The sequence below is a fragment of the Carettochelys insculpta genome, chromosome 4 (assembly GCF_033958435.1).
Source record: "Carettochelys insculpta isolate YL-2023 chromosome 4, ASM3395843v1, whole genome shotgun sequence".
NCBI classification, from domain to species: domain Eukaryota; kingdom Metazoa; phylum Chordata; order Testudines; family Carettochelyidae; genus Carettochelys; species Carettochelys insculpta.
The window spans coordinates 18,936,510-19,401,877 of record NC_134140.1 but is presented as its reverse complement, the minus strand read 5'-3'; the positions used below and the strand labels follow the sequence as shown (position 1 = coordinate 19,401,877).

The 465,368-nt window shown below is 43.7% G+C and overlaps 3 protein-coding genes across 17 annotated transcripts; 1 reads left to right on the top strand and 2 right to left on the bottom strand.

Annotated features, from left to right (window-relative positions):
• Positions 1 to 5,817: 5,817 nt before the first annotated feature.
• RNF4 (ring finger protein 4) lies at positions 5,818 to 37,603 on the bottom strand. The gene is made up of 8 exons (XM_074992364.1): positions 37,499 to 37,603; positions 24,327 to 24,491; positions 23,391 to 23,511; positions 21,502 to 21,581; positions 19,116 to 19,125; positions 15,378 to 15,543; positions 11,296 to 11,344; positions 5,818 to 9,516 (listed from the first exon to the last, which is right to left on the bottom strand). The coding sequence occupies exons 2-8, from the start codon at positions 24,384 to 24,386 to the stop codon at positions 9,367 to 9,369; spliced, it is 636 nt and encodes a 211-aa protein (XP_074848465.1). The 5' UTR covers positions 24,387 to 24,491; positions 37,499 to 37,603; the 3' UTR covers positions 5,818 to 9,366.
• A 4,404-nt stretch (positions 37,604 to 42,007) lies between these two features.
• CFAP99 (cilia and flagella associated protein 99) lies at positions 42,008 to 138,050 on the bottom strand. 5 transcript variants are annotated; one of them, XR_012645319.1, is made up of 17 exons: positions 137,738 to 137,825; positions 133,442 to 133,569; positions 121,994 to 122,138; positions 117,392 to 117,486; positions 106,380 to 106,492; positions 101,530 to 101,704; positions 92,290 to 92,370; positions 85,315 to 85,389; positions 84,232 to 84,291; positions 76,796 to 76,884; positions 74,966 to 75,170; positions 73,460 to 73,601; positions 61,611 to 61,762; positions 57,639 to 57,844; positions 54,878 to 55,039; positions 54,151 to 54,280; positions 44,501 to 44,639 (listed from the first exon to the last, which is right to left on the bottom strand). XR_012645319.1 is itself a non-coding variant. In XM_074992361.1 (16 exons), exons 2-16 carry the CDS (start codon positions 133,550 to 133,552, stop codon positions 42,368 to 42,370), a joined length of 1,986 nt encoding a protein of 661 aa, XP_074848462.1. In that variant the 5' UTR covers positions 133,553 to 133,569; positions 137,966 to 138,050; the 3' UTR covers positions 42,008 to 42,367. The 5 variants fall into 5 exon arrangements, 4 of the variants coding, with proteins under 4 accessions (XP_074848462.1, XP_074848461.1, XP_074848464.1 ...); XM_074992361.1 differs by lacking the exons at positions 54,151 to 54,280; positions 54,878 to 55,039; positions 137,738 to 137,825 and adding exons at positions 42,008 to 42,523; positions 137,966 to 138,050 and having other exon boundaries at positions 44,459 to 44,639; XM_074992360.1 differs by lacking the exons at positions 54,151 to 54,280; positions 54,878 to 55,039 and adding an exon at positions 42,008 to 42,523 and having other exon boundaries at positions 44,459 to 44,639.
• Positions 84,916 to 397,491, top strand: ZFYVE28 (zinc finger FYVE-type containing 28). 11 transcript variants are annotated; one of them, XM_074992350.1, is made up of 14 exons: positions 84,919 to 84,994; positions 181,979 to 182,054; positions 270,650 to 270,790; positions 283,636 to 283,773; positions 286,205 to 286,407; positions 287,589 to 287,678; positions 289,733 to 289,822; positions 306,076 to 306,177; positions 322,995 to 324,347; positions 374,944 to 375,095; positions 375,771 to 375,887; positions 377,747 to 377,851; positions 392,125 to 392,228; positions 394,933 to 397,491. In XM_074992350.1, the coding sequence occupies exons 2-14, from the start codon at positions 181,998 to 182,000 to the stop codon at positions 395,062 to 395,064; spliced, it is 2,784 nt and encodes a 927-aa protein (XP_074848451.1). In that variant the 5' UTR covers positions 84,919 to 84,994; positions 181,979 to 181,997; the 3' UTR covers positions 395,065 to 397,491. The 11 variants fall into 11 exon arrangements, with proteins under 11 accessions (XP_074848455.1, XP_074848451.1, XP_074848449.1 ...); XM_074992348.1 differs by having other exon boundaries at positions 374,941 to 375,095; XM_074992349.1 differs by lacking the exon at positions 84,919 to 84,994 and adding an exon at positions 138,603 to 138,883 and having other exon boundaries at positions 374,941 to 375,095.
• Positions 397,492 to 465,368: the final 67,877 nt, after the last annotated feature.

Genomic DNA, 465,368 nt, shown 5'->3' with positions numbered 1-465,368 from the left:
CAGCTCGTCCAGATGGGGCTCCTTTTCGAAAGGACCCCGGCAACTTTGAAGTCCCCTTATTCCTACGAGCAGATGGGAATAAGGGGACTTCAAAGTTGCCGGGGTCCTTTCGAAAAGGAGCCCCATCTGGACGAGCCGCGCGGCGGCGAGCCACGTCAATTTCGAAGTGTTGCGGCTGCCCACATGCTAATGAGGCGCTAAATATATATTTCAGTGCTTCATTAGTAAACTTCGAAATGGCCATTTGCATGGCCATTTTGAAGTTTTTGGCTAGTGTAGATGTAGCCCTTGTGTCAGGTTGGAGCCTGTTCTCTGGGACCTGTCTCCCTCTTGTGGTTCTAGAAGCCAGATTGAGTCCAAGCCTGAATGTCTACATTGCAATTAGAATCCCTGAATCCTGAGCAACACAGCCTGAATCAGATGACAGAGGCCAGCCATGGGTGTTAATTGCAATGCAAACATACTCCAGTAGTTTTAGGCTCCTTAAAGGATTACGTATTGCACACAGGGTGCGTGTGTTATTGTTAATGGGAGTTCTGAACATGGCCAAGCAGCATCGTGAGAAATAACCCCAGATGTGATATTTTGCGTAGAAAGCTCCTCTGAGTTTTATCAACGTGCCTTTTACTAGCATTCCTGCAACTGGACACACCAATATGCACATGTCTACTGTAGACATCGTGGAACTATCAAGACAAACCTTTAACAAACCTACAGAGGCCTATAACCTTATTTTTGAATGCTTTTTCTTAGTTATTCTTCCTTCCCCCTTGGTTTATTGCACTCAATTCAGTCATGCTTAAAATTAGGCCCTGCTCCTGCAGCTTATTGTGTGCAAGAGAAAACCCTGCTGCTCTGCAGAGCCCAGATGATCTGCCTGCATGCAGCTCTTTGGAGGAGCTGGGTGTTAGACTGGGCTGTTGCTGCCAGGAGGGATTGGGTCCTTTTCATTTGTTTGCAGAGCATGTAACACACACTAGGGTCCTCTACAAAGACATTCCATTATGACAAAAAGCAGTGATGCCCTTGGCTCATCACCAGTTCTGTCAGAAAGGAAGGGGGGAAAAAAAAACAGTTTGTTTGAGAAGAGCAGTTCAAAGATTGTTGAGTAACAGATAAATTAGCACATTTATTTCATGAGCAAATGAATGCAGGTAAAGATAGGGCTTCAACTGAGAACTGCTGTAATGAACACCTGGGAGGAGAACATTACATGAGCAGCAAATTATTTCTTATTTACGATTTACAAGTGTTTCTTGGGCATTTGGGTATATGCAGGGAATGGGGAGTTGAAAGGTATTTTAACCCACAAATATACTCAGTATTTTTTTTTCTGAATTAATTTGACAATATACACACAGTAACCTCAGAGGGGCCTAATACAGTTGCTTTAGGCTGAAATTAGGGCCACCAGATATCTGTAAAAATTACCAAACTTTAAACATTTTATGGGAATTTTTCTTCTCAGCTTCTGTAGGTTTCTTAAGCAATTTTATTTCCAGTCTAATTCCAAGCCCTTGGCATCTCAGGGGATTCTTCCATTGGCTTCCAAGGGCTTTGTATTGGACCTGTAATACTAATACATTGTTCTGTAAAATGTCATCAGTGGCGGGTTTTAAACATACGCTTCACTGAATAGCATCACTTAAAAATATTCCTTTCCCTATGTCCCCCAGGCCTTTCTTCCCCCAATGATCTTCCACGCATTTTGGCATTACCTTCTCTCTACCTCTTGTGAAATTTCATCTAAAATGATGGATTCCACTGAATAAAGCACATTAAGTGGATGTTACTACTAAAATAATAGAACTGTGGAAATTATCAGATGAGATAAGATAAGTGGTGCTTCTACTTCAGTAACAATAGTGGCCAGTATCAGATAGCTTTAAGGAAAATGCAAGAGACTCAGCCCTCCAGAGATTTGGGATAACTGCTGCCAGAGAAGTTTCTTCCTACGCCTATAGAGCTTGGTTTAAGACTTGAAACACAAACGTAATGATTTAATATTGACATTTCAATTGTCATTAGGCTTCAGACCCAATTAAAATGAATGAGAAGTGTAGAAGATCAAGTCCAAGGTCCTGTATGATTCATGGCAATGTAAGCCTAAATTTGCCTGAGATTATTGGATTTTGTGGCACTTGGATTTAACCAACTGAACCTTCTGGGGCTGATTTGTGCAATTAAAATGGTAGGGTTCAGTTATTTGAATATGACAGTATTACATTTGTCCCTGTAGTGCCTGTTTTGAATGTTAAAGTACCATCACTGAGAAAGGAGACATTTACCCTGGCTCTGTTAGCTGAATGGGGTAGCTCTGGTATCTCAGTTGCATGGATTAGATTGTAGATTTAGGATTAGCAGGCAACATTGCAAGAATTTATGTAGCTCTCATTTTTAGAGTTGTTTTTGCTATCAAAAGGGACACAAATTTGGTTTGATTTTCTCATGAGAGATGCTGAAGCACCATTCTGCCACAAGGAGTGGATGCAATAGCAAATTTCCACACCTTGGATTTTCAGAACACAGCAGATATTACGCGCAGCTTTAGCACTATGGACAAATATTAACAACATTGTAAGCTTTCTGTCTCCACACTTGAGAAGAACTACTTTAGATTGCATTCAGCAAGTTACCTGCAGTAAGAGCATTAGAAATGAAAATAATTTAATTAGAAAGAACCTTCAATGGAAAACAATGAAATCCCTTTGAAAAAAATCTAAATCCACAAGAGCATGGCATTTACAGTGTGTATTACCAGAAATTCTAATGCTAAGTCATAAATAAGTTTTAGTTACATGGCCATATGAAGATGCTGTTCGTTGATTTGTCATAGATTGTTCCAAAAAGTAAGACTTTCAGTCTAGAGCATATTAAAAATATTGCAGACATGATTCCACTGTTATTTCAGCAACATTACTTATGGAATAACAGGACAAAACCTATTTTCTTATTCGCCAGTTCCAAGTATTGCAGAGATCTTACAAAAGAGACTATTTTGAAATAAATCTTGCTTAGATCTGCTCTTGAAATTTATAGCCTTTTAAAATGCCCCTCACAGACTGAGCTCTGGCAACATGTTTCTTTGTATTAGTTTATTTTTCTAAGGGAATTCACAGTTCCTGAAAATACCAGGTGGATAACGGTGAAAGCCATTGAAGTCCTGAGTTTATCCACAGGAAAGATACAGTGAAGGCAGACAGGATATACTTGTAGGCTACAGTCCTAGCTTGCTAAGGTATACTTTGATACCAGTCCAAGGCATGGCCAAGTTGCAGGTGCATGTTTCCAAAGTGGGTAGAGACACACATGCTAGCTTGCGGCGATAGTGGCTGGCTGTTCAGTAGCCATTTGAGTACATGGCCAACTGATTGCCTTAGTATACATTTAAGCAGCTAGTCCAAGATACCCAGCTGCACTGCTTGAGCAAAGCTACCAAACAAATGTCCATCTGCACCATGAGGCACCTTCCCAGACGCAGCATACATACATTGCCCAAGCATGGTAGAATAGTTATGGCTCTACACGTGTTCTGTTAGTGGTGCTTCTGCTGAGGTTGCCAATTTTTATGTTGAGTTTTATGAAGTGGACACCATTCCACTGGGAAAGAGATTTAGACTACAATCAGACTGCAATGATTTTTGGCCACTGCCAACTGAGGCTGAATTTCAGCCAGTGACTTCACAATTGAACTGATGATCCATCCACTTTTTTTAGAGTGATATTTTGAGTTCACTGCTGTTGCTATTGGGAATAAATGCTCCATGTTTGCAGAAAGCCTTTCTAACGGCACTGCTCTCCTACGACAGCAAATAATTATTTTCTTCTGTTCAACTATGTTGTGTACTTTGCTTGTGCCTGTTGCAGAAACAATTAAACCCAAGTGTAAGCAATTAGTTGGCAGTTAAAAATGTAAGTGGTGGTGGTGGTAGTAGTAGTAGTAGTAGTAGTAGTAGGGAGAATTCCTTAGAGTTGTGGGCTAGGGGAAGAAAGGGAGACAAATCTGCAGACTCCTGATAGGTTTTTAAAACCAGAGCACTTGTTATTACCAAATCTCCTTCGGGACACAACCCTAACTTTCCTCCATGTCAAACTGAGTAATACATATGTACTGCTGGAAGGGTATGTCTCTCTCACAATGGCTATCATATTTAGGCTTGAAGGGATTACTTATTGAAGTCAGTAAATTTCACTGTACACACAAAACTCAAAATATTTCCACCACTAGCAATCAGAATAAGGACTTATTAGCATCCCATCTTCATGTATATTAAGTGCAGTGTAATCATATGCCTGCTTTAGTGGAGCTGGATTAATTATACTTGCTATGTACAATTTGACAAGTGATGCCGACAGCTTATTTACAGTTTATGAAGTTAACTTTTTGAACCTCACTGGCTACGTCTACACAAGCCCCAAACCTCGAACTGGCCACGCAAATGGCCATTTCGAAGTTTACTAATGAAGCGCTGAAATGCATATTCAGCACTTCATTAGCATGCGGGTGGTCACGGCACTTCAAAATTGACGGGCCTCACCGCCGTGCGGCTCGTCCAGACAGGGCTCCTTTTTCAAAAGGACCCCGCCTACTTCGAAGTCCCCTTATTCCCATCAGCACATAGGAATAAGGGGATTTCGAAGTAGGCGGGGTCCTTTTGAAAAGGAGCCCCGTCGGGATGAGACGCGTCAATTTTGAAGTGCCGCGACCACCCACATGCTAATGAAGCGCTGAATATGCATTTCAGCGCTTCATTAGTAAATTTCGAAATGGCCATTTGCGTGGCCATTTCGAAGTTTGGGGCTCGTGTAGACATGGCCACTATGTGCAGTTAGTCTGCTTCTGCCTGACCCCTGCCATTTCCTGCAACTGCAGAAACAAACAGAAAAAGCCCTTGAAACTCCTAATTGCAAGCTACCATGACAATTTAAAATAATCTAAAAAATTCTTAGAAGTGATTTCATCTACCAAAATTAGAAAAAGAACTAAATTCTGCTCAGTCTGATCCTATTGACTGCACTGCTCTGTGAGGTAAAATTTATCACTCCTCTCCTGGTGGTTTTTCTCTAAAATGTTCAGGCCAATCAATTCGGTGGTAATCAGTTTGAGGGCTAGAGAAACATTCATAAATTAATTTTAAGATGTCAGCACATCTGGAAACAATTAGAAAGGAGATGTTTTACTGGCAAGAATTAATAAGGCAAGACGACTTTAAAAATGCTGTTTAGAAGTGGGATACTGTTTAGAAGTAATGGGTCTGTAAAGATGATCAGAACTGGAGTAAAAAGAAGGCATGGCAGCAAACACCTCTAAGTGTGAATGAACTCAAACATGGGTCAATAGTCCGTTTGTTAATTGCTAACAAAAAATACTTTTACCAACTGGCAAGTTGCATGGCAAACACTGCCTTCTACTGGATGGAATTAAACCTGGCCACTGTTTATCAAATTAATAGCTTGAGTGGTAAAGGTCTCAAGGGGAGTGTTTGGTGTTCAGCCCCTCTGGAATCAGGCCTCTAGCCTTTTCCCTTAAAAGAAGATCCTTGCTCTCCCTATCCAGTTTTACTGGGGTGTGAAGAAAGCAGACAACCCCTCAGAAGATGGGTAGTTTTATAGTTAAATTTGAAAGAGAATAAAAGCATCAAAGTAACTTCTGTTGTATAGAATCTGTGACTGAGAGATTCTCTGCTGCCCATTCCATAAGAGAACATCTGAGATTGAGGAGCGGAGAGGAATGAAGAGACGGCAACTAGAAGACACCGGGGGGGAGGGGGGCGGGGGAAATATCAGTCGACTGGAAATAAAGATCAGCAGAAAACACACAGGTAGTAAGTTTTATTAGCAGTGACAATTTAGTGCAATACATTTACTCACATAGCAGTTGTTCAGGTTCACCACATACCATTTATTTTAAAGAATGAATACGAGTACCAGTAGCCTTCTGGAGTAGTCCACGTGCACATGGGCACCATTTCGCTGCAGAGGCAGTTGCTATAGTATGTACAGAGGCCTAACTTGCACTGAAAATTGGAGAAAATTGTTTTAATGAGATTTCAGTTTTCAAGCGACCAGAGTAACAAAATCATGTAAAAAGTGGGGATAAACAGTTGCATCCTTGCTGTATTGTGTCCCTTAATTTTGGGACAGAGAGTATGCTTTTGTAGTTAAAAATTCAACCCCCTCACACGACTGTTCTCTCTCCCCCTTATCCTCCTCGTTCCTTTCACCTTGATAGTTTGTATTTAAAACTTAACATTGCAAGACATATGTTTATGTAATGAACAGGTATATCAGTAATGAATTCTTTAGTTACCCAATTAGAGGCTTCCAAGCATTACAGTATTTTGTAGCATACACTCAAAGTTACCAGTACAAGGCAGACTGTAGTGGAAAAGTGGACAAAAAAGTAAAAAACCACCAAAAAATTTGGAACTTTTGAGATTTAGGAATATGCAATCAATTCAGGTCTACCCCACCTCCCACCCAGCTGAGGTGTAATCCAAGATAAAGTACTAAAATAAATATAGTACTTCTGATTGGTCAAATTAATAATTTTATTTCCATATGTTAAAAGAATTATTTGCTTACCAGTAGATCTGACATACAGCTATGAATACAATTAAATACAGGAAAATTTGAACTATATACAAATGACAAGTGAAAAACCACATAATCAAAGAAAATCTTTATATTATCTATCCGTTCCTGCAAATGTCATGAGCTATACTGAGCCACTGCCTTAACTGGAAATTAAAAATATATGCATTTCACGTTTTTTTCCTTTAAATTATAACGCAACTTTAACATTTCCCATTAATATTGAAAGTTTAAAATTTTTCAAGTACACAAAAAGTGGCACTTAAGGGGTCACAAAAGCTAAAAACTTTTGTTGAATATTCTACATTTGTGGTATCTAAAGACCAAGCATGTTTACATATTTATATCCAAGCTATAGAGAGATATGTACGTGGAGGAACCGGTGCCACACACAACTCAAACTTGGGCTAATGTTCAAATCAAAAGATCATGGGACATGCTACTAAATCTTGACCCCAGACTTAATCTCTTACCTTTATATGTTCTTATTGCCTTCCCAGTACAGACTAGTTTAAGTATGTCAGCTCCGGTATGAGAGCCATTTACCTATCGGAAGGAAGAGTCAAGTTTTCAAGACCCTGAATTACTGGAGAGAGTCATGGCGGGCTGCCTTTTCTTCATGTGACAGATGCTTCCAAACAATCTGAAAAGCCTGAAGTTCTTGCTCAGTTTACCTTCCAAGATGTACAAAAAAATCTCAAAGGTTTTTCTACACACAAAATATATGCACTGTCCTGAAAAGATTTTAGGAAAGTTTTCATATAGCACTGGTATAAATAATTCAGGTCAGGTGAGAGCAATTACTGGTGATTACTGGGAATACTGTCAGGATGCATAGGTTGCAGTACAGCGAGCTTTTCAGCATACCACCACAAACCTTGGTTATATAAGGACCACAATAGAGCAAGTATTATACTTCTCCAGGATCATTTAATATACTGCTACATAAAGACAACAACATTGTGCACCCTGAAGAGTCTATAAAACATTGCGTAGTTTTGGATAGATCCCTCTTCACAGTTTACATGTCCCATTAGAGCAGCTGCTTTAAAGACAATCAACTCCCCCACTGATGGAGTAGTAAGGTAACACTACCTACAAGTTATGTTGATTACATACATCTTGAAATTCTTTTTTTGCAGGTCTGGAGGTGGGAATGGTTTACAAAAAACCATCTGCAAGAAGTATTCTAATTGCCTTCAAAGTAGCTACAGGTTTATTTTTGTTCATGTTTCACAGACTAAACTCCAGTCTTTAAGACACCTTGATCTTGTTAAAATATTGTATGCTAATATGGAACAAACATTGGCCCAATTGTCAAGTACATATAGCTCACAGAACACTAATGTTAAACATCTTGCCCACACACAGAACTATCACAATTACATGGATCAATTCACTCAGGCACCATATGCTTTTGTAATTTTGTGTTGACATAAACATCCTATTCTATAGTTATCCAGAAGTCAGTCCTGAAAATAAACGGTAAACTGGTTAATGATGCAGAGTCACCTGCAACCTTTATTGCACAGAACCTGCACCTGAACAAACATTTGTGTGTTCTAAAAGAGCTATACAACCCTTATTGCACCTGTTAGTCCTCAGGACAAGGAGTGACCAATCAGACTAAACTCTTTCAGAGATGCTACCCCTACATCATTAATAACTTGCCAGTGAGTGAAGCCTGAATTACATATACTTAAGATTAAACGTATCACTGAACTGTTAAGCACTGTATGTGTTTAAGCCTGTCAGTTGTGTCAGTACAGAAGCAGAATACATAGCACAGCAAATGCGCTGGACTTAAAACCTTATAGTTGGTATACTCAGAGGACCCAGATTTGTTTAGTTTGGTATTCTGTTTATAAAAAAAGTCTGTGATTTGCCTATTCTTCATTAGTATGGCCACAGAAAAAGCATTTACTTATTCCTCAGTTATGACTGTAGAGAGACACTGAAAAGAATTAAAGCAAGAACATCTCAACACAAATTAGGAAACACTCCAATACTGCGATTCAAATCAAGTGATTCTTGGGCAGTTCAGATATCCAGAAATTAAATACTTTCAGCTTCATATTATGGAAGCTGTAATTTGGGTATGTACTATAGACCTCATGGAGCCCATAAATATAGGTCTGCATAGCAAGACGTCCATTTAAAGACAGATCAGTTGCTGGCTAACAGCATATTAGTTCAGTGCATTACCTTGATATACAATTTAATATTACATTGTGTGTTTAGCTATCACAGAACTCATTCTATTTGAATAAACTGCACTGCAGGTAAGAACACATGGTTTTAGTAGCAGGGTGCTCTCCAGTAATTTGCTGCTTGCCACCTGCATCATGGTAAGATTGAAATTAAATCATTTATTCACACTGCAATGTAACTTATTTGAGGAAATATGGGAAGTAGAGAGAAGTAATAAAAGAGTTTATGAAATAGCCAAGAGATCCAGAACTCAAGTTCTAGCACTTAAAAAGAAGTAGAGCAAAAGAGAACAGTAGCTGCTTCATTGGTGACACATACTGACCTGTATTTGCAGACTCCCAAGTACCTTTAATACGAACAAGTGACAAAAGAAGCTAGTTTTGGCAGTATAGCTAGACCTTTAAAAAGCTGTTTTTGTACAAGTTAATTCTCCAAAAAAATCCATTTTACTACAACTGGGTGGGCAAGCAACCTGTTGCTCCTTTAATTTTCGAGGCATCACAAATGCATGACATTTTCTCCAAGATCCAGTTGAGGCTGTCCTGAGAAGAATTCAAGGGCTTATATATAAATCGGATGATACTGTTTGTGATTAAGTTTTTTCCTACAAGTTGGGCAAGAGTTGGCATTTCTAAGGGAGTCACGGAGGCACTGACTGCAGAAGACATGGCCGCATTTGGTTGATACAATAAGTCGTCCACTTTGTACAATCTGAAAGAGAAGAACATATAAAGCTGAAGTCTATGGTGGAGGAACTCAGCTTTGCACAGGAGCAATACTACATGCACAACAACTGGGTAACAAGCAAATCTTTGCAAGCTACGATATTCAGTGTCTTTAGCATGATTTATTCAAGATTTAACATGGATATGTATTTGTCACCAGCTGACTCAAGAGCAAGATACCCTTAAATATACTGCCAGATGTGATGTTTTATGAAATATAGCTCAACGTATCAGATTTCAAGTACCATTTGAGTACACTCATCCCTTGCTATAAGAGCACAATTGGTTCCCAAATTTCTGCTCATAGGCGAAAACACTAAATTCCAATTCAAATACACGTATGTCTCCAATTTGTTCCAAGGCCTTGTAACCTGACATAAACCAGTTGAGTTTAGGAACTCTTCTGATGTATTTGAATAGTTTAGCACCAGAAATAGAATGCAGTGTATGTATGTAGAGCAGGGATTTCCAACATATGGGTAGGGACAAACATGGATCACATTAGATTTGTTCAAGGTCATCAGCTGGGCAGTTCCCAGCTCCACGTGGCTGTTAAAGAAGCCATTTGCAGTTTCTTAATACTGCTGCCTCAGGCAGATATCTATCAATAGTGATAACTGCTGGAGATGGCAGGTGTCTCTACCACTAGGGATAGCATTCACCTTATGCCTAGGTGCTGAAGCCTTAACCCTGGAGTTAATTGCTGGGAGCAGGAAGGCTGGGGGAGCCACTCAGCCTAGCAGACCCAGTGAAGAGGCTGTGGGAGGAGGAGGAGGAGTGTCTAAGGCTGGGGCTGTTGAGGGATGGGGTGGGTCTACAGTTGGGGGAAGCTTGTAGCTGCTGGGGGAAGTTTGGGGCTGCTGGCTGGGTTTAAGGTTGCAGGCAGTCTGGGTCTGGGGCGGGGGGGAAAAGAGGACAGTTAAAACCTGGCCGAGGGTGAGGTCTGCAGGATGGGGGCGGGGGTCTAACTAAACCAAACCATGGCATTACCCAGAGGTTGTTCCTGCAACCCCTGCATAACTCGAATCTTCCTGCAAGGGGAGTGGAGCCAGGAACAATCAGGGCTGGTCAGTTTCCAGGCTCTCACAGTGTGGCAGGAGCTCAGAGCCAGGGACAGGCTAGTTCCAGTCTCCCCATGGCTTGTGGGGCCGGGAAACTGATGAGCTCATGGCTGGTCAGTTTCATGTTCCCCCCCATTGCAGGGAAGGAACCAGGCTAAGAGCCTTCGCCCTCTCTTCCCCCAGCTAAAGGGCTCTCAGACAGCTGCATGTCTGAAGGGAGGGAGGGAGAAGGCTCCAGCTGTGAGTCTTCCCAACCCCAGCCAGGTAAACCACTCATCTAAGTGGGGGAAGTTCACTCATATACCTACCTTTATTCACTATATATGTTCTTCATATTAGCGAGTACTCATTAAATGAGGGATGAGTGTACTTGCAAAATTTAGTAATTCACAATTAGTCAACAGGTGCAGGAGCATGTTTGTCATAACTTTAGAAGAGTCAATTAACAAAGGTAATAACACATGTTAGGAATTGCAATACCCTACATGATAATTAAATTAGTCTTCTATTAAGGAAATTGAATATCCCACCAAAGCTCCTGGAGAAGATGCTATCACCTTTATACACCAACTAAACTAAGATTCTCTCCAATGTGGCCACTAGTTTGACTCTCCAAATACAGCTAGCTAACAGTGATTCTGTACTTCACATTTAATTCTTCCTTTAATAGACAAAAATACTACAGAGAAGGTGTAGATTCTTACCTCTGAGTATCCATCCATGCAAATTGGACAACTAATGGTGCCTGAGGGCCTAAAAAAAAACACCCCAAAACAATGTGTTAGTTCCATTATGCACTGCAAACTTGAGATAATTTTATACAGTTATTTTGTGTCCTAATGTTTGCCTCAGGCAAGAGCCTATTGTTTCCCTTAGACTCAAAGAAACCAGACTTTAGATCAAATTGTATTGTACTCAAAGGTTCACATGGGCCCTGTTTACGTGAGGCTCCCAGTCTGTTACATTAATGAGATTAGGATCCCCTACACCTCATAGAAAACGCCCTTATTTTCATTTATTGTATTCAAGTTTACTATTTCTTCACCCTCATCCCACACTGTAATTGCCCTAACAACAAAGACGAAACTTTTGAAAATAATTGTCAGCTTAAAACACTGTACAGGATATGTAACATACAGAAAGGCTACACATTCTCAAGAGCTTTGTGGAACAGAGATCACAATTTTAAGAACTATCTGTTCCAAAGCAGAAGTAACCCAGTTAACTGAATTACTCCAAGTTCTTTTATTTCAGAACAGCATGCAGACAATGAGGTTCCAAATCCATCTGCTGGCTGAGGCTCACCACATCTTATCTAACAAGCAACAAAACCACAAATTATTATTAAATAATTTAAAAAAAAAAAACAAAACAAAACAACACAAAAAACAAAAGACAACAGGGACAAAGGGCACTCATCAACTTACTGAGTATGAACTGAGGTATTATGGACAACACAATGAAGCTTGCCTGAATATTTTATTTTTTAAGCTGTGTTGAGTTTCCCTTGTACTTTCTCCACATATTTTCACCAGTGTTTCGACTGCTGAAGTTGATGTCAGCCTAGACTGAATTATGATTATAGGTTGGCCCTCTCTAGTCTGGCACCCTTGGGACCTGACTGGTGCCACAAGAGAGAATTTGCCAAATGACGGGGGGTCAGTATTGCCTAGCAGCATTATGAACACTTCCACTGCTTATTGGGCTCTTAGAGGACATTTAGGGGTAAAAGAGCTAAACAACAGCACAAAAATTCTGAGAGCCACAATTCATGGCTGTAAACATAAATTTATGGGACCATGGGAATCTTGGCCACATCCATGACAAGCTAACTAAAAATCACGCTGAATTACTGATGTTGCCAAATGAGAGCGTGGTGGACTAGCAAGTTTCAACCTGTACTGACCACGTTAGAAGTACAGGCACATATTGGTGTAACCCCTTTTAAAGGTGTATAAAAACAGATTTAGAAAAATGGATTCTAAAGAGGATGGAGAGACACTGTTCTCAGGGGTAAGAGATGGCAGAACAAGGAGCAATGGTCTGAAATTACAGAGGGAGAATTGTAGGTTGGATATTAGGAAAAACTGTTTCACCAGGAGGATGGTGAAGCACTCGAATGTGTTACCAAGAGAGGTGGTGGAATCTCCATTCCCAGTGGTTTTTCAAGTTCTGGGTGGGATGATTTAGTTTGGGTTGATCCTGCTTTAGGCAGGGGGCTGGACTAGATGACCTCCTGAGCTCCCTTCCAGCCCTAGAATTCTATGATTCTGTGTCAAGGCTACATTTCATTTCAAACACTTTAATGATTACAAAACCAGCCTAAGTAACAGGTGCAAAACAGAAGTACAGTAGATTTAAAAATCTAGCTTTCCTGCTTGCAGTATATGAATCACGATTAAAAAACCCACAAACACACATCCACCCATCAGGGATTTACATCAATCCAGACTGACCACACTCCTGGACAATTTGTATCATTAGTACCCAGTTCATAGAAGATTGATAGCTCCAAACACAGAGAACGCAGGAAGATTTAATGTGTGCTCTCATGTCCATTATATTTCAGATTCATGTGCATAATTCTTTCAAGATGCCACAGATGTCGTGGGGGGTGAAGGACTTGTCCAGGCATTGGCACGCTTTAAAAGGACAACCACAGGCTGCCCTACTCTGCCTCCCAGCAAGTCTCAGAAAAGGAGATAGGGCAAGGGGAGGAATATGCATGGCATCTCAATCTCACTTGATATACCAACACCTCAATCAGCCATGTGTATATGGCTATAAGCTATCTCAGAGGTAGTTAGAATAATGTGTTTGTACATTAGCATCTCAACTGTATGACCAAAAGACCAAGTTAGTTCACACTAAGTTTTAATGTCTTATTCTATTAAGCAGTGGCCAAGCTATCTACTATACTAAATAAGGTAAATCTGTGCAGTTATTTGGTGACCAAACAGATTCCAGTAGTAGAGAACACCAGATTTTTTGGTCAGAAATGTAACTTTGGCATTTTTGTAAGTTTACACAATGGTGCACTGGCTTCAAAGTAACTTTATGATTTTCTTGAGTGAGAACTGAATTCATTTCACACACAAAGCTACATGCTAATCCACAAAGTCTGAATCATTTCATTGGCACCATTCAAACACATCTGATGCTATCATTCCTTCAGGGTTAATTTGAAAGGGGTGTCCAATCAGACTCCTGTCCAATAATTGTACCAGACACCTAGATATGCCCAAAACCAAACAAGCAGACCTGCTACCTGTTGCCTGAGCTACTGCTTTCAAAAGGAAGAATTTTTAGATAACAATTTTGCAACTCTTTCAGGCTCTGTCCCTGAAGCCTAAAAAGCACCAAGAGCGCTATGGCTATACTGTAGCAATTAAATCAAAATAAAACTTACACAATTTGCACAATGCAAATTGCATAAATTATTTTGAGTTAACTTATTTCAACTAACGTTCAAAATAAGTGGCTATTTTGAAGTTTCCATTAGTTTCAAGTTTCACAACAAGGGGTAGTGGAAACTTAACACCAGCCTTGAAATAGCAGTGGTGTTTAGCCATAGAAATGCTATTTCGGGATACATTTGTATCCCAAAATAGCATCTTCAGTGTAGCCATAGCCTAGGAGATTAAATATTTATATAGGTGAAGGGAAAGGAAGACATGTATAAGACAGAACTGGAGACTGTGGCGTATTTGTAGAACAACTGAATGCTGGAATAGTGCTTCGATTTGGTGACCGGGAATTTCCAGAATTTGAAGAGTCCACAACAAAAGTTAGCCATTCTACCTGGCAAGTTTAATGTAAGGAGCTCTCAGGAGAAGAAAGGACAATACAGTATCTATTTTTAACAAAAGGAAACAAATGGAACCTAAAAAATTATAGCCGAGCCAACCTGACCTCAATATACAGAATGATACTAAACTAACTAAACAATTTATAAGACTTTCCCAAAGATGCTGGACTAGAGAGGTTCAACCTGTATTGCAGGAAAGATGTGGAGGTTATAGTGGATTATAAATTGAAAAAGCTAGCAATGTGATGCAGTTGAACAAGGGCTAATATTTCGGGTTGTAGTAGAGGACTGTTACATGTAAGACACAGGAGGCAACTGTCCCACTTTACTCAGGACAGGGAAGGTCTATAGACGGAAGTATTGTGTCCAATTTTGGCTGCCACAATTGAAAAAGATGAGAAGAAACTGAAAAGAGTATTCAGAGGAGAGCTAGGAAAAAAAAATTAGAAAAGATTTAGAAGAAAAATCTTAGTTGATATTTTCACTTTCTGGAGGACACCAGTGAAAACAGTTGCCTACCTCACTGTGGAGCTTGGACTTTACAGCATTAAATACAACCCAAAATATTTTTTCAACTGCATCACTATGTTGGGTTTTTCAATTTGTAATCCACCATAATATCCAGATCTGACTGTAACTTTCATACAAGTTAAAATCTGTGGCTTCTGTTTAGCATTTTCTCGTCACTTCTTTGTACCATGTTTTCAGCTGACAGTTTACCCAACAAATAAACCAGGTGTTCATGTCTCAATATTTAAATATATTGTTCCATTTTGCTCATTATTTCAACAACAGTTTTAATGTTACTGTTCCTCACATAAAGGAGAAGACAGGAAATTTTAGAATATGTAAAGAAAATAAAAAAAATTCTAAGTCACATGCAGGATGCCACCTCACTCATCCTTTTCAGTATGATGAAGTTTACATTTTTTTTTTTTTTTTAAATATTGCATTTACAGCTCTACAAGGGGTACATACCTTGAACTTGCAGTTTCATCATCCAGTGTTTCTAAATCTCCAGACACCTTATTTGTTACATATACATCATTATCTCTTGATTCATCTTCATCATCACTACTTAATATACAGCTATCAGATTGCCGGTGGCTTCTTAACCCTAGATTTCTCCGTTGATGCTGATTCTCTACAATTTAAATTTTGTTAAATTAGGTGTATTTTCAGTATTTTATATTATTTCTCTAATGTATTAAAATATACACTTTTCTCATCGCTATTTAAATGGACAAATCTGTATTTAGTTTAACTAAAACCAAGTTTACTTGTGAAACTTAACACTATCCGCTACCCCACAAAATACAGAATTGCATATTAAAACGAAAGTTAGCCTACTTGCTAATTTATCCTTAGTCCCACTAGAAGAGACGTGGGCCTTAAACCATTTGTACATGGGTAGATTTAGTTTTACATTGGTAGTTATACAGTATAGTTATGCAGCTAAATTTCCCCATACACACGTCCTCAGATTTGGCATCCTGTCACAAACCTGAGGAGGAGGCTGCACTGCAGCAGATTGAAGTGTTATTGGGGAAGAAGCTGAGGCTAACTTTCAACTTGCATAGCAAAGTAAGGGATAAGCAATAAAAAACCTGGACAGCAGCATGTAGGTGTAGCTTTTTATAAAATAGCATAATTGGCAATGGGTGATAACTTTGCTCATTATTCAAACTGCCTCCATCTAGGGTATTGTCTCCTGTGTTCATATGCCGCTCTTAAAGATCATCATCTATATCATACATATGCACCATATGGCCCTATTCAAGTTGGACCCTTTAATATTTTACACACATTTTCCTGGTAGTGATTTTGGCTAATGCTTTCCTTTATCACACCTTACTGCCCACTGTTTATACTGCCAAGCCATAATAATTTGGGCTGAATTCTTCTATTCTATCCATCAGATTCGGGGCTGAATTTTTTCAAAAATGTCAGCAAATCAGTATGGCTATTTCTGAAAACAGGTTAGGGAACACTACCGTTAAAAAAATTGTACACAGTATCGCTGAAAAACTATTGCCTTTATGCTTTGGAGAAGGGAATAGACATTTGACCGTTTGTTGAGTGTGGGGGAAAGACACTGGTGTCAGCTACTTGGCTTTTGCCATCTCCAAGAAAAACTCACCCAAGTTGGTCCAAGTTTGCACAAGCTCAGCAGAAGCTTGTTAGAGTTTGTACCTGAACTCTCAGAAGACTCCATTTAAAATGACCATATTTCATGACCAGACAGCTCTAACACTCTAACTGCACTGTCCACAATCCCGCTGGAGAGCCTTATTTAGTTGAGTTGCAGAGTTCTATATGTAGACAAAGAATCCCATCCCGCTAACGATGCGGGTAGGGACCATAATGGTCCCTCCAAAAATGCAATTTTGTTGTTTGGTTTTCTTTTCAAGCTTACAGAAATGACAAAAACACATCAAAAGAATGACAATGTTACACAGGCAAGTGCTCAACACTCAGGAAATGCCAGAATAAATGTATTACCTTAGATTTGGCTCCCTTGGTTCCCTGAATAAAGACACAGTCTTTACTGTGATCACACACTTTTTCCATAGGATGTCTGCCTCATTCAGTGCATAGGAAAGACTTTTAACTGAATAAACAGCTAGTCAACATTTTACATGCATCATCTGTTTTATTTACAATGGCCTCTTCAGATATTGTCCTAAATATAAAATAGTAAGATTTTTTCCATAACCTCTTTTTCCCCTTGCGGCTTCTCACTGGAGAGAGGCTGAACGTGTCTCATTCCACACCCTCGGGACTTGACTGGTACTGAACCAGAGAATCTGTTGGACAATGGGATGCCAATATTGTCTAGCACATTACCAACACTTCTGCTGCTTACTGGGCCTCTTTGGAGACATTTAGGGGGAAATTACTGCTAAATAACAGCACAGAAAGCTGAGAGCCAGGACTGGTGGCAGTAAACAAACTTTATGGGACCACTGAAAACTTGGTCACACCTATAATAAGTAGTTGTCCATCTTATTAAAATAATGCTGGATTACTGAGGTTGCTGGATGAGAGCTGTTCAACCCTATTTCTCAAATGTTAATCAATTTGTCTTCACCCACCCCTTTGAGGTAAGATGGTATTCCTGGGCCTATTTAACAAATAAGGGAGCAAGGCAAAGAGAAACTAAGATCAAAAGCATCCACTAGTTCTGGATGCCCAGCGTGGGCTACATCTACATCAATTATGGAAGACCGACTGCCTAGGTTCAATCTTCCGGGGTGCTGTTTCGCACATGTACAAAATGACACTCCATTGTCAACGTGGACCCTAGAACTCCTTGCAAGCTGTTAGGATTACAGAAGGTTGACGGGAGGATCACTCCTGTCGACCTTCTGCCATGAACACAGCCACAGAAGTTAATGGCTGCAAAGCTGATTTTTGGTCTGCAAATAGCGTACGAATAAATCACATAGCAGGTGTTGACCTTCTGGGTAAATGTAGACATAGCTCAAGGACCTGGTGTTTGAGACTACTCAGAATTTTATGGCACTAGATATATTAACAGAAAAGCTTCCCTCGACTTTAGCTGCAGCTTAGAGTGGTTGGCACACTCAGAAATCATGCCTCAACTGTCCAAGATAGGTACTCTGAAAATGAGCGCAGTATTAATGGTCACTTCTGTAAAGTTTGCTCTAAGTAAATTCCACACAATCAGAGACAGGATAAAAATCAAAGTCACCAGGACAGTATGCAGTGCCATACAACATGAGATTATTCTCCCTCCCTTCAGTCACTACACACCTTTCACTTTCTGAAAGACAATAAACAGACATCACCATAATTCATTACATAATCTTGATTAATTCCTGAGCCTCACTATATAGTGCACTGGATGAGACACAGGTTCTGTGGAAAATCTGCTCAGGTAACTGGAAACTACTGTCATGTCTACGAAGACGGGGAGTGAAGTAAGATTGCACAGACAACTGTAATTCCAGCATTTCTGGCCGTGGTCTTTCAAATTTTGCATGTGTAATACATGAAGACTTGGTTGTGAGCATTTCTCTATAACTAGAGCTCTGTGTGGATACACAATTTGCATCCTCATCCACAAACATAAGCCATGAACATCTGCAGTGACATCTGCACATGCAGATACCTGCAGATATAAAGTGAATATCCATGGTTTTGCGGGGCTTGAGCTATAAATACTATAAAAGGAAGCTGTAATAGTGTCTCAACATGTACACAAAGCAGGAGACTGAAGTAACTGGGGGGAGCATTTGAGATTTTGGCCAACCTCCGTTTTATTGTAGACCAGCAAATTAGACTTTGTACCTTCAAATTTATTCTGGTTTCTCAAATTATATCCACTACCATCTGCAGTAAAAGTGTTGAAAATTTAACACAGGACAACTGTAACACTAGTGTTACTTCAAGAAATACATGTGGCTACAGCACATTACATCTTCAGATGCTGTTTTAATTAGTAGTAGAAACCCAGAGAGAGTTTCCTTAGCATGAGCGTGTTCATTACTACTACTTAACAATAAATTTCATTTCACTGAACTAGACAGTATAAGTGATACATGGCCTGAAGACAAACAAGTGAAACAATAATAAAGGGTCGCTGGTGAAAACCACATCTCTGCTAGCACGGTATGCACATACCATACGCAGCATTTCAAAATGGCCATAATTCTGTTATCTGTTGGGAATACAAGAAATATGACTACTCACCTTCCACAATCTTGTATTAACGAAGGAGAGAAAAGGAAAAAAAAAAAAAAACAAAAAAAAAACACAACAGAATTAGACTTGTGTGTCCACATATGCATTAAGAACCTTAGCTGCAAACGAACGAGAATGAACATAGCTATAAGCAGCACCAGGGGTCATGATGTCTGCTCAGAGCAACAATTGTGTATATTGCTAGAAGGATGTCACCAACTTTGGAAATCAAGTGCTGGCCACTTATCTTCCATGAAGGTGCGTCACAACAGGATTTTATATTAACTTTTCATGGTACTACAGTAACAAATTCAAGCCATCTTATTTTAAATCAGTACTGTAATTTGTTTTAATATTGCAATCACCTGTCAATATTAGGTTAAAAGATTAACAAACTTATAACCCTTTTGTCTTTTCTTCAGGCAACTTGAGTGGAACTTTCAGAACTGCTTCACTGACCTATGTACTTCTCTTGAAGTCAATAGGAATTTTACCACTTACTGCAACAGGAGCAGAAATAGGCCAATGCTGTGTTCTTTTGAAAAATCCCACCTTAGTACCTCCTTCATCTGAGCCTTTGTTCTGTCCAGTCTGGCTGCATCTACAGTGTACTAAAACAAGTGTTTCTCAGTATTAAGTTAAAACTAGGGATGTAGAAGTTTAACAGGTTACCCAAGGGGCATTAGGCTTACCAGAATACTTATTTGCTAACCAGTTAACCAGACCTCTCAAACTCGGGTGCGCAGCCAGCTGTGCCAGGCCAGACAGCAGGACCTTAGTCATGGCAGCAGTGGAGCAGCCCCAGCAGGAATGCAGGACCCCACACCATGTTGCAGGCAAGTGGGTGGGGCCACAGCCCCTGTTGTGCTGGAGCAACCCACACCCCATCTGCAGTGATCAGGCTGGCTGGCCAGGAGCAATTACTGCCATGCATGCTCACAGACCCAGTGGGAGTACAGCCCCAGCCCAACAATGGCTTACCAGTTAAAACAGTTTTAATAATTTTATGAGTTAGCAGTTTTGACAAACATTTACACCTCTAGTTAAAACTGAGTGCTGTTAAATTAAATATGGCTTTTGTGCAATTGTTAACTGAATTTTCAGCTTTAAAACTTCTGTTGTAGTAAACTTTTTATATAGATAGAAAAAGTTCACCTTTATATGTTATATCATACTACCAAAAAAAATCCTTAATTTTTTGTAAAAACCTTAAAGTTCAGCTCATTAGTCCATATTCTAACACCTCAAAAATGGCATATTTCCAAAACTGATCAATACCTAATAAATGCACATTCACTGCAGTGTCAAAATATGAAGCAAGCAGAACTTCAGGAATCCCGTTCAAAATTCTGGTCTACCATACTTTTCCAGTGTGTCCTCAATCCTTGTCAAGCAAGTTAAGCCTGCAAGATTCTTGTTTTGAAACCTACATTCAATATATCCATTTTACTTGAGGCACATACCTTCAATGATGTCATTAAAAAAATTCAACATTTTAAACCCAGAATCTTTTTTTTTTTTTTTTTTTTTAAAAACTTATGCCAGGTTATCAGTTGGCCCTTTTATAAAGTCCTGATTTTATTGTCCACAAGAGTCTGTCACAGTAGCACATTAAGTTTCATCTAATGGTATCACTAAATCAAGCTGTCATGGCACCATCGTTGACCCCAGAACTCCTGGCTGTTACGAGGAATAAGGTAAATTGACAGGCTCTCCCATCAACCTCCTGCTTTGGGGATGGTGGGAGAAATCTATTTTAGACACGTGGAATTCTCATAGCTGGATTTGCATATCTAAAAGTTGATTTCATCTCCTAGTGTAGACCTGGTGTTAAATGTTAGCCAAAAAGTAACACTGACAGTACTGTTATTTAGAAACATGCACCGATGGTGGAAATCATATATGTTATTTGGAACTAAGTGTTCAAGAACAAGACCTGAAGAGGGTTTTTTTTTTTTTTTTTAATTTAAAAAAAAAAACAAAAAAAAAAAAACAAAAAAAAAAAAACAAAAAAACTTAAAAGCTCCATGACCTCAGAGAGCTATTATATGCTATCACTGAAACACAGAAGAAGCTGTGCTTAAAGAGGGACATTACCATCCCTAGTTTGCATTTTTAAATGGCATTTCACTAAAATGCTTTTCAAAGACTACACTGGTATAATCCCAGAAAATTAAGATGTTCTAGTGTCCAAGGTTGTGGGGGATACTATTGTTTGACAAGAAATGGCCCTAAGGTTTACCTACACCACTAATGCATTAATCTTTATCCAGACCATTTTGATAGATATTCTAGATTATGTTAGTTGTAGCTTTAGTTGCCTTCCAAGTTCTAGCCTAAGGAGCACAGCATAATTTGATCAGAGAATTGAAGTGCTGCACCAATAGCTACTTACCACAACGGAATCGTTGTGAGTTAGATCAACTACTACAGGTTCAGAAGATTCACATGTGAGATCTACTACTTCTTCACCAGCTTTAAAATACAAAATCATAAGAGTTAAGATTACAACAATGCAGAGCTGTTTAAAACCTGCCACGTCACAACAACTTTCAGCAATTAACCTATAGAATGCTACCATTTACTAAATGCTGATAATTTGTGTCCCTCATCCTTCCCCTCTAAGGCAGAAATTGAACACTTTTCTCAGGCTCTTGCCCTTCATTAAAATGGTAAGACAGAGTTACTACTTGTAGTGCATGTCTTCATTTGCAGCAATACAGAATGAGCAGCAGTTCTTCCTTTCACCCCACGCACATTCTTCATTTTCTTAAATTTGTGTGTGTGAGGGAAATGCCACTATAACTGCATGTATGAGTTGAACACTCTTGTAGAAATAGTGTTTCTACAATATTTGATTCTGTAATATCCAGGAACTTCCTCACCATCATGCTTTAACTCTTCTGACTTCCCTTTCACAAAGGTCTCCACTGATTGTCAATGTTTCTTTATTAGCTATCCTTAAACAAATATTGTCCATGCTTTAAGAACTGCATTCTGAAGCTTTTCTTGAATTCTGATACAAGTACACATGACCAATGGTGGATTAGCCACTGGGCTAACAGGACCTGGGCCCAGTGGAGCCAGCCAAGAAGGGCACCACTGCATCCTGAACTGCTTCACCCACCCAGCTATCTCACTAAGGAACAGGGTTGGAGTGTAGAGGCTTGTCCCGTTCACCCAGCATGGCTGGCACACCTAGCAGGGAGTAGGCAAGCCCCATGCCACAACAGGAGCATTGAGTGACGCACTCTATGACCAGATCCAGCTCCCCTGCAGGACTGCCGGAGAGGGGGCAAATCACAGCAAACCCCTATGCTCTGACTCTAGTTCCCCAGAAGCAGTGCCAACGGACAGGAGAAGACAGGGTTTGTGTGAAGAGGGACTGCAGGTGAAAGGAGCTGGAAGGGGAACCATAATCCCCATAAAATAGTGTTTCTCAGCCCCGCCCTCACCCCCCCCCCCCTTTTTTTTTTTTTTAAATAAAGCAGCCCTTTAAAAAAATTTTTTTAAGTAATCCCAGACTTCTCTCGCATACCCCTGAGGGTACATGTACCAATGGTTGAGAAACATGATCCAAAAGTAATCGGAGGTCTTGAATCAAGTGCCATTTAAACAACCTCCCCAGATTACTGTACCCTTTTCAGGAGTCAGACTTGTTTTGCATACCACCAAGTTACACCTCACTTTAAAGTGCTCCTGGACTGCTTTTGTGCGTGCGCGTGTGTGTGTGGTTTTTAAAAGATTAACAAAATAATTTACTTTCAGCTGTTTGGAATGGATAAGTAATTTTGTTAGTCTTTAAAGTGCTACTGGACTGCTTTTTTGTTTTGTTAGAATACAGACTAACATGGCTATCTCTCTGTTACTACTCACTTAAAAACTACTTATTTTATAAAAACCATGCCAAAATATCACAGAAGACTACTACTGAAAACTTGCGACTTTCTAGAATCTCATTATCAAAAATGAATTGGAATAGAAATACTGTACTTAGATTTTGGTGTAAGGCATATGAACCAGTAGAAACAAGTCACTGTCTAAATGAACTTTTAGATTGTACTGCCTTTACTACTGTTTTTTTTTTTTTTCTTTTAAATGTAGCTTGTTGTAAAACTAGGCAAATATCCAGATGAGTTCATGTACCCTCTGGAGGACATTGGCATATTCCCAAGGGTACACACACCCCTGGTTGAAAAAAATACAGCCCTAATCTACCTCTGCATGTGAACTGGACTTCCAACATTGCAAAAGCAAATCACTAACTATTTTTTTTAAACTTACCACTTTCTTCAAGTTCTATTGGCTCCGATTCTGAAGCCATTTCTGTCGCTGAAGCTACCAGTCTGTTTCGCTTTTGAGTTTGCCTAGAATTGATGGATCTTCTACGACGTTTCCTTTGAGTCTAAGGGAAGAAAAAGTTTTTCAAGCTAGTTTTAAAGAAGGTGTTTACAGCAGCATTTAACAACATTCTAAATAAAGACTAAAGCATACATGTTTTTGTATTAATTCATTCCAGCATCTGAACTAGAAATGCCAAAGTAAAGGCATACCACAAAGCTTACCAGTTGAGCCAGGTAGGAAATTTGACCATTGGTGATCACAAGGGCTAGGTCTTAATTATATCAACTGTTGGATTCTGATAAAGTTCAGCCTCTCTCTTCTAGCACCCTTGGGACCTGACTGGTGCCACACAAGAGAATTTGCTTGACGATGGGAGGTCAGTATTTTCTAGCACATTACTAACACTTCCACTGCTGACTGGGCTCTTCGAAGACATTTGGGGTAAATTACAGCTAAACAACAGCACAGAACACAGAGTCAGGACTGTTGGCTGAAAAACTTTATGGGACCGCAGGAAACTTGGCCAAACCTACGCTAAGTGGTCATCTGGCTAACTAAAACCATGCAGGATTATGGAGTTTGCCAGATGAGAGTTCTGGATTAGAGAGGTTCAGCCTGTACTTAAGTTATTTTGGACAAAAACAGGACTATTCCTAACCATAAGTAAGGGTGGCGGGGGGTTGTTTATTTTTTAAGTAATGCTACTAATAGCTAGAGACCCAAGGCAGAATATGGGGATTATTACAATCTCCATATTCTCTAGAGTGTTCAGACCACATATTAAATATTTTGAAATGGCTCAAATGGCTACAAGTCTAAAAACTATAAACAATTATATAACCAGTTATATATTTATTTAAACTAAGAAATACTCACTGTGCTCATGGTGTTTCTTGGGTATAAAATAAAGAAAGTAATAAGAGGTACAGATACCATAAAATAAACTGCAAGGAGGCTACAATTTTCAATGTTTTCTATTTCTTAGGAAGTATGATTAAAAATCCAGATATTTCAGTATTTTAGAATGTTGTTCTTCCAAACCTATAAAGAAAAGAAGAGAGACTATTACCCACCTGTAATTCTTGCTCTATTAAGCACAGCAATCTCTACAAATACCTATTCTTCAATCAATCCTACCTGAATGAGATCAGTGAGGAAATCCCATAATTTGGAATTTGAGCCCCTGAAGCATCCAAAGGTATGCCTCAAACACACACTATGCCGTCCTGCTCCCAACACCTACAATTCTAAGTCAGTTTACTGTATTGGGGAAGTACTAAAAGCCCAAATAAGGTTTCCTTTGAAACAAGGAGCAGTAACTCCTAGAAGGAGACAGTTGTGTGTGCACACAAGTTACAGAACCACCAAATTTGGGGAAGGAGTTGGGATTGGTAACTGTTAATCCAGAACTGACCTTCTTCAACGAGCAAGAATTATAGACAAGTAATTCTCTTTTCTCCAAGTGCTATTTCAAGCTACTAGGTCATCTTCCATCAGGTGTGCAATAGCAAAGGGAAAAGAAAGTAGCAGGGGAAGACAAAGAAAAAACCCAATTGCAGCATCATCTATCTATTAAGGAAGACTGACACAAGCTCTATAGACCAGAGAGAGTTAATCTGACAAGATGCAGAATCTGACAGTAGTTCCAAGGAGCCTAGCGTTCCATGACCATGCTTCATTATCTAGTAGAGATGAATGCATCTTGTATGTTGGAAAAGCATCTTCTACATTTCTTAAAAATGAAGGATTACGTAAGCAACTAGGATGACAGAGAGGTGAACAGCCCATGCTACCTAGCATCTTTACCGGCTCCTGTAATTGTTGTAGTTGAGCCCAGACCAAATGCAGAGCTAGTGCAAAAATTCTGATTTCAAATAACTTAGTAGAGAAGAACGGACCAAAAGCAGATAAAGATATGGGGCGGAGGAGAAGTTTCTGTGAAGTCAAGCCTACTTATTTTAAGCTCTTATGAGTCCTCTCGCTCATCACTGTAATATCTAACCATCTCAAAATCTTTACTATATTATTCATTTATAAGAAATATTGCTGCAAATTGGAACAGTCTTCAAGAAATTTTCTCCGTGTTCAGACATCAGAAATCAGAGGCAACATAAGATAAGAGAAGCTGAAATCTGGGTGGATCCACTACAACCAACACTTTAGGACATGTTACTTTAAGTACCTTGGGCTGATTTACACTTGCAACACTGCAGCTATGACACTCTTGAACTTCACTATAAGCGCTCCTTAGAGCAATGGGGGAGGTTCTCCCAGTCACCATTGGTAACCCACCTTCTTGAGAGATGCTGCAGCTAAACTGAAAGAAAAATTCTTCCGCCAACCTACCCCCACCTATAATCAGGGATTAAGGGGTTTTAACTATACTGCTCAGCCTAGCTGGATTGACAAAACCAAGCCTTAGATACTGTGATGACAGTTTTTTTCTACAGCACAAAGGATGAATAGGTATTAGAGAGTAGTGTGCCCAAGAATTAAATCTGACTAGTTTCGGGAATTCCGGCTAGGTAGCTCAATGGAAGCAGAAGTGATAACCTGGAGTTTATATTTTTGGACAACTATTGGGAAACTGCCATCATATCAGAGTTGGTCAATACCAACACAAGCCAGGTCATGAAAATTGAACCCATAAGGAAATAAGTTCCAAAACCGTACCCTGTTAATGTTTTGCAAAATCCCCACTATACCAATTTAAATAATCTTTGTCCACTTCTGTAATACCTGCCAAATTCAGAAAGGAGTCCAGTGGCTCACTTTCTTCCGACATCTACTCTGCAATTAGGTGGACTTCTAAGTGTCTATGCATTTAGGACTAACTGTTTAAGAGTAACTGTTTGAACAGATATACTGAAATTTGCTAAGACTTTCAAATATACATTCAAAAACCAACTTAAATATAGTTCATTTTGAAACATTCTTCAAGAAAAGCAGCCATAGCTACCTGTAATTCATATCCACCTTTAACGCACTAAGGCTGTGTCTAGACTAGCCCCCAACTTCGAAGGGGGCGTGGTAATTAGGGTGTTGTGAGATTACTAATAAAGTGCTGAGGTGCATATTTCTCCCCCACAGCAACTTCCAAGTGTGAACCTTCAAAGTACTGGTTTGCATGTAGCCACGTGTCAGCCGGGGGTACTTCAAAGTAGCATGGGCACTTAGAAGTACCTGCAGCTGACCCGTGGCTACACACAACCTGACACTTTGAAGTTGCCACAGGGAAGATTTAGCCTAATGAAGTGCTGTATATGCACTGCAGCACTTCATTAGTAATCTCCCAACACCCTAATTACCATGCCCCTCCTTCAAAGTCGGGGGCTACTTGAGACACAGCTTAAGAGTGCTGTTGTATAAGTTTCCCCTATGCAAATGATAGTTTCTTTAAATCATTCTAACTGCATAAAACTTATAGTTTGCTGTTACGTATAATGGGGCTCCTTCACACTGAGTAAGATCTTCCCATCTCACCAGTACAATGGTGACTCAAACAAAGTACTAGAGTCCTACAAACTAAGGAGAAAGCCTATGCCTACACTGCAGGTTTTTTTAAGATATTATAGTATCTCAGTAGGTAATGTTAGACAATCATACGCACACAGCCACAGCATTGTGAAATGGAGCAGTCTCATTTACAGCCACAGCATTGAAAAGGAGCCTTTGCACTTGGGTATTATAATAATAATGAAAGAATCCCAAGTACTGTTAACAGGCTGGGGACTAACTGGTTAAATAGCAGTGCAGCAAAATTACAGTGGGTGAGAGGCAGGATATGAGTCAACAGCGTGCCCTTGTAGCCAAGAAGGCTAACAGCATACAGTGGTCCTCATTATAAGTCACTTTGCTATGTGTCACTTTGCATGTAAGCAGTTAGTTAATTGAGGAAAGCAGATTCATTATTAGTGACACTGATCCACACTTATGTCATTTAGGGGCTGAGAGACCAAAACCCAGGAACACAGCAGAGCTTTGTGGTGGCTGGGTGGCAGAGGCTGTTATGCAGGGGCCCTGGAGGTGAGCCCTGAAGTCACAGGGTATGGATAAGGAGCTGCAGGGAGCTGGCAAGCTCTGGAGAGTTGCAAGGGGCTGGCAGGGGAACTGGCTTATCTTTTTCTATTTATTTATAATCATTTATTTATTCTATTTATTTATTTTTTTTGTGGGTTGTAGGTACATTACATCTACCACACGTGAACTGTATGTGTTGGGAACGTATCTCAAGCTCATTACATTATTACTTATGAATATTAATTCCCCTTTATAAGTCGTTTCACTATAAGTTGCGTTATTTAAGAACATAACATGGACTTACAAGTGAGGACTCCCTGTAGTAGGGTGCATTTGGAGGAGCATTTTCAGCAAATCTAGAAAGGCTGTTATTCCCCTGTACTCAGCACTGGTGAAGCCACATATGGAGTACTGTGTCCAGTTCTGCCCCCCCACCCCCCCAACTATATAAAAGATGTGGATGCATTGGAACAGGTTCAGCCAAGGGCAACAAAAATGATTAGGGGGCTGGAACACATGATCTATGAGGAGAAGTTGAGGGTCTTGGGCTTATTTAGTTTACAGAAAAGTGAGGGGCAATCTGATAGCAGCCTTCAGCTTCCTAAAGAGGACAGAGAGAGGCTGTTCTCAGCAGCAACTCAGCAGAACAAGTAATAATGGTCTCAAGTTACAGAGCAGGAGGTGTAAATTGGATACTAGGAAAAACTATTTCACCGGGGAAGTGGTGAAGCACTGAAACGTATTACCTTGAAAGGTGATGAAATCTCCATCCCTAGAAGTTTTTAAGTCTTGGCTTAACAAAGTCCTGGCTGGGATGGTTTAGTTATGATTGATCCTGCTTTAGGCAGGGGGCTGGACTTGACCTCCTGAGGTCCCTTCCAGACCTACGATTATATGATTCTGCGTGAGCCGATAATAGCAGTGCCTTGTTTACACACATTGCTTTTTGACCTCAAGAGAGGGTGGGGGAAGGTCGGCAAAAGTCATTCCCAGAGCAGGAATAATTTTTGAGGTAAAAGCCCTCTTATTTTGAATTATCCTGCATTGTCATGTGAATGCTCCCCCCTGCACCCCCGTAGAAAAAAAATTTTTTCCCCCAAAACCAAACAAACAAAAAAAAAAGTGTAGATAAGCCCAGGAGTGCAGCATCATGATTCATCTTTAGAACTTCTCCACCTCATTGTTATGAATTTGTGTAGCACTAGCAAAGTATTGGGGAGCGAGAATGGTCATCTGCAGGGCAGCTACCTTCCAGCTTTCCCTACTACGCTTCATAGTCTGTGTGGATTGTCAACTCCTCCCCAGACTTGTGTAGTTATAGGGTTTTTTCTGTCAATTTCTGTAACCCCCTCTTTTTTTTTTTGTTTTGTTTTTTAAACCGATAGTCGTTAACCTTAAGCCAACCCCTTTTACTTCAGGGAGAGGTGATCCAAATTTGTTCTTTGAAACAGTTTGGGTGACCCTTCCAGGAGCCAATCGCATAGGTCCCCAGGTCACCGAGACACACAAACCATCTCTCCATGACAAGAAATAGGAAGTGGGGGTGGCTAGGCCACTTTCTCAGAAAACCATCATCTACCACAGTACGTCAACCTCTCAAATGGAACCCACAACAAAACAAAACAGGAAGACCTTGGACAACATGAAGATCTACTGAGATTGAAGGACAACTGGGGTACTTCTGGGATCAGCTAGAAGTTTTGTCCCAAGAAAAAGTCAAGTGGAGGAGACTTGTAGATGACCTATGCTCCATTTGGAGTACAAGGGTCTAAGTCAAGTCAAGTACTGCTAAGAGAGACAAATGTTAATCTTTTGTTATGGGATTTATTTTATAAAAGTTCTCTGATCATCAATATACAGCTTTTCCATTTACAAAAGCAAACTCTATAGTTAAGTGTGTTGTAAGTCTCCTGTCTTGTTCTAGTAAAGTCCAGCCATGTGGAGGTTTGCGTGGAAGACTGTTCATTTAAGAGGGTTTCCAGATTAGAGAGCTCTCTTCTGATGTTTTCCTGTTTGCTGTACAGGACACTGATCAGGTGGCTCCTCAGTTCCTTTGAGTGTGTGTGGCACAATCTCTCACTGTAATCTGTGTAGTATTTAAGGTTACATATGGAATTTCATATGACTACAATCCTATTTTCCTCTCATAATACAGTAATTCCCCAAGATACGTGAGGGTTGCGTTCCACACAATCCTCGCATACCCTGAAATTCACATAAGTCATGCGCTTGGGCAATGGGTTGGGGTGTGGGAGGGAGGCAGGCAGGGTTAAGCCTGGGGTGCGTTAGGGCTGCAGGAGGGGATGCTGGGGGTGGAGTTGAGCCAGGTTTGCAGGGTTTGGAGGTGGATCTGCAGGGGGTGGGGGCTGGACTGCAGTGGCTGGAGCCGGAGGTGCACAGCAGTTTCCCTTGGACAAGGGGATCGCCTCCCCACCCCACATCTGGGCATAGCTAGAGGGTTTACTGTATCAAGTATGAATTGGGGGTCAGTTGCATAAGAGTGGGGTCACCTACTCTGGATTTGCATACTCTGAGACCTTACTGTAATGGAAAAAAAAATATATATATTTTTTGGGACTACAACTTTTTCTTGCTTGTTTTTTAACCCACAGATGTCTCATTCCAGGAACACTGAATAAAACCTCTTTAGCTATTTGAGTTACAGAAAAGGTTGGGAAACAAAGAAGAAAGGAGAACAGGTTTTCTACTCTGAGACATAAGATTTTTTTTTTTGGCCTACCAGTAACTTACAGATGTATAACACAGCTCCAAACATGCCATATTAACAACCATCTCACTGGTACTGTTTTCCCTGCTACCTCCTCCAGTGTGTCCGTCGCCCTCTATCCCTTTTTATTCTTGCACTCCATCTCTCCCATAACACTTGTGTACAGGTTAAACCTCTTGTTTGGCATCCACAGGCCCTGACTTGTGTCAAATGGGAAAATTTGCCAAATGACATGAGGTCAACATTGTCTAGTAGCATTACTAACACTTGCACTGTTTACTGGGCTCTTAGATGACATTTAGGGGAAAAAATTAGAGCTAAGTAACAGCACAGAACACAGAGTCAAAACTGGTGTCTAAACTAACTTTATGGAACCATGGGAAACTTGGCCACACCCACGATAAGTGGGTATCTGGCACACTAAAATTATGCTGGACTACAGATGTTGCTGGACAAGTGTGCACTAGATGAGAGGTCAACCTGTATCTTGCTTTGAGAGCAAGGGAAAAGGTGGGCTCTTCACACCTCTACCCAACCACTGCCATTGCTGAAAATAGATTAACTGAAGGTAGCTAGAAACCGAGCAAAATAAATGAGGAGTTTTCTGCTCCTTGTCTAATCAGATCAAGGTAGTTGTGATCAGGATGGTTATGAAGTTGTCAGAGTGCAGACAGCACAGAAGAAGTTGTAATGGACTTTTCTCAGATATGCCAAAGGGGGTCGAGTACTCAAGTCTGTATGTTCCTTACACAACATCAAAAAGCTGTTTTGTCATTCTGTTTCATTAGGCTGCTCCCAAGACAATCCGCATGGTCTCTCAGAAGACTGTGGCATCTCCCTCACTAGAGGAAGGGTGAATCACAGAAAGCAAAGATTGGTTTATACATAGTTTTACTGCAGGATGAAGATGATGAGAAATTCAAGCCTTGTCTGCCCTGGAAGAGTAATGGATTATCAAAGCCAAAGAATAATTCATATAATCAGAAAGTCTATGAAAATTAAATCTGATTAACCAAAGAAGTTTTTAAACCCTATATAAAAAAAGTCTGTTTTATTCAGCAACTACGTTTATACAAATACCTAAAACAAACAGTTGAGAAAAAACTGAACGTGCTTTCAAATAAGGGCCAAGAAAACTAAGTCTATATGACTAAAGTTCGCCATGTCAAAATTCCAGCGAGACCCGATAACTGCTATTTCTAAGATTAATTAAGCAAAAAATGCCTTTAAAAACCCACAGTTTGTGTATGCCTCAGAAACAAACAAGTATACAACATCAAATTACTTTTGTGGGTCATCTTCACATAAGTAAGAGGTAAAGTTGTGGGTATAAAGATTTTAAGGTCTCAAACATTTGCCTCACTTAGCCCAGTATCCAGTCTTCCAACATGGCCAATGACAGGGGCCCCAGACAGAATAAACAGAACACAGAGCCCCAGAACTGGCATGAAATGTCATAGTAAAGAGCATAAAAAGTAGGATTAGACTTTGATTCTAATATCCAATATCAGATATGAATTGTCATCCTAATGGATGTTAATGCTCACAGTGCACAACAGACTCAATTCTCCCCACAGGACTGTTATTGCCAAACTGATCATTATGCCATACTATTTTTAGATCGAGAAAGATTAGACTTTGTGCCCATAAGTGTTACTGTCACTTCTGAACTTATGGAAAAAGAAAAACACTTCTATGAATAGTTTAAATTTGCAGATTAGCAAAATAGGAAAAATGCTGCTTGAAGTCTTATTAGTTTTATTTAAGGCTATTGACTGTCTATTTTGACATGGTGACAACATGTGTTTTAAAGATTATGAAGTTTTAAGTCTCCATACCTACAGATACTAGAGAGAAAAGGTAGGTGAACTAACATTTTATTGGACCAACTCTGCTGATGAGAGACAAGCTTGTGAGCTACAGAAGGCAGAGGCAACATTATGCCTAACACTTGGACCTGGTCTGCATACTATTTATACCCCATTGCTGTGGTAGTGGCCAAAGGCTGGGAGATGTCAGCTTTTTAAAACAGCCATGGGAACCCCAGGTGGTGACCAGGCAGCATGGGAGCCACAAGCCTGAAGCTCTTCAAATTGCTACTATTATTACTGTGTTGCCTAGGGTTCCTGTGGCTATTTAAAAGCCCACAGCTCCCAGCTCCTGCCACTACCCAAGCAGTGGGATATAATTAGCTTGTGGACCAGATGCAGCCTGAAGAATGGATCCACCTATGGCCCATATCTTGCTCACCCCTGCAACAAATGCAAGATGGCAAGATAAGAAGTGTGCAGCCTTTGAGCGCTTATCTAAATTTGTGGAGTTCCCACACCCCCTCAAGCTACACAGAACTCTTCCTCAGGTGTATGGAAGGTACTCAGAGCATCACAGCTAAATACAAGACAAAGCAGCAGAAATGTAGCACTTCAAAGGCTGCCTCTCTGTTACTACCTAAATATAAGGTATAAACACATTGTTTAGCTTAACTACTTAATACACATTTCAAGGGAACATTTAAGGTGAGGAGGCCCATTAACACTCCTGCAGTCATACGGAGGAAAAGGTGAGGGACAGCTTGCTGGAGTGGGAGGAGCTGTTAGCAGGTTATAGCTTTTCAATAAGCCATAAACCAAATGTTTCTATTAAGAGCATGATTTTTTTTAGTATTTAACAAAATTATGAAATTAAACTCCCAGGCTTGTCTTTTGAAATGGTTGTGCAGGTTTCCTTTGAAGATGAGGACTGAGGTCAGATATAGAGGGATTGTTTCGTATGGAGGCTAGAAGAGAAAACAGGTGATAGGGTATTTTTGTCTTATTGTCCTGTGAGAGTTCACTCAACTCCCCATACAATTATATATACACAAAATCCACTCATTACCCCTCCTACCTTTATAGTGCCAGTAAGAACACTGAACACACTAAGAAATAGGTTACCTACGGCCAGGCACTAAGATATCATAGAATACACTTCACGAAAATAGTCCAGAACACATCTTAACGCACTCAAAACCACCTTCACCAAATAGGACATTCCATTTGAAAAGCAGATATCATAAAACTCATGACCCAAATACTGTGAGAAAACCTGCTTAAAACAGAAATAGAAATCCCCCGACCACATACCTCTAGTTGTCACCTAAGACCCCACACTAGAACCCAATTAATTATAACCCTTAATCAATGAAGACCCCACTCTAAAAGAATGCTTCCTGAACCACCTGTTCTGGCTTCCAAACAGCCCCTCAGCCTCTCCAAGCTCAGCATCAAATGCAAGCTCCTCTAAAATCAGGACACGCACTGAAAGCAGCACCACACCCTGCCACAACAAGCACAAAACATGCAGACATATCTCCACTGCTACAATGAACAAAACCTTTCACAACACACCTTTCCAAGATTCACGGGTCCTACACAGGCATATCACATGTGGCGTACCTCATCTAGCGCACTAAATGCTCCAAGTATCGGAGGTGTAGCTGTGTTAATCTGGATCTGTAACAGCAATGAAGGGTCCTGTGGCACCTTATAGACTAACAGAAAAGTTCTGAGCATGAGCTTTCGTGAGCACAGACTCTGCATCTGATGAAGTGAGTCTGTGCTCACGAAAGCTCATGCTCAAAACTTTTCTGTTAGTCTGTAAGGTGCCACAGGACCCTTCGTTAAATGCTCCAAGAAGTTAATGACCTAATAAATGTTAGTCCCTATGGTGCCACAGGACTACTTATCACAGGGAAATGATGATTAAAGAGGTGTTAAGAGGCCACCACACCCTTATGAAAGGAGGAGCGTTAACAGGCCATTTCACTTCAAATGGTCTTTAAAATATGCATCAGATACTTAAGCCAAACAATCTGTTCCAACTTGTACATATGTGACAGTGTGTATGCTTCCGTGACCTGAACAAGAAAAGCTCTACACAAGCTCAAAAGCTTGTCTCTCTTACAAGCAAAAACTGTTCCAATAAAAGTTGCTCTCTCTCCCAGTATCAGAGAGATAGCCAAGTTAGCCTGTATCTTCAAAAAACAAGAAGTCCTATGGCACTTTATAGATTAACAGATATTTTGCATGACGGAGTGGGTATTTGCCCACAAAAGCTTATGCTCCAAAATATCTGTTAGTCTATAAGGTGACACGGGACTTCTTGTTATCTCTCCCATCTGATCTCATATCCTAGGACCCAGATAAGTATGACACCACTGCACCAAGCAATGGAAGACACTAAATACTGTCTGACCTCCCCATATTTTCTGTAACTGTGAAAACAGATAGAAATTAAAAATGAAAAAAAAAAAACAAACCATAAGCATTCAGCTGTTATAAAAATAAAATTCTGCCAAGCATAATTAGTTTCCTAAACTGTTAAAGGATCTGTAACTGCCCAGAAGTAGACATTGACCAATAGCAACTACTACATTTTCAATTTTACGTCCTTCATGAACACTTTCAATACTCATTTTAAACTTAGTTTCTTCCTTTCACAAAGGGAGAAGTGAGAAAGGAAGTTAAACATATGGAATGATAACCCAGTCTTGCAAGACATATGAACCCACTGAAAAGGGTGCTCCTAGTGTATAAAAATTTCTACACATGCACAATTTTTGGAGGACTAGTGCCTAGATTAATAACTAAGAAAAGAATATCCCTTCATGAGGAGTTTTACCAGAATTTTGCAGTAATCTGGTTTTAAGTAGCGAGAGGAGGGGCACATCTACTAATATAATATATGCCATCATGTGCCAGCAATGCTCCACTGCAATTCACACTGGCCAAACTCGACAGCCTCTACGTAAAAAAAAATAAATGGACATAAAGCAGACATCAGGAATGGCAACATACACTAACCTGTAGGAGAACATTTTAATCTCCCTGGACACTCAGTAACAGATTTAAAAGTAGCAGTCCTACAACAAAATAATTTCAAAAATAAAATGGAGAGGGAAATCTCTGAGCTGCAATTCATTTGCAAATTTGACTCCATCAGTCAAGGATTAAACAAAGACTGGGAGTGGCTGGGCCCCTTACAAGAGTCCGTTCTCTGTGCTGGAAGTGCACACCTCCACATCAGAATCTGACAATGGGCCACATCTCCCCTGACCTGACTTGTTTTTTCTCCTCTCTTGATGTATACTACTGATAATGGGCCATTTCCACCCTGAATAAGTAGGCCTTGTCAGCTCTGGCCCTACTTTTTACTGGGGACCCCCCCCCTTAAATACTCTTCTGACCCCTCCCACTCATGCATCTGATGAAGCAGGTCTTTGCCCACAAAAGTTTATGCCCAAAATATCTGTTTGGTTATTTGTTGTGTTTACCCTCCTCACAGCACAAAGTAGTACCTGGACTGCTGAAATGAGTCCCCGTGGATGTAGCACTCCATCTCCCAATCCCACAGTGCAAGGTCTCATTGACTGCCCTCCCCACACACACCCACACTAACCTATGCCATTAACCTATGCGTGCACGCACACACACACGTCATTAACCTATGCCTATGCCCAAACCTACCCTCCAGCCCAGAGCCCTCAGTCCTCCCCACTCCACCTGGGCTTAAAGATTTAATGGCACATCTAGGGGAGGAAGAGGCTCGGGGGGGGGGGGGGGGGAGGAGAAAAAAAAAAAGTAGAGAACCCCTGAGTTTGATGACATTGCTTAAAACGCTGATGGCCCATCTATGCTATGGACTCATGTACAATAGGAATAAAGGTATATTAACACACCCACTGAAACCCTAAGGCAAATTTTAACATTAACTAGTTGAGCTTCAATATTCAGCCTTAAAGGGGATAGTAAGAATATTCATAGAAACAACATACCTCACACAGCTAGCAAAATATGAAATTCTAATGCCTCAGCCTTGGAGATTTCATCACCTCCTTTTGTGACCACTTTAAACATGACCACCTACCTGCCTACCACTCAGGCCCACAGCCTGGGTATTATCTTTGATTTGAACCTGTCTTTACATCCCCAATCAAGCTATATCTAACTCGTATCTATTACCAAGGGTGAGCAGAGATGGGGTCACTAGCCTGTTTTCCAAGACTGGGAATGAGCAGCAGAGAATAGATCACTTGATGATTATCTCTTCTGCTCATTCCCTCTGGGGTGCATGGCACTAGCTACCTTCAGAAGACAGGATACTGGGCTAGATGGATCCTTAGTTTGACCCAGCCATTTTTATGACCAGTTCTTTCTCCATAACGCATCTAAGATATTTCCATTCCTATCCATCCACACTGCTAAAACTCTCTCATCCAATTGCTCATCTCAATACTGTGACAATTCTCACTACCCTTGATAAATACAATCATTCAACTCATACCCCTTCCAAACGTTGTTGCTAAAATAAATTTCCTAGCCCATTGCTATAACCATATCAACGCTCTCTCTGACTCTCTCCACTGGCTCCCCAATCTCCACTACATTTTCCACACCTGAAGACAAACCTGAAACCTTGTTTTTCTCACCAACAGAATTTGGTCCAAATATACAGTATATTACCTCATCCTCCCCTGCCTTTCTGACAGAAATACAGTCAGTTCTGATCAAGAAGCAGCAAGAAATCCCCATCCCCTTTCCCTATGGAACGTGGGGGGGGGGGCGATCAGAGAGCGAGCGGTAGTGATTTCCCTACAGGCCCAATTCCCTCGGGGCAGAGAGGGAGAAAGCAAGACTGGGTTAACGGGAGCAAGGGCCTGACAGACACCTCTCTCTGTATAACAATGGGGTGATTAACAACATTCAGATGTCATTCTTGCCCCGAGAAAAACGCAATGGGAAGAGGCCCGCCTCGTTCTGAGAAACGCAGGAAAGGAGTGGAGGTAACAGCGCGTCCAGCTGGAGACAGATGGGGTGGGAGGAGGCACAGGCCACCTCCCTCACGGGCGCGGAGCGAAGAAGAAAAGCCGCCCGCCCGCTTCCCGGGGCGTTGCCGGGGAGGGCTGGACACGGGGACTGGAAGGTCGCAACAGGAGAGGCCCTTCTCCCTTGCGTGGGGGAGGGGAAGAAAGGCCACGGCCGCATTTCCCTCGGGGTTGGGTGCGTGTGGCGGCGGAGGCGGGGCGGGGGAGTGGTCCTGGGACGCTGGTGAGCTGCAAGCCCGTGTCCAGGGAGGAGAAGCTGAGACTGACACAAGCCCGAGGCCAGGCCCTGCTTCCCCTGGGGCCATAGTGGTGGGGCGGGCCCGGCTCCCCGCGGAGGGGCAGTGGTTGCGATTTGGACGCCCAAGGCCGTTGGGGAAGGCCCGCGCCCCGCAAGGAACCGGCCGGATCGAGCTTCGCGGCCTTCAGACACCTCCTCACCTGGCGCTCAGCGCACAGCGGGCCGCCGGCAGCCCACGGTTCCAGGCCCGCTCTCCGCACCCTTCTGACTGGCCGGTCTAAGCGCTGCACAACGGCGGCGGCGCGGCCCACCACTGCCGCCCCACCATTGGTGGAGCCACTGCGTCTCCGGCTCGATGATTGGACAGCATGGAAATCAATTAGCAGTCTTCGGGGCACCCTCCATCCGGCCCCGACGTACGCTGGGGGTTGTGGTTTGAATTGAGCTTACTGGGTGTCTGGTGCCTGGGTGCTTTGAGCATTGTGGGTAAACGTTAGTCCCGCCCCTTGGTCCCTTCGCGAGCCAACTGCACTAGAAACAGCTGGGTGCTAAAGGCTCCCCAGGTTTACCAAGGAAGATGCTATTCGCCAGAGATGTGTATCTCCACCCGCCTGGCCTATAGCAATCCCAAACTTCCCTTACACACTGGCCTTTGCCTTCTGACACGTCACCTTGGAACACCACCACCCACTAATAATACCCTGCACTTGATGTTGGGTGGGGCACGGATCTTACGCTGGCCGAAACGTGGAGTTTCTGGTTGTGAGAAGTTTCAGCATTTCAATGTTCATTTTCATTCTTCAGACTAAGACAAAGAAATCTGGCCAGAGCCGCGTCTCTCTGGATTTCCATGTGCTTGACACCCCTGAAATGAGCCTAGAAACTCCTAAAGCTTTGGTTTGGGTCAGAGTTCATAGGGTTTTCACATTCCCTGCTGTTGAACTGGGAGCCAAGCCATAGGGATGGGTTCCCAGGCCTGTCAAGCTTCACAGCAAAGAGACTGGAGGCCCCGTGTCCCAGACCAAAAGATCGTTTCTGTGCTGGGACTGTTTAGCAGGCAAGCTGGCAAAGAACTAGGCAGGGTTCCATCAGATCCTGGCTACAAGTTAATTGAAATTAATTAAAATTTCAGGTTTGATGAACCAGCATTTTGACTAAACAATTCCATTGGAAAATTTCTGACTGGCTTGAGGTGAGCTAGTTCCTTACTGATGTGGAAATAAGGACTTCCTGGTTAAAAAACCAAGAAGAAACCTCCACTATAATTGATGTCTTGGACTCTGCCAAAGTCCAAAGCTTACTCCTGGAGACTTGTTGAGGCAGACTTCTCTGAGACATAGAAGTGTTAGTGAGACACTACACCAACTCATGTGATTAGTTGGTACATTTTGTAAAGCTCTTTTTGCTTGTGGAGAGATTGCATGAGACTGTTGTTTTCATTTGAAAAAAAGTAAATTCTAGACTACGTTTCATGTTTACAGAGAAAAGCTAGGAAATGTAAAGCAAGTGCACCCCCTTACAGCTCAGCAAGCAGAAGGTAAATGGAAATCAAAACGTGTTATTATTATTACTATTAATCTCATGACTTCTAAATCAATTATGATTTTTGAATGTAGGGAGTGGATATAGCATTGGCAACCCCTTGATAATGGATTGTTGAGAGGAGGCAGTAAAGGTTAATAAGGTTAATAAGTTATTTCACATCCAGGAAAATACCATGTTTCCTGTGTGTCCAATCAGAACAGCTGACATTCTGAGCAATATGTGTAACGAGTTAGGTCTGAGTATTCCACATATCAAGAATTATTCACAGAAATTATAGTCAATAATTTTGAAATATTAATACATTTTGGAAAATCACTATCTGTATACAGACAATATGCAAGCAGAAAAAAGAAGCAAAGCTTGTAGACTACATTATTCATAATGAAATATCTACCCAGCTGAATCTTCAGTTCAGTATAATGCGAGTACATGCATTGTCACAACATGTTGCAGTGTGCCAATGCAATGTGTGGACCTAAACAGATGGTGTAAATTTGACACACTAAGGCCGTGTCTATACACACCCTCACTTTCGGAGGTGGTATGTAAATCTGCGGGATTGAAATTGCAGATGAGGCAGGGATTCATTTTGGGAATAAAGGAATTTCGAAGTCAGGGTTTCCTTTCGAAGGTCTAGCATCTACATGACACTTTCACTTTCAAAATGACCCACTTCAAAGGCCACATCTTGCAGGAATATGTAAATGGGGCACATGATATTTAAATCTCCACTTCATATGCAATTGCAATCCCATGGATTTACATACCCTCTCCAGAAGGGTGGGGGTGTGTAGACACAGCCTAAGTTATCTGAGTTTTTCAGAATCAAGGTGGTTAACCTTGCTTTTATCCTTTATGCTCTGCTATAAATCACCCATTACTGTAAAATCATATGTCTGTATTTTTAAAAAGTAAGAATTGCAATTGCTTTGTACCCAGAATTCTCTATTCCTCCCTTGGCTTACTGGGTTACCTAAAAAGAGCAGTCCTGTAGCACCTTAAAAACTAACAATATTATTTATTAGGTGATGAGCTTTCATGGGACATCACATAATAAATAATATTGTTAATCTTTAAGGTGCTGCAGGACTGCTTTTTTTGTTTTGTGAAGATACAGACTAGCATGGCTACCTCTCTGAGTTATCTAAGATAAGTTGTGTGCATTGTGTCTTAAGGTAGCAAAAACCACGCTTATCATAACTTCTGGTAGGGTATTCTACAGCCTAGGACTCTCCAGTGAGAACTCTTCCTCCAGGCTGTTTTGAATTTCATCTGGAGGACACCTACCACATTATCATTGTTGTGACTTGCAGCTGCTGGAGGTGTGGGGCACAGAAGGAGAGATGGTCACAGAGAGCTTGACTCTGACTTCTGGAGTTTGAATATCAGAAACAGCAATCTCAGAGAAACTGGGCCACAATGTGATGGCCTGTGCAAAGTCCATATAGCATTCCTGATCAGCTGTCGGACTTTCTTTCACGCTCAAAATGCTAAGTACATCTGCATTTTTAAGAGGAGCTATTCAACTCCATAACATCCAGGGATCAGACTATTAGCATTATTATTTTTATTACTGTGGCACTAAGAGGTTGGAGTCAAGACTGAAACCTGTGTGTTGGGTGCTGGACAAACACAAAGGAAGATATAGACCCTGCCCCAAAGAGCTTGTCAGTGTAGGCTACTGCTCAACCTTTTACTTACCTAATTTTCACCCTTCTTCCTCTGCGTACTTACCTGTACAACTCTTTCTGTCAACAGCATTGCTGCTACTTTTCTTTTTTCACTGAATTATTCCTACTGAACTGCTGTATCAATGCAACTCTGGCTTCCTGATACCCTTTAAACACCATTGGCTCAACAGAACTCTTCAAATCTTCTGCAGTATATCCAGAGGTGTCAACTTTTTTGATTAATGAAAAATACGGCACATTTAATAAGTATTGCAGAGAGTACAAAAGATTTTCACAGCTATATGGCAACAAAAGAATTTCTTAACTCAATTAGGGTTTCCTTTGGTAAAGAGGGTGAATTGTAATAGGCTGTGTCTATACTAGCAGGTTCTTTCAAAATATTTTTCAGAAGGGGCTCTTTTGAAATATCCACACAAAAAGTATTCTTCTGAAATTAAAACGAAAGAACACAGCACTCCTTTCAAAAGCGCTCTTCCACTACTGTCTCAGGAAGAGCACTTTCTTTTGAAAGCTTCTTTCAAAGGAAAACATGTGTAGATGCTCCATGTACCCTTTTTATCGAAAGAGCGGTCCTCATGGTGCCTGAGTTTGGATTCCTAGACTGCTCTTTCAAAAGAGTGGCAGCTGTGTGGACACTCCCTTTTGAAAAAGCAGATCATGCTTTTGATCTGCTTTTTTGTGTGTGGACGTGCACTTTAGAAAGAAGTTCTTTCCGAAGAGATCTTCTGGAAGAACTTCTTTTGAAAGATTGCTGTAGTGTAGATGTAGCCATACTGTGTGAACATTAAGAGCAGCTCCCAGTATTTAATGTCAGATACAATCCACTTCAATTTCAACATGTCCAATGGCAGTAATTAAATACCTTGTAACTGGCACAAGTTTAAGATAGAAATACATCATTTATTCTTTCTGCTGCACAGATTTTAACTGAGATTTACATTGCCCCTGGCATTACGGCTACATACTCTTATGACAGTAAGGTTCATTTATAGAAACAGCATAGAAATTATCATAGGTGTCAAATTATCTTCTAGGTGGCTAGCTGGATTTTGATTACTTCCGAAAACTGCCCTCTAAAGAGAATAAGGAATGTTATTTTCTCTTATCATCAGTTTTAGATGAAGGGAATCTCCTTGAGCAACTTGACCTGATTGGGCTAATTCTGTGCTTAAAGTTAGGCCTGTGCTTATGTATCATATTGAATTGGGGCCCAAGTCATTATAAACCCCTCTCTATTGAAGGTGAGGCAGAGAGCCTGACTGCACTTGGAAATTTTCTCTATGGATCCTAGGATGCAAACCTGGTTCCCTCCCTAGCCCATCCACAGTGACTGTTGAAACTAGTTGCCCTGCTGATATTGGCAGGTGATCACATTCTATATTTGTGGCAAGAAAATATGATTGATCCCTGTTCCAAACGTGGGTTTATTATGCCCTATGAAAAGCAAAAGGTGCAAGTAAAACTTCTTTGTTTTATATATTTTTACTTTTTATTTCAGAAAATTAAGACAGCAAAAAACTGGCATAGCATATAATAATGGCAGGACATACATTCAAAGTCCTCTTTACAACATTCTTCCCTGTTAGTTTGTCACCACAAGCAAATTTCAAATATTTCAATTCTAAATGGAAAAAATCTCAACAGAAATTTAAAATAAAATTTAGCTGACAAAAGTTACAAAATTCTACTTCAGTTTTGTTGGAGCTGCCCATAATTTGACTTGTCAGCCTACACATATTAGAAAAAGGGCTGAATTCAATCCTGGCATTAGCAGACACAGTAGGAAGTGCTCAATTTTCCACCAGATCTGGCTTTTTTCCAAAGTGATTTCAATTATCTCAGTATACAAGCAGTGGTTCCATTTCTTGCAGCCTGATATGCAGCCATTTTCTGAGCTGTTTCTCTGGACATTAAACCATACTGAAGCATCTTGAACTGTCGTTCCCGACTCTCTTCTAACTCTTTCCAGTGAGGCTCTTGCAGAGAGCTCTGCAGCATAGAAAGACAAATTGTCATAGTATGAACACGAGTGATTAATCAGATTAAGGAATGATTTTTCACCCAACAATCAGGATAGCTGGCAGACAAAGATTCCATTTGGTAGCATGATTGGGGCAAGCATAGCACTTCATACCAGACGTGATGAACAGAAAAAATATTATTTCAGCAGATAGGCCCCTTTATCCCTAATCTTCATATCACAAGTTCAGGGCAACTGCACCTGTTCCCCTCTCCACTGTGGTCCCTGAACACCAGCCCTCTAGGTTCTTGACTTCCCAGCTGCCACTTCTGTTGGGTAGACACTCACATCTCTCTCTCTCTCTCTCTAGACCAAGATCTTTCTAGACTGCATAATTCCCTGTCTACGCTAATTCCTCACAAGCCAGACAGCCTAAACAGGCTAGTGTCTACTCTTTGGTTTCTCTCCAGATGTTACAAAAAAAGGCAATGGACTGCAGTTATACGTTAGTACACAGCTCTTTATACTGAAACACACTTATTTTTAAGGTGACAGCATTTTATAGAAAACATTACAGTAAACTCTTCCATATCCGGCAACCCGGGGACTGGGAGGTGGCTAGAAGAGAAAATATTATGAATAACAGAGAGGATCCCCTTGCTGCCAGTTCTCTGACAGTGGGGCTGCACTACAGCAGTGCTCCCCACCCCAAAGCCTGCCCCCGAAACCACCACCTCCGCCTGCGCAGCCTGCTCTGCACTCCCCCCCAGGGTTTAGCAGCCCCCAGCAGCTCAGGCCCTGGCCTGTGCTGCCTCCCCATACTTTGTCCATCTGTCCTGCCAAACTCCCTGATGGGGTTCAGCAGCTCTCAGTGACTCAGGCCCCGGCCCATGCTGCTGGCAGGAGGGCTGGCTCCCCAAGCTCTGGCCACCCGTTCCACTGCCCTCTTGCAGGGGTTCAGCAGCCCTCAGCAGTTCAGGCCCCAGTCTGTGCTGCTGTGCACCGGGGCTGGCACGCAGCAAAAGGGCACTCTCCCCTTTCCCATCAAACCAGTGGCAGTTGCTGAGCATCCCTGGAGCTTCTGCAGCCCAGGCCCAGGGAGGAGTGGGGAGCGACAGATGCAGCAGCCTCATCTGGACTTCCCACCCATGTCCCAGTACCAGTCTCTTCTTAAGAAGGGGAAGCAGCATCAATAGCTTGGAGCAGGACGGGATCCCTTTGCCGCCTGTGAGCAACACAGCCGCTCAGAATAAGACACCTTGGTGCCGGAATAGCGTGTGGTGGCATTTATTGTCAATGCCAGTTATTTGAGGGTACCGGTTGATTGAATACTGGTTAAAACAGAGTTTACTGTAAAAGCAATAAAAGAACCTATTGCATGCTAAAAAGTGTATCAGAGGCTTCCCCAACTCCAACTTAGGGGTCAGGTAGGTATCAGGCCTTTCTCCGTGGGTAGAAGTCCATAACTGTCTCAGTGTCAGAACCAAAATAACCTTGAATAGTTCAATCTTTTCTTCAGACTACACGGACCTTTGATCTAGGCCTTATGTAACAGATGATCAGCAGACAATACCTCCTCCTCACGATGCAGTTCAAATCTTTGGGTTTGTACATCACTGAAAGTGGGCAATTTGCATTCCCTTTCCTGTAGGTATTTCCCAGGAAAACAATGTAACACTGTACGTTCCTCAAGGGCATTTTTATCTGGCACATTGTTCAGAATAGTCCTTTGTATTCCTAAGTCTCACATCAGTCACATCTCCCCTCTCTAGGAGCTACATCCTATTCTGTACAACATAAAGAAATAATAAAGAACCATTCATTTTATACAATGGACTCCAAATTCAATAAGGTCTCCCAAGAATACAGCATGAAATTGCCATATTCTTCACATTACCATTTTGATAACTCAGACTTTAAAAAGATCCCGTCATAACTGTTTATTATAATACTGATTTTCTTACTTCATATGATTCCCAAAATCTCCTTGGTTCTGCACCATCTTTCTGGGGTGTAATCTTTAAGATTTCAGCTTGTTTTTTACGCTCCGTAGTTTTCTCTGTAATCTTTTTCTGCAGATCTAAAACACGTTCATCTTTCACAGATCCTGTAGTTAACTGGGACTTTATTTTTTTCTCTTCCTGCCTGCAAGGTCAAAAATAAAGAAAAAAGGTGAAAATAGATGGATAAAGTCTACCAAATAAAGTCAACCAAGATTGTTTAGAATGAAAATATATTTCTTTGAAAATGATGAGTTAAGGTACCAGCCTCTTACTGCTAATGAACTGTTAGATTCAAATCAGGTTTACCTCTTAAGAAAAAATGAATGTATGTTCTCAACTTGATTATTGTTCACATAATACCACTAACCAGTATGGAACAATTCAGTGTAATCTCAAGTCTTTTTTCAGTGCATGTAAAGACTATACTTTAATGAATCTACATTGCATCCAGGGTGTGTGAATGGAAGCTTGCATAGACATAACCACACTAGCTGGGGATAGGGGCTGTAGCTTGCTGGCTGCGAGACACAGGGGTCACCAGAGATGGGGCTGCAGCCAGCTAGCTGGTGGGACCAGGGTCCTCAAGGATGGGGGCTGCAGTTTCCTGGCTGGCAGGGGGCAGGAGCACCCAAGGTTGGGGGATGCAGCCTGCTGTCCCACAGGGGAACATCCCAGCTGTGGGGGCAGCTGCCCTGTGGTGGGGGGCTCCCTGCCTGCCCCATGCCACACAGGGCTGGGAACAGAACTGCCGCCCCATGGACAGGCTCCCCGGCTGTGGGGACTGCTGACCCAAGCCGCAGGGCACTGGGAATGGGGCTGCTGTTGTGCAGGAGGCTCACCCTTTGAAACCCTAGATATCGGCGATGAAAATACGCCCCCCCGCAGCCAACATACCCTTACTTCTATAGGCAGGGCCCCTGGCTCCCTCTCCTGCTGTGTCCTGCACACTCTGCTTGGCCAGTCACTATCTGCTGCATGTGCTGTCCAGCACCTGTTTGCTTTTACCTGCAACTGCAAAAAGGAAGCTGCTATGGCTGCGCTGACCATGGAAGGGCACTTCAGTAGGGGAAGTGCAGAAATATATGAGACAATATGACTGTTTGCTATAAAAATTCTGGATACCTGTTTGAGCCCTAAAATACAGGACATTCCAGTTAAAAACAAGATGGATGGTCACCTTAGCAATACAGTCTTCGACACATGGTACATACTCACTTGTACAACCAGCACTGAAGTCTCAGCCACTTCTATTTTTAGTGCACTAGTTAGAGTACAGCTAGTGTGGTTATGTCTACACAAGTTTCCATTCACACTCTCAGCTGGGATATAGATGTACCTAGGGTCAGCAGATGGCAAGTATAAAAAATCAGGATGGGGCTGGGGAATAATTGCACATACGTAAGACAATGCCCTGAATATTGGGACTGTACTTATAAAACTGGGACATCGAAGCCGTGTCTACACGTGCACGCTACTTCGAAGTAGCGGCACTAACTTTGAAATAGCGCCCGTCACGGCTACACGTATTGGGCGCTATTTCGATGTTAATATCGACGTTAGGCGGCGAGACGTCAAAGCCGTTAACCCCATGAGGGGATGGGAATAGCGCCCTACTTCGAAGTTGAACATCAAAGTAGGGCACATGTAGACGATCCGCGTCCCGCAACATCGAAATAGCGGGGTCCGCCATGGCGGCCATCAGCTGAGGGGTTGAGAGACGCTCTCTCTCCAGTCCCTGTGGGGCTCTATGGTCACCGTGTGCAGCAGCCCTTAGCCCAGGGCTTCTGGCTGCTGCTGCTGCAGCTGGGGATCCATGCTGCATGCACAGGGTCTGCAACCAGTTGTCGGCTCTGTGGATCTTGTGTTGTTTAGTGCAACTGTGTCTGGGAGGGGCCCTTTGAGGGAGCGGCTTGCTGTTGAGTCCGCCCTGTGACCCTGTCTGCAGCTGTGCCTGGCACCCTTATTTTGATGTGTGCTACTTTGGCGTGTAGACGTTCCCTCGCAGCGCCTATTTCGATGTGGTGCTGTGCAACGTCGATGTTGAACGTCAACGTTGCCAGCCCTGGAGGACATGTAGATGTTATTCATCGAAATAGCCTGTTTCGATGTCACTACATTGAAATAAGCTACTTCGATGTAGGCTTCACGTGTAGACGTAGCTCTAAGCTCCTGAGATGTACCCTAAAAGTGTAGCTGTGAGAAGGTAGCAGGAAAGTGGCTAACAAGAGAGTGAAGGAAACAATGAGGTACCTAGTTTATTTTACATTCTCCTGCTGGGTGTTCTCCCTGCTAACCCTACTCTTCTATCCCTTAGAATATAAGTTATATCAGTTTATGGTCACTTAGGGCTTATCTATATGAACACATAGTTCACAGCGAGAGAAGGGTTAATCTACCTTGCAATGGCTTGCTGTGTACTAACTGTCCATACAGACTGCTGCCACCCACTAAAAGTTTCCTGGAATGCTGAATATACTCTTGTTTCAAAACTAAAAGTTTATATATATAAGCCATTATTTCCAATAACCTTAACTCAGTAACACCCCCACGTTGGACAGATGATGCTGGCTTCCATTCATATACCCATTTGCTGACATGTAACTTGCGCTTCTCTTTACATCACCTTTGAATTTGGCTCAGCAATGAGCATAATGGTATTAAGATCACATTCTGGACAGCTGAACATTTCAGGTAAAATTCAAACCTAAAGTAAGAGTTTGGAGCACTCCTGAAACTAATGCCATCAAAACTGCGTATACCACGTTTGATTTGGCTCCTTCTCTCAGTTGATAGGGTGAATGGATCTTGTTTAGAATTATCATAGGTAAACGTAACTGTTGAGCACTGAGTTTTTTAAAAGGATTTATGTGGTACAGTATTTCTCAAACAGTTTTACAGAACATTTAAACAAAACTATTTGACTGTCTACAGCGGGGTGTGGCTTGGTGCTCAGCTGGGCTGATATCAGTTGCATCTGTTACTCTGGGTGCAGCAGGCCAAATTTCACAGAACGGTCACAGCCATGGACATGTTTAATACAGTAGAAAAAAATTCTACCTTAGGTTCTTATTTTTCAATCTTTTTAGTGTAATGCAGACATTTCCGAGGGCTAAGGCCATTGTCACATAAATCCAACTTCTCCTTTTCAGGGTTGCTTTTCCCCACCAGGCTCTGAGATTACTGAATCACCACAGAAGCTCCGTGTCAAAATCCCTTAGGCTATGTTTAGAGGTATCCTGAAATAGCAACATTGTGGCTTTTTCCCATGCTTTTTCCTTTGCTATTTCAAGCATGATATTCTGGTTCTGCTGTCCCTCGTCGTGAGAGGGGTAACAGAACTTTTGGAATAGCCCCTTATTTCCAACTTTGGTGCTCTTTGGATGGCACCAAGTTCGAAATAAAGTATTTCAAGAAAATTAACTCAATTTGCATTGCGCAGAAGAACGTAAATTATGTAAAAATGCACACTAAGGCTACATTTAGACTGTGTGAGTTAGCTACTTCCCATCCCTTAGACAGGCTGTTTTTGGCCATCCTGTTTTCTTCAAGGCTGTGTCTATACTACAAAAATAACTTCCAAGTTGCTTACTTTGAAGTTATACTTCAAAGTAAGCAACTTTGAAGTTGAGCATCTACACACACCCTACTTCGAAGCTGGGCACTACTCCATTCCTGAGAATGGAGTAAGGACTTTGAAGTTGGGCTCCCTGCTTCCAAGTTAGCTTCAAAGTAAGGGAAAATGTGTGTAGACCATCTGCTACCTACTTTGAAATAGTGCCTAACTTGAAGCTAACTTCAAAGTTCATTCCTAGTGTAGACACAGCCCAAGTCTTTTATCATTGTGGGTCAGGAAGAGCCATATAAATCCAGTTCCCTTTATAGCAAGCATTCCCGGGGCTCTGGACTACAGTCTGAGCAGTCATCAAGAGCTTTGACCTAGAGAATGGTTTGAGATTTGATCTTGGGCCATAAATCAGATCAGCAATGTAGATTTGTTTCCCACACTTGTAGTTGCCTGCCTCAGACTCTCCCTGAACTCCCACATTTCTTGCACCTGGCCCATACCCCTTTCACCAAGATGGCCCAGTGCTTATGAATAAAGAACAGCTGGCTGAAGCTGAGCAAAACAGAGGTAATGATGGTGGGCAGAAGAAAATATTTGTTAGAGCTTGCAGCCACAGTACATCCTTTTGTGGTTGAAGAGTCACATGCACAGTTGGTCAGTTCAATCTGTAGTCTTCTGGGTTCCTTGCTGATGCTGAACTGTTGCATTGCAATAGCTGTGAGTAAAAAAGACAGTCTTTCTGCCATTTCATAGAATCATAAGGTTGAAAGAGACCTGAGGAGGTCATCAAGTCTAACCCCTGCTCAAATCAGGACCAATTCCAACTAAATCATTCCAGCCAGGCCCTTCTCAAGCCAGGCCTTAAAAACCTCCAAGGATGGAGATTCCACTACCTCTCTAGATAGTGATTCCAGTTGGCTAGAAGACTCTGTCCCATCCTAATGGATGAAGACCTTGACTGAGTTATTCATTCATTTGTCACCTCGTGGCTGGTTTACAGCAACATGAGATAACTGGGCACAAAATCTTCAGCACTTAGGAAACACCAACTAGTTCAGAACACTGCAGAGCATTTCCTCAACAACACAAACTACCACAAACACATCAGATCTGTCTTGCACTGTTTACACTGGCTTTCCATAGAATTTCTAATCAGGTTGAAGATGTTGGTCCTTATCTTCACAGTGCTTCATGACCTGAAAGACCATCCGATGCTCCAGAACAAAGACTGTGGTCAACAGCTCTGTTTCTCTAGCACAGTGGAATTCTCTAGCCAATACAAGTCCAGCTCACAAGTTTGGCAGATGAAACTTCCCCCAGGGTGGCTCAGGACTGTGGAATGAACTCCTCCAAGAATTAAGAACCATCACAGTCTTCATACTTTCCATTTCAAGTATAAGGCATATTTCTTAGATCATGCCTTCTCTAACAAACATGAAACAACATATATATTCATTAAAAACCCCATGATAATAAAATGAGAACCCTACCAAAACAAGACATCCTATATGCACACGCTTTTTCCTCGAGAGAGAGGTTGAGAGAACAAACAACACATGGCAGATATACAGTCCTGTTTCTTAATGCAACCTTGGGAAATGTTCAGACACAACGGTTATAAGCATGATATAAAAACCTATACAGAATAGAATAGAACAGAACAAAGCTTCTTCTTGTACCAAATTTAAAGGGCATATACACCTCAGTTACCATGAGTTAAATGTCTTATTATTCTATGATACTAAAATTTATTCTTGTGTTACTCTAACACTTAACTTAAATTTTTTCCCAAAAGGTGCTGAAAACATTTTAATTAGTTTTTATTTAAATACTAGATCAAACAGTGGGATTGAACAACAACCCTTTTGTTATCTGCAAATCAAGATTCTTGTAAACACAGCCACAGAAGGAGCAGCAGAAATGTAATGCTTTGGAGTTCAGGTTGCTATTTTATAATTAAGGTTGAAAATAGTTCCCATTACAAGCCCCTTTTCAGTTCCTCACTACTATCCCCATCATGCCCCCCAAAAGCCAGTCCCCCAGATATTTTATGTCATACCTCATGCTAAGGTAGACTATTTCTGGGAGGTTTGGAAAAAAAATCACAAAAGGAGTTTTAAAGTGCTGGAGTTTGTCATGGAAGGTACACACCTTCTGGTACCCAGAGGGAGAGGCCAGATAGTTGTGGCTCCCCTAGACCACAGTTTTCCTAATAAACTAAGGTAACATCTTTCTGAAGTGGGAAAGCATAGACCCCCTTGACCCCTTAGCGGAGCTCAAAATGCATAAGTAGGATAATTGCACCCACTTTACTGCAGTATATTTAGAATATGTCTACACTGTAACCAGAATGTGCTTCCCATCCTGGGTAGACAGATGTGCTATCTCTGTGCAAGCCAGTGTGCCACAAATATAAATGCGGGTGTTGCAGCAAAGGCAGTGGTATGGACTAGCTACCCAAGCTCAGATCATGGGACTCTTGTCTGGTATTCTGACAGCTAGCTTTTGAGACCACCTATTCTACAAAGTCTACACTGCTATTTTAACAAGTTAGATCAAGCAGATCCAGTGTATGTATGCTCCCCTGAGAAGTAAGACACACTCCCAGCTGCAATGTAGACAGATCTATAAAGGCCATTCTGCTTTTAGGGCATCTTCTATACAAGGGAGCAAAAACTGCCCAACATTTCTTCAAGGGGAATGCTCGTTTTTCAAATGTATGTACCGTTCTTGGTTTATTTTATGATATAAACTTGGTTGCAGTAGCAGCTCATGGAACTGAAGGCTTGAGGGAATGTGTTTTGCTTCTGTACTGGTTCCTAAAATAGAACATCAAACCTGTAGTCCACAAGAAGATGGGGGTTCCTCTCCCTTTTTTTGTGATCAAAAAGGAGTATTCTGTCTTTTATGGATAAGATGTTGTGTCTCTGATCCATTAACACCTCAAAAATAATTTCTATAATAGATTTTTAAAAAGTTTTCCTAACTTTTTGGGGGACCCTGTACAAAATACAGGCAAGAAAGAGTTAAGAACCTTCCCTGTCTGCAGACAGCCATATCGCCCGGTCCCAGTTCAGCTGTATAGAGACAGACGAGGTAGGTAAGGTAACATCTTGTATTGGACCGTCTTCTGTTGGTGGAAGGCTCAAGTTTACAAGCTCCACAGAGCTTTTCTACAGGTCTGGGGAAGGTAATCAGTGTGTCTGAGCTAAATATAAATAGGGGCAGATTCTTATGTGTAAAGGGTTCCCACATGCTCTAGGAGACCACTTAAAATGAAGTGAGCAATTAAGTCTTGAGGGGTGTGTTACAAATTATTGTAATGAGAGATAAAATCAGTATCTCTGTTGAGACCATGGTATTTAGCGTTTAGCAGAGTTATGCATTTAAGTTCCTAAGCTTGTCTTTTGAAGGTGTTGCATAGGTTTCCTTTGAGGATGAAGACTGAGAGGTATGCTATAAAGCAATTACTTGATGAAGCATTCACCCACTGTAATATGGTGTTTTCATCTTCTGTCATTTTTCTATGTGAGTTCATTTGAATGTGGTTTCACCTACATTTGGGGCATTTGATGCATTGGATGAAGTACACTATTTGTTGTGAAAGGCATCTGGAGGTCCCATGAATCTTGAAGAATGTGTTGTGGGAGTACTCATTGTTACAACAGTGGAGGTATAACTGCAGGTTTTGCATCCATTGCTCTGGAGGCAATGTTGGTGCTTTAACTTGGTCTGGTCTATACTTTGTTATTTTGTTTTCTAAAACTTGTTGATTTATGCACCTAAGGATGTAGTTAGACGCCTGCATTTGAAAATTTGGTTTTTATTTATTTATTGCTTTTTATTTGTGTTATTAAACAATCAGAACAAATTTGATTAAAAGTTCAAGGAAACATTCATAGTTGAGCTTTTTTCTATTTTAAAAGAAGAATGGAATGTCTCTTTAGATTTGTTAGCAATTAGTCTCAGTGGTCTGGTGCAATCTGGGACTTTGTACTCATAATTTTTTTCTGTCTTTTGCCATGTTATTCCACTTACTCATTTCAGCAGGGACAATGAATGCATGAATTGTTAGCAACAGTCATTTTAATCTGTAGCTGGGGTCACCACTCTGAATTTAAGCGTATCAGGCTGTGAGGTTGACTGCTACCACACAATGATGCAAGACACTTAGATGAACAAATTCTGGCTCCCTGCTAAAATAATTAAAGTAATACATACCTAACTGTTGCAGGAAAGTTACTGTCATTTATAACAGCAGTTTGCCTATCAGCAAAAAACCACTGTGAAACTGTGTAATCAAAGTCCATTGTCGATTACCCTCCTGCTGTTTGCATGTCTAGTGAAAACTTGACTATGAACAGCTGGAATTCAGCAGCAAGATGCTATTTATTGCAAATACATATTGAATAATATGTATTTATACAGCAAAAACTCTGACCCAGAAGTATTTTGAAAAAAACAAACCTCTACCCTTTCTATGGCCAGTTATTTAGCTTTTTTTAAAGATTAATCTTGACACCATCTTCAGTGAAGACAAAACAGGAAGCTTAGCAGATCCCCATCCCATAAATCAAGAAATTCCTACGAAGAAAGTTTCCTGTTGGAACAACAAGGTCATTGATGACTGTGTAAAATCCTTTACATTGCAGTATCTCTGTGATCTTAGAACAGGGTCCACTCATCCATAAACAAATCAGTGAAGGGCCACAAGGGAGAAGCAAAAATTAAAAAACCAAGCAAAACCAAACCCTCATTGATTTGGTCCCTGACTGAAAAACAAACGAAGAAGGAGATGCTCCCTTCATGCCACACACACACCAGGCCCAAAGTCAGGCCAGAGCTAATACATTTTGTGTACCCTTCTAGGCTCTGGGTCTGGTGTGCAAGGGAATGAGGGTTCAGTATATGTCGGCTCTGGGTGGGAGGGAGGGTGCAGGAGCAGGCTGGCAATGGGTGATGTGGGAAGGAGTGGGCTGGGGATGTGGGATATAGGTGGGAGGAAGGGTGCAGGATGGTTTGGAGTGTGGGGGGAATCAGAAGGGGAGGAAGGGTGCAGGAAAGGGGTGGGGTTTGGGCAGAAGGCAGGGTACATAAGTAGTCTAGGGGGGTGCAGCTTATCTTGCAGCGCCCCTGGACACACATAGCTGTGCACCCTCACAGTGCCACTCACAGGCACCACCCTATGCTGTGCTGATTGGCCAAAATTCTGACCAATAACACCATCAGGCTAAAGCCTCTGGGAAGCACTGTATCTGCTGCTTCTTCCCACCCTGCCTTTTCCTGGCTGAGGGAATGGCGTGGAGCAGCAATGGCAGAGCCTCTGAGCCGGATCCCGCCCTGGCTTGCTTAATCCAGCCCATGAGGTTCAGAGCTCCACACCCCCTATCCCACCAAGGGCCAGATGGTGGGGAGGGGAGCCCCAAGGTCAAGATCCAGATAAGATGTGGTCTGGAACCAGACCACAAGCTGGAGGGTTCCCCACCCCTGCCTTAGAAGAAATACCCACCTAGCCTTGTCATATCTTGCCAAGGGACTATTTATGAGGGTGGAGGGTCTGTAGCTCCCCTAAAATTTGAACGTCTGAATTTTGTACTGTAGATGTGCTTAAAGTACATGTCCTAGCCCCAGAGGTAGATCATAACTGCAATAGAGCTTATGCTGCTCCCAGCTTTGCCTTTGGGGGCAGGGAGTTTATTTATACGCAGAGGGAGGCAGGTGACAGATTACAAAAGGCTTGTCATTCAACTGTTTGAAAAATTGTTACATGATTATTAACAGACTTCTGGGTACGCCACTTAACGACTGGAAAAAAGGAGTAGGAATAAACAGTGGTGTGCTCCAGGGATCTGCATTTGGACCAGTGCTGTTCAACTTACTCATAAATGATCTTGGAAAAAGGGTAAACAGTGAGTTGGCAAAATTTGCAGATGATACAAATTTACTCAAAAGAGTTAAGTTCAAAGCTGATGGCAAAGAATTACAAAGAGATTTCACAAAACTGAATGATTGGGTAACATAAGGGCAAATAGAATTTGGTGTTGATAAATGAAAAGTAATGCATGTAGAAAACAAAAGGAACACGTACATTTATAATCCCAATAACACATAAAAGAATGATGGGGTCTAAAATAGCTGTTTCCATGCACGCAATCTTGGAAGCATTGTGGATAGTTCTCTGAAAACATCTGCTCAATGTCCGGTGGCAATCTAGAAAGCTAACCAAATACAGTAAACCCTCAAAATGCGCATTAACGCGAGTTAAGCACAACTCAAAATCCTGCTCCCCAAAGCTGTGGTTCAACCCCAGCCCCACTCACCACCTGCACACAGCTGTGGCTCACCCCCCCACTGTTCTGGCTCACTCCCCCTCACACACGGCTCAAGCTCAACACACTCACCCCCCTGCTCAACTCCCCTCCCACACCAGCTCATCACCACAGCATGGCTCCGTCTCGCCCCCAACCCTGCCACTGGCTCAGGCTCTGGCTGAATCCCCCAGCCCCAGTTCAACCCCCCGGCCCCCCGCCGACTCACCACCACGGCACGGCTCAGGTTCACGACCCCTCCACAAATGGCTGCGTCTCAAACCCACCCCCACCCCCCGGTTTAACCCCCTTGCAGCTGGCTCAACACCCCAGCGTCTAGCTCTAGCTCTAACTCAACAAGCCCCCTGTTCAACCACCCACACCCCCTGCGCGTGGCTCCAGCTCCCCTCTTACCCAGCCCAGGCTTAACCCCCCTGTCCCTTCTCAGGGCCCCAACCCACCGTCAGGCTTAACCCTCCCCAATTGCCCCCACAGCCCAAGACATACCTTTCAAAAGGAGCTCCAGGTGCTCCTGCTGCTCACTGGCTGCAGAACGTGCGTTCTGCTGGGGAAAACAGCCACCCCCTGACTTAGGTGAAATTTGAGTTACGCCAGGGTGTGTGGGAACACCACCCTCGCGTAACTCGAGGCACTACTGCATTAGGAATCCTTAGAAAAGGAATAGAGAATAAGACAGAAAAGATCATACAGTAAAATCCGCTTTAATGCTAGTTTCGCACAATGTGAAGCTGCGGGGCTCTCTGCTTGCCTAGCTTCCCATAGCGGTGGCCAGCAAGGCAGTCTAAGAGCCCCTTCTCCCTGCTTCCCAGAGCAACTGTGATGGCTCACCCCCGTTAAACCCCCTGCTGGCTCAGCCCCCCCAACTTTCCCACCCCCTTGCCCCAGCTCACCCTGCCATGTGCCCTGGCTCACCTCCCCCAGTGGGGTCTCCAGCTGCATGCATGGGGCTCCTCTCCACCCCGTGGACCCAGCTCCAACCCCCCACCCCCCCCGCATGCCTGGGCCCCAACACCCATGTAGCCCCAGCTCACTCAGTGCAGGCAGAGCTCCATACCCCCCACCCCCACTCAAGCACCCTGCCCCAGTGCACCCCGTTCAACCAATGCCCCACCCAGCTCAACCCCCCTCTCCCTGCAGCCCCGCTCACCCCCCCCCCCATGCACGGAGCTTCAGCTTCAACCTCCACATAGGGCTCCAGCTCTCAGCATGCTGTGTGTGGCTCCAACCCCCCTCGCTCAATCACCCTGCCCTGGTGCACCCCCATTCCCCCCCGCCCAGCTCAACTCCTCCTCCCTATGGCCCCAGCTCACCCCCCACCACGTGCTTCTCCATCTGTCAGCCATCATTGGTGCATGAAGGGGCTCTAATGCCCCTGCCAGCTCAACCCACCCCTGCCCCTGTTCACCCCCATTCAGTTCCCCCTCCACCCGGCTCAACCCGCCCCCCCAACCCCAGGTCACTCCCCATGGCATGTGCTGGGCTCCCAGCTGCCAGCATGCATTGGGGCTCCAGCTGTCAGCTGCTGCAGGTGCATGACGCTCTACCTCCCCAGCTAACCCCACCCCCAGCCATGGTTCACCCTGTTCAGTTCCCCCTGCTCAAGTCCCCATGGCCCCAGCTCACATTCCCTGGCATTCAGGGCTCTGGCTTCAGCCTTTTCCCTGGGATCCCAATTCCCAGCATGCACGTGTGCAGGGCTTCAGCTTCAACCCCCGTATTTACGACCTCTGCAGCCCCAGCTCCAACCCCCTGGCTGGGCTCAATCCCCACCCTGCCAAAATCCAACCCCCTGCATGCCCTGGCTCAACAGCATCCGCCCACTCCCCCTGCAGCCCTAACCCACCTGAGGCTTAAACCTCCTGCCCCCTCACAGGGCCCCAACCCATGCCCCCCAAGTCCTCCCTGACTTATGCAAAATTCAAGGTACACGATGGTTGTGTGGAATGCAACCCTCGCATGCCTCAAGGGATTCCTATATTGCCTCTATATAAAGCCATGGTAGGCCCATATCTTGAATACTGCATGCAGATCTGGTCTGCCCATCTAAAAACAGGTATATTAGATTTGGAAAATGTACAGAATGGACAACACAAATGATTGTGGGTAAGGAACAGCTTCCATATGAGAAGACATTAAAAAGACTGGCATTTTTTTAGCTTGCAAAAAATAACTAACGGGGAGACTATTTCAGAGGTCTAGAAAATCATAAATGGTGTGGAAAAATTGAATGAGGAAATGTTATTTACATCTTCACTAGCATAACACAAGAAGCTTACCCAATGAAATTTATAGGCAGCACATTTAAAATAAACAAAAGAAATTATTTCTTCATGGTCAACCTGTGGTACTCTTTGCCAAGAAATGGTGGAAAGACCCAAACTATAAGAACAAAATAAGTTCAAGGACGATAGGTCTTGGGTATTAGCCAGGGTGAGTTGGAGTAGTGGTCCTCTCCTCTGTTTTTCAGAAGCTGGAAATGGATGAAAACAGAGGGATCACTTGATGATTACCTGTTCTGTTCACTCCCTTTGGGGCATCAGGTACTGGCCACTGCTGGAAGACAGGATACTGAGCTAGATGGACCCTTGGTCTGACCCAGTATAGCCATACTTATATTTTAAGACTGTGAGCCTGTGATACATAACAACCAGGTACTCAATATAAATATAGAAGGGGCTAAAATAACAAACAAAACCCAAAAGATGTTTCTCCTTGATCTAGCTCCATGCTAAAAGTAACTGAGGTGGATCATGAACAGATATATATCCATAAAATGTATTTAACTAAGATATTTAGACTAGTCTCTCTACATAGTGAATAAGACTTAAGGAAGGATATTGTGAGGTTAGTGTATTGGTTAGATGAAAATGAGAACCTGCTTTAGTTGGTTATCTAGGATGATTCTAATGATATGGAATTGATTAACTAGAAAGTGAGTGATGCAGAGATAAAGCTGCTGTTCCAGATACATGATTTGGGGTCTGAATATTTGGTGCTCTGAACCTATTCACAATAAAGAGACTGTACCAATATGCTAATGATACTTTACAACTTTAAATTCAAATTGAGTAGATTTGTAAATTAATTTGAACAGCAAGAGAGAAAGACTGAAATCCTGCCCACATTGAAGTCAGTGGCAGAATTCCTATTAAATCAAGTCAGGGCTTCACTCCAAATCTTTCATTCCTGCAAAAACAAGATATTAGAAATAAATAGTCTAAAAATCTCTATGCTATTTTAAACTGACTTCAATGCAGCTGCTCTTCCAAGTGCTGCTCTGAATAGAGAAATCTGCTCCAGCTTGTCAAGAAGAAGCTGTTCCTTGGCTTGTTTTTCATGTATTATCTGGTGTCTCTTTTCTTCCTCTGTCTTTTTCTGTGCTTCTTTCAATAAAGTTAGGCGTTCACGTAGTTCCACTATTGACATTTCACCATTTAAGCCATGGCCAGCAGTCTACAGAAATACAAACCCAGTGAGTAGAAAGAGAATATTTTGATCATGTTTCAGCTCAGAATGACATTGATGGAAATTTTGACTTCAATTAAGCAGGATTTTTCCTTACCCAATTACAAGCTACTTTCTGTGATACAGAAATAATTTCCAGAGCTTTATGATAGTACATGAGGCTTAGATGTGGCATTAAAACTTTTCATGGAAGTATCAACAAGGAAACAAACTGAGGTCACCACAAATATAAAAGGCCAATTTTATCTGGCCAGAAATAACTCCATGTAACACAACAACCAGGTTGAATATAAGAAGTTTAAAAGTTAACAGCATCATTTTAAATTTAGAAAGCTGTCTGTAAAACCAGAAGGGAAGTAAGTACTGAGAGCATTTGTTTGCTAGTATCTGCTTTGTCACTTGTGTGAAAGAGAAGTCTAGTTGCAGATTATGGGCAAGATCTTTTGAAAATGTTCAGCACCTCCATTTCCTGCTGAGGCTAATAGGAGTTAACAGCGCTCTGCATTGTCAAGATTAGACCCTTGGGCTGTGTCTAAACTAGAGAGTTTTGTCGACAGAAGGGACATTCTGTTGACATAACTCAGTGAGCATATATACGCATGTTCTGTCCAAAGAGTCCTGACAGAACCCTGCATTTGTCTTGAGAGTGTTATCCCTACAAAATTTGAGGAATAACACTTCTGTCAACAGAAGTGCAGCGTAGACACTTCTGTTGACAGAGCGGGCTTCTGGTTCACTGGGCAGCCCTGTTTGCAGAGCTTCCAGTCAGCCATTCTGTCAACAGAGGGCAGACACAAAAACAGTGGGTTTCTGAGTAGTTTCCTTTCCAATACTGGATCAGTTTCACAGCCATCTATTATTTTTATTTATTCTGATGCATTTTAATATTCATATCTCACAATTCACATCCTTGAGCTGTTCCTTCATTTACTGTTTGATGCAGTCAGTGCATTGTTGCAAAGGTGTCATGCATGAAGGGAAAAATGCATGTGTACAGGATGGAGATTCTGGTGGCAGTATGTGAACTTGGTAGGAAGACTGAGCAATGTCCTTTTTTGGAAGAGGATTTGTTCAGTAGCCCAATGTGATGACTGAGTTTCATAAACTCTGGGTGGATCAGGTGCTCCCTTTCCTGCAAAGGAGATAGCACTACTGTTCATGTAACTGGAGTGCCACCAAGTGGATAGCTGGGTACATCAGAGATTAAGGAAGTGAGAATTTTATGGTCTCGGGTTCTATTTCATTTGGCTTGAAAGTGTATTTTTACAAAAGAAATGCAGGAAAAGCAAGTAAAATGTACGAACGCAAATTGGAGATACATCTAAAGTATTACTAAGAAGTTATAATGAAAATCTGAGAGTTTTCACTTCTAGCAAACTTAAACTTAGCAGGGGCTTCCCTTTGGCTTGATTTGCAATAAGTATTTCAAGTATGACTTCAAGTGTGTTGTGTTCTCATCTCAGGAATCAGTTGGACAGAAAACCATATTTAAAGCTAAATTTTGCCTTGGGTACAAATGGGAATCCCATGGCAGCTGTAGGTGGGGAAACTGACTGCAAAAATGGCAATGAAATGAAGGCCTATAAATAAGAAAATACTGGAATTCCCAACCATTTCATTTTAATGAACCAGACACTGAGCATTGTTCCATGGCAGTTTATGGCTATGTCTACACTTAGTAAAAACTTCGAAATGGCCATGCTAATGGCCAGATCAAAGAATAGTAATGAGGTGCTGAAATGCATATTCAGTGCCACATTAGCATGCCAGTGGCTGCGGCACTTCAAAATTGCTGCGTTTCGCTGCCATGCGGCTCATCTACACTGGGATCCTTTTCAAAAGGACCCTGCCAACTTCGAAATCTCCTTATTCCTATGAGCTCTTGAACTCCTGAGATCTAAAAGATCTGAGTCATTACTAGCATGATACCCCTCATAGGAATAAGGGGATTTCAAAGTTGGTGGGGTCCTTTCGAAAAGTACCCTGGTGTAGATGAGCCATCTGGTAGCGAAACGCGACAATTTTGAAATGCTGCAGCTGCCGGCATGCTAATGAGGCGTTGAATATGCATTTCAGTGCCTCATTAGTATTTTTCGATCTGGCCATTAGCAGGGCCATTTCGAAGTTTTTACTAAGTGTAGACAGGGCTTATGTGATTGAGAAAGATCTGTAATTCCAAGCCCTGATTATATTAAAGAACTGTGCAATTGTACCACTATTACTCAGACTGGTTCAGTCATATTAGTGCAAGTGTCAGGGTGAGCACACAAGGGAGTATGTTCAAAGTGCGTGAATTCACAGTTTTCCCTATGGGCACTGGAGAGCTTGTGGATTATTCTTTCCCACAGCCTCATGATATGGATGTATAACCTCTGGGACATATGTGTATTTTAATTGTTCACTGTTTTAGCTTGTTCCATTGTCCACTGGTTTAAATAGCTGCATCTTGCATAAAGGTCTGTATATGCTTTGTGAAGATCAGGGTTGAAGATATGTGTGGCTTGTACTTTTGGCTGGTTGTGCTCCAAGAAGGAGGAAGTTGCCTTTCTATGATTTTTCCAGGCTTTTTTGTGTGTGTGGTGGTGGTGGGGGTGTGTGTGTCTCTGTTTTTTCTGTTCTAATGTTGTTGTGGCTGATACTAGTTTCATTCTTTTGTGTTTCCCTCTAAGATGCCAAGCAAGACCATATGTGGATTTTGGTGAGTATGGTGATGTGAGATGGTAGAGGTGTCTGGGGATCTGAAGAGATGGTGAGCGGTATCATGCTATTAATGACTCAGATCTTTTAGATCTCAGGAGTTCAGGAGATATTGTTAAGGAAGCATATGTACTGCTGCCCAGGCATGCCTTCTCATGGAAAGAAGAATGGCAGTTCAATTGGTTTCTGCTGACTAACCATTAGAGATTTTTTTCCTTTTGTTTTTGAGCTGAATTCCCATGCAAGAAAGGAAAAATGCAAAGAGCAGTTGTGACAGTTTACAATTGCTACTCTACTTTTATTTTGCTTTATCTTGTTGGTTTGCAATGCTGCTCTGGGTACATGGGGATGGAGTAAATGAGGAAGACCAGGTCTTGGGCAAGACCAATCAAGTTTTGCATTAGGTGCTTTTGAGACCTGTATATAGGCAATATGTGGCGGGCTTGAGAGGTGGCAGAGCCAATGGCTAAGGCTGTCACTGAAGGGTAGGTGGGAGCATTATGGAATTGCACTGGGAGGATTAATTTAACAAATGCAATTGTGATTGTTTTATTTCCTGTCCAGAATGACAATATGGCAGTGCAGACACACAACATGGGAGGCATAGCCTTCCTCAGGGTCAGCGTAATCACTACAGTGATATGAACATCCCTGTATCATTCCAAAATCTATGTGTGGACATGAGAGCTGCAGTATTGACTAAATTGTTACTGTGAAAGTAGATAAAATCTAGGAGCTCTACTTGGCAATCTCTTAAAGAGACATGCTATGGGCTATAATCCTGGCTTCACTAGACTTAATGGCAAAACTCCCTTTGACTTCAAGGGGGTTCAGAATTCATTTGTGTTCATAGCATTTTCTCTTATAAAACTTTCGTTTTATTACCTCTGAGGAAATTCAGGTTCAGATTTCATTTTTCAATCCAGGCTTCATGTCTTGGGATCATCAATAATTGCTTGTATCCAGTTATGCAATATTTTTGTATGCAGTATAATTCCCATGTCTGTGTGAAATGTGCAAATTCCTCTAAAACAGCTATTTTTAATTATGAGCCTACCTGGGTTAAGTCAATAAACTTATTCCTAAAGAATGGCAGAGCTTCTATGGCTCTTATCTGTTGAATCAATTCATATCTTTTCCTAAGTTTCTCCTCCTCTTCTTCCAAAGCTTGACGAAGAAGCTCTCGGCTCTCTTCAGACACTTCCTGAACTGAAAGAAAATAAATAAGCTATGTTAGTTGTATGTCCAATGCTGCAAGACATCTGAGCCGTGTCTACACGTGCACGCTACTTCGAAGTAGCGGCACTAACTTCGAAACAGTGCCCGTCACGGCTACACGTGTTGGGCGCTATTTCGATGTTAACATCGACATTAGGCGGCGAGACATCGAAGCCGCTAACCCCATGAGGGGATGGGAATAGCGCCCTACTTCGACGTTCAACATCGAAGTAGGGACCGTGTAGTCATTGCGCGTCCTGCAACATCGAAATTGCGGGGTCCTCCATGGTGGCCATCAGCTGAGGGGTTGAGAGATGCTCTCTCCAGCCCCTCAGCTCAATGGTGGCCACGTGGAGTGGCCCCTTAAAGGTCCCCACCCCCTCCCTTCCTGTGCAGGAAGCTGAGAGAACGTGCAGGCGGCAGCCCAGACACGCGGCCAGCCTGCACATCTCTGAGCGCCACAGACACGCACCCCAGCTGTGATGGCCGCACTGCAGCCCCCTCAGCGCCCCCAGGGGACCCCCCCCAAGGGGAGCCAGGGCAGCCAGTGCTCCAAGGCTGGCAGCCAGGCCGGGAAGCAGCAGCGGGGCCCCTCCTGGATGGAGGCTGAGCTTCGTGACCTGCTGGGGCTCTGGAGCGAGGAGGAGGTGCTCCAGATAATGGGGAGCAAGAGGCGTAACGCGGATGCGTTCGCTCGGCTGGACGGGGGCCTGGCCGGCCGGGGTCACCCTGCCCGCACTCCGGATCATGTACGCAGTAAAGTGAAGGAGCTGCGGCAGGGTTACGCCCGGGCCCGGGATGCGGCCAGCTGATCTGGGGCCGCCCCCGTCACTTGCCCCTTTTACAGGGAGCTCAGGGACATCCTGGGCCCCTGGCACACCTCCTCCCCTCTGGCCACGCTTGATACCTCGGCTGAGGAGCCCCAGCAGGCGCTGGAGCCGGAGTCCGCCCCGGAGGTAAGCCCCGCACCCCGGGGGCCCCCCCGGAGCCCATCCCCGGGGCACTGGAGCAGGAGGAGGAGGAGGAGGAGGAGGCGGGGGACTCCTCCTCTACTGACACTGGCCTGCACATCCTCCTGCCATCCCGGAGCAGCAGCCAGGCGTCCGCCCCCCGGGTGTCCCCCGACCGTGGGAGTGGACCTACAGGTATGTACCCCCCCGGTGTACACCCCCGGGGTTGAGGGGCGGGGGTAATAGATATGTGGCCAGGGCCCTCCACATGCCCAGATGGTCATGGCCCCAAAGACAGCAGTGCCATGTCCCTCACAGGAATGCATCAGCCCCTGCCCCCCCCGCCAGCACAACAGTGCCATGCCCCATCCCTAGGGCTGGGGGGAGCGGAACCTCTAGGGTCCCCTGGGAGGAGGGGGTGGGACACCCCGCAGCAGCAGCAGCAGAAGGAGCCGCAGCAGCAGCAGCATGTGATGGAGTGGGGGGAGTACAAATGCGAGTCTCAGGCTAGATATGAGCAACCAGCTGAATAGCTCCCAGTGGCTAAGGATGATCCTGGGGCTACAACTGGCAGGTTACACCTCTGCCCTGGACAAAGAGGAGGGAGGAGCTGAGCTGGCTTTGAATCGGGGGCCGCAGGTAGAGGCTAGGGGAAGGGAGAGCTGGAAGGCAGCCAGCCTGAGGAGGGGGAAAGCTACACCCCAGAGGGGCACCCCTCGGGGTCTTCTCCCCAGGACGGGTTGGAAGGACTGTCTCTGACTGCTGTATTGTCACTGCTGGGAGAAACTGGGCATCTGTTGCCTAAGAAACCTCTCCTGTCAGAGACCCTGCTGAGTGAAGTGAGAGTCACTCCCGCCGGGGGACGGGGTGCAGTGCAGGGGGACCCTTGAACCCCATCACAGCAGCATCTCATGGGGACGGGGATGGGGAACCTGCTGCACAGGGGTGGGGGGACAAGGGCCATGGCTCAGGGCCCACACTAACGCCTGTCTCCACTCTTCTTCCCCCCCTCCTGTGTTCCGCAGCTGCACCATCGGAAGGACTGGAGAGCGCCGGCGAGGCTTCAGTGGTCCCGGAATCCCCTCCGGGGCCATCGCTCCAGGCCAGCCCCTCGGCAGAGGACCGACCGGCCCCACGGCGGGCAAGACGGCGGACCCCGCGCCACCACCAGCCGACGGCGACGGACCCCCAGCTGCTGGCCCTCCACCGCCGGCAGGTGGAGGTCGCGGAGCAGCGCCTGCGGGTGGAGCAACGCCGCCTCCACCTCCAGGAGCGGGAGCTGGCCTGGGGCCAAGAGGCATGCGGGGACTACATGGAGACATTCAACCGCATAGCGGACTACCTGGCCCCCCATGCTGCGCCGGCCGCCGCTGCGCCTGCCCTGACTGCTCCACCCACCGCGCCACCCACTGCTCTGCTCGTCGCCGCGCCGTCCGCCGTCGCCCCGCCACCCGCCACCGAGGGCCGTTCCGCCGAGGGAGACCTGGGGCCAGCTGACACTCGCCGGACGTATCTGCCAGTCCGCCCGGCCCCCAGCCAGCCCTGGACAGGGCTGCGGCCGAGGCAGGGCTCCGGCCGCCCACCCCCAGTGCCGGACTATAGGGGCGTGGGGCCCAGGATGTGCCCCCGCCCCTTGTATATAGTTGGTATTTATTTATTTGTGCCCCCCGTTTGCCCAGTCCCACCCCCATGCAAATAGTTCTCCCCTTCCTTGTTATCCCTGGTTCTTTTTGTTAATATATACGTACACTTTTCATATTTAAGTTAGTTAGAAGTTCCTGTATATAGTTTGTATTAGTTAGTTATAGAACAGAGTTGAAAGTAAACCAGTTTGATTTCACAAACAAGTGTCTGTTTTTATTTGTGCAGGAAAAATGTGTGGGGGGTGCTGTTGGGTGCTCCGTGGTGTGGGCGTAGGGGCAGGGAGTGTTGTGGAGGATGGGGGGCGCGCAGTGGGGGGCCTGGCAGAGTTCACCCCCGGCCTCATCGAAGTGGGCCCGCAGGGCCTCCCGGACCCGGGTCCCTTCGGGGTCCACCTGGTGACTGGGGGCAGCGGGTGGCTGCACGTCGGCCCTGCCGGCCTCCACAGCCCAGCACTGAAAAAGGCCTCCCCCTTACTCTCCACCAGATTGTGTAGGGCGCTGCACGCACCCACAATCTGGGGGATGTTGGTGGGGCCTGCATCCAGGCGGGTGAGGAGACATCTCCAGCGCCCTTTGAGGCAGCCAAATGAGCGCTCCACCACCTGGCGCGCGTGGTTCAGGCGCTGGTTGAAGCGCTCCTCGCTGGCAGAGAGATGGCCCGTGTACGGGTGCATGAGCCAGGGCCGGAGGGGGTATGCCGCATCTGCGATGATGCACAGGGGCATGGTGGTGTCCCCCACAGGGCTCTCCCGCTGGGGGATGTAGGTCCCTGCCTCCAGCCAGCAGCACAGGCCCGAGTTCCGGAAAACCCGGGCGTCGTGGGTGCTGCCAGGCCAGCCCACATAAATGTCCTGGAAACGGCCCCGGCTGTCCACCAAGGCCTGGAGGGACCACTGAGTGGTAGCCCTTCTGGTTTATGTAGCGCCCTCCACTGTGCACTGGGGCGCGGATGGGGATGTGAGTCCCATCCAGAGCCCCGAAGCAATTGGGGAAGCCCAGGGTGGCAAAGCCTGTGATGGTGGCATCCGGGTCCCCCAGCCTCACGAGCCTGTGGAGGAGCATGGCATTGATGGCGCGCACGACCTGCAGGGGAAGCACATGGGAGAGCTCCAATGAGGGGTGAGCAGGGTGTGTGTGGCCCTCCCCTGCCAGGGTCCCCCTGCCCTCCCCTGCCCTGCCCGGGCCCCCCTGCCCTGCCAGGGCTGCCTCCCCCCGCTCCCCCCGTGGGTCCTCTTACCTCCATGAGGACAGCCCCGACGGTGGCCTTGCCGACGCCAAACTGCTGTCCCACGGATCGGTAGCTGTCTGGAGTTGCCAGCTTCCAGACAGCGATGCCGACCCGTTTCTCCACAGGGAGGGCACGCCGCATGGCAGTGTCCTGGTGCCTGAGTGTGGGGGTGAGCCACTGGCATAGCTCCATAAATGTCTGCCGGCTTATTCTAAAGTTCCTGAGCCAGCGGTCGTCATCCCACTCCCCAAGCACCAGCCGCTCCCACCAGTCGGTGCTGGTGGGGTAGCTCCACAGCCGCCGGCGTGTGAGGCGGGGGTGGGGTCGGGGTGCTGCAGGGTTGGGGGTTGAGTCCTCCTCCCCTGCGGGCCGCTCCTCCTCCTGTGTGGCAAGGAGGTGCTCAGCTGCCTCCCGCATGGCATAGAGCAGGTCGAGCCCTGCTCCTGCAGGGGCGGCTGGGTGGACCTCTGGCTGCTGCTGCTGCTGCTGCTGGGGGTCCATGCCTGCGTCGCCCGGGGTCTGTGTGCCTATGGCTCCTCAGACCGCGTGCTGTGCAGGCTGAGTGTGTCTGGGAGGGGCCCTTTAAGGGAGTGGCTAGCTGTTGCCCCGGAAGCGCTAGCCTGCTCTGTGACCCTGTCTGCAGCTGTGCCTGGCACCCCTATTTCGATGTGTGCTACTTTGGCGTGTAGACGTTCCCTCACTGCGCCTAATTCGATGTGGTGCTGCGCAACGTCGATGTTAAACATTGACGTTGCCAGCCGTGGAGGACGTGTAGACGTTATTCATCAAAATAGCCTATTTCGATGTCGCCACATCGAAATAGGCTACTTCAATGTAGGCTTCACATGTAGACGTAGCTCTGGAGATGAATTTTTATACATGTGTGAATAATGACACTAATTCTGATGTTAATATACTTTGAGTAACAACTCTTCCCTTGTGGGAAGGATGATTTGAAACTAATTACTTTCCATCTCTAATATCTATGATTCCATGTGAGTTACACACAGAGAACTGAAATATAAAGTTGTTTATAATCACAGTTGACACAATTCGTATATAGTAATTTCTTTTCTAGTTTAGACTCAAGAGATGCTCAAGTGGAAAAATGCAGTTTCATTTACTTAAAGTACAGATCATGTACAGCATCTGATATTCATTGCCCCCAAGCTGCATGTACTCTGGAAAGCTATGGATTATGGCTCACTGCCAGGCTCACTATCTAGGATAAAGATTGGCTTATTCAGTGTGACGTAGTAACTTCCTGGTGCCAACTGGCAGAGGGCAGAGAGGACATACAGAGTTTTACAGGAATCCCCTGCATCAGATAGATGTGCATTAAGTTTATCAAAGGGTGGCATATGAAGTCTCTACCAAGAGTCAGATAAACAGTACAAAATGTATGGATGGATAATATTTAAGAAATTATGTTCTTGACGTACTGTGAATTAGGGAAGGTCACTAGTAGGTGATAACATGCTGCTGTCAGGTGGGAGGGAAAAGATGCTTCTCTCTTTCGTTGGTCATGTGTGTATTGTCACTTTCACAGTCTGAGCTCACTGCTAATTATGAAAATGACAAGAAAGATGCACATGGGGGCATTCTGTATGAGTTCATGTTCATGAGTGAACACTGTGAGCAGCAAACACAATCAGCTAACAGGGAGTTTGCCTGGGAGTTTGCCTTGCAGGGGACCGCCCACAACTGTTGGCCCTTTCTTACAGGTTTGTTTCTCTTGTGCCCTTCAAGGCAGCACTAGAAACATCTAGGGGAACTCTCTGAAGAAAGGGGAAAAATGGATGGTGACATGTCTACTGAGAAGTTTGCTGTTGTGACCTGCATGTCATGTGCCATGTTTCTCTTCCTCCCGGAGAATAGAAAGTATTTTTTGTTCCAAGTGCAAGCTGGTTGCCATTTTGGAAGAGAAAGTTAGAAGACTTGAGGCACAAATATCAACCTTCAGGTCCATCAGAGAAGGTGAAGACTTTCTGGATAAAAGACATCATTTAGTACTGCAAGAACAGCAGGATGTTCAAAACACGAAGAGAACTGGAAGCATGTTACCTTCAGGAGAAGAGAACCAATTCAGGTCTCTCCAATTCCAGTGGAGTTAAGCAACCATTTTCAGCCTCTCTGCACAGGTGATATGGTGGAGATAGGTGGGGCAGACACCTCACAGGGAATGGATCAAAAGGAGGGATGGTGTAAATAGTGGTCGGTCCTGCCGTTGGGGCAGGGGACTGGACTCGATGGCCCCTCGAGGCCCCTTCCGGTCCTAGTGTTCTATGATTCTATGAAGACCCCACAGATTATAAGATATAGGATGTGCAGTCCTAAGATGGGGGTTCTACAACTAAGAAAAGAAGATGGGTGGTGGTGGTCGTGGACTTCTTCCTAAGAGGGACTAAATTATCCATCTGCTGCCCAGACCTAGAATCCCAGCAAGTCTGCTGCTTGCTGGAAGCTAGAATCCGGGATGTTACAGAGTCTCTTCCAAAAATCATCAAGACTGCAGACTATTACCCCTTCCTACTTCTCTATGTAACAACTAATGATACAGCCAAGAGCGACCTTGACAAGATCACTACGGATTATGTAACCCTAGGAAGAAAGCTCAAGGAATATGAAGTACAGGTAGTGTTCTTGTCCACCCTCCCTGTGCAAGGAAGGGGCCCAGGTAGGGATCGCTGAATCACCCAAGTAAATGCATGGTTGTGTCGCAGAGAAGTATCTGGTTTCTTTGACCATGGGATTTTGTTTCAGGAAAAAGGATTGCTAGGAAGAGATGGGATTCACCATGTTTGTGGGCAGGCTTGCAAACCTAGTGAAGAGGGCTTTACACTAGGTTCGTCGGGGGACAGCGACACAAGCCCTGAGGTAAGTGGGGAAGGAGCAGGGAACAACAAAGCAGGATTCCTGGGTGAAGAGGAGAGAGTGGGCCAATCAGCCACTTCTCTAAGGTACACAAATGCAAGAAGCCTAGGAAACAAACAGGAAGAATTAGAGGCCCTGGCACAGTCAAAGAAGTATGAGGTGGTTGGCATAACGGAGACTTGGTGGGATGATTCGCATAACTGGAGCACAGCCATGGAAGGGTATAAATTGTTGAGGAAGGACAGGCAGGGGAGAAAAGGAGGAGGAGTTGTGCTCTATGTAAGAGAGCAGTATGATTGCTCAGAGCTCCAGTATAAAGAGGGAGAAAAGCCAGTTGAGTGTGTTTGGGTTAAGCTCAGAGGGGGAAGCAACAGAGGTGATGTTGTAGTTGGTGTCTGCTATAGACCGCCAGATCAGGGAGATGAGGTAGATGAGGATTTCTTCAGACAGCAATAGAAGCTTCCAAATCACAGGGACTAGTTTTCATGGGATACTTTAATCACCCAGACGTTTGTTGGAAGACCAATACAGCAGCACACAGACAACCCAGGAAGTTTTTGGAGAATGTTGGGGATAACTTCTTGGTACAAGTGATGATGGAACCAACCAGGGGCCTGTGCACAACTTGACCTGCTGCTCACAAACAGGGAAGAACTAGTATGATAAATAGAAGTGGGTGGCAACCTGGGCTGCAGTGAATATGAGATGACAGATTTCAGCATCTGACAAAAGGAAGAAAGGTGAGCAGTAAGATACAGTCTTGATGTCAAAGGAGCACACTTCGACTTCCTGAGAGAACTGATGGGCAGGATCCCTTGGGAAATGAAGATGAAGGGGAAAAGAGTTGAAAACTGGTAGTATTTTAAAGAAATCTTACTGACGGCACAGGAACAAACCGTACAGCTGCATAAGTAAGAAACGCAAATATGGTATGTAATCAGCTGGGCTTAACAGGGAAATCCTTGGTCAGCTTAAACTAAAAAAGGATGCATATAAGAAGTGGAAACATGGACAGTTGACTAAAGAGGAATATAAATATATGGCTGGAAAATGCTGGGTAGTAATCAGGAAAGTGAAAGCACAAATGGAACTGCAGCTGGCAAGGGATGTGAAGGGTAACAAGAAGGGTTTCTACAGGCATGTTAACAATAAGAGGGTTATCAGGGAAGGTGTGGGGCTGTTATTGGATGAAAGAGGTAACCTAGTGATGGATGATGTAAGAAAAGATGAAGTACTGAATGCTTTTTTTTGCCTCAGTCTTCACAGTCAAGAACAGTTCCCACGCTACTGTGCTAGACAATGCAGTTTGGGAAGGTGGAAGGCAGCCCTTGGTGGGGAAGGAACGAGTTATGAGGTACTTAGAAAAACTAGATATACACAAATCCATGGATCTGGATTTAATACATCCAAGGGTACTGAGAGAATTGGTAGATGTCATTCCTGAGCTTTGGTCATTATCTCTGAAGACTCTTGAAGATTGGGAGAGATCCCAGATGACTGGAAAAAGGCAAATAGTGCCCATCTTTAAAAAAGGAAAGAAGGACCATCCAGGGAACTATAGACTGGTCAGCCTTACCTCAGTCCATGGGAAAATAATGGAGGGGACCCTCAAGGAATCCATTTTGAGCACTTGGAAGAGGGGAAAGTGATCAAAAGTAGTCAACATGGATTTACCAAGGGCAGGTCCTGCCTGATCAATCTGATTAGCTTCTCTGATGAGGTAACAGGTTCTGTGTACATGGGAAAGTCAGTGGATGTGATATACCTTGACTTCAGCAAAACTTTTGATACAGTCTCCCACAACATTCTTGCCCATAAGTTAAGGAAGTATGGTTTTGATACATGGACTGTGAGATGGATAGTAAGATGGCTTGACAGTCGGGCCCAACAGGTAGTTGTCAGTGGGTCAATATCTGAATGGCGGTTGGTTTCAAGTGGAGTGCCCCAAGGCTCAGTTCTGGGGCTGGTGTTGTTCAGCACCTTTATTAATGACCTGGATGTGGGACTGGATTGCTGTTTGCGGATGACACCAAGGAAGGGGGAGAGGTAGGTACGTTGGAGGGTAGAGATAGGATCTAGAGTGACATGGATAAATTGGAAGATTGAGCCAAAATAAATCTGATGCAGTTAAACAAGGAGAAGTGTAGAGTGCTATGCTTAGGACGGAAGAATCCCAGTCATTGTTATATGCTGGGGACCGACTGGCTAAGCAGCAGTACAGTGGAAAGGGACCTAGGGATTATGGTGGATGAAGGGCTGGATATGAGTAAACAGTGTACCCTTATAGCCAAGAAGGCTAATGACATATTGGGGTGTATTAGGAGGAACATTTCAAGCAGATCTAGGGAGGTTGTTGTTCCGCTCTATTCGGCACTGGTGAGGTCACATCTGGAGTACTGCATCCAGTTTTGGGACCCCCAGTATAGACAGATGTGGATGTGCTAGAGCAGGTTCAGTGGAGTGCAATGAAAATTACTAAGGGGTTGGAGCACATGACCTATGAGGAGAGGCTGAGGGATTTGGGCTTGTTTAGTTTGTAAAAGAGAAGACTGAGGGGTGATTTAATAGCAGCCTTCAACTTGCTGAAGGGAAGCTCTAAAGAGGATGGAGAGAAACTGTTCACAGTGGTGACAGATGGCAGAACAAGGAGTAATGGTCTGAAGTTACAGAAGGAAAGGAGTAGGTTGGATATTTGGAAAAACTACTTCACCAAGAGGGTGGTGAAGCACTGGAATGCGTTGGCTAGAGAGATGCTGGATTCTCCATCCCTAGAGGTTTTTAAGTTCCAGATTGACAAAGTCCTGGCTGGGATGACTTAGCTGAGGTTGATCCTGCTTGAAGCAGGGAGTGGGACTTGATGACCTCCTGAGGTCCCTTCCAGTCCTATGATTCCATGAGTAAAAAGGCAGATAATTGGGGGTACAGAGAGACACTTATGGATCTTTTCTACTGAGAAGGCAAGATAACAGCAGGACTTGTCTCATAAAGAAAAGAGCATAGATAAAGCTTGGTGGTAATATGCTAGAGGGATTCTGAGTAAGCTTTTCCCTATAAAGACATGATAGTACCTAATTAAGTAAGTCGAGGTTCTAAAATGTGTGCTTTTATTTTACACGCAACCATTTGTTTCCAATATTTCTATCTGCTATCACTTGAATCCAGTGCCTTTTTTGTAAAAAAAAAAGTGGAGCCAATATTCAGCTGCCTCCCCATCTCCTCCCCTCTCCCCTCCCAGCTAATCCCATGGCTACAGCTGCTGAGGTGCCAATACTCAGGACCAGCAAGTACCAGCATAAAAAAAGCACTGGTTGAATATTTATACAAATGTTCATCATAAATTTTCCCAAGTGCTATGTGCTAAGCAGAGCAGAGTAATGTGAGGTGCATCCAGTAAGTGGGGGCACAGTGTTCCTTTGGGAACAGTGAATCTGTGAATACTGAGAGAGGCCAAAGGAAGAATGCAAGGAGCCTCCCAGAAGACTCACAGCTGGCGTGTACCTATCGTTAACCTGCAGGATAGTGGAATGTGAACAAGCTCAGAGAGGAGTGTCCATGTTGCCCTTGCCCAGTGGAGTTGGGCAGCTGACTCACAAGAGGCACAGGCCAGGGTTCCTCATCTGAACAGCAGGTGGCAGTGAGGGACCAGCAGGAAGCTTGCTCAGAAGCTAAAAGAAAGAATTAAAATCTGAATGACAAAGATGTGATGCTATCCAGGCAGAGACCTTGTGTATGTACGTGAAGACTCGTTTTCTGCACTCTATAACTCACAAGACACGAGAAGTCATTCTTCCGCTCTACTGTACGCTGGTTAGGCCTCAGCTGGAGTATTGTGTCCAGTTCTGGGCACCGCAGTTCAAAAAAGATGTGGAGAAACTAGAGAGGGTCCAGAAAAGAGCGACAAGAATGATTAAAGGTCTAGAGAATGTGACCTATGAAAAAAGGTTGAAAGAATTGGGCTTGTTTAGTTTGGAAAAGAGAAGATTGAGGGGAGACATGATGGCAGTTTTCAGGTATCTAAAAGGGAGTCATAAGGAGGAAGGAGAAAACTTGTTCTTGGCCTCTGAGGATAGAACAAGAGGCAACGGGCTTAAACTGCAGCAAGGGAGGTTTAGGTTGGACATTAGGAAAAAGTTCCTAACTGTCAGGGCGGTCAAACAGTGGAATAAATTGCCAAGGGAGGTTATGGAATCTCCATCGCTGGAGATATTTAAGAACAGGTTAGATAGATGTCTATCAGGGATGGTTTAGATAGTACTTGGTCCTGCCATTGGGGCAGGGGGCTGGACTCGATGGCCTCTCGAGGTCCCTTCCAGTTCTAGTGTTCTATGATTCTATGACTCCTAGGTGATAGTGCAGTCCTACAATGGTATAAATACCACACGTACCCTTGGATGGAGACAGAGACCAGCTTCATGCTCAGCCGTAAGTCCCCTAGTTGAAAAGGTAAACTGCAACATGCCTTTAGAGCAGGCGTGTCCAACCCGCGGCCCTGGACAGCTAGTAATGTGGCCCCACAAGATCGTAAACTTTTAACATTTTTATGTGATTTATATACATTAACTATATTATATATTTTATATGCAGCCCAAGACAATTCCTCTTCACTCAATATGGCCCAGGCAAGCCAAAAGGTTGGACACCCATGCTTTAGAGAATTGATGTCTGTTCTCTCTAATCACTGCTCTGCTTTTTCACCCCTGGTTATTTTGATGGAGAGAAGGAACTGTCTCTTATCTCAATGGCTGCTTTATTCTTCTCCTTGGCTAAGAAATGGCCTGTAATAAGTTATGTCTCCTTTAAATTTTTCAGACGTCCAATAAATCTTCTCTTCAGGACACTGGGGATTCAGTACGAGTCTCAAGAACCTGAGCACCATATACTTGTATAGCCTTCCTCTTTTTTAACAAAAGTTAGAGTTGCCGCCCACTCTAAGTAAGATAATATGGTTCTTGGAAATTGGTCATTAACTGCTGGGGTTTTACTGTACAAATACCTATTTGCCGTTTATACTTCTGGAGCTTCATTCTTGCTTGCTTCACGTTTTTATGTCCCTCCACCACCTGCTCCACCAGTTCTCTCATTTCTTTCTCTTCCTGAAGACGTTTCTCTGCATATTGGCGCATCAGTTCTGCTGTCTAAACCCCAAACAGATAATAGATCAATAAATACACTGATATTGCTGCAAGCCACTGAAAAAGGGTAAGGACAACTGGTTTACAGGATTGCAGCCTCTCCAAAAGTAACTAGAATATAGGGATGGAGACAGGAAGGAAACTCCAGTCCTCATTCAGCCTCATTCCCCTATTCCCCTGTCTGATCTGACTTGTTTTCGACTCTTTCGGGCCATTTCCACCTTGCTGAAGAGACCCTGTGAGCTCTGGCCCTCCCTTTTTCTGGGATCCCATTCTTTAAATACCCCTCTGAAACCAGCACCCACTCATGCATCTGATGAAGCACGTCTTTGCCCACGAAAGCTTATGCTCCAAAATATCTGTTAGTCTATAACGTGCCACAAGATTTCTTGTTATTCCCCTATAGTAGTTCTGCAGGCTTTGTTGTAACTTTCCAGTTGCATTAAACTCTATGCCTCCTGGAAAGGGACACAAAAGTGAGGGGATGTTCAGAAGGCCATACAGATAGCCCTGGGGATGGGGGAAGTTCATTTGCACCATCTCCACAATTTGTTCCCAACTATTTCTTGGAGTACAGAAGCAGTTACCTCCTGCACTGGCTACATAAGGATACTCCTGAATGAAAGCATTTATACCAACTTTAATCGCCGATTCTCCTTAACTTTACTGAGTGTACCATGTAGACATGTTTTATTCTCAGGCCAGCCTGATACAGGACTAAACTGAAATAGAGGCCCATAAAAAGCTGTATGACATTTCTATAATACTTAGAAGTAATGTTTTCAGCTATCATCTGCATTGACTTAGGAGAAGAGATAATTAGCCCAAAGGGTATGCACTTAAAATTTATTTCCTGAAATAATTGTTTAGTATAAAATATGCGTGCATGTCTATACAATATTCTCTCTAGGTTTCCCTGTTACTGAAGTTCTGTATATCCCAAAGAGCATGGAGCAAGTTAGGTGAACTCAGACATCTTTGATTCCAATTCAAACACCACAACACAGTTACCTTCTGCTAATGGGGCCACTGAAAACAATTGTCTCGAATCTCTTGATGTCTGCACTTCTTAGTTACAGAGAATGGGAAATCCACAACGCCAATGGACTAAGAGGGTAATATTTCTTCCTTTTCTTTTTACTCACTTTAATAAACAAACATTAACCATCCAAATACTAAAGTAAAACTTTTTTTCCAATCCACTAGAACTTCTGTAGATGTAAACTAACGCACAAGATTTTTGCATTAGTTACAGACTCCAGTTAAATACATAGAACTACTTTGAATGAACTTCTTCTGTACATTGTTATAACAAGCTGTTTATTGATACAATCCCCAAAGCAAGTCTGAGCAATTCTTTGTTTTACCTCTTCTCTCTTTAGTTCAGCTTTCTTCTTGTTTTCCTGAATTACATTCTGACGTGCTAACACTGCCTCCTCGTGACTCAGTTTCCCTTGTAGCCTCCTACACTCTATCTCAGCCAGTTGTTGTTCCAAATCTTTTTCACGCATCTGTTTTTGCCATTCCAGGAATTCAGACGGGTCCCGGGCCCCTCGTAACAAACTTTCAATTCTGGGAAGCAGAAGAACACGCTTAATGCTCAATTCCTATATTTGAACATTTTGGCTATGAACAAATTCTGCTTTTCAGCTGAAACACTTCTTAACTAACTTTGAGAAAAATGCAGTCACCTGGTGGGCCTTCTGGGTGAGTAACACAGACAACCATCAAAGGTTCTATGGTTGAGGGTAGGAAGGTGCTATGATTAAGAAGGTGCTATCCTCCAGACAGAGTAAGAGGACGATGTCTGCCAGCCAGGCTCAGCTCCCCACTTGTGGGTGGCTTTGCTGGCCTGCGTGGTATCCTGGCTTGGGAATGGAGGCAGGGCAGGTTGAGCCAGCTCCCAGCCAGAGGAAGGGCTGAGATTGTGTGAGTACTGCTACATTTTGTGGCTGGGGAGGGTCTGCCCTCAGGGTGAACTCTGGAAGTCCTGGCAGGCCTATGGAAATATTCTGCAGGGTGGACGGGGCCAGGGATAACTTTGTTCCTGGAGCTGTGCTATGCTCTGGTTAACACTGGGCAGGAGGGGGCATTGTGAAGCGGTCACTCATTTTAGATAGATTTGACAAGTCTGAATTTAATGCTTAGCTTAGCTGTGTACACCTCTAGAAGTTTCTGTGGCAAACCAGACTCTTCAAGAGGGTTTTCACTAACCTTTCTATCTCAGGCAGATCATTTATAATATTAACCCAAGCTGACAATATTCTGCATTTTGTCTCTGTTGAAATGACTAGTTATAATGTTATTTATTTCTAGTGAAATAACACAACCTGCACTCTCCATTAAGTGTTTACTCTCTCCTCTCTCAGGCCCAGTGGTTAATAAGTGAATGGACTACTACTATGTCCTGTCATAGAAGCAAGTGAGTATTATATAAATAAGTAATTTGCATAGAAAACTCAGTACAATAACCCATATTCATCTCAAATGTAATTCCACTAAAGGTTATACTAAGAATTATTTTACTTGTTTGCCTTAAGAAATATATGGTAAGTACTTGAATAGGTGTGAACGTAATCTCTTTGTATGTATATGTATGTACACATGAGGATGTGCATATGTGTAACTACTTACCACAGTGATCTATTTATGTGTATATAAAACGTGAGTATTCATGGTGCTTAATAAGTGGGCATTAGCTAAAATGATAAATTAGAATAGAATAAGTAGCCCTGTAACACCTTAAAGACTAACATATTTATTTATTAGGCAAAGAGCTTTTGTGAGTAAGCGCCACTTCATCAGATCTGACTAATATAAAGAATCTTTTAAAAGATCTGATGAAGTGGGCCTTACTCATGAAAGCTCACTACCTAATAAATAAAACTGTTAGTCTTTAAGGTGCTCCAGGACTTCTTGCTTTTGGTGAAGCTACAGACTAATACGGTTACCCCTCTGCAATTAGAATAGAGTCACATTGCACTCTGTCTACAATAAAATAAACGTATTCCTTGTCATGCTAGTGTCGCCTCTAATTTTAGTTCAGTCTACTCGTTATTAATCATACAAGTTTTCGTTTGCCTTTTAACAGATTCTTCACATTAGTTTGATTGCAGTTTACTTAGTCTCCTTTAATATGCTCTTTATAGTAAGAGATGCTTAAAAAGGAGCCAGAAACTATTATATACAGAAGGTACCTGTTGAGTTCTTGTTCCATTTTTCGCTGGTAGAGGGCACCTTCTCTTAAAATTGCTGCTGCATTTAATTTAATAGGTACATTGTCAATCTGTCAAGAAAAGGAAAGCATGTACTATATTTGGCAATGTGAATGATAAAATGGACTACAAAAACAATTTAAAGGGTTAAATAAATCAATCCACTGTAATTCAATCACTTTAGATCACCTTCAAGATAAAGTATAAATTTTGCTCAGAGTATTAATCTGACATTCACAGTGCATTTGCATGGTCTTCATAAACCACTCAAGCTGTTAAGCAATCAGCCAGGTCTCTGAAGTGGATTATAAATTTGTAATTATTCTTGGGCCAAGTCAGCTCCTACATAATGTGTTCATTTACTTTAATTTTTTTAAACTCTTCCATACTCATGTACATGGAAACATTGAACAGAAAAAAAATTATTCCACTCAGTTTGGATAGAGATATGATAGTTCACTGCTTCCAACATGAAACATCTTGGCTATGTCTACACTAGAGAGTTTTGTAAAAAAAAAAAAAAAAAGTGTTTTGTTGCCAGCTCCTGCCATTGCTGGAAGTGGGCCAGCCACACAGGCATCAGCCCAAACCAAGACACACCACCAAGGAGTACGGCTCACAGCATATGGACAATGCTGTGACACCCCATGCATGTAGATGGGGTTGGTGGGGGGTAGCAGGGAGGGCCAGACTGCACCTGGCCACTCACCAACCATGTACGGTCACCTCCGTAGCTGGACACCCCTGTTAGCTGCTAGCCTGTTGAGTAGAGGGGGGATGTGTGTGGCCAGCAATGGTCAGCCTGGTCCCTCAGGTACCGCGCGGTCCCCATGTGGCAGAGCATACCATGCAGGGCATGCATGCCTGTGCTCCTGGGACATGCCCATTCCATCCCTTGGCTCAGGGTGGTGGTGGCTGCTGCTCACAGTGCATGAGGGGCAGGGCCTTAGGGGCTAGTGAGGGAATGACTCGCTGACCCTCCTTCTCTTCCTTACAAGCTGCACCATCTGAGGGCCAGGCCAGCCCCACCTCCACTCCAGGGCCAGCCAGCCCAATCCCAGAACCGGCGCGAGAGCCAGCACCCCCTCCATGCCCGTACTGCTACCCTCTGGAGGCTCACTGACCTCCTGGAGCAGTATCTGTGGGCTGACAAGGAGGGGCAGGCGTGGGAATGGGAGTGGTGGATGTGGGCCTCGGACCAACTCATGGCCCAGTTCGATGATGCCACCACCATGTAGCAGACCCTGTTGGCCCAGGCACTGCAGCTGCCACTCCCATTCTTGCTGCTGCCCCTGCTCCCCCTGCCTTGCCGAAAGGCATGCTGCAGATGATGCAGTGGGCAATGGCTATGACTGGGGCCCCCGCTCCCCAGCCTCCCTCACCGTGCCCACTATTCCTGTCCCCCAGACCCTCTTCTCCCTCTGCCGAACCACACCCCACTATAGCCCCCCACTTTTGTATCTCCCTGTATTCCTGGCCCCACCCACCCCCAACAGGGACCCAGCCAATGCTGCTCGGGGTCCTGTTCTCCCACAGAGTCATAGTGCCAGCACCCACTCCCTGGACTGTTGCCCCCCAGCCCTCATCCCAAGCCCCTCTCCCACTGTATATAGTTATATCTTTGCACATTGTAAATGTGTTAAAAATAAACATTGGGCAAAAATAAACATTTATCTTTTTTTAAGTGAGCATGTTATTTGTTCACCACCCCCAGATTCCTCTTTATTGGGAAGGGGTCAGAAAGGGGTGAGTAGGCAAAGGAAGGGGTCATGGTGGGGATGGGATAGGGCTGTGGGCTTGAGGCCCCCACTGGGGGGGCCCTGGGGAGGATTATTGAGGGCCACAGGAGAAGCTGTCCTGTAGGGCCTCCTAGATCTGCACCTCATCCCAGTGGGCTTGGTGGATTGGATCTGCGCCCGGCTGCTTGTAGCCATGGCCACCATCCAAACCCCACCCTGGGAGGAAGGCCTCCCCCTGCCTTTCCTCAAGGTTGTGAAGGGCACAGCACATCCCCCACAACTTGCGGGACATTGTGCTCCCCCCGTCCAGCTGGGTCAGGAGATACCTAAAACATGCCTTGCAGCAGCTGAAGGCACAGTCAATCAGGTTCCATGCCCAATTTAGAAGGATGTTAAAGAGTTCCTGGTTTGTGTCCAGGTGGCTAATGTACACCCTCATGAGCCAGGGCATGAGTGGGTAAGCCATGTCACCCCCGATGCAGAGCAGCATCTGCATGTCCTCAAAGGCCAGCTCCCGGCAGGAGGTTGTAGGTGCCCGCCTCCACCTTCCAGTACAGGCCGGAGTTGCAGAACACACAGGCATCTTGTGCTTGGCCTGACCACCTGACGTACACATCGAGAAACTGTTCCCAGTTGTGGAGCGGGGCCTGCAACACAATGGAGTAGTACCCCTTGCAGTTGATGAACTGGGCTGCGCTGTGGTCTGGGCATGGATGGGGATGTGTGTCCCCTTTTTCACTCTGAAGTAGCTGGGGAACCCAAGGGCAGTGAATCCAGCAATGACTATGTTCAGGTCTGCAAGGTGGATGACCCTTCGGTGGAGGATGGTATTGCTATCTGTCATAACCTGTAAGAGGAAGAGACCAAACACACACATCGGGAACTGAGGGAAGAAGGAGGCTCTGGGCCCTCATGGACTCACTGTCACCCTCCTTTTCCCTTCCCCGCAAGCCCACCAGGCACCCCCCAGCAGGCTTCCTCCCTGGCAGCCGGGCTGTGTGAGGGTGGGACAGAACAGTCCTCAAGGGATGGGGCTTCCTTCCCCCCGCTTGCACTCCTGCCCTTGTTCCCTGAGGGACCCCTTGGGCAGAACCTCCCCCCAGACAGGGCCTGCAGTCTTACCTGCATGACGATGGCCCAACAGTGGACTTCCGCACACTGAAGTGGATGCTGACAGAGTAGTAGCTGTCCAGGGTGGTGAGCTTCCAGAGGGTGATAGTGACCCGCTTCTCCAGGGGAATGGTGGGCCACATCCGGGTGTCCAGTCTGTGAATGGCCAGGGTGAGCCAGGTACAGAGCTCCAGGAAGGTGTCCTTTCTAATTCTGAAATTCTGGAGCCACTGCTGGTCATCCCACTGCCCCATGGCAAGGCAGTCCCACCAGTCAGCACTGGGGCTGTACCTCCAGACCCACCTGATCACCCGAGTAGATGGGCATGGGTGGGTCCTGGGGCACTGAAGATGTATTCCTTAATACCGGTGTCGGGCGCATTCCCCAAGAGGAGGTGGAGGACAGCTGTCAGAGTGAGCAGCAGCTCAAGCAGCTGTGAGTGGGTCCAGTGCAAGCCTGGGACCTGCTCTGGCACCATGGCTATCTGGAAAGCACAAAGTCTCTCAGAAAAAGCATGTGAGCCCTGCAGTAGCTAAGCTGTCCATCACAGAGGAAGGCAACCATCAGCATGGGCGGAAATGTGGCTGTGTGGAGGTCCGTTTATGGGCGTGCCTGGCTAGGGCTCCTTGAAGGGCTTGGTTCTGGGGCCCATTCTGTCAAGAAAGTGGCCAGGCAGTCTGGCTGCTTTCTGTCAACAGGACGGATTGACAGAGTGATCCACTTTTCTGTGTGGACGTGATCTGTCGATACAAGTTTTGTCAGAAGATCTCTGACAGTAACTTCTGTTGCCAGATCACTTTAGTGTAGACATAGCTCTTGTGTGTCCACCTCAGGGGCCATTTCTACACAGGCCACTTCCTTCAGAAGTGGCATGCTAATAAAAGGAGCGAAAGATGCCAATGAGGCACGGATGCAAATTCCCTGTGCCTCATTAGCATAATGTCACGTGATTTGGAGTCTGGAAGACCGTTCTTCTGGACTCGTAAACGGCATGCAGAAGCACGGCCCTCGGGGGGGGCGGGGTCTTCCAGAAAATTCTGGGAAGAAGGGGCCCTCCGGAAGACCCTCCCGGGGGCCACGCTTCTGCATGCTGTTTTGAAGTCCAGAAGAGCATCTTCTGGATTCCAAATCATGTGACCTTATGCTAATGAGCCCCTGGGAATTTACATACACACCTCATAAGCATATTTTGGGCCATTTATTAGCATGCCACTTGTGGAGAAAGTGGCATGTGTAGAAACAGCCAGAGAGAGTTACCAATACACCTGGGACTACTAGATTCAGGTTTGCTTCAGCATCTCTCTTCAGTGTGAGTATTGCTTTAGAGAGAGTGACAGATAATCTCTAAGGTCTTTACAAGGCATTGGAATAGAGCCAATACACAGCTTCTATGCCAGCCAAGGATTCTCCTTACACAAGGAGAATCCTCAGAGGGTTAGATCCAGCAGTACATAATAGACCTGATTCTGATCTGACAGGAGAGGCAACACCTTTTCAGTCAATGCAACAGTGTCAGTGTGAAACTGTTGTGAAATCAAAATCGGACCCACTCCATAAAGAAAATAAAAATCAGTGATGATACCAACTATTTAAACTAAGTCTGTTCATGATGTGGGTACATGGAAGCAAATAATATTTAAATGTACCTCAAGAAAAAACTGTTTAGGGAGTGGCAGAGCAATAGTTGTGCAGAAACAAGACATTCTATATTAACCTTCCAAAAATCAGTTGAAATGCATAAACAAGACTGAAGAATGCGTCGTTTTCACAGCTGATTATGTGGGTTGAGCACCATTGTCAAAAGATGTAATCAGGAAATTCAGTATATGGAGGGTGAACAGTATGATTTTTTTCTATATCATGGGACACATGTTAATAGTTTAGTTGTGATATGTAGTTTACCCACATATGTTCAGGCCAAAAGAAAAGGTAGATCCCAACGTTTGGGGGAAGGAGGTAGCAATGAGATCCTTTTTTCCCTTATACTGGTCTTGCCATACCTAGTGAGACAGGATGGGTGAGATAATATCTTTTTTTGGTGGAGTGGGGGCACCTTCTGTTGGTGGGACTAGCTTTAGAGTTTAGAGAGCTTTCCTTAAGGGCTGTGAAATTTACTTTACTACAAAATTCAGAGACCGCCCTCCATGCTATATTTTTATACTGGACTGGCTTTAAAATTGAAAACATTCATTAAAATATATGGAAGTTTTTTTCTGCTTTTGGAAACTGCTTGTTTTATACACCCTTCATGCAGAGTATGAAGTTCACTAGGTTAGAAAAGTGGCCAATATCCTGAACTGAAACTGATTTTGGGGACAATATTTGACCTAGAAATAGTGAATCTCCAGTTTAATAAATAAAATTATGATTGAATAAAATGTATTTTAAACAGTCGGACTCCTCCAGGATTACAAGGTCTCTGTAGAGAAGTACAAAAAAGTATTCAAACAAAGTTTTCTATTGCATTTTTCTATTACCAGTGAGTACCTGAATTTCACATTACCCCTTTTTCTGTCATGTGATCCCTTCCCCTTCTCATTCAGGAAGAAGGGGCTGCAAACCCATGGAGCACTTGTGGAAAAAATCATGTTTTATATTTCCACTTAACAAAGACACTATTTCTCCCCTAAACCAATAAATCTGGACCTCCTATAGGCACTAGGTGGACTGAACCAGAGTAATGAGCCATTTGTACAGGCTGACTGCTCGCAGTGGGAAGAAAGAATAAAGATTTTGTAACAGGCATGGTTAATCATTTTTGTCTGCACAGCAGCTTCAATGTTCCTGACTGAGACTAGAAAATGTGTTTATTGTACAATGGACAGTCTAACAAAAAGGGAAATGAACTATGGTAAATTGCATACTGACCCTAATCTATGTAAATATTATATAGTTTGATTATTTTGAGATGGAGTTTGTGATCTGATTTCTAACATATTGTACATATGTTCCTGTGCAATCTTCTCAATTGTTTGTTGGGAGATGAAGGATGAACTATGGTGAGAGTGGGAAAACAGAATTTATTTTAAGACTCCAACAATATGCTTATCTCAGCTATGAAAGTTTTATAGCAGCTTCCTGAAAACAGCCTAACCAACCTACAAGGCAAATGTGTTTGGATGAGATAAATATGTCTATGCCACTGGAAAAGATACACACAACTATTAAAAGTGTCCCTGATCAATTTAATCAGACACTGGATCCATATTTTTCTTTTATGCAGCTTAACCAGATGATTTAATTCCCACAAGCCAACACTCTACCTGATAAGTTTCAATATTTTAGATTGTCTGAGAGGTAACTGTTAGAGATACAGACTTTAACAGAGTCCAAATTACTGTTGCTCCTGTGAATGTGTTAACCTTGTAAAACATTTTCTTAAATATCTTCGCTTTTCAAAGAGAGGAAGGAGTAGTGGGTCTTAATACTATACTGCACTTTAAAAATTGGATATATTGTATGGGAGAGCACTTTTAATATTAATGTAATATCTGTAGATAGTATAATAGTGATATTACTTTTTGAGCTGAAAACTGTAAGTCATCCATGCCTGATGTGGTTTACAAATATTATCCGGGGCCACGTTTTCAAAGGGGGAAATTGGAATCGAAATGACTTCACAAATGAAATGTGTGAGCATGCTGCAGTTGATTATCCATTTATGAACAGTTAGCTGTTCTGCACATGTAAGCAGTTTGAGGGGATTATAGGTGCATGAACCTCTGTTGTATGGACTACATCACCTTATAGCTTCTGAAGTCAGCAGAGTTATTTGAAATTTGTACGGGTGCAACTGGGATCAGAATGTGACCGTATGTACTAAGATATCAATATAAATTTGTCCAGCAAAGATCCATTTCTTTAGACTATGGGATAAATGCCCCATCGATGCTAACAGTGAATCTGATCCTGATACACTGTCTGTAATTTTGATTCAGCTATTTTGGTATGACTTTGGCGTTTATGAAAGATGCCAGATTAAAAGGCATGAGGATTCAAGTTTTTCATTATCCATAGGACAGCCACAGCCCAAGCAAAGAACATGCAGGGTTCCCAATACTGTCTTACTGTCACTAAGGGTGTGTCTACACTTCAAGTTGGGGTTGTTATTCTCCACTGAGCTAGTGTGGTAAAAATATCACAGCCACAGCAGCCCAAGCCTGAGCCAATCCAAGACCTTGGGCCCATTCCTGGGTCGCCTAACACATCCTGCCACTTGCACTACTGAAGTGTCACAAAGAGGCAATCAGTGTTGTGGGTTTTATGATTTAGCTACCTGTTTAATGGAAACTAAACAGTTGACCAAACTCATTTCACATCTTATACCAAATATTTATTACATTGTGATTGTTCTCAGTTCTTTAGGGCCTGGATTTGAACTAGTCAGCTTGAGGTGGAAAGAATCTATTGCCCTCTACTAATCCCCTGCACTATCCCACTTACATGAGCATGGAACATGCAATACCCTTGATATTACAGAGCAGTTGCATCAATTTAAACCAGTTCCAAATCTGGTCATGATTTTCCATCAATCACTTGTAATGCTGATACATTCTAAATGGTACTCACCTTGCCATGGATCTTCTGAGCCTGGAACTTTGTTTTATTCTTCATGCTGTCTGATATATACTGTAAGTCATCCAAAAATTATTTTTATTTCAGAACAAATTTTCAAATAGTCAGGAAAAATCATCTGATTAAAACTTATCAAAATTGTGCCTTAAATATTCACTTTGGAAGAGCAGATGTGATCACTATGAATCAGCCCCTGCAGTCATAGCATCCTTAAAACCCATTATGCACTCCAAACTTATTGAGTTCTGCATACCAAATAACTGCAGGACAAAGAATGAGCAAAGTTACTACTATGAAATGTATCTAGATGGTAAAAATAAGAAAGTTGTATCAGTTTGTTAAAGCAACATTAAATATGGAGTACTACCAAAAATCATGAATATAGTCAGTTCTTAATTAAGATGTGACTTTTATGAAGATAAAGGATATTAAAGGACATTTCATGAGATTATTAACTGTATGCAGAATTCTGACAATGACAAGAAACTTCATTCTATGCTGCAAGCTGTAGAGCTCAGCTGTAGGTGTTTGGACAACACGATGATAAGCATGCTATAAATGGTACACCGATATCACAGTACAGTGATCATATTACATAAATGGGAATGGGAATGAGTCGTCACCCAATTAAACTGAGAACTGTTTTCACTCAGCTGTTGTGTGTCCTTGCATGTCAATGGAAAACTGCTCTGTTGGATGAGAGAATATCTACTAAAGCAGCAAGCAAAGTTGCCGGAGCACTTTTAAAAGTAGGCAGGTAAGAGAAAAGGAGGGGCAGCAGTACTGGCATTAGGAAAAGGGTACCACTGGAGAGCCTGCACAGTGAAGGAAGCATATACTGGGCATTTGTGTACTATACATACTAAAAATATCCACATTTCAAATTTCAGGGCTTTAATTTGCCCCGGAGAATCAGGTGTGAAACCAGACAGGTGCCAGTTCTTATAGTTTAGAACATGACTAGAACCCAATGGAATGACAGCATCATAATTCCTAGCTCCAAGTACTCCCTAAAAAGTGACATATGTATAAAAACATGATAGTCATTTCTTAATTTACCAGTTGTTCTTAACTTACACCTCTCAGGGCTTTTTTCTCAGGCATTACAGCTGCACACCTGAACTGGTTAATATTTGCTTCCAGCAGCAGTTCCTAAAAGCAAAACAATTTTTATAAATACTGTGATACATTTTAAACTCCTCGTTGAGGAATGAAAAAACTCTTTAAGGTAGCAGACCAAGGCTACTACTAAACACTATTACTACTACTGCTTAACCCTTGTACTCTACATGGAGCATAGGTCATCTACAAGTCTCCTCCACTTCACTCTGTCTTGGGATACAACTTCTAGCTGGCTCCAGGAGTACCCCAGTTGTCCTTCAATCTCAGTAGACCTGTTCAATGTTGTCTGAGGTCTTCCTCTTTTGCATTTTCCTTGAGGGTTCTATGTGAGAGCTTGATGGACTATGCTGGATAATGGTTTTCTGAGAGTGTGGACTAATCATCCCCACTTTCTTCCCTCAATTTCAATGTCAATTGGCTCTTGTCCGGCTCTGTTCCAAAGTGCCTCATTTCTGATGGAGTCTTGCCAGTTGATCTGACGTATGTACCTCAGGCATCTGTTTATGAATGTCTGTAGCTTCTGATTTGACAACTTTTTAGTACACCAGGTTTCACATCCATACAAGACCACACTCTTTGCATTTGTGGTAAAGATCCGCAGTTTGGTCTACACAGACATTATTTGTGAACTCTAGTGGGATGAAGAGTCTTGAATGCAGCTGTTGCTTTCCCTGTCCTGACATTGATACTCTTATCTGTAGGTAAACTGCTCCACATCAAAGAACTTTAAATATTTCAATAACAAGTGAAAATACAAATGATTGGCATACAAAGCAAATGGTGTACAGGAACTGTCATTATATGGTCAAATATAATTTGCAACAAACCACAACAAATTCTCAAAAGGGATCAGAGACAAATTATCATTGTGGGTTATTATTTTGCAAATGTAAAAAATGCTAGCCATCTAGCAAGACAATATGATCATACTTACACATACATGTAATTTTTTATTGTAATCTTCACCCTTCTTTTTTAAAACTGCCAAAACCTTCAGAAAAGGAAAAGGAAAAGGAAAAGGAAAAACAAAAACAAACCATGTCTGAAGTCTGAGACTTGATCAGGAGATGCAGGTGAATGGGGACAGAGAGTGACATAAGGATGGATTTAAGCAGTGACTTCTATATATTTAATATTGTCAGGGGAACTATCTAACTCATCGTCCCAGTCCCTCCAATATCAAGCATTTAAGTGGGTCTACTGCAGGGTCTACAGGGCTCCATCCATATAATCTTTAATTCAGGAGAGATGCCCTTCTGCCTACCTGTAGGATTCAGTGACCCCACTTTTCTGAATCCTCCCTCACACATGCCAACCATTGGGTACAGTAAGAAGAAATCTCAGTCTGTGAAGACTTCAATACTCCTTGTTTCCAATAGAAACAAGGCCCAAAGTGAAACTTTACATCTCCTTTACTTCTGAAGCCAACCCCTTTGAGATGCATGTTGCAAAGAACTAACATTCCTACTGAATTTGTATGCTCTACTTCTATTTGGATTATCTGTGCTTCCATGATGCTGTGAAGAAGGCAAAAAAGACCATCGACTCTCTGCTACTCTTGTCCCAATGGGAACAATTTGTTCTTGACCCCAAGACAAGGAACTAGTCAGACACACAGCATCCTAAAAGCACATTTCCTATACTACAACTACATGTATCTTGGTGTGGGGGCAGTTAAAGGGCAGAAGAGGCTCCAAAACCCTCAGGTCAGGGTTTAAAAAAGGGGTAGAAGGCAGGGCTGTCCCCAGGCATATACAATGTATGCACTGTGTAGGGCAGCACTCTTTTGGGTGCACCTATGCAGCTGTGTGTTCTTGTATGCCTGGAGGTGAACTATGCCTCTGGTGGCCTCCCTAGGGCTGTTCTCTTCAGTCAACTGCAGGGCTTCTCACACCCGTTCCTCCATCCCACGTTCCTTTTGTCCAGCAACAGCTAGCTAGTAACGGCTCCTGGCTGCCAGACTGGTTGCAGAGAGGAGCCCCCAGCTTCTGTTGCTCTGCTTTGGCCTCAGGGAAGCACCCAAGCCCCACTAAAAGAGGCACTGCGGGTGGGGGAGATAAGGGAAGCCCTACACTCCAGGCACCCAGCAGAAGCTGAAGGATGGGGGCAGGCCTCAGACGTGTAGGGCCCCATAATGCCTTGATGGAAGGAGTCAGGCTCGAATCAGTTCAGATCATCCTTTCCTATGTGGAATGAATGCAGCTTCTGTGGAAAAAAAAAAGAAAAAAAAACCTACATATACTTCACTTCACCATAAACTAGCCTTTGATACAATTCTCTCATGATCCTTAAGGAGATAAGTCAGATGTTTAAAGAATTAGCTCCATTGCTATGTGCATGGGCAAGTGCCTTAATCTGCTTTTAATGAATGAAGTCACCATGACTTTTCATTCTGGACGAAAGACTTGTGTTAAGGCCTGGATTCTGCAGTAATCTCTCCCAGGTGGACCCCTGCATGGAGCCCAAATGACTCCGAAGCTCGTTGAAAAATTGGAATCTTAGTTGAAGGTCCCATGGCTGCATATTGCAAACAGTGGCCAGCATTTGTTTCTCCATAATAAATAAGATGATTGGATTCCTTTTCCTGCACTGGAGAGGTGCTGTAGTTGAAAAGAAACCTCGGTGCTGGGGGCTGCTCCAAAAGGCACAAGAGTATGATTAGCTCCAGCAGAACCATTTAAAGGGGGCAGCACATCTAACGATCCAGCCGGTGTTTGATATTTCATTCTGCTAGTCCTTGAGCAATGACACATCCTTTGATTGTGCCACAGAAGTGAGAGGGGCACTCTGGATTGTCCACTGATTTTGAGTGGCCATGCTAGGTGGACAATAGTTGCATGTGCAGCGTCAACCCTGTCATCAAATGCACTGTGATAGGATCCTGGTGTTTTCACTCTTTTCTAGAATTATTCTGACATGTCAGGCTCAATGTCAGATGTTGCATATGCTATTATATGAAGGAATAAGTGAAATTTCCATATGCATCTTTCTTTTCAGGAGCCACAGTTTCGGGTATATTGTGACAGTTGAGGGAGCAGACCTTTGTGAATGCTTTGGATGCCTTTTATGCTGTTTTGGAATGACAAACATTGCTTTTATGGCAGCTTTACTTTCTGCTGCAGCTTTTCTTTGTGTTGCTTGCATTCTTCCATCTGCTCCTTTGGAGACTGTGGCTGCTGGTTAAGTGATTCTGCATTTATCTCAGACTCTTGGCAAACCCAGATAATACATTTTGTTTCTTTCTTCTTTCAAGCTTTCCATATAATGTGTGCTAAGCATGTATATTCTGCATAGTGCAGACATAATGAAAGGATGCAAAATAAAGTAATGCCAATGGAAAGTGAAGAACCTAAAAGAAACCAGACACCTCAAACCAGATGAGGCAACAAAAGGGCAAAAGGAAAGCTTATTCCTTACAAAATATGTAGACAGTTCAGCATAAACTACATACAACCACTGAACCAAATACAGCTTGCACAAGGACATAAAAACAAACCAGTACATTGATAAATGGTCTGGTACCAGTCAGTGAAAACTAAAACAAGGCACTAATGGAATGCAGGTGGGAGGGTACAGATAAAAGTTGAAAAATAAAACCCATATCTTTTATCAAGCTTCTAAATCATCTCTAGATGGGGACTACAATGTGGGAGGGGTGATTGGAGAGGAAGCTTCCATGTAATTATTTTCTTCCAAGGAGAAGACAGAAATCTGCCTTAAAACTAATAGGTGTTGACTTATTTAATAGGATTCATTTAAAAAATCAGGATCAGTTCAAATAACCAGCTCAGCTAAAATGTATTCCAAGCTTTCACTGCAACTCCTGTCTTCAACACATAGCACTTTGAATCCTGAAGCTTTGCCTTATCATTAGAATTTCCCACTCTCAGAGTCTGCTCTGCAAAGGAGCTTTCAGTTACACACAGCACCAAAAACTACACAAGTTGGGGCTATAGAGACTTCTCTGTAACTTGATGCTGTGAAAGTATTTCTCATTTAGGAAACAGAAATTATGTTTAACTTTTAAACGCATTGATGGTTAATAGCACACACTATGTGTGTGTCTTGTGTGGTCTAGATGGCACTTGGTCCTGCCAAAATTGCAGAGGACAGTACTTGATGACCTCTCAAGGTTCCTTCCAGTTCTTTGATTCTCTGAAATAAACAACCTCTTGTGGACCTCAGTAAGGTTCCACAGAGCAGGGGAAGTTCCCCAGTGTCCCGCTCCACAGGGCTTGATGGAACAAGCAATACCTTGAGCCATACCCCATCCATGTATTCTGACCTATTATCCCTAGGGTCAGATGAAGCAGTAGATACAATGAGGTGTAGGAAAAGCCACAAGATGGTACCTCTGAAATCCAAATCTGGTGAAGTCATCACTGACAAAGCCAAATAGATGGAGCGCTGGGTCGAGCACTACTCTGAGCTGTACTCACGTGAGAACATTGTGGTCGACTCAGCCCTCGATGCCGTCGAACACCTACCAGTAATTGACGAACTGGATCAGGAACAAACTGTGGATGAACTGAAGAAAGCCATTGACAACATTGCAGTAGGAAAGGCCCCCGGCCAGGATGGTATACCACCAGAGGTTATCAAGTGTGCCACAGACACTCTCCTGGAACCCCTACATGAGCTACTGTGCCTGTGTTGGAGAGAGGGAGAGGTTCCACAGGACATGCGCGACGCTAACATTGTAACCTTTATAAGAACAAAGGAGACAGAAGCAACTGCAACAACTACCGTGGAATCTCCCTCCTGAGCATCACTGGTAAACTATTCACTCGCGTCATCCTTGACAGACTCCAGAAGATTGCTGAGAGGGTGTATCCTGAATCACAGTGCGGATTCCGTGCAGAGAGATCTACCGTTGACATGGTCTTCTCTCTGAGGCAGCTGCAGGAGAAATGCAGGGAGCAGAGGAAGCCACTCTATATTGCCTTCATCGATCTAACCAAAGCCTTCGACTTGGTCAGCACGGATGGACTGTTCAAACTGCTCCACAAGATAGGTTGTCCTCCACAGTTACTCAAGATGATCCAGTCTTTCCACGAAGACATGAGAGGAACCGTCCAATACGATGGCACATTGTCGGATGCTTTCCGCATCAGGAGCGGCATCAAACAAGGATGTGTCCTTGCTCCGACATTGTTTGGGATCTTCTTCGCACTCCTCCTTAAACACGCCTTTGGATCTTCAACAGAGGGCATCTTTTTGCACACAATATCTGATGGGAAACTGTTTAATCTTGCAAGGCTGAAAGCTAAATCTAAGGTGCAGGAAGTCCTCATCAGAGAGATGCTGTTCGCAGATGATGATGCTGTCGTGTCACACACAGAAGACCAGCTTCAGAAGCTGCTGGATCGGTTCTCCAAAGCATGCAAGGACTTTGGGCTCACCATCAGCCTAAAGAAGACAAATGTACTTGCTCAGGACGTTGCTGATTCTCCATCAATCAGCACTGACAGCTATATGTTAGAGGTAGTCCATGAGTTCGTTTACCTCGGGTCCACCATCACTGACACCCTGTCCTTGGAGACTGAGCTAAATAGGAGGATCGGTAAAGCAGCCACAACTCTGTCCAGACTCAGCCAGAGAGTATGGAAAAACAACAAGCTGTACACTCACACCAAAATGCAAGTCTACAGAGCCTGCATCCTCAGCACCCTCCTTTATGGCAGCGAGACTTGGACCTTGTACACCGCCAGGAAAAGAGGCTGAACGTCTTCCACTTGCGCTGCCTCAGGCGCATCCTTGGAATATCGTGGAAGGACAGAGTGTCCAACACTACCGTCCTTGAGCAAGCTGGAATCCCAACTATGCACACCCTCCTCAGGCAGCGGCGGCTCCGCTGGCTTGGCCATGTCCACAGGATGAATGATGGAAGGATCCCAAAAGACATTCTGTATGGTGAGCTAGCCTCTGGCAAAAGACCTCCCGGACGCCCCCAGTTGCGCTACAAAGATGTTTGCAAGAGAGACCTCAGGGAAGTAGACATCAAGCCACACAACTGGGAGGAGCTGGCAGACGATCGCAGCAGATGGAGGCAGGAACTATACAAGGGCCTTCAGAAGGGTGAGTTGAGGATCAGACAGCTAGCAAAGGAGAAGCGAGCCCACAGAAAGCACAGCAAGGACCTGCCAGACATATGCAACAGATGCAGCAAAGACTGTCACTCTCGTGTGGGTCTTCACAGTCACAGCCGACGCTGCAAATGAGGATGCCAAACGGAACTACGAAGGGCGCGATCCATAGTCTACGTAGACTGAAGGATGCTGCTGCTGCTACTACTACTACTACTAGGAAAAGCCACTAACCCTCATTGTAGAAGAGCAGAACAGGGTAGAAGCAGTGAGATACAAATTTTGTGGGGAATCTCCCACAAAATATTCAGCACAGTAGGAGAGAAACTTTCTCCTCTGTGGAGCAGGAGCCAGGCATGGGAGAGGCAGGAGCCTTCAGTAAACTATCAGTGCAGTGGGGAGGAGAAATCTCCACTCTGCGGACTCCTTCGTGGGGTCAGATGGAGGAGGGTACAGGACGGCACTGGGCACCAATGTAACAAATATGTAAACAGGGCAGGCCTGACTGGCTACATCAGGGCACAATTATATGGCTGCTTTCTCAAGCACTACCCATTGTAACGATACTGCTAATAGCTGTGTTGCAACAAAACTGTGAGAAGAAAATGGTCTCCATCCTGAAGAATTTACCATAAAATAGACAAGACAGACAAAAAGTGGGGAAAAAGGGTGGAGGAAGCCGCCTTCATTACTCCTGGCAGGGTTCTTCCGACAGCAGCTGCAGAAGCATTTTGGTACTGGATAGTGCCCTAAAGCTGTGAACACTGTACCTTGCATTAAAAAACAAACAGATGTATGTACGCATTTGGGGGAACAAATAAAAAGAAAATGATGCCACGCTTACCTCTGCTTTCTGGCGATTTCTATACTTGAGTTTCAGAAGGTGCTGTTTTTCCTTTGGCAGTTTGTAGGTGCTCTGAGGAACCTGTATTAAAAGGCAAATATTTCTGTAATACATGGCATGGAAGACTGAAAGTTTCAGACAAAAACCTCTTAGTTTGTAGCTGGGGAATTTACCCTTAATGTAAAACTACAGCAGTTACTTAAAAAGTAGTGATTTCTTTTTTGTTAGTGCCATAAAATGAATGGCAAAGTTTTAGGGAATGAATGCATCAAAGGGATAAATATCCACTGACTGGCTGGGCTGGGGCTTTCCCAAGTGATATCAGCCAAAGTGTCAGGCAGCTGTTAACAATAAAAAAGCTAATTTTTGCTAGGCAAAAATCAAAGGAGAATTTACTCCTATGCTCGCTCCTACTGCCTCCCACAAAGGAAAAAGGGGAAGATGAACATGAAGTTGTCACAGCTGGAGGAGAATCAGGGCAGCTCCCCTCTCCTACATATTTCTGGCTCCATTATCTTGCTACATTGAGTTTGCCAGTCGTGGGCACAGAATTGCTTGGGGGTGGAAGATTGAGATGGTCTCAGAGGAGCAAGCATGGGTCTGGAGAAGCACCCTGGTCTTGGAATGTGTACAGTAAAACATCCAGGAAAAATTTAAGGTCTACTTGTCTGAAATGTGACCTAGGAAAAGATATAAGGAAAAAGTATGTTCATTGTGGGTTGGCCTCTGTGGACAGTCTGGGAAATTGCTTTGTGATACTCAGAAATTTTGGTGCAGGAGCAGGGGAGATGATACCATACCATGCCACTCTGACTTCTGTGTTGCTGCTTCAGAGATGGGTTGTCAAAGAGTGGTGGCTGCTAGCTGAGTTCTCAGTTCTGCAGGCAAGTCAGAGATTTCTCTTTCCTTTTGATTTTTGAAATTTCTTTGTTTCAGAACTGTCACTCTTAAATCTGTCACTGAGTATCCAGGGAGATTGAAATGTTCACCCACAGGCTTCTGTACATTACCATTCCTGATGTCTGATTTATGTCCATTTATTTTTTTACGGAGAGACTGTCCAGTTTGGCCAATGTAAATTGCAGTGGGGCATTGCTGGCACATGATGGCATATATTATATTAGTAGATGTGCAGGTAAAGGAGCCCCTGATGGTATGGTTGATGTTAGGTCCTGTGATGATGTCACTGGTGTAGATATGTGAGCTCAGAAATCTCTGAGCTGCAGTTCATTTGCAAATTTGACTCCAGTAAAGAGAAGTTACTCACCTGTGTAGTAACGATGGTTCTTCGAGATGTGTCCCCGTGGGTGCTCCACAGCTCGGAAATTCCTCAGCAGTCTCCGTCGGGTCGCGCATGCACCGATGCGCATCAGCTCTTCACGCGCTTACGGTCACGTGCGCGATCCGGTCCCCGCCAGTTCCTGATCAACCGCTCCGGACACCCCTGAAAAACACACAAACAGAGCTCCGAAGTGGGGAGGAACGGGTGGGTAGTGGAGCACCCACGGGGACACATCTCGAAGAACCATCGTTACTACACAGGTGAGTAACTTCTCTTTCTTCTTCGAGTGGTCCCCGTGGGTGCTCCACAGTAGGTGACTACCCAGCAGTAACCCCTCCCGAAAAAGGAGGTGGGTACCCGATTTATGCGCAGCTTGCCCATGAAAGGACTAATGTCAACAGGCGTGTATCCTCATCAAACATCCTGTGCATGGTGTAGTGCTTGGCGAAGGTGTCATAGGAAGACCACGTCTCCGCTCTGCAGATCTCTCTCAGCGCGATCCCTTTGAAGAAGGCCATTGATGCCGCCATCGCCCTAGTAGAGTGGGCTCTTGGCGGAAGTGGCAGAGGAGTCTTGCGAAGCTCATAACACAGTCTTATGCAAGACACAATGTGATTTGAAATCCTCTGTGAAGATAGCGCTTCTCCTTTTGACCTGGATGCAATGGACACCAGGAGTCTGTCCGTTTTCCTGAAAGGTTTAGTTCTATCGATGTAGAAGGCCAGTGCCCTTCTTACGTCAAGTAAGTGCAACCGTGCCTCTTTATTTGAGTTATGAGGCTTAGGGTAGAACGAGGGCAGCACTATTGGTTTGTTAATATGAAAATCTGAAGAGACCTTCGGAACGAAGGCTGGGTTCGTGCCTCTGTTGTAAGTGACACCCTCTTGTGGACAGTGTGGATTGAGGGTTTGTATACGGTTGCCAACCAATGCTGCAATCCTCGCATGTGCAGCCTGGCGTTTTGCACCACAAACGTGGTGGTTGCCATATGCCCCAACAGTTGTAAGCACGTGAGAACTGGAACAGTGGGGCTGTATGTTAGTAGTTGTACGAGAGATTCGATGGCACGAAAATGAGCCTCGACGTGACTGAGTCTATCCGAGCCCCTATAAACTCTATATTTTGCGTAGGGTCGGTCTTTGACTTTGAGAAATTGATGATGAGGCCCAATGAGGTAAATGTGTTTGTGGTGATGTGTATCATCCGTAATACCTCTGCCCGGGAAGTTCCCTTTAGCAGGCAATCGTCCAGGTACGGGAAAATGAAAACTCCCTGTCTGTGTAGGTATGCTGACACCACCGCTAAGGTCTTGGTGAAGACTCTGGGTGCTGAAGAGAGGCCAAATGGGAGGACTCTGTACTGGAAATGATCTGTGCCCACAAAGAACCGGAGGAAGTGCCTGTGGGCTGGATGAATTGCAATATGAAAATACGCATCCTGTAAGTCGAGGGCTGCAAACCAATCGCCATGGTCTAGTGCCGTGATTATTGAAGCCATCGTAGTCATTTTGAAGCCCTGTTTGCGTAGATACTGGTTCAGTGCGCATAGATCCAAAATGGGTCTCCACCCTCCTGTCTTCTTTTCCGTCAGGAAATACCTGGAGTAGAACGCTTTGCCTTGAAATTGTTCCGGTACTCTCTCCACCGCCCCTATGAATAGGAGGTGGTCCACCTCCCACCTTAATTCCGGTAGGTGAGAGGGGCCTCTGAGAAGGGGTGCGGTGGGAGGATTTGGTGGAGGTAAAGACTGGAAGCGGATCGTGTATCCCGTGTTTACAATCTCCAATAGCCACTTGTCCAACGTGATGCTTTTCCATTGTGGGTAAAATGGCTTGAGTCAGTGATGGAACATGTACTGAGATTGGCACTGAGATACGGTCTTGGCTTCGCGGCCCTCAACATACCCGTCAAACTTGCTGTCTTGCGCTTTGCCCTGCGGAGGCGTTGCCCTGCTGAGGCCGGCGCCTAGGGCCCTTATAATGTGTTTGTTGATGACGTCCCTGATCATACCCCCGTTGAAATTGGGTACGTTGCTGTTGGTAACCATAACGGCGTTGCTGAGGATAAAATTTCTTCCTTCTGAATGGTGGGGTATATACCCCCAAAGTCCGAAGTGTCGCTCTGGAATCTTTGCTCGAGTGTAGGACTGAGTCGGTCGATTCAGCAAACAATTTTATTTTGTCGAAGGGGTGGTCTGCAATTTTGACCTGTAACTCCTTTGGAATGCCAGATGTGTGAAGCCATGACTCTCTCCGCATTACCACTGCAGTGGCCACGGCGCGGGCCACTGTGTCCGCCACATCCAATGCAATCTGGATGCCCTCTCGAGAAGCCACGTAGCCCTCTTGCACAATTGCCTTAAGAACTGGCCTTTTATCCTCCAGAAGGAAGTCCATGAGGGCAGTAAGCTTGGAATAGTTGTCAAAATTGTGGTTCGACAAATGAGCGGCATAGTTGGCCATGCGGAGCAACAGAGTAGAGGAGGAGTAGGCTTTTCTACCCAGAAGATCCAGCTTCTTTATGTCCTTGTCCAATCCCCCAGATTTGTACTGGGACGATTTGGACCTGTGTTGGGACGATTCAACCACTAGAGAGTTTGGCTGTGGATGACTAAATAGAAATTCCATACGTTTCGCAGGGACGAAGTACTTTTTGTCCGCTCTTTTGTTGGTAGGAGGAGCAGATGCTGGAGTCTGCCATATATTAGTGGCTGCCTCCATGATTGCATCGTCCAGAGGAATAGCTATTTTAGAAGAAGATGGAGGCCTGAGATTTTTAAGGAGTCTGTGGTGTTTCTCTTGCACCTCCGCCACTTGAATATCTTTGGATTGAGCTACTCGTTTGAACAGCTCCTGAAACTGTTTCAGGTCATCTGGGGGAGAAGTGTCTCCAGGGACCACGGCCTCGTCTGGCGAGGATGAGGAGGCACCACTATGGTATCTCTCCTCCAATTCCTCTGGATCCTGGCTGTATTGGTGTGATTGCCTTTGTGGAATTTCGAGGTGGGATTCAATGTCTTTAGACCCAGCCTCTGATTAGGGAACTCGTGGTGTTCCCCCAGGTGGAAGCAGAACACTGTGGCGTTGAGGGGGGGTCGACGGGGATCCATAGTAAGACGTCGACCTCCTATGCTGACGCCCCGCATAATGATGGCGGTCGAAGCAACAGGGACAGGGGCCCAGCGATGGAGACCTGGACCATGACCCAAGGATGTAAGGGTGGTGCCTGGAATGTCAAGACCTCCGAGATGATACTGACATACGAGGAGAGCCTCTGTGGGAAGACTCGTAGGGATCTCTGCCAGATGATGGAGAGAAGCGTGCAGACCCCTGGGATGGACTCCAAAGAAAAGGGGAAGGACATCTGTGGCAGGCTGAAGGTGTTGCTGCCCATCGAATCTCCAGTGGTGATCGTGGTGACAGAGGCAGCACAATTACCTCAGGAGAGGGGCTGCGATGCCTGGTCTTCGTTTTAGCGTTTACACTCTCGGGTGGTCTTATCGGTGAGCTTGGTACCGGAGCAGGTGTCATGCGGATTTCCACTGCTCCCGGTGCCGTTGTTGCCGGTGCCGTCGTCGCCGGTGCCGTCGTCTCCGGTGCCTCTGGGGAAGTCTTGATCGGTGCTGCAGTAGCCGGTGCCGGACTGACTAGTGCCCACACGGCTCTCGGTGCCGTCTCCCCAGTAGCTGCAGGGCCTTGAGTGGTTGCATGCGCTGCGGCTTTACCAGTGGAGGAAGCCAGCGTGCGCGGGCCCTTTGTTACACTTGTCCCGCTCCCAGCAGTAAGGGGCAGGGAATTGAGTAGGCGAGGCTCTTCTTTTCTTCTGCACAGAGGAGGTCAAAGAGGCAGCCTTCCTCTTGTGCGATTCTGAAGAGCCCTCCACATGCGTTGTCTCCGATGAGGCAGGCTGAAGTGCTTTGTCAACTAGCAGCATCTTCAGCCTCATTTCTCTATCTTTTCTAGCTGTATTAGTCAACTTGGAACAATGGGAGCACTTCTGGGGAACGTGCGTCTCCCCGAGGCACCGTATGCATCTGCTATGGCCATCCGAAGCAGGCATGGCCTCCCAGCAAGATTCACACTTCTTAAAACCGGGGGATGGCATTGTTAAAACTTAACTCTGAGTCCTTAGGTGCTAATAGCACACTTAACAGTCTATTAGGTGATGTTAATAACCGTTGGCCTTTGAAGGCTGACAAACAAAAGCAGCGGGCCTGCCCGGAGGCGTCCGCTGCTGTTTTTAAGATAGTCTTTAGCGTTTAACAACTTTTAACAGAGTAACTAACTATAACAACTATAGAACTGCTAACTATGAACTGTTAAAACTATTAACACGAGAAAAAAATAAGATTTATCTGTCTCAGGCATTGGAGCCGGAGATGATTCCGTCTGCAGCCGTTAGCGGTTGAGAAGGAACTGGCGGGGACCGGATTGCGCACGTGACTGTAAGCGCGCGAAGAGCCAACATGCATCGGCGCATGCGTGACCCGACGGAGACTGCTGAAGAATTTCCGAGCTGCGGCGCCAGGGCGAGCCCGACGCCTACTGTGGAGCACCCACGGGGACCACTCAAAGAAGAACCAAGGATTAAACAGAGACTGGGAGTGGCTCGCAGCTTACAAAGGCAGCTTCTCTGCTCTGGGTGTTAATATCTCCCCATTAGACTCAGACAAAGGCTCACATCCCCCTGTCTGATTTAACTTGTTTGTTCCTTTTTTGGTAAGTACTATTGATACTGGGCCATTTCCATCTTGCTGAATAGACCATGTCCGCTCTTGGCCTTCCCTTTTACTGGGACCCCACTCTTTAAATACCCCTCTGAAACAACCCCCCCAACCACTCATGCATCTGATGAAGCAGGTCTTTGCCCACAAAACCTTATGCTCCAAAATATCTGTTAGTCTATAAGGTGCCACAAGACTTCTTGTTGTTCTTGAAGCTACAGACTAACACAGCTATCTCTCTGATAAAAATCTTGTGCATTAGTCAGGTGGATTTGTTTAGTTTGTTAATATTTTTAAGGAGAAACAGAGACAGTTAAAGGGACAAGGTCAGGGAAATATGTTACAGAGTGGGCTAAATCTGGCACTGGTCCAAAAATGTACAATTCCAATGGAATTATAAGAATGTTTATCTGAGTTGAATTGGGCCTATGTTATTGAATGTGTGAATTTTAATTCTAGACAAACCTAAAATAATGTTTTGTAAGAATTTCATAATCACCACACTTATAGTGCTAATATTAAATGAATGGATACACAAGGGCTGGGATTTTCGAAGAAACCTATGTGATTTAGGTGTCCAGATACCACTGTATGTTAACGGGCACTGAGCATATAGCTTCTTTCAGTTCCTCTGAAAAACTCAACCTAAAACATTAGTCTTTCTTTGTGGAAACCTGTATTTGCAAATGGCTGAGGGTGTGTAAATGACAATGGAGATGAGAAATTATAAAACTTTGGCTACAAGGTCACTATTTTATTTGCAATAGAATATAGGGTAAGGATTTCTGCCTGGGTCTATTTCTGCCTGGTCCACTTTTTAATGAACAACCTCCCACTACATACTAGCCAGTCCAAGATGAGGGCCCGTCTTCTGAGACCATACTGTGCAATCTGGGCTGGCTGTGAGGAGTCAACCAAATTTGCTGCAAATTCAAAAGACACAGCACAGTCTTAACCTAAGTTTTAAGAGGATACAAGTCCATACCATCAAACTAATAGATAATTCAATATAATTATCATTCTCTGTTTTGTAGGCATCCCAGATCTGAAGTAGTGGTGGTGACAGGTGGGGTTAAGGGTTAGAACCAAAGCCCATTTACAGACTTATGTCCAGAAATTAGGACAACACCGGTCCATTCTGTAACAGTGATGTTAGACTCCCACTTTCATGAGCTCTTAAACAAATTTGGAAGACTTGGTCTGAATTTAAATCAAATCCAATATAATCCTTACACCACAAATGAACTTCAACAAATAGGTGTGAGTTATGCAAAATTATTCTCAGGGGGACTGCACAGCATAGAGGTGACAAGGTGACTGTAACATGATTCATTCCTATAGCAAGTACGTGGTTAATAAATGGATTTTTTTTTTCAGAATCCACTATATGGTTGTTTCAGTGTGAAACCCCATTAATTCTACAATGTGCTACCATGACACTGCAGTAAGACACAAATGATTCCTGTGACCTTTCAACACTTGTGTTATTAACAAACTAATGTGCTAAGGTAAAGTTAGAGATAGTGCCCATAGCTGTACCCCTAAACTCAGTTCCTATGAAACTAAACAGAACCAAAACAGAAACAACCATGGAGTCTTTAGTCAGTTAATCATAGCAACCTTAGCCCAAACCCTGCTTACTTTAAATAAACAAAGTCTCCCCACTGAAGTTCATTGTGTCACTCCAGATCTACACCAGTGTGACTGAAATTAGACTCCCATACATTTTATTACAAGTTACAGAGGGAGGGTTTATTTTATTTTCCCAATCTGCCCTTGTAGATCCCCCTCAAAAGCAGAATAATCTACACATTAAATATGCTAGTGGCAATCTGTTAGGTTACACATTAAAGGACAAGGAATAAAATGTTGCTCCACTGGGATTTTCCTGTTTTACAAACAACATTAGGAGACATCTTTTTGTTTCCATCCTCTTCCCCTCCTGTAGAAGTCCATAGATGATACCAGACCATTTACCCAATGTTGCTCAGGTTTCTTGTGGGGGTCAGGACAGGGGCTGAGGGGTGCATGAGTCAGGATAAAGAGTGTGGGGAGCAGGAGTCAGGACAGGAGGTTGGGTGTGGAGGTTCAGGGTAGGGGAGGCTGCAGGAGTCGGGGCAGGGGGCTGGAAGGTGTGGTGGGGCAGAGGGTGAGTCATGCAGGAATCAGGAGACGGGGTTCGGGGGCAGGAGTTGAACTCCTCTGCCAGCAGCTGCTCCTGTGAGCCAGCCGAATCAGTGGGGGCTGCTCCCCTGGGCTAGCAAGGGCAGCAGGGCCAGTGCCCATCTGGCAGCTCTTTAGGGCTGTCCAAGGCAGTGGGGGCTGTGCTGCCTCACTGGTGGTTCTCTCCTAGACCAGATGGGGTGGTGGGGGTGTGGTGCCCAACCAGCAGCTGTCTAGGGCTGTCTGGCTTGGTGAGTGCTGCAGTGCATGGTCAGTGCCTTTCTGGGGACCATGCTGCCCAGCTGCCAGCTCTCTGGGGATTCTGGGGCAGCAAGGACCACACCTGCTGCCCCTCTGTGATCATTCTGGAGTATAATGCTAGGGCTATAACGCAGCCACAACCTGAAATAACTTGCACAATTTGCACAGTGCAAATTGCATAAGTTATTTCGAGGTAACTTATTTTGAACTAGATGCTAAAAAGTTCAAATAAGCTTCTACTTCAAATTTCCCACTACCTTTCTCACAAAGAGGAGTACTGGGAAGGAAATACCATGCTCAAAATAGCCCTGTTTAGCGGCAAGTGTTTAGTCATGGGGTTCCTATTTCGGGATACAAATGTATCCCAAAATAGAAACCGCATTGTAACCATAACCCAGCTGTCCCACTGCTAGAGCCTTCCTTTCCACCTGATGAGAAACAATCATATACCACAAACTTCCCCTGCTTTAAGTTATGATTAGAGGAAGCTGCATTCCAAATTTGGTGGTCCTAGCTCTTCCCGTTTAGGAGAAATCTTGAACTGACTTATGGACAGACAGACAGACAGGCTCTCTAAAATATCTAGCAGATGCTTAGAAAACACCTACTACATCAATTAAAGAGAGTGTGAACTATTTTCTACAAATTTAGCCTTGAACTCAGTGTTTCTCTGCTACTCGATCAATGTTGGGAGGGCTTCTTCAGTTCTTTTAGATTCAAATAACTTCAAGGAAGAGTCTGCTAACCATATACTATGGCTCAGTATAAAACAGATACAACTTAACATTGTCCAAAGAATAAAAAGCACTCACAGGTTGATGCTTCTCCTGTAACGGTATTGGCTCTGGTACTGGTATGGCTCGTGGCTTAGGGATGGTCAAGTCAAATTCCTTTGGCTTGGTGACTGTCGAAGTTTTTACAGTTGTAACACGATTAGCTAATATGTCAGCAAGTTGCTCGATCAGTGGCTCTATTTTTGGCTGCCATCTTTGAAAATAATTTTAAATTATATTTTCACTTTGTCTTATACAAATCCATAACAATACAGTATATGAGATTGTCAATGATACAAAGTTGATAATACTTTTGGCTTTTCTTTTTATTCCCTTTTAACTAAATTGATCAATTGATTTGTACCGAAGATTAATGGAACAGAATATGGCATTCACAAATGGTATGTCAATTCTTGAGCAAAAGTCCATCTGTTTCCAATAAAACTGTTTATCTGAGATGAAACAATCACACTGAAAGTTCGCTTTACAGCAGTGTCAGATACCATGTCAGAAAGGCAGTTATTTTAAACACAGCAAGTGCAGATGAAAGGAACAAAGACAGACAGTGGTCAAGTAAAATTGTTCATATTATATGACAAAGTGAATCATAGACTCATAGAACACTAGAAATGGAAGGGACCTCAAGATGGGCACTATGTTTGTGCTTTTCCAGTCTTCTGGAATCTCTCCCGACTTCCAGGACTTTTCAAAGATGATAGCTACAGGCTCAGAAACCTCTTCTATTAGCTCCTTAAGTATTCTAGGATGCATTTCATCAGGTCCTTGTGACCTGAAGACATCTAAGTTTTCTAAGTAATTTTTAACTTGTTCTTTATGTATTTTATCCCCTAAACCTACCTACTTCCCAATAGCATGCATTATGATAGGCATTTCTGCATCAGCCTTCTTGGTGAAGACCGAAACAAAGAAGTCATTAAGCACCTCTGCCATTTCCAAGTTTCTTGATATTGTTTCTCCATCCTCACTGAGAGTGGGACCCGGCAGGCCTGGGAGCCAGCAGGAGCATGGAGCAAAGCCCACAGCTTCAGCCCTGGGACGTGGCTGGGGATGGGGAAACCATGGCAGCCCTGTATGGGAGCTGGCAGGAGCATCGAGCTCCACTGTCAGCTCCAGCCCCAGAAACCTGGCTGGGGGAACCCCAGCAGTCCCAGGGCTGGGAGCTGGCAGGGGTGAAGCCCCACCATCAGTTCCAGCCCCAGGGACCTGGCTGGGAGCCCCTCTGGCAGCTCGGAAGGAGGCAGGGCGAGTGCTGAGAGGGCAGACGCCCAAGGGGTGGGACACTGCTCCTGCACTCAAGTTCTATGTGTCAAGTTTGTGCTGGTTATTTGCGAGTTCTGGTGGAATGAATACCGGATAAAACAGAGTTTACTCTATTGAAGATGTGCATTGCTTAGGGAGTCTTACTCGTCGCAGTGCAGTGAAAGAGCAACATCTCTCAACTTAGACCTTGCCTTCCACCTGCTGCATCAGGGAGGAGAAGGCACTAAGTATTAGTCTAGAAGGTATTCTGGGATATGTCTTTCTCAATATGTCCTGGTCAAACTGCATCAATGTGTACAAATAATTAAATTTGTACTGAAGCAGCAAGGTTGACACCTGAGTCTTCCACACTCCAAATGGTGTCCTAACTAGTATGCTATATAATTATTTTCACACATCTTCTCACCCAGTGCATATCTAACTATTTACACACTGTGAAACAGATGCAGCAGGAGAGATTGGGGGGGAAAAAGTCTACACCAGACTATCCCAAAGTCCAGTGGTTAGAGAATTATTCAGAGTGGGGAAAGTAAGTTCAAAGCCTTTTGCACCATCAGGCAGAGAGAGTAATTGAAAATAAGTCCCCCCATGTCCTGGGGGAGTGCTACAGCTCCTGTCTGGGCTAAACGTTATAGTGCAGCAATGGGCAACCAAGGCTAGTGAGTGGGCCACATGAGTGGCCCTCCTTCGTCTCAGTGGGCCACAAGATTGAAATCAGGCATGTGCACTAACCATGAACCGAAAAATAAGTTTAAATACATTGCATTTGATTCTCCTCCTTTCTCATGCCTTTTCAACACCGTGATCCATTCTTAGGGGGAAAATTAAATTTCTGGCAAAAATAATATAAAGAAGCAGAGGGATATTGTGTACAATCAGCATGTACCTCATACATGCTCTTGCTTTAAATATGTGTCAATTCTCATTTTGCAAGGGGCTTCTTGACCCATCTGTCTGCTGTAGGCACTGCCCCACCTACCTTTTCCCACAAACCCGCATATGGCCTCTTCCCTGAGCACACTTCCTCCTTTCTCCATCCCCCACCCCACCCCAGCATTTCCAGAGCGCCATGCATAGGCTGATTCATGCACCATCCCCACTCCTCCCCTATCCTACCAGAATTTGACCACCACAAATCATCTGATTTGTGGTGTTAGAAGGTCTGGGATGCAGGGGGAGGAGTGGGAATGGGCCACAAATCAGCTGGTTCACAGTGCTCCGGAAGCTCTGTGAGAGAGTAGGAAGAGTAAGTAACTGCAGAACCCACAGTATGTGAGAGGGTGTAATGGGGCCCACCTGCTTGTGAGCACCTCTCTGTGGCAAAGGGGTGCTGCAAAAGGTCGTTGCTTGGTCATCTGGAAGGTTCTGGGGCTAGTATCTGACAAGCTGTGTCTGCAGTGCTGTTAGTTCTTTGTATTAGGCCCATGGTCAGTCTTCAACCACTGGACCACGGCCTTACCCAGGTCTAAGTTAAGCTTGAGCTCAGAGCTGCCCATAGTACTGCTGGTCTCCCAGACAGTGTATGGATCTGACTGGGTCAAACTCATGTAAGGAACTGCCACGCCTAACCCAGCAACTTCTTTTATACTGGCCTGCTGGGTTCTGATTGGCTGCTGCAGAGACAACCAATCTTTCCTGCCTGAAGGACCTCTTTTCTGCTCCCCTCTCTAGGAGGGGGTGTGGCAAGGCCTCTAGCCTCCTATAGGAGGCATTGTGACTTAGTCCACCCCATCACAGAGACGCGAGGGAAAAGGGGGTTGTGCAGTCCACACATAAATGCTGATGGACCTCATGTGGCCTGAATGCCGCTGTTTGCCCACCATTATTATTGGGGTTAGGGTAGCACCACTCTCTCTGCTCCAGCATTTTTCTAAGATAGGAGGTAGATGCCTAACTCCAGCAGGGAGTTCATGGCTTAGAAACCCAAGCAAATAAGGATGTAAGTCGCTTTGAACAGTGAGGCTTAAGACACACCTCTCTCCTCAGCATTTCCTATTTCCTAGCTTAAGCTTCTCCTCCGTGGTGTTCTAGCTTCCCCTTCTTAGATGCCTGTCTCTCTGCATTCATTGTCTAAAAAGCCTGGGCAGCAAATTCAGGGTTGTGGATTCCATTGGTAGCAAGGCACCTACATTCCTCTGTGGATCTAGTTCTCTGTGCAACCCATCTCCCACTGCTGTGACAGCACGGGACTGGACTTGGTGGCTTTTTGAGATCCCTTCCAGGTATTCTATGATTCTAAGTCAGTGGGATTCCTTCCACTAACTGCAGTGAAGCTGGAGCAGGCTCAGTGAAACGGAAACAAAAGTACATTAAACAGATTTGAGGCTGCTGAGTTAATTATTCACGGTTACGCTGTCAACCATTTGGTGTACATTTGAAATCCAATGGCCAAACAGGGCTGTTGGATCCACCTGAGCAATTCGCATTGACTTCTGTGTGAGATATGTACACTTACTGAGCACAGAGCCTTGAGTATTTATTGACTACATATGGCTATTTCATGGAACTACTCCTGTACTCTATATTCAGGCCAAGCTCCTGTTGCTTCTGCAGTGATACAGTCTAAGGGAAATAACGTCTCTGATTCTCATTTATACCAAAGTGTTTTACACTGCTCTAACAATGTAAGAAGGGGCCTCAATTTATTTTCATTTGAAATCCCCTTTACATTGAGTATGAACAACAACCTGGTTCAATGGGCCAAGTATATATATACACACACACCTCATATCATATACATATATCACTGTAAACAACCACTGTGGTTTGAATTACTGTGCTGGTGATATAATTTGGCCCATCATGCTAGCACACACAGAGACATCTGCAACTCATGCTAACTTTACGGGAGCTGTGAACATATTTCAAGACAGAATTAGTACTTTGCCCCTACCTAAACGGTGGTTTTTAAAATTGGACTGAATTTAATGACTGAGTTGAAAGAAAGGGCCTCAAAGAGTCCTGACTCAGCAAAACACTTAAACATGTTCGCAATCTCAAGCATGATAGTTGTGGGATTACTCATGTGCTTAAAGTTATGTAGGACAGAATCCTAACTTTATGAGATAGTTGTTTGACACTTTGATTTTTACCTGATTTGATTATTGTTTATTCAGTTCCATTTCTTCTACTTCATTGGATTGGGAAACTAGCATGTAACTTCTGTATAAGAATTTTCTTAAAGCTATGTAACTCCATATGGATTCATTAAAGAGCCTACCTTGTTTCCATGGAGGCCAATAAAGCCGGATCTACACAGCACTCCCCTTCTGGAAGGGGAATGCAAACGAGTGAGTGCAAAAATGCAAATGATATGCAGATTTACATATTTTGCACTTCATTTGCATTTCCTTGTGCAATCATGCTTCCAAAAGAGACTTCATTTGCATTTTTGATCTCACTTATTTGCATTCCCCTCCTGGAAGGGGAGTGCTGTGTAGACGCAGACTAAGAGTTTTGATATTGACAATAGGAGCAGGATTAAACCACCTGTTTTTATAAAGTTAGTGTACTGCAAAGAAATATATTTCAACGTAAACTGAATTTTCAAGAGGACCTTTCTCCATAATGTTACCTTTAAATTTTCAAATATAGTATTTAATACTTACCCTAGCAATGGATCAATCCAGTTCTCTTTTACATAAAGAGAATCATATATATGACTCCATTCATCTTTTATCCATGTACTCAAATTCAAGACACTGAAGAAGAACCTAAGAAACTAATAAGAGATTACTTCCTTCAAATTTAATGAAATCTCAAGTTACATGAAATATTTAGATGGCGCTTATAGGTTTTCTTACAAAATAGATGAAGACTTTGCTTGTATATTATACTCTAATTGTAATTAATATATACCCCAGTATTTGTCGGTTCATTTAGATTTTACTGCAGGAACCTTATATCCTACAGTCATACACTGTGAGACTGATAAATCCTATAATCTCTTTATTGACCTGATAAACATTCCCATGGTCACAGCACAATGATATTTTGATAATGTGCAACCTTTTTTTTCCCAAAATTATTGCATGTTAAAATATCACAACGAGACACAAGTTGGGGTGTGTGTGGGAACCTGGGTAATGTAATGCAATGATTGTAGTTTAGTGAACTAGCTATACAACAGAGATGATTGTAACAAAATTAATTTCCAGTTCCTGCTGAAACAGAAGAATGAAAATTTCCCACTTACACATTGTGAATATTAGAAAAAACAAGATCCAACATTTGAACTTTCAATTTTCTATTGATCATCAGCTTTTCTGCAGAAATATAGCTATTCGAATGGAATTTGGAACTAGAAACTTGAACCCTGATGCTCGTGTACATCATGTGCCAGTGATTTTGGGGGAAATGCCAAATCTGAACTTTGACCTTTCCATTGCAATCCTTAAGACATAAAAGGAGCTGCCTCACAGTAGCCGTGTCTACACGTGCACGCTACTTCGAAGTAGCGGCACTAACTTCGAAATAGCACCCGTCACGGCTACACGCGTCGGGCGCTATTTCGAAGTTAACTTCGACGTTAGGCGGCGAGACGTCGAAGTCGCTAACCCCATGAGGGGATAGGAATAGCGCCCTACTGTGATGTTCAACGTCGAAGTAGGGACCGTGTAGTCGTTGCGAGTCCCGCAACGTCGAAATTGCGGGGTCCTCCATGGCGGCCATCAGCTGAGGGGTTGAGAGACGCTCTCTCCAGCCCCTCAGCTCAATGGTGGCCGCATGGAGCGGCCCCTTAAAGGTCCCCTCCCCCTCCCTTCCTGTGCAGGAAGCTGAGGGAACGTGCAGGCGGCAGCCCAGACACGCGGGCAGCCTGCACGTCCCTCAGCCATCCAAACCAGCCACCCCACCTGCGATGGCTGCCCGGCAGCCCCCCCAGCAGACCCCCCCCAAGGGGAGCCAGGGCAGCCAGCCCAGCCAGGCGGGCAGCCAGGCTGGCAAGCGGCAGCAGGGCCCCTCCTGGACGGAGGCCGAGCTGCGGGACCTGCTGGGGCTCTGGGGTGAGGAGGAGGTGCTCCAGGTAATGGGGAGCAAGAGGCGGAATGCGGATGCGTTCGCTCGGCTGGCCGACGGCCTGGCTGCCCAGGGTCACCCTGCCCGCACTCCTGATCACGTCAGGAGTAAGATGAAGGAGCTGTGGCAGGGTTACTCCCGGGCCTGGGATGCGGCCAGCCGATCTGGGGCCGCCCCCATCACTTGCCCCTTTTACAGGGAGCTCAGGGACATCCTGGGCCCCCGGCACACCTCCTCCCCTCCGGCCACCCTTGATACTTCGGCCGACGAGCCCCAGCAGGCCCTGCAACCAGAGTCCGCCCCGGAGGTAAGCCCCGCACCCCGGGGGCCCCCCCCGGGACATCGCGGCAGGAGGAGGAGGAGGAGGAGCAGGGGGGCTCCTCCTCCGCAGAATCCGGGCTGCAGATCCTCCTCCTGCCATCCCGGAGCAGCAGCCGGGCCTCCGCCCCCCCGGGGATCTCCAGACCGTGGGAGTGGACCGACAGGTATGTACCCCCCTCTGGTGTACACCCCTGGGCTTGAGGGGCGGGGGGTAATAGATATGTGTCCAGGGCCCCCCACATGCTCACATGACCATGGCCCCAAGGACAGCAAGGCCATGTCCCTCACAGCACTGCATCAGCCCCTGCCCCCCCCACCCCGCACGACAGTGCCATGCCCCATCCCTGGGGCAGGGGGGAGCGGAACCTCGAGGGGCCCCGGGGAGGAGGGGGTGGGACACCCCGCAGCAGCAGCAGCAGCAGCAGCAACAGCAGCATGTGATGGAGTGGGGGGAGTGCAAAAGGGAGACTCAGGCTAGATATGAGCAACAAGAGCCGAATAGCTCCCAGGGGCAAAGGATGATCGTGGGGCTACAGCTGGCAGGTGACACCTCTACCCTGAACAAAGAGGAGGGAGGAGCCGAGCTGGCTTGGAATTGGGCGGGAGGGCAGGGGCCACAGGTAGAGGCTAGGGGAAGGGAGAGCTGGAAGGCAGCCAGCCTGAGGAGGGGGAAAGCTGCATCCCAGAGGGGCACCCCTTGGGGTCTTCTCCCCAGGACGGGTTCGAAGGAATGTCTCTTCCGACAGCTGGTGCTGTCACTCCTGGGAGAAACTGGGCATCTGTGGCCTAAGAAACCTCTCCTGTCAGACCCTGCGGAGTGAAGTGAGACTCGCTCCCACCAGGGGACGGGGTGCAGTGCAGGGGGACCCCGAACCCCATCCATCACAGCAGCATCTCCCGGGGAGAGGGATGGGGAACCTGCAGCACAGGGCTGGGGGGACAAAGGCCACAGCTCGGGGCCCACACTAACGCCTGTCTCCATTCTTCTTCCCCCTCTCCTCTCCTGTGTCCCGCACCTGCACCATCAGAAGGGCCGGAAAAGAGCGCCGGCGAGGCATCAGTGGTCCCGGAGAGTCCTCCGGGGCCATCGCTCCAGGCAAGCCCCTTGGCCGAGGACCGACCGGCCCCATGGCGGGCTACATGGTGGACCCCGCGCCACCACCAGCCGACGGCGACGGACCCCCAGCTGCTGGCCATCCACCGTCGGCAGCTGGAGGTCGCGGAACAGCACCTGCAGCTGCAGGAGCGGGCGCTGGCCTGGCGCCAAGAGGCATGGGGGGCCTACATGGAGACTTTCAACCGCCTGGTGGACTACCTGGCCCCCCATGCCGCGCCGGCCGCCGCAGCGCCCGACGTGCCTGCTCCACCCGCCACACCACCAGCTGCTCCGCCCGTTGCCGTCCCGTCCGCCGTCGCCCCGCCACCCACCGCCAAGGGCCGGAGCGCCGAGGGACCCCTGGAGCCAGCTGAGACTCGCTGGGCATATCTTCCAGTCCGGCCCGCCCCCAGCCAGCCCCGGACAGGGCTGCGGCCGCGGCGGGGCTCCCAGCTGCCCACGCCCAGTGCCAGACTTTAGGGGCAAGGGGCCCGGGACGTGGCCCCCACCCCTTGTATATAGTTTGAACTTATTATTTTGTGCCCCCCGTTTGCCCCATCCCCCCCATGTAAATAGTTGTCCCCTTTATCCTCCCTGGTTTTCGTTTTATTACTGAGCACACTTTTTTCTTACTATTGTTTTATTTGTACATATTACTTTGGTTCCACACGTTGTATATAGTTTGTTCTTGTTTTATATATTTATAGTTAAAAAAAAAAGTTCTCAAAGAAAAAGCAGTTTAAGTTCAGCCACAAGTGCGTGCTGTTATTTGTCCAGGAAAAGTGGGAGGGGGGTGTGGTTGGGTGCTCCATGGTGTGGGCGTTGGGGCAGGAGTGTGGTGGAGGAAGGGGCGGGCAGTGGGGGGCCTGGCAGAGTTCACCCCGCGGCCTCATCATCGAAGTGGGCCCGCAGGGCCTCCCGGACCCGGGTCGCTTCGTGGTCCACCTGCCGACTGGGGGCAGCGGGTGGCTGCACGTCGGCCCTGCTGGCCTCCACAGCCCAGCCCTGGAAAAAGGCCTCCCCCTTGCTCTCCACCAAATTGTGCAGGGTGCAGCAGGCACCCACAATCAGGGGGATGTTGTTGGGGCCCGCATCCAGGCGGGTCAGGAGACATCTCCAGCGTCCTTTCAGGCAGCCAAATGAGCGCTCCACCACCTGGCGCGTGTGGTTCAGGCGCTGGTTGAAGCACTCCTGGCTAGCAGAGAGATAGCCCGTGTATGGGTGCATGAGCCAGGGCCGGAGGGGGTATGCCACATCTGCGATGACGCAGAGGGGCATGGTGGTGTCCCCCAGAGGGATCTCCCGCTGGGGGATGTAGGTCCCCGCCTCCAGCCGGTGGCACAGGCCCGAGTTCCGGAAAACCCGGGCGTCGTGGGTGCTGCCAGGCCAGCCCACATAAATGTCCTGGAAACGTCCCCGGCTGTCCACCAAGGCCTGGAGGACCACAGAATGGTAGCCCTTGCGATTCAGGTATCGTCCTCCACTGTGATGCGGGGCGCGGATGGGGATGTGAGTCCCATCCAGAGCCCCGAAGCAGCTGGGGAAGCCCAGGGTGGCAAAGGCCACGATGGTGGCATCTGGGTCCCCCAGCCTCACGAGCCTGTGCAGGAGCATGGCGTTGATGGCACGCACAACCTGCAGGGAAAGCACACGGGACAGCACCAATGAGGGGTGAGCAGGGTGTGCGTGGCCCTGCCCTGCCCTCCCCTCCCCTGCCCTGCCTTCCTCTGCCCTGCCCTGCCCACCCCCGCCCTCCTCTGCCCTGCCCTCCCCTCCCCTCCTCTGCCCTGCCCTGGCCTCCCCTCCCCTCCTCTGCCCGGACCCCTTCCCCTGCCCTGCCCTCCCCCCGTGGGTTCTCTTACCTCCATGAGGACAGCCCCGACGGTGGCCTTGCCGACACCAAACTGCTGCCCCATGGATCGGTAGCTGTCGGGAGTGGCCAGCTTCCAGACAGCGATGCTGACCCGTTTCTCCACTGTGAGGGCACGCCGCATGGCGGTGTCCTGGTGCCTGAGTGCGGGGATGAGCCACTGGCACAGCTCCATAAATGTCTGCCGGCTCATCCTGAAGTTCCTGAGCCAGCGTTCGTCGTCCCACTCCCCAAGCACCAGCCGCTCCCACCAGTCGGTGCTGGTGGGGTAGCTCCACAGCCGCCGGCGTGTGAGGCGGGGGTGGGGGCGGGGTGCTGCAGGGTTGGGGGTTGAGCCCTGCTGCCCTGGGGGCAGCTCCTTCTCCGGTGTAGCAAGGAGGTGCTCAGCTGCCTCCCGCATGGCATGGAGCAGGGCAAGCCCTGCTCCTGCCGGGAGGGCTCGGTGGACCTCTGGCTGCTGCTGCTGCTGCTGCTGCTGCTGCTGGGGGTCCATGACTGCGTTGCCCGGGGTCTGTGTGCCTATGGCTCCTCAGACCGCGTGCTGTGCAGGCTGTGTGTGTCTGGGAGGGGCCCTTTAAGGGAGCAGCTAGCTGTTGCCCCAGAAGCGCTAGTCCGCCCTGTGACCCTGTCTGCAGGTGTGCCTGGCATCCCTATTTCGATGTGTGCTACTTTGTCGTGTAGACGTTCCCTCGCTGTGCCTATTTCGATGTTGGGCTGCGCAACGTCGAAGTTGAACATCGACGTTGCCAGCCCTGGAGGACGTGTAGATGTTATTCATCGAAATAGCCTATTTCGATGTTGCTACACATAAGCTATTTCGATGTAGGCTTCACGTGTAGACGTAGCCAGTGACTGAAAAATCTTGCAAGGCCTGCACCTTGCTAATGAGAAGGTCTCACATGGCTGTTTCCAAGGAATTACCTAGGGATTGGGTTTCGTTTTTTATTATTACACATCTGGAAGGATCGAATGCCCAGGCAGCCTACTTGAATGAAGAGAGGACCAGTAAGCTGAGCTAAGCATGACTGCACAGGAGAAACTCAGCTGATTAGCAGATCACCCACTGCCACTTACACTGGGCAGCAAGTGTTTCTATTGGTGGTGCCCATCCACACATGCATCAGTGTACAGAACAAAATTTATTCTTCCCAGGGATGGAAAAAAATTATAGAGAATGCTGTGTAAAAGACTACTTGCACTTCAGTCAGATGGGACTCTGATACTAGCCTGTACACTTTTATGTAATCCAAACACTTTGCAACATATTGGGTGGAGGACTGAACAATCTAGTCCATCAAGCTCCGGAAAACTACAGATACTCCATTCAGCCCAGAAAGGCATGGTATGAAAATAAAATAAACCCTAGGGTATATATAACGTGGTTTTGTTTCTGACTCTAATTTTGATGGAACTTAGTGGAATATGTTTTCTTTATCTCTGCATATGGGGAAATGTAGGAACCTCCCCCGTGGAATCAACAGGTCAGATTCCCTACTACTTTGCATCTTATATTGTCATTACATCTGTGGAAAGAGGGTGTAAAATAGTGCCATATTAGCACAGTAACATTTTATACTCAATTTGCACAAAAGCAAACATCACTACACAGGGCACAAGGCCAAAGACAATCAGGTCCAATGTCACAGTATTCTTCCATAGTGGTGATGGACTGATGGCCTTATCTACACCAAACAGGAAGCAATTGTGTATTACACTTAAAAATTTAAAGTCCTGGTGTGCCTCTGATTCACTGCTCTGTCTCAGATCCCTCTGACTTCAGGGCCTGGATGCCCTGGATCTTTGCTTAATCATCCTCTGCATGTTGTTTACAGCTACCATTTCAAGGCAGATGAAACAATAATATACACCAATAAAAGAAAATGAATTAGTTCCCACCCAAAGCAGACAAAGTTTACAAAAAATGGAAGTTCAGCTCAATAGACTTTTAATAATTCTTTGTTCTTATGTTGGCAGCAACTATTAGTCCATGATTTTCTAACTGCTATATTTAGCAGGTGGGAGAAGATGGGTAAAGTAATATCTTTTACTGAACCAACCCTTGGTGAGAGAGAAAAGCCTGTCTGCCTCCCTTATCAACAGAAGCTAGTCTGGTAAAAGATACTACATCATCCCTGGTCTCCCTAATATCCTGGGACTGATATAGCTACAATACTACATACATCTTCCTGCTGCTAGTCCAATGACATACTTGCCAGTAAGATTTCAAACTCTATTAAGGCAAAATGCGTAATTAAGTTGTATTTACCCCAAACACTATGAGGTTTCTAAAGTATACTGGAAGGTGTGAAAAGCACAATTAGATATTTGCTACTGTGATGTATATTTTAGTAACCAATGTGTTCTTCTTGCCTGAGTCCTCAGCAACAGGGAAGATAGAAAGAATCAGGGATTTGTGCTTGTGCATGATAAAGGCTCTTTATGTGTTATGCCAGTGAAGGCTTTGGATACCGCTTTTGGACACACATTCCAGGCAGTATCCCTGTAAGTTGTGAGCTTGTGTGGCTGTACAGGAGAGATTCCAAAGCTGCCCAGCTGATTAGCAGAGTTCCCACAGCTCGGTTTTGTGTTTCTATTGGTGGTGCACATTAACACACTGAAGTTCACATAAAATTCATTCTGTGCTTTCATGGGAAAAGTCAGCACATGGATGGAGAGATTAGAGGAAACATTGATGCCAGGGTATGCTAAGCTCCAGCTCTGACTAGGAGGTTATTTGAACCAAAATCCACAAATTTGGCTTTAATGATCCATGCCATAGAGTTGCACAGAGTGCAAATGTGGACAGAATCCAGCCCCATGAAATATAGTGTATTTTTCATTCCTTAACAATGAGAACTCTTGTAGACCAATTAATGAATCATGAGAAAAAATTCCATTACATTTCAGTCCTTCCTTTGGTCATTTGTAAGTATATAGTACCCACGTTAGTGATTATTTGCATCTTGGCTGTTAGAACACCTATCTTTTGATGTTATCAGTATCAAACATGTAAAGAAGCTGTCATTTTTGTAATGACTTTATTCTGCTTACTCATCTTGAAAAACACATGACCCGATACAAAGAAATTCTTTAGGGTAGGCACTGAGAGCCTGTCTTTGAGGGCTGCAAATTTCATTACTCATAGAACACAATAAGCCAGATTCATCCCTCATGTAATTAGTCTGAAACGGATGGAATTACAGCAGGGATGAATCTTGCCTACCGTTATACTTTAACATATTATTGAAGTAATCAAATAGTACATGAGCATGTGATTTAAGACAGAATTGTATTGCATATTGTCTGGGGGGCATGCAGGATTGAATTAAAGTTGGTTATGTACTTCACTTTGCAATTGAAGTAATTTAATATAGTTTTTGTGAGTATTTCCTAGGTTTTTAAAAAAGCAAATGGGGGCGGGGGGAATTAAAGTCCATCACATGGCATCATCCTGACATCCACCTGAGTCATTAACAGGGCAGGAACCTACATCTAGAGCACAGATCTCAGCCATGTGAGCTAATAGAGTAATTTACACTGGTGGTCGTAGGAGGAGGTCATGCTCCCTGTGGATCTGACATTACAGTTTTAAACAAGTGTTTAAGTAAGTGTTAGGCAATCTGAACTTTAAGGATTACTACATGCATAGCCTGTAATACAGTAATAATGATTAAAAAATATCTAGTGCTTTTCAACCATAGATCTCAAAGTGCATTACAAACAAAGTCTTATCATTAGTAATGGTTCAGGTTCAAGAGATTTGGGATGTAAGACAGAGTAAAATAGATTGCTCAAGGCTAAAAATAAACAAAACACTACATCAGTTTGTATTTTTGTGCTGATCGGTTATTGCAGCACAGCACTATAGTCAGCAAAGTGCTAAGATACCATAAAAATAAAGAGATGTCAGGATAATGGTACAATAAATTTTAAAGTTATTTTCTTCATTTTTACTCTCTTTTGTCCTTGTCTCTAACATACAAATCCTTCTATTTCCTCACAGAGATTAAAAATAATACAGATTAACAAAAATAAGTCCTGATCATGCAACCCATCTACAAGTCATCTTTTCTCAGAAGAGGAATTCCACTGAGATTGGAGGATTGGAACCTATCTCTGTAACATACTTTTATAGTTGTAGGCCCCAAAAGAGCTCTTGCATATTCTCTTATCATTACATGCATAAATTCCATGTTTATATTCCTAATGCATAGATGCATATATTCCTAATTTTCCATTCAGACTGAAATGTCTAGTATTCCTAACTATTCGGCTTTAATAAAAATACCCAGATGTATACTGGTACAGAGGAAAGGTTTGTCCTCTCTCCATTTTGTCAGACTGTGGACCCCATTTTGCAATTCTTAATCACACAAGTAGATCTTATTCAAGCAGTCCCTTAGACTTGTAAAAGCTTACTGATATGAGGTAGGATTACTTTCAAGATTAAGAGTGCCATAATTGGGCCCTGAATGTGGAGAAACATCACCTCTTATCATTATTAGATAAAGTGAATGCAGGTTGAACCTCTCTAATCCAAAAGTCTCTTGTCCTGCAACATTTGTAATCCAGCATGATTTTAGTTAGCTGGATGACCATTTAGCATGCGTGTGGCCAAGTCTTCTGTGGTTCCATAAAGTCTGTTTACAGCCACCAGTCCTGGCTCTCAGAGTTCTGTGCTAGTATTTAGCTGTAATTTACCCCTAAATGTTCTCTAAGAGCCCAGTAAGCAGTGGAAGTGTTGGTAATGTGCTAGAACACACTGACCTCCTGTGGTCCAGCAAATTCTCTCATTTGGTACCAGTCAGGCCCCAAGGATACCGGATGAGAGAAGTTCAAGCTGTATACAGGAAACAATATTTTGCATCTCAACCGAATGGCAAGATGAACACAGGGCAGGAGGATCTTAGCATGTTGTCAATAGTTCAGCTTCCTCAAAATATGTAGCCCTGAATTCTGCCTGCCATCCTCATGCTGTTGCTACACCTGCAAATCTGCCTTCTGTTGTTTTTGTCACTGTTGCTGGGGGACCAATTGATGCTTCTAAATCCTGTGCTGCAGGTGCAGTCATATAATTTACCATTACTCTTGAGACTAAAAGGCTTCTCTGATGCAATAGGAGAAAAGCAAGATAATATAGTGATGACAGCCTTATAAGATACTTAGGCATTTTTAAAAAGTACCAAAAGAAACAGTATGTAAGTTCACTTAGTTCTACACCTTCCTTTATGGAATGGATATATTGTACAGAAGGAAGGAGAAAACAGATGTATATGGAGCAAAATAGTATCAGGGACACTTGCACTCCAGGCATCTAAGGTTAAGAGAATGGAATCACTGAGGGATAAGTAGTGTGGATTAGAAAACAGGTGTTTTGCAAAGTAATACATCATTGACATTCACATGAGCTCAACAGGTGTCCAAACCATGCGTTGCCCCAGAAATCTTTACAAAGAGGACTGGGGGTTGTAAGAACCTTTGAAAATTGTCATTTATTTGCCCATCAGATTGTGATGATCTTCTTACCCACTTCTCTATTCTTACCCCTCACAATTAATGAATGACATCATTACTGTCTGTGGAAATATCACTACTGACTTTATGGAAACAATCCATGCTCAGGCCTTTAGACGTGCTACACAGCCACCTGAGCCTGTACCCTTGTCTTATACTATATGGCAACTGTGCTCATTGGAAAGGCAATGCAGCCACAACGACTGTACAGGGTAATAAATATAAAGACTGTACAGATAAATATCAGTTCTCTGAAATGTGACTTCAACCTGAATCCAAGTTTATCTATGAAGTGAAAGACCAGTTGCCCCAATCCTCAGTGTTTGGGATGTCTCCTCAGTTATGCAGACAATCAGAGTTTATCTGTGGTACATTTATGAAGTATAATTTTTATTGCTTCACATGGAATGAAGTCATGAAGAGAAACTAGAGGTATCAAGTAAATTAGAGAGGATCTAGGACAGACCTTCATTGCACAAACTAAATGACAATTCTTAGAGTACGTAAAACACCCATTTTAATTGATTCTTGACGGAATGTGGTATAAACTGGGCATGACTGTGAAAATGCAGCAGTTTTATGCTTGAACAATACTGATTTCCCATAATTTAACCAAAAGTGACTCAGTAGTTTTATTTATATTAACTCAGATGCTAAAAAGTTTAGAGCAAACATGGAGAACCAACAGTACCCATAGCTTCTAAAATCACAGCAAAGCACTATAAACTTAATAATTAAGTGCTATGAAAACATAGTATGGTGTTTGTTCAAAATTTTTGCTAAAGTAAAATTACTTTCCTTACCTTATGCATTTTAGCAATGTCCAGAGATTTCACAATTCTGCTGAATTGCTGAAGACCAAGATCCTCCAGTTGAAAAGTGGCCAAATAACAAATAACTATCAAAAAACACATATAGTTAAAATGCAAAAGCCAATCTGCTACAGAAGGCATTTATATTCATTACTCCTTTGGATTTTTACCATGGCTATGGCTGACCAAATCCTGTGACTTGCTTTTGGCTCTTTCCTAATTACAGTATTAACTTTAAATTTTTTTTTTCATTTTTTGTCTTAACGATTGCCATTAAAAAGCCATCCCTCCTTGTCTTATCACTGTAGATGCTCAGATATTCTAGTTGTTTTCTATTTTGTGTCAGATTCTTGACCAATATGTGGGAGGGCAACTCAGTGTATGGTAACAGAGTTCCAATTTTCTGTTTTAGCATAGCAATGCATGTAAGTGGTCTTGGTGGCACACAGATGTACCTTATAAGAGCATTATTTAAATTCAAATCTGCTCACACATAGCAACAGCCATGATAAGCAGCTTTGATACGTGTCAATGAAGCTAGGCAAGGAGAGTCACAAGCAGCTTAGAAAAATCTAAGCCAACGACCTTTAGACTCTCGACTTGTGGATAAGGGAAAATATTTAACCCCATCCCTTGATTAATGGATGTATTTCACATGACCAGTTCTGCCAATCCAATAACAGCAATACTCAGCTTAATGGCAAAATGTATGTGCTTCAGACACTGAAAAATGTAAGCCTTTTTGTTTATTATGGAACAATGCAAACAATTAGGTATCATTTAAAGCTTTCTTGGAGGTTCAATGAATCTGAATCATGGTAGCTGAGGTTCACATTTTGATACTTGTATCCTGATCTTGGAGGTTTTCATAAACTTGTTTAATTTCTGAGTTCCAGCATAGGTCTCAGACTGTCTCCCTTTTATGCACTTGGAAAAATGTGGAGTAAAATGGAAGGTTTAGATTGGCCATTAGGAAAAATTCCTGTCAGGGTATTTAATTACTGGAATAAATTGTCCAGAGTGGTTGTAGAATTTCCATCATTGGAGATATTTAAGATCATATAGATGGTCCTTGGTCTTGCCATGAGGGCAGGGAACTGGACTGGATGACCTCCTGAGGTCCCTTCCAGGTCTAGTAGTCTATGATTCTGTGATTCTAAATTGTAACTTGCTTTGATGGTATCTTGTATCTGTCAATTTGAAAAGAACTTGCATCAGGCATCATAGAAGGTCGAGAGATGTGGTCCACGTGCACAGACAGAAGTGTGTGGTTCTCAGCTGTGTTGCCCACAATGTTGCATAGCCACCAGCAGGATAATGTGAGATCTCTACCATGGCCTTTTTTAAGGTGCAATCCTGGAAAAGGTAGAAGATTGGTATCTTTTCTGGGATTGAGTGGTCTGTTCCTGCTGAACAGATGGAACTACGGAAGTGAAATTATATATAAGGAATTTTATTTGAAAAGAAGAGGAAACACCTTAGAGATTAGATTCTTTTGGCTTTCATTTTTGCAGAATCATATTTATCACTGAAATGAACTGAAGCTTCCAAGCGGAATTCTCCTATCACTTTTTGGGACACTGCAGAAAGGCCTGATGACCTAAACACTGAATAATTCCTTAGAACAATGCCAGTGGCCATAGCTCTGGTTGGAGAGCCTGAGATGTCATAAACTGTCCCCAGCACATGTGGCTAGGTCAACCTTCAGTGACCAAACTTTCTTGCTTCCCTTTTTTCATTCTATAAGGAATCCTGCACAGAGTTAATGGAGTCTCATATCATAGTTATATTGGGACATGACAGCTGACAGTTTGTCACTTGGTACCCCAGAACTAAAAAAGTGAACATTTCTTCCAATGGCATCTAGTCTACCCCTTTCTTTATATAAAGGTAGCAGTCATGGATGCCCTGTTAATTTTAGATAATTCCTGGGCTGTAGAATCCATCACTGGCCACTATAACAATAATTTCCACTATGAAGGTACAGCATACATACAATCAGCCCTTTTTGATATTGGTGGTAAGGACATAGAACAGAGCCAAATGTCCTCTGCTGGCTTGAGTAGTCTTGGAGATTAGGAAAAGTGACTTTGTTTTTTGTTTGCAATTTCATGATGTCAGTAAAGGTCTCAGATGATGCTGACCCCTCAGCCTGTAACTGAAGCGTATTGGTAATTTTCCCTATCAGCTCCTGAAACTGTTTCTGTTCATCATGAGGTGAGACAAAGTCTCAATTTGATTGACAGAGGACGGACCATTGGTATAATACTTGATGGCTGACTATTCCTCTTCCTGCAAAGAAGTTTGCTCACAGTCACCATACACAAGCCACACTTCCTGAGGAGGCAATGATGCCAGCACCAACTGTGCTGGTCTTATATGCACTGACTAAAACATGGGTATCCCTGAAGGTTATGGGGCCTGAGATAGGGTCCATTCCAAGTGCCAAAGAAGATTCCTCTAGTGCTGAGTGAGTGTCAGTGTTGATGTTCTTGCTGGTGCTGAAGTCAGTTCCATAGTGGTTTTTTCAGCATACTAAAGACTTAAACCCCTGAACTGTCCAGCAAACAGCGTACTGGGACACTACAAGAACATCTAATTGACTTTCAGTGAGACTTAGGATCCTGAGTCTCATTTTCAAAGGCGACTTTTAGCCATACTGGAGTCTAAGGCTACGTCTACACGTGCACCCAACTTCGAAATAGCTTATTTCGATGAATAACGTCTACACGTCCTCCAGGGCTGGCAACGTCGATGTTCAACTTCGACGTTGCTCAGCCCAACATCGAAATAGGCACAGCGAGGGAACGTCTACACGCCAAAGTAGCACACATCGAAATAAGGGAGCCAGGCACAGCTGCAGACAGGGTCACGGGGCGGACTCAACAGCAAGTCGCTCCCTTAAAGGGCCCCTCTCAGACACACTTTCATTAAACAGTGCAAGATACACAGAGCCAACAACTAGTTGCAGACCCTGTATATGCAGCACGGACCCCCAGCTGCAGCAGCAGCAGCCAGAAGCCCTGGGCTAAGGGCTGCTGCCCACGGTGACCACAGAGCCCCGCAAGGGCTGGAGAGAGAGTATCTCTCAACCCCCCAGCTGATGGCCGCCATGGAGGACCCCGCTATTTCGATGTTGCGGGACGCGGATCGTCTACACTGTCCCTACTTCGACGTTGAACGTCGAAGTAGGGCGCTATTCCCATCCGCTCATGGGGTTAGCGACTTCGACGTCTCGCCGCCTAACGTCGATTTCAACTTCGAAATAGCGCCCAACACGTGTAGACGTGACGGGCGCTATTTCGAAGTTACTGCCGCTACTTCGAAGTAGCGTGCACGTGTAGACGCAGCCCTAGGCTACGTCTACACGTGCACCCAACTTCGAAATAGCTTATTTCGATGTTGCGACATCGAAATAGGCTATTTCGATGAATAACGTCTACACGTCCTCCAGGGCTGGCAACGTCGATGTTCAACTTCGACGTTGCTCAGCCCAACATCGAAATAGGCACAGCGAGGGAACGTCTACACGGCAAAGTAGCACACATCGAAATAAGGGAGCCAGGCACAGCTGCAGACAGGGTCACGGGGCGGACTCAACAGCAAGTCGCTCCCTTAAAGGGCCCCTCCCAGACACACTTTCATTAAACAGTGCAAGATACACAGAGCCAACAACTAGTTGCAGACCCTGTATATGCAGCACGGACCCCCAGCTGCAGCAGCAGCAGCCAGAAGCCCTGGGCTAAGGGCTGCTGCCCACGGTGACCACAGAGCCCCGCAAAGGCTGGAGAGAGAGTATCTCTCAACCCCCCAGCTGATGGCCGCCATGGAGGACCCCGCTATTTCGATGTTGCGGGACGCGGATCGTCTACACGTCCCTACTTCGATGTTGAACGTCGAAGTAGGGCGCTATTCCCATCCGCTCATGGGGTTAGCGACTTCAACGTCTCGCCGCCTAACGTCGATTTCAACTTCGAAATAGAGCCCAACACGTGTAGACGTGACGGGCGCTATTTCGAAGTTACTGCCGCTACTTCGAAGTAGCGTGCACGTGTAGACGCAGCCCTAGTCAGTTAAGCATTATAATGCTGAATGGAGCACTGCCAAGTAAATAACTCTTAAAATCTGGGGGTAACTAACACTAAAATAGGCCACCCAACTCATGGAAAAGAGAGAATTCTGTTTCGCTGTGTCAGTGGCAAAGGAATGCAGATGGTCACTCCAGTGTGAGAGTGCTCCTGTAAGATGCCTCTCTCAGCAGAAATGGCTTTGTTAAATAACTCTGCAGTGCAGTGCTTGAAGTGCTAGACCCCACAAGTCGGACACCACAGAACCTATGGACAAAAGGTTTTTAAGGGAAATGTGAACCACCAGATATTTGATTTTCTTCTAGTGATCGTGTATCTGAACTGTACTGTCAGTCTAACTGTCAGCCAAACTGTACAAGAACCAAGTCTTTATATTTTATAAAGCACTGAGCAGAATGATAAGGTTTAACAGATAATCTAATCGGAACACTTGAACAACTGAAATAATGTACCTTTCTAATGTTCTATAGTTATACTACATTCTGTAGCTTAAAAGAATACATACCCACATAGAGATTGCGCTCGGAAAACAGGCAATGCTTTCCATCCCGAACAAAAAATGCATTGACTACTATGTCCAATAAAGGTTGATATTCTATACATCCAGCTAGAGTCTCCAACACAAAAGTTTCATGTGACACCTTAAAGGTCTAGAGAGATTAAAAAAAAAAAACACATAGTAGTGATGAATGAATTCAGGGAACAAAATATTACAACAAACAACACTGAAGGCCTGTCTACACTACCACCTTCCTTTGAAGGAAGGATGGTAATTAGGGTGTTGGGAGTTTATTAATGAAGTACTGTGGTGCATACACAGCACTTCATTAAGCAAATTCCCGCCCCCCAGTGGCAATTTCCAAGTTTTAAACTTCAAAGTACTGGCATGCATCTAGCCATGGCTCGCCTGCTGGCACTTTGAAGTTTTGAGGTACTTTGAGGAGTAAAGGTACTTCGAAGTACCGGCGGGCGAGCCGCAGCTAGATGCGTGCTGGTACTTCGAAGTTTAAAACTTTGAAGTTGCTGCGGGGGGGGCGGGGGCGGAATTTGCTTCATGAAGTGCTGCGTATGCACCGCAGCACTTCATTAGTAAACTCCCAGCACTCTAATTACCATCTTTCCTTCAAAGGAAGGTGGTAGTGTAGACAAGCTCTGAGTGAGGTGGAGCAGGCACTCTTTAAACTGTTGTAAAAATGCATACAACTTTCAGAAGATAATGGTCTTTGTAAAGGAAAATTAAAAGAAAAAATCTTTAACTTTCAGTTAATCTGCTGACAGGCACTGAGCAAAGATGAAGTGTGAAATTCAACAGTTAATGCAAAGAAAATGTTAATACAATGTAATGTCCTTGAGCTACGATCAAAGACTAACTCATCCAGTAGAACAGGAAACCTCCAATGAGATTTTGCTCTTGCAAGTGGATATTCACTTCACCCACAAAATGTCAAGTAATGTGGCTGTATGTAGCTGAAGTGAGTAAAGTTTGAGGAGGGAAAATCACGTTCAGAATCAGGACAGAAGCCCTGGGAAGAAGCCCTCTAAGGTTACTATGGTAACCTACAGGATGGAGAAAGCGGCCATAGGCCGCCTAAACCATTTATTCTGCATGTGCAAGTCCAAGGATCCTTGTTAATGCTGATTCTAATCTTCTTCCCTCTCTGATCTCCCTTGTCACCTGTCTGGAATTCCTTTATGAAATATACAGAAGGTGCAGAGAAACCATTGCATGCACATTATACTTGTGTCCCCACTCACAACTTGTGTGCAAGGTTTAAGTGGCATGGAGGGATCTGGGTGGTTTATTGCATAGATGAATCATGCTCATGGTGAACAACTTGTGAAATTCATTTAATTATATTGAAAATATTTCTTTTCTAAACCACTTTTGGAATGTTTTAATAGGGTCTGATGTCTGGTACAATTTTCAATTAAACAAATGACAAGGAGGACAAGTGAATTGGGGAAGAGTGTCAGGAAAATAATCCTTCCTTGATTTATGGATACTTGCAACAAGAAAAGCTAAGTGCATCTTCTGAAAAGATATAGTCCAGATTTCTTCTTCTCCGTGGTAATGCTCCAAGCTTATGGAGAGAATTGTCCCATTTTCAATTTCATTATGACTCTATTGGTACAAAATAATGGGCACAAGTCCAATTATTAAGAAACTGGTTCCTACCCAGAGCTGGCATGGCAGAGCATTGGGAGATATTGGAAATGTGGTGGCAGAGCGCCTTTCAATGAGATGTTAAATGAAGGCTTCTGCTGCCAGTTTTCAAAGATGATCCTCTCTAAGGGCCTAATCAAACGTTCATTGAAGTAACAGGAAAATTTATACTACTGTGTTTATTAGTAAATCAATGCTGGTTATGTGATCTGCACTATACAAACATCATTGAAGACATGGGTTTTTATTCAGGGAGCTCACAATCAGTCACAAACAACACACATCAGACATATATAAGTGAATTTTGTAACACCTGTTATGGGACTCACACATCAAGCAATTTTCAGGTTTAAAAACAAATCTGTGATTTTTTGACATTTTGGATTTTGCTTGGGGTGAACAGGAGGCTTGGGCACATATAACTGTACTAGACTAATGGAGATCCTTGAAGAATTCTTGTCAAATTAAAGCCTCTGCTGCATGAGATGCCAAGAGACAGGCTGATCTCAGCATTTTTCTGCACTATGGGGAAAAGATACTAGGCCAGTGAACTCCCACTGAGAGCTTTCATTTTATAGCAGTGAACTTTTAATTACGTTGGATTTTCAAAAGTCAAAACTATGGGTCTGATTCAGCAATGTTAGTTTAGGCAAGTAATTCTATTACGGTAAAGGGTCCATTCGCCTGGGTAACTGCATGAGTATTTGAGAGATTAAGCTCTGTATTAAAATGTCACGAGATACCACATCACAAACAAATGGTTCTAACAGCTTCACTAAGAAAATGAGGCTTATTTGGTTCCAATGCAGTACCTAGGTCACTTCAGAGTTGTTATGCTTCCATGACGTCACCCTTTTTCATAAGGACCAGAATATAACCTTTCCTAAAAACCCTCTGGATAGTACAGTTATTTTTGGCAGTGCGTCTTTGCTAAATTCTATGGACTAAATGTTTGAATGAAAAGAGGGAGGTTAGTTAGGACACCTGGGGAAAATGTTGCATGAAGAAGCCAGAAAGATGAAAGGGAGAAGGATATCAAAGGACTGTTTAGAAAGGCATATTAGAAGTGTTAGTACTGACAGAAAAATAGTACAAAATGTCAACAGGGAGGTGGCTTTGAACGCAAATACAAGATATTAAACTGCTTTAGATTCCTTACTAAAAGAATCAAGATAATTTAAATAAAAATCAGTTTGAAGTGCTAACTGGTCTAATCAGACTGAATGGCACTTTGATGCCAAACAGGTTACACTGTATTACACAAGCCTTTGCTTGCAATTAGTGTCTGGTTTCATGGACTTTGAAGCCCACAATCTGAGTGTCCAAGATCAAAGGTTAAAAAAACATAACAGCTTGTCTGTTGTGTCTATAAAGTGTATATTGTACTATTTAACCTACATTCTCACGGAAAATACTCCAGTTAATTTAAAATATGATAAATCTTTAGACTGCAACTCATTTACTTATAACAAATCAAAATATAGAGTTCTTCAGAGTTGATTAAGCCTGGTAATTCAAAGGGACCTGTGATGGAATATGTATCTCACACAGGTAGTGAAAGGGTTAATGTGGCATCAATAGGCTTGTTAATCCCACCTGATTGCACCTGGTAGGTGGGCCAGGCTTAATAAAAGATGAAGCCCAGCTAGAGAGGAGATGTAACAGAGAGGTAACTGTGTTAGTCTGTATCAGAACAGAAGAGAAGTTATATAGTACTTTAAGGACTAACAAACTGGAGAGTAGATGGGTGATTTCTATGAAGAGAAGAAGGTGACAGTAAAAATGAGGCTATATGGGGAAAACTGTGCTGTGTTGAAGTGTGTAGACCTTGGAGTGATTCAGAGAAATTACTGTGGCAGAGCCCTTTCTGGTGATGAGCATGGACAAAATGGTACTTTCTGGCTTTCCCAAGGAAAAAAGTCAGGAGGCTGTTTAAAGGTAAAAACAATCACTCTAGAAGCTCTGCTACAGTTAGAGGGGGCCCTGGTGGAAGAGGGCAGCAGAGGTCAGACTCTGGCAGTGGGGCTGAGAACACCAATAAACAAGCAGGAGAGCTGGAGGGGAAGACATGTGGACGATCCAGAGTAAAGGCTATGCTTCAGGGAGGTAAATCTAGAGCTAACTCATCCTGGTCTTCAGAGAAATGGAGAGCTAAGGAGGACCCAGGATGGATTAAAACTTGAGCCTGAGGGAGAAGACAGAAGTTACTTCATCTGTGTTTTGTTTTGAGTTGGGTTAAAAAAAACTCCATGTAGAATCCTTGGGCTACTTTGCTGACAGAGTAGTGGAAGGGAAGAGGAGCCATGAGAGGTGGAAGATAACATATTGATGGCCAATTGTTTGTGGATGACTACTCAGAAATTCCAAGACTTATATTCTATTTGTATCGTGACCACTGGCCTGTGAGCAACCTTGGGCAAGTCATGTCACCATTTCCTTATCTGTAAAATGGGGATGACACTTAACTCTTATCTAAAATGCTTGAAGACTTCAGGATGAAATACCTGACACGAGCTTAATATTAAATCAATGTACTTCTTTAGGGATTTTTCATGTTTAGGTCACAGCTTTGAAGACTGCTAATTTACATATCTTTCTTTAAGGGTGACATTAGACACATTTCTCTCAACAAGACAGCATTCCACTGAGTGTCAGTAAATGTAACCCCCTTTTCTTAAGCTTTTGGTTGAATTAGTGCATTTTAGCAAGTCAGAGTATGGGAAGGTACTGTGTAAGATTCCCCACACTACTCTAATTTACTCCAGCTTTGCCATGTAAATAGTTACCTATTTCATTGCCACATGAGGGGCATCCTGTACCTGAGGGAAGGGTCCTTGCAAAAAAATTGTCACTACTTATACAAACCGTATCATGTATATGCACTAGGGACCCAAATGAAGGCTGCACAGGAAACCTTAATTCTAACATTTCTTGACCTTTGAGAGCCACAGTAACTGTAAGCAATCTTGTATGTAAAAGCTGAGCTTTTTCAATCATTGACTTAACTACTTGTTTCAGTATAAATTTTTTGTAATTATTCAAAAATGTTACTTGGCCAGTTCTTTGTCTTTCGTGATAGCTAGAGATTCTGGGGAAGGGCTGATGTAGGATTTCTTATACAGAGCTCTTATCCCTACCTTTACTGACTGCTGTCTGCATTCATTCGTCACTCAGCCCTGCTGGTGGCACTATTAGAAGTTTATATGCTAGGTTGAAAGCTGAATGTTTAACAGGTCAAGACCACAGTGCTGCTAATAGAGCTAATGAGGAGACCTATGAGTAGACATTTGCTCTTATTTGCAAAGAGTTGTGTCCCCAAGCTTGGCACATTTTCACTGCAATTGTCCCTTTCCATTTTATTCTCATTCTCTTCTTGCCACATTACTTTTCTTTCTTTTCCTTTTAACGTCTATTTGTTTGCTCTGCTTATCTTGTCCTCCTCCAAATCACCGCACAATGCTTTACCATCTGAGTTGCAAACATAGTTCATAAGAAATCTCCCCAGGGCTGACCTTATGCTACTGATGGGCAAGGGTACAACCTTGCTTGCTCCAAGTATCTCCCTGACACACTCTCAGCATGTAACACGCAACCTTCCCTTTAGGGCATGTTCACAATCATCATGTTGGAATAAAAATTCTGAATTAGAATCTATAAGCTTGGCATGTCTTTCTGACATTTTGTGAATGCCTAACAGTCAGCTCCAACTCCATGTGGCTAAAATATTTGTAGTTTTCCCTGCCCAAACCCTCCCCTCTTGATCACTGTGGTCCCCATGGCCACCCTGCCATTCATTCAGGCCTCTACTATGGTGTCATCTTTGGCTCATGCCTGTGAAGTCACTTGCCTAACTCGCATATAGATTCTCATCATACAGTGTCTTGATAAAGGAAACATCATTTTCTCTTGGTCTTGATAAAAGTAGTGTTACCAAGTTTCTAACTGCAGAAAATCCAACTCCCTTGTACCAACCCAGAGGTGATGCACATGTGGGTGTGCACAGGGGGTCACACGCATATCTCAGTGCTCACCTACTGCGCTCTCCATTGGTGCTGCTTCCAGCGAGCATTGGGTGGTCCTGCCCCTCTCCCAGAACAGTACAGCCCAAGAGCAGCAGGAGCCACAGCAAGGCAGCTCAAGCTTGCGCTGCTCTCGCTCTGGTGGAGTGATGGGACCGTCTCTACCTGCCTATTCCTCCAATAGTACTTCTGGTGGAAGAGGTGGGTGGGAAGGGAGAAAGGCATGTGGCTGCCCTCTGAAGTGCCCCTCACCAGTCACCACCGCCCCCAGGCCCTGCCTCGTCCTTTTTCTCCTCCTCTTAGTGCCTGCTGTCTCTGGCTTGCTTTCACTGGTCTGAGGCACAATCAGTGGGATAGGTGGTGCAGGAGGAAGTGAGGGCTCTGGGCTAGGCCCAAGGGGTTTGGAGTGTGGGAGGGGGTGCAGGCTGCAGGACTAGGGGGCTTAGAGCTAGGTACAGTTGCCAACTGTATAATCATACAAATACACCTCCTTGCCCCTTCCCTGTTCTTGGGGCATTGCTCTTGCTTGCTCACTCACCCCTGTTCTCATTCACTTTCACTGGGATTGGCTGGGAGGGTTAGGGTGCAGGAGGGGACTCAGGGCTGGCAGTTGAGGTGCAGGAGAGGTTTGGGGAATGGGAGGGGATGTGAGGGTATAGGCTCTGGGAAAGGACTTAGAGGAGGGTCAGAGTTGAGGCTCCAGAGTGGCATTTACCTTGGGCAACTTGCAGTCAGCTGCACAACAAAGCTAAAACAGGCTCCCTGCCAGGCCTGGCCTCACACTGCTCCCAGAAGCAGCCATCCTGTATCCCTATAGCCTGTATGTTGGGGGCCAGGTAGCTTCATTCACTGCCTCTGTCTGCTCCCACTGTCCCCATAGCTCCCACTGGCTGCAGTTCCTGGCCAGTGGGAACTACAGAGTCACGGGTTGGGGCACCACATGGAGAATATTGGAATATCAGTACAAAACACAGTGTTCAGTTATAGTATAATACTGGTTTGCTTTAACTCATTTTATTTTAAACAGTTAAAGCCTTTGTCACTTGTCAATCTCAGCCCTTCACTAAGCTAAACTGATCTGTAACCAGGTTGGAGGCTCAAACCTAAAGAATGTAATGTGGTCATTGGTATTTATTTAAAATGCCAATAGAAAATATTGAAAGCCCTTGCACAACACCAATTTGGAATAAAACTGATAAAGCAGAAAATTATTTTAATTGACTCAAGAATTCTCTGTGACATTGAGGCAATGCAAGTGACAGGTGACAAAAGAGTGGGAGAACTCTATTTTTTCCCTCTGATAACAGCTCATTATGCAAAATAATCAAAATCAAGGAAGCGTTCCTTGAAAAATTAATAACTGGCAAGGCCTCTACATTGACTTAAGTTTTCATATAAAATATCTTATTTTCAGAAACAAAATGACAGCAACAACACTAGGGGAGAAGGGCTGGGGAGTGGGGGAAGAGTATAGAAACAGGAGGATTTAGACAGTGAAAGGATCAGAGAGACTTTTGCCATATCATTAGATTTCACTGCCCTCCTTGTTCCTCTTTCTTAAAAATTGTATGTTAGGAAGTTTGATTCTTTACTCCATAATGGAGGCTGGTGTGTTGGAAACAATTCAACTGTTCAGTAAGGCTATGTCTAGATTGCTGAGAGTTGTCAGCAAAAGATATGCAAATTGTGCAGTGCATTTGCGTATCTCCTGTCGACAGTTCTGTCAGGAGAGACTTTCCTGACATTTGGCCCGTCCACATGGGGCCAAATGTTGGGAAATCCCCTCTACCAACATCTCTCTTCTTTCCCATGGAATGAGCATGACTTATGCCAGCAGAAGGTTCCCTGACCAGCAGATCTGTTGGGAACCCAGAGCCTGCAATCTAGAGACACAGAGATATGGACATAACACACTTTCCTCCAGCCTGTTGCCAAAATTGCAAATGAGCACTTTGTCTTTGCTGTATGAAAAGTCAACATTACACAGCTTCCAATAAAATTATTCTGAGCCTATATATTTAAGCTGTGAAATTAATTAAAAAGTGGTCATTATACAACTTTCATTGCAAAGTCTGCTCTTTTACACTGGTACAAATCCACTGCAGTGACTTAACAGGAACTGGCTAAGTATAAATAAAAGCACCTTGTGGTCCATGATATCTACTGCCAAGTTTGTTAAAAAGAAAGTGGCCTCGTTGCAATAACCCACCTGAACATTCTAATGGAGATTTTGGGTCCAGGTGTTATAAAACTACTAAGAGGAGTACTAAAACACAAGGCATTTTTAAAAAAAAATGTTTTGATGGTGATACTTTAAACAAAACATGATCATGGCAAATTCTGAACCTTATCTTGAAAGTTGCTGGGCCTGATTTTCACAGCTCAACAATCTGTGTGGATATTTACATCTGTGCAAATTGTATTTAAGACTATACAGAGAGAAGTGACTACATTAAGTACAGGGCTATGGAGAATAACCCCAATGAACTTATCCCACTGGAATACTGATCAGTTAAGAATTGCAGAGTTGACATATAGCTAGGGAATCACACAGCCTGGTTCTGAACCATAAAGGCAACTTGTGGCATTATCCCAGTTGTTTACTTAAACTATATTGGCCTGAAGGACGTCTAACTTCTCTCCAACCTATCTGATACATCACTCTCCCTAGCTCTAAGCGCTCTCTGATACAGTGGCCCCTTGAGGCTGTACCTTGTGCAGTATATAGGCAATCTGAGACTGCATCCACATGATGAGATAAGACTGAATTTATTAATATTGATTTTGTAACTGGAATTTATAAATTCAATTTTGACTATCCTCACCTCCCCATGTGGTCCTCACAAAGTTAACTTATTGCTGCCACACTCAATTGGCAAACATCAACTGTTCCAATAGTGCATTGTGGAAACTTATCCCAGAGTTCCCTCATGCCTGTAGCATTCTGGGTATGCTTGCTGGTCTTTGACATCCTTTTCCTACACTGCATTTTCCTCACTCCCTTCCTGTGTTAAGCAAATGCCCATTTTTCCTGTCAGAAGGAAGAAAAAGTTGGGCATCCACAGAGATGGTAAAAAAGTTAAGAAATCTTTTTCTCCTGTAGCTGAATTCTCAACTGGCCATCTACTGATTGTGCCCCCTCTTGTGATTGCATCCCATCCCTGAAAATAATACAGGGACCCTGAAAAGCTTGAAGAAAGAGATCATAGTAAAGTTTTTGAAAAAAAAAGATTTGCTGAGGGGAGGGTCTTGGGCTTCCCTGTTCACTATAAGGCTTCTGGGAATAGGCTGTGTTCTTAACTGGCCATCCACTGACTGTCCACCCTCCTGTGATTGCATCCGATCCCTGAAAAAACACAGGGACAGACTGTATTCTCAACTGGCCCTCCACCAACTTTTCAATTCATGGTGGGGAGCAAAGTTAGAAGAAAGAGGATAGAAAAGTCTCGGAAAAAATATCTTTGTCTTCCCTCTTCACTACACAGACAGTGCCAGTGGCCATGAAATCTCATACACTGAGCTCATAATGGAAACTGGAACCTCAACTGACCTTCCATCCTGTGTTTTTGGGGGTCAAAGCACAATGACAGATAGGAAATATTAGGAAAAAGATTTTATTACAAATGTCAGAGCAACAGGGGTCTGCAATGGACAGCAAGCCCCCAAAAATATTTTTGGTGGTAGGGTCTGTGGCTGCAGAGCTAGCTGAAATTTTGAAGTAGTTGAAGTAGTCCCCCCCTAAAAATCTTAGTAATTTTGGCGGGGGAGACTTCCCCATGGTGGCAGCAAGCCCCTGAAAATCTGAGGTGCTGGAGGAGACTTCCCTCTGGTGGCAGCAAGCCCCATGGGTCTCTTGCTAGGGGCATGGGGGGGTTTCAGTGCGGGGCAGTTGAATTAGTCCCCCCAGATATAATAGCCACCTGGGGACATTTCTCCCCAGGCAGCAGCAAGCCCTCCAGAATTGTAGCTGCTGGGGGAGACTTCTACCTGGCGGCAGAAGGGGCCTGAAAATATTTGTGGTGAGGGCCAGTTGAAGTAGTCCCACCTGACTATTTTAGCTGTCAAGAGAGACTTCCCCCCAGTGGCAGCAAGCCCCCACAAATCTTTCCTACCCTTGCAGGCCTAACCATGCGCAACCCAGGATGTGGTGCTGCCTGGCAGCATGATCAGTTCCAAACAGCAAGCAGGCCGTTTTATTGGGCCAGGGGCTAGCCACGTGATGTGGCTGAGCATGGGAAAGGCCCTGACTGTGTGGCATCTGTGGGGGCAGGAAGGGGGTTTGTGCAAAATGTAAGCTGCTGAGAGGAAGTTTCTCAGCCTCTTATGCAAGCACAACCCCACACAACAGCCTCGCTGCCACATGGTGCAGTGGGGCATCAGCTGGCATCAGGCAGCTCAGAAAAAAGCAGAAAGTGTAGAGACAAAACCACAAACTCTGTGCTGGGGATATTTGTAATGGGTAATTGTGCTCACTGTGCTAATACCAAAGGAAGACAGACATTTTTCAGGCTCTCATACAAACATGACCCCACGGCCACAGGCTTCTTGGTCCCCATTTGAAATTCATGGTGTTCCTGTTGCCTAATTCCTGTGTACCTGGAGAGCAGTGGCCACAGTGGAGCACTGAGAGGCATCATGGGTTACATATGGTATACCTCTGGAGGATAATGAATTTGACTTTAAGACATGGTGCTTCCACACTGGCCTTTTATTTGAAATTTGAATTCGAGATTGACATTATACCCATCAGGTACTGACCATATTGTGATATTGATATTAGCGCTCCCTAAGTTGAGCTCGTGGTATTTACAGTGAAGACAGTCACATGGTAATATCGAGCTAACTGCCTTAAATTCAAATTTATCTCGTAGTGTAGACGCAGCCACCGGTAGAATAAAAGGAAAAAAAGGAGACTTCCAGGCAAATGCTACACTGGGCCCAATATAGAAGCAGCTGCTGGGCTTGAATTCAGTAGTAGGGTAGGAGTTGAAAAGGGGGAAAGCAGTACTAGGAAGGTGAGCCAGGACCCTGCAAAAGTGGTTGAATGAAAGTAATAGGATGATGGTAATATGCACTTATCAATTGCATGTCCTCACCTATAACCAATCCCATGTCACTTACTCCTGCCCATCTAACTACTGAGTCTGTCTTGGGAGGTTAGGGTGCCCATTACTGAGGTACCTGAGCATCTCCTACTCTTTAATATAGTTATCCTCACAACAGAAAGGTAGAGAAGTGCTGTTTATCCCCATTTTACAGATTAGGGGCTGAGAACAGGCACTAAGTGACTTACCTAAAGTCAGATGCTCTCTACAGAAGAACAGGGAGTAGAATCCATATTTTTCAAGTTCCATTACCATCGACCATTATTCTTCTCCCTCCCTCTGGTGACATACACTGTCAGACATCAACCTCTCTCCAACCCTTTGTCACACAAACTATCCTATTCACTCACTCTTTCAGCCACATGAGCTTAACATGCCCCGCCCCCCCACTACCAAAATCACTTCCAAATCCTGACACCTCTGAACCTCCAGGTCCAGTTTGCCCAGCCAAACCTTCTCATGTTCCCTGGCTCCTGGTAATAACTATAAGAAAGTTGCCCTGATTTAGGATTAGAAAATCTGGTCACTGTAGCTATAGACTAAAGTTTTAAAACATGTAAGAAATGTCAAAGTAATTCAAAATATCACAGTTGAGAAAAGATGTATTTATATTTTTAAAAAATCCCACTAAAATTGGGATATCCATAAACTGGCACTTTGTGTACCTGTAAAACCTTAGTTGACTCATCCAAGAGATGCTCTACACTCTCTTTTTCAGGATTAAATTTGTTAAGCTGCTGAACCACGATTTCAATATGTTTTCCAGAGATGGCCATCTCCACCAAGCGGAGTCCTATAAATAAAGAAAATCATTAAAGTTTCAAGACTCCTTCAATTGCAGCATAATGTATGTTGATAAGCATGCAGAGACACACATACTCCTATAATGTAAATGGGAACATTCAGGTCAAACATTCAGGTTCAAAAATCACAATGGCCCAACCAAAAGGGCTAACAGAAGGAATGAGCAGACAATAACAATGAAACAAATACATGACAAATGATGTGGATTCTTATTCTGACATTTCTGTAACGATTGTTAGGATAACATTTTTCAGCTACTTTCAGTAACAGATTATTGGGTAGAATATGTCTTGGGTAGGTGGAGTACTGGAATCAAGCAGAGAGCAATCAGCAATTGACTTGGCTGATCTTTATTAGAACAGCTAAACCAAGCCCTGGCTGAAGATCAATCACAGCAGTACCAGTTCCCCAGTAAGTGTACACATGCCCTTAAACTTTTGGAGAGAAACTGTAACACTAGGATGTGTGCTCTGTGGTCCAACTGCTGCTCTAATTTAACTCACAGAACTTTCCTATTGAGATATAACTGAAGATAGAATTTTAGTCTTAAATTCAGCCTTAGGGAAAATACTTACACAACTGCATACTTCTCCATTTCCTTTCCCACCTGTCCCTTAGTCTGCTGACATCCCTCATTATGTTATATATGACTTATCTGAGTAACAGTTTGTAGATCTGGTTCCCTAGAATTAGAAGAGGTTCCTGGTCTCAGAACTTTTATTGTACATTGCCATGCATGTTTATCTTGCACAGTGAACACAACTTGTGGATAAGGGAAGTCCTTATCTTGGTCCAGACATACGAAAAAAAAAATAGTGCCATTTTTATGGAGAAAATAAAATTTTTAAAATCCCTACAAAACCTTGTATTCAACATTTTCATACAGTGTTGTTAGAATAGAATACTTGATCAAGACTGTAAAAGGCTAATAACCACTTCCCAATACAAAATTTCTCTACCTTGCCTTCCAGCTACTGCGTTTCACTGTAATTGCCATGATGTGTTTAAATAGTAATGTTAAACTGTTAACAGGAAAAAGAATTTGCTTATGAATATGTTCATTATGGGCATATAGTTAACAGATCTGATCAAAACCCAACTGTTCATGAGCAAGAGTTTGAGAAGTTTTGTGCACTTATATAGGGCTACAACGTGCCTTTGAAAGGGATGCTGCAGAGTCATACTGTGAAAGAAAAAAGCATTAGGAAGCATTCTGCTTCAGGGAAAATCTCTCAGAACCATCCAGTATGTAAGAGAAGAATATTCACCTCTATACCCTTTTTAACAGGGAACAGTTTGCTCCACCCTAGAGTGCCAAAATTCTTTCAGCCTCAAAAGCTTTAGATGAGGCTGTGATAGTTATCTATGTGCTTGTTTAAACTGACATAAGGCTTCCAATCTGACTCCTAAGGACATCAAAGGAAGTCTCTCCATTGGCTGCAATGGGAATTAGTTCAAGCCCTCACCTTCTGAATATCCTGAGCATCACATGCCCCTAGAAAAAATTAAAAATAATGAAAACAATAACATGAAAATTAAGCTCCATAATTAACTGTCAGAACTCCTGACCCCGACAACATGTAACAGAAAAAAACATTATTAACAGGAGTAGTTCAGTGAGTGACAATATTTAAACAGATTGTCATAATTTTTTTTAAATAAAATCTATTTAGAGTCAATCAGATTATGTTTATTTGGGAAGCTGGCTTCTGTCAAATAATTGAGAACCAAGTTCATAATAAGGTAGAAGGGCATGAAAAAACTCCTGTAAAAGCCACAACCTGGTGCCTTGGCATCCCTCTGTTTGCTAAGTATAATAGGATATTATTTTCTAATCCTTAGCTATAAAAAAAGTTTTCAGTGTCAACAGAGGTTTACTTTTGACTACCATATCAAGAATTTCAATTAATAATCCTAAAAGGTTGCTATCCCATTTACTTCAGTGGAATAAGGTTTTTCTGAAATTCAGTAAGACTGAGTAGATGCTGCTCAAAATGACCCAGATGCTTTTTTCATTAGTGTGGCACAGAGAAATAAAACCATGGAAACGGCAAAGAATGGGGGTTGGGGGCAAAAACTCTTTGGAATGGAAATATGGCTATATCAGGACACCTCCAATTACCATGTAACTTTCTGCACCCTTAAGATTTAATCATACCACTTCATGGCCATAATCAACTGGAGTGGGAGGAATGTGGCACATTTTTGTATCACAGCAGCATGACTTTAGATGTAAAAGGCTTTGTACAGCTGCATGTTCTGTAATACGCTTAATCAAAAGAGTGTGGTTTATATACAGCATTTTTTTAATCTGATGATCTCACAGCACTTTCTCACAACTGTTTAACTTTTACACAGCAACCCTCAGGCAAGTTAATGTTATTCTCATTTTACTCATACTTAAGAAAATGGACAGATGGATTAAGACATTGTCCACAGTCATCACAATCAGTGGCACAATCAGGATTAAAGCTGAGCAATTCTACTTCTGAATACTCTGCTCTAAAAATGACACACTGTCAAAACATTATGGTTTGTTTTTTTTCTATGATACATAGACATATAGTTAGCCACTACAATTCTTGTTAAAATATATGTGAACTCGATTTTTGTTAAAACAAGAAGTTCTGTGGCACCTTATAGACTAACAAATTTCTTGGAGGATAAGCTTTCATGGGCAAATACCCATTTTGTCAGATTTTTGTTGGATCTCTATTTTGTCTGTCAAAAGAGTACATTTATAGTCATGTATATAACATGCTGTTTGTCTGTGTAAACCAGGAGTAGGAAACTTTTTGGGGGTTTGTGGCCACTGATCCACAGAAAAATCAGTTGGTGGTGGGGGGCATGCAAGTGAAAAGCAAAAAATAAAACAAAGGTGGCTCATGACTGAGAAGAAGAAGAAAGATGCTCACCTCACTCCACACGCACTCCAGCGCCACAGAAGGAGGGAAGCTGGACTGAAGTTAAGGGCTTCTTCCCCCACTCCACTCCACCCCACCCGACCCCACCCCACCCACCCACCTTCCTGGCTGAATTAACTCTTCTGGGGGCATGAGGCTACTCGATTTTTGGGCCTTCTATGGTGAGGCCAAGAAAGCGGGGTTTGGTGTGTGGGAGGGGTGTGCTGGGAAGCAGGATGGGTACATGTAGGATCTGGGCAGGAGTGAGAGGGCAGGAGTGGTATGGGGAAGGTGTGTGAGTGCAGTGAGGAGGTGCTTACCAAAGCAACTTCTTGGGAGCACATGTGGCTTTGTGATCCCCAGTGCACACAGGCACAGTCCCTCATTCCATCCAATGGGAGCAGTGGGGAAAAAGCCTCCAGGCCAGTGGTTCCCTGTGCTGCTCTTCTTCCCACTTTCAGCCCCAGGTGCGGGACCGGCAGCACAGGGAGTCACTGGTGTGCAAAGCTGCATCCTCCCCTTCACCAGACAACACTCACAGGCTGCACTAGCCCTAGCTTTCCTGCATCTTGTCCGTGAGGCTCAGCTCCTCTCCCACCCTGCCACCACTCTAGCTGCATGGGGAGGGCTGGGAGGAATCAGCGGCCTGGAGCACCAGTGCAAGTTCCTCACTGCAGGAGTGGGGGCCAAGCCCTCAGCCTAGTAGGCCAGATCAAGACAAGCTGTGGGCCTGATCTGGGACATAGCTTACACCAGCATTGGGAAACCTATGTCTACTAAGTGCAGTAGGTCAGTTATATTGATGAATCTGCTATAGTTTCAGCTAACAGACTTGAATTCCATCCCCTAAGCAAAAATATTCAAGTATTGAGATCCAGATGCTTTGATCCCTTCTGCCAACATACTATCCAGGGCACTGATATTACAACTGCTGTCTCTATAGTGAACTGAACTGGGAAGTCTGTGAAGCTCATAACGGAGTCCTTGTTTGGCTAGGAAACATGTAGGGTACAAGCTATCATGCCTACTTGTTACTGCTCTTTGCCTCTGGCTAGCAACAGACTATACATTTGAGTTTGTTACAGGCAGAGCCAAAAGGTTGAAAAGCCGCCACCTTGCAGTGGAGGCCTCCAGCAAGTCTAATAAACTGCACAAGACACAACAGTGTGGCAGAAGGAAAATAAACTCTAGTAAAACAGCCTGTGAAGTCTGCATAGGCTGGACACAGCCTGGCTTGTAAGAGGTCACCAGTACCTAATTTGCAATGGAGGTGCCGGGACTCAGCCCTGGCACACATTAAGCACCGGATTCCACCCTGAAGCCTCACAGCGAGAACTGAACAGCTGCGAGCGTCAAGCAGGGAAAGGGCGGGGGCGAGCTCCGGACCGGGATCCTGCCCAGACGAGCTAACGGCCGTGACGGGACCTTTTCATTTGAAGTTGAATCCCGGGACCATGCGTAAGGGCTCAGCTCCCCACTCACCGCTGTGGGAGCCGCGGCAGAATCAAAACAGCCCACTTGGAGTGGAAACGCCTCGGTTCCGTACGGTGCCGGCAGTGTGGAGGCGCGAAGCCTTCTGGGATTTGTAGTCCACTTATCCGTCCTCCCTCGTGTAGCTGAATGGAATAGGGAGCCTAAAAAAACTACCAAAGAAAAAGGAAGATGGCGGCCAATGTTTACCTACCGTCGCCTAGCAACTGATCAGCGGGACTTCTACTGGTGGATTTTTAAACCTCAAACGGCCTTAAACGCGATTAATTGGGTCGACTGTAATTATTAGCTATATAATAAGTTATGGTATTAATTATTGTTTAGCGACAAGACTACAAGTACCAGCACACACCGCGCCTCCCTTTTAACAGCCCCTTGAGCGACCGGGAGCGGGGAAGTGTTGCATGCTGGGACTTGTAGTGCTCTCGTCAGCTTCCTGAGGGTGTGGGATCCATGTTACGCAAATAAGCAGCAGAATGGGAGGCGTGCGTGGGGAGGGGGTTTTTTTGCGACCGCCTTCCAATTGGTCCAAGAGCAGAGAGCGCCGGCCAGAGCTTGAGCGGGTCTGGTTGTGCGCATGCGCTGGGCGAGAGCTGCTGTTGGCGGCGCAGGAATGTTTTGGGGGCTGTCAATGAAATGAAGAGAGGTGCTGCCACCGCCGTCGTCGCCGGGTGCTTGGGCAGGTCAGCCTGAGGGGGCCTCGCAGCCGGGACACTCGCTCAGTAGCAGCCCGAGCCTCTCGCTCGGTGCCCAGCCTGCCCGGGGCTCGCGTGGGCGGCTGACCAGTCAGCCGAGCAGGGGACGGAGTTTCGGCGGGTGCCCTCTGAGCGGCCGGGGGCTCCGCAGAAGCCCCGCACAGCAGCCGGGGTGATGATGAACAGGTTCCGAAAGTGGCTCTACAAGCCCAAGGTAAGTTGAGCGCAGGCGACGTCTCCGGCGCGGCGGCTCTATTTTGGGGGCGCCCCTTGTGAGCCAGCCCTCCCCGTCGGACGCCGAGGGAGCGGCCGTGGCTTGTGTGCGCGGAGCCGGCCGGGGTAAGCGCCGGCTCAGGTGCCTCGTAGGAGTCCTTGGCAGGAGACCCCTGCCGGGGGGAGGGCGGGGTGGTACCTGCCGCCGTGCCTGTCCCGTGGACCCGCTGCTGTGCGCAGAGGAGGGAGCAGGGGGCGATGGGGATGTCTTTGCCTAACTCTTGCCAGGCAGCTCGGTGAGGTGCTGTAATTCCAGGGAAGGGGTCGGAGGAGGGGTCTGGCCGGGTTTCCCTTTGGGGGGGGGGGTGCTCCCTGGGGCGGTCTCTTGCGCTCAGCCGGGATCTCGGGATCCCTTTCTCGTCTCTCACGGGCATCCTGGGATCTGCTGCGTCTTTACCTTACAACGCATGAGCTCCTGGGCAGCTGGAGAATATGCGGGTTTCTTTTTTTAAACATGCCAGGTAGACGCGGGTTTAAAAGGGAGGCAGCGGAGAGCTGTAGAGAAACGGGATCTGTTTTATTTGCGTGGCCGATAATGATCCGTCATCCACTGTGGCTTCTGAGGCAGCTCATCGGAGACCGCAGAAGGGTGCTCGGATTCTCGGGGCACCTGCGTCGGAGTGAGCGGTTTCTCAGCGCGTCAGGAGAGCCCTTCAGGCAGCGTATTTGTTCAGGGAGGCGAGGTGACAAGGCGGAGCATGTGCTTTATTGTTGTGTGCAGCTGACAACAGAAGAGGACGCGGGGGAGGCTTTCTGATGTTGATCTTGGAGATAGTTGTCTGACTGGAGGTTCCTTACTGCGTTCATCTTCCTATGATGATGCAAAACTGCGGGATTAGCTGTATGAGGCTGCTACCCTGCAAGTGTAGTCTTCACAGTTACTAGGCAGTTCCTGACTCCCTTTGGACTTCTACTTTCAACTGAATATATGTAACAAAGCTGTTTGCTGTATTGCATATAATGTACTTGCCACCTGAAGAAAGATGAGAATGTTCACATGTTCATCACATTGTTAATGCTATGCTTTAGTGAATACTACCAAATATATACTATAAAAAGTGAGAACTTCTAAGTGAGGATTGTGTTCCATTGCGGTTTGTAGATGGATATCTTCTGGCCTTGTTTTGCACCAAAATTAATTAATTAAAACAACATAAAGCAGGATTTGTAAGATGGTTTACACCAGAATTATATTGTATATTGGGATGATGTTATAAATAATAGTTTAGGTGATACTGGCTTTGTAGAATTTATATAATTTTAATTTAACACTTTAAAAGGGGTTATTTTTTAATATAGAGAAATTAGAGGCCGAGGTGGAATCTTCTTACATTTATACATTTGATAACACATGGTATTTAGTCACCTTGATGTTTTTCCCTCCACAGACCATCTTGTGCACATCTTTTACCTAGCAGTAGGTGAGAGAAACTATTTAAAAAAAAAAAAATCCAGGAAAACCTCTTTTGTAAAGCCACAGTTTAGTAGAACTCCCTAGTAAATGCAATAATTGATACTCTTTTATCTCCCTTTTTGAAACTATTTAGATTTTAAAGTAGTAATGTTCCTTCTAATAAAGAATTTTAGATATAGTCAAATGGATTTACTGTTGCTAGTAGCATAAGCTTGAATACTGCTGTTTCATCTCATTTTAGAGCAAAGGAAGGTCTCAAAACTGTGCTGGAAAAGTATGGATCCTCATAAAATCAGTATTATCATTTCTAATAAAATAACTTCCATTTTGTTTTTAATGGTGCAATTGCACTTTCTGAAAAAGGAAAGTTTGCCCTGCCTCCGTTTAACTTTTGTTCATACAGTATATGATTTGCTTGCAAGGATAAAAGTAAATTCTTGTTCTTGTTTTGGTGATTCTGATTCATATTAGTGCATTATATTGAAAATCTGTATCACTTACTGTAATTGCTAATTGTGTATTCCTCCAGAAACAGCCATTTTTCTTCATCATCATCAATAACCATGGGCTCAGTGCCGGTTGGTGTCTGCCTCTCTCTCAATTTCCTTTCATCTTTCCCTGTACAGTGCAGGGTGGCTTAGTTTCTATAAACCAGCTCCGCACCAATCTACTAAATCATCTGTCCGGTCTCTGTGGGGTCTGCCTCTCCTATTCGAACTGTCCATTATGCCGAATACCAGGGTTTTGATTTTTCGTTCATTGTTCATTCTGCAAATATGCCCAAATACTTGTAATTTCTGTTTTTATAACCATCTGCAGCAGGTTCTCTTTTGGCTGTATCTTTCTATATAAATCCTTATTGGTGACCTTCTGCATCCATCCCATTTCTCTAAAAAGTATCTGTAAAACATTTGTTACTGTAACCATATTTTAGCATAACATAATACAGAAAGTACGCAAGACTTAAAAACAAATTTGGGTTAGACATTAAAAAGGGAATTGAGGGTGAACAATGCCACTTTGTCCATATCTTCCCTGGTTGTGCTAACTACTTTCCTCTTCTAGCTGGTCTGGAGTGTCCCAAGGATCCCCATCGTAGTTTAGTTTGTCCAATGGTATATTTTTATATAATTTATCATAAGCACCCATATCATGGTGACCCTTTGGGGAGTGGGATAGACAGTGCTGGAAGAGACTCTCCTCAGAGCCATTCTTGGTACGTCCTTCTGTGTGCCAGACATATGAGACATTCCAGCCTGATGCCACTACGCACAGGTGACATGTGGGGTCACTTCTACATGTAGATTTTAATTGCTGAAGCTGAATGCCCTCACTCTGCCCTTCCTACTTGACAGGCACAGGTCACCTTTGCCACCAGGGACAGACCACTATGCTCCTTCAGTCCTAAAATCTGAACACTGGGATCTCTGCATAGTAATAGACTTTTCTGATATGCTTTTAGGCAATTGTGTTGGTATCCTTTTAGAGTTAATTAACAGCAGTGTGCAGTTTTTTTCAAGGGTAATGGTGGCATGGAGAGAATTTGAGTTTAGACCATCTCAGTTTTTGAACGTATATAAGTAGTATTAATGAATGTGGCTTAGGATAAATATCAGTAGACATTTGCCCAACTCGTAAGGATAATACATAGCTTAGTTTAATTCAGCACCAATTCTGTGAAAGAGAAACCAAGAAATAGAGTAGCATGAGTATTGCACAGCACATATGAATTGAACAGATTATGTGCACAAACTACAGTAAAGGCTGGTTCTACCCTTAAGTACATCAGTGCTTTTATTTTTTCATGTGCATGCAAACTTGAGATGGGGACTTGAGGATGCAAAGAGAGGGAAAACATGACAGGATGGGCAGTATTGCTGATTTGAGGCATTTGAAATACTGAGATGGGCTTGACAAATTGTAACTTTTTTTAATGGGTTGCATTTTTATTTTTCTGGCTTTTGAGCTTTTATGGTTCATGTTTTTAAAGCATTTTTTACAGCAACGAAGGCCAGAAACTTAAACAAGAGAGCTGAGATTCTGGCATAATTGCTGCATTAAGGGTGCTGGATCTTTAAGAAAAATGCTCAATATTGTTAGAATTTCAAATCTGGGAATCATTAGGAAGAATTTATTGAGGATAGTGGAGAGAGAAAGGGCAGCAGGAAGAAACTGGATGCAGAGATGCAGGTGAGAGAGAGAATCAGTGCTATTATTACAGTAATCCCCAGAGGCTGCAATCAAGGTTTGGTCCCCCATTGTACTAGACACTATTTAGAGAGAGAGGAAGAGGCAGCCCCTGCCTCCAACACATTGTGGACATAAATAGAGAAGACAGATTGTGAGAATAAACAGGCATAGGCAAATCAAGTGGCTTGGCCAAGATTGCAAGTATCTCAGCGGCAGAACCTGGAATAAGACTTGAACCCTCAAGCAGTGCCCTGTCCTCCAGACCAGTATTTCTTAAACTGTGTTTGCACAGAATACTGGTATTATATGAACTACTTGCAGGTGTGCCACAAGCACTTGGAAAATAACTTAGTTTTACAATAAATGATAACAGTAATGGAAAATACTGAAATGTAATTTTGTTACATTTTGTGAGAGTAGTAGTAATCTGGCAACACTGCAAGGTTGACTAATATTGTGCTACCCTCCCCTCTCCTTCAGTCTTTTTCTATCTATATGGCAGCTTAACAACCAGCAGTGATGTGTGGTGCTTGATGTCAGCCCATGTGGGGGGGGTGGTAATAAGGTGTTTGTGTAATGTGATAAATGCCTTAAGGTAGAAGGTTAAATTGCTTTGTGCGATCTCTATTCTTTGTCTTTCTGGTCTGATGCTTTTTTGATATCATACAGTGATGGTGTATATTTTGGTTTTTCATTGCTATGATACCTGATATAAGTTATTTCATTTTGTTTTTGCTGTATGTGTTGATGTTATATATTTTTTTGGTCTGACAACTTTTTTTGAAGAATAATGTAAATATTTAAAAAATATTATCATTTGTTCTGTGGTCTCAAAGTGTAAGAAATGCTGCTCTAGACCACGTTACCTCTCTGATCATGCTGTTTACGAAAGAGAGACCTGAATTTGATGCAAGTGGCAGAGGAAGCCAGAGGAGGGGTCAAAAACCATAGGAGAATGGGTTCACTAGTTAGTGGGGAAAATGATATTTATCTTCTGTAGAGAAGAGTGAGATGGGATGCAGTTTCCTGTTCCTTATGACTCAGTAATTATTTGTTTTAAATACCATGAGTTGTTTCTTAGTTGCTAGTTTTCCTGTAAATCATCTCTCTTCCCTTTCAGGGATTCTAGACTTAATGTCCAGGTGGGTTTTATTCTGACTACTGGCTTCCCGAAGAAAAAACTATAATAAATATATGGTGTTATTTTATCAATGTATTTTCCCTTTTTATGGAAAAACTGATAATACATGGATGTGAGGGGGCACAATTTTATATTCTTTTCTCAGGCACAAAATTAGCTAGTTGTGACATTGCTTTCCGTCCTCCCCATTTTTGAATTGCCTTGGGTCATCAAGCCTTCCTGAATTGTCAAAATGAGTCCCTGCCTCTCAAAATGGGTGCCCTGGCTTGTCTGGATCCAGCCTCTGAGGGTTGGGGCTCCCCCACACCCAAAGCCAGGAGATGGTGCTCCAGCCACACCTTTTTGTCCAGGCCCCGCACCCCTCCTATTACAGGCTTCCAGTGTTCGCTACTGTCCTTTTAAAAACTGGTAACTTCTTCTAGATAAGAGGTTTTCTCACCTGTGACTGAAATGTGTGTATACACATACACTGTGTGCACACATACATAATGAAAAAATATTTCAGTTCAGTTCACTTCTTATCTTGTGCATTTCACTGACAGAACATTCCACTTGTGTCAGATCAGAAGGTTTTTCACAAGTGGTATCAAGTGGTTAGTAGGAATTTGTCTTTAAAGAGTTTTTTGTAGTTTCAAAACTAGCTTTAAATCAGTTATATCAAAAACATGGAGAAAATAACCTGAGGGTGAACTGAAAATTAATCACACTGTTTTGTATGGTTATAGTTGTTTTTTTTTTTTTTTTTGTTTTTTTTTTCCAAACTTGTAAACAATTGGAAAAAGTGAAAGTGAAATACAGGTCTGCTGATGCAAAATCTGCAAATGAGCAGATAAGATTAGTGTGTGAACAATTATAATGTAGAACAGGGCAGTAAGTTAATTTATTCAGCAGATAAATGTTGAAAATTGGCGTATGCAAGAAGGACCATGTGAAGAATGTGTCAGGGATGTACTTAAAGTAACACCCATAAATAAAAAGAGAGGAATGGAGACTCAGATGGTTTGGTCACGTAAAGTGCAGTCCTGAGAACTCTGTAAGAGTCCAACAGAGCAAGATTAAAGGCAGAAAGATGGATGGACTCAAAATGGGGAGGATATCATAAAGGAAGATATGTTAGCATGTTTGAAGAGTATATTGAACAGATTATTGAGACAAGTCTCTTAGAACAGATGCCATTTAATGGGCTTAAAATGCCAGAAGGAGAACTAAGAACCATTTGTAAACATTCTTTTTGATGTGAAAACAGAATTTTCTAGCTTGTCACATGCAGAATTTTTTTCATGCAAAACTATTTTTTTGCCAAAAAATGCAGGTTTGTATTCAACTGAAAAAGTGAATTTGGATCAAATTTCGGAAAATTTTGATTACAGAAGTTTATTAAATAAAACAAAATATTTTGTTTCAGTATTTTTAAAACAAAATATTTTTCTCCATAGAAGGAAAAACAACATTTTTATCTTAGAATTTTTCTCCATCTTGTTTAAGCAGATGATGAAAATGAGACAAAACAAAACTCAAAATGATTTTTTCTCTGGTACTCTTTCAGTGAAAAAGCAGTTGTACACCTTTTAATGACAAATGATAAGTTTAGAGTTGAAAGCTTGGAATTATCAGTTATAGAGCAATCCGAAAACCAAGTTGAAAATGTATAGTACAAATTTATGTGGACCCTTAGTTAACTCTCCCCTTTCGTTTGTTTGTTACCTGAGAAGTTTTTTCCCCCAAGCCATAGGATGAGTAAATTAAAACTTTTGTAATTAATTGTGGTAATATCATAAAATGTTGGGGATCATGAAAAAATTTGTTGTATATAACAGTGAAATTGATCAACTAAACCAGTGGGCAACCTGTGGTCCACAGGTCACATGCAGCCCATCAAGATTCTGTGTTTGGCTTGCAAGATGTTTCATTTACTCTTGTATCAGAGGGGTAGCCGTGTTAGTCTGGATCTGCAAAAGCAATGAGGGGTCCTGTGGCATCTTATAGACTAACAAATGCATGAGCATAGGCTTTCATGGGCGAAGACCTACTTTGTCAGATGCAGGTGACCTTATGCTCATACATTTGTTAGTCTATAAAATGCCACAGGACCCCTTGTTGCATTTACTCTTGCTCATGTGTGAGGTTGTCAGATTTCATTGGTTTCTGTTCACTTAGGTTTTTTTCCTACCGTTATTAAAATGATGTGTAATGAAATTGCACAAAGTCAGGTGAATGCTGATTGCAAAGAACATGGTCTGTAAGAACTGTGTGCACCTTCCGCATTGATTCAAAGTAATGCTATGGTTCAGTTATCACACCTTGCAAATTCTAGGCATGCAAATGCATTTAGCAAAACTACCCTATCTCTAGAGGCTTTCTTGGTTACAACAATCTTGCAACCCACATGAAATTCATTCATGTTGCCCATTGCTAGAATAAACATAACTCAAAGTAAACTTGTCAAATAGTATCTTTCAGTGAGAACAGTATGATCAGTTACATGAATGTACATAATTTGTGCAACAGAAAGCATCCTATGTAAAATTATGAGTTTAGAAATGTTCAGCTGGTTCATCTGATTTATAACATGCATTTTAAAGGAAAAATTGAGACTGGAGCAAAATTCAGAACACAAGAGCTGTTTAACTGAGGAAATTCTGAGTGGCTGAATTAATCTTCAGTTTGGACAAAAGCTACCTATGCTGTAGCTCGATGTTTCTCAAATGGCGTTCTATGCAACCCTGGGGTTCTGCAAACTAAAAAAACATATTACAATAGTTGACTCCTCTGGGGCTCCCTGCCCTGCCACCACTGAAATGGTAGAACTAAATTTTAAGTGGTTTAGCAGCTGGCAACTTAGTTCCATTATTATAGAGCCTCTCACTTACCCTCCTCTCTGAGCAGCCACACCTCTCTGGCAGGTGTGGCGCAGTTCATCCCCCCCACTGGAACACTTCCATGCCACTCTTCCTTCCTCTGGGTGCACGTGGCTGCCTAGTGCAGGCTCCCCAACCAGTGCCAAGGATGGGTTAGTACTGGGGGGCCAGTTTGGGTCTGAGAGGACTTAACACTGGGGATGGGGGGCAGGCTGGGGGCTGAGGGGGCTGAAACCTGGTTTGCAGGCTGGGGGAGTAAAGGTTGGATGGGGGCAGATTTGGGAGCTGAGGGTTGAGGTGAGTAAAGCCTGGAGATGGAGGGTAGGTTTGAGGGTTGAGGTGGGTAGAACCTGGAAATGGGGTTCTGCAAAATTCTTTTGAATTTAAAAGGGTTCTGTGACCAAATAAAATTGGAAGCACTGCTGTTGCTGTAGCCCATCTGAGCCCTAGAATAGATTTGACAACTACAGCTAAAATTAACTGTCCTGTAGTCTTCCAAACCTGCCTTTCCTCAAAAGCACACAGACTCCTACGAAAAAAGATCACAAATTAAATCAGCTTTGCAGCTGGTGTTGTGGTTGACTTGTCAGTCAAAACATCCAGTCATAACTAACCAGTGGTTTAGTGTTCTAAAAATGTACATGAAAGGCCTATTTTCTCTATATTCTATCTTGTCTCTTTTAGTTTGTGTGTCTGATGAAACAGGGTAAGCAAATGCCTTTCATATCTAAACTAAAACTAAAATTAAAATCTCAAATATTGTTCTCAGATTTACTAATTCTAATGAAGTCTGTTTTGCAGAACAACTCAACCATAGTTTCAATATAAATTCTTGTTTCGATTTCTCTTTTTCTTTTCTGTAACCAAGATGGTAGACATACGTGACTTGGGAAATAAACTTGTCGTCTCCTCATTGGTAGTGCAAGCACTTACCTGTCTGGTTCTTGGTGTGTATTGGTTAATTTTTTTTGCAGGCTGCAGCTTAAGGAAAACTTTTCCCTGGACATTGAAGATTTTTGGCCAAAAAGTTCATTTGTCTTTTTTTTTTATTTGTGTTACATTTTTGAGTGATCATAGTTTTTGAACAGTGGCAGACTGATATCCTTGGACAATAAACTCTACTTAGATCCAGGCTGTACCAGGCTCTGTATATGTCAGTGTGCTTCATTTAGATCTGGTCAGAAAATGAAACTTTGTGCTCGGGGAAATTCTGACACTGTTTTGTTTTGGTCCCAAATTGGAGCTAAAGCTCCATCCGACTATTGTGTGGAACAAAATATTTCTGAATACTTCAATTCAGAAACATCAAGATGATTAAAAGAACTAATTTTTGGTAACATCAGGATGTTACAGTTTGAACCTTTCTCGGCTGGCATTCTCTGGACCTGACCGGTGCCGGACAAGAGAATTTTCTGGACCATGGGAGGTCAATATTGTGTAGCACAATACTGACACTTCCACTGCTTAGTGGGTGTTTAGAAGACATTTGGGGTAAACTTCAGCTAAATAACAGAAAACACTGAGAGACTGGACTGGTGGCTGTAAACAGACTTGATGGGACTGCAGGGAACTTGGCTACACCCATATAAGTGGTCATTCAGCTAACTAAAATCATGCTGGATTACAGCGTTTGCCGGATGATGGCTCTGAATTAGTGAGGTTCAAACTGTACTAAAATGTAAATGTGTAGCAGCTGAAACCAAGTCAGAATGGAACAGTGGAATGCATATCATTTCAATTTTGAGTAGTCTCAGGAAAAAAAAATATTTTGATGAACCAGCTTTTTTCTGTGTGAAAAATGTACCATTAACTTTTTTCACCAGCTTTTAGAGAATATACCTGTGGAATTAGAGGATAACAAAACCTGTAGTCTCTGCTAATCCCTTGAATTATCCTGTCCCTTTTTTACTGGTGTATTCTGAAGCTTTCCTGCATAGATTTAATTGTTAGAACTCCCAGATGGCTTTTAGTTTGGCATTCTGTGGGATTTAACAAATTGAAACGCAATTTTCCCGTTGAACACAATAAGACTTACCAGCACAAATGTCTGGTCTGCAAGCGTATACTTAGTAACTTTTTTTTTTGATAACCCAGGATCAGTATATAGATTCAACAATCACATTGTTTGATTTCAGGGGAATCTTTGAATTGTAACTGTAGAGCAGGAATTTTAGAAGCAAGTACCTGCCTCTGCTTGTAACAGAGGGAAATATGTGGCCTTTAGGCTATAAGTAAATCAGTTTTTTTAATTAAAATTTCAGATACGATTTCTTTAATACTATTATTAGCTTTTGTGGTGGGTTTGATCACATAATGAAATGGCTGTGTTAACTGATCATACATCCTAGCTGTTAAAGGATACACTGAGAACAAGAGGTTTGGGGTAGGGGAGCAGAACAGCTGGAGATGCTGGTTGCTAACTATAAAGAAGTGGTTAAGCCTGGGAGTATGCTGGCCTCGTAGATACTAGTGTCTTTTTTTGCAGGGCAGGTGTGTTGAGGAAATAGGTTCAGATGCCATTATTTTCTACTCCCAGGCTGGAAAGGAATCAGTGTGGTTCAAGCTTCCCTATAGCTCTTTTTATGAGAAGGAAAATGAATAATTGAAGTGATCCAGGCAATGCTCCTGATTTCAGTGTGGAGTAACATGGAGCACAAGACACAAGAATGATACTAATTGAGTGGCTTAATTTGGTACATGTGGATGAGTGCATACTTAGGTGGCTGAGAATGAGATGGGCTAAATAAACAAAAGAGGGAGAAAAGAAATCTTAAAGGAGAAGGTAGTTAAAGAGGAAAGGATGTATAGAGGGGGAGAAAGGAAATAAGGTGGTCTTTGTAAGGCAGAAAAATTAATACGGAGTAAAGCAGGAATGGGACAGAACAAAGGAAACAAAGTTCCTCTTACAAATGATTAAATAGAAACCCCTTTTCAAATAGAAATCTCTCTTCTATTTTTCATGAGGGCAGGGGGCTGGACTTGACCTCTCAAGGTCCCTTCCAGTCCTAGTATTCTATGATTATATTAGAAAGTTGATAAGCAGTGGCATGACTAAATATAGTACACAAGTGTTTAAAATGCAAAGCCACAGCCCCCTGGAAATATGCTGGTAAAAGTAGTTCTTTCACTTAGATGAACCTGTTTATTAGTCCTGGGGCTAGTAGGTGCCGAGAACGCTTTAAGTCCTAGTTTCTAATAAATCAGAATCTACTGCTTGTTTAGGAAACTAAAATAGCAGAGCTTGATGCACAAAGGATCTTCAAGATAAAATGATTCTTCATGAATCATTGATAATAATTTTGCAGGTCTTCCAAGGTGATATCTTCCTACATTTAATCCATGGTGGAAAGGGGCCAGAAAGAATATAACTGCAGTTCTAGTATTGATTAGCTAAGCAGTATTCCTGCACCTTTTAATTGCTGTACTTACTTTATCAAAAATTTAGTTATGTGCAGAATTAGTATTTTGTTTTCATGTATATGCTGTTTAACACAGATTAACAGTATCAGTAAAAATTGATTCTTGTGTGCCTGTTGTGAATGTAGTGCACAAGAAGAGATAATACACCAGTAAGGATGTTCAGTGAAAATAGTGATGGTAAATTCAAGAAGTCCTATATAACTACTCCTAATCCTCCATACTGCCTTTAATCCAAGATCATTTGACAAATACTTAATACATTTATCCTCGCAATAGGTTAAGTTTTTGAGTGTTAACATCACGAGGATGGTAACACTGAGCAATAGAGCCATGGAGAGAGATTAACAGGCATGCCAAAGTCAAAAATGAAGAATCTAGCAGAAATGGTAAAATATAATCAGTCCATGTTTCCCCATTCCTAGTCTTGCACCATAACTGCAACACTGTCTGTCTTTAGCAAAGTCAGCTTGGAAATGTTTGACAGGTATTTTCTCTTCCTTTTTGTTATGAAATACCAGTTTTAATATTTCTTGGCTTTATATTTAACAAAACAAAAGTCCTGTTTTATACATCTGTTAAGAGACACTAATGACAAAATAGACATAAAAGCAACAAGTCCAGGTTAAAGCTTTTGTGAGAAGTATAATGCTTGCTTTTCTTTTTTCTTTTAATATTAACATCTCATCTAGCTCTTTGCTTTTAATTTCTTCCTTCATGGCCAAAGCAGGAAAGTTGCTCGTCTCTAATATTAAATGATTGCAGTTAGTCTGAAGTTTGCACAACACTTTTTAACATAATCTTATGAACTCTAATTAGCACATTTTCAGAAGCTGCTTTTCCAAATTGTCTGTGGTTTGCATGACTTCCCTTTGTAAGCGGCAGATTTGTATGAATTTTTTTGAAATCCATAAAATTACTTAAACCATGAAGTACAACAGGTGTTAACAACAAAGGTTACTTAATTTGTGACATCTGCAGTAATGCCTTTAGCAGCACATGTATCTGGACCCAAGAAGAGATCTGCAGACCCCCAAAGGTAGCAGCACTTATAGACTAGACCTCTAAGCTTCCATAGACTTTGGTTTTTAGCAAGGGAATTCTTTTATAGTGAAAACAGTAGGTTCCTTTTCCTCTTCTTTTCCAGAGTTCTTACCATCTTCCAGTAGCAATCTCTTTGGTTAGCAGATTTCCCTTGAAGAGGAAGTGGAAGATTGTATACATCTGTTTGCATTTTCTAAGTCTCTATGCCTGTTGATTGTGACCCCCACTTTGGTCAAAATAGACTATTTTAGGGTGAATGCAGGAGCATGAGAGGAAAGAGAAGAATCATGGGCACATTCTCATGTTCCTCAACTAACAATATATATGCCATCATGTGCCAACAATGCCCAGATGCTTTGTATTTTGGACAGACTTCAAACTCTGAGTTAATGGGCACAAAACAGACATCAACATTCCTGATCCACAAACCAGTTACATTTTAATGGCGTGGGCCATTCTGTTAGGAGTTTGCATCTTATTGAAGAAGAATTTTCAGTCTGCTGTGGAAAGAGAAACTGCTGAACTCTTTCATATTCAAATTCGACACATTAACACGTGGTTTGAACTGGGATGCAAATTTTCTGGGACATTTATAGGGGCTCTTTGGCATGCTTGGCTAAATCTAATTCTTGACTTCCCCCATCCCCCCACCTCCTCTGCTCTGATTTGCTCACCTTGATAATTTTTTTCTGATTTGTGAACTTTGATTATTGTTGTGGGTTCTCTGTGCCTGAAATATTGAGTCTGTTGTGGTATGGCTATGGTATGAAGAAGTGGGTCTGTCCCATGAAAGCTCACCTAGTAAATTATTTTCTTAGTCTTTTAAGTGCTACTTGACTGCTTTTTTTTGTTCTTTACAGACTGTCACTGTAGGACTTCACATGGATTCTTTTAAGCTCCATTTTCTAATAATCTTATTGTATATTTTAGAAATGAGCATTTGTTCATCCATTTGTTCAAGAACTCCCTATAAATAGTAAGAACTAGTACTCTCACATTTGATATACAGCTTCCTACATAACTTAAATCAAGGTCAGGGTTTGGGTTGTGTCAGGATAGTGGAATGTGTATGGAATACAATTGTTTCGTATCATATGGAAAGGGAGGGGTGTGATTGCAGGGACAAGTATCAGAGCAGTAGCCGTGTTAGTCTGTATCTGCAAAGACAAGGGAATTCCTGCGGCACCTTTGTAGACAGATATATTGGTGCATAAGCTTTCATGATCAAAGACCCGTTTCATCTGATTCATTGCAGGTACTGTTTTACTCAGGCATGACCATGGAGGGTTAGCAAATGCCTCAGTGAGTGCCAGCAATGCTTGCCCCCTTGGCCTACCCTAGTGAGTGCTGGTAGCACCTGCTGGGGTGGAGATGCGGGGGGGTCATCAGAGGGATCACTTGATGGTTTATATGCTCTGTTCATTCCTTCTGTAGTGTTTGGTATTGGCCACTGTAGCTCTTCAGAGACTTAAAGGGGAAAAAAAACCCCCAAAAAACAAAAACTACAAAAAGTGAGACTAGACAAATAGAGTAGTACAAAACAGTCTAAGAATGTAGGAACAAAATGAGTTACACATACCCAGGGACCTAAAAGTCATAAGATGATATTCTCTAAATTAGAAGCATGAGAAAAAGGAAGCATAGACTTCTTCTACTTCTTGGGGAAGCAGAGGTAATAAGTGATTAATATCAAAAAAGTTTTGGTGGTAAAGTCTATTTTGCTTTAGCCTTCATTCTAAAGTGGCACGAGTATGAATATCTTTCTTTCAAACACATCAGCCCCGTATCCCCACATAGCCTACCACTAATTAGTCACCCTCTCCTTCTCATCTCCCTGTGACCTGGCCATTCAGCCATTCCTTTCTCCACGCATTCTCATATAGCCCAGGACTCCTTTCTCCCAAAGTGTTGATGCACTTCCTCTCAGCCACCTGCCCTTTGTCCCATCCTCAGTGTATCCATGACACTAGCTTTTCTGAACAGAAGTCTGTGATCCTTCCTAGCAACTCAACGTGCCCTGTGTGTGTGTGTGTGTTTTGTGTTTTTTAAATCCTTCCCATCTCCTGTGACTCCAGAGCTGGCGCCATAGGCAGGGCACTCTTCTCTTCCCTATCACCACTGGGGAATCCTCCTCCAGAGGCACGGGCTCTGTGTTCTGGCACCACAGCAGCCTCCAGTGGCAAAAGGTGTAACTGCACCAGCTCTTTGGCAGAATGTATTTTCAGCAGAGAAAAAAATATTTTGCTGGGACATGATTTTTTGCACATGCACAGTGGTGCAGAGTTCCTGTGGGAGAAAACTGAAGTGTTTTTGATTCCTTTGAAGCAAGGGGCACATGTCAGAAATGGTGTAGGGAGATAGCCTAACACAGTTAAGTCAAAGCAGACCGTGAAGAGTTTCAAAAGGATACCAAAAAACTAGGTGACGGGGCAACAAAAATGGCAGCTGTATTTATCAATGTTAAAATTCCAAGTAGTGCGTATTGGAAATCAATCCCAACTGTATGTATAGAACAATAGCAACCCCATTAGCCATTACTACTTGAGAGAGAGATCTTAAAGTCATTGTGGATAGTTCTCTGAAAACATCAACTCGATGTGGAGCAGCAAATCACAAAAGCTAATAGAATGCTAGGAATCACTAAACAGGGGATAGCTAATAGGGGATGCCTCTCTCTCTAAATTGATGATATGCTCACATCTTGATTACTGCATACAGATCTGGTAACCTCATCCCTTTAAAAAAAAAAAAAATTCTTGGCATCAGAGAGTTCACAGAAGGACAATAAAAATGATTAGGGTTTTGGAATGGCTGCCATATGAGGAGACATTAAAAACCACTGGGACTTATCAGCTTAGAAAAGAGGAGACTAAGTGGGGGAATATGATAGAGTGCTATAAAATCATGACTGGTGAGAAAATAAAGAAGGAAAAGTTACTTGTTCCCATAACACAAGAAATAGGGTTCACCAGATGAAATAAATAGGTAGTAGGCTTGAAATAAATAAAAGGAAGTATTTCTTCACACAACTCACAGTCAACCTATGGAAGTCCTTGCCAGATGATGATGTAGAAGCCGAGACTATAAGTTCAAAAAAGAACAAGATAAATTCATGGAGGAAAGGTGAATTAATAGCTATGAGCGAGAATGGGAAGGAATGGTGTCTCTAGACTCTGTTTGCTAGCTGGAAATGGGTGACAGGGTGATGGTTCACTTCATGAATACCTGTTCTGTTCGTTCCTCTGGGATTCCTGGCATTGATCACTGCCAGAAGAATGTCAGGGCTGCCTCCACACTGTGACATTCCAAGATCACCAATTCCCTAACCCTGGGCTGATAGTCTGCCACCACCAAGTGGAAGAAGCCCATCTTAAACCCAGGAAGACATGCTTGGATATCTTCATGTGAGGTAAGTCCCAAGCTTCACCCTTCTTCTTAGGAGATGGTTATCAGATTACAGCTGTTTGTTTCCAAGCTGACCTTGCTTTAGGCAGGCAAGCAGGCATTCACACAGACACTTTTTAGGACACAGAAATCAAAGTTATTGCTTTAAAGAATAATCTAATCGCAAAACAAAAGATGGGAGAAAATACTAAGAAAGTAAATAAATATACTTGGATGCTGGATGTAATAACTCAAAACATTCTGTTTGCAGTACAGAGAATTACTTCCCTGGGCTGCAGTTTAGAAGTTACAGTACAGGGGAGAATAAAAATCATTAAACTGAGAAGTCCTTCACCAAGTCCAAAATGAGAAATAACTGCTTCTCCGGGGCTCCAGGCAGGAGGGCTGGCAGCTGCCGCTTCCCCGGGGCCCCAGAAAGGGAGTGCCAGAGGCCAGGCTGCAGGTGGGAGCAGCTGCCATATTCACAAAATACAACATTGGCAAGAGTTCTCAACATAGAACCCTCATGAATGTTGAGACCCTACTGTACAGTATAAGTTTACAGTGTACCGTACTAGTGTTGCAGGTAAACTACTCTGTATACATTTTTTTTTTTTGTTTTGTTTTCTTAGTATCTAATCTTGTTTTTCTTTAGTGTTCTGCATTGCTAGGTATACCCGTCTGATATCCAGATTTGAATATCTGTCAACTTCCTGGTCCCGGGGCTGCCAGGTATGCAAGAGTTCACTGTCCTGTGCTTTAGGCTGTTCAGTTGCTAGATTCTAAAGTTTAGTTCCATTTTCTCTGGAGCTATTAAGTGCTGAGCCTAAACTGTAACTATCGTGAAATGACCACAGTCAATAGACAAGGGACTGCAATCCAGGACCCTGTCAGAATAGGGAAACAGCACAATTCCATCCTGAGAAAGATATGAAGGACCAAGCCTTGAGACCTGGGAGGGGGCTGCAGTAAAATTTTTCTTTCTGACAACATGCCTAACCAGGCAATAAGGAAAACAATTACAGCTGTCTTCTTCCTAATGGAATTAAGAATAGAAACAGCACAATCCTGGGCTAGCTGTAGCCCTTCTGGCTTGGAACTATTGCATAGTAAAGACCAAACATTTTGTATTAAGAGCAATTTAGCTGAGTCTTTTAAGATTGAGAAGCATCACTTACACTTTCCTGGAATATATTGCTGTATTTCGACCTTGCAGTCATACCTGTTTGTCTTGTACACTCATCTCTTGTTAAATGAGTACTTTATTTACGGGTACTTGCTTAAACGAGGGACACACATACCTACCTTAGTTCACTCAACAGGTGAATTTTTTTCCCCGCTAATACAAGCCTAACCCCCTCCCCGTGGCTCCCGTAGTCTGACCCCTCGCCACCCCCACAGCCCCAACCTGCTGCAGCCTGACACCCCCCCACCTCCGCCGGCTCCCCACACCACACCTCACCCTGCAGCATGATCCTGCTGGCCCCATGGCCCCAACCCGCGGCAGCCTGACCCCATGCCCATAGTCCCAAACCACAGCAGCCTGACTCCCCCCTCCTCCTGCCAGCCTTGTACACCCCAATCTGCGGCAGCCTCATCCTCCCGCTGGCCCCAAACCACGGCACCACTGCCAGCACCGCAGCGCCAAACTGCAGCAGCCCAAACCCCCTGCAGGCTGACCCTCCTGCAGTCCCAAACAATGGCAGCCTGAATCCCCCTGCCCATACCCCCACACAGGCCAAACCCACCACCAGATTTTAACCCTCCCTCCTGCTCATGGCCCTAAACTGCCCCCTGCCTTTAATCCTCTGCAATCCCCCTGACCCAAGGTTCACTTAGCTTTCAAAAGCAGTGCCACCTGCTGCCACTCCTTCCCTGAGTTAGAAGCACTAGGAAGCAATCAGACTTTTACATGCGTATTAATGGTAATTTAGCATCCTCCTTATGAGTTTTTGCATATGAACAGGAAGTTGGGAACCAATTGTGCTCATATAGCGAGGGATGAGTGTATTCTCAAGTAGAAAGGCCTGGCTGCTCTGCACTAAATGAGAAAGCATTTAGGAAAATCAAAATGTTAAATTGTTTCAACTTGTGCCAATTTAACCTTAATTTGTACTGAACAAATACTCAAGCACAGCAGTGTGGTGCAGAAGGCACAATTTTCAGATATGTAATTCAGCACTTGACTGCTTGTGGCTATTGTGAGAACTATGGTGACACTTCAGATTTCACCAATGTTCACAGACTGAAATTGTGGACAAGCAGCATCACTTGCCCCATAACCTCATCCATGCAGAATGAAACGCTCTCCACAGCCTCAGACAAAACTCAGACATTATAATCCAAGAGGCTGACAACAGAAGTGCAGTAGTCATCATGAGTAGGTCAGATTGTGAAGGGTAGGCTGCTAGACAATTCTCCATCACCGCATCCTACAGGCCGCATCCTCTGATCCCACTGAAGAGTTAAAAACAGAACAAAAAAAAAAGAACCTACCCCACCAACTCAGGAAACTGCCTAAAGAAGCACATGAACAAATCTTCAAACATACCCCTGATCACAGGTATTCTATCTGCTACCCAAGATCCACAAACCTGGAAATTATGGATGTCCCCTCATCCCAGGCATTGGCATAATTACCGCAAGAATTTTTTGGCTGTATTGACTCTTTCCTCAGGCCCTATGCTTCCAGTTATCTTCAAGACACCATGGACTTCCGGAGGAAATGAAAGTTCTTTGGTGATCTTCCTGAGTACATCATCTCAGCCACTAGTGATGCAGATACTCACTACAGCAACACTTAGCACATACACTATAGTCACAAACTATATCCCCAATAAAGTCAAGGCAAAGCTGGTTGCTGAACTTTGTGACTTTGTTCTCGTCTATAACCATTTCAGATTTGGGGTTGACTTAGACCTTCAAGCCATTGGCACTGCTATGGTTACCCCCCACAGCACACCTGACATTTTTATGCATGACTTAGAAAAATGCTTCCTTAGCTCTCAGCCTGAAGTTCCCCTTCTCTGTTTGCACTACATTGATATCCTCATCATATGGACCCCCAGGAAGAAGGTCCTTAAATTCTACATGGATTTCAATAATTTCCACCCACTATCAATCTCAGCCATTTTACATAAGAGAGATACTTCTTGGACACTACAGTGGAGGTAAGTGATGGTCACACAAACTCCACTCTATACTGGAAACCTATTGACAGTTACAATTATCTATGTGCCTCCAGCACATATCACACTAACCGTTATCTAAAGACAAGACCTAAGCTGCAACTGCATTTGCTCTAGTCCCTCAGACAAACAGATCTCTATCAAACATTCTTAAAACTACAGTACCCGCCTTGGAAAGGGAAGAAGCAGACTGACAAAGCCAGGTGGGAATTCAGAAGCCACTTACTACAAGACAGACCCAACAAAGAAAGTAACAGAATGCCATTACCTACAGCTCCCACCTGAAACTTCTCCAACACATCAAAGCTCCACTATCTGTCTTCGAGGACGATCCCTCACTCTGACAAACCTCGCTTAAAAACAGACCCCCAACTCACCACCAAACTTTATACCCTACAACAGAAATGCTAATGAAGGAGCCAGTTCCTGTTTAAAAAAAACCACAAACACAAAAAACAAAACAGAAAACCAAAACCATTGTGAATGCTGGCCACACATCTACCTGACTGACACCCCACACAAGACTTAACCATATCAGCTGTACCATGAAAGACTCCTTCTCTTGGCCATCTGCTAATGTGACATTTGCCACGTGCTAACAGTGCCCTTCTGCCATGTGCTTTGGACAAACCAGATGGTTTGTATGCAAAAGAATAAATGGCCATGAATCAGATACACAAACCATTGGGGGAGCATTTCAACCCCCCTGGACACAAAGTTAGTGACTTGCAAGTTGCTATTCTTTTTAGGGGGGAAAAAAAACCAAAACAAAAAACTTCAAAAACAGGCTGCATAGCCAAACTGCTGAGCTGGAGTTCATTTGCTAATTTGACATCATCAGGATGGGTTTGAATAGAAACATGGAATGGCTCTGTCATTACAGTAAGTAATTCCCCCTTCAGGTACTCTCACCTTGTCATCACTATTGGAAGTGAGATGCATCTACCCTGACTTTATTAGCCCTGATGATACACTTCCATCTCTGTATCCCTTTCTTTCACTTCAAGCATCTGAGGACATGAGTTGTATCTTATGAAAGCTTGTGCCCTAATAAATTTCTAAGTTTTTAAGGTGCCAGAAGGCTCCTCGTTGTTTTTGCTGAATCAGACTAACACAGCTACCTCTCTGAAACCTATAATTGGATAATATTCTGGTTCTAAAAAAATCCACCTGCAGATTCCACGTGAGTCTTTACCCCTAAGTCCAAAGGCTATTTACTTTGTGTTCTGTTAAGGCAATAGTCGGGGAGGGGAGAGGGTCCCTGGGGTGGTCCTGCTCCTCACTTTTTACTTCAATCACTCTTTGAAATGCAAATTCCTAGGTAAAATACCTTCCCACCAGTGTGAAGACAGGAAGTCTCAGTAAAAGAGGCTCATGTTCTTCAACATGCAGATCAACCTGTTCCTGCCCCACTCCATTGCCAAACAGTGGCCACTTGACAGAATTGCCCATTAGTTCTGATGACACCTAACTAGCGGCGTCAGCTTGTCCTTTGTGTTTTGAGAAACAGCCTTGCCCCCATCCCTCACCTTGTCTAGTAAACACATTTTAGTTGTAATTTCAGTTATGTTCATAAACATGTTTTGTGCATAATTACATATGTTTGTTATGATCAGTGAGTTATTAGTTTTTAAATTATACTTCAGGCATATTTTGTCCAAAGATTACTACAATAGTGTGTAGACTGTTATTATAGCAACATATTAATATAAAGGGATATAGTTTGAGAAAAGGCACTCATGGAAAAAAAAAAAAAAAGGCACTGGATGTCACTGTGATGCCGTGCCCCATATTTTTATGGAAATAAGTTCTTGAACTTGAATATGCATAACTCAACCATGCCTTATGCAAAACAGGGCAAGTAAGCTATCATTGAAGAGCCTGTAATCCCCTGAATATGTATAGTGTGTGCGTGTGTGTGTGTGTGTGTGCGCACATGTATCATTCTTGTGTGTTACATTAGAAATATGAAATATTAATGTTTTATTAATTCTAGGTCTTCTAATACAAGCCAATAGTAGTACTTAAGGAACTTAATGGCTTGGTCCTCTAGACAATGATCTATAGTTCTATTTTTCCTGTTCTCCCAAACAGTGTCTGGTCCTATGACCGTGCCATTTGGTGCTGGAATCTGCTGAATTTTGTATTTTTTCCATGGCGATGGAGCAAACTGAACAAAGGCTTCTCACCCGAGGGAAATTCTGTTGAAGGTGGGAAGGGCAAAAAAGGGTGGTTTTCAGTTGGCTTTGGAAAATGCCTCTCTACCCTGAGAGGATATGTAAAAACACCTGGGGAAAAGAGGAGGAACTGTAATGAGAGGTGGAGCATTGATGGGCCCAACTTAGGGAAAGATCAGTTCTGGCTTGTGAAAAGTTACACTGGAAATAAGAACTAGGGCGAGAAATACGATGTGTACAACTTTTCTGGGCTGTGGTTACACAGCTAAACATCGTGCTCAAGATAGCAGGGCTACTTTGAGCACAATATTTCATTCCCACTACCCTTCATTGTGAGGGAGTAGTGGGAAATTCAAAACAAGCATTTAATTCAAACTTTGGTGCCCTATGGTTGGCACAGAGTTTGAAATGTTACCTTGAAATTACTTGTGCAATTTGTGTAACACAAGTTATTTCGAGATACAGCTAAAGTGTAGCCCTAGCTGCAGTGTATTAAGCTTACCTGGTGTGTGTGGTTTTTATTTATGCTTAGTACTTACTTGATTCATGTGTTTTCACATAACTTAATCCTCCTTTTTTATACTTTAATAAAAGCACTTTTGTTTATTATTAAACCCAGTTTAAATAATTGTTTCCAGGGTGGGGACAGATGTTTGTGTCTTTTCCATTAATAAAGGGGAAGAATATCTTGTGTAAAACTTTTGAAAAGAGTAAGATGGATTTATTTGGGGGGTTTGGTTCTATTTGGGGCTATGCTCCTGAGGTGTGGAGTAGTTGCCATAGCTAATCGCTCCCAGAGCTGAACTATTATCATCCAGGTTACTCCACTGGGGTGGGGCTGTTACCCCAACTCTCTGCCTTTGGCAGGGAGACCAGAGCATCTACCCCTGTAGGACAGGGTGCTGTGGTGTCCCAAAGAGCAGGAAGGCGGGTTCAGTGGTATGGTCAGCACATCAGGTGACAGTCTCTAAGGAATCTCTGTGATCCAACACATCACAGTTGCATTATACTTGAACATCTTCACTTCTTCACGGGTTCAGAAGGTAGTGAGAGAGAGAGAGACCACTTGAAAGTATCTTGGTGAAGATAAAAGGGGAGAGAGAGAAAGAGAGAGGTAATTTCCTCACACTGTCTAGCATAGACCACCAAATCAGCAAGAGGAAGTGGATGAGGCATTTCTAAAACAAACAGAAATATCCAAAACACAAGACCTGGTAGCAAAGAGGGCTATAATTCTGCAAATATCTGCAAAATAATACAGTAAAACACAGAGCTTCTGGTAAGTTCTTGGAATGTATCAGGGAAAATTTTTTGTTACAAGAAGTAAAGAAAATGATTGGGGAGGGGACGGTTCTTTTATCCTTGATTCGACCAACAAGGAGCAATTGGTTGCTAATTTGAAAGTGGATGGCAGTTTGAGTAACAGTGATTATGAATCAATAGATTTCATGTTTTTACAGAAAGGAAGGAGTGAGAGTGGCAGAAAAAGTAAAATGGACTTCCAAAATACAAACTTTAAAAGAACTCTGAAAACTAATAGGTAGTCCCATGGAAGGAAAAACTTAAGGAAAAAAAAGCAGAGATCTGGCAGTTTCTCAAAAAGACATTAATATACAACAGCCAACTAGTCTGATGCCAAGACAAAGCAGAAAAATTAAACTGGGGTCCAGTGTAGCTCCATTAGTAGCTTTCCTCCATCACTTTGATTTCTCAAAATCTGTGCACTGCTTCTAAAAGTTGTAAGAAATATGTTTCTAGACTGTAGTTTGTTATTACTCAAAGTTTTTTATTAATATAGCTAGTAAGGAATCAGTTTGTTCAAAAAAAGATTTCCTGAATCTATCTTTGCATGCATTGTTAGACAGATTTGCCGACAGGTAGTCTTAAGTGAATTGCTAGAATGATTGGAAGTGGCATGATTATATTGTTGTTTTTGACAAATAGATGCAGAATTTTAAAATACTGGTGTGTGGAATTTTAATTTTTTTCTCCACAGAACCCCCCCAGGACTACTAATTTTAGCCTACACTGGGGCAGATTCCAGCATTGAAAAGCAAACTTTACAGCAGGTATGAGACAAACGACAAGAATTTTGAAGCTAACAGCTGGGTCTTGCTGTGTGTGCCCCAGATGTTCTTGTTGTGTTGCATCCCCCAACCCTCACTGAATTCAAGCATTATGGTTATAATAAATATCTAGCCCAATATGAGTTAGACAGTCTTTCAATTTATGAGGTTACACATCCTTATGTAGTGGCTCCTACCACAGTCATACATCGCAATTTTGCTAACTCTTGCAGTCTGTGTAACTTTAGGACCCTTGTGGTTAAGATGAAGTTAGCTCTGCAGGCAGCTCTGGCCAAGAAAAGGTGTGTGCAGCAATGCAGCAGGGAAAGTCCCTCTTACTCTAGGGGCATCTGTATCAACCCCTCCAGAGTAAACCCACACACATGCCTCTCATCTCCTAGAAGACTAGAAGGAATCTAGGAAAGAAAATTAATTATTTACAGAGGGCTGAAAGGAGAAAAACAGGGAAATCTTGATGGAGAGCTAAAACAGGATTTCATTCAGCCAAGGCCCAGTGGTACCATTGTTTGAAAGGGCAGACGCTGCAATGTATCTGTGCATAGAGTTCAGGAGTACTGTTGCCCTTTCAGCCCAATGGATGTTGCAGGTAGTCTTCAGTGCCACCAACATTTCCCCAACCAACCTATCCAGTGCATTGGTTGATCTCTGCAAAGTCACATGAGCCGTGTTTACACGTGCACGCTACTTCGAAGTAGCGGCACCAACTTCGAAATAGCGCCCGTCACGGCTACACGCATCGGGCGCTATTTCGAAGTTAACTTCGACGTTAGGCGGTGAGATGTCGAAGTCGCTAACCCCGTGAGGGGATAGGAATAGCGCCCTACTTCGACGTTCAACGTCGAAGTAGGGACCGTGTAGTCGTTGCGCGTCCTGCAACGTCGAAATTGCGGGGTCCTCCATGGCGGTCATCAGCTGAGGGGTTGAGAGACGCTCTCTCCAGCCTCTCAGCTCAATGGTGGCCGCATGGAGCGGGCCCTTAAAGGTCCCCTCCCCCTCCCTTCCTGTGCAGGAAGCTGAGGGAAGGTGCAGGCGGCAGCCCAGACACGCGGCCAGCCTGCACGTCCCTCAGCCATCCAAACCAGCCACCCCAGCTGAGATGGCTGCCTGGCAGCCCCCCCCAGTGCCCCCAGCGGACCCCCCCCCCCCAAGGGGAGCCAGGGCAGCCAGGCTGGCAAGCGGCAGCGGGGCCCCTCCTGGACGGAGGCCGAGCTGCGGGACCTGCTGGGGCTCTGGAGCGAGGAGGAGGTGCTCCAGGTAATGGGGAGCAAGAGGCGGAACGCGGATGCGTTCGCTCGGCTGGCCGACGGCCTGGCTGCCCGGGGTCACCCTGCCCGCACTCCTGATCACGTCAGGAGTAAGGTGAAGGAGCTGCGGCAGGGTTACTCCCGGGCCCGGGATGCGGCCAGCCGATCTGGGGCCGCCCCCGTCACTCGCCCCTTTTACAGGGAGCTCAGGGACATCCTGGGCCCCCGGCACACCACCTCCCCTCCGGCCACCCTTGATACTTTGGCCGACGAGCCCCAGCAGGCCCTGCAGCTGGAGTCCGCCCCGGAGGTAAGCCCCTCACCCGGGGGCCCCCCCCCCCCGGAGCCCACCCACAGGCCATCGCGGCAGGAGGGGGAGGGGGAGGGGAGGGGGGGCTCCTCCTTTGCAGAAATCCGGGCTGCAGATCCTCCTCCTGCCATCCTGGAGCAGCAGCTGGGCCTCCACCCCTCGGGGATCTCCAGACCGTTGGAGTGGACCAACTGGTATGTACCCCCCTCTGGTGTACACCCCTGGGCTTGAGGGGTGGGGGGTAATAGATATGTGTCCAGGGCCCCCCACATGCTCACATGGCCATGGCCCCAACGACAGCAGGGCCATGTCCCTTACAGCAGTGCATCAGCCCCTGCCCCACCCACCCCGCACGACAGTGCCATGCCCCATCCCCGGGGAAGGGGGGAGCGGAACCTCGAGGGGCCCCCGGGAGGAGGGGGTGGGACATCCCGCAGCAGCAGCAGCAGCATGTGATGGAGTGGGGGGAGTGCAAAAGGGAGACTCAGGCTAGATATGAGCAACAAGAGCCGAATAGCTCCCAGGAGCAAAGGATGATCGTGGGCCTACAGCTGGCAGGTGACACCTCTGCCCTGAACAAAGAGAAGGGAGGAGCCGAGCTGGCTTGGAATTGGGGGGGAGGGTGGGGGCCACAGGTAGAGGCTAGGGGAAGGGAGAGCTGGAAGGCAGCCAGCCTGAGGAGGGGGAAAGCTGCATCCCAGAGGGGCACCCCTTGGGGTCTTCTCCCCAGGACGGGTTGGAAGGACTGTCTCCCCCAACAGCTGGTGCTGTCACTCCTGGGAGAAACTGGGCATCCGTGGCCTAAGAAACCTCTCCTGTCAGACCCTGCGGAGTGAAGTGAGGCTCGCTCCCACCAGGGGACGGGGTGCACTGCAGGGGGACCCCTGAACCCCATCCATCACAGCAGCATCTCCCGGGGAGGGGGATGGGGAACCTGCAGCACAGGGCTGGGGGGACAAAGGCCACGGCTCGGGGCCCATACTAACGCCTGTCTCCATTCTTCTTCCCCCCCCTTCTCTCCTGTGTCCCACACCTGCACCATCAGAAGGACCGGAAGAGAGCGCCGGCGAGGCATCAGTGGTCCCGGAGAGCCCTCCGGGGCCATCGCTCCAGGCAAGCCCCTCGGCCGAGGACCGACCGACCAGCCCCACGGCGGGCTAGACGGCGGACCCCGCGCCACCACCAGCCGACGGCGACGGACCCCCAGCTGCTGGCCATCCACCGTCGGCAGCTGGAGGTCGCGGAGCAGCATCTGCAGCTGCAGGAGCGGGCGCTGGCCTGGCGCCAAGAGGCATGGGGGGCCTACATGGAGACTTTCAACCACGTGGTGGACTACCTGGCCCCCCATGCCGCGCCAGCCGCCGCAGCGCCCGACGTGCCTGCTCCACCCGCCGCACCACCAGCTGCTCCGCCCGTCGCCGTCCCGTCCGCCGTCGCCCCGCCACCCACCGCCGAGGGACCCCTGGAGCCAGCTGAGACTCGCCGGGCACATCTTCCGGTCCGGCCCGCCCCCAGCCAGCCCCGGACAGGGCTGCGGCGGGGCTCCCGGCCGCCCACGCCCAGTGCCGGACTTTAGGGGCGAGGGGCCTGGGACGTGGCCCCCCCCCCCTTGTATATAGTTTGAACTTATTATTTTGTGCCCCCCATTTGCCCCGTCCCCCCTATGTAAATAGTTCTCCCCTTTATCCTCCCTGGTTTTCTTTTTATTACTGAGCACACTTTTTTCTTACTATTGTTTTATTTGTACATATTACTTTGGTTCCACACGTTGTATATAGTTTGTTCTTGTTTTATATATTTATAGTTTAAAAAAAAAAAAAAGTTCTCAAAGAAAAAGCAGTTTAAGTTCAGCCACAAGTGCGTGCTGTCATTTGTCCAGGAAAAGTGGGAGAGGGGGCGCGGTTGGGTGCTCCATGGTGTGGGCGTTGGGGCAGGAGTGTGGTGGAGGAAGGGGCGGGCAGTGGGGGGCCTGGCAGAGTTCACCCCGCAGCCTCATCATCGAAGTGGGCCCACAGGGCCTCCCAGACCCGGGTCCCTTCGGGGTCCACCTGCCGACTGGGGGCAGCGGGTGGCTGCACGTCGGCCCTGCCGGCCTCCACAGCCCAGCTCTGGAAAAAGGCCTCCCCCTTGCTCTCCACCAAATTGTGCAGGGTGCAGCAGGCACCCACAATCAGGGGGATGTTGTTGGGGCCCGCATCCAGGCGGGTCAGGAGACATCTCCAGCGTCCTTTCAGGCAGCCAAATGAGCGCTCCACCACCTGGCGCGCGTGGTTCAGGCGCTGGTTGAAGCGCTCCTGGCTAGTGGAGAGATGGCCTGTGTACGGGTGCATGAGCCAGGGCCGGAGGGGTATGCCGCATCTGCGATGACGCAGAGGGGCATGGTGTCCCCCAGAGGGACCTCCCGCTGGGGGATGTAGGTCCCCTTCTCCAGCCGGCGGCACAGGCCCGAGTTCCAGAAAACTCGGGTGTCGTGGGTGCTGCTAGGCCAGCCCACATAAATGTCCTGGAAATGTCCCCGGCTGTCCACCAAGGCCTGGAGGACCACAGAATGGTAGCCCTTGCGATTCAGGTATCGTCCTCCACTGTGATGCGGGGCGCGGATGGGGATGTGAGTCCCATCCAGAGCCCCGAAGCAGTTGGGGAAGCCCAGGGTGGCAAAGGCCGCGATGGTGGCATTTGGGTCCCCCAGCCTCACGAGCCTGTGCAGGAGCATGGCATTGATGGCACGCACAACCTGCAGGTAAAGCACATGGGACAGCACCAATGAGGGGTGAGCAGGGTGTGCATGGCCCTGCCTTGCCCTGCCCTGCCCTCCTCTGCCCTGGCCTCCCCTGCCCTCCCCCCGTGGGTCCTCTTACCTCCATGAGGACAGCCCCGACGGTGGCCTTGCCGACACCAAACTGCTGCCCCACGGATCGGTAGCTGTCGGGAGTGGCCAGCTTCCAGACAGCGATGCCGACCCGTTTCTCCACTGTGAGGGCACGCCGCATGGCGGTGTCCTGGTGCCTGAGTGCGGGGGTGAGCCACTGGCACAGCTCCAGAAATGTCTGCCAGCTCATCCTGAAGTTCCTGAGCCAGCGGTCGTCGTCCCACTCCCCAAGCACCAGCCGCTCCCACCAGTCGGTGCTGGTGGGGTAGCTCCACAGCCGCTGGCGTGTGAGGCGGGGGTGGGGTCGGGGTGCTGCAGGGTTGGGGGTTGAGCCCTGCTGCCCTGGGGGCAGCTCCTCCTCCGGTGTAGCAAGGAGGTGCTCAGCTGCCTCCCGCATGGAATGGAGCAGGGCGAGCTCTGCTCCTGCCGGGAGGGCTGGGTGGACCTCTGGTGGCGGCGGCTGCTGCTGCTGCTGTTGCTGGGGGTCCATGACTGCGTCGCCTGGGGTCTGTGTGCCTATGGCTCCTCAGACCATGTGCTGTGCAGGCTGTGTGTGTCTGGGAGGGGCCCTTTAAGGGAGCGGCTAGCTGTTGCCCCGGAAGCGCTAGTCCACCCTGTGACCCTGTCTGCATGTGTGCCTGGCATCCCTATTTCGATGTGTGCTACTTCGGCGTGTAGACGTTCCCTCGTTGCGCCTATTTCGATGTTGGGCTGCGCAAGGTCGAAGTTGAACATTGACATTGCCGGCCCTGGAGGACGTGTAGACGTTATTCATCGAAATAAGCTATTTCGATGTAGGCTTCACGTGTTGACGTAGCCATGGAGTGACAACCTCAGCACACACCTAGCTAACAGTCTCCCTTTTTATTCCCAACACAAAGTCACAAGCCCTAGTACTCTCAGCTCTATACAGCTTTGGGCTGTAGAGACACTGAATCCAGCTCTGGCTTGTCCTTCTTGAGCTATTCTTCTCTGCCACAGTGCTGTTTTGGCTCATATGCTGGGTGGTCACCCTTGACCACTCTGTCTCTCTCAGGCTTTGAGAAGGATCACTCTGAGGATTTGCTTGGTTCAGTTCTTCTCTTGGGCGCTCCAAATATCTACCAGTATTTATAAATAAATAAAATACACACACACACCAGCACTGGAACCATCAGCCCTTCCCACATGGGGACAAAGATTTAAAGGAGACTTTAAGCCCCAAAGGGTTACATTTTCTAGTTCCTGACCTTTTTAAGACAGTCGATGAGGCAAGAAATGGCTTGCTAGTGAATGAGTCCTCTGTTTGGCTGCCTGTTCCCTTTGCCACCTTCTGGGGAAAAATGACCTGTCAGTTGCTTTAGGCAGAGCTTGCTACCTTTCTCTTTCCTTGTACCAATCTAAAGCTATGCTGACAGGAGGGCAGTAGAATAAGGAAAGCTAAAAGGCTCAGCTGGGCAGCTCCTCTTAATTCTCTGAACAATGAGGGTGTCCTCCTGTTTCTTCCTTCTTCCCCACTGGAGCTGCTCCTTTGACTGCAAGGAGACCATGCTGCAGCCCAGACCTGGGAGAAAGAGGCAAGACTTGAATTGAAGGCTGAATTGATGGGATAGGAACTGATAGGGCTAGCTTGCAAACCTATGCTTTGCGTGGCCATGAGCCCCAGACTGCCAGAATCTGGGGTTGCATGAGGCAGACCAGATCACTAGATAATTGCCCTGTTCTTTTCATTTCCTTTGAAGCATCTGACATTGGCTACTGTTGGAAAAACAGGATACTGGGCTAGATGGACCAGAATTGATTGCTGGATAGTGCACAAACAGGTGGGATCAGAGCTCCTTTAGCAGGGAGTCAGAATCACCCTACCCAATATTTTGAGTATCCCTGGCAGGATTAGGTATGGGATATATGTATTTTTGTGACTCCCTGTTACTGAATGGGTAGGGGAAGTAATAAAAGAAAATGTAGGGTGTGTTTGTGTGTGTGTAGTTTTTTTTTTTTTAAATATTTGAGATCTGAGTCCTTGCTTTGTGGGGCATTTGACTGACTCATTTTTCCGACTTGTCAAATTAATAATATTGATGCAGCCCCATTTCTGGGGTTGTAAGGGGAACTGCTGAAACATGCAGGAGCATAAGCTTTTCAGTATGCCTGAAGAAGTTTGAGGAATTGAGAGGGGGAAAAAGTGACAATACTTTAACTTCCATAAAGAATAGTTAAATACAATAATGACAAACTTGTACTTCATCTGCTATGCATAGCAAGTGATTATGGGTGACAGGTTAAATTCTAACAAAGTATCTTTTTTTTTTTTCTTTTACCTGATATGCTTCACAAATATAAACAAAACTACTGAAATGCAACCACTCCTGGGATGGCAGGAGTGGGAGGTAAGCATCAGTAGAGTATGCTCTACTCTACAATAATAATTTTTCATTGGTTTATATATTGAATACTGACAATATGCTCACATATGCAGACATTCGTGCCCCCAACCCTCCTGGAATTTATGTCTAGAAGAAATGCAAGAAAATTATCACATCATTAAGAATGCTGTGTTCTTGACAGACTATCTTTATGGCCACAGCCAAATCATTTAGCCTTTCTGCCTCCGTTATCCCATCTATAAATAGCAGGGATGGATCCAATAAGTAGTGACATATTGACAATGTAGCCAAGGTTAGTTTGAGGCATGATCTCCATAATATTTTCAGAAATGTCTAACTGTTCCTTACTTTCTCAGGTCACACACACACTTGTCAGGTTGGTGTCATTTTATATAAAAACAATGAAGTCCTGTGGCATCTTTTAGACTAACAGATTTATTGGAGCATAAGCTTTTGTGGGCAAAGACCCGCTTTGTCAGATGCATGCCATTTATATGGACTACTGTAACCTTTTTCTTTCTGGGCTCCCAATAACCCTACAGCTCCCATCCCACTTAACCAAAACACCATTTATTTTTATGACATTATGCACTTATTAAACACAACACAATCCACTTGTCCCAAATAGTTTCCAAATAAAAACAAAAAACAGACAAAAATGAGGATGAAAGGGAATACAATAGAGATAAAAATACAAGCAGTTAGAAGACCTAAGAAACATGGTCTTTATTTTAAAACTCTTGCTTTTCCTATTGTGCATTTACTTGTGCATTCAATGTACATTTTTGTAAAAGTTTTTGTGATTCACAGCAAGCTACTGTTTTAGGTAACATTACTTCTCACCATTGCCTTCCCCTGACTTTTTGTAAGACATTTTAAGTTTCATGTCCTCATCTAGTCCCTGCACAAATCAGACCTGATCTACTGTTTTAATATTGCATTATATTAGCACCAAGACACACCACTCATGATCAGGTCCCTGATGTATTAGAAAACACCCAAACAATCCCTGCCTCAGAAAGATTTTACAATCTTCAGGTTTAGCTTAACAAGCATTTAATTTGTAGCAACCTGGGGTATCTAGCTGCTTGCACAACAGGAGTCTGCATGGACCCTCCTGATGCTCACTTAAAGAACCCTTGTGCATTTTAATCTTCCCCCATTCCAAAAATAGACTTAATGTATGGTAGCACAGTCCACATGGGCATTTAGCGTACACCAGGCCAGAGTGAGGTAGATTTGCATCCGAACTTGCAGTACACTAAGGCCATGTATACATTAGCGAGTTTTTTCAAAAGGAGGGGCTCTTTCAAAAGATCCTGCAGAGCATCTACATGCAAAGAGGGTTCTTTTGAAAGAAGTTTTGAAAGAATGCAGCACTCCTTTTGAAATCGCTCTTCCATTCTGTTTCAGGAAGAGTGCCCCCTTTTGAAAGTGTCTTTTGAAAGAAAACATGTAGATGCTGTCTAGGCTGTTCTTTCAAAAAAGCAGTCCTTCATGGTGCTGGCCAGCTCGTGTGCAGAGATTCCTCTGCCCGCACCATCAGGGCTCTATGGTCTTTTTGTCTGGCTACATTTAAAGCTGCAAGTATCCAGAAACCCTGTGGCAGGAAGCTGAGAGCATGCTACCAGCACCAGATCTACGAGCCTGTAGCAGCATGCCCTCCAGCCCACCCATGAGCCACTGGACACCCCTGGGGCAAGTGTCAAGGAGGCCTGTGCCTCTTGAGGGCTCCCATCTGAGTCGGTGGAGGGTGCTTAGGAGTTTAGCCAGAGCTACGAAAAGAGGGCCCTCTTGTGGATGGAAGCCAAGGTGAAAGACTTCCCAGTACTGTGCGGGATGAGGCGGTCCTCCTCCACACTAGTGGCTGGTGCCGTAAGGCTGTGGCTTTCGATCAGCTGTCCATCAGCCTGAGTGCCTGGGGGCACCCCAGCCGCACGCCATAGCAAGGGCGGTCAAAACTGAAAGAACTGCACACGTTTACTGCTGTGCCTGGGATGTGGCCAACAGCTCAGGGCAATGCCCACCAGCTGCCCCCACCTAAAGGAACTGCACTGCCTCATTGGGCCAAAGGAGATGGATGCAGCCTCCCACCCCCACTAGAGGTGCTGGACACTGCTGGGCCGGAGCTGGGGTCTGAGACAGAGTTGGAGGCCAAGGACCAGCTAGGACCCCTGCCAATGCCCAGGAGCCAGAGCCCACATTGGAGGAGGAGGGGTCCCTAGACATCACTGTCTCTTCTGGCTCCTCTAGACAGGCTCTATCCTCTATTTAAAAAGGTCCTGGCTCAGGTCTGTCTGTCCCATGTAGGGTTGTGTGAGCCATGGGAGCAGGGGGTATTCGGTGTCAGCCGCTGTGCTGGGGGTACATGATTGTGTGTCTGACAGGGAAGCTCCTGTGAGGGGATGTATGGCCCCTCCACCATCCTACACCCAAGCCAGGACTTCTGGAAGACCTGGGCATCATGGGCTCGGCCCGACCAGCCCACTTAGATGTCCAAGAAGCATCCATGGAAGTCCACAAGAGCCTGGAGCATCATGGAATGATACCCTTTTCTGTTGATGTGCCCTCCAGCACTGTGGTCTGGGGCCCAGAAGGTGATGTGTGTCCTGTCCAATGTGCCAAAACATACGTGGAATACCAGGGTGCAAATCCTGTGAGGGTGACTTCTAGGTCCCTGACATGGATGACCCTCTGCAGAAGGACAGCATTGATTACCCAGATGACCTGCAGGGGATGGAGGGCGTAAGCGCCCATGGGTGCATGACTGGGTGCTCCAGGACCCCCATTCCCTGTCCCCGTGGTGGGTGTGTGATGCGAGCATGCATTAGCTCCATGAGGATGGCCCTTGGGCACCTTGCCCACCCCTAACTGGTGCCCAGCTGACTGGTGGCTGTATGGGGTGGCCAGTTGCCAGATGGTGATGGTGACCTACTTCTCCAGGTGGAGCGCAGGCTGCATGTGGGTATTCTGGTGCTGACGGATGGTGGTGAGCAAGTGACATAGCTCCAGAAACATCCGCTTTGTCATGCGTAAGTTCTGGAGCCAGTGTCATAGTCTCCCCTGTGATTAGCCAGTCCCACCATTCGCAGCTTGTGGGATAGCTCTACAGGCACTGGCTTGTCTGGGAGAGGGGGCGTGGATATCACCCCAAAGAAACAGCCTGCATGACCGCGGCCAGGTGGATGAACCCCCACCCACTGGAGGTGCTGGAGGATGGCAACAAGCACTGGTAGCAGGTGCACCATGGGCTTGAGTTCACTATTGGGGAGCTGCTGGGGATCCATGGGGTCTCCGCAGTGGCTTTGTTCAGTGCTAGGGGTCTGCTGTGTTGCTGACAGCCTGGCGGTCCTCAGTGTGTGCAGGGCAAGGGTGTCTTGGAGGGGCCCTGTAAGGGAGCGGCTAGCAGCGGCCCCCAGAAGGGCTTGTCAGCCATGTGACCCTGTCGGTGGCATTTCCTAGCCTGTTCTATTGAAAGACTACCCGGAGCTGTGTGGACATGCTCTTTTGAAAGAATGAACCAGTCTCTTGAAAGAGTGGCTAGAAATCTCAATCCTTTGTTGTGTACAAGTGCTCTTTCAAAAGGCAATCTTCTGGAAGATACCTTCCAGAAGTTCGCCCTTTGAAATAATGCTGTGGTAGATGTAGTCTAAGTGTGCTTAGATTTGACGTGTTGCAGCTTGACTTCTTTATTTCTCCAGCTTCTGCAACCTCAACTTTCCATTTGCTTCATCTTCCCATTGATTTCTTTTTGTGGTCTTCAGCGTAGTTGTCCCTAATGCAAGCTGCCAGTAGGATGTCTGCCAGACTCAGCCCTCTTCTGAAGATGTAGATACACAGTAACATTGAAAAATTTTAGAAGTTACCCATAATAATTGTCTTGTTACTTTCTGAGGCTGTCTTATGTTCCCCACACTGTCAGTCTCATGCAAACATGATTCTCTTTGACATAAATAATCTTTACGTATATGTAAGATTCTTTATAAATTAAAGATTGACTTTTTAAAAAACAAAGAGATGCAAATGACTGCTCCCCCACAACAATTTATTTGATACTTCTTCTTTGCTTGTTTCAAGAGCTAATCAACTCGAGAAAAAGCGACATCATCATTTCTTTTAGCACATGGTTGGGTGTACTGATAACTCCTTGCGCTTCAGCATCAGAGAAATAAGCAGTTCTAACCCTAAGTATTTATGAATTTATAGAGCATAATTAAAACCAGCATATGCTTCCATATTGAATAAGACTTATCTCAGGCTAACGGTAGAAGACAGAGATGTAGTAGATGGACCAATTACAAAAAGGTAATAATAAAAGCCATTGAAGGAGACAAAAAAATTAATTCATTTCCTTCTCGGACTTCTCCTAAGTGCAATATTAGAAAAGAATAAGGCCAAATGATTTTTCTCTAAATCTGCTGATGAGAGAGGACAGTTTGACAACATTTTATACAGAGGAATTTGATTACTTTTTTTGTAAAGAGGGGAGAGAAATAGTTTCTTTATGAACACATTGTGTAGGAAAACTGATGTTTAGATATTACATGTTTAACGTCAGGTACTGTAGTATCTGGAAATTTTAATCTGAGAATCTAGGCCAATTTCTAAAGTAGACACTTCTGGCATACTATACAAAAATGACTTCCATTTCTGTGTGTTACATCGTTTTTGAAGAGACTGTTGAAATGAAAAAATAGATGCTGCCTTAAGCAAAGATATGACACAACAACTAAAAGCCTTGAGTACAAAAAATACATTCATTATACTTCAAGGGCAATTGTAGTTTTGGCTTAAAGAGGTTTTCAAAGGAAACCAACTCAATGACGGAAGAGAGAATTAAAGAATTCCAAAACTTAATTTGTATAACTTTCTACTAATTTCCTTAGAAATTCTTTTATATATCTAATTGCTTTCTCTTTCAAAACTTTGTTTATTAACCTAATTTTCAGTAATACATCTTCGACAGATGCTTTCCAAATATGGATTTATAAGATAACCCTTGTGGTGTCATATGGGGACACTGCACTATAAAACCTATCATATCAAGTCCTCTTTTTCATTAAACCAAAACAGAAGTAGTATTACTTTTGTCCTTTCCCTTTGCAGACTGTTTCCAAGTAGATCTAAATATACACACACCTTACTTTTGCAGAGGAACAGGGAGTTTGCCTTTGGCAGGAAATGGAGATTTTAGATTATTTTAAGTGATCAAAATTTGATTTAAAATTGATGTCACTTCTTCCATCAGAGGCGGGAACACTTATTGTGGACAGAATAAAGCATGTCATTTCAAGTGGGTGTACGTTAGAGAAGATAAATGAGTCATATGACAGCTCATCCAGAGTATATGGTACAGAATTCTTTCAGCTTCTGATGTTCCCAGGAATATCTGCTACTTTTAGAAAAATGTGGTGGGTTTTTTTTGGGTTTTTTTTCCCCCTCCTAAAAGAATGAGATGTTCATGGAGGATAAGTTGCTTAGCTGCTATTAGCTAAGATGAGCTCCCATGCTCTGGGAGTCCTGTATTTTCATAGAATTTTCACTCCTAAAACCACCTCTGTACTAAGATAAAAAGGACTGAACTTTTAAACTCAAATGAATTGGATTGGGAAACTTCATTGCTCCTAGATAACTAATCTTGCTTTCTCATTAGGATGTTGTTGCTTGTAAGTAGTGTTGTCTGTTTCTTATAGATGGAATAACTGAGGCAGAGAGCCCAAGTCTCTTTGGACATTATATAGATTTACATGTCCATTCTGTGCCGAAGCCGAAATCAGAGTCCCAAATCTCCAGGAAAATGGTCTTTTTGAGAAGTGCAAGGAGAATAGGGGAGTTTATTTTATTTCTGCAGGCAGGATTAGTTGTGTTGCTACACCATCTGGTTAAATGTTGGCTCATTCTTACACTTGCAAGAGATTTTTATTTCTGTTTGGTCAGTTATTTTCTCATCTGAATTTGTAGCATAAGCTTGAGTTGGAATGGGAGAAGATCTGCATTTTGTGCAGGCTGTTTCTTAAAGAACCTAAACCTATTTTTGAAAATCGTATTAAGGAGGAACAAGAACTCTCAGGAAGTTAATAGCTATTTGGATCAGTGCCTGCACAACAGATATTGCTTGTCTAAGTTACATTATATAAAGTCCACTGTATAAGAATCCAAAGTCTGCTGTCTTATGCGTAGGCACAGAGGAAAGAAGAAATTGGCAAACCGCCACCAAGAAATTGATTAGCTCCGTTGTTATGTAAAGTTTCTGATATATTTGGAACTGGGTGGGGTAAAAAAAAAAAAAATTGAGTTGGTGGGCTGCCTTAATATAAAAAAGGGGAACAATTCGTTTTAATCGCTGGTTCACTGAATGTGAAACAGCAACTATTCATTTCTGGTTTGGAGTCTGAAGATAGACTGCTCTCTGCATAGGCACAATGCAGAACTGTGGCTGCAAGTAGACTACAAGGTAAATTTGAATACTAAGGCATTAGCTTGATATTAAAACGTGACTGTCTTCACACATTCTATCGTTAACTCGATTTATTGAGCCATCATACCGATTACGAAATATCAATATTACAGGATGGGTATAGCATCCATTTTGAATCAAGGCAAGTGTGGAAGTACCATGTTTTTAATATGAATTTGTTAGTCTCCAGAAGTGACCCATATGTATCCTACAAAGCTACCCGGTGACCCTCCAAGTATGGCCATTTCATTGTGCACTGCTGTCAGGTGTGCAGGAAGAAGGTCAAAGTAAGCCCGCAATGTTTTGATTGAATTTGAATTAATATTTAAATTGGAATTTAGCAGCCCAGCCCTGCAAATGAAAAGGATGTCCATTATGAAAAAATCCCTTTGCCCGTCACATTGCACTGCATCACTGGCCATTGCACTTCATCGGTAGCAATTATAGGTGGCTGTGTACAGCAGTCATGAACACTCAGGAGAGTGATGTGAGTAGCACTTCTTAGGCTCACAAGAGAGCCCCACGTTGGACCCACCAGGAGATTCTTGATCTCATTGCCATTTGGGGAGACAAATTGGTGGTGAACAGACTTCAGATGGCCTCGAGAAACATGGCCATCTGTGATCAGATGGCAGAGGAGATGCCACCTGAGGTTACTCCCAGGACTCTATGCAATGTCTGGTGAAGATTAAAGAACTCAGTCAGGCCTATCAAAACGTCTGGAAAGCCAACCAGCAGTCAAGGTGGCTCCACGGTCCTGCCGCTATTATCAACACCTGCACATGCTTATGGGGAGCAACCCCACCAAGGAGCCTGGACTGGATTATGACACTCGTGGAGGCTCTTGTAAGGAGTTTGGGGTGAGCCTGGAGGAGCAAAGTGGCCTGGAGGAAGAGGGCAGTGGAGAGGAGGAAAGGAGCAATGAGCAAGGGGAAAAAAGTAGTAGTTCCAGACAGCCCGGAGCTCATCACCATTGACCTGGAACTGGTCCCCTCCACACCAGTCCCCAAGGCCCCTGAAGCAAGTGGTTCAGGTGAGTATTTATTCTACACGCTAGAAGCAGGTGGGAGGTGGGTACAGCTGTAGGGTTGTGAATAGCTACAAGTTTGCTAGCTGTGCTTCTGTGCCTCTCGAAACAGCATATTAATGTTTCTTGGGATGGAGTGCTTGTCCCTCTTGGAGATCTCAAAGGCCTCATCCAGGCACTCTTGTGTTTTTTTTTCCCACAAGGTCCTTGGGCAGGCCTGCCTTGTTGCAGCTTCCACGGTAGCACACCTTGCTATGCCAGGCAACCAAATAGCGAACGGGTGTCGTGGCACCACATAGCATTTTAGCAAATTTCCCAAGCTTTTGGTCACACAGCAGGAGTATCTGTTCTTTTTTCCTTATCTGTTAGTTTTAGAGGGCAACGTCGTCTTTGGCAACCTGCAGAAGTAAGGGAATTTGCATTTTTTTAAACATTTTTTAACATACTTCCTGGCCCTTTACATTTGCCTGCAGCAGCCAGCAGACACTCCGTTCCCCCAACCCACAACGCGGTTTGCAGGCTCTGCAGTGGTTCCCCCACCATGTTTCTTTCCAATCAGCATGTCTTTTCATTTTTTCATGACTCCTCTGTGCCAAGCTGCTGCTGGGCTCTGCTGTGCTTTTCTCATTTCATATCCCTTTCCCCCAGCATTTCTTTTCCACCATTTCTTTGCATTTTCCAGGACTCCCTGGTGCCATGCAGCTGCTGTGCTCTCCTGGGCATTTTCCATCCCTTGTCTCTTTCCAAGCAGCATTTCTTTTCAGTTTTCAGGAATTTCCCGCACCCTGTGGGGAATTCGTCTGCTTTGCTTTTCCCCTCCCATGTCACTTTATATCCAGCCTTTCTTTGGATATATACATTTTTTTAAACATTTTTGTTATACATTAGACCCCCACATGCACCCGTCCATTTTTCACTGCCACAGGACACATGGGCAGGACACCTGGCATGTTGCCCTGATTTGCAGACCTTCCCATTCCTACCAAAAAGAGGACAATTGCTTATAACTTACCATATCCACAAAGCAATGTGCTGTATAAGCGATGGTAGGTGAGGTATTGTACAGTGTATACTTACGGTCCCATCCTTCAAAAGTATACTTCCATTGATAGTACACAGAGAGACCCATTCATTGCTCTTACAATTCACATAATGTGCTTTGATCTTAATTTTGACCTTCATTTTCCAGACCCAGTGCCCAGCATTGCAGAGAAAACCAGAAGACAGAAGAAATGCAAACAAGATCTGATCTGCAGCATATGGAAAACACTGAGACACAGCACAAGACCCTGACAAAGGACACTGTTCAGTGGCATCACATTACAGCTGCATGGGGTCAGAGTCAAGTACACTTTAACAAGAGAATGGTGACCTCCAGCAGCAGCAATTAGCAAAGCAGACTGCAATCCTCTGCTCCCTGCTTCAGCTGCAGAGGCACTCCCAACCCAGCAGGGCATCAGCTGATACTTGCTGGCGGGAGTCCTCTGAGGAGAGGTTACCCCCCCCTCTTCCTCTGTCGTCACAGTCCCTGCAAGTGGGGAGGGAGGGCAAGGCTACCCTGATGCTCCTGACGCAAGGGCCACTGCAAAAGGCTCTGCAAGCACCCTTGAAAAGCCACTTAAACCTCTCTTCCTGCCAAAATAAAATCATTCCTTTGAGCTCAATAGGATTTCCTGTCCTGCAGGAGTGGCGCAGGGCTGGGTGCGGGGACGGGTAATACAAATCAAAACAGGCACGTTGGGGGAGGGTGAATGCCTCTGAAGGCACAGCTGAGCAGTGATACCTCCTGGTCTGCAGCAGATGCGGGAACCGAGTGGGTTGGGTAGGGGGGCTGAAGGCACAGCTGCTCACCACATGCATTCTATTTACTGCAAGCTAACCCCGTCCCACCAAGCAAACATTTATTCATTATGGCATGGCATGATTTATTGGCATTATGGCAAAGAATTATATAGGTAGTATGGGCGTTACAGATCAGTCATAAAGCTGTTTTTTAAATTGTTCCTTATTGCTGCAGCCTGAGCGTGACTACTGGTGGATGGTAGTGTAGACAGCTGTCATTTCAACTTGACCCCTCCATAGATCTGCCCACCTCGAACTGATTTACCACTCACTGGTAACTGTCAGGGGTTGCCAGCTTCCACAGCACAATTGCCACTTGCTTTTGCTCTGTTAAACCCTGCCTCATTTTGGTGTTGCTGAGCTTCAGGGCAGGTGTCAGCACATCACAAAGTTCCATAAAGGTGGACTTGCACATGGGAAAGTTCTGCCCCCACTGCTGTTGTCTCAGGACTCCAGAAGGATGTGATCCCACCAGCAAGTGCTGGTCTCAAGTCCAAAACCACTGCTCTGCTGTCAGCACTTCAGTCCTGGCTGCCAGCAGCTTTGAGTTCTCGGACTGCAGTTGAGAGAGTTGCTCTTCCAAACCATCCTCATTGGCAGCAGCACCACCAGTAGGATTGAGATTTGGAATTGAAGGACAAATTGTTTGAGAGCCGCTGTGGTTGCCAAAATGATCTATGCTATGAGTTGGAGCATTCATAAATCCATGCTTGTGCTGGAATGCTGCAGCAGGAAATGGCATGATCTCCAGTTTTTTTTTTTTTTTTTTGCACCATTAGTGATGCAGTGAAGCCTGAGACAGGGCTTGGAATTCTGGGATTCCTACATGAAACAACCACAAGCAACTGGGGCTAAGGCACTGTGGGGATGGGTAGCCACAATGTAGTACTCACACTGTCGAACTTCCATGGGACAATAGGGATGCGGAAATTCAACCCACCTTTTTTCCGTGTTGAGTTTCAAGAAGCTTTGTGGACCTTTTATTTAATATTAATTATTTAATATTGAGGTAAAATAGTCTGATTGATTAAATATCAAATTCTTCTCATTGTGTAGACACAGCCTGAGAGGTCCTAACATTTCTATTATGAGTTTTTTGATATATTAATTGAAACTACAGAGGGAGACAAAGAGGACAGATTAATAGAGAGACTAACAGAATCCAGATACGCTACTGATAAATGTAAGATACATAAAGTGCTTTTTAGTCCCTTTATTCTGTTTTAAATTGTTGTAATGCAGTGCAGTGTAAGCAATCAGTTACCAATGCTATTGTATAGTAATTCTCAACAACCGTTGCTATACCAGGGATCAGTGTTATTTAAATCAATAGCCAGGCATAAGCCAAAACTGTGCTATAATCACAATGACAATAGGAGAGAAAGTTGTATCAATTTTACCCACCTGTAGAAATTCCAGACAGAAGTAACTTCAGGCCAAGATTCAGTTATCTGGAACCATTGCAAGTTTGGTTTTCAGTGGTTATAATTTTAAACCCATATATTGGTATGATGGGGATGTGTACCTGTAGCAGTGTGAGAGGGAGGCCAGGCAAGGGTGGGAGTTAAACAAGGCTTGTTAGCCCAATCAGCCCCACCCCTGTTCACCTGCAGCCAGTGTCAGGCTTGGAGGGGTATAAAGGGAGGGAGGCTAGCTCAGTCTGGGGCTGCCCAGTGAAGAGGCAAGAGCTGGCTCTGTGACAGGAGGCCCCAGGCCAGAACTGCCACCCACTTAGCCACTGGAGGGCACAGCCCAGGACCCTCCCCCAGGTACTGAGGGGAGTGGGAAGTCCCTCCATGGGGAACCCCTCTCCTGCCAAAAGGGGGAACTAGGTTCTCAGGGCCATGCCCCAAACTCAACTCATAGATGCTTGGGTGGGGGCTGCAGACCCACCTAACAGGCCCTGGCCAGGGGGCCTATCCATTAGGTCACGCGGTCCAAGGTGTGAACTGCTCACAGTGCCCCACACAGGCCCCAAAGGCATTTCATGTGTACTGAAGAGACCAATTTAATAATTTACCTGGAGGCACCTCAGAGAGACAGTCAGGGTTAACTGATGATGAAGCCCATCTGGGGAGGGGCTGGATAGCAAGTATAAACCAAGAAGTTTGTAGCAGAAAGGGTCTGCAGGGATAGAGTCTGCAATCGATATCTGGGGGGTTAAAATAGAGATGGTGCAGGAAGGTGGTCTCCTTCATTCTTCTCTAGACTAAGTCCTGCTTAGTTTTTCCTCATAGGTGAAGCTTTCTAAACCTTCTGTCACTTCTAGTGTGCTCCTCAGCTCTCTTCCAGTTTGTCCATTTCTTATGCTGTGGTACTCAGAACTGAACAGAGTATTCCAGGTGAGGTCATAGCAGTGCTGAGTAGAATGGGACAGCCTTTTTCACACTTGCACACATTATTTACTCATGCTCAATTTGTGATCCACTATGATCTCTACATCCTTTCCTGCATTACTGATACCTACCCAGTTACTCCCCATTTTGTAGCTGTGTATCTTTTTTTCCTTCTGAAGTTAAACTTACCTGTATTGAATTTCATCTTGTTAAATTCTGACCAGTTCTCCAGTTTGCAAAGTTTTTTTGAAATCTAATCCTGTCAGAGTGCTGCAATTCCCACCAGTTGGTGTCATTTACAGATTTTTATAAGAATATTCTCCACTCCATTGTCCATGTTATTCATGAAAATATTGAATAGCACTGGCCTCGTGACTACCCTCAATGAGATGCCTAGAAACACCTTTTCTGTGTGAACCACTGACAACTCACCAGGATTACTGTGTGTCATGGGGAAACTGTCACTGCTACAGTGCCTCCTGACTGTCAGTGACAGAATTAGCTCATTGTCCTCAGCAGAGCATTGCCTTCTGGCAGTGTGTTGTCTGCCACCACTCCCTGCTCTACTTTGTATTCCATTCAGAACCCATGTCACTCCCAGGATTGTCAGGTCCTCTTCAGGACACTGCCCTCCATTCGTGCCAACTACTGTTCCTTGCCCCCCTCCGGGGATCCCAGCAGTTCTTGTTCAGGGCGCCCACTGACGCGGCCAGCTACAGCCTATATCTAGCCCCCTACCTTAGGGGCAAGCCACAGCCCATATTCACCACTGTTTGGCGTGGCTAGGTGTGGGGGAAGGTAAGGGACTCAGTCCCACGCACTACTCTGAGACCTGGCCCATAGTGGCAGCCTTGCCTTGCCCTCCTCTTCTCTCCCCTTAACTGTCTTATTCCCTGGACCTCTTCCCCTGTGGCCTCTTGCACTTTCTGGCCCTCTACCTCAGGGCCTGCAGTGTGACAAGAGTCAGACTGGAACCCTTCCCAAGCTCCTCTTAGCCTGCCCAGCCCTGACTTATCTAAGGTGTTAGCTCTGTCAGGGAGCTGGTCCTACACTATCCCTGGCCAGGACCCAACTGCTCCAGCTCTGCTGGAGCAGCTCCTTATATGTGGTGCTGCTTTCTGATGGACTTCCCCCAAGAGCTCATGATCCATTGGCTGCGGTGCTGTGCAGGCACCCTCTAGCTTGCATTAACTTCTTTCTTCCAGTAGTTGGGTCTCCTATGTTCGGGTCTCCCATGTTTGAGAGATTAATTCAAATGAGACCAGGTGCAGAGATGGGCTACTAAGACCTTCAGAGGAATAGAAAACCTAACTTAGGAAAGAAACAAAAAAAAAGACAGGCTTTTGTAGCTTAACCAAAGGAAGTCTGAGAGGAAGATGATTTTTTTTCCTCTATAAATGTATGAGAAAGATAAATACCAGAGAGAGAGAGAGTCGTCAAGTGCCGACATGAAAACAAGAACAAATGGATTTAAACTGGCTATCAAGTTTAGATTGAAAATTAGGCAAAAGTTTTTAATCGTCAGAGGAAAGAAGTTCTAGAACGTGGTTGCCCAAACTGGGGGGCATGCCTCCCTGGGGGGACATGAAGAAATCCCAGAGGAGGAGGGTGTGAGGTGACCCAGCCCTCCCGATCATTTTCCCCCCACCCAAAGAAAGAGCTGGCCTTTTGCTTCTACTTTTCAGCCCCTGCCATTTTACACGGATGACCCGATGCAGCCGCTATAAAAAGCAGGCAGCTGGTGAAGACCCACATGCAAAGGTCAGTGAGTGTTGGTTGAGGGGGGTGGATGGGGGGCTGGGAGTGCCTGACTTGGGTCAGGGGGATGGGGTAAGAGCAGGGGGCTGGTGGTGGCTGGCTTTGTGGGAGGGGAGGGGCTTGGGCGGCAGGCAGCTTGCGGGGCTTGGGTGGCTGGCCACCTGGCAGGATTCATGGGGTTTGGGTAGCTGGCCTCGACATTGCAGGGCTCAGGCTGGCAGGCAGGCGGCTGGTTCCCGTAGTACAGGGCTCTCAGGGGGGTGACTGGCAGGGCGGTGACTGGCCTGGGCAGCCTGGGGCTTGGGCGGGAGGCTCGGGTGGCTGGCCCACAGCTGGGTGAGCGGGCGATTGGCCCTGGTGGTGTGGGGCTCAGGCAGGCGGCTCTGTCAGCGCCGGTCTCAGGTGGGCGGGGCAGCTGGTACGGGCGACTCTGGCAACTGGCACAGTGCTCAGGCAGCGGGGGCTGCACCAGGTACCCGCAAGGGCCAACGAAAACTTAGTGCTTATTTTTAATTTTAAAAAACATTTTTATATCAAGATTTTGTTTGTTAAAAGGGAGGAGTTAGATGATAGTAAAGAAGAGGTGGGGTCATGAAGGTTTCTCAAAAATCCAAAAGGGGGGGGTGTGATGCCGAAAAGTTTGGGTACCACTGTTCTAGAATAGCCTCTCAAGGGCAGCAATATGGGCAAAAAACACCACTCGCTTGAAGGCTGAACTTAATAAGTTTTATGGAGGGAATGGGTAAGGCTGGGACCACATGTCATCCGCCTTCCTTGTGCTCCTGCTGGGGGGTACAACCCACCATACAGCCTCCAATCCTAGGTAGGGGAGAGCAGGAGAGGGTGGGGCCACAAACTGCTCACTGGGGGAGGGGGTGGTCTTCCCCTACAGTGGGAGGGCACTTAGCTCTTATGGGGCTCTGCGAGGTAGGGGTGGGAACTTGAGTGGCAGAAGCTGGGGGAGGCAAGCACTCAGCCCAGCTCTAGGTTCATCTGTTGTGGCAGAAATTGAACTACCTGGCCCTACTGTGCTGACCTGCCCTGGCTCCCAGCCATGTTGCTCGGGTGTGAGGGCTTGGAGGAAGGGATGGAACTGCTACCTGCACTCACCTACATAATATATATTTTCTGAGTGAAAACATGTTCTAGGTACGTGATCTTCAGAAAGGCACCTGTAGAAACCTGTAAAAGTCTCCCATATTATGCAAGAACAAAAGTGACAGCTTAAATTTTAAAAAAAGATAGTGGTGAAGAGGAGGAAATTGTGCCTCGAAATAGAAGTAGTTGAAAAATATTCAAATTTTCCATTGAAGAAAGTTTCATCAAAATGTCTTGTGGGAATGTTTATTTTGAAGAGTATACTTTTATATTTCTAATATATATAATTTTGTATTAATATTTCAGGTTTATCAGAATGAAATGTTTTTATGCTATTGAAGCAAAACGTTTCAATGTTCTGAATTGAAATTTTGCAGAGTTTACGTTTATGAGAAACATTTTTTTAACTTATGTCAGGGTAATATTTTTTTCAATGTCAAAATTCTGCATGGTTCACATTCCATTTTCCAGTTAACTCTACTGTTTAGGACTGCTGGTGGTTGTGCTAATCGCCTAGCTGAAGAGGTAGCAACTTACGTGAGGTTTCTACCTGCCAGCCCTGTCCTGTCTGTAAGAGTCTCTCTGGGCTGAAGTTAGGGTTGTGAAAAAAGTTGTTTTCTTGTTTTCACCATCTCTGAGCCCAATCTAGCATGTAATGGAGGAGAGTGACTCTCAGGTTGGGAAAAATTGTTGTGCATTTGTTCTTATCCTGCTTCTCCACTTTATGGCATAAAGTGTGAAGGAATCTCCACCTTTGTCGACCTTCTTTCTATTCCCATCTTTTCCCACCTGAATGCTTGATCTTCTGTTCTCTATCTCTCTATTCTTGTTAGCTAATTATCAGAGCCTTCCACTGTTTCAGTGGCTCCAATTGTAGGAGTATCTGAATTTATTAACAACATTGAGAATTTTTCTTCCAGCTTTCTGAAAACTGCAATACTAATATTTGAATCAATTAATCAATTAGTTTTCATGTTATGTTTAAAACTAAATATTTTTATTTTTTTGCCACTCCAAAATAAATTGCCCACATGAGAGGCTGTCTCTGTAAATTTGTGGTTTTGTTCATACTAATAAGAATTAAAATGTTAACATTTTGCCTGTGCATTCTACTGTAATATAGAGTACTATAAGTCCAAAAGATTAATTGCTTACAGTTGAGCCATATGATAAATTTTCAGCACAGTGTACAGGGCTTTTTGTGCATGATTCCCATAGCAATGTTGGGAATTGTGCATGTATAACTCAAGGCACCAAATACCACCATAATGTGAATCTTCTGCTTAATAGAGCTGCTTCTTGATGTGAAAATCACTGTTTTAGAATAGTTTGAATTGTTTGTAACTATGACCAAGAGCTTTGAAATACATTAACTTACTATTGATTGGTACATTTCTGTCCATTTTCCCATTTAAAATGAAAAGCTAATACCGGTACAAAGGTACCATGCATTGTACAACATTATTGCACGTAAAGATGCAGTCTATCAATTTTTCTTAAGACCTGGGAATTCAGAAGCAGGCCAAGGGTTTTTGGTGCCTAGGTGAACTGTGATTTTGCCCTCTCTCCCCAACATACACATTTGATGAAGAAAAATGAGAAGTCTAGAATGAAATTTTACCTTTATTTTCTCAGCATTCAAAATGACTAATATGGAAATAACAGCAATAGTCTGCATAGTCTTAATTTTACAAGTGCTTACGTGACCTTGAGCAGATCAAGCATGACTACAGGGCTCTGAGAGTTTGGGTGAAGGAGTTGGGAGCGCAGGTGGTGGTCTCCTCAATCCTTCTTGCCCAGGGAAGAGGACCAGGCAGAGACAGGTGCATTCTGGAGGTGAATGCCTGGCTCTGAGGATGGTGTCTCCAGAAGTGCTTTGGCTTCCTTGATCATAGGATGCTGTTCCTTGAAGGACTGCTAAGCAGGGATGGAATTCACCTTTCGAGGAAAGGGAAGGATGTATTTGAATCAAGATTGGCGAACCTAGGGAGGATGGCTTTAAACTAGGTTCAGTGGGGACAGGTGACCAAAGCTGGTAAGTAAAAAAAACCTGGAGAGCTGGGAGTTGGGTTGGATCGGATCATGGGCTATAATAGCAGAGGAAAAAAGAGAAAGTAGGCAGAACTGGCAAGCAAAAGCAAATCAATGTCTTCGATGCCTATATACAAATGCAAGAAGCATGGGTAATAACCAGGAAGAACTTGAAATCCTAATAAACACAACTATGATATAACTGGTATAGCAAAAACTTGGTGGGATTATACGCATGATTGGAATATTGGTATAGAAGGGTACAATGTACTCAGGAAGGATAGGCATGGTAAACGAGGAGGAGGTGTTGCTTTATATATCAAAAACATGCACGCCTGGACTGAGGCGGAGATGGATGCAGTAGACAGACGTTGAGAGTCTCTGGGTTAAATTAAAAGGGGTAAAAAACAAGGGTGATATTGTGATAGGGGTCTACCACAGACCACCTAGCCAGGTAGAAAAGGTGGATGAGACTTTCTGCAGACAATTAACAAAATTATCCAAAACACAGGACTTGGTGATGATGGGGGACTTCCACTGCCCAGACATATGTTGGGAAACTAACACAGCGAGGCACAGAATATCCAGAAAGTTTTTGGACTGCATGGATGACTTGTTTCAGAAGGTGGAAAAAGCTACTGGGGGGAAGCAGTTCTATATTTGATTATAACAAATAGGGAGGAACTCACTGAGAATTTGAAAGTGGAAGGCAGCTTGGCAGAAAGTGACGATGACATCATAGAGTTCATGATTGTAAGCAATAGTGAAAGGGAGAACAGCAAAAGAGAGACAGTGGATTTCAGGAAAGCAAATTTTGGTAAACTCAGAGAGCTGGTAGGTAAGGTCCCATGGGAAGCAAGATTAAGAGGAAAAACAACTGAGGAGAGTTGGCAGTTTTTCAAAGCAAGGTTATTAAGGGCCCCCAAAAGCAAACTACACTGCTGCATAGGAAAGCTAGAAAGTATGGTAAAAGACTGCCTTGGCTTAGCCAGGAGATCTTTCATGATCTCAAAATCAAAAAAGAGTCATATAAAAAGTGGAAAGTAGGAGAAATTACAAAAGATGTATATAGGCAAACAATGTGTGTATGCAGGGGCAAGATTAGAAAGGACAAGGCAGAGAACAAGCTCAAATTAGCTAGAGACATAAAGGGTAACAAGAAGTCAGTCTATAAATTTATTAGAAGCATGAGGAAGACCAAGGACGGGGTAGGCCTACTACTCAGTGAGGAGGGAGAAACAATATCAACAAACTTGGACATGGTGGAGGTGCTTAATGACTTCTTTGTTTCAGTCTTCGTGAAGAAGGCCGATGCAGAAATGCCTAACAAAATGCATGCTTGTGGGAAGGAGGTAGGTTTAGAGGATAAAATACAAAAAGAACAAGTTAAAAGTTATTTAGAAAAATTAGATGTTTTCAAGTCACCAGGGCCTGATGAAATGCATTCTAAGGAGCTGATAGAGGAGGTTTCTGAACCTTCAGCTATCATCTTTGGAAAGTCCTGGAAGCTGGGAGAGATTCCAGAAGATTGGACAAGGGCAAACATAGTGTCCATCTGTAAAAAGGGAAAAAAGAACAACCCAGGAAACTATAAACCAGTCAGTTTAACTTGTGTGCCAGGAAAGATAATGGAGCAAATAATTAAGCAATTCATCTGCAAACATCTGGATGAAACTAAGGTGATAGATAACAACCAGCATGGATTTATACAAAACAAATGATGCCAGACCAATCAGATATTCTGTCAAAAAAGGCTAACAAGCCTTGTGGATAAGGGAGAGGCGGTGAATGTGGTATACCTAGACATTAGTGCGAGACCATGTCAAATGCCTTACTATCTCCTTATCAATAAACTAAGCAAATAGAGCTTAGATGGGGCCACTATAAGGTGATTGCATAACTCAGTGGATAGCCCTTCTCAAAGTGTAGTTATTAATGGTACACAGTCATGCTGGAAGGGCATAACATGTGGGATTCCACAGGGGTTCGTTTTGGGACCAGTTCTGTTCAATATCTTCATCAACGATTTAGATATTGGCATAGAGAGTATGCTTTAAGTTTGTAGATGATACCAAACTGGGAGGGCTGCAACTGCCTTGAAGGATAGACTCATATTTCAGAATTATCTGGACAAACAGGAGAAATGGTCTGAGGTAAACAGGATAAAGTTTAATAAGGACAAAAGCAAGGTACTTCACATAGGAAGAAATAATCTGCTTTATACATGTGGAATAGGAAGCGAGTGTCTAGGAGGGAGTACTGCGGAAAGGGACTTAAGGGTCATAATGGAGAACAAGCTAAATATGAGTCAATAGCGTGTTGCCAAAAAAAGCAAACATGACTCTGGGATGTAATTAACAGGAGTGTTGCGAGCAAGACATGAGAAGTCCTTCTTCCACTCTACTCAGGGCTCATTAGGCCTCACTTGGAGCCTTGTGTCCAGTTCTGGAAACCCCGTTTCGAGAAGGAGATCAAGAAATTGGAAAAGATCCAGAGAAGAGCAGTAAGAATGATTAAAGGTCTAGAAAACATGAGCTATGAGGGAAGACTGAAAACTGGGCTTGTTCAGTTTAGAAAAAAGATTTAGAGGGGACATGATAGCAGTTTTCAGGTACCTCAAAGAGGGTCACAAGGAGGAGGGAGAAAAAATGTTCTCCTTGGCCTCTGAGGATAGGACAAGGACCAATGGGCTTAAACTGCGGCAAGGGAGCTTTAAATTAGACGATAGGAAAAACTTGTAACTGTCAGGGTGGCTAAATACTGGAATAAGTTACCCGGGGGAGTTGTGGAATCTGGAGATATTTGGCAGGTTAGATAGATGCCTGTTGGGGGTGATATAGATGGTGTTTGGTCCTGCCAAGAGGGCAGGGGACGGGACTCAATGACCTCTTGAGGTCCCTTCCAGTTCTAGTAGTCTATGGTTCTGCTTTTACAGTCTTGCACAATCTTTTTAAAACTTCTTATCAAATTCTTCAAGTCTAACACAATACAAATTCTTTGTAGGCATTGTGTTCAGGATAATTGCTTGTAATATGGAAGAACAGCTGGTATGGGTCACTGAATGGCTTTCGTGAAGTGGGGACCAACACTAACTCAACTGCAAGATTAGTGAGCACTGGGCTACTGAGAATGACTAACTCGATTGTGTCCATCCAATATGTTTGCCACTCACTACATGTGCTGAACAGGACACCGCAGTGTAGTGAGTCTGGCTTTGGAGCCATATACAGTTTTTGGAGCCTTTAAATGTGCTTCTTCCTAGAGTCGCATGTGGGGAGTGACATCCATCTGCTCTGTGCATGCGCTCCACCACTTGGTGGGAGAAGCCTGGGTGCCACCACACTTCTGGTCCCGGTGGTGGCTGTGATGGTAGCAGTGGCTCTGGTGAATTGCTGGCATTGATATAGAATGCGGGTGGGGAGGACTGGGAGTGTCTGGCTAAGTGGGAGGGCCTGGGGAAATCTGGCTCTGGGGGAGAGGGAAGGCATGTATTTAGAGTGGGGCAGGGGATGTGGGGGGGTTGTGGTGAGTACAGAAGGACAACAACCCCAAGTATGGTGACCTTTAAATTCCTACTGAACACCACAAAACTAACTGAACTGTTATGATGCCTGGGGACCAGGATATATCCATGCAGTGCTCTTTCGAAGCTGTGTCCTGTGACATTTTTACTGTTTACATACACTGCCACGCTCCACAATGTGAAATATATATATTTGTCATTGGAATGATGTGTTGTTTTATAAGTAAAATATGTGATAGTTTTGTTTATAAGACGTAAGATATCAATATATATTTTTAAATAGAGGAAAAAAATTCAGTTCGGTTTTCTATTTTGGCACCCATAAAGCCCAGCACAGTAGGTGACAGCATAGGTCACCTATGTGGTTGGGTTGGCCCTGCTCAAGAAGGCCTCATGGTTGCTAAAAGCCTCTCTTCATAAGATGAGCACAAATCTATTCACCTTTGTCTTCCAGAAGAAAATTTGTATTACTTTAATTCAGTTTGTCATAAAAGTCAATACTAAAAGTATGGAAACTTGTAGGAACTGGCATAATGATTAAAAGTACAGAAGAATATTTGGATGAGAAGAGACTAGGGTGTACATGTTCTTGTGTTAAATCTATGTCTGTTAGATTTCAGTAGGAGGAAGTAGAACCAAAAATATGTGTGCAATTATTACATTATTTGATCAGTAACATAATGGATGTAAAGTGAAATTCCATTTTACGCATGACCCTTGTTCAGACTAGTGTGTATTGTGGTCTTGGAAATGAAAATGAGTGAGTGATTTAAAAAAATTGCAAAATACACCAGTGATCTGAATGTTGTGTAATATTTAATCACCTTTTTACAAACAAGCTGCTTAGCTTTCAATGGCAGTTGCTTAAGGAATTGCTGTATATATTCTGAAAAGATTACTGTACCTTGGCTGTAAACAGTCTATTGTAGCTAAGAAGTCGTCCTGTGGTACCTTATAGACTAACAGATATTTTGTAGCATAAGCTTTCGTGGGCAAAACTTCATGGTCTGAAGTTAAAGAGGGTGAGGTGTAGGTTGGATATTAGGAAAACTCCTTCACCAGGAGGATAGTGAAGCACTGGAATGTGTTGCCTAGAGAGGTGGCAGAATCCCCATCCCTAGAGTTTTAAGTCCTGGCTTGAGAAGGTCCTGGCTCAGATGACTTAGTTGGGGTTGATCCTGCTCGAAGCAGGGGGCTGGACTAGATGACCTCCTGAGGTCCCTTCCAGCCCTATGATTCTATAACAGAAGTTGAGAAGATTAAAAAACAAAAAGTTGGAAAGTTGGAAAAAAATTACTTTTATTATGAATAGCTTACCTAGATGTAAAGTAACCCTTAACCTTATGGACAATAAAATTCTAAAGAGTATAAAAACCAGAGGGAGAGAATTCCTTTAAATAAAATGAAGGGGTATAAGAAAGAAGATTGGGAGGAAGTTAGGGTGACCAGATAGCAAGTGTGAAATATAGGGATGGAATGCAAGTAACAAGCACCTATAAAAGACAAAGCTCTGATTATTACGACATGTAGTGACCCTAGAAGAAATTAGGAAAGCTTGAAATATCTGACAAAGCTTCCTAACTGTGATATCTCCAATTGCTGAAATCTCCCAATTAAGATGATAAAAGCCCCAATCACATGAGCTGTGTCTACACTTGCATTCCCCTTTAAAAAGAAGCATGCAAATGAAGGAAATTGAAAATGCAAGTGAGGCACTGATTTACCTATCTGGCACCTTACTTGCATATTTGCCTTTCAAAAGAGCTTCTTTTGAAAGAAAAAAGGCAGTGTAGGCGGGGCTTTTTTGAAAGTAAATCCCATCTTCCAAAGAACTCTACTCCCTATTTTATTTCCTGATTCTCTGTCCCTGAAATAAGACCATAGCCAGAAGGATGCTCTGCTGGTCTGTTTACTTCCTCCAGAGTCTCCATCTTTGCTACACAGGCCGCCTGATTCTCAGGGAGGGACTGCAGAGTTTTCTGTTGTCTGCACTTTCTCCTGAAACAGAACAGGGTGCTTCGTTTTCATACCCTCTCGAAACTGACCATCTGCTGCGAATGTCTTAGTTTGGGCTGAATAGCTCACTCCCTCGCTGTCTCCCAAGCTTCATTATCTCCTAATTCCAGGTACTATTATTTCCACCTCAGTGAAGCCTTGGCAGGGTGTATCTGGTTCAGCCACAGGAGAACTGAGACCCTCTTCCTTAAAGGGACTCAATCATCCTGTGTTTGATTTATCACTAAAGCAAGTTTTGTGGCAATAGACTCTAAAATTCAGTCTGGGAAGGATTAGATTTTTAAAATCCTTAAATGTCAGTTTCATTTATACCCATGCAAGCTGAGGAAAAAAAAATCCAGTGATAGTAATTAACATTTACAAATAGACAAAGTAAGAAAAACGGTGCTTGATAAACAATATCAACTTTGTATATGTTGAATTGTGATGCTGACAGTTGTGTGTTCTTAGCTGTTATATTGATTTAACTTTCAGAATCTGAACATCTACTGTCATTAACTACTTGTCTGACACCTTCCTCTTGTGTTTTTTGATAGTCTTTCTGCAGTTTCTCAAAACTGAAAATGTAAACGAATAATAATCTAAAACAATACTTAAAACCCTTAATTTAGTGGAACTGAAAATTTAAATTGGTAAGAATAGAAAAATGCTTAAAAATAAACATCAATACTATTCATTGGAATGATGTGAAAAAAGCCCAAAAAGCAAAATTGAACGGTGTCAACACCCCTCAAACTGTTCCAGCCCCTCTTTAAACAGAAAGCTTCTGTATAAGGGAAATGTGATTTGCTGTTTGTGGGAGCAATTATGAAGATTTGTGTGCTGCAGCAGAAGTTGCTATTTTCCTGACGAAATTAAATCTAAAAAAAATGACATTCTTTAGGCAAGAACAATATTTTAAGACAACTTTGCTTCCTTTTTGCATCTGTTTTACCTCATCTAGCCCATACAGATTACTTCATTCAGGACTATGTACATTTAGACTTAGAAAGCTTGGATTTTTTTAAATCTTTCCCATTAGCATATTTGTGGTTACCATTTGTATGTAATTGTTTGTTTAAAATAGGCTATTCAACACAAGTGTCTTGGTGCTATATAGTTTCTGACTTGATGTAGTCCCTTGCAGACAATCGAGAATGAGGTGGAATGTGAGTTTTGTGGAAGCTTGTGTTTGTAACTATTTTCTGTAATAAACATCTACCATTTAAGATGGTGTATGGAACTGCACACTGTTAGGTTGTGGGTTGGCAGAAACCTTAGGAAGAACTTGATCTTTTTGTTTGGGATGGACTCAAATGTATATTGCTGCTTTTTAAAAACCTAAATGAAGTTTCACTTTATTAGAAATAGCTTGAATGATGATTGAAACCTCCCTTCCCTTCATGCCCGAATATATCCTGAACAATACAGAAAGATCCTTTCACCTCTGACAACAAGACTTGGACCTGGTGTAAAAATTTGGGGGGGCGGGGAAGAGAGAGAGAGAGAGAGCGTGTGTGTGTGTGTGTGTGTATGTGTGTGTGTGTGTGTGTGTGTGTGTGTCCTTCTCTTTCTTCCCCCTCAACAAGTACCCTCTTAATATAGCTACATAAGCTATATTGTCCCCCCAAGTGAACATGCAGCTATACTGGCAAAAAAGGATAATTTTTGCCATTATAGCTAATTTCATTCGGAGCAATGGTGTAAAGATGAATCACCACTTCAAGGCAGTGTCTACACTAGCTTCCTACTTTGGAAGGAAGCGTAGTGAGTAGGGTGTTGGGAGATTATTAGTGAAGTGCTGTAGTGCCTATGTATCATTTCATTAAGCTAATTCTTCCCTGTGTCATACTGGTGGGTTAGCTGCGGCTACACGCAAGCAGCACTTTGAAGTTTAACACTTCGCAGTTGCAACGGGGGAGAATTAATTTAATGAAGTGCTTCATATGCACCACAGCACTTCATTAATAATCTCCCAACACCCTACTTAACATGCTCCCTTCAAAGTAGGGAGCTCTAGTGTAGACACAGCCCAAGAGGTAGCAGGTATAGCTGTACAAATATACCTTTCTACAACAGGCAAAGTTTGTTGTGTGTTGTATGCACTTTTGGAAAGAATGATAGTATTGCCAGGGTTTGCCCAGTACTGAATTTACAGGATCTGCTGAAATGTCTTCAGATTAAGTAACAGGGATAGGGCTTTCAAAAAAAACTGAAGTGACCTTTCCCTACTGCCCTCTTGGTTCTACTCAAAAAGCTGACCCTCCTTTTCACTGAACCTTATCAGGATACTTCACAAATCAAGACCCCCCCCCCAGATCACATTGGCCTGTAAGAGACTGAGGATCAAACTAAAAACAGATCTGAATGCATTCAATCCTCATGTCTCCATTGGTTGTTGGTTTTTTGTTTTTTTTTTTTTAAAGAATTCTAATGAAGTCAGTTTTTGGAAACCTCACAATATGATTTCCATCTGTTGCCTCTGGTAACTATTCTTCAAATTTTTAGTGCAGAGAGCAGTGGTAGAGCTGTGAAGGCAGTGAACCATTGTTATTCATGTCCATTGATGGTAGGACAAGAAGGCTTCGCCTTAACAAAGGGCATTTAAATGAGATATGAGGAATTTTTTTTGTAACTTTAAGGATCATGAAGGCAATATTCTTCCAAAGAGGGTTCTGGAATGCCTGTAATTGGGGTTATTTAAGAACAGGTTTGACAGAACTCTCATATTGGTCCTGCCTTGGCTCCAAGGGCTGGAATTGATGATTTCTTTGATATCTTTCTAGAGCTACATTTTTCTGTTTTTATGCCAGTGTAATAAATGCCCTCTAAAGGTTCAACATGTGAAATAAAGATTACCAGAAGTCTCATATATCTCCTGTCCTTAATGCAAGGAATTGCCTTACTAGTAAACGGAAATCGTTTGGACCTCATTAGCATTTATGGCAATTGATTTTTCCACTTCTGGGCTGCGTTCTGACAGTGTAAAGTTGGTTTGTTTGTTTTTTTTGTTTTTGTTTTTAAAGAAAACCCTAAAACAAAACAAACCAGAAAACCATATAAGTGGCTTCAGTTTCTCAGTAGAGGTCCTCTGCACAGCAAGTCTCCTCTTCTTGCAGTACGGTTACCTAGACACACTCATCTTTCACTGTAGTTTAATAGAAGTTTGTGCCTCCCTCGCCTGGCACTCTTGGGACCTGAGCAATCGGATTTGCTGGACAATGGGGGGGGTCAAGCCCCCCATGCTGCCTGGAGGAGCTCCACCACTCCTTCAGGGTTCCCCCATGGGGCTCCAGGCTCCCTCGCCTTGGCTGGGTTCCTTATGACTGTTGGGCTGCCAGCAGGGATTCCTACCCCAACCGGCTCCCCATGCCTCTGTCTGGGGTCCCATGGCTGTGGGACTGCCGTAGGGCTCCCTGCCCCAGCTGGCTTGCTGCTAGGTTCCCCTGGCCCTGGCACTGTAGTCGGGACTTCATGCCTCAGCCGGCTCCCCACTGTGGGTCTGCCCCAGTCCAGGTCCCCATGAGTGCAGGCCTGCCGGGGGGCTCCAACTCATAGCTAAGCTCCTTGCTGGCTCCCTGCAGTGGCTTGGGCTGGGGCCCCAGTAGTGGGGCTCTGCAACCTGGTTCCTTGCCCGAGGGGTGCCCGCTGGGTTCTCTGGTCGAGCAATATCCAGTCCATTGCAGAACCAAGCACCATCTAGATTATCCCCAATAGGGTATGCCACTTATCTTCTCTTAAATATCTCCAATGAAAGAGATTTCACAATCTTCCTAGGCAATTTTACTCCAGTATTTAACTACCCTGAAAGTGAAGTTTTTCCTAATGCCCAACTTAAATCTTCCTTGCTGCAATTTAAGCCCATTGCCTCTTGTCCTATCATCAGAAGTGAGGTTTTTTTTTTTCTCCCTTCTTATTGTCATACCCATTTAAATACTTGAAAGCTGCTATCAAGTCCCCTTTCAGCCTTCTCTTTTCCAAACTAAGGAAACCCAGTTCTTTCAGTCTCCCTCATAGGTCATATCTGCTAGACTTTTAATCATTTTTGTCTCCTCAGGATCCTCTTCAGTATCTTAAATCTTCACTGAAATATAGTTTCCAGAACGGATGCAATGCTCCAATGGAACCCTAATCAGTGCAGAGTAGAGTGGAAGAATTCTTTCTTGTCTTGCTTACTATACTTCTATTAATGCATTCCAGAACAATGCTTGCTTATTTTTGCTACAGTATTACACTGTTGATTCATATTTAGCTTGTGATCCACTATGACCACAGGATCCCTGTTTCCTAGACAGTCATTTCCCATTGTGTATGTGTGGAACTGATTGTTCCTTTCCAAGGGGAGCAATTTGCATTTGTCCTTATTAAACATCATACTGTTTACCTCAGATCATTTCTCCAGTTTGTTCAGATCATTTATATTTATGACCCTATTCTCCAAAGCCCTTGAAGTTTCTCCTAGCTTATTTATAAACTTGATAAGCATACTCTGTGCTATTATCTAAATCAGTAATGAAGGTATTGAACAGAACAAGTCCCAGAAGTGACCCCTGCAGAATTCCACTTATGCCCTTCCAGCATGACTGTGCTGTGGACCTTTAATAACTGTTCTTAATGATTATCCAGCCAGTTCTGAACCCACCTTTTATAGTAGCCCCATCTGGTGGTTTTTCTCTAGTTCATTGAGCAGAAGGTCATGTACTACTGTATGAAATGCTTTACTGAAGTCTATGTAATCACATATACCATTTCCCCTTGTTCATGAGACTTGCTATCCTATCAAAAGAAAGCTATTGAATTGGTTTGACATGATTAGTTCTTCACAAATCCATGCTGACTGTTACCTGTCACTTTTATCTTCCAGATGTTTGCAGATGAATTCCTTAATTATTTGCACCATTGTTTTTCCTGACACAGAAGTTAAGTTGACTGGTTGTATTTCCCTTTTAATAGATGGACACTATACATGTCCTTTGCCAGTCTTCTGGAATCTCTCCCAACTTGCATGACTTTTCAAAAATGATAGCTAGTGGCCCAGGCTGGTGGGATTGCATTGTTTTGGAGTCCTGGAATGACCACCAGTGAGTGCAGAACTTTCGCATGTGCAAGTCCACCTTTATGGAACTTTGTGATGCTCTGGCACCTGCCCTGAAACCCTGCAACACCAAAATGAGGCAGGCTTTAATGGTTCATAAGCGATTACTAATAATGGTGAACGGTTCATAAGCAATGAGTCATAACTGTTCATAAGGCAATTGCACTGTGGAAGTTTGCAGCCCCTGACAGTTACCAGTCAGTGGCAAATCATTTCAGGGTGGGCAGATTTACAGTGGGTTCTGTGGGGATGGAAGTGGCCCATGCAAATGCTGAGCATCTCCTCAGGAAGACTGTGACCCTGGGAGATGTACAGACTATAGTCGATGGCTTTGCTGCCCAGGTCTATTCTATATATGGTGGGGCAATAGATGGCATGCACATCCCCATCATGGCACCGGCCCACCTGGCATCAGTGTATGTTAATAAAAAACGGTACTTCTCCATGGTCATGCAAGGTTTGGTTGATCACAAAGGTCATTCTGCCGGTATCAGTGTTGGCTGGTCAGAGAGAGTTCATACGCACGCATATTCCGAAATTCGGGACTGTATCTTAAGCTCCTGGATGGAACTTTTTTCCCTGATCAGAAAATCAAGGTTGACAATGTGGAGATGCCCATTGTTACATTGGGCAACCCTGCTTCCCTTCTGGTTCCCTGCCTCATGAAACTCTAAACAGGAGTCCTGGGCCCCAGCAAGGAAAACTTTAATCACAGACTGAGCAGGTGCAGAGTGGTCATGGAATGTGCCTTTGGATGTTTAAAAGCTGGGTTCGGATTATTTTTACCTGTTGGGATATTTGTGAAGCTAACGTCCCCACTTATTACAGTGTGTGATTATTTTGCACAACGTATGTGAATCAAGGCTGGAGACTTTCCTGTCTCTGGAATTCTGAAGTGGAGGGAACAGGCAGGGCTTACTTGGAGCCGTCTACACTGCTGTCCACCAATAGCCACACTGAAGCTGCAGTAATAAGGGATGCTTTAAAAAACAGCTTTATGACTGGTCTTTAATGCACATTCTACCAATGTATTTCTCTGCCATAATGCCAATAAATGATACCATGCCATAATGAATGAAAGCTTTTACATGGTGGGACAGGGTTAAGTTGCAGTAAATAGTGTGCATGTGGTGGGCAGCTGTGCCTTTTAGTACCCCCCAGAACCCACCTGGTTCCCTCAGCCCTGCGTCTGCCATGGACCAGGGAGTACCATGGGGCAGCTGTGTCTTCAGTGGCACTCACCTTCCCTGCACCTGCCTGCTTCCCTCAGCCACGTGTCTCCTGTGGACCAGGGAGTATCACTACCCAGGTGTGTCTTCAGCGGCACTCACCCTCCCCTGACCTGCCCATTTTGAGTTTGTGTTTCGCCCCCTGCCAATCCTGCAGGACAAGAAAGCACATTGAGCTGAGAGGAATTATTTTATTTTGAGGGTAGGAGAGGTTTAAGTGGCTGGGAAAAGAAGCCTTTTCAAGGGTATGTGAAGAGACTTTTGCAGTGGTCCTTGGGGCTGGAGTGGCAGGGTAGCCTTGCCATCCCTCCTTCCCTCCCCGCATGCCCTGTGCAGGAACTGTGACAACTCGGTGTGGGTGCCCTTTCCTCAGGGGACTCCGGCTACCAGGTATCAGCTGATGCCCTGCTGGGTTGGGAGTCCCTCTGCAGCTGCAGCAGGGAGCGCAGGACCTCAGTCTGCTTAGTAATGGCTGTTATGGGCTTTGCCGCGACCTCAGTCTGCTTTGCCGGAGCATTGTTTATCTTTGACAATTGCTGCTGCTGGAGGTCAAGCATTCTCTTGCTAAAGTTTCTTGACTCTGATGCCATGCACCTTAATGTGACACTATTGAGCGGTATCCTTTGTCAGGGTCTTGTGCTCTGCCTCTGTATTTTCCTTATGCTGCCGGATCAAATCTTGTTTGCATTTCTTCGGTCTTCTGGCTTTCTCTGCAACGCTGGGCTCCAAGCCTGGAAAAGAAAGGTCAAAATTAAGATATAATTCACATAACGTGCTTTGAAGTGCAATGAATGGGTCTTTCTGTGTACTATCAATGAAAGTATACTTTGACGGATACTCATGGCTTATTAAGGATTGGACAGTAAGTGTGCATTTCACAATACCTTGTTTGCCATCACTTATCCAGCACATTGCTTTATGGACGTGGTAAGTTATAAGCAATTGTCCTCTTTTGGTGGGAATGGGAAGGCCTGCAAAGCAGGGGAAAATGCTAGGTGTCCTGTGGCAGTGAAAAATGGATGGCTGTATGTGGGGGTTCAATGTACAATGAAAATAATGTAAGGAAAAAAAATAGAGAGGCTGGCTGTAAAGTGACATGGGAGGGGAAAAGCACAGCAGAGGAATTCCCTGCACGGTGTGAGCGATTCCTGAGAAGTGAAAATAAATGGTGCTCAGAAAGGGACATGGAAGGGGAAACGCCCAGCAGAGTCTGGCAGTTGTGTGGCATGGGGGAGTCAAAAGAAATGCTGGGGGAAGGGAGAATGGGAGGTGAAACACCAGGCAGCTGCGGGGTGCCGTGGGACCCCAAGACAATATAAAGAAATGCTGGGGGAAAGGGACATGGGAAGGAAAAAGCCTGGCAGAGCTCAGCAGCAGTATGGCATGGGAGAGTCATGAAAAATGAAAAGAAAATGCTGGTTGGAAAGGGACAGGGGCTGAACCCCCACTGAGCCCACAAACTGTGTTGTGGGGTGGGGAATGGAGCGCCCTCTGGCTGTTGCAGGACAGTGAAAAGGGGTAGGAAGCATGTTAAAAAAACAAACAAACCCCCGCCCCCAAACAGTTCTGAATTCCCGTGCTTCCGCAGGTTGCCAAAGAAGACATCACCCTCCTAAAACGAACAGTTATGGAGAAAGAATAGCTACTCTTTCTGTGTGTCCAAAAGCCTGGAACATGCTGTGTGGTGCCATGACACCAGATTGCCATCTGGTTGCCTGGCATGGCAAGGTGTGTTACTGTGGAAACTGCATCAAGTCAGGCCTGCCCAAGAACTTTGTGGGGGAAAAAATACAAGTGTGCCTGGGTAAAGCCTTTGCGGAGATCTCAGAGAGAAGCGCTCCATCCTAAGAAACATTAACATGCTGTTTTGAGAGGCACCAGAGCACAGCTAGCGAGCCTCACCTATGCAAAACCCTATAGCTATACCCACTCCCAACCCACTTCTAACATGCAGAATAAATACTCAACCAAATCGCTTGCTCAAGGGGGCTCGGGGACAGGCGTGGAGGGGATGGCTGTGAAGGGGACCGGTTCCAGGTCAATGGTGAAGAGCTGCAGGCTGCCTTACACAGTAATATTCTTATTCTCTGTATATTTACAACTACCAAGAAAGCAGAATACAGGCTAAGCTCACAATGTCATGCTCACCAATCTTGATAAAGGGAGGTAGACTTCCCCATTTCTGACAAAAGTCAGCATCTGGATGCTGGTGGCTGCACCTTAGGGTCTGGCAGCTCTGGTTTTGGGGGTGACCCTTAGGTTTCCCTCTTCTTGCTGCTGTTTTCCTTCTTGGACTACGGTTTAAGTAGTGAAACTTTGAGTCCTGCTTGAGTACTATACCTTTACCAATTATTTTAGTATAATTTTTACTAACTCATTGTAACCTATTGTAACAGAATTACCTAACCAATCATACCCAACCACCTTAATTTGATTTACGACTAGCAAAATTAAACAAACAGCAGAGAGAAACAATTACAAACCAGACAGAGATGATACAGAAAACAGTAGAAAAATGAGGACAATCATCATAGAATGAGGATTCCATAACCTCACTTATTGATAGTTTCTTGCCAGATAAAATGCTCTTAACTAAGTTTCCTTTATCCATCTTGAGATCTGCTTTCTTTTATTTGGTGACAGTGGTTGGCATTAGGATGTGGTCTCCTTCTTAATAGCGTGATGTGATGCTCTTGTAATGAAATTTAGATGGAATGTGAGTGTATGACTTTTAGCTCTACAGTTAATGGTAGCTGCTGCTTTTTATTGTGGCTGCAGAGGAGCTCTAGGTCTCGCAGTATGGTTTCAGAAAAGCCATATTTGTTATACTGTTATATTATGCATTGTTCCCTGTAGCTGTGTACTTATGCAGACCATTGAGGAGAGATTCAGGTGCTGCTTAGCTATTTAGCAGAGTGCCCACAGCTAGGTTGGGTAGTTTTTGTTTCTTCTGGTGGTACACATTCACACATGCCTTGGTGCACAAAACAAAATATTCTGCAAGTGGATGAAAAGATTAGAGCGAACATTGGTTCTGTGCATCCTTTCAAGTCCCTAGAGTGGTGTCCTATCTGGGCTACGACATAAGTTTATTATAATGAAAAACAACTCTCAGAATTAAATGCTGTTGTAAAAAAAGGAAAATATATAATACCTTTCAAAGGCTTTAATTATTACTTATCGCTATTTATTTATAGTCTGGATACATTAATGAATCTGAATTTGCTACTGTATCAAAAGGCAAAAAATAAGATATTTTTATATTAGGAGATAAATCTTATATGAGACTTCCACTGAAGTAGCTAGTGAACTGCCAGGATCATATATATTTTATGTTCTTTTTCACTGCCACCATGCCACTGTGAATAATTATGGGTGCAACATGAACACGGTAAAAATGATAAATTTAGGGGACTTATTTAATTTCCTTGCATAAAGAGCACAAATTTTCCGACTGAACAAGCTTACTTACACATGGTATATAGTGTTAATTTTACTCATAGAGGTCCTACGTGGGCTTGACTCCAGTATCATTTTCATTTTAACATATACTGAATTTACTTGTTTTTGTCAAGATTACTTTGACTTGTTTTAACAAGTTTTCTTCTTGTTATGTGTATGATATTGGCAGCACCCATGCTTCAGGTCTAATTTGCTGAAATTAGTGCTTATGTTAACAACTTTTTTTCAAAAAAGGAATCCATGTAATTGAAATAATGAACATGACACCCTGATGCATAAGACTTCTTTTTATATATTACCTTTTTTTTGCTAAGGATTTTGATTTGTCTGATATAGCGTAGGTTTCGATTATGTAGTGGCACTTGAGAGTAGCTTTCTTGAAATACTCTTTAAAATATTTTTTTTATTTTCTTTAACCTAAATACCACAACGAGAAGTTCCATAACGTTGTATTTTGCTGGATGAATACTGTAGTAAACTCATAGAGTCTTAAGGCCAGAGGGTACCATTGTGATCTTGAAGTCCAGTGCTCCGCAATGCTTCGTGTACCTCAGAGCTGTGTGCTAGGAGTGCCATCTGCTGCTCTTTGCATGCACCTTGCCGCCTGGTGGCAGCGGTGGCACCTCTGGGATGGTGGTGACGATGTTGGAATGGCAGCTTTGAGTTGCGGGGGCTTGGGGGTGCCTAGCTCTGGGGAGAGGGAAGGGGGATTGTGGTTATAGTGGGGAGCTGGAATGCCTGATTCTGGAGGAGGGGTGAGGGATTGGGTTAGAGTGGGAAGCTGGGGGAGTCTGGCTCTGGGTGGGGGGAATTGGTGTGTGTGGGTGTGCCATTAAATTGAGTGCTGAAGTGGGTGATGAGGTGATAAATGTTGCTGAGCCCTGTTGTAGTCCAGTGGTTTTCAGCCTGCAGTCCATGGGTTGCTTGTGGCCTGATCAGCACACAGCTGTGGCCCTTATGACTTCCTCAGGAACATACGGGTAGCATACATATATTGTGTAAATGCAGTCTGCATAACATGCAGAGAGCTACATTTGTGGCCCATAATGGTAAATAGGTTGAGAACGACTCATCTAGTTTGACCTGCTTAAACTTCTCCTGTTGAACATATTTCACAGGGAAGGGTTGGATACATATTATTTTTATCAGTTCTGGAGCTGGAATATGAAAAATCCAAATGCTGATGGACTATGGAATGAACTCAGTTGTCCCTAATGCTTGTGAATACCTTGTCTGTGTCATAAGACTCCCTCCTTATTTATTATATTGTCAGGAATGCAATACTTTCCAATGCCCCAAATTCCTTTTAGTTATGTGCGCCAGGACATGTACTACTTAAGTGGAACACAGTCCCTCCATTACCTTCTTCCTTCACTCCCCAAAAATGTACCTTCACAGTAGGGCACTTCAATCCTATTGCCAGGGAATAAGGGCTTGGTGAGAAGTAAGGAAGTCTGTCTTGTTTTTAAGTCACCTGCATTGATCAAGTGACTTTCTGTCAGAGGCATAATCTAGGCCCAGGTGATCTAATTTCTAGTTGCTTTTCCTCTACCTGACTAAATAATTCTGCTCTTGAAAGATGAGTCTGTGCCCCAGTGCATCCCAGCTGAATTGTTGTGTGTTCTGTGGTGTGTTAGAATGTAGAAGGAGTCCAAATCCCTTACATCCCATGCTCTGGAATTTGAAGAGGCTGTTATATTCCAAACCATAATGGCTGACTCCTGGGCAAATTCTCATCTGGGTACCTATGTTTAGCGCACTGATTACTTGACAGATGTGTTAAATTCACAGAGCACTATATATTGAGTGCAAGTTTGGTTTTGGGGAAGAGGAGGAGGAATTTGGAAGGAGAGAGTTGTGCCATCTTGCCAGATGGCATTTACCTCCCCACCTCTGCTTGTCCTATAATATTTCTTCCTCACTGCATGCAGAACAGAAGTCTGAGATGCCCTTCTTCCCCTGCTTATAGGGTGCTGTTACCTTGATAGCTATGTAGCATCCACCTGGCTGCCAGAATCCCTTGTACTTCTGCAGCTAACAGGTAAGTGGGTTGGGAAAATGTGGAAAAATTAATGTGGCTGCAGTGCAGGAAGGTAGGAAGAAGTAAGTTTTTTTTGTTTTTTTTTTTTGTTTTTTTTTTTTTTTAGGGTGAAGCTATGATTGAGAGTGAGTAGGATGTTGTGACTGAGAGGAGGGAGATGTTTCATATTCTGTCTGTCACTTTGGAGTTATATCCACATTAGGATGTTGAGCAAGAGGCTTTAAACCTGCATTTCCATCCTGACATAATGTATAATGGAAGGTGAATATAGTAGTCTAAACAGTCCTTGGCAAGTATAGTTCTGATATACAAGTGTTATCACCTGATATGTCTGGCAGTTCCTGCTCAAGATGCAGATCAGAGATCTTTGTTGTCTAGCTTAAGTCAGTGCACCTTGTACTTGGTGTCAGTAAATGCCAAATTCACAATTAATATAGAAGCACAGAAGGTTATTTTAGTGGGGTAACTTTTTTGTTTTTAATGTCATGTTTTTATTAACAAGTATTGTCTTAGTATTGTCAGCTTAGTTGTGAGAAACACCATAGTAGTTCAGTCTCCTGTATTATTTTTCCACATGAACATCCATTTTCAATTACTTTGAAGAACTCAGCCACAGTAAAAACTTAAACTGTGATGAACTGTTTTCTTTAGAATCTTGGCACACTCTTGACTATATACTATTTGCATATGTTAAGAACAGATAAACAATGAATTCATGACAAAAACAGTGACATTTCTGAAAAAGGAAAATATTTTGTCAGGAGCTTGTGTTTTGTGTGACGTTCAATTAAGGGCCCAGAATTTCATGTGATCTCATGAAAATGTTCTGTGTAGGTCTACAAGCAAAAACACATTAATTCAACTCAAACACAATGTTAGGTTTTCAGAAATACAAAGAATAAACTTTACCAGTTGAGAGAGAAATTATCCTTGAAGCTGAATAGACTACCTTGATCTTCTCAGAAACAAGGTTAAACTGAGAGGGTTTGTTTTTGTTTTTAAATGCTTTCATGGCAGCATTAACTGGAAAGATGTTTATAGATCGTGACAAAAGAAGGTTGTGACCTAGCTAAAGTAAAAAAATGTGGCATTTAAAGAGACTAAAAGAAGAAAGTCTTTGAACATCTCCTTGCTTGAATATTTTTAATGTTAGTATACTTGTTTTTTTTAAAACTATCCTCAGGGGATAATAAAGAGATACTTTTAACACCTTATTAGTGGGTAGAATCTCAAACATTATTATGTTTTCTTATATATGAACATGCATCTTTACACGTTTTATATGAATCTGATGCTGATGGAAACCAATGTCAGCTTTCTAAAGAGAAAACTCCAGGGCTTTCCATAAACATCAAAAATAAGTCATCATCTTTCCATTCCTTCCAGCTTCACTCGCTCTGAGGGTATGTCCATAGTGTGTGCTGCGTCTGGTGATATGTAGAGTATAGTACATACACAGCCCCTTCAGCACAGGTATAAATACAGAGCAGGAAATGAAGCGCAGCTTTGGCGAGGAAAGACATGCCTGAAAGTTTTGAATACGTATCCATGCACAAACCCTACACAGCTATCTACTCACCCAAACTGTATCTCTCCATATATACAGATGTAAGGAATATGTCAGCAGGGACTCAACCCTACTGAAGGAATTTGAAGAATGTGTGCTCATTAGAGATCATGTGCATGAAAATGCAAAGGTGTGAATATGTAATGCCTTGCAAACAAAGCCTGATGGGTAGCAAATGAAACAATGGAATTTTTGTCTATAGTTAACATGTTGTAAAGTCACAATTTATGCTATCGCCCAGTGTAAGAATTGTAGAGTCTCACTAGTGCTTGAAACTGTTGTGGGGGTACAGGGCACTCATCATCGTTGTGCAAGATAGGGATTGCATGGGCCTCCCCTTGTCTGAGCATTGCAAGGCAGTGGGTGGTGGTGGTGATGGTTACTGGTTGAACCAGTTGGCTGTGGGCCTCAGGTCAAACTGAGCATTGGCCCTAAGCCTGGTTTGACTAGTCCTTGCCCCCACTCCCACTGTTCAAAGACAGGACTAAAAGCTGGATGCTAGGGGCTGTGTCTTTCCCTACTGCTTCCAGCGCTCCACCAGTGCTTTTCCTGGGCACTGTGAAAGGACCCAGCAGAGTGCAGCTGCTGCATTCCCCCGCTAGAGCCTTTTACTGTCACATTTGTGTGGTGTGCCTTATGTGGCTACATATATGTGCTGGTGTAAGTGGCCTGTAGTGCAGATGGGTAACACTTGTCTTCTCTCTCCTCCCAAAGATTTGTTAAAGAGGTTCCAACCACTGTGCCACACACCTCACTGGTGATAGCATTAACTGTCTTAAGTCCTACCTGAACTTGCTCATTTTAGCTAGTTGTATTATACCTCTCACCAAATTTTACGGAAATAAGAAATAAAATGAAAAAAAACATATAAAATGAAATTCACCCTGCAGTATCAATTCCTGTCCTGTGGGGATAGGAATTGTGGCCTGGATCATGCATCACAGAGCCACTCAGGTTTGACCCATCCACCCATTTGTCAGAATGATGGGTTGACAAGGCTAAATTTGAGTGAATGATGTTGAGATGTGTGGTATAGAGTTCAGTGCCACTAACTCAGAATTAGCTAAGGTACTAATTCTGTTGCTAGGCTGAAAGGGAAGTCAAGGCATACACAAATAATGCTGCAATGCCATGCACCAGGTCTCAGTGGCTGGTGCAGGGAGCTGGGCAAAGTGGATATGACAAAATAATGTGCAGTTCCCCAAACACAGTTTTTTTCTTAAATGGTTCTTTGCCCATACCTACAGTTATATTTTTTGGAAAGTGTGTTTATAGCAAACAGTGAAGTGTTTTGTGATACCCATTTAAAAGATATTTCCATGAGAGTTGGACACCAGATGCACTTTAAGCACATGTAAAAAATTCCTCATTGGCCCTTAAACTTCAGGTTAAACTGATTATATTGTACTAATATTTTTTCTGTCAAAAACAGCCATTGGAAGCTATTGGCCTCTTTTCTTTTTGATTCCTGTTGTGGACTAGGACCATGAGATACACCAGGTTCAGTTTTCCATGCAACTGTACTTCTAAATTTCATTGAGTATGCTTTCAGAGTGCATGTGTTTAGAGATACTTGAACAGATATAGTTATTTAAGAGGAGAAAATAATACTCTATATAGTATATTATTTTCTAGAAAATACTGAGTTTTAAAGAGGCAGAAGCCAAATGCCTCTTTGTTCAGTAGAATGCATAATTTTCACTTGTTTGCTTGTAAAGAAACATTGGTATCTAACTGAGGAACTCGTACAGACCTGTCTGGAACAACTGTCCAGAACTTCACCGCAGCAATGTGTTAGACTTCTGTCTTGGTGCTCCAAAACATAAATAGTGCCTGAGCTAAAGGAGACACTTAGGTGGAGAGTGGTATCTATACACACATGCATACAGAAGCTCATTCAAACATAAAGATGGAAAAGTGCTTTGGACCCAGCTGTCTGGAACTTGCTATTTGTAAGATCATTATTAGTAGACTAGCAGAAGTGTTTTGGGGCTGTCTAGGGATAGCTTATTTAGTAGTAGATTCTGTTCCTTCTTTCAAATAAAGCAGATGTCTGTGCCTTAGATTTTTTTTCCCATTGAACTTCAGACACTGTGATCAAAAAGCCATATAAGTGTGTGTGTGTGTGTGTGTGTGTGTGAGAGAGAGAGAGAGAGTTTTTTCTTCTTGTAATCTGTTAAATCAAAAGATGTAGAAATACAACCTTAGGTCAAAAATATGAAGATGATTTTTCAGAGTGATGATAAAGTTTCTGTAGCACTAGTATTTCACTGTCAACTTAGCTTCTTACCTTTTTAATCCTTGGAAAAAATCAGTAGCCCTGGAGGATGCAGAATAAAGGCTTATTTAGTTTGAGGAGAGCTATAGATTTGTTAGAATTTTCATTTGTGCTGGGAGAGCTTCTTTCGTCCACCCCCATCTGGCAAAGTTCCAATTGGCTGTTGGAGACTGAGAACCTGTATAAGTAGAATAAAACCTGGATAAATCTCTCTGATCAGGTTAGTTCACGACTTGAAAGGATGTGGATTTTGTAAAGTGCTAGATGCTTTAAAACAGTGACTCATGTCATGTATCATTAGTATAGGAAAAAGCCATTTATATAATTTGGCTCTAGATCTCTCTTAATTTCAGACAGGCGCCTTTAGAGATACTTCTGGAAGTTTGAATGACAAATATTATAATGAACTTTAATAATAAGTTTTCCTGGACAAAGGATTCCTATTTAATATATTTATTCAGTGTTCTCTCACTTCTGACTTCATGGAAAGTCATCTTGTTTATAATTATGTTTCAAAATGATTCACAAGAACAAATTCAGTAAGATTCATTAATGTTATAATTTTATATGGAAATGTATTCAGTGTCTGTACTTTACTGTGACAGGCAATGAGATTGCATTTTGCTGAGCATTCTTATATATATCTGTGAATGCATTAGTGTTCACTAAGTGTTTAAAATTAAGTGTTTTAAAGCAAAAAAAAAAAGCTGAGAATAGGAAAAGGAGGAGAAAGAGCTCAAGTAAATACTTAGAGTGAATCAAAAAGTCATGAAAATCAGTTGTCCTTCCCGAATGTGTTTGGTAAAGGCCAAGGAAACTTTTTTTTTGGTGCAGGCTCAACCAAGTGTGGTGGTGATGGTGAAATTCCAGCCTTGGCCAACCTGCACAGGAAGGCATTTTTCCTGATTGAAATAGTTTTATATTCTCATGATGGTTTTGATGTATAATTTGTAGTTAACATGGTAATCGTGGTGTTATTGTTACTTTGTAGATTTGGGTTCTTTCTTTGACTGCCATAGCACAAATGGCTTTGAGATCAGTTTTTCCAAATTTTAAAATTGGGGTAGTTGTATTTACCTTGTTGTAAAGTGCTTTGAGATCTATAGATAAAAAGCACTGTAGAAAAGGTAAATGTTGACATGCTGATGGAAGCATCACAGATTTTTTTTGAGGAACACATTTAATCGATCATAGTGACTGTTCTACTTCAGAGTCTACAGTGCCACTGAGCTAAGTATCTAACCAAATATGTTGATCTTACTTGTCCTTTTCAGCATTAGTATCAGCACTGTGCTTCTGTTTACCCTTTGTTTCTCTGTGCATACCTCCTAAAGCTTGAAGCTCTGTAGTCCAGTCATATCTCTTTAGCAGAATGGGTCATGAGTGATAGGATCTATTTGTGAGGTTGCTTAGCTAGGATCTGAAAATAGACTTTTTTTTGGAATTTAATCGTTTCTACAAGTGAGATCTGAGTTGTGAATTTTAAGTGTGAAATCTGCCATCTGAGTGGGGTATAAAGTATAACCTGCCATTTTGAGTGGGATATATTCCTTCACTTTCCTAGTGACCTTGGTTGGGTTAATTAGCTATATTGTGTGAATCAGGTTTGTGAACATAATCTTTGTTGTATTTGCCTCTTCTATAGTGCTTTTTATCTGTACATCTGAGAGCACTTTACAAAGAGGTAAATGCAACTACCCTAATTGTAAAATGTGGAAAAACTGATGTTGAAAGGTGAAGTAATTTTAAGACCTCAAATCAGGACAGCTGAGGTGGGACTAGAACTCAGGTCTCCTGACTCTGTTTTACACTCTTTACTGTTCAAAGTTCACTTGCTGTTTTGCTTTCCGTGAAACAACTGATGGTAAAAGGCCTACTTTGTGGCAGCAGTTCTCAATGGAGGGTTCTCAGGCCATGGTTTCTCTGGCGCCTTCCCTGCTGCTGGTGGTTAACATGATAGATTCAACTTTCTGTTCTCAGAAAGATTGGTGATAGAATGGTTTCTTTAATTTTAAATGGTAATAGGTTACTTTATAATGAGAAACAGCTATTTTCTGCACCATACTAAAGTATGACCAAAGCATTTTTGTTTAAACTTCTCAGAAAAAATCATTTATGGGTAGAAACCAAGGCTGGAAAATATATCTGGTTGAAATCAGTTTTGGAAAGTTATTAGGAATTGACCAACATTAGCTATTATGGATTAACTTGTGATCTATCTTGTATTTCTTTCCTGTCATGCTTGCCTACCACACAGAAGGGCAGCTAAAGTGCAAAATAGCAAGTTATGTGCAAGTTGCTGTAATGTTCTGGGTCTACACCAGTGCTCTACTCAGTTGTGTATGGAGCTAAAATTTTGGAGGGCACATCCCATAATTTAGCATACCAAAGTAAACTGAGCTGCTCTGTGAATGGTTATCCTATTGTGTTGTGAGCCAAAGTCATGTATGTTGTGAACCTGACAATTCAGTGAATTAAAATAGTTCCCAGTTGGTACGCTCCAGATTAGAGTCTGCAGCCTTCGTTCCAACGGGTATCAGTGCATAAACCTAACTTGTAGTGGTGACCAGTACCAAATGTTGGCATGGGCATTGCCTGCAGTTGGGCAAGAGTAGGAAGAGGGGCCTGAGACATTGTGGCAGACAGCAAAGAAAGATGCATGTGTAGCTGGGGGGAGTGGAGCCAGTTGATGCAATTTAGTGGTGGACAAATCCCTATTCATTGAGTAAAACTGGAGGGCATTTAAAGTTTGGTGATAAAGTTACTGGCATGATTTCTGGGTGAATTCATTTCTCTCCAAAGTTTGTAACAAGACTTATGACTCTAAGTAGAAGGTAGTTTGGAACAAACAGCAAGATGGATGAACCTCAACTATAATATTGATCCATTTTTGAGAGAATATTCTTGTTTTGTTCTTAGTCCTAGCCGTAAATATATGTTCTCTTCTATTGCAGTTTAAGTAGCCAGTTTAATTAATTGCTTGTATCCTGATGATGCTACCTATTTTATTTACCTTTACTAAGCATTTATTTTTTGTATTATGGTACTGTCTAGAGACCCCATATGGTATTCTGGCCACATGGCATGTAGTGCTGTATAAAAGGAGTAAAGGATGGTCTCTGCCCTGAAGAGTTTATAATTAGGCTTAGAATGACTGCATTTTATTGTTAAATGTCAGCTTAAGTCTTCAAACAATTAAATTGCCTCTGTCTTTGCTCCATGCAGTGGTCACTCTGCCCATTGCTTCTCTCTGTCTCTCTTGCTTGCTCTCGTTAGGAGAGCTGCAGCACCGCTTCCTCATGGAATAGCCGTCTGGCAAGTCATAGTCACGCTGCTCTTCTGGGGTTTCATCATCTCTCGCCACGTAATCTCAGACTGTTTCCATATCCAACCCTGCAAACAGTCACTCCTGCAAAGTTTTGTAGGGGAACTCATATCTATGCTTAGCATCAGGTTCCAGTCCAGGGGCCCTGGAATCAGCAGTTCAGATCTGCTCTCTCAGCCTTCACTGAGCCTTCCCTGGACTGTTTTGTACACTCTCTTATTGCAGCCAATTGCCAGCTCACTGGTTTTATAGAAGCTTTGCTTATTTTTGCCCAGAAGACCTTCATACTAAGATGACTGGGTGTCTGTTTTTTGTTTTAAATACCAGAAAATCCAGTTGATAAGGAACGATCATGGGTCTGGTGAGCACTACCTATCAGACTTGTAAAAGTCCATTTGGCTGTACTGCAGGGCTAGGGCAAGGTAGGTTAGACCTGTCCTGATGCTGCACTCTGATGCCAACTGTCATTTGTGGTGTCTGCACCTGCAGATATGGATATCGATATCTGTGGTTCATTTTTGAAGTTTGGGGTGCAGCTGTGAACACAAATCTGTACCTTTTATTGCTTGGCACTGCCCACTCCCAACAGATAAATCCCAAACAAGTCATATTTCAGAGTTGTTCTTTTTTAAATTCCAGACACAGAGCCAGCAAGCAAATATAGCCCTCCTCCAACACTCTTCCCACCCCATCAGCAAGCGGGCAGATGAGGCAGCGAGCAAGCAACATCCAAGTACATATACACGGTTCTTCCTTGTCTGCAACCCTAGTGGTAGCTCCTCTGAGGGTGTGAAGATGAGACTGCAGTGATGTAGGCTGGGTGACAAGTGAGATTTCAGACAAGTTTTATGGAGGAGGAAACAACAAAATTTGGAAATTTTCTGGATGTTTGGGACAAAAGAAGGAGGACTCAAATGCCTAAATTATTGGTCTGAATATTACTGTGATGGAGAAAGCAGGTAGTGGGTTTGGCATGTCAAAAATTTAATTGTGGGCAGGTTAAATTTTAAATTTGCATTGAAACATATGGGAGTTGAGGTGAGCTGAGAGGCACCATTAGTGAGAGTTGGGGGAGGAGCCCAAATGAACTGTTGAGGTGACACAGAGTGCTTGAAGAGGTTTGAGTTGGGATAAAGCAGAAGAAGTGTGCTAGGGTTAGGGAGATTGAAGTATGCATGAACTTGAAGGGACAGAATGGAAGTGAGAGGTGAGGCAGCAAGGTGTGTCATGACTGTGAGGAGATGACACTGGACAGATTTGTGGGGAGTGATATAGAGAAAAGCAAGATGAAAAGATTAGACAGAGTTAAGAGTGGGGAAGATACTGCCAGAGAAGAATGTGGAAGTTGGTGTTTCTGGTTTGTGACTAGCAGTGCAGGGAAACGATGGTTAGCTGGACATAGGAAGTCACGTGTGCACTTTGGGGAGGTGGGAGGAAGGAGGACTGTTGAATCAAAAAGCAACTTTTAGCGTTGTCTGTTTTGAGTATCCCCATTGCCCTAACATGTAAAAACTGTTGTACAGGGTTGAAGGCTCCTCAAACTTCTTCTGTAGTACTTCTCAGTTTTTTTCCTCATACATTTGTTTTGCCATCAATTGCTGAAATATTATGTACCAATAACTGCAAGTGCCACTGGAGCAGTGGTCCATAATAACTTATTTTGTAAATGGCGTTGCTAACAGCCGGGCTGTGGTTATGGGTAAGGTGGTGTTTCTGATATAAATCCCAATGTGGAAGAATTTAATATCTCAGCTATTTCAAATTGCTTTGGTATGAAACTTGAATATATAAAACAGAAAGGTGGTTTATTTTTCTTCCAAGGTGAATACTTAATTTTGAATACTTAATTATTTATTTGTAGAAAAAACAAACAAAATTATAACCTATAGGTATTTTAAAAGTTTGTTATAATAAAAAGTTTGGTTTCAAGGGTTGTCATAGCCGGGGGTGGTAGCGGGGATAAGCTCCCACTATCTGTAAAATGCTCCCATGGCGTGGGTCTCCAATAGCCTCTGACAACCGAAGTCCAGCTCCTGGCCTTCACGTGTGGTTTAGTTTCTAAGCCCGGCGAAACTGTTTGCACTGACAGGAGAAGGGGCAAAGGCGGGTGACAGGCGCCTTCAAACCAGCTGCTTAGGGCAGGTGGGGCTCGTCAGCCTGGGAAGGCCGCCCACCTAGGAGAAGGAAACTCTGATTTAAAACCTCCGTTGCCTAGCGGTGATACCTAGTCATGGGAAAGGCTTCGGGAGTAAACCCCGAGATAAAATCCAGAGACGGAGCCCCTAAGGCAGTTTGAGGTGTTGTGCTCAATCTCACTCTGGCAGCTCCTGCGACGACATTGGTGCCAAGCTGTACTGGCTTCCGCCTTTCCCTTGGATTACATCAGTGGCATGGAGAGGGGGAACCTGCTGCTGGGCATCAGCTGGTTCTTTAAACTTATTTGCCCAGGCCTGTGCCCTGGAGAGGACACTCCGGCATCGCTTTCTGAGCAGTGACACAACATGGGAAGCAGCAGTTACCAGTATTAAGCCACTGCACTTGATTGGTGTAGAGTGAGGTGCCAGGGGTTGCTTCCGATGGTGGGAGAGGTCTTCGGATCTCATTGGGCAGCTACCATCCGCCTCAAGCTGGGCAGCCCCCAACCAAGTAGGTGCTGCCTCGCCACGGTCCACTTGCCCCACTGGGTGTGTGGGGCTTAGGGAATCACCGACCATGTGGCTTGTTAACCTTACACCAGGCAAAGCAAACAAGCAAGAAAATAATCCAGCCTTCAGGCTGGGCACATGGAAGGTAAGGACCATGACTCCGGGCCTTACGGAAGACCTACAGAGCATTAGTAACCCCCGGAAGACAGCAGTCATTAACAACGAGCTGAGAAGACTGCGGATGGACATCGTAGCCCTCCAGGAAACAAGGTTATCGTCCTCTGGATGGCTCAGGGAGAAGGACTTTTCCTTTTTCTGGCATGGGAAGCCTCCAGAAGACACCAGGGAACACAGTGTTGGCTTCGCAATCAGAAACAGCCTAGTTGGCTCAGTCATACCACGAAACGTGGGAACTGAGAGAGAGCTGAAAATCCAGCTTCAAACACCAGTGGGCATGGTCAACATCTTCAGCGTCTATGCACCTACTTTAACTTCTGCCCAGGAAGTTAAGGACAAGTTCTATGATGAACTTAGCATTGCCATCAGTGAGGTACCTTCCCATAAGCCGCTATTCATCCTTGGTGACTTCAACGCCAGAGTTGGCAGCGACCACCGCAGCTGGCCATCCTGTCTGGGACAGTTTGGAACAGGGAAGATGAATGAAAACGGACAGCGCCTCCTTGAACTCTGCTCCCAACATGACCTTTGCATAACCAATACCTTCTTCAATGTCAAACCCAGCACAAAGTTTCGTGGCGACCCCCAAGATGGAAACATTGGCACCAGCTTGACCTCGTCCTCACCAAACGCAGCCGTTTAGGTGATGTCAGGGTGACACGTAGCTACCATAGCGCAGACTGTGACACTGACCATTTGCTCGTGTGTAGTAAGGTGCACATCAAGCTGCAAAGATTCTTCCGCTCCAAAAAGGAAGGGAGGCCGCGCATTGACACTGGCAAGACTCGTGACCCTTCAAAAGTATGCGAGTTTGTCCAAGCACTTGAAGAGGCCTTGCCCCACCCAGACGACACTGATATCAGCAAGAGATGGGAGCAACTACGGGATGCTATGTATAATACTGCGATATCTATCTTTGGGAAGAAGACAGTCAAGTCTGCTGATTGGTTTGAAGCCCACACTGAAGTGCTGACGCCCCTGATTGAGAAGAAGAGACAGGCACTGGCTGCATACAGGTCTTCTTCCAGTGAGGTCAACCTGCAGGCACTCCGGTCTGCTCAGAGTCAAGTGCAGCAAGTTGCTCGGCGGTGTGCCAACACTTACTGGCTCCAACTCTGCTCCAAGATTCAGCAGGCCGCGGACACTGGTAACATGCAAGGAATGTACGATGGGATCAAGCAGGCCATCGGTCCACCACAAAGAAAGACTGCCCCACTTAAGTCAGCCACAGGCGAGGTCTTGAAGGACAGAACCAAGCAGATGGAATGCTGGGTGGAACACTACTCACAGTTGTACGCCAGAGAGAGCCCTGAATGCCATCGAGCCGCTGCCCACCATGACTGAACTCGATGCTGAGCCCACCTTGGAGGAACTCAGCGACGCGCTAAAAGCACTTTCTTCTGGAAAAGCCCCAGGGAAAGATGGTATTCCCGCAGAAATCCTCAAATGCGCCAACGGTACCTTAGTTTCAGAGCTGCATGGAATACTTTGCCAATGCTGGAGAGAAGGCAGCGTACCGCAAGATATGAGGGATGCTAACATCGTGACTGTCTACAAGAACAAGGGTAACAACTATTGCAGCATCTCCCTTCTCAGTATTGTGGGGAAGCTATTTGCACGTGTTGTTCTGAAGAGGCTCAATGTTCTTGCGGAGCGAGACTACCCTGAGTCTCAGTGTGGGTTCAGAGCTGAACGGTCCACCATAGACATGGTTTTCTCTGTTAGGCAACTACAAGAAAAATGCAGGGAGCAGAACAAACCTCTGTATATTGCCTTCATCGACCTGACCAAGGCATTTGACCTCATCAGCAGAAAAGGTCTGTTTGCGATTCTGGCTAAGATCGGCTGTCCCCCAACTCTGCTCAGCATTATTAGGGCCTTCCATGAAGGTATGAAGGGGACCGTCGTATGTGACAGATCCACATCCGAACCCCTTGAGTTTCTCAGTGTAGTGAAGCAGGGGTGTGTGCCAGCTCCAACGCTGTTTGGCATCTTCTTTGCAGTTTTGCTCAAATATGCCTTTGGAACTGCTAGAGGGCATGTGTCTCCTCTCGAGAACGGACAGCAACCTCTTCAAACTGACAAGGCTTAGAGCGAAGACCAGGGTGCTTACAAAGAGTCTAAGGGAGTTCCTTTTTGCTGATGATGCAGCTATTGCTGCTCACGCTCAGCAGGAACTGCAGTCACTCATAACTCGCTTTGTGGATGCACGTATGGAATTTGGCCTCACAATCAGCTTAAAGAAGGCCCAGGTGATGGGCCAAAACGTGGGTAAGGAGCCGTCTATCAACGTGCTAGACTATGAACTGGAAGTCATCCATGAGTTCGTGTACCTAGGCTCGATGATCTCGGACAACTTGTCACTTGATAGCGAGATCAACAAGTGCATTGGAAAAGCCGCCACAATGTTCTCCAGGCTGATGAAGAGAGTATGGGCTAACAATAAGCTCACTGTACACACCAAGGTGCAGGTCTACACAGTCTGTGTTTTGAGCACACTGCTGTACGCCAGTGAAACATGGACTTTGTGCCCAAAACCAGAGCAGCGGCTCAACACATTCCACATGCGCTGCCTTAGGCACATACTCGGTATCTTATGGCAGGACAAGCTCCCCAATAGCTCAGTGCTTGAGAGGGCAGGCACCGCCTCCATGTTCACCCTTCTCAAACAGAGGCGTATGCTCTGGCTGGGCCATGTCTCACACATGACGGATGGCCGAATACCGAAGGACCTCGTGCGTGTGTGTGTGTGTGTGTGTGTGTGTGTATATAGATAGATAGATAGATCTTGTTTTGCAGCTCTGTCACTGGAACAAACTTAATGCAGGTGCATGAAGATCACTGGGGAAAACCTGTTGTCAGCAGTGCTTTTTTTGTGCCAGAACTTGCTGGCATTGACTACTGGCACCTCGGCAGCCCCAGTATGGGATTGGCTTGGGGAGTAGCGGGGAGGGAAACTGGCTGAGTACTGGTTACTTGATTTTGTTTTTGTTCTGTTTTTGTTTTTGTTTTAAATGCAAAAAAAAGCAGTATGTGGTAAATATGTGGAAGGATACAAACATTGTCTACATTTTTACTCTAGTTATTTCAAGGATACATTATCTTGTGGCTTGGGGAAAAAGTAACTTGTCCTAACAAAGCAGCATAATCATTTTGTTGAGATTATGTGATATGTTTGGGATTAGGCATTGGTGGAGCCAAAATTTCCATTTGTGGAAAATTTTGCACTTCCAGATATATTTATTTTGAATTGGAATACCAAGTATGAATTGCAACTTTTTCTGCCTCTTAATTTGCTCCCTGCCCAGTGAGCCAGTCAGACAATCACGTAGATCAGAGAAGGCTGGAATGGAAAGCTTGGCATTGCAGAGAACCAGCTAGCCAGATTGCAGGCCTTTGGGATCTAGAGAGATCATCAAGGAGCAAGGCCAGTTTTGGCAGAAATGACCGTTCCTGTGGAATTTGTCAGTTTTGGTTGAAATTGTTGGAAAACTTTCAACTACCTCTGACACTGAATCTGTGTATAGAGTAGCTGGGGAATGATACTTCCCTTTTGGGCACATTTTGTGTTGTGCTTATTGCAAGATATTTTTTCTGAAACTGTAGATAACACTTTCCAAAAAGCCTTAAAAGTGTATATTTGTGTTGCAAGTTTATGTGTACCAGATTCCAAGTCATGCACAGCCCTTTTTCTTCCCATTAAGCATTTTACTCTCCAATTTCCTCTGTCAGTTCCTCCATAACTTTCTCTACTACTGCCCTCCCTGTTCGTTCTATCTTATTTCCTTGTACTTCCTGCATTTCTCACTTGCTCCTCTGCTCTGTGTTGACTGTCAGCACAGTGAAATTGATTGGAATCCTGGTATCTCAATTATCAGTATGCAGCTCTTCAGAGGGATTTTGGTAATTCTTACTCTGTAGCTGGTTTCCATGGAGTACAGCAGCAAGAAAAAAATAAGGCTGGAACTAATGCTGAAGGTAATGGAATAAGCTATAGGGTGTGCTGTAAAGAAGAGATGGCAAAGAACCATGGGAGAAGAGAATTGTAACTGTGGGTGTGAGAATTCTTAAGTTAGATATGTATTGTCTCAGGCCACCAATCAGATCTGGTAAGTGTTGTGCATTTTTTTTTGGGCTTTACCTTTGAAGTGAAAGCTAGCTGCAGTGAATGTTTTTACTTTTTCTTTATGTAATGTGCCTAAATACAAAGATCAGGGAACTTGTTGTGTTTTAATTATGAACTCCTTTTTCTTTGATTTTTGCCCATGAAAGGACGTAATCACATCTATGCAATATCCATACCAATATCATCTGGGCAAAATCTCAGGAAAATTGATGAGCCTTTTACTGTTTTCCAGAGGTCACAGTTGAGCTGTTTGAAACCCATAGGGAAAGCAAATTAAGAGTATAGTTTCTTCCAGAGAGTGTGCTTTGCCACCATGCATTTATATCTCAGCTGACCTTATATATTGCTGCACCAGTGAGAATAGAAGGCCCTGATAATAAGAGTCCAAGATGACACTGGACTTGATAAATCAATGTCCATCGCTTGATTTGCACCAGGACACAAATAAGAAGCTGGTGGATTCATTAAACTGTTAGTTAACACTGTCCATGCATGCTGATGCATTTTGGAACAGTTAAAGTTATGAACAGCCTCTATCAATTGCATACTGAATTTGTTTCAATCCTCTTTGATCCTTATGTGAGAGCCTGACTGAATGTTTCCGTATCCCACTTTTTTCAGGGAGTGAAGCTTGTACATGTTGCTTCTGTTTTCTCTTGTTTTTAGCCTTGAATAATTTGGCAGAATTATGAGTCAAAACAGGAAAAGGAAAACATGGCTGAAATAATCTGTCCTCTAAATACTGCTATTTTGGTCTGCTCAAGAAGAGAAAGATGTGGAACTTCACTTTTAAGGTGTGTCTACACAGCAAAGTTATTTTAGAATAATGGCCAGTATCCTGAAATAAATTTGCGAGTATCTACACAGCAAAACTATTTCCAAGTAATTTTGAAATAGTGGATGGCTTATTTTGATTTTGTAGACTTCATTCTAAGAAGAATAGCACCTGTTCTGAAATAGATATTTCTTAATGTTTTTTGTTATGTTCCTTACAATAGGCTGTGCATATTTCTGCATACCAGTGAAGAGTCTCACCCATTTTTGGGTGTTATAAACTAACATTTTCTGATTTCTGTCATTCTTTGGTTACAAGTATCCAATTTTTTTAATCAGTACAATAATAAATGAGACCAGCGAAAACATTCAGTGTGTTAGTGTGTGTATGTGTATATGTTTTTAATAAGTTTGGAAGAGTACAAGCTGTCTAGTTCAACCTTACGTTTTCCTTTACACATTTATTTGATTTAATATAAAAAGCACTTACAGCTTTACTGCTTCAGCTTTTCAGGATTTTGTCTCCTTTGCTTGGCCAAACCTTCACATGGTTTTTGGCTTGCTGCCTGTTTTCAAACAGCTTGTCCTACTTGTACAGATGTTGTTTCATTTCCCTCTGAGTATTTTCAAATGACTCAAGTGAATTATTCACACAGGGTTTATACATTTCCAGGCAGGTTGTTGAAGGCTAATAATTTAAAATTTCAAATGACACATGGCACATATTTGACCAAATGTCCAGGAGAAAAAAATTCTGTTGATGGCAGTTAGAAAATTATTCCAGATAAGCGAAGTACAAACGAATACTAATGAACTATGTATTTATGTAAGGGGCTAAAACTACAGCTTATCTAAGCTATAAGGTCAGAGGAAATATGTTGCTTTGACAGATTTTCATAATGCATAATTTTGAATGTTGTGATTGTGTGGATGAGTGGTAAATACACAACTAATTAACACGGTTTAGATTATATAATGAATCTAAAAATGTGTTGTGAAAAAACTTGTGAACTTGAGGTCTCTTGCTGTCATGAGTGTCCTAGTAATTTAACGTTTGAATGTGAAGACTGATTGCCCTGTCAAATGTAAAAAGTTGACAGTGTTTAAGGTAATTAGAATTTGGAAATGTGAGCTGATGGATACCTCCATTCAGTAAGTTAATTTAACTTTTATATTTTTCCACTACAGTATACTGAGTATGTTTAGGACACTACTTAAAATTCTGCTTGGCAGAAGTCTAAGGCAAATTCCAAATACAGGAAACTCTTCTATACTTGTCAGACCCGGGACTGGGAGGTTGCTGGATATGAAAAGATTATGGATAATAGAGAGGGCTCCCGTGCAACCAGTTCATGGGGATGAACTACAGCAGTGCTCTCTTCCCCGAAGCCCTCAGCAGCCTGGTCGCTGGAGTGCCGCCTCCACCTGCACAGCCCACTCTATACTCCCTGCTAGTGCTCGGCAGCTCAGGCCGTGGCCTGTGCTGCCGTGCAGGGAGTGGGAGGCAGGGGGGGCTGGCTCCCTGTGCTTTGGCCACCTGTCCTGCCTCACTCCACAACAGGGTTCAGCAGCCCCCAGTGGTTCAGGCCCCAGTCTGTGCTGCTGTGCGGGGAGAGGGTGGGGTTGGCAAGTGGCAGAGGGACATTCTCTCCTCCCTCCGCCCCACTGGCGGCGATTGCCTAGCAGCCCTGGAGACTCTGCAGCCCAGGCCCAGGGAGGGTTGGGGAGCAGCAGATGCAACAGTTTGTCTTGGCTCCTCACCCGCATCCCAGCCCCAGTCCCTCCTTAAAAAGGGGAAGCGACATTTATGTCTCGAGTTGGGAAGGGATCCCTTCACCAGCTGTGAGCCGCACAGCCGTTGGAAGAGGAAACCTAGGTGCCTGGATAGCATGTGGTGGCAGTGCTGGTTATTTGAGAGTACTGGTTGATTGAATACTGGTTAAGAGTGTGTTTATTTTGCATACAATGTGATATAAATTTTGATACCAAAGGCTTTGATATGACATTGTGAATCAAAGATCAAGTATGCCTATGTTGATTGTTTTTTCTTGATCTGAAATTTGGTTTCTGATCCCACAACTGTGTAAAGGTGATTTTTTTAAATCCTGTGCTGCTTATTGTTCCTACACTACTAAAAATACATTCACTATGATTCCACAGGACTGCTTAAGCCATGTTCATCACAACTTTGAAAGTGAGCAAAGATGGCATTCGGTGTTTGCTATTGCCCAGTCATGGGGCTAGCAGCCTGTTTCCTTAATCCAGGTGTTTCTGACTCTAAAGATCTTTTATGGCTGCTAGGGGCAGGAAGATCATGTAAGCTCCTACCTAGACTTCTGTGCTGGAGCCAAGAAGAGGTATGGCATAGAATCCACTACTCCAGCTCTGTTGATAAGGTTTGTCCTTGGGTAATTGCTTCAAGTTGTAAGCAGATTTAACAGAGAAATAAATTCAGATTAATAGGGAAATAGAGTTTGGGGGAAAATGCTGACCAGGTGTACAGACAAGGAATGTTGAGGATATAATCAGAAGAGGAAAAAGATTATTTATCCTGCACTTAGGAAGAAATAGGGTAGTGCTAGTATGATCACAAAAACAGGATCACAGAATGGAACATGCTGCGAAGGACATTTGGGGTGACAAACTTCTTTGGATAGATGGTTAGCCAGTACAGTTTAGTTTGCAGAAATGTTTATAGTGAAAATACTTTCTTAGTGAGTTATCGAGTAGGGTGGTGATCTGAACTGAATCATACAGGCTGATATGTGCAGTTTTCCCTTGGAGACAGCAGACCTAGTGCTTCTGTGAGTATGTTCAGTGGATAAAGGGCTGGATGCTACAGGGGAATGTTTCATAGGGGCTTGGACGCTGGGACACACTATAGTTAGCCTGAGTGGTGAAGTAAGGGCTGCCATAGCCTGGGGAGATTGTGTGAGTAACTGACAGGCTGGTGGCGTCGGGGAGCTGAAACTTAGTTAAGGACAAGCCTCTTGCTGGAGACTTGGGTGTTACAGGGTCACAGTCATGGGTACCCTGAGAATCCACAGAGCTTGGAATCAGTTAGGCTATTCTCTTTGGCACAGTGTCTTAAGAGTTAGCTAAAGAAAAAATGAAATCAGCTAAGGGATAGTTGGGTTTGATAGCTTGGTCTGCCTCTGTTTTTATTTCTCATTCTTCGGCTACATCTACTTTGAGGGCTACACTCAGCTCATGTACACAACTGTGGTAGCTCGTATTGAGCCACCGTGAGTATAAATAGTGTATCTGTGGTAGCATATATCGGAGAGGTAGCAGTGTTAGTCTGCATCTTTTGAGAACAAGAAGAAGTCCTGTGGCACCTTATAGACTAACAGATGATTTGGAGCATAAGCTTTGCGAAAGCTTATGTTCCAAAATATGTTAGTCTATAAGGTGCCGCAGAACTTCTTGTTGTTCTCAAAGATGCAGACTAACACTGTTGTTATGGTAGCATGGACAGTGGCAGCAAAATTTAGCTTTGCTGAATACATGCCTTCCTGAACTCCATGGGCACGTAAGCAGCATGACTGACCCGTGCTTATGTGCCATGTGATATTGTGGCTATGCAACTATTGATGCTCTGACTAGCTCTGACTGAGAGAGCATGAATATATGCATACAAGCTGGGATTCACAGCCATAACTCAGTGTAGGTGTAGTATCAGATTATATAAACTTTTAGACAGTTCCTGCTCTAATAATCTTTTTGTGGAGCACGTAATAGAATTCCAATTTTGGTATGGATCCTTTCAATGCTACTGTAAAGTTCTTTATTAAAGATTTGTTGTTGCACTTGATTCTTTAAAATACAATTGTCCTGAAGAAGAATTTCAGCTTTTTAAATTAGTGAGCTGAAAAGCTTGGCTGGCTGTACTTCAAGGGAAAGCTGCATTTTTCATTCTACTTGAACTATGTGTTTCAGTACTTCATGCACTTTTGGGTTTCTCTAACATAAACTACATTAAAAGCTAATTAAGAGTTTCTAGTACATCCCAGTTAGAAGTTCAAAACAGTCCAATTGCAGAAGAACTTATTAATGATGTAAGAGTTTGACTAGATCTATGGTGCACATTATAGAATCATAGAATCCTAAGGCTGGCAGGGACCTCAGCAGATCATCCAGTATAGCCCCCTGCCCGAAGCAGATCAACCCTAACTAAATCATCCCAGCCAGGACTTTTTGTCAAGCTGGGACTTAAAAACTTCTAGGGATGGAAATTCCACCTCATCTCTAGGTAATGCATTTCAGTGCTTCACCACACTCCTGGTGAAATAGTTCTTCCTCATATCCAACTTACACCTCTCCCTCTGTAACTTCAGCTCATTGCTCCTTCTGCCATCCATCACTACTGAGAACAGCTTCTCCCCATCCTCTTTCTAGTTGCCCCCCACCCCACTTTAGGAGGTTGAAGGCTGCTATCAAATTTCCCTTCACTCTTCTCTTCTGTAAACTAAATAAGCTGAAGTCCCTCAGTGTCTCTTCATGTGTAGACAATTGAAACTAGGGTGACTGCAAATAAATATTTTTAAAAAATTGAATACGTTGACTTTTAAAATATAAACCTATTTGAAATTGAAAATCTCTGTTTAAGGTCTAAATTTGAATAATACCCTGTGAAAATCATGTAAATAAACTACAAATATTAAGCCATACGTATTTGCTTCCAAGTTTAAAGATGATCAAGAAACTAAACTACTATGAGATGCTGAATAAGCAAGCAACTGGAATCAGTTTGCTGAAGTTAAACTAGCTTTTGATTTTCAGTTGTCTCTTCCATGGGTAGAGAGAAAATATTTTAATTTGTTTATTCAATTAGTTCAGTTCATTGATGATTTCATTACAAATTACAAAACCAACTGAGAGTTGAAAAATGTGAAAATGTGTTTTTTCTCTTACAATCCATCAGTATGTGGGAGAGGATAAGTTTACTAGTTCTGAAATCGTGACAGACACAGTTGACGGGGGATAATCAGTTCACTTTACTAAACAAAGATAATACTTTTCCCTTTTTAAATAAATCAGTTAACTGTAAATGCAAATTGGGTTTTGATGAACTTAAAAAAAATTCTTTCTCATATAAACAGCATATTTTAAGGTGGTATTATTTACTAAAAAGTTAAATTGCTGGTTTTAATTGACTTTTTCTGTCCATCTCCACTTAGATGGACAGTAATCATAAGGTGGAAAAAAACTTATCTGGTAAATAAGAAACGCATCAATAACCATTTTCTAATAAAAATCAAAAGTTTATATAAACATAGTTAAGCTATATAGTTGTCTCTGTGTGTGTGTGTGTGTGTGTGTGTGTGTGTATATATATATATATATATATACATACACATATATATAGAGTGTATAGCAGGCAAAAAAGGCAGCAAATGTGGCATAAAGACTTTGTAATTTGAATAACATATTTTAATGATTACTAATTAATGGTGACCAATCTATTTCAGGAAGAAATGTGCAAATGCAAACAGAGGGAAATTGATTCACTTATTTCTGGAATATTTTGAATGTCCAATTTAATAAAAGAAGCATTGGAGTTTGTAGAATGAATGAAGAGAAGGCACTTCTGAAAAGTATCTTTTCGTTGTGGAGGAGACAGCGAAAAATACCAGTGGTTCTATGGTAAATCTGAAATAGCATTAAAAAGTGAGACAGTTTCAAAATAACTTAGTAAGACAAAAAAGGTGATCAGGTTCATTTATTTAGATACAGATCGTTGCTCTTATTATTGTATTTTGACTTGTTTTGCTGGAGGTATAACCCATGCTTGCTTGGTGTGGCCCTTTGTCCCCCTCTAGTGTCAGTTAAACTAGCTGAAGACTAATGAGCTTGTTACAGCCTTGTCTAAGAGAGAAGTGTCTTTCAGTTTATGCAGCATTGGCTTGTGCATTCAGCACCAGAAGTCACAGCTTTGTTCCTGGATGAAGGTAACTTAGCGTTACAGAATAACTTTAATACGATAAAAAAATTAAAGCTATATCTACATGAGGGTTTTTCCAGCAAACTGGGCTTTTGTCAGAAAAAACAGGAGAGCACCTACATGCAAAATGCGCTTTGCCAGCAGTTTGTTGACAAAACCCAGCACATCCACAGGCAGTGTTGTACCTCTCACTATGCAGGTAAAACATATCTCTTGACAGTGTTCTGTCAGGAAAACAGCAGTGCAGATGTTCCAGACCCCTTTTGTCAACAGATGGGCTTCTGGTTCACTGGGCTGCCTTGTTTGCAGAGCTTCTGGTTGGCTTTTATGTTGTGAGAGGGCTGGGCAGTCTGGCTGCTGTCTCTTGACACAGTCACTTGCTCTTTTGATCCTCCTTTATGTGTAGTTACAATCTGTCAACAGAAGCTTTGCTGGGAAGTTGCTTCTGACAGTCGCTTCTGTTGACAAATGCTTCTCATGTCGATGTAGCCTAGAAGTACGGAACCATTTTAAACCTAAGCAGGACTTTCCAGAAATGGATTTTTAATAGTCTTTTTAATGTACTCTTTCCATGGATTGAGGCATTAGTCTCCAGAAAGACATCTAAAACGGACATAGTTGTTCCTTAATGCTGTTATACTATACTAGATGGAAGAATTTAATTGTTTGTTAAAGCTGTTCTAAAGCCAGCAGAGGCTTCATAGGAGCATAAAACACAGGTTTTTGTTGAAAACACCACATAGAAATTGTGGTTTTCTCTTATTGTATTAAAGATAACACCATTCAAGCAAATTATTTGCAATTGATCATCCATTTTTAAAATGGTTATGTTAACACACAAGCTTTTTCATACTGAAAATGAGCTATTTTTTTTTCTGTTCAGTATCCTGTTGGAGATTTTGGGCACGAATGGTTAGCATTAATTCCATCTGATGGAATGGAGCCTAAATGGAGTCCAACCACCGCCCTCATTTCAGGTTTCCTAGGTACACTTGCACAGCACATACCATCTATCTGGCACATACCTGAATGTAGAAACCCACTGTCCAGCTGCCCAGGTCCTTTTGGCACAGCATTAACCCTTCAGAATCCCTATCTTCCAGAGTGCCACTGGCAGGTGTGGAATGTCTGGTTTACGGTTTTATTTTCTCAGAGGCATGCTGCATTTTGAAGTGTACACATTGCCCAGTCTAAGGTCTTTATACTCTTAACTGATAAAACACAGAAGAGCACAAATCATACAAAGCAATAAAATATCTTAAAGGGTAATAGCCCTCACTATTTTACCATTTCCTCCGCAGTGCTTGAGAGATCTGTGTCCTGTCAGACAGCGAGGAGGGACAGATTCTTCCACCTCCTTCCATCTTCTGCCACTGCAGCAGCCTCCCATAATTTGATCCTTGGAGTGTTACATAGTTCTGTAGCATTTTAAAGACTTTTTCAAAATAATTTATTAGGTGATGAGCTTTTTGGGACAGACCTACTTCTTCAAATGTGGAAAATTTCTGATAAATGAATACTGAGATAGAAAAAATGAAATAAAAACTGACGAATCAGCTACACAGGATAGAAGGAGGTAGGGGAAGAGAATTACTTACTGCAAATGTCTGTTAAGTTACATGGGCTGCCTGGGATCCCTACAAATACCAAAGATGGGGAAACTGTCGTTGTAATGCATAAGGTAATTAATATCTTTGTTGAGACTGAGGTGTAAAGTGCTGAACTTGAGAAGGAACTCCAATTCAGATGTCTCCCTTTGTAATCTGCAAGACTCTTACTCTTGGGATTTGGCCCAAGGAAAGTAACCCTGTCACAATACACTAAAAACTACACAATCATCATAATAAATAACTGGAAAGCCTACTTGGATTTTTGGGATCTGGAAAAGGCATGTTTCATCTGAGACTGAAGAAGAGCGACATCAGCTGTTCATTGACACCCAATACATATTCAGTCCTCTCCCAATTCGATGAAAAAACAAAATACTTCCAGTGCCATTTCTCTGTCAGAGTATGGCATGTAACAAAATTGCTATTTCTGAATTAGAGTATCAGCAGACATGGAAACTTATATACTAAACACATGATGGTTTATTATCAGTTATAACAATTATCTTTTATCTCATTGTATTGGGCCTTTTTTAGCATGGTGGTTTAAAAATAATTATAGAGCTCTATTAAATTCTTAGAATTCCCGTTGTTAGCCTATCACAAAGTAATACCTGTTTTAAGAACAACAACTACTGAGTTAACACAACTCCCTCTCTGTTACTAAACAACTAAGGATGTGTATTTCAATCTCTGCTATATATTTTTATGCTCGCATTACATTTGAAATTGCTGTTTTTTCAACTTATTCTCAGATTTGTCATAACGTCCAGGTATCTAGATGAATGTGTTCCTCCGTGAAAATATTCCCACTTACGTGGTGCTTTAAGGTTCAGATTTAGTGTCACAACTGTTGTTGATTAAATAGTGATATGTATTAATGTAACAATGCATTTCCCACCAAATAGAATCCTGGAAGAATTAATGAGAAGTACAAACTAAGCAAGCTTATCATACGTATGATGTTACACAAAATAATTTTTCTTGCAGTCCTTGATAAAAATTAGCCCATCAAAGGTACTAGCTACCCATGTATTAGCAGGTGGGTTACCTTGACTCTAGATGTCAAAAAAAATGTATTATTGTAATGACTCAGAGAAGAAACAGTACAGAATGAGTTTGTCAGTAGCTCAACAGAGATTGAGAGGAAAATGTCCTTGATGAAGTTTGATTTTTAAAAATCAGTCTCTCAGCTGACTTTATAATAACTAGTTAAAATAAGTCAGTTTTGACATTTTAGTTCTACAAAAAGCAATAAAAGATTTAGACATTTGTTTAACAACAGCTGAAAAATAGTTCCTTGTTGCACAGTATTAGCTTTGGCCCATTCAGGTGTGAGAAGAAATTTAGATCATCTTGGCTAATTCACAAGGGTAATGCATATTGCATGTTTAATAGGTTTAGAGTAAAACTGCTGTCAAAACCATTTGAACATCACAAGAATTAAATACAGTTTAACGGGCTTTGCATAATTATTGTAAACTGCTGTTCTAGTTTGCCTTGCATTGTGTATAGTAATTCTTTGGTCAGCAATTAAATTCTTATCTATCCCAAACTCTCTGGAAAATACAAAAACAGCAGCAGCAGCCTCCTGATCTCAGTGGTGCAGAATGCTTTTGCATGCTTCCCTAAAAATATTATTTGTGGACACCTAGGAATATTTCTCATGTTGTACACGGAATCTCAAATTTGATTTTAGAATTTGGTTGTGTTCCTCTGACTTTCTGTTCCAGTGACAGAGCATATTGTGCATAGTCTTAAAGATCAAATCAGACATTTTTGGTCTTATTTCTTTCATAAAAGAAGTCCTGTGGAAAAAATAGCAACTGAACCAAATGTAATTGAGTTCAAGTGAAAAGTACCCTTTGTTAACTCCTATTCATTTGCATGACAGAATGGGGAATTCTATTTAAAGGGAGTTTTCAAATAAAATTGCTTGAAGTCATGAGCTGTTGAGATTGTTATAGGAAACATCTCATTTGTATTTATAGTTTAATAGTTAAACATTCACATCCATTTTATTGTTTTCAATTACTTTGCATTTTAAATTATTGAAAAGATATTTATTTGAATAGAATTAATTAAAGACTTTGAATCTCAGCATTAAATTAAAATTTAGAACAGTGTTTAGTAGTGAAGAAAGGAAAGACTGTCTGGTGGTTAGGATACTAGTGTTGGTTTCAGGAGACATGAGTTGAATACCTAGTTCCCACAGAGACTTCATGTTGGCTATGTGTAAATTTGTTTAACATCTCTGTGCCTCAAATTCCCCATCTGTAAAATGTGGATAACAGTATTTCCTTACTGCATTGGGTTGTTGTGAGGATAATTAAATTCAAGGTAAGATACTTAAGTAATTGATTTTATATAAATGCATAAAATGGACACAACAGGAAAACAATGACCAAAATTACTATAAAACAGCATAATCAAGTAATGGACTGTGAATTGTACAGTAGAAAGAGTTGTAACTTCTTTCTATGTGAAGCGCTATCCAAAATAAAGAAGTGGCCATGCTGATGGTGGATTTTTGATAGCTACACTGATGTTACAGTATGAACTCCAAGTGTAGGTGTTTTACACTGTTGTAAACTGACTATTTGTATCATAGCTACTTAGTTTGGTTTCCATAAGGCAGTTAATTTATTGGTGTACATCCCTTGCATTCCACCCGTACAAGAGGAAAAAATGTCAATGTAGACAAGGCTTGAGCTTCATGAGATTATCTTCTCAATTTTCAATTTTGAATTAGTGTTGGTTTAAATTGAATCATTACACTTCTTAAAATAAACAATATACTTTCAAAAGCACATTCAACTGAGAAGTTCTTTATTTCACTTAGAATGCAACCTATGCTACTTTTGTAGTTCCTGCAATATGTGGATTTTTAAAGGTATCTTGGGGACAGAAATGTTTTCATATTTTTGTATTACAAGTGGTAGATCAGTCTTCTTAATCTGTGAAGATAATTTAAAATTAGTGAACAGTGAGGTCTTCAGTATATTTTAGTACTGTCTATTGTATATTGCTCCTAGCTTATGTCAAGTAAATTGATGGATGAAATGAGATGTTCTCCCCAGAAATCTCACATTATTTCAATTTCACAGGAAATTAGAATGCACCAACAATGATATTATGGCTTAAATCTTTGTGTTTCTGATGTCTGACCTAATCTCTGTCCTCAGCTGGAAGGTACACATTAAAAAGTGGGTCAGAATCCTTAGGATTTGCTCCATGTCCCAGAATCCCTAAACATCTTCAAACACAACCCATTGTTGTAATTTAAAAGCCCTACTCAAAACTTCCCTTTTCTGTGATGCTGATATTTTTTTTAAATGAACAGTCAGGCTGCTGGTGTTCTCAGAATACTGTGCATAATACTAAACATATTGTTTCTGATTTCTTGCACTCCTCCATCTGTTGTTTTGTTTTGTATGGAGATTTTGAGCTCTTTAGAGCAGAATCAACATTTTTTTCCCCTGTATTTATACAATGCCTTGCACTGTAGGGTCCTAGCCCATTGTTAGGTTTCCTGGGACCTACAGTAGTACTATTACTAATATAAACAAGTAGTGTACAGTATAAGGGTTGTCCCCATTGAAAAAAAGTGGTACCTTTTTAAAATAGTAACTGCAAGTGGTGCAGTTGCACTGGTGGTTGCTGTGCTGTAAGGACTATTGTTTACAGGGCACAAGAATCACTATGTCATAAAACACTTGAAGCAAGTTTGTCACGCTATTGTAACTATCTGTCTACCCTAGCAGTTAACTGCTACTCCATTGCTGAGGGCTGTGTCGTGTTCAAATGTTTTGTGTAGAAGGATTTTATTTTGTTCAGTTCTGTCTCAAGAAGCCTTAAAGTGGAGTTAGGTTTATGCAGATGAGAATGTGGAAATAAACAAGTTTTGTCCCATTGTCCATCAGCGTTATTGTCATAGATTATAGTTTATGCCATGGCATTCAGACTAAAAACCTATTGCAACACAAAATCAATGTAAAACATGGGAAAGGGATTAAAATCTGAGTAAGATGTCAAATAATTGAATGGATGTATGGTTTGTGGGGTGAAAAGGTTAACTTGTACTGTTGTTGTACAAATAATTTGATACCCAAAATTACTGAAATTAAGTCCAGAGAAACAAAATACTGTAGGTTCTCTTGTTAATTGTTTCTCTTGTTTACAATATAAGGATGTGACTCCTACTATTTAGTTAAAGGGTTTTTACTTACTTTAAGGGACATCATGATTAAAACTAAACAAACATGGGCTGTTTTATTATTAAAGCAAGTAAAAATACTCATTAGATGAAACAAAACAGAACACAAATGATAAACTGCTTATTTTTGTTACGATTGATTCTGTATGTTTCTCTTGTGGAGAGTTTAACAGAATACAGTTGAGTGACCTGCTTCTGGGGTGCCTTTTTCTGGGATGTTAAAACCAAGGTGGTATTTCTCACAGTTTTGGTGAGCCTAGTCTTTGTAGAAAATGAAGACTTAGTGAATAGACTCAAGAAGTAAGGGTAGACAAGTCTGGGTGGGAATCAGGGATAGTAGATTCTAGATGGGCAAGGTAAACAACCTTAATCTGCTGTTGAACTGGAAAAAAGGTTGTCATCTTAAATTACAACAGCCTATTTCAAGATCATCACAATATTAAGTTTTAAAATCTTGATCACTTTTCACCAGCAATATGTTTTTCTTTCAGATCATTGATACCTGTACTGAGTATCATTTGGAAAAGAACAGACTCTTTTGGGAACTGTGATACAGAAGTATCTGATACATAAGACAATGTTAATACAATTACTGTAACATTTTTATGATAATTCAGTAATTACAAACATTCCTGTGCCTTTACTGTGTCTTAGGAGAGATTTATGATTACTTTCGTAGATATGATGCTCACAGGCATACCTTCATTTAATTGTATGAAATATCCAAGATAAGGAAATTCCTAGGAATTCTTTTGTCTGTCAGTATAACAAGCTTCCCACATGTCAAAGGAGCTAATATGTTCATGACCTGTGGTGTGTAACTTGGGAACATGTGGCTTCTTTCTGATCTGAAATTTGGACAGTTGTTAATTATGGTGATTTTTATGTTGGTAGAGTATTGGGAAAGCAGATTACAATTCTTATAACTCTGTCAAAAAGACAAACCATTGTCTTGTATTCCTTACCTCAAGGAAACAAACTTTATAAAGAAGTATCTTTTAGGAAAGACCTAATCATGTAAAAGAATGTGAGAATGTCCTTTGTGGCCCTGTTAGTCCCAGTACATGACAGATGCAAGGAGGGTCAAGTATTACCTTTTATTGGACCAGCTTGCATTGGCGAAACCAACAAGCTTTTGAGCTACACAGAGCTCTGAGGTAGATGAAGAGCTCTGTGTAGCTCAAAAGCTTCTCTCTTTCACCACCACTTGATCTGAAGAGAGATTACCTCATTATCTTGGCTCTCTAGCTGACATATCAGAGTGTGGTTATGGGTGGCCAAACCCTGGTTCTGCACTTTGGGGGCTCTGTGGCAGCCATCTCAGCCATCCTTTGGGTGGGGCCCAGGGTTACCTACAGGCCCTGGCATGGGGTGGCAGCGAGGGTCACCTACCCCATATCACCGCAGCAGTGGCAGTTGTAGCAACCTGGCAGCCCATTCAGCTCTGTTGCCCTCTCCCAGCCCACTGCCCTTTGCTTCACCATGGCTGCAGGAAGCACAATGCCCTGGCCACAAAGTTCTCTGCTTTCCTCTGCCCCAGTGAAGGGGAGTGCAGTGGGGCTGGGAGAGGGCTCTGTGGTTGAGAGGAGCAGGCTGCTGGGTTGCTCCAGCTCCTGCTGCTGTGGAGAGCGTGTGGGATGAGGCAAACCCTGCTGCTGCCCTATGCCAGGCCCCCCAGGAGTCCCCTGTCTTGTATGGCTCAGGGGAGGGTGCTTTGGGAAAGGTTGGCAGGGTGGGACTTGGTGGAAAGGGTGGAGTGGGGAGTGGAGATTGTGGCAAGGGGGCTGTCCCAAACCCCTCCCCACCACAAGGATGGCTCTGCGCTCTAGGATGTTCCTTATTCAGGATATTCCACAGCCATGTTGGCATGTGCAATCTAAACCCCTCTCCTCTCCCTCTGCAAAGAAAAGCTTCTATGAAAAAGTTGTGTAGGTGGAAATTCTTTAAATCTTTTTCTGTACATGTTGAAGTGCGAAAAGTATTTATGAAATGCACACTTGCATGTTAGCAAAATGAAAAGTTTATGTAATTTCCTGATGTCATTGCTGTGTAAAGGATAAAATGCTTTATTAACCAACCTAACACACATGAAAACCCTAACACAGAAGAAAATGGTACAGAGTAGTCTGGATTGCATGGTAAACTTGGCTCATTTGAACAATGTGTATTTTTAATGCAATCAATACAAAGTCATGTATATAAGAACATTGAATGCTGGCTATAATTTCAGGGCTAAGGGTGGATAACCAACTAAGTATGTGCTTCCAACATGGTGCTGAAGTTAAGAAGTCATACACAATGACTGAATGAGTAATCAAGGAAAAGTAGGAAGGAGTTACCATGAAGTACTACATCTGTATTTGGCAGAAGTGAGACCCTTACTATGTCTAGTTCTGGTGTCAATTCTTCTTAAATGGCTACAGACAAATGAATCAGGAAAAGAGCTACAACACTTATTTGAGGTTTGGAAAACATGCCTCACAGTAAGAAACTAAATAAATTGGATTTATTTAGTTCACTTAAAATAAGGCAATCATTTGTCATAATCATGGGCAAGAAGTTCCAATTTGGGGGGAAGATTTATAATAGTCAGGGATTCTTTTATGTAATGGGTTTAAGCATAACAAGACACAGTTCCTGGATGTGGAGGCTAGAGAGTTTCACACTGAATATGAGGTGCAGATTTATTAGTTAGTCTTATAACCATTAGAACATATTATCTCAGGATGTGGTGTATTCTCTATCATTTTAAGTCAAGATTGGCTGTCTTTCCAAAATGTGTGCTGTAGGTCAGACAGAAATTAAGGGCTTTGGTGAAATTCTATGTCCTGTATTGTACAGGAGAGCTGAGTAGGTGGTGTGGTGGTTCCTCTGACTTTGAAAACTACTAATATTTAGTAAGTGTATTTTAGTGAAAAAAGGCTTAATTTTGGCTGGCAAAGAAAAAAATCTGTATGCACAAGCATACTGAAAATGTTGTTCTTGCTCACATACCAGTGGTAGTTAACATTGACTGAAAAATATGAATACTAAGTGTACAAAGACTTCTCATGCTAAGAGCTACTTCTCACTTCCTAAGTGTATACCATTTAAAATGAATGCTGAGCAAGAAGTCAAATCCTGTGCATTAAACTCAATTTGTGCATAATTTTAAAATATCTTTTTTATAATTTGTTTATCTAGAACAATACTTCCATTGTTGTTATTGGGACAAACCATGTTGTACATGTAGCATCAAGGTTTAGTTTTATTTAAATCAGGCGTGTCCAGCCCACGGGCCGCATGCGGCCCTGGACAGCTAGTAATGCGGCCCCACAAGATTGTAAACTTTTAACATTATTATGTGATTTATATACATTAACTATATTATATATTTTATATGCGGCCCAAGACAATTCCTCTTCACTCAGTGTGGCCCAGGCAAGCCAAAAGGTTGGACACCCATGATTTAAATGATAATGGTGCGCTCTAAATGGCTAATTATCACTAACTAGCAGTTAGACCTAGAAAAAGGGGTAAGTGCCTCTCAGATGAAGTTTCTGCCTCATTACCAATTGTAATCAGGGTGACTTTGATGGAAATTACTTTGTGCTTAATACCTTGGCCTGTGGGCTTGTTTCTGTGGCTCAAAGAGATGTACTATCTGAAGTAGACCTAGTTTTGTTTTTTTTTTAAAAAAAAAAACAGCTACATCAGGCAGAGAAGAAGCCACCAACCTGTCCTCAAATCTAGGCCCCCTGCTTAGGATCCCAGGATTAAGGACTTTTCTAACAATACTTAGAAGGCAAATCACCACTGTGAAGGGTTACCTACAGGTTTGCCTGAAGGAACATAAGACAAATTCCAGAAATCCTTTTTTCTGTCTTCATCAACATAGAGGAAAAAGTCCAAGATCACAGATGGCACAATGACTTTTTTCTTTCCTTGCTAAAACACTGTGCCAAAAGTTGATTTTTCTTGTGTAGAATCCCAAACAGAATGGGCAGAATTTTTAGAAGTACCTAGATGACTAAGCAGCCTCAGTCCCTTTCCAAAAGTGACTTAGGCCCTTGTGAACTTATAGCTGTCAGGAAATCAGTGGGATCTGGGGCCTTAAGTCACTTAAATGCCTTTGAAAATTTTACCCAGTGTGCCTATCTGAATCTGCTCTTTGTTCCTGATTTCAGGTCTCAAAGAAGAAACTCATAAATGTCATAATTGAAAAAACTACTTGCAAATGCCAGGTGAATTTGTGCCATGTTCTTTTTTTGTAATATGATTTACATTGAAATATAAAATGGTGGTTTGATGTCATGATAGGATTTCTGTTGCAAAGAGATGGCAGATGTTAGCTGTCTTTATATATAAAATAAATTGAAAAAAAGAAATGACTAAGTCTGACGGTAGTGTAATGGCTCAAGGCTAATTGAGGTATGCTGTTTAGAAATTTGAACTGATTTTTTCCCATTTGTAAAATATAAAGATTTTTTTCTTTGTGTGCTACACTTGATGGCAGATTCATAGATTCTAGGGACGGAATGGTGAGTTTGATAGAGTCTGACCTTGTATACAATAGAGGCCATAAAACTTTCCCAGAATAATTCCTAGAGCATACCTACATTAAAAAAGATCCAATCTTTATTTAAATATTACCAATGATGGAGAAATTTCTACAACATTAAATAGATTCTTCCAATAGGTAATTACCTCTGGTAACAGTTTACACCTCATTTCCCATCTGAATTTATTTAGATTCAACTTCCAGTCATTGGATCATGTTGTACCTGTCTCTGTAAGACTGAAGAAGCAATTGCTAAACATTTGTTCCCAGGTACTTATATTGGTTATAGAGTCACTCCTTAGCCTTATCTTTGTTAAACTGAAAAGATTGAGCTTCTGGAGTCTGTTACTATCAGGCATGTTTTTTAATCCTTTATGATTCTTGTGGCTCTTTTCTGAACCCAGTTTATCAACTTCCTTCTTGAACTGTGGACACCAGAACTGAACATAGATGTTGCAGTAATGTTTATGTAAAGGTCAAGTACAGAGATCAAATGTCTCCACCCCTATCAAGTTTCTCCTGTTTATGTATCTAAGATTGCATTATCCCTTTTGGCCACAGCATTGCATTGGGAGTTCATGTTCAGTGATTATTCACTACTTCAACCCACATATATTTCAAATTCACTACATTAGACCCTCGAGTTATGCGAAGGTTCTGTTCTCTGCGCACTCGCATCACCCGGGTTTTGCGTAAGTGGGTGTCTGGCTTTTTTTTTTTTGTGGAACACACATTCTGCAGTCAGGGAAGCAGCAGAAAGCTAAGTTCTGGGGTAGTTGGGGAGGATTAAGCCTGAAGGTGGTTTGGGGCCTTCGGGGGAGGGGTTAAGCCTTGGGTGGGTTAGGGCTGCAGCAGGGCAAGGGGTGGAGTTGAGCTGCAGCCCTGCTCAGGTTGGAGGTTTGCGTGGGGGGTGAGGGTTTGAACCAGGGCATGGGGGGTGGCTTTGAACCAGAGCAGGAGCTGTGCATGTGGGGCCCGTGGGCAGCTTGAACCAGAGCCGCACGCGGGAGGTTGGAACTGGGGCCACGTGTGAGGGGTTTGAACCAGGGCAGGGGGTGGGGCTGAACCACAGCGATTGGTGGGGGCGGGGGGAGTTGAGCTGTAACCACATGTGAGTGGTGAGCCAGGAGGGATGTTGAACTGGGGCTGAGGAGATTGAGCCTGAGTCATGCCTGAGGGGTGGCGAGCTAGAGCCAGGGGGGACAGGGGTTGAGTGGGAGCTACGTGTGAGTTGTGAGCAGAGCTGGGGTGGGAGCTGAGCCGGGGCCATGTGGAGTGTGGGGGGTGGGTGTTGAGCCAGGGCTGGAGGGAGCGAATTAAGCGCAACTGGAAGTTGCACATTTTACTGTAGGGTCAGCCGCGTAAGAGTGGGGTTGCGTACTCTGGGTTCACGTACTCTGAGATCTTACTGTACTTACCAGGATAGAATTCCACAGTACGGTCTATAGTCTTCGTTCCTAGATATATGCGTTTGTTAGCTGAATTAAAATGTATTAAAATACATGTTCACTTAAATTCAGCATACCAGTAGATCCAACTTGTTCTGCATCAGTACTGTCCTGTTGATTATTTCCTACCACTCCCATGAGAGGCTGTTCTGAGTAGCCATATCGTCGGTGGCCATTGAAATAAGTGGAGGACTTCACGCTTTTCAGAACTTTCCGGGTCTCTACAGTCTCCATGAGACATTGCTGTATTGCATTGCCGTATTAAGTTCATGTTTCAAGGTTGTTTTCTGAAACACATAGTGAAGACTTCTTAAAAATAAAGTAAAGCCTAAGATTCTGGAGAAGAGAGCTTTGGGGAGGAACAGTAGAAGACCCAGTTCAAACCTTATACTTGACTATGATTCTTCTAAAAGTAAATTTACAGTATTATACTTTAGTTAGGCAAGTGGATACACACACTTTCATAATCGTCCAGTATCCAGTGTGGATACACACACTTTCATAATCGTCCAGCTGTTAAATCACTAAGTTGGTGACAGAAGTATAGGCAGGTGATACCAAAAAAAACAAACAAAACAACAAAAAGGCCATGTAAGTAAATTCTCTAACTTTTTCTTGTGTCTCTCCTGTCCTATACAAATTGATATGGAAATATTGATAATCAAACATGCCTGTTTCAGAGCTTTGGGTGCCCAAGGGAGAGTTAAATATATTGAAAAAGTTGGCAGCTAGAATGAATGCTTTGGCTAAACAATATTAAAACAATTTGCAGTTCTGTTTATTGTGATGGCATTTTTTTCACTAATTAAAAGCCACTTTATAAAATTTCACTGCAGAGCACGGTCTCTGTAGGCTTCAATAATATTTTTTTAATTGTGTGTGTACCATGGGCACCTTGTGCCACTGGTCACACTATTTTGATCATATCAATCTCAGTTCCTAGTAGCTAGTACCTGATTAGACCTCTGCCCTCTGTCAGCATGACTGTGTTAACTGCATAAACACAGTGTTCATTGTATGAATGTGAATGGTGATAGAAATGTTAAGTGATATTTATTGGGAACCTACAAACTAACATGGCTACCCCTCTGAGACAATTCTTCAGCTCCCATTAACCTGCCCCTCACTATTCTCTTCAGGTACTCTTCCTTCCTTCATGGCCAGAGCAAAAATGAACTCCTGTTGGCCCCTGCATTGATGGGCTGACTGCTCCCTCCACTGATTAGCCAGGGTTGCACAAGTCTCTTTTGGCTTGTGTGTGACCCTCTCCCTCCTGGAGTGGTCTGCAGTACCGCTACGGTGTCTTTGAAGTAGTTGGTTTGTTTTGTGTCTAATTTCAGTATGCCAACTATCAGTTTAATATTTAAACATTCCACTTTATAATTTTAGGTACACACAAGAATGTATTACACCCCTGTCTCTTCTATCCAGACAGCAGAGATCATATTATGTTAGGGTTATTCACTGTGTAAAAGAATACTACTAAGGTTGCAAAGTCAAGCACTTAATGTCAGAACTAAGGTTGCCTGTGCAACTTTAATTTGACCCCTCTGTATGAATGGTGAAACCATATTTAATTATATAATGACAATATTCACACACATGCCCCGCACTCCCCAGGAAGCCTGGCTTATCAGTATCCAGAATGAATGGTGCTTTCTAAATGTGAGTGGAAGGATCCTTGACAGGTCGTCTAGTCCAGTCCATTGTTCACTGTAAGCTATGCTTGGGCTGCCACCCAGGAGAAAGTCGAAGGCTGTCCAGCTGATGAATAGAACACTTACAGCTGGCAACATATGTTTCTATAGGTAGTGCACATCTGCACATGCCTTGGTGCGCACAATTTTTTTCTGCACATAGATGGAAAAAATTAGAATGAATGTTGGTCCAGTTCCATGCACTGAGGCAAGACTGTGTATTATTGACGTCCTCCCTGCCAGGTGTTGGTCTAACCTGTTCTTAAAAATCTCTAATGCTGGAAATTCTGTACCTTCTCCAGGTAATATGTTCTAGTACTTAACTACCCTAGTAGTTGGAAGCTTTCCCCAATTTCTAACCAAAGTCTCCTTAGCTGTAATTTAAGACTCGTCTTGTCTTGTTCTCAGATTTTATGGAGAACAATTTATCACCCTCCACTTTGTAATAATCTTTTGTGTTTTGAAAGCTGTTGTGCCCCTTCTTCAGTGTTCTCTTCTCCTGTCTAAACACACACTTGTTACAGCTTTTTTTCTTGGAGGTTGTGTTTTATAGACCTTTAATTTTTGTTGCACTTCCCAGCTTTCACCTGGTTCATCTTGGCTTTAGTTCCCTAGTTTGCTTGTTAGGAGGTCACATGATACACAGTATCAAAAATCTCTCGGTCAAGTTGGTGTCACATTTACTGCCCACCCCACCCCCATTCACAAGGCTTGTTACCCTGTCTAAGAAGGATGGTAGGGTGGTTTAACATAACTTATTCTTGACAAGTCCATGTTGATTTGTAGTTACCTTCCTACCCTCTAGGTGCTTACAAATGGATGGATTGATTTGTTCCATTATGTTTCCATGTGTTAAAATTATGCTGAGTGGTCCATAATTTCTTGAGTTTTGCTTATTTCCCTTTTTATAGATGGGTACTTGATTTGCCCTCCTTTAGTCCTCTGTTATCTCTCCCATTCTCCGTAAGTTCCCAGAGATAATTACTAATGGCTCGGAGATCTCTTTAGTCAGTTCCTGAAGTATTCTAAGTTGTATTTCATCAGGCCCACCAACTTGACAGCATTTAAATTGTGTAATTAATTTCTTATCTTACCATGTGGCCCTAAGCCTTATTAGTGCATGCTAATCAAAATCTGCTACAAAGACCGTTATTAATTTCCCCATGAGCTTTTTTTAGGATGCTTACTTACGGCATGAAGTACAATAGTCCTCCTCAGTTTGTTCCCCAGTTTGCTGAACATGCCACCAATGCCTGCCTTTGTGCTCTCCCCACCTCCCTGTCCTCCTGGGTCAGATCCTCTGATCTTCCCGCAGCCAAGCCACAGGGTTGAGGTTACCATCTCTCTCTGAGCAGCACAGATGCTGGAGGGCTCAACTATAAGGTTTAAATACCCAGGAAACCAACCCCCAGATGGGACTGAAACCCCAAACAAATTTGACTTATTCTCTGTAGAAGTTTTATATAATGAAAGCTCATAAGGTCAAATTAAGGAGAGATGCACAGTGGTTCCTTTCCCCCTAACCTCCCACTAAGTTATTTACACTGGGGTTGAGAAAAAGCAAAACTGTTTTTATTAAGTATAAAAAGTAGGATTTAAGTGGCTGCAAGTGAAAACATCTAGATCAAAGTAAGTCACTTAATTAAAATGAGCAAAACAGCTTAGCTAGTTCTAATTCACTAAGAAACTTGTTACATGCGGATCTTTACCCTAAAGAGTTGTTGTAAATATCTCTTTCACAAGCTAATAGCCTCGTGGCTTCAGCCCAATCCTTCACCTGTTGAGTCTTAGATGTTTCCAGAAGGCATCTTAGGTGGTGCATGGGGAGGTTTCCTGGTCTCTTTTCTTTGTTGGCCCAAGTCCCCATACCCCTTTAGCCCAAGGTGGGAATTCTGGGTGCTTAGTTCAAACTTTTCTCTTTTTGCGTGGAATATTATTCGATACAAAATAAGTTTTGGTATCATGTGGCCTGGCCACATGTGTTTCTAGGCCCAACCACAGTTAGGCTTGGAAGACAAGTCTATCCACTGATTTGTTGACTTGATCAACAAGCCATCCAGGTTCCAAGGCATCAGTGATGAGCCTCCTTAATACATTTAAAGTTATAAATAAATCCAAACTTCATGTTTCTAACTTCGCATACAAGAAAGATACAAGCACAAAAATAGGATATACACATTCAGCAGTGTGTGATACTAAAATTCATATGTTTACATGAAGTAGTTAGTCTGAAACATCTTTGAATTATGCATATTTATATGTCAGTTTTCATAAAGTATAGGATAGGGGGCCTTGTCACGCTATGCATAGTAATTGTTGAGTAACAGAGAAGTTTAGATAAACATAAACCCGTCCAGACCACCTTAGCAGCTTTGGACAATTTTTGAAAAATTCCTCTTGGCAAGGTCTTCTCTGAAAGCTCATAATATGTCACTGTTTTCATTAATAATCAGGAGTTTATTGTTAGGAATTACCAAATTGACTGTATGTTGGGGATAAGAGCTTGAGATGACTCTATTTAGACAGCTGTTCCTGATTTTTAAAGCATACCAAGAGATAAGTAATAATGTAAATATTAAAAAGGTCCTATATTTTTCTGTATTTATAAGTTAAACATTTTATTCTGAAATTTGGATAGAAGGAGGCTGACCCAGGAGCAAGCTGGAACAAAAAGATTTAATTTTAGATGAATGCGGTTTTGGTTGAGGAAGATGTTGACAAGAAAAGAAACCAGATTAAAGGATGTAAGGAGTACCTGGAAAAATAAATTAGGATGAGTTGAGCTCATGTGGATACACACATCTTTAATTTCTGTATTTCATAAAGTCTGTGTCCACGCTTGCTCTCCTCTTTCAAAAGAGGAATGCAAATGAGGGAAATCGAAAATGCAAATCATGCATTGATTTACATATCTTATGCTTCATTTGTGTAGTCTCTTCCGAAGAGATTCTTTGAAAAGGAAAAAAAGCAGTGCAGACATAGACTGGGCTCTTTCGAAAATAACCCCCCTCTTCAGAAAAAGAAAAAAAAGAAAAAGCCCTTCTTCCTGAAATAAAATAGTAAGAAGAGTTCTTTGAAAGGTGGGGTTAAAGAATTTCTTCCAAAAAAAGATTATGCAAATGAAGCACAAGATATGTACGTGCCTCATTTGCTTTTTCAATTTCCCTCATTTGCATTCCTCTTTTGAAAGAGTGCAAGTGTAGACATAGCCAAAGAAAATTTTCATGAACTATTTTATCAGTGGCATTTGTCTCCAATTAAGATCTATCTTATTTTTTTGCTATTAGGGAGGAGCTTTAATTCAGGGGTTGCAGGGAAAGACATATGCGGTGATTGAGTCCAGAATTTCAATGTTTTAGGGGGAAATATTTCAAGAGATTTATCTTCCTAGGGATCCCCTCACCTGCTTGCTTAATGCTTCGTTAAAGGATCTACATTTTAAGCAGAATGTCAAGTGTGACATTATGTATCCCTACCATGGTGTCTGTGTGTGTCAGGCATATCTTACTGCAAGATACTTGACATGTCTGTTTGTCAACATCAGATACAGAAGTCTAGTATCTTGAAGTGCTATGTATTCATCGGAGTAAGCCAGGCATAAACTCCATGGTAGCTATTTACATGAAAAATAAAATTTAGGACATTCTTGAATAATATGATGTCAGTTTAACTCATTCAATACATCTTACTATGAAACATCATGCTGTTTCATAAGAATGGCATACTGGGTCAGACTAAAGGTCCATGCAGGCCAGCATCCTGTCTGCAGACAGTGGCCAGTACCAGGTGCCCTAGAAGGATTGAACAGAGCATGTATGAGGTCTGTCCTGCTTTCCATCTCCAGCCTCTGACAAACAGAGGCTAGGGACACCAAAAAGTCCTCAAAAGAGGTAAAAACAAGTCAGATCAGATAAGGGGATATGACCCGTTGTCAGAGTCTAGTGGGGAGATATTAGCACCTTGGGCAGAGAAGCTGCTTTCATAAGGGGCAAGCCACTCCCAGTCTCTCTTTAACTCTTGGTTGATGGAGTCAAATTTTGCAAATAAATTGTAGCTCAGAGATTTCTCTCTCCATTTGATTTTTGAAATTTCTTTGTTGTAGGACTGCTACTTTTAAATTTGTTACTGAGTGTGCAGGGAGATTGAAGTGCTGTCCCATGGGCTTCTGTACGTTACTGTTCCTGATGTCTGATTTATGTCTATTTATTCTTTTATGTAGAAACTGTGCAGTCTGGCCAATGTAAGTTGTGGTGGGGCATTGCTGGCACATGATGGCATATATTAGTAGATGTGCAGGTAAAGGAGTCCCTGATGGTATGGTAGATGTTAGGTCTTGTGGTGATATAACTGGTGTAGAAATGTGAGCAGAGTTGGCAGCGAGGTTTGTTGCAGGGATTGTTTCCAGCTTTAGAGTTCCTGTGTTGTGAGCTATAGTTGCTGGTGAGAATTTGTTTAAGGTTGGCGGGCTGTCTGAAGGTGAGGACAGGCCTGTCTCTCAAGATCTGTGAAAGTGAAGGATCGTTGTCCAGGATGGGTTGCAGATCACTGATGATGTGTTGGAGAGGCCTTAGGTAGGGGCTGTATGTGATGGCCAGTGGTGTTCCCTTGTTCTTTTTGTGAGGCCTGTCTTGTAACAGGTGGCTTCTGGGTACCCATCTGGCTCTGTCAATCTGTTTGCCCGCTTCCTTAGATTGGTATTGTAGTTTGAGGAAAGCTTGGTAAAGGTCTTGTAGATGTTTGTCTCTGTCTAATGGATCAGAGTAAATATGGTTGTACCTTAGTGCCTGGCTGTATACAATGGATCGTGTAGTGTGCCCTAGATGGAAGCTGGAGGCATGTAGATGAGCACAGTGGTCTGTGGATTTTCGGTAGAGGATGGTATTTATGTGACCGTTGCTTCTCTGCACAGTAGTGCCCAGGAAGTGGATCTCTTGTGTGGACTGGTCCAGGCTAAGGCTGATGGTGGGGTGGAAGCTGTTGAAATCATGGTGGAACTCTTCAAGAGCCTCCTTCCCATGGGTCCAGATGACGATGATGTCATCAACATAGCACAGGTAGAGGAGGGGCGCTAGCGGATGAGAACTGAGGAAGTGTTGTTCCAGGTCAGCCATAAAAATGTTGGCATACTGTGGGGCCAAGCGAGTGCCCATCGCACTGCCACTGATTTGAAGATATAATTTGTCCTCAAATCTTAAATTGTTGTGGGTGAGGACAAAGTCACAAAGCTCTGCCACCATTTGTGCTTCAGTCTCATCAGGGGTAATGTTTCTAACAGCATGGAGTCCATCTTCACATGGGATATTGGTATAAAGGGCCTCTGCATCCATGGTGACCAGGATGGTGTTTTCAGGAAGGTCACCAATGGATGGTAGTTTCCTGAGGAAGTCGATGTATCTTGAAGAAAGCTGGGAGTGCTGGTAGCCTAGGGTCTAAGTAGAGAGTCCACATACCCAGGCAATCCTGTGGTGAGGGTGCCAGTGCCTGAGATAATGGGGTGTCTGGGATTCCCAGGTGTATGGATGTTGGGTAGCAGGTAGAATAAACCTGGTTTGGGTTCAAGGGGTGTGTCTGTGTAGATTTGTTCCTGTGTTTTTATAGGGAGGGTCTAAGCAGATGCTGTAGTTTCTTTGTGTATTCCTCAATGGGATCCTGGGACAGAGACTTGTCGAATGTGCTATTGGAGAGTTGTCTGCAGCCTCCTTTTGGTAGTCTGTCCTATTCATGATGACAACATCACCTCCTTTATCAGCCTCTTGGACGACAATGTCAAAGTTTTGTTTGAGGCTGTTGATGGCATTGCGTTCTGCACAGCTGAGGTTATGGGATAAAAGCAATGCTGCTTTTCCACAATTTCTGCTTGTGCATGTCGGTGGAAGCATTCTATGTATAGGTCCAGTTTGTCATTTCCACAGTCGGGGGAGTCCATGGCGGTTGTAGCATAGGTGGGAATCATTGGGAAGCTCCCAGCTGGCACTAAAATAATTTACAGAATGGGAGGAAAGCTGCTCAGGCTTAGCAGGCTGAAAGCTGAGAGAGAGATTTCCAGCATATCTACTATGGAACTTCAGTATGATGACAAAGCAGTTTTTGACCACTCTGAGAAATCATCAAATTATCCTGACATGTCTATCATTGCTTACACATGTCTTGGTCTCATGCTCAACATCATGAAGAATAAAGAGCTCCATCAGCTCTCTCCAAATGAGGTACCACATGGTCCCTCTATTAAAATCAATGGAGACACTCTCCTGGGATCACTCAGAATGGACAGAAGTTCTACACAGTGGCCCCCTGTATTTTGAACTCATCCACGGATGAGCTGAGAAGGACAAGAAGCACAGGAGGAAGGAGAGACTGGCTTTCAGTCATGATCAACAGCCTCTTGCCATTCTTGGAAACATCTGTCCTCACTGTAATAGGACTTGTGTTTGAAAGACAGCCCGTATTAGCCACCTGAGGATCCACAAGTCTCATGGAAGATGATCATATTCCCTAACAAGCAATCGCTATCATCAGGGTTTGAAATGAGCAAAAATGACATTCAGTTCAAAAATTTTTGATTCTCACTGCAAGTGAGGTTATATCCACTATTCACTTTTAGTAAAAGCTCATGATGAAGTGAGCAAATGCTGCAAAAACTTGTAAAAGACGACAAAGTAAATTAGCCAACTAATTTTAAAAAAAAAAGCCAAGCTTAAATCAGAATGTAGAATCAAGAAGCCTACACTCACTAGGAAGCTTTTGCCGGCAAACACAATCAGCATATGCAGAATCTAAGCTTCCAATGCATTTTGTATGGATTTGAAATTATGTAAGCATGAAATGACAAATAGACGATACTCTTACTTGGACCAAGCATTCCAGGATATATAGCCTGAGGTTTGGTGAAACTCAGGAGTAACTGAGCAGAATTTGACCCAGTACCTTCAGTTAAATATCAATTACTACATGTCTCACACAGTTTTTTAATTTGATGGGTAGGAGCTGTAATAGTCTATTAACAATAGCATAAGAATTCAAACAAATAGATGGTTTACAGTGGGGCTAAGCATTGAACAGTCTGTGGGCTGGACACCATACACCACAGTTAGTTCCTGGTGGGCCAGCAGATACTTTATTTACTTGCACGTCTGCAGGTACAGCTGCTCGCAGTTCCCATTGTCTGGATCAGCAGTTCGAGCCAATGAGAGCTGTGGGAAACTGTGTCCCACTGCACTGCTTCCTGCAGTTCCCACTGGCTGGCACACTGCAGTTATACGACTGGGAGTTGTACTTGTAGATGTGCAGGTAAATCAAATATCTGGCAGCCCACCAGGGGCTGATCCTGGTAAACCAACCCCCGCCACCTCTGGTTTATAGGCACTTCTGTTAATTGTCGGCGACATGACTTTGACTTACTTGACTTAAACCCTTGTACTCTGAGTGATGCATAGGCCATCTCCAAGTCTCCTCCACTTGGTTCTGTCATGGGACAAAACTTCTAGCTAACTCCAGGAGAACCCCAGTTATTGTCCTTCAATGTCAGTAGATCTTCTACAAATTGTTGGAGGTCTTCCTTTTCTGTGTTTTCTTTCAGGGTTCCATTTGAGAGCTTGGCAGATTATTCTGGATGATTATTCTCTGAGTGTGTGGCCTAGGCATTCCCACTTTTTTCTTGTGATTTGAATGTCAAGGGGTTCTTGTCCTGCTCTGTTGCAAAGCTACTCGTTTGTGTCAAAGTCTTGCCATTTGACACAAAGCATGTATGTCAGTCATCTGTTTATGAATGTCTGTAGCTTGTGATTTGAGGACTTTTTTACATGCCAGGTCTTGCAGCTATACAAGAGCACACTCTACACATTTGTGTTGAAGATCTACAGTTTGTCTTCACAGATATTTTTTGTGATCTCTGTATGGGATGTTGATTCTTGAATACAGCTGTATCTTTCTCTATTCTGTCCCCTCCCAATGTGATGGTGATCGTCAGTGGCATGCTAGATAATGAAAAAAATTACTCACACTTACCTACATAACATCCAGATATAAGAACATAAGAATGGCCATACTGAGTAGAACTAAAGGACTATCTAGCCCAGAACCCTGTCTTCTGACAGTGGCCGATACAACTTAATCTACATCAGTACCCTGTTGAAGTTCTATGGCATAAGAGTGGGGCTGTGACGTGCTTTTCTTGTGCAATCAGCCTGGCTTCTACTATCCAATATTTCCGTTGTTCTGCTTCCCAGTCACTGTAAAGCCAGGTGATGTGAGCAAGTATCCGCTTCTACATGTAAGAACTAAATACGTCCTTTTACCATTTATTAAAAACAACAGGTCCATATGCTGTAAACATGGAACCACGCAAAACACATCGATTCAGAAGGAACTCTCTGGATCTCTTTCTTAGCAAAGACTACCTATGACAAAGGAAGAAAGTCGTGGACAAAAAAAAAACTAGAGCCAGTTTGAAAATTCCAGTTCATTAAATTAAAAATTTCTCATGAAAGCAAGTTGGGTTCAATGACCTTTCATCAAATCACAGGCACGGTTGCAGAACCACTGTGGCTCCAAGGCAGCTCTCTCACAAGGCTGGGAAACCTGATTTCTGAACTCCACCACTCCATGTGAGCCTCACCATGAGTCCAAAAGCCCTAGCCAGGGCAATCTGCATGGTAGGGCTGGCAACTGCTAGCTCAAATGAACACTCCGGTCAGTTTCAAGAGTGCTATGCTAGTCCAGGATTCATGCTTCCCTTCAGAAACACCATGTATTAGTGTCTCCTGTACTGAATTTTAAAGATTACTATTTTTGGTTCTCTGTGCCTTAAATATTGAGTCTGTTCTGGTATGGCTATGATCTGAAGAAGTGGGTCTGTCCCACCAAAGCTCATCACTTGATAAATTATTTTGTTAGTCTTTAAAGTGCTACTGGACTGCTTTTTTGTTTTGATAGTATAGAGACTAGCACGGCTGTCTCTCTGAATTTTAAAGATTTCTAGTTTGCAAGTAATTTCAAAATGCCAAAATTCCTCATATACCAGAAATTCTAGAGTTTGTCCAGCCTTGGGTTCATCACATGAAAGCCATCCACATATGACTTCATAATGTTCTATGGAGAAATACAGGAAGACATATGTAGCACACGGCACTGTATAATCCTCCTCCTTTCTCTAACATTTAGCTAATTGCAAGTGCAGCAAAGCAGAAAAGTACCTTACAAACATCTGCAATCCTTTTTGTCACCTTGATTATATCCCTATTACTGACTGGCTTACCTGTACCTTCCTGAATATCTTCCTGTTTGCTGCCATTAGCCTCTGGTTGAGTGTGGGGATTAGTGCTAGTTTCACATAATCTTTAAAACTTTTGGTAAAAACAACCAGAACAAACTCTTCACTGTATTTCAGTAAAAATTCTTCAAGTGGTAATTGGATTTACGCTTAATTTTAATAATTCCCATCTAAAAAGCAGCATGTAGTTTTTTTGTTATTATGTATCTGTGCAATTTCTAGTGAATATTAATAAAATGCGTTGTTAACGTCAGGCGGATTTAGATCTTACTGTCTTCTGTTGAATAAAAGAGCAGTTATACGCTGAATACAGAACTCTGCTGTGAGTCTAATGCAGGCCCTCTAGCAGAATGATTAAGTGATTATTTATGGATGCTGCAGTCATATGGATGTACAGCAATGCTTTTGTTGGCAGCATGACGCAATTAGATTTCAGTCAAACTGCTGGTAACAAATCGCAGTGTTGTGTTTTTATAAAACATGCCCTCATACTGATAAAAGAAAAGCAAGCATTTTACTATTTGTCTAAACTAATATCTGTATTCTGGATTCTTCAGTATTTTAAATGCTAATTTAATGAAACTAACAATTTCTTTTCTTCTTTTCAAACAACATTTTTGTGTGTGTGTTTTTTTTTTTTTAACTTCTCGTGTCTTGAACTACAGGTAAATAATACATTCCTTGCCAAAGAATGGCTAACAAATCAACTAAACTGGTTGTAACAGAAAATACAAGTATTTGGTTTGTTTACCTAAGATTAACATCCCTTGTCCCCCTGTGCAAATAGCAACCATAATAATCTAATCTAATCATATAATCACATACTATTTCATTTCTCAAAAAGTATCACACATATACATCTTTAAATGCAGTATTTGTTCCCTGAAGGTATGTATCTGAATACAGGTTGGATCTCTCTAGTCCAGCACCCTCCAGACCTGACCAGTGCCGAATGAGAGTATTTGCAGGCTACAGGAGGTCATTATTGTCTAGTAGTAATTCCAACACTTCCATTGCTTCCTGAGTTGTTAGAAGACATTTAGGGGTAAATAACAGCAGAGAACATGGAGAGCCAGGACTGGTGGCTGGAAACAAACTTTATAGGATCATGGGAAACTTGGCCACACTCATAAATGGTTGTCCAACTAGTTAAAATCATGCCAGACTATTGATGGTGTGCTGGACTAGAGAGGTTCAACCTGTAATTTGATGTATACCCATTTAAAAGACCTCAATCACAGAGCTCCAATATGCAGATAATAACATGGTTGCTGCTCTTTCTCCTGGAGCCCTTCAGACCATCTTAAGCACCTTCACTAAAGAATATGAGAACCTTGGCCTCACATTGAACATCAAAAAGAGCAAGCTGCTCCCCCAACCTCCGCCAACAAGACAATCTCATGTACCATCTACTGAAGTCAACAGAGAACTCCTGGAAAATGTGGAGCATTTACCTTGTCTTAGAAGTCATCTTTCCACTAAAGTCAACAGTGATATGGAAATCCAGCATTGTCTGAGCCATGCAAGCTCTGCTTTTGCCCACCTGACACACATTTTTTTGAAAATTCTAAAACCTTAATTTTAAGAGACAAAGTGAAGTCTGTTAATCAAGGTTACTCAATAAGCAATGGCGCACTTACTTTCCATGTTCTGGATAAGAATAAATCTTATGTGCTTTATGGAACATGTGAGAGAATTGTATCACTTGCATAAATATAATGTGTACCTATTTTTGACTTGTTATCAATGGGGTCTGCCATATGGTAACAAGCATCAGAGGGGTAGCAGTGTTAGTCTGCATCTGGAAAGACAATGAGAAGTCCTGTGGTACCTTTTATAGGCTAACAGATTTATCGGAGTATAAGCTTTTGTGGGCAAAGATGAAAAAGGCTTCTATAAGGTGCCACAGAACTTCTTGTTTTTATGGTAACAAACAGTTACTTGGAAATCCCCAGGAAAGAAGTACAATGGTTTCACATAGCAAACCATCTACAAATACTTAAGACATAATGAGTGAATTGTTCTATTTGATAACGTATCTTCCCACCCACTGTGTTTAGCAGGTGAGTTTGGCAAGGGGAAAAGAGTCCCACTTTTCAGACACAGAGAATAAAGTGGTTTGCTTGAGGTTCTGGGAAGACCAGAGATTCAGAAGCAGACTCTGCAGGGGAGACGACTGAATCCACGTCCCAGAATGAGGAGTATGTGGAATAAATTGGGGTTGCCTGCTTAAACTTGGAGGAAAATGCCAAACTCTAGATATGGATAAGTGTATGTCTGTCACTTTAATACTTTTTTCTAAACACTGCTTTGCTGGGATAAAAATGAGGAGTTCTTTGGTTTGAGGTTCTGAACCACAGGATTTACTACTAGTCACAGCTCCCGAAAGGAAGTCTCATATAGGTGCCAAACCCTGGTGGACCTGCTGAGAAAGCAGGGTTGGCAAACTGGAGTTTTAGCCAAGATACCAGGTCTGTCAGTGAGTGGGAATATTATGAAAGTCCACAAGTAGAGACATAGAGGCAGTTATAGGTTGAACCTCTCTAGTGTGGCACTCTTGTCCAGCAACATTCATAATCCAGCATGATTTTAGTTAACTGGGTGACCACTTGTCATGGGTGTGGCCAAGTTTTCTATGGTCCCATAAAGTTCATTTACAGTCACCAGTGCTGGCGCTGTGTTCTGTGGTGTTAGATATCTGTAATTTTACCCCTAATTGTCTTACTGTCTAAGAACCCAGTAAGCAGTGGAAGTGTTGGTAATGCTGCTAGACAATATTGACCTCCCATGGTCTGGCAAATTTTCTCATTTAGTACTGGTCAGGTCCCAAGGGTGTTGGACAAAAGAGGTTCAACTTATTCTTGAAAGAATGCACGAGGAGGGGTAGAATGGAGGATAAGGTGCAATAATTCTGTAATTGTTACCTGCTTTTATTTAAAAAAAAATACAAAATCTGAACATAGATGGCAGATGAATTTTGAGGCTTCTTTAAACTACAGCTATTAGGAGAATAATAATAACTAATGCTCCTTCAGATTTGACCAACCTGGAACTAATGGGTTAACGTTCTTTTTTAAGACCAACAGGCAACAACAATAAATAGAACCACAATTTTTTATGCCTGCTTTCTGTTGATTTCCAAGTATTCTCCCTACATGAGATGGATGTGGCAAAGGTCTTAGAATATTGTAAAAACATTTTATCAGACAGCAAAATGCATTTTCAGTCACTAGAAGAAATTTTAAAAAATGAGTGGAATGAAGGAAAACCTAGTTGATGTGCTTATAGCCCTAACTTTATACTCCCCATTCTTAAAACTACAGCAGACTGGTATGTTTTGAAGGGCTTTCCATCTCCCTGCCCAGCTGGTCTACTCAGTGAATAATTTCTCATTCCATCACCACTGGCAGTACGATATCATCTTATCCTTCATCATTGGCTTTTCAAGTCCTTAGGGTCAATATGACCAGCTGCTGCTCCTACTATATATCCCTCCATGCCAAAGCCCTACACAGCATAACCCTCACCAGCCCAGATATTAGTTCACTGACTCAAAAAGCTTTAAAAAATTCCTTCCAGGAATGCAACCTTTCTCCAAAATCTATCTCAACATTGATCAAGATCCTCTCTAGTGCCTATGTGTTGAGACCACCTCACTAGTAACCTCTCAGCTAACTAAAACACCAACTATAAGGATCTGAGAGAACCCACATCCTACTGTAAATGTAAAGACCGATAGGTGGCTGTAGGTGGTAAACAGTGCCAACACACAGTTTGTCAGCAATCCCGTGTACTGAATTATCTGGTCATCTGGAAATGGCCACATGATAGGCCAGCCCTCCCTCCCTTGAAATTGCACAATTTAAAAAAACAATCCTGATATGCCCTAAATATTTTCAGTGATACTGAGGTTTGTACGGCTCTAAGAACAATCCTACATCAGTGTGCTCCCAATATCTCTTTGGGTTCCATGCCGGCTTCTGTTCAGGGCTCAGCACCACATGTTGCATGACAGACACTTGAGAAAATTACTAAATTTAGTGACAGACATTGGCCAGGTTTGTGTCAGTCCGGCGTGCAACCTGTAAAATAGTGCACATAATTTTCCAAACTGAAAAAGTTAACTAGCTGATGATGATTATTATTATTATTTATTAATTAATGATCAACCCACATTAGTGTTTTTGAATACATCATCTACCTTAAATTTTGGAATAATATGCATGCTTCTTAATTTAAACCATTTACAAATTTCACAAAACTTTCTTTCTTCGAGTATATTATTTTAACTAGAAAACTGCTACAACATCAATTTGAACAGCAGTAGGAAAAATTAGGAGCTACGGGAAAAACATCATCCTAAAAATATGTGTTGAGAACTTATTTCAGTAGCTTTTGATGATGCACTGTTTTCATATGTATATAAAGAATGCTACGTACTGTATGTTACTGAGGGTTTAATAATAATGAGGACCTGTTCTTAAATTCATTTTTAAGAGTTTTCCTTGATTGATTGGGGCTTGAGAACAAATATTTTCAGGGGCTCACATCGGAAGACTCTCCACTGTTAGCAGATGCAATAGCTGCTCCTGGCAAACATCTGGCCATACATCCCTGCAGGCATGCTGCCTCCCTCTGCAGGCAGTGCCCCCAAAGCTCCTGCTGGCCAATGATCTGGGAGCTGTGGAGTCAGAGCTCCGGTTGTGTGGGACAGGGGATGGATGCAGCCAGCAGAACTGCCTGGCTGCATCTCCATCAGTAAGTGTGTACAGGGAGCTGCCCAAAGTGAGCACTCCTCATGGACCTCAAAATTTTTACCTTTGACACCTGTATGCATGTAGAGACATGTTGCCAACCCCTGATCCTGGTGCCAGGTCCTGCAGTTTGTCCACCTGGAAGCATGAGACAATGCATAGATTAGGCCCTTATCAGCATCAGGCACTTATTTTGCAAACCAACATATGGTCAAAGTTTAAGCAATGAAGTGCAAATGCCCTTGATCACCTCATAATTCTGGGCAATCTGGAGTACTAGCAATTTATAACGTTCACCACTGTTGTGTTATTCTGAAACACACCCTATTGTTTGTAAAATCCATTCTCCAAATAGTTAGTGCCACTACAATGGGAAAAACAACAAGAAGTCCTGTGGCACCTTATAGACTACCAGATATTTTGGAGCACAAGCTTTCGTGGGCAGAGTCTCGTTTGTCAAATGCATGAATGGGGATTCCAAAGGAGGGAAAGAATTCTATTACTGCTGTATATTTAATTTTTGCCTTTTCATCCAGTCAGAGGGCTATGTCTGCATATACCACATAATGTGGTGGGGAAAAAAAAATCCAAACCCTGTTCCACCTTATGTGTCTGAGTGAAACGTTAAATCTTTCTCAATTATCCATTCCTCCTTCCAAAAAAAAAATCCTGTTCAAATTATTTAGAAATCACCATATGCTTCCAAATCCTCTTTTATCTCTGTATTAATTTTTATACAGTAGTTGGGCTTTAATATTGTCATGGTGGTATCTGACAGCTCTAGATGACAGAAGGTTTCTCAGGACTACATAGGGTATAAATAAAACTCCAGCTCTCTTCTCGTTATTAGACTAGCAGTGCTTTCCCCACACTACTAATTAGTCCATCCAGTTCCTGCTCCTCTCCCCTTCATATGGGTAAAATGTTCCTCTTTCTCTGGTACCTGTTGGAGGAGGAGCCCTTCCTTGCACAACTGGAATGCTTTCCACCGGAAGCTTTTTCCATACCTTGCAACTGTTTGCTAGTCACTTCTCTGTAGATGGGAAGCCTTAGTTTCTTGCTGTTTCCTGCTGTTTACAGTATTGCTGTCATTCTTTGTCTCTGGGGTTGGAGCTTCTTTCTATCCTTCCAGAATTTTCTTAGAACTAAGATACTCACCTGAGTTGAAAAAACAGAAAGAGTGAAGAACTGGCCCAGTTGAAAGAGTTATAGGAGTTATTGTTCTCATCTGGGGGGGAAAAGTGGAGTCTTAGAACTGCTATTCAGTGTATAAGACAAGCTTCCCTAAGCATTTGTAACTGGCATTAACAAGCCTCTGGTAGATAAGCTTGTCGCACTAGAAAGAGCTTACTTTTCATGTGGGCACATTGGATATATTGTTTTTGTTTCAAAAGTACTTGACTTTAGGTACAGATTTGCTCTTGTCACAGATCAGGCATATCATATGCCTCTTCATTTTCATTACTAGGTGTTAAAGGCTTTGCTTTAAGTACCTTATTAGGAATAGCTAGTTTAGAATACCTGTAAAGGATATGTAGTTTATAAAAATTGCATATTGTCATTGCCTTTAAATTTGAACTGAATACATTAATGGGGTACACAGTTCATATTGTCATGTACACAAAAACTAATTTTGCAACATGTTGGGACATTTGTTCTGAATACTGGAGGGCAAGATAAAGTCTTTAAATGATTGCCTCTGCAAATTTTTGATCTGCAATGAAATATCTCCTTTTGTAAATCCCCACCCCCTCCAGCCACTATTTTGAAGCACAGAATCTGAGCGTAGAAAAGAAACTTTTAATGAGAGAGGCAGAAAAGTCATATGGCATTAGCTTGGGAAAATACAACACCCAGAGTTCTTAACCAATCTTCAAGTAATTGTCCCGGCTCAAATGGATTGAGCAGTGTCCTTTGCCTCTCAGGCTTACCAGTCCAATACTGTGAACAGCCAATCCACACACTCAAACTTTCGTTGGACCCCCCTTTGAAATGGCCCACTTACAACTTGGTCCAGTCCATGCAGGCCCTGATACATCACCCTGATGCATTCCTTCACTGAACCTGAGGCAATGTCACCTTTACGCTAGTCTGGTGTTCTGCTTGCTCCCTGCCAGCTGCCCCACCGGCCGTCTGCCAGTGGCTCCTGCCAGCCACTCGCTGCTTTGCCTGCTGCTTCTCTTTCCAGCCATCTGCCAGTCATGCCTGCTGTCTGCCTGCTGCTCCTCCTACCAATCATCCACCAGTTGTGTCTGCTGGCTGCCCACTCCTATGTCCTACCAGCCATCTGCTGGTTGCCCACTGCTCCTCCAGTCAGCCAGCTGCCAGTTGCACCTGCCATCTATCCACTGCTCCTCCTACTGGGTGGTTGCTGCTGTCTCATTCCAGTTCTCAGTGATTTCAGCTCGTAGTGGCATTCAGCTCTGAGCCTAGCCACAGCATCTCAGTATCTGCCAAGGTGGATATTCACAGAATAAGTATAGACCCATCTGTAGGTCTACCTTTGAACAGTAAGGGGACTACTCGTCAAACCAGTCCTATAGCTGTACAGCCAAAAGAGTTCCAGCCAGCAGGTTCAACCACTATGCCACCCTGCTTTTTTCCCTCACAGTGCTTTGGGGTGGGGGGAAGCCTTCTGCAATCCATATCTTACACAGAAGTGATGACTGCTCTGTACCACCCCTTCCTCCCCCCGCCCCCCCAACAAAAACAAAAAAACTTCAAATATTGTTCAGACTCCACAGTTCTTACACTGGGTGATAGCATAAATTGTGACTTTGCAACAACACATTGTTTACAGTAGACATTTCATTGTTTTGCCTGTTCCTATCAGGCTTCACTTACAAGGCATTACATATGCACACCTTTGTATTTTCATGCAAATGATCCCTGAAGGACACGTTCCCCAACTCCTTCAGCACTATTGAGCTCCCACTGGCACATTCCTTACAAATGTATATTAATGGATTGATGATAGGTGGTAGTGGTTTTCCATATAGAAGGATCCATAGGGTCACTTGGGTTTCACCAGACCGTCAGTCAGAAAATCAGATTGATCACATGTGTATCAGCAGTTCTTTCAGAAGATCAGTGCAGGACATCGGTGCTAGAAGAGAACAGATATAGGTTCACACCACCATTTAGTTATGATAACTGAATTTCAACCTCAAGAGGTACACCACAAAAATAACCAACCTGGGACTGAGATCAACACTGAGCAGCTGAAGGATATAGACACAAGGGCTACGTCTACACTAGCCCCAAATTTCGAAATGGCCACGCAAATCAGTTCATGGGAATAAGGGGACTTCAAAGTAGGCAGGGTCCTTTCGAAAAGGAGCCCTGTCGGGACGAGCCACACCAATTTCGAAGTGCCACGGCCGCCCGCATGCTAATGAGGCGCTGAATATGCATTTCAGTGCTTCATTAGTAAACTTCAAAATGGCCATTTGCGTGGCTATTTTGAAGTTTGGGGCTAGTGTAGACATAGCCCTTGTGTCTATATCCTTCAGCTGCTCAGTGTTGATCTCAGTTCCAGCTTGGTTACTTTTGTGGTGTACCTCTTGAGGTTGAAATTGAGTTATCATAACTAAATGGTGGTGTGAACCTATATCTGTTCTCTTCTAGCACCTATGTCCTGCACTGATCTTCTGAAAGAACTGCTGATACAGATGTGATCAATCTGATTTTTGAAAGGACCCCAAAGTCCCCTTATTCCCATCAGTCCATGGGAATAAGGGGACTTCAAAGTAGGCGGGGTCCTTTCGAAAAGGAGCCCCGTCTGGACGAGCCGCGTCAATTTCGAAGTGCCACGGCCGCCTGCATGCTAATGAGGCGCTGAATATACCTTTCAGCGCTTCATTAGTAAACTTCAAAATGGCCATTTGCGTGGCCATTTCGAAGTTTGGGGCTAGTGTAGACACAGCCAAGAGCTGGTTCCCAAGTGGAGTTGTCTAATAGATACATACTTCTGACAAACTTCATCCCAAAATATGTTCCTATGGAACAAATTTGGGAACACACTGAAACAGCCTGGGAAAAGGCCAGTGATAAAACATTGGGAAAGAGGATAATGCATCACAAAGAACCTCTGAGAAAAGTGAAGGAGAGGACAGAAAGTAGCAATTAACAACAGCAAAACAAGAGCAATGTAGGTGGAAGCTCAGAGACTATATTCAGAAGCCAACAAAAGTTAAAAAGGCTGTAAAATGGGACAAGAAGAACTTTGTGGAAAACTTTGCATGACAAGCTGCTGGACAGAGAAACTTCAAAGAGCTGTACAACATCACATGGGTCATGGCGTACAGTGGATCAGGCAGTAGAGCATAAGGAGGGGCATGTGCTAACAAACCCAGGTATGCAGTTCGGTAGGTGAAAGGAACTGCCCTGCCCACTTGGAACCTCCCTAGTTACCACCTGCAAGTATACCTGTGCAAATGAGCAGCAACAGACCTACAAAAGAAGAAATGAGAAAAGCCATTGCCAATCTCAAAAGTGGAAAAACACCTGGTTCAGACAACAGGCTCAAAGAAGCAATCAAGGCAAGTAGTAGACATCAGTCAACATCACAAATAATCTATTTGGGAAAATTTGGGACACTGAAGAGATCCCACAAGACTGGAAACATGGCTGGCTACCTTATCAAGCTTCCAAAAAATGCAGCCTGAAGGAATGCAAGACCTGGAGGGGGATCACATTATTGTCTCTTCCAGGAAAAGTGTTTAATAGGACGTTCTTGGGGAGAATGAAGACAAATTGATAGACAGCTCAGGGAAGAACAGGCTGGCTTCCTAAGTGAAAGATTTTGTACTGACCAAGTAGGAACTCTCAGAGCAATCATAGAACAGTTGCTTGAGTGGAACTCCTCCCCCACCCATACAGAATCTTCATAGACTTTGAAAAAGCCTTTAACGGCATAGATGCTTTTTGTGGTAACTGCTGCAACACCGTGGCATTCCATCCAAAATAATTAACCTGTTCTGTTCAACTTATTAACCCTCAACATGCCAAGTTGTTCATAATGGTGTCTTGACAGAATCCTTCAGCATACTCTCAGGAGTATAACAAGGGGACCTATTGTCACTTTTCCTTATTTTTCATCACAATAGACTCGATTATGAGCATGACAACAGATGACCATTGACAAGGTGTTCAGTGGACACTTTTCAAATAGCTAGTGGACATTTATTATGCTGATGATGTTGCCCTCCCTTCACACCGACATGAAAGCATGGAAGAAAAGGTCACAACACTAGACAAAACTACCTCAATGACTGGACTGAGCATTAACAAGGGAAAGACCAAGACGATGAGGATCAGTCAGTTCAACAACAACACCATCACATTGAAGGGATGACCTGGAAGATGTGGAGCAGTTCATCTACTTGGGGAGTATTATGGGCAGAGATGGAGGAACAGCTAAGGTTATCAGTGCCAGGCCAAGGAAAGCAACAGCTGCATTCAAGACTGTCCATCCCATATGGAGTTCACAAATAACATCTGCAAAGATGAAACTGCAGATGTTTAACACAAATGTATAGAGCGCACTCTTGTATGGATGCAAGACCTGGTGTACTAAAATGTCTTCAAATCACAAGCTACAAACATTCATAAACGGATGCCTATGGTACATCCTTCGCATCAAATGGCAAGACTTTGACACAGATGAGGAGCTTTGGAACAGAGCAGGACAAGAACTGCTTGACATTGAAATCAAGAGAAGACAGTGGGGGTGGCTAGGCCACACTCTTCAGAAAACCATCATCCAGCATAATCCATCAAGCTCTCAAATGGAACCCACAAGGAAAATGCAAAAGAGGAAGACCTCAGACAACATGGAAAAGATCTGCTGATATTAAAGGACAACAGCTGGGGTGCTCCTGTAGTTAGCTAGAAGTTTTGTCTCGAGACAGAGTGAAGTGGAGGAGACTTGTAGATTGCCTATGCTCCACTTGGAGTGCAAGGCTATGTCTACACTTGCCAAAAACTTCGAAATGGCCATGCAAATACATATTCAGCACCTCATTAGCATGAGGGCAGCTGTGGCACTTCAAAATTGACGCGGCTTATCCAGACGGGGCTCCTTTTCGAAAGGACCCCAGCTACTTCGAAGTCCCCTTATTCCTATCTGCTCAATTTTGAAGTGCCATGGCTGCCCGCATGCTTCATTAGTAAACTTCGAAATGGTCATTTGGCTAGTGTAGACATGGCCCCAGCGTTGAAGCAGTAAGTAGTATATCCAAAGGAATAAATGCTTGCAATAGTAGGAAAATATAACTGAGCAATTGATGTCTTGAGCCTTTAAAGCTGGCTCAGTGGATCATTTCTGGTAATTTTTTACAATTATTTGCTGTTCTGCCAGCTCAGCAAAGTAGAAGAAATTAACATTGCCATATTCAGGATCACTGAGGCAACAGCTTCACAGCATTCTGTCAACACAGAAGATGCATTTCCCACTATCAATCCTTGTTCATCTCTTTTGTGGCTCATTCATTTTCTTTGTTTTGATTTCAGCTGAGAAGACAGAGAAAATAATTTAAAAATAAAATTTGTTGTTGCTTGCTGAGGCAGAACAAAATCGGTTCTTTGTGATTGCTACTGAAACCTTTCACTGGAGGCTACCACCTGTGTCTTTGGTAACACATTCACGTCTACACTGTGTAAATGAAGAGTAGAAATCAAATTAAGAGGTGTGCAAACTAAGATGCAAGGTCACTAACCTCTACTTAATTTATACATTTAAGAGAGTGGTGGAAATGAAAATTCTAAAGCTGAGGTGGCTGTGATAGCCTGGGTATAACACACGTAAATGGTAATTTTTGTGAAGACTCCACATGAAAAACTGGAAATATTTGAGATTGGTAGTTTGAGTATGATTTGTAATTCCCTTAGGTAATGCTTTTTGACTTCCTTCAGGGTAACACGCTGTCTGAGGTCTATCTAAATAGCTGCAATAAAATGTCTACGGTGCCTTGCTTAGCTAATTAGGCTTTCTATATATGGCTCGAGTCTCTTAAATAAATAGCTTTTGTTATAAAGAGGTGATGTTTTCCTTTGGCAGTAGTGAGGGAGGGAAGGATGAGTATGAGCTTTCTGTTTTGCAACATGTAGCTTTCATAAGGTTTTTTTTTTTGTTTTTTTTGTTTGTTTTTTTTTTTAATATTCAGGATAATGCAATAATTTCCCTGATACTATATGCTTTCACTTGTTATTACACCTAAAACCTTAAACACTGCAGAGAATCAGCCTTCGTAATTCAGTAATTAAATATCTAATTATGTAACAAATTTAATGGCTTCCTACAATTTTGCTTTTTAGCCTGTTGCTTTATAAAAAAAAAAAAAGGAAAATTCCCAGTGCGGAGAGTCTCACTATTTCTGAAAGTACCATTTTAAAAGAAGTCTGAAATCTAAATTTCAAAAACTCTGCATTGATAAGCAGCAGCTCTAAATCTGTTCAATTTTAATCCTGATTTTTACTTCCCAGCTTTATGCTGTAGCTGTATGCTTCTGTCATATGCTTAGAGGGACCATCCAATGAAAGCCATAACAGGGGACTAAATGTAATCCTTTTGAAGAAACACATCAGCATTTTACAAATAAAAGTTCTGTTGTTTGCAATATGTGAAAATAGGTTCTTTTTAACTTCTAACATGTAACATCTGTTGTTATGGCCTATGTGATTCCTAAGGGGCTTCAACCATACAACTTTAAAATGAATGAATCTTCATCTCAGTTCCCCTTGAGAGACTGCTTCAAAGAAAAAGAATATAATCCATTAAAATATAATGCATGAAAATACTTATTGTAACTCAAATAAAAATGCATTACAAATTAAATCAAATGAATCAAATACTAATCAATGACTCAAACTCTTGGGTAAACACTAGCTGTAGCCACGAGAAGAAATGAGCCCAGAAATTACTTCTCAGTCTTTCACTGAACTGGTCAATGGAAACCAGCTTTTATTCTCATGTCCCTGGTCTAATGCGAAGAAAAGGAGAAGGTAATATTTAATATAAAACACAATGGATGATCTTTTACAAATGGAAAGTAAAAGCAGCCAGGAGAATGCAAATGAATTATCTACTACAAATCAGACATGCATCAGAAGAGCTGTAATACAGTTAATTTAAATACTGTAACAACTAAAAGGCAAGGTAGTATAATATATTCATAAGAATTTCCAATTTGCTGCATACCTTGAATGCATATTTTGGTTGAAATATACATGGCATGGGAAAGTATTTCTTTAAGTGTATGTAACTAGAATGTTTGTGTCAGAGGCCTTCAGTATGTGTAACGTGCAGTGAATAGGCATCCTGCAAAATATTATCTGATCATGTTAATACTTTTTCCTTCATATAAAGTTACTTTTGATCCAGATTTTCTTATGACAGAAAGATTGGAGGAGTGATAAATAATGAGGATAGGACAGTCAGAGGCGTCAGGACTGCTTGTTAAATTGGTCCCGTTTAAAGCAAAATATGTTGAGACAAATGCAGAGTGATGTGCCTTGAAGCCAAGAATGCGGGCCATAGGTACCAAATGGGGACCTCTGTCTGGGAAAGACTCATGGTGTCATAGTGGACAGATGCCTGAACATGAGCTTCCCCGTGTGATACTATGCCAAAATGGGTTATCCTTGGATGTGTGAACAGGAAAGTAGGAGTAAGGAGGTAGGCTGCATTGGTGAGATTGGCAGTGGACTACTGCTTTGTCCCGATGTCAACGCTTTAAAAAGATTATTGGGAAAAAAAACTGAATTGACTGTCGAAAAGTGCCACAAAAAATGTTTGACAGTTGAGGAAAACGTTGTACAGTGAAAGACTGCAAGAGCTCAATCTGTTTAGTTTATCAGAAGATTTAAGTGATGGCTGGACTGCAGTGCATAAGTATCTTCATGAGGAGAAAATACTGTATACGAAAGGACTCTTCAGTCTAGCAGCAATAAGAAGTTGAGATTAGACAAATTCAGATACTATTGGAAATTAGGGACAAATTTTTCACAGTAAGGGTGATTAATTGCTGGAGCAAACTTCCAGAGGGAATGGTAAATTCTCCATCTCTTGACATATTCATGTCAAGACGAGATGTGTTTCTGTAAGTTGTGAGTGACTAAAGTCCAAATTATTGGGCTCAAAACAGGGGTAACTGGGTGAAATTTCGTGGCCTGTGATCATGCTTGGCAAAATTACATTTTAATTTTCTATTTTGATTAACATCAATGTTATTTTTAAGAATTTATTTTTAATATTTTATTTTTACAGTAGTTGAAAATTGGTTGTAGGATTGGGGTTGGAATTAGGGCAGCTCTAATAGTCAGGCTTCAGGGAACTCCTTGCATGGCCCAAGACTGGCGTAAAATATGTAGAGGAGGCTGCTGTTCTTCTCCAGTGAAGTGGTTGGTTTCTTTGACTCCTGCTGTGAAGGATAACTTGGGTGGAAGGATTTGCCCCCTCTTTTTTAGGTGAGCAAACCTCTGAAATGTAGTATTTGAAAAGTAATGTCAGACACAGTTTGTGCCACCTATTGGAGTATGAATGGTAATCTGTCTTCTCCCATACCTGTTAGTTGATGTCTTTTGTTTACCTTGTATGTACAGGTACCTTCATTATCTGCCTGATGATCAGGCTGATCAGGCAAGCAAATATTCATTCCTTTATCTGGTAAGTAATGCATAAGGCCAGTAAGCCCCAAAATATTTTAAAAACATAATTCTAGAATGTATTTGTACATACCTTTCACATACACCACAGTGATTTTTCAGGACCAGTTGGATAATAGTTTGTATATAATATCTCACATGTCTCATTTAAATATTTATTGTCTCAAGTCACTATTTTCATAATCTGTTTCGGGCCTGACAACAGTTGCTGATACAGAGTAATAAAACACTTTCCCCTAACATTGATGCAATAGGTATAGTCACTGGCTAATCCACAAGCATGCGTTTACAGTCTTCCTGAACAACTGACTAGGAGGCATCTCGCCAACATTAATATATCCCCAGCAGTTGTTTAATACCCATCTGGATCACCCTGGCTAGTAAAGGGTTCTATCATCCCCAAAGGTGTGAAACCAAATCTCTTAGCATCCTGAATCTGCCCTGCTCCCAGCAGAGTCCTGGCACACAGCAATTTACCTAGCACTACCAGGGACCGTAACCAGCACTTTTGAACTGATGCCTCAGTTGAATCACACAGGTAACACCTGGGATAATTCCCTTCTACAGAGGAGCTGAGAGAGAGATTCTAGAGAAGGAATTCATTTTGGGAAAGTGACTGGGACATTCAACTACCCCTGCCCCTGCGCCACCCTGGCTCATGGGTAAACCAGGCTTCTGTGCCTTCCTTTGCAATTTGTGCTCAATCAGTGCTCTGGCTTCACAAAGGCTTCAGCAAGATCAGCTGGTTTTTAGCCAGAATCCAGAGGTGTATCCCAAGTACCTTGTGTGATTTCTTCAGAACACGTGCTGGGGAGCTGTTCTTATTTAACAGTTCAAACGATTATAGTTCTCTAACCCCTTCCACTTAGCCCATTTTCTCATCTAATCACATGATATATGCATATATTCCCTATGACTCATCTTATTAATTCTGAGATCTCTAAAAGTCCATCTATGCACTTCAGGAGGAGTTTGAAAAATTTGCAATATAACTTTTTTAATCTTCTGTTTCAAAACCCACTCAAATGGGATTTTATTAAATGCATGTAAGGGTTTACTCAAGAGCTTAGGGATCAACTCTGGGACTGACTAGTCTTCTGGAATTTTATGTATGTCACATAGCCTTTCAGAAGTGGTAAGGAATTAGTCTGTTTCTCTGTGCACAGGACATGGCTTATCTGAGCTTGGTGTTCCTTGGGGACAGAAAGTACCTGTGGACTGTGGAACCTGTTGTTTTCCCTTTTCTCAAATTATATAGCTCCCATCCCATTGTCTCTGAGGCTTCCTTTTATTTCAGTTGCAAGGCTTACTGATGGGCAGCTGCTTTTGATTCCAAGGCCCACTTGTCTGCTGCTTCTTGCCTATTTTGTTCACTTCCCATTTTTGGTATTCACAAGCTCTCATTGTTTGGCTTCCTACTTCACTTCTTTTCATGGTTCTCGCTCAACATCTGATTTTAGGGCTTTTTGCTCCTTTTCCAATCTATCCAGCTCAAACTTTGCTGCTGTTTCACTATTTTAAAATGTTCTATTTCCACACTTAAAATAATCAGCATATAATAAAACATTTACCTTTCTGTGATCATTCCCAGCTTTTGACTTGGGTGGGAATCACTTAAAACTATTTTGAATGCTTGAATTTTAAGCTTAAAACAGCAATTTGTGCATCAATCCTGTTCAACTATGCCAGCGTAAAACTTTGAGCTTCACCTAGACCAGTAAGGAGTTCCATCATCACCATCTGCTTTTTAATTCTGGGTGCTACAGGTTGCACCTCCCTCATTTGGCACCCTCAGGGCCTGAGCAGTCCCAGACAAGAGATTTTGCCAGACTTGGGGTGGTCAATGCCCTTGGGGCTCCCCTCTTCTCCTGTACCCCCAGCCACTTTTTGAGACTTCCCATTGGCTCCCCAGCTCCAGGGTTCCTGGGCTGCTCCCAGCTTACCCTCCACCCCCTTGCTCTCTGCAGTTCCCTGGCTACTCCTGGCCCTGCAGCTCCTCAGCTGACTCCCAGGCTGCTCCCTGCTCCACAGCTTCCCAGCCCCATAGCTCCCTGTCTTGCTCTTGGCCCACGGTTCGCTTGCTGGCTTCCTGCCAGCTTCCCAGCCCTGCTGCTCCCTGACCACTTCCCCAGCCACTGGGGCCCCAGTGTTCACCTTTGTCTCTCCAGTCACCAGGGCCCACTGGCTTCTGCTCCCCATGCCAGACCACAGAAGATACCAGACGAGAGAATACCGGATGTAAGAGGCTGAACCTGCAGTATGCTATACTGCTGCTGCTCAGAGTCTTGACACAAATAGGCAACATACAAACATGCTGTTCACACCCTGGCTTCCACTGCTCAGTTACTCTTTAATGGGGAACCTCATCAAGTCCAGCCTGGAGTTCTTCACACCCAAAGGTCTTTCTCTGCAATGCTTTGATTAAAGTAGAAGGTTTGTCAACCCCAATTTAATTAATAAACCACTATGTACCATCTTTTAAAAAGAACAGAAAACTACAGCAAGAAGGGTAGCACATTTCAGAGAGGCATTTGTTGTGAGAAGTTGGGATTGGTTTTGATGGCACCATACAAGGAGTAAACAGGCTTGTGGAAGTTAGGGTGAGGATATTGTGCTAAGCATACTAAAGCTGTCATTGTGCTGAATCAAGGATGCACAAAAGAGACACACATACAGTACAAGGAAGGTGTTGATAAAACCCCTTACTGGTCTGGGCTGAACTGCAGTGTCACAGTGCATGCATAAAGGAACAAAGCAAAGGTTATACACAAATGCTGGAGTACTCAAGGAGCTGACTGAGGGGAGTATCCCTAAAAGTCAGCCAGTGTAAATACTGTCAGCATTATTGCAAACAATTTTTCACCTGCTAAGGATGGTAGTTGCTTTTTTGGCAGTAGAGCACCCCTGTGGGCAAATCACTGTTTACACTAGTACTTTCCACAGCCAAAAGTCTTGAGGGTGCAGGAACTGCAGGGCAGTGGTTGCTCAATTGCCAGCGTATTGTAGACAAAGCCCCAGTAACTTCTTTCAGGTTAGAATGGAAAGTTGACTTATCGCTTTTCTACATTACTAATTTATGTTTAAGTATAATTTTCTTCTCAACTTCAGAATTGCAGTTTTATAATCATGCAAATTTAGGATTAAATCACTATTCTCTCAACTGGATACAGTACTCTTCAGGCTCTTCTGTACATTTAGTGCTGTATAAATAAGAGTGGTGATGATTTAATTATCATAAGGTTATAAATTATAAGCATTGTTTTGAAAGTCAAAAGAGATAATGTCTTAAAGTTTTAGGCTTAAGAAATGTCACTTGTCTCTTTAATTTTTATTTATCTTTTAAATGGTATGTATCAAGTTGCTTTCCAATTTACTTTGATTCAAAATGAAGTCTGAAGGAACAAACTTCATTTTAATACTGTCCCAAATCATTATTTTACCAAAAATCATTTAACAATGGGCCTTGCATTGTATATTACCTCTTCAGCTTGCCATTGCTTCCAAACCAAATTTCTTATTTGGCATCAAAAGGGTTTATTTAAACATTTGCAATACTATTTCATAAAAATCCAGGAATAAGTAATGAACAAATTCAGACTGAGTAATTTGAATTACATGTTGCATAGTTTGGAAAAGAAATTTAGCACTGAGACTTTGATCCAGTATATCTCATTACTGCTACTAATCAAGTGTAAATTAAATTCAGAAAGTTGTGGTTATTCACTTCAGATGACCCCCTGCTGCAAGATTTAGAGTTTCATGCAGCTTCATCTTGCTTCGGACCATATATGATTGACATAATTAATCAGAGATTATACCGCTAATCTGAAAGAGAACACAACATAGTAGAGAGAACTCAATTAAATCTTCTTATCCTCCAATTTGAAAGATCAGTCATGTGAGAGCTCAAAACTCAGATTCCTATTTTTGCTTAAGACCATAATTATTAAACTTCTCTATTTATGTCTGCAGGGTAGTTTGGCTAAGTTCATTTAAAAAATGCGCTTTCAGTGCAGAGAGCACCAGATGCTCCCAGAGTCTGTAGTCCTGACACCCCAGCGCCCAATCCAGTACTGGTTGACCCTTCATTTACACCTAATACAGACTGGGCAGCAAAGGGGCTTATCAAGAAGATGAATTCCCTAGTGCAGACTGAGGCCTCTACACCTCGGTTCTTCTCCAGGGGCAAGCCTACTCTTCTGTCGTAAGCATCCTTCTCTGAGCTCTGACCCAGCCATTTGTGGCAGCATCTATCTGATGCACGGTACTGGTCACAGTCATGGCTTTGATCCCTGTCATGCCTGATGCCTGGTCCTTCATGCTCCAGGGTATCCATTGTAGGTGGTTCTGATTCTGGCTCCTCATTGTGCTCTGTCCCCAGTGGCCATGCTCATCACCGTGTCTTGGCAGGTCTGCTTTCATCTTGATGATGTTAAACTTTGGGCTCCAGAATCCACACACCTCAGCTCCATCCAACAGCAAGATTGGATGTGCCTCAGTAGGTCCCGCTTTCTGTTCCAGTCCAGCTCCACTTACCAGGATCTCCGAGGATCATGCTTTCAGTGTTCACCTTCTGCAGAGTGCCAGATTTAGCCTCCTCAGCATTCCTGCTCCTTGTGCCAGTCCCATTCTTGTCACTGGTCCTATTCTTAGCTCCAGACCAGCCCTTGGCGCAACCTTTTGCTTTAGCACCAGTCACAGTCCTGATGCTGGTTTGGCTCCCCATGCCATGTCTCACTGTGACACTTCTTGGCCTCTCGACACCATTCTCTGTCTTGGCACCAGCCTTGCTTTCAGCACCACTTCTAGCCCCAGTACCCATGTTGCTCACCATGACAGTCTCAGCAGCTTTTGTGCTCTCAATTTGTCGCTGGCCATGCTTCACCAACAGCTCCAGCAGGGTTGGTCCCGCCATGACCTTTCTGCTCAGTCCCTCCTGCCTCTTTCCCAGAGGCCTCAATTGTGCCTGACCACTCCACCCAGGGGGCCCCCAACTGGACCAGGACTTTAAATGCTTCCCATTGGCCTCCTTTCTGGTGTTTATTTCTGTACAGTCTAGGTGTACCATGAGCATCATGGCACTATGCCTCCTTCCAGTGGCACCACTCAGCTGCTTCCTGAGCTCCTGAGGCTACTGTCAGCCACTGCCCCCCCACCCCCAGCTCCTTGTCCTGCCAGTCCTCCACAGGAAGCCCTCCATACTCTGTTTGATCAGCTGGAGGATCTGGCACTGGTGGTACCCCCATTGGTCTCCTTCAGCTCCTCTCTAGAAGAGTCAGTGGCAGGTTCCTCTGCCTCAGGTCCTTCACCCACACACTTCCAAGCACTCCAGGACCTCCTTCAGCTGGCAGCTGTTCACTCCAACCTCCCTGTTGCAGAAGCTGCTGAGTGTACTGTCCCTGCATGTGATATTCTTGATGCAGAGGGGTCATCACATGTGGCCCTCCCATGTAATAAAATCATTATGTCCAGTGCCTACACCATTTGGCAAACACCAGCCTATGTTCCTCTCACCACTGGTGGGGTGCTGCATAAATAGTTCACACCAGTCTGGGGTTTGAATACCTTTATACCCACTCCCCACCTGGCTCCTTGGTGTTGGACACTGTTAATCAAAAGGAGCATTGGGGTCAACAGGCTCCAGCCCTGAAATTCAAAGATGCTGGACACCCGGACCTATTTGGAAGGAAGGTGTACTCCACAACAGGTGGCACTCACTGCTCAGGGTCTTATCCTGAGCTGGTACAATTACAACTGGTGGGCTGCTGGTGGTTCAAGAACTCGCTGCCCAAGGACATGCGAGAGGACTTTACTGCAGGCAGGTGTCATGGGAAATAGGGGATGCAGCAGACCAGAGTATCAGTTATGGCATCACCGTGCACTAGGTGTCCTGGTTGCAGCTCTCTGGCCTCTCTCCGGAGGTCCAGCAAATGATTCAGGACCTTTCTTAGACTGCATGGAGTTGTTTGTGCAACAGACATACTCCTGTCTTCACAGTCTTAAGGACTCCCCCACTACTATCAAGTCTTCGGGCATGCACACCCCTACTACACAGTGGAAGCCATTAAGTAGACACTTCAGTCCAAGCCATTTCAACCTTGCAGGTGATCAGCTTTCCACTGATGCAAGCCCCTGCTACACTCTTTGCAAACCTCCCTGTCCACAGTATGAGGTTGGCCAAGGCCAGTCCAAACCCTTCTTTGGGGCCAAGCACTCCTTTTCATGGTGGGCCCAAGACTAGAGCACATGTACCACCAGATCCTTCCCTTCCATATTGTGACAGAGTTTCTTTTCCTACGAGTTCCGTACGGTGTCCTTGGCTACCATCTTTCTCTCTCTGGATCTCGGGGACTGGTACAATGCTCTCAACTTGAAGGACACTTAATTTCATGTCTCCATCCGGCCTTCCTGATGGTGATACCTGTGCTTTGAGTTCACGGCTCTTCCCTTTGAGTTCTCTGCAGCCTCCTGAGAGTGTTACCGAATGCTTAGGGGTTGTGGCAGCCTTCCTCCACCTCAACAGCATCCAGATCTACCCATATCTGGACGACTGGCTCCTGTGGGGTCATTCATTCTACCAGGTGTGGGCTCAGGTGTCTTTCACCAAGGAAACTCTGGACAGGCTGGGTCTCTTACTCAATCTGGTAAATTCCTTGTTAATTCCAACTCAGTGCATAAAGTTTATCAGGTTGGTCCTCAACACTGTGCACAGTTGGACCCCAGCCTGTACCAGTGCTTGGGATTCTTCCGGCCCAAGTGCAGGACTCTGCACTTGTCCTTATTGAACCTCATCAGATTTCTTGCAGCCCAGTCTTCCAATTTGTCTAAGTCAGTCTGGACCCTATCCCTACCCTTCAGCGTATCTACCTCTCCCCCAGCTTAGTGTCATCTGCAGACTCGCTGAGGGTGCAATCCAACCCCTCATTCAGGTCATTGATAAATACGTTGAACAGAACAGGACCCAGAACCAAATCTTGGGGCACTCCACTAGAAACTGACCGCCATCCTGACATCAAGCCGTTGATCGCTACCCGCTGAGCCCGACCTTCTAGGTAGCTTTCTATCCCTTTTACCGTCCATTTATCCAATCCACATTCCTTTAACTTGCCAACAAGAATATTGTGGGAGACTGTATCAAAAACTTTGCTAAAGTCAAGATAAATCACATCTATTGATTTTGCACTATCCACAGATCCAGTTATCTCATAGTAGAAACTAATCAGATTGGTCAGGCATGACTTGCCTTTCATTAATCCATGCTGACTATTCCTGATCACTTTCCCCTTCTCCAGGTGCCTCAAAATGACTTCCTTGAGGAGCCTCTCCATGATTTTTCCAGGGGCTGATGTGAGACTGACCGGCCTATAGTTCCCTGGATCATCCTCCTTCCATTTTATAAAGATGGGTACTACATTTGCCTTTTTCCAGTCATCCAGGATCTCTCCTGATCTCCACGACTTTTCAAAGATAATGGCCAAGGGCTCGTCAATGACATATGCTAACTCGCTCAGAACTCTTGGATGAATTAGGTCTGGGCCCATGGATTTATGTACATTTAGCTTTTTTAGATAGCTCCTAACTTGTTCTTTGCCCACCATGTGGTCACCACCACCACCTGGATCTCCAGACCCTTCACCTTGTGGCTTTGTGGTTTAAACCCTGTTGAGCAAGCAGGCTCATAGCAAGTGCAGCAGGTCCTCCTTAATAGTCACTTTCTGTCTACACCATGCTCGTACCTGGCTAAGTGGATGTGCTTCTCCTGCTGGTGTCATCAGTGCAAGCTCATACCTATGTGTCTCTGTACTGCAGGTGCTAAACTATATCTTTTCCCTGAAACAGGAAGGCTTTTCTGCTTCTTTCCTCAAGGTTCACCTGACTTTCATCTCGACCTTTTATCCTGGGGAAGGCAGACAATATGTTTTCACACACCCTATGGTGGGGACCTTTCTCAAGGGCACGGACCACCTGCACACTCCTATCCATCAGCTGGTTCTTGCCTGGGACTTAAACCTGGTACTCTGGGTGTTCATGGGGCTGTCCTTTTGAACCTTTGGCTATGTGTACCCTTCCCTACCTTTCCTGGAAAGTGGCCTTTCTGGTGGCCCATCTCCTCTGTCAGAAGGGTGTTTTGAGCTCCAGGCCCTCATTTTGGAGGCCCCGTAAACGGTGTTCCATAAGAACAAGGTCCAACTCCACCCTCATTCAGATTTCCTGTCGAGTGGTTTCCAGCTTCCATACTAGCTGTGACGACATCTTTCTTGTTTTCAGTCCTAAACTACGTAGCTCCCAGTGGTAGCAACAGCTTCACTTTCTGTGTGAGGGTGACGCTTGCCATCTACATCGATCGGAGCAGGCCCTTCCTTGAGACCTTTATGGCCATTGAGAATTGTATGAAGGGGGGCTTCCAGTTTTGTCGCAGCACATCTCTCTTCCTGGATCACGTCCTGTATAGAGCTGTGCTACAATCTCGCCAAGGTTTTCCTGCCGCCTGTTACAGATCATTCTATGCAGGCTCGGGCGTCTTCCACTGCCTTTTGGCTCATGTGCCTCTCCAGGAAATCTGTCAAGTTCTAATGTTTGTCCTCTGTACATTTATGTCTCACTATGCTCGTTTGCAGCATTCTGGCTGGGATGCACCCTTTAGGTCTGCTGTCCTTGAATCAGCCACCTGTTGATTCTGACCCCAACTCCTGGGTTTGGCTTGTGAGTCACCTAACTCATTCTTCTTCAAGATGTGTTGTTCATATCTACACTTGAAACCCACCCTTCTGCCACATTTGCAGTAGATGGCAAGATGGAACATAAGGGGAGTCATGTCAGCAGGGTTATATATAGGACTCTACACTGGTGCCAGTCCAGGGGGCTCCACAGCCAACCCAATGGATAGCAGCCAGGGAAAAAATTCTGATAGTCATGCACTCGTATGCACACACACCTAATTGAGATAGATATGAGCAACACATCTTTGAAGAACAACAGAGTGGTGAATGGGGAGCTGGGGGTGTTGGTTCTGGAGGTGAGGAGGGGAATTGGGTTAAGGTGGGGAGCTTCACACTGAGATCTTAGCTTAAAAAGCTTTTCACTCATAGTGATGTGAGAGAGCTTTAAAGTAATTGGGCATATGCACAGATTAGTTGCTTTAGGCAAAAGTCAGTATTCCAGCAATCAGGATAACTTTTTGTTATTGCCCCTTTGGATTAGTGGTAGAGAATCATTAAGACAAATAATATCGACTAAAATGATTTTAGCATTGTTTACAAAGCTCAAATCACTAAATCTTAACTTGTCAGGCCATTGAGTGCAATAAATAGTAACAGTATTGTTACTTGTTAGTCTTATCAGATATAGTGAATGTATTTTGATCTTTGCTTAAGGGTATTTATGTTATGTAATTCTTGTGGATGATATGGCTATGAATGTTTTTGTACTATTGTGCTGTGAGAACTTGTTTTTTTTTTTAAGGATGCTTATTTTGCTAGTATCAAAATTGGGACATTAGTAAGCTTTTAAAAAGGATGATAATAAAATGTTCTTGGGGTGTGTGCATGTGTGTCCGCAGTGTAGTTACAGCATAGGAAATGTGAGCTGTAGACCTATGGAAATGCTGAATAGCGGAAAATTGGAAGACCCAGTTGTATAGTTCTTCATTGGAAGGCTAGGATTTATTCACCAACTTCTTATGTCTTTTTGTTATGGAAGACAATTTTTGCTTGTTTTGTGTATAGTCAGAATGTGCCATATTTTGTTTTTGTTTAATAAACAAAACTTGTGACTTAGTTGTTTACTATGCCAAAACAACTGTGACACTACAAAGTTGGCAATACTGTTTGTAATAAGGCTCTTCATCCTGCAATAATAGTGACTTTACTCTAATAAAAAAAATTGTGCTAGAGGCTTAGACTTTAAAAACTGCCCATAAGTATATCTCTAATATGAACCCATTCTCTCTTTTAGACTCTGACAGCTTTTGATCAGGTTCTGGTCTAAAACTGTTCGTATTCCTTTAAATGGCAATAATTAACCCAAAGGTTTTCCTGTAAAGACAAAAACGGGATAGATAAGTGTAATAATGTGTGTATCTCTTCATTGCAGAGAAGTGATCCACAGCTCCTTGCCCAGTTCTACTATGCAGATGAAGAACTAAACCAGGTAGCAGCTGAACTGGACTGTTTGGATGGAAGAAAAGACCCTCAAAGATGCACGCTGCTAGTCAACCAATTCCGTTCTTGTCAGGTAAGTAGAACAGCATGTTCTGGGTTATGTCTGATCTTGTGTTGCTTACGCAGATTTATTGCCTACTTGTTGGAATTATAACTAAATCCTTAAGAAATGGATTTCCTACTTGTGATGGAGTTGGGGGGAGTGCATGTGTGAGTCAGGCTGGATGTGAGAGGCAAGCAGATCAGCTCCCAGTGGCTAAGGATGACCCTGGGGCTACAACTGGCAGGTAACACCTCTGCCCTGAACAAAGAGGAGGGAGGAGCCAAGCTGGGTTTTTGAATCGGGGGCGGCAGTTAGAGGCTAGGGGAAGAGGAGCTGGAAGGCAGCCAGCCTGAGGAGGGGGAAAGCTACACCCCAGAGGGGCACCCCTCAGGGTCTTCTCCCCAGGACGGGCTGGAAGGACTGTCTCTGACTGCTATACTGTTGCTTCTGTGAGAAACTGGGCATCTGTTGCCTAATAAACCTCCTGTTGTACCTGCTGAGTGAGAGTCACTCCTGCCAGCAGATGGGGTGCAGTGCAGGGGGACCCCTGAACCCCATCACACTACTTAAAGTTCTTTCACATTTGATTTCAAAGAATTGTGCATAAACAAAATCTACAAGTGACTGCTCTTGAATTAAAGGTTTGCAAATATGTTTACAATAAAGGTTAGATATTTTCCCATGGTCACAGTTGGGCAGTAGTTCCCAAAATCTGGAATCTGAGATACTTGAGGATTTCAAATACTACAATATAATAACTTATTTTGTAAATCTTGAAGTTTTTAATGTTAAGTCTATAAAATTACCTAAATATCAAATTAACTGACAGGAATAGCTTCACATCAGTCCTTATGTAGACAGGGGAAAACAACTGGCTTTTCAGTTGGATCTTAAGTTTTGAGAGAATATGGTCTGTTTAGTGCAAAGAGCCTTGAAGACAAGAAGGAACAACTAAGGTTATCTTACTACTTCTGCACAAAGCAAGACATTTCAGCTGTAAGTTGTATTAAGAACCAGAGTCATCTTTCAATGGGTTGATCAGCATACCTGTTTTGCATCTTAGTGTGCTTTTATTTTCAGGAAAACAAGATATTACTTACTTTAAACATGTTTTTTTAATAAATCAGATCCCATGAAAAAAAGCTGAAAGATGGCAAAGATCAATTAAATCATTGTAGTAGGGTCCTCAGTGGACTGGGTTGCCTTGTTGTTAGCTTCAGTTGAACTCACTCCACCTCTGGTCTCAGATAAGAAGAATAAAAAAATAAATAAAAAGGAAAGCTGATCATAAGCCCCAGCCCAACCCAGTCCCAGAGTTATCCATGCAATGTGAGTAGAGCTTCAGGTCAGGAGACACGAATGGAAGTCCTCAGTGGAACGTGAGAACAAATAGAATGGGTAGGCATAAAATCCTATGTACACTGTACCTGATTAAAAAGAAGAGGACTTCTAAAGAGAATGTATTGGCTTGCTTTCTGCTGGACTTGCATACGGTTACTCATCTAAATAAGACCACAAAGGCTTTTTTTAAAGTTGCTATCATTTTGAAAAACACCATCCACTAATCAGGCTAAGTAACATTGAAGACCAGTGTATCCGCAGAATACCAAACACCCATATTAAGTGAGTTGAATCCAGGGACGTAGGAGTTAAAAAGAGTAATGTATTGTATGCCCTCCTTTCTGTCATTTCTTTAAAAGAAGGCTTGCAAAAGTGTTAGAAAGAATGTTTCCATAGAAGCAGCTTATGCTGAAATTACCAAAATTACCTCAGGAGGGATTTACCAGAATTTTATATTTATTACTTCAGTTTGCTTTTGAAGTTTTGCAAAGTTTGCTACTATGCTTTCACCAGTGAACAGTGGTGGATTTTGGAGTTTGGCTGCAGGGAAATAATTATCAGGTGATGAGCTTTTGTAGGACAGACCCACTTCTTCAGATCTGAAATTACAGATCTAAAGAAGTGGGTGTGTCCCATGAAAGCTCATCACCTAATAAATTATTTAGTCTTTAAAGTGCTACATCTCTGCTTTTTTGTTTTGTGAAGATACAGACTAACACAGCTACCTCTCTGTGACTTTTCACCATACAGGGAAATAGCAAGTCTGGTATAAGGCAACAATGTAGAGAGGCAGTGGATTTCACTATTCTTATTTTTAAAAGACCTTTACATTTGTGCAGCATTGGAAAAGCAAGACAACTATCTTTAAGGCAAGCCCAATTCCTGAACAGTGCACTGATTTGGTGACAGTATTTGCATAAAAGATGACCACAGTAGAACAATAAGTCAAGGGAACAGTAGAAACTGACCACACAAAAAAGTTTCCATCTCTACTAATTAGATGTGTGTAGTCAAGGAGGCTACTTCTTTTCTTAACTTATCTTTACAGTGGTTACATATAATAGGAGAGAAAATCATCCAAGCATATTGGAAATGTCGTACTATGGTAGAAACCTGGTCAGTTCTGTTTAACTGAATCCTCTAATGACAACTTGTGTTGTGATACTAATAATTTCCTGATGACTATTATACTTAGACTCATTTAGCAAACAGAGTTACTGCTGCTGTAACAATTGATCATAAAAGCAGAAAGACTTGGCCAAAGTACTTGATTGCTTTCTAGGGTTTGATGCAAGGTAACAGAATTTGCAGAATTGCCACTACAATTGTACTACAGGAGAGATCACTCCCTATTTCAATGACACATTAAACAATTATATTTATTACTAAGATCTATTTTAAACTTATTTTTAAAGCCCCCAGTGTGTTCAGGGTCTTTTACAAAAACAGGTCTCTTGAAGAGTTTATGGTCTAAGAAAACAAACTTGCAGGAGAAAGAATTGGGCTTTTAGCCCATAAGACATTGGAAGACTTGGTGGAGGAACTGTGGAAAGAGATGTTTTTGAGCAGATAGTTGGGACTGAAAATGTGAGGAATTCCTAGCTTCTGAGAAGACATGAAGGTGCTTGTGAAAGCTCCACTATTCGTATAAAAATATTTTACTCAAACATATATCTTAGAAAATATCTCAGTGTAAACGTAGCATTTATGGTATTGAAATGTGTAATTTTTATTAATAATACTAAAAATAAAAACAGTTTTAGTTTTCTCAGGTGATACTTTTGAAAAGGACCTTGGAAATAGCAGAGCATAGTTTACCATATTCCCAAGGCTTTGTATTATGCACTTTTCTGAATTTAGGTCTTTTTGGCTGTCTTGAGCAATCTACCAGTTCATCCCCACAATGTCATTTAGAAAAGTGTACTGAGGCATGGTTTCAGCATGAGCTTAATTTGGTTCTTTTCTGCTGAAAGGTAAAAAAGAAAAGGATTCTAACACTGGTAACCTTTGTCTTTTTAGCTAGCTTTAGAATTAATTAATGAGACAGATTTCTCCAGCTTGTTCTTGGGCTGTTTGTCTTTAATGACTTAGATGGACAGTGCTGGCTTCATTAGCAAGTTTTATTCTTAAACTTAATACCATAATATAATTTCTGACTAATGGTGGATTAATTCTGACCAACCAATTTTACTAACCTTCAGTCTTCTGAGAAAAGATTGCATTTTATTTTAGAAGATCATTCAGAGAGTTAAATGTAATTTACATCTTTGTCTAGACTTCTGAGTTTTGGATCTAAGGTCTCCTAGTTAATGGAAGTGTGGTGGTAGTTGTTTATATAGCTACAGTAATTTCAATGTGCGTAATGCATTATAGAGAAACAATACATGTCTTGTCCTTAGAAACTAAATGTGCAGTATGTGGATTAGATATGCAGTATATATTTTACCTAACTAATGCCTTCTACTTTCCCCAACTTAAAGGAGAAGTTCTTAGTCTTGATTGAGGTATACTCATGGAATGAAGAAGTTAAAGTGATACTGCTCATGGTGGTTGCTTTTTGTGTGCATCAGTAGAAATTTTCGTATGCAAGGCCATCAACATCTTTTTTGGGGGGAAAAAAAAAACTAAAGTTACAAACAATGTTTATGATTTTTAAAAAAACTCTATTTTATTCAAAAACTATTTGAGTAATGATCAAATCATGTTTTTGAAGTAAAATAAATTTTTTAAAAGTTCTAAATCTGCTTTATCTCCGATTCCAAACACTGCGAGTTGCTTAGATACCATGGTGCTACATGGAAAATAAATCAACAGTTTTAAAAGCTTCAATTTTTATTTATCCATTAATGCGGAATAACAGTTTGCTACAATTATTGTAACTTCCTGTAAAAATGACATTCTTGTTTTTGCTTTCGCATTTGCATCAGCGTTATCAGAGGGATAGCTCAGTGGTTTGAGCATTGACCTGCTAAATCCAGGGTTGTGAGCCCAGTCCTTGGGGGCTCATTTAGGGAAATAAGGGGAAAATAAGGAAGAGAAATGGTGCGGGGGAAGGATGGCTCTGGGTCTTGCCAAGAGGGCAGGGGGCTGGACTCAGTGACCTCCTGAGGTGCCTTCAGTTCTCTGAGATGTGTATCTCCTTATATTTATTATAGCACACGCATACCTGCTGATACTTTATCTTGCTTTTGCTCTCTGTAATCCATATCTAACAAAGCCAGAACGTACCTTTTGTTCTATTCTATTTTATAGTTCACAGTAAGCTCTGTCATGTTATGCAGATGTACATGACTGGGAATTGTCATATACACTTCCTTTAATTATGAGATACCCAGGTATATGTCATGGTGGTAGTAGCTCTAATATAACACCTTTCATCAGTAGAAATGAAAACACTTTAAAAACATGTTGATATCATTATCCCCATTGTACAGGTGTGGAAACTGAGGAATTGAGATGTGTCTTTATTTATCCAAAATCACCAGCAGGCCAGTAGCAAAACCAGTCTTAGAGCTCAAGTTATCTGAGTCCCAGTTCAGTGTTAATACAATACTTTATGAAGCTCGATCTTTGGTGGCAATGCCTGTTAAACATAATCTGCTAGCTAATAAAGATACAGCATTTTTGAGTATGAAATTTTAATACATATAACATATAGACCATTTGAGACATTTTTCCTGCAGTACAAATTACTCCATGAAGTATTTCTCAGGTAGATATAACATTTTATAAATTTTAATCTCACTAAGAAACTTCCACGCATGTAAGAATCTATTTTTGGTTAGAGTTTCATATTTTACGGCACTGTGACCTTGCGTACACCACATACATTTTTGCTTAATCATCTGCACATTAATGATCTCCACATACATGGGCTGGCTTTGGCAGCAATTGGTTTAAATTCTGTACACTATCTTCTTGCTGGAATTAATAAAACAATTTAAAAATTATAATTCCTGAGCCACTTCAATGGGTTAGAGAAGAAGTTCCATGATGATATGTGACCAGGCCAAATTTAAGGGGAACTATTTTTTTTAATACAGATACAGTCTCTGTTCTCTAATACTGTGTACAAATGCTTTATATTATAAGAGATTTCTGAATGGTGGCACTTGCCCCTTGTTTTAACATGATGAGAATAATTTCCATGCATGATATAGTGAGTTCTCAGAACAATGTGTGAGTCATTTCCAAGCGTGGTTTAATGAAAATCAATCCCAGCATTGCAGGTCACAATTCTCAGCAATACGGTGATTTGACTCACTAAAGTAAAATAGGAAGAAATCAGTTCTCATCATGGTGTAACTTTACTTCACTGTCTCTTATTACACAGTTGGAATCAATCTCTGTGTGATATGTTGGGGATCCATATAATGACATTATGAAATGATGTAATGTGATTTTTAGTAAGGGATACCTTATTTATTATCTGCCAACAATAAGCACTGAGCAACTTAAGACAAAAATGAGACAACTCATGCCTTGAAGAGCTTACAGAGTAAACCACAGAAACATTACTCTCAATGGAGTTTGGGTCCTAAGTACCTGTATCAAGTGCTTTTTTTGAGACGGTATCTGCTGGTTCTGGTAGGCTGGTGGCCCCCACAGGGCAACCAAGAAGCCTTTACCTTTGTGTGGGACCACTTGCGTCCCAAGGGTGCCAGACAATGGAGGTACAACCTGTATATTCAATAAACTTTAATTTGTGTGATCAGGAAAGAAACCATGACTTAGTGAATCTGGAGAGCAGTGCTGCTACGTGAGACAGTGCCTTTTTTACACAGTTACTCGTTCAAGAAGAAACAGACTTTAAGCGGTCATTACTTATTCTTTGATAGTAGAAATGATCCCAGTCAGGAACTTAAGATTTGGATCCAAGCATGCTGTAGATGTTGAAATCTAGAGGCTTTTGTTTTGGGTCTATGTATAGCTGTTAGACATTACTTTATTGTGGGCTAAAGAGAGAAGTGGTAATGTTAGCCTTCATTTAAACTATTGAATTGTGAAGCTATGAAACTTTAATATGCTTCGTTCAGATAAGCCTATAATACAGTGAAATTTAGATTTTTTAATATCCTGCATTGATGCAATGTATGTTCGTGCTAATAGCCGAGAACCTTAGCTTATCCATGTTCTGAAAAAATATATTTATGTAAACTGGAGATGGTTTTGTCTGCACTGTCCTCTGAGAATTTTCACAACTGTGAAAATAGATGGTCTGGTCTTTCTGATTCAAGGAAACTCCATAGCCGTTGTCGTGAATAATGCCTCATGAGAGCTGCTTTCATACTTCAGATGTGAGACAAGCATTTGCCTTTTATCTAGATAGGACCAAGCAATTTTGGAAATCAACTGGATGAGGGACTGGATTGTACCCTCAGCAAGCTTGCAGATGACACAAAGCTAGGGGGAGAGATGGATGGGATCCAAAGTGACCTGGAAAAATTGGAGGGTTGGGCCAAAAGAAATCTGATGCAGTTAAACAAGAAGCCCAGAGTCCTGCACCTGGGATGGAAGAATCCCAAGCATTGTTATAGGCTGGGGACAGACTGACTAAGCATCAGTACAGCAGATAGGGACCTAGGGATTATAGTGGATGAAAGACTGGATATGAGTAAAGAGTGTGCCCTTGTAGTCAAGAAAGCCAATGGCATTGGGGGGTGCATTAGAAGGAGCATTTCAAGCCAGTCTAGATAGGTTATTGTTCCCCTCTATGCGGCACTGGTGAGGCCACATCTGGAGTATTGCATCCACTCTTGGGCCCCCAGTGTAGAATGAACATGGATGTGGTGGAGCAAGTTCAGCAGAGGACAACAAAAATGAGTAAGGGGCTAGAGCACATGACCTATGAGAAAAGGCTGAGGGATTAGGGCTTATTTAGTTTGCAGAAGAGAAGATTGAGGGATGATTCAATAGCAGCCTTCAACTTCCTGAAGGGGAGCTCTACAGAAGATGGAGAGAAACTATTTGCAGTGGTGACAGATGGCGGAACAAGGAGCAATGGTCTGAAGTTACAGAAGGAGAGCAGTAGGTTGGATGTTAGGAAAAAACTATTTCACCAGGAGGGTGGTAAAGCACTGGAATGTGCTGCCTAGAGAGATGGTGGAATCTCCATACCTAGAAGTTTTTAAGTCCCAGCTTGACATAGTCATAGGTGGGATGACTTAGTTGGGGTTGATCCTGCTTGGGGCAGAGGGGTAGAGTCAATGACCTCTTGAGGGTCCCTTCCAGCTCTGTGATTCTAAGATGTGGAGCTGCTACTCCCCAGGTGCCATTGACCTGTCCTCCTCATAAAGTTAGTGCCTGTGCAGAAAACAGGCATTATTCAATTTGACCTGGGTGGAAGTTTCGCTCCTCCTGCATAGGTTGTGCTCCCTGATCGGTTTCACTAACTGAATCCTTTCATCTCCTCTCGCAAAAGTAAGGGTGTGCCTTCATCTCCTCAACCCTATGGCTGTATGTGCCTACGTGGTACACTATACCAGGCTCAGGCTTCACCTCATCCAGATGCTCCCTGGACTGAATTGTGGCCATCCCCTTATCTTTGTGATGCTTTCCTGGTGGATGAACAAGGTGAAAGTTATGGGAGGAGTCCCATTTCAGCCTGCCACACATTCAGTGGAAGTATTGTCTAACAACTCAGACCCTGGCTGGTGTGCTTATCTGGGTGACCTACAAAACTGGGGCACCAGGATCCCAGAAGAAGCAGTCCTTCACATAAATGTCAAGGACCTCTGGGTGGTACACAGTGTGTGTGGTCTTTCTCTTCCAACTCTTGGGCGGGGGGGCCTACAGTTCTTACTAACAACATTGTCATGATGTACTATACCAACAGGCAAAGCAGAGCTTGTTCACCAGCCCTCTGCCGGGAAGCAGTCCTCCTGGGATTTCTGCATACTCCACAATATTTCTCTGCAGGCCATTCACCTGCCAGGAATCATTTAGCACCATGACTGATCTTCTGAGCAGGGAGCTCTCATCTCACCATATATTTGCTCACCATATGTTTGCTGGAAAAATTATATACCTTTAATAATGTTTGAGGTAAAATACTAATGGGGCTAAGCTATTAAATGTAATCAGTCTACAGATGCTTCTGATGAAATTGGATTTCTGTGAAATCAAGATAAAATTTGAGACTTTTGTAAATACCATGAAAATGTAAGACCAGCAAAATCTAATTGCTTAGGCATCCGTCATCAACAGCCATGGGATTAGTACCTGTTGGTGTCTGATGTCTCCCTCACTGTTCCTTCCATCTTTCCCTGTCCAGTGCAGAGTGGCTTAGTTTCTGTAGACTAGCGCTGCATCAATCTACTATAACATCTGCCTCTCCTATTCAAACGGCCATTATGCCAAATACCAGGGTCTGGACTTCTTGTTTGTCGTTGATTCTGCATATGTGCCCGAATAGGTGTAGCTTCTATTGTATAACCTTCTGCAGTAGCTACTATTTCGGCTGTCTTTTCCTGTATAATTCTTCATTGGTGACCTTCTGCATCCATCATGTTCTCAGGATCTTTCCATAACAAGTGCTCTCGAATGCCAATATCCTTCTCTTCAAATCTTTCATAATCACCCATGTCTCACATCCATAGAACATACTGCTGAATACACATGTTTCCAAGATGCTCAGCTTCATTCGTAAGTTAATCACTTTGGTTTTCCAGATCTTACCCATCGTTTTCAAACTCGCTCTTGCTTGCTTTCTTCTAGTTGCTATTTCCTTCTTACATTCTAGATGATACATACTGTTGCTCCCCAGATATGTGAACTTCTCTGCGTTCTCTAGTTCAGTCCCAGCTACACTGATCTTCCTTCCTATTTCCTTACCTCCAAATACCATTGTCTTTGTTTTATTGGTACCAATATCCCTTCTACCTCTTCCTTAATCTTGTCCATCGCTCTATCTAGGTGTGTGATGAAGACACTCAGTGACATCAGGCCTCCTTGTCTCACATCTCTACTCGTTCTAAACCAACTTTCCTGATGTTCTTACTGCTGCCTCCGCATTTTTGTTGATATTCTTCAACATGTCGGTCTGCTATCCACTTTGTACGACTCCAACACTGCCCAACTCACTTTCTGATCTATACTGTCAAATGTCTTCTGAAAATTGATGAAGCAAGTGAAGATGTTTTTGTTCTTTCATTGAGTTTTCTCTATCAATCTTAGTGCCAGTACCTGCTGTGTGGTACTTCTATCTTTCCTGAATCCCACATGCTCATCTGCTAGATGCTCTTCTGTCTGTATCATAATCAGCCCCTGGCCTAGATAACTTGTTAGGGCAATCATTCTGTAGTTTTTGCACTCCAAGGCCCTTCCTTTCTTGTGTGATGTGACTAGCACAGATTTTGTCCATTCCTTAGATGCCTTCCCTTCTTTCCATGCTATATTACATACTGGGCTCCATGACAGCTGGTTTATTTCACTCTCATATCACATTAATCTTCCTTGGACATGAATGGAAGTTTTGCTTAAGAAAAGACTGCCAAATAGGAGCAGAATCTTTCTTTAACTTGCAGAAGAACAAAATTTTATTGGAAAACTTGAACATGCTTTAAAGTGGTGGATTAAAAAAGGATTTGCCTTCTGGGGATGTCCGCTTGTATAGGTTTCACTGTGCTTTATATTATCATTGTATGGTGAGGGAAAATGAATGGAAAAGTATAACATTAGTACACATGCAAGTTAGGGACCAAATTTAGAATAGGATGTCATCTCCTGTCCTAAATTAGCATGATGTAATGCAATCTTTCATTTTAATCAGATTGAAAATTTTGTGATTGATATTTGTCTGATCCTCCTGCAGTAATAAATCTGTGCATTGCTCACAGCTTTTACAGAACTCAGTTGTTCAGGTTATGTTTCCCATCCTTTCTTTCCAGTGCTAAAAGACTTTAGATTCTTATGTTTATATTTGATATCACAAGTCAAGAGTTTTTAACCAGGTATGCTAACTCAGTTTGCACTGGTGATAATGTGGGAGCTTCAGGCAATTCTCCTGGTCTCAAAGTACAACAGTATTGCGTTGTTTTTTTACTCTTTTCCTTGCTTGAAGATGTTATGCCTTTTAACTTTTTATATTCCTGGCTACATAATGTTCTCAGTTACAGACATGCTAGTATTTTGGATGAGGGCAATGTTCAAGTCTGACTACTTTTTATAGCCATTTGCTGATATTTTGGTGTACTAATTAGCTCTCCTGAGTCAATGATGGTTTATGAAGCTTAGTTTGAAAGCAAGTTTTTTTGAGTTAGTTTTCGATTTGGAGTATTTGATTTATTGCCCCACTCTCCTTGAACATGCAGCTGAATATTACTCTATCATATATATTCAAATTTAGTCAGATACTTTTTTTAGTATGCAACAAGAATTCCTTGCTTTGTTTATAATATGTTTTTAACCAGTGTGGGTATTTGAATTAAAAATAACCACAGTGTCTCAGATACCTATGTGCAGTGAGCAATGGTGTATGTTAACTCTTTAAGTAGGGACAAGTGTTTCTATTGGTTATGTGTTGAGGTAACCATGCTCTCTCATAATAATGATTATAGCAGCCTTCGTTAGAATTGTAAGTGTGACTCTGCATTTGAGTCAGGGAGATATTGTTCATCTTGAAGGGCGGGTACAGAGAAGAATTTTCTTTTTGTTTTTCTTCTAAAAAACACACAAAAAGCAAAAGAACAAATGATAGACTTAAAAGCATTCTGCCTTCTGAACATACTCTGTAAGAGACAGATTTACTTGTTTTTGAAAAAACATCTTCAGTGTGAAGAAAAGACTAGATGAAATGGAGACAGTAAGACAGAAACAAAATATCTTAAATAAGGCACTTAAAGGGTTTTTCATACTCTAAATTTATCTTTCTTTCATTGAAGTAATTTCATACAAGACTCCAGAGAGATTTGTAAAAATATTTTCAGATAAATTAATACAGAACCTGGACCAGATTTACTGCATCTCAGGGGCCAAATTATGGTTCCCTGATTGTCTTGCTTCAGTTCAGTGTAGAGCAGCTTCTAGGCTTCTCTAACATGCAGTGGGCTGCCTGTAGCCCTTTACGAGGGCTGCAAGGAAGGAGAAGATAGCATTTGGGTACTCACTTTCTGTGCCATTGGGCACTTGAGAGTAAAATGACATGCTTTAGAACAACGGTTTACAAAGTGGGGGGGGCGGGCCCCCTCAGTGGGTATGAAATTTCATAAGGTGGAGTGCAGCACTATCAGCGGCTGGGTCTCAGGCTCATCCCACTCATGAAAAATGTGGACAAGTTACAATTTTTATGTATATGTATTCACACATATATACCAATTAATAAAGGTTTTATATTCTACATAAGGAGTATGTTCACTGCTCACCATATGTGCTGAATAGGACACCATTTTCTGGCAAATGCAGCTCCCTCTGAGAGCCACACGTGGGAGTGCCATGCGCCCACTCTGCGCACATGCCCCACTGCTTGGTGGGAGAAGCGCATGGCGGTGGTGGCCCCGGGGGGCAGCTCCAGTGGAAGCAGTGCACAAAGTACTGCTGAATACATGAAGTAAACAACCTGACAACATAGCATGTGTTCTTTTTCCTCCTCCAATGTGTTTTATTCACCGTGATTGTAAGTACAAACATGTAAAATGTCCGTTGTATGGGCTTTTTTACATGGGTATCCCTTTTGTTCTATAACTTGGAGAAAATAACATGGGAATTCTTTGATTTCACTTTTTCTTTCTTTTTTAAAATACTAGGTGGGCTGTGACTCTGCTTGCTCTGCTCCCCAATTGCCCTCTGTTTCTGGGCAGGGGAAGGGAGCTGTGCAGCTAGCCTCAGCCTTGTCAGGGCCTTTCCCTGCCTCTAACCCTTACACCTGGGAAGGCTTGTGGGGAGGTTGGAGGCAGGGAGAAGGGCATCTGGGAGAGAGGCCAGGGCCTGGAGGAAACCCCAAGAAGGTTGGGGCTGGCCACTTGGCTCCCGAACCACCCAAGTGGACAGGGGTTAGAGAGGCCCAGGGGCAGGAGGGAGGCACTGGGGAGCCACGTGGCCAGTCCTGGCCTTCCTGGCTCCTCCTCCAGCCCACAACCTCCCTGCCACTGGCCCTGGGATTTGCTTGGGAGGGAGCAGCTGGGAATAGCCACCACCACCTGGTCATGGTGGGGGAGGTAAGATGCCTCTTAGAACCATCTTCTGGCAGCTGCTACTGAGTGACCCTGGGCCCTGGCACTAGATGCGGCATCCATGAGTAGACGCAGCTGGAGCTTGGCTCTGAGGTGCACCTTCCCTCCCCACCATGGCCTGGTGGTGGCAGCTGCTCTCAGCTCCTTTCCTTGCCCATGACTGACTAATGGAAGCTCAGTTCCACCCGTCCTCCCTCACTATCTCAACAGAGCCAGCCACAGCAAGCTTCCCCAAGCCTTTCTGGGCAGCAGATGGATGTATTTGTGTGATGATGTTATTCTGTTGCCTGGGAAGAAAAAAAAGTTATATAAAATATGCAGAGACTGCATGACTACATGCATACCATTCATCTGTTTTTGTTCCAGGATAATGTTTTAAACATTGTAAATCAGATCATGGATGAATGCATTCCACATGAACGGGCCAACCGGGACTTCTGTGTTAAATTTCCAGAAGAAATACGCCATGACAACCTTGCGGGGCAGCTTTGGTTTGGAGCAGAGGTAGATCACTATTGTTTCTATTATTTTGTTTTAAAGAAAAATTTGCTGCTTGTATTTGAAATGTGTGAACATATTTTCTCATGAAAAAGCATACAAATTTGTAGATTAACATTCAAAAGTTTATTTTTAAAATTAATCTACTTGTTAATGTATGACCTACAAGGATTGTTTTATTGTGCTTTTAATATCTGTTGTGCTTGTGAAATGCTACTTTATTTTAACAGTATTAATACCATTTTGTCTTCATTTAAATAATATATAGGTATCCTTAATGTATTCAAACGTGATACAAATTGCCCATATTGTGGGCAATTTTTATTGGGAGTTGCATTTGCCATGAAGGGCCATCACATGGAGGGTGTGGAAATTCTACAGATGTTTACAGGTTTCCATGCCAGAGTAGAAGTCTTTTTCAGGACCCTAGTTTATCTCATTCCTGGATCAAATAGTATTCTTTTAAGGGTTTCTGCTTTATCTTCTTCTCTTGGATTGCTAATGGCTAGATTATTATGGCTAATGGCTAGATTATTAGTTATGCATACAAAATAGAACACCTATCCAAGATTCTAAGTGCCCTGGCCATAAATTTTGAACAAAAATGAGCTTGTACACAAATGCCATGTTACTGTCCCTTTCTTATCTGATTTCTTTCAAAAGCCCACATCTATTGAAGCTGTGCAAACATAGGCATCTTGCAATGTGCTCTGAAGTTTAAAAGGTTTGGGTTCTTCTGGCCTGGAGGAAAAATCTTAGGGCTCAGCTCAGAGTTAATAGATTTATATCAAGGTACATGTCTGTTAGTGATGTCAAGTGCCTTGGAGCATGTGTAGACAACCTAGCCAACTCTGAAGGCTCCCTCATGGCAATAAACAGCATTACAATCCTTCTGCTCCCTCTCTGGGACTTCTGCAAAACCAAATAGAGTTTCTTAACTATACTAGTGAATCCCACAGTGCCATTCGAATTACATCAAGAAACTATCACTGCATTCTGCATCTGGGGTAGAAATTCTTGAGAAACAACTGAGGTGGACATTACACTGGGAAAGCAGAATGAGTTGAACCACAATCTAAATGTTTTTTTGGCACATACTACATAACTGGTTGGTACTTTTGGCCCTCCTGAATCGGGGTTTCATTGACTGTGCTGAAAGCAGTTGCTGGTTTCAGCAAATGTTTTATACAATGATAAAATTCTGTTGAATCACTTTATGGTAAACAGGTCCATGCTCTTTCCTAAATGTACATCGTACAGGAGACTGGATTTATTTGAGATTAGCATGTACATTGTATTCTTGTCATCATCCTCATGATTATCAACATCTAAGGCTTGACTTGTCTATGCCTTCTTGTAATTATTGCTTTGGAATAACTAAAGAGCAAGAGCAAGAGATATTGGGAGTGCCTTTGTATCACAGATCAATACATCAGAGTGCTAAAGCAAGGTCTAGGATTATACATCCTTCTCCAGAACTGGAAAAATGTCTTCTGTTTGCTACTATTTGGCAGTCAAGAAAGAGACCCAAGAAAGGATTGATAAAGAGAGAAAAATAAAAGCCTCAATAACAAAATATGCTTTTTTTTAAGTTTTCAAAATATGTTTCTACCAAATGAAGGAAATACAATTTACTTTAGCGTTCATAGTCTTCCCTTACCCTGCCATGGACACTATTAAATATCTTTTATTACATGTAATGGGGCTTATTGAAAGATACAAAGTATGATGGTGTATGAAACAGCAGGTCTGACAGCCACTGTGGGCCCCAGAGCAAAGTGGGAAGGGAAGCCGGGCTCTGCACCCCTGGAAGGGGCAGGCACAAGGGTGGAAGTGGCAGGGCCTAGGTCAGTCAACCCTTAGCACCACTTAGACTGTGGTGGTGCTGCTTCCTGCTCCCCCAGTTGCTACTGTGGCTGCAGTGGCAGCTGGACTTCCAGTCCCATTTTTGAAATTCTGGGCTCTGGTGCAGCTGCCCCTTAGCTCCCTCCCACCGTCTGTTGTTGGGCCTGGTGTGAAATGAAGCTCCTAACAGCAGCATATATTCCATTTCCTTCTCTAGGGGTGGTTTTATTTTTCAAAACTAAACAGTCCAACTCAAATCAAAACCAGTATATTTAGCACTTGCTGCCTGGCCCCTTTCTAAGCCCTTTCCTTTTAACGTTGCTGTCCCTGCGCATGTGGAGAACCCTCCTGTAGTTCCTTTGCTTTGAACCTGGGTCTTCTGCAGGAGCCTTTCTGCTACTTGAGTTCTTCCAAACTGAACTGGCCTTTTATCTGAGAACCACAAGACATGCAAGGTCCTGGTCTCAAACCCATCATTGGCATTCACAGATGGAATTAACTTCACCTCCCTTCATGTGCCATCCTGCTCCATAGCATTGTCGTAGATAAAGTACATCACTTTAATTCATATTTTTAAATGGTATTTCCACAGTGCCTGGCTGCTGGTTCTATTATTATGAATCGTGAAATTGAGAGCATGGCTATGAGACCATTGGCCAAGGATCTGACCCGTAGCCTGGAGGAAGTTAGGAACATCATTCGAGACCAGGCCTTAAGGGATTTGAATCTTTACACAGAAAAAATGAAAGAGTCACTTAAGCATTTTGATGTCCTTTTTGCTGAATTTGAATTAAGGTAACATTCAGAAATATCTGTATCTTGAACATTGTCTAGTATATATATGCTTTCTTGCACCTATTTGTACCTGTTTATAACATTGTCACATCCTTTTCTCTTCACATTTAGAAAAATGAATAGCCACTTAATCAGAATTTTCAGTCTTTAAGTACAGTGCAATCTGAATATTAACATACCACTATGACATTGAGCTGAGATTTTCAAAGGCACAAGTGGAAGCTGTAAATTTTCCCCATTAATATTGTTGTCAGGAGAAAGACAAATAAGAGGGCACATGATAAATGTTTGTACAATATTGAATAGTCTAGAGAAGACAGCAGCAGCTTCTGTTCTCCCTGTCTCATAACTTAAGAGCAAGGAAAGAGTTGATAAAATTAGAAGGTGGCAAATTCAAGACAGACAAAATAAAATACATTTCACAAAAGGCACAACTGGGCTGTGGAATCCATTTGGAAAAACAAAGCAAGAATCAAAAAGGGGTGGGAGATGTATGTCCAAAACAAGAATATGCAGTATTGTTATAGTGAATGGTAACATAAATTTAGGAAGAGGTATTCAACCTCGTGTTTCAGAATTATTCAGTCTCTATCTTTGTCAGAGACAGGATTCTGGATTAAATGGACCACAGGTCTGATGCAGTATGGCAATTCCAATGTTCAGTAGAGGACAAGTGATCTTGCATACACACATTGCATGCAAGTACTGCTTATCTGCACATAAATTAGATTTTTTCAGTAATTGAACATAATTACTTGTGCCAATGTTAGGTCCCCTTATATGCTACATCCTATTGATGATCTATCTTACTATAATTTCATTTGGAATAGCATTAAACAAAATTCTTAATTTTATTCAATTAGTGTGTTTTCAGAAAATGCAGAGTAAACAGCTCAATCTAGAGAAGACAAAAACTGAAGATTTTATTCTTGATGATAAAATTATACTTAAAATTACTGCACAAGTCCATGTTTTCATTTCAGTAATAAAGTAATTGAAATTATTTTCATTTCCACTGAAATAGTAAAGTTTTCTTAATGCAAATTATCAAACTGAATAGAAAAATACTATTGAGTATTCATTACTTAAAATTACTTGACTTGTATTTTTTCCTGATATATCTGATTGTGAAGGGGTTGAGAAAAGTAATTAAAATATATTACTCTTTAACATCTTTGTAGTTATGTGTCAGCCATGGTACCTGTAAAATCTCCAAAAGAGTATTATGTACAGCAAGAAGTAATCGTGCTTTTTTGTGAAACAGTAGAAAGGTAAGTAATTTTCAGTAATATAAATTACACTTTTCTTTTGGTGTAATTAGCTATGATTTGGCCTATTAAGTAATTTTTCACTTTAATCTTTAGGAAGGAACACTTCATTTTCTTGGAGACTGTTTAAGCATAAAATCAAAACACGTTAGCTATTTGCAGAAATGCTTTGACCTAACATAAAAAATGTATTTCTCTAATATAACTGGAGTGCATCATTGTAATATGTAGATTTAAGGCTAGCTAAACATTTTCATTCTAGAGGTCATTTTACCTTTCATCTGGGTTGAATTTCCTGGACCAGAGGCATTTAGGGTGTTTTGTTGGATTGCAGGATTTGATATTGTATGGGAGAGAATATAAAATATGTTTAGGACTTTGTTCGTTTGGAGAATTAAACTTCTCCCATTACTAGAAAAAAAAACTTGACATTTATTCTGAAAGCTTGAAAGACTCAGCGGTTTAGAGTGCAAAGTTGAAATTTGTCAACATACAGTCCTGAGAAGGAGATTGTCCATGAAAACTAGCTTTGTTTCTGGCCATATTGGGAAATCTTAAGTTGTACTTATTTCTTATGACAATATATTTAATCTCCCAATATTCTGAAACCAAGAAGTTTGCTTTGTGCATGTGCATTCATCCTCCGTCATTTAATAACAATTATTTTACCTCACTCAATAAGGTATTGTAATATGCATACAAACAGGTTATGTCTACACGAGCCCAAAACTTCGAGAAATTCACTAATGAAGCGCTGAAATACATATTCAGCACCTCATTAGCACGCCGGCCTCTGCAGCACTTCAAAATTGATGCGGCACGCCACCATGTGACTCATCCAGACGGGGCTTCTTTTCGAAAGGACCCTGGTAACTTCAAAATCCCCTTATTCCTATCTGCTGTTAGGTCCTTTCAAAAAGAAGCCCTGTCAATTTCGAAGTGCTGTGGCTGCTGGCATACTAATGAGGCACTGAATATGTATTTCAGCACTTCATTAGTAAATGGCCATTTCGAAGTTTTGGACTAGTGTAGACACGGCCCCACTGTTTTACATCTGGCACTATTTTGCTATGTAGTTAGATTGTCTCCATCAAAGAAAAATGGAGACAACAGTTGCCTGGTGGAAGTATGGGCTTGAGAGAAGGAAAGGATGAGAGACATGGGAATCCTGAGCAGGGATTTACTCAGAAGTCTTTTTGAACGTGACTGTGTTTCACCCCCTGGAATGGTATTCCACATCTTTCTTTAGTAGTAGGGGGTGAGTGGGAATGTCACAAGGCACCAGGTGTGTTCAGTGTCCCCTTATTCACAAGGGAACATCATCATCTCAATTATGGCATGGCACCACCAACTCCTTAGGGCTTATTTCCTCTACCAAGCGGTTCGATCCTGCAGTGCTAGATCCACTGGTGTTGATTTAGCAAGTCTAATGAAGACCTACTAAATCAACTGCCGATTGCTTTCTGGTCAACTCCAGTTCTCTCCTGGAACAAGAAGAGTAAGGGGAGTTGATCAGAGTTTCTCCTGTTGACTCAGTGTGTTGTGGACCCCATGGTAAGTAGATCTAAGCCATGTTGGCTTGAGTTACACTACTAACGTAACTCAGATTGCATAGTTTAGATCAACTTTTCCCTGTAGTGTAGAACTTTCCTCTGGAATAGCTTCTACTTCCTTCTAATGCTGAGGCTCAATAGAAAGACTAAGAATCTCCTCAACATTGTTTTTGACAATAAATCATGGCACCACCTCTGCCAGCAGCAGAAGTTCAGTAAATATATACAGGGCTTCTTTTTGCTCTTTGTAAAATTTGCATGTTGGAGTTAGAATGGAGATCATTGAGCCATTTGATTTCCATTAGTTGGATTGACATTGTAGTCAAAAGGGAGAGTATTAAAACAGTAGAGTGAGCTTTAAAAATGAATTTTCTTCCTCAGTTTGCCAGGTTAATATTATAATTTTTTTACTGTTTCCTATTTAATTATTCATTTGTACTTATGAACAGCTAATAATCTGGCAACGTTCTGAAAAATGGTTTGAGTATTCTGTTATTTACATAGGTCTTTAAAGCTTGGATACCTCACTCAAGATATGATAGATGACTATGAACCAGCATTAATGTTTACCATCCCAAGATTAGCCATTGTGTGGTAAGTATTTATACTTTTTTATTTTTGGAATAAATTTTATTGAACATTTTGGTATCATCACATAGCAAACTGTTCATTCCTGTTTGTGGCTCATAGTTATGAGTGTATTTTTTGAGAGAAAGTATTAAACAAAAGTTATTAAGATCACAAAGCAATAAGCAGGGGATGGCATTTATAAAGAAACAGATGCCAAAAGAAGAAAAGCCAGAGCACCTAATTATGGAGACTAGGAATTGAGAACAGCTGGTTAGTCATAGCCCAGTAGGAAATGCAGTAGTGAAGAGATTTAGAGTCTCCAAACCAGATTAGGTACTGTAAACTCATCTTTTTAAAGTTTTTTTGGATCCAAACATTTAACTCAGTACATAAGTAATGGTCTTATGTTATGGATCTATGAAAAACTGATTTTCAATAGTTATCACTTTTGTTTTCTTAATGATGCATACTAGAATCAACCGTACCTGTCATGGAGTCTACTGTGGTAGTTAGGACCCTACGAAGCTCACAGTCCATTTTGGTCAGTTTCTTGGTCATAGGATTTTTTTTAATGGTAAATTTCATTATTTCAGATATTAAAAGCTAAAATGTCATGATATTTTCACAGTAGGGGTTCTGACCCAAAATGGAGTTGTTGGGGGTTGCGAAATTATTGTGCGGGGATTGTGGTATTGCTACACTTACTTCTGCATAGCTGCGGGCAGCAGGATTGCCTTCAGAACTGAACAGCTAGAGAGTGGTAGTTGCTGGCCAGGAATTAAACTGAATTAAACTCTGAAGGCAGAGTTACCACCAGCACCAATGCAGAAGGAAGGATGGCTGCCGCCTGGTTCCTAGCTCCCTGCCATTCACAGGAGCAGAGGGAGAGGTACAGCCAGGACTTTGGGACCTGAAGATAGCAGCCCTCCCCCACCCATTTCCGACTTACGGAAAATTTTACTTACACATGGTTAACAAGATGAATGGTCCCTCATGAGTATTCCTTAGACAGCAATTTCTCTAGAGTAAAGGAACAAACAATTACTGTATTTTAATAGTAACAGAGAGGTAGCCATGTTAGTCTGTACTCCAACAAAACAAAGCAGCAGAAATGTAGCACTTTAACATAATGCTTTATTTGGTGCTGAGCTTTCTTGGGACAGACCCACTTCATCAGATCAGTTTCATTTCCAATAGTAGGTATTTTGAAGTTTTGCATCAAGGTACTAATGTAACTGGAGTAATTGTAATAAAAAAAAAAGTCACATGCGTGTTTTTCCTCAGGAAATCCCTCTGGCTCATTGCTTCTGTTAAGCAGAGTAATATGCCTACAGATATCATATAACTAAATAAATTATTCTGAGCATAAAAAGACAACAAGACTACGTGAAACTGACTGCTCCATATGTTAAACACCATTCAGAGTTTGCAACAGCATGTACAAGGAAAAATTTATCTAGTCTGGTTGAAAAACTGAAGGCTCTCTGAAAAATGGCCTTTGCCAATCCCAGATTAAAATTCAATCTGTCTGCTCCTAGAACAGCCCGTGAGATGAAAACATGCATCATTGCGAGCTGATATTCCTGTAAAAACTGTAATATCCAGGTACAAAATTTGCTTGAATACTGGTAGGCCAAATGTTTTGACTGTAGAGAAATAACCATTAAAATCAAAAGGAAAATTCGTCTACATCAATTCAGCTAATAAAGCAACATTGTGTGGGGCAGATGGTGTAGTATGAAGTATGGCTATTATACAATACATTCTTATGCCAAATGCCCATAAATGTAGGGGTTGTCTACATGGCATGGCAAAACATGCCAGAGAGGTGTGAATTGTAAACCATACTAATGAGCTGCACTTTTGACTGCCCTGTGTATATCTTGCTGGTATGTTCTAACAAGTGTCTAAAAGGCACGTTAACACAGTCGTGAACAAGGTACCTTTTGGACTGCACCAGCAGGGTGCATAAACAGTAGTTAAAGCCCCTCATTAGAGTGCTTTACAAATCATACCACTTTAGTGTGCTTTGCTAGTGCTATGTAGACAGGTCCTTAGATTAGAGTGTGAATTTTTGCACAAATGGTAGTTGGGAAGACCAGCCACTTAAGAGAAATTGCATTTCCAGTAATTTAATCTGATTTTCATTCTGGATGCTGAGGTTTCATTCTTATGTAGAATCTTATACAAACTTGAAAATGTTGATGTGTTTTACTATTATCTTATTTAACCTGACAGTACAGGAAGGCCTTGCCATCCACAGATTCCCAGTTTACAGTTTCACTTATTCTCAGTTTACTGTGCTGCAGTTCATTGCTCCCTGCTATGCTGCACTGCAACAACCCAGGCTCATGATTCAGCATGCTCACGCTTTCTCAGAGCTCCCTCACAACCACATTAAGGCCATTAAAGGAACACCCAGGCTTAATTAGAGCACCAAAAGAAAAGGGAATAATATAGACAGTGGTCAACATGCTATGGGGAAAGAAGGCCAGACAGTCAAATTACAGGATATGTTGACTAGTCGTCACACTGCAGCCTCAGTAGCTAGACTATATGTCATTAACGAGTCTACTGTGTGTTATGTTTAAAAAAGGAGCGTAACTTAAGGAATGCTGCAATGATGCCATCCCAGGAAATTTTGAAGGACTTAGAGCAAGACTAAACAGTTTCCCATTACAACACTCCTTTGTGGACCCACCCCTCTTAACCCACCCTTTCCAGAGGAGCAATAAGATTCCCAGGAAGTGAGTTGGAAGAATTGGTTAGGGTTATTAAGGTTGAAGTTGATTGCATTATCTTTGTATTCCAGTTTGGCTGTTAACTTACTGTTTTTAAGTTAAACGTGCTTGTTGACTGTTTAAACAGCAGGCAATAAATTGTTCTTCGCAATCAATGTGGTTTTTCTGTGTCCCAAACACCTCTCCTCCCTGCCCCCACTGTCTCCCGGTTTTCCCAGTTTTTGCCATTTGCGGCTTTCTCTGGAACGTACCTGGGAATGGTGAGGCCTTCTTGTACTCTGGTACTGGGTGATTTAACTCATAAACCATTTTGAACTCTTAATTGTTTGTCTGATGACAAAGCATCAGTTTAAGAAATACCTATCAGGGTCATTTTCTGTTAAGCTTGCTTACCTGCCATTGACAGGCTGTAGAAATTGCATAGTCTGTGTTGCATAATATTATACCAGATATCTGTGACCTTTTAATCTAAGAGGTGATTGGCAATATTAAAATACAGATTTTTGTTTCTTTAGATACTTTTGTTTTCATTTCCTTTTTCATTAGTCACTAAGCTTCCTTTCAAAAATAGTCAGTGAGATAAGACCAAATAACAGAGTTAAGCGATAGCAGGGGAGAATTTGGTTAAAATATTAGGGAAAAATTAGCGACAAGAACAGCTGGGCAAGAGAACAAATTTCCTGTGAAGGTTGTGGAATTACTGTCATTTGAGATTTGAAGCATAGCTTAGTTACTGCTGTATAAATGCTGGCTTAATAACAATTAGGTCAGTTGACCCATAATGTGTGCATGGGGGGAAAAAAGCAATGGGCTAAATTATTTATTAGCAGTCCCTTACAATTCTGCTAGTCATAATGTGGGGACTGATAAGGAACTGGAGCCATTGGTTCCACCATGCTGGTATTATATTAACACTAGGTACGTTTAAAAACATTCAGTGTTCTCCAATTCTCTGCAGCCCAGTTTCACAAATCTGCTTAGACTACTACTTGAATGTAATGCTTTTTTTCCTCCTGATGTTTCAAGGAGGGCATGGGTGGGTTTGTGGGTTGGCTGTCTTTTCTCTCTGTTCATATATATATTAGTTGTCAGTGCAGTGAAATCCTCAAAAGCTTATCCTCCCATTGATGATCAGGATTTAAAACTGTAACTTCCATACTGAAAGCACCCATAGCAACTTCTCTAGCTTGCTGTAAACTTCATCCAAAAATTTTATTACACAGGTTCCTCTACATCACCTTAAAAGTTCCCATTTTTTCCGTGCCATAAGCTGGGCAACTTGTTAAGTCCCATAGCATCTGGTGCCAGAGGGCTGCTTATTGACAATAGCTTGTATAACTACTCTTCTTTTGAATTTTCTTAACCAATTTTCTAGGATTTTTGATACATGGCATACATTTAGATGAATAATAGTTGCTGCCATTCAGTTTATGAAGATATATTTGGTTATCCTTATTCTGAATGGGAGGAACTTGCATAGCAGCTCTAATCTTTATCTTTTATTTATGAATTTCTGTCCATTTTAAGACTTTTTAGGAAAATACATCATAATAAAGTAACTGAAAAATACTACATTTACCAATTTAGGTTGGTAGGTAAGAGATTGAAGTCCAGAAACTCCATGGTAGCCTTCTGCAAAGTGCTTTTAGTTCATCATGCAGAACTGCAGCCTCTCAATGTGTAGATGAAACAAAGGTGTAGGGAGGAGGAGTTTAGATTTATTAGGAACTGGAGAAACTTTTGAGAAAGTGGGAACCTATACAAAAAGGATGGGTTCCACAAAAACCAAAATAGAACCAGATTCCTGGCACTTAAAATTTAAAAGGTTGAAAAATAGTTTTTAAACTAAGGGCTATGGATGGTGATGAGGGTTGAGGAAAGGAAAGAAGCTGATGGAGGAGCACATGGACTGGACAAAAACATCCTTAATGGGACCACCTATTTATAGGGATTTTCTATAAAGAGAGGATGGAAGATGATAAAAGGTGGGTAAGATCTGATGAGAAAAAATTCAATGAAAAAGAATCCTATTTAATTATATCGTGTAATGGCAGGCAACTAAAAAGTGACAAGTTTTTAAAGTGCTTGTATGTAAATACTGGAAGTCTGAATAATAAGATTGGTGAACTAGAGCATTGTTATTCAACTGGGGTACGTGCACCCTTGGGGGTACACTGAGATCTTCAGGGGGTACAACAACTCATCTAGATATTTGCCTAGTTTTAAAACAGGCTACATAAAAAAACAATAGTAAAGGCATTACAATCTAAAGGTTAATTCAGACAGTGACTTGTTTCTACTACTTCATATTCCTCACACTGATATGCAAGCACAATATTTGAATTCCAGTTCATTTATTTGATGATAAGATGAGAGAAAGTAAACAAGTTTTCATTAATAGTTTTCTGGGATATTTGTGCATGGTTTTTGTAAGTAGTTTTCAATTGTGGTATAACTTGGTGGTATGCAAAATGAATCTGACTCCTGAAAAGCATACAGTAATCTGAAAAGGTTGAATGACACTTGTTTCAAAACCTCAGATTATTTTAGGACCATGTTTCTCAACCAGTGGTATGTGTAGCCTTAGGGGTACACGAGAAGTTTGGGGGTACTTATATGTATATTTTTTTTAAAAAGGGGTAGTTTTAGAGCTGGCTCCCCTTCTGCCACTCCCAGCCAGTCCCATGGCTGGGGTTGCTGAGGTGCTGGTACTTAGCGACACCATTTTTTAATGGGAGCTCTAGAGGTGGTCCTGGCAATTGCAGGCCGTTAAGCTTAACTTCAGTATTGGGCAAACTGATTGAAGCTATAGTAAAGAACAGGATTGTCAGACTTATAAATGAACCCAAGTTATTGGTGAAACATCAAAAGGCTTCTGTAAAGCAAAATCCTCACTTGCCAGTCTGCTAAAATTCTTCGAGGGAATGACTGGGCAATAAAATGCCAGATAAAATTCAATGTTGATAAGTTCAAAGTAACACACATTGGAAAACATAATTCCACGAGTATAAAATGATGAGGTCTAAATTAGTTAGTACCACTCAAGAAAGAGACCTTGTTTTCGTGGCGGAGTTTTCTGAAAATATGTAGTCAATGTTCAGCATGTTGACTGGGAGTCAGGAATTTGGGTAGGACTATTGTTTTGCGTAATGGCTCACCAATTTGACCACAGAATCTCTAGGTTCACCCTATTGCTGCTGTATAAATCCATGGTATTCCCAAATCTTGAATACTGTGTACAGGTGTTGTCACCTTAGAATAGGGCAATGAAAATTATGTGGGTTAGGGAACTGATGCTGTATGAGGAGAGATTTGTAAGACTGGGACTTCACAACTTTGGGGGAAAAAAAAGGGTGACTAATAGGAGATATGACAGAGGTCTATTAAAATAATGACTGATGTGGAGAAAGTAGATCAGGAAGTGTTTAGTCCTTTTCATAACACAAAAACTAGGAGATCACCAAATGATATTAATAGGCAGCAGGTTTAAAATGAACAAAAAAGTATTTTTTTATCTCAGCCAACTTGTGGAATTCTTTGCCAGAAGATGTTGTGGAGGTCAAGATTATAACAGGGTTCGAAAAAGAATTAGATATTCTCATGAATGATAGATCCATTAATGGCCATTAACCAGGATGAGCAGGGATGGTGTCCTTAGCCTGTCTTTTCAGGAAGCTGGGAATGGGCAATGGCATGGATTACTTGACTTAAACCCTTGTACTCTGAGTGGAGCATAGGTAATCTGCAAGTCTTCTCCACTTCACTCTGTCTCAAAACAAAATTTCTCGCTGACTCCAGGAGTACCTCAGTTGATATCCTTCAATTTCAGTAGATCTTCTCTATATTGTCAGAGGTGTTCCTCTTGCATTTTCCTTGCGGGTTCCATGTGAGAGTTTGATGGACTATGCTGGATGATGGTTTTCTGGGAGTGTGGCCTAGCCATCCCCACTTTCTTCTCTTGATTTTGAATGTCAAGTGGTTCTTGTGCTGCTCTGTTCCAAAGCTCCTAGTTTGTGACTAGGACTTAGTGACTTAATGCAAAGCATGTACCTCAGGCATCCGATTAAGAATGTATATGGCTTGTGAATTGAAGAATTTTTTGGTATGCCAGATCTAAAATCTACAATCTTGCTCACTTGGACTATGTTTACTCTTTGGGAGCTGTTTCAGGATACAAAGGTATCCTGAAATAGTAACACTGCAGCTTTTCACAGTGCCCGAAATAGCACTACTATTTTGGGTACACTATTCTGGTTCTGCTACCCCTTATCGTGCGACAGGCAATGGAATGTCTTGAAATATTCCCTTATTCCAAACTTCAGTGCTGTTTGGATGGTGCCAAGTTTAAAATAAGGTATTTGGAAATAATTTATGGTATTTGTGTTATGCCGATTGTTTACATTGCATTTTTCAGTATAATTGATACACAGCGAGAAATTTTTAACCTTTTGTTTTCTTGTTTGTTATATCACCAAAGAGTTGGTCATCATCTTCTAGGTGGTCAGTCGATAACAAGCAGGATGTCTTCATGTCACCCTCTTATTTGTGAGTCCATTGACGGCTGATGAGACCAATTCTGGAGCCACAAGCCTCATCACAGAAGGGGCAGGTGTTGGTAGCTGTTGTGGGGGGGCAGTTTTTGCCACTTTTTCTTCTTCTTCTTAGTCTGTCCTCATCTACACTGCAGTGGAACCTTTCCAGTTGTGCCATCTACACCTTCATCCCTGCCCTCACAGATTACCACTGTCCACTGGGGGATGGTCCTGGGGAAGGTTCTTCCAAGTGTCAACACCAATGGTGTATTTTCTTATGTGTTCCTTCAGCATGTCCCTAAATCACTTCCTCTGGCCCCCAGTGCTCCTCTGTCCTTCCTTCAAATCAGAAAATATAATCTATTTTGGAAGGCACTCATCAGACATCCAAACCACGTGACCAGTACAACTAAGTTGTTGGTGAATGATAGTAGCTTTAATTCTGGTCATGTTTGAATCTTCCAGGACGCTAATGTTTATGCACTTATCCTCCCAAGAGATATTTAGGATTTTCCTGAGGCACCGTTGATGATATTGTTCAAGTGTTTTCAAATGACGCTTGTATGTTGCCCAGCTTTCACATGCATACAGTAGTATTGGAGTAACCACTGTGCAGTATACAAGGAGGTTTGTCTTGGCATAGATATCCTGGTTTTCAAAGACCCTTTGTCTCAGGTGGGCAAAAGCAGAGCTTGCACAGCTCAGACAATGCTGGATTTCTGCACTGACTTGAGCGGAAAGATGACTTCCAAAGAATGGGAAATTGTGCACATTTTCCAGCAGTTCTCTCTTGACTTCAGTGGATGGTACATGAGATTGTGCTATTGACAAGGGTTGGAACACTTTATTCTTTTTGACGTTCAGTGTGAAGCTGAGATTTTCACATGCTTTGGTGAAGGTGCTTGAGATGATCTGAAAGGCTCCAGGAGAGAGAGAGCAGCAACCAGGTTGTCATCTGCATATTGGAGCTGCATGATCGGGGTCATGTAGGTCTTGGGTTTAGCCTTCAGTCTTCTGAGACTGAAAAGCTTCCCATTCATTCTATTGATAATCTTCATGCCAGGTGGAAGCTTGCCATCAATGAGGTGAAGGGTCATGGTGCTGAAGATGCAGAACAGTGTTGGGACAATGACCCAGTCTTCTGTGAAACCCATTCTGACCTCAAAGGGGTCACTTTGGGAATCTGTTGTTGCTCAATACTGCGGCAGTCATGTTTTTTGTGAAGTAGCTTCAAGACGCTAATGAATTTTTTTAAGCCAGCTGATCTTTGAGAGGATGGTCCACAGGATGCTACTATTGATTGATTAAGGCAAACACTCTAGTTAGGTCAAGGAAGCCCATGTATAAGACTTGGTTTTGTTCACAACACTTTTCTTGCATTTGCTGGATGGTGAAGATCATGTCCGCTGCTCCTCAGAATGGTTGGAAGCCACACTGGGATTCTGGGAGAATTTCTTCTGAAAGTGTCAGGAGTTGGTCTGCAAGTATTTGAGCTAAGATTTTTGCCTGCCATTGGCAGGTGGAAGATGCCATGATATTCCACAGTCCAACTTGTCACCCTTCTTGAAGAGACTGACTGATCAGTGTGTCTCTGAAATCTCACAGCATCTTCCTGATCTTGAAAATCAGGAGGGGGAGTTGTTTGTGAGCTCTGGCCTGCCTTCTTACTTTGGTGGGGATTCCATTTTATCCAGTTGCCTTGTTGTACTTGGGCCTCACTCAGGGTAGTAGGCTTTGAAGGATTGTTTCTAGATGGTTGCTGAGGGATTTGGTCAAAGGATTCTAGGACCATGGGGGGTGTGGTTCAAGAGCTCATTATAGTGCTCCCTCCAGTGAGAAGCAATGGCTTCATTGTCTTTCAAGACCTTGGTACCATCCTTTGATATCAGGGGATTGATTTCATGGTTTCTCAGTCCATAAACAGCTGTGGTGGTATTGAAGAAACCTCTTGTATCATTGATGTCTGCAAGCTGCTGGAGTTCTTGCATCTTCTCAGTACATCACTGGTTTTTCAAAGTCCACGTTTTATGTTGGACTTCTGCATGGCATACACTACTCTTTTCATTGTGCAGTTGATATCACTTTGCCAGGCCTTAAAGGCTTTCCTTTTCACTTCAATCTGGTGTTCAGTTTCCACGTAATTCTCATCAAACCAGTCCTGATGCTTCCTGGACTGGTGGTAGCCCTCCACAAGTTATAATGATGGCATTTTTAGCAAGATCTCCTTTACTTCTAACTTCTATAGTTCTTCACTCTCTGAAGAAATTAAAATGGAACCATATTTGAAAGGTGCTAATTTTGTAACATGATTACTGGTCCAAGAAAACAGGTTTTCAGTAGTTAAAAATTCTGTGTCAGCAGATTTTAGTTTTTATCTGAAGACAAAGTTAATGTTTTTGTAGAAATTACTTTTATGCCTGAGTCAGCAACAATTAATTCACTGAAGGCAGTCTGTCTCCTGAAATAAAGAAATTAAGAATATAAATTGTCTATAGTTGCTGGAAAATTGAGGTCTTCAGCCAGAAAGGATTTGTGAAAGTTGACTTTCAAAGGGGGTTTCAGAAATAACCATCAGGCTCCTTTACCTGCACATCTACTGATATATTATATGCCATGTGCCAGCAATGCCCCACTGCGATTTACATTGGCCAAACTGGACAGTCTCTACGTAAAAGAATAAATTGACATAAATCAGACATCAGGAACGGTAATGTGCAGACACCCTTGGGGGAACATTTCAATCTCCCTGGACAGTCAGTAGCAGATTGAAGGGTGGCAGTCCCAAAACAAATTTCAGAAATCAAATGGAGAGAGAAGTCTCTGAGTTGCAATTTATTTCCAAATTTGACTCCATTAACCAAGGATTAAACAGAGACTGGGAGTGGCTCGCAGCTTACAAAGGCAGCATCTCTGCCCTGGGTGTTAACATCTCCTCTTTAGACTCTGACAATGGCTCACATCCCCCTGTCTGATCTGACTTTTTTTTTTTTTTTTTTAACTCTTTTGATACCTACTATTGATAACGAGCCATTTTCACCTTGCTGAATAGACCTTGTCAGCTCTGGCCCTTCCTTTTTCTGGGACTCCATTCTTTAAATACCCCTCTGAAACCACCCCCCCCCCCCACTCGTGCATCTGATGAAGCAGATCTTTGCCCATGAAAGCTTATGCTCCAAAATATCTGTTAGTTTTTAAGGTGCCACAAGACTTCTTGTTGTTCTCAAAGCTACAGACCAACACGGCTACCTCTTTGATACTCATCATGTTAAAGGGTATGTGTTGATTGACCCCAATAAATAAGCCTTGCAGCCCCAACCCATGGCAGCCTGCCTCCCCCCTACTGACCCCGCAGCAGCTTGACCCCTGCCACCGCCCCCACAGCCCCAACCTGTGGCAGCCTTAACCCCCGTGCTGGCCCACAGATTGGCTCCACAGCAGCCTGACCCTTGCTCCCCGCCAGCCCTGTGGCAGCCTGACACCCCCCTCATCAGTCCTGTGGCAGCCTGACACACACACCCCCCACCGCCAGCCCTGCAGACTGGCCCTGTGGCAGTCTTACCCCCTTCACCCATGGCAGCCTGACCCCCCCGACCCTGCAGCCCCAACCCGCATCAGCCTGAACCGCACCCCCCACCCGGCTGCCGGCACCGTGGCCCCAGCCTGCGGCAGCCTTAACCCCTGAGCCGGCCCACAGACTGGCCCCGTGGCAGCCTTAACCTCCCCTCCAGGCCTGCGGCAGTCTGACCACCCCCGCCCATGCCACCGACCCTGCAGCAGTCTTACACCTTCTTGCAGACTGGTCCCGCTGCAGTCTTACCTCCCTCGCCCCAGCCCTGTGGCAGCCTGAACACCCCGCCCCCCGCTGGCCCCACAGACAGGCCCCATGGCAGCCTGACCTACATGCCAGCCCCATGGCCCCGACCCGCGGCAGCCTTAATCCCCTCTGGCTGGTCCCACAGACTGGCTCCGCAGCAGTCCCACCCCCGCTTCTCCTCCATGCCAGCCAGGTAGACCTAACCTGCTGCAGCCTGACATCCACGCCACCGAACCACACACCCAACCTTCAACAGCCTGAATCCCCCACCCACCCCATGGACCCAACTGGCCACCAGGTTTTAACCTTCCCTCCCACTCATGGCCCCAAACTGCCCCAGCCTTTAACCCTTTCCAGCCCCCAAAGCCAATGTTCACTTACCTTTCAAAAGCAGCGCCATCTGCTGCCACTCCTTTGCCGAGCTCTAGGAACCAATCAGAGACTTTTACATGTATTTTAATGAGAATTTAGTGTCCCTCTTACAAGTTTTCACCTACGAGAACAAACTTGGGAACGAATTGTGCTCATAGACCAAGGTATGAATGTACCTTATTTCAAACCTGGTGCCATCCAAATGGCATCTATATTCAAAATAAGGGCCTATTTCAAAGATTCCATTTCCCCTCTCATGATGAGGGGCAGCAGAACTGGAATACTGTGCTTGAAATAGCTCTGGTATTTCAAGTGTGGGGGAAAAGCCACTGAGTTGCTATTTTGGGATACCTGTGTATCCCAAAATAGCAACTGCAGTGTAAACGTAGCCTTGGGCATGTTATAAATACATTATTTCACTATTTTGTACCATCTTTGTTTGCTTGTAAACTGAAAAACATGGCAACATTTTCTCAGAAAGGAAAGAAATAGCACTCAAGTAATTCCCTCATATGTTGACTTTGTGCTCCAGCCTATGGTACATGCTGGAGTTTTTCAGAAGATCTTGAGCCTGGCCACCCACAACAGATCTCGATGTTAATGAACGAGGACAAAAATGCCACAATCATCTCACTCTTCAAGAACAAGGGCAACAAAGCTGACTGCAGAAATTACTGCGGCATCTCCCTTCCATCTACTGCTGGGAAGATCTTGGCTCAAGTCATCCTCAACTGTCTGATCACCAGCATCTCAGAGGAGAACCTACCAAAGGCACAGTGTGGTTTCTACCCAGGCTTCAGCACCATTGACATGATCTTTGCAGTTTGTCAGGGCCAGGAAAAGTGCACAGAGCCTTTCTTGGATCTATATGCTGTAGACCTGACCAATGCATTTAACACCATCAATAGAGAAGTCCTGTGGATTATCCTGTCAAAATTCAGCTGCTTGAGAAGATTCTTCAGTCTTATACGCCTGTTCCATGATGATGTGACTGGCTTTGTTCTTTTGACTGGTAAGTCCTCAAATCCATTGGAGATATCCAGTGGCATGAGCCAAGGGTGCATGCTGGACCCAGTGTTGTTCAACCTCTTTTCACATGAGTCCTCAGCCATGCAGTTAAGGACCTGGGCCATGGAGTCTACATAAAGTACAGGCTTGATGGGTCACTTTTCAACTTTTGTTGTTTGAATGATAAAACCAAGGTGCTTGAGAGGCTCGTCCTTGAAGCCCTTTTGGCTGACAACTGTGCACTTGTGGCACACAAGGAATCTGATCTCCATTTTATCGTCAACAAGGTGTCTGAAGATACTCACCTCTTTGGTTTGACCATCAGCCTAGGAAAGACTGGGGTGCTGTTTCAGCCTGCTCTAGGATGTGCTGCTCTCACTGCTTAATCTCTATTGAAGGAACAGAGTTAAAAACATTAGACGAGTTCAAGTACCTTGGCACTGTCGTGGCCAATGATGACTCCCTCAACAAAGAAATCAATGCCAGGATCTGCCAGGCCAACCAGATGCTAGGCTGACTGAGAGCATGAACATTGAATCAGCACAATATCCGACAGTCCACTAAACTGGAAGTGTACAAGGCTGTAGTCCTGACCAGTTTCCTGTATGCTGTGAAACCTGGACCTCGTACACAAAATGTGAAACTGCTGGAGCGCTTCTACACGCAGCCTGAAGTCAATACTGCGCATTCGATGGCAGGACAGAGTCACGAATCTGGAAGTCTGTGACAGAGCAGGAACCACAAGCACTGAAACCATGATTCTGAAAGCCTGAACACAGCACATCATGTGAATGAAGGAGTTGAGAATCCCTAAGCAACTCCTCTATGGTGAACTCTCCCAGGGCAAAAGGAATTGAGGTAGGCCTCGCAAGAGGTATAAAGACTACGTGAAGGCCAGCATTGCTCATGCTGGATTAAAGCCAAAGCAGCTAGAGCTGCATGCAGAAGACCAAACAGGCTGGTGTGCTCTCATACAAGATGTGTACGACAACCTCGAAGAGCAGTGATGCATACATCTGATTGATGCTCCGGAGAGAAGAAAAGCAGCAGCAGCAGCCACACCAACAGTTCCCTTCCTCTACTGTGAACGCTCATGTTGTTCAAGGCTTGGACTCCTCAGCCACGTGCGAGTCCACAACCGATCAGCCTGTGCAAGCTCAAGACGTCATTGTCAGACATGATGGACTACCAAGAAGAGAACATCTACACTGCACAAACCAAGCGAAGCTAAAGGCCTGTCAGCAAGTCTCAGCGCCCAGGCCACTTTACTTGGGCTTACATTATAGGACAAAAATAGTGTAGATGGTCCTGCTGGGGGCTCTGAGAAGCTACTCCAATCCTACAAACCTTTGTGCATGTGAAAAATCCCATTGAAGTCAGTGAGTCGTCTTATTCTTAAAGTGAAGGACTTAAGTGCTTCCAGGATCAGGAATAAACCTTTCTTTCCTTGAAAGACATCTTCCTACAAGCAAAACAAAACATGTAGCACTTTAAAGACTAACAAAATAATTTATTAAGTGATGAGTTTTATGGGACAGACTCACTTCTTCAGATCTGTAGCATTTCCAGTCCAGACTCAATTATATAGTAGAGAGGTCCAAAAAAAGGTGATAAAAACTGACAAATCAAATACATGGAACTGAAGGAGGGGGGTGAGGGGTGGGGGATATTAGGTGTTTTGCCTGAGATAATTATGGGCATCAAAGGAAGGAAAAGAGTCCTTGGAATGCATGAGATGATTGCTGACCCTGTTCATGCCAAGTGTTAATATGTCCAATTTGAGTACGAGCCCCAGTTCACACAGCTCCCTTTGTAATCTGCTGTTAAAGTCTCTTTACTGTAGAATGCATATTCTCAGGTCTTTAATAGAATGGCCACCTCCATTGAAATGCTCACGGACAGGCTTGTGTGTATTGAGATTCCTAATGTCTGCTCCATGTCCATTCATTCTTTGGCGACATGTTTGCCTGGTTTGTCTAATGTACATTGTAGAGGGACATTGCTGGCACATGATGGCAAACATAACATTAGTTGAGGTAGAGGAGGATGAGCCCCTGAACTTGTAATTAGTGTGATTAGGTCCCATAATGGTGTCTCCAGAGTAAATATGTGAACAAAGCTGGCAACAGGGTTTGTTGCAAGGAAAAGGTCCAGGATTAGTAGTATTGTGGTATAGCCTGTGGTTACTGGTAAGAATCTTCATTAGGTTAGGAGGTTGTCTATAGCAGAGAACAGGCCTGTCATCTAGGGTCTTCTGGAGTATAGCATCATGATCTAGAATAGGTTGTAGATTTTTAATGAAGTGTTGCAGGGGTTTGAGCTAGGAGCTATAGGTGATAAATTATTGACCTTCTTGGGTCTATATTAAAGTATTTGGTTTCTGGGTATTCATCTGGCCCTGCCAATCTTTTTTTTAAACTTCTCCCAGTAGGTAATTAAGTTTTATGAATGCTCAGTAGAGATCTTGAAGATTTCACTCTGTCAGTAGGATCAGAGCAGATAGGACTGTATCTAAGGGCTTAACTATAAACAATGGATTGTGTGGTGTGTGTTGGAATGAAGCTGTGGGCAAGTGTAGCAGTCAGTGGGTTTCTAGTAGAGAGTAGTATTGATCTGGCAGTCTGTGATTTATACTATGGTGTCCAGGAAATGTATGTCTCATGTGGAATGGTCAAGGCTAAGATTGATGGTGGGGAGAAGGGGGGTAAAATCTCTGTGGAATTCTTCTAGAGTCTCTTTACTGTGGGTCCAAATGATAAAGATGTCATGGATATAGTGTAAGTAAGGGAGGAGTAATGGGGGATGAGAGCTGAGGAATCGTTCTAGGTAAGCCATAAAAATTTTAGCGTACTGTGGGGCCATGCGGGGGCACATAGCAATGCCACTACTCTGGAGGTATAAATTTGTCCCCAAATTGGAAATAATTGTGGGTGAGAACAAAGTTACGGACTAACATGGCTATTTCTCTGTTACTTTCCAACAAGCATCACTGGTTTTGTTCCAAGTACAGATTTTTTTTTCCCCTGTCATTCTGTATTTTAATCTGGCTGAGAAAGGGGAACATCAAGCCCTGGCATTCAGAAAGGTCCAATAACCTGTCTAGAATCTACTTAGAAAAGGCACAGTCAGTTTGTGGAATTTTTTACTGGAGGATGTTGTGAAAGCCAAGACTGTAATAGAGTTTAAAAAAAAAAAAAAAGATGTTCATGGCTGTTAGCCAGAATGAGCAGGGACGGGGTCTCTAGCCTCTGTTTGCCAGAAGCTGGCAGTAGGTGACAGGGAATGGGTTACTTGATTACCTGCTCTGTTCATTCCCTCTGGGGCATCTGGCATTGGCCATTACCAGAAGACAGGATGTAAGGCTAAACAAACCTTTGGTCTGACGTGGTGTGGCTAGTCTTATGGTCATGTGCTAATGAGCAAGCAAGTTGGAATGTATCTTAGAACAATAGGGTCCAGAAATATTTGAATAATTCACTTCCATTTTTAATTTCTTCCATACACTCATTTTCAGTTTTTCCAAGTCAGTTAACAAATGAAGTAAAAAATGTATACTCTCTATAATATAGTTTCATTGCTTTTTCTCCACATCTAAAGGAATCAGTCTTTTTGTAGTCTTCTAAACGTCAGTTAATTGTAACTTCTTGCAAATAAAGGAAAAATAAGATATCTGAGAGAAAGTAAATAATGAAATTGTGCATAATTATACAACCAGCAGCTTGAATATAATTGCAAATATTAGTTGGTTTTCTGATTCTGTGCTCTGTCCAAGTGTTATAAAAATATTTTCTGTATGTGTCTTAAATACAGTGGGCTTGTAGTTTATTCTGAAGGACCATTGAATTTGGAACGCAAGCCGGAAGATATGTCTGAGCTTTTCAGACCCTTCCATACTTTGTTGAAGAAAATAAGGCAAGTAAAAAAAGATGTTTCTTGAAATTACCATCTTTCCAAGGATGAAAATGAGTACTGAAAATTATATGTAAAAAGGAAAATGTTTCAAAAACTGTTTCTATGCTTTCTCTGTTACTATGATTTACCTCTTTTCTTCTGTGTGCCTTTGTGTATCCAGCTGTCAGTTGAGCTGATTTTCTTCACTCTGTTTATTTTCTAAACTTTTCTTCCTTTGAATTATGTTTGTCTTTCTCTATTTTTGATAGGTGGTGGATTGCTGCATTATTGAAGCCAAACATTTGAGTTTTCATTAACTGTTAGGTTTGTTTTAATTGCATTTATTTTACATGTTTTGTTTAACTCAGTGTGATATGATACAATATACAGTTGGTGATTTAACAGATTATTTCCATCCCTAATTTCTGTTAGGCTAGTGGTTATCAGATTTTTCCATGTAGTGGACTATTTAAGTAATAGATCATTTCTTGCACGCCACCTTTTCCCAATCTCCAAATCCCAATAACTCTTCAAAACTACAATTTTAGATTTAATTCGAAAGTAATGACAGTACAGTATACAGAAGGAGAGAAAAAGATAACTTTGTTTTAATGAGATGCTGGTTACTTTCCTCCACTTTCGTCTAAACAGATTTTTTAGGTGTAGGAGATTAGGTTTTGAAGGATTTTTTTGAAAGTTTTTTTGTCACTTTATAGAATTTACAAAAGCACGTTGGTGCCTAAAACTCTTTGGCTTCAATAGGTGCTAGGTACTTAGATGCTTTAGTAAATCCCATTAAATACCCTTAAAAACACAGCCCTTGGGCTCTAAATTTTCAAATGACTGATTATTTTGGGCATCTCCATTTTGGTGCCCAATTTGAGACCTTTTTTAAAGATGTCTGACCTTCTGAGTTGCTAAGAGCCCACCTTCAGAAAATTAGGATCATTTAAAGTGCCTTACCTGAAATAACCAAGCACTCTTTATCACTAGTAACTCCTTAACATGTAAGCCTATATTTTAAGAGTACTGAATATCCTCACCCTGCACTCTATTTCCACTGCTTTAAATTTTTTGAGATCATTGGTTCTCTCCTGCCATCCACTGAATTTTCATGTTTCAGTTTATTCAAAATTTTATCATAGCTGAAGTTGCGATAAATCACAAACATAGAAAAAAGAAGATGGATGTTTGGGGGTTGTGTGTGTTTATCAAAAAAATCTTCTAGAAAGCTTTAAAAGAATCCAGAATCAGGCTACAACTAGCAGGAAGCAGCTCTGCTTAACAATGAACAGGTGCTTTCCTGCAGTTATGGAAGTGAATGTTAGATACATAGGGATTTGTACCAGCAATAGGGATTTGTACCAGACACCTATTTTAATTTTAAATGTACTAGGCGACAGAACTAGCACTACTTCCATAGTCTGGATCTAATCAGTGTGAGACACTCGATAATACCCCCTATTGTTTACATCTTTGAAACCCTTTGATTTTTAGTTGTGGCCTCTGGCTTGTTTAGATTTCTCTTTAATATGCGTTTTTATGACGACAAAGATAAGTATGTTGGATGAGGTTTTTCTGTAGCTAGAAGCAGTGTGTGCTTGTAAATTGCAATACTAACACTAAAATCAGTCAGCTGCTTATATGCTGTCGTGAAATGTAGCTGAATGTAATGTTTTCTTAATCTATGTTACTTAAGTACAATAAGTGGTTGTCTACTTCTCTCTCTGTTTAGAGTTAATGGTATTTTATTAGTTTGAGAGATTTAGGTAGGGAAAAATTTTTAAACATATGTCTAACGCCCCTGGAAATCAATGGGAGTTAAGCACCCAACTTTAATCTGTACCTTTTGAAAAATCTCCCATTATCTCTGTCCAGAAGGCATATACTGTAGATACGCAAGTACATGCACAATATTGATCTTTTGGATAGTTATCCTGTGTCTAACGGCTGAAATGGATACACGTTACTGTTACTACTTTGTAGTATGTTGATTTGTGAAAGCTAGGCATAAAGAAACTATTTATTGAGCTGCAGAATTGTCCAGGCGAAAATTTGTACCTAGAATAACATCCTGAAAATACCTTCTTTTGAATTTAGTTCTTACTAAGATGAGAAATCCCACAGAACTTTGAAGTCCAATTAAAATGGCATTAAAACAACAAATTCCATTTACTTCCAGAACACAGCCACAATATAAAAAAACATCTAAATTGCTCACATTGCCTTAGATTAATATATAGAAAAAACCTTATAATCTAATTTTCTGTCAGTATTTGCACATTTTTGTGGGCTAGTCGCATTTTAAAATATAGACAGTAAATTCAGTTAAATCTGATTTTCCTTTTACTTAGTCCATTTCATTTCCGGCTTTTAAAATCATAATTTTGTGTTGCAGCCTTATCAGGATAATGTAACAATTATTTCTAGTGCAGTCTTTTTTTAAAAAGTGTTCAGCTTAATCTCTAAATTCTAGTTCTTAACAAAATATGAGCTTTATGTCCAATTGGAGGGAACTTCATTCTCCTTTGTTAGGAAGAGGCACCTAGATTTAAATGGGCTGGAGTCAAAGTTTGCAAAATATTTTCAGTGAAGCGGTATTTGTTAGTAAACACAAGGACAATCAAAGAATGCATAATACCTAATTGATGTGAAATTGTGTATAAACTTTCATGTTGTTAACAGTCTAGCTAGATTTGTCCAATCATGCAATTATGCCCTCTTCAGTAGCTTTCTTAAGAAATTCCACCGTCACCACTGTTCAGTCAAAACAGCGCCATCTCCATGGCGTTTAGGGCTTGCAGGGTTCTCAGCACATAGGAGGAGCAGGTTTCCCATTTCTTGCCCCTTTCCTGACTGGTTTGGAGTGGTTCCTTGAGCTTCTTTGCCTTGTGACTCACTGAGTTGCAATTATTGGACAGTGGGGAGGTTCAGGGGAGATATATAAAGGACATCAATGGGGAAGATCAGATGGGCACTTGTATTTCCTTCCATCTGTCAGGGGTTATTTCACCACCGCTCACCCAGCTACACTTCAGTTTTGTCACCACTGGATGAGAGCAATAGGATTGGCTTTAGTGTATTCTGTTACTAAACTGCTATTAAAATTGCAGGACTGTGCTCATTGTACAACCATAAATCACGAATTATTGCAGTACATGATTGAATCCTATGAAATTTCAGTATAAAGTTCAATATTCTTTTACCTGTAGGCCAGTTAGATATGTTTCAACAAAACACACATGTTGAAATGCTTACTGTATGATTATAACATCTGTCATACTGAGTATCATTAAAGGAAATAACAGACACTGGGTTTACACTGCTTCCATTAGCAACTATAAAATAACAGCAGAACTTTTGGCTTAGTAATATGTCGATTGGCTGGATAAGTCCATTATGTTCTCCTCCTGGGTGTTCTGTTGCTAAGTTGCCTGATTTCCGAAGGTGCAAAGCATCTTTGGAATCAGTGGGAATTATAGATACTGAGTATCTCTGTAAATTAGGCTAGCAAGAATTATCCTGCTCTATGTACTATTACCAAAAAGAGTTACACTTTTTCAAGTTCTGGTACTATACACCAGGAAACAAAGCATTTTAAATTTTTAATCAGGACACAGGCAAAATGCATATATTAGAATAGAATTAATTTTAACTTGAATGGAGATAGGTATACAGTTGCCCCACATATATGTAGAGGTATAATGCACACACTGTCATTATTGAATAATTTCAGCCATGTCTAAACTTCTACAGATCTCTAATCTTCATCTCTAATCTTTTATCAAAGCTCTGTGTGTGCCTAGGGCTTGATCCTGAGCCACTGAAATCAACAGCAATGTTCCCATTGACTTCAGTTGTGCAGGATCAAGCCCCTGGTAAGCATACTGGTACATCATAAATACTATAAGAATTCAGAAGCTATTCATGCCATTTATAGTGAATGTAAATGTAATGCACTGTATATCCATATCAGAATGTTTGGATGATTATGGTTTTCTGCCATATGCAGCCTGGCTGTGCAGAGCAGAGGGGATAAAAGTCCCTGTTAGGTCTGTTCCTGGAGGGTGGAATTTAGAACTAGATAGATATTGGAAACTTTGTACTCTATAGGCAACTAGAAGATTTACCCAGTGTTGTTCAGGTCCTTAACTCAATCAGTTATTGTTTTTTTTAAATATTAATATTATTAAATTTGAATCATTGCTCTGGGGTGGGGCTGAGGATGAGGACTAACCCCATCCCTTCTCTCTCTCTCATATTTATATAGTAGATAGCTGTTCCTTTCTCCACTCTGCTCCCTGCTGCCCCAGTGGGATTGTAGCTGTGCCAGTCCCCATCACTGTCCCACCCCTGTGGTCATATAACTGTCCCTGCTTTCCAGCCCATGTTCTCTGCTGTTCCCATCTGGTCATTATATAGCAGAACCCTCCCTTCCTGCATTATGAGAAACCATCCCATTCCATGCACATCCTATTTTCCTGGCATGAAAAAAAACCCTTTGCTTTGTTTTAAATTATGTGTACCAAATTTGATGGTCCTAGCTCTTAGGGTGTAGGAGAAGTTCTTGAACAGACTCACAGACAAACTCTCGAAAATAATAGCAGAGAAAGCTGTGCTAGTCTATATACTATCAAAACAAAAAAAGCAGTCAAGTAGCACTTTATAGACTAACAAAATAATTTATCAGGTGGTGAGCTTTCGTGGGACAAGCTCACTCCTTCAGACCACAGCCATAGTCTGTTCTGGTATGGCTGTGGTCTGAAGAAGTGGGCCTGTCCCACGAAAGCTCATCACCTAATAAATTATTTTGTTAGTCTTTAAAGTGCTACTTGACTGCTTTTTCTCTAAAATAAATAGATACCTGTCATTCTATTCTGAAGCCAACTCTTTGAAAATTATGTACATCCACATTTCAGTGGTGTTTATCATACCATATAGGGTTTATACATTACAGCAGCCACAGGTGATGCAATTTCCAGTTATACCCACATCTTACTCCTAAGGGAGCAGCTACATGCATAGAGGATTGAGCAAAAAAGTATTCAAAGTTACCATTGCTTCCCTTCTTGAAGGGAAGTTAACTTTAAACTCTTGACAAGTTTCCACAGAAGCCAAGCTGATACAGGCCTTGTGGAAGATGTGTGAAATCAATTAGGCTGTCTAGACTAGCCCCCAACGTCGAAGGGGGCACGGTAATCAGGGTGATGGGAGATTACTAATGAAGTGGTGTGTGTAGTAAAGGGGCTTCAAAGGAGCGTGAACACTTTGAAGTACCTGTGGCTGACCTGCAGCTACACGCAAGTCGGCACTTAGAAGTTTCACACTTGGAAGTTGCTGTGGGGGAGATTTAGCCTAATGAAGTGCTGCTTATGCACCATAGCACTTCATTAGTAATCTCCCATCACCCTGATTACCATGCCCGCTTCGAAGCTGGGGGCGAGTCTAGACACAGCCTTACTCTCCTAGCTGCCTTGGCTCCATCCCCTCTTTAGCTGCCCTGCTTTTTTTGTCAACTGAGTAGCTAGCCAGCTCTAGACCACTTTTGGAGCAAGTTCTTCAGCCTGGGTTCTGCCAGGTGTTCTGTTGTTTTTTTACAATAGGTAGACTAATTACAGTTCATAATCACAGAACACTTTACGAACGTGCTTATTTTTTGTTCCTCTACAGTATATAGTAGAAGACAAATGTTCTTTATTTTTCCAGATGTTAATTGCCCTTGTGTAATAATGTGCCAATTAGAATGAAGTCAGACGAATCCCAAAAGCCACTTTTGTAGCCCATCTTTTTAAAAACACCATAAACAGGAAATACTGAGAAACTTCCAGGCTGTGTCTATGCTAGCATTGCACTTTCAAAAGAGGCATGCAAATGAGGAATTCAAAATGCAAATGAGGTACATATTTACATATGACACCTCATTTGCATAATCATATTGAAAGCGCTGCTTTCAAAAGGAAAAAAAAGGCAGCGTAGATGTGTTTTTTTTCAAAAATAAATCCTGTTTTCAAAAGAACTTTATTCCTCCTCTGTTCCTCTCTGACTCCCTCCAGTTTTGGTCACAGCCAGAGCAGTCCCCTCACACACACTTTACTCAATAATTATACAAGACCTAACAACTTACCTGTTCACATTGGACATTTAAAAAAAAAAAAAAGGAGAGAGAGAGAAATAAAACAAAGAAAAAGAGAACATTGAAGAGTCAGAGAAGCCACCTTTCTCAAGCAGCTTCAGCTGCTTTCAGTAGCTCTGCTCCATGGCGGAGCTCAGTTTCATTTCAGCATGCTTGGTTTTCTGGGCTTCAAGTAGTGGCCTGTGGCCTGTCTGTGTCAGACAGCCACTCTTCCTGTGTCCACTGCTTGGGACAGCAGCATGATTCCAACACACATGTACACTGTAAGAAACTTACAAAGAGATCAAGGAGAACCAGACAGTTGCAGCTCTGCATTTGGCAGATGGTGCAAGCTCTGAAATCTGCAGACTCTCTTACTACCTCCCCCATCAGACACAGTCCACAGGGGGTCAAAGGCACTGACAGGGTTGTTACACAGGCAAGCCCTAGGAATAAGGGGAAACCCCCTTCAGCCAGGAAGAAGTTGAATACTTCATCAGGGTCAGCCTCCCTGACAAGCAAGGTGACCATGTCAAGGCACTGCGCTGCTGCCCTTATTACTTCAAAGGGGGAAGCTCATACTGCTCCACCGAAGAGCCATGCTGGCCAGGAGAACAAGGAGAGGGCTCACCTCTTCTCAACTGACAAAGTGGTTGGGCTCTTTTACACAGCCACAGCTCCGGCTTGCAGGAGAAAGCCAGCAGAAAAACAGTGGGTGCTGGCTTCCATACATGCTGTGCCAGTACTGTATCTCCTAGCAGTCCCCGTCCCCCCTCCCCACTGACAAGCCAGCACCAGGGAAGCATGCCAAAGCACCAAACGCAGCTTCAGCTCCTTGCTGGTCTTTCAGCACCAACAGCGCAGGGGGCTCCAGTACCAATGCCCCTTTGTCCATTCAGACCATAATATACAACCGCAGGGGAACTCTGTCACCTCAGTAACAGGCACTCCATTACTCAGCACCAACGGCTCCTTGCATAGCTCAAGGCTTTCTCATTCAGCAACCCGAGCCTGCATGTCGGCAAGGTTCTCTGTCTCAGATGAAGATATTTTACCTCAGAGAACAGTAGAAAAATCTTCTACATCTAAGCTATTACAAGTTCAACAGTGGGTGCCACTGCCCAGCCACCCAATTGGCCATACTGGGACCTGGGGGCAGTTTTTCATCATCAGTCCTTCCCCAGCCATTACATCAACCTCTGCCACTGAATGAATAGACCTCAACCCCCTAGTATACAGTTAATGGGCAGGTCTGAGATCTCAGAGGCCAACAACTATGGTGAGCACACAAAGGGGGATGAATGGTTGAATTCTCCACTTCCATCACAGTTCCCTCCCTCTTCCTCCTCCACAGACTCTTCGTTCCACTGCCCAACTCCTTACTGCGTGACAATCCCAGGTCATTTCAAGACCTCTTCCAAAGGGTCTCAGCTAAGCTGGAGATTTCCTTCTCAACTACTGCGCATACTCATCAAAAGTGGACTAACATCCTATATTCGTCCACACAGAGTAGGGTGGCAGTACTGGTTTAATACAGCCCTTCTGAACCCAGCCAAGCTTCTGTGGAATACCCTGGCTACCATTTCACCTAAAGCGAAGAGGCTAGATTGAAAATACTGTGTCGCTTCTGAGGGTGCTGAGTTCCTCTTTTTCCCACCCATCCTCCAGGTCACTAATAATAGAAGCCATAAACCAGAGGGGTAAGTAATAGAAATCCAGATTTATCCCAAGGGATAAAAGATGGAAAAGGCTGGATGCCATGGGGAAAAAGTCCTACTCATCCGCTAGCCTACAATTCTGCATTGCTGATTATGTAGCATTGCTTGCAAAATACACACAGCATGTTTTTAACCAACTTCATACTTTTCTTGAGACAATACCAGAGAACAAAATAGATCAATATAAAGCCCTCATGGGAGCAGGCGCTCTCATTTCAACAACAGCCCTTCAGTCATCCCTGTACTCAGCAGACATTGCTGCTGGGTCCCTAGCATCAGCAATTGTCATGAGGCAGCAGTCTTGGCTGCAGCTGTCGGGCTTTCCCAGAGATGTCCAAACCGCTCTTGAGGATCTTCCTTTTGAAATGTCTTGGCTCTTTGCTGAGAACACGAACATGACACTTGGCTCCCTCAAGAACTTAGGGGTCACCTTGGGTATCCTGACCATCCAAACCATTAACATGAGATGAAAGCAAAACAGACAGTTAAGTTAGAATTACAAGTTATCACCATTCAATAATAGACATTATGACAACAGACATGCCAGATACAGCCAAAAAGGAGACAAACCACACAACAGTCTCTGACCCAGCAGGCTTCAGCCCACCAGTTTTTTTGAAGTTATGGTTGAAAGTCAGACTGCCCCCACAGTTCTCGGGCCCCGGTCCAAGCTGCACACTATCTTCTACTCAAGGCTGGCAGCGTTCCACCCTGCCCGGCAAGCCATTGCCACCAACAAATGGGTTTTAGAGGTCATGCGCACCAAATATGGCATCCCATTATCTCCAAACCCTAACCACCATCTCGGTCTCTTTTCAGGGACCTCTCTTATGAGTCAGTGCTCTTAACAGAAGCACCATGTCTTCCACAGCTGAGAGCCACAGAAGAGGTTCCCACTAAGCATAGGGGAAGGGGCTTCTACTCACACTACTTCCTCACATAGAAGAAAACAGGGGATTGGAGACCCATACTAGACCTCAAAAAAACTGAACCAATATATACTTTGTCAAAGATTTTCAAGATGGTAACTCTATCCCTGCCCTACGGAAAGGGGATTGGCTGTCCACCCTTGACTTGCAAAATGCTTATTTTCATGTTGCCATTTACCCACCATAGAAGATTCCTTAGATTTGCAATTGCGAAATGACATTTCCAATGCAGGGTGCTACCCTTTGGTCTGTTCACAGAACCAAGGATTTTCTCAGAGGTCCTAGCAGTGGTCACTGTACATCTAAGGACACAGGGAGTAACCATCTTTCCCTAGCTAGACAGTTGTCTAATAAGGGGTCACTCCCTAGCTCAGAACCAACAAGCAACAGCTTTGACCAGAACCCTGTTTACCAAATAGGCCTATGCATAAACTTGCCAAAGTGCATTCTGACAAAAACTTGCACACTCAAGTTCATCGGGTCACTCTTGGATTGCCCCACAGCCTCAGCAGAGACTACAGGCAAACCAACACCTCATTCTGACACTGCAGGTCAACCCCAGCATAACTGCCAGGCAATGTGTACATCTCCTAGGCTACATGGCAGCAGTGATCTGCATTGTACCACATGCTCATCTCCACATGAGACCAATGCAAGCCTGATTCAGGTCAGCATTTAGGCCTCGTATCCATCTGCTGCACGAAACTCCGAGCATCCCAGCTACAGTGAGAGACTCTCAGCTGGTGGATGCAGTCACAAAGTGTATGCAAAGGGGTTCCCTTTTCAGCAAATGCCACCAACCATGATCATCACAACAGATGCTTTACTACTAGCTTGGGGTGCCATCTGTGAGACCAAGTGGTGCAGACCACTTGGTCAACATGCAAACAATTCGTGCACATCAGCCTCTGGAGCTCAGAGCAGTACTGTAAGCTTACATGCACTTTTCCACAGTGATGACCAACAACACAGTCCACTTCACCTTCAGCAAACAGGCCTATCCATCAGCATGATCAAGGTTCACCTGGCAACCATATTGGCTTTCCACCTGCCTGTCCAAGACTATTCAATCTTTGTCCACCCTTTTGTCAAGCAGTTCCTCAAGGGCCTCAACAACATGTTTCCGCCAATTAAAGAACCAACCCACACATGGGACGTCAGCCTGGTGCTTGGGGCCTTAATAGACATATCCTTCAAGCCACTAGCTCTTTACTCCACTTGTCCATGAAGGTGGCTTTCCTCATGGCTATTACCTTAGCGTGCAAGTTGGTAGAGCTCACTGCACTGATGTTGGAGCCACCATATACAACTTTCTACAAGGACAGAGTGTCCTCCGCACCCACTGTAAACTTCTCCCTAAATTACTTACTGTTTTCCACCTCAGTGAGCTGGTATACTTAAGTCTTCCCTAAACCTCATACTGACAACCAGGACAGAGCCCTGCATACTCTTGATGTTGACTGGGCCTTGGCCTTTTGGTTACAGAGAACACAGTCATTCCACAAAACTAGACTCTTGTTCTCCACAGCTGGAAAAATCTCACTGCAGACCTATCTCCAAACAAAGGCTGTCCAAGTGGACCTTGGGCTGTATAAGATTCTCGTACAATAAGTTGAACTAAGAACCACTGGTGAGCATTTGTGCTCATTGTACATGGGTAATGGCCACCTCTACAGCTTTCCTCCTGAAGTATGTCCACTGATGACATTTGTAGAGCAGCTACATGGGCACCTGCTCATACATTCACTCAGCATTATGCTATACAAACTTTTGCTGACACACACTGCATTGGGCTAAAGTGTACTATCATCTATTAATTTACACCATCTGAAGGTCTCGCCTCCAAGCAATGGCACTGCTTTGTAGGCACACAAAGGTGGAGCACCCACAGGGACACTTGAAGGGTAGGTTACTCACCTTGCGCAGGAACTGGAGTTCTTCAAGATGTTGTCCCCATGGGTGCTTCACCACCCACCCTCTTCCCCTCTGCATTGGATTCGTTCTTTGGGTTCCAGATCAGAGAAGAATTGAGGAGGCGACTGGCCATGCATGTGCAGAAGCTGTTCCCGGCATCTCACATGCATGGTCAGCCAGGCGGGGCACTGTTACCAACAAATCTCTGACCAGTAGGCACAGTGGTGCTGGCACATGTAAAGGTAGAGCGCCCACAGGACAACATCTCTAAGGATACTGGTTACTGCATAGGGTGAGTAACCTTCCCTTTTTCAATCTTCCCTCATAGGTCATGCTTTCTAGACTGTTAGTCTCTGTTTGTAGCTCTTCTCTGGATTGCATCCAGTTTGTCTGAATATTTCTTGAAATGTGGCACAGAGGACTGGACACAATACTCTGTTGAAGGCCTAACCAGCCTAAACACTCTTGCCACTACTTACCAAAATCATGTTGAGGGAGGTGGTCCTACAGTATTACAATGTTGACTCATATTTAGCTTGTGATCCACTGTGATCCCCAGATCCTTTTCTGCTGTACTCCTTCCTAGGTCGTTGTTTCCCATTCTGTATGTGTGCAACTGATCGTTCATGCTTCAGTGGAGTACTTTGTATTTGTCCTTATTGAATTTCATCCTATTTGTGTTGCGTTCCCTTTATTTTTTTTTCCAGTGGTTTAACACAGTGCTGTGCTGTATTTGCTTTTTTGTCATTCTGTCTTCATCTGTCTTTCTGTTGCTGCCTGATATGTACTTCCAGTTCCAAATGAAATGTGTGGTTGACTGGTCAATTTTTAACCCTGTTGTTTGTAGCTCTGAGGTTCTGCTATAATTTTTAAAGATTGTTCTTTCCCACTTTAGTCTCTGAGCCGCCCATTATTTTCACTGGCATTCAGTAAGTCACATGTCCACAACTTTCTAATTCATGGTGTATCCACACACACAGGATTTCCATGATTTGGTAATTTCATAATACAATCTCGTAAAATCGTTCATAGTTCAGAAGTGGTACAGACAGAATCCCCAATTTATCACAGATTTCTAACACCATATGCATCCATTTTTGTATAATTATCAATCAGATGGATTTGTAAACTTAGGGATTTTTGAAAATATGTAATTGGTTTTCAGCTATGAAAGATAATTAGACCTAGAAAGATCGCCTGGTCCTTTTCTAAAAAAGATACAACTGAACAAATTGCCAAACAAACATTGAACTTCAAGAGTCATATGGAATGATTTATGCAGAACAAGAATAAAAGCATTATGGAATGCAAATAAATCCCCCAGAGAAAATGAGGAAGTGGGCGTAAGGTGGAGGGCACAACCCACATAATGTGATTATGGCTATAAAAGTAACCACAAAAATGGCATCTGGTAACAAAACATGGCTTATCCAAATGTTTATTCTGAGTCATAGCTGCTTAGCTTACTGATTTTTTTTAAATCTGTGTTTTATTACTTTTAACACTGTACTATCAGCATAGCTTCAGAATACCATATGCTGTTTTTTTTTTATTCTGTCTTGGTTATTCTCACCTATTCTACCAGCTACATTTTGATTCTACCATTTTGTAATATTTGATGATGTATGAATCAGATAGAATGTGATTTATTTTAGACAATTTGTTCATGTTGCAGTGGTGCAACCCAAAATATGTTCTTTGACTAATGTCACAAATTAAAGTAATTTATTGAAAATAAAGACGGATCAAAGAGACATCTGTTTTTCCCTTCTCTGTCTTCAACTACAGCCACTCTTAATGAAATTTTGGTATGTGGATTGTCACGATTCAGATTTTATACATCCCAGTCTTGAATACCTGCTGCTAAGTTTCTCAATTTTAAAATTTACCTTAGGGTACCATATCCACTGGGAGTTTTTTCATACAAGTCTTTTACATCCTCAGCTGCTTTGTTGGTTGGTGCAGAACATTGCACAATCAGTACCTTTCGCAGTTTGGTATAGAATCTGCTTGCAATGATGGTGATGATACTGCTGTCCACTCCATTAAAGCACCAGATGCCTCACTTGGTAACATCAAGCCCATGCCTTCTGTGTGTGGTGCACCCTCTTCTTCATGTCTTGAGTAAATGAGGGTTTCATCTTTTGCCAGGCATAGCCGCCCAGATTGCGTCCATCATTTCTCACACAAGCCCAAACCTGCAACCTTGTATTGTTTCATATCTGCTGCATTCTGTGCTGTCTTCCCTGCTTGGTACATGGTCTGAATGTTCCACATACCAAACTGGGTGGTAGTCCTCGATGAGAGTCACCTGTGGGGCTGCTTCCTTTCAGCTTTCACTTCCAATGCTTCATACTCAATTTGTGTGGATTGAAACCATCATGCTGGGTGGGGATCACCTGGAAGATGTGAAGTGGTTCTCCTAGTTGGAGAGTGTTATGGGCAGAGATGGAGGAACAGGTAAGGATATTGGTGCCAAGCTGGGGAAAGCAACAGCTGCATTCAAGACTCTTCATTCCATATGGAGTTCACAAATAATATCTGAAGATGAAAGTGTGGATCTTCACCACAAATGTGAAGAGTGTCCTCTTGTATGGATGTGAGACCTGGAATAAACAGATGATGGAAGTACATTCTTTGCATCAAATGGCAAGGTTTTGTCACAAATGAGGAGCTTTGGAACAGAGCAGGACAAGAACCACTTGATGTTGAAATCAAGAGAAGAAAGGGCCGTGGGCTCAGAAAACCATCATCCAGCATAGTCCATCAAACTCTCAAATGGAACACACAAGGAAAACGCAAAAGAGGAAGACGTCTGACGAGATGGAGAAGATCTCCTGAGATTAAAGGACAACAACTGGAGTACTCCTGGAGTCAGCTAGAAGTTTTTTCTTGAGACAGAGTGAAGTAGAGGAAACTTGTAGATGACCTATGCTCCACTTGGAGTACAAGGTTTAAGTCAACTCGAACCACCATACCCGCTGCTCCTTTGTTGCAATGAACAGATTTGCAGAGCAACCCTTCCCTTGAAAGGCCATTTTAGAAATTCCAATTCACCACAGCTCCAATCTATACTGAATTACAGAAACTGCAGTATATTGTTTACAGTTAACTCCAGTAATGATCACCTGGCAGTGCTCTCTGTTCATTTGAAGCCCCATTTAGTCTCTCTTTCATAAGCCTCAGAGTCTGATGTTCTCCCAATGTGATATTTGTGCCACCTTCTCAGCGACCTGGATTTTTATCATCCTTGATAGAACAGTGTGCGGAATCTAGAGAGACCTTTTTTGGCAATTTGATCAAACCTAGACAGAGCCACTCCATCTGGCAGTTCTTTGCATATTTGCCTTTCCATGATCCTCCTCCCTCTGCTGCTCCAAGCCATCCGATTAGCATATTGATCACATATTTTATGGTCCACATACCTTGTATCTAAGATAAATGCAACGTACTCCATTCTCTGCATGGTTAATAATACTATCATTGTAATAGCTCTTTGCACGTACATACTTACCAACCAGTGATTTCTGAGACTCTGTGTACACTAGCCCGGAAGAGTGACCCACTCGGGGTCGATCTTCCAGGGTTTGATTTCACTCATCTGGTAGGGACATGCAAACCTGACTTCTCAGGGGTTGCAACTGACTCCTGTACTCTTCATAAGATGCGAGGCGTAAGGGAGGTGGATGGAAGAATCTCTCGTCAACCTTGCTCAGTAGGGACAACCAAGTAAGCGGACCGCAGACACGTTGATTCTAGCTATGCAGTTGCTGTAGCTAGGATTATGTATCTGCAGCTGACTTACTTAGCCTAGTGTAGACATAGCCTAGGCATATGAGAAGTGACTGACTCCCTTTCCTGTGCTCCAGCGATAAGATTGTGCTGCCCCTAAAAAATCACGGGTGCACATTTATGCATAAGGAAATATTTTTTTTTAATCAAAGCTAATGCAATTGGCATTTTTATATTGAAGCATCAGTCCCAGAGATGACTCTTTTAAAATGTGGTGTTTTCATTACAGAATCATGAAGGATGCAAATTGGTAAGTTTTTCAGTAAGAATGCAAATCAGGTTTTAAGATGTGAAGCTGAGAGCTATTAGTTTTCCATTGAAGTACAAAACTGTCACAACAGTGTTAAGTCTTTGAACAGCCAATAAGGTTTTGAGCTCTGCATTGTTTTCAGGGCCTAATACCAAGTCAAGTGAAGTCAGTGGAAAAATTGCCATTTATTTCAGCAGACCCTGAATCAAGCCTCACACACCACCTGATGGGTCATCAGTTAGCTAACCAGGTTTCCTTAAAGATCTGCTATCTTCTACTCCCAAATGGGGTATTTGACACCTGAAAGTAATTACCACTGAGCAGTAGAAAGGAGGAAAAATAGATGGGCTAATGAATAATATATTCAAAAGGAAATTGCACTATTATCAGCTTGTCATTGCTGTCCTGTCAAGTATTAGGAAAGGGTAGTGTATTATGCCATGCTAGCTATGCCTTGTGATTCTTCAAACGACACAGCTTCATGTTTATGAAATAAGTGTGGCTTTCATGCATAAGTTAATTTTTCTTCATTGCTATTAGGGTATAGAAAATATTGAACATAAGTAAAATGTAGTGGCTATGGAAGTAATTCTGCAATGTTGTTCATATCCAAGATATGAAGGCGAGCTTTGCGTAAGATTGAAAGCTTGTCTCTTTCACTAACAAACTGGTTCAACAGAAGATATTTCTAATTGAAACATATTAGCTTATCTACTTAATCTTTCTAAGTTTAATTGTCTCTGTAATTGCTCTTTTACCACCTTAGAATGTTGTATATTTTTTCCAAGTTTTGCTTAAATGAAGATTAATAATGTGTTGAGTAATAGTACTATTTGCAGAATTAAAAAGAGTAATTTCAGTAAATATTTTTCACATCATAAAACAGGCTTTTAAATATTATGTCAGCTGGTTAAACAGTATCAAGGAATATATTAAGTTATCACAATTCAAAGAAGCACTGAGAGTAGATGGAAAGAAAAGATGGGAAATCACCAATCTTTTTCCATCTGTCAATTTCTCAACAGTGAATCCTCAATTTAATGAGCTAATTCAGGGAGGGGCTTCCATTAAACCAGAACTTACTACCTACCCACCCCTGCCAGGCAGCCTCTGCCCCTGCCTCCTCCCACCCCACCAAATAAAAACCCACTTCAGGGACTCAACAGACTGTGGCCGCTGGAGCCAGAATCACCAGAGCCTGCCATGCCGTTTGAGCTGCTGGACCATGGCTGGAGGAGCCGCCACCACCAGAGCCACCATGCAGTCTCACCAAGGGTTGGGGTGCATATGCATGTGCCATCTGCCCACATACATGCTCCATTCATAGTGAGAGGAGTGCGTGGTGTTGCCAGTGGAGGAGAGGGCAGCTCCTCCAGGCCGCAGCATCAGTAAGTCCCTTAACTTTTTTATGGTGTGGAGGAGGGGGGATTTAGGATTTTACAGACCCCAGGAACAACGGGGTTGTCCACTAAATCGGAGTCTGTAAAATTAAGGATTTACTGTATTAGCGATTTATGTATTGGTAATGGAAACCAGAAGGAAAATGCTCATAGTAACCTACCTAGAAGTGTATTATTTTATAAAATCTAAGAACAGATTAGGTTGGCTTCAAAAATAGGTTTTGTAATTTAGACAGCAGTCTCACTTGCAGTCTGAGATTTCCAATAAGTCAGCAATACAGTGGGGACATCGGTTAATTTTTTAATGAATTCTTAGTGTCTGTAATAGCTTGAGAAATTTTAATTATACTCTTGAGTGTATTAACCTTCACTGACTAGTACTCAGGAAGGTGTCTGTGTCCTAACCAAATTGCAGTATATGGGGCTTTAAATTCAAGTTAGTAATATATTTAAAATGTGAAGGATTCTTTTTTGCACCAATGAAAGAGAGAATGTTCTGTGTTCCCTAGCGTAGTCTCAGGTTCAAGTGTAGGGAGAACATACATACACTGAATTAAAATTTCTGATACAATTCAACTGTAAGTGCTAGCTAGTATTTTTCTGTCTGTTTCCAAATTCTGCATGTAGATTTTTTTCAGAGAAAGGATGTACTAAGATTTGTAGTTCGGTCACCTTTTATAAGTACAAACTGTTAACGTAATGCCTACATTTTTCACTTTGTAGGGATCTGCTTCAAACCTTAACTGATGATGAGCTACACACACTAGAACGTAACCTCTGCATATCGCAGGATGTGGATTTTCCTGTCAGAACAGATCCTGACTTACCTTCTGTCAGTACAACTGCCTTAGTTGCAACTTTGCCTGCTGAGGAGCTTTCAGCAAAAGCTGAAAACACAGAGGCTGAGCTAGCCTGCTCTATGCAGTATGATGAACAGGAATTAGAACAACTGAATAGGATGGTCCACAGGGTTGGAGATGAGATGTCTTCTCTGCTTTCCCCACCAAGCATTTGCCAGTCCCCAGCACGCAGACCTGGCTTGAGAAGTGGCTCCAGCACAGAGATCTCACCTAACAGGCAGCATCTTGACAACTTAACTGATGATGAGCAGAGAGTTTTTTTTATGGATGATCTGGATGGAGCAGGAGAAGCTCTTGCTGGGTTGGAATCAGCCAGTGACACATTCGCATGGGTTAATAACCCTTGCCACCTTTCAAATCAGATTGTGCAGCTCAGGGACCATGTACTGTATGAGAATGGCCCTCAAACAGAAGAGACTTTACTTTTAAAAGAGGCAGAAAGTGATTTAAGCAATAATAATAGCATTGAAGATGGCAAACAGATGGCTGGTATCTCAGTTCAAAATTCATGCAGTTGTTTAGAAGGTCCTGATTCACAGTTATACCTCAATGGCTGGGATACATATGCTGATGATGCGGAGACGGCAGAAATTATAGCTCATAGGACAGGTGGAATGAAGATATCTGCTACAGTAATATTTAATCCCAAATCTCCGTCATCTTTGGAATCCCCAGTAACAACACCAGAAGTAGCTGTCAGTTGTGTTCCTGCGCCATCTTTAGCAGATGGAGAGGAGATTGAATCCCATAAACTCAGTATAGCTGCCACAAATTGTCTAATTAATTCTTGTGTGTGCTGTGGCAGCTGTGAAGACAGTAGGGAGGATAATGTTGATGGTTCAAAGACCAGACATTCCCCAGGGAAAGTTGTAAATGCTTCTTATAGTTTAGTAAAATCTGAAGAAAAGAACCATATAGATAAACTGGATAGTGCAATCTCTGTACAGGAAACATTCAAAACTGAAACTTCTCCTGCTTTGCTAGAAGAAAGAGATTCTGGCAGAGAAGAAAAGAAACTGTGTAACTCTAAGTGCCTGGCACATTCCTCAGGTTCACAGCTGGGAGCAGAAAATAGATCACAAGTGGAGGTGGAAATCTCAAATCAACAAAAGAAATGGGAGAAAAGAAGGCAATCAAGTCAGAAGCAATCAGAGAACAATGAAGAAAGTAGTAATGGAAGAACAGCAAAAGATATTAAATCAAGATCTAGTTCAAGGTAAGAGCAACTTGCCATTATTTTATTGTCTCAGGACTTGACCACAAAATATCTAATTGTATCTTTTGCGATTTATACTAGGTTTTTATGAACAATGAGGGCACATATAATAGTAGGTTTTTAAAGTGATAAGATAGAAGGTCAAAGAATTGTTGACTGTAAATTAGAATTTTATAACAGTTAAAAATACTTCTTACTGTACTATTTGATTTATTTTTGTACAACTATGGAAGGCATTTTCAGGAAATGTTTGGAACCATTTTTAATATCAGGGCTTTATATTGCCCTTGAGTTATGAGGTAAATGGATTAAATAACATCCCTCCTGTTCAGCTTAACCAAAAATTGCCCTGAAAGAAAGCAATATATTTTAATTTTATTTAAAGTTTAACCTCATTCTGTTTTGTCACATTTGAAACTATTGTACTGTGAGTGATCCTTTCTACATTGTTACATAACATAAACACTACTATGGCAAAACTAATAATAATAACTTATGCTAAGGATACAAATACAGATTTTGATATTTTACTCTATCTTTTGATATTTAACTTTCTAACAGCTATTGAAAAACACAAAGCTTTTCAAAAAATTCAAATTTGTTTTCATTTTAAAATGAACAAGGCAGAACCATTTTTTGTTTTTTCTTAATGTTATTGAGTGGATTTTCTAAACCTTTAGAAATAGCTATTATAACTTTTTTTTAAAATATGGTATGTAATAGCTTTTTCATTTTCAGAGCATTAGAAATGGCTATTAAAACTTTCTAAAAGTTACGGCATGTAATAGCGTCCATAGCTTTTTTTCATCTTCCGAACATTTAAGGACACTTACTAATTAATCCCCACAGGAAAGCAAACATTATTAGCCTTATTTTGCAAATGGTAGTAGGAAACCAAAGTGGAGCAATTAAATAATTTACCCAAGGCTGTCAGTGACAATTTTATGTACAACATTTTTATGTAATTTGTGCATACTTTTATTATTGGGAGAGACCTTGCAGCCTCTTAACATTTATGCAATTTTGTAGACACCAATCTGGAGCTGTTGTTCTTCCTGAAATGTGAGAGCGAGATAGAAGTGCTAGTTTCAATTGTACTGAGAATTCAGAGTTCCATCTTGTTGTGGATTTCTGAAGTTTTCTCTGTGACTCACTTGGAAGAGGTTGCAGGAGTGCATTTCCATGCTATTGTGTCTGGAATGAGATATTTACCAAGATAAATCAAAACATAGCTCAGTTGTGCAGAATAAGATTCAAAGGGCACAATGAGGTACTAGCTGTGGGAATATTTTCCTAGCATCATGATTTTTTCTAACTTGCACTATAATAGAAGCTTTGAGAAGTTCTTAAGTAAAAGGAAGCTGAATCTTCTAACTTCAAAAACATGAATAATTGTATTAGTTAAATTAATCTTGACTAATGTGCCCTCCTGTTGATCCTAGGAATACCAGCTGTGTTTTCATGAAGCTGATGGTAGTCGTGCTGTCCTCTGTTTAAAATATTGTAGTCATATGATACATTGGTGAATGTATAGTATGGAGAAGTGCAAACATATGTTCTACAGATGCTACTCTTCTTTTATTCTGAGTTCTGACTTCTATTGACCCTTCATTCTAACACAACTGTAACTGTTACTTTTTTCTGTGGGGGCAAGGAGGTTATTATGGTCCTCCTGTCTTAACGTTCCTTTCTGTTTCTGAGTGACCTGGAAGATTCATCTACAGAAGATTATACAGACTGTGAACTCTTTGAGATGGGAACACTCACTCTGTCTGTCTCTGTCTCCCTCTGTCTCTGTGCAGTGCCTAAGGTAATACAATGGTGTCTCAATCCCTGATGGGAATCTCTAGGCACTACCTTGCAGTATAAAAGTTATGGAAATAGAAACAGTGCTTTTTTTGTGCTGGTATGGAGTCCTGGCGCTGCGGCAGCCCCAGTTATGGATCCCTTTCCCAGGTGGTGATGGGGTTAAGGGACCTTGCCAGCTTATACAGGATCCTGCACTGGAGGGGTAGGGGACCCGGCAGTCCTGTGGCTGGGAGCCTGCTATGGTGCAGAGCCCAGGTGTGGCCATGGAGTGGGGGACCTCAGCAGCTCCACATCAGGATTAAGCTGAGTACTGGCTCCTCTCTCTCTTTTTTTTTTTTAATTAAAAAAAACCCACTGAATAGAACTGTTAGATTAGAATGATACCAATAGAAATTCCAGCATTAACCATAACACTATTAATAGTGAAAACAGAAAAAATTACAATCATGGGTTGTCCATGCCAAAATATTTTGATATAGTGTAATAGGAGCTGCCAACTGCTATTCATACAATGTGAGTGACTAAAACAACAGTTTCAGGCAGGTGTGTCTGATACACAGAAACTTAATTAACTGGTAAATGTTCTTATTGTTCTTCTTGCTAGTACTGTTGATGTGGCCTCTCTACTGTCAGAGCCAGACTTGGAAAATCATTACAGATCTCTACATTTTGTTGTTTTCTGACACTTGTGAATTATTGTTCTACATTTTAAAACATTGGCTATGCCTTTCATTTACTTCAAACTAGCAGTAGGTGCTGATGTTCGTAATGTTAAAGGAAAGGAATGTTTTTGGTTTACAAAAGGGAGTATTAACATTATCCATCTTATTATTTTGAATATGTAAGATTTTAGGTTTGTAAATATGTTCTTGGATTTTATTACTAATTTTAGCTCCATACAACAGAAATACTGGATTTTGTTGAAGCATCCTGAATCCTTTTGACAAACTGATTAATTTTATCTTTTTAGGTAGTCAAGTGAAGGAATGCTATCTTCGGGCATAGCATCTTACTCAAAAATATTTGCTGTATCACCTTTAATTCTAGTGTCTAGACAGTACTGCTGTACATTGCTGAAATACCAGTAACAAAGGCACAAATGAAAACTTTGGCTACTTTTTGGATGAGATGTGCATGAAATATAGCAAGTGGTATCTGGAGGGATATTTCTACAAATAAAAATATCATGTCTCAGAGGATCTCATATTAAAATCTTATGCTAATGGAGAAGGAACGAAAAACTACAATATTCTACATTAGTCTACACCTTTTGCAAGAAGATGGAGAAACAGCAACAACTGTCAAAGATCTATGACACACCAGAGAGTACACAAAGCAAATGCTATCCAGGACTAACTTACCCATGCCAGTTAATTATACTGAGCTATCCTGGCCTTTTTATTATAAGATAGCATGCTTACCCATTGCATACAATTTTTAATGATAGCAAACAATTAGTCCATCATCATAAATGCACACACTTGGGCTAGGGGTAGGCATAATTTAGGAATGCACAAGATATATGAGATTAGTAGCAGATGTACCCAGTCTTGCTCAGCTCTATCTGAAGTAATGTTTTGAAATAATTTAAATGAATGTACTTTGTTTTTTCAGTTATAGTATTTTTTTCAAATGAAGGCTGTAGTGAGGGTTCGGGGGTAAGTAAAGGTGGGGGTGGGTGACTTAGAGCATAGGGTTGGTGGTGGGAGGTGCAGAAGTTAAGGCAGGGGTCTCAGGACAGGGAGCTGGGAGGTGTGTGGGGTAACTGGCGCCCCCTCTGTCAGTGAGGGTGATGTTTCTATGGCAGCAGCTCATCTCAGGGGACCAGAACAGTGCTTGCTGGCCAGCAGCTCCTGCTACTTATGCGGTGGCTGGAGCTGCTGTTGCGCCGCGCCCCCCTCCCCCCCCGCCCCATCCCTAGCAAGCCTGCAACTTCTCCAGGCCTTTAATTGGAGTGGTGGCCATCCTGCCCTGCAGCCTGTTGGGGCCGGGGCAGCTCGCGACAGGCTAACCCCGGCCTCTAGCTGCTCCCCACCCCCTCAAACTTGGACTGGTCTGGCAGGGCTGTACTTTGCGGGCTACCCCAAGCCTTCAGCTGCCCCCTCCAGCCTGTTTGGTGGGGCACTCCAGGGACTGGCTAGGCTCCAGGGGCTGCCCCCTACCTCCAGTGCCCCCTGCAGCCTACAGGCTGTCAGAGGGACCAGGCTCTGGGGGCTGCACCTCCCTCTGGCAGACCCCCCCACCACGGACTATAGGCTGTGTGGCATGGATCCAGTCTCTCGGGAGGACAGGCTTTCGGAGGCTCTGTAGGCTGTCTGGAGGGGCCAGGTTTTGGGGGCTACCCCTCCAACTCCCCCCCCCCACAACTAGTGGTCTCCACGCAGCCTGCAGGTGGTCCAGGTAGAGCCATGTTGGAGGCTAGGGGCAGCCCTGGAATACCTCCTCCTGTGGCCTGCAGGCTGCAAGGGGGCTGTCCCTATCCAGCGACCCCACGATAGTCTGCTGCCTGTCTTGGGGTCGGGGGCAGGCTCTGGGGCCTGTCCCCATGCAGCTGCCTCCCATGGCCTGCAGACTGTGGGGTAGGGGTAGGCTTTGGTGGGCTGCTTCCCTTTAGCTGCCACTCAAGCTTGCAGGCTATCTGGAGTGGTAGATTCTGGGGGCTGGCCCTCCACCATGGCCTGCAAGTTGTCTGGGGAAGGCCAGGCTCCAGGTCTGCCCCCCACCAACTGTTCCCCCTCCAGCAGCCCCCTCCCATTGCCTGCAGACTGTATGGGGGCTGCACCTCTCCCTCCAGCAGCCCTCTTTGTGGCCTGCAGTCTCTCCACAGGGTGGGGTAGACTCTGGGTTTTTGTCAGGCAAGAAGGCTGACCCCTGCTCTGCTGGCCTCTCTGGGTGCTGCAGCTGCCTCCAATGGCTACTCTCAGTATCCTGTCCTTCCTGTCTGTGCCCCTCCCTTCCTCTCCCTCTTCCTTCTTTCCCTTCCCTTTCCATGTTCTGGGAAATCCTGTAATTTTAGGCATTTCCCACTTTCAAGGCACAACCAAACCCTGATCTTGGTTTAAGTTAGAGTAAGAGGAAGCTGCATACGAAATATTGTGGTCGCAGCTCTTGTGATTTAAAAGGAATTCTTGAGCAAACGTGGCGCAGACAGACTCTAATAGGTAGGTAGATAAATAGTTCATTTAATTACCACATACATAGTCCAATAATTGTTCCAATAAAAGGTATTTCTTCACCCATCTTGTATCTCTACAATCCTAGGACAAATGCAGTTAACAGCACTGAATGCATAAATACAGATTTGTGAATATCCACTGCTGTGTTAGCTTCTTGGTTGTATGTGTCATTGGTCATGCCAGTTTAGGTCCAAGAAGGAACATCATTAGTCTCCTCTTTCTTATTGTTCCCAGGGTGACTAATCACTGATATTTAATGATTCTTTTAAAAGAGGAATGCCATCTTAGACCTCTCTAACTGCTTCCTACAATGTGCTTGTGAATGTTACCTTAACTCTGAGTGGAGCGTTTGAGGCCGTGGTGTTATTTTCAGAAAAACAGATGCTTCAGCAGCAGAGTAATGTGCACTAGAAAAGCAAAGCAAATGTTAAGTAATCAGATTGATAGGTATATTTACTTTTGAGTAATTCAAAATCAACAACAAAAAGAAAAGAGAAGTTTCTGTGTCCTGGCTTAATCAAGCAGCATAAGTGATTGTTAACATGAGCGTCTTCATGTAGCAAGGTCTATGGTAATAGTAAAGAATATCACATCATTTATAGGTATGCTTTCTTTGACCCTACCAGGATTATTGTATTTAGCATATCCAGATAATATAGAACCTTACTAAACATATTTATTTTGCAAATATCCAGCTTCTCTCAACTTCTTGATCTAGCAGTGTTCATGGGTAAGTCATCGTTCAGTCACCGTTTAATGTACCATTAACATTCTTTTGTTGTGCATAATAATCGGATTTGGAGATTTTTTGATATGTCTTTACTTTGTTTTTTGTAGGTGAAGGCAGATAGTCCTTAACTTCCTGTCTGATATATGTTTCTGTCTTTTTCCCTGTTTCTGTGTAAATATGTTGAAGAAATGAAACATGCACAGCATTAAATGATTCAGAGACAGCAGTATCAGTGTTATGCAAATATAACTACTGAACTGTAAAGATCTGGTGAACCTCTGGTTTGATGCAAAGAATGCTTATATAAAGTACAAGCTGTTGTATCACAGAAAGTAGACATCTCTGAAGGAAGAAAACTATTAAAGAATAGTAGAGAAAGAGTATGTCAAAAACTATAATTATGCAATTATAGAATTATGCAATAACGAGGAGATTTTGGGGAAGAAAAGCAAGAGATTCACAGAAGAAGGAAAGTGTTAAATCTGTATTTCAAGTTTTTGAAAATATGAATAAGTTAAACAGAATCAGTAAAATGCTGAGTCTGTCAAAAGACTCTCCCCTTTATGAAGAGAGATGCATGATTGAAAATACTCTTTAGTTTTGGAGTTTAAAATATCATTGAAAAGCTGGATTGGTCTTCCACATGTCAAAAAGACCTTGGAAATTTGTTCAGTGCTGCTGTGCATTGCTACCATTTTTGCATTTTTGGTGTCACAATGCTGCTTGCACTGTGCTATCATGTTATCTCTTCATTGATTTTGCAACATCTAAATTAGAATTCTTAATTTTTTCCCCTCTACTTTTCCTTTCAGGTCTATTCTGTCAAAATTAAAATACAGAAATTTCACCTGATTTCCTTTATTTTGTTAATTTATTGCAAGTATTTAGAGAGAGAGCTAATAAGACTTCTCATGTACAGCTTCTATTCTTAGTGTGTGTGTGTGTTTATATGTAATAATGGAGGGAATCCTCAAGGAATCCATTTTGAAGCACTTGGAAGAGGGGAAAGTGATGAAAAGTAGCCAACATGGATTCACCAGGGGCAAGTCCTGCCTCACCAATCTGATTACCTTCTATGACGACGTAACAAGCTCTGTGGACGTGAGGAAGTCAGTGGATGTGATATACCTTGACTTTAGCAAGGCTTTTGATACGGTCTCCCAGAACGTTCTTGTCCATAAGTTAAGGAAATATGGATTGGATCCTTGGACTATAAGATGGATAGAAAGCTGGCTTGATGGTCGGGCCCAACGGGTAGTGGTCAATGGCTCGATATCAGGATGGCGGTCTGTTTCAAGCGGAGTGTCGCAAGGCTCGGTTCTGGGGCCGGTGTTATTCAACATCTTTATTAATGACCTGGATGAGGGACTGGGTTGCACCCTCAGCAAGTTTGCGGATGACGCAAAACTAGGGGGAGAGGTAGATACGTTGGAGGGTAGAGAGAGAATCCAGAGGGACCTGGATAAATTGGAGGACTGGGCCAAAAGAAATCTGATGCGGTTCAATAAGGAGAAGTGTAGAGCCCTGCACCTGGGGCGGAAGAATCCCAAACATTGTTACAGGCTGGGGACCGACTGGCTCAGCCGCAGTATGATGGAAAGGGACCTAGGGGTTATGGTGAATGAAAGGCTGGATATGAGTAAACAGTGTGCCCTTGTAGCCAAGAAAGCTAACGACATACTGGGGTGCATTAGGAGGAGCATTTCGAGCAGATCTAGGGAAGTAGTTATTTCTCTTTATTCGGCACTGGTGAGGCCACATCTGGAATATTGTGTCCAGTTTTGGGCCCCCCAGTATAAAAAGGATGTGGATTTGCTAGAGCAGGTTCAGCGAAGGGCAACAAAAATGATTAAGGGTCTGGAGCACAAGACTATGAGGATAGGCTGAGGGATTTGGGCTTGTTTAGTTTACAGAAGAGAAGACTTAGAGGTGATTTAATAGCAGCCTTCAACTTCCTGAAGGGGAGCTCTAAAGAGGAGGCTGAGAAATTGTTCTCAGTGGTGTCTGATGGCAGAACAAGGAGTAATGGTCAGAAGTTTAAGAGGGAAAGGTGCAGGTTAGATATTAGGAAAAACTTCTTCACCAGGCGGGTGGTGAAGCATTGGAATGTGTTGCCTAGAGAGGTGGTGGATTCTCCATCCCTTGAGGTTTTTAAGTCCCATCTGGACAAGGTCCTGGCTGGGATGACTTAGTAGGGGTTGATCCTGCGTGAAGCAGGGGGCTGGACTAGATGACCTCCTGAGGTCCCTTCCAGCCCTGTGATTCTGTGTGTGTGTGTGTGTGTGTGTGTGTGTGTAAGTGACTAGTCTCGGTAGTGAGAAAATATTATTTCTTCTTACTCTCTATGACTTTTGTAATAGTATCCTTCATTAGCTATTGTAGTTGGATTTTCATTCTGTTCAAATTTGGTTAGCCAAAGTTTAATGAGCTGAGTGATTTTTTTTTTTCCCCCCAAGTAGAATGGATGATAAACTCTAGGCAAATTGCCTATGCAAAGCATATTTTTGTGCTGTTTCTAATTACTGATTGCAATCCTACGTTAAGATTCTTAATTTAACCTTCCCCAGCCTTGCTCTCAAGGTGTTTTCAGTTCTTGTTGCTGTAATTTCTTAGCCTTCCAACAGAGCAGTTATGAATTTTAAAGTTCCGTCCCATAGTATGATCAGAACTCTTCATAAAAAGATGAACACTGTTTCACCTACAACGTTAGCTTTCAATTCTAATATTTTTTTCTTTCCTCTTTCCAATATATATGATTAAATGTTGTAATATAAACTATGACATAAAAGGAGCTTTGCACTAAAACAGACTGTCTTGTATCTAGTTGTTGGCTCTTGTCAAAAATGTGAAGAGGCTATAGCCATTTTTACCTTTATAAATGAATAGAAATCAAGGATTCCAGTTTAAAATATAAGTTTTAGTGTCTGATTTTAGGAAATTGTGAAGTGTCTTCACATGGTAGCAAGATGCCTTTCCTGTGACTGCAATGCATCTGAGTGATGCTAAACTGTGCATTTAAATGAAGGCTTGTCTCCCCAGTTGGTTTGTAGTGATTTTAAACCTTAACCCAGTCATCTAAGAGTAGGGAAATTGTCTCTTGCCAATATATTATTAGGCAAAGAGTAGTTATTAGGGAAAATAGCAGCAACTGTCCACCTGGGTGAGCTTTTCTTTAGTGATTCCCTAGCCTTCTGTTGAACGTCCTGAATAAAATTTCTCTGTTCTTCTAACAATCATTTCTCTGTAACATAGAATTCTACATCTATATGGCACATCCAGGTGGAACTTTTTAATTTAAAACTAGAAAAGACCATGTTTTTTAATATTGTACTTCCGAGGGAATGGTATGGAAACAGACCAAAAAATTTTAGAATGGATGAAAACATATGCATTTTGGAGCAGAAAATAGCTAGATGCCCAAAAATTGTTCATGGGTTCAAAATTGCATCTGAACCAATACTGTTAACATGTCCACTTGTATCACTTCATAGGAAAGCATTATTACAGATGACATCACCCTTGTCCAACCTTGATAACATGTGCTGAAAAATGCAGCTATGTCCTGCCTGACTAAAATGGACTCTTTTTTTTTTTTTTTTTTTAAGTTATACTAAAAGGAGTAGGAGGAACAGGATAGGCTAGGAAGCTAATACACTACAGAAAGAATAAAATAAATCTTAGATGTGCATATCGGGAGATGTTGAGGGTACAGCTATGGAAGATGTAGTGTCACTGGGTGGCTCCTTTAGCCTAATCAGGATAATTTTTAGGATTACAGAAATCCTAAACAGATCTGTGGAAAACAGAATCCTGAGGGTGTGATGATAAATCTACTAATCCAATGTACTTACATGGGACCCATCACCATAGAATTTGACTGCTTCACAGTATTTTAATGAGTTCATCCTTGTGCTCCTGTCATATAAGGAAGTACTTTTATGCCTATTTTGCAGATGGGGAATTAAAGCACAAAGTATTGTCCAGGGTGGTCATGTAGGAAGTCTGCTAGAGCAGGGAATTGCGTTGTGGTCTTACAAGCCCTAAGCTAGTGTCCTAACTGCTGTATGAGCTTTCATCTCTGGTCCACAGAGGCAATCAACCTGATAGTTGTAATAGCTAATGTTCTTTGTCATGTGTAGGCTGACTGCCTTACATTTTTATTATCCTCATGCAAAAGCTAGTTGTCAGTTGTTCCCCAGAAATGTTATGTCCAAGAAGAGGTGGCAATTGTGTTTGATCCAATATCTTCTGGTCACATATAGATGTACTTCCTTTAATCTTAACTTTGTGTTTGCAGAACAATTTTTTAACCTTATTAGAAACTCTGAAAATCCCTCATTGTTTTTGTTATTTTTAATGTGTTGGCCATTTTGGCTTTGAGACATAATTTCATAAACTATTTTCTATAATGTGTTTGTAGGTTGAGATGAAGTTTTTTCCACCTTTCACCCACTGTTTCAGGTTTAGCAAGGAGTCCCACAAGCTTAACAAGTCCCAATTTTATGTGAACAAGAAAGAGATGCAGTTGAAGAAAAGCCAGAATGTATAGAAGGAATGGATTAGTGGTCGGAAGGATTAATGTCTTGTGTTTCCAATACTGATTATGCTAACGTCTGTTGTGAAATATGCCTGTTAATGCATAACTCTTCTGCTTATAGTTCTGGTAATGAACACATACAGCTAGTGAGCAGTAGTTGACTGCAGGAACCATGAGACAAAAACTACAGGTCAATGAACCTCAGGATTCCACATTCACTCTGGAACTCCTGGGTCGGTGTCTCAGGATGTACTAATGAGAATAGAAGGGAAGTATAGAAAAGGAAATGTTGATTTCATGCACATTAGGTTTTATCAAGCATAAGTTTACGAGGTTAATATAATAGAAATTGTAGTGAATAAATGAAATGTCCAAAAATGAATTAAGATTTTTCTTCTGAGTCAGTTCCATTAGTTATTGTAACATCCAGAAATTGTTTGTAGGGTGTCAACTGCACTGGGCCTGAAACAAATGCACAGTTCTTCTTTGAGTGATTGCTCATGTGCATTCCAAGTTGGGGGTGCGCTGACACACACCCAGTTATTGGAAGCTTTTTGCCTTAGCCAGCAGGTCATTGTGGTGCCTGCTGGAATGGCGCCAGATATGGTGACTAATATATGCACCGCCTGACCCACCCACCCCCGCTCAGTTCCTTCTCACTGCACTCCTGTTCGTTGGAGCTCTTGCAATTCTCTAGTTTAATTGTCATCTAGTAGCCTGTTTTTGTACTGTAAATAATTAAGTACTTGTAAATAGTTTCACTGTTAGTTAATTTTCTCCCCCTGTGAGAGCCAAGACAAGGCTTTCTGTCCCAGTTGGTGCCGAGGAATGCCTGGCTCTCCAGGCTTTAAAACTTGTTCGAAGTATGGCAAATGTATGCCCAAGAGTGACCCTCATTCAGCTTGTTTGAGTTGTTTGGGGGAAGGACATTTAGGTGACCGATGCCCAATTTGCAAGCCGAGGTCTTTGAAAGACAGGGCCCACCGCCTCAAAGTCCTGCTAATGGAAGTGGCACTTCAGTCTCAGGAGTCTCCAGCAGGAGCTGGAAGTGGGGCCTCTTTGGTGCAGAGTGCACCAGCACCATCTTCCACATTGCCACCTAGGGACTCCCACTGCCGGGGGCAGGTGCAGGCACTGTTGCCATTGCAGCACCATAGGAACTGGTGCTGAAGAAGAAGAAAAAGAGGCACAATAAGAGCAGGTCTCCAATGTCAAAGCGCAGTGGATGCAAGTCCATGGCTCCAATGCCTCCTCACAAGGGGCAGGAGGCATGTCCATTGAAGCTTGTGCGAAGTGGGAGCCCACGTTCATTGGACTTGTGTCAGTGCTGGAGGCATTTCGAGTGGCCCAGGGTCTGCTCCAGATGATGGTACCAGGTTCTTCTCCATCTATGGGAGGACCAGCACCATAGCACTGAGGCAGAGAGATGCCAGGTGCGCGTGGAGGTGGTGCAAGCGCTGATTCCAGCACACTGAGTACACTGTTGCTGTCCCATCAGGGAGCAATGATGGGCCAGTTTCAGGTTCCCTGTACTCTGACACAGTCACCGTCCTTAGCATGGATGACATTGGCACCGACGCTGATGGCTCCACTGTGGTCATCGGACTCCTTTTACTCCAGCTCTGGTCAAAGTGGGAACACAAGAGTGTTGCACCACAGACGTCGCAGGCACCATAATTGTTGTTGGGACGATACGGTTTGGTCGCTGGCTTCACAGGGTGCAACACCATGGCCCTTTTGGACCCATGGGGCTTTCATGAATCGCAAGCCCAAGGTGCGGGAGTGACATGTAGGGTGTGAGCATCTGTGGGTGCCCCCCCCCCGCCATTGGAACAGCAGCAGGCCCTGGCAAATACCTCAGAGCCACCTGTCTCCAAATTGTCAGTATCAGTGTCGGTGCTGTCACAGCAGGGCTAGACTCTGTTGGTACAGATAACCACCAGTGCTGGAGACTCAAGGAGCAGCTCAGGCACCTGGTCAGGCTCAAGGACAAGGGCACAGGTCAGCACCATATCAGCTACCAGCCATAATGTTTCCTAGCCAAACAGCACCTATAGTTCTGTCAATCTTGGTGTCACCCAGTTTCCCCAGTGGTGTCTTCTGGGAGTCAATTGGAAGGAGAGAGTGCAGCTACACTCCCCTTTCACGGAGGTCCCAGGGTTCTCCTCTTCATCCTCCCTGGAAGAGACAGTAGCGGGCTCTTCAGCTTCACCTGTGTTGGAGGATGGCAGGGCCTTCCAGCAACTCATTAGAAGGGTGGCCCAGAACGTAGGGGTCCAGGCAGAGGAGGTCAGTGATGAGATGGACCCAGTCACAGACATATTGTCCTCTGCAGGGCCTACTAGGGTGGCTTTACCCATTATTAAAACTATTGCTACCACAGCCAAGACTGTTTGGCATACTCTTGCTTCTGCCCTTCCTACAGCCCATAGGAATGAGAGAAAGTATTTCGTCCCATCCTCGGGCAATGAACACTTGTTCATTCACTCTGCTTCCTGACTCCCTGGTAGTGGATGCTGCAAATCAAAGGGAGTGCCAAAGATTCCAGAGTCCTTCCCAAAAAACAGAGATGCTAAGCGTTTGGATCTGTATGGGAGGTAAATTTGACAGATGGGTTACAGTTAAGAATCGCTAACCAGCAAGCCTTGGTTAGCAGATATGCTTACAACGCTGTTAGTGCCCTCTGCAGGTTTGCTGAAATGGTGCCACCTGAAGCCAAAGAGGACTTCACCACAGCGGTGGAGGAAAGCAAGGTGGTTTCCAAGGCAGAGTTACAGGCTGCACTGGATGCTGCAGACATGGCTACTCAAGTTATGGCATCTGGAGTTGCCATGCACAGGGGTCATGGCTACAGGTCTTGGGCCTACCATAAGAGGTACAACAGGCAATCCAGGCCCTGCCATTTGAAGGCCAGACACTGTTTTTGGTGAAAACTAATAAAAAGCTCCATAGTCTAAAAGACTCCAGGGCCACCTTACGCTCTCTGGGACTACAACATACGCCTCCTAATCAGCGCAGGCACTTTAACCCCCTATCTGCAGTCAAGAAAGTTTCCGCAGCCACAAAGGGACAGTAACAGAAGGCGGAACTGGACAGGCAGGCACCATTTGGGCCAGCATTCTCAGGTGCAAGACCATCAGAAAGGCCCACAGGGGCCCAAGCCACAGTTTTGATGGCATGGTCAGGAGCAGCGAGTCAGTTACACCCATTCCAGCGACTCCACTGTTTTCCTTGTCTATCCCCTTTCTACCATACGTGGTGCAGCATCACAGCAGACCAGTGGGTCCATTGTACAATAGAGAGGTGATGTGCCATTCAGTTCTCCTTGTACTCCCCTTCCCACCCCTTCCTTGTCCCGCTTCAGAGACCCTTCTCACGAGATCCTGCTATGGCAGGAATTGCAATCTCTCCTTGGTTCTGGAGCCATTGATGAGGTTCCCTCCCAGGTTCAGGGATCAGGGGTTTTACTCCCATTATTTCCTAATTCCAAAGGCCAAGGCACGGGGAGGTTGAGACCTCTCCTAGACCTAAGAGGACTGAACAAGTTCATAAAAAGGATAAAGTTTCATACGATATCCCTAGGTCTCATAATCTCAATGCTGGAACAGGGGGATTGTTTTGCTGCTCTCTACTTACAAGATGCATATTTTCACATTTCAATTTATCCTCCTCACAGGAGGTTCTGGAGACAGAAACCATTATCAGTTTACAGTACTACCATTTGGTCTGTCTGCAGCCCCCAGGGTCTTCATCAAATACATGGTGGTTGTAGTCGTGCACCTATGCAGGCAAGGGGTGCAGCTGTTTCCATACCTAGATGATTGGTTGGTCAAGGGTCGGTCTCGAGATGGGTGCTTCAGAATGTACGGCCAATTTGACAAACTTTTGTAGCCTGGGTCTCCTGTTCAATGACGTGAAGTCCATATTGCTCCCATCTCAGACGATAGAGTTTGTAGGAGCCTGGCTGGACACCAAAGCTACATCTACACGTGAAGCCTACTTCGAAGTAGCCTATTTCGATGTGGAGACATCGAAATAGGCTATTTCGATGAATAACGTCTACACGTCCTCCACAGCTGGCAACGTCGATGTTCAACATCGACGTTGGGCAGCACCACATCGAAATAGGCACTGCGAGGGAACGTCTACATGCCAAAGTAGCACACATCGAAATAGGGATGCCAGGCACAGCTGCAGACAGGGTCACAGGGCGGACTAGCACTTCCGGGGCAACAGCTAGCCGCTCCCTTAAAGGGCCCCTCCCAGACACACTCAGCCTGCACAGCACATGGTCTGCAGGGCCATAGGCACGCAGACCTCAGCCGACGCAGTCATGGACCCCCAGCAGCAGCAGCCAGAGGTCCACGCAGCCCTCCCTGCAGGAGCAGGGCTTGCCCTGATCCATGCCATGCGGGAGGCAGCTGAGCACCTCCTTGCCACACTGGAGGAGGAGCGGCCTGCAGGCGAGCAGGACTCAACCCCCAGCCATGCAGCACCCCGACCACGCCCCCGCCTCACACGCCGCCACCTGTGGAGCTACCCCACCAGCACCGACTGGTGGGAGCAGCTGGTGCTTGAGGAGTGGGACGACGACTGCTGGCTCAGGAACTTTAGGATGAGCCGGCGACATTTATGGAGCTGTGCCAGTGGCTCACACCCGCACTCAGGCACCAGGACACCGCCATGCGGCGTGCCCTCCCAGTGGAGAAACGGGTCGGCATCGCTCTCTGGAAGCTGGCCACTCCAGACAGCTACCGATCCGTGGGACAGCAGTTTGGCATCGGCAAGGCCACCGTCGGGGCTGTCCTCATGGAGGTAAGAGGACCCACGGGGGGGGGGGCGGGCGGGGGGCCCGGGCAGGGCAGGGGAGGGGAGGGGTGGGGGGCCTGGGCAGAGCATGGCAGGGCCACGCACACCCTGCTCACCCCTCATTGGTGCTCTCCCATGTGCTTCCCCTGCAGGTCGTGCACGCCATGAATGCCATGCTCCTCCATGGGCTCGTGAGGCTGGGGGACCCAGATGCCACCATCGCGGGCTTTGCCACGCTGGGCTTCCCCAATTGCTTCGGGGCTCTGGATGGGACTCACATCCCCATCCGTGCCCTGCAACACAGTGGAGGACGCTATGTAAACCGCAAGGGCTACCACTCAGTGGTCCTCCAGGCCTTGGTGGACAGCTGGGGCCGTTTCCAGGACCTTTATGTGGGCTGGCCTGGCAGCACCCACGACGCCCGGGTTTTCCGGAACTTGGGCCTGTGCCGCTGGCTGGAGGCGGGGACCTACATCCCCCAGCGGGAGAGCCCTGTGGGGGACACCACCATGCCCCTCTGCGTCATCGCAGATGCGGCATACCCCCTCTGGCCCTGGCTCATGCATCCGTACACGGGCCATCTCTCTGCCAGCCAGGAGCGCTTCAACCAGCGCCTGAACCACGCGCGCCAGGTGGTGGAGTGCTCATTTGGCCGCCTCAAAGGGCACTGGAGATGTCTCCTTACCCGCTTGGATGCGGGCCTCAACAACATCCCCCAGATTGTGGGTGCCTGCTGCGCCCTACACAATCTGGTGGAGAGCAAGGGGGAGGCCTTTTTTCAGGGCTGGGCTGGGGAGGCTGGCAGGGCCGATGTCCAGCCACCCGCTGCCCCCAGTCGGCAGGTGGACCCCGAAGGGACCCGGGTCCGGGAGGCCCTGCGGGCCCACTTCGATGAGGCCGCGGGGTGAACTCTGCCAGGCCCCCTACTGCCCCCCCTTCCTCCACAACACTCCCTGCCCCTACGCCCACACCACGGAGCACCCAACAGCAACCCCCCCACACTTTTCCTGGACAAATAAAAGCACGCACTTGTTGGTGAAATGAAACTGGTTTTCTTTGAACTGTTTTTTTTAACTAATAACAACAAACTATATACAAGACCTTCTAACTAAACTATTATATAAGTGAATAATAAAAAAGTTTGCATATATTATATGTACAAAAAACAGAAAACCAGGGATTATAAGGAAGGGGAGAACTATTTACATGGGGGGTGGGGCAAATGGGGGGCACAAATAAATAAGTCCCAAAACAATATACAAGGGGGGGGGCCACGTCCTGGGCCCCACGCCCCTATAGTCTGGCACTGGAGGTGGGCGGCCGGGAGCCCCGCCTCGGCCGCAGCCCTGTCCGGGGCTGGCTGGCGGCCGGGCAGACCAGAAGATACATCTGGCGACTCTCAGCTGGCCCCAGGTGTCCCTTGGCGGTCCAGCCCTCGGTGGCGGGTGGCGGGGCGACGGCGGACGGCGCGGCGACGAGCGGAGCAGCGGGTGGCGCGGCGGGTGGAGCACTCAGGGCAGGCGCAGCGGCAGCCGGCGCGGCATGGGGGGCCAGGTAGTCCACGAGGCGGTTGAAGGTATCCATGTAGGCCCCCCATGCCTCTTGGCGCCAGGCCAGCGCCCGGTCCTAGAGGTGGAGGCGGCGTTGCTCCACCCGCAGGCGCTGCTCCGCGACCTCCAGCTGCCGATGATGGATGGCCAGCAGCTGGGGGTCCGTCGCCAGCGTGTGGAGTTTCTGGGTCCGCCGTCTTGCCCGCCGTGGGGCCGGTCGGTCCTCCGCCGAGGGGCTTGCTTGGAGCAATGGCCCTGGAGGGGTTTCCAGGACCAATGAAGCCTCACCAGTGCTCTCCGGTCCTTCCGATGGTGCAGCTGCGGAACACAGGAGTGGGGGAAGAAGAGTGGAGACAGGCGTTAGTGTGGGCCCCGAGCCGTGGCCCTTGTCCCCCTACCCCTGTGCTACAGGTTCCCCATCGCCGTGAGATGCTGCTGTGATGGGGTTCATGGGTCCCCCTGCACTGCACCCTGGCCCCTGGCGGGAGTGACTCTCACTTCACTCAGCAGGGTCTGACAGGAGAGGTTTCTTAGACCACATATGCCCAGTTTCTCCCAGGAGTGACAGTACAGCAGTCAGAGACAGTCCTTCCAACCCGTCCTGGGGAGAAGACCCCAAGGGGTGCCCCTCTGGGGTGTAGCTTTCCCCCTCCTCAGGCTGGCTGCCTTCCAGCTCTCCCTTCCCCTAGCCTCTACCTGCGGGCCCCCCCCCCCCCCCCGATTCAAAGCCAGCTTGGCTCCTCCCTCCTCTTTGTTCAGGGCAGAGGTGTCACCTGCCAGTTGTAGCGCCAGGATCATCCTTTGCCCCTGGGAGCTATTCAGCTTGTTGCTCGTATCTAGCCTGAGTCTCACATTTGCACTCCCCCCACTCCATCACATGCTGCTGCTGCTGCGGGGTGTCCCACCCCCTCCTCCCAGGGGACCCTAGAGGTTCCGCTCACCCCTGCCCCGGAGATGGGGTATGGCACTGTCGTGCTGGGGGCGGGGGGCAGGGGCTGATGCACTCCTGTGAGGAAAATGGCACTGCTGTCCTTGGGGCCATGGCCATCTGGGCATGTGGAGGGCCCTGGCCACATATCTATTACCCCCGCCTCTCAACCCCGGGGGTGTACACCAGAGGGGGGTACATACCTGTAGGTCCACTCCCACGGTCCGGGGACACCTGGGGGGCGGACGCCCGGCTGCTGCTCTGGGATGGGAGGAGAATGTGCAGCCCCGTCTCAGCGGAGGAGGAGTCCCCCTTCTCCTCCTCCTGCTGCGATGCCCCGGGGTGGGCTCCGGGGGGGGGCACTGGGGTGTGGGGCTTACCTCCAGGGCGGACTCCGGCTCCGGGGCCTGCTGGGGCTCCTCAGCCGAGATGTCAAGAGTGGCCGGAGGGGAGGAGGTGTGCCGGGGGCCCAGGATGTCCCTGAGCTCCCTGTAAAAGGGGCAAGTGACGGGGGCGGGCCCAGATCATCCGGCCGCATCCCGGGCCCGGGCGTAACCCTGCCGCAGCTCTTTGACTTTACTCCGGACATGGTCCGGAGTGCGGGCAGGGTGACCCCGGGCGGCCAGGCCCTCAGCCAGCCGAGCGAACGCATCCGCGTTCCGCCTCTTGCTCCCCATTACCTGGAGCACCTCCTCCTTGCTCCAGAGCCCCAGCAGGTCCTGAAGCTCGGCCTCCGTCCAGGAGGGGCCCCGCTGCCGCTTGCCGGCCTGGCTGCCCTGGGCGCCCTGGGGGGGCATCCCCTGGGTGCCCTGGGGGGGCTGCCGGGTAGCCATCGGTGCGCTGGGGGGTTCTTGGGGCTGCTGAAGAGCATGAAGGCTGGCCGCGTGTTATTGCTGCTGCCTGCATGCTCTCTCAGCTTCCTGCACAGAAAAGGAGGGGGCGGGGACCTTTAAGGGGCTGCTGCACGCGGCCACCATTGAGCTGAGGGGCTGTAGAGAGCGTCTCCCAACCCCTCAGCTGATGGCCGCCATGGAGGACCCCGCAATTTTGTTGTTGCAGGATGCGCAACGACTACATTGTCCCTACTTTGACGTTGAACGTTGAAGTAGGGCACTACTCCTATCCCCTCATGGTGTTAGTGGCTTCGACGTCTCTCCGCTTAACGTCAATGTTAATATCGAAATAGCGCCCTACACATGTAGCCGTGATGGACGCTATTTCGAAGTTCGTGGCGCTACTTTGAAGTAGCGTGCACGTGTAGACACGGCTCAAATGTGCCAGGGCGTTCTTACCCACCAGCAGATTTCAAGCCAATGGGGGGATCTTAACCGCAACATCATAGCAGTTCCCACCACGATGGTCATATTACGTATGTGCCTGCTGGGTCACATGGCAGCGTGCACCTTTGTGGTTCAGCACGCCAGGATGAGAATGCAGCTGTGGCTGGCATCAGTGCATCGCCTTGTCGGAGACAGTTTAGACTTAGTGGCTATGGTGCCACTGCAGATTCTAACAACCCTGCACTGGTGGCTGGATGAATAAATTGTCCTCACAGGAGTCTTTTATCCCACCGCTGCCCTTCCTTTACCTGGTAACAGATGCCTCAGACCTGGGGTGGAGAGTGCAGGCACAAGGCTCCAAATTCAAGCTCTGTGGAGCAATTCGGACCTTCAACTCCACATCAGTGTGTGGGAATGCAGGGCCATCAGACTAGCCTGTGTGACCTTCAGGGCCAATCTGGCAGGACATTGCATGTCAGTGAGTACAGACAGTGATGGCAGCATGCTGTATTAACAAACGGGGGTGCGCACTCCACTCCCCCATGTCATGAGGCCATGATGCTCTGGGAATTTAGCATACAGCATGGCTTCCTGTTGCAGGCCCAGTATTGGCCAGGGGTACACAGTTCATGGGTGGACCAGCTCAGCGGGTCCTTCATGGATCATAAGTGGTCACTCCATCCAGAGGTCATTCAATCCATTTTCTGGATGTGGGGTCATTCCCTAGTGGACCTGTTTTTGCCTCCCACCTTAACACAAAATGCAGGACATTTTGCTCTTACTGCAGTCTGAGTCTGGAGTCCTGGACGGATATCTTCAGTGTCCCTTCATCAGGCAGGCTGATGTGTGCCTTCCATCCAATTCCACTAGTCCACAGCGTCCTTCTCAAGATTCGGTTGGATCAGGCATGGATCATCCTAGTGGCACAGGCATGGGCGCTCCAGCACTGGTACTCTACCCTCCTGCACCTGTTGATTCTCAAGCCAATACCGTTGCCAATCCTCCCACACCTGTTTACACAACAAGCGGGTGGGGGGAGACTGCAGCACCCCAACCCCCAGTTGCTGCACCTCACAGTGTGGATGCTGTGTGGCTGAGACGCATGGAGCTGGCCTGTTTGGATCTCATAAAGGAAATATTATGAAATAATAGGTTACCTTCGTAGAGGGTTTTCTATGTGGCTAAATGGAAAAGGTTTTCATTGTGGGAGGCTCAGAGAGGGCTCTCTCCCTAGCAGGCCCCCATCCTGATAATACCTGTGGGGCTTAGTACAGGAGGGACTATCCCTTTCCTTGGTCAGGGTGCACTTGGCAGCCATTTCAGCCTTCCACTTGGGCCATGGATCATCTCTGTTCTCAGACCTGGTGGTCAAAAGGTTTCTGAAGGGTTTAGAAAAAACCAAACTCCAGGTACAAGCCTGGTATTAGCCAAGCTCATGGGGGCACCCTTTCAAGCCCCTTGCTTCCTGTTCCCTGCTGTTTGAGTTACAAGACAACATTTTTGGCGACAATAACTTCAGCCAGACGGGTGTCTGTGTTATAGGCACTTGAGGTGGATCCATTGTGTACAGTGTTCCATAAGGATAAGGTTAGACTGAGACCTCACCCTGTGTTTTTACCAAAGGTGGTCTCTGCATTTCATATGAATCAGGACATTTCTTTACCGGTATTTTACCCAAAACCTCATACCTCTCTGCAGGAAGCTTTCTATATGGGTAGGACTAGGCCCTGTCGAAGGACGCAACAACTGTTTGTGGCAGTAGCTGATTGGATGAAAGGCCTCCCAGTCTCCTCCCACTGGATTTCCTTCTGGATAGTGACTTGCATCAAGGGGTGTTATAAGCTTGTGGGGGTGCCCCGTCCCCCAGTAAGGGATCACACCACTAGAGCACAAGCTTCCTTTGTGGCATATTTGGTGCAGCTGCCTATCCAGGATATCTGCAGAGCAGCCACCTCATTGAGGCCAGGGCCGGCCTCAGCCATCTACCTAGATCTTCCCCCGGGGTCAACGCCTGAGGCTGGCCCTGAGTACAAGAAGCCTGCTGTGGCCCCTGATTGCCAGGTCCACCATGATGGGTTCCACATCCGGGAAGCCCTCTGGGAGACTTTCACCAGAGTGACCCTCACCCGAGCACCCCCTGCAGGCACCTCTTGCCTATCCACCCCTCACTGTTGCCCCCACATAACAGGGGACGTGGGGGTGTTGCAAATGTTAACCTTTACTTTAGCAGTACATGAAACTATATTAACAATAAACAAAAGAATTTTTGGAAAAATAAAACTGATTTTAACTATTTACATTCATGAGTGAGGGTAAAGTAATTATATGTATTTGGGGTTTTGGAATTGCAGGGGTGCGGGGGGGCAGCTTAACTTGAATGAGAGGCCGTGGTTGTGGATGGGGTGGAGAGCTGTGAATCCTGGTGGCCACGGGAGGCCTTTCTGTCCCACGTGTGGGGTCTCCATCAGGACACAGAGGGGGCTGGGAGCACAGGGAGGTGACGTGGGCAGTATCCATGGGCTCAGCCTTGGCAGCAGGGCTGCCTTAGTGGGGCCTGCCCTGGCCAGGAGCCAGGCCACAAGGCCCCTAAGGGTAGCAGGCAAGAGGTTGGCAGGAAGATGGGCAGCGAGGGCCTCAGTGGTGTTAGGGGCACAGGTGCAAGGGTGCCTGGGGTGGTGGAAGGCTGGGCCAGCAGCTCCGTGAAGACCCTGAATATAGTTTGGCGCATGCCCACCACCTCTGCCCACGTGTCCCACCGCTAGGCCAGGCTGGTCTCATTGAGTGCCAGCTGCCACTCCACCAGGGTGTTCTGGTGGTGGTGGGTGTCTGTGTATGCATTGGGACCTCCAGGTGCAGGCCTGGCGGGACCCCATTGGTGGGGCTCCTCTGGCCCGCTCACCCTCGGGCTCTGCTGCCTCTCAGCTAGGATGGTGCTAGCCAGCGCCAGTTGGGTGCTGAGGGTCTTCTGGCCCTTAGATGTCTCAGCTGTCAGAGATGGGCTGGGGGTCAGTCCACCATCCTGACCCTGGATGCCTACCCTATGCCTCCCATGGCAGCTGGGCATGTAATACAGGCAGGTGACAGGAGCCTTCCCCGAACATCTGGCGCTGTCCCAGGCCTGTATATACCCCTGACAGAATTCTCTAACTTTATACCTGACTGACTGGGGGTCTGGGGAGGGTGCCCTCGGGCGGCCAAGCCAGTGGCCAGCCAGGCAAACATGGGGGCACTCTGGCGATGGCCAGTTGTATCCCGGAGGACCTCCTCCTCATGCCAGAGCCCCAGGGGTTGCTGGGGCTCTGGCCTCAGTCCACAAAGAGGCCCCCTACTTCATGCCCTGGACAGTGCCCTGGGTGTCCCAGGGTGGCTGGCTGCTGACCTGTAGCTGCGGATGCTGCAGGGCGGCTGGGGAGCATGTGCAGCAGCAGGGCATGTGCTTGTTGCCTCCACACTCTCAGCTTTCTGCCAGGGGGTTTCTGGGTCCTTGTAGATGTAAGAGTGGCCAGAGGCAGAGACCATGAAGCCCCGCTGGTGCTGAAAGGGGCATCTCCGCACTCCAGCTGGCTAGTGCCACGAAAGACTTCTCTTTTGGCAGAAGGGGTTGCGGAGCATTTACACACACTTTCCTCCAGAAGGTTCTTTCAGAAGAAGATGCTCTTCCTGGTTTGGGAGTGGAATATGGCCTCCAGAAGAAGCACCACGTTCTTTAGAAAGGAATTCAAAAGAATGCGTTTTGTGTGTGGATGCTCTGTTTGTTTGTTTGGAAGAGGGCATGATTTCCGAAAGGACTTGCTAGTGTTGATGGGGCCATACTGATTAGTTTCTGAGGAGGAGGATATAAGATGAACAAAGGAAGCTCAGGGGAGGTTAATGAAGGATGCTAGATGTAAGGTAGGCTGATTCAAATCCATGGAGATCATTTTCTAAAAGACAGGAGGAGTCAAATCTGCATCTGATACAGATTGGCCTAATTCTATTTCCATGCCAGTTTTCACCAGCGAAGGGTCTGCCCCAAGGATTCATAAATGATAGATTCATAGACTGTATAACCAGGAAGAGCCATGCAATCAGCTAATTTGGCTGGATGGTAATTCTCAGTTTCTGAATGAGAAACAAAGGGCGATGTTTGTGGCTGGCACTGACCAAACAGTGCTTCCTAGTATTTATGAGAAGACCACGAGGCTGCAGTTTTCTGCACACGAAGGAATCTTGAAAAGCTGGGATTTTATGGAAGCCCTCGGTGAAGGAGTTGATACAATTAAGGCATGAGAAGATGGACATCCTGGAAGAGACGTTCAGCAGATGTGGAAGGAAAGTTAAGATGAACGTGTTAATGAGCAAATCTGCAGAGAGGCACAAGCGTCATTAGAGGTGTCAAAAGGTATGTAAATAAGGCTAAGGGCTGTTTTGCCTGTCTTCAGAGTTTTATGGTCAGGCCATTCATGAAACAATTCCAAGTGGAAGTGTAGATGGAGCAATATATTTAGTAGATGAAAATAATTTTGTGTTTTATTTTTTGTTTTTCCTCAGGGTTAATTCTGCATGAACATACATACTTTTCACTGCCTGAAGGAGAGGAAAACGTAAAGGAAGAAATACCAGTTTCTTCAAGAAAGAAAGAAGAGGATGAGGGATGGGAACAAGAGATTAAAGAGACAGGTGTGAATAGGCAAAGAGAAAGGGAAACTGTTAGAAATGTCAGTTAGGTAATTTATGGGGCTTTGTTAATGTGAAAAAACTGGTTTAATCTGATATTGAATGGTTTATGGCTGGTATGAGTTTGTTTTTGTTTATGGAGTCTTGGTGCTATGTGGGATTTTTTTTTCTATAGGACTAAAACCACAAGTTTTCTTTTTTTGGGGATCAGGCATAGACCACACCTTTATAGATGCTGATGCTTCATTTGTTGTATAATTATAGAAAGTGAAGTTGTTTGACATGCTCATGTTTAAGTCAGGTAAAAAATAAATCCTTTCCCATAATCATGTGTGATGCCTTATATATCTAGGCAATCTGAGATTGTCTTCTCTGTTTTGACATTCTTGTCTCTTCTTTCTCTCATCCCCACATATTTTCTTTTCTTGTTTGTTTTTGGGGGGAAAGGGGCAGTGGAATGCTAGGGGGAGGACAAGTGCAACATTTAAGTAATAATACACTATTCTACACTGGACTTTGATCAAGATGCAGCTCACCGCACGTTTGCCAAATATGGGCAAAATTCTCCCATTTTATAACTAAATGAAAGAAAACAGGTGATATAATATGGTCTTCAGCACTTAGAAGTCTATCAAGGGGAGAAATGTGAGAAATAATCATATGACAGTGTCGTCATTCTCATGCTTTTTATGCTACAAGGGCTACTGCTTTGACTTCTGCAAATATTACTGTCTAATCTCAGGTGATAGGCCAACTGGTATACTTTGACTCCACATACCAGAAGGTATATTTAAGTGGTCAGCAAAAGCTTCTAAAAGGTAGCAATTGCTTGATACAAAATGCTTCTAGATTGTGAGATAGGGTTTTTTAGTTGTTTTGTGTGTTTTAGTGATTTCCCAATTGTGATTTACTCACCAGTTGTATTTACCAGATATACAACTTGCTCACTTAATTTATGTTCAGTCTTTGTAGTCTTGCTTTCCAACTTGCGACACACATTGAAGAAAAGTACATAACACTAATAGATGATTCAACAGTGTTGCTAACTTCAGCAATTTTTATCAGGCTTCTCATGAAATTTGGCCTTTTTTTAAAGCTTTAGCTCCTTGAGTGATTACACAAGACTTTTTTATTAAGATAGTTCTCATCCCTTTGGTAATGGAGTTGGAAAATGTAAATCCTAAGGGCTCAAAAACCCAAAGGCAAATAAAAATAAACTCAAGTGCATTGGTTCTTTTAAATTCCCTAGCTCTTTAACCAGCGCTAAGATTTTTGAGGACTGACTCCTGATGTGTACAATGTGTGGAACACTGAATTTAGCAAAACTGGATACAATAGGAAACTAAGAAATGTTTACTGGTTTTCTTCAAGCAGGATTTAACTGATAAATAAGGAAAACAGAATTTGGTCCATTCTCAAAGTAAATGTTACCAGCTAGAGGAAATTTCAGATGAGGAGCAAAATTGAAATTGAAAAACTATAGAAGGTAGACAACTTATAGTTTCTGTATTCTGTAAGTGCCACTGCTACTGAAAATATTTGAGTTTGAGCAGTAGCTTTCATCTTCTCATGGCAGCTTTTCCTGCAGGATCATAATGTGCACTCATAATTTTGGGATTTGGGGGTATTTTTTGTTCTTTTTGCATAATTTTACTGCTATAGGACTGGCTATGATGTGATATTTTAGCAGTATGACCACATTTCAGGATTAGGAAGGTGAAGATGAGCTGTGAGAGCAAATCTTTGTTTAAATGCAAATGTATCTTCACAGTGAAAAGAATTGGCAAGGGAAATTACGTAAAACAAATGAAAGTGAAATGGATTTTTGTTGAAGTCTGATAAATTATTTTCCCCATGTGATGATCCATATTTCAGCTAAAATGTAATATACTTGGGGATTTATTTTTAAATTGGCAATCAGAAATAAGGAACATGAAGGGGAACATTTTGAAAGTGATGTTTGGGAGGCATGCAAACAAATTGTATAGTTTCTTAATGAGATTAAAGCATGTACCTTTTTATATGCTGTACAGCTTTGAAAAACCCCCCTTAAGTGTTCTTCTGGACACTTGCCTGCAAAATTAACTGTGTTTTAAATATGACAGGCGTAAAGAATCTGGATTAAAGCTGATTTAAATGCTTCCCACATACATACATTCCATTCAAAATGCATGAAAAGTCCACTAATTGTCAGGTAAAGGGGAAAAAACCAATTATTTCAAATTACCCAATTATGTTTCTTCGGACTAAACGTATTTCTGAGACAGCCATATCTCTCTAGTTTGGATGTCTGATGTTTGCCATTTAGACCAAATTCATTCAAACGGTCAAGATTTTTTTGTAATGCCTAGAACCAATACATTTGCTTGGGAGTACATTTTTCTTTCTCTACTGTAAAATAATTTGCTTCATTGTGTGAAACTTCCCATAGTAGAGTGTCATATCACCACTGAGATATAAACACTGTTAATTGCAAATCCATGCAGTGGTGAAATACTATTTGAAACTATTTTTAATTGTGCTTTTGAAGATGGTTACATTTCAAGAAGACAATGTCCTTTGAGATCATAAGGATATTTACAGGCTGTTTCACTGCAAGTCTGTATTGCATTATTTTAAATAGTTCATCTTTGCTCCATAGCCAGTGGATTGCTAAACTAGCATTTGGTTTTCATGTGGCCTCTCTTTCAGCCTCTGCATAGGAAGCTAGGTCAGGTTTTAAAGAAAATGTTGAGCCGCATGGCAGATTTGTGGCTATTCAGTCTTGCGCTGACCTGGAGAATGATGGATTTGTTAAGTCATATAGCATAGCAGGACAGGAAGCAAGAAGCAACTTATTACATGGGCTTTCCCTTCCAATATCCCTCCTTCATTCCAACAGCTTAGAAACAATGTTATGAATCTTGTCTTGGGTGTTTTAAAAGTCCTTTGGGCTTATTTCTTTGGTTATATTGGTATGAAACATAGAAATGTTTTTGGAATGCCTGGTCCTGGTGTACCTCCATTCTAGCATAGGCAAATATTTACATGTCTGCACCTGTTGATTCACACTTTACAAACAATCTTTTGTTCCTACTCCAGTGTTCTTAAATGCATAATATGAATAAAATTGATGATTTTCACAGAGAGCATGCCCACTGGTCCTGCCATGTGATCTGCATTTTTTGTACTAATGTAAAATATAGCTGGTCACCCAAACAGTAAGTGACTGTTACTGTCTGTGGGTTTTTTTTGTTTGTTTGGGTTTTTTTTTTTTTTGGTAAGATTGTTTGCAATCCATTGCTTTATTCTCTCCCCCCCCCCCCCCTTTGAGTGGTTCATTTTGCTTCCATATGATATTTTTTCAGTTCTCAGGATGGCTTATGTGATTCTCCCCTCAGCTCCATCTCCAGCAGTGACTATGGCAGTGTTTCTGTTACTACATGTAGTCTCTCCAGCATATATGCTTTGAGGTAATACTAATCTCACTTCACAGTCACATTTGACTAACTATATTGGGTGATAAAATGTTTCACTGAATTAACACGAAAGTTAATTCACTGAATTAACACGAAAGTGAATTCTGATAATTCTGATAATTCTTCCATTTGAAACACTGGCATATTTATTTGTGTAGCTCATTTTTATGCTAATGAGGTCACTATGGAGTCATACTGTTTGTGGAGAGGTGTGATGAGAGATATAACAATGAACTATAAAATATTTGGGATCATCACTGATCTCATATTTCCTCATGTTCAAAAAGGTACTTTTTAGGTACATTCCTAAGGAGTGCTTAAGACAACCAGCTTTTCAAATTTTAGAGTTTTATATATCTGAAACAATAGGAGTTCATTGCAAAAAGAGACATATTGAAAAACAGTGGTCTTGACTTTCCAGATGACATAACTCTGCCATCTGTTTTCTGCTTTATGGAAACCTAATAGTAAAATAAGAGAAATGTCACAATTAACAGTATTTTTTTTTAGTTTTGCTCTATTTTGTTGTCCAAAAATTTGTTAAGAATGCTGGCCTGTGTTCTAATCAGCTAAGCTTATTTGGGGGAGAAGATTCTTTGTAAATTAATTTTCTGAAGAGAAATTAGGATTATGAAAAAATATATTTTAGGGTAACAAAGTTATTAAAACAGAAATATAGTTTAATTTACCAGTATTTTCATAGAAATGATGTTGTCTTTTTAACACTATATTCGTAGAGATACTGAGATTATTCAAAATGTTTCTGGCATTATATCTAGAAAGTCTCTGCTTCTTTTGTTCTTCTTGCCTCATTTTCTGTCAGCTATTGGCATAGCATTAAGGATTCGAGAATTTGGTGAAGCAGGAGTGGATGAAAAGATGGTATTTCTGTAAAAATGTCCAAGGAAGTGCCTTAGGAAATTGATAATTTTTGGGTGCCTCTATCAAAAGATTGCAGTTGGAGTGATTTCTATATTTAGAATCCCAAATAATGGCATTCTAGGCTGACATCTAGTTTCCCTGATGGGTTATGCTATTCTTGCTTTCTCTCTTCTCATATTTTATGTCTGCATGTTGCACTAATTTTTATCACTAATCATTAAAAACCATTGTTGAAAAGTCTATTTTCTTCCCACCTTATTAATTTTTAATAGCTGATCCTGCATATGTCTGTCTGAAATATCAGTTGCACATAATCTTTCATTTGATTTCTAAATCTTTGATTTTTTTCTAGGTAAAGACATTACTCCTAAATTATTTTAGGCATCCCATCCTTACTTTGTCTTAGTTTGCATCTCGTCAGGTTTGTGCACATGTGCACTCAGGAACATTTAATCCAAGTTAACTAAAATATATGAATTAAAAGAAAATTAAACTACATTGAGCCCCCATGTAGACTCATTAAGAATTAAAGTAGCCTTAATTCAATTCAGTTTTATTTGAACTGAAGAGTACAAGGGACAGACACACCAGTCCAGCACATTTCCTAAAATATATAAAAATATTGTGCAAGGAATTTGTTTATATATAGAAGTGAATAAAACTAAACTGAATTAAGGCCATCTTAATTCTGAAAGAGAGCATCTGCACAGGGATTTAATGAAATTTAACTGATTGACTTTAAATGTACACCTTCGTTTACTTCAAATTACCTTTTTGAATGTCCCCATATAGACAAACTATTAGGATTTTGGGTGAGTGGAGTTAAATATAAAGTGATCTTATTGCATCTGTCCTTTCTATTTCTTTGTATTTAATGCATTTATCTTTGCCAAGTAGAACCTTTCGTTGTGTCTTTCCATTTCTGAAGTTTTTCCACTTACCAGTATTCTTTAAATAAAGAAAATTTCATCTGTCTAATGTGGTTGCCCTCTGCTAAACGCACTATGTAGCATTGGAATAAATCCACTTCAGGAACAATGATTGGTGAAAGGACAATAGAGGATGCTTCAAGTGTTCACCAGAGATTACAGGAGCCTTGAGGACAAGTAATTTTTTATCTGCTAGAACAGCTTATCTCCTGCACCATATTCGCCTGTCTTTGGAAAATAGTATTTTGTGTGCCACTGCATTAACAGTTTGATCACTTGTGTCTACAGCTTCTTCACATGTTTGTGTTCTGTGCTGTTTCTTCAGAAAATTGTCAGATTTATAAGGCACTCACTGTGGTGTCCGAGTCCATGCTATTTTTGACCAAACTCTATCTCTGTGAGAAACCATTGCTAGATACCTGTGTGCCACTGTAAAAATTAAACATTTTTACGCTCTCTATCTCAGTGATGGGCAACCAAAATAGGGAGTGGGCTGCATGAATGGCTCTTTCACCTCAGAGGGCTGGAGCAACCCACCATCCACTGGGGTTCCACCTGCAGCCCCATGGACCCTCTTTCTGACTCCCTCCCCCATGCACCTCTCATGAAACAGGGCACTGGAGTCCTGTACTACCTGCTCCCATTCTGCAGGGCTGTTCCAAGTCTGGAAGGGAGGGAGACAAGCCTGAATCAGCAGATTCATGGTGCTCGTAAAGTTCTGAGAGGTAGGAGGAGGAGTAGAAAGTGTAGGGAGGGGTCACACAGGGATTTGTGGACTCTAGGTAGAGCCCCAGTAGGCCATCCAGCATAGAATCATAGGGCTGGAAGGGACCTCCAGGAGGTCTAGTCCAGCCCCCTGCTTCAAGCAGGACCAACCCCCACTCAGTCATCCCAGCCAGGACCTTGTCAAGGCGGGACTTAAAAACCTCGAGGGATGGAGAATCCACCATCTCTCTAGGCAATGCATTCCAATACTTCACCACCCTAGTGAAGTAGTTTTTCCTAATATCCATCCTACACCTCTCCCTCTTTAACTTCAGACCATTACTCTTTGTTCTGCCATCTGACACCAGAGAGAACAGTTTCTCACCCTCCTCTTTAGAGCTCCTCTTCAGGAAGTTGAAGACTGCTATTAAATCACCCCTACATCTTCTCTTCTGTAAACTAAACAAGCCCAGATCCCTTAGCCTATCCTCATAGGTCTTGTGTTCCAGCCCCTTAATCATTTTCATTGCCCTCTGCTGAACCTGCTCCAGCACATCCACATCCTTTTTATACTGGGGGATCTTAGTCTCATGTTTAACTATGTGACTATTTGGCTGTAAAGCATTGGAAATACTTACATGCCTTAAGTTAAACCAGGTGCTTAAGTGCTTTCCTGGACTGGAGCCTTTGGTTTGAGATTCTTTTAAATACATATGTAGTATTTGTCTTCCCAGTATTTAAGAACTTCCCTGTTTTGTCATAAGTTTTTATACCTCTCTGAAATTGTTCCTCTTTCCAGTAACTTCCTCTAGAATTTTATAATGTTTTGATGTAATTTCAAGTTTCTTGGGTGTCCTTTTTATATATTCTGGAAAACATACTGGGACAAGTGTATTTGCTTTCTGCAATGTTCACAGTCATTACATGCTCTCTAATATCTTGTAAAGGTCCTCAGCAGCTCTTTGTATACTTGAAAAATCTCCTCCTTTTTAACCACTGCCATGTATCTTTCATTTTCTCACCTAACTTTTTACATTCTCTTACCTTTGTTCTATTATATTATTGGACTCTAGAATTCTTGTTGAGTTTATCCCTCATGTATGTTTCTTATTTTTTGGTATTTTTATTGGTTCTTTTTTCCCTTCTTTACTCTTAAATGTGTTTATGGTCTAATTTTTTTACCTGTTTTGCTCTTTTCCCAAATAACCTACAATAAAATGTAAATAAGAATCAAAATATGTTATTTACTATCGTGGAAGGGAATGCATATCACTTGTTAAAATACAGATAACAATATCCTAAAGTGATATTTCTACCAATTTACAGTTTAAACCACATGAATGGGAGAGTTTACTAATATTCATCATGGTTATGAGCAAACCACAGCCCAGTTTTTAACTTTGAGTTTTGCACTGAACTAGTTCAAAGAGCTCTGGATTGTGATACTGCTGTGCATAACTAGTCCTGTTTACTTCAGTGGTGACCTCTTTGTTGTGTAGTTTACTGTTCCTTTTGAGAATGGCCTTTGTATTTCAGCCCAAATTGAATTGATTTGATGCCAACACAGGACAAATTAGTTCAGTTGAACTATGTTTTCTGACTTTTGACTTGGAATGCTATACAGAAATCTAAGTTTTAAAGACTGAGAAACTAACACGGATCAAACCTTAAAAAAATTATTCATATGAACCCCTTAGAAACTGAGACTCAAAATCATTCCTCAATTGTTTTCCCTTTCTTATTTCAGTTAGTGGCATTTTTTTATATATACCTTTGTGAAGCATAGTTTAATTATATGTCACAACATTTCATTAATGATTTTTTCTATGGGCCATCAAACTCTTCAGAGTGAGATACACATCCCCTAGAGCAGAACAGGTTAAATTTAACCCTAAATAGCTCTTTAACATTATTTATCTGTGAGACAAGCAGAAGGAGGAGGAAACATTTGCTCCCTGAACGTAAATTTCTCCATGCTGCAGTGCTGTGGTGATTTTTTGCCTGCAGTACTAGACTAACTGACACTGATACTACAAAGCATAAGGAAAATGTTCTGGCTACCAGTTGTGTCACGGAATTGAAATAATTCAGACTGATACATGGAACCCTACAGTCTCTCTAATTTTGCAGTGGAGGTGGGGTGAGGCAGGAGGGGTAAGTACATATGTGCATACAACACCACACCATACCTGCACTTGGAGATGAACCCGTGCTCTAATCTGCCCTCTGCTTAATCTTTTAGGATTAGATTAACCCAGGGGAGTAAATTTCACTTCCTTACATAAGCCTGGCTCCTTGCATCCAGGGAAACATAAGCTCATGTTGGAACTACCTCTGTCTTTTAGAATTTTTGCTGGGCAGGAGGGAGCATGGAGGCAGGATGAACTTAAAATTCTAGGTGTCTTGGGGAATGCATTGAATCATCGCACATCTTGCTGTCCTGTCTTGTCTTTTTCACAGTTGGTGTTCCCCACCCTTTTTTGGCAATATCAGCAAAGTATCATACCACACTGATTGTTTTCAAACATTGTATAATGACATCAACAATAAATCTTTTATGTGCAATCACATATTAACTTTAATAATAACAGAGGCATTTGCCACTAACAAAAGATACTTATGGATAGGGCCCTCCCAAATTCATGTCCATGGAGAATGTATCACAGTTGGTGAAATCTGGTCTTTTCTGTGCTTTTACACAATACTATACAAATTTCTCCAGGGAAAGCAGCATTTCTCAGATTGGTAGTCCTGACCCAAAAGGGAGTTGCAGGGGTTCACAAGGTTATTTTAGGGTGGTTGCAATATTGCCACCCTTACTTTTGCATGGCCTTCTGGTTTAGATGACTGGAGGGCAGTGTCTGATGACCAGGCACCCAGCTCTGAAGGCAGCATAGAAGTAAGGGTGATAATACTATACCATAGCATATTCTATTCTGCTGCTGGCAGTAGCTGTCCCTTCAGAGTTGGACTCCCAACCAGCAGGCGCTGCTCTCCAGCTGCCTAACTCTGGAGGCAGCGTCACAGTCAGCAACACCAAAGTAAGAATAGTAGTACCACAACTCTGCCTACAATGACCTCACAACCTCCTCCCCTCCACAATTCCTTTATTCATCAGGGACTCTAAAATTACAGTACTGTTAAAAATAGAGATTTAAAGAGCTGAAATTATTATTTTTAATTTAAAAATCCTATTGCTATGAAATTGACCCAAATGGACTGTGGATTTGGTACTTCCGTACTTATGCATAAGGATCACAGAATCAGAGGGCTGAAAGGGATCTTAGGAGATCATCTGGTCTACCCCTTGCTTGAATCAGGATCAACTCTAACTAAATCATCCCAGCCAGGACTTAAAAACTTCTAGGGTTGGAGATTCCACCACCTCTCTAGATAACACATTCCAGTGTTACACCACTCTCTTGGTGAAATAGTTTTTCCTAATATCCAACCTACACATCTCCCTCTGTAACTTCAGACCATTACTCCCTTGTTCTCCCATCTGTCACTACTGAAAACAGTCTCTCTCCATCCTCTTTAGAGGCCCCCTTCAGGAAGTTGAAGGCTGCTGTGAAATCTCCCCTCACTCTTCTCTTCTGGAAACTATATAAGCCGAAGTCCCTCAGCCTCTTCCTATGGGTCATGTGCTCCAGCCCTCTAATTATTTTTTATTGCTCTCCGCCAGACCTGCTCCAATATATGCCCAAAGATAAGGGCAATGTTTTGATTGACTGACACCTCCTTGCTGACATATATGTAAGTCAAAAATTTGTAAGGCTGCATCTACACTAGCCGGCTACTTCAAAGTAGCTGGCACAACGTCAAAATAGCACACGTCGCATCTACACGCGCCATGTGCTATTTCGACGTTCGAATCGATGTTAAGCGGCAAGACGTCGAAATCACTATTCCCATCAGAAGATGGGAACGTCGAAGTAGGGTGTGTGTAGACGATCTGCGTCCCGCTACTTCAAAATAGCAGGGTCCGCCGTGGCGGCAATCAGCTTGAGGGTTTGAAACATGCTGGCCAGCCCCTGCGGGGCTCTATGATCTCTGCGCCCAGCGGTTCTTAAAGCTGCACAGACCCGGAAACCCCATAGCAGGAAGCTGACAGAGTGCACGCAGCAGCCGTGCCACGAGGTGTCCCTGCAAAGCCCAGAGGGACACCATGGCAGCCAGCCAGCCTCCCGAGCACCCCCAGAGCTCACCCTCTGGGCCATCCCAGGGGTCCCAGGCATCCAGCCGGCGGTGTAGGAAGCAGGGCCCCTCCTGGACTGACCCTGAGCTCCATGACCTGCTGGGGGCTCTGGGGTGAGGAGGAGGTGCTGTACATCATGGGGAGCAAGCAGTGGAATGCGGAGGCATTCGCCCAGCCGGCTGGGGGCCTGGCTGCCCGGGGTCACCCTGCCCGCACTCCTCACCATGTCAGGAGTAAGGTCAAGGAGTTGCGGCAGGGTTACGCCCAGGCTGGGACTTGGCCAGCCGGTCAGGGGCTGCCCCCAGCTCTTGTCCCTATTACCGGGAGCTCAGAGCTATCCTGGGCCCCCGGGGCACCTCCTCCCACCCTTGACACCACAGCCGACGAGCCCCAGCTGGCCTTGGAGCCAGGGTCAGGTCCGGAGGCCAGCCCTGCCCCCCCAGGGCTAGAGCCGGGACCCTCCATCCCAGCCACCCAGTGGTCCAGCGAGGAGGGGGAGCTTGTGCTGGACATCCCGTCCCGCAGCTCCAACCGGGTGTCCGCTAGATGGGCATCTCCTGATCCTCGCAATGCACCGTCAGGTACGTACCCCCGAAGGCACAGACCTCCTGAGGATGGGGTGGGGGCACCACTTGATTGGGGGCCCCACACATCCCCACAACACCCCAGCCTGCCATGGCCCGGGCACACCATGGCACAGGGACAGTGCCACAGCGACCAGTGCCCAGCAGCACCTCCACCCGTGGACAGTGCCATGCCCCACCCATGGTGGGAGGGGAGAGGTGTGGACCACTGGAAGGGGCCACCCACAGGATCGCTGCACGCACCAATGGGGGATGGATGGTGGGGGGACACAGGCCCTTGTGGGGATGGGGGATGGGCCACTGGTTAAGGCTGGGTACTCACGGCCTCCCTTTCCCCCTATTCTGCAGCCATCCATGGTCCCAGACAGCCCTCCGAGACCACTGGAACACCAACGCCCAGGGTCACCACTTGCCCTGGGATGGGCCCATCCCCACTGGGGCCACCGCCGCAACACATATGACCCTGAGGTGGCTGCGGCCCTCCGGCACCAGGTGGACATCATGGAATGGAGGCTCCAATTTGAGGAGCGGGAGGTCACCTGGCACCAGGAGGCCTGGCGGGAGTTTATGGGCACCTTCAAATGGGTGGCCAACACCTTTGAGGAGCTGGTAGCCCATCTGCCCCCCCCCCGATGTCCTCTGTGCTGTCCCGCCTGCTGCCCCACCTGCTGCCCCACCCACCAGCTCCGGCTAAGGACCTGTCTCAGCCATACCTCCCCATCCTCCCGATCCCCAGCCGGCCTCGCCGGGGACCCCGGCTGAGAGGGGGACCAGCCAGCTGAATGCAGTGGGGCTTGCGCCCTTCCACCCCTGCCCTAGAATGATGGGCCAATGTGTGGCCTGCCCATGTCACCCCCCATACATAGTTGTCCACACCCTGTATATAGTTATTTATAGTTGACCCCTCTGTACATAGTTTATTAGAGGTGTCCCCACTTGTATATAGTTATTATTTTCATTGAATCTGTTTTATTTGCTAATATTATATGCTGAAAAGAGGTGACATTTTGGTTCCTGTAAATAATGATAGTTTTATTTTTCCAAAAACCTGTCCCCCATGTGCTTTTGGTGAGGGTGGGGTGTGGGTGCTGTGGCTGGGTGCAGAGATGTCCGGGGGGTTGCTCACTGAGCCCCCTGGTCAAAGTACTCCCTTAGGGCCTCCCGGACCCGGACCCCATCTTGGTGGGCCTGGCAGCTCGGGGCGGCAGCTGGTTGGGGTTAGGCTTTTGCGGCCTCCTGTACCCAGCCCTGCACAAAGGCCTCCCCCTTGCTTTCCACCAGGTTGTGGAGTGTGTAGCAGGCCCCCACAACCTGGGGGATGTTTGGGAGGCCCAGGTCTAGGCATGCTAGGAGGCAACGCCAGTGGCCTTTCAGGCACCTGAAGGCTCGCTCGACCACTTGTCAGTCATGGTTGAGTCAGGCATTGTAGCACTCCTGGCTATCAGTGAGGTGGCCTGTATAGGGCTGCGTAAGCCAGGGCTGGAGGGGGTATGCCGCATCCCCCACAAGGCAGAGGGGTACGGTGGTGGTATCCCCCAGAGGAATCTCCCTCTGGGGGATGTAGGTCTCCGCCTCTAGTCAGCAGCATAGTCCCAAATTCTGGAAAACGCGGGCGTCGTGGGTAGAGCTGGGCCAGCCCACATAGATGTCTTGGAAGTGGCCACGGCTGTCAACCATGGCCTGCAGGACCACAGAGTGATGGCCCTTCCTGTTGATGTAGTGGCCACCACTGTGGTCTGGGGCGCGGATGGGGATGTGGGTCTCATCAAGGGCTCCAAAGCAGTTGGGGAATCCCATGGCGGCGAATCCCTTGACGGCCACGTCCAGGTCCCCAACTCAGACGACTCTCTTCAGCAGCAGGGCATTGAGTGAACGTACCACCTGTGGGGAGGGAACATGGGTGCCTGTGAGGGTTTGCAGAGTGTGACCCCCCTCACCCAGGCCCCCCTCCCCAGGGGGTTCAACCCCAGGCCTCCTTACCTCCATGAGGACAGCCCTGACTGTGGCCTTTCCCATTCCAAACTGCTGTCCCACGGAGCGGTAGCTGTCTGGAGTGGCCAGCTTCCAGACAGCTATTGCGACCCTCTTTTCGACGGTGAGGGCGCGCCACATCCGGGTGTCGTGGTGCCTGAGTGCGGGGGTGAGCCACTGGTCATCATTCCATTCCCCCATAACCAGGTGCTCCCACCACTCGGTGCTGGACGGGTAGCTCCAGAGTCGGCGGGGCACCCGGCAGCCGGGGGGGAAGGGCCCGATGGTCGAGGGCGTCTCCTGGTGCTCCTGGGGAGGGCTCCCGTTCCAGAAGCTGCTGGTCGGCAGCCCAGGCAGCATCTAGAAGGGCGCCTGTTCCGCGGGAGGCAGCTTGTAGGGCTTCCAGCTGCTGCTGGACGTCCATGTCTGTGGGCTCGAGGTCTGCGAGGTTTGAATCACCAACACAGGGCTCCTCGTGTGGTGCAGGCCGAGTGTGTCTGGGAGGGGCCCTTTAAGGGAGCAGGTTGCAGCTGCCCGGGAAGGGCTAGTGTGCTTTGTGACCCGGTCCGCTGGCTTTCCTGGCCCCTTATTTCGAAAGAGGGGGCTTGTGTGTGTGGACGCTCCGTGTTTCCTTCCGGGGCGGCTCTTTTCGATGTTCCCCGACGCGACTTTGATGTTGAGCGTCAACGTTGCCAGCCCTGGAGGACGTGTAGACGATAATCATCGAAGTAGCCTATTTCAATGTTCTTACTTCAAAATAGGCTACTTCGATGTAGTGTCCTAGTGTAGACGTAGCCTAAGTGTTACATCCTTCTACTTATGAATGGCTCACTTACACTCACTAACGGGTCCCAATTTGCAGGTGGTTTGGTGTTCAGCATTTTCTAGATATTTCAGTACCCAAAAATTGAAACAGTCAAATTCAATAAACAGTTCTATCAATAAGTGAGGTCTCAGAAGGATCTGTGTATCATGCAGTTTCCCAGCATAAGGCAAATATTTGATCTTTGTCACATCATTGTAAGTATGGAACAACACCTTTGATTTCTGTGGAGTTACCTGGATTTACATCAGTAGATAGAAAACAGAATTTGGTCTGCTATGTATACAAATCCAAAGAGTCAATGAAATAATTTGTTTCCTTTTACTTTCTTTTCCTTTCAACTCCTTTTTTTTCTAAATTTATAAATATCAAAGCACTTTCGATATTGTTTAAAAATGTTACGTATAGTGCTTAACTCTAATAAATGTATGTGGTGTTTGTATTTTATGCATATTTTCCATATTCAACTTTGCAAATCAGTAGCTTTTAAAATTAAATTTTGTCTTCAGAATTCCCTTCCTTTCTCAGCTCTTGGTATAACTTCAATTTATTGGGTAAGATCGGGATGGAGAACCAAAAACAACCAAACAAAAAAACCCCACTCTCATTGAATGTGACCCCTGCCTGAGATGCCTCATTTCCCTTGCACTCAAGGACCATGGGGGTAGGGATGGGGGGACTAAGGTTCAAGGCTTCCCCCAGGTCAGATGAACTCTTTTAGGGTCCTGGGTAGAACTAAAAATGGTGGGTTGAGGGGTCAGACCACAGGAGGGGTGTGCCAGGGAACAGGTGTGGTGCCTGAGTGAAAGGAAAGGTGCAGGACCAAACAAGTGGTGGGTGTTAGGTGTCTGGGTGAGAAAAAGTGCTGCAGGAGTGGGCTGGAGGTAGGGGTTTGGAGTCTGACTAGAGGGGAGGTTCCAGAGCAGGCTGGGGATGTGGGGGTCTAAGTGGGAGGGAGGGTGCAGGAGTGGGCTGGGGTTAGGGGATCTGGGTGGGAGGAAGGGAATCAAACACATTGAGGGTGGGGATGTGGGTGGGAGGGTACCAGAGCAGGCTGGGGATGGGGTCTGGGCAATGTGTATGTGGGGGTGCTTGCTGCTGCCACCCCATTCCCCAGCCTGGGGGAATGGCAGGCAGACCAGCACTCCCTGGAGAGGCTTTTCTCCCACCACTCTGCATCTGTTTGCTGTCTGGGAAAACTTGAGGAGGTTGCTGTGGGTGTGTCCAGCGAGGTGGTAGGGGAAGCAGGGCAGAGCTCAGCTGCCTCTGACCATGGGTTAAAGAAAGCAGCTGGGAGCACCAAGCCATGATGGGGAAGGAAGGTGCTGCTCAGAGCTGCCACTTAGAAATCTTTTTTTTTTTTTTAATTTCAAATTTTAGTTCTTAGTCGTCAGTATTTTTTTTAAGTCAGGAGGACCTTACCTTTGATTTTCAGTTCACCCTTTAATAATTTAGCAATTTAGAACATAAGAATAGCACTGCTGATCCATTTAGCTTCATATCCTCCCATCCAGTGGTGGACAGCACCAGATGCTTCAGAGGGAATGAGAAGTACAGGGTAATTATTGAGTGATCCAGTCTAAGCTTCTGGCAGTGAAATCAACCTTACTTACCACTTTTAACATATAAAAATGTTTGAGTGCCACTTGGCGTTTCCTGTGCTATTAATAGTACATAAGTTACTAGAGTCAAGAAAATGTTTTTTTATAGTGCAAATTGCTGTTTTTTTTAAAAAAAAAGTAGTATGCTGTTTGGGGATTTTGAGAGTACACATACTTAACTAAATCGCTGCAATAATTGCAACCTTGGCAGAGTTTTTGGCAATGGGAAGACATCAGGTAAAATTACTAATTATGTTTTTTAAAAAGAGGAGTTCTTCACACTCTTAGAACTGCTTGAAAAATGGAGAGATGGCTTCTTTTTTTAATTAAAAATTTAGTGCAGTTTTTGATATAGTAATCTCCCCAAGATGGCACCCGGAGATGACGTAGAGGCCTACCTCTTCGTGTTTGAGAGAACAGCACAGCGAGAAGCCTGGCCACAGGAGCAATGGGCCAGTATCCTGGCTCCTTTTCTTTGCGGGGATGCCCAGAGGGCCTATTATGACTTGCTTGCAGAACATGCCAATACCTATCCTAGGCTCAAGGAAGAGATTTTGGCCTGTCTAGGGGTGACTACAGCAGCCAGGGCTCAGAAGTACCATGCCTGGGAGTATCATGAGGGGAAGCCACCAAGGGCTCAGGTGTTCAAACTGGTCCACGTTGCCCGGAAATGGCTGCGCCCTGAGGCCCATACCACTGAGGACATGTTGGAGATCCTTGTGATAGACCAGTTCATGAGGAAGTTATCCCCGGTCCTCCAGGAGTGGGTGGGCCAACAGGACCCCACTACATATGATGTAGTTGCTCTGGTGGGGAGCGCTGGCTTGCAGCGAAGTGGCTGGCTCGCACTTGCCCGGACACCAGGCCTACCCCTAAAGGAAGGCCACCAGCTTGAGCGTTACCAGGTCCTGGACCCCAGAACCCAGTGGGTCCTGGAGAAGAAAAGGAGGGGGCTAGAGGGCTGCAGAGATCAGAGGCAGTAGGAAAGGAGCCGCGGCCGCCTGACCCTAACGCTAAGTCCCATTTTCCCTGGGGTTCTGGGCGAATGTACAGATGCTATGGGTGTGGGGAGCTGGGGCACATAGCCGCCCAGTGCCCCAACCAAGAGGAACCAATGCAATGCAACCTCGGGGACTGGTCAGACCCATGTGCCCTGCTTGATTTAGTGGGAGTGGCAGGTGCCCCCCCACAAGTATACCCGCCCTGTACGAGTAGAGGGAAAGGAGACCTCTGCACTAGTAGATTCACAGAGTGCTGTCACCCTAATTTCACGGAATCTAGTCAGGCCCGAGCAGCTATTGCCCGGAAAACGCATGGGAGTAATTTGCGGCTATGGGACGGTAAACTTTTACCCCACTGCAAGGGTGAAGATACATGTCCAGGGGTCCAGCACTCAGGTGCAAGCTGGGGTGGGCCCACACCTACCCTACCCAGTATTGTTAGGAAGGGACTTCCCAGGGTTTAGTGGCCTGCTACCCCTTGAAGAGCAGGGATCGGGGAGCTCCCCAGTCACAGGGAAGTAGAAGATGAAGGGCTACATACCCCAGTGTATCCCGAACTGGACCAAGAATTATGTTCCAGCCCAAGGAGGGGCCAGAAGTCAAAGTGGCAGAGGAGGGAGGCTAAGGAAATAGGCACATGTATTCTGATGCAGGCTCAAAGGCTCGCCTGCGCAAACCAGCACCCCCAGGATGCACAAGAAGAAAGTGAAGACAGGCAGGGTGGAGAAAACCCTAAAGGGCCAATGGAAGGAGAGGCAGAGGCTGTGGGGGAGGCAGAGACCAGCACTGATCCCAGCCCAACAGGTGCAATGCCAGAGTTGGGAGAGGCCACCCCAGGGCAGAATCTGGTGGGCCCAGAGAGAGCGACATTTGGGTGTGATCAGGCAGAGGACCCCCGATACACCAATATCAGAAGGGAGGTGGTGGAGATTGATGGGGTACCCATAGAAGGTAAGGCATGTGGCCCTAGCCCCTACTTTATCATAAAAAGGGACCTGGTGTACCGTGTCACACAGGACCAAGGACAAGAGGTACACCAGCTCCTGGTACCCCGAAAACATCAGCGGGCCATCATGACCTTAGCCCACAGCCACCTCTTTGGGGCACACCTGGGGGTGGAAAAGACGCAGGCTCGGATTCTATGCCAATTTTACTGGCCAGGAATACATGAGGATGTGCGCAGGTACTGTGTCTCCTGCCCGGAGTGCCAGCTCCATGGCCCTCAGCCCCATCTGAGGGCCCCCCTAGTGCCTCTGACCATTATTGAGGTCCCATTTGAATGAATTGCGATAGACCTAGTGGGTCCGCTGGAGAAGACTACCCGAGGGCACCAGCATATACTTGTAATCCTAGACTATGCGACAAGATACCCTGAAGCCGTGCCTCTCCGAAACACTGCCTCCAAGACCATTGCCAAAGCGCTAGTGGAAATATTCACTCGGGTCGGTATCCTGAAGGAAATTTTAACAGATCAGGGCACCCCGTTCATGTCTCAACTAATGAAGGACCTTTGTGACCTGCTCCATGTACAGACCTTGAGGACATCAGTTTATCATTCTCAGACCGATGGCTTAGTAAAAAGATTTAATCACACGCTCAAGGCAATGATTAGGAAGGTGGTGAGTAAAGATGGGAAAGACTGGGACATGTTATTGCCCTACCTCATGTTTACTGTCCAGGAAGTACCCCAATCGTCCACTGGCTTCTCCCCCTTTGAGTTGCTGTATGGACGCCACCCCCGAGGCATATTAGATATTGCAAAGGAAAGCTGGGTGGAAGAGCCAAGCAGGGGAAAGAACATAGTGGACTATGTGATGCAGATGAAGGACCGCATAGCTCAGGTTAATCCGATAGTGAGGAGCCACCTGAAAGAGGCTCAGGATGCCTAAAAGACCTGTTACAACCACCAGGCCAGGGTTCGATGATTTCAGCCCGGAGACCGGGTTATGGTGTTGGTCCCCACTGCTGAAAGTAAGCTGCTGGCCCAGTGGCAGGGACCTTATGAGGTTGTTGAGTCAGTCGGAGAAGTAAACTATAAAATACGCCAACTGGGGCAGCGAAAGTTAGAACAGGTCTATCGCATTAACCTCTTGAAGCCCTGGCAAGAGGGAGAAACCTGTCTGGTGGCCCGAAGAGAGGAAGGGAACCACCCTCTGGATGAACTTGCAGTACCGGTGAAAATAGGTCCTGAATTAACGCCAACCCAGAGAAGGGAAGCCCTAGACATGATCGCCCGGAACCAGGATGTGTTCTCCGAGAAACCTGGTTGAACATTGGAAGCTGTACATCATATAATTACAAATCTTGGGGCCCATGTGACGATGAGACCTTACTGGGTCCCAGCAGCCGAAAGGGAAGAAATCAAGGCGGAGGTACACAAGATGCTGAAAATGTGTATAATTGAAGAATCTCACAGTGAGTGGTCCAGTTCCATAGTATTAGTACTGAAACCAGATGGCACTACACGCTTCTGTAATGACTTTTGGCGGCTGAATGAAATCTCACAATTCGACGCTTACCCTATACCGCGTATTGATGAGTTGGTCGACTGCCTCGGCAAGGGTCAGTACCTGACCACATTGGATCTAACCAAAGGCTACTGGCAGATCCCACTGGCTGAAGACGCCAAGGAAAAGACAGCATTTGCTACCCCTGAGGGGTTATTCCAATACACGGTTCTCCCTTTCGGTCTCCACAGGGCACCAGCCACCTTCCAGCGCCTAATGGACAAACTGTTGTGGCCCCACACCAGATATGCAGCTGCCTACCTAGATGATGTAGTTATACACACCCCAGACTGGGAGTCTCACCTGGAAAGGGTAGAAGCCATCCTAGACACATTTTGGCGAGCTGGCCTCATGACAAATCCAGCCAAATGTGCTGTGGGGTTCGCCAAGGCCAAGTACCTGAGGTGTGTGGTAGGGAAGGGGTAGTAAAGCCCCAGTTAAATAAACTAGAGGCCATACAGCAGTGGCCTCGGCCTAAATGGAAAAAGCAGGTTCAGGCTTTCCTGGGGGTAGTGGGGTATTACCGACCATTCATTCCCCACTTTGCAACGCAAGCCAGCCCCCAACAGACTTGGTAAAAGCTCGAGGCCCTGATCCAGTAAAATTGTCTGAAGCAGCTGAGACTGCATTTGAAGATCTAAGAACTGCCCTCTGTAGCAACCCAGTGCTGATAGCCCCTGACTTCACTCAGGAGTTCATCTTACAAACAGATGCATCAGACGTGGGCTTAGGATCGGTCCTGTCCCAAATATCTGAAGGAGAGGAACACCCAATCCTATATCTTAGTAGGAAATTGCTCCCCAGGGAGAGAAAATATACAGTGGTCAAAAGAGAGTGCCTTGCGGTCAAGTGGGCTATGAAGGCCTTACAATACTAGCTACTTGGGTGTCAGTTTGTCTTAGTTACAGACTACTCTCCGCTGCAGTGGATGCAACAGAACAAAGAGAAGAATGCCAGGGTGACCCAGTGGTTCATATCCTTACAGCCCTTTCAATTAAAGGTGCAGCACAGGGCAGGTAAACTGAACGGGAATGCGGATGGACTTTCTAGGATGCACTGTATGACGTCCTAAATTGCCCAACCCCCTGGTGTTGAGCAGGGAGGAAGATATGTGACAGACTGCTACCTGGAGGGTACAGAATTCTGCAAGAAGGTGGGTGTACTGGTTGGTGGGGGGAATTCTTTCCTGTTTTCCAATTAAGGCAGACAACTGGGAGCCTCATTAGCCACAGCTGAGTCTAATGAGCAGTCATTGGACAGCTGAGGCCCTGCACTCCCTATAAAAGGTTCCCCCAGCTGGTTGTGGAGGGAAGGTTTTGGAAGGTGCACCAAGGAGCAAGATCAAGAACGTACCACAGGGAAGTGGTGGGTGAAGTAGCCCAGGATTAGGTTGCCACATTGGGGCAGGGGTGAAGGCCCTGCCAGCAGCCTCTTGACCTTGTAGGGACCCTGGGCTGGACTCCAGGATAGAAGGTGGGTCTGGACTCCCCCCACCCTTCCCCGGAGGGTTACTTCACTAGAAGAGGCATGGGCCTGCAAGGGGACTGGCTTTATCTGCCCCAGCTGGGACTTGCCTATGATGAGGTTGGCTCGCTAGGCGGAGACTCCTGCCTCTGGAAAGGCCTGGGCAGATCAGGGGTCTCCGTGAGTCTCTGAGGCACAACAGAGAAAACCGCCAGGAATCGCAGGGACCCACCGGAGTTGACAAGGGACTTTGTCACAGCGTTCAGAATCAAAACCTATACGTGCACATCCCCAACAGCCTTGTTCGCTAGTCATCTCAACACAGCATTATACACTATCTCCTATCCCCCTCCACCCCCCACCAGCAATGCAAGTCAGATGGCATAGTGCAATACAGCATACCAGCAAGGTATTTGTAGCTGGTACGATCTACCAGAAGGACTGGTGTAATTACTGGCCCTAGCCCTTCCAAACACAGTTTCCTCCATCTGTACAGTATCCCCACTGGAGGACAGAGCTGGGGACGGTACAGCCAGACTGGAGGAGCTGTTGTTGTTCTCCTCCTTTCTCTGCTATGGTTCCTCGGAGAGGCTTGAACCTCGGAGCTTCCCCAGTAACTGTAGTGAGGAAAGAGGCAGAATGTGGGGGCACTGAGTGGTCCCATACTGACAACTTCTCCAGCACAGCTGTGCCACCCCTAGCCCTGGCCTCAAGCAGGACTGATGTGTAGACCCCAGGCATATGGAGCACTATGAAAGGCTTGGAATGTTCTGCTCCTTTTGCCCCTGTTGTTCCAAAGTTTCTGGCACAGGGAGCATAGGACAGAACCCCCCACCCTTCCAGGTATAGGGGTGAGCTATGTGAGGGACAGGGAGAAGAGAGCTGGGGAGTGAGGCAGGGAGGAGTTTTGTGGAGGGTCACATATGGAGGCCACCTACTCCCGGTGAACTACTGCCAGCTTCTCCCCACTTCCCCTGCCCCATTACTGGTAAGAAATAGATTCCTCTTGCACCACTGCCTCCCCAACAAAGATGCTTTTCATACCTTTTATTTTTAAATTTTTCCAGTGAAGGACTGGTTTTTTGCAGTTCAGTTATTCTGTTCTGCAGCATCCTTTTCCAAAGGGACTGTGTATTTCTGAGAGCCCTGAGTGCATATTTAAGTGAGAAATGGTTGGAAAATAGTGTTTTTATAGTGGAAACAGAAAGCTCTTTGAAAATAAATTGATGGCTCAGGTTTTACACTCCTAGCTATTTTTTTCTGAATACCTTGTGTCCTTATTTTGCCAGTTGTTTCATGTTTTCATCTAAATTTCAGAAAAAATGAACAAAATATTATAGTGCCCTGCAAGTCTTGATTGACTTAATAAAACTCCAGTAGAAACCAACACTGATATCTTGTAATTTTTTAGAGTTATTTTTTGACCCGTAGTCTTTCTATAGATCTGGGACTGTCATTTAATATTTGTATAATGCCTTGCACAGCAGTGCACTGACTGGTTGTGGCCTTTGGATGCTAATGCTATATGAATATTATAAGTGAATAATACATTATAAAAGACAGTGGGTGGGATTTCCAGAAAGTATCTGCATGAATTTCATTGGGACTCATACTCCTAAATTACATAGGCGCTTTTGATCATCCTATTAAAAGTCAAAAATATAATGGACCTTTCTGACAAAGAATTCAGGTATAAAGAGAAAACTATTACAAGAGGCAAGTTTAGATCTGTAAGGTAGGAGAAAAGATTACATGATATAATGTATAGTTTGAGAAATGGTATGTAGGTGTGTAATTAAGGACTGTGTCATAATGCATATGCATGAGGGAGCCAAATATATACAACCTTAAATAGTGAATTTTCTGATATTTCAGTTTTTAAACCTGGGACTTTAAACTGGTAACACAGGGCCAGAGCCTCTGCGAAGGAAAATTAGCATAAAGCCAAAGGCACTGCACTGATTTACATCAGCTGAAAATCTGACCCGTAGTCTTTTTTGTTGAATATAGATCAGAACGGAACTACTGACTGGTATAATTTACCAATTTCTAGCATGATGTACAACAATGTTAATATTATTCCTTGAAGGTGAAGATATATGTAATTATGGAAAACTTTTTCAATTTTTTCTGCAGTATGCCTTATCTCATTTCCACTCCTTTTAACTGTCACTTTGGCTACGTCTACACGTGCACCCAACTTCGAAATAGCTTATTTCGATGTTGCGACATCGAAATAGGCTATTTCGATGAATAACGTCTACACGTCCTCCAGGGCTGGCAACGTCGATGTTCAACTTCGACGTTGCTCAGCCCAACATCGAAATAGGCACAGCGAGGGAACGTCTACACGGCAAAGTAGCACACATCGAAATAAGGGAGCCAGGCACAGCTGCAGACAGGGTCACGGGGCGGACTCAACAGCAAGTCGCTCCCTTAAAGGGCCCCTCCCAGACACACTTTCATTAAACAGTGCAAGATACACAGAGCCAACAACTAGTTGCAGACCCTGTATATGCAGCACGGACCCCCAGCTGCAGCAGCAGCAGCCAGAAGCCCTGGGCTAAGGGCTGCTGCCCACGGTGACCACAGAGCCCCGCAAGGGCTGGAGAGAGAGTATCTCTCAACCCCCCAGCTGATGGCCGCCATGGAGGACCCCGCTATTTCGATGTTGCGGGACGCGGATCGTCTACACGTCCCTACTTCGATGTTGAACGTCGAAGTAGGGCGCTATTCCCATCCCCTCATGGGGTTAGCGACTTCGACGTCTCGCCGCCTAACGTCGATTTCAACTTCGAAATAGCGCCCAACACGTGTAGACGTGACGGGCGCTATTTCGAAGTTACTGCCGCTACTTCGAAGTAGCGTGCACGTGTAGACGCAGCCTTTGTGTAATAGCAATGAAGGGTCCTGTGGCACCTTATAGATTAACAGAAAAGTTTTGAGCATGAGCTTTTGTGAGCACAGACTCACTTCATCAGATGCTGGTCTTGGAAATCTGCAGGGCCAGGTATAAATAAATAAGCCAGAGTAAGGGTGGATGATAAGTTATAAAAGAGATCTTAGATAAAAAGACAGTGGGTGGGATTTCCAGAAAGTATCTGCATCAATTTAGGTGGGACTTGTATTCCTAAATTACATAAGCACTTTTGATCATGGTTTTGGAGTGATACAAAAATCTGCTTCAAAATAAGGTAAACTCACCTCAAAAGAGTACCCTTTTGGGAGCAAATCTTTGAAAGATAAACTAATTTTGAATTTACAACAAATGGTGGAAATGTTCACATTGCAGATTTTGTTGTGAAATGTCAAGCATTGCTCCTTAGGACCTATACTCACACAGCTTGATAGGGGTCCCCAGAGCAATGAATAGAAGAGTCCAGATGACAAGTAATCTCAGATTATTCATATGTAAGAATAATCACTTGCTGTTAGAAAATGCATGGTATGCCTTAGGTGACATGTAACTAACTTTGGTCTGCAGGTTTGATCATTAGTTTCCCTATCCCAGGTTGGGTACTAACAGAGAGTGAGACGTGAACACTGATCCATGTCCCCCAGAATTATCCTTGGATTCTATATAATATTTTTCTGGATTATATTTGTATTGTTGCTGTGAGGCCTCGAAGGCCTTACCCATATTAATTTAACGTCTTACTGGAATTGAAGCCCATTTGGTTTAGATTTATTAAACTAACACTGACAACATGTTGAAATCTTTCCATGAAATGTAGAGTCATAATTAAAGACGTTGCCTGAAACCAGACCATCAGGGGGAACTTTTTTACTTTTCAGAACTATGGAAGTTATTAAATTGTACATTATGGGATATGTACTGCCTCCTGCTATGAATAATCAACTGCTACTCTTAATCTCATTTTAAGAAAATTACTTGCTCTTGTGTAATATAAATGTAAAGTTTATGTGACTCTCTGCTGAAGTGTAGTGTTATACTGAGACCTCATGTTTAGCTGGTTATCAGCCATGATCCTCACATCCTTCTCAAAGTTATTGCTTCTCAGGCTAGACTACCCCATCCTGTAAATGTGGCCTATATTATTTGTTCCTAGAGATAGATAGATATCGATATCTATGTTATATATAATATGTATGTTATGTTAAAATACATACTGTTTGCTTGCACCAAGCTTATCAAGCAATCCAGGTCATTCTGTGTCAGTGATTTGTGCTCTTCATTACCAATCCCCCAATTTTTATATCATCTGCAAACTTTGTCATTGATGATTTTGTTTTCTTCCAGGTCACTGATAAAATGTTAAATAGCATAGGGCCAAGAACTAATTTCTGTAGGACTTCGCTTAATGGAAAAGCACTCCCTCAGTGATTTTTCCATTTACCATTCCTTTTGGAGACCCAACAGTTAACCAGCTTGCAATCTGTTTTGTGAGTGCCTTGTGAATTTTATATTGTTCTAGGTTTTTGAATCAAAATAGATTCAGGGTTTGTGTGATAACATGTATACCAAGAACAGCTCCTTGTCCTTTCTGGTTTTCTAAATATATTTATTATTTTGTTTTGAAAATATTAACAGAGGAACTAGGTTTCCCCTCCACTGAGACTGAATACATGAGGAGATACCTTTCTAATCACTTCACAATATCGTATTTATTTACTATCAGTGCAAATAACAGCTTGTTCTTACAAGTACCTGCACTGAGCCATCCCATATCAAAGCCAGTCTGATATAATTTTTTTTAAAAAATGCCTTCTCTGCACCTCAGAGACTAGCAGATTTATTGGGGCATAAACTTTTGTGGGTAAAACCCATTTCATCAGATGAGTTGGAGTGAACATCACAGAGGCAGGGTATGTATAAGAACAAAAAAGAAGTGCTTGTCAATTGTAGGCCTAGTGTTAATGAGTCTAATCAATTCAGCATGAGTGTGTCTCATTCACAGCATGTTGTGGAAATGTGAATATCTCCTTCACAGTGTCAAGTATCGGAGGGGTAGCGTGTTAGTCTGGATCTGTAACAGCAACAAAGGGTCCTGTGGCACCTTATAGACTAACAGAAAAGTTTTGAGCATGAGCTTTCGTGAGCACAGACTCACTTCATCAGATCTGTGCTCACGAAAGCTCATGCTCAGAACTTTTCTGTTAGTCTATAAGGTGCCACAGGACCCTTCATTGCTCCTTCACAGTGCGTTAACCAGTTAAGATCCTTATTCAGTCCGAAGCTGCTTGTCTGTGGTGTGGAATTTTAGGTTTAGGATATCTGTTTTGACATAGCTACTACTGTGTAGTACCATTTCTGTAAGAAAGGTTATATCTCTAATAGCCAGTTGATCATTTTTTCCCTATTATATCTTTGATTTTCAAAGCATCTCTATATTCCATTCTCTTGTTGCATTATTAAAATAAATTGTTTCAAGATAAATATAACTGGTCAGTCCTTTATTTCAATAGATTATTTTATTTGCCTCAATCTTTATATTTAGGCCCCTGATGCATAAATATGGCTTGATCATCAAGATAAAGACTAACTGTGCCATTCTCACGCAGAAATGATTGTTAACACAGTAAACTCTTTCATATCCAGCAGCCCTGGGTCCGGGAGGTTGCCAGACATTCACGTATTCTAGATAACAGAGAGGTATACCTAGCAATGCATAACACTAAAGAAAAGATTAGAAATTAAGAAAGAAACAAAAATGTATGCAGAGCACTTTATTTATGCACAACAGTAGTATTGTACAATGTAAACCTATATTGCATTTACTGTATTTATTTGTATTCACTCTCACTGGGCTGTACTTACGGAAAACATAACTAAAATTTACTTATGGTTAAAATGCTGGCTATTTGAGAGTTCAGGATAATAGAACGCTGGGTATGAAAGGGTACATCTACACTAGGAACTAACTTCGAAGTTAACTTTGAAGTTAGGCACTGCTTTGAAGTAGCCTGCAGAGAGTCTACATGCATTTTCCCTTACTTTGAAGTCCTTAGTCCATTGCCAGGAATGGAATAGTGCCTACTTCGAAGTTTAACTTTGAAGTAGGGTGTGTGTAGAAGTTATTTTTGTAGTGTAGACATAGCCAAAGAGTTTACTGTATTATGTATCATTCTGGAAAGTTCACTCTTCAAATAATGGCCCAAGCTATTCTGAGAGCTACATACTTCATTTGCCCATAAATAATTATATATAGTTTAGAGCTGTCTATCATAATTCTGTATAATCTTTCCTCCCTTTGTAAGGATTGGTTTATATTTTGAGCTCTGTCTCTGTAAAAAGAAGATATTAAGGACTAACCTTTTTAAAGAATGAAGGCTTAAGGCTTCTGTGGTCTTTTGGTGGCCTGTTACAAGCTCAGTGGAGCTGATGAGCCATTCTGAGATAACAATTTAACATTTCAGTAACTTCTGAAATTAGATTGTAATGGGCTAATCTAGGTCCTACGTGCTAGACCTTTACTAAAGTAATTATGATTGATTGATTGTCGTCCCCCCCACCAACAGTGGCAATAAAGTGTACAATGATTTTTGGATTCTGGTGACTAACTCTGTTTTAGGTGTGCATAAATCAGGAAACGTCTCTTCCAAATAGCTTGAAAATTGATAGAAATAGTCTAATTTGGTCTCAAATTTACATATTCCATTTTGGTGCCAGTATTCTTGTGTGGATTTTAGAGGGGAGGGAGGATGCTACCCAGAACTGGCTTATTATGGAAAGAAAACTGAAATATAGATTGGTTACTGCCACTTTACAGTAACAAATGAGAATCCAGTGAATTACTGGCAAATGGCTTTCTGATTTACATGTTCTTTCATAAATATACCATAGGATGAAAATCAGCCCTCCTGGCAACTAAGTAGGCTTGGTCCAGAATGGGTAACCAGAATTTGCACCTATTGGTTCTGTTTTGTGGTAGGAGCATTGCGTGAGCTAGAAATCCTTTAGGAAGCTAATAGTTCTCTGAAAGACAAAGTGATGATTTAAGGTAACTTTCTTCTTTACCTTCTGTCCCCTCCAGCAGTTTCATGACCAGCTCTTGTTCATCTGATGATATTGATCAGGAGGAAATACAGCTTGCCTTGCAGGCAGCTAAAATTGCTACCAGAGAAAAGATCAGATCCCGATTTCATGGCAGCAATGACCTTATTCATCGACTCTTTGTCTGCATCTCAGGTATGAAATCTCTTTGTTTGTTACACATGTGAATTTTATTCATCTTTCTGCTTCTGTGTTATGACGTTAAGTTGTGCCTGAAAATAGGACTGCAGGATTGTAATTTAGGGCCTTACCCTGCAAACTGCTCTAGCAGTGGCCAGTTTCTGCCTGTACAGAGCAACTTTGCAGGACTGGTGTTGCAGGAGTTCTGAAAACTGCAGTTAAGGAAGAGTTTGGTTATACAGGTGCTTCATCCTCAGACAGTTTCCTCTTCCCAGTACTGTCCCAAGACCCAATGGGGGGGTGGGCCTTTGAAAGGGGTAACTGATTGATAGATATCCTTGGCTACTACTCTTGGTATTGTATCTTGTAACTTATCATAACTTTTTCTAACTCTGGAACAATATAATTCATATTTAAAGAGTCTCAGAAAGATATTAAGACTAAAACATACTTATGATAATTGCATATCAGCCTGCAATTTCTATACGGCCAAAAAGTCTTGAGTATCATTGTAGTTGAATCTTTTTTTTTTAAAAAAGAAATTGTTCAGCTATGCTCTTAATTTGATTACCAACATGAACTATTCTTTTTATACACAAAATCAGTAATAATAGCATTATTCATATTTAGGGAATTATTTTTAGTGGTATTCAAATAATAATGGCTCTACCTATTTGTACCACCTGTTAGGTGTGGCTGACCAGCTGCAGACAAACTATGCCAGTGATTTGCGAAGCATCTTAAAAACCTTATTTGAAGTTATGGCAACCAAACCTGAAACAGAGGACAAGGACAAGCAAAAGAAAGGTGAATATAATAAAGCACATTTTCTGTATTGCACTTTACAGTTTGGCAGAGGTGTTTAAAATATGTGGCAGGACATCTGTTTTTTATTCTTGTAAAATAGTCCTCAGCTCTTTTATAGACCTATTATACAGTCATTTAACCCTTCATAAAATGAGATCATGAAAACAGTATGTAAATAAGACGTAGTCAGCAGAAAATGTGCATATATGTAAATGTATCTTGTAGCAATCATTGAAACACAGTCTCCATGCAGTGGGGCCGACAGCAATTTGGAAGGACCCTGTTTTCTCACTTCTTAGATATATTTGGCATTCCGGAATTAATTGCCATTTTTACAAGTGGAGCCAGAATTCTTTTTTATACATTGTTTAATCATTTAACAGCCTGTCATTTTTCCACATAATCACCTTACTTTTTAAGTTAAAAAGTGCCTTGGAAGGAATGGGGTGAAGGGTGGAAGGGGCGCAGCAGTCAGTGGTGCCGATCCACCTACACATACAGTGTGGAATGGCAAAGCAGAGCTGCTGGCACTTCAAAGGAATCCAGAGCAATTTTCCCTGTTTGCCCCACCCCTGTTGATGGGCCTGTCTCCAGGATGCTTCTACCCATTTGCTCACTGACATGAGGAGAGGAATAGTGTTTCTTTTGTGTTTGGTTGTACTAAGATATGTACAGGGCTTGCTCATTGTGTTTTTATAATATTTTGTTTCTCTAAGTCGTATGTATAATATACATCTTCTAGTCAGAGGGGCTGCCAAAGCAGTGCAGATATTTTAACTTAAAGTAAGGTGATTATGTGGAAAAATGACAAGCTGTCAAATGATTAAACAATGTGTAAAAAAGAATTCTGGCTCCACTTGTAAAAATGGCATATAAATCCAGGAATGCCAAATATATCTAAAAAGTGGGAAAACACCAAATAATCAAATGCTATTGAATTAAGCAAACGAAAGTGGCTAGAATTGGAGCAGGAGCCACCAAGGGAGTCAGATGTTATCAGGCATGTCTCAATAACTACTTTGACTCCTTCTTATCTTGGAAATGACAGTGGTCTGCTAAATGCGTGGCTTTTCTGGAATAATGTTGAAATTGAGAAAATCTTTATTCTCTTTTTAAAATAACCAAGTTGTCCCAACAAGATATTGAATGGTTAAAGAAGTCCCTCATTACACATTGCTAACTAGACCTACAGAATCTCTGAAACCCAGAGCCCCTGGGTTTTTCTTTTTGATTTCTCAGTCATAATCCAGAAACTCTCCATTTTTCCTTTCTCTTTATTTTTAAGGACTTCTTACTAAGGAGTTTACCTCTAAACCCACACACATCATGAATCAGAGGTATTTCTGATAAATGTAGCTTAACAAGACCAGACTGATTTTGTTTGGGATCAATACTCCCCCAGATAACATTATAAATCAGGTAGAGAATGTCAGTATTGCACCTATGGGGTGGATGGTAGCTCCTGCAAACATTCTCATGCTAGCTGTACTCTCTAGATAGCTCACTAAAAGTAGCAGTGAGGCTGAGAGCTGCAGGCTTCAGCATAGGTTGTAGAAGTCCATTTGACCACTCCTGCATACACACTTCCTTGTGCAGCTGGTGTTGAAGCCTGCACCGTGTCATCCTCCCTTCTATACTTAGAAAATAGCATGGATAGGTGTACATGAGCTATAAATCACACACCATGCTGCAATGTACCCTACGTGTGGATAGGACCTCCAAAATCTTTGTGGCATTGTGAGTGGAAGACTGTAAAAAGACACCCTGTTACAGTTTAGTAGTGAAATCTTAACCTGACACTTTTTTAAATACAAATGGCCATATATGACATTTAGCTTATTTTATTTCCTGTTTCCCAGTTAATCAGGGTTTAAGAAATGCGGCACTGGAAGATTGCGCTTTATGCCAGGAAACCATCTCTTCTTCAGAACTTGCAGCAAAGGCCAGAGATGGAGACTTTGAAGGTATTTTAATATTTCTGAGAATTAAAGAATAGTATATTGTTAAGAGTGAAGTGGGAAATTGTATCACATGTTCAAACAATTTTGGCTTTGTCAATTTTCACTTTTGTTTATGCAGTTTCAGACAGAATTATTGTCCTTTATTGGAGCACCAGGAAAGTCGTACACATTCCATGAGGGTTGTCATCTCCTTTCATCTCTTGGTCTTGTACTACAGTCTGTTCCTTCGGTTCTGGTTCAGTATTTCTCTGATTTGGGTCTTGTTGACTTGGATCTTTTATGTAATACCACGGTACAGTTATTTAACTTTTCTCCAGTCGACTTCTTAGTCACTATCACACCAACCACATCAATCGTTTGGGTTTTAGGTGACTAGGTTTGTTGGATGGACCTATGGTCTCACCCAGTACAGCTGTGCATAGGTTTTATGTACCCCTTAAACTATTCAAGGAGAGTTATGGGAAACGCAGCTCTCCTTTTCTGTCAGTATTTCTTACCTTCTTAAAATGTGGGTTTTCAAAGGCCTTTTTTCACTCAAAGTCCATTTTTGCCTTTGAATCATAATTGAAAATCTACTTTGTTCATATTTTTCTATGAATGCATTTTGAGAACTGTATCAAATTTAGAGTCTTGATATTTAATTGCTTTTAATAGTATCCCAACAATACTAACTAAGGTCTAAAAGTTGCTAACTCTGTACTGTGAAAAATGGGATGAAGTCACAAAATTCAGATCAGGATGCAAATATCCAATAAGTTCCTATCTCCAAGTTTGGTTTAGGTACACAGAAACAAGTGTAGAACCAAAACATAATTTGAGTCTGTATCTGAACCTCCTTAAAGTTCAGTGGTGGCTTAATCTGAATTTGATCAGTCCACAGATGTATATGCTGGGGAGCTGAGAACCATGCCAGGCCCCTGGGCAAGGTGGCAGGGCCAGCTCCGTGCTCCCTGAAGGATCAGGGTGGAGTGCAGAAGGGGTGAGTCCAAAGGCTGTTAGCCCTCTGCAACTGCCAGACTGTGGTTTTCCCCCCACCCCATCATCTTCTGGAGCATGCTGTGCCATGCCCCCACCTCTCCAGGCAGCCCTAAGAGCTACACAGAGCACTAATGTAGCAAATTAAAGGGCTCAGGGCTCTGGGCACCAGCATTGCTGCAGTAACAGCGGTGGTGGCTGAGGCAATTGTTTCCATTGCCCCCCACCTCCATGCTTAGCTGTACACAGAATACTACAAATAGAAGAACACATTTTGAATGTAATCCATCCATGCAGGTTTACCCAGCATTGTTCAGATCCTTAACTCAGTGAAATTTTTTGGTTTGGGGGTAGAGGGTTGGAAAATAAGAGGAAAATGTACAATTTATTTAAATGATTGCATTTAAAAAATACAGTGTTATGTTTATGAAGTTAATTTTTATTTCAGCTTTCTTATAAAAGGGGATTGTTAAAAGTTGTCTGTTGAACTTTTTTAGTAAATTTTAAATGGAAATTCCATCAAGTGTGTTTTTTTTCTTCACCTCCATGATCTCTTATCATTTGCTTTGTTTTAAGAGAAAAAGGGCTACTGTCAATCTGATTTCCAATAAATTGTCTTCTAGTTTGCAAAGCTTAAGCATTGATGTAGCTATGCCAAAATAAAGCTGTACTCCAAATTTCTCCATTTTATCTTTTTTCTGTAAGGTTTATTGAGGAGCAACCCTGTCCCAGATTCATCCTATTTTTCTGTCATCTTGTCTGAGTCTCTTTCAACATTCACCCACTTATGGCAATTTTGAGGACTGTACTTGATTTAGTGATTCTCTTTTCTGTTTGGCTTTATGAGAAGCAATCCCATCCCGGGCACATCCCATTTTCCTGACCCAACCAAAATCTTTTGTAGTTTTAAGTTATGATAAGAAGAAGTTGTATACCAAATTTGGTGGTCCTAGCTCTTATTGTTTAGGAGGAGTTCTTAATCAAACAGACAAACTCTCTATATAGTAGAGCAGGCATGTGCAAAGTGGGTGCAGCTTGATCTGCCTCTCCACCCCCCTGTGGCTTCTGCTGCCTCCCCTATGGCCTACCCTGGCTCTACCACCTGTGCCTCCCCTGGCTCCATTGCCTCCCCTGCCTCCCTCATGGCCTCCACTGTTGCTGTTGCAGAGGGAGTGCAGTGACCAATGGGAATGGTGCCCCACACCACACAGCATCCACTCGACCAATCAGAACCTGTGGAGGCATTGCCAAGAGGCCCTGAGCCAGGCAAGTTCCTGCCTCGGTAAGGTGGCCAGTCTGGTCCCCACAGCCTGACACCTGCCCCCTCTCCAAGATGCCGGTGCTGAGTGAGTTACTACAACCCCCGTATAAACACTGCACAGCTCAGGGTCGCCACTTCCTGCTCTACAACGGCACCAAGTTCTGCTGCCAGTAGAGCAGCAAGGGCAACACCTACAAGGTGGAGGTGGTGGTGCAGGTAAGTTCCCAGAGTTCCCCTACCTGTTCCACCCTCCCCCAAGCATTTATCCCCCATGTGCCCCTTCCACTTGGGTTCATCCCTTGAGTCCCCTGCATACCTTCCTGGGTCCTTTCCTTGAGCACCCCTCCTCCTTCGAGGTGCCCACTAAAACTGCCCAGAACCCCATTCCCGAGCAATTCCCTGCACCCATTCTTGTGGTCCAGGGACAAAAAGTGGTGCCCAACATAAAAAGTCTTCTCACTCCTGTAGTAGATTAATCATCTACAAAAAATACTGAGAAGCATCATGATTTAGTGATTAGAGAATAGGAATGGAATTTTTGAGACCTTTAGTGATTTGGTATGTGAGCATGTGCAAATCAGGTAACTTTTCTGTTGCCTTTTCAGCATCTGTTGAAAGAGGTTACAGGTTAAACCTCTCTAGTCTGGCACCCTTGGGGCCTGACCTGAACCAGAGAATTCACTGAGCCACGGGAGGTCAATATTGTCTAGCAGGATTACCAACACTTCCCCTGCTGAGTGGGCCCCTAGAAGACATTTGGTAAATTAAAGCTAAATAACAGAAAAAATGCTCATAGCCAGGACTGGTGGTTGTAAATGAATTGTGTAGGACTGCAGGAAATTTAACTTGATGATCACTGGAACTTAGCCACTTATCATGAGTGTGGCCAGCTCATGTTGGATCATCAGTTGGATGTTGGATCATCAGTGTTGGATCATCAGTGTTGCCAGACAAGAGAGGTTCAGCCTGTACTAATGCTTACATCCTGCTTCATGGAGGCATTGTGAGGATTAATTAGTTAGGTTTGTAAATCACGCATTTGAACATGCAGAACCATATACAGCACAGTAAGGGCTAAGGCATATATAAGCCTTCCAATATCACTGAGAGTGTTGCCCTAGAAGACCCTAAAATAAAAAGGCGAACTTCAATCATCATCTCTCTAGCTTTCCTTGAAGCTACTTGGCTAGTTTTACAGAGTCCCCAACTTCAGACTTCTCTGCTCCAGGACAGGTCTCTAATGCATGGTTGGTTAGCTGTGTATTGAAATGCTCAGTAGTTACCTGTGTATATGCTGTGCATATTATTGCTGTTCTGTTCAAAGTTTTTTGCATCTGGGAAAGCTGAGATCAGATAGTCAGGCAATTTAGATTTCAGCGTGTGTGCAGGGAAGAGCCAGGCAGACAATATACATTCCTGTGAAAAAGCCTGAAGAAAAGCATTGAAAGAATAACAGAAGTTAGACTCCCACTATATATCTGTAAACCATACTTTCATGCTTATATACACCCTATGCATTGCTGCTATTCTGTCATTTCAAACTGCAGGCTAAAGGCTTTCAAATGTAATCTTATTTTAACAGCAATACTAATCCCTCTAACCAAGTACAGTATAGAAATAATTAAGCCTGTGATAGGGAACAGTGATGTTGGGGTAGATAAAGTGAACAATTAGTCAATTTAAGTTTTCTATAGTGCCACAATTGAGAATGTGATAGGAAAAGCAATAAAGAGCACTCAGATTGTTCTACATAAAAACAACGCTTATCATGAAATACATCCTAAATACAAATGATAGCAGGCTAGAATGTCATTACCTATCTTATTCTCTTCCCTCTACTGTTTAAGTTCACATTTCTTTAGTCTCAAAGTCAAGGTTGCCACCGTGGATGAATCTGACATGTTTGAAAAAGAGAAGCCCTAGATGGACTCCATCATTTTGCAAGAATTTCATACAGGTGGCATCCATATCTTTCTTGCCCTCACCGTCTCATTTTGACTCTGTTTAAAATTCACCAGCTGGTCTAAATCATAAATATGAATTTTTATGACGAGCCACCTGACATTGGTAAGGATAGACAAGTTAAAAAATGGAGTGACCTTATGAAGATGAAATGCAATAAACTCCAGATTAATTTGTGTCCTGCTACACAATCTTTTCAAATGCGCAGTTAAGTCTGATATATTTGTGTCTGATAGCAAAAAGTGTCCTTACACAGTTCTTGTCCTCAAATGAAACCTGCGTAACACCTTCAAAAGGTAAGATGTGGAACTTAATTCATTACTCTGCTAGACACTAAATACTATTGTCTCAACAGAGATTGGTTTTATGACTCATTACAATAATTTGTAACACACCTCACTGCCTGTAGCAGCAACGTAGGGTCCTGTGGCACCTTATAGACTAACAGAAAAGTTTTGAGCATGAGCTTTCATGAGCACAGACTCACTTCATCAGATGCTATCCCTTAATTGCCCACTTCATTTTAAGTGGTCTCTTATAACACTTTACGCTTCACCTTCTGTCACAATTTGTATTTAGCTCAGACATTTTTTACCTTCCCCAACTCTGTACAACTTGAAAGCTTGTATCTTTTACCACCAGAAGTTGGCCCAATGAAAGATACCACCTCGCCTACCTTGCTTTACTCTTTGTTAGACTTTTTTTAGCAACCTCTTTTAGTGCTTTTCTTCACTATGAGTTTTTAAATCTGCAATTCCCAATAAATGCTGGTCTCCAACTATGTATTTGAGATGAACTTGGGTATTTTTAGTACATCAATGTCTAATCTTAGCCCCTTTATCAAGTTTCATCTGTACTGTAGTTTCCACTGGTTCTCTTCAGTGGACCCATCCAGTACTTGTTGGGAATTAGGGATCTGAACAACTCTGGTGTGCACAAGGTCTTGGAGCTATAGGCAGACAATGAAAAAATTAGATTAATCTCTGGCATAAAAACAAACATGAGATTTTAAATCAAAAGACTTTCTAGAGGAAATATTCAAGTGCCGTGCAGCTATTTGTGTTGTTTAAATATAGATCTATCATAGCCCTTCAGATGCAACTTCTTTTCTAGACATAACATGTTTTCCATGAATTCCCAGGTAGTCGTATGAAAGCATCTGTTCATACTATGTAACCATACACTGATTTTTCCCTTCTGAGCCCACTCCCTTCCTGTAACACCACTTTTCTCACTGGCCTCTAGTCATAACTCCAGGCATAGTATAGGTGTCATGAATACCAGTAGAAATAGGTGTTTGTACCATGTGCTTGTATCTGTGACACATCATTTGTCCTCTCTCCCTCCCATTTTGCCTAGTCATAACTCCATACTGCTCTCTAACATACTGAATTAACCTTATACAGCCTCCACATCAATCCAGATCTTAATCCCTAACTCCATAGTCATACCCTACATAGCCATACATTAAAGTATAGTAAACCCTAGAAATGCACAATTTTGAGTTGTGAGTTAATGTGTCACTCAAAATCCCGCTCCCCCCAGCCCTGGCTCAACCCCCACTGGCCCTGCACAGCCCCAGTTCAAACCCCTACCCCACGGCCTGGTTCACCATGCCCGTGTGTGGCTCTGGCTCAACACCCTTGCCCCAGTTCAGACCCCACCATGAGCAGCTCTGGCTCATCTCCACCCCACCCCAGGCCTAACTACCTGGCCCCCCTCCCACGGTCCCAACCCACCACCAGGCTTAACCCTCCCCAGCTGCCCTCCCAACCCCAGGACTTACCTTCCCAAAGAAGCTCCAGGTGTTCCTGCTGCTTCCCTGGCTGCAGAATGTGCGTTCCACCAGGGGAAAAGCCACCCCCTACTTATCTGAAATTCAAGTTATGCTAGGGTGCATGGGAATACAACCCTCATGTAACTTGAGGGACTGCTGCATTTGCAGAATATAGTTTCTTAATAATCATACAGCCAGAGATAGCTGTCATCCTGAGGGGACTGAACCAATTTGCCTGTCATTCTTTTAAATGCCTATAGCTGGTCTGGTCTTCATAATGATCAACAGCATTTTGTAAATGAAACCCAGTGTTGCAAAACTCTTCCTTGTTCAGGAGACAGTGCTCCACACATTGCCTTTAAGCCTCCCCGTGTCCCTGGGAGAATCCTGATTTCAGGTACGTTCTCCTGTGTTCCAGAGAGGCTGCTTCAAACTCCACAAAGCTGCTGCTCAGTACTACAGAGAGCCCAAGAGCAGGGGGAAGAAAGGAAACCCTCTGTAGCCAGCCAGGCAGGGAGCTGCATTCTAAACAGAGTACCAAGATGCACTCTTTGGAGGGTGAGGGGAAAGTCAGAAGGAGAAATCCCCAGGTCCTCCAAAACTTAGGGGAAAAGTTTCTGATGTGTCAGTGGAACCAGAGAACGGGAAAACAAGATGGGGGAAATTTCAGGGGAAAGGAAGGAGGGCAGACAAAAGCATGTTAAGGTACGATTAAGAGAGAAAGACAGAGGTGGTGAACTCAAAGGGAGAATTGATGGGTTTGAACCTGTGTTTTATGCAAATGAGACAACACATAATTATCAAATGTACCAATTAGTGCAGATTCTCTGAGGAGAGGGGGAGAGAGTAAACAGCATGTCACTGATGAGTAGTCACATTGCTTAGTGCACTACAGCAGTACTTTTCAACCTTTTTTCATTTGTGGACCACTACAAAATTTCTAATGGAGGCACAGACAGCTTAAGCATAGTCAGCTTTAGTGTAGTCTGCAGACCCCGGAAGTACCTGAACCTCAGGTTGAAAGTCACTGTTCTATGGTGGCAACAGCCTTTCACAGACCCCTTAGATGTAGTCTGGGGATCCAAGGGGTCCTCAGCTTGAAAGCCACTGCACTACAGGAAGTTGACCAGATACTGCAGTGATGAGCACTGCATCAGCGCTTATACAGAGTAGAATAGCACGTTTAATTATTTGTATAAAACCTCCACATTTCCAAAGCCACAGCTTTTAGTACCAGAGGGGTAGCCATGTTAGTCTGTATCCACAGAAACAATGAGAAGTCCTATGTCATTTTATACATTAACAGACTTTTTGGAGCATAAGCTTTTGTGGCCAAATACCCACTTGTGGCTACTTGCTCACAGAAGTGGGTGTTTGCCTATGAAAGCTCATGCTCCAAAAAATCTTCTAGGCTGTGTCTACACTACATTCCCCTTTCAGAGGAGGAATACAAAAAGGGAGATCAAAAAGGCAAATGAAGTGCTGATTTACAAATCTCGTGCTTCATTTGCATAATCTCATGTGATTGCCTTTCCGGAAGAGACTTTTCCAAAAACAAAGACAACAGTGTAGATGGGGTTCTTTCAGGAAAAAAACCTGTTTTTGAAAGAACCCTGTACAGTAAACTCTCAAAATGCATGGCTTGGAATTGCACGTAACTCACTTTAAGAGAGTTAAGCACAACTTGAAGCTGCTCTGTGGCCCCTTCCACCAGCAGCGCAGCTGACAGACGCACAGCTGGGAGAAGACAGCAAGAAGAGGCTTTTAGCATGCATAGCTGCTTGCAGTTGCGAGCAGCTAGGAAAGCTAAAAGCCTCTTCCCCCAGCAACACGGCTGTCAGCAAGGCAGGAAGAAGCAGCCAAGAAACTGGTGGGCTGGTCAGTTTCCTGGGTCCAACAAGCAGTGGGGAGATGGGAAACAGGCTGCCCCCTGGTTCCCGGCACCCTCCCACTCTGGGAGCCAGGAGACTACTGGTCTGTTTGCCAGCTACTGCAAGCCCAGGAGAGCTGGGAACCAGGTGGCAACGTGGTTCCCTCTCCCCCCGCAACTTACTTAAAAATTGAGTTATGCTGGGGTTTTAAGAACGTAACCCCTGCATAACTCGAGGGTTTACTGTACACCTACTTTTTTTCAGGAATAAAGGTTCTTTTGAAAACAGGGGTTTTTTTTCTGAAGGAACCCCATCTACACTTGCTGGTTTTGTTTTCGGAAAAGTCTCTTCTGGAAACGCAGTCACATGAGATTATGCATATGAAGTACAAGATTTGTAAATCAGTGCTTCATTTGCATTTTCAGTCTCCCTCATTTGCATTCCTCCTCTGAAAGCAGAATGTTGTGTAGATGCAGTCTTAGTATATAAGGTGCCACAGGACTTCTTGTAGCTTTTAATAGTTCTTGTTTCGTGTCATGCAACAATACCTCAGTCTGACTTAAGTCCGGGGAACCTGCAAGGAGAATCACGTCTTATATCCAGTTGAATTTTGATCCTCTCTATCCTGTTTTGTGTGTCTGATCTGTATTATCTGCATGTTATTTAGATTGTACAGTCTTTGGTGCAGAAACTTTTCTTTTTGTATAGAAATTTACTCTGGCATTTGTTTCGAAGCATTGCCAGAGATGCTGGAACAAAGTAGGTAGAAGGGGTGCTGAGAGCCATTGAACCACACTGTAAACTCTGTATATTATGGAAACCACATCAGGCTAGGGGATGCTGCTTCATCTCTAGATCCAATGCTTATGAGCACAGCTGTCACATGGCACTACAATAACCCAACTTTCCCATGATTTCTAAATATCCACATGTTAATTGGGGATTTTTTTGTTTGTTTGTTGCTGTCTACAAAAAGGTTAGAACTTTCCTGTGCCCCAGAAATGAACTGAGGAAAATTCATTAGCCAGATAGAAATCAGAATTTCAGTATCTGTGTGATTCTAGATTGTGAAGCACAGGGCAAGAGAAAGATGACTTCTTTCCAAACACGCTACTGAAATAAATGTGTGTACAGATTGAACTCTTCAAAGACTTATCTACATTGCAAGTGCAGGTATGATTGGATTCTGGAGTGACAAACCTGTGTTAACTTTAATTTAGCTAGCAGTGAATAACTATAGCAGTGTAGAAGTGGTAGGATAGTATTCAGAAGAGGCTAGCAACCAGACTACAAGACTGCCTGGGACTCTAGATGTGTATGCAGGTTGCTAGCCTATGCCATCATGTCTACCTTGTTATAATTATCTGCACTAGAAAGATTAAGACAAGCAGGGGTGTGCCTATCATACTATAATCACACCACCTACAGTGTAATCGTATCCTAACTGAGAAAGGGAAGGAATATTTAGATCTAATTGCCATGGATGGCTTATCAGGCACCAACGATTTCAAAAAATAGAGGGATTATATAAAAATGGCACAAGGGAAGTAATATTATGGACAAAAGGGCCTATTTTAAGGTAGGAGCTGGAGGGAGGGGGAAAAAGCGGTGGTACTTCCCAAACTTGGTTAGCATTGCTGCTGTCTCTTCAGTTCCCTATTTGTCATGCCTACAGTCAGAGCCATCCTGTTCATAGGATAGTTTGGGGGAATTGCTCTAAGCCCTACACTTTGGGGGTGGGGTGGGGACCCGCAGTGGCCACCTCAGTAGTTCTATGGATGGGACCCACGCGGTCCAGGTGGCTTGAGGGATTACCGGGGAGCAACGTTCCCTCTAATTTTTCCCATCCGTGTACAGATTTCTTCCAACCATGTGCAGAAGAAGTGTTCATGTGCACTGAGGCATGTGGGAATGTGCACTTCCAGTAGAAACAAAACCTGCAGATGTGGGGTCTCTGATAATCACCTAGGTGGCATTTGAAACTCTCCTGAGCAGCTGTACAAGCACACAGCTGACGGGGAACCTGGTGTAGGGCAGCGGCAGAGCTTAGGCTGGGAGATGGGCAGAGGAATGTGGAGCAGGATGCTGCATCACTCCAGCTCCCACCAACAGTCATGTGAGGAGCCTGACCCCCTGATGCTGCCCCTTGCCAGGTCCCCCGTAATCCCCAGCTTGCATAGTTCTGGGGAGAGGACGCAAGAGAAGGGGTGGAGTGGGAGCAGAGCAGCGCCAGAAAGAGGCAAGGCTTGGTGGGGGGGTGGCGTGACTTGCCCTAGGCTCTATGCCCCTCAACAGGGTCAGCCCTGCCTACAGTACAAGTATTTCCATGTGCAGTAATTACTGCTTCTGAGAGGAGAGTAAGAGCAAGACTATCTGACTTTTGTGTACTTGTGAGGGTAACTCAATGTGGCATTTGCAGTGGCATTAGTTTCATATCTCACTGTAGAAACAGAACTTTTAAGGTTAGTTTGGTAGAAGATAACCAGGGTATTTGTGAGTTGCTCACTTTCTTTAGCTCACTTTCTGTGTCTGTCTATCAAGCTCTCTCTTCTCAGTTGAAATCTGATGTACGCAGGTCCAGGAGAGCATTTCAGTAGGAAATCTGTGTTAATGTTTGTCTCTGAATATCCAGACCAGTACATAAGGTTCACTGTGGACCACCACCTCAGGAGAATTCAGCCACCCTGTTTGTCTTGCCATCTGCTTAGCACTTAGAGCTAGAGAGAGAGCCTTGTCATTGTACTGGGGAGAAATACACGAGGGTTAGGCCTTGTTTGGAACCCTAACAACTTCTCAATTTTTCTCACTTTAAAGCCTTCCTCTCCCAGTCTCCTGTATCACAGCCCACTCCTCTGAGCTGAGTGGACTCTCTTTCTGAAGTAGGGCAGCAGTGCTGCAAAACCAGAGTATTCCCAGCTCTAATACGAGACACTTCTCTCCAGGGGCTGGAGGCTTTGTTTCAGCAACATTCCTGTTAGTGAGAAACCAGGACTGGAAACTGAACACAACCTCTTGTGTCAGAGAACAGCATGAGCATAAGTCCCTTTGACAAGCTGCCCTTAAATAAACTGGCATTTGTCCTCAGACTTTGTTCTGTAGCCTCTTGAAGCAGAGGGGCTTTTATGTTTCTCCCACAGCTGAGCCCAAAGCAGAACAGAACATCCAAATCCTCCTAAGTCGGGAGAGTCTGGAGTCAGTCATGCTGAGTCACTTAGCAGCCTCTGTGCTACTTGCAAGGAGATGTTAATCTTATTCTATCACTATGAAAAGCTGTGTGGTAGATTGGCTGCACATAGAAATGAATTGGATATCACATGCCTTTGTATTCCAGTCTCTCCAGCTCCTATGGCTTTATCACAATACTTGTAGTATTTGATGGTTTTCTTTTTTTTTTTTTAACATCCAGATTCTGGATTCATGTAATATCCTGTCTTTAATCCACAATTTTCCCATGTGGTGTTAACAAGTTTGAGGCTGGTTTAAAAAAAAAAAAAAAACTTTCTCTGCTATATTTAAAATCACTTTTCATATTCATTTTCAATTTTTTTCATTTTTTTCTTGACATTTTATTAATGCTCTTCCCCTCTGATTTTAGCCCATCCTTTTTTCCTGAGGCTTATTTCTTTTCTCCCTCCTTGATGTCCTTGTATCTTTGTCATCTATCCTTCCGCAGATTTCTTTTGGCTCCTGTGCCCCATAGAACAATGGGACAGATGGCCCTGAGAGCAAGGTTCTCTCTCTGTTCTGTTTGCAGATCTCTAAAGCACTGGTAGACAGTGCCTCAGAGTTTAAAGATGTTGTACGTTTCAGTTTCCTGCTGCCTGCTGAGCTAATGGAGCAGTGCTGCTCAGGAGAAGGACCATAAAATAAAAACCTGTTGTTTCTGATGCATCGTTAGCACTCTGCTTCCAGCAGTGTCTTAAGAGTAATGCTTGCAATTTAATTTACAAAGCTTGCTGTACTTCCTATCTTTTATATTTTTTATCCTCTCACGAGACCACTCTTAAATAATCTTTCAGAAGTCTCTTCTAGAGAGCTTGATGTTTAGTACATACAGTCTTGGGAGCTGGGTTTGGAAGTTAGTGTATGAGACTGGGGCTGAAGATCCTGAGAAGAGGGATCCAGGTTGTAAATTGCATTATCTTTGGTGCCTTCCTGATTTAAAATGTGGCTAAATAATTATAGGCTCAATGCAACCCAGCAAAGCAGTTAAGTGTGGGCTTACCTCTAAGAAAGCACCTACTGATCTCAAAGGTAAACCTGTGCATTTGTATCCCATAGGAAGGTTTTTCATCCACAAATTTGTCTACAGGAATGAACAGAGAATCAGAAACCATCAATCCTCAGATTTTAATCTGGCTCCACCACTGTGGTCCTGAACAATATTTTTTCTCGTGTTCATTTTTAACATCTGCAAACTGACTGGTTTATCAGCCTTACAGGGAAAATGTGACTGAGGATTGATTAGTAAATGTTTGTACAACATTTGATCATGTTCTATATGTGCTAAGTGCTATTTCAGGGGTATGCTGTGGTGCAATTGATACTGGAGCGTTGGTGCATGTGAGGTGAGAAGTAAAAATCAAATTTAGATTAGACCCACAGCTACTGTTGAACTGTTCTAGCATTTGGTGGGTCACTGGTTGCAAAAGGGAGTACCCTTTGGGATAGCTCACAATATATATTACTGGGCTACGAAGAATGATGAGTAAGGCAACATAAAATTCATAAAATCACTTTGGGGGAAGAGAAAATTACTATATTTAATTAAAAAAATTATATAGAGGGGCTTTACACACTCTTTCTATATCTTGAGTAGAAGTGAGACATAACTTTCCAAGTAATATTATCATTCTATATCATGGAGGAGACAAGGGTAAACACCATCTGATTTTCAGAGGAGTTCATCTGGCAGTGAAATTCTTATGTGGCCAGAAATTTTGGATTATAAAATATTGGTATGCTGGTGAAATCAGAGTTTATGTGTTTCAGTAGTACTTTACTCAAGGTATTGATTCCAATACTACTTTTAGGAACTTGCTTTTTGGCAATTTCATTGCTTTTGTTCTTTCCCAAGTATTTTAGCCCTACCACATTGGCAATTCTATTTTACCCTCACGTTTTGTTTTCAGAGTATTCTTCCTAAAAGTATGTCCTTTGTCAAATCAATTCTCTTCATTTTGACTAATTAAAAATAGTATTACTTTCGCTATTGGTTTAGTTCCTAAAATATACCTAGTTGTGCCTTTCAAAGTTTAGGAACTTAGGTAAGAAGAAAACGTTCTGAATTTTGAAACTATGCTGATAATTTTTATTAAATTGTGCATATAGTTTATTTTTAATTTAACAATCATTGTTTTAATTGTTTAAATTTTATTTAAAACTAAAATATTATTTCACAGAAGACTATGTAGGGATTTCACCTTTCATTCGTCTCCTACCTTTGTTCTTCTTTGCTGGACACTACCTGCAACTCACTTGCCCCTTCACCTATGTATTAAATGCATCACGTTTATCTTTGTTTGATGCTCTGTTTCTTCAAACAGGGAGCTTGTCTCTTTTCTGCTGATAAAGCAACAGACATTTTCCCTAGATTCTCTAATAATCAAAATAATCTAAACTCTAAGAACTTGTGTAAATATTTCCAGGAGTTTACCTTTCATTATGTCCAGAGATTCCTTCCTGGGCAGCAGTTAATTTGCCTTTGATTAGATTTTTGTTAACTTAATTAAGCCATGGGCCATATCTGTTTGACACCCATAATTCCAGGCTCTCCTGGGGATGTCAGCCTGCCTCTAGCAGACTCAGCTCAGCAGAAGTGAGCCTAATGTGTTCTGCTTTCTCACTTGGCCACTCACTTCACTGCTTTGTTTTTGTCAAAGACTACAAAAATTACTGAAAGAAAAACAAGGGTCATATTCTCAAGGAACGCATTAAAATTCTTTGTCTGTTAACAGTGGTTGCATCCTTGATTTTGCTCATTGTTTGAGTTGAGGTTTTTGGGTCAGGGATCAGAGGTGGAAGGTAGAAAAGGCCACGGGAGCCTAAACAGATTGTGAGTTTTGGCGGTTTTCATATGGAAAGTTTTTGCCTATTTTTATGTGCTAGGCAGATTCTGGGGCAGCTGAGGAGACAGTGTCTACTAGTCTCTGTCCCAAGTTCATCAGTAATATCCCTGGACTTGAGAGAGATTACTGATGAATCAAAGAATTTGAGTAGTAGGTCTTAACCCCCTCAGTTTCCCCAGAACTGGCATGGCTCTTGAAAATCTCGGGTTTTTTGGGTAGACCTGCTTGGGGTCTCAGGAGAGGAGGTGTCTCTCATTCCTCCTGTTCCATGAGGCCCCCAAGTATCACTTGGTTGGTTTGGAGTGTTTTTGTTTTTGTTTTTGTTCCAGTATAAAATATGCAGTGTGTTGTGTTTTTGATAGATCCTCCTGACTGGGTACCAGACGAAGTCTGCAGCTACTGCACTGCGTGCAAAGCTCCTTTCACAGTTATTCGCAGGAAGCATCATTGTAGGAGCTGTGGCAAGGTAATGACTCAGTAAAAACAACGTGTATGCTGTCTGGTAAAAAGAAGAGCAGATTCTTGCAAACCGCTGGAGTTTGCACTGCAGACGCAGTCACATACTTAGCAGCACAAAAGACCTGAGTCCAAGATTTTTTAAAGTTGCTAGTGATTTTGGTTGCCTGCATTTGTGGGGGCCCAATTTGACACATGAAAAGGACATCATTTTCTGAAAGTCAGGAGCACTCATTCTCTCAAAATCAGGCCCTTTTCCAGTGTCTCAGTGTGGACACTCTGAATTAATACTAGCTTTTCAAAATTTTGACCGGAAGCTTTAACAATTTACATCAGCTCGCTGTGTGGGAATGGCAAATGTTCCAGCTTTGGGCATTTTGTATCACTGTGTCCTTGCTTCTGCATATGTTTTATGTGGCATACAGCGTTACGTACAAGCTGCTCAAAGTGTGAATGGAGGACTTTGGTGGAAGGTTAAGTGCTGGTCAGACAGTGGTCCTGTATGCAGAACAGTGATGGTCTCCAATCCCTTCTGCCCTTTCTCTTTTACTTCTAAGTGCATAGGACAAAAAACAGATGAGACAGAGAATGGGTGTTTTCATAGAAATGTGTTTAGTATTTTCTTAGAAGGTAACACTTAAGTTGCAATTTCAATAATGCTTCAAGAGTCCAGTCCACCAAAGTCCCTGGTATGCAAATAGTCCCATTGACTTTTTAGAGTACACTTGTTCATATCTGGCAGCCATGGAACTGGGAGGTTGTCAGATATTCCAATATTCTGGATAATAGAGAGGTGTACCTAGCAATGCATAACACAAAAGAAAAACAAAATTACATATGAAGAAACAAACAAAAGTATTTGCAGAGTACAGTAAGGTCTGAGAGTGCACGAACCCAGAGTATGTGACCCTGCTTTTACACACCTGACCCCCAATTCCCACAGTGACCTTGGAAATGCGCAATTTCCAGTTGTGCTTAACTTGCTCCCCGTCAACCCCCACGGCTCCGCACGGCCCTGACTCAGCCCCCACCCAGCTCCGCTTACCACCTGTGCACAGCTCCTTCTCACCCCCAACCCCTGCCTCTGGCTCTAGCTACCACCCCTCAGGTGCAACTCTGGCTCAACCTCCTCGGCACGGCTCCAGCTAACCCTCCCGCCCCCTGCCCAGTTGTGGCTCCAGCTCATCACCCCTCACCCACAGCTCTGGCTCACCCCTGCCCTGCACTAGTTTAAACCCCCTGCACATGGCCCTGGTTCCATCCTCCCGCCCCAGTTCAAGCCCCAGCGTGTGCAGCTCCAGTTCAAACATCACTCCCCCGGCCCTGGTTCTGTCCTCCTGCCCCGGTTCAATGCCCCTGCACCCCCCAGTGCATGGCTGTAGTCCAGGCCCCTCTCTCCATGCATGGCTCTGGTTCAAGCCCCCTCCTCCACCCACCATGTGGCTCTGGTTCCATTCTCACGCCCCGGTTCAAACCCCCTGCACACAACTCTGGTTCCATCGTCCCACCTCAGTCCAACCCCCCCATGCATGACTCCAGTTCAACTCCCCCCTCCACTGCCTTGGTTTAAACTCCCTGCATGCAGCCCCAGTTCAAACCCCCTGCGGCCCAGCTCACCACCTGAGCAGGGCTGCGGCTCACCACCCCCGTGCAGAGCTCTGGCTCAGCTGCACCCCTTGTCCCCCTGCAGCCCTAACCCACCCCTGGCTTAACTCCCTCCACTGTCTCCCACGGCTCCAACCCACCGCCAGGCTTCACCCTCCCCACCTGCCCCCCCACTCCCACCCCAGGACTTACCTTTCCTCTGCTTCCCCGGCTGCAGAATGTGTGTTCCACCGGGGAAAAAGCTGGGCCCCCCACTTAAGCAAAATCTGGGTTACGCGAGGGCATGCGGAATGGAACCCTCTCATAACTCAAGAGTTTACTGTACTTTATTTACCAACAACAATAGTATTGTACACTGTAAGCATACCCTGTATTTGCTGTATTTATTTGTATTTACTTTCACTGCACTGTACTTATGGAAAACATAACTAAAATTTATTTATGGTTTAAATGGCAGTTATCTGAGAGTTCCAGATAACAGAATGCCACTTAAGACAGCATTTACTGTAGTAACATGTTTCATTTGAGTAGGGAGTACACACGTAAGAGAGGTTATGTAGGGCCAAACTGCAGTTTATTGGAGTCACTGCCTGATGAGGGCTTTTAACTAAAATGCACTAGAAGGTGCCACGTCTGACCACCTCAGACCACTTCTTTGTTGCAGGGCGCAGTCCTGCAAGCATCCCATCCTCAATTTCCCCTTCTCAGGATTCCTCAGGAATACATGTAGGTTAACATCCATGTCACATCCATGAGAGTACCTGCAGATCTTTCTGCTCTCCCTTGTGTCTCCCTCAGTCAGGGAGAGCTCTGTGTCTGCTCTCTATCCCCTTCCCGCTGACTGTCAGCTCAGGTCTAACTCACCCAGACTCACTCCCCTAGGGCCCAGATGCTTTCTCTTAGCTCAACAGGGGGGTTGGCTGACCAGGCACTGGTGCACTGGCCTCTTCCTCCTTAAAGGGCCTAAGACAGTGTTGTTTCCTATTTCCAGCACATCAGGAGGAGGCTCATACACACAATTTTCTGCTCTTTCTTTTTTAAGAAAACAGACTTAATCACGTCCAAAGCAAAGAAGGTAAAATGGAATCAATCTGTCTTGTATTTTTCAGATCTTCTGCTCTCGCTGTTCCTCTCACTCTGCTCCATTACCTCGCTATGGTCAGATGAAGCCTGTCCGTGTTTGCACTCACTGTTACATGTTCCATGTCACTCCTTTCTACAGTGACAAAACTGGTATCTGACATAATAAACTAGTGTTGTACTATGGGAGTCTTATATGGACTGATGTTACCTTTGACTTAAGCCAAGAATTAACTTCAAAGAAGGACCTTGTACGGGCATGTAGACCTTGACATCCGTTATTATAAATTTTGTACAGGCAGTTTTTATTGCATTTGATTAAGCTGCTGAAGGGAAGCATGAAGAGTCTGTAGTTGTTAGGCTACAGTACAGTCTTCCATAAATTTCTAATGTTAAAGTTACAATGCCATATGCAGAATAAAACACACTGCGTGGAAAGGAATAGGGCTCAGAGAACTGAACAAACATTGCTGCCTTGCTACTTATTTTTACATATTAAGTTCGCATGAGCTGGTTAACTCTAACTTACACATTGCAGGAGATCATTTTGAAAGCTAGGACACTTCGGTGTGTGAAGGTCAGCTCCTTCCCTCCTATTGCTACTTAGCTTTTCTATTACTGGACGCAAGCTACCTAAGTTAATATTAATTGAGGCAAAATATGTCAGACTTATATTTGGTATTCATGTAGGCAAAATTCTCTTTGAACCAAATAGGAAGAACTGAAGTTTCCAGAGCAGTACATTTCTATTACCTTTCACTTATTTGTTTGTTCATCCCAGCAATAACTCAGAGTGTCTTCTAATGATTAATTCCTACATCTTTTAATCTATATAATTTGTGATGTGTAAAGTTGTTTACATGCAGCATAGTTCAAACCAGTTCATGGTATGAGAGACTTTGGTTTGCAATATCAATAATAAAATACTAGCTAAAAACAATTCCAGAGGAAGTAATCAACAAATTAATGAATTACTATTAAAAATACCAACATATTTTTGGAAAAGTTAAGTACTATAAGTGTCGTGTTACAGAACGTACCCCAAGCTGTGTTTTTAAAATTTTTAAATGATTTTATAATGTCAAACATTAAGCAATATTGTATATTTTTATTCAAATGTTCTAAAATATTGATCTAGCATATGACATTTCTTATCCATAGTTGGCTGCATAATTTTATAAAATATTTCATACTCTTACTTTTAAATCACGCAGGCTCACACAGCAGAATAAATTTAGATTTATTTTAAAACTAGTGGATATATTTCTGGTTCTCCTTGAATTTGGAAAAAGAAAATTGACATAGATACATGCAATGATCTTGCACAAACAGCTGTGCGAATGCTGGATTTTCAAGGGTGTTTAGGCATGCTTTAAGTCAGCCATGTTAAAAGAACAATGCAGGGTGCTGTGGTTAAAGAGGAAACTGCATCAAGAGCTTTTTGTGGTACAGGTTGAATCACTCTCATCACCTCACCACTGGACCTGACTGGTGCTGGACAAGTGAACTTGCCAGACGACGGGAGGTAAATATTTCCGAGTACATTACCAACACTTTCCTTGCTAACTGAGCTGTTAGAAAACATTTAGGGGTGAATTACAACTAAATAACCACACAGAACACTGAGAGCCCAGACTGGTGACTGGAAACAAACTTTATGGGACCACAGCAAACTTGGCCACAGCCATGATAAGTGGTCACCTGGCTAACTAAAATCATGCTGGATTACAGAGGTTCAACCTGTATCCCCTTTGGTGACTTGCAGTATTACATGGGGGTTTCAAGCTCACAGATCAAGGATAACAAAGTTGTTTGTGCTAATTTGTTCAAGAAGTGTCCTCATTTGAAGTGATTAAAAAAAAACTGATCAGTGTTGGAATGTGTGTACACATTTCCTTAGCTTTTATAGCCAATGCAAATGAGCCATATAAGGGTTTAACAGTTTGTTGAAGTTCCTGCCATATGAATCAGATGAAACAGCTTCACTTGGTTAAGTGAAATGCACAAGTCTTATGAAGCTAGCTGTGGATAAATTCAACTGTGGTATGTTCTCTTCACTTTATTTCTATGTTTTTGCAAAATCCCTTTCACATAATCCTCAGTCTGGAGTGTCACCTTCACCAGAGTTGAGCTGGGCTCAAGGTGGGTAGCTTAGATGTGAGGTGGGTCATGTGGTACAAGCAGCGATACTTATTCAGGCTTAAATCTCAGGCTTTACATTGCAATGATTATTGCAGTTTTATTTTTTGAGAAACAACAAATCTAATGTTTCTTTTATAGGATGAAAAAATAAAATACAACTAACTTCAATTGTGAAATCAATATGCACAAAAGTTGCTTCTGTGAAAATATCTTGTTTAATGGACTGAATATTATTTATTCAAGCTTGTTTTTATTTTGTAAAAGCTGTAATTCAGAATCATTTCCATAAATATGATATTTAAGGATCTCAGACACTATAGTTTCTTATGTAAATACAAACTGCTATTTCTCTTACTGAAAAGCACAATGACTATATCAATACTAAAATGCATTTGCCTCAAGGAAGACTTTCGTCTGTAATCTCTTCAGATAATTAAAATGTCAAGACTTTTTACTTCCATGTGCTGTGTTCTTGTTTCATTTAGCAGTCTGTTTACTCACAATGACAGTTGACATCCTGTCAAAGAAATGGATCTCAGTTCATTCACACTGTACCCAGTTTGTATGTTTCACACAAGAAACAAAAGGTTTAAAAGGAAAAATTTACCCCTATGTAGAGGAAAAATGAAAGGTCTACTTAACATGTAGGGCTTAAATGAGGTATGTGTTCTGTATGAGGATCAATTTCATCCTTTGAGAATATGTTGTATCCTTATGTGCAATGACTCCTTCATACATTAAGTATACTAGATCAGCCTCTGTTGGATTGAAACGTAGTCTTGGGTGAAAGTTGTGAGAATGCAATACAACCTGTGAAACAGGTTCAAAGTCGTCTGAAAATCTATGTTGGATGACCCTTTCACTCAATAAATGTTTACTGTGGCTATGTAACTAGAGGGCTGCATCTCCTCAGTACTACAGTAGCAGTAAAAGTTGAACAGAGGTGCTAATATTAACAACTAATTTTTGCATCTGTGGGCAGCATCACACTTTCAGTGGGATTAATGTACAGAATATTGAGGGTCAAATAAAGTATCTACTGACTTAATAAAACTTATGTATAACCAAGGGAAGAATTTGGCCCTAAAAGAGCATGTTTATGGCTTTCACAATGGTTTACTGTATGTCTAGGGCAGTCTTAGATTTTTTCCCCCACAACTATGATTGTTTCTTATTTGCCAATTCTGTTCAAGGCAGTCAGGGCAGGGTGGGATTGGGAGTGAACAAAAGCAGCATTATCTTGATGTCTGCAATTCATGTGATCATAGACCTCTCCTAACAAGCAGAGTGTATCCATAAGAAGGCTGGTTTCTGGCGAAGCTTAAGAAAAATTATAAAATAATCATCTCTCCATGTTTGTTAATGGTTCATTGTATCCTGATATTTTGGTGAAGTGTTGGAGCTGTCAGGGGTCCCTCTTGTAATGAAAGAAATAGGGGAAAAAAGCTCTACTTGGATTTCAGAGAGCCCCTCCTTAGCTGAGAATCTCAGAATACTCTAATAGCATTAAGGAGGCCTCACTCCAGCCCCGTGAAGAGGTGGATATCAAATGGAAGGGCAAGGAAGATGACTTGGCATATTGTCTAAGCAAAATAGGGGGAAAAGGGCAGAGAGAGAGAAGAACATTGTAGCAGGATACAACAATTGCCTGAGTGGGAGATTTTGCTGGAGGGAAGAGTCAAATATAGTTCCCCCACCATCTTTTGAGCTAGAGGAAAACACCAGTGCAGTCAGTATCTTGTCCCCAGCTGAACTCGCTGTCAGATTAAACTAACTGGAAGATGCTGTGTCTGCATGCTTGGTTACCTTGGCAATCCTCTGATATCATCTCTTCACCAAGTACTAGGGCTGCAGCTCTCTCTTCTATTGCAAGCATTCAGAGGCTTCTGTGCTTTCTGCTTCATTAAAATTATTGGTTAAACATTGTATTTGTAATTATGAAGGGTTATGCTCCAGGGTCAGATATGTGCTTGTAGATGAGAATCAATGCTATTTCAAGAAGGTAATATTTGCTGAACTATGTTTTGTATGATGAGGAATCTCCTCCCTGAGGGAATACTTTGAGCACTGAGTCCTCCAGTCTTTTCCATTTTTACTCATTTATTTCCCCCTCCCGTCATACACTTCTCTGTTTCTTGTGTATAGAACCTGGCCAGAGTCGGGTGCAACCTCCGCTGGAACTCGTTACTACTACAGTTCATACAACCAGAGGCAGTGTAAACAAAGTGATTCAAGGAGCATGCATTTCTGTTGCTTCTATACAGTGTGCCTGCCAAACTCAGGTGCTTGATTATGAATCTTCAGTTTGTTGGTGCATGCTGCTAATTTTAGCTAATCCCGCTGGTCTGCTAACACTGTCTCCACACCATGCCTAAGGGTATGTCTATACAGCCCAAAGTTATTTCGAAATAACAGCCATTATTTTGAAATAACTTTGCTAGCATTTACAGACCACGACTGCTATTTCAAAATAGAAGTTAGCTTATTTCAAAATAGGTAAACCTCATTCTATGAGGAATAGTGCCTACTTCAAAATAGCTATTTTGAAATAGGGGCTGTGTAGGCAGGGAATAGAGCCTATTTTAAAATAAGTCATAGTGTGTCCAATGGCTGAAATAGGCTGCATTGTGTAATAGATCCTCTGTTTCGAAATAGATGAGGTCTATTTTGTGTGTAGCGGCATTATTTCGAAAAAGCTATTCTGGAAAAATCTCTTCCAGAATAGTTTATTTTGAATACCGCTGCTATGTAGACAGACCCTAAGATGCTGCACTATTTTCTTATTTCTAGATTAAGAGAATGGGAGAGGCCGGTATCTCAGATCCCATGTGTGAATTGTTACTAAATATTTTATTACTGAGTACTCTATTTTATATTAACTATTAATAATACTGTGATAGAAGCTTCTGTTGTCCTTAATCATCAGTGTTTTTGGACTCTGCACTTAGTTGCTTCTATACGGGAAGCAGCTTATTCTTCTATAAGTAGGTCTGAATAATTTTCAGCCATTAATTTCATCGCGTATTTTTTATGAGGCATAAGGGATCAGGGTCCAAAGCACAAGCATCCCACTCTATTCAAACCTAATTGAGTAAAACTAACAGACATTCAAAGACAGTTGAATGTCACCTGCCGTCACAGATCTGCCTCCACAGTGGGAGCCAATTGATTGTGGATCTGAAGTAGATGAGAGGTCTGACTGTTTCCAAGGGGAGATCACTAGGAGTCATCTGTCAACCATTTTGAACAGTTCTGCAACTGTTCATATATCCCCATGGATACCAGAGACAGTTTTAGTAAACAGACTCTGCCCTTTACAGCTTACACCATCAATGCCTATGTTTGGAAACTGTTGAATGCCTGTCAATTAATGGATGTTGAAGACATTCTATATTCTGGTGGAGAAGGTACTCAACATTGTTCAGGATTTGGAGTTAGAGAAAACAGTGAGAAATGTCTGACAAAAAGTGGGAAATATGAACTGATGAGTTACATTATAATGTGCAAACAGGCACAGCACATTTTGGCAATTTATTTCCTATGCAGTTTATGCATGGATGTGCTGACACACTGCTTTTAGCATTGTCTTGCTAAACTCAGGGTTGTGAGTTCAGCCCTTGAGGGGTCCATTTAGGGATTTGGAGCAAAAAGATTTAAAAAAAAAAAAACCTGTCCGGAATGGTGATAGGTCCTGCTGTGAGTGCCGGGGACGGGACTCAAAGACCTCTGAGGGTCCCTTCCAGCTCTATGAGATAGGTATATCGCCATAATATTTTAAGGGCCTAAAATCAGGCAAGAGGTCGTGAGTGATGTTCATTATTGCATGGCCAGATGGATGAATGTGAATAGCTGGGCATAAAAATGTCTACTTTGTCAATCACCAAATTAATTTCATCTTGGGATTTTTAGTTCTTGTAGCTGCTGCAAAGAAGAACATTAATGTGTCATGTTCTCACAAATCACTCTTTTTATCAGAAAACAGAAGTGAAAAATTTCAGCTGGGAATTATAAACCACATTATCTTAGGGCTAAAATCTTTACATAATTTGAAATAATAATGCATAGTGTTTCTGGAGAGAGCCTGCTGCATTCACCATACAAACCAATCAAATAAGGGAGTTTAACGAATTTTTTTTCTTAAGTATTTGATACCACTTGGGAAATCCCCACTGTATGACCAGTCCTCTGAACTGTTTCACAGTGCCTTTCTCCAGGAGTATTTAAAATCATGCTCTCCAAACAAAACTCTCATTTAGTCTTAAAGCCAGGCCCTCCACTCCAGCAACACTGGACAAGCTAGCTGCATCAGTGTTACTAAAAGATGGCTTTCTTGCTCATGACAGTTCACTACATTCTTAAAAGCCACTATGTTTTGAACAGCATTGAGCTTCAGATCTCAAAAATATCATAGAATCATAGAATACTAGGACTGGAAGGGACCTCAAGAGGCCATCGAGTCAAGCCCCCTACCCCAATGGCAGGGCCAAGTACTGTCTATACCATCCCTGATAGACATCTATCTAACTTGTTCTTAAATATCTCCAGCGATGGAGATTCTACAACCTCCCTTGGCAATTTACTCCACTGTTTGACCACCCTGACAGTGAGGAACTTTTTCCTAATGTCCAACCTAAACCTCCCTTGCTGCAGTTTAAGCCCATTGCCTCTTGTTCTATCCTCAGAGGCCAAGAAGAACAAGTTTTCTCCCTCCTCCTTATGACACCCTTTTAGATACCTGAAAACCGCTATCATGTCTCCCCTCAATCTTCTCTTTTCCAAACTGAACAAACCCAATTCTTTCAGTCTTTCTTCATAGGTCTCATTCTTGTCGCTCTTTTCTGGACCCTCTCTAATTTCTCCACATCTTTCTTGCACTGCGGTGCCCAGAACTGGACACAATACTCCAGCTGAGACCTAACCAGCGCAGAGTAGAGCGGAAGAATGATTTCTCGTGTCTTGCTTCCAACTCTAACAAACCTTCTTATTACAAGTCTGATCAAAATGTGTGCACTCAAAAGACAGTAAGACAACATAAGGAGGATTTCACTATAAAACCTGAGGGAAACAGTTTTCTTTTCATCTTTATCCTTCAGTGCACTACTCTAGCAAATTGAGAGCCCACAAAAAGCAAGTCGAACCTGATGCTAAAACAAAACAGTGCTTAACTCCTGAGAATATTATATGCTGTTTAAAATATAATACTATATTCTTGGCAGGTAAGTTGTATGACTGAGGCCTTTACTTTAGCAATACTCCAGTCTATCACGTGTTCTCCATGAAGCTGTACCATGAATTTTATCAGAAGCTTGAACCATTTCATAAACGTTCCTCAGGAAGGTACTAGGAAAGTAGACAAGGTCACAAATTAAGGAACCATCAGGAACAGTCCTGCAGCACACAGGACAGCTATGAAGACCTGATTTGGCAAGTATTGGTTTCCACTGTTCAATAGCACGTTTTGGCACTAGCCAGGCCTGAGAGAGTACTTGAAAACTTTCGGGAATAACATGTCAGAAAATCTTATATTGATGCAGTGATATGACAATTGTTTTGGTCCTGGGATATTAAGGAGTTAAGAGTTAAGGGTAACAGTAGGGTAATAACTTTTGTTGGACCAACTTCTGCTGACCTGAGGAAGAGCTCTGTATAAGTCAAAAGCCACTATCTCTCACTAGCAGAAGTTGGTCCAATAAAAGACATTACCTCACTGAGCTTGTCTCAAATGCCAGACAATCAGCATTTTATTACTCTGTACTGTCACTCTGACACCATGCTGTCTGGGATATTTACAGTAGGAGAAACCGTTGAGAAATGATTTGGGATTAATTATTTTTCCAGATATGTCAAACTTTGTTTAATATATTCCATTTTCTGTACATTAATATGAATCATATTGTGGATGCTTGTTTTATTTATGACCATATCAATTAAAACTGGCCTGAAGAAGAGCTCTGTGTAAATTAGAAGCCTAGTTTCTTTCTCCAATGGAATTTGAGCCACTATAAAGATATTACATCACCCACCCTGTCTTTCTAATACCAGTTAAGTCTTTTAAAAAATTGAAGGTTATCAATTTTTCTATTTCTTGTTGCAACAAAATTGAGCAGAATGACAAAGGAAGAAAAATACCTTGGGACTTGTGTTTTTGTTCATATATCTGAGAAGTAGTACATGATCAACATATTTTGGTCTCTCTGAGCAGCTGCCTTTCCTTATCTGCTCTAAACACAGCCCACATAGAAGAAATGCTCCTAACTCAACCCTTTCCTGGGATTTGATTTTTATTAATAAAGACAATAACAAGATGGAAAAACTTCAACTCCAAGCCTTCTCTCCTAGTTTGACTGATCAGTCGATACTCTATATCATCTCTTGCTGCATCTACACTACGAAATAAATTTGAATTTAAGGAAAAGGTCTTTAAATTAAGAATTTAAGGTCTGTCCCACGAAAGCTCATCACCTAATACATTTATTTTGTTAGTCTTTAAAGTGCTATTGGACTGCTTTTTTGTTTTGATAGTATATAGACTAGCACAGCTATCTCTCTGTTACTATTGAATTTAAGGCTCTATTGTACAGTCTTCACTGTAAGTACCACTAGCTCAATTTAGGGAACAATAATATTGATATCATAATATTGTCAGAACCGGGTGGGTGTAGCCTCAAGTTTGAATTTAAAATCTCGAATAAAGGCCAGTGTGGACATGCCATGTCTTTAACTCAAATTTATAAGTCTCTAGCAGTGTCCCATATGTATCCCACAAAGCTATGCAGTTGTCTGCCAAGTATGGCCGCTTCCTTCTCCGCTGCATTCCCTCCAGATATGCAGGAAGGTCCTCACGGGAAGCCCATGTTAGCCGATGGCCAAGGATGTTTGGTGAGGTGCCAGCTATGCCCGTTTTATACCATCCGTGACTTTAACCGCTAGGACTCACTGTGCCTTCGTGGTGGGCAGCCCGGGCCAGGCTGACAGATGCCCCAAGGTCCTAAACACCCGTGACTTTAACTGCTAGAGCTCAGAGCCCCTTCGCAGTGGGCAGTCAGCACTGACTGACAGGTGCCCCAATGGCAGCACTAAGAGCCTTTCCACACCCGTGACTTTAACTGCTAGAGCTCAGAGCCCCTTCACAGTGGGCAGTCAGGATTGACTGACAGGAGCCCCAAGAGTTTGCCCGGTGGAGGTGGCACAACTCAACGCTAGGCTCTTAGTACTCTCACCTAATGGCCAGGCTTTATAGCCAAAACGGCTGAGGTTCTTTAATTGTGTTGGCTGCTTTACAGTAACCCAGGGAAACAAGTCAGGCTTATGCACAAACGGTTACCAAAATTTATTAAACTAGATTCTAATCATGTGGTTACAAAATTGCTAGTGCCTACTTATTTAAATGTATAGATGTTACACACACAAACAAGTTACAAAACTGAAGCCACGATCCCAAAGAAAAAAACAAAGTAGAGAGCTCTATTTCAAAATATGTGTACACTAAAGATAGGAGATCAGGTGTGGGTGCTTCTTACCCTCCCTGCATCTCTCGATTCCAGTGGTGCCAAGCCACGATCGGTCACTCAATTCCGCGGAAAGACGAATAAGGGACAAGGCTTAGGGACCCTTTTAGCTGCAGAAGCCTAGGGAGGCTGTCACTTATCTGACCAGCAGATAGATAGTGAAAAGCATTCAAAAATCATGGTGCTGTAGGTCCCATACTTATACCTCTGTACTCCTTTATTCTCTTTCTCCTTTCTTATGCCAAATTGGGGCTGGTCTGTCTGGGTGACGCCAGCTCTCGCAAGAGTAGTTTACACTTGCAAGGGAGAGAAACAATAAGTTTTGACTACTGGACATTACTTTTATTAGGGTAAATATCTTTCCCGTCTGGAATGTAAGTGTGTGTGCATCATGTCATCAGTAGGGGCTAAGAGCCATGTCTGTCACAGTTCCTCTGCCTGCTGTGAGCCTAATCGTTGTATATGTTCCCAGAGGCACATTGTAGCAGCACACCTGTGCTTTCTTGCAGCTTCAAAGGCTGTGCTGGAATTTACGTTGTGCCCTGTTGTTTTGGCTCCCTTGTTTTCCCAGCAATGCTGGTCTGAGAGGGGGCTGGCTGTCTGGCTACAGCCCATAAATTTTTGATTGAATTTGAATTCAGCAACAACCAGGCATGTAAATAAAAAGGGCACCATAACGGAAAAATTCTTTTACCATCACATCACCCTGCATCAGTAGCCATTGTGCCGCATTGGTGGCAATCCGCATCGTTAGCCATCTCTTGCAATCTTGAGCACCCAAGGTAGTGATATGCCCAGTAGTTCTCAGACTCACAAGAGAGCTCCAGTGTGGACACATCAGGTGATTCTGGATCTTTTTGCCATTTGGAGAGTGGAATCAGTTGCAAGGAGACTCCAGGTGGCTGAGAGAAATGCGGTCCTCTACGATCGCGTGGTGTGACGTGACCACCAGAGGTTACTCCCAGGACTACACAATGCTGGGTGAAGGTGATAGAACTCCAGCAGGCCTATCACAGAATCCAGGAAGCCAACCAGTGGTCAGGGTCATCTCCCTAGACTTGCTGCTATTGGGAACAGTTTCATGTGCTTATTAGGGCTGACCCCACGACGGAGCCCAGTCTTAATTACGATACTTGTGGAGGACCTGGTCTGAAGTCAGGGGTGATCCAAGAGGAGTTGGGGGCCCAGGAGGAAGAGGCCAATGAACAGGAGGAAGGGAGCAATGAGCAGGGGCCTGAGGAAGTTATACCAGACAGCCCAGAGCTCTTCACCCTAGATCTGGTACCAGTTCCCACAACTCCAGTCTCCGAGCCCCGCAGGATCAAGCAATTTTGGTGAGGCTTTTTTTTTTTTTTTTTTTTTTTGTATTCTACAAGCGGGTTGTGGGTGGGTATAGGAATAAGCATATGTACAGGTTTTCCATGGATCTGTGCCCCTCAGAATAACATGTTAATATTTCTGGGGATGGAGCGCTTCTCCTTTTTGAAGGTCTCTTTGAAGGCCTCATCCAGGAACTCTTGTATTTTTTGCACAAGGTTTTTGGGCAGGCAGGACTTACTACGGCTTCCATGGTAGCCCACCTTGCCCCTCCGGGCAACCAGATAGCGATCTTGTGTCATGGCACCACACAGCCAGTTTTCAAATTTTCCAAACTTCTGGCCACACAGGATGAGCAGCTCTTCTTTGTCGATATCTGTTAGTTTTGGAGGGTGATGACTTCTTTGACAACTGAAAGAAGCACAGGAATTTGGATCAGATTTTTTTTCCCTTGCTTCCTGCCCTTTTGCATTTCCCTGGAGTCATTGCTGCGTTACATGGCTGGCAGGTGCTCCATTCCTCCTACACCCCCGCACAGGTTGCAGGCTCTCCGAACCTTCTCCCCCATGTGTCACTTCCCCAACAGCATTTCTCTTCACTTTACAAAGATTGCTCCCCACTCACGTGTCCACGCAGCTGGAATCGAACCCTTCCCCCTTGCCACGTCTACAACAAAATGTTCTGCGTAAATGATGGCAAATGGTGGCTTGTGCAGTGCACAATACAAATACCATCTTTAATAAACCTTACTCAGCCTTGCTAAAAGAGACCTTCCCTGATAAGAGAGACAGAGACCCATTCATTCCATGGAGAAGCGCTTTGTCTGAATTGTATCTTAATTTTGACCTTCACTTGCTTTACAGCTGCCAACCCCAGCGTAGGAGACAGGGCAAGGAAGCAAAAAAAGGTGCAAGCAAGATCTCATCCTGCAGCACAGGGAGAAATATGGGGCAGAAAGCAATAAGGTGACAGGACACAGCTCAGTGGAGGCAAAGTACAGGTCGGTGGCATCATACTACAGCTTAGTGGCATCAGAAAATGCATGAGTTCCAGCAAGACCAGGCAGCAAAGCTCATAACATCAGCGAGCAACCAAACCGAGGTCCTGTGCTCCTTGCTGCAGCTGCAGAGGGACTCCCTACACAGCACTGTGGATTCCACTGACTGCTGCCTGGAGTCCCCTGAACACAGGTCACCCCCCTGCCAGTGTCATGATCCTCAAACACAAGGAGGGAGGGCAAGGAGACCCTGTGGCTTTAGCCCCATTGGCCACTGCAAAAGGGTATTTCTCCACCCTTGACAAGGCTTTTTTTCCTGTCTCTCTTCACCCCAAAATATTTTTTTTTGGCATGCATGAGCGGTAGGATACACAAATTATTGTGTGGAACCAGGCGGGGTGGTGCTGGGTTGAGGTCTGAAAGCACAGGTGCCTGCTGCTAAGCCAAGGTCCACAGAGCATATGGACCTTGGTGGCATATGGAACTGGGTGGTTGGGGGTAGGTGGAGGGCTGAAAGCACAGGTGCCCGCCCCTAAGCCAAGGTCCTCAGAAGACTGGTGGCATACAGAACTGCGTGTGAGTGGGGTAGATGGCTGAAAGCCCAGTTGCCCTTTTTTAGGAGAATACCCTTCCCCGACGTCCATTCTAGCTCCTGCAACTAAGCCCCCTCCCAGCAAGCATGGAGCACAAATCAGTTTGGGGAGTTGGGGCTTGGTTGGGAATACAACAGACAAATAACAAGAAGTCCTGTGGCATCTTATAGACTAGCAGATACTTTGGAGCATAAGCTTTTGTAGGCAAAGACCCTCTTCATCAGATGCATGAGTGGCAGGGGGCTGGGGAGTGGGGTCAAAGGTGGATTTAAAGAGTGGGGTCCCAATAAAGGGGAGGGCCAGAGCTGACAAGGTCTATTCAGTCAGGGTGGAAATCAGCCCATTATCAGTAGTATACATCAAGAGAGGAGAAAACAAGTCGGATCAGTCAGGGGGCATGTGGCCCATTGTCAAATTCTCATGTGAGGGGGTGGACATCAAGAGCAGAGAAACTGCTTTTGTTGGGACCGGCCACTCCCAGTCTCTGTTTAATCCTTGGTTGATGGAGTCAAATTTGCAAGTGAATTGCAGCTCAGAGATTTCTCTATCCATTTTATTTTTGAATTTTTTTTTGTTGTAGGACTGCTACTTTTAAATCTGTGACTGAGTGTCCAGGGAGACTGAAGTGCTCTCCTATAAGTTTGTCTATGTTGCCTTCCCCGATGCCTGATTTATGTCCATTTATTCTTTTACGTAGAGACTGTCCAGTTTGGCCAATGTAAATTGCAGTGGGACATTTCTGGCACATGATGGCATATTTATATTAGTAGATGTGCAGGTGAAACAGCCCCTGATGATAGGGTTGATGTTAGGTGCTGTGATGATATTGCTGGTGTAAATAAGTGAGCAGAGTTGGCAGCAAGGTTTGTTGCAGGGATTGGTTCCAGGTTTAGAGTTACTGTGTTGAGGTAATCACAGTTGGGATGGCAGTTTCAGAAAGGCCCAAACATATCAATAAAACCCTGAACCTCATTTTTAAATGACCAAAGGAGCATTCCACCACCATTCTGCACCTGCTGAGTCTCTGATTGAAGTTTTGCTTGCTGGGGTCCAGGGCTCCTGGACCCCATAGTTCTTTGATTCTAACTCTGCACAGCCCCTGCTACTTCAGCTGCTGCAGCTGGTTGTACACAGTGTAATCCTGCTCTTGCTATGACTGCTCTGCTGGGGCCAATAATGTTACCCAGGACAAGGCAAAGAAATGCAGATGTTCTCACTTCCTGCTGCTGTCCCAGCTCCCTGCAACCTCTCCTGGGGTGCCCTGCCCAGCCATAGCTCTCCCAGATGGACAAGCTCCTTATTTGATATTTAGCTGTTTTCCACTATGGTGGCTCAAGCCATGTTTCAGGGCTAGGTGCAAGGCCCCATAACAGTACCGAAGAGCGTACCCCTAATATGATTTCTGGTGACTTCTAAGTTTGTTCTAGAAGCCTTGGGCTTGCAGCACTTAGCAGGAGAACTCTGCCATCTCTGAGGCCGGCAGTCCACAGTTGATGCTACTATATTCTCCACTCTGCTTCTGTCACTGCTCAGATGAGAGATTTGATAACATTTCAATGCAGACTGACCCATCAAGGGATTCAGAGAAGCATCACAGAGCTGCAGAGACATCTATTAAAGAGAGTACTTGGAGGTTGGGCTCAGGGTTGGAGTAGCAGCTCTGATTTCATATCCTGAATTCACTAGGAGAAAATACAGCAGACTTCAATTATATCAGCAGTTGCCATCCGCCCTTCAAGCCCCGCCTGTTCCAGGTCATGTCGTCCTGCTCCACACGGTCTGTGAAGCCTGTGTATTGAAATGGCTAGTACTTCCCTATAAATAGCACTTGTGGGTTGTAAAAGCCTGTCACCAAAGGTGCATTCAGTTATGGTTGAGAGAGCCATGGGTCTGGTCTGACACCTTGTGGCAAGATCAAGGGACTGCCTGAACTCCTGGGACAGATCATTCTGACTCCCATTTGAAAGATTTTATGAGTGCTGCTATTTTACAATGTTATATTCGTTTTCTCTGTTAACGTGCTTGGTATGGCACAGAGGGAGAGACAAGAACAGCAGCAAACAAACTCTTTGGGTGCTACTTGGGAGCCATTAGCACTGAAGCCCCTTCAAGCCAGGCTAGCACTGGCATGGTGAATGGCTTTAAAGCAATGGAGACTTATTATTGCGCTGCAGAATCCAATTATCCCTTCATATGATTCATTCAGCTGTGAATCAAAATATAACTGAAATGAACTCAGCTTAATTGCGTGATTGGTAAAGAATATTAGGTGAAAAGTTTCTACAGAGAACGTCATTTCATTAGCTTTATTCCTATTAGAGGGGTATATGTGGTGTCCAGGGAGGGATAGCACCTCTGGGCTACGTCTACACGTGCCCCAAACTTCGAAATGGCCATTTCGAAGTTTACTAATGAAGCGCTGAAATGCATATTCAGCGCTTCATTAGCATGCGGGCGGCAGCGGCGCTTCAAAATTGACGCGCCTTGCCGCCGCGCGGCGCGTCCAGACGGGGCTCCTTTTCGAAAGGACTCCACCTATTTCGAAGTCCCCTTATTCCCATGAGCTCATGGGAATAAGGGGACTTCGAAGTAGGCAGGGCCCTTTCGAAAAGGAGCCCCGTCTGGACGCGCCGCGCGGCGGCAAGGCGCGTCAATTTTGAAGCGCCGCTGCCGCCCGCATGCTAATGAAGCGCTGAATATGCATTTCAGCGCTTCATTAGTAAACTTCGAAATGGCCATTTGCATGGCCATTTCGAAGTTTGGGGCACGTGTAGACACGGCCCTGGTGTGGGGGACTTGTCCTGTCTCTTTGGGGGCAGTTTCATGCACCTTTGGTCCCCACCTGGCACTCAGCTCTCATCTGTGGCTCCAAGAAGCTGTAGCATGCGAGATGGCCACACCCCAATGCAGCGCTTTAAGAGGCGGGCTAAACAAAGTGAGGGTTGACAGGCCTGAAACCTTCAGTGAGACAGGGACTTGCCTATCCCAGCATGCGCAGTTGGCTCTGGTGGACTGGAAGGGTGAGATTAACAGTGAGATCCAACGACTAGGAAGGCGGTTCTGCAAAGCTCTATGGAGAGCAAAGGGCATGAGAAGGCACCAAGACAGCATGGCCATCCACTGCAGCCTAGGAAGTCTCCAGCCGTGACAACTTTTTGTACCACTGCAACCAGGCTTCTGAGGTCCAGAGAGTGGAACTGCCCCTGTGAAATGGCTTTTCCACTTTAAACATTCTCCCGCACAGGCTCCTTGCACATTCTCATCTCTCAAATCAGTCTACTTTATTAGTCTACTTTATCCTTCTACATCTTCTGTTTACTTCAACGTCCTGTGGTGATGGGGAGAGGGGCAAAGCGACAGGTGGAGGTGATCACTGGGAGTTGTAGTTCCCAACCTGCATGTAGGCAGCCTGTGGGCTTTGGTCACTCAACACCCTGGGACAACAGAGGAGATCGGTAACATCCCACACAACTTGAGCAGGCCTTTTTAGGAGCAGCACTGCTCAACCTCAAATGAGGGAGGGGACTAAAAAAGGTGTCCCAAAAATTGCTTTTTCCAACCAAACTATCCAGCATGCCGTGGCTGGCAGTTTTACCCTCACAGCAGTTGAAAAACAGTGAAAAGAAAGAGATTTGGGGCATGGAACGTTCACACCCCCTTGGACAGGGAGAATACTATGAGGCCTGAGAGAAGAACAGCCCTCATAGCAAGAGAACTGGCATGATGTAACATTGACATAGCTACCCTGAATGAGACCAGACTTGCAGAGGAAGGAGCCATCTGCAAAATGAAAGGCAGGCCAGAAGACAAAGACAGAATCCATGGAGTGGGGCTTGCCATCAAGGCATCACTTCTGCACCAGTTTCCTGACCTACCAACTTGCATCAGTGAGTGTTTGATCAAGCTCCACTTCCCCCTCAACCTCTCTCGCCACGTTACAGTCATCTGCACTTAAGCCTCCACTCTGACCAGCAGTGATGAAGCAAAAGAGAGTCACTATGAGGACCTTGACTGTCTTGCAAAAGCAATTCCTCCTAGTGAAAAGCTTGTCCTGTTGCGCAACTTCAGTGCCAGAGTTGGCCAGGACTGTAGAAACATAGTACTTCTTGTTGTTTTTGAAGACACAGACTAACTCTGCTACCCCTCTGATATCTGTCGACAGAGCAAGTTGTGTGTAATGGCAATCTGTCAGCAGAGGGTCTGTCCAGATTTGTGTGTCAATAGTAACTTCTGTCGACAGATGCTTGTAGTGTAGACGTAGCCTAGGGGTCTACTTGTGCTGTGGATGCCCTGGCCATCATGATCTGGGAGTATCAATCAACAACCTTGCATAAGACACACAATTTCATATAATAAAAAACTGTGGGTAAAATTTATCCAAAAGCCTAGGTTACTTAAGATCCTGAATCCTATTGGAAGCCAGATCAGCTAGCTGTTAGTGAGAATGTTACTGTCCAGTCAATCTCAAGCCAGTACCATCTCTAATAGGAATCCTTCCTTCCTTGGTAGTCTGTCATGTCTGATGATCATGTCTTGAGCTTGAACATGCTCATTGGTTGTGGACTTGCATGTGGCTGAGGAATCCAAGCCTTGAATGGCATGGGCATTCACAGTAGGGGCAAGGGAATTGTCCTGGCTTTGTCGGGGTGGCTGCTCATCATCATCAATAACCGTGGGCTCAGCGCCTGTTGGTGTCTGATGCCTCTCTCACTATTTCCTTCCATCTTTCCCTGTCCAGTGTGGAGTGGCTTAGTTTCTGTAGACTAGCTCTGCACCAATCTACTATATCATCTATCCATTCTCTGTGGGGTCTGCCTCTCCTGTTCAAGCTGCCCATTATGCCAAATACCAGGGTCTTGATTTTTTTGTTCACGGTTCATTCTGCAAATATGCCCAAATAGTTGTAGCTTCCGTTTTATAGCCTTCTGCAGCAGGTTCTCTTTTGGATGTATCTTTCCATATAACTCCTCATTGGTGACCTTCTGCATCATCCTATTCTCAGAATCTTTCTATAACAACTCAATTCGAACGCCAATATCTTCTTTTCGAATCTTTTGTTATCACCCATGTCTCACATCTGTACAATATGCTGCTGAATACGCACATTTTCAAGATGCCCAGCTTCATTCCTAAGCTAATTGCTTTGCTTTTCCAGATCTTATCCATCGCCTTCAAACTTGCTCTTGCTTCTGCTATTCTAGTCACTATTTCCTTCGTACAGTCTAGATCATATGTTATGTTGCTCCCCAGATATGTGAACTTCTCTACATTTTCTAGTTCAAGACCATCTACACTGATCTTCCTTCCTATTCCCTTATCTCCAAATACCGTTGTTTTTGTTTTATCGATGTTCATAATCAGTCCGTATCGCTTCCCTTCTTCGTTTAGCACCTGCACCATTTTAGCTAGCTTCTTATCTTCCTCAGTGATATCTACATCATCCGTGAACCTCAAGTTGTTAATTCTTTTCCCGTGCACAGATACCCCTTCTACCTCTTCCTTGATTTTGTCCATTCCTCTCTCCAGATGTGTGATGAAGATACTTGGGGTTATTGGATCTCCTTGTCTCATACTTCTACCTGTTTTAAACCAACTTCCCAACTCCCCGGATGTTCTCACCGCTGCCTCCGCATTGTCACTGGTACAGTCCTTCAACAACTGTATCTGTCTGCTATCCATGCCATATGACTCCAACACAGCCCAAGTCACACTCTGATCTATACTGTCAAATGTCTTTTGAAAATCGATGAAGCAAGCGTGTGGCTGCTGCTGTTGCTTTTCTCCTCTCACAAGCATCAATCAGGCTTATGTGTCACTGCACTTCAAAGTTGCCATAGGCATTGTACAAGAGCACGCCAGCCTGTTCAGTCTTCTGCATGTTGCTCTAGCTGCTTTTTCACCTTATAGACTAACAGACGTGGGCATGGGCAAACACCCACTTTATTGCTTCTGCCAACAGAGAACTGACAGACTGCACAGCCCTCTGGTTAAAACAAAAAAGCAGTCATGTAGCACTTTAAAGACTAACAGAATAATTTATTAGGGGATGAGCTGTTGTGGGACAGACACACTTCTTCAGGTCACAGTCTTACCAGAACAGACTCAATATATAAAGCACAAAGGTCCAAAAGTTATCATCAAGTTTGGCAACTCAGAAGAGTAGAGGGACAGTGGGGTGGGGAAGTTAAGAGTTAGATAAAATATTAAAGTATGTAAAAGAGTCTTTATAATGGGTCAGGTAATTGCTGTCCCTGTTCAAACCATGTGTTAATGTGTCCAACGTGAATGTTAGTTCTGAGCATTCCCTCTGTAGACCATTGTTCAAGTCCCTTTTCAGTAAGACTTGCAGATCTTTAACAGAATGGGTCACTCCATTAAAGTGCTGGCTGCAGGTTTGTGTATTTGGAGTTTTTTGATGTCTGTTCTATGTCCATTCATTCTTTGTCAAAAAGTGTTTGCAGTCTGTCCTATATATGTTGTATGTGGGCATTGTTGGCACATGATGGCATATATGAGGTTAGTTGAGGAACAGGAGAATATGCCTGTGATTCTGTAATTAATGTGGTGACAGAACAGCGAAATGGCAGCTCTGCAATCAGGGCTGTCCAGCAACAAAAAGCCCTCTCTGTCAACAGCAGTGTCTACACTGCACTTCTGTCGACAGTACTCTGTTGAGAGATTATGCCTCAAATTTTTGAGGGATAATATTGTTGAGGAAAATGCAGTTATGTTGAGAATCTGCCGACAGAATGCTTTAAGCGCATAGGCACTCCCTGAGCTCTGTCACCAGGATGCCTCTACTGTCGACAAAACTCTCTCGTGTAGACCCAGCACCGTTGACCACTCTGTCGACAGAGTGTCATGCCTCAAAGCTGAGAGGGATAACACCGTCAAGGCACATGCAGAGTTCTGCTGACTCTGTCTACAGAATGTTTTGTATGTTTAGACACTCCCTGAGTTATGTTGACAGTAGGGGCCTTGTGTCGACAAAACTCTAATGTAGACACAGCCCTAATGATGCCCAGCTGTTATGCCTCAATCCATAATAGGAGAGAGGCCCACTGTAGGGGAGTTTTTTCCTCAAGACCACTGAATCTTTGGCTTCCTGAAGATTGATGTTGTGACAGACCACAGGTAGCCCTCTCCAAGAGTCTTGAAGAAGGTAAATATACTAGGAGCTGGGTCAATGCCTTTTTGTTTCCCACCTAAGCTCACAGAGCGTGGCCCAGCAATCAAGGCGTGCAGCTGTGGTTCATTAAGTATCAGCCTGCAGCAAAGGCTAATCAGAAACCTGCTGCTAGTTAAGAACTTCTGGGTTGCTGTAAAAGGTTTCCTTACAGGCAGGGCTGGGGAAGAAGATGAGGAGCAGACTAAGAGGAGAAGCTAAAGGAATGAGGTTATGGGAGAGAGAAGCAGCTCAGCCAGGTATGGGGGAAGGTGCTAGAGGCAAGTGGTAGGAGAAGAGGCCAAAGGAAAGGCTGCTGTGTTTGGGGCAGGGAAAAGCCCCATCAGCTGCCTTCCATTTAGGGTCCTGTGCTGCAGCCCAGAGTAGTGGACAGGCCTGGGTTCTCCCCACCCTTCCCCTGGAGAGCCACCCTAGTGGAAGGACAGGGGCATCCAGACCTTCTGAAGGGGGCTTGCTCCCCATCTTTTGACTTGCCTGTGATGAGCATGGCTCGGTAAATGGAGACCCTTGCCTCTGGAAAGACCCCAGGCAGTGGCAGGGCTCCTGTGAGTCTCTGAGGCACACAATAAAATCCACCAGGAAGTGCAGGACCCCTGGGGCTGACAAGGGACTTGTCACAATTAGAAAAGCTGCAATCAGCAGCTATGCACTGACCAGCATCAGAGGGTAGCTGTCCTGCTCTGGCCACTCTAACGCTACCTGTACCATTCCATAAACTTCTGCATTGGGTACAGTAGACCCTCGATTTGCGCGAGAGTTACATTTCTGGAAAACCAGGTGTAACTTGAAATTCGTGCAAGTTGAGAGGGGGAGGGGGAGGGACCGCCAGCTCAGCCCCAGCAGCCGCTGCCTCAGGCAATCCCCCGTGAGGGGGGGAAAGAGAGCTGGCAGAGTGCTTTGCTCAGATAGCTGTGCCCTGCGGTGGTGCCATTGCTGGGGGCGCCAGGGATGGTGACCCCCTCGTTAACAGGGATCCCTATGTAAAATGCTGCTGTGAGTCAGCCCAGAGGCAGCAGCTGCTGCCGCTGTGGGGGGAGGGGAGGAGGCAATCCCCCTCATGAAGAGGGATCGCAGCTGGCCTGGAGTGCCTTCCGTGCTGTTCTGGGGCACTGGGGGTGGTGGTCAGAGAGCTCCCTGTTAACAGGAATCCCCCTGTTGAAAGGCTGCTGGCTGCTCAGCCAGAGGCAGCTACCACTGCACAGGCAAGGGGGGAGGAGATTCCCCCCATCGAAAGGGAACAGAGATGGATCAGCTCCTCCCGAGTGCTATCACGGGGGAGGATCAGGGCTGGCGGAGACCCCTGCCTCCGCCCACTGGTGATGGCAGTCAAGGAAGAGCTGTGTCAGCTCTGTTCCCTTTGACAGGTGGATCTGCTCCCCGCTGGCCTGGGTCGTGGTGGCTGCCTTTGTCTGGAGCTTTCAGGGTCCCCCTTCAATCACGCTAACGTGAGATACATACGTGGCAAGTGTGTGTACCTTGAGGGTTTACTGTATATATAGGAGCATATTAGATACAAATCTCATTAGAGAAAGCGGAGGGAGGGAGGGAGCGAGCAGGCCTGTGGACTTGCCAAAAATGTCACTCCAGGGAAGTTACATGTACCAAATAGGGTGTTGCACAGAACATCCCTCTTTCAGTTGGTTTCAGACTTCTCCCAGCTTTAGCACACTGAGGACAAACTATAATGGAGAGGTCCCCTCTGCACTGCTTAGACGTTCAGTTTGGGAGGCTGGCTCAATAACAACGATCTCTGTAGGTGCCTGGCTTATCTCTGATAACATCGCAGGGAGGTCACAACCCCCACACAGGTCATGTGGACACCTGGACATCAGCGCAGTGGCTTGAAGAAATCCCTTCCCTGTTCAGCAGCAGACTAACACACTGCCCATGGACGCTTCCCCTCCCCACTTTTGCAGCCACTTAGACTGTCAGGATCCAACTACAGATTTGCAAGTGGAGCAACCGCAAAACTGGACCATAGATCAATAAAACAAAATAGAAGCCAATCAACTGATGGCCTGTAGTGGTAAATTTGATTGACGTGGGAGTCTGATTACAGCAGAAATAAGATCTTCCTGCTTCCAGTATTGTGTCCATTTTGGGCCCCCCAGTATAGAAAGGATGTGGATGTGCTGGAGCAGGTTCAGCAGAGGGCAGTGAAAATGATTAAAGGGCTAGAACACATGACCTATGAGGAGAGGCTGAGGGATTTGGGCTTGTTTAGTTTGCAGAAGAGAAGACTGAGGGGGATTTAATAGCAGCCTTCAACTTCATGAAGGGGAGCTCTAAAGAGGATGGAGAGAAACTGTTCTGAGTGGTGACAGATGGCAGAACAAAAAGCAATGGTCTGAAGTCACAGAAGGAGAGGTATATGCTGGATATTAGGAATAATTACTTTACCAGGAGGGTGATAAAGCACTGGAATGTGTTGCCTAGAGAGGTAGTGGAATCTCCATCTCTAGAGGTTTTATGTCCCTGCTTGATAAAGTCCAGGCTGGGATGACTTAGTTGGGGTTGATCCTGTTTGAAGGAAGGGGGATGGACTCGGTGACCTCCTGAGGTTCCTTCCAGCCCTATGATTCTATGAATCTGTTTGGGTGAATGAGTAATTTTTACAGGTCATTTTTCTGTGCTCCATCAGTTCTTTGTGGTATCTGCCTTTCTTCTCTCATCTTGTGCTCAGCGTGTAAGTGTGCCAGGTCAGGGATTGTTTTTTTGTTTTGTGGGTGTATGCAGTGCCTAGCACAGTGTAACCTCGGGATCTCCAACTGCAGCCAAAATGCATATACTGTGACTTCTTTTTGTCAAATATCTGTCTATAGTTGGGTTACTTCCTTTTCCGACCAAAACAGCCACAGCAGATAATCATAAACATATAGCTCATCAAAGCCGGACTCTTGCAATCATGAATAATGTATGTAAAATGTTTTTTTCTAACTCACCTCTACAAAAATGAAATTGGTAAACATCAAGCATTTCCAAAGAAAAAAATAAGGAAAAGTAAATACAAGCCACTACACAAACAACTCATGCGAATAAACCAAATTGTAATCCTATTTGTCATGGTTTTAAAAAATAACTAATGATTTTGGTACTTTAATTTTTGGGTTCCTAACTTGATATACCTTTAAAGGGGGCAGCTGTTCAGAGAGTAGGTGCTTTTTGCAAATTAGTCCCTTAGGTGTTCCAAGCTAAGCACCCAAAAGAGGTAAGAAAGCATTACTTTCCACATTCAGGTATTTAATCCAACAAAATTTACACACCACAATCTAAATGGCATGATTTCTCAGACAGACTGGCTTTTTCATACTCATCAATTCATGTTCCGTTAAACTCAGCAAGTACCAACAGCATGAACTAATTCAATTTAGAGAAGAACAAGACTCAGCAAATCTTCAGACACATCAGGATCATTCCACCCAAACACAAATAATTTTGAGTAAATTAATAATATTCATTAGAGCATCACAATTTGCTCTCTCACTTTGTTGAGCTTTCTTTCCACTGGAGTAATGAGGAGCTCCTGCTAGACATGGTTTTTAATTTGCCAGCTGCAATATATACAACTCAGTGGGGACTTTTTTTCTGTGTTGGAAAAAGCACTTGAAGAAGTAGAGGATGCTAGAGCTTTCGGGAAAAGTTTAATAGTTCTTGTATACATGAGACTGTTGTATCACTGTAAACGTACGTTGTCTTTTCCTCTTTATCTGAAACCAAAGCAGCTTTGAAATTACTTTATTTTTGAAAAATATCATGAACAAAAACAAGTTTTATACCTGAGTTTCATTGACTTGACCAAAGCATTCAACTCAGTCAATCTTAGCGGCCTGTGGGCCATCCTCTCAAAAATTGGCTATCCCAAAAAATTCATTAGCTTCTTGAGGCTGCCTCATGACAACATGACTGCCACAGCATTGAGCAACAATGGATCCCAAAGCGACCCCTTTGAGGTAAAAACGGGAGTCAAACAAGGCTATGTCATTGCCCCATCACTGTTCTGCATCTTCATCATCATGACCCTTCACCTCATTGATGGCAAGCTTCCACATGGTGTGAAGATTGTCTAGAGAATGAGCAGGGAGCTCTTCCATCTCAGGAGACTGAAGACTAAAAACAAGACCACCATGACCTTGATCATGGAGCTCCAGTACATGGGTGACAACATGGCTGCTGCTGTTTGTCCTGCAGCCCTTCAGACCATCTTAAGTGCCTTCACGGAAGCATACAAGAATCTTGGCTCACACTGAACACCGAAAAGATCAAGGTGCCCCACCAGCCCTCACCAGTGGGACCATCTCATGTAGCTTCTATTGAAGTCAATGGAGAACTGCTGAAAAACGTGGAGAAGTTCCCATACCTTGGAAGTCATCCTTCCGCTAAAGTCAACATTGATGTGGAAAAATCCAGCATCGTCTGAGCTCTTCTTTCACCCACCTGAGACAAAGGGTCTTCAAGACCTGGGACATCTATGCCAAAACAAAATTCCTTGTATACCATGCAGTGGTTGTTCCAATATTGATGTGCAATGTGAAACCTAGCTAACATAAAAGCGTCTTTTGAAGGCACTTGAACAATATCATTAATGCTGCCTCAGTAGAATCCCAAATATCTCTTGGGAGGATAGGCACATGAACACTAGCATCCTGGAAGAGTTGAACATGACCAGCCTTAAAGCCATGATCATTCATGAACAACTTTGTTGGATTGGTCATGTGGTTTGGATATCTGATCAGCATCTCTCAAAACAGATTCTGTTTCCTGAGTTGGAGGAAGGATAGAGGAGTGTTGGGGGCCAGTGGAAGAGAGATAAGGACATGCTGAATGCACACATGAAAAAGTGCAGCACTGCTGTTGATAGTTGGGTGAACCCTGCCCAAGAACCTCTCCAGTGGAGAGCAGTAATCCATGAGGGGGTGGCACAATCTGAGAGGTCCCACTGCAGTGCAGATGAGGAAAAGTGGAGAAGAAAAGAGGGTCAAAAACACCCCCCACCCCTCAAGCAACTACCAACACCTGCCCCTTCTGTGATAAGACCTGCGTTTCCAGAATCGGGCTGATCGACCATCAACAGACTCACAAATATAGAGTGACAAGAAGACATCCTACTCATTATCAAGTGACTGCCAAGAATTCAAGAATTTTGATAGTAATTAAATCTGTAGAATGTGGGTTCCACCCATCTCTGTATTGCTATAGTTACATCTCTAAATGCTATCATACTGTGCATTGGTTCACACCAAGACTCTAGGGCTCTGGGTTCATCTGGACTGGATGTCCTACCTCACAGAGTATGCAAAGGTGAGAAAGTCAGAGATGGGTAGGAAAGATGATTTACTTTGATTAGGTTGTACATGGTGGGCTTAGACAGACTCTACTTGGACCATGTAGTGCAATCTCCTGTACTAAGTGTAGGATGGCTCCTTGCTGAGTTACTTTTGTGTGTTCTTCAGGACCTCTGTCTAGTGATGCCTCAGCAGCTTCCCTGAGCAAGGTGATAAAAGTTCCCTTTGTTGTCTCATTTTACATATCCTTAATCCATTTACCATCTTTCACTATACATGATGCATAATGAAGTGTCTTGGGATATCAAATACCTGGTGTAGGGATAGGGCAATCACATACTATGGGCACACAGAGGCAGCAGGACTTAGATGCTTTTCAGTACCGCCTTTTCCTTTCCCCTGCATTTTCTAATGTCTTGATAAAGGATGTAATACTTTTTTTTTCAAAAAAGTAAAATATACTAAAGAGGAAATGATGCCATGAAAAAAGCACATCTTCTCTTGCTCCCCAACTCCACTGCTTACCTGTTCCTTCTCCCTCTCTCATTTTGCCCTCTTGTGCTCTCTTCTCTTGCATCTTCAGTTCTTCTATCTGGTAGGGCAGGTGTCCAACTTTCCCTGCAAAGATTCTGTTAAAAACTAAACATAACAAAACTCCATAACCCCACACACAAAACAGCTGAAGATTCACTATTCTGTTACTGAGGTTTAGAAAGACAATTGGACAGACTCATCTCCATTACACTGATGTAAGCAAAGAATAACTCTGACTTAGCTCAGAATAGAGGTCTGTGTACTAGTAAGTGGTGGAAAAACTGCAAGTATATTTAAACCAAACTATCTGTAGCAGTGGGCTCCAGGGCCATGGTGCTGCGGGGTAGAGAACTGTACTCACCTGCAAGAAGCTCCCGATAATACCAGTAGGTGGCTGGGGCCTGCCCTGACTGTCAGATGCTGTCCCAGGCCCTCATGTACCCCTGCTTTTTACCTTACACTGGACCTGGTTGGGGATCAGGGCAGGGGGGCCTTGGGCAGCCAGGCCAGTGGCAAGGTGGACAAAGGCAGGGGCATTCCTGCGGTGGCTCATGGTATTGCAGAGGACCTCTTCATCTCTCTAGAGCCCCCAAGAGGTCCTGGAGCTCTGGCTCCATCCACGAAGGGGCCTTCCACTTGTGGCCCCGGCAGGCTCCTGGCTGCTCTCGGACAGCTCCCTGGAGGTTGCGGGGGTGGCTGGCTGCTTGCCATTCACCCGATCCAGCTGCGATAGGTGGGTGTGAGGGTATGGCTTTCTGCCACAGGATTTCTGGGTCCTTGCAGCTTTAAAAGTGGCCAGAGGCAGAGACCATGGAGCTCCGCTGGTGCTGGCAGGAGTATGTCCGTGCTCCAGTGTTGACACACGTATTTTTCTGAAAGGACCTTTCAGAAAAAGGCGTTCTCCCTGAAACGGGAACGTTGGAGGGCCTCTGGAAAAAGCAGTGCTTTCCTTCCGATTCCTTTCGGAAGAACGCCTTTTGTGTGTTGATTCTCCCGGGATCTTTCAGAAGAGTGCCACCTTCTTCTGGGAGAACTTTCCTGTGTAGACACAACCCACCAGTTTCACTACCACTGCACTTTTGTATATCTGAGGTGCCTGGCATTTTACCTTTGCTTTCAAATATTTCCCTGGGAACTCAAAACTGAATGCTACAGATGGCATCAGAGCCAGCTTCCTTGGAATTCTAAGAATATTCAAGAGTTCTCCCAGACTCTTCCCTGAGTGACTCTACAGAGATGTAGTCACAGGCATTTTGTGCCCTGTTTTCTTGAAGTTGGTAGAGGCTAATTATAGGTAAGGCTGAATCTGTTCTCTGTATTTCACACATCAGCCCCCCTGTGGATGTCCACAAGATCTTCTCATTTTTGTTTAACACAACGACCAGGCTCTTTCAATGTATGGTATCACTTGACATTAACATGAATTGAATACAGCCTGTGCTATAATCTGCAAAGTTTGAAGCCTAACATGCAACAACTCTACACTACTAAATGAACATCTTTGAACCCGAGGTCTGAGTGACATTTATTTCAACTGTCTAGCTACTTGTGTTTTGGCTGACTCTTAATTTTTTTAAGATGATCTGTATCTTCATCTGCAAATTATTTTCACTGTGAAATAGCAGAGTGCCTCTGGAAACAGCTGCACTCTGAAGTCAGTGAATCTTACAAACCATCACCTCCTACATTCCAACTGTAACTCTTGTTTTCTCAGTGATTAAATAACACCAAGAACTAAAACAGAAATTCTTTACTTCTTGTTGAGTAGCATGAAGACCTCAAAGCTCTCTTTCCTCACATTCAAACTTGGGCTTAGAAACTGTTAAATAAACATTGCTAAATATTAATTTGGCATGGAGAACTTTGCATGACTTGTTGCCTTCGTCTAGGATTTCCTTATGCACACATTTTAATGGTGCAACTGAATTATTCCTGAAGGAAAAATCCAACATCTCACCCCAATATCCTGGTTCTGGCTGCCCTTTTATTCTCCAGCTTTATTTACTAATTTGTTTCAATTTTATTATGTAATTTCAGTAAACTTAAATGTTGTAAATACTTTGAAACACCTCAAGAGTTAACTAATAAAGTTAAGATGCCAGAAGAGTTGGATGCCACCCAAAGCGTGTCTATATTAGCTTTGCAATTTTGAATGAAAGTTTTTTAATTTTAGTGGATTTTTTTTTTAAATTGTGGGTTTTTTGCTACCTTCTAAACAGTTTATTATGTAAGCCAAAGTAAACATTTTAAGCTTTCTGGGCTTAACTTTCTTAGTTGAATTTTTTATTTTTTTTTGCGTTGAAGGGTTTTTTTTATTAATTGTAAGCAATAAGTAGATAATATACTTGTGTTCTACATTTTTAAACTGCAACATCTGTTTTAATATTTAAGCTTTGAATATTTTTACAGACATGATAATTTTGGCTTTTCCATTTAGTCTGTTTATTGATCTACAAATCTGATTTTCTATATGGATGGTGTTTTTTAGTGATTTTAATTACGTATTTAAATTTAAACAATTTAAATAGATTTTTTTTCCACTTGCAGGAGCTATCACTTTGGGTTACTCAGACGTGTTTATTGGGAATGACCAGTTTCCTTCAGGATGATTGTCAAGGCTTCAGTTTTTTTATTGTTTAATAGGCACTTCCCAGGACTTTACTAGCTACACATTTCTATAACTATGTTATTTTTATTTTTCACAGTAACATATTTCTCAGAGGACTTTTACTCAGAGGCTCTAAGCTTATCTTTTATTATTCTTTTGCACTTATTTCCTAGTTTAATACATTTTCACTGAAAAGCTACACTCATTAAATACAGTTCTTGAAGGATGGCTGCTTTTCACTTTGGATTCATGCAGTTAGATAACAGACATTCTGTTCCAGCTGTCTTTTTGTCCTCTCCAGCTCCAATTTGTTTCTTTATGCTTTTCACATTCATTCCTCCAGGTGGCGCACTTCATCTGTAAACATTGAGCAAACAGAAATAATCTTTATAAAACTGCTACTTTAATTTGGTCTTTTTTGCTATTAGGATAAAAGAAACTAGACACTGGTTTTCCAGGGCTACCAGTAGGTCTAATTTTTTGAAAATTTCAGTGTCAATCAGACCTTTTGCTGAGCAATGCCAATTATTTATTTGTGGTATTTAACAGATCTCTGCCATGTTATGCTAAATATTGATTTGATTTGAGTTTTAAAATCTAATACCACTCTCTGGAGTTCCATTTTCATACTGTCCCAGCTTCCCTCAGCTACTTCTCTGGGGAGTCCATACTGCCCACCCTTAGGTTTAACCCACTTCTCCAGCTTGACACCAACTTCCACAAACTGAGACCCTTAGTTCCTATCAAGGCCATTTCCCTTAATGCCAGGTGACAACCCTCACATAAAGGAGTGTATACCTTACCTGGTCCAGATGAGAGGATCCAAGTCACAGCACTGATAGGGTGGGGTACCCCTGAGGCCTCTTACACTCAGTTCCCAACGAACTCAATTCAACTCCAGTCTTGTCACTTAGGTTTCTTGATTTGGCCCGTTGCGTAGCCATGCTGAGTTAACCGGGCTCAAGCATAGGGATTGGGTATTAGATGTACTATGCATCCAAAGTTATGCAGCAAAATTTTTCCTTTATATGCATTTACATGTTACATGGCATTCACTGTACATTGCATTACCTGTTTTGAGAACAGCTTGGTTACTTTGTTGGAACCAGGACAGCAGACACCCTCAATGCATGACTTATTCTTTACTTACTCATCTTATGTTCCAGACTTATTTGTTGTAAATGGTTTCATTGGTGCTCCCCCTTATTTTGACTAGTACTGGCATTCTCTTTCCATTTACCTCCCTAAGCCTGTCTTCCAAGAAATGATGCCTTACCCATTTCCCATTATTCATGTCAAGCCAGGCCTTGTTGTAGCCATGCTAACTAGGGATGTTAATGTTTAACTGGTTAACTGGTAAGCCTCTAGAGATGAGGCTTATTGATTACAGTTAACCAGTGGGGGCTACTTTAGCGCACACACCCACACCTGCTGCAGGCAGGGCACTCTTCCAGCTCTGCAGGGCCCGCCACAGGCAGGGGGCATTTCAGCATGGCTGGAGCAGCCCTTATCCACAGCAGGCCCAGCCTGGGAACATTGTGGCTGGGGGGTTCCAGCCTAGCCAGAGCAGCCCTGGTCTGCGGTGGGCTCAGGAGCTTGACTGGTGGGGTCTCTTCCAGCCCAGATGAGGGGAGCCCCTCCTCCCTGTTAAATGGGTTAACCTGTTAAATTAAAGTAAACTGATTAACTAATTAAATGGAATTTTACACTGACCAGTTCTGGCATGTGACACCAACTTCAGGCTGGTATTCTGGGCGCTTTGCAGGCTGGCTCAGCAGGAGCTGTAGAGAGTTATGCAGCCATATTTACACCAACATGCCCTTTCTGGAAAACATCTGGTACCAGCTCCTTCATTTCAGCCTTGTCTGCTGACTTCCAAATAGCAGCCCGTTGGGTCACTTACTGCCATTGGCTGTTTCCCATTAGATGAATGTACTCCTGTACTCTGCTGCACTTGGCATGCTGATACTCAGGGCTGCAGCGATGAAGGCAGTATAAATCCCTAGAGAGGTAAAGCTGAGCAGAGCTGAAGTTGGATGTCTCCCACGTGCTAAATAAAATGTTTTGTTTTTTTTTCTTGGGTGGGGGAGGGTGTCATGTTCATGGGTGCTATGGGCCAGCAACAGTTTGGGAAGACAGTATTTGTATTCTCTCTCCTGTTCATTCTGTACAGTGTGCAACACATCATGCAGGTCAGTGTTTGCATTCAGAACTTTACATAGGGATATTTACCTAATTTATGAAACTACAGCTAACTGCTTGGCCTAAGATGGGAGGGTAAAAGTGCCATTTTTGCATGAGAAGGAATCCTGTACTAGCTATATTCAGGGCCACGCAAGCTGAGAAAAACTATGTAAACAGAGCAGATAAATTATCTCCTAAATTACAAATGTGCTCAGAAGTAGAGTTATAGCCAACCTTTGCATTAGATGTAAACAGCTGCATGCATCATTGCCTCCAACTTTCCACAGAAACTTGGATCCAGCCATAGATTATCTTTGTTTTGTAATTTTTTAAAAAATTATGCTACAATATTGTACTGTACGTGAGGATACTAGCAAGCCAAAAATCCCTAGAAGCCAAGTTTTAAAGGAGCTTTCTCGATATGGTATTTTAAGGGAAGCATAACTGCTTTTCAATTAAGATGTACAACTTGCAATTACAGTCGAGACTTTCCATGCAGTTGCATCCACTGTTTTAAATAAACAAACAGCCCTGAGCTTGATACTCCTGTGGGATTTGCCTGAGCTTCCCAGGCATGCAAGAACTGTAAAGCAGACACATGTTCTTGCAGAGAGGAGTGGCAATGGTGCTTTTTCCCCCCAGAACTGCCCATTTGTGCACGTACCATCTGTCACTAAAAGATAAAAAGTGGAGTCACACAAACTCTCACAAGTCCAAAGGTTTATGGTGCAAAGTGCAGCCTGCTTCAGAACTGATCCTGTGCTGTTGTGGGTTAGTATATTATCTTCTGAGTCATGACTTTGCCACTTTTGTCCCATTGGATTTTATTCTGGTCATGGAAAACTGCTCATGGGATGTGGTTTCTGTGAGTGGTTCATCTGCTCCTTCAGGTGCTCTCGCCTTAATGTGCAAACATGTCGACAAAGTCCAGCAGACAACCTGGGAAAGGTTGGTTGGCTCAGTTAGAAATGGTTGTCACCAGACAGGTATAATGGGTTGTACATAGAGACTTTCTCTCTTATCAGCCTTCCCCCTCAACTGGTTTACCAGCAATGTGGTGAAGACAGGCGGAAACAGATTATTCTCTTTGGTGCTTAACCTCAGCCTGATCAGATTCATGGCTGTCTTCCTAATTTCAGTTTAAAACATTTATCCACAGTGCTGCCACAGTTGCCACCGGCCCATAGTGCTGTGCCCTTTCCCCCCTTGGCCCTGTTTCTCTGCTTCCCTCACAGCTGTCTGCTCAAACAAATTGAAGACTCCCTTCCATCTCACCTCTTTGGATGATTAACTTTTCATAAAGATCTTAGCATTCATGACGTGTGGCAGATGGATGTGATCAGAAACCACAATCATATGTGTTGCCGCGGGTTGGGTATTGCTGCTGTTTAACTATTTGTGTTGTTTCTAAAAACATTCCAGGTGATTTTCAAGCCCATTTAAGATAGACCCAGTCCTTGCTTCAAAGAATTGACAATCTCAATATTCAATCTGGTCTGGTGAGTTAAAGCATCAAACAATGGGGAGGTAAATGGGAATGCAAGGACCAGGTTTACAAGAAGCCGCCACTTGGTTATTTTAGGTTACTGTTGTGTTTGTCCTAGTGATTAGGGGAGATGGGATTTTTATTTGCAATTCATTCTCCTCCTTACATTGCCCCATCACTGCAACACAGCCTTGTTGTGAAGGCCTGTCCCCATTTGGGTAAGAGTGTAGGCCTGCTCAACCCTATGCTCCTCAGACAAGGCTGCCACGCATTTAGTTCAGACTCTGATAGCGAAGCCTGGATGGTTCTCACGAACATGGGTCAAGTCATGAATTCTCTGGCTTTCATGTTATTTTTATAAAAAGAAATATCCCTGACGTGTCCTCCTGCATAATAGTAAGTTGCCAGCTAGGTGGGTGGTGAATGTGAAGCTGGATAATCATAGCAATTTTACGGGGAGTCTTAAACAAATGGAATATTTTTTCACAAGATCAGCAAGCTGGGAATCAGCCCATAGCTTCTAACAATAAAAAAAAAATCCTCCTAGGCCAGTCCTTCACTAGTCTTCTCCTCGACTGAAAAGTGTTGGCTGATAAGTGTGTTTATTTTTAGGATATCTTTAGCATCACTTCAATAGCTCAGTTCTCTGACCCTGCAGACTTTGCTTTTGTGTCTGACTCCTTCTGCAAATATCAGCCTTTCCCATCTACTAGTGTGTACAGGATTGTCACTGAAACATTTGTGTTATGAATTTATCTGTAGTGAAGCCTGTCTCCGTCCACCAGCAGAAATATGTTTGCTAATGAGGCAGTCTTCTAATCAAGAGAGATGAGTTATTAGGCTAAACAATTTTGAGGGATGGCGTGGTAAAGTGGCTAAGGAATGGAAGTCAGCTAGTTTGGGTTTTCCTAGTAATCCTGTGACACTTGACTTTTCTGTGCCTGCTTTTCCTTCCACTCCTGGTCAGTTTAGACAGTAAAGTTTTTGGCACAAACAGTTTTTTGTCACTGTGTATTTGTCTGACACAGTGGGGCCCTGATCTTGGCAGACTCCTCTAGGTTCTACTGGAATACAAGTAACTATACTTTAGGGTGGTTTCTGGAGACAGAAATTGCATAACAGTATATTTTTGAGCTGGGTTCACTATACGTACAAACCCTTCAAACGTGCTCCCCATATCTGGTTATAGTGTACAGCCATTTGTCTGCCATCTCTCTGGGCTAAATTCTTAGGCTTTTGGGTTATATGTAGTCAAAGCTCTCACAGAGGGATTGACTGCATAAGAACATCTGGCCCCATGAGAGCGCCAAACAAATTAAGTGACACAGGTTCTCCGATGAGTGTAGTTGAAAATTCCTTTGCTTCAGGCTCTGTTGGCTGGTATCAAGTGAGGTGAGATGTCGCTGATTAGATTAAAGCAAAACCCTCTAGAAAGGCACATAGTGAGCTGAACTAATCATGTAATCTTATTATTGCAGCTGTCCTCCTCATTTCCCCTCTGTAGTAAGTCCACAGAAGAACATCGGGATGATCCTGCCCAGTGCTCTAGTCAGCGTGGAGGGGCAAGAGGCCTGGGTGAAATGGGCCTTCCTGGGTGCAGGGTGAGAGACCTGCTAAGCCAGAGGTAGCTGCTCTTCCTTTTTATCCAGAGTGACTAGTTTCTTCTTTCCTGCCACGGGCACCTGTGAGGTGTCTCACCAGCCTGTAGGAACAGGAGCAGCCAAAGCAGGGACCTTTCATGTTGAAGACAAAACTAAAGAAGGTTCCATCTCTCTCTGCCCTGTGCTGATTGGCTGTTTGCTCCAACCCTGCCTTCCTCATCTTCCATAGTCTATTCACTTCAGTTTCAGTCTACACCTCTCTACTTCATCCACTTCTCTTTTCATTTATTTCTTTCCCCCCTAAATGTGAACCCATAAAAAACACCTGTGGAACTAATGCAGCATTTGCAGCCATCGTGTTTTCACTCTGCTTGTGTGTTCTACCCTTTCCTCCACCATGTGGATGTCTGAGCTAGTTACACAACTTTATCTCATTGTTTCCGTGTAACTCTCCCATCTGTCTGTGTCCATCTGCTGTCTTTTGTCTTATTCTTTGATTCTAAACTCTTTGTGGATAGGACTTCTTGGCATAAGGGCCTGGTCCATGACAGGGGCTCCCAGGTGGTACAAAAATGCAACTAAATAACAATAAGCCCATGTGTCTCTTTGTAAAATGGGACTCAAGCTACAGGTTGTAGCTCCTTGTCCAGCACCTTTGGGACCTGAGTGGTTCCAAACAAGAGAATTTGCCAGATCCAGGGAAGTGAGGTCTCTGGGCTGCCCTGGGGGAGCTGCCAGCCTGGTGAACATGCTCCCCTCCTGGTTGCCACCAGCTCCGTGCCCTTAGGCTATCTGGGGGGGCTCCATTCGTGCTGGGGCTCACTGTTAGAAGGCTTCTGGGCAGGACTCCCCTTCCCCTGCCCCAGCCCGATTCCCAGCTGTGGAGCTGCCAGCAGGGCTCCATGCCCCAGCAGGACTCTTCTGCTTGGCTCCCTGCCTGGGGCTCCCCATCATAGACCAGCTCCCTGCAACCAGCAGGGCTCCACTCCAGCCCCATGCAACCGGAGCTCTCTGGTCCAGCAACATCGTGCCAGATGAGATGGTTTCATCCTGTATTTTGATAATTTTACCTTTCATCAAGTCTTTGATCAAAGGTGGCAGGGGGAGAAGTTGGGTTGCCAAAAATGGGTTTATTTCAGAACTGACGCATTTGACAGGCTGATTTTTTCAAATTTTTCACTGTTTCTTTTTTTTTGTTTGTTTTTTGTAGAAGCAGCTGTGGAAACTTTTCACTTACCAAAAGATTCCATTGGTATCTATGATTCCATTGATACCTGCACCTTGTGGTGGAACGTCACTGGGAACACGAGCGATTAACCCACTTGTCACCAAAGCTTTGGAGAAGAAAAAAGTGCATGACAGCAAGAGTCACCTTCCCTCTTCCAACACAAAACTGAAGTAAGGTCTACAACAAACACTTGAGCTGAGGCAGTACAGTGGGGTAGGAGTGAAATTATATTGCTAACATCTCTGTCCTGGCAAAAGTCGCAATGTAGACACAGTTCTAACAGCTATTTCCAGTGCAGTCAATAAAATGCAAAGGGAAGTTTCTGCTAATAAAACATTCAGTGCCCAAATCACACCCTGCAACCACATAAACAACTGAATCTTATATTCTAGGCTCAGCAAAAAATTCTTATGTATGTCCAAAAAGGAATAATGTGTCCTCTCTTGTAGATGGGTTTGAGTTTTCAGTTGTGAAATTAAACACTAGAGGGAGTCTGGAAATGACCATAATAGATATCTGTTGATATCACAAAAGGAGGAAAAACCTCAATCAATGTTTCAAACACAGGCTCCAAATGAAGGGCACTCCCCAGTCCTGCAATCTTCAGAGGTGTGGCCAGATTTTCCAAGAGTTCAGCTCCCATCTAAGCACCTAACATGGCCAGACTTTGAAGAGTTCTGCACTCAGTGAGCTGGGCTCTTTTGAAAAGCCGCCCACTTAATTCGGTGCCTAAATGAGAGCTGAGTACAGCTCTGAAAAAAATGGCCCCAGTTGTGATGGATGAAGTCTTTCGAACATCAGGGTCAGTGTTTTGTGGAAATCATACCTGGCCTGGTTTGTTTAAAAAAAAAAGGGGGGGGGCAGAAGATGGAATCCCTCTTTGAGTTGTTTTGTTACTTGTTTTAAAGGGGCCTTGTTTTGTCCATGCACAAAGGCCTATGCATGTACCCTCCAAGTGCAAACATCTACATGTGCTGGTGAAAGAACTTGCTGAGATTTGGACATACAAGTGAATTTCATGTGTGTCAATTTAATCCATGCCCAGTGAGGTTAGAAAATATCCATATCACAGGCAAACAGTCGTCTGTGAGACCCCACACAGCATCTGAATTCTGTAAATTGTTCCAAAAGAGTGGTGTTGGCTGCGTCTCTGACTGGTGTACTCCCACAGGCTGTTGCATAGTTACAGGCTGTGCAGCTTGTCCCTTTGACAGGTAGGTGGGTGACCTTTTAATGCACCTAAATTTGCATGGTGTTTGTAATTGCATCTTTCAAACTGAGTAATTTCACAACAAGACAGAGTATATGTAATTAGAAAAGTAATCTCTTTGGAAAGGAGATTTAAATCTATTCAAGACTGATGTATCACAGTAACTTGTGTGCTGAGATATCATTGTTTAATTAAACAAAACAGCAGAAATGTAGCACTTTAAAGACTAACAAAATGATTTATTCGGTGATGAGCTTTTATGAGACAGACCCACTTCATCAGATCAATTTAATTTCCAACACAGACTGATATCTATAAGTACAAAAGGCCAAAAAAAATTGCAATATAAACTGACAAATCAAATACATAGGACTGTGAAGGAGGGGGATGAGGGGTGGGGGGATGTTAATTGTCCTGCCTATGGTAACTACGAGCACCAAAGGAAGGAAAGAAGTCCTTGTAATGCACGAGGTAATTGATGTCTCTGTTCATACCATGTGTTAATGTGTCAAATTTGAATATGAATTCCAATTCACACCAAATAAATCATTTTGTTATTCTTTAACGTACTGCATGACTGCTGGTTTGTTTTGTTGGAGTACAGACTAACACAGCTACCTCTCTGTTATTGTTTAATGACTCATCTACTATGCTTGTTTCTTAATATTGCATACTAAAGGTATTTACTTGCATGGCAGTACTTTACTTATTGAATTAAATTGTTGGGAATAGGACTGCAGTCCTGGTTAGCAATTGATGAACATGGAGGTCTGTGAATGGAGTTGGTGCCTGCAGATGGTATGTGTGAGAGAGATTTCAGACTCTCAGCTCTAAGTAATGGAACCTTCTTAACTGCAACACAGATAAAACAGGAAGCAACCAGTGGAAGTTTCCATATGGTCTTCTGTGCTCTAGTACAGGCCTGAAAGGACTATTGACGTCTAAGGACTTAGTTCTGTCACGAAGGTCCATTCAGGCCTTGAGATCTTATCCAGTGATGACAATCGAATGTTTAGAGCAAGCCTCTTTCCTGGCCCGGCAAAGATGCACATAGTGGGGAGAGGGCACCAGGGATTGGGCAGAATGTGGCTCTCACATGCCACGAACCTAAGAATTTGTGAGATTAGGATCATAGCTGGTGCAAGCCTCTCCAGAATGGGTCTGACCTGACCCCTCCTGCCCTCCTGCTCCCCACCCATGCTGACACCACCCAGCAAACTGTTGCTGGGCTCAGAGGACAGCAGATGCCCTCTTCAAAAATGATACAGTGGCCACAATGCCTCATGGCAATTCTGCTGCAATAACACACCCCAGTGCAGGGCCATGACTTCAAGGCCCAAATAAACCTTTCTTGTTGTTGTTAAACATAATTAACTTCTGTTTTGTAATGCCACTAGATAAAGGAGCCTGTCAGAATCAGTGGTGTGCATTTGGCCTTGTTATAATAGCAGATGGATTGCAGTGGACTTGGAGATTAATGGATGCCTATGAAACCTCTTGTTCTTTATTTAAAATGAGCATTGGGGGAAAGATGTTTGTGCTTCCCATCTTTTTATTTTATTTGTTACATTGTGTGAACAGATGGATATTTTTGTTCCCCATTTTACCCTGCTATTTTTAGGTTACATCTACACTATGAAATAAAGTTGAGTTCATCAAAGTTGACTTCGTAACAGTAGACTTTATAAAGTCAAAGTTGAGTGCCTCCACCCGCTCACAGTTGACTTAGTGTGTCCCCACTAAATTGCCAAAGTTTGACCTTTGCAGCAGTGCATTGTGGGCACGTATCCCACAGTTCCTTCTGCCCCATTGCATTCGGGGTTTTCTTTGCTGGTGTATTATGAGGGAAAAAATGCCCCTCAAGTGGTTGTGGGTGTGTGATGTCATCTTCCCAGACTGCATTGCCCTCATTCCTCCTGCCATTGCAAACAAACGGCCATTTTTCATAAGTCTCTTTCCCCGACGAGAGAAATTTTGAGTCATTGGCCTTCCCCCACCCCCAGCAAATCATCTTTATGGAAAGAGGCAGCATGGTTTTCACTGCCCAGTTGCCACATGGTATGGTGGTGCGGGGGCTCGCCTTGTGGGTGGGGGACAAGCTACCCGGCACCTTGGAGGAGCCCCAGTCCCCATCAAAGCTGAAGCTCAGAAAACAAGTTTCCTGCAAGAAAGAAACTTTCACCCCACAAACTCATTGATTTAGTTGCTTTCATGACAGAAGTGCACTCTCAGTTATACAGCTAATTCTCTGCAGCGCTCTGTAAAGGGCAGGGAGTAATTAGCAACCAGGAGGAGGATGTATGGGTCCACGAAAAGGAGAAAGAGTCAGCTGAGACTGGGGTTAGACATCACTTTCCTTGGGCTTTCCTGCTAAGTCCTGTGCAGGGGAAAAGCCATTTCTGGCACTGAAACCCCAAGCAGGGCAAGACGTGCAGCTGTCTGCAGGCACGGCCCGCACTGCCCAGACTCCACGTGGTGTGGTGGCAAAGGCCTAGCCCCCAGGCGCATGGCACGTTGCAGAGTTGGGGGGCAGCAGCCCTGTAAAAGCTTGTGGGTGGCTGTTGTAAATTGCAGCATTCGAAACTTTTAAGATGAGTTGCAAACTCTGCCCTCACCAGCACTGAAAACCCAGGCAGGGCAGGACATGGCACTGTCTGGAAGTATGGACCATGCTGCCCAGCTGGTATGTGGTGGGGTGTGGAGAGGGGCCCTAGCCTGCCAGCCACATGGCACCTTGGGAGAAGACATCCCAGTAACAATGTGAAGTGCAGAAAACAAGTTTCTCAGCCTCTCCTGCTAAATCCAGTGCAGGGAGGAAGCCCCCCATCAAGCACTGAAACCCTGCACAGGACAGGACATGCTGCTGTCTGTCTGCAGATATGGTCCACACAGCCCGGCAGCCATGTGGTGTGTGGGGCTGGGGGGCTTGATTTTCACCCAGCACTGCTGAACATCCCTGTTGTTTACTCAGCAGAGGTGAACGCGACCAGAACAGACACATTCGGGGCATAGTGGATAACTCTGGAGGCCAATAAAATGGATGTAAAGTAACACTGTTTCCACGCTAGCATTAATTCCGCCTTGTAAATTTGAACTTGGCATTACACCGCATCGGAGGGGCAGGGCAAGAAAGTCGACCTGAGAGCCCCTTAGAATGGACCTAATGGTATTTGCATTGCAGTAAGTCACATTGTAAAATCGAGTGGAGTGCCTTAAAATCAACTTTATGCTCTAGTGTAGACACAGCCTTAGTGTAGATGGCACTGGAATACTTTATTCTTCGAAGAACCTGATTTTAACTGTGCTGTAGCAGGTGGATTTCTGAAAAGCTAGTGGAATTGTGACATTTCAAGACACTGAAACTCTAGCCTTTGAAAAGAGAGTGTGTGTGTGTTTGGGGCATCATCATCATCAATAACCGTGGGCTCAGCACCTGTTGGTGTCTGATGCCTCTCTCACTATTTCCTTCCACCTTTCCCTGTCCAGTGCAGACTGGCTTAGTTCCTGTAGACTAGCTCCGCACTAATGTACTGTATCGTCTATCTATTCTCGGTGGGGTCTGCCTCTCCTATTCGAACCGTCCATTAATCTTAAGCTAATTGCTTTACTTTTCCAGATCTTACCCATCGCCTGCAAACTCGCTCTTGCTTTCGCTATTCTAGTCGCTATTTCCTTCTTACAGTCTAGATTGTACGTTATGTTGCTCCCCAGATATGTGAGCTTCTCTACATTTTCTAGTTCAATACCATCAATACTGATCTTCCTTCCTATTCCCTTATTTCCAAATACCATTGCTTTTGTTTTATCAATGTTCATAATCAGTCCATACCACTTCCCTTCTTCATTTAACACCTGCACCGTTTTCTCTAGCTTCTCCTCATCTTCCTCAATGATGTGTTTATTAATGGCTACTTAGTTCAAATGTTCCACACACACTTGGCAGAGAAATTTTTGGCCTGTCCCTACTAAGAAAACAGATCATATCTTAAACTGTTAATTAACATAGATTAATGCACCTTAAGCACTAGTCTAGGTAGGGCTTAACACCTTTCCAAAACACCATTACTGCTCCTGATCAGCCTCTGTCAGGAGCCAGCCTGCATCTTGTGAGTACAGCTGGCTTTGATGGAAGCTCATGTATCGATCATGCTACCGGATTGCCTGCAGGAGTCTGTGGATTGATGCTCAGCAGCTGTGGCATTACAGTTGCTGCTCAACTCCTTCCCGGCCTGCAGCAGGATCTCTAACTCCCATCTCAGACTCTCTGATTGTGATTCCAGTGAACGCTTTATGTGGTACTTAGGTTTCTGATTCCGGGCTCTGGCCCTCTGCTGCACCTTCTGACAGATTAACTCTAGTTAATCCTTTGACATATGCTTTGAACTGACTCCTGGCTATGACCCTGGGCCTGCACCTTCTGGTGTAAGCTTTGCTTGTTAAGCTGGACTCTTGCTCCGACCACTAGGCCACACCACCCAAGAGCTTTCTGTGACCAGCTGACACATTTTTGAAAGGTATTAAACTCTAGCTCAGTGGAGTCCAATAGTAAATCAAGGATTGCCACACTTGGGACTGTCATGCTTGGACATTCCCCACAGCCCTCCCCCACTCTAAATAAATACCTCCCTCCCCAACACACAGGCACCCACATCCTACCCCACCTTCATCCCTGTATACTCCACCCGACTCACCGGAATTGCTGCTGCTGGATCTGGGGCCACAAACATCACGCTGGTCCCTGACGCGCACCAGGCCACAGGCCCCAGGGCAGCAGGAGCCGTGCCGTGGCCGAAGGAGTTGTGGGGCTCCCAGCTGGAGCTGCAGGTGGTGCACTACAGAAACTATTGCAGGGGCCACCTCTGCTACAGCTGCCACGCTCTTGTCACACTCCACTGCCCCGTTCACCGCATGTGGTGAACAGGGAGCATATTGGATACTGTGGCTCTAGCTTACACATGCCTTTACTGAAAGATTAAACACGCCGCCCTCTTCAAGTGAGGCCTGACAAAACTATCACTTGTGTGCTCTGAAGGGTCTTCTAGCAAAACCAGGGGAGGCAGGACTTGATGTGCCTCATATTTTTAAGATCACGAAAGCCTTTGGGACCAACGGTCCTCTAAAAATAAGTCTACGATCTCGGTTGAACTCAAAGGAGTAGTAAAAAGCATAGGCCAAAAATGTTCTTGTGGCCAATTCATCATTTTAGTTTTATTTGGTATTTTGCAGTCAGTGCCAACAGCAAACATAGCGTTAACTCATCTGCGAAAAGACTAACGGCCAACAGAGAGAGCTTGAAACGTGCTCGCCTGTCCCATGACATTTTTTGCAGTGGCTTCTTCTTGCTTTATTCCAGTGGTGCTCAATGCCTGGAGGTTGCTTGTAGCCCAGTCAGTGTACAGCTGCAGCCCATGTGACGTCTTGCTAAAATAGGGTGACGATTGCTGTGTGGATGGCCTCCCGGCTGGGTCCCAGCAGGGTCAGTGCTGAGGCTGGCTGAGAGGGAGGAGTGCAAGTTATCTGGTGGCTTCCCAGGGTCACCTATGACTTGGTGGGTGAGATCCCCCCTGCTGCTGGCAGCCTGGGAACAGAAAGAGAGGAACGTGTGTATGACTGGGCAGCCCCAGCAGGCAGGGGAAGGAGGAGTCCTCTGCCTCTGGGGCAATCTGTGTTGCAAAGGTTATTAGAAGCCTGAGGCAGTGACCCTCTCTGGCTTGCCCAACGTGACAGTGGGGAGCACCCAAGAGGCTGAGCGCATGCTCTTATTGCCCACTGCGCTGTATCCCAGCTGCACCTCCCACAGTCACGACTGCAAACCCGAGGTCGGTGTCAGCTCCTCCACCGCCAAGAGACAGCAGCCTAGAGCCAGGTTCTGCCCCTGCTGTGCAGGAGCTCCAGGTGAGAGGCACCGAGGGCACAGAGCTGCTTTGTACCATACATTGTACACCTTGCCCTCCTACATTACAGCACAGCAGGCTGGAGGAGGACACTGCAGCTGTTCTGTGGGGCTAGCTCAAGCCAGGCTTAAAGTGAGCAGTCACAAGGGGCCACAGTCCCAGCAACCAAGAATTACAAATCGATTCAGGTCTCTTTCACTTTGGACTATTGTAGAGGCGCACACACTTGTTCTATGGTATTGTGTTACTTTACAAAGCTCTCGGTCGATATTTGCCCATGTTGAACTGAAAGGTGAGGCAGAGATTTGAAGTGTGTTGCTGACAGATAACGGATACTAAACCTTTTTTTAGCGGTGCAGCTAATATGGACATTGTGAGGTTGTGGCCCCCAGAACACAGAGGATATTTACACTTCCTGGAAGCTCAGCTCCTTCAGGGGAAATCTTCTGGGATTCGATTTAGTGTCCCTAGTGGAGACCTGCGAAATCGAACCACTGTCCCAAGCACAGTAAGGGACTGTCATCGTCAAGCGGACTAAGGGAGGCTGACAGGAGAGTTTCTCCCAATGATCTCACTCTGTGTGGACAGCCAGAAAAATCGATCTCGGATACATCGATCCAGCTATGCAATTGTCATAGCTGGAATTCATGTCTTAGATGAACTTTTCAGCCTAGCATAGACCTAGCCACACAGAGGTTCCATCTGGGGGCCAACAGTGGTAAACTGGTTTGAGATCCACTGGTCTATTCATTTCTATAGCAACTAGTCAGTGTAGCGGTATCTGGGCCCCTACACAGATAGATTGCCTCAGTCAGGTCCGCAATGAAGAACTCTCCATCTCAGAAAATTTTTGAATGCGGGAGAGCAGTTGTCTGGGGGAGTCTCAACATGCTTGTTGTAGGGAAATGCCAGGTGTGCGGGGAGTTTAACTTCCAACCTGGTGAACTTGTTTTCAGTGTGATTGCCCCCATTAAGAGGGCCTTGCCTTAATGGTCACAAGCTCAAAGGTGCCCTTTGTTCCCAGATGTTTCTTTGTCTGTCAGCTTAGCGGGGAGTGTAGATGGGGAGGGGTGTCACTGAGATAGCTTCATAGGGGTCTGCAAAGAAGGGGCTTGCATGAGGCCCAGAACTGGGCAGGCAGGTGCTGTACTATGCTAAGCATGTGGAGCATCTTGTTCAGCAGCACTTGAAGTGATCTATGTAGTGCAGCCTGGCATGGTGCACAGTACACTCATCCAGCCGGGAAGAGTCAGAGAGAAGGTGCACGTCACAGGGCAATGGTCACAACTGTTGCATCAAGCAGTGACTGAAAAATCCACCCTTAGCCCCTGCATCTCTTGATCTCCAGGAGCACTCAGCAATGTAGGATTAGTCCTAGATACTGGCTGTTAGGGCAGGACTGCTCTGAAAATTTACATCAGCGCAGCTACATCCCTCGGGGGGGGTGAAATACTGACCTAACCCTTGGTGTACAGAGCTCTAGGTCAGTGAAAATTCTTCCATCATCCCAGCTGTGGTTATGTCTGAGCAGGGGCGCGGTCTGTCCCTGTAGTAAGGGTTTGCATTTAAGTTATTCTTCTGTAGGACTGTAAGTGCAAGCACAGCCTTTCACAAATACAGAAGTCTGGGGCAAAATGCACAGAGTATGGCTCCTTAGGTGCAGGCTGGATTATTACATGCTAAAAAGTTTCTGAAAGTGCTCTTCTCTTTGTCAGTCTTGCCCTGCAAAACTAGTGTACTCTGGTGTTCTCCTCTGGCTTTCACCATCCAAGAGAGGAAAGGTCCTTTCTAGATAGAGGGGGGCTTGTAATTTTCAAAAGCCTTGAGCACCTTTTATAATTTGAATGATCTAAACTGAAATATGCCTCTCCACTTCTATATTGATTCTGTTTGGGCTGGTGGTGGGCTTTAACCCTGTACCATTAAAAACAGGTGCCAAGTTTCCAAGCCTGATTATACTTACAGAAGGAGAGTATGATTTTCCTGGATGAGCTTGGCCTTTTCTGCAGGAGAGAAGAAATCTCTTTTCAGAGAATGACATTGTTTTGCACTGGGGTTTTTGAAGCAGTGTCTGCAGAATGCTTTTCAGAAGGACTGATGGCTTGGTAGGGTAATAAATGACAACATGAAGGAGAAGAGACTGGCAGGGTAAAACCATATTTACATAGCTGAGCCTCATGAGTCATTATCCTGGCACAGAAGTTACTGCTGAGGTCTCATTATTTTGGTGATCACTCTCTCTTGCAGCCCACTGGGACCACATTTCATTTAGTGTTGAGTAAAAAGTCAAACAGTGAAGGCCTTCTGTTTTGCAAACCCATCACACAAGCCTAGATTTTTGCAAAGATGAATGTGCTCTGCATACCGCAGGTTTTGTTAGCACCTGAAGCTGTCTGCTTACAGCATGTAATGTGATGAGCTGTGACGAGACATAATCCCAAATCTAGTAACATGAGGAAATGGTTATTTGTTTTCTGTTACATGAGGAAGCTGGCAGAATGCTCATGCATTCCGAATAACCTCCAACAACCTACGAGCACTTTGAGGTGACAGATCCTTTCCCGTTCAGCTGAGCAAAACAGCCCAAGTTCAATAATTAATTCTTTTATTTCAGTGTCCTTTAACTACACAAGTATCTTTGCCATAAACACATACTTTTAATTAAAACTATTACAATGTTGCTATTAATTATAGGAGGAAGGATTTCTATCAGGTCCAGAGAGTTTCTAGAGCAATGAAACAATTGGGGGAGGGGAGGATTCTGTTACAGCAGAAACCCAGGAACCACCTTCAAGCCAATGGATTTTCAAGCATGGCCACTGCTGCTGGACACGTATGATGCATGCTACGTCACGTATGTGTGAATTTAATGTATGATACATGAAAGAGGTGGGCAAGACAGTAGTCTGAATTTTGAGATCAGGTTTCAATTCTCTGTCACTATCTGCCTCCTAGGTGTGAGCTGGGGCACGGCTTCAGTTCCCCATCTCTAAAATGGGGATAAAAAGACTTCCTTACTTCCAGGGGATTGGAGGTGTGCAGACACTATGGTAATAGTAGCTGTATAAGACTTAAGATAGACAAACCACTCCTTGAGACACCCCTTCCCTGAAAAAATGGTGTTTCTGAGTGTGTCAGACTCATTTGATGGGCTGAAAGGGAGTCTTACATTTATACCTCAGCACATGGTCCATGGTTAAAAAGGGAATTCCAGTCAAACAGGAAAAATCTGTGATGCTTCCCAGGGATACCTAGGGCTGGGAGGCATCTTGCTAACACCTCCCCTTAGCATGAGGAAGTTTTGTCTGGGTCTCCCGGGGTCAGCTTCCCAATTCCACTGGCCATGGACCACACAAATCCTCCACACTAGGCCTGCGTGGGGCCTGCTCTCTTGCTACAGCTTTGTGATTAGCACATTCCAACCACTGATATCTGAGTATTTCCCAGGAGTCCCCAGCCTCTGTTCCACTGGACACCTGCTGTAAAAGGGCACAAGAGCAACCTCTCCTACTGGGTAGGAAAGATAGGAAGTATGACAAGAGACAACCCTGGCTTAACCAGGAGACCACTCTAAGCTAAAAATTACTTGGACAAGTTAGATGTCTGCAAGACACCAGGACTTGGCTTACTCAAGGAGCTAACTGAGGAAATACTGGAGCCATTAGCAATTACATTTGAGAAGTTATGGAAGATGGGAGAGATTCCAGAAGACTAGAAAATGGCGCTATATTTGCCCATCTATAAAAAAAAAAAAATGGAAAATAAAGACAACCTGGGGAATTCTAGACGAGTCTGTTTAACCTCTGTACCTGGAAAGATAATGGAGCAAATAATTAAGCAATCAGTGTGCAAATATCAAGAAGATAATAAGGTGATAAGTAACAAAATGGATTTGTCAAGAACAAATTGTGTCAAACCAACCTGGTGACTTTCTTTGACAGGGTAGCAAGCCTTGTGGATAGGGCAAAAGGTTTTGATACTGTTCCACAAGACCTTCTAGGCCCATACGTGGGTGGAGGTATGACTGCATCTTCGATGGGCTGCCTCACCCCTCTCTGCCCCACCCCCTGATCTCTGGCCCTCTCCCCAACCAGCCTGGCTGGGTGTTAATGGGACATGGGGCTGGGGCAGAAGAAGCAGTAAGGAATCGCCTCCGTCACCCCCAGCCACCACCACCACCACAGGGTGCTCTGTGTCCTCTAGACCTGCTGAGCCTCACTGGGCAGTGGGAGGCCTCCTGGCCGCCCAAAGCGAAGTGCGGCTCAGCAGGCCGGGGGCCAAGGCAGAGCTCCACAGGGTGAGTGCTGGAGAATGTGCGTGGGGGGTGTGTGTGCACAGGGAGGTGATTTCCTGCAACTGCTGTTACTGTAGCCACGTGCCCCCCTGTCCTAGGTAATCCTTCCTCTCCCAGGCTGAGTAACAAGGAGAGACTCCTTTGGGATGAGCTGGGGTGGGGTTGTGGGGTTCCTTGGGACAAGTAAAGGGTTGGGGAGGGGTCTTTGGGCAGAGCGGGAAGGGGAGGAGGGGGTTTCGGGTTGAGTGGGGTAGGGTGTTTGGGCTGAGGGTGGGGACCTGTTTGGGCAGAGGGATGTTGGAGCCTTGGGGTTCAGTCTGAGGGGGGTGTTTGGGTGGCAGGGGGATGTTGGTGCCTAGGGTTGGGCCAGGGGCAGCTGGGGGGGTTAAACTTGGCCGTGGGTTGGGGCCATGGGAGGGAGGCAGGGGGGGTTAAGCCTGGGGGGGTTAGGGCTGCAGGGTGTCAGGGGTGGAGTTAAGCCAGAGCCATGTGGCCATGTGAGGGGTTGAGACGAGGGAAGCTGGGGTTGCGGGAAGCACGATTTTGAATTGTGCTTAACTCACATTAATGCTGTCCCACCCCAGGAGCCATAAGGACATTGCTGTCTGCTTTGGGGAGCAGCAGAGAGCCAGGTCCCTGCTCCTCCCACTCCTTCCCTCCCAGCTCCTATTTCACGCCAGGATTCCCAGATTCTCAGATGAATGCTCTGCTTAGCACCCAGCACTTGGCTGCATTTGCAGTGGAAAACAAGAAAACGTTTATTTAAAAAACCATCAAGATTCAAGCTACAGCAAGACAAAACATTGAAAACAAAGGAGAATGTATGAAATAAATCATGACACTCATTCTAGAACCTACACTTATTTAATTAGATGGCTTACTGTCTTACAGAACAGAGCTCAACCAACAGTCTTCCAGCATCTTCACAGCCACAGTTGACTCTGATCTTCCATTCATGAGCCCAGGTGCACTGTCAGCTTGATTCTTAAGGGAAGAGAGGTAGAGTGCATCTCTGCATCCCCAGTTATAACCCCACAATCCATTGTCTTTACTCCTATGTAAGGTACCCCCGGGGGTGGGGGGGTTCCTGTGTATGTCCTTGGTGATTTCACAATCTCATTATTAGCATTTGGCTCAGTCTGCAATAGGGATACAAAATGCAACACTCACAGACAGAGGAAAAATACTTAAGTGTCTTTTACCTCCTGCCTGGTGACCTGTCTTATCTCCCAGATTTTAAGTACATAATTTTCAGTGTAGGTCAGTAGTTTTTTCAATGATGAGGTCTAGTTTTTTTCAACTACAGCTAAGTCTAAAGGGTCTCCAACAGATTGTTACCACTACACAGTGGTGGTTTTCAACCTGGGATCCACAGACCTGTGAGGCTCTGCTGTGTCTGAGATTTCCAAAAGGCTTTGAACTTCCATTTTTTGGGGTCTGCAAATGAAAAAATGTTGAAAACGCCTGGGATGGAGACACAATTCTTGAAATATTATCTGTGCATACATTTTGCAGTGGGCTGTTAGCTTTCAGTAGAGACCTCAAATGCCACCATTTGGTGAACGCATCTGACTCGAGGGATCCCTAGTAACCCTCAATGTGCCCTCTGCCAGTTAGAATCAAGAGGTGCCTGGGTCACAATCTCCCATCAAGATAACAAAAAATTAGAATATAAATTTACAGAATATATTATAACATATGCTATTATATGGTGGTTAAATGACCAGTTGTTGTCATTAGTTAAGTGCCTTATTTTCATATTCAGTCTAATGGGGCCAACTCACTACCACAGTGCCTCCTGCTGGTTGATGAAGGAATTGGCTTGCTTGGTCATAGGCTCAGTGCCTCCCTCTGGTAGGTGTGTTGTCGGCTGCCCATTCTCTCTGCACAATCAACTCTCCCACATAACTTTCTAGCTTGCGATGTCTTCTTCAGGACTCTGCCCTCTGGCAGTGCCCACTCTACTAGTCCCTTGCCAGCAGCCCTGGTTCAATTCAGAGCCCCTACCACTGCAACCCACTGCAGTCTTGGCCTCCGCCTCACCGCAGGGACAGACTACAGTCTATTAGGGCCACCCCGGAGTGTGACTAGGTGTGATGGAAGGCAGGAGGCACTCAAGCCCACCCACTACTGTGACTCCTGGCCCAGAGACTCTCTGCTGGCAGCCTTGGCCTACCCTTCTCTTTTCTCCTCTTTCCAGCCTGGCTCCCTGGGCCACTTTTCCTGTGACCCCTTGCACCTCCTGGGCCCCTATTTTGGGGCCAGCAGCCTGTCAGGCATCAGGCCAGAACTTCTCCCTAGCCCCCTTGGCCTGCCCAACACTGCTCTTGCTGAGGTGTTTGCTCCAAGGGAGAGCTGAACCTACCCTTTCCCTGGCTAGGACCTAACTGACCGAGCTCTGCTAGAGCAGTTCCTCATAAGCAAGGCTGCTCCCTCAAGCTGTCTTCTGAGCAGCTCTCCCCAGGAGCTTTTCACTCATTGGCTGGGGGAGCTACACAGGCTCCCCCAGACCTCCTTCATCCTTTCCTTGCAGTAAGGAGGCACTCACCTGCTCTACATTCAGTATCATTAAGTGGTGAAATATGCCCATCCTCAGGATCAGAATTAGGTTAAGGCAGGCTTTGGCAGCATAATTGTCTAAATATGTATAAAACTGATACTGAGCAGTTACTCCCACCTAGCACTCAATCAGCTCTTGAATTAACAGGCTGGTTTAGCTACTGTTAATCAAAGACCTCAACAACTCTGAAGCTAGGGAAGTAGATTTTTTCAGTCCCTCTTGTTTCAGCATCAAGATGGAAGCTTTCTCTTTGGCAAATAATTTTTATTCTATTTATTACACTTAGGCTGTGTCTACACTAGCCCCCAACTTCGAAGGGAGCATGGTAAGTAGGGTGTCAGGAGATTACCAATGAAGTGCTGTGGTGCATATGGAGCACTTCATTATGCTGATTCCCCACCACGGCAACTTTGAAGCAGCAAATGTCGAAGAGCTGGCTTGGGTGTAGCCACGGCTTTAATGATTTAATTTCATTTGCAATTAGCAGTGGTGAACAGAATGCAATTTATGTTCCAAATATTCTCCTTTAAGTATTTGGATGATGGTGATTAGAGATGTACGGATACTGCAAGTGAGTATTCATAAGTATTTGTTCAAATAGAAACCACAGCTCCACTTTGATACAAATAAAAAGATTGTGGTTACCATTTTGTCAATATTGTTGTTAACAAAAGTTTGTTCCCAGTACCTATGTTGTCACACAGGAAAACCTGTGCAAATGTATTTGTGTGGGAAAAGTCAGGTGGCCATTTATGAATGATCTGAGAGCAATCCAATCAGGAAGCAGAAATAATACTATGTGATTTAGTTGACAAACACCCAATTATATTACAGATAGAAAATGCGTGACCACAAGTCAAGGCAAGTAGTTCATAATCAGTCACAGACAGAAGTATGTTTTTAAAAATAATTAATTGAATAATTTCAAAAAAGGAAGATGGAAAAATGCTAAGTATGGGTAATTCACAGTCCTGAATATGGACTGAATTCAGTTCTGGTGGACAGGCTGACAGATTGAATGGAAGTGGAGTGGGAATGTAATCAGACTGATGTAAGTCTCCATTTGAGATGATCTTGGATTGGTTCAAATGATTCTTATTCCACTGTATGTACAATAGCCCAGGGCTGGAACTGTGCTGAAAGAAATGAAAAGCGTTCATAAAATTGTGTCCTGTGCCAAGTGTGCCAGTCCATCATACGATAGTAACTCAAACATTCTGTAATTAAAACAAGTAGCTAGTTATGGTGTCTAAATGTGATCAAAGCCCTTTTGTCTACCCCAACACTTGGCACATGTGAAAGATTTCTGCTTACATGGAAAATACTGTTGTGGTTTTTCTCTTGTTTTTAAGTGGCAAGAGACATACATGTCAGATTATCCCCAAAATGAAAGAAAACAGACAGTAAACAGCCAGTACACTGAGAAGGAAAATGTACATGATACGTAATGTCTACAGTTTCTGGGAGACAAAATGCCTGATTGTCCATATGAATGACTTTCTGAGTAAAAGTTGAGTTGCTAAGGTGGGATCAGGTCACTTTTTGGATGTGATGAGGGGGAAAAAAAATCTGGAGCGATTCCCAAATGTGCCTGGCTGCCTTCTAAAAATGAGAATTCCTTTGGCTCATTAAGGATCATTTTTATTGCATAGATTGAAAAAGGAATTTGATCTACTATATATTTTAGAAACATGTGTCTGTCTGTCTCCGTCCATCTGTCTGAGTCTGTCTGTTCAAAAATGCCTTCTAAATGGTAAAGAGTGCTCGGACCACCAAATTTGATATGGTGCTTCCTCTCCTCATAAATTAAAGCAAAGTCAGAGTTTGGTTGTGTCAGAACAATGGCCTGGAATTCAATTGTTTCCCATAAAATGGAAAGGGAGGAGTCTGGTAGGAGGGACAGTTATACTGCAGAATGATAGGGGCAGGGAAGGATGGTAGCAAGGGGCCAGATATGGGGATTAGGATAGCTATCTCCTCACTGGGCTGGAGGGGTGGAGAAAGGGACCGCTGCCCACTATATATAGATATATATCTGAGAGATTGTGTCTGTCTGTCCCCCAGCCGAGGGACATGCATCCCTTCCCCAGCTGCGACTGCTGCAGCTGCAGAGACCAAGGAGGGGAGCATGTCACCTGGTCCCAAGCTACTGTGGTGAGTGAGGCTGGGGTTGCCTCTGTCACTGGGGCAGCATGAATACTGAGCCCCTCATCCCCATCCCCATCCCAGAGCAATGATTAGATAAAGAAAAACAAAATATATTTAAGTTAAGGATCTGAACAATGCTGGGTAAATCTTCCAGTGATTTCATGGATAAAAATTCCTTCCCACACGTATAATTGATACAATTGCTTCTATGTCCTCACTTTTCACCTTATCTATGAAACAAAAGGTGCAGCAGTTGTACATATGTCCAATCTGCCCTGTCCCTTCCCAAAAAATTGTCTCTACATCTCTGAAGATGGGCAGGACTATGAGAGCATAAAGCAGCAGGAATTAAGAATAAAAGGGATCAGACTGGCTGCAGGAATGTTTTGAATATTGACTGAGCTGTGAAGAAAGTGACTTGGAGTTGGACAAAATTGGGTAAAGGCAGATTTTCTTTCCCATGATTATGGAATTCTGAACTGTCTGTTGCATTCTTTCCTTCTGAAATATTTCACCTACAATTGCACTTTGTGCTATTGCAACAACACAGTCGGTTAGTTTGTGGGGAAAGCACAATGCACGCACATTTACATCCTGTGCCATCAGAGCCTGTGCTGTAGCTGGAAGACATGCTTCCACTCAATTAAAAATCAGATTAGAATAAATCAAGCACCTTACCCAGAAAAAATTTCCAAAAGTACAAAAAACAACCCTAAAGAAGAGATTGATTAGAAAGGCACATGACAATGAGTTGAAGGAACAAGATGGGGGAGGAGATTGTTGGAAGGAATCTCAACTCTGAGGCTTTGTCTACACTAGAGCGATCTGTGGACAGAAGTTTCTGTCAGAAAATATCTTCCAACAAAACTTCTGTCGACAGATCGTGGCCAGACTGCCAAGCACAGAGGTCTGCAACCTGTGGCTCTGGAGTCATGTACAGTTCTTTAGGGACTTCTTGTGGCTCCTGATCCTATAACTGCAAAGTAAAATTCCTCCAGATTATTTCTGATAAATGGGGAACATCCTGCAGTAAACATATATCACGTTACAAATCATTGTGTGTGCTGGTCTTAAAGTAGGAGTTACAAAAAGTATGGTTTGACGTTATTTATTAAGAACTGGCTCATATCTGCATATATTGTGACTCTTGAATTATTGAGTCTTTTACTGAATTAAAAAAACGGTCTTCTTGCTATTTTGGTTGCTGACCCCAGCCAAGCAGTTTGAAAGAGCAATCCCCTCTATAGACAGAGAGCGTCTGGATTTTCCGACCAGTCTCTTGACAGAACAGCCAACCAGAAGCACAGCAGACAGGGTTGCCCAGTGTCCCGGAAGCCCTGTCTGTCAGCAGAGGGCCTCCTGGAACGTCCAGACCAGCTTTCTGTCAACAGAATCCGTTGACAGAGGTATTCTGCCTCATGTGGCGGTGGCAGAACACTGTTGACAGAATTGCCCCATTCCGTTGATTTACTGTTGACAGAATGCCTTGGGAATGTGGATGCTCCCCGGGTCTTGTCGACACAACTCTCTAGTGTAGGAGTAGAGTGAGTGTTTAAATCCTGGAAGAAGCAAAACTGGAATATAGCCATTCCTGGGTGAGGTCACATAAGGCTCATGAAGTTATTTGCATGGAAATGCACATTCAAATGTAGCAATTGTGTATGTGGCCAAAGTACCTGCATGTTCCTGCTGAATTTGGCCACAAAGCCGAGTCCATTTTAAATATAAAATGCAGTAGAACAGTGATTGAAATGGCATTGGGATATTGGCAGGCCACCAACTGATGTAAGTTGCAAGGATTAGTCTCCTCAGGATCGAAGGTATGGATGGTTTTTTTACAGAAGAATGAAACAGCTGATATATAGGATCAGACAACAGTTCTTCTACCTTATTGAGTATCTGGCCTCCAGCACTAGCATGTATCTTGTACTTCAGGAGACAGCAAAAAGAAAAGAGAGGGTAATGTACCATGCCAATTTATGAAATGCAATAAGGAAATGGGGAAAATCCTTCTTGATTGCTAGTTCGTTACACTGTCTAATGAGATGATGGTACACGCTGTTTGAATAAGAACATAAGAATAGCCATACCGGGTCAGGCCAAAGGTCTGCGTTGCTCAGTGTCTGGTCTTCTGCCAGTGGTCAATGCCAGGTACCCCGGAGGGCATGAACAGAACACATAATCATCACGTGATCCAGCTTCTGTAGTATACGTCCTTTACAGTCTTCCCCTGCCTTACAAGGGTAATTCGTTCCTGAAAAACCCCTCTTAGGGTGAATTCTCCTAAGTTGAAAATGTAATTATTATTAATTTCAATGTGAAAAAATTTTATGCGTTCCTGAGCCCCAAAATTTATACCCATTTATGCTAAAACAACACCAAATCCCATTAAAATGAACACAATTACTTCAATAGTTAACATTAGTTATCATAACACAACCTAACAAGGCATTTTCCCTTCATTAATTACTCTATAATATGGCTGTTTACTTGCTTTCAGGGGGCTGTCCCAGGTGCAGAGACAGGGCTGTGAGGGGAACGGAAATCGAAGAGTGCCTGGGAGGTGGTTGCAAAGCTGGGTAGCTTCCCACGGCTGCAGCAGCGGGGCCAGTGCATGGGGGTGGGCAGGGCAGGGCAGAACAGAGCACAGGGAGGAGCTCAGCCTGAGCACAGCAGGTTAAGCAGGGAGGGGGCAGTGCCAGGGGCAGGCCGCATGGGGAGCTAGGCAGGCACAGGGGGCCCCCAACTGGTGAGGGGCGATGCCTCACTCGTATGGGGCTCCGCGGCGGAGAGGCGCCACCAGCCGAGGCAACAGCGGCAAGCGAGCCAGGCACTAAATGGGATGGAACGCTGCAGGAGACGAGCGGCGCCTGAGGCACAGGTGTGCAGGGTGGGCAGTGGCGGCCCCCTAGCTGCCTGGGGGGGTGAGCGCCAGCGGCGGGGCCAGGATGGGCTGTGCGCCCAGCATTCACATCTCGCAGAGTGGCGTGATCTACTGCCGGGACTTGGACGAGTCTACCTCACCACACTGCACCGCCAAACCCCCGCACGGCCTCTTCGTCAAGACTGATGTGGCCGACTCCATCCTCATAGTGCCCACCTACCAGAACTGCCAGCCTCTGCCCAGCCCCGGCCCGCGCTGCCAGGACGGGCCAGGATGTGCCGCTGCTGCAGCACTGAGGCGGAGACCCGGACCAACCACAGCAGTGTCAAGGTAAATGTGGGGGTGGGCCAAGGTGCCCGGGGTGGTGGCTCTGCGGATGGGCGCTGTCCCCTCCTCTCCCGGCTCCGGAGGTGGGTGCCTGCTGTGGCTGGCCAGGGGCTCCAGGAAACTGCCGCCGGGCACTGTGGGGAGATGCGCCGGTCAGGCAGCAGCTGTGGGCAGCTGTTGCCTGGAGCCGCGGCCTTTCTCCTGCTGCAGGGCGGCCGCGTCCCGCTGAGGCGCGCAAAATCCAAATCAGTCCTCGTAAATGCGAAGAAATGCCTCATAAGCCGAAGTAGGGGTATTAAGTGAAACTCCTTGTAAAGTCGAATTCTCGTAACCCGAATGGGTGTATCTCGGGGTATGACTGTATTTGCATCATCACAGCCCCACTCAGCATTTTGCAAGCTGCACTTTTGTATCCAGCCTGTTCTGTAAGAGCATCTTAATTTCTTCAGCAGCCTCATTAACCGATGCCCTCTTTGTCCGTACCCTATAAAATCATGTGTGATAGCTCACAAGGTGCTTGGTCCTGTCTTGTGTGCAGGGGACTCTACTTGATGACCTCTCAAGTTCCCTCCAGTTCGATGATTCTGTGGTATTAATGTGATTAAATTCAGGGAATATTTTTTTTTCTTGATTAGAACTATAGAGTGTGCCCAGACTACAGTGATGAGCACTAATATAAATGTCAGTAATAAATAAAAATGGATCCAAATGTTTACTGGTGTCTGAGGCCTATGCCCCCTGCCATAGGTGACATGTGGGGGGGTACACAGGGGGTATCTGCACCCCCTTTTCCTCCCCCCCGCTCACCATGACACACCACTTCTGATGTGTACAGGGAAGGGCATGGTGGAGTGTGGGTGGGGGGTGGAGCAGGGGCACTTAGCTGACACACCCCCTGCAATGCCCGCACCAGCCACCTCTGTCCCCCTGCCCCATGTATGTCAACCTACAGAACAGATGCAAAAGGAATCAGAAATCCTGCCACTCTTGGCCTCTTTTGCCAACATTTCTATGGCACCTCTCCAAGTTCTGGCAAATAATCTCCCATCCAGACAATTGTGAATATGTTTCATGTGGTCAGAGAGAGAGCCAGAGAGGCAGGCCAGGAATCAAGCCTGCTATGCTAAACACAACAAATCAGCAATTATCTGCATATAAATATAGTTTTTGTTTTACCACTTGAAAGGATATCCTTTATCAGCTCTGTCTCAGATGAAAACACCTAAGGCACCCTGCAAACACAGCAGTAAACTTTGCTGAGAGGCGCCAATAGCCTTCATTGACCACTGGTTCCATGGGAGTGTTGCTCTTTGAAGGAGAATTTTTAACACATTGTGAAAAATAAGTTGCCAGAAAGCACTTTTGAAGGAAAGAGGAGAGCATGTCTGACTTAACGAGAACACAATCTATTTCTGGGCCTGATACTGCTGGCGCCAGGATGCAAATACAGGGAAGTGGATGTGCAGTTATTCATAAAATGGAATAATCTTGTTGGCCTAAATGTCCCCCCTCATTTGAAAACCCCAGATCCTGCTTTTGCTGAAGTGAAATGAAATTTGACCACTGACGTCAGAAGGAGCAGTATTTAGCCTATAAAACCATCAACTATAAATCAGGTTTTTCCTCCATATCTTAACCCTCAAATCAATTAGTAGTTGCACTTCCTCTTTTTTTCCTTCCACTATTTTTCATTGACTTATTTTTCCTTTAAAAACATATTAAGCCAAATTATTCATTCCCAGTGTAACACATTTCCAGTTGATGTTGGCATGTCAGGAATGGATCTAGTCTGTTTTGTTAAAAGAAACTGAAAAGTTATACTGCAGCAATGGACAGTCCTATACAAATAGAAAACAAAATTTCATGAAAATTATCGCATATAATAATGATGTGTTTTAACATAGAAAAATATATGAACTTAAACAATGTATTTCAAAATACGATCACGCTGCTATGACCCTAAATAGAAGCTCCGTCATATACATTACTAAATGGTAGGTAGAACAAGAAACCAAATTCCCCACTTTCCTTTTAAATCTCCCCTAACAATATTGGCTTCTCTTTGAGCCCTTTCAGAGAGAGATGCCTTGCAGCATGCTTTGAAAGGCAAAAGGGTAGACAGCTGTATCCCAAGAGCAGGTTAATTACTATGGAAACAATTACGTAATTGATCTACAGAATGCTTAGTGACAACCACAAGTAAAAGATGAATGTGTTGCGTAGGTTAGTTGGAAATTTATGCCATAGTTGGAAGGCAGCAGGGTCTGGAGGACTGGACATGAGTCTGAAAGTTAGGTGCACCTCCTGCTGCTAGGCCACACTGTGCTTACCTTACTGAGAGTGCTTTGAGAGTGATGGATGAAAAGCACTGTACAGTGTAAAGAGCTCAGAACTGTACCTCATACAAATGGTCCCTGGGCTACTTGCATGAGAAGGGCCAACATGCATATTCCTAGGCCCTGGCAAATCACTAACCTTTCTGGGATGGATTCACACGTGCACATGGTTTATACTGGGGCCTGGGCCCTATGCACCCAAAACTCTCCACTGGGGGGAAGAGCTGCAATAGCAATATAACACCTCCCATGTCTCATCCAGTAAGGAACGTGTACCAAAAAGCAGGTGGCGCTGGCAGAGCAGAGTATCCCAGCACTGTGCTGAACCAGCACTTCCCCCTTGACTGACTGATGGTTGAGCTTCTAAAGAATATTCGGCAGGAATTAAGGCTGACTTCCACTGGCATCCAGGATGCTGCTTGCCCTTGTCCCAGGGTGAACTGCACCCAGACTGCTGCAGAGCCAGTTGCACAGAGAGTTGCCAGATGCACATCCCTGAACCAATACTTGAGCCATTCATTTCAAAGTCCATTGCCTGAAACCATGACTACGTAACACTGTTCATTCAGATGCCAGTAGTCTGATGGCGTAGAGGAAACATACTTGCTTTTGGATGAGATGAACGTTTTTCCCCTGACCCTTTGGGGCCATTTAAAGATCCCTACATATTTTTTCTTCACACAAACAGGAGCACTGGCCACAGTGGCCTGGCAAATTTCCAGCTCAATTCATAATATTTAGCCTTCCTGTATTGGGTAACTACAGAGGTGTCATGTTTTACCCCAGAGGTGGCTCCATTTCACTGTTGGGAACCATAATCTTCTTAGCTGGTTGCATGACAATGAAAATGTGTAGTGTGTGGAGCTAGTGAGAGGGAGGGTTCTATTGAAATGTAAGCTGTCATATTCGTCTTCTTCCTCCTCTTATTATTATTACTGTTATAGCCTTTTAGTCCCAAATGGATCTAGAAACATGAAAAACACATTTGGTACAGGACCCAGAAACTGATTTCACATGGCATCTTTATGAAGTGTTTGGCATCCAATTCATAGACGGAAAAAGTGGAGCCAAAAGTATTTTTCAAAAGGGGGCTTCTTTAGCCTTTTCAGATTTCATTCAGTTGTTCCAGTGAAATAAATACATCCGCCTTAAACAATTGAAAGAGGTATTTACTGCCTGTGGTTTAACAACTGTACTAAGTCAAAGGAACCAGCCAACTAGAGCCGTATAGTTTTTTTCTCAAGAGAAGATGGGAGAACAGAATGAGACTACAATGTGGTATTTATAATAAAGACGAAATGAGTGGAACTCAATGGCGCCAGCAGCCCTAGAGCTCCTGCTGTTTGGACTAATGCATTTTGCATTAGTGAGTCTGGGTATCTGGCATCCAGTAAGGTACTGAAATGCTTTTACAAAATAGTGATATTCTTAGAGCAGCAACGTTCCTTCTAAACGCTGGCGCTACCTGCTCCGTTGGTAAAATTCACAGAGGCAGTACCGAAAACTGGGTGAATAGCAATGGCGCTGGAGCGCCCATGTTTCAGCTATTTCCAGTCACCACGTTCAGAGCCTTTTGTGTTTTTTGGTTTTTGCCAGGTTCACTCCTGTATCTCTGGGAACGGCTGCCCCAGGAGGGAGATTTATTTTGGGTCAGTTCTGTTGTTGCTTTGAGAGTGATGGATGAAAAGCACTGTACAGTGTAAAGAGCTCAGAACTGTGCCTCATACAATTGGTCCCTGGGCTACTTGCATGAGAAGGGCCAACATGCATATTCCTAGGCCCTGGCAAATCACTAACCTTTCTGGGATGGATTCACACGTGCACATGGTTTATACTGAGGCCTGGGCCCTATGCACCCAAAACTCTCCACCGGGGGGAAGAGCTGCAATAGCAATATAACAGCTCCCATGTCTCATCCAGTAAGGAGATTTATTTTGGGTCAGTTCTGTTGTTGCCACTGCCGTTCCCTGAATGTCCCATTATGAAAGTAACAGAGCGGTAGGCGTGTTAGTCTGGACTCCAACAAAACAAAACAGCAGAAATGTAGCACTTTAAAGACTAACAAAATGATTTATTTGGTGATGAGCTTTCATGGGACAGACCCACTTCATCATCTGAAGAAGTGGATCTGTCCCACAAAAGCTCATCACTGAATATATCATTTTGTTAATCTTTAAAGTGCTACATTTCTGCTGTTTGGTTTTTTTCCCCATTACCAAAGGACAGCTGTACAGTGTGGTGGGGTGGTATCAAATCAGGGCCTGTCCAAAATGGCTTTGCTTTGCCCCACCACTCCTGGCTGGTCTTACTCATTTTGTGGGCAGAACCATGGTTTTGTCCTGTTGTGGCAACAGCGCTGGCAGAAGCAGCCCAGTCTGGGTTCTGCTAGTGGACTGATGAGTGAACCTGGCCCAGCACATCTGCACTTTAACAATGCCTGCCTTCATTCTTATTAAGAAAACCCCAGCCTCTGTATTCTTTACTACCCACCATTGAAGTAGCTTGTGTCTGAGTTGCCTTGGAAGCGACTTGAAAGTCTCAAAGGAAGAAATGTCCTTGCCAACAAACAGAGGTCACCAGAGGGGTTTATTTATCACTCCCCCCGGGAGGTTGAGAGGTATGTCTTTATTTCTTCATGAAAGCAACTGCGAGGTTCCACCCTCTGCATCTCTGGAGAGTAGATCCATTACAAAGGTGATAAACAAAAGATTAACGGAACAAAATGTGCAGTGGGTACAGGCCCCTGTGTTTAGCTGTCATCAGAAAACAGAACGACAACTGTTACCATGCATTTTACCTGCCATGTGGATAGAAAAAGGAAAATCGATACCACCACTTTTCTTTTCATTTTTGACAACTTCTGAGGAAAAACTCACGGTTCTAAGATGTAAATGAACTCAGAAGTTAACTGTCTATTTATTTCAGTGATTCTCAAGCTGGTGGCACCTGGAAGTGTATTTCTTTGTTGAATGTTCCCTGTACGTTCCAGTCATGACCAAATTTTATGATGACACCAAAACTGGAAGTGTAGCAAACAGAACCTAACACCTCCAAACCAAAAGTCACCCAAAGAAAATAGAAGCCCGCTTCTGCGGGTTTTTTTTTTCTGGTTTAACTCCAGAGTCTGCAATGGATTGATTTTTGATTCAATCCAAAGAAAGTGTAAAAAAGATGCTGCGTGAAGACGTTCTGCCCCTCTGCTAGCACCATCCAGAACTGAAAAGAAATAGAGACATTCCACTCTGAAGTGGAATATCAGGAAGATACTCCAAAAGTTGTGGAAAAGGTGTGAAAGCAAGGCAATAAAGTGTGCTGTGCAGACCAAGAAAGCAGCAAATCTCACAGGTGGCCTAGTACAACAGCCAGCGCTGACCCCTTGCACTGAAAGAACACCAGCTCCCATTCTAGAAGAGAGATGTGGTTCTGTGGTCTGGCAGGACTAGGTGTTGTGATTCCTTGAGTTCCACTCCCATTCTCACACTGACTTTTGTGTTCTTGGGCAAGTTACTAAGGGCCAGTCTTTCAAAAGCATCCAGCCGTTTCCACAGATCTCAAGAGGAGCTGTTAGGTGCTTAACTCTTATAAAAGTCTGGCCCTTAATGTGTTTGTTCCCCCCTCTGTAAACTGGAGACAATTTACCTGGCTCATGGGGCATAGAGAGGATTACTTTGTTAATATTTCCAGAAGCTGGTAAGTATTGCTTTGTGTAGTTCACTAAAGTGCAAGCCATGCCTTTGTTTCCTTTAATTTCTGTGAGTCCCTGAGGTGGACCACTGGGAATTCTCTGTGACTAAAGATAAATGTAAATCTAACCTGTGCTGCCTGCTTGGGGAAAAGTCTGCTTAGAATATTTTGCTGTCTTTCATGGGCATCGAGTAAAATAAAATGTGTGTACTTATGTCACCTATGTGAAAGGGTGAGCCTTTAAGCTCTGTGCTTTAAAGGCTCAGCAGTGGGACCCTTCAAAATTAAATCACCAGACATAGATGTGAGTGAAAGAACTAAAAATATGGAACACCTGACTGCTGAATTTTGGAAAATCAGCAATGGACACTGGCGACACAGCCAAAATTATTCTCTCAAGTGCCTTGATTGTGGCTTTTTAGATGCAGAAAGTTTCTATTTCCTGGACACAATGGCCTTTTACAATGTGCATTCAGCAAGAAAAACAATAACATAATGGAAGTCCAAACCCTGAAAGTAATTAAGGAGTGATATCTATCCTGACTCCTTAGTATCACTCCTCTTGAGATGGCTCCAAACGTGGCATGTTGAGCCAACCTATGCATCTCCATAATGGGCAGAATCAGCCAGGGCTCAGACTCTTGGATTTAGGAAGAAATCCTGATCCCACTCCACACTTTCCAAGGCTTGAGCTGTTTTTATTTACCTATTTTTGAGATTGGCTTGGGACATGAACCTGGATCTGGGGTATGGATTTAGTCCATTTTCTTTGGGCTTATTGCTAGGGAGAAGAAGAGAGTTCCTGTGGCTTGCTAAATCTTGCGCTGTGATTTTTCTCCATGAAGTCATCTCTGTGTCAGGTCTCCAGTGGATCATAGAAGCAAGATGGAAGTCACAGCTTTCCACCAGACTTTCTGAGGAATTTAACACAACAGGCTCACCCACCTTCTGTCTAGGAGATTGTACAGCTGGATCCATACTGCAGGTTAAAGTGTTTGTCCCCACCACAGAGATGGAGTGAGCTTTTAAAGAAAACAGCTGTAAGTGTTACAGCTCATATTTTTAAAAAAGATGAAGTGTATATATGGCAGTTTACAGATGGTGTCACTTGCGCAGTTTTCCGCTTCGCATGGGGATGGGCCACACACCGAATTGAACTGGAGGGGGATACTAAATAAAGTGCTGGTGTCCTCAAGCCCAGTCCTGCCTGTGCTCTGTCTGTGGAGCACTCAGTGGCATCTGGGGGAGGGCCAGAGTAAGAGCTGTTTGCAATAGCAGCCTTCCTTTTGGAATTCTCTTACATCCCAAGCCGATTTTCAGAATGTTTTCCAAGTCTGTGCTCTTCCTAGCAACACCATTGGTGTTTCCCCCGTGTTGTCCCTCTCCTCTTCCTCATTTTAGCACATCTGTTAATATCCAGTGACACTGTCTGGGTAGGGTGACCATATCCCCCACCCAAATATGGGACAAGGGAAATAATGCCATCCAGGCCAAAATGGGACAGATGGTCACCGTAACTGGGAGTCAGGCGGTGGCTGCCTTGCCAAGTGAAGCTCCTGGCTTCCACCAGTTGGGGGGCTACTGTGCTGCCACGCCAGCTCCTGGCTCCTCCAGCCAGGGGAATTTGGGGCAGGGCAGCTGCTGCTGTGCAGGTCCAGCTCTTGCTCCCCCAGCCAGGGAAAGTTGGGGGACAGCTGTGTCTTGGTGTTGGAGCCAGGGAAAGCTGGGGAGCAGCCGTGCTACTGTGTGGGTCCAGCTCCCAGCTCCCCCAGCTGGGAGAAGCTGGGGGGCAGACATGCCGCCACACATGTGACTCCCCCAGCCAGGGGAAGCGGGCGGCAGCTGCCTGAAAACACGGGGCAGTTAGCTCCTTTGAGCAAATAAATCAGGATGCCAGCTTGGTGTCCCAAATGTGGGAATGTCCTGCTGCAACCTGGACGGATAGTCACCCTATGTCTGGGTGGAGAGGTGACATACTGGGCCACAGGGAAGTACAAATTGTGACAGATAACTTTGATTTAGAACTACTCAGTTCCATCACACAGGAACGTGAAAACACTGTGTTGCAACATTGCCACATCTCTGACATATACCTGCCTTGTTCCACAGAACCGGAGCAGCACACGGACTGGTACATCTTTGTCTGGCCTCATGCAGCACAGATTCTACCACATCTTTATTTAGAATGATTTTCACAACATACATAAGAGGTTTTTATATACACAGAGGACATCAACAGTGAAATTATCTGAGACAGGTAGTGAGGCAGTTTGATTTCTTCAGTCCCCAAACTATTCCCCTGCTCTCTCTACCCAAGTGCTTGCCCTGACTCTGCCACAGATCTTGATTTTTGGTCTTGGGCAGTGCCTTTCACCTCGTGGTGCCTGAACTGCCTCAGGTTATAGGAAGGTAACTAATGCTAGCCCACCATTGCCCAACACTGGGCAATCCCTGTATGAGATGTGGTAGGTGTTACTCACTGCTCTTTCATACTGCAGAACAATGATTTGTTTCTTCAGTAAAAAAAACAAACCCTGACTTCCACTGTCCCGTTATTCATTGGGATGAATATTAAAGCAGGGCATATGAATATTAATATTTAACATATGAATGTTAAAGCGAGGCAGTTATAAACCCTTAGCAGCTTGCTGGCAGCCCTTCCGCTCTCAGATTTGGCACATACGAATCTACCCTGGGGCTGGATATTGTCAGCAAATCTGAAAAATGCTGGTTACGGCCATTTTAAAATGTCAGCGGCTTCTGGACCCTGCCAGAGCAGTGTGCGTTCTCCTCCCCTTACCCCAGCACAGACCCCAGCTCTTCTCTAGGGGCCAGCTGCCAGTGCTGAGGAGTAAAAGCAGCACTGCACAGCAGCACCCCTGAAAGATTGGCGGAGAGTGAGCAGGACAGAACCATGCACTTATTACTCAGCAACAGCATTGCATGCAAGCCAAACACTTGGGTGGCTGCCCAGGAGATATTCAGGTGCTGCCCAGCTCATTAGTAAACTGATCACAGCCACTCCCAGTGGGCGGCATGTGTGGTGCACATCCACACATGCCTTGGTGCACATAAAATTTATTCCACACATGATAAAACTTATTCTGCCCACCCCGGGTGGAAAAAAATTAGAAGGAGCACTGCTCAGAAGGCACAGCTGCTGAAAGCCTGGCAGTGAAATCATCTACTGTCAGGCACAAAAGAGCTGCACAATGCGGCTCTCTTGCAGGAATTTGGGAGCCCCTTGGCAAAACAAGCAGAATCTCAGAATGCATGAAAAATGCTGACTGTGGAGGGTTCTGTTTAGCTCCGTTCTAGGGCATAGCAGGGAGGTTCCTGTACACTCACGGTGACGTTTGCCTTCATTGTGGAAGGCCAAGCCAATGCTATGCATCATTTAAGTTCCACTAAAGCCCACAAAATGGAGCTTAGGTGAGGCCTGGTTCTTCTGCATAAGGGCGAGTCTTACCATTTGTAATGAACATGTGCACAAGGGAATCCTGTTCTGAGACACCTTACACTTGCCTTAGGTGCATTGTGATAATGTCCAACCAAACAATTTAACTGATGGCTTTTATGTATGCAATGTCCAACTATTTGGGCAGAAGATCTTTCAATTCCTGACCCAGCTTTTGGAGCAGAACCTCTGCCTTTTGTGTGTGTACGGATTGCAGCACGACATAATTAACCGCTGTATCATGCTGCACAAACGCCAGGGGGCAGAGCAAAGATTCCAAGACAACTTTCACATTGTAGTTTGCTTACTGTTGTTTTTTTTTTTTCTTTTTTTTTTTGTGTGAACTCTAACACTGATGCTCTCCTAAAGTGGCTTTTTGTATGGTCATTACAAATCTGTTTTCATTGCACAACACTTAGTTCACATGGTCACAAATAAGAGGCACTCAGGATATTTCTCATAAAAACAGGAAAGCACTTCAATCTTAGGGCTTGCGAATGGCAAGAGGCCTAGTAAAGATAATTTCCCATTAACTTTACTTCAGATTTCCTTTCTCCCTCCCACCATTTATTTATGGACAGAAGCTCAAATCAGATGCAGCTTCTAGGCTTCAGTAACAGTCCCTGGTTACCCAGTTTTAGAGCAGGGCTAAGTCTAAACAGGGCTTGAGAGAGGCATAGTACTGAGCTCACAGGACTGCCTAATATCTCTCCTGTGTTTTCATTGTAACTGTTTCTTCCTTTCTTTGGCTGGAAACATATCCAATGACCCCTTAAACAGACCTCTGCTCCTTAGTTAACTGCCCCTTCTTCCTAAATTGGTGAATATTCATTACACTTTGTGTGAAATAATTTGAATAACTGAAATGGAGCCCAGTGGAAGTTGCAAATTAAAATGATATTCCACCTGCCATGTAACATGAAGCAGGAAGACAATTGCTTTTGAACAGCCTTTTATGTTGTGTTCTACTCATGTGCCACCTGAATTCTTTGAACATTTATAATCAAGCGGAATGTCAGAGTGTCAAAAGTTTTAATGATATTGAATCTTTGTGCTGTTATAGGCATGATTAATTTATTATTACTTCTTGTGTTCTTTTCTTAAATGGCACTGATTACCCCGCAAAGGAGATCAATGGAAAAAAAGTGTCAGGAATTAGCCAAATTACAGGTTACACAGAATGCTCCACCTGTGTAATCTTAACAACCAAACTCAGAGACCAGATAGCATTGAGGGGGGTGCCCAAATGTAAGCCAACGCTTCCAGTGGTATTTTTTTGCTTTGAACACCTTCACTATTGAGTGCTCTCACTTTAAGACTCATTGGCCCTGGCATACTGTCCTCTCCTATTGGTTTTGCCTGGAGCTGTGAGTGCTCAACGCTTAAAGAAAATCCAGCTGCTTATTCAGCTGCCTACATGTGAATTTGTGTAACTCATTGTAGCCATGCAAGATGTGTGACCTACATGACATGGGAGCATAAGCTGCATTGACCTAAGTGCATGTAACGATCCCTGCCTCAAGTCTGAAATGTTTGGCCTGGGATGTTGAGAAGGACAGACTGGGATTTTGATAGGACTTCGGTGCCCTTCGGCTCCTCTGAAAAATTCCATCTAAAAGTCCAACTGGGTAGGATCAGGCCTAAAGTGACTTGTGTAAAGTCATTCAGCAGGTCAGGAAGAGAACCTGTGCAGCTGGATGCCAATTCATGGGCGCCAGATCTAATAGGCTTGGGGAGGCTAACCCTCAACTCCAGGAGGTGCTCCCCTCCCCAGTTATTCCTCTGGCCATCCCAGACATCATCTGGAAAGGTGTGGCCACCAAGAACCACTGGAAATCTCTTTCTGTCAGCATCCACCAGGTCCAGCCAATGTGTCCTTTTGGGTAAGGCCTTTTTGGTTCTCTGCTCATTGGCTGTTTTTTGCAGGTAGGTTGCTGAAGTTGTTTGAGCTTATCTGCCACTGTCAGGTATTTTTTTTTCCTTTTGGAGAATTATGTTAGCTGTAGCACAATAAGTTATGATTGTACTTACTTCATCTTAAGATACCCAAAGGCTTCCTGGCATGGTCACTTAGAAAATGAAATGTGTTGTATTGTCCCAATGGGTAAGAATGTCCATGTTGTCTAAATATGTTCATTTTATTTCTTTGTAATTGTCTCCACCTATGCTAATAATCATATAGCATATCTTTGCATATTTTAAATGTTTTAAATATTTCCTTTATTAATACACAATGGAGTTACATGTTTAACCAATTTCCATCTGTTGAGTGTTTCCTCTGAACTGAGGAAACCTGAACTGGTTGACTGGTGTTCACTGATTTCCAAAATCTACACTTTAAGTTTTCTTGAAAGATGCACTTAATATTAAAAGATGAAATACATATGTAACGCTGACAGACCTGGGCTGCCAGCACCAGGGGTAGAACTTGCGAGCATAGGCAAGCCCTGTACTCTACCACAGGAGCTAAAGACCGGCTGACTGTCAGGCGAGGCTGTAGAGCAGAGACTTCACTCACCCCAGCTGAGGTCTCAGTGCCTCTGGGTATTACACATGTGTAGTATTTCCTGACAGAGAAAGCCACAGTGAGGAATGTGTAGTGTATGATCATCAAAGTGCCAGACTGGACCTTCTGGAGAATTGAGTCCTGCTCATTGGCAGAACAGACGTTGCACAGAGAGTAGACCCCAAACGGCAATTCTTATGCCTCTGCATAATCCTAATTCACCCAGGAATCAGTTTTGTACCTCTCTGCTCACACTGAGTGATGCTTTACCATGTGAACAGTTCCAGTGACCTCAGCAGAACTACTTGTATAGTAGGGTATCATTCAACAAATGACTAAGGGTGACAGATTCTGGCCCACAGGAAGTATCATTGGAGTCAACAGAGTGATCACGTGAGGAAGTCTTACTGACTGGAGTCATGGGTAAGTTCATGGCTCATGGCAAAGCAATCTTCCTTACGGTGCCCTCACCAAAGTGCCTCAGCCCCAACCTAGTAGTTCCCCAAGTGGGAATGTGAGGGGACAGCTCCTTTTTTTTTTTTTTGGCCCTTCTACAAAGTGCCAGCTGTAGTGGTCGGGTTGGAGCAGTGCTTTATTTGTAATGAAAGAGGTGCCGAGGCTCAAGTAATTAGATACTGGGGCTCAACTAATATTTTTACATTCATAACCAATGCAGCAGCCTGGGTGCCCAGGATATGAACTGTGAAGCCTGGAGATGCTGGGGTCAGCCCTGGCAAGCGCTGGTTCACAGTAAGCGCTGCTTTAGAACTGTGGGCAACTGCCCAGTAGAAACTGGACTGAAATCACCAAACTCACTTCATAGTGATGACTTCAGATTCTGCTTCCTGCTATGCAGGCTGCTTCCTCTCCTGTAGCGTGATAACCATTGTGGCAAGCGGGGAATGGTGAGGAAGTGCTAGTGCAAACTCCCTCCAAATGACACCAGTTGGAGTTAGCCATACCATTGTACAGAGGCATTGTCCCATCTTTGTCAGAGTCTACTTGAGTAGTGGAGATGAGGCTCATTCTGCCCCTAAGAGGACCACTAATTATTCAAACGCTGATCCAGGAAAGCACTGCAGCATGAGTGGCTCCACTGAGCAGTTCCATTCACTGCCCACATTGAGAGAACTGAAAATAGTAAACAGCCCGTCTGAAATTCTACCATCCTTTTGGTATTACTAATCTATGGCTTGATCCACAGCCCATTAGACTCAATGGAAAGCTGCTTCCAACTGGCTTTGGCTCTAACCTCTAAAAGCATTCATAAGAGTGTTAGTAAATACGGTGCCTGATTCACCACTGCATTACTCTATTTTTATGCCAGTGTAATATCAATGAGTCCAGATTTCCAACCAACTGCTCTGATCACTAACTAGCCCACAGCATCATCTGTGGAAATAGCATGGGACTATTTAGGAAATGTGACCTACCTTTATTAATCCAGGTTTACAAAGTGTAAAGTAGATTCATCCTGGATGTAAGTGGAAGAGAGCTCAGAATCATTCTACAATCAGTAGGATTTGATCTCGCTCCCTCCAGGCAGCAGCCTGCCACCAAAATAGCAGAGCCACTGCCAGAACTGGAACGTATTTTCCATGCAACTCAAGGGAAGGCTGCACAACACCTTCATGTGTTACATCCTATCTAGTTAGTCTCTCATTTCCAGAACCTTTTTGTTGGGAGAGAAATATTTTTAAAAAATTATACAGCAGCCTGCAAATGTCTGTTTGCACATATATTGGCGGGGGTGAGGGGAGAGGAGAAATAGGGGACTTTAAATTTTGACACATGCATTGGTCAAATTGCCGCTGAAAAGAATACCATATAAAAGAATACCATATAAAGAATACCATATAAAGGCTATGAATAAAAATGGGAAAATTCTGATAAAAACCCAAGTGAATTACTGGTGTGGTGAAGTGTCACTTTCAAGATAAACTCCAGCAGTTTAGCACTTCTCCTACCCCTCCCCACCCCACACACATACTAAAAATCTTTCATGTTAGTCTAACATTGCAATTTATTTTTAGCTCTGACACTAATCTAGAACAAGCATGATTACTTCAGTCCATGTGACATTTTGCATTAACTAAGATGACCTGTAATGATGCCAGCTTTGCTATGTATGTGCCAGATGAGGAGAATGTAATGCTTCAGTATAACATCACCCAGGACATTGATTACAGTGGTCATAGTAGAATTTCTTTTTAAAAAAATACAGGATACAACTATAGCAGAGAGGTGTGACCGCCTTCAGGGACCGACAGCAAAGTAGGGCCATGTGAAACCAGGAGGGCCTGGGCTGCCATCCCAGCAGCAGAAAAGTAGTGTCAGGAAGCAGCCAGGAAGTGTCAGAGGCAGCCTCTGTAGCTGAGTTGGGCTGGTGCTGCCTAGGGAGATGGATGTTAGAGCTGGTAGAAGGGGCAGCACTTTGATCAATTCCACTTCCGCAGGAACCCAGAGATTGGACTGGAGCCAAAACTTCTGGTCAGAACAGAACATGCTGAACTTTGAGGGTGTGTGAAATTCAAACCAAAATCTGTATTTGTGTGTGTGTGTGCGTGTGCGTGTGTGTGTGCGCGCGCACCTTCTGTGCTTTGGTAGGTCATGTATGGTTCTGGGAGTGACGGCATGCAGGTACTAACTCTGGGTCTGGCAAGGACATGGTTTGTGACTTTGGACATCTCATTTCACCTCAGTTTCTCCATCTTCAAAATAGGGACAATGACATCAATCTAGTGTAGAGGTGGGGAACCTCTGGCCTGTGGGCTCGTTTGGGCTGTGGTTTGTCTGGCTTCAGCCCATGAGGCTTGGCGCTCCCCCACACAGCAGCATAGACGTGCCATGAGAGAACATCACACCAGAGCTCCCAACATGGTCCCATGAAACAAGATATCAAAGGCAGGGTTTGATCCTAGCACATGCACCTTTCCACAGCTCTGGCCCACTTTATCCACTGAAACTCCTAGATTCTCGGGGCCTCATTTTGTGATGCATTTTTCTAGAAATTCTTTCTCAGCTCGACATACATTCTGGTACCCATGTTGTCTGTTTCCCTGGTTTGGACAAAGTATTTGTTGTTAATGTGAAGTTATGTTTGAGGATGAAATGGGGTTTGCTATTGAAATGTGTTGAGTAGCTATGTGAGTATTATCCATTACCTTGTAGAGTGCTAAGGTGGACAGCAATGCCATCATTATGAGGCTAACAGAAAAGTTTTGAGCATGAGCTTTCGTGAGCAAAGACTCACTTTATCGATGCTGGTCATGGAAATCTGCAGGGCCACGTATAAATAAGCCAGAGCAAGGCTGGGGATAACAAGGTTAGCTCAGTCAGGAAGGATGAGGCTTACTACCAGCAGTTGATCTGGAGGTGTGAACAGCAAGGGAGAGGAAGCTGCTTTTGTATTTAGCCAGCCATTCACAGTCTTTGTTTAAGCCTGAGCTGAGGGTGTCGAATTTGCAGATGAATTGTAGCTCAGCAATTTCTCTTTGGAGTCTGGTCTTGAAATTTTTTTTGCTGTAGGATAGCTACTTTTAAGTCTGCTACTGTGTGGCCTGGGAGATTGAAGTGCTCTCCTACGGGTTTTTGTATATTGCCATTTCTGATATCTGATTTGTGTGTGTTTATTCTTTTATGTAGAGACTGTCCAGTTTGTCCGATGTATATAGCAGAGGGGCATTGCTGGCACATGATGGCATAAATTATATTGGTAGATGTGCAGCTGAACGAACCCACGATGGTGTGGCTGATCTGGTTAGGTCCTGTAATGGTGTTGCTGGTGCAGATGTGTGGGCAGAGCTGGCAACGAGGTTTGTTGCATGGATGGGTCCCTGAGTTAGAGTGACTGTGGTGCGGTGTATAGTTGACTATAGGTGCTATAGTCTTTGTTCATGAAAGCTCATGCTCAAAACTTTTCTGTTAGTCTATAAGGTGCCACAGGACCCTTCGTTACTGTTACAGATCCAGACTAACACGGCTACCCCTCTGATACTTGACATCATTATGAGGGACACTGATGTGTGGTAAAATGACAGCTGCTGTGGCAAGGATGGTGTTGTAAGGGAGATAGATAAGGTTGCAGTTTCTGGAGGCAATTGGTGGCATCCTGGAGGAAGCTGGCCCCCTGTATGGTGAGTAGTTTGAGGGTGATTTCTTTGAGTCTTAACATTCCTTCAGAAAGAGTGCCAAGGCCAAATTTATTTGGACCTGCCTGTATTCCTTTGTCTGTATATCTTGGGAAGGATGTAGAAGGTCCCTGGGGTGAGTTCATGGGCGATGAAATTGTAGAGTTTCTCTTGAAGTTGTTGGGGGGGAAGGATTTGATGTTATCATTTACATTTCTAGATGAATTGTGGTGTGGAGTTTTCTTCAAGTTCTTTAATACAAGCTGGGCTGTCGGCAGAATTGTTGGGCCACTGGGCAAAGTGGGGCTTGGGCCTCCGAAGGGCAGAAGACATGAGGCTGGGGGAATAGCTACAGCACTGCCAGGCCCA

Excerpts from the sequence above, each read along its gene's own strand:
- RNF4 (XM_074992364.1), bottom strand. The coding sequence starts at position 24,386 with ATGGTATCTGTACCTCTTATTACTTTCTTTATTTTATACCCAAGAAAC. Across the intron at positions 21,582-23,390 it reads AATAGAACTTGAAGAAAGTG|CTGGTGAAGAAGTAGTAGAT; the intron begins GTAAGTTTAAAA and ends TGTATTTTAAAG. Across the intron at positions 11,345-15,377 it reads GATGAAACTGCAAGTTCAAG|GCCCTCAGGCACCATTAGTT; the intron begins GTATGTACCCCT and ends GTTTTTTTTTAG.
- CFAP99 (XM_074992360.1), bottom strand. The coding sequence starts at position 137,780 with ATGTGTGCCAGGGCTGAGTCCCGGCACCTCCATTGCAAATTAG. Across the intron at positions 92,371-101,529 it reads TACAGGAGAAGCATCAACCT|GTTCCTCAGAGCACCTACAA; the intron begins GTGAGTGCTTTT and ends CTTTTAATACAG. Across the intron at positions 73,602-74,965 it reads CTGAACTAAAGAGAGAAGAG|ACAGCAGAACTGATGCGCCA; the intron begins GTAAAACAAAGA and ends TTTGGGGTTTAG.
- ZFYVE28 (XM_074992348.1), top strand. The coding sequence starts at position 181,998 with ATGACCCGATGCAGCCGCTATAAAAAGCAGGCAGCTGGTGAAGACCCA. Across the intron at positions 289,823-306,075 it reads CCAAGATTAGCCATTGTGTG|TGGGCTTGTAGTTTATTCTG; the intron begins GTAAGTATTTAT and ends TCTTAAATACAG. Across the intron at positions 392,229-394,932 it reads ATTGTAGGAGCTGTGGCAAG|ATCTTCTGCTCTCGCTGTTC; the intron begins GTAATGACTCAG and ends TGTATTTTTCAG.